The sequence below is a fragment of the Serinus canaria genome, chromosome 8, assembly GCF_022539315.1.
Source record: "Serinus canaria isolate serCan28SL12 chromosome 8, serCan2020, whole genome shotgun sequence".
NCBI classification, from domain to species: Eukaryota; Metazoa; Chordata; class Aves; order Passeriformes; family Fringillidae; genus Serinus; species Serinus canaria.
Window position 1 is genome coordinate 23768367 of NC_066322.1, and position 542237 is coordinate 24310603.

The window sequence follows — 542237 nt, forward strand, 5'->3', positions numbered from 1 at the left end:
CTACTGGGATCAAGTGCATTGAAATTTTTGGGATACACTGGAGGGGTAAAAATAAGTCTTTGACCCTTCCTAAATGAGATCCACTTTTTTACTACCTGCTCCTATCAGTTCAACTCCCAGCTCATTCTGGATTTACCAACTGTTGTTTTTAGCAATATCTTTCCCTCTAGGGTCACCTCTGACTGTCCAAATTCTAGTCACAATATTCTAATTTTAAGTGACTTTTTTAAAAACAAGTACTTAATGGCAGGGCCTGAATACTGAAGAGCCTGTAATGTCTCATGCCATGCTTCTTTTCCAGAGGAATACATCCAACAGAATCCCTAATTTGTACATCTTGATCCTTGAGAACATGCATTCTGTTACAATTTGCCTTTATTCATGGTACCTCTGTGAGTAGTTAATCTGCCCCAACTCTCTCCCTCTCACTTATTTTGTCTACAAGCCTCAAAATAAAGCCACAATCTGCAAAGTTCTGCAGATATATCACTGGGGTATTATCTTTCAGGTCTCTCATGATCCAGAAAAGGGCTTTTCCCCTTGACTGCCACTGGGCATTCTGACCAGACTGCCACAGCTCAGGCAGGAGGAAGAGGCACATCACAGTTACCACTGCGTTGAGCAATCTGTGCTGAGCAATCTTGGTTAATTTCCCTTCTTTCCCATTCATAACGTCAAACATTTTTCACTAAAGATTATGCAGCTTGCTTGCTCTGCTTTATTTTTAAAGAACCTGAATCTTAAACTGTAGTAAAGCCATTGGTCCTGACCAGTGTTGCTTCAGAACAACCTCAGTGCCTTTTCCTCCTGCCCCATTGTACCTGAGCTGATCCTGAGCAAAGCTGCTCTGCGCAGTTTGTACCCTGCACAAAATGCCTCAGAAATCCCTCCTGCTCTGTCTGACAGGGACACATGGCATGGGAAAAGGATTCTTTTACTACTGCTAGGGCAGACCTTACCTCATCCTACCAATGGCCATTTAGTTTTCCTTTGCTATCATTTATTTATACCCTTATCTTGCTTCACTGTAATGTACTGTAATGTTACAGTGGATTAATGCACCAACATTTTCTCCTGATTTTCCTCATCTTTTGCCTCCTATTTACAGTTCTCTGCCTTCAGATTTTTACAACATGAGTATTTTCTCTTCCTTCCCTATCTATGCTGGTTTCTGAAAGGAAATGAACAGGTGACCTTCAATCACTTTAACAGGTAATAAATATTTTACCTGAAAGGACGACATGGAAAAAACATGTCTCAGTTGACTGGAGTAATTTTCTTTACTATTATTTTGCTGCTGCAAGGAGCAGAAAAATTGTTTCCATTACAGCAGGAGCAGTGGAAAGCAGGAGCTGATGAAAGCTCTCTCAGCTCTCATGCTGCACAGTTTTGCTACCTGCTGCAGAGAACAAAAATGCTCCCAACACAGAGCATTGCATTGAAATACACTATTATCCATCTCCCAGGCTTTCTTGTCTTGCACCCAAGTGCAGAATCACAGGATGATGGGATATCTTGGGCTGGAGGGGCTCTCAGAGGTCCCTGTCCAAGCTCCAGCTCAGAGCAGGTCAGCTCTGGGGTCAGACCAGGCCACTGAGGGCTTGAACTGCCTGCATTTGGAAAACTTCCAAGGATGGAGATGGCACAACTTTGCTGGGCAACTGTGCTGCTGTAGAGTGTCCTCACGGGGAAGAGGTCTTCCCTGTATTCATCTAGAACTTTCTTGTTTTGGCTTCTTGTCACCTCCCACCTTGGCTCAGTAACCTCACAGGAAGGGCTGGATGTGTAGGCTCCCCAAAGCCTTGCCTGCCCCAGGCTGACCAAGCCCTGCTCCCATGGCCTTTCCTCTCAGAGGAAGTTCTCCAGCCCCAGTCATCCTGGGGGCCTCCCTTGCCTTCCCTTTCTCCAGTCTATCAATGCCTTTCCTGCAGGGAGAGCTCCAAACTGGGCAGAGTATCTGGATATGATCTAGAGTGTGCTGAGCATGAGGGACATAGTCCCCAATCCCCTGGGCATGACAGCAGTGTCCCTGTGCCAGCAGGGCTCCTGCTGGGGAGCACAGCTCTGCATCTGCACCTCAGCTGCCCTGAGCACAAAGCCTCATGCTGACGGCTTGGCAGGAGGACAGCCTGCACTTGGAAAGTACTTGGCAGCCTTTTCTCACATCCTTAAAAGCAGCAAGAACACCACATTGCAGAGGAGATCCGTGGTGCCATTATTCAATCATGCAGGAAATATAAAACAGAATCATTCTTAGAAATACAGTGAGCTGGACACCATTAGTGCAGCTTAAATATGTTGAATTTCTTTTTGCGTCTCTTACAGAAAAAGGTTCCTAGCAATGTTTACAGTTTGTTAATTTACATGCCAGTGTATAATTTTGCACTTTACCAGATTTCTTCCTGTGAGGGTGAGAAGGCCCTGGCACAGGGTGCCCAGAGAAGCTGTGGCTGTCCCTGAAAAAGTCCTTCCTGTCTGTGAAAGTGTGTCAGGCCAGGCTGGATGGGGCTTGGAGTAGCCTGGGCTAGTGGAAGGTGCCCCTGCCCATGGCAGGGGGCTGGAACGAGATGAATTCAGGGTCCCTTCCAACCTAAACCATTCTGGGATTCTGTGATTCCAACACTTTCACTCCATCTGCCTTTGGAGATCTGCCTTCCTGACAACTGCATGCTCTCATTTTGCAATTCTTATTTTTGCAGCATTAAGCTTTTCTCACATAGAAGAAATTTTACTAACAGTGGTACATTAGTATCAGAATGTCTTCACTCACCTCAGGGCTGCTGGCAATTAACAAGAGAAGCAATTTTTACCAAAGGGCACTTCTGGTACCACAATAACTTGCCAGACAACATTTTCCTTTCCTTGGCACTGATGAATAGCTGAAACTTCAGGAAAATTTCAGTCATTAGTTCTGACTAGTGTCATTCTATAGAGAGGAATTTATCAGAATCTCTTATTCTACTCTGTACCAGCTTTGAATTTTAACACTGAAAGAGCTCAACACAACCCACTTCAGAAAAATAATTCTTTAAGAAACCAAATCAAGAGCAAGGACTGTTAAATCCTGTCCATAGCTGACTCCCTCTGAGATTTTTCTGAGGTATTTGATCACTTTTAGAAAACAAAGATGTTATCCCTGACTAACTTATCAATGTCTAGTAAGGATCAATTATATGGGCTGCAGTATAGGTCATAAGGGATGTGAGGGAGTGAAAGCTACTCCATAAAAATAGTTACTTAGGAATAACCTGACTTAGGCTGGAATGTCTCAAAAATATGTGAAGTGCAAGGAGAGGTGAAGGTCCAAATCAGGACTTTAAAAATATTTTAGTTATGAGAACACTCACTATAACACTCTAGGAAAACTTACCATACTCCATACTGAATTGCCTCAAATACTCCGTATTGAATTGCTTTAAATACTCCATATCGAATAATCTTAATTATGTTACTGCATGATTAAAGACTGAAGTATTAATTCAAACTCACGTCTGATCTCTGTTCACTTTTTACTCACACCAGATTTAATTACACTAAGTGCGCTGCCTTGCTATCGCTATAAAACAGTTAATGCCAAGACCAGTAAAGGCACTTCCGAAGACCGAAAGCTCATAAAACCAATTTTAATTAACCAAACGTTAAAAGGCAGACATGGGAAGACAAACGTTTATTTCACGTTAGGACCGCAGAGCGGGCTAGAGATGGTGGAGAACACCTGAAGGTGAATCGTACACAGAAACACCGCAAGTCCCGCTTCAGCTTCTGTCCCTTGTCTGAGGGGTGTGGGGATGGCGCTGGGCTCGGTGCCTCCCTGCCCGGGCTCAGCGCTTCCCTCAGCCTTCGGGCTCCGGGCACGTCCCTCTGGGAGCGGTGTCCGAGCGCCCTGGAGCTCCGGGAGCAGAGCCAGCAGAGGCCGTGCGTTGATCCTCGGGGCAGCGCGGTGGCGGAGGCGGGAATGAGGCGGCAATCGCCCAATTCCTGCGGCCAGCGGGCTCATCCGGCTCCCCGGGGACACCGAGGGCTGCTCGGGCCGGCCCCGCTCCGGCCCGGCACCGCCGCCCGCCCTCCGGCCCCTGGATTGGCTGAGGGAACCACAGAGTCACTGGGCTGGAAAACACCTCTGGCATCATCGAGGGCAACCTGTGCCCAACGCCACCCTGTCAACCAGGCCGTGGCACAGGCGCCCCAGCCAGCCTTTCCTTATACACCTCCAGGGACAGTGACTCCACCGTCCCCCTGGGTGGGCAGCCCTTTCCAATGTCTAATCCCCATTTCCGGGAAGGAATTCCTCCAGATGTGCGACCTGAGCCTCTCCTGGCGCAGCTCAGCCGCCCCCGGCCGGGCAGGGCGGTCAATAGAGAGGGGCAGTGGTGCGGAGGGAGCCCCGCAGGACGCGGTGCCGCATCCCGGGAACGGGAAAATGATAAGGAGCGCTGGCGGTGGGGCCGGAGGTGTGGGCAGGGCGGGGGAATCAGCGAGCAGCCCCGGCGGCCGCCGCGCCCCGGCCGTGAAGGAGGTGGAGGAGGGCGCGGGGCGGCCCGGGCGCGGCGGCCTCGTCCGCGCTCCCCCTGCCCAGCCCCGGCCATGAATATGTAACTCCCCTCTATTTCCCGAGCTCCATTGCGGAGCCGCCGCTCGCCATATTGTGCTGCGGGGGCTGCGGCGGCACCGCCGGCCACGGACCGAGGCGGCACCGGCGGGCGGTGAGCGCGGGGCCGGGCGGCGCCCGGGGCTCTCTCTGTCCCTTCGGGACCGGGGCGGGTGCGGAGCCGCGGGTGCCTGGGCGCGGTGTCCGAGCGGGGCTGATCCCGGGCGGGGAGGTGGCGGGGCGGCTGCCGGGGTATTCCGGCGGGGTGAGGGTCGGAGTGTCCGGGAGGAGCCGTGGCCAGCGGCTCCATGGCAGTCTGGAGCCCCCGTTGCCCCCAGCCCGGCCGTGCGGCAGGGCCGTGGAGCACCGAGCTGCCCCCAGGACCGGCGTAGGGCTGCCAAGCCCGGAGCAGCCGGGTATCCATCTGTGCACACATACCTATATGCATGCAGCTGTCTCCCTATGCATGCACGTAGGGATGCATATGTAGTACATGTGTGCCGCCTGGGACCTGCAGGCAGAGGTGGAACGCGGCTCCATCGCAGCCGCAGTACCGCAGCAGCAGCCGGCGAGCGCGGCACCGCCGCTGCCATCCCCGGCAAGGGACAGCTCACGGACACGGCCCCGAGCCGCTCCCGTGGCTCTGCGCATCGCCCCTCTAAGCAGTGCGATCCTGGGTGTGATTTATCGCTCGGCCTTCCCGGTCTTTTGTCACGGAGCCCGTGCCGAGCGGTGCTGGCGGGGCGTGATGCTGGCGAACTGGGGCTGGGAGCCACCCGGCTGCTCCCGGGAAAATGTCGCTTCCCACAGGGCAGCAGGTGCAGAAGGACGCTGTGCCGGGAGCTGAGGATGTGTCTCCTCCCTCCACATCGCTCCCGCTGCTTCCCGTACGAATTTAGCACTTGCTTCTTGCCAAGTTTTGCGTTCTGCAGTAGCTCTTCTGGATCACTTGCCTTCCTTGCACCAACCCTATGGCGCCGTGCGTATGTGAAACAAGCACCGAGCAATGTTCTTCTCGGGATTTTTGTAAGCTGTTTGTTTTTCAGACCCTCTTCTATGGAAAATAATTGGATCAAGTACCTAATTCCACAGAAATCCAGAGGACAGCTAGGGGAGTAAGATTATTTGCAGTATGATAATTCGTAATCCTGCCCTGTTTGGAAGTTGTTGTAGCTCTGTGGGATAACTGTACACTGCACATGGGCTTTTAAGGATTAAAGGGAATTGCTTGCATTTGAAAAACTGTGACTGGTGTGCAGGTGAAATTATTATTGCTTGGGGAGAATTCTTTCGTCAAGTGTCATTCATTCAGTGACAAAGACTTGATTTGTCATAGGAGTTCCCTGCAGAGGTGCTCTGATTTGTATTCATCTGTGTTTCCATTAAAAACTTGTGTAATGAGATAATTTGACTTTCTTATACATCATGTCAAGCTCAGAGCTGACATTCAGCTGTCAGCGAAGACAGAGGCGCTGGCTGTGACAGCAGCAGATATGGAGAAGCAGTATATTTTGCATTAAAAATATTTGTTAGAAGAATTAGCTTTATTTGAGATGGAAGGAATTTTCACTGGACAGCATGAGCTGCAGTGTCAGGTACAAGTTTGTGGCTGGGTGTGACTGTGACAGTGCCTTTCAGCAATGACAGACAAATCGAGAGCCCTCATGAATTGTCTCAGTGTTTAATTAAAAAATAACTGCACACTCACAATGTTTAATAATAGTGTTGTCTGCATTCAAATTTATGATAATAGAGAGACACAGACATTGGAGGTATTTTTTCACTTCTTCAATGGCTAAAATTGTTGGCCTTTGGCTTCAAAGCTTTGAAGCACCAGCCTTGCTGCAACAGCCAAGGAAAGCACTTTCTGTCACGTCTTAGAGGTGAAATAATATGCAGGTGCCAACAAAATAAATTGCATAGGTTTCCCTTGGTCAATGATGCTTTGTGTTTTAGGAGTGATGAGTGGTAATGGGTTGAGTATAAAGACTTGGTTGGGCATCTTGGGTGATTGGAGCAGAATTCTGGCATTTTCAGTGCTCTGATGTCACTGAATAGAAATACACGCTACAGGAAAGCCATCAGTCTTATATGTGAAATAGATGTTGGGCTAAGTGAATTTCTTCATCTCTCTTTTAACTCCTTCCCTTGCTTACAAAAAAAAAAATGTACTGGGGGAGGGAAAGGAGCTTTAAAAATGAGATTCTAGTCTGTGACTGCTCAGTTGTACTTTTCTTAGGAGCACTGGATCTCCTCTTGCTGAAGCAGCAGCTCTAGGAACATGCATGGAAGAAGCATTGGAGTAAAGGAATTCCTTGCACTTTTTTTTTCCTTAAATACCTTTTACCTATTTTTTTTTCTGAATAGGTCAGCAGTTTAATAATGATGCAGACAGAGAGTAAAGAGATTGGTGAAGAGATGCTGTTGAGCCTCAGCTTGCTTCTGCTTGGTTTTCTGTTGATTCAAATAACTGGCTGTCAGAGCTGACCTTAAATTCTTAATTTTCGAAGGAATGAGCAGCATTTGATATTGTGGAGCTGTTTAGACTTGTTGCAGTGGAGAAATATTTTAGGAATTACCTCTGTCTGCTTTCCCCCCACTTGTGGATCCTGGAGCTCTCTTGCAGACAGCGGGGAGTTAGCAGTAGTGTTCTGCTAACTAATTAAAACCTAATCATACTTTACTGTTCGCCTCTTGGGGATAACATTGCACTCTTTTGTGTAAGTATTGGTTTAAACTGTGTTAAGTATTGCTCCTGTAGTACTGTTTACAAAATGGACAGTCTTACTTGTGGGGGAGTCCTTGAAACACAAACTGTTCTTTGCTGTTGCCCAGCTTTAGGTGAGAGCTGCCTGCTTGCCAAGTTCTCTGTTTTGCTTTTATATATTTATTGCAGCTATTAAGTCAATCAGACATAAAATTGCTTGAGTCTTTTTGTCTCTCAGTTGTTGTGGGGGAGTTTATTTTCTGTTTATTAATAACCAAGCTGTCTTTTTGTTCTCATCAAGAAAATTCTATCATTGTTGATTGTGTCTTCACTGCCAAGTGGGAGAGCAATCCTTATGGCTCTCTGAAATAGCTATTGGAAGGAACCTGGAATCCTGCACATACTTCTGGCAGAACCAGTCACAGCATTTGTGAAGATGCAAAAGATTCTGAATTATGGTGCATGGATGTTCATAGAATTTTTGTTAAAATGTACAGAAAATTTAAAGGCCACAACAGAGGTACTGAAATAATTAAACTTCACCTTACTGATTGAAGTGCTCAGATCTTGCCTTTGGCAGCTGTTACTTCAAGGACACAACAAGAGAGTGGTTAGCCTCAAAGAAATGTGCCAGCAGAGCAGGGCAAGGTAAAAATTAAAAACTAAATCTCATTAAAAATATCCTAAGGCAACAGATATCATGAATTGTTTGTACGATTTAGTTGCTGTGACGGATTCAACTTTCTGGAGTTTGAAGCTTTACTGTTGTTTGCTCTCAAAAGTTTTCAGTCCTTTATCCCTCCTGTTCTGATCTGGTACAGCACTGAAATTAATTTTAGAAAGGAACTTTGGCTTTTCTCCTTCACAGCTGGTGATTAATTCTGAAGTCCAAGGTTAATTTAAGAGACAAAGAACTTTATTTTTGAAACTCACCTGGGTAGTCACACATATACTAAACAGTACCATGCTTGATAATATGAAAAACTTGGCGTAAAATTTAACAAGCAGCAGATAAAATCACAATTCTACTCACTCCCCCAGAGTTCTGCTTAATATTGTTGCTTCACGGGGCTAAATTATAGCTTGGCCTTTTTCCTTTTTATATGAGTTCTTGGCAAAGTTCTTTGGCACATTTGAGGTCAAGTGTTTGCCTGATCTATTGACCCACATCAACAGTGAAAAGTTGCTGTTCCTGTAACAGTTTTGGGTTTTGTTTCTACTCCTGGCAGAAGGCATTAATGTTGTAACATATTTTCATACTACTTTGGATGAGATACAGGTGATGTGAAATGCTGAGTTCCAGGATTTGAGCTCTAATCATTAAAATAATCTTACTGCCTGATGCATTAGAACAGTGGGCAATGTTTGCTTTTATGTGTGTGTGTGAAACCTGAAAAGTTTTCAAATTAATCCTTTAAGATTAAAAAAAAAACCCTAAGCTTTATAATTTAGGAATAGCTTGGGTTTGACATGTGATGAGTTTGAGCAGGTGAATTCTGGACACCTTAGAGGCAACTGATGATATAGATAGTTCTCTGGAAATGTCATGGTATTTTTATGTATTCCAGTTTTTCTAGCTGAGCAGATATCTCGGAGAGTAGGGTACAGAACTGGGAATGAGGAGCTGACACTGAGGAGTGAAGCTTATTGACAGGAATGGAGTGATCTGGGAGGTGGTGTGAAGAGGCCAGATGCATACAGAGTACAGACTTTGTTAGAATAAATTGAACTTTGAGCCTCAGCTCCACAGGAGGGGGATGTACCTGGACTCAGGGTGCTTCAGTGCTGCTATACTTTCCTGCTGTAAATATGCAGAGAAGCACCAACCTAAAATCAGTCACATCTTTGTGTCATGTCCAGAAGTACATGGCTGTTCCTGACACAAGCCTGGAGTTTGATCAAGAGTTTAATTTGGTACTTTATTTTCCCCTGTTGCCCTTGACATCTAAACCAGGAGGATTATCTCCCTTTGGACAGTTGTGTCAGCATGGGATTCATGGAGCCCTTCCAGAGGTGTCCAGATGCACAGCAGATGGTTTGTGTGAGGTCACACAAACCATCTCCAGGGCAGGAGCAGCAGCTTGACAGCCAGATTGGAAATGCTGCCCAATTCCATGGATTGATCCATCTCAGGGCCAGGGAATTGTGAGTGGCTGTTAGCTGGAAGATTCCGTATCTCAAAGGCAAAACTCTTTCTTAGGAGAGTGAATAACAGCTAAGACGCTGTAAAAGACCATGTGCTTCCAAGCCCATGGGTTTCAGAAATGCCAGTATTATTTTTTCCCTCAGTCAGATGTCATCACATAACTTCAGAGTGGATACTAAATATACTAGATTATAATCTAGTACCAGTTGTCCTGGGTTACAGCTGGGTGTAAAGCTATCTGAACTGCCAGGGAAGTGCAGGGAAGGTTAATTCCTTCAGATAGTGTCTTCCAGATTGTGTGGATTTTTTTTTCAAATCAAGTTCTAAGCCAACAAGTAAAACCAGAAAAAACCTTAAATTTCAGAATGCTTTAATTGAATAATTTGAAATGAATGATTGAGTACTCTGTGAAAACATGCAGTCTGTTCTCAATACCAGTCATAGTGTGAGAGTAAAATTTAAAGTCCTAAACCTGTTAAACTTCCAAGTAACTGCACTATGAATACCTGTTTTTAAAGGAATTAATTCTTAGGAAGAAAAACCTGAAATGGTTGAAGGTGCTGTTGAACTTGGCACACTGAATAGAGGTCTAACTGTCTTACTGTTTTAAGTCTAAATATTTACCTTTTACAACTTGGAACAGAAGTCAGTTATTTCTAAGATTTTAATAATCTCTAAAAATATGTGTAATCTTTTTTTTTTTTTTTAAAGAGCCTGATGCAATTTTTTTCCTCATAAGTGGGTTTTTTTTTTCATGAAAGTATCACAGAAAGTTGAATGGGGGTGGTGTGGTTATAATAACACCTGAGCTGGGTTTGTGGGTTCTCTCTCCAGCTGCTTGGTACCATTCCAGCCTTTCTCTGATCTCAAGGTGTGCTGACACAACCACCCTGCAGATGCTCTCTAGCCTTTGTCTGGGCTAAAACAGGCCCTGCAGAGCATTTTGGAGCATAATCCAGGTTGTGAGGGATCCCTGATGGCATCCCCTGCTCCCTGTTTAAAGCAGGACCCCCATCAAGGTTAGTGCTGGGCTAGAGCTCAGCAAATGTTGTATGTTCAGAACTGACACATTTTCAGCAATAGGACTAAGGAGCTGTTACTTACTGGTGGATCTGAGGGTGGAAACCTGTGAAAAATAAGCTGGGAAGGGCAGGAGCAGAGAAGTGGTGGTGCTGAGCTCCTCCTCTGGCTGCCCACAGATCTGACTGCTCTAAGTGCTGTCAGCTGGATTTTATTTTTACTGGACAGCTTCAGGAGTGGGGTATTCAAATGCCCACGCTACTTCAGTCATGACTATGTTGGAGTAAATAATTAGGTATATTTCAGTGTAAGAGGTTGTGGAGTGGATGTGGAGTGTTACAAGTGTGAATATTAGTCTGCTCAAGTTTTTTGTCCAAACACATTTGGAAGAAGGACATCCCAGCATAAATTCCCCAGCCAGTGAGCAGGCAGGAGATCCAAGGGCCTTTCAGACAGGGTGTGGATCCTTACTGTTATTTTTTCCTGTAACTACCTATTTTCCAGCATTTCAGGAACAAGACTTACTTTCTTAAATCTTTAAATCCCAACTGGTTTTCTTCAGATTTGTTGAGGTGTAATATGTTGGTTTATCAATCATCTCTGGTTTTGATAGTGACAGATGTGTGTACCCTGTAATTATGGAGTTTGTGCCTAGGGTTTTTGCTGTGCCTGAAGACTGAGTCAGACTGAAGGGTTGCAGGGGTGCATATAATATTGATTGAGGTGGTTTTCTTAATGATGGACAAGAATGGCCCTCTGTCCACAGCATTAATCCAAACAACTACTGCTTGTTTGTGGCGCTGAGAGAGAGAGAGAGAGAGAGAGAGAGAGAGAGAGGTTTGGTCTGCCAGAGGGCAGGGTTAAATGGGATATTGGGAAGAAATTTCTGCCTGTGAGAGTGGGGAGGCCCTGGCACAAATTACCCAGAAAAGGTGTGGCTGCCCCATCCCTGGGGATGTCCAAGGCCAGTTGGACAGGACTTGGAGCAACCTGGGATAGTGGGAGGTGTCCCTGCCCATGGCAGGGGGTTGAAACTGGACGATCATTAAGATCCCTTCCAATCCAAATTGTTTTGTCATTCTGTAAATGTGGTTTCACCTCAATTAGCCTGTTATTGTATGACTTGTTGCTTTTCTCTTATATCCAGAGGGAACAGGCAAGTCATAAAGGTAGAAAGATGATAAAAAGTCTAAGGTTGTGGTGTGTTAGAAGTTTTTTCAAGAAAGGCTCATAGGGGTGTCTGACTTGACGTTGTTCCTGGTGATTGCATGTGTGACTGTGAAGAAGCAATCCCACCTTCCTTATGAAGTGGAAAAGATGTGAAATGTTGAACAGGTGAAAAGTAAGTATTGTTGATGTGAAATCTGTCACATAGTGTGAACTGGGAAAATGAGTGTAAGAAACATGTCATGTAAGACTTTTTTGAAAAACAAATGCCAAAAGGGATGCAGAGGAAGAGTGAACTATGCCAGTGATGTTAGGAATGTGGAATTTCACTGGACTAAATTTCCAGACTGAAGAACAAATGTAAAGTTTGACATTTGTTTCTCTATCTTCTGTCCCTTTGCCAGTAGTTAATAAAAAGTCTGTTGTACCTTCAGTGTAGAAACTTTACACTTCATATTTTTCCCTTTGAACACAGTGTCAAGAACAGGAAGATAATCATGATTCAGCTCCTGAAAAACTTCCTACTTCTGTAGCTCTAGGAACAATCAGTCAGTGTGACCTGAGCCATGCATGATTTCCTGCTTCAAATCTAGTAGCAGTGGGCTGTCCTAAAAGGAAACTAGAGAGTCAGCTAAATGTAGAGGTGTTTCCCACCTCACTTCCCCAAACAAATGGAGAAAGTCATTCACTGATGCAACACCTGAAGCAATGGTTCACTGGTTGGTACTTGGTGGCTGTTACATGGTCAGTGCAATTCTGTGTCAAAATGCTTCTCCTGACTGTGGAGATGGATGTTTGGTCCTAGTGACAGCTGTGAGTGTTGCTGGGTTACATTCCACCAGTGCCAGAGGGAAGAGAAGTCAGGCCTCGTTCACATGCATTTTTCAAGGATGATACAGATAGGGAGGTTGTAGGGGATCAAGGGAAAAGCTGAGCAGCCTTACTTACTGGTCATCAAGAAGAGTAAAAACTCCATGGAGCATAATTTGTGTTGTTGATCCAGCCTGCTTGAATTGACCACGTTTCCTCAGATTTCCCTTGCCAGAGGCAGAGAAGGTGTTTGGTAGTGACAGGATCTCTGCAGCTTTCAGCTGGCTTTAAGGCCACTGGTTTTCTTCTTAAAATTTGAAAGTACTATCACTACAGCCCTTAGGGTGAGAGTGAAGTACTTGGCATCTCAGATGAGAAGGATTTTGAGTAAAGCTGCTCATTTACTCATCAAGACAGCTGTACAGAGTCCTGTGCAGTGTAGCCTCAGGCTTGTAGGTGTGGCTGCAGGATAAATTCCAGGCTCATTGAGGCTGGAAAACACCTCTAATATCTTCCAAGTCCAAGATGTGCCAGATCCCCTCTGTGTCCCCACCACCAGAGCACTGAGTGCCACGTCCAGGCCTTCCTTGGACACCTCCAGAGATGGGGACTCCACACCCCCCTGGGCAGCCCCTTCAGTGCATGACCACCCTTTCCAGGAAGAAATGCTGGTGTTAATGTGGTGGTTGTGCAATGGATGGGTTTGGTGATGGCCTGGCCCCCAGAGCTGCTGTTCTGTGTTAGCCAGCACATGAGGAATTACCTGTACACACAGGGGATGCTGGGATGAGCTCTTCACTCAAATGTGGAGAGCAGGCTCATGTCTAGGACAGGCTGCATCCTCTGGGGCTCTGCTGTCTTGGTCCATGTGCTCCAACAGGTTTTGGCTAGGGTTGTGGTGAGCAGCTTCATGAGTTTCTTTCAGCAGCAGAAATGATGGTTAATTGAATGTGTCAGGTTTAAAAGCACACAAGAGTGGTATCCAGTGCAGACACAGAATGATGTTTGGTCTCTGTTAGAACAACATAAAAAAATCCTTATCCTGGAGCACTTAGCTTCCTGTACACCTGGAATTGCCTTAAATATTAGTGGAAATCAGAACACAGAGAAACAGTGTTTCCCTTCTTTGCTGAGATGTGTCACTTAATACCATCATTAAATTCATACCACTGAATAAGTGAAATAAACCACTGACAGGACAGCCCAGTGCTTCAGTCTGCAGCTGGGCATGTGGTGGCTTCTCACCTCTGCTGGGCTGGAGAGGTCTTAACTGGACATGGGACTTCTGTGATCCCCACAGAGGATCATGTCTCTTGTGACAAGTAAACTGTGGTTATAGGGCACGATGTTTACACAGGAAGATTGGAGTTGGACTCTGAGAGGAACTGGAGTGACAGAAAAAGGGGGAAGGGCTTCAGACTGACAGGGGGTACGTTTGCATTGGGTATTGGAAGAAATCCTTCCCTGTGAGGGTGGGGAGGCCCTGGCACAGGGTGCCCAGAGAAGCTGTGGCTGCCCCTGCATCCCTGGCAGTGTCCAAGGCCCGGCTGGATGGGGCTTGGAGCAGCCTGGGCTAGTGGGAGGTGTCCCTGCCCATGGCAAGAGGTGGAACTGGATGGTCTTAAAGCTTCCTTCAAACCCAAAGTATTCCAGGATTCTGTGATTCCACTTAATAGACATAATAGTGGATCTGGCTATTTTATGTCAGGCTTTTTTTCCCTCCTTCCTCAAAAAGAAGGAAAATACCAAATGAGAAAACTCTGATTTCTGTGCCTGGATGAAAGTAGATCTAATACTCTGCACAGCTTATCTTGCTTTTCCCTTAACAATTAATTAAAGCTTATATAGTAACCTTGTTCTCCAGAGAGTTTGGGCCTTTTCATAGAGAACTTAATGAGTTGGAAAATAGATTATAATGTATGTGGTAGATGCCAATAGAAAGTGCATTTGGGTGCTGAATTGAAGGGTCTGGAAACCCAGATTTAAAGAAGGAATAAAAGCACTTCTACTTCTTCCACCTACGAAAAAGGTCTGCAGTCGTACCACATACATTATTAAAATTATTTTTTTAAACATACCACTGTCTGGGATAAGTTTTCCTGCTCAAGGCAGGCATTTTTGGAGTAGTGGGAAGCAATGCCTCCTCTCCCCCAAAATAATAGTGTTTTCTGTTCAGAAACATAATTTCTTTTGTTACTTTGTAGACTTTTTCACATCTGCAGTGACTCTGTGTGGTAATTTTACCTCATATAATAACAGTGAAATTTTGATGGAACAACAGTGCAGTTTCTCTTTGGGTTTTCAAAAAAAAAAAAAAAATTATTATTATTATTATTATTATTATTATTATTATTATTATTATTATTATTATTATTATTATTATTATTATTATTATTATTATTATGAGTTTCTCTTGACCTTTCAGTATCCTTAAAACTTCTGCTGGGAAAGCCCATGCATAGGATGTGTTTTGAAGAAGGAAAAGCCCTCGTGGTGTGCTCCAGTGAGCACATTTGACTGGTGTGCTGTGTCCTGTCTCATTTTGCTCTTCCCCTTGGTGTAGGAAGCAGACCCTGCTTGACCCATGTGCATGTTTGGAAGTGGATGTTTGAGGAATATTTTCCGCATCAGGTGGCATTTGTGGCCCATGTTCTCTGGCCTTCAGTTCTGTGTCACTTTTGTTTAACAAGTGAATTGATTTTTGCCAAGTGTTCACGGCTGAGCAGCTCCCCAGTTCTCCTGGAGTGGCACAAGCAGGGGATTATCCTTGTGTGACACAGCAGAGCCTGGTACTTGGGAGGATTGGTGTTTCCTGGAGACTCTGCTGGGCTGGACACACGCTACTGTGGCTTGGGAGGGGAGAGGATCCTGAGCCAGACTCAGCTGAGTGCTCAGCCCCTGTCCTTTCTCTCCCCAGCCATGTCTCAGGCCGTGCAGACCAACGGGACACAGCCTCTGAGCAAGACCTGGGAGCTCAGTCTGTACGAGCTGCAGAGAACACCCCAGGTAATCACAGAGCTCTGGGACTGCTGGGCTGGGGAGGCACCTCTGGAGATCACCCAGCCCAACCCCCTGCCCAGGCAGGGTCACCCAGAGCAGGTGACACAGGATCACATCCAGGGGGGTTTGGGATATCTCCAGAGAGGGGGACTCCACTCCCCAGGCAGCTGTTCTAGGGCTCTGCACCTTCCTAGGAAAGAAATTCTTCCTTGTGTTGAGGTGGAATTTGTTGTGTTTTAGTGTATGGCCATTTTTCCTCATCCTTTACATCCTTACAAACATCAGAGCTTTACCCACTGGCAGCTCTGAACAAAGTCTGGCACTGTTCTCTGACACCCCTTGGAGATACTGCTGAGATTCCCCTCTCAGTCCTCTCTCCTCCACACTGACCATGCCCAACTCCCACAGTCTCTCCTTATCAGAGAGATGCTCCAGACCCCTCATCCCCCCAGGGCAGCTTCTTGGCCTGCCCTGGACCCTCTCCTTATGTATAAGCAGCTCCTTATGTTTGTTGTGTGTTGCAGGGCTGACAGCACTGGGGTTTTGTGTGCTTGATGTGTTTGTGTGTCGTGTCTCTTTGCTGTGTTCCCTTGGGTAAAACACATTGTCTCCATGAGGAAGGGACTCAATCCCAGGAAAGAACCTTTCCCTTCTTTGCTGCCAGGAAGCCATCACAGATGGCCTGGAGATCGTGGTGTCCCCCCGGAGCCTGCACAGCGAGCTCATGTGTCCCATCTGCCTGGACATGCTCAAGAACACCATGACCACCAAGGAGTGTCTGCATCGCTTCTGCGCCGACTGCATCATCACTGCCCTCAGGAGCGGGTACGTGAGCACGGCCAGGGGACACGGCCAGGGGACACTGCCAGGATGCGGTGGGGACAACACTGCCAAGGCATGGGGAAGGGACAGTGCCAGGGCATGGGAATGGGACAGTGCCAAGGCATAGGACTGGGACACTGCCAAGCCATGGGGAGGGGACACTGCCAAGGATGTGACACTGCTGGGAAGAGAGATGGGATGCTGCCAGAGGTAGGGATGAACACCGTGGAGGAAAGAAGGCTTGGACAGTCCATGGCACTTCAGGTGGAAGTGTCCTTTGCAGGGGGTTGATGTGGGACAGTCACTGTGCACCCGGAGTTTCTGAATGTGCAGCACACCTTTCAAGTCCTGTTTTTCCATGCTCAGCCATCTCTGAAAGACAGATCCAATTGCTTCCTCATGAAAAATCATTTTATAATTCTGTTTCTTACAAGGAGTTGAAGTCGTTTATTCTTTCCATCCCTTAGATCCAGTAGCAATAAAACAAAAATACACATTACTGACAAAACTGTGTTTCATTTCCCTTATTCTTCCTTTTCCTAACAATAAATTTCAAATTATGTGGCCTTCAGCCATTTCAAATTATATGTCCTGTGAGTGTTGGAAATCATGGCATCATAGAATCCCAGGATGGTTTGTCTTGGAAGGAACTTTATAGCTCATTCAGTCCCACCCCTGCCAGGGGCAGGGACACCTTCCACTATCCCATGTTGCTCCAAGCCCTGTCCAACCTGGCCTTGGGATCCAGGGGCAGACACAGCTTCCATGGGCACCCTGTGCCAGGGCCTGCCTACCCTCACAGGGAAGAATTTCCTCCTAAGACTATGCCTCAGTATAATTTCCATTACACATCCATTTTTTCTAGGTAAATATCCATCCAGAAAATGAAGAGAAGAAGGGAACTTGGGACTTCTGATCTCTTCAGTCTAAATAGTTTGCTCAAACATAGTTTAAAGTAAAAGAGCAGCAGGGAGAGCTATGTATGGGATCTTTGTTTAAATATCTGCAACTACCTGATGTGTCAAGAGACAGAAGCCCCCTTCCAGATTTACTATAAATACTGAGTCTTAGTGAGCACCTTGACCAAGAATGGAAGCAACAGAGCAGAGTTTTGTTACTGCTGGTGAGTTAAATGTTGTTTGCTTCCTTCTTGCCCATGTCCAGGAACAAAGAATGTCCCACATGTCGCAAAAAGCTGGTTTCCAAAAGATCCCTGCGGCCAGACCCCAATTTCGACGCTCTCATCAGTAAGATTTACCCCAGCCGGGATGAGTACGAGGCTCATCAGGAGAGGGTGCTGGCCAGGATCAGCAAGCACAACAACCAGCAAGCCCTCAGTCACAGCATCGAGGAGGGATTAAAGATTCAGGCTATGAACAGGTAAATAATCACCTTGTTTGCCTTTAGGCTAAAAATACAATGCCTGACCTCATGCCCTCTGGAGCTTGAGAATTTTCTCTGATATCTGCCCAAACAATTTTTAACCTTTGGCAAAAGGATTTTTAACAATTTGTCTACTATCAGAAATCTCTGTATCACTCACTGCAACTTCTCTGGCAGCCTGATAGAAACTTGAGCTTAGCTTTACCCAGTTATGGCTGTCATGTCTTAGATAAGAAACCATAACACCATAAATCCTGTACCAAAATGCTACCCTTACATGCCAACAAATGCACAGAATACCAGGACTTGAGGCTTAGTTGTGACTTAATTCACAGGCTGGAATATGTGGTGTTTACACCGTGGTGAAATTCCAGATGTGCATTTAAACCTAAGAGAGGCAGCTGGGAGAGAGGCTCCAAACTTTGCATGATAAAACATGGTGTAATTTAATAATTCCAATCATTATCATCATCAAAGCTAATCTAATTTCATCCATGCTTGGATGAAAATAATGGTCTGCAATTGCCTGAAAAACACCTGTGTGAAGTTAAAACAGTCTTAAAACATAGCTAAAAGGTGTTTGAGGGACATGAAAAAATCAACAGTTCTGTCTATGAGTACCTTTCATCTAAAAAAGAATTAATATTAGTAATTTTTTAAACTTTAAATGTCTCTGAAATATTCAGTGCTTGTGTGTGCCACGTGCCTCACTTGGGGAGGAGGTGTGTTGTGACCTGGCTGGATTCTGGATGGGTCAGGCTGTATCTCTGCCTGTTTGTGGCCAGGTTGCAGCGTGGCAAGAAGCAGCAGATTGAGAATGGCAGCGGGGCCGAGGACAACGGTGACAGCTCCCACTGCAGCAACGCCTCCACACACAGCAACCAAGAAGCTGGGCCCAGCAACAAGAGGACCAAAACCTCAGATGACTCTGGGCTGGAGTTGGATAACAACAACACCACTGTGGCCATAGATCCCGTGATGGATGGGGCCAGTGAGATCGAGCTGGTGTTCAGGCCTCACCCCACCCTCATGGAGAATGATGACAGCGCACAGACAAGGTCAGTGGCCCCTTGCCATCTCCAGGTATTCCACTGCTATTTCCTGGTGATTCGGTTTTCCATCACTTCTTGGGGCTTCTGAACATCAATTTATTTCAGTCATACCACATTCTGTTTAACTGTATCACAGGATGAAGTGACAGGGACCTTAAAGCCCATCCAGTGCTACCCCCTGCCATGGAAGGGACACCTTCCACTATCCCCAACTTGCTCCAAGCCCTGTCCTTGGACACTTCCAGAGATCCAGGGGTAGCCACAGGTTCTCTGGGCAACCTTTGCCAAGGCCAGATGAAAATAAGCACTCTTCCCTTCTTTCTGTTCCAAGGTCAGGTCGATGGTACTGCTCAACTATTATAAAAAAAAACCGTCACAAGCTGTTTTAAGCTTTTGATCACAAATAAAGATGTTTTTAAGGTTTTCTTAAAACCTTAAGTTGCAGTTTAGTAGTGGAATGATGGTGTTAAATCAGCCTCTTTATACTTACTCTAAGATTCTTTGGGAATAAACAAACCTTCTATAAGTGTCAGCAGTTTCCAGAGCAGCTTTGTGTCAGCAGGATTTGCAGGCTGGCAGCTTTTCCTGACTTTTTTTGTTCATAAGCCAGTCCAAGCACAGATTGCAAGTTTTGGCTCACAGCAGTGAGTTGTTTTCATGGTGTTTCCTCAGGTCTTTTCTTGGCTTTGTCTGCTGATGAGATATCTCTCTGTGATGTGTGTAAATCTATGCAAAGCTTCAGCTGGGATCTGTCTCTAAAGGCCTTTTCACAGCTGACCTTTAATATTTGGGGCACTGCAGATGACTTTTCCCACAGCTGCTGCTCAGTCATTATTGACAATCCATGGAAATTCTTGCGCTTCCCTTGGCTGCTGTCACAGGTACATCAAGACCTCGGGCAATGCCACGGTTGATCACCTGTCCAAGTACCTGGCAGTGAGGCTGGCCTTGGAGGAGCTGCGGAGCAAAGGCGAGTCCAACCAGATGAACCTGGACACGGCCAGTGAGAAGCAGTACACCATCTACATCGCCACTGCCGCCGGCCAGTTCACCGTAAGCACCGCGCCGCCCGCCCGGCCAGCCCCAGCCCGGCCAGCCCCAGCCCTGCCAGCCCCAGCCCTGCCCTGCACACCCGGCCAGCCCCAGCCCTGCACACACTCCTCCTGCTCAGAACACACAGCTGGCCTCACCTGGAAAATTCAGGGCACCAGCTTATTGAGCAGCACAGCGGTTGCCTTTTGGGAAAAACTTGGTTGGCAGAAAAGGAGGCATAGAAATTAATTGGGGAATTAATTGCACCAACCAGGACCTGGCTTATGCCATTCTTCTCCAATTAAAATTGAAGAGGGGAAAAATATTACTTCATTTGAGAATCTTTCTGTTTTTTAGCTTATAACTTGTTGTTGTCATCTTATTGCAAAGCTCCCATACCTTCTCAGTGATTTCTTGTGCGTAGCTTCTTGCAGCACTGACTCCTTCTTGCTCACAGCACAGCCAACAAACTTCAACAACTCCCTTCTCAGCCTGCTAGCCCACTCTTTTATAGCACTCGTCCTTACTGGACACAGCTGTGGCCTGTTAAGGGCAGGCCTGTTCCTAATCTTTGGTAATTAGTGCAGCTGCAGCTCCTCAGGGGTGAGATTACCTTCTGCACTATCTTTATTTTCCTACATTCTCTCCCCCCACAACTTGTGCCACATTACTGGTGACTCCTTCCAGTCAACACATACAAGCATTGATTTAAGTGGCCTGTTTCACAGCACAACACCAGATAACCTAATTTATTCCTGTTTTGCTGTTCTCTTCTAGGTGCTAAATGGGTCCTTTTCCCTGGAACTGGTCAGTGAGAAGTACTGGAAAGTGAACAAACCCATGGAACTGTACTATGCCCCCACCAAGGAGCACAAATAAGTGCTGGGAAACTGGGATAGAACTACTCTTTTTATAGCTATGACTTCTTTAATATTAAAATAAGGCACCACCAGTATCTTCATGGACAGCACACGTGGTGCCTTCAGGCACTCTACTCAGTAATATGACTAGACAGTATTCTGGGCTGTATTTAATTTAGTCTTTGGGTTGGGTTTTTTGATTTTTCCCTAGGAGACTAAATGACCTCCAGTGCATTCCAGTGTTTGAGATGCTTTTTTGTTCCTAATGCATGATATCTGATCCAGTGTTCCAGTTTGGAATGGCTTCGTTTTGTCCAGGTAAATCTGGATTTCTGCTCCATCAGACACAGTTATAGTAGCCTCTGTGAAGTGTGGAGTGTTGGCTGGCCAAGGAAGTCTGTTCAGTAGTAGCATATGCCAAGGAATGTGTTAAATGTTGGAATTTGGTGATTGTTATCCATCTGAAGAATTGATTAATAGAGAATGGATTTGGAATAGTCTTGCAGCTAGAGGTAATCTGATTCCCTAGGAAAGGTTCATTAAGACATTTTCATGTGAACAAAGGTGAATTTTGCATCTTGTGAGAGGTATTGCTGCCCATGGCAGGGGCTTGGACCAAGATGGTGTTTAAGATTCATTCCAAGTCCAACCATCCTGGGATTCTGGGATTCCAAAGAGAGCTGCAGTGAGAAAACTGACACTTTAAAACCTTGCTGTTTACTGGGCTTAATTTAATACTTCAGTGCAAAGTGTTTCATCTGATTGGTTTGGTTTTGTTTTTAATGGCTATTTCAGTCAAAAAACACCCAAACACCCCAAACCCATAACTCTTCCCCACGCAGGACATGCCAGTCTTGATTCCTACCTGGCCCTTCCTGCAATGTTGCCCTGTCCTCACAGCTGAACTGAAGGAAATCTGGATGTTTCATAGCCCTGCTCTTTTCCCTAGAGTAGGATCTCTGTTGTGAATGTGCTGTAAAGAACTGTCCAGAAAACTTTTTTGTTTAGGCAAATCCCCCAAATTCCAGCACACAGCCACCAAAATGCTTTGCTTTGGGGAATTGTGCCACCCCAGCAGGGACCTTTCCCAGTGTCAGTGTGAGTAGGGAAGACTTCAGTTGTAAGCTGCTCCAAGATTCTACTTTTGTTACTTTGCCGTAGCTTTAACAAACATGGCTTAGCACTTTGGAAGACAACTTCAGTACTTGACAAAGTTTACCATTTAGTGTCTTACTTTTAGACTCAAGTTTCCCAGTGTGGCAGTGGGCTGTGCTGTAAGGCCCCGTAGCTGCTGATCATTTGCATGTACAGCCCCTGTACCCTGGTTCTGGACCTTGCCGTGGCTCTGAGGGGGCAGCTTGACCTGTCTGAAGGGAAGCTGTCACCACGAGGTTCCCTTTGCCCTAAGACTTGCTGATGAAACCTCCCCTGTTTGCCCCTGAGGCTCGAAGCAAGAGTTGGTGGCAGGTGGGAAGCACCAGGCTTTACTCCACAGTGTGTGGTTTACACTCCTCCTGTGTCCTGCCTGGACTCCCACTGGCTTTGGCATGTGATACAAAAGTATTCTGCTGCTCGGGGATTCTCCTGGGAAGGACTTGCCCTTCCCTGGCTCTGGGCTTTCCTAGCACTTGTAAATAGTGTCCCTGCTGGCTGCTGTTCAGATCAGCTTTATCCGGCTGTGGAAACTGCACAGGCTTCTTTGAGTAACTTAATTATTTCCTCTGACTGGAGAGCCTTGGGCTTCTGTGACATGAAGAGTTCAGGACCCCAGAGCACAGAGGGGCAGCTATTAGGGACCTGTTTTTGCTGACTTTGTGAAGCGTTGCTGTATAGACTGTAGTGCATGTCCATGGACTATAATGGGGGGTGGGGGAGTGGCTGTGCTAAATGCTTTAAAGTTACTGGGGAGAACTTCTAGATTAGTGCCAGCATCCCTCCTGGGGGAGCTGAGGGGAGGGACAGTCCCTTAAGCAAGAGAGGTGTTGTGAAGCTGAGCAGTCTGTCTAGGAGCTGTCACTTTGTCTCCAGTTCTTTTGAAAAGCGTGAGAGAATGTGAAGCTTTTATTTTTCATGTTGTAGTGAATTTCCTGAATATTTATGTTCTTTAAATATTATATATATAATGTAGTTGTTTGATTAAACCATTGATTGCACTGTGACTCTTTAGTGCTATAAACTATTTTATTTTCAAAATGCCATTCTTCCCCTTTTTAAAGCCATGTTCTTTTGTAAGTACGTAATGTGTGTTACGTACGGGTAAGCCTAATATCCAACTAAAGTATCTCCTATACAGCTAAAGACCCACTGAAATGCTCAAATTGACAATAAAAGCAAAAATGTTATCAACAACCTGTTGGGAATTGCAGTGCTGCTTCCTCTTCTGGTTGATGAAGAACCCCCCTTTGGGCAGTGTTTTTGTTCGTGCTGCCACGCCTGGGGCTGTGCAGGTGCAGCTCAGCTCCACCAGTGGTGGCTGTCACAGTCCCCTGAGAGCAGCTCAGCTCCTGAGCCTTGAGTGAGAAAAAGGGGCACACAGAAGGTATCAGCTCTTCCACTGACCTGTCACAGGTGCTGCTGTTTCAACCAGATCCTGCAGCCTGAGGAAGGGGATGAAGGATTTTCACAGCACTCAGGTTAAGCCCAGCAGCTTTGGGTGCACTTAACTAGTAGGCAGCTTCAGTCAATAGACCAACTGTAATGAACCCCTTCAGCTGAGGTGCAGTATTTAGAGACACCAAGTTTTGTTTCTTTTGTTTTCTCTCTACATTCACCACAACTTTTAACCAGAGGCTGCACCTTGAGTTAAGAGGCAATGCTTGAGTATGCCCAGTTTAGGGTTTCTTGAGATGCACTGAAAATGAACAGTCCCTGACTGAAGTAATCCTGCTGCTCCCTGTGCCATCACTGGTTACCCAAATTACCTTTTAATAGCTTCAAACTCCCAGAAAGCTTCCTGGCCATGTGGATCTGTGCAAGGAGGAATAAGATGTCCCAAGCTCCAGACTCAACCTGCAGTAATGTTCTGTCAGCTGATTATGGCAGGGCTGACCCTACCTGGTCAACAGCAGCCACAACTGCTGGATAGGAAAAGAATTTCCAGAGGCCTGAGTTCAAACACCCCTTCAGCTGGTCCCTGACAACAGGCAAAACCCCACCCCACGTTACAACAGCTTTTGCCTGTCTGGCAGAGGAAAAGAGCCAGACTGTAGAGACAAGTCTGAGTTCCACTTTCACTGCCCTTCCAGACGCCTGGGAATAGTTGCCTTGGCTTGGAAAAGGAATTCAATACCTCTGGCTCCTTAAAAGGAGCTGCAAGAGTAATCAAAAGTATTTCCCGCAAGGGGCTTCAGTTCAACTTTCTTTTTGGCCTAATTTACTGTAATCAGAACAATTCTTTGCCACAGGTAACTGACTTTGGGACTGCTTTTATCCTACTAACACTGAAGTGTGTTACCTGCAAGCAACATCTGCCAACGCTATCCACTTAAAAACCCAAAAGTGCCACTAGGGAATGTGAAATTCTCCTTTCATTTAGCTTTCCAATGTGCTCCCAGGTGATCTTTGGAAAAGAACTTGTAAGCACTACAATTTTGAAGGAAACATTGCTGTATAACTGATTTAAGAACCCTTCAGTAGGTTCTTCCTCTTTGAAACTAGAGAAGAGAATAACTCTCCACCAAAGCAATCTGGAATTGAAGAGAGTAGAAGAGGCAGCAACTTCTGTCTGGCCTGACAGGAGCATAGGATGTTTTGCATCATCAGGAGTGTATTAGTACTGTTACTTCTATTGTAAAGTTTCAGAGATGGGTAAGGATAATAACCCCTCATATTCTGCTCTTAGATAAACCTAACACTGGGGACCAGACTGAACACCAAACTTGTGAGAAATGGCAACCACTGCTGACAGCTGTTCAAGTGGAATACACAGAGATACCAGAACTAAGTGTGGGGGAAAGAAAGGACAAAGGCAAGCTTATTTGGCTGGAATGCTGCCATGTATTTAAGGAAAACAGAACTGCCAACATCTGGCAGCTTTGCTCCTTCACAGAAGAGATCTTAGCTCAGAGTTACTATTGACAACTCACCACAAACTTCACCTGAAGATCCACTGTGGTCCCTCGTCCCTGTACCTTTCTGCAGCACACAACCACTGTAAGCTCTGAGCAGACAACTACCTAGAGTGACTACACAATTCACTACGATTCGGGTACAAACTGAAGTTCGCTAGCAGCCGTGTCACCGCTCCTTCCTATTCTCCTGGGATCAGCTCCTGCCTGGAGGCAGAACCCTGGAAACAGACCTGAATGCAGAGTTACATGTGCAGCCTGGAGCTACAATGCACCCAGGCAGGACTGCCTGGCTTTAACTCAGAGGGCATTTTATCCTGGGTTATTTTCTTACCTTAACATGCCCTCTCTCTGGATCATAGCTGGCTAGGTTTTAGAAATGATGCATTTTAGGAACAGGCTATTTCACAATAATGTCATATTCCAAAATGCTGAACACTGTTGGCCCTGTCCCACCTCCTGGATGCAGTGCTGGCAGTAAAGCTTGGACAGACTGGGAAGCAGCCTCCATGCCTCAGTGTGAAAAGGAGGTGATCATAAAAGCAGGTAACTCCACAACCATGCCACAGTGCTGGTTCTGTGACCACAGCCATGCTGGCATCAGGGCTAAGTTCTGTTACCTAAGTTTAAACTGTCCCAAGTACAACAGGCAGCTCAAAACGGTCAAACTCCAGCTTGGGAGGAAGGAGTGGTTTACTGGAATAGGGTGTGCTGGAAGTCTGTAACATTCTGATGAACAAACCCATCTGCATTATTCAGCAGCACAGTGAGTGGGGTAGGACTCTGTGAACACGGCGGCAGCGACCACAGATTTATCATCTTCCGCTAACTCGGCCTTCTCCACCTTGATCACTGCAGCAGCTGATTTATCATCTTCCGCTAACTCAGCCTCCTCCACCTTGATCACTGCAGCAGCTGGAACCTCTTCTCCCACCTGGATCTCTCCAGGGAGATGCACAGGGCCCTCTGCCTGTGCCCCCACGTAGGTAGGAGTGCTGTACTTCATGAGAACAGTCTTGAACTGCGCCAGGGGCGCGTTGGTGCGGACTCCCATGGGGTCGAAGTGGGTTCGGCTCACGCGGAATCCGGCCTCTGACAGATAATTCAGGAACTTATTTAACCTGGGAAGAAAGGCAGCAAAACCAAAACCCCGCATTGAGAACGGACGTGGGGCTGACAGGGCTGACAGGGCTGACTCAGAACAAGCTGTGTGTCAGTGTCAGACCGGGCTGGAAGGCGAACCCACACTTACTTTGGCATGTTCATGCCCTTGATGCTGTGCCGGTGGATGTTGTAGTAGAACGGGGGGTGCTCGGTGCTGTGCTCGACCCGCTGCCGCTTCGCCGCGCTGCGCAGCACCTCCTCGCTTTTCCTCTTGCCTGCACCACAACAAGGCCACAGAAACCACTTAGCACTCACAGGCACCCCAAAAACACCAGCAAAGCCTCAGACAGTACACACAAAAACAAAGCCACGAAGCAACTTCAGCTGTGTGCCTGCTTTTTTAAGCTGGTGTCTGCAGAGGTAAAATCGGGCCTGAATTTAATCAAGAGGCCATTTTCAGCAGTAACAAGTAAATTCAAGTGGCTTCATTGAGTATTTGGCATTCTGCTTTTACCAATAAATATTATTCTGGATAAAGATAAAATACAATCAGTACTGGCTGGGAAAAAACTCCAGAGTGCAATACTGTTAAATATAAAAAAGGCTACACCAAAATGCTCCACTTACCATGTACTAAGTAGGATTCTGCAAAAGTACTTGGTGTTCTAATATATACGCCACACTCTTCTAGAATACAATTAAAAGGCAAAATTAATTCTACTGTAAAGTGGCAACATGCTTTAACTACACAGAATGAAATAATTCCATTATGCAATAATGCATTCAACTCTATGGATACACTGCTGTTAAGTAACTTATCAGAGATCAGCATCTCTAAAAATCACCACAAAGCCAGTCCTCTGTGAACAGCCTGTCCCTTTTCTTACCTTGTTTGTTCTCGTCACCAAGACTCTGGGTAAGAAAATGTTTGGGAGCTGTGCACTCTGCTTCACAAACTAATGTCTTCAGAAGTGGCTGAGCTTCATCCAAGCCATACTGCACAGCCTCCAGGAGCATCCTCCTGAGGAATCCAGTGTTAAAGAGAGCTCCTGACCTATGAAACACAAGAGAAGTCAAAAGTTAAGGCTTCTTAATAGAAGCTGCTCCAAAATTCTCTGCCCAAATTGATCAGCAATTATGTTACACTGAATTGAATTTCTTGCAATGACAACAACACTGGTCTTGTTTAAAAAATAATTTAAAAATCAAGATCTCAAAAACAGTAATTTTATTTCTCCCCCAAGATGTAGAAAAAGTCATTCAACCCGCACAACAAAGGTACTGTTGATTGTAAACCATTTTTAATACTAATCTGAAATGGCTAAAGTATGTAAAAAGATTTATTCTTGTTTCTACAAATATTATTTAACAAGCAATGTAGTATTTATTACCATCAGCACATGTAATGATTTATTTAACAAATTCTCCACAAGTACAGAGTAACAGGAGCTACTTTTGGCAAATAGAGGAACAGAGAGGCAGGTTCTCCTGTGCAGGACATATTCCATAAGTGCTGAATGTGAAATTTAAAATGTGTTACTATTTATTAACTGGTTTGAACAAAAGGAAAAACTGAATACCCCACTAAATTTAAATCCATACTCTGAATCCTGAGCTCCTGCTTACTGCTGTACCTCCTAAATAAAAATTGTTATGGTATGAACAGCTGAGCTTTAGAGCTCCTGGACCAGAGTGACTCTCCAAATGTGTCCTGTGATGTGAACTTACCAGAGAGGACCAAGAAGCACTGCTGTCTTCCCAGGCATGCTGCCATGGCAGTCACAGGGCAGCTGCTGGTAAGGGTTTTCTGCAGCAGAAAAACAGCAGTTAAATTGTTTGGCAATAGCCAGCCATGCCTGTGTTACTGCACAGACAGAGAGATGCAGTGGGAGCTCACTTCAGTGAGGTATTTGGAAGGGGAACAGCAGAAGTGTGACACTATTTTCACTTCTGCCAAGCAGCTCATGGTGAGATTTAGTGGTTGATGACTTTATCTGTAATCAGTGTTAAAACACTGAAGGAAAAAAAAAAAAAAAAACAACATAACTTCCCCATGCTTCTTTCAAGAAACAAGGAAAGTGTCTGCCTTCCTATTGTTATATAAGCAGCTGTCCAGGTTAACAGTAAGTGGTAACTACAAAATCTGAAACATCAGATTTTGCATCTGCAAAACACAGTCCACCTACAAGTCTTGTAACCCTTGCAATTAAGGCATCAAGCAAATAGTTTACTTACAATTAAGATCTCTACCAAAACACTGTACTCAGCTACTCATCCCCAACTGTAAAACTGTTATCTGATTTTTTAACAACTTTTTAATAGCAGGCTCATTGCATCTGACTCTGAGCAGGGCAAGGACACCATGAGCTGACAGCAAGCTATGCAAGAGCCTCTAACTTGGAAACAAGGTTTTAGGGTTTATATTAATTCAAACCAGCATCTCCAGGAGTGCAATTTTTGTCTCTTGTCTTTGCTAACCTATGTGTGGGGACAGCCCATTAACAACAGCAGGGGAAAATCAGACTGCTCATTCCACTGCATTTTAAGGAACTGAAACGCAGCAGAAAAGCAATCTGATAGCAAAAGTTATCCAGCTGCTGCCATCTGAAGAAACCCAATAATATCAAAGGCTATCCCTATCCTATGGCTTTTCCTGAAATGGCAGATCCATGGACATACCAGGCATCCTGGCAGCTCCAGCAGCTAGAGCAGGCTGGGACGATGTCCTGTGTAGAAACAAGTCTTAAGAACTTGTCTCAAGAAACAAGTCTCAAGAACCCAAAACAAGAATGGTTTGGGTTGGAAGAAACCTTAAAGCCCATCCAGTGCCACTCCCTGCCATGGGCAGGGACACCTTCCACTAGCCCAGGCTGCTCCAAGCCCTGTCTAACCTGGCCTTGGACACCTCCAAGGATGGGGCAGCCACAACCTGAGCATTTTGTGCCACAAATCCAGTCCATTTATAGGAAAATCCATCCAGACAACTGATCCAGCCCATGGCCATGAAGCACGGTGCCCTCTCCACCTCACACATACCACTCACTGTTACATACAAGGGAATTGCTACTAATGGGATGTAAATATAAACAAGGCACAGGACAGAGACAAACTGCAAAAGAAAAGCCATTTACCTTCCACCATATTGCCCTCTTTCTGGAAAACCCTCTCTTCACACCACTGGCAGTGGATAAGGTATCGGACCTTCTTAGCTGAATCATCCGCAGTGGCTGGGCCCCGTAAAACCCTGACCACCACCAGAACAAAGTGTTCCAGAGCCACTGCCAGCAGCACTTCAATGCCTTTGTTACAGCGAGCTGCAGCTCTGGGGGGAGAAACACATATAAAAACCAAATTGTACTGAATTCAGCAGGCAAACACTGCCATGGACACCTGAACCTGCTGCCCAGTTCTGGAGCTCGTCCACTTCCTAGAGAGGGGTACTGAAGATTGGAGAGCAGGAGGAAGTGTTCTTTCTAAAGTGCCTCATTTTGTGCCCTTCCTGGCAGGCCAAGCAAATCTAATTTTACTTCTTTTTATCACAGCTAGAAATAGTGGTCTGCCACCTGCATCATCACAGGTGCAGGGAGAGGACAAGGGAAATCTAAACATATTCAGCTCAGCATTTGTGCTCTGGCATTCTCAAAACCTCTGGTGAGTTCATTTCCTCCTCATCTTTCCCAAGCAATTGTCCCCTCCTCTTACCTGTACCTTTTTTCTCCAATTATGTTTTAGGTCTTAATTTAACAGACTGAGTTTAGTTATATGCAAATAACTGATTTCACAAGTCAGTAATCACATCCATCTTTTTAACCTCAAGCATGAGGACCTGTAGTTAACAAGAGGTTCCACTGACTCAAGTCTTAACTGAAAGGCTTAGCTAGAAGCCATTCCAGCAGTTTATTTTGTATTTAGGAAGTCCTATGGAGTTCTAGAACAGCAAAATTAATAGAGAAATAGAAGAGTTTGCAAGTCTGGGTATTTTTTTTCACATTACTATCCCACCCCCCCCCCCCCACTGATGCTTTTTTGCCTTGCCCAGTCTCTAATTATTTCTAATAATTACCTAATAATTTTTTACCCTAATTGGAACTGGTTTAGCAGTACCTGGTGACAGCAGCAATTACAGCCCTGGCTGCCAGCTCCTTGTAGTACTCTGTTCTGACAATATTGCAGCCATAGTGACGCAGGGCCACGTGCTGAGCCTTGGCATAGAGGGAGCTGATGTCTGTGGATGTCAGTGACACAATCCCAAGGTTTCTCACGTTTCTAAAGGCAGAGTCCAGGTAATTCACAGCAGTTCCAAAGGGGTCCAAATGGCTGAAAAGAAAGGATGTACCACTGAGTGTCTATAAACGCTCCAGAGTCTGGAGGAACACACTATTTCATAACCTTCATCTATGATCACATAAAGAAGAAAGAAGGAACAGAAGTAAAACTTCCAGCAATTCTTAGATCTGAATGTTAGTCATTAATAACACAAAAAAATTCCATCACTTATTTTGATATCTGCACAGGGTTTAAATGCATGCATCTATATACCCAACCTGGAAGAATCAGCCTGCTTTAATTCAAAGTTAATATGCTGCAAAATAGATAAAAACAAGATACAACAAACAGCATTTTAAACTAACAGAAATGAAAAAAAAAAAAAAAAAAAACCCAAAACTGATTTGGTATTTTCCTTCAGCAAACAGACAATGTAATTATTTAAAAGCTCAGCCTGGGTTAAAATTTTTATGTATATTTGTTACCCATTCTGAATGCCAGAAAGACTAGTATTTTTCCAGCACTTTCTAAAACATTTAACAATTAAGTTCTGTCCCCACACTATTTCTGGGACAACAAAATTACATTTCAAGTGACTGCTGGTTGATTCTTTTATCATTCCAATTTCTCCAAATAATCATATACTAGGAAGTGGAGTGGGGTGTGTCATTACCAAACCAGAAAATTGACAGAAACATTCAACACTTACATAAAATCAAATGATCTCAAATGCATGACAACATTGGCATCCATTTTTGTCACCTCAATGGTGTCACTGTTTTCTCCATTTCCCACAGTTTCACCATCGTCTTCTTCCTTAATGTTCAGTTTCACCTTCATTTTGTTTAAATGACAATTTTCCTTAATCATTGTCACAGAATTTTCATTACAATCATTAATTGTAACTTTCACAGAACTTCTAAGATGCTTTGCCCACTGCAATCCCATGATTCCTGCAGAAAAACAGAATTTAAGGACAGTAAGACACCTGATTTTAAGAAGACCACTGAATTTTAATAGCATTTACAGCCTTTTCGAAAAGCCTTAATACAGCTTTTGACAGCTGTCTTTTTGTATGGAAGCTCAGGACTCCCTGCCTAAGAAAGAAAATTATTGTGTACCTCACATTATTTTTGAGTATGTGATGTCAGTTATGAATTTCTGCTGCTTCCACCTATTGGATATTAACCAAAATATTAAAGAAATGGACTTTACCAGTGGCACCAAAAGCATCCAAACATTCAATGGGTTTGCGCTCCCCAGCAAGCACCGCCAGTGCACAGAATATCAACTGCCTGGAAGATAAAAATGGCCACAGCCTGTAAGCTGAAAGAACAGTTTTGCTTCCTTTTCCTTATTTATCTCCCTTTAAACTAACAGAGGGATATTTAAGCCAAACTCCACTTTTTACAGGGAAGAACTGTAAATAAAAACCTTAGCTATGCTGAAAACCTGAATTCTACAGCAGAGAATTCTTAAAGTAATATCTATTAATTACAGGAAAATACTTAATTACTTAAGAAATGACACTATTTCACATATAATGTTATTGGGACTAAATATAATTTGTCAAGAAGAATTTTCTGATGAGAAACTCCTTTCTCCTGCCCTCTGAACAGAAGTTTTGCAGGGTTGCTTTTGAAAACAGATTTTTTACTATAAACTCCCCACCCCTCTGACACATCCTCCCACTCCCTGCTCTCTTACCTGTTGAGTTTCATTTTAGGATTAAAATAGGAATCTGTTTTTTGTGGTGTGGAGTGGTTGGGAAGAACCTGCACATCTGTGGCTGACTCCTTCACCACTTCATAAGATGATTTCGGAGCACCAACTGAAACAAGTAATTGAGGCAGAAGGGAAGAATTGGGGAGAACTGAAATGAATATTAACACAGTTGGTAAATTACACTAAAAAACTGCTCCCATAAAGCAAGAAGTCTGGGTCATGCTGCAAGCCAACCAGCACATGGACCAGTTTACAAGGATGAGGGGAGTAATAATTTAACTTCTAATCTCAAGAGTGGCAAATAAGGATCATGCTCTACTGCAATTTTGCTCTCATAAAATATCAGATTTGTTTATCAGTTGAGCTCTTATGTATCCACTCCAGTTTAAGAAAGCCAGCCCCTGAGCCTGAGACTTAGCACATTTGTTTTGCATGTTTGAACATAATACATTGCTAATTAATTAAAATCCTGTTATCAAAGTCCTAACTAAATGTGTCTCAATGAACTGCAAAAATCTCTGAAAATCCTTTATCTATTTTAAGTTATTGAACAGCCCCATGAAATGTGCACAAACAGCACAAGCACATGGACAATTCCAGCACCAGAGCTCTATGTAGACAGCTTGTGGCAAAAGAAGCTTTCAGATCTGACAGCTGTAAACCCAGGCTGCCATTCCTCTGAGCAATTCATCCACAGTCTAAAATGTACCTAGGAACAACCAGGAAAAATTTGTACCAACTGGATATCTTCCAGTGCTCACCCTGCCTCTCTCACTGCTTTCAAATACACACATGGTGTATCTGCTCCACCTTTAAGGGCCCCAAGAGCTGCCAAGTGCCTACAGATCACAAAACCTCTGGATTTCTCCTCCCTCTGTGAGGAAAAATTGCCTCATGCATTTTGTTAAAAAATGGGCTATTCTTTACTCACAGCTCTGAAGGGAAGCACAGAGAGATCAATGTATTTCACAGCACAAAATCTATAAAGATATGGAATGTGGTACTACTATTGGTTTTCAGACATCCAAACTGATGCCCAGGCATCAAACTACTGGCATTCCAATTATTTAAAATGCCTTTGACCTAGTTTATGCAAGTTTAGAAACCAAAGTCTCCTTCTAGACAAAGTCAGGTAGGATTGCAATTTACCAAAGAATTACTGACACCTCTATCATGACTTTCTGAGACTGAAAAAACATCACCTTGTTTTGGGAACCCAGGCTGGTTCAGTCTGGATAAAAAGCTATGAATTCTTCATTGCAGAAAGATTTACTCCAGACTTTTTTTTTTTTTTTTTTTTTTTTTGTGGATGCCATGTCCCTTACTCTTTTGGAGACACACAAACTTACAATATTAAGGGTGAGGGGAGTACTAGTTAGCTCAATAAGAACACAGGAACTGGTCAGTGCAAGACTAAATCACAACTTTGATGAAACAAAAGTTCTGAAATTTTAAGGGCAGACTTTTCATTAGAAAGGCTAACTCTGTTTCTGATTTTTTCCTGTGTTACTGCAGGTGGTATATGACAGAAAAAGACTGAAGGTTTCCTATCAGTCAGAGCTCACCTGTGATAAACCTGGACTCAGACTCTCCTTTATTCACGTGACGATTAATGTGACCGATCATGTCAGTTCTTCGTACTATTGTTGCTGAGCAGATGATACAGTGGTAATGAGCTCCCATCTTAGACAGGGTCTGTAAAATAGAGCCTTTTATGTAGTTTCAGAATACATAAAACATGCTTGAAGTAGAACTGAACACAGGCATATGAGAAGTCATCTGTCTGATACCTATAGAGCACACAAAGTATCTGGAATCTACAGCCAGAGCTGAGCTAGGCAGCTCCCCACAGTGAGAGAGGTACAACCCCATGCAGCTACCCAAGGATTCTACCACACATCCTGGACCAACAAGCTTTTGGAATCACACAGAACAGCAAGATGTATTTGGAGACTAAGGAGATCTCAGAAGTTCCCCTCAGTCACCCAATTCCCTCACTTTGTACAGTAACAAGAATTTCTGGGATTCAGCATTTTTACCTGGTCTCCAACAAGGTTGGGTTTTACTGGCCGACAGGACAAGTGACAGATGCACATTCTGTACCCTGGAAAACAAATGCCATCCCAAACCAGGAAATGAGAAGCATGGTTGTGCCCTGCACCACAAGCTCTCACTTCAGATTTCACCACACAGCAACAAGAGAAGATCACCAATTATCTGGGACATTCCCGCTCTGCACAGGGAAATTTATCAGCTAATTACACATTCTAAACTTTAAAAGGCAAAGAATTTAAAGTTTTTTAAATAAGTCTCTGAGCATCTTACAAAGCTACACCAAGTCTCCAATTCAAAAGTACCTGTGAGTCTTTCACAAAAATATTGTTACCTGGCTAAAAGACTTGTGTGAAGACTCTATCTATAAACCTAAGTTGCACAGTTAAAGAAAACCAAAATGAGATACCTGATACTCCAGCTGGAACATTCACAGTTCAACTTTATTTTGCCCATCCTCTAAATAGGCACTTGACTTCCCACAAACCCATACACTTGGATTTTTAAAAAACACAGTGCTCACTTTATTTTCCTTCCTAAACTTCTTGCAGGGATTTTAATGCATGTCACATGCAGATCACAGAGTTCATTAAAAAACAATTAAAGCTACTAAGTACTGATACTACATCAAGACTTGTTTGTCAGAACCCACAGAATCTTTATGATCCACCAAAATTGATCAACCATGTGTGTCTGATTTTTATTAATATATAACTAAAACTTTAATTGAAGTAGTTTTCATTGCACACGTATTTTAAATTTAATTGTAATTTTTATGACATGCCATGCAATTATTGATAATTTTCTAAAGAGAAAATGCATAACTGTAACCATTCTGGCTGGAGAAGAATAGAATTCTTTCACATTTACATTTTCCATCCCACCTCAAAATTCTGTCAAAATATTGTTCTAATTCAGAGCTAGTAACAAAATGCTTAAGTCAAGTGGAATTTTGAAATATGAAACACAGAACATACCCACAATTTCTTCTAGTATTTACTATTCAAACCCAATTGCCATTACCTTCAAATTCAACAGAAACCTTCCAGTGCAAATTCTGCAAGTGACGATGGAGTTTGTGGCTATAGCAAGCTTTGAATTTCTCCTCAGGACACAACGGACAAGGCTTCCTTTCATCTGAAAATACAATTAAAAACTATGAGAAACATGAAATGCAGTTATCACTTTTGTTAGCTGAGATGCAGGCCAAGAGAAAAAAGGCTGAAGGGAAAATCAACACTAGCTAAAGTTGAAATCCTCAAGGAACATTCTATTTCATGCACAAACTCCAAATTTATGGGTTGCCTCTTTCTGCTCTAAAGAATATAGACCAAAATCACTATACCTTTAAAAATTATTAACTTCTAACACCTTTGGGTTTTGGTTTCTAGTATTTTTTACTCCAGCAACATGAGGCTAATGAAACTTCTGAAAAGTACTGAGGGACAACAGAACTTTACAGATGACATGCAAAGACTTGAAACCACCAAACCAAAACCTCCAACAAATCAGGAGGTTAAAATAAGATTTTGTTGTTCTAACTCCTGGATCTTTTGGACAAAACAAGCAGCTGATATCTATTTAAGCTGCAAAATAAGGCAATATACTCTGTATTAAGTAATTTAGGAAAATATAAAATAATTCTTAAAAATCCTCCATGTTAGACACAAAAAGCACAGGCAAGGCTGAATACAAAGTTGTTGAAGCCCTTGAAGCAGTAACCTACCTAAAAACTAGCTGAATGTCAAACAACCTCTCAGGCAGAATTTAGAAGATGAGAATAAATCATAAAGGCTTTTTTTAACAAAACCCCTCATCTTTAAATATCATAAATATATTGAAGTGTGATAAAGATAAAATCTAAAGAAAAATGTAAATACCTTTAACACGAAGATCTGTATTCAGGGACACTGCTGTGGACAACTCACCTTCTCTCAGGTCAGCCAATTTCTCTAGATCAGCAAGGTGTCTCTGAATTGAAATATGTTTGTCTAAAAAAATGCCAGAAATATTTATAAATTAAACATTCTTAGTTTAAAAATTGCTTTTAGTTTACTGCTACTTTTCTGTGCAACATATCAAATCTAGCACTGTAAGAATGACTGCACGAGGGACTAAAATACTTGGTTTTGTCCTTTTACTTCCATGGCAGCACAAATGACTGCAAATATTATCCCCAGAATAGCTGTTTAATAAGATCCATATATTTTCATATATTTCTATTTCCTTTTAATACTGACACACAAACTTTCTAAGACAGAAAGACCCTAATTTAAAAAAAAAACAGCTGAAAAGATCAAGTCACATTCCCTTTACACCTGGTTTTACTGCCCAGCACTGTTAGTGAATGCAAATCATGCACAAAAGCAGTACAAAAACATCATATGAACTCACTCGCAAAACTAAATAATAACTGTAAGTGGACCAAATTTAAGAACAATTATTCACTGTGGAGTCAGGATACATTAAATTCTACCATTTTTTTCTTTCCCTTAGTAAACAATTTAACCTTTAAATCTACCACCTGAATTTTCAATTTATCAGTCAGAATTTGCTAATACCAAGAAAATTAGGTTGAAATCTGCTTCATTGATTCCAGCACACAGAACTTCCCAGTCCACTATAACACAGACTCAGTAGCAATTTTAAGCTTTACAATGTTTTCACAGGATAAATCTTCAGGTTTTCTTATACCAGACAAAGCAACTGATCCACGTAATCAGGACCCAGAGGTGAGTTTTAAAATGAGATTTCACACACTCCCTTTACCTTTCCTCCCTAGTATTTCTACCTTTCCTCCAGCACATGGCACAAATATTAAGAGTTTATTAACAAACCTCGTGGGTAATCAGATGATAGATCCAAAATGTTGCTATCAGATTCCCTTGGGCGCTCTTCCTCTGCTCCTCTGTCTTCAGCTTCCAATTCTGATTTGGGATTTTTCACATCAGCGTTGTTGCTTTTCATGTTTTCAGAGACCACCAAACCATCTTAAAACCAAACAAAAACACGGTAAAAGTGTCATTGATGTAACTGAATGATACAAACTTGTTCATTTGTTTCCAATAATCTGGTGCTGACTACAAGCATGAAAGAGGAAAAATATTATGTAGGAGAATAGTACCAGATGAATTTTCACTGCAATTATCCTTGGAAATCGCTGTGGAATAATGTAATCCTGGACAGCTGAAATGACTATTCACACATCAGTATCAGATGTTTCAGGTGAACAAAATAACATTTACACGTTGTTTTCTGGCAGGATGCAGTGAAGCAAAGCAAAGCAGGCAAGGGGGAGCTCCAAATTCCCCAGACAATTTACTATCAGCTTAAAAAGTGTGATAACAGTCTAGTTCATGAATCAAACAGTAAGAAAGACGGGACTAAGGCAGGAATTTGCTATCAGCAGAGGCAGTGGTGAGGGTAAGTGCTGGTGACATCAGCATTTGCAAATGAATTGCTTCCTGGGGCAGCACAGATGGGCCTGGTGAAGAATTTCAAGCATTTAAAGAGGCTGAGAGATGGAGAGATAAAATGATGAGAATAGTTAGACCCGGGTAAAATAACTAAAGGAAGAAGTAGAAATCCCCAGAAGGCATGGTCTAACCCCCGTCCAAAGAATATAATGAAGCCCAAGGAAAGGATTCAGAAAGCCACATAAATTTATAAATATTGTCCTGCTCCCAGCAAGATTCCAGGGAACAGGTGAGACTAAGTGAAGTTTTAACCATGGGTAACAACAAAGCTCTGGCATCACTTTGCAACTACTGAGAAGCAACAGAGCAGGCCAAGGCTTTTCAGCCAGGATGGGACAGACAGGAGGTACAGAGAGGGCTCAAACGGCAACCACAGGCTGTCTGTCCCCGACACAGAAACCGGGATGCAGGAATGGATGGTTGTTCTCTGGATGTGGAGAGAACAACCTGTGATAGTGGGAGGTCTCCCTGCCCACAGCAGGGGCTGGAACAGGATGGGCTTTAGGGTTCCTTCCAACCCAAACCATTCCATGATTCTCTGATTTCACTGGTCTTCCCTATCCACCTAGTCTGGAAGGATCTTACAGCAGTTCTTCAGATTCCCCTGGGCTACTTTTTTTTGTTTTCTTTTAAACATTGCTGTTGGGTAAAAATATCTGTTATTATGAAAACTAACAGAAAGAGAAATGGCAGGAATACCTCAAGACGGGGGCTCAAAAAACCCGAAAAAACAGAAGCATAGAGTAAAGTTATTCTACCTATCTTAAAATCTATCAGGAGGTGCTCTGCTACAAAAGTTGCTGCTGAGCTCCTCATAGACCTGTTTTAAGACGACAACTCATCTAAGAAAGATTTGCAGGGAGCCTACTGCTCCATTAAAAAGATGCAGGATTCCTGGTAATAGTTTCTACATGTGTTATTATTACAAAGACAGACAGAAAAAGAGTAACTAAAAATATGTTTGGTAAGAAATCTCTAACACCTATTGATTAGTTGCGGGAAAAGTGGAAACAGTTATAAAAATATATAGTGGGAGCACAGCAGTGACAAAAAACCAGCAGAGTTGGACAGTCTGCATCTTCAGAGCACGTGGTGAATTTAAAATTATTGAAAAGGATACTATGGATGTAAAAGCTAGTTAATATATAAATGTACAAGAAGAGAGATAAACTTTCACACTGAATGATGAAGAAAAGCAGGCTGCTATCGAACCAAGACGTAAGGATTTTTTAAATGCCCACCGGGAATCACTGATGACACACAGAATAACGCTTCTTCAGAGAGCTTAAAGTACACTTACACAAAATAAAATTAATTAGAAGAGTCAGTTCACTCCAACCGTAAGGCTGCAGCAGCAAAGGGCTGGCAGCAAGGGCTCACTTGGGGATCTGAAGTCCAGCAAAACCAATTTCCAGAATCCCAGAGCGGACCAGGTCGGAAGGACCACGGTGGTCCAACCTCCCTGCTCCAGCAGGCTCGTCCCGGAGCACATGGCTCAAAGACGTTTTGGTTTAAAAAACTGCGAGGAAAGACGCGCGGCTGAGCCTGCGCGGCCCACGCCGCAGTTTGGGCTCCCCTAGGGAGCTCATGGAACAATAATTTATTCCCAAAGTATCAGTAGGTTTGGGGAAGAAAGAAGCGACAGGAGCGCGGGTTCAAGCGTAGCGAGGCCCGGCGGGAACACGTGTGGCCCCGCACTGCGCTGGGAAAACGGGAGAACCAGGATCCTGCGCCTCCCAGGGCTCCCCGGCGCGGGCGGACGGGGACGGCGAGCGGCCCCCGGGTGTAAACTCAAACCCGCCCGGGCTGTAAATTCAAACCCGCCCGGGCTCCGCATGGCGCCCGCCCGCCCTCAGCCCCGGCACGGAGGGCCCTGCTCCCCCTACCCGCCCGATCCCTGCCCGCTCTCACTGTGCGCCGCCGGCTCGCCGCCGCCTTCATGGTCATGGTTGTGGTTTTCCTCCTCTTCTTCCTCCTGCTGCTCCTGCCGCCGCCCCAGCGCGGCCTTCGCAGCCTCTAGCGCTGCCTCCGCCGCCTCTAGCGCTGCCATCTTCCCAGCGCGGAGCCGCCGCTGAACCCGCACGCCGAGGGCGGCGCGCTCCGCCTACACTTCCCAGCCGCGCCCGGGCCGGCCCGGCGCGCACCGCGGCAGAGGAGGAGCCGTGCTGGGGCCGGGGCAGCCGCGCCGGGCACGGCCCGAGCCGCCCGAACGGCCCCGACAGCTGCCGCGGGGCCCGCCGGGGAGCGGCCGAGCGGGGTGAGGAGGCGGCGCTCGGCGTCCTGTGAGGAGGGAGAAGGGAAATAGACGGAAGGGAAGGGAGCTGTGTGTGTTGGCAGCGCCCCGGGTGCTTTGCGGGCCCCCGGGCTGTCCCCTGGGAGGGAATGAGGCAGGAGCTGTCGCCCCTCAGCCTCCCGTGAGAGGCTCCTTCAGAGCCCGGGGCTGCCCGCGCCTCAGGGCGGAGCCGGTCCCGGGTTCCCCTGCTCGGGTTTGGGATCTGGGATCGCCTCGCTGGGAGCTCCAGATGAAGCTTTCCACAGCTGCCCTGAACTTCCTGGTGGTGGGCGCTGTTTGTGTGGAGTGGAGGTGTTGCTGCGGGGTGTCACTGTAATTCCTCCATCCTCGGGAGGGGCCGAAGGCGGCAGTGGCACAGCCGGGACTGCCTTTAAGACAGTCACAGCTTCGGCTGGGTTGGAAAAGCCCTCCAAGCCCAACGAGCCCAAGCCGTGCCCGATACCCACCGTGACAACAGCCCGGAGCACGGAGTGCCACGTCCAGGCTTTCCTGGGACACCGGCAGGGATGGGGACTCCAACACCGCCCTGGGCAGCCCCTTCCAATGTCCGATGGTCTTAAAACTTGGTGATACGACTCAGTGTTGAAGGATGGTAGTTTTTGTTTGTTTGGTGGTACAAAATAGGTGTCTCTGGGGAGGTGTAATTGCTGTCTTTTCTGCTCTGGCGTCCCCTCAGATTTGAATAATCAATTAACCTGCTGTGTCTCTGTAATGAGAAAACAAAAGAAGACTATTATAAAGTATTTTTCTCTGTGCAGTTAAAACTTATTTTTAGCTCATCTGGATCTGAAAACTTTAAACAAGCAGTAAAGACAACATGCTCTTTTCACAGGATTTGAAGATGTCTAAAAAGAAGCTGAAGAAACTATCTGGAAAGGAAGTCTCTTTGGATGGCCAGGATGACAAAGTAGGAGCAGAACTATTATTATTTTTATATCTTAATTCAACCTCCTACATTCAAGAGAATATTAATTGTTTAGCAGCCTTGTGGTAGAAGGATGAATACAATTTAAAGACAGAGTCATAAAGAACAGCAGGAGGGTTGAGTTGGGCAGATAAATGTGTTTTTCTTCAGAGGCTGTGAGTAGTATGGGTATCAGAAAATAAGAAGCTTTTTCATTTTAGTGTATCTTTCTGTTTGAGAAGAATTGGGTTTAATACTGGTGCTGAAACCAGTGTTGTTTTCTTGGACTGTTCTGTATGTTGGATCATATATTGTAATTTTCTGATTAACCACAAGTTCTACTTCACAGCATTTTGGTGAGTGACTCTCAAAGATTTCCTTCTAGCCACTGAGACATAAATTAATGACCGAAATTCTCAGCATATTCTAGTACATACTTATATCTAGTGAGTCAGCTTTCACTGAATCACTTGTAAAATGCAGGTGCTACAGGAGTTGTCACCTTTTGGTCATACTTGTGTGTAGCTTCCTATTGTTTTTTATTGTTTGTGTCCAACTTCTGACAAGTTATTTACTTTCAGAAGTGCAATACATAGTTGATAAATCAATAGTAGTTTAATAAATCCACGCTTCAATTTGCTACATTTTTTTCCTGCTGGAGTTTGCAAGGAATTTGTATAAAGTAAGAGAGCTTTTACCTTGTAAACTGAATTATTCATATTAGAAGCTTTCTGATCATAGAGAAAACATTGTTCAAAGTCAGATGTGTGTAACTATTATTTCTTGCCCTGATTTCCTTACTATTATTCAATTTGTCTTTTAAAAATAACTTATCCTAAGATGCCTTATTGTTTTGGGTTTTTTTCCTTCTATAATACAAATTGTAAACACTTGCCTTAAAACCTCATGCTGTAGCTTATTGCCGTTGCTAATGCTTCACCAGTTGGAAGAATGCAGCTTTAACAGCAAAAAGATGAAATCTCTAACAGGAGCAAGTGTCCTGCAGTGTGATTCCAGCATAGGTGGGAGGTGTTTTATACCCCAAACTGATCGTGCTGGGAGGAGGGGAACAGTATGAAAATTTGCTTTTGATAATTAAATTAAATGAAGACATTTGGGAAAAGGAGGGGGTAGGTTGAAAAGAAAGACTAAAAATGTAATGAAAACTCATGGTTGTCAGGGAATAGGCCTTGAAGAGAGAAATGAGCAGCTGGAAGTGAGTTTATTATCACCAGAAGTTGTCCCAGCAACATTATGAGCTCCACCTACCCCAAGGGAGCTCCTTCAGTGCTTTCCAGCTGCTGGGAACAGCAGGGGGGTGCATGTGGCCCCGGGGGGAGCCTTTGGAATAGTCTGTCATTCTGTTTGTTCTTTGCATTGCTGGTATTGGTCCTGCAGCTCCAGAACCAGCCACAGGCAGAATTTCTCAGAACTGCCTTAATTTTGGACTCCCCTGGTTTCTGCAAGCCTTTGATTTTTCCATTAAGTGCTCCCTAGTATCGGAGTAAGCCAGCTAAGGCCTCTCTAGGTAGGGAAAATCACTGCAGCAGTGACCTGGTGGCCTCACTGAGTCAGCAGGCCCCAGTTATTGAAGGAGTGAATTATTTGTGAAAGGATGAACTGTCTGGAGTTTCCTTACCCAAAATAATCCATGTGTTACCATTCTCTGTTGTAACTTCCTACACCCTGCTGTTGTTTGGGGAAAACTGAGTCCTATAACCCAGAGATGTATAAAAACTACACGTGGACACATGGTTTTTTACCTGAGTGAGTTCCTGTGAATTGATCATGGTATTAATGTTACTATGTCAGGTCTGTAGTTGTCACTGCTGCAGAGGACCCTGTCGAATCACTTTGTAGGCATTAAAGTGCTTCATGATTAAATCATGAAGTGCTGCTAAACCCTTTGCACCCTTATCTTTGCATGCACATCCTTGGTACTCTTTGACCTTAGTGTTTCTCTAAGCAGCCAAACCACCCAGTTTTGACATTGTCTTATGAAGGCTTTTTATTCAACTGCAGTTTCCTCTGTAAACTCCTGATTTGATTTTTTTTTTCCCAGAACTCTGAAGACACAAGATCTTACAAGCACACTGCAAAAGAAGAAACAGAACTCCAAAGGTAAATTCTCAATCTCTCATTAAATAGAACTACTTAAAAATATAACAATCACAGACCATTTAATGCTAAAGACATTTTTTTCAACCTGTTCACCAAATAACATATGGTGTTTTAATCATATTAAATAAATAAAATATTAAATATGGATATTTTAAACCTAGTGTACAGTAATTATAATTACTGAGTATTTTCTCTGCTCTTATAAGAAAGTTTCCTAATAATTTTTCATATAATTCATGATTTCTCTAGAATGGCATTATTTTCCCCTCCGTTGTTCCCTTTCCAAGTTCCCCAGTCAGTGCAGGATAAACAGTTTGAAAGCTGTGTGTGTTTTGGCGCTGTGTGACCAGGCTGACCTTTTAGGTAACACACCTCCTTTATCACTGAACTGCTGTTAAAACTTATCTATGTGATAAGAAGAAACTCGACAGTGTAGGGTGTCTCTCAAACCAGCAGTGAATGCAGAAAAAGCTTTTTCTCCATTTTCTGAAAGCTAAAATAGCTGTACAGTGGAGAAAGGTAAATCCAAAAAATACTGTATCAAACTATTTTGAAGGACAACTGTTGCTTCAAGTTCATATTTAGGAATATGATGCTCATAATGTTTAGCTCTGTCTCAGTCAAATACAGGTGCCTTTTTTGTTGCTCTTTTCCATTAACTGAGCTAAGTTACATTACTTTCTTGATCATGTTTCTGTAGGTCCAAACCAGAGAAAGATGGGCATGAGAAGAAGAAACACCGAAGTTCTCGTGCTTTTCACGATGCAGATGGAAGATCCCAGGAAAAATCTCCAAAGAGAAGCAAAACCCCAGATGGTTCTTCAGTTCATACTGAAAGGCAGAAGAAAATAGTGATCCAGTTTAAAGCCAAAGAAATCAAACATGGCAAAATGACCCGCACTCCTGATGTGGTGACCACCAGCAAGGAAAGAAGTCGCTTTGGTGGAAGAGAAGGAAAAAGGCTTTGGCATAGCTTTGAACTTCAGAGGGACAAGGCACTGAAGAAAAAGAGAGAGAAAGCTGAACTCTGTAAACTCAAGCTAAAAACAGAACAAGCTATGATCGAAAAGTTTAAGTCCTCTGTGTATGAGGTACCACATAAAAAGGCAGAGGGCTCAAAAAAGCAAAGTGAAGATGTCAGAATACCCAAAAATCCACCTGACAGCTCTACAGGAACTGGGCATGGTGACAGACCTGCCAGTAAGGAGCCAAGTGCATTATCTAGCTTCTGGGAAGAAGAGGAGGAAGAAGAATATAAGGACTTGGCTGAGAAAAAGAGGCACAGAAGTAAACACAGATCATCGCACTCCTCATCTGAAACTCCGCCACGACGGGACTCTGGGAAACGCAAGAAACACAGCCCTGGTTCTCCTAAAGCTCCTGAGCACTCAGGAACTAAAGAAGGAGACTTGGAAGCCACAGCACTGTGTTTTAAGCAGGTAATTAGAACCCTGTTCTTTGTGATATGTAGATGTTTCAGGATGGTTTCTTAATGGCAGATTAATAAGAGTAGACTGTCTTCTTACAGAATCCAGCCAGGTTTCATAGCTAACTAGGTGGATTTTTCTGATCCTAATGTAAACCTTGTTTCCATGTTCCTCAGCTAAATGTTAAACAGACCAGAAGAGTAAAGGTCTTGGATGTTGGGACTGTCTGCACAGATGCTTCCATGGCTTTGCTTTGCTGTTGGGGGTGTGGAATACTTTAGTTTAGGTATAAGCTGATTTTTTTTTGTTTTGAGCTGATATGGTTATTTCATTTTTTGAATGAATAAACTGAAGCATTGAAAACTTGCTACCAGAGAGCACTGCTAGTGGAATGATGCCTGGAGAGCTTGGGGTGGATGTGGGACTAAATTGGTATGTGTGCTGCAGAACTTCCCTTTTGTCTGTGACAGGTTTGTTTCTAAGCTCAGGTTGTGGTGCAGAGCCAAACACAACCTGGATCTTGAGCATGGGGTTTTTTTGCTGTTCTTCTGGTGAAAATGCCCAGCAACTTTGGAGATTCCAGTTTGTGTTAGAATAGTGTAAGCATTTTGTGTGTATGCTAAGAGTTATTACATACAAAGCTGGGGAATCATTGAGGTTGGAAGGCACCTCTGGGGACCATCCAGTCCAGCTCCCTTGCTCAAGCAGGGTCAGCCAGAGCTCATTGCCCAGGACAAAGGATAGAGACTTCACAACCTCTCTAGGCAGCCTGGTCAAGCACTTTCAGTGTAAAAAAAGGTGGGGGGTTAATGTTCAGATGGAATTTGCTGTGTAATCCAGTCATTTATTTAAAAGAAAGCCATGCATCTAAGCCATATTAAAATGATACTGTAGATGCTAATAACTGTAGTTTATGTTCCCTGTTCCCTTGGGAGTACCTTGTGTTCTCTAAAAAGCCCTCTAAGACATGTCTTGTTCTTCTGTTCCTGCTTGTTTCTAGAATGTTGAGGACCCCTGCACATCTGACTCCTACCAGAGAGGTGAGGTCAGAAAGCCTGTGCCTGTCCCACAGGTGAGTGAGGGACTCGTTTAACCCTGTAGGGCTGTATTCCAAAACTCCTGCTGTGGGAATCCCTTTCATTTTTATTTTTTATTTTATTCCTTGATATTTTGTTATTTTGGTAGCGTGTGTGTTTGTGGTGTTTTTCATTCTCCCTACAGAGCTCTGAAGACTTTCCACCCCTTCAAGACAGTCAGAATACGGAGACAGACCAAGAGGTTGGTAATGCTTTCATTTAACACTTCTGTGTTGCCTTAAAGACCAAGGGCACCGAGGTGTTTAACTGGACAATTCCATGACCTTTCCTGGTATTTGGCATTGTTGACTCATGATCTACACTCAAATGTGGAGCATTTATTTAAAAAACTAAGCAAACTTGCTGAAGTGTTGCTAATCAGGAACTTTCTGAGATAAAGAGTGTCTTTCTGTTACCATGTGCAACAAAAGGGCCTTCATAGTTGCTCACATGCTCCAGCTATCTCATGTTTCATCCTCTAACTTTTTAGTTGGAAGAGAGAAATATTTTTTAAGAAGTATCTGTTAGGAAACTTGTAGTTTGTGTAGCAAAAAAATGCACCAAAGTTTTTGAATACCATGTAGAAAGGTCAGAAATCTTTCTAGGCCATATTTTGGATGTCTTTACTGGAGAATATGTAGAAGTTCTCATGGATTTACATTTCCTGTACTGACTTACAATTTTTCAGACATCATTTTGAGGCAATTTTAACAGCTTTAATGCAAAAGTGTCTTTTTGGGGAATAATTATGAAGTGATTCCTTCCAATGGATTGCACACATGCTTATTTTCTCACTGTAGATGCAGATAGTTGAAGACTTGCACGTTGCTCGTGTGGAGAAGAGGATGGCCCTGTCTGTAGTACAGACCTGTGGAGAACTTACAAGCATGGAGATAGATCTTCCAGAACAGGATTTAAATACTTCTGCTGGTATGTCATGATTGGATCTGCTTTGCTCTCTAGTTGAAACAAGTAATTACAGTTATTGATGGTCTGAGTAGTGAGCACACAACTGATTATTTCTGCTGTTTTCTCTTTTTTCTCTTCTTTTCCCCTAGGGGCTTTTAGTTCTGGTCTGAACATCCTAGTGGTGATTGACACAAATATAATGATTAGTCACCTTGAGTTTGTGAGATCCCTGAAATCTGAGGATATACCAGGTATGTAAATATGTTCTGATGAGTAAGACATTTTAAGAAAAACAGATGCTGAAGGGCTCCAGGGTACCTGAAGGAAACCAAGCCCTGAGCTCCTTAAAAAGGCAGCAGGTTTCATGCAGAGGCAGAAGGCACACACTTGAGATCCTGGTTCTGTGAACCCAAACAAGCTGCATCTGAAGGAAACCTCAGCTGTGGAAGCAGAACCTACTGTGCTTACAGGCCATATACCTGCAGAGAATCATGGCAGATATTCCCAGGAATATGCTTGAATTCTTAGCAGTAAATAAGTCTTAACCCTATCTAAAAACATAATTTAAGCATTTAACCCCTTACTAGTGATAACTCTTATTTTCTTGTCTACTTTTAGCATTTCTTTTTATAAAAATATTAAACAACCTAAAAAGTGTTAGGCAGTTGGTCAGTGCTTTGTTTCTGTTTTGGTAAAGGTGGCAGAACTGAACAATTTCTCAGGAATTCAGAGTGCAGACCCTGGCTTTAATATTTGCTTCTAATATTCTGGGAAGCTGTTGGTTATTTAATGTTTGCAGGATTGGCATTGTGCATGTCAGTTCTTGGTAGGCACATCTGGAATTTGTCAGAATGCCTAGGGTGCTTTGATGCTTTCAGCTAATGAGTACACTTATTCCAGCCACCTGGAAATTACCTTTCCTTAAGGCCTGAGTGATTTTCAGGAGTGTGTCAGACTGTAATTCTTCTCCCAGGTTAGGAATGCTGCTGTCTTACGTATACTGAGATGCCTTTTTAGAATACTGCAACTCCCAGTGTCTGGTCCTGCTCCAGACCCACTATGTTGAGAAGGCTACTGATTCCCAGCCTATTTATTGTAAAGCAGATGGTTATTAATGCATTTTTTCAAAATTCTGTTCTTATTATCTATTGTCATGGGGAGACCAAAGGAACAGTCATTAAACTTCGGATTTACCCCTGTATTTCATATAAAAGCTTTAAAGTTCAGCTCATACTTACCTACAAATAAAGCCATGGTCCACTAGCCATGCTTTCTGTTCCTGGTTTAGGAGTGCTGCTTGGTAATGAGCACAAGCCCTTGCTGCTTTCTTTTGCTGCTTGTTTTGGCACAGTGACTGCTGTGGTCACTCGGGTGTGCGCAGCCTGGTATTCCAGCTGCTGTTTCACCTTGCTGCAACATCTTACAGCGGGTGTGTGCCAAGATAATTGGTGCAAATATGGGCTATTAATGTTGTCAAAGTACTGTGCTGATTAAAACTGTGTCTCCCTTTTGTTTGCCTGGTACTGTCACTTTTCTGTGTAATCACTGTAGTGCCAGATTGAGGTTAGATTAAAAAGAGGGAAGTCAGCCTTTTCCAGCTTTTTTCCCAATGCTAGAATCTCTTGAGCAAGGACTATGAAAACTACTGGCAAAAAGGTGTGAACTTGCATAAATATGATGCTTCAATTGAAAGTTCTCTGTATTGTGTTGCTCCTGCAAATACCATTGTTTATTGTTTTTTTTCCTTCCAGGAGTTGACAGACTTGCATTAATCATTCCCTGGGTCGTCCTACAAGAGCTGGACAATTTAAAGAAGGGGAAAATGTTGCAGCATGTTCGGGACAAAGCTATCCCTGCAGTGCAGTTCATCTACAAGTGTCTCAAGAACCAGGATTCCAAACTGTGGGGGCAATCCATGCAGCTGGCTTCTCAAAAAATGTGTAATACATGTGCAATCCATTTGTACTGGGTACTTCATCCTTGCACTTCATCTAGTGGCAACCTTAGAATTCTGAGTTTAATGGAGGCTTCTTCACTCTGATGTTTGCTAATTAACATCAGCTAATTTCTTACAGCAGCCTTCACAGTGTATCCAAGGCTGTGGCATGCAAATGTCTCCACTATCTATTGTTTTACCAGTTGTTTCTCACTTTCACCTTACACTTGTGTCCTTATGTGGGGAGTGTTAAATGTACAAAGAGCACCATGAGTGCACTGGGGTGTTTGTGAGGCTGAGTTGTGCCCACATCCCTCAGCTGTGTCTGCCCTGCCTTTGCAGATGGGCTGAGTGATGAGAACAATGACGACCGTGTCCTGCAGTGCTGCCTGCAGTACCAGAAGCTCTTCCCACAAGCTCTTGTTGTCCTCTGCACGTGAGTTCCTGGCTGCCTTTAGCTCTCCTGGGCTTTCAAATCAGGGCTTAAAGAAAGAGCACTTTCTGAAGTAAGCTCTTGGAAGGGCAATCACCCTCTTAAAAGCTAGAGTAGAAGGATATAATAAGCCACTACAATTGGAGATGAAATCACCTTCATGAGCTTGAGGCCTGAAATAGAATTCGGCTTACTAAATTTTCCATTTTAAAGCTTGTTAAAGCATAGGTTTCTCAGATTTTATTCTGGTTTCTCATGTAAAATATTTCTGAAATTACAAAATAGAAAAAAAGATGTGAATTAAGGATTGAGATCCAGTTAGAGACTTCATCCCTGTTCCCAGCCAGGCAAGCAGAAGCAAGGAAGGGGTTAATCTTAGAGGGAAACTGGGGATGGATTTGCTGCTGTTCCTGTTTGTGAGGATAACAGCTGACCTCTGGGTATTGATTCTGAATTTGACAAAATCAGGTGAAGCCACCTCAAAGGATTAATACTCCTTGGCTCTACTTGCTCTGGTCTTGGCTAGAACCAGTTCCTGCACGGTTCAGTGACTGGGATTAAAACTCTGGGTACCATTTGGATTGTTCAAGTTGACACAGGTGGCTGCTGAAAATGCCTTTTCAGTCACAGTGTTGATGGGGTCATGATGGTGATTTTAGGTTTCAGTGATCAAAAAACAGGAGGTGACTTCAGAACTGGTTTTCATCCAAAAATCTCTTTATCCTCTACCAATATAAGCAATGGAAATTTTTGAGAAAGTACTGGGATGCAAGTTTGTCCTGGATTTTTAAAGTAGTTCTGCTGGAGCAGAACCTCACAGAGGCATCTAGGATAAAGATTTGGCCAGCAGAATAGTTAAAAAGGGTCTCAACAACAAGAATTAACTGTAGCCATCCAATAAGATAGTACTGTCTTAGAATTATTGCCTGGTTTGCTTTCTGAGATCATAGCAACTAAGCATCACTGCTGTAATCACTGCTGTAGTCATTATAGCTACTGTTTTCTTAAACCTAGACCCTGAAACACTTCTCAGTATGTTTCTCATTTTTACTTAATTTTCTGGTTTAATTTTTGAACTGCTTCTAATTGCTTGAGAAAGAGAACTTTGGCTATATAATGAAGTTCACAAAATAAGTTTTCCAAATACAGTGTGCTGCTTTTATTCCTTTGTTGACAGCAATTAATTATTTTCTAGAGATGATAAAAATCTTTGTAATAAAGCCATTGTGAGTGAGGTCAAGGCATTCTGCAAAGCTGATCTGGTCACTGCTCTGCAGAACGTGCATGCAAACATGCCCCAGAACTCTGAGGAGCTGCAGCAGCCAAAGCAGGGTGAGTCTGTGGAATATGTTGGTTTGTGAGTTTGTAAAAATCAGTGGGGTAGAGGAAGAACAGTTTCAAAGGTTTTCTGAAAGTTTGAGATGTTAATTAAACCATCTCTCTCAGAGTTCTAGGAAATTCAAATATGGCATGTTTTTATATTATAGAAAAAAAGCACTGCATTAGTTTCCTGTGTTTAGAGTAATTTAAAAGAACTTTTTGGGATTGAAGGAGGTTTTTTCATTATTCCAAAGATACAGATACAGCTTACAGAGGTCCTCTTGTGCTTGCTGATAACCCTTCTGGCTGTATATGATCTAAGTTATTTAAGGAAAAAAGAAATGTGGAGTAAGATCACTAATGAGTAATACTCTGGGGACATTAACCTTCTTGGTTAGTAGCTCTTAATTAAAAATACACACAGTACAAGGGTATAACTAGAAATAATTGAAACTTAATCAGGTGAAACACATCTACTTTATAAACCAAAGGTGCAGTCTGTCTTTGTTTATGGGGATAAGTTCTTCATGTGCCATCAACATGAATTAGATGTGAACCCAGTTTCAATAAATTCCTTTTGTGTCATTGGTTTGACAGATACAGAATTTGGGAAGACAAGAGGTGATGCTGGTTTTACTGCACAATTCCCAAATGTGCTTCCAGATCTTGAAAAGAACTTAGGAGAAGCTTTGTCTTGTATTTTGGAGACTGAAATGAAACTTGCATTTGGAAACCTGTGGATGGAGGTGGTTTTTTACGTAATTCTGTTTGATATTTTGATTATTGAAAGGTTTGAATGTCCTTGGTATTTTATTGCTATTAATACCTGTGCTAAGCCAAACCCAAGTCATCCAGGTCCCTGATATCATTGGCAGGGAACAGCTCAGTGTTCACTTCTAATATTTCATTTTCTAGCAAGATTATCCTGTTTGATCACTAGTGTGCAACATGTACAGTATTTTAATAGCATTTTAATAACACAGTAACGGGGCTGCAGGTTTCTCAGAGTAAAGTTCCAGAGTTCTTTTTATTAGTGGCATTAAAATTCCATTTCAGTTTTTCTACTCAAGTAAAACCCTTCCCTGTAAGTATATCCTGCAAAAAATCACTCCAACATGTTCTGTATAGTATCAGGGCATTTGTTGCAAGCATTTCTTCTCCACCAGAACAGATGTGGATAAAACTTCACAGCTAAATTGATTCCAGTGCAGATGCAGAATGACAAGGGTACTAATGAGAACCTCTAAACATGCTTGCAGAAGTACTCACATACAAGGCACTTTGAAATTGTCCATGCTTTACTTTGGATTCTATTTTATAGCTGGCGGGGCTTGTTAAGTTTAAAATTTATTGCAAATAAGCCTCTGTGGTTTTAAAAATCCCCCAAAATCATGGGGTCACTGTTGTTTCCCAAGCTGCCCTGATTAGCTGCTAAACTTTCAATCACTTGTCTGTACACTTAGTTAATTTCTTTAAACATATCTTCAGACACTGGTTTCACTTGATAGTAGTGAATTCTCAGTTTTTGCAATACACGTATTTTTGCTTCATATATAAATAGTCACAGTGTTTATTTTTACTTTGTAACAGTACTGGAAAATCAAAGGTATATTTACTGTTGTTCTTGTTACTGTTGGCTTTTGTGCACAAGTAACTCATTAGATCAGTTTTGACATAAATCAAAAGTCTTAAGAGTTTTTGAGGCAAGGGGAACCACTAATCATGAGACTGATTGTGCCTTTCTTTTGAATGAGCGTCACTGTTTAACCCATGGTGCTGCTGAATCAAATCTTTATTAATAGATAAACTTGTTTAAATCTGGACATGGTCTTATTTCTGAGGAATCACTGAATTTCTCCTTCAGCAGTCACAAATCATCACATTCTTGAAGAACAGAGCAGTTGTGGGATGTATAGGAGTATGTCTAAATGAAAACCAGCCTTTGAATTTATAACATACTCTCTTCCAGATCCTGTATGTGAAGCCACCTTGGACCTTAGCAAACCTGCTGAAATGTTATAAAAAACACTGGATGGCTGTTTTTGGTTATGTGGTGCCAAGGAGTTTACTTTCAACCATTGAATGTCTTTCGAAACACCTTTATGCAGGTAACAGTTCCTGAGAAAGTTAATGGTAAACTTGTAAAAAGCCTCTGTGTTCTGGTTTGAGTTATGGAACTGACTATGTGTATTAATGGTCACCTAGGTCTGAATTATTTTTAAAAAGCAAATAATCCTTTTCCCTCCTTTGCCTCCATGTTACATGTGACCAAATGATCTGCATGTACCAAAAAAGTTATGGAGGAGCAAAGGATATTTAATGTGATGTGTGAGGGCAGGGAGGTTTGTTTTAAAAATAAACCAACTAAAATAAAACCCCCACAAACCTTCCATTTGTTTAAAGATGTCTTTGAGCATTTGATTTTGACAGAGCTGGTGAACTCCCCTGGAGTGTGCTGGGCACTGCCCAGGCTCCCCAGGGTATGCGCACAGCCCCAAGGCTGTCAGAGCCCCAGGAGGGTTTGGACAGCTCCCAAGGATCTAGGGTGGCATTGTTGGGGTGTCTGTGCAGGGACAGGGGTTGGACTCTGTGATCCCTGTAGGCCTCTTCCCACTCAGGATATCCTGGGATTCCTTGGTTTTACCTCTTGGGGATATTCTGCTCTTCTGCAGAATGATTTTAGATATGCCAGTTGATCCTTGTGCAAGATCCCAGGATAAATTTGGTTAAGGAGTGAGCAATCTCGTGCATGTTTCTCTGAGATTGTTGTACGCAGTGCTTCTGAACCATTTTCCTAGGCTTTTCAAGTGCTTCTGTTAATCTAGGTATTTGAATATTAAATTTGCTTGCCAAGACTGTTAAATCCTAACTTGTTTTTTTCCTCCCTCTTACATTAATGTCTAAATATCAGATAAACCATTTGACTCCTCAACAGTGTGTGTCCTACTCCAGGAATCCAAAAAATTGCTCCATGCTTTCAGCTGCAGGTCAGACTACAACGGTGTCCTGCCCCAGGCTTATACTGAAGTGGCAAAACTGTGTGAGACCCTCGGGGGGGTAAGGGCAGCTTTGGTGTTTGTCCACCTCACCCCATCCTCAAGTTGTTCCATGTTCCAAACCTGGCTTAGATTTCTTAATTATTGCCATCATTTCCACTGATTACTCCAGGAAATGTTGCTGGGTGTTTTCATAATGAAGAGATCCTGACTTTAACTTTTATTTTCATGCAGTGAATATCTGCCGATACATTTTTTCCCTAACATCAATGCGTTAGTATCTAAAGGGTGACTGAAAACCATTATTTTGTCTTAGTTTTCTATTGCATTTGTATCTGATGGGCCTTAGAGGTTAAACTTGCTGTTTCTCCTTCTGACATGGGTCCCACACTGCTGTTCTTAAGTGTGTTATTTCAGCTCTCATTGTCTTTGTGGCTGAAAAAGGGACTCCCTTGTTTCATGTGGTTTTTGGTGGTTACTGGGGTTGTCCTGGCCCTTTTGTGTTCTCAGAAGTTGGTCTTCACTCCCAGCTCAGCTCTGAGGAGGAAGTTCCAACTATCTTGGTTTATGGTTACTGTCGGTTCTGTATGTAATGACGTAAAAACTGGAGTCATGAGCATGGATGAAATATTTGGATTTATGGGAAAGAAAATAGGTCAGAACAGCTGTAAAGAGTTCTTGGTGTCTTTGGAAAAGGATGAAAGGGAAAGAAAGGTCAGGAGTCACCTGTGCTGGGACCTCTGTGCAATGCAGTCAGCCCTAAACCTGATGTTCTGTGTCATGAGAATCAGGCTCTCTCTGAAAACTTGTCAGGAAGGAAATTCCTCCCTGTCAGGATGGTGAGGCCCTGGCACAGGGTGCCCAGAGAAGCTGTGGCTGCCCCTGGAACCCTGGCAGTGTCCAAGGCCAGGTTGGATGGGGCTTGGAGCACCCTGCTCTAGCAGAATGTGTCCCTGCCCATGGCAGTGGTGGGACTGGATGGGCTTTAAGGTCCCTCCCAGCCCAAACTATCAAGAGAGGCTTTGGATGCAGGGAAGGTAACCAAGGTGACTCAGAGTTCAGCCTTGATTTCTTGAGCATTGCTTAAAAAAAGATCTGTAGAAGTGTGTAGATTCTGGTTTTCTGAAGTTAGGAACCAAATACATTGATTATCTGTTTGCTGAACTGTTTTATAAGGTGAGGGCAGACAGTGAGCAGGATTTATCAGAAGACATCATGGTTCTTTCAGAAAATGCTGCATGTGAAAAAATGGAAGCCACGATGCCCAATCTGCAAAGCACTGAGGAAAAAGAGCTACAGCCCAGCTTTCATGTGGCTCAGGAAAACAGGCACCAGGAAATCTGGTCAGTCCTGGAAGGTGTTTGGAACACCATGAACCTGTACAGGTACAGCTTGCTAAAGGGGCTCAGAACTAATATATAACCTTAGATAGCTTTCAAACAAACACACTTTAGAAACTGTGCTTTTTTTACCCTGTAATTAATCAAAATTTACCCTCAAAAAAAAAAATCACACAAAAGTTGGGAGCATACAAATTGTTACGTCAGTCAGAGCTTTTTTATTAACTGCTTTTCTGTCCCTTCCGTATTTCTTTTGAATTTCAGTATTGAGCTATTCCAGAAGCTGGACCCCAGTGCAGTGACCATGGCTGGCAAGGCCTCGTTTGAGGAGGCTTTTTTGGGCCTGCAGAAGCTGTTGGCAGCAGTGAAGGACATCCGTGAGAGCATTGGCAGGTGAGCACTGCAGCTGGGCACCAAGTGTGTGACAGGCACCTGAAGTCACAAAAGTCTGAAATATTTCAGCACCCAGCCACTCTTTATTCTGTGTGCTTGGTGGCATGATTTGCAGTAAAAATCCTGCTGTCAAAGCTGCCTTGAACCATTGGTAGCAAAAGATCATGGAAGTGTTGCAGACATGGAGATCTCTTGCAGGGAATTGCCTTTGATGTCTGGGATTTGTTTTCCTGTGTTTGACCAGCAAGTTGCCTTTGCTCAGGTGTAACTGGAGCTATTAATGATTATGATTAATACATCAGTTTTGATGCAGGAACTTTGAATAATTCAGGGCATTTTTGTTTCAAATGTGAGGCCCACTCAGATGGGGGCAAAGTTCTAGTAGAGTGAAGGATTTAAAGTTGTGGGGCTTTGCTGTTCCCAGTTCGAGTGCTCTTCATGGCAGCCATAACAACAATCAACTTCATTCTCTCTTTAGGCAGGATAATATTCCCTCTGTCTTCATAGAATCACAGAATCCCAGAGTGGTTTGAGTTGGGAGGGACCTCAAAGCCCATCCAGTGCCACCCCTGCCATGGGCAGGGACACCTTTCACTAGCCCAGGGTGCTCCCAGCCCTGTCCAGCCTGGCCTGGGACACTGCCAGGGATCCAGGAGCAGCCACAGCTTCTCTGGGCACCCTGTGCCAGGGCCTGCCCACCCTCACAGGGAATAATTCCTTCCCAATATCCCATCTAACCCTGCCTCTGGCAGGGGGAGCCCCATCCCTCCATTGTCTTTTTTTACAGCACAAAAAGTTGGAAGTTTCAGGAAGAATAAGGAAACTCCTGTGTTGTCTTGGCTTGGTCCTTTCTTCATGGCACTGAAATATAGATCTATTCAAAGAATTACAGCCTCCCTTTCAAATATAAATGATCAAAATATTATAAAATTAAAAGCAGAAAAATATGGGTGGAAATGTGAATTTGAGCAGCTGATGGATTCAGTTTATTGCTGGTGGGTTTTTTCCTCTCTAAGGAAATTGTTTCAATAAAGTAGGTTACTGCTAAACTTTGCTCTCTTCAGTCTGATGCTAAAGTTTTTGCAATAGATCCTGTGGTACCAGTTTATAAATGTGGTGGATGAGATTAAATGGGAATATGGAGTATTCAGAATGGTTATTTTTGTGTTGCAGAGGTGTATAATTTAAAACTGTTGGTTTTCTTTGTGGGAGAGCTCTGTAAAAATAAAAACTCCCAATAATTAATAAAAATACACGGGCTGATTGTTGGAATGGAGTAGTTTTGCTGGACACTTTGGAAATGCCTGCTCTGATGTGCAGGTTTGCAGTAGGTGGCATCATGGAGCAAGAAATGGGGAGAATTTGAGCCAAGCATTTGCTGCATTGGCCTTGAGTCCAGGGATTTAAGGGAGTATGAGAGTTTAGAGGAGCTTTTCCAGTTTTATGAATATTGCAGAGTATTAAAGCAAAAATTCAGAAGCTTTCATAGAATCAGAATGGCTGGGGTTGGAAGGGACCTTAAATCTCATCTGTTTCCCTACCATGAGCAGTGACACCTCACTTTCATTTTGCTCTAAAACTGACCTTGCAGTGTATTTATATTTCTTGATTTTTGAAAAAAATGCCTCTCAGTGACTTAATCTAATGGCGTGATTGCAGAAAAGGAGGCCCTGGAGAAAAAACAGTGAGAAAGTTCTGTCTTGAATATTTGGAGGTAACACAGCTTTTAGTGATCAAATACAGCTGATTCTGTGGTACCTCCTGATCCCTGCTGTCCAGAACAAACAAGAGAGAAAATGGCTTGGAAGTTTTACCAGTAAATTATGTTGAAAGTTCAACTGCATTAAAGTTTAGATTTTCAGATTGTTAAAAACAATTAGAAAAACAGGATTATGCTTTTTGAGATAAATGTAATGATACCCTTAATCATAAAAAATATACTGCACCAGTGGCACTACCCTAGCTATTCAGGCTTGATGGCCAGAACATGTTAATGACAAATACAGAAAAAAAAAAAAAAAAAAAAAAGCTGTTTCATTGAAGATGTGTCAGTAACAGCTTTGGCATGTTACCCTGTTCTGGTAATTTCTGTAACACCATGCAGGTTTTTTTATTTTGTCTTGATTTCTTCCTCTAACAGCATTGGTAGCAGAGTGTGTTTGTCTTGCACAATTCTGCTTGCCAGCAGTGACAGCCTTCAGCTCTGAAATTAGGAATAATCAGTACAGTTAGCATTTCTAACTCTATACCTTTACTATGGTAATGGGCAAAGGGTATGAAACATCTGAAATTTAAGCATCCAGTAAAATTGTGAAACCATTACATGATTTTAAATAATTTTGGATGGAGGATTTGTGAGTGTTCTCACTGGTGGTTTATGTTTGTATTTGGGTTGGGTATTATTTGGAACCAGTTAATTGGGGCACCTTATTTAAGGTCTCTTAAATTAACTCTTTAAAATAAAATAGGGGCTTAGATTAGCTGATGTTTGCCCTTAGCTGAATAGAACTTGTGATTCTAACCTTCTGTATGCAGCCCTAGGGAACTGGACATTGTCTTCATGTTTCCTGCCAGGTTTCTTTTAGATAAGAAATCCTTGTTCATAGGAAAGAAAGAAAATTCAGTCTTGGGTGAATTGATGCAGTTATTTCAAGTTGGATTTTTTCTTTTCATCTCTTGGCTAAAAAAGAATTTTTTTGTTCATATGCCAACTTGAAAATCACTCCCATCTTATAGCATATACAGTTAGATACAGGCCTCCTAAATATTTATACTAATATGCTGTCACCTGTAAAATATTTGTCTGTTACTGACTGCATAAGGAGCCTGAGTTCTGATTTTCTAGTATTTTATCTAAATTGAATCTCTCTCACACTCTTAATCGTTTGAAAAAAATGTTTTTTTTTTTTTCAGTAGTGCAGGAGAGTGTTACTATACAGAACTGATCACTGAATTAAAATAATTTTAAAACAATTCTGCAGTGTTACTAGTTTTAGTACAGAATACCTCAGATGCAGAGAAACTGTGTCCTCTTTATTTTTTCAGCTGGCCAGTGGAGGAATTGAGGTCTTTTCTCCTTGGTGTCTCAATAGAGAATTGTCTTCATTCCCTTAGGCTCTGGTGTCAGTTAATAATTTCTGCCATAAAGTCTCAATAAAGTCTCTAGATGAAGAGCTCTGCCTTTAATCTTCTCTGCACACAGTCTCTTTTTTAGAAGTAAAATGGAAATTAACTCCCTGTTCAAAAAGTATCAGACATTCCAATCACTACTTGTTTGATCTTTATGGATTTATGCATTTAAGTGAAACCTGAAACTGAACTTACCTTCAGCCTTCTCTGCTGCCAGGCCCAAATTGAAATGTTCTGTTGTGCCAATTTTAATGACAGCTGTAAGAAACAAAGCTCAAATAGAGCTGGAGGTGGGCAGTGCTCCCCAAGGGGCAGGGCAGAGGTGGTGCTGTGCAGCTGCTCACACCGTGGTACCTTTAGAGCAGTCTGAAAAGCAGAAAGGTTTCAAACATGGGGCTGTAAAAGCCGTGGTGCTTGGAACCTGCAAAGCCTGGGGTGCCAGCAGGGGCTGACAGCTGAGACATTTTGATCTATTTCTTATCCATTTCTATTTATTATTGTATCTTACACCTTGTGCTTGGTATCAGATGAGTGACAGTACAGGAGATAAACATTGGGAGTTGTTTGGGAAGCACTTGAGATGAAATCATCAAGTCTGACTGTATCCTTTCTCCCTCCAGTCCCCAAGACAGGATTTAACCTCCAATTGGTGGCAGGTATCCACAGTCATTTCTTGGGTCTTTCTGTGGCGTTCCCTTCTTTACCTCACATGCTCAATATTTCCAGAAAACTGTGTAGAACCACCCTGCAGTTCTTAGGTTGAAGCTGAAGTACAGAATGGGGGATGTTGTAGTGTGGTTCTGCAAGGCTGTGCTGGTGGAAAGGCCAAGTGATTCCATGGATTTCTACCCTCTGCTTTTGAACCAGTGTGGGGAGAGGAGCCGCAGCAGTAGTTGGTGTTGTGGTGCTGAGGTTCTCATGGCTGCTTAGAACAGTTGGATGCAAAAGCCCTTTCCTTCATGGATTACTGATTTACAGATAGTTGTCTAGACATGGTTCTGTAGTTGAGGCAGACATTTTATCACTGAGAAACTTCCATGGAAATGAGGGCAACTTGATTTAATGAAGTAATGGAGGCTGAGTCAGTGCTCATACAGACAGGTCCAGACTTCCCAGTGCTTCCCATTCCCTTAAAATGTCCATTTTCCATAGCACAGGGGGGTGGCTACAGGTGATGAAAGGAACATGAAGTGATTGAAAAGCAGTAGGGAGCTGAGAAATCATTACTCTGCGGACAGGAATGTGTCAGTTTTGTATAGAAGAATTTATTCCCAGACTGGAACTGGTATTGCAGCCCCTGTTTGGCTGCAGACAGCACCAGGCTGTTTTGTGAATGCTGACCTGTTGGCAGTCTGTGAGGGGAGTTATGGTGCAGGCTCTTCCCTCAGCAGCTTCCCAGGGCTCTGTATGGAGTGAGGGCCCTCTCCTCAGAACAACAAATCTCTTACACTTGGAGCTTGCTATAAAATTGGAGCCAAATGTCAGACTTCTCATTCCACAGTACAAACCCAGAGACCATTGGCATCATCCAAGCAAAGGCCATAAAATGAGGTACAGGATTTAACATTAGGTTACTTGGATGATTAATTACACCATTTGAGTTTTTTTCCCCAAAAGGGCTGGAGGCACAGTGGGTTTGTCCATACACCTGAGGTCTTGCAGAGATACACTTGAGTGTTCCCTCCATCCTTCCCCTGGAGAGCTCCCATGGCCAGGTTTTCCACTGGCAGCTCTGTCACTTATCCATGTGTGTCCTTGGCACAGCAGGAAGAACGGCGATGGACAGATTTTTCCTCAGCATTTTGTGATGGCCTTGGGGTGAGATTATTCATCACACCTTAGCTTTTATGTTGTGTCCACTTGTGCATCCAGGCTGATGGTAACAGTCAGACAGGTTCTGCCGGGACTGGAGGGAATGATTCCATGAGGAGTCAGCCTCTCCCAGGCTCAGGATGCTGTGCTCCTGCTGCTGCAGGTGCTCGGTGTGACAGGCAGGGCTGGATAGCCTGGAGCTGCTGGGTGGGGAGTGGGAGCTGCTGGGGCAATGGGAGCTGCTGGGTTGGCAGTGGGAGCTGCTGTGCAGTTGCAGCTGCCAGGATTCCCAATGTTTCCATGGAGGGTTGCTGGCAGCTTCTCCCTGCTGGGGTTTTCCGCTGTCAAAGCCGATTGTCGCTGAGGTGCCCAGGGAAGGTTCTGAGGTGTTTTTAGGCAGTGCAGACAGTTGGTTCCCTTCCTGACTTGTAGTTGGCAGGTTTAAGGCAAACATTGGGTACTGCTTCTTAGGAAGCAGGGGGAAGAATGCATGACTAATTTTTGGTGATAATTCCTATGAAAAATGATGAGAAAAAGCAGTGCTCTTAGAGGGGACTCGACAATAAATCCTGTGCTGTGTCATGCCCTTCCAGCCTGCTTCAGACACAGGCTCCTTTAACTGGTATTTTTAAATTTACTCTGTTACTTTCCTGGTTTTTTTTCAATTCCTAATTAATTCATTTATAACTGAAGCTTACAGCTTGCAAGAGGGGGGAGAGAATTTGGGCACTTTCCCATGGGAAAGTAAATAGAGCTTTTCCCAAAAGACTTTCTTTTTCCAAGTCCAGTCATTAATCATGATTTAACTATGTAAGACCTAAAAATCCAGAATTTTCTCAGTATTTCTTTATATATATATATATATATATATTTAAAAGGTGTTTCTTGTGTTTTAATTTTGTGTCGATTTTAAGATACATTTTGCAGCATTTAGGGGGGTTCTGCCTTTCCTGGTGAATGCAAATGTAGTTACACTGAGGTGGAACAGAATTGTGTCTGCCTAAATAGATGAGGATAATAATTTTGTTAAAAAACAACTTCTTTACTGGATTGGCTTTGGAGCCTTGTGGAAAAGGGTGTCCATCAAGGTGCTTCATTAAAGCCACCTCTCTTCAGCTGCTACATCCCACTGGCCCTTGGCTGTATGGATGGGAATTGGTGCTTATTAGAAGTAACAAAAATAGGAAGTGAGTTGCAGCCTTTGGGCTGCACATGGCAATCTGGAGGGAATGTTAAAGCTGGAGTGGGAATGTTGTGTATGAGCCCATGGGCCTCACTGGTGGGCACCAAGGGGCTTTCAGTTACTGCTGGGTTTCCTCCCTCCTCCCTCATTCCGAAATGGCTCACGAAAACATGGAGGGAATTTTTAATTAGAAAAAGCCTCCAGAAAAGTCCTCCCAGAAATAATAAGCTCTTTAATTCTTTTAGAGTAGTGGAAGGGAGAATTCTTCACAGTTCAGAATTTCCTTTTTTTTCAAGTAATTTTTTTTCCGTTGAAGATTTCTGACTTATTTTTTAACTCTTTCATAGATTCCTTTTCTACTTGCTTTAAAGCATCCCCAAACCATTCTTTTTCAGAATTTTAACCCCAACCAGCAGTTTCCAAGATATTTGGACCCTCTATAGCTTCCTCAGAAGACATGAGGTATGATATTTTCTTTGGTGTTAGATCACTCCACTTACAGCTTTTATTTCAAGAAGCTCTGAGGTCATGTCTCATCACTGTATTTCCATTAAGAATTTTGATTCTCTGCTCTTACTTATTAGTTGTTGAACATAAAGATAGATTTTGGTTGGATTTCAACAGGTATTTGAATTGTTCATGTGATTTGCTGACTGCTCACTTGGTGTGAATGACTTGCTGTTAAGAGTAAAAAAGCCTCAAAATGAATGTTTTTAGTAAAATATTTCTGTTTAATATGTTACATATTTCAGGCTTGCAGTGCTCTGCTGTGCAGGGAAATATATTTGGGGTTTAGGCCATCACATATATTTTTGGAATTGATGCAAGTCAGAGCTTATTTCATTTGAGATACACACACATATATCTCTATATATGTATATGTAAATAGGGTAACTTAAGAGGGGAGGAAGAATTCTTGAAGGTCTTTTAGATTTGTGCAGAAGTGGTTAGAAAATGGAGCTGGAATTAGTAATATTAGATTTAATTACAAGATACAGGATGACTTTTTTAATGTACTGTCTCAACTTGAGAGCCTGTTAGGGAATATGTGAGCTGTATCTGCTATTCCTACTGTGTAATTGTAGAAGACATGTGATACTTGATAAATGACTATATTAATTCTTTCTTCTTTGGTTTAGATCAATAACAGTCTGAAATTCACTGCTGAGGAGCTGTATGAGTGTGTTTCACAGGAGCTTTACAGGTGAGCCAGTTACTGACCCCACTGGGGGAGTTGAGGCAGCTTTTTCACCTGTATTAACCAAGGTACCAGAGAGGAATCATCTGGGTCAATAAAAATCCCCCTTTGTAGGAATAGTGTAGAGAAAATAAATGGGAGATTTAAAATATTCCCTTTTAAATTTTAATGCCCGATTAACACAGAGCTGGAGAGAACAGAAATTAAATTGGACTTGAGGCATCAGTGCCTACATGGAGATTTTCAGCTCTTGGAGGTGAGGTATTGAGCCCTCTCTCCTCTGCTAGTGGTTTCTGGCTCATTTCTTCATGAATTTGTGTTACTGAAGGTTTGTGAATCCAGGCTCTGGGAGGTTTCTAAAGTGCCATCACGGATTTTTAATAATTCTGAGCTGACTAATAAAGAACAGGTAACTGGATTTTGCTTTTGTGGAGATATGAAAGAGCTGTCACTGGCCAGGATCAGCTGAGTGAAAGGCTGGAGGGTGAATTCTCTAAAAAGCTTCCCTTTGCCTGGATTCATTCTGTGTCCCTGAATCTTCTGTGCAGTTCAATGTGCAGATTGCAAGATAGGAGACAAAGTTATTCAGGGAGGGAGACATTCAATATTTGTATCAGTAATATAAAATAGTTTAAAAGCTTCACTCCCACAGGTTGATGGCTCTAGACCTGTATTGATACAGGCATAAAGTAAACAGTGTGTGGAAATTTGTGCTCAGCAGAGTAAAGCAGGTGCTTTGGAGACTTCCCTGGCAGCCCTCAGGCTGTGCTTGGGGAACTCAGTGATTGGGGTTTTCTTCCTTTTTTGAGGAGCAGCTTTTAAATAGTCTTTTGAGAAAGGTTTGCAAAAGATTCCAAGTTAGGGCATGTTTATATGTGATCAGGTTGAGATTACTCTTTTGAAAGGGTCCAAGTTGTAAGGGGGTGTATCCAGATCCTTACTGAGTATGACTACAGGCTATGTCTGTGTGAAGGATGGTTGAACTGAGCCTTCCAGAATCCCAGATCTCTGCACAAGGTTGATGTCAGTGACCTCTCCTGACAATTGTTCCCCTTTCCCTGCCCTAGAAGGGAACAGGAGCTCTGCCTGTGGCAGCTGGGGGTTGGCTGTTGCAAGGAGCTCAAGTGAAATCCTCTGACGTAGCAGCTGTAGTGCATAAGTCACTGCTGCTGCTTTAGTTTGATGGAAACGTCCTTGAAAATTTAAGGAGTATTTGTAAAGATTCCTGTTCTGCTGTGCTCTGCTAACCTTTCTCTCCTGTCTCCCAGGGAGAGGCTGGAAGTGGGCTGCTGCCAGCTGGCACAGCTGGAGCAGACGCTGGAGCAGTGCCAGGCGTCCGTACACAGGGAGGCCGAGAGCCGGGGCTGGCTCTGACCCGGGCTCAGCTGCGAGCTCCGCCTCCTCAAGGGGAGGAGAGGAAAAGGGAAGTGCTGGAGGAGCCAAAACCCTGCCGGCTTTTCTTCTCGAAGGTGCTGATTTGGGTTGGAGTTGAAGGGAAAACAGAGTTTCACGTGGACATTAAATGTTGGGATTTCTGCTGAGAATTCTATTCAGTACTAGAATGTTGTGTCTTGAGTGAGGGTGCTGCTGGAGAGCCAGGAGAAGCAAGGCTGGTTTGAGATGCAGCAGCTGTGCTGTGCTGCTCTGAGCATCCAGTTCCTTCGAGGAACTGAGCTTTTAATGGTTGTATAAGAAAACCCCTCTGTTTGTTTTGCTGGTAGTTTACAAGTCACAAGTGAGAGAAAGGAATCTGTTGTGTGACCCGAGGGTAGGAAGTAGCTGAGTGCAAGGCCAGGAATGAAGGACTGACCCACAGACACACCGTGTGTGTCCTATGCAGTGAAGGCTTCAGAGAGAATGTAGAATGGGCAAAGGAGCAGATTGATGCCTGTTTTTCCTTAAAGACAAAACAACCCCCCTCCTCACAAAAGTGTTTGTTCAGAGGAAAAGGGCTTTTCTCCTTTGTTTAAGCAGGCATTTTATATTCATACAGTGGAAACCAGCTCGCAGTGCTCTTGGGGAGAACTCCTCATCCTGCTTTTGCCACATCCTTCTGGAAGGTGGGCCTGGGTCCTCCCCACTCTCCAGGTGACATCCCTCTGTGGCTACACTGCTGGTTGCTTTCCAAACTGCTTTAAGTCCATGAAACTTTCCAAAAGCCATTTTCTAAGGCCTTTAATGCTACCTCTTCTTGTATGTATTTGTACAGAGATGAGCTGACTGGCAAAGTTCTGAAGTGTCTATTTTGATATTAACTTTTGGATGTATTTGTAAATTCTTGATTGTAAAAATGTAATTTATTGTTACATAAAACAGTGGTTAATTCTGAGTGGCTCTGCCCAGTCCCTGTGGATTCAAGTGCAGCACAGTCCTGCCCAGTACCCTGGGCCAGGGAGTGGGGTGCAATTCCTGTTGGAGCACAGTGACTGTGCAGGGCTGTTCCCATGGTGGTTCTCCAGCCCTGGGAGTGGGGTGGGGATGTTGGCTCAGAGGTGCTGATGGGGGCAGCTGCAGCAAATGCTGGCTGTGCTCTGTGGGGAGCTGGCTGGGAAAGGCTGTTGTGGAGGATATGTCTTCTGTTTCCCACTCTGTTTCTGGCTCTCCCTGCTCAGCTGGACCAGCTTCACCAGCCTGCAGGGGCCAGTGAGTTTCCTGAGCCTGGTGTGTTTTCCCACTGCCATGGGAAACTGGAGCAGCCAGCACCTGCCCCACTGCACAGGACCTGGCCTGGCTCCAATGTAGCTCATCCCTAAAGCTGCCCAGGTGAAGGAGTAGCTCCAGGTGCAGCTTTGCACCTCTGTTGTGGATTTGCAGGTTTGTGGGACATGGGACACTTCACCCCCTCTCCTGTGCCTACACCCATCTGAAACATCACTTTTTGTATCTCTCAGGACACCGCCTCCTTGAAGAAAACGACACACAGCCAGGTCAGGGCATGCCTGTGGTGCAAGGGTTTCCCAAAAGGTACCTTTAATGTGTTTGCAGCAGCAGCAAGCAGTCAGTGCTAGTTTTGGCACCCAGAGTTAGATGTGCAGCACTACACATTAGACACCAAGTCATCCCACCCCAATGTTTGATCCATAGGAACAGAGAAAGTGAACTAAAACAGGACTATGAGCACATACAAAATCAAGTTATTTGTGTTCTATCACACTTCCAGCTGGTAATATTAGAAAAATAAACTTAAGACAGGTACTACAACACATTTTCTTTGCCAGCTGGCAAGAGTTTAAAACCCATGAGAACCCCCCTCCCCAAACTGTTGTTGTACAAAGATCAGCTCACCCAGAATAACAAAACTGCTGTACAGAAAACATGCTCTGCATTCTCCCCAAAACACTTGGAGCCAGAAACCTTTTCCCAGCGTAGAAAGTCTGGGTGTGTCACATCCAGAAACCCCATGCAGCTCTAAGGAAGGTGGTGCAGACTAACTCACACTATTGCAGCAGAGGCAGCAACTCACCTGTGGGGGCAATCCACTGTCCCACTTGGGCTCTAGAAACTCCAAGGCTGTCTCTTTGTTTCAATAACCATTTAATCTGCCGTTTGCATTTCAACAGACAAAATACTCTGCTGAGTATATAAAAACTGTTATAAAAAGGCAATTGTAAAAGATAAGGTATTAGCAGAGGCATGTCAGCTTTTTTTAATAAAAAAAATAGCCATTATATCTATTTAAATAAGGCTTCTTGTTACAGATTGTTCCAGTTACTGAAGGAAACCAAGGCCTGATGAAAGAAAAAAACATTATCCCCCACAAATTTTACCCTTCGTGCTAAGAACACACCTCCAAGAAGTCATCCAGTGTGCAAAGTGACAAATACTGGGGGAAGCTCCTGAAATGATATGCCCAGTCTAGTTTCTCTTGCGTTATTTTCAAAATCTTAAAACAAAACCAAAACTTTTAAAGTTCTAAAATACACAAAAAAACCCTTCATCTCAGTATTTTTCCAAAACAAATATATACAGCACGTTAATATGCAATATGCAAAAGCTCTGTGTTGCTGTTGGCAACATCTATGCCCTCCCCACCCCTATTCACAGGTGTACCTCTAACTGAAACACAATTACATCACTAAGCCTGTTAGTTTGAAAAGGGAATTTAATTCACTTAAAACTTGTAAATTTTGGTGTAGGGACTCCACTCATTTGACTCTGGATTGTAGACCTCAAGTGTGTTCAAGAACTCATTGCCATCAAAGCCCCCCACTGCATAAATGGTGTTGGCCACAGTGGTGATGCCAGCATTGCTCCTGGGTGTGGTCATGCTGCCCATCATCTTCCACTCGTTCCTGGCAGGGTCGTACATCTCCACGCAGTTCACCGCGTGCGTGCCGTCAAATCCTCCAGCCACAAACAGCTTGCCTGTGTGAGGAAAGGGAGCCACGCTCACTGCTCAGCACCAGCCACCCCTGTGCTCCCACGAGGAGGCTCAACAAAGCCCTAAGGGACCCAGGTGTTGTTGCAGACCTTGGCCTGGTCAAGGTCTGCACTTACAGGAGCGAGCTGCTTTGGGTCTCCTGCCCATGACAGGTGACAGGGATTGGATTCAGAGTAAGAGCAAAGTCCAAATTCAAAGAGACGCAGCTCTAGAAGCTGCACAGTGACACTTTCAGAACATAGGGATGGAGTGAATGCCCCACAACCAAGAGGTTTTTCTTTTTAATTAAAACTGGGCATTCAACCAGGCTCCTTACTGTATTGTTTCCTGCCCAGAAAGGAGCACAGCTTTGTATTCTACTCGCATCAGAGCAGTCATGAAAGGCCCGGAAGCAGCAGCCCCAGCCCTACCATCACGGACAGCCGCGCCGGCGCCGCGCCGTGCCACGTTCATGGGTGCCATCAGGGTCCAGGTGTTGTTCTCGGGGTTGTAGCGCTCCACGCTGTTGAGGCAGTTCCACGACTCGGCCCCGCCGATGATGTACAGGTACCCCCCCAGCTCACACACGGCCGACTGGTGCCTCCCTGCAACCAAAGCCGGCACGGTCAGCCACCAGCACCAGCCCACAGCAGCGACTCAAAGGTGCTTTGCTTTGGTGTAGTTTTTGGTTTGGTGCAGTTCTGCAGTTGCCCTTTTCTCCCCATCCCTGCCCAGCTCCCCAACGAACTTACGGATGTTAAGGGGAGCACAGCTCGTCCAAGCCTTTGTTACGGGATCAAACACATCACAGTTCTTCAGTCCTTTCTGGCCATAGGGATCAGAACCACCCACAATGTACAGCTTTCCATTCAGGGCACACACTCCTGTTGGTACAGCAAAGAATGGCAAGTGAGTAAGAACTGGCTGAGGCTCCAGCCCCCAGTCCAGGCACTGCAGAGGCCTCACCTGCGTTGCAGCGGTTGGTCCGCAGCTCGGGAACAGGGGTCCAGTCATCAATCTCAGGCTCGTACATCTCTCCACAGCTCAAGTCATCCGAGTGGCCGTTCGACCCACCCACGACGTACAGCTGCCCCTGAGAGGAACAAACCAACACCTGTCACCTCTCAGCACACCAGTCAGCTCGTGAGCACTCGGGTAACCATGGAACTACAGAGAAACAACTTCTAGAGGCATCCTGTTGAGTGTGCCCTGTTCAGTTCAGCCCAGGCGGAGTCCCACAGGCTTGCTCCCCACCCCACACACCATCAGCACCGCCATCTGGAACCGGGCCCTCGGCGTCCTCATGGGTGCGATGAACGTCCAGGTGTCCTTCTCGGGGTCATAGCACTCCACGGTGCGCAGGCACTCCTCCCTGTTGTAGCCCCCTGCAAGCGAGAGGTTACTGGCCCCGCATTCAGAGGCACCAGCCCACCCCCGGCCCAGCACCCCTGCCCCGGCTCACCCGCAGCGATGAGCTTGCCGTTGAGCTCGGCCGTGCCCAGCCCCGAGCGCGCGTACTGCATGGGGGACATGGGCTTCTCAATGAGGTCGCTGGGCTGCAGCTCGAAGCTCAGGCTCTTCAGCAGCCGCGGGGTGCTCGAGGGGGAGCTCTGGGGGCTGTTGCGGCCGTGCAGGAAGATGACACACAGGACCCCGTCCAGCACGGCCAGACACAGATACGTGTTACCTGCGGGGACAGCACACCGCCACCCTAAGCACAGTGCCACGGAAAGGGGCACTGAGCTGGATGCCAGATGGGCTCTGCTGGTTGTGCCAGTCCCCTTGGCAGCACAAAAACTTCAATTTTTTCAGTTTACTGGTTTCAAAAGTGGTAGTTATTGACAACTATGCTTTAGATACTAAGAGTGCTTGAAGGATGTACAACAGCAACTTAAACGTGTGCTGGGAGTCTCCTTGCACACACTGAGCAAACAGCTCTGTTAATTAACTATGGACTGTCTCCTTAGGATTTTCTGGGAAAATGATGACACACCGTGGATTTAGCTGATAAGGAACTGAAATGTATGTCATCCCAGTTTGGCCCAGGTACATCAGAAGCACCCTGCAAATTGTATCATCAGTAAGAAGAAACACCTCAGCATTCCTTAGAGATGTGAAGGAAATCCCCAGGGAGCAGAAAGTGGCAGGTACCCGAGACGAGACACATCTGTTAAGACAACCCCTGCCCCTGTTACTCACTCGAAGTCTTCTCTGAAGCAATGATTTTCCACTCGTGTTTAGGACTCTGAACAGTAGCATTTGGAGAAAGACTTCCAGAGGAGCTGCTACTGATCTGCTTGTGATCATTCTCACGTGGTGGCCTCTTCTGCAAAATCAAAAGGCAGCTACAGAAACCTAGCCAGAGACGACAGCTCCTTCTACCTCTGCTTCTCTGAGACACTGCGCAGCTACTCCAGAGCAGACTTGTCTACCACCTCCGCAGAGCAGCATTTATAGCACACCTATATTTTCAGCAGAACATCTTGCCTGCCCAGCAACAGTGGCCAAAAACCACCCTACGCTATTGTCCTGGAACTCACTTTATCCTGTGACTACAGCTTTATACTGCTGGTGCTGGACTGCAAATCCCTGAAGTGAGTGAGCATTTCTAGCAGGATTTACAAATATAAGGAAAGAGCTACACAAAGCTGGAGAGAACTGAGCTACCACATAGGAGCCTCACTCCCAAGCTCTGCTTCTGGAACTTGAGTTAATTATATAATGCTGTTTGGAAGTGAATAAACTATTCTCTTCATTCCCTGAAGACAAACTAATTTCACCTCAGTTACCCTCTGTGCTCAGATTAGCTGTTTCTTGGATTTTACTCCCTTGATACTTCCCGCTAACAAGAAATTTCTGCTTTCTTTTTATCTCCAATTAAATTTACACTGTAGCTTACATTATTTTACTCTATTAAGAAAAAACTCAAAATCCCCAGTTTCAGCACAGTTGGCTGGGTGGTTGAGGCTCTTCCTGAAGCACAGGAAGTTACCATGCTGTCTATACTGTTCAGCAGCAGAGTTTATGACCACAGTCCCAAGTCTGCGATGCCTGCACAGCTCCCTGGAGCCTGATCTCCATGGAAACTGTCACAAGACTTCAGAAACACATTACCTATCTCAGATAACCTCACACAGAGGAGCTGGATTGCTAAGCTCAGCTCACCGTGACAAGCAGCACACTTGTAGAGAGCATTTTTTTTATTTCTGAACCATCATCCAATTAACCACTTAAGCTCTTATCTTTAAATTGCCTCAACTGCAACAGAAAATACAAAGTTCTGGTCTTTGTTCTGAAAATGAACTTCCTTAATATTCACCTCTCTGCTTCTAAGCATTACAAATGGTATCCAGAGGTGGAGAATCTGTGAAGGCCTTCTGAAAACAACAAACTGGAAAATTAGCTGGCTTTTCCTTTTCCTCTCATTTCACTACTAAAATCCACATTCTGGGATGGACAGTGTTTTTACACATTAGCTACGAATTTCATGAAGGTAACTTTTTGTATGAACACGCTTCACTGTTATAAAATATTACAATGTATTTGCTTCAAATTTATAAATTTAAACCAAGTTCATTTGTATAAAGCAGCTGATAATTTACAACTCTTAGTCCTTTTTTATTCTTTCTATCTTAGCCTGCGTTTGTACTAAGCCATCTGGTTTTCTGGAGTTCAGAACGATTACACCTGGTAAGAAATAAAAAATAAAACCATAACAAAAGACCTCTCAAAAAGCACAGGAGTGATTTGCACTCAGTCAAAGCATCAGAGAGATTTGGTAGCTACACCACTAGTGCAGCTGAACAAAAGAAGCAGACGCTGGCAACTGAAGGATTAGAACTTGGATCTGGAATCTTTTTCTGGGCCCAAATTTACCAGACACATTCCCCACTGCAAGCCAAGCAGTCCGTGTTTCCCTACAGTCTCTGGGAACTCTACAAGGTCTCAGCTGACTTCCTACAGCTGAGTGCTTGTCTGCCTCTTCTTTCTTCTAACAGCCAGGATTGATTTTGAAGTCAGAATTAGAGCACTCTGTTGTGCAAAGGCTGAGAGTCAGCCCAGCCTGCCAAAGAGACAGAAGCTGAGAGCACATCATGGCCTGCAGCAGCTCCCAGCCAGACACCCTCTCCTGCTGCATTTCTCCACTACAGCACCTGCTGCCTTCTCTGCCAGCAGAACACAGGACTTCAGATGTGCTGCAAACTGCTCGTCTACCTGGGGTTACCTGAGACTGTCTGCAATTGGTACCTGCACAAACTGAATGTGGTCATCATCACTGCCATACACCTCAGCCTGTCCATCTAGCAGATTTCCATCAAGCAGCTTGTGATCAGCTGAGTAGTACAGCGTTTGCACCTGCAAAAACAACAACAGAACACCCATGTGGCTGCTGTCTCTGTGCTCCTCAGCTACAGGCACATTACCCCAGGCACCACACTGCTCGTCAGCTCATCTCAAGCTCGCACAGTGGCAAAACTAAAAGGAAGCAGATGTCATGGTGGCAAATCTTCAAATAGGGAGTGAAGGTTCCTTACTTTCTCAGCTTGAGAGAAATCTTCATTTTCCATGGGCTTCTGCTGTTTTCCCAGCACAGAAACATTTGACAACCAAAAGGCACATTAATTTGCAGTTACACAAATACACAGTCTCATGCATTTTCTTTATCCCTGCACACAAGTTTTCTGCTATGAAAAATACACATATTTATCTCCATCAAAAAAGGCCAAGAGAAGCCAACAGACTCTAAAAGAAAGTATGGGAATGAGGGAAGACAACACAAATTTAAGTTCTGGAAGAAACTGTTGTCCACCACTGAAACCAGATGCAGCTGTTTCAACGAAATGCATCTTAATTTCAACATGATGTTTTAAATTAGTTTCTCCAAGAGGAAATACACACTTGAGATTATACGACAGCATCAACATGTACTTTTGCCTAGACAAGTGTTTCTTGGGATCTTTTGTGATTGTAATAGCAATTTTGAAAAATTTGAAGAACGTCACATGATTTGGTAAAGTCAGTTTGCTGGAGCCAATTAAAAATTTTATCTCCCCGCTAATTTTGCCATTAAACACTGCCCAGGCTACATCTACCATTAGTATTCATGAGAAAAGCCATTTAACAACACACAAGTTTCAAAATAATGCATCCTGTAAAGGAGTAAGTAAACACCATTAAATCATCATGATCGTTCTCTGCCCACAGCGGATTTTCTTAGGAGCACTGGGGCAGGACTGCTGCTTCTGTACGTGTCAATACACTTGAGGCTCTTCTTGGTTCTTCAGCCTTGGTATCCTAGTTTTGTTAATAAACCTATGGGGAGATAAACCAACGGGGAGGAACAACCATTAGAAGCTTTTACCTACTGTGCATTTACAAGCAAAACCTGCAAAGGAAAACATCACCAATCTATGGCAAGTCTCAGTACCACCTCCCCAAACTAAAGCAGATACAGGCCACTCTGAGGCTACTACACAGCAATGGGGAGCAAAAAGGAAAGTGAAGACCAGACTGAAACAGTGCATTCAGCTCACCTGAACACCCCCCCAGTTTCTCAGGTTAGGGGTACCTACAGCAAAATTTAAATTCTTTAGGGTCAGTTAAAAAAGTGAAGGGGGAAAAAAAAGAAAAAAAAAAGGGATCATCCTTCATATTGGCTTTTTTTGGGTTTTTTTTTTAATGATTAATCCCAAAATCCCATTTTCTTAAAGACTAACCTCTTCCATTAGATCTTCCAGGTTGCCTCCGTTCTCCCAGATGCTGCGCTGTACCCAGTTGATTACCTTTGTGTACAATTTGCCATTGCTGGGTAGGCCAACATTGTCTTCCAGCATTATTTCAAGCTTGAGGGAGAAGAAAAAAGATTATTTACTGTCTAGGAATTCACTTTCTCCCTGTAGCATGCTGTACTTCACAAAGTGAGCACAACTCTCTCTTTACCACAGAGCCAGAAAACACCACAAGGAGCTTTCAGCCTATGGAACTAAGAAGCACATTTAAATACAATCACCTTTTACACCTGGAAAGGGTGACAGCACATGTTCTCTACAGTTAAGGTTCACAGCACTAAGAATAGGACATAGATCCAAACTTGTCATATTACTGACAGCAGTCAGTACACCAAGCTTTCCTGCCCTCAAAAGGGAAGGAAATCCTAGTTGCTCCTCAGGTTGCTTTTTGGAAATCCTATACCAGAAGGAATTCTACAAACTGAAGCTAACCTTTAACCGTGGGAGCTTGAGAAATTCCTCCTGTTCTGAAATCTCTACAAGGTGTTCCTGAATGTAGCCATCGATCTTGTTCAACAACCGGGAGTCTCCCATGCAGCTGGCAAAGTTCCGGTACGAGATGCAGCTCTGCACGTCCATCTTGGAGAGCAAATAGTCACCACAAACCTGGCAATACAAGCAGACAGTTTTTATACATTTAAATTATCTATCCCAACATACAGCAGCTGTTTTCTAACTGCAGAATAGTGACTCTGCTGTCATCCCCATGCCAGTGCTGTAAAGGGAATGTTGCCTTCCACAGGAATGTGCACATCTTAAATGAAAAACTCAAGACACATTTGGAAGCTAGTGACATCTGCATTGACCCCATGCTTTTCTACTGAACACCTATTCAAATCTGCTTCTCAGTCAGGTGAGCTAACAATCCCAATTCCCTTTTTAAGGGTACCCCTATCTGCAGCTAAGGGTATTTCCAAAGTCAAGTGCTACAAAATTTATGTTCAGGAGTGTGTCAATTACTCTTTTTCTGACATATTTACAGGTTTGTTCATGCTCCAAACACAACCAAGCACAGCACTGCTGCCACAGACCTGAAGGTAAGGAATCAGCCAAGATTCAAAGCTGTTTTTCTTACATAGGTGCACAAATACAAAACATTACTTCAGGGAACACCCTGGCACCAAGACTGCTCAAGTGGAAGTAACACATCCAGCTGGCACCAAATCAATACAGTGCTAAGGAACATCTACAGCAGCTTTGTGCTGGGCACTTCTTCCACAGAAGCATCAGGTTTTGGCTCGCTAACACCAAAAGGTGCAATGCTGTCAGCCTGGGAAGGAATAAAGGACTTCCAGAGGTGTGAGAACCATACCTGCTTAACCCTTTCCATCTTCAACTTCTTTGCTGCAGAGTATACATCTTTCACCAGATCTTTATCGGCTTTTAACCTATTAAATACAGAAATTTACCTCTTATTATTCTGATTTTTCCAATCAAAGCCTATCCTCTCTCTAGTTACCATAAGAACTACTTACTGAGCAGTATAGGCATAATTCAACAGAACTTCAACAGCTTCTGGGTTGAGATCATCAAATTTCACATGGGAAACTCCATGACAGTCGCTGTCAGTGTTGAAGATTTCAAACAGGTAGGGACTGCAGCATGCCAGCACAGCTCGGTGCGCCAGCATCTCGTGTCCACACACCTTATGTCAAACACAAACAAGAAGCCCATGTGCTGGTGAGGATTTTTTCTAATTACCTTTGTATTTTCACAATATCAAGGCTGACTCAGGGGAATGCCCCAGTTCAATTCAATTTTTCAAATCAACAGTCTCCAGCTGAAAGTTAGCATCACTTCTCTCAACGTGCACCCCATTTGGATTTTTTTTAGTATCCATTGTTCAGAAAAATGGGCTTCGAAAATCTCACATCCACCAATCTGTGAAGCAACAGCTTCATGTGGTGTAACCCCCACATCCCCCCAGGCACCCCACTGGGGCAGGGCACAGGTACCTGGAGGCGGACGTCGCAGAACTGACCGCTCTTCCGTAAGGCGTTGAGTTTGGCAACAGATGACTCAATGAAGTTCTCATCCTCAAACATCAAATATCCGTTGGGAATCATTTTGGTGTTGGTCTGACTGCATATGCAATGGGCAAAGGTTACACACACAGCATGTTGCTTCAGTGCAGCAGTACTAGCAACACTGTTTGCAAACAAACACGCAGGGGGCATTAATGGATTAATGATTTTCAGAGATTGAGGCCGCATCCCTTCAGCAGGTACTGCGTTCAAAACCACAGGCTGAATCTGTGCCAGCTTGTGAGAGCAAGCTGGTAACCACTGGATTACATGGATTCTGTTCCCTAAAGAATTTTTTTGGTAGATAGATCCATCCCCAGCTAACATTATTCATCACCACTTTCCGCTCCCTCGCACTCTGGTCCAGCTGCATTTCTTGCAGACACAAAACCCTGCCACATTAAAAAAATAAGAACTGAGAATTTAAAGTAGCTTGTGAAGTAAAATAGATAAACATTTTCTGTTTAATTTTATACTGAGTAATGACTCAGTATTTTAGAGCAGCTTGAAGTCATGAAAACATTATGACCAACGAAACGGACATAATTTAATAAATTCTGAACAACAATCATGTATTTTAAATCATCTCAAAGCTAGAACAACTTCTTTTGAAGACCTCAGCCATATACAAAGATTACACCTCAGGGAGATCAGTCCAAGACTGGAAAAAGAACTTCAGGAAACTTTAAATTTTTTTATCTGGAAGCTATTTCTTAGCTCCTTTAATTTATTCTTATTTAGTTAAGCACTTTCCAAATAAGAAGCTAATTAAGAACACTTAACTAACAAATTTGAAATAGTAATTTAAAACAAAAAAACAGATTTCTAAGTTTGAGCTGTTAACATACATAGAAGTACAGTTACCTAAAAAAACTTACAGTATATGTAGGATTCTATTAATGTCACCAGCAACAATTTTTATTTCCACCTTGAGTTTAAGAAAATTCTGAAGATCACACTAAATAAGAAAACTCCAAACCAGAAGTAGTGGATTGCAAAAATCAGTAATGAAAATACCAAAGCTCCCACAAAATACTTCTATTGTTAATCCATCTATTTTAAATTCACTTACTACTGAGAGTATTCAACCCTAAACTGGCAACAATAATCTTACTTACAAACATCCATCTGTTGTGTTTTATTAAAGAAAAGACACCAAGATTTTAAATTTACATAATTTCAGCAGAAGTATTAACTACTGTATACACATTAATGTACAACTTACCAAGCAAATATATGACTGTAAATTTAAAATAGCCCAATGGTATCACTGTGTTAGAGCACTTGAGTTTCAGGATCTCCTGACAGGGAAGATGTTTATGGAAATGCAAAAGCAGACGTGTGTTTGCAGCTGCAATATGGATTCCAAAACTATCAGGCTTGAAGATGATGTAATATAGTCCTTATGAGCTATAGACATGAATTTCTTCTGTGATAATCATGCATCATAACCTGCAATAAAGGAGAAGGTATCAAGTAACGACAACAAATAGTGCTGCCATGTATTTCACATAAAACTTGATTCCCAGTCCTGACTCAAACTAACAAGTTTTTCTTCACAAACAAGTTGGGGTTGTTTTATTGTTGCTGTTGTTTTTTGGGGGGGGGGTTGGGGTTTTTTTTCCCCCCCACAAAAAGCAAGCAGCCTGAAAAATTCCATATTGACACCAATATGTCCTCGTGCCTAATAAGAAATCAACCACATCATCATTATGCCCCTGGAGACAAGAAAAGGGCTAAATTAGTGCTTAGGAAAAAAGTCAGAACAGCTGAATCCCATTTTTAGCCAATCCCTTACCAACTCTGTCCTTCAGCACATTCCATTATCATTATTGCTTCCACAAGTAGGTAACTCACATGTAACACAACAGAAATTACTCCATTTTATAAAAGAACACAATCCACAAGCCTCCTACCTTCTGCTCTTCTTGTGCTCATCTACTTATAGCCTTCTTCTACTGAATGCCTAAAATTGTCTGAAGATGGATTAAGGACATGTCTGAAATGACTGGGCATGTCTCCAGTCTCTGCTAGTTCCAGAAATTATAGTCGGGAATCTGTATGACAGCTTTCTTTGGTAAAAGGTCTCTCTGCTGGAACAGACCCTGCTGGGTTCTGGTTGAGCTCGGCACTGGCAGTGCAGACTGGGGTGGCTTTGCTGGGAATTCACATGCTGGTGGGCTCTTTATGTCAGGATTTTTTGGGGAGGGGAGAAGAGGAGGAGGAGGAGCAGCAGCAGGGAGGGAACAGGCAACAAACACTCACTCTGGAACTTTCCATGACCCTGGTGCCACCTCAGGAAAACATCAATCACTTCAGTTCCAACACTATATTTTTAACCACAGAATAAATGCCACATTCGGAACTGGGTTTCCTAAAAATAGGTGCAGCTCATTTCTCCTTGTCAAAAACTAAAAGTGCCCTCCGTTTCAGGGAAGAGAACCTTGTGACCGTGCTGCGTGGCCAGCGCTCAGCCCAGGGTGACTTTGGCAGGAGCAGTATCTGCCTGTGCCTGTGCCTGGTGCAGCCCAGTAGCTCCAGCAGGAGGCTGATTCCTGGGAGCAGCAGAGGGCATTATCCCACCACGTACCAGCTCCAGGAACACTGCCTCCATTCCCACAGCTGAGCACACAGAAGATTCCAGCCAGCAGAGAACCGTGCATGCAGAACAAACACTCGCAGAGCTTGGCTCTGGAGCAGGCACAGCCATGCAGCCTGGAGAAGGGAACAGCTGCTCCCAAGCACAGCAGTGTTCCACATCACGGGAACACAGCACCCAGAATGCTGGGCACTGCAGGAGCAGCACCCCCACACACAACTTCCGCCAACACACAGCAATGCCGGTGTGCTTCGCTGGGAAAAGAGATCTCACATAGAGGTGAGATTAAATAATAATAAATTCAGGTATATTCCTCTTGTAATCCTACAGGCAAGTTAAAAAGCTGACACCAAGCTCTATTTAACAAATATTATTTAATTAAGCATTTGGGAGTCAACGCTTCCCCTGTTGGTACAAGTGGCATAATCACTGCAATTTTTAAAGCAAGCAAACTTCTCAAAACAGAACTAACAGCCTGATGTCCACACCTTCCCCAAAAATTCACCTCAACCAAAACATTTCAAGTCACAGGACAGCTAGTCAAACTATTCTAACTAAATCCCACAATCAACCTGGCTCAGTTTACACCTCTGGGTGTGAGCTGTCACATTCTGCTGTAACACATCAGTTTTAGTTCCAATGTTCTAACTCTGCCACATGTACTTGCCTGGGACCTTGAAGACCTAAGAAGGCCATCCAAAATAGTTCTGGATTGAAATGGAAGATTTGTCTGTTAAAACCCTCCTTGGTGCAACACACCAAATCCCATGCAGATGCATTTATGTCCCTAATGGTATTGTCCAATCTGAATATCTAGGAATATGAACATTTTGGAATTTGAACGTCTTAATTACTGCCACAGAGTTTCAGTGCTGTTGTGTGTGTCATGGCTAATATTATTACTCAAAACAGCATTAAATAGCACAAGCAAATTCACAACTTTCCTCATTTTGGTTTGGAGTACTGCTGCTGGAACATAACCCAAACTATTAGCCAAAATTCACTGCAAAGTCAATAACACTGCCTATTCTGCATTAAAGGTCATTAACAGGTACTGCAAAAACTCTTTCCTTTAATTTTTTTTTGTTTTAATCAAAATCACTTTGTCATTACCTCCCCCTCCTTGCTTATACTCCCTTTTAGCTCAGCACATGAAGATCTCTGTGACTGTTTTTATAATTATCCAGGATTTTAACTTTTTTTTATGCCAAGTGAGATGTTCCCAGATGACTGACAGCCAGGTAAAGCCTGGTGCCTCTAATATCATGACTGCTCAAGCTCCATCCAAATGCACTTCTAAAAACACATTCAAGCTACAGAATTATCATCCCAGATGGGAACAACACATTCCACTGGAGAAAACTCCTACTTGAGAGCAGCTGTTCCCTTACTTTTAAAATGATGCAAAAAACTAAAGAGTAATGCATAAACCCTGGATTTTTGTTGTAATTTTAACAGTAAGGACTGGTACTGGTGTTGGGCTGGAGACGCCCTTGGATCAAGAGCCGATCACACCGGGCTCGGCTCAGGCAGGCCTGAAGTCACGGAACATCCACATGGTGTGTTCTGGCACACCAGCTGTTCCCAGGCACAGGAATGCAAGGACTCAAATGTCTGCCCAGCTGCTGGATTTTAAACACAACCTTGTTGTAGTAGCTGTGTTTCCTGAACGCCTCATGTTGTGCACAGACCGAGATTTTCCTTTGCTATGTACATGTACCACTGGACCGTGAGCGAGTCACAGCTCATCATGCACTCAGAGATAAACTAGATGCACATCCTGACTTCCAGCAGGGAGATTCCCTCCTTTTAAACTCCTCTATTTCACTGCTGCCCATTTAAAAATACATTTAAGAAAACCCATTTAAATAGCAATGATGCTGAGACACAGTGATCCTCAGTGCTGCCCTAGGCATCTCCCCTGCAGAGCCTCCTGCAGGAGCTGTGGCCTCAGGTGACCACCAAGATAGCAAGTCCCAGAGGCAGTCACCTTGCCCACGACCTAACAACACAGGGACCATCTATTTTACCTCTCATCTTTAAGAGAGCCCACTTTCCATGTGCAGTATATGCTGTGCCAATTCTGCACAAACCTTTTAGTCAAATAATGTACTACTTCTTCAACTCACAGGTAAAGCCCTACTTTGGGGGAGGTACCTGATAATCTTTTGATTTAACATCAATACTTGCTGATGTAATGACAGACACCTGATTGACACTTGTGAAACAAAAATGGAATTTAACACCCAGCTGGAGCTTTCTGGCTTATGACAGCCCAGCTCAGAAGAAATGTAGGTCACACCTACGACTGCTCACAGTCCATTATCTGTATTAGAATATAAAACCAAATGTCCTCAAAACATTTATTTCATACATTAGCATTTATTTATGGTAAAACCACATCATCTTTTCATGTCTGAGTCCGCATTTGGGCAGAACACCAAAGACAAGACATTTATTAACCTACTTTACACCACTGAAGAGGCCCAACCTCTTTACACCAGTAATCTACAATAAGACTCAAAATTTACAACAATTTTGTTTTGCTTATTCACTTTTCAGTTGCTTTCCACTAAAGATTTAGTCTCACTGATAACTATGACTTGTAGACAAAATTGTTCTATTTCACTGCACATCAACCTTAGTCATGCTCCCATGCCAACAGTGAGGACAGTGAGAGAAAAGATGGAATATTTGCTATCACTGGTTAGGAACTGAAGAGGAATGACAAGAGTGCTGTGGACATTTTCCAAAATCTCTTACATGCAGCCTGGGAAGGTGCAATGCTTGGACTGCCCTCTACAGAAAGCAAGCCCAGAGAGCTCTTCCAAACACATTTTATGCATGCAGACTTTAAAAATTTATAAGCAGCAGGCTTCATGCTTCAATGTTACTGCTGTTCCAGCGACAACCCTCAGCTGTAACACTCCGGCTGCTCATTCAGCACTGGCTTCCAGGACTGGTCTCCCATGCTGCTAAGCCCTAACTCTGGTCATTAGTTCCCTTTTCAAACTGGTTCTGCCTTTCCTCTCCCTTCCCACTTTATACTTTTGCTGTTGTTGTCACAGTCCTTATCTACATCTCTTTTTCAACCTTCTGCCTCACATTCACTCTGCTAAAATCTGAGTTATTTCCTCCCCTTTGCCCACCCCCTGTGTCTATTTTTTCTATTAACACAGACTTCCCACAGTTCTCCAAACATCAGTCACACAACCAAATCACTGAGTTTTATTTATACGTCCTCCTTGTCTTCCACCCCCATTCTGGGCAGTTTCTGCCTTTCTTACCATCTCCGGCTCCTTAAGAATTCAAGCTGATGAAAATAAAATCAGACTTAATTACAGCAGCTAACCCACAGCTTCCCAACTGGAAAGTATTCCCTGACTGTTGCATCCTGAGCTTCAGGAGTCAGGCTTGTGGCTACAAAATCTGCTCTTGAAAATTAAACCGATCTCACCATCAAAGCACCACATCCTGCTTGCTTTCTTATTTTCTAGCTCTCTGACAGAAGGGAACAGATGTGGTGTCTACACACCCATCACTGCAAACAAGAAAAAAAAAAAAGTCCTCCCTTCACAAACCACACAAACAGCGACATGAGATTGTATTTCCATTAGTCTATCACCACACATCTCCTTAGGAAATAACTCGGATGTTTCGCCTCTCACTGCCAGTATTTTCTACCCTGCAAGAAATTACAGCCAATTCAGGTTTTATTATCTGTGGGAATGCTGGGTGAAGGAACAGCAAAAGTGCCAATGCAAAGGCATTTTCTACCTTGAAGCGCCTCTAAAAATTCTAAAAAACTCTAGAAATTGGTGCATGTAGGCAGAATATACTGTACACCTCCCCAGCCACCCCCCAAAAAACCCTAAGAAAACCCCAAAACAAACCGCTCTGGTCATTCACCCTCATCAGCTTTCCCCAGAAACACTAATGTGAGCTGACAGCCACCGTTTTTGCTTTATTATCTCCCACTTCCTAGAACTGCTATAGGTGACAGGGAGGGTCACGGCATTGGCAAACAGCTATCAGCACACGTTGCTCATCCCGGAGCGGCTATTTCCTCCAAAGTCCAGGATTCCCGCGATTCTCTTTTTCCGCCCCCCGCCATTCACGGTACGGGTTTCGGAAAATGCCTCTCCGCGGCGGCAGCATGGCTGGAAGAGGCAGCGCCTGACCTTGGCCCCGCACCCGTATGCGTGGGGAACCCGGGAATTCCCGGCCGGGGGCTACACCGGGAGCTACCCCGGCCGCCGGGGCCCGCCCGTTCCCCCGGCACGGAGAGAGCGGCCTCACGCCCTTCAGGCCATGCGGGCAACTCCGCGGCCCAAGAAAACGGGCCCCGAACAAGCAACAAAAGCGCCGGGGCCGCAGGGGCTGCGGTTCCCCGAGCGCGGGGCGCCCGCCCAGGCCGCCGCCTCCGCCCGCTGCCCAGCGCCGAACAAAGCGCGGCTGCACAGCCCCTGCCCGGCCCCCGCCCGCCGTACCTGGTGCCTCTGGGCGCGGACGGCGCTGAACATATTGGGAGCCTCCAGAATGCTGGGGAAGAAGACTCGCAGGCGCAACCCCGACTGGCCGGGAAGGAGCAGCGGAGGAACAGAGGGAGCGGAAGAGCGGAGGGCGAGGCACTGCCGAGGGAAGGCGGGAGCGGAGTGGGTTAGTGAGGCCACGCGAGCTGCGGACACACGCAGAGCGCAGCGCCCTGGACCCTCCTCCTCCGGGAGGCGGGAGGAGAGCGGGGAGGGGAGGAGGCGGTGCTGGGGCGGCCACGATGGGCTCCGCTCGGCCGTGAAACGAGTCCGGCCGCCCCGCCCTCCACGGCCCCTCCGCCTCAGGGCCGGCGGGAAGAGGCGCCGTGCCCGTGGGGGCTGGGGCGGAGGAAGCGGTGGGGCGGGGACGCCGTGCCCGTTTCTGCCTGTACCGGCTGCTGCCGTGAGTGTTGGTTGCAGCACTCAGCCACGAGCACAACTGGTTCAGTAGGCTTTCTCTTTCGGACCTGGCGCTGCCTGTTCTCCTCAGCCATGAGATCCTCCTTGCCGTGACTCTCCCATAGCCATGTCAGCACCTCAGCTACAGGTCTCCCTCGTCATTACTCCTCAGCCACGACTCTACCTCACCCGTTTGACCCCCTCAGCCATGCTGCCCCCTCAGGCATTGCTCCCCCTCAGCCATGGCTCCCTCTCAGTCATGAACCCCCTCAGCCATTGCTCCCCCTCAGCCCCCACTCCCTCATGAATCTGGGCTGTACTTCAAGGCACTATATCTGACCAAAAAAACACCATGTTTAATGTTAGGAGCTCTCCCTGGGAGCTCGCTCTCTGTGTGAGGCCATGACAGCTTCATTCCGCCTCACCCCATCACCCTGGAGTCCCTCTGGGAAAGCCATTTTCCAGATGAACAGCTGGATGAGGAAGTCACCCACACATTTTTCAGGATAAATTCTGTCTTTCCAGGGAAATTAATTTTTAAACATCCCTGCTGATAAACGAGGAGTATTTGAAGCTCTGTCTGTTTGTTATGTGTTTGCATGCAAGCTCCTGATTCATGGCTGGCACTGAGAGCTGCTGCAAGATCATCATAAATAATCCATGGGCTGGGTAAAGTCTGAGGATCCATGTTTGCTTCCTGATTTAAAGTGCCAAGGTCACCTGGAAGGTAGTGTACACTTCCCTGTGCAACTTCCCTGAGTGCTTTCTCCAGATTCAGAGGCTGCCTTGGTCAGGAAATAGGAAGCCTGTAGATTACATTAGATACACCTTCAGTGTCTCAACTGTGCAATGTACGTGATATTTTGTCATATATTGTAAAATGTACCCATTTCTCTAACACTCTTCAAGAATCTCAGTGGAGAAGCATTTTTCAAAACACTGAAGTTGAGCCATTCGGAGGTTTCATGCATAAAGTGCTTTAAAATACTGACAATAATGATCTTGTCTTATCAGAAGCAGGCAGAGGAATTAAGCTGTAGGTGTATTCCTCACCAGCACATATATCTCGGCTGCAGCTGAGCCCTCCCCAGTTTCTCACCTTGCCTGCAGCAATCGGCAATCCCAACTTCCACCTGAGACATTCTTACTGCTTCTTTTCAGCTTTTAAATCACCAGCCACACCTCAGGGCTGCCTTCCCACTCTGCTTTCTTTTTGAATGAAGTTTCTTATCAGGCCTAAGTTAATCAAAGGCAAAGCTGGGAGGGGGCAGGAGGTAAAGGAATGATGATCAAATAGACCGGTGCTGGGATGTTACTTAATTAAGTAAATCTCAAGATTATGCAAGCTGTTCTTCCAGTTTTCTTAGGGATGGAGATGCCTTTATGAATCACCATCAATTTTCATTGTCAGCCACCACATGTGATGTCAGAGAGCAGGAGCCACAGCTTCCCTACAGCACAGTTAGCAGATGAGTGTTCCCAGTTCTTTTCCCATGGACCCTTGTGCAGAGCTAGGCCAGGAGCTCAGCTGTCCTTTGGCCCAACTGTGTTCTGATCATCCAAACTCACTCCCACTGAAAAAAAAGGTGTTTTTTTTTTCCTCTGCTCCTTGCTGTGCAGTCAACATGATATTATTTTAAATCATTAAAACACCTTTACTCTGGATGAAATCCTGTGCTGATGGAAGGTACTTCTGTGACATGCAAATACCTTCATTTCAAATGGCTAGAAACTTTGCAAAACTTCCCAATGCAACTAGTGCTAAATCTTAATTGATTTGTAAAGAAGAACACATTAATGAAAGGGACTAGTGGGTTGAGTTGATACCAAGTGACTGAGTTACCAGGAGCTGAATCAGAACTAATTGTTATGTGTGTGGAGGTTCTGGGTGTTCTGCATACCTGTTGTCTCCTGACATGGAAAATACAATCTAATGCCTGGAAAGCCCTCTTGCTTGTCATCCAAATGGTGTGTTCCCCCTTAGTCAGGTGTTTGTAGGTGTCCCTGATGTGGCTCTTTTGCTGGTTTCCACCATGTCTCATCCAAAGATCTGATGTCTCTGGGTATTGCAAAGGGTTAATGTTATAACATCAAACTCTGCTTCCTATAGAGCTTTGTCATTAAAACCACCTGAGAGGGGAAAATACTGTATTTGGTTTGAGCAAAATAATGTGGCTTGGATTGCTGCACTAAAAATGGAGGAAGTATAGAAAAAATATGTCACTCTTAGAAGTGAGAATAAGGCATTTTTTTCTCTTCATAAGCTGCTCCACAAAATGTCTTTAAATTCAGAGTCATGTAGTGTTTCTCTGTGGACACAAACTAGCACAGTTCAGTGCAGTGCTGCATCACCAGCCAGAGAATCCAGTCTCTGCTCTTATTTTAAATAGAAAATTGCTTTTTATGAATGAACAGAATGCTTTATGAAACCAAATACTATTTAGTTCAACATCCTTTATCATGTATATATTTAAAATATATATATAGAGAGATATGTGTTGCAGTTGAGGTTGTGTTCTATGTAATTATAACTTCCACCAATATACTCATTCCATAACTTTTCCTTCTGTACTTCAGAAGGGTTTTTGATAATTCATTCTGGTTGCAAAAGTACTTGTGTAGAACACGTTTTGTCAGTGCCTTGGCTCTCAGAGTTGTTAGCAGTGACATTTTAATGGTGTTTGGGCCGGGTTGGAATTAATGGCCCATGTTGGACTCTTCCCTGTACATTCTGGCACATCATTTGCCATCTGGCTGGCTGATAAGAGTTGCTCTGAGCGGGGAAGTTCATCTCCTTTCCTTCCCTGTGAAAAAGCAGTGATAGTCTTGGACAAATTCTTTACATAGGAGCAAAGAATGTAGGACATTTATAAGCACTATGAAGGAGTATTAAACGACACAGGTTTAATAGCCACGGCCTTAGATTTTAATGCTATGTTCTCTATCAAATCTTTGTTCATCTTTCTTGAGCAATGTAAACAATTTCTCTCCTTCATTTCAGGAGACACCATTCTTCCACCACTGTCACCTTCCTTGATTTGTGTTGGACAGAAAGCCAGAGACTGTCTGCCATACCAAGGCTATAAATTGTCTTATTTCCATTAAGCAAACAGAAGTCTCCTTAATTAATTTCATTGGATCAAGTCCATAGGAAATGTTCAGAGGATTCTGATAGAGCCACTAATTAAGGTCATTAAAAAACCCATTCTTCTGACTACCTATCCTTGAAGGATCAATCTTTCAATCTCAAAGACACAGCTTTTGGGATGAAGCCTCATGTGAACTCCCAGTTGCAGATATATCTTGCACAGAGAAAACAGTTACAATTTTAGAAAAAATTACAGCTTTCATAACTCTTACAAGACAATTCTCCCCAGGCAACTGTCAGCAGATCCATTCTGGGCATGGAGATACTACCTTTATTTTTATTAAAAGTTATTTTTTTGCTTGGCCCAGGACAGTATTTAACCAAGATGTAACATCAGTCCAGAACTATGGATGTGTTCACAAAGCCGTACTTGTCCTGTTCTCATTCTTGAAGCAAACAAATCCAAAGTTGATATTCAGATCTGATTCCTAACATTTGTGGTGGCACATTTGTGAATTCCCCTCCCTGGAAGTGTTCAAGGAAGGTTGGACAGGGCTTGGAGCAGCCTGGGATAATGGAAGGGGTTGGAACAAGATGAGGTGCCCTTCCAAGCCAAACCATTCTGGGATTCTGTGATTTTTAGGAGAGCGGTCTAAAGTCTAATCCTTTAGACTTCGCATGTATGCTCAAGAGCTCCTGATCTGGAATAAGCCTTTAAAAAATTCTCTAGTTTCTAGCTTTCCTATAGAACTTGAAATTTTGTTATTGATTCCTTAGGACATGAAGCCTAGTTAAAATTAAAAGCTTCTCAGCTATATTAATTTATGGTTGCTGGGCAGTGATATTTGCAAATATATTCTAGTTGTACATTACAAAAACGCTGACTCATTTCATACACCTGAATGTCTTTCTTGCTTCCATAAGGACAATAGCTTCTTTGGCTGAAACATCCTGTTCAGAGGGTTACAATAAAACACTTTGCACTTGAATTCTTTGCCTTCCTGACCCCTCAGCTTTCTGCCAGCTTCTGACTGTGCACGCAAGTAAGAGCTTTGTACTATTTGTCCTTGGGGCTGCATTCACTGAGTGTTCACTGGCTGTTCTGGAGCCTGGTAACTCCCAGTCTGCTTTTTCTTCTTTTTAGATTTCTCCCTCTGAAACTGCATCATTACTTTCACTCATGGTCCTAGTGAAAAATCAGAATGTTAGTAAAGAGTGGTAACAGTGGGAAATCTCTGGAAGACAAATGAACAGAGACCTGATTGCCTCTATCCCAAAGAACTGTGCTGGGTCATGCCAGAGGAGGAAAGGGAGACCTGGAAATCCTCTTGTGATGAAGCATCAGGAATTGCTGTTAGGCCACCACAGCTGGAAGAGGCTGCTCCTTGGCAACAGTGTGTTCTTCAGCCTCCTGCATCCCTGCTGTGGTCATTAAGGGATGGCTGTAATCAGGAACACCAGAAGGCAGCATCATCAGCAGCCTGAGGGCACCAATAGCCTGGGGGACAGGCTTGCTCCCACACATCCCTGGCTGTGAGGGATGCACTTCCTGTCCTCCCTGCTGCGAGACAGGTGAGCTTTTAAAATAACATAAAGGGTGACCATGAATGGATTTAGCTGCTCTGCTGGGAAAGTTAAAGAGAATGAAGTATCCTGTTCTATCATCAGCTCAGAAAGTGTGCCAGAAAATAACTGAAAATTTATACTGGGAGGTCCATAGTTCCTGTAATGAGGCCTTTTTTCAGACAGAACTCTTATTTCTGCTTTTACAGAAGAACCCAGCATCCTTCAAATTTGCTTTTTTAATTAGTACTAACATAAGCTGTGAGGACAAAATTATTTAAGAGTTGGACTGTGCATTTGTAATCTCTGCACAAGCAGAAGAATAGATTTGATGTCACTTTAACTCTGCTTATGTGTTCCAGCCATAGTAATGTTTTGAGTAATTTAATTTTAAAAAGAGAAGAAAAAAGAGAAGAACCTTTATGTCCCATGAAAGGAAAGCTTTTCCCACTGTATAGCCCTGCTAGCCCTGCACAAAGGCAGATTAATGAGAACCCTGCCTTGAGGGTTGGTTTTCCAGTGAGCACAGGAGCAAGCCAAAGATGAGCTGTGCTGTTTCTTGATCAAGAGAAATTAATTAATCTTCAACCTCATAATTTATTCCAGAGAACACAGAAATTTATTGTAACTGTGTGCACACTCTGTATTATGATGCAGCTTGCAGTGTCTGAAAAAATAAACCTTCTGATACATGGATCCTCTTTGATTTTACCAATATCAGGAGGACATTCAGCACTGAGGGGGAGTTATGTTTAACATTTGGGACAGGTGTCTTTTATTGGTGTAATTTGTTTCCAGAAGCATCAGTGAGTGCCACACCTGGCCTATCATAATATAGGCTTTGAGAGGGCCAAGGAAAGCTTCCATGGAAATGAGTTCTTTCAACTGAAGGTAGAGTTTGTGTTGAAATTATTTCTTTCACATACTCACAGTACCTTGCATTTCTGTAACCATTTCTGTTTGAAGACCTCAGAGCTATATGTAAATTAATTCTGTAGCAAAAAAATGCATAGGAGATGATAACTATTTAATATTTATGTTTCACTTTTCAGTGGTGTTTGTTTCCACAGCTGAGTGGACTGCATGGAGAGAGCTGTCTGACCTGGTTGATGCCATCGAAGTGCAAGGACTGGCATTGCTGACAGAAAAGAAGTTTTCCAGCTCTTGAATCTAGAGAGAATATGGTGAAAGGAAGATGAGGGAAGTCTGCACTCATCAGAATTTTTGGGGGACTTCTGCAAGTGCAGCATATGGTGTGTGTCTGATGTGTGGGATGATCATGATACACCTGGGAGGGAGTAAAGAGAGGGAGCTACAGCAGAAAGCAGATAATGTGAATGCTATTTAAGGGTAGGTTACAGAATTACCTATTTTTTAGCTGAACTGCTTCAACCCAAGTGCTCCCTCATGAGATCTGTGTGGAGGTGGATCTTCAGTGCCTACCTCTCCCCCTCAGTGCAGGGAGGTAACTGCCTGTGCCTGCTCTCCTTGGAGCCTGGAAGAGGCTAGCACTCACCAGAAGGGGTCTGGGGGACAGGGGCTATGTAAGGAATGCGAGAAGAACTTTATTTTACTCCCTATTGCAGCAGGATTTGCTTTAATGGTTAGGTGAAAGGAGAGCTGGGGCAGCTGAGGCCACTCTGTGTGCATGCTGCCTTTGGAAACAGAGCACGTCACTGCTTCCAGCTCCTGTTTCATATTCTGCTGGGAGCTTCTGGTTGCAATGCTAATTCGAGCAAATCTCTGACAATTTAAGGGGGAGAGGTTTGTGTGTAATATCTGTAGTATGACCTGTTTAAAATAAGGAAATCATCATCATTAAAATAAAAGGACACGAGTAATTGCAAGTTTCTCCTTAACAAGAATATTCAATTTAAATACAAGTAAACAGGAACAAAGTGGTCTTATTTTAGAGTTAGTCAGTGCATATTTTTATAGGATCAGGAATCACTAATTACACAGAAGCAAGAAGCAACATCAAGTTGCAACACCTTGTAATGCAGGCACAGAGCATCTTCATAATGAAAATGCAGTGCACTTTGAAGATATGCACATGAGTGCAAACAGGATGAGCACTGGAAGGGTTATGGAAGGTAGAGCAGCACAGGGGAAAAGTGTAAAGGAACACATTTGGAGTGGGAAATACTTTTCCTGCAGCACCAGTGTCCCTTGCAGAATCTAAATTACTGCCCAGCCTTAAGAGGGGACAAAAACGCTGGAGAGATTTAAAATTTTGGCCTGATGGCTGCCAGTGGGGATGGACTAGATGCAGCAAGAGTATTTGACACACATGCAATGTCATCTGCTCTCCTGAGGATTTCAAATTCCACTATAAGGTCATGCATCTGACTTTCTGGCCCCATCCTTTTAGTACAGAGAGGGAGAACTATGACGAGGTGCCTCGTGTTACACTGGAGTATTAATAGTGCTGTTGGCTGACCAAACACTATGGGGAAATGCCCAGCTTATTTCTTTAAATATATATTCACAGAATGACTGGGTTGGAAGAGACCTTAAAGATCATCGAGTCCAACCCATGCCCCAGCACCTCAACTAAACCATGGCATTGAGTGCCACATCCAGTCTTTTTTAAAACACATCCAGGGATGGTGACTCCACCACCTCCCTGGGCAGACCATTCCAGAACTTTATCACCCTTTCTGTGAAAAACTTTTTCCTATTATCCAACCTATATTTCCCTTGGCACAGCGTGAGACTGTGCCCTCTGGTTCTGCCAGTTGCTGCCTGGAGAAAGAGACCAACCCCACCTGACTACAGGCACCTTTCAGAGAGCTGTGGAGAGTGATAAGGTCACCCCTGAGTCTCCTCTTCTCCAGGCTAAACACCCCCAGCTCCCTCAGCTGTTCCTCACAGGGTTTGTATTCCCAGCCCCTCACCAACGTAGCTGCCCTCCTCTGGACATGCTCAAGCATCTGTATCTGTGCATTTCATTGTGCCCTTCTTACATTTTGTACATACCAGGATAGTCAGGAGAGGAAGTTAAACAATAAACTCCATCTTTATTAAGATAAACTCCTCTACATTGACCCTTACATGAAGGTGTCAGTTATTTTACTGTCACACATAAAATGAAGAGTGTGTAGCATGCTGATATGTAAATGTTTGTGGTGCCAAGACAATTGCTGGTGTGTGATGTCCTTGTGTGTTTTGTTCCAGCTTCAAAGCTCTGCAGCCATCCATCCCTACCAGTCAACCGCAAATTTCTGCTCTTGTCAGAGTTAAAGACATGTCTTCCTTTGAACTTGGTTGGAGCAAGACCTGGCCCAGTGTGGAGCTGTGGGAAATAATTGACTGCAGAAACATTTACTTCATTAATCTCTGAGTTGATTTGAACCAAATTACTCAGGTAATTGCAGCACATTTTACTTACAGTTTTACAATCTTAATTACCATGCAGGTCTCCTATATTAAGACTGATATACATTTTGGGAAAAGAGAAAAAGGCATTAGTGGTTTTGTGCCATGCATGAGTCATATTGTTCTCTCACAAACCAAAAAGTCACACAGCCACTCCAAAAAATAGAGAATATATTCAGCTTTTGTCAATTCTGGTAGGCACTAGAGCAAACAAAACAGATATTCATTTTATATCAGTCCATTTTGTATTGCTGAGGCTCAAAGTACTAAAAAGAAACTGAGAATGTTGTCTTGCTTTTCCCTAAAACTGATAATCTCTCTTCCTGTCTTGAAGATGAAGTGAGAAAATTCAAGGGATGAAGAATTCATCCCTTGAATTTTTGCCTCTTGTTCATTAATGGCTTTGTCTTCTCAATGTCCTTTCTTCAGTAATTTCCATTGCCTGCTTTTATGCCACTTGGCATACCCCAAGGTGATAAATTACCAGCTTTTCAGTAGAGAGAACAATCTCCAGTGTCTTTACCTTGTGACACTTTTGTGGGATGCCTTATCTTTCCTTTTACATATACATGAAGGGTATCTCATTGTGTTTGATGGGAAAGGGGAAATGGCAGAACCATTTACAAACTCCAGTTTAAAATCTGTAAGTGAAACCTGAATCCCTCTTGGGTTTGTGATCACTTCCTTTTTATGAGTGAATCAGGATTATGCCCTGTTGTTATTTGGAATTCTATTGTAGTTATTTTCTTTGATATTTCCCCAGTGCAATCTCTGATCCCATCACCAAGATGAATGGTTGTAGTCTCACAGCAACTTGGAGAGATTTATAGACCTTATTTTGCAGCTTAAGAAGCTGAGGCTCAAAAAGGCCACATCATTGATTTGAGTTACAAAGGAAGAGTGGAGGAAAACTGTGAATTAAATTGGAATCATCCAAGTCCTGTATTAACACTTTCACCCTAAAGCTGTTCTGTTGTGAGGGACAGAACAATATGACTCATGCATGTAACATGTCTTTTCTGTATGACCATTTGGAAAAGGACCACCTTATGAATATGATTAACCATATGATCTACTGTATGATCTTAGGGAGGAAATATCTAAAAAGATTATTATGATTTAGATAACATTAAAAACTTCAGCTTTTTAAAGTCATCAATAGAGGCTGATGGCCAAAATAACTGGCTGGCTGCAGGTATTGCTGTGCAGGTATCTTCCTGTATTTCCTAGCTACCTCTCTGAAAAATTAAATGTTGGGACTGGGAAACTGTGTATTTGAGGAAAGAATAGGTAATGGCATGGTCATAGGGAAAAGTTTGGTGAAACAAATGAAAAAAGGAAACATTCTCAAGCTTTCCAGGATTTTGAACTTCAGAATTAAAAAGCCAAGCCAAACCAGAGGAAGAAAAAGTCCAAAACCCACAGTAACTTTGGAAGCTGAATGGGGCAAGCACTTTGAGACACACTCAATTAGACACAGATTTACAGGATTCTGCTGATTAGGGTAAAAATGGAGCAAAGTGGATGAATTCCACAGTCACCTGTAATTCTGTTCTTAACAAAGAAATGAGAGAGTTTTTTAGGAGGATCTAGGTCTGTTTCTATGAAAATAGAAATCTGACAGACACTACATTTTAGCACTGTTTCTGTAGTTCTGCAAATGCAGCTGAAGAAACAAAGGGTTGGGAAGAGCAACCTCTAAAGCCCCACCATGCTTTTTATCACCCCTCACACCACTGCAGTTATAAGCTGGGACAGGGTCTAATGTACAATGACATCACCAAACCTAGGAATCAACTTTCTGAGGAGTTTTTCTTGTTTTCAATCTGAATAATTCAGCAGGTTGATTTTGCATGGGAATGGGCAGGCACTGGTGATTCTTGCACCTACTTTTGCTACTACAGCCAATGGGCCATGGGGTAAGAATTGCAGTGCTATGTGCTGTGATAAAGAGATGGGGGCACATTGGGGGCATTAGGAGAGCCACAGGAAGTGGCTCATGGGCTTGCCTGAGGCAGCATTTTCTGTTCTCAATTGTCTGAGATGGACCAGTGCCCTAAGGACACTATATAAATAGGCCTGGGATTGCTAAATATGTATCCCAGATACTTGGATTTACTTTAACTTTGAGTAGTAAATACCCAAAAACTTTTGAACAGACTACTGTGAACATAAACACTAGATAAAACATTGTCAGGAATATTGGGAAGCAAACAGCCAGGCACAACAAGATCCATTTCAAGTACGTGCTGAGGAGGAGTTTACTCTTTCAAGGTCCAGCATTTTTGGTATCAAATAGAATTTGTGCCTTAAAGAGACACCTACCATTCCTACTCTGGTTTCCTGGATATTTTTGAGGTGTGGAAAGGAACAGTTTTGTGAGGACTTACAGAAATCTCTGGAGACTGACTTTCCAGGGGAATGATATGGCTGTACCATGCAGCCCTTTTTATCTCTTCTGAAGATGCCTGCAGTTAGGCAGAGTGCAGCTTGGATTTTGGCAATTTTTTATGAATCAACATACTCCTCCTTTTGTTAAGATACAGCTGTGATTAATGCTGAACCTGTCACCTACAAGTGACCCAATCTACTGCCAATGCATCACTCATGACAGCAAGTAAGGTATTTGGGGGACAAAATAAAGATATGAGAGGAGACAGCTTGTATGATTTTTAAAATTTAGGCTCAGATTCCTTTCTGGCTCAGTACGTTTGCTGCATATTGATTTTCCTGGAATTATATAAGGCCTAAGCCAGCCCCTTGTCACCAAAAGCAGCACAGCTGTTTCCAGGACCACGAGTCATGTGTGACTTCTCTTTTTAGCTTCCCACTGGCTTTTTAAAAATACACTTTCAATCAGTTTTGCTTTTCAACACCGAAGAGAAAAAGCAGTAGGTTTTCCTGAGAACTGGAGATTTGGGCAAAACATTAAGTTTTCATATGCTAAGAAAATTCTCACTGTGCTGAGAAGTTGTGTTAAACTCTGGTGTTGACCTGATATTATAGAATATGGGAGATGTAAGTCTGATTATATACATCTAAAGTTCATGTTGAAGGTACTAGAATTGTCTTATTTAATCAAGAGTGAAACAAATTAATGTTAGCAGCAGTGGGAAAAATTGAGAAGCCCTGGCTACACTCTCATTCTTTGGGAATTGTGTTAAAATTTAATAATATTTTCAATTAAATATTAAGGCCTATGAAAGTAGGTAAGCCAAAAAAAAAAATAAACACAGGTAGAGGGTGCGACTGAAATTCTCATTGCAGTACCTTGTGTAATCCCAACTGGATCAGCAAAACAACCACTGATGACTAAACCCAGCTTTTCCTTGGCCTCTCTGTGGTGTTTCAGAACTGTAACAACCTGGTCTCCATGTACTTGCTTTTGAACCTTGTTTTGTTTTGCCCTGACTTTGTGTGCTAGGGATCTAGCCTGGGCCAGCTGTGCCTCCAAGGGGAACTCTGTGTTCTCCTGAAGCCACATCCTCTCATTTCCCTCCTGGGTCTTTGCCATGATCCCAAGGAGGAGCAGTTGGGCATGTGTCTGTTGTCCCATTTATGATCACAGCATCTCCCAGCTGAGCCAGACCTCTTCATTCCACACAGAGTGTGGAGAATCCCTGCAAATTGCCCCAAGACACCTGGCAATCCGTGCCACGCCCAGGGAATTTCAGGAGTTAAGTTTTAGGGGTTGAAGTTCAGCCTATTTACCGTCAGGCTTATCAAGTCAGGAATTTATGGCACTTCTCCTCAATCCAGCTCATTCTTAGGGATTTAAGGAAGCCCTTGCAGTGCTTTGGGTGGCCTCCCACATGTGGTCCCAGCACCCAGGTACTGGACTTGTCTCAGGAGCAATACTGGGAATCAGGAAACCTGTGTAAAGCACTCTGAAGAGTAAGAGCACCTCAGTTTAGGAAAAATTACTTCATGGAAAGGCTGAACAAGTGTTGGAATAGGCTGCCCAGGGAAGTGGTAGAGTCACTGTCCCTGGGAGAGTTCAGAATATGTGTGAATGTGGCACTTGGGGACATGGGTTAGTGGTGGCCTTGTGCTGGGGGAATGATGATATTAAAAGAATTTTTCAGCATGAAGGATTCTGTGAGTCTAAGTTCTGGGTCTCTGTGGGATGTTTACAGCAGTTTAGAGGAATTCACATTACTGATTAGACAATATACACATTTCATATCCTCTTACATTTGTATGATAAATTTATAAAATCCATATATTTGCACTCATCTCCTCTAAGGCTTTTGGTCTGTTTTAGGAGCTGAGAAGCAACAAGCAACCTACTGGCTGCTGTGTCCAAGATCAAATATAAAAATACAGTGAGAGTTAATGAACAAAACCTCCAAACATTTCTAGAGTTTTATGCACCTCACACACTTGCATAAATTTCAATGAAAGACTTGTTTTTAGTAAAAATAATGGCAGAGGCATGACAATGCAAGAAAGGCTGAGACATTATTTGACAGTTTTTGTATATATTACAAAGCTCTCTGCTTTGTTTCAAGCTTTTCACTTTTGTGTTTGAAATCTGGCAAGAAGCTCAAAAATCTGATGCAAGGTTTTTAAGATGGATTTTTCCAAGAAAAAAATCAGTGGACCAACTTCATTTACGAGCACAGTTTAGGTAAATTCATGCATTTAAGAAGGCAGTCACTAAGTTTTAAGTTGATTTGTACCAGTGCACCCAGAAATACAGACAAGAACACAAATATAATTTCTTTTTATCTCTGTATATATATTTGTGTGTGTGTATTTACACATATATAGCCATGTGTCCAAATTTTATCCAAGCCCAAACCAGGACACTGTGAGCTGTAGAGAGACATAGATTAGTGCATAGGTGGGAGGTATATCCAAGTTCCCTCCCTTGAGGAGGGAGTAGCCACAAGCACAAGTCAGGGCAGGATCAAGCCCTGCCTCTGCCTTTTAAAAAGCAGTGTTGCTTCTTAGCAACTATTTTCTGCCTAGATGAAAGCAGGAATCTTGCAAATCATAAACAAATATGTAGGTCCAGGAAGAGGCCAAGTTAAATAAAGTATTCTTTACCCAACTCTGTCTGCTCCTCTTTTTTTCATGGTAAAAATTTCCATGAAAAAAAAGAGGGAGTGTAGGATGCAGAGCCCTAAAAGAGGGATTTAAAAAGAAATAAATAGGAAATAATATGAGGCACAGGAAGAGTTCAGCCACTATAGGAAACAAATAAGATCTGGAGAGGAGGTAAAAATAATTTAATTCAGTCTTTTAGAGCCAAAATTTAAGTTAATTTAAAATTTTCCCTTTTTTTCCTCCATGGGTGGAATTACAAATACATGTTATTTCTTCCACTTAATGTGGAATGGAGAGGCCTAGGATATATTTTTCAATATATCTATATTTTATATATAAATTTATTTCATCATATAGCTCTATAAGGGTATAGTTCAATATCTTTATTTACAGGTATTTTTGTTCATGTCAGTCAGATGTTGTCATGTACTGAAATGTCTTCAGTGCCCAAGGATGAGCCTCTAACAGAGCCACAGCTAGCAGCCTGGAGAGCTCTTGCACTTGCTCTCTGACATTCCATGTGCTGCCTGGCAAATACATTGAAGCCCAATTTCCAGAGATTGTTGTGTCCCTAGAAATGCAGCTGGCACTCAGACATCACAATTTCAAAGGAAAATCTAATGAAAAGAAAATGAGATGCCTAAATCTCAGTGCAACTGGATACTAAATCTATGAAAGTACTTTTGAAAATCCCATTAGGCATCTAACTGACATCCCAGTCTGTTTGTAGAGTAAATCCCTTGGGACTGATCTCTTTCTGTGGATCTCTCTATATTTTTTGAGTGCAATATACTTCATCATGGCCTAGTATCCATGTAAAGTAGTATAAATTCTCCCCAAATGATGAAAAAGACAGCCAAGCCCCACTATTTGCATATCCTGATCTGGAAATTTTAGGACAAGGAGACTGAACTCTGTGCCTTTTCCAAGGAAAAAGGCTGATGGATAACTTGTGAAAAATACAGCCCTTTCATAAGCACCTGAAGCTTTTCCTTTTGTTCAAGGCTTAAATACTTCCAAACACCTGGTATTAAGGATTTAATTGTAAATAAATCAACTTTGGATGCTAAAATTGTGACTTTGCTTTCAAAATCCCATCAATAGAATCACAAAATCCCAAACTGGTTTGGGTCGGAAGGGATCTTAAAGATCACCTCACCCATCTAACTCCCCTGTCATGGGCAGGGACACTTTCCACTATCTCTGGTTGCTCCAAGCCCCATCCAACCTGTCCTTGGACACTGCGAGGGACCCAGAGGCAGCCACAGCTTCTCTGGTCACCCTGTGCTAGGGCCGGCCCACCCTCGCAGCAGAGAATAGGGAATGGATTAGTTTGCTGTACAATTCCAGTAACAAGAATGAAAAGATAAATTGTCTTTTTATTTCCCTTTATGTGCATCAGGGATGATTAACCTTACAGTTTGATCACAGGTAACCTACACATGATGAGCCCAGTAATGTGAGGTGCCCAGACATCCTAATTCCCAAAGCATGAGGAGATCAGCAAAGCTGGCCTTGCAGCAATCCATGAGCTGGAAGATGAGATCAGGTAACTGAATCCTCAGATCTTCCTGATGCTCCCTGACCCTGCCCATTCCCCAGCAGGTTTGTGTGTCTGATTCCCTCTGCACAGTCTTGTTCATGCAAAGTAAATGCTGCCAGGTTGGCTTCTCCAGCTACAGCAAGAACAGGAAAAGGGAAACAGCAAAGGTACCTGGCAAATGGACAAGAACAAAATTGGAAATTTTGCAGAGAAGCTTTTGGCAATCACTGAATCTTTAGGAGCTGGGTGACGATTTTCCTGTAAATCAGCAGGGAACGGAAAACACTTGTAATTCTTAATATAATGATGGTGCTTTTTATAGTGGAAGTTAAGGCATTTTTGCTTTAGCATTTCCAACTTTACAACTATCCTGCTCTGGCCCTGAGGGCTGCTCTTGTACAAACCCATGTTGACATAGTCACTAATCTTTGGAGAGCTTTGAGCAAGGAAATGATCTGTAAGATGGAGGCATGTCTGCAGAAAACAGTCTGTGGACATGATGCCATCAGAAGCAATAAGCAATACAAAAACACATCTATATTTGCTGTTTCTATTCCTGTTTTGAACCAATGATATCAAATGTTGTAAAAGCCTTGACGACTTTGTGCTGTTATTTTTAAGTTAAGGTGGTTTTGTCACTAAATATCAAGTGGGCTTTGATTAGAGGGAGTTCAGTGCTATCAGTTCCGCCTAGGAGACATGGAACACTGCCAGACTTCACGAAGATGCTCCTGATACCACTGCCCCTAAAAGATAAATTAAACTTCTAAAAAGTACCTTTTAAAATAATTCTGGTTCAAAGAGAAACATCTGTTTTCTGGGAAACATCTCTTCGGGGAGAAATCACACTGTTGTGTGAAAGGGAGGGAGAGTGTCTGGATTGCTGATGGTGACAGCAGCTTTCAGTTTCATAAGGTTTCCCACCACGAGATTGATGCTATCCTTGAGACTGAAAATGGCTGGCAAAAGACTTCTGGCTGACTGGAGGAGACTGTCACACAAATGCCTGTGGGAAGATGCTGTAGTCACTCAGGCATAGTAAGTCCTCTCTAAGACAACTGATCCTTGGCATGTGCAAACAGAGCAAACTCGAGTGTAACTATGCTCAGAGTGAAAAATGGAAATTGTATCAATTAACTTTGAATTCATTTTCATCAATGTATATCAAGGGAAATTATTTCCTGGTGAAAGACAACATCAGCTACAGGGTGTTCAGGAGGTCACCACCAAAGCTGAATATTTATGAAAATTTAATGGGGCTTGTAGATTATAACTGGTGTCTTTCAAAGCTGACTACCATGGAATACACAGGGAAGTCATGTGATGGGAAATGAAGTGTACAACCCCAGTCCATGTAAGCTGATGGAGGACAGATGGCAAAATTTAATGTCAACCTTCTTGTGTGTTATACTCTAATTGCATTTAGTAGTTCAGTGTACAGCAAGTCTCTTAGCAATTAGCTGGTTCTGCTTGAGCTTGGCATTGGGAATGTAGCTCAGATATAACTGGTGAGCAGAAGGAGGTCTCCTAAGTTCAAAAGCAATTTGAGAATAAACTCACACACCTTGTCTTGTCTTGTCACAGAACCCCAGAATCATTCAGGTTGGAAAAGGCCTCCAAAGTTATGGAGTTATGGAATCCAGCCTGTGACTGATCCCCCACCATGTCACCCAGCTCAGAGCACTGAAATCCAGACATTTCTTGTACACTTCTGTGCTCATATTCTCCTAAGCCCTGAAAGCATCAGAGTAGCAGGACCTTGACCTTGACTGCCAAAATGCAGCTGAGCTTCTCTGCCATGTATGTAAGGGGCATCGTGCAGCCCAAAAGCTAAACTTCATGGAAGCTGCTTAATCTGGATCATCTCAACCTTCCCAGTCAGGGCTTTGATGTTTAAATGCTCACCTACATGCTGCTTATCAGTGGGTCAATAGGCCACAGCCCAGCCACCCTTGGCTCAGACTGTGAAACCTAAATTTTATGCTGGATTGTGAGGAAGAGCAAGATGTTCTCACATCTCAGGATCAATATCCTTCATTTAAACTTTACAAAGCCGTAATAAACCTTGCCCCATCTTTCCACTGAGGAGAGGCTATCAATCTGATCCCATGATTGCTGGCATCTCAGAGATGTGAAGTAACTTGCCCAGCTGAGCTGAAACCCTGGTTTAATCAGCAGGTAGCATCCTTATGACAAGATGTTAGTTTTAAATATTAACACTTCACTATATGAAACCTGTCTCCAGCTGAAAAATAGGTTGTTTAATGAGGGGATAAATACAAGCAATCCCTTTGAAATGCAAAACTGCTTTTGGTTGTAGGAGAGTAAATATTAAAAGTGCTTCTGATGAATAAAACTCAGATGTTCCCTGCCCAGAACTGGATGCACAGCGATTAATAGGCTCAATACAACACAGATAAAGTGTAATGTAAAATAACAATCCGTCAGATTCCTCCAGAAAGCTACTCTGGCCCCTTACTCCAATTCTGCTTGTCTTTTTACAAATGTCATCCTATTTCTTTGCAGTCCATTCATACCAGAAGACAAGCTGGTTTATGCTAGTGAATTAGTTTGGTTTGATTTGACAGTGACATCTTTCCTCAGGTTAGTAAGGAGTTATTTCTGCAACATTTCAAAGTTGAAATTTATATTTTAATGTGGCAGTAGTATTTGACATACAGCAAGGGGCTAAAATAGGGCCTGTAAAATGTCAGCTATTATGGGCAATGCTTTGTGGAAAGGGATTATTCACTTGCTTGCTTCATTCCAGTATTTACAGTTTGAAATGTCATCACTGTGAGGTTTAACTACCTCTCTCATAATTTAGATAATTTTACTTTTTTCAGAATTTGTTGTTATTTCATAGTGATAATAAATATTGGCACTTCTATAAACAGCCATTATCTCTTTCTCTCTACAGATAATTTACATTGAGAGAAATATATGGAGAATTTGAAAATAGGGGAATGTGGTTTCAGATGTTTCATGTTAACTCTTCCTTTATCCCTCTTTATCCTTTCAGAGTTCATCTGGGGTCTTTGGCCTCCTGGCAGCAGGCTGTGTCTAAAGAGCCATGGCAGAAGCTCTGACAGCAGTGTTGGGCTGGCCACCCTTCTCCTGGGAAGGGGGAAAAGACACAGCAGCCCTTGGCTCCTCTGAACATGGCATTCAGGGGCAAAAAAATCATTGCCAGCCATAGGCAAGGGGGGGAATTCAGAGCACTTTGCCCTGGCTTCAGGTTTGGCTGAGATTGGGCTGCTGAGGGTTGGGCAGCAGCAAATCTTCTCTTGTCACTGCTGCTCTCCACAACCTCCTGGCAATGTCACAGAATCCCAGAACGGTTTGGGTGGGAAGGGACATTAAAGATCATCTCAGTGCTACCCCTGCCATGGGCAGGGACACCTTCCACTAGCCCAGGTTGCTCCAAGCCCCATCTAACCTGGCCTTGGACACTGCCAGGGATCCAGGGGCAGCCACAGCTTCTCTGGACGCTCTGTGCCAGGGCCTCACCAAACTCAGAGGGAAGAATTCCATCCTAATAGCCAATCTACCTCATTCAGTTTAAAGTCATTGTCCCTCATTCTATCACTACCTACCCCTGGAAAATGCAGATAAAATTTCATATATAAAAATACATACAGCTGTAAAACCTGGTAGAGACCTTGAGTCATAGTCTTAGTACCCACTTTCTCACCTAGAGCAAGGGGTAAATGCACTCTTTCAGTGGGTGGCAGACAGACCAAACAGCAATTACACTCCCCAGGGTAAAAAATCTCACATTAACTAGGCTCAGGCTGGTGGCTGGGGATTCAGTGGGAGACTGAATCTGGCTCCAGTGGGCTGTAGACTGCAAATATAGAACATTGCATCAGCTTTTTAAAAGAGGCTGCTGATACTGAGACTCACATAAAGAAATACATAAATTTAGTGTTCAGCATGGTAGGTTGATGCCCTGTGGCAAACACATATTAGAGAAGTAGAAAGTAGTTAAGGTTATTTAATGCTGGGAAACTGAACATTGCTTGGATTATTTTGCCATTCCTAATGTATTAATCAAATGCATCTCAGCTTTTCCTTACTCACTGTCTTTATTAACAGTGCCTTATTTGCCCTTTCTTCTAAAATTAGTATTTATATTCCATGCTTAATGTATTTTTTGTTTTAATGAAGAACGTCAGTGTTGAAATGAAGATGGGAATTTTTTTTTCTCTCTTTCCCAGTTATGGAAACTGTCCCACCAAAAGGCAGCTGGGCTTTAACATCCAATACACTTTTTCACTTGCAAAACCAGATCAATTAAAGAGACAAAGCATTTAATGTGGCTGGAGGCCCAGCTACTTTACTTTCAGTAGTGGAAGTTACTCATCTTTAGGCAGAATTACAGGTTGCCCAGAGAAGCTGTGTCAGCCCCTTGATCCCTGGAAGTGTCCAAGGCCAGTTTAGACAGGGCTTGGAGCAACCTGGGATAATGGAAGGTGTTCCTGCCCATGGCAGGGGGTGGAATGACATGACCTTCCAACAAAAACCACTCTATGACTCTGTTTTTCCAAAACTCCAGATTCTGTGTGAGAATACAGCTCTTTTTTAAGTATAAAAGAATTTAAAGCTTTTAGAATTGCTACTTCAGCACTTCATCAGTGATGATTGGTCACATCTGAAGGCCAAGCTCTGTTCCAGGGTTGGTGCAGATACACAGGAATTCTCCTACTAGAGATGAATGCTGCCAAGTTTTAGATAAGCAGGGAAGCAGTGGGTGCCCCTTTACTTCACACCCACCAGGTGCTAACAGCTTCAGTCTGGTCCCTGCTCTATGGCAGCCTCCAGAAAGGGTTTCAGAGCTCACTGCAGGAACCCCAAAAAGCCTAGTCACACACAGACTAATTCAGCTTTTTCAGCTGCTATCCTTCCCTCTGGAAGATCCAAGGGAGCCAAAGCACATAGAAACTTCAGGAAGACAGAGCACAGGAAGACCTCTGAACCTTGACTGAGGTGGGTAAGCTTGTTTTTCAGGGAACTCTTTACCCCTACGTGAGGTACGGTTTGCAAAATACAAAAGCTGTAGCATAAGAGGTTAAAAAGTCCAGGTGACAGTGCTGCTGCAGTGCCCCACTGCAGTGCTGAAACAGGGCAACTCACAGAGTCCCTAAGCTCAGAGCACTGCATGTTATGACTGCTAAGAAATCAAGGGCAGGAAACCCAGATGAGATCATAAATGCAAGTATGAAAGGAAAAAGATGAAAATGCTGAGCTGAATATATGTCTTTATGTTCATAAACACAGCACTGTCTCTATCTTGTGAAGCATCTCTATTTTGTGTCTTGGTTTTAACCTGAGGCTGTAACAGCTACTCTGGTTTTGCATCACTCATCAGATTTCATCTGAAAGCAGTTCTATCAGTTTATCTCTGCTGACTTCACTGGAATTATGTCCTTATCTCTCTCCTTCTCTCTAATAAGAGATTCCCTAATTTTCATTCTCTCTTTAAACAGTCAAAGAAATACCTTATTCTCTGAGTTCATATAAGCAGAGTCTCACACTTCTAGGGCCAAAATCAGTTTTCACTAACGCAATGTTTTAAATTTATTTCTATGGGAAATTATCAGACTTCAATAGCACAAACTAAGTTGGGTATCACCTCATAGTGTATATACTGCACATTTTTGGGAGATGTCCTGCATTTGGGCAGTTTGAAAAGTGACGCTAAAACAAACCAGATTTAGTAGATGGAGTAAGAGCTTCTTACTCAAATTTAATTAAAATGATTTCACATGAGAACAGCCCAGCTCCAAATGATATACAGGACACTTCGAAAAGTTAATGATACACAGTCAGATCTCATATGACACCATGAGAAAGGGAAAAGATAAAAAAGTTGTAAATATTTTCAAGACTGTAGCTGTTGAAGATGTAAGAAACATTATCTGTTAGCACAGTCAGTTGGGAGCATTCTCTTTAGTGAGTGAGTAATATTTTCTGGATGTGCTTCTCTGAAAGAATTCTGCCTCTGTGTCTCTCCAAGAAATATTGGATAGCTTATGAATCTATGAGGCAGCAGTAATTAATTGGAGACACTTAAAACCAAGAAATCCCTGGTGTGAGATAAGGGTTATTCAATTTTTTAAAAAAATCTTGGAAGGCTTTACATCCCTCTTGGGTGATGACAATTATTCATGACACTACATTTATGAAACTGAGCTTATATGAATATGTAAAATTGCCACTAACCTCCTGAGAACAAGCTCGTGAGTATAAATTGAAAAATAAACTATTATAGTGTGTAAAGAATGAGTGATGAAGCATTACTGAATTTGCAGAAGTATTTTCTGATCACTGACTACCATGAAAAGAATTACTTAAGTCACTATAGCTCCACTGAACCCAGTGAAATATAAAGATGTAAGGGTCCTGATTATGTCTTGGGGCATCATTTCTGGAATATTTTCATTTTGCGTGACCCATTTTCAAATCCACATCCATTTTTATAATGACAGTCATGAAAAGATAACTAACACAGAGATGAAAAGATTTCTGAAGCAAGAAGGGTGTTATGTGGTACACATAATTTTGTTCCCATGGTCAGAAGAGTGAGGGGCCTAATTATTAATGGCATTTTATGTTGATAAAACAGAACTGTTACAGATTGGGTTACAAAAATTTTAGCTGAGTCCAGGCTATTTTATGTTGATGAAGCAATATAAACTTGCTAGGTCTTTCTGTCAGAGAAAAAGGATTCTGACTTATTATGGCAACTTTTTTTTTTCATTCTTTGAATGTGCTGAGAAGGTTACATTACAAGACAGCAACTCTGGGTAAACCAGAGCATATTTTATACACAAGGAATATTAAGTGGCCTCTTGAGGAGGTCAAGTGACTCCATCTGAAGATGAAGGGAACTAGAAGTACTTTATTTCTGCTTCTGACAGAGGCCTCTGCACTTTCTTGTGGCAGAGCAGGTCTTTTCTAGGCAGGCTCTGTGGGGTAATTGAATTAAGAGAGCCTGTGATCAGATGTGCTTCTGTTTTTAAGTTCCAAAACTTGTAAGTACAATATTTTTCTTGTTTCTCACCACATGCACACTAACAGGGCCGGGAGACCTTGTGACTCTTATGACAGCACAGTTTAAGAGAGGCATTTGTATTTGGAAAGACCTGCTAAGTCCTTATCCTGTGAACTTCCTCAAGAGATTGTTTAGGAATAATGAACCAGAGCAAAATCAACTTGGAAAGATATTTAACAGCAAAACATTTCCCAGTAGGACATAATGAACTGGACAAAGGAGTTTGAAATTTAACTTGAACATTTAGCTTAAAGATATTTACCTAGTGACAAGGTTTTGTAATGTTTTCACTCTAAGGACAGTTAATCTCTAATGTAAATACTATCCATGTATTTGGGAAATAGCAGACCTGACTGAGAATTGTGTATCCAATAGTGAGTACAGTGTACCAAGCCTCCTCTATTTACTCTGCTTTTTTCAGCAGTAATTGTCAAGTAAGTAATTTTTTCCTGAAGTAACATTTTTTCTTCTACAAAGGTCCATAATTTTTAGCTGGTTTGGAAATTCTTGTAATGTATCATGAAGATTTTTGTAATTTTGACTTGTAAAACAGTAGAAATCACAGATCAGCATTAGTGCTATCAACCTGAAGTTGTTGTGGGCAGACATGTGCAGAGCACATTGATTTAATTCTGTGTAGCATTCAGTGGTAAAGAATCATTGGTTTGAAGGGCGTTATTTTATTATTTTCCTCTATAAACTTGTCAGTTCACACTCAGGTTTGGAATGGGCTAAAAACCATACATTTTGGGCTGGCAGATAGATGTGATTTCTGTTCTATTCCAGACAGACAAGGATTTCTTCTCCCAAAAAGTTCAATAGAAAGGACAGGGTGGAAGAAATTTGAAGACTGAACTCTTCCTGTCTCCCCACAGCCCCTCAGTGTGCTTCTTACATCAAGGTTTGGCTGGCAGGCAGCTCTCAGTGAGTCCTGAGAAAGTCCTGCCCAGTTCTAGCAAGGCTGCCTCACTTACAGAATCACAGAATCACAAGATGGTTTGGGTTGGAAGGGACGGTAAAGCCCATCCAGTCCCACCACTGCCATGAGCAGGGACACCTTCCACTAGCCCAGGTCGCTCCAAACCCCATCCAGCCTGGCCTTGGACACTGCCAGGGATCCAGGGGCAGTCACAGCTTCTCTGGGCACCCTGTGCCAGGGCCTGCCCACCCTCACAGGGAACAATTCCTTCCCAGTATCCCATCTAACCCTGTCCTCTGGCAGTGAGAAGGCATTCCCTGTGTCCTGTCCCTCCATCCCTTGTCCCAAGTCCCTCTCCAGCTCTCCTGGAGCCCCTTTAGGCACTGGAAGGGGCTCTAAGTTGTTCTTGGAGCCTTCTCTTCTCCAGGTGACCACTCCCAGCTCTCCCAGCCTGGCTCCAGCCCTGGGATCAAATTTGTGGCCTCCTTTGGACTCATTCCAAAGGGTCTACAACCTTCTTGTGTGGGATCAGACTTCAGGGGTTACAGCAATGACAACATGAGTGGGACCTCATCTGGTGCCTGTGAAAAAGTAGAAGTGCATATATATTTTGAAGAGGAAGGAGTCTGTTGTAGGAGGTTATTTAAGAAAACAAAGCATAAATTATAACACCTACTTGCATAGTAAGGGAGAAATGTATTCAATCATGCTATCATGGGTAAACAAAGCAAGGAGGTGAAAATAGTAGTAGTGTCTGGCTGACTAATGAGACCATCTAGACTGTTCAGGAGCAATGAAGAGATGTTTCAGAGCTGTTTATTTTCCCTTCCAATACCCAAAATGCAGAGAGTGCAAATAATAATAATGGGAAATACCGACTGTGCTGCAAGATCTGTTCTTCATTTTTGTTCTGCTTCATGTTTCCCAGGGAAGGGAATATCTTGAACTTTCCTGGGTGCCTCAGCTTCAGTTTCTGTGACAGCTTTTTAATTAGCCTTCTTAAAAAAACTGTGACATCTCAGTAAATGAAGGTGAGCAAGACATAGGAGCATTTAAATGAAAACACCAGAGCTGAAGAGCAGTATAATTATCCCAATTAGGAAGGATTTCTAGGCAGTCAGTGTGTGAGTAATAAAGGAGGGTGCAAGTATCAGATCTGACCCCTCCCACCTCACCTCCCCCTGGATTTCCATCTGCTTCAAATGTCTGAGTCTTCAGGCTTTCTGTGCAGGCTTCCACGTGCTGTGAGCATGGAGAGCTGATGGCCAGCATAGCTGCTTATGGATATCATTGCATGACTGTCTGCATTTAGGGAAAATCAAGTCATTAAAAGAAAAAAAAAAATGAACTCTAAATCTCCCTTAGAAACTGCAAAGAAGGGGAGCAGCATGAGCAAGCTGCTGAGTTAGAATACAAGACCCAGTCCCCCCCTCCCCTCTGGCTTCATCCAAGGATTCTGTCTCCTTTGTTCTATAGCTCTGGCATATCTAGGCCAGCACTTACTAATTACCAGGAAATGGAAACCAGTTGCTGAAAAGTGTTAAAGGAAAATTCTCACATTTAAAGCCCATGTTGATTTAACAGCAGAAAAAAAGAGGAACTTTAAGAATACAAAAAAAAAAAATAACTGCATTACTGGATAATTGGAGCTCAAGCTGGGGGCATTATATAATAGCACTTCCCAATGCAGCTGCCTTTCACCTCTTTACTCATTCCTCCAAGCACAAGACACACAAATAGTTACCACAACTTAGAAACTGTCTAGACCACACCTTTCTTAGAAACCTTAAAAAGGTGTGGTCTGTTGTTGTCAGAATTACATCAGGTCTTGAACTTGAATCCACAAGTAGCTGAAACCTGCCAGTAACTATAGCAGAGAGAAAAAAGTTCCAAAGTACAAGAAAAACTGCTGAATGCTTACCTAAATAATAAATTTTGCTTTCTTTTTTTCATATACTCATTTAGGCTGGAATACACCTTTAAGGTTATTTGCAGGCTACTAAAAAAGATTTGCATAAATGTTTGTTTGGAGAACTGGAAATAGGTGAGGAGAAGGGGGGCTGGCATACCATCGGCTACTAACAGAATACAGAATGTGTGTCTAAAAGGAAGAATTCCTACTGCTTCAGGCAAAGCCATAAAGGACAGGAAGGTGTTTGGGAGCTGGCAGGGTGCATGTGACTGGCAGTGGAATGCAGCCTCCCAAAAACTTGCCACCAGGTCAGATCTGAGCAGGCAGGGTCAGACATATTACCACTGCCAACAAAGCTGGAATTCACCTGGCCACAATATTGTTAGATGGATGTTTGATAAGTTAAGGCATATATTTAATTTCACCTGCTCTGGTGGAAGGTGTGATAAAGGGGGTGGAATAAGATTACTTTCAAGGTCCCTTTCAGGGTGACAGAGGCAGCTCAAAGACATGAGTTAGCATTGTTTGGTTCATGTCTGCTTTCTGAGGTGCTTGACAAATTAGTAAATGCACTGAAACAAAGTTGTCTTCCTAAAGCAACCTATTAAAAGATTTAAAAGGAAAAAAATACTAGTGTATTCAAATTTTCTAAAGAGGAAAAAATCCCCATGTAGTCTGCATAAGTTACTGTAGTGCTAGTTTTATCAGTAGATTTGCAATAAATCCATAGGCTTATATACAGAAACAGAACTGTGTTAGTATTCTGCGAGGAAAAGGCTATTTTAGTCTGCTCATCCACTGAGGAGATAAAGCAGACTGTTATGTCAGCCTTGACAGCATCTCAGTTTTCCTGGATATGTTGAAAAAAAGAGTTTTATATCTATTCCCCATATGGAGGTAGAACATGTGATGCAGCCTAAAGCTATTTCCTTTGAAAGCAGAGCTCTGAATTCCTGCAATAAAGCCATGGATGGAAAGGCCTGTTACCTTGACAGAACAAGGAATCTGGCACAGTTTAATCACAGCACATTTCACCAGATTATATTTGCAGTTCTCCAGCAGTACCTGCAGTGGGATATAGAATAACCATAATTTTAATTTACCTGGGATTTTTTTTTTTTTTTGCTGGGGAGCTCTAAAAAGGGCTCTGGGTAGTTGTGAGTATCTGGTTAGTCCAGACTTACTGGGGGACTTGCCAGCCCAAACAGACCCTGGGGCTATGAGACTTTGAAACCTTATGGGGTGAGATCTGGGGAAGAGTTTGAATCAAACAGTATTGGCTGAGTCCACTGGAATTCTTTGAGCAGAAGGGGATGGTGTGCTGGGCTGCCCTGGAGTTCTGCCAGCTACTGCAGGCACAGGGACTTTCCAGACAGGGGCTTATGCTACCAAGTGCAGAATTCCTGTTTCCTTCCTGATAGCATCCATTACATCAATATGTAAAGGTCAGGCAGGTGGGTTTAGTGGAGAAGACATCAGCTGTCCCTTGTCTTCTCTAGAAATTCCATTTACAAGGTCCAGTTGAGAGGAACAGGCTTTAAGTCCCCTCAGTGTAAGAACAGCTCTGCTGCTGCTTTTTCTTTATCCTTGTCCTCTCTGCAGGGGAGGGAACTGCTCTATGAAGCCTTTCTTCCTCCTTTCTGTCAGAGGCTGTTTGATGGGGAGGTTGCAGCACGAGGGAATAGCTTTTCTTGTGGAACAACCCTGCTGTGTGCTCCTTTGTCCCTGTCCTTGCCTCTCCATGGAGGACAGGCAGTGTGCAGACCACGTGCACCCACTGGGCCAGGGAAACTCTCCAGCTCTTTTAACTGGTGAGCAGAGGGGAAAATATTCATCAAAGCAAACATTAAACCAGACCGGTGGAAAGTATGGCGATCATTACAGGTCACAACACGATCAAGAATCTTAGTTGCTACATGTTCTACTCAGAGCTTTTGTTGGGTTAGAGTAATAGACATTCATATTTAAATTGATGAAGAGACAATAACCAGAGGTATTTAGCATAAGCAGATGTATGTGTCAGGGCTTAAATTCACTGAAGGATGTGATTAAAACAATTGCTGCCTCCCTTTTTTTTTTTGACTGGGAGTACTGTCTTACTAATTGTGGGGCACAAGTTTGCACAAGATGTTGTCCTGAGTAAGAGCAGAGGTAATCACTGACATCATGCAAAATAATGCTGCCATGAATGGATTTTTTTAATTAACTGTCTTTAGGGGATAAGAATCATGGCCATAATTTTAAAAGCAAGTAAAGGTATTACACATAATCAAAATAAATCTGCTCAACCTCTTGAGCACAGCAGAGAGGAACAAGGGTCAGGAACTCTGCCTGAGGAGATAGGTCATTTTTAGAGAGGGATAATCCTCCTAAAGGGGAGGTATTCCCATAAACACTTTGGAGAAATCCTAAATATTAGATGCCCATAAATCAATCAGTAGTTCAACACTTTTATTAGACACAACTATTGCCACCAAGACTTGAGCTGGCTTTCTGCATTGGGATATAGAATAACCACACATTTTAATTTACCTGTAACATTTTTATCTGGCTGAGGACCTTTAAAAAGGGTTTCATGTAGAAATGATAACTTTTGTAGCACCAATTCTTGTGATTATTTATAATGTGATTATTTGCTACTGTTCAGTTTTTATTTAGAATCTTACAGTATTTAATGGAATGGGGAATTCAGTGGCAAGATGTACAGTGAATATCTGGAAAACTCACATTCCCATATGGCCTTGTGTCTTTGAGCAAGCAAAATGTCAGTGTTATTAAACTGAGCCAAAGTGGGAATCCTTTGCCTGGCTTCCTGATACCTGGGACATGATTCCCTTCTTGGGATCAGTTTGCAGTAGCTTGAGTCTAACCAGGTTTCTTGCTGCAGGTGGGTGAGGACAGGCACTGCTGCAGGGCCACTGCTGTGCCCAGAACAGTGGGAACTCTGTGTGTATGCAGACTGGAGGGCAGACTGAAACCCCAGTTTTTCCTTTAATGTTTCAATTTATATTTTCAGTTTTAGGAACCTGGGATCAGTAAGATGAGAGGAGGTGACTCATGATTTCTGTGCCTCATGCAGACACCACAGACATCCCACAGTGCTGTGAATCAGTTTAAACTGGGCCTTCTGCACTAACATCAGTCATCAGTCCTGCTCTGCTGTGCTAGGACCCTTGCACTTTTGTAGATATTACAACATGTATTTAATTATATACATAATTATTTATTATGGTGGGACACTGTTACAGGGTGCCCAGAGAAGCTGTGGCTGCCCCATCCCTGGAAGTGTCCAAGGCCAGGCTGGACAGGGCTTGGAGCAGCCTGGGCTACTGGAAGGTGTCTCTGCCCATAGCAGGGGCATGGAAAGAGATGAGCTTTAATGCCCCTTCCAGCCCAAACCTTTCTATAACTCCATGTTTCTATCATTATGTGGAACAGAGAAACAGGAGGAAGAAAAGTCAGTCAATTAAAAGTACACAAACAGCTTTGGTGTAGTGTGAAAATGGAAAATAAAAGCTGTCCCAACACACTAAACCTTTCCCCCCTTTCTAATTGCATTTTACATATAATTTTATCTTCCAGTATCCCTGTTCCAGAGTTTGCTTTAAAATAACATGAGGTATAAATTCTGGAACCATGATTCACAGAAGTGGATGAGAAGTTGTGTTTATTCATCTTCTTCTCTGTGGAAGGACTGAGAGGCCAGAGCCCAAATGTGCACTGGGGAAGAAAAGTGATCCAGGTAAAGTTGGGCATATGGAAAAAAGGGAATGCACAAAGTGTATAAACATGTGGAGGGGTAGGAAAGCACTTTGGAAATATATACACAGACAAATATAAATATAATCCAAACTCTAACACTGGAGGCTGCTCATGCCAGCTGCAGCCTTGCTAAGGTTTCCATTATACCTACATGACCCCACTTGCTTAATTTTTGGGTAAAACTCTGGCACACCCTGTTGCTGCTTGAAGAATAAGCTTAGACAATCTGAGCAAAAATTCCTTTGCTGCTTCTTGAAAGCACTGCAGAAAAGTAGAATAAAACTGAATAAATATACACTTCTGTTGTAAAAACAGTTTGGTTATGCTCCTTAAAATGCTAATGCAAAAAGCAGAAAACCAGCTGACAGAAAAGATAAAATTGGAACTATGAATGGCCCCTTTGGGATTCCAGCCTAACCAGAGAAGGCATATATTTTCTTTTGAAATTGTTCACTACCTGGAAATGTTTCTTTAAAACCTTTTCCCTGCAAATGTCTAAAGGTAATAATTTCATACTTGTGAATGCTTATTAAGCTCAATGGATGTGAGATCATGGTCTAAGTTCTCCTGAATTACTTCATGTTTAGTTTACTGAATGTAGCATGTCTAGGGCTGTCTGGGTGCTGCTGAGACAATTTATAAGCGTCTCAAAGCATTTTTCAAAAGAATTCAAATACGGCTGCTTTCAAACCTAGGGGTGGCAGGCTGACTGTTTTGTCACAATTAGACCTGGTGCTTCGTGGTTTCAAATCACTCCTCTAGTAAATGGTTTCTTATGTAATAGTCCAAATAATTTCTTTGTTGTGTTTAGCTTTCCTGCAAGGACAGTGGGAACAGTGCCCCTTGAATAACCACCCAGCTTTCAATGGATGCTTCCCATACTGCTGTCTGAAACCCTGCAGAAGGAGCTCAGATGTCTTCTGGAGGCAAGGTTTGCCATAGAGGAGCATCATTAGTAGCAAAGAGGCTTCTTAAATTCTAATTAAATTAATTTTCCCCTGAATATTTGCTTCTGTTGCTAACCAAGTGGCAAACATTGCAATCTCTTCCAGAATGGTAAATGCCTGCCAGGTGATCCCTGCACCTCCTGGGAACACCCAGTAATCCACAATTTCTTGAGGGGCAGTGGGAAGGGGAAGGTGAGAGTGTGTCACTGGTGCAGCTGGGTGAAAAGGTCAGTGTGAATCGGGTGTGCACAGAATAATGAGTTTATGGAGATTAGCGATATGCTAATGACCTAAATTCCAGGAGGTGTTCCAAATGCACACAGAGGGCATACAGGTGTGCTGGGTTCATGAGTTCAGCAGTACAACAGGAAATATGGACTTTAGAAGGAAACCCCCCTGCCAGGGTGAAAGCTACTTTGCATCAGATTCTACTTTTCAGAAAACAGGGAATACATTAAAGTGGAAAGTTTTAAAAAATTCGCTGTGTGGAAGACACAAAATACCCCGAATAAGCTAAAAAGTGACAAGCCAAATCTTACATGTGTACATGTGCTCCTGCTTCACATTTAATCACTGAAATTATTGAGTTTTCCTGCAGTAACAGAAACTCCTGGGCAGTTGTTCATCTCCCTTATGAATGTCCCGGGACGGATTATCCAGGTGAGTGCCTGTAACCTTGTCACTGAACTGGAGCACGGGGCTGTTCTGTCAGCTCAGCATCCCCAGTGCCCTCCTCCTCCCGCCTTTGGCACACAGCAGGGTGGGGGCAGAGGGGAAAGAAATCCCTAAGGATTAAAGCAGTGTCAGAGCATTAACACTTAGTCGATGACAACTGTAAGGATTAATTCAAGCTGGTTCAATCCCTCTTAGCTAGAATAGGAACCAGCAAACCATCTGGTGGAAAGAGCAGTATGACAGGGCTAAAGGGAAATACTGTCCGAGTAGGCAAAGTAAAAATAAACTTTTCCATAGACTTTTGGGAATTGCTGTTTCCCAAGTCTCTGACAGCAAGCTACAGTTTTGAATAAAAAGGGTGGGGAAATACTGTATTTACAGCTCAGGAAAAAATCAGATTTAAGCTTTTACATTTCTATAATAGCACATGACACTAAAAAAAAAAAAATAAAAGAAAAAGTAAAAAAAGACTAGTCAGGCTTTCTGTGAAAAAAAATCTCAATCCATCCAATGTATTTTCCTGCTAAGGCCTGTTCTGTTGCCAGCCTACATTGTTCTCCACCTTCAATCCTGAGAAGCTGAGCATTGAGCTTCTCAGAGGCTTTACAGCTCCTCCCTCCTGTGGGGCTCCTGTGTGTGGAGTCACCGAGGCCAACCAGGAATGACCCAAATGCCCAGCTAAGGTCAGTATCTCAGCTCCTGGGCTGGCAGAGCTGGCCTGGCCTACAGAGGCAAGCTGATCAGCCTGGGAACCTGCTCCGAGATTACCCCTGCAGGAATTCAGAGCGTTTGTGTCTGGAACAGATCAGACAATGCAAATTGGACTGGAGGTGAAGTCTCTCCTCCGTGATGTCACTTTGCTGATGTTTATACTCAAAATAAGGTCTTGCTGCTGATGGGTTTAAGGGTTGGTTCAGTTCTTGTAGTCTCCTTATGAAAAAAAGGATCTATGAAACCTTGTAAGGTTTTAATTACACTGTTTTCTGAGGTGCTGCTGTTGCCTGGTGCATAGTGGCACCCAGCTGGCTGTGTGTGATTGCTGGTGGCTGTGCCTGCTCACAGACAGGGAACTTCCTAAGGGCAGGCAGCAAATGCATTTTTCATTCACTTTGATCTGTTGGCTGTTCCCTTTTTAAATCTAGGAATTCTCTTTTGTTTGTCAGTCATGAAATGTAGAAGTGTTATGCCGCTTATGCTGCTGTTCCACAACAGGGTTTACTAACTTCCTGATTACACAGAGCTTGTTTGTCTACTGAAAGTTTTCTTCCTGCTGCTCCCCAAATATTGTCAGGCAAAGGAATTTATAAATGCAGCATGTTGGCCTGTAATCTGATGTAGCAAATGGCTCTGCAAATATAAGCACTGATTTATTTTATTTGGGTTCCCAATAGAAAAACACCAAAGCACCAGTTCATGCTCCTCTTTTGAAGGTGGATATTCTTGGTGTGTCAATGGCAGAGTAAATGTGGACAGGGGAGCCCCAAGGCTTGCCTGACACTTGAAGTGAACCTTTTCTGTACAGGGAAGGGGGTAAAAAAGGTCAACAAACTCTGAGCCTGTATTGATACAAAAGAGAACCACCTCTTCTTTAGAAACATCTTGAGCCCAGCTTTACCCTCAGAATGCTGCTGGGATTGAAAAATGTTTTCAAAATACAGAGTTTCATTACCACTCAGGAGTTTCATGGGTTTTAAAGGATTGTTTTCTCTCTCAGGAGCCTAAAATAAAGATAAATTGGGAATTTTTGGATCCAGATTTGAAATAAGAGGATCAAAGGACTCCAAATACCAACAAAGACAAAAGAGTTTGTTCGCCAATGTCTGCTGATACCGAGGGCTCTGCTGAACCCTGCAGTATCAAGCAGGAAGCATCTGTGTGTGCTTATCAGCTTTTTATAACACAAAATCACAGGTTTCTGGCATCTGCCCTATCAAAGATAAGGAGTAAGATGTTTTCACAACATCTGTGTGTCAGAAGATTGGACATACTCCAAAATCTGGAGTGACTTGTTTGTGTCTTTAGCTCAGTTTATGAGCATTTTGTGTGATAGCATTAAAACTGTGTGAGAGGGTGAAGCCATCCATCCCCTCTGGTTTTGGTTGTGATGAGAATCCATCAGTCTGGGCACTTGTTCTCACAAACCAGCTGTGCCCTTAGCATGGAGAATAAATAACAGCACTGAGTCATGGCAGGGAACCCGCAGGAGTCCTGAAGGAAAACATTATCCTCACTTCTGAGTCATGAGAATGCATCTTCACTGAACATCTTGATAAACAATAAACTCTACAGCAAGATTCACAGTAAGGGTTCACCAATTATTACTACTTTATTCCTCACTAACAGTGCTATAAAAATAACAGCTCAAGGCAGAACAACAAATACTGTTTAGTTTTTTATTGTATAAAAGACTAATTAAATTATTTTGTTTTTTAAATTTCACTCTGATTTTAGCCAACAGAGGAACACATATGCTGACTGGGACCAAGTTGGCCACTGCTTTGACTCTGACCCAACTGGGCAGGAGGAGATAGATGCCAAGAAAAAAGTAAAAATAGGGTGTGTATCATACCTTCCCCTCTCCCTTTTTTCTCTCTGACTAATCCCATGTGATCTCCCAGCCATATTTTTAGGCAGGGCTGATGGGATTTGTCACTTTTGTAATTCCAACGACAGCCCTTGCTAAGAATTTGTCCTGTTGCTTTGGGAGCTTTCTACTTATTAAAAATGGAAAAAGGCAGCAAATGGAAAGGACAACAAAGGTGCAGAATAACATCCATGTGAGGTTTGATTGGGCAGAACTCCATAGCCAAAATACAAAGGGAGACATTGTTGTAGCTTATGGTAGACCTGTACAACTCTTCACCAAAGAATGTTGTAGATGCACAAATTTACAGCACTTTTGAAAGAGCTGAACAAGTGCTTTGGAAAGACCAACAGCCTTGGTTTATTCAGAACCTGACTTCTGCTAACTTCCCTACTTCTTCCAGCACAAGAACTGGTGCATGAGAGGGATAGTTGATTTTTACTCACCTCCTCCAGGCTATTCAAGAATACATAACCTTCTAAAACATCCCCTGTAAGTCAAACCTTTCCTGTGCTGCAGGGTTTCTGCTCAGACAATCCCCATGTGGAAGTTGGTCCATATGTTTCATCATTGCCTTGGCTCTCTTTTGACCCTTTCCCACTTTGCATGTTTTGTGTTTCACCAAAGCTTCCCAGAGTACTCAATATGAAAGATCCACAGATGTATATAATGGTACAATCTTCTTACCTGTTTCATGCTGTACTGCTTTTGTAACCACTCCTGAGACTTTACTTTTTGACAGCTGCCAACCACTGAGTTGGTGATTTTATGTAAGTCTTCATCTAAGCTCAGTTCTTGCTGTGCCTGTTTTCCTGAAGCTGTTCAAAATGTTGATTTAATAATTCCCAAACTAATGAACACTGTTTTCATTACAACTATTTACAAAATCATACTTGTTTATGCATGCTGAATTTAATTTGCTTTAATCATTTGAGTGATTTCAATCTGCATCTTTAGGCATCTCAATATCTTTTTTTGCATTTGGCCTGAAATGAGGGTTAAATGTCTTGTTGTGGCAGTTTGGGGTCACTCCACTCATAGTTGTGTAACATAATATGTGAAACAGAGCCATGCCATCTGCACTTCCACATGCTTTCTAATGGATAATCAACAAGGTACCTTCAAGTACTGAAAACATCTTCACACACTTACAACTAATCATCAAAATCTACAGCTGAAAAGTAATATTATTGTTTCTTTTTTTTTTTTTTTGCCATTCTCTCACTATAGAACTGACCATAATTCCTTTACTTCAGCCTCACTAACCCAAGGTCTGGGTCTCTTTTCCCCATAGCAAAATCTTCCTTCGTGGTCTCAGGGAAGGAGTTTTTTCCTTTGGCAAGGCCTTCAGTCAAGGGAGTTGTTTCAGTTTTCAGTGTTTGAAATGTGCCTTGCAACAATGAGATGGAGGTGGACCGATGCCAGCAGTCCCCAGCTGAGTGGTGGGAGTTATCAGGGATATGGAAAATAAGGTATCTGAGGCATCAGGAAGTCATTAAAGATGGAAAAGACCTTTAAAGATCACCAAGTCCAAGCATCAGCCCAGCACCAGTACCATGTCCACCACTAAACCTTGTCCTCAGGTGCCAAATCCACATGGCTTTTGAACAGGGGATGGCACTCCACCACTGCCCTGGGCAGCCTGTGCCATGTTTTACAACCCCTTCTGTGAAGAAAAGCACGAGAAAGGAAGAGGAGACTGAAGAAGAACCTAAGTTTCCGAGGACAAAAAGGGCAAAGATACTACCTTGTTTTCCCTGTCTATGAAATGTATAGTGCATTTCATGATAAAATGAGTTTGCAGCAGATTTTCTGGGCAACTGCCATGTCTTCACCACGAAGCTCTGGAAAGAAAGGTCTGTTATTCCTGTTATGAGGCCAGGCAGGAGCTGGAGAGTCAGAAGTGCAGTAAAAACCTCAGAACACCTGGAATTCCAACATCTCCCAAAAAGGGAACTAACACCCAGCTGGACACTGCAACTTGCAGAGGCAATGGTGGCTCCAGGACTGCTGCTGCTGCTCCAGGAGAAGCTCTCACTGTCAAAGAGTTTTGATATGCTCTTCCTAGTGAAAAAGGAGCAAGTTTAAAATGTATTTGATACAGGGGCAACCTTTTGCAGGCTTTCAAATAGCAAATGCTGTGTGAAGTTCTTACGTACTTTCTCAGCCCTACCTGTAGCTGGTAAAAGTAGTCAAATAATACTTTCCAAAGATATTTTGTAGAGAAGAAACCCGATTAGATATCTGGACTACTGAACATCACTCTTTTTTCCACTTTATTCTTTGAATATAAAGGAATTATAATTCCTTTATTTCAAAAGATCTAATTCCATGAACTTTTATTCTACATGTGATTTACAAATTGTTCTACAAATCTTGTGGTACTTTGTTCTTTACCAGGTTGATATTGTTAAACCCAGTAGCAAAATCTCTTGAGGAGCTGGAAAAAAAATTAGGGCAAGCCAGCTTGAATTAATTTCACTGTCTGGAGCAGAGTGTTCTTAAGGATGTAAATAATCTAATGCTTAGAATATCTTTGAAATCTTCACAGTTTGTCAGCCTCTGTTAGAATACTCTCATGGACAAATTCTGAAGAATTTAATAAGGATGAAACAATTGAGCTTCTGTGAGAATCAAGGAGTTTAATGGAAAGTGATGTGCTTTTAAATGGGCTCTTAATGAACCCATCTAATGCTACGGCAGAGACACACAGCAGAAAATGTGTGGAGCAAGTCTCACTTCCTGTTTGGCTGTAACAATGCACAAGCTCGTGCACAGCTTAATTTGGTGTCTTGAGGCACTGGGTGTAAAAATATGAATCTTACAACAACCTTTTCTGAAATGCATACTGAAAAAAGGAAAATTCTGTAAGAATCTCTGGAAGTTCCATTGAGTTCTTCCAGGGATCCCTCTGGGCTTTGTGCAGCTGGGGTAGACATTTCCCAATGTGTAAGCAGGTGCATAGTGACCACAGCACTTTTGAGGAAACCCCTCTTTTTTTATATCTCTTTTGCCCTTTAGTTTCTATTGCTGCTCTTATTTGGGAAAGCTGTGTCTTCCAGAGTTAGATGATCACAGATATCCAATCCTGGATTCCCTTCTCCAATCCCAATTTTGCTTTTTGAGGTTTTACCTTTCTTTCTGTATAAGAATCAGCACCTGAGATTCAGTGGCAATAACTATATGGTTTTATTTCCTGATAATAGGACCTAAAACTAGAAAAATTATGAGTTTTCCTACTCCTGCTGGCCTAAACTTTTCTGAATTTGTCAGCTGAGGGCACAGTTAAAATGGCTGGTTTGCAGAGGGTGGGACTGAACTGTGCCTTCCCTGTGGTGCTTCAGCTGGGGTAAACTTTGGTTCTACTGCAGGATTTGTTTTCTACACTTGTAATATATGATGGACAATGCTTCCACTTCTTACAGGATGATGGTATTTGTTATCTAATGTGTATGTCAAGCACTTTGGAGAGCCAAAACATCACCTGACTGCTACATATAAGTGATATTCTTATGGCTGGTCATGAAATTGATTTAAATTCTGATCTTGTCCTTTGTGTGAGTCATTTTCAGTTCTTCAGCAGTCAGTAGCTATTAAAGAGCTATTGCCAGAGTAATTTTTATAGATACAACATCAGAGTCAGGCTCTAGAATTGTTTCCTATATAGTGTAAGTCTGTATTTGATTTCCAAATACCAATACTGCAATTACCTGGAAATTCTAATATTGCCAAGAAATCAGTGCTTTAGGCTTAAAGTATCTCAGTTAAGATGATTAAGGAATTATAATTGGCCATCTTTTGTCTGAGGCAAAGTTCTGACAGTGCTGCAGCTCCATTAAAGGCCAGTTGGCATGTTTAACACACTCAGAACTGTGAGGTGTGTTTACTAAAGATGTTTATTTTCCATAGTCATGTGGCTAAAATCTATCTTGGTTTGTTTTAAAACTCTGCTTCAAAGAGAATTCCTTGCCAGGCTGGAAAATGAGGTGCCCTTTAAAATGCGCATTAGAGATGGCTGTTTCTCCTTGGGAAAGGCTGCAGCACACTTGACATACCTCACCTTAGGCTTTGTGCCTGAGTTGAAACGTGGCAAGTGCTGTAATTGTCAGGGGTGGATGAGTCAGAATGGACGTCAGCAGAAAGACACCTCCTACCAGCCGGGTGAAAACACTGTGAAATAGGAGGGGAAGGTCAGGAAAAGAATGCTTTAAAAATTTAAAAAGCAAAATTCAGCTTCCTCGAAGAACTTGTGGACAAGGTGAAGGGTGCTGCTCTCTCCAGGTATGGAACAGAAAGTCTGTAAGGCAGTGGCAGTGACTCTTCCCAGCTCTATTGGCTGGCCTCCATGTTAAGATTTATTATTTAATATCTGTTACAGACACTAGTTAGAACAGTAAATACCATCACCCCTTCTCCTCCTGGCTTTTCACTAGCACCTGGCCAAATGAGGGTCTCAATGACAGTTCTGCATGATTTTTGACCAATGAACATTCCCTTGCTAGATAAAATTAATTGATGGTGTGTCTGTGCTGGTCATGAAGTTTGCTCCTCAGATAATGATAAGTTTAGCATCCAGTCACTGTTTGCATCTCCTCTTGGACTATTTTTAATTAGAAGTGTTTTAATTAGCAGCCTTCCAGTACCTAGAGGGGCTCCAGGAGAGCTGGAAAGGAACTTGGGACAGGTTGGAAAGGAATAGAGGACAAGGGGGAATGGCTTCTCACTGCCAGAGGGCAGGGTTAGATGGGATATTGGGAAGAAGTCCTTCCCTGTGAGGGTGGGCAGGCCCTGGCACAGGGTGCCCAGAGAAGCTGTGGCTGCCCCTGGATCCCTGGCAGTGCCCAAGGCCAGGCTGGATGGGGCTTGGAGCAACCTGAGCTAGTGGAAGGTGTCCCTGCCCATGGCAGGAGTGGGAATGAGATGGTTCCTTCCAACCCAAACCATTCCATAATTCCAGGATTATATGTTTCTATCAATGCTATGAATGTCAGCCTCTTCTTGGTGCCTTTTTAACCCCCTTTTTTTTTCCAAGTCTCTTCTGAAAGAAAATACCTCCTATAGCGCCCAGAACTGCTTAGAAATGCCATTTTTATTGTCAGAATTGGTAGTGGACTCTCACTGTAGTAAGCAGTAAGGGAACACATGGTAAAAATAGAATTTGCATTTTAAAATATTGTGGAACTGGTGAAAGCTTCTCTCCTGAGATTAATTTATGAATATGTAGTTGTTATTTTTCCCCAGAAGCTGCTCAACCCTGTGGCCAGACTATTACTCAGCTACTTTCCAGGCTGCTCTGTGTGCAAATGTGTTAAGGCTGCTCCATGCTGTGCTCCACATGTAGTTAGGATGGAATATCCTTAGATCTTTTGGAAAACAGCTGAAGAGAAAAATGCATCTAGACCTCTGCAGTGAGGCTGCTGTCTGGCCTGTTTATGCAACGGGGTCAATAAAAGCTAATTGAGATTGGCCTTTTGTTGCCCCACTTCCTTTTTTCCAGTGTGTCCCCTGCCAGATGTAGGTTACATTTATCTCCAGCTGTCAATGCTGGTTTGCCACTGCTGACTCTAAATCAATAAAAACATGCTGGTATTTTCTGTGTCCCCATTCCCTGGGGCATCGTGGGGCTTGGAGATCCTGTCACGTCAGGAACTATATTGGGAGCTGGTACAGGACATGGAGCATGTTCAGGGGATGAACAATGACCTGGAGGAGATTAATTCTCAAAGTACCTAATACCATTCATAAAAAACTCCCTTGGATGGTTGAAGTCCTATTTGCCCAAAATGCAGCACTGTTTCCCTGTGTGCCATTAGAGTTAAACACCAGTCACTAGTAAATGAATATCACATTACTATAAGGATTGTATAATCACAGAATCACAGAATATCCTGAGTTGGACGGGACCCACAAAAATCATAGAATTTGATATGTTGTAAAAATCACAGAATCATTGCTACCATTTAATAATCACATTGATTCCATTTGTCACAATGATTTTCAGGTTTTTATTTATTGATAAATTAGTATTTCTTAGTGACAGATTAAACAATTTCCCAGTTGCCTTGCTTCCCTTTGAGTCCCTGCTTAAAGGCTCTTAAGATACAAGACTGGTGAGCAATGAGTGAGCACGTAGGTATCTATAGCACTGTCATTTCCTGCTAAATTGTCAGTGGTTCCCTGATAAATGATTAACATGGATAAACCTTTCCTTGGAATGCTGTCTCTTATTGCTGTTTAATGTTGGATGGTTAAAAATAGCAAACTGACTTAGAACTTCCTGAGCTCCACTGATGGGCTTAAACCTGCATTGTACAAGATTATAGGACTAGATTTGCAGTGGGGTTTGTCTTCTTCATCCTTGCTTCTCTTCATTCTTGCAGGTGTCCCTGATCAGACATAGGTTGCCCACAGGTCTTGCTGTAAATGCTGATCTATACATTACTCTCTCTAGATCAGAAGCAAAGCTTTTGTATTTTGATTCCATGCCCCCCATGTGTTCTGTGGCCCCTAAGGGCTAAATCTCAGCCATTTTCCTACAGCCGTTTTTTCCTCTTTAGTCCCCAGTATTTACTGTGAACATACAATGAACTGATTTGGTGATTCTTTGCTGCAAGCCCTATGAAACTAAAGATGTGATCTTTGGGAAACATTCAGTGCAAATTTTTGGTTAACTCTGCTGCCTTGAGTGTGCTAAGGCTGAGGAGGAACAAATGCTGATGTTGTTCAGATATTTTATGTAGATGCTCATCTAATTTACAGGGGTTTTCCTCTGCAGCTCTTCTGCACTGAGCAGACAACCTGGGAATCCTTTGCAGGCCAACTGTCAGCAGGCAGACAATGGATCCCAGGCTTTCTGAAATGCTGTTGCTCAGTCATGTTTGCTGACCTGGTAATGTACAAGAACCTTTGTTTGCACCTACTTGAGAAACTAGAAATACTGGCCTTTTCCAGGCCTTTCATTCTTTCTGTTGCAAATAGAAACACAGTCAGTGTCATCCACAAATTGCTGTGGATTCTTGTGCTGGGTAAGATTCAGTCAACTCAGCGTGAAAATCTGTGGAGTTTAATCTTAAAGGTTGGATTGTTCTATTTTTCATGTCCATATTTAGAGAAAGGAGAGGACAGTGCAAAAGGCAAATGCAACAGCAAATGCTGGCTGGATCAAGCATTGAATTATTTCAGCTGCATTTTTGTCCCCAAATTTGTGAAGGTTTGGATGTTTATATTGCTCTTTTTTTCTGTTCTAATATTCCAGGCATGGATGAAGCATAGGAAGTAGCACCAGTGGCACCTACTGCTGCCAAGTGTTTTGATGACATTGAGGCAAGCTTTCAGTTTCACTGAAGCATAATTCTTGCAGCTGTGATATAGTGGAAGTAGAGACAGGAGAGGAAATCTATGGCCTGCTTAAGAAAATTAACCTTTGTCTGTGTTTCCAAGGCAACACAGGTAAGGAAAGGAGTAGCTGCCATGCTTAGAAAATGAGTTTGTTGTATTCAAGGGGAGAGTTGCTCTAGCAAAATCTAAACAATTCTCAAGCAATAAAATAAAACAATACAAGAGTTTTTTTATTCTAGGTATCTTTTCAGACCCCACTGAAACCCCTCACACAGAGAAGAACAAACATAGTGAAGCCTAGGTGGGGAAGTTACTCTGAAGTAAGACAAATAATTTACCACGTGGACACTCTTAACCATTCATTAGGTAGTTTTATTCTAGCACAGGGGAAGGTGTCCTGTATTTACCATGAGCAAGGGCTGAGTCCTCATGGGAATTTAGATGCAGAATACCAGTTCTGTTGTGAGAGTGCATTCTTATTATAGACAATTAAAATGCCTGCACAAAAGATTTGTCTTTTGACAGGTCCACAGTGTTTTAGGATCTAACTAAAACAAACAATTCCAAAAGGCTGGGGAAGAGGATCTTTTTGTTGTTGCTTATTCCTCATCTCAGTAATAAGGGTCTTGCTGAGGGTCCTACTTATTTTGTTTTTATACAAATAAACATATATGCATGTAGTTTTTATACAACTTCAAACGAATATATTTGCAAATCCTGGTCAGTTAGTAGAAATAACAAAAGCTGCTAGAAATGTTGCCATTTCAGTGGAGCTTCTGTAAACATTTCACCACTGGCAAGCACTTGCTGATCTGTACTTTAAGATAATCTCATGATTTTTGTTTGTTTGATTTTAACCTTTGGTTTGTTTTTAACCTTTTCTAGAGTATTTTTAGTAATTTTAATGACTGTTCCTAGACTAAAATCACCTTCTGTCCCCATTTTCCTTAAATAAATTATTTCAGTTCCAAAAGAGCATCATAAAATAGATGAAAACAGGATCCAGTGCCTAAAGACTTAAGGAGAAGTGAAAGATTTGGCAAGGAGGTTGCTATAAAACTGCTTCTTGATTTGTGCTTCCTGACTCCTCTCCCAACTTTCCCTTAGTTTTCTATGAGATGCTCTGTGAGCCAATGCCCCTGACTTTTTTCAGGTGGCACAGAGCTGCAGAATTCTTCTGGCTCAATTTTATAGGCTCTATTTATGGTCTGATTTCTTATAATGAAGAGGAAGATAAAACCAGTAGTGCTTCTTGTTGTCTGCTGTTGATTTCAGACTGTGTAGCCCAACCCGAGCAATGGCAGTGCTGCAGGATTTGGAAGCTTCCAAGAAAAAAATTCAAACCCTTAGTGTGTCTGATGGAGTAAGATGGGAGGATTTATTATATGAACTCTCTTCTTGGGCATTGCAGCTTGGGGCTAAGGGTCCCTTAAAAATCTACAGAAGCATGGATGAAGTGCTCCTTTTACTCTCCTGTGTAGCTTTTTATGATTTATGTTTGAAAGTGAACTGAATTGTCTTATGGGTCTCATATTCATATATCTGACTTTTGGAATATTCTATTTCTTGCATTCTTGCATTTTTCCTTGCCTTCCCTCTACATTTTTTTTTTGTTTTGGATGAGGCTTGCAGGATGATGTTTAAATATCTTATATATTTTCCTTTGCGTGTTTTCCTTTTGACATCATTACTTTTACAGAAAGTATTGGAAAGACAGTTGGACAAGGACTTTTTGGGAAGAGAGAGGGAAATGAAAAAGTGGCAAACTGACATTTTTATTATCTTTGAGGGCAAGAAAAGATTTAAATAGAAGATTTGCTAACATCTTATTTGATGCAAAACTTGGTGTATTTCACAGTGTCTGGAATCCTGCTTTTCTGGTGGAAAGCTTCCAGCTGAAGCAGCTCTTTCTGTGGTTTACATCACATATTTTCTCTCTACTTTGGCAGCTGGACACATCCATGGGTACTTCAGCATGATTTCCATCTCCTCAGCCATCAGTGACTTAGCGTGACAGATGTCAGCAGCAGAGCTCAGTGGGGATTACTGGGAGTGACTGATCCCAGCCTTCCTTCTCCAGCAGGATTGGCACTGCCTTTAGTGCTCTCCCTGACAAAAAACCCCTCCAGCTGACAGGGGCTGATTTCCCTCTCTACCTGTGACCATAGCAGGGCAATGAGGAAAAGCTTTTGTTCCTCCATGTCACTTTTCCATGGATAAATGTAGGATTAGAGCCTTGCATGGTCACTCTTCCCAAGTGTCTTTAATAATGGATATGGATTTTAAACTGGAATAGTGGAGAGTGACAGCATGGCTTGGGGGTAGGGGAGGGCTGTTGGGCTATTTTTTCTGTTTATTTATTTCCAATTAAATAGAAATCCCATCTGTAATGGGATTATGGTATTTGCTGAGAGTGCCTGTGGGCTTTTAAAGCATTGACTTTCTGACATCACTGAAAATGGGAAATGGGATGCTGGCTTGCTGTGGTGAAAGGAGAATATCTGAATAACTGAGTCTTTAATGGGCTGGGCTTAGGCTTGTTAGCTGTAGCTGGGATGTATGCTGGGAATGGGCAGGGTGTATAGGAAGGAACACCCTGTGAGGATGGGCAGGCCACAGGTTCCCAGAGAAGCTGTGGGTGTCCCTGGATCCCAAGGCCAGGCTGGACAGGGTTTAGAGCAAGCTGGGCTCATGGAAGGCGTCCCTGCCCATGGCAGGAGGTGGAATGAGATTATCTTTAAGGTTCCTTCCAACCCAAACCATTCTATTATTCTGTGTATAGGAAGGGAGAAAGAGGAAGAAAGTGAGAGATGAGTAGAGGAGGGGAAGAAAAGAGGAACTGAAGCAAGGAAAGGAAGACAAAGTGGGAAGAAATATCTTGTGTGTTCCCTTGCTTGTTCAGGGCCTGGGCAAAGGGAGGAAATGCCCCAGCCAGCAGTGCCGTGCCTAAAAAGGAGCCTTCCAAAAAATGCTCTTGGAAACAACAGCAAAGGAACAGGTCTAAAGGTTCAGGTAACCTCAGCTGACCCAGTGACACAGCTGGTTTGCCAGAGCCCAGAGCTCAGGGATCAAAGGAGTCACTGCCTACACAAAGGTCTCCCTGCAGGACCCCAGGGGACAGGTCAGGGACTGCAGTCAGGTGACATGTTGGGATTGAATTGAGTTCCTTGGGAAGCAGGGTGTCACTTGTCACTTTGATTCCAATAGGATCAGGATCACATTTGTGCAGGTGCTAGAAGGAAATGTCATGCTCAAGAAGGTGCTGGGAAGGGGCATTGTGCTGGCCTTGCACTGTCTGCATTTTGGGAAATCAACTCCATGTCACAGTGATGGATCCATGTGTGTAAAACAGAAAACTTGTTCTGCCTACTGGCATCCAAAACCCAACAGTATTTGCCAATCCTGTAAAACATCCAAACTGGGCCACCAACTAGGCTCATAACTTTCCAGTCATTTAGCCTTTCCCTGGAAAAATGGATATCTGGCTTTGGAGCTCTCAGCTTCTAATTTGATTCCAAGAGGTTTAGTTTGACCCTGTGCTCCAAGGCAGCTGTTCTGCAGAGAAGGACGTGAGGGTGGGAGAGGGAGTGTAAAAGCCAATCCATCAAGTACTGATCAATAATGCTCTGCTGGGGTCGAGAAGGTAAATATCATGTGAGGGTATGCAAGAAGGAGCATTATTTGAAAAAGTGTAATGTGTCTGCTCTAGTCAGCATTAGTAGGACCTGGTCCAGCTTTGGATGCTACATTTCAGGAGAGACATGGGCTGACTGGAGAGCACTGGGAGGGAAGCACTGAAGGAGCTAAGAGATCTAAGAAATACAGTTCTCAGGGCAAGGCTAAACCAACCCCTATTCTCTCACTTTAAAAGCAATTGAAAGAAGGAGAGTGGGACATAAATCTGAAGGCCTCTAAGAGCTGCTGCAAAAAGAAAGGAAACAGTATATCTTCTATGTCCAGAAGCAGACAAGACAAAAAAAAAAGACTAATTACATTAAGGAAGGTTTGGGTTGATTTTGGAAAAGCAGTAAATGTACTTACACCTTGGAAACAAACCCAGAAAACAGAGGGAGCACATGGAATACCACTAGAGTATTTTAAGAGTAAGTTGGATAAATTATTGGAATCAATTGTATTAACAGAACTGATCCTATGGTCAGAGGGTAGATAAGGCAGTCTCTTGAGGGTCCTGTTTCTTTGCTTTTTGACCTAACTTTAATTTTGTCAAGACAACTTTGAGTTTTGATCCTGGCTTCCAAAGCATCTGCAGTTGCTTTGCATATTTTGTAAATGAAGTTTTCTGTTCTCATTGCAGTTAGTGCATAAAGATGTAGCTTGTAGGGTCACCCCAAATGATACAGTCCCAGTTGCAACACCCTCGGGGTCTGACAGTGAATCTTCTCCTGATGGCTACATTTGGAGAGGAATTTTTTCAGCAAGTTCACATCTGTGGTTTGGTAGCTGCACTCCAGGTGATAGTTCCTTCCCAGAATGTCCTGTGATAATGTGCCTCACCAAGGGAAGGGAAGAAACCTCTGTGGCTTCCCCTCCTGCCCCTGGGCCACTTGCTGCACCAAGAATGTGTGTGGCTTTGACATAACTTGCTGCCTTCTTGTCTCATATTTGTTTGTGCATGGGTTTCCAAGGGATTAAAGGCTGACTGAGGGATACATTACCTCAGATTCCTTCTACCTTTTCTTTTAAAGACAGTGGTGTATTTCCTCAACACGCTGCAGGTCAAATCCTGTTTTATCAAGCTTAGGTAAACAGCCCATATCCCTGAAGGGACACAGCACATGCTGTACCGGGTTGGAGAGAGCCCATCAAGTGAGTGAAATAAAGGAATGGTTCAGAAAGGTCCTGGATGGGAAGGAGCTGAGTCCAAGACTAATGCACTAATGTTGTATCTGCACAGTGGTTGTGCACACTTTTGGGGCAAAGGCAGTAAAACCCGTGTTTTCCATTCTGCTGTAAGTATTTAAAAGGAAATATGAGTGTGTCTATGTCCTGGGAGTGTGTCTGGGTGCAGTCCTGATTCAGACTGAAAATAAATCATGAGGAGGAAGGGTAGTGTTTGGGTGTCCTCCTACTATGTTCCAGAGAACAGGTTTCTCCTGCCCAGTGTCCCCCTTGGTATAGGGTATGTGCTCAGCTCTGTGTCAACAAGACACAGCCACCTCTCCCTGGAAACCTGCCAGTGAGACAGAAATTCCTGTCGGTGGATTCCTACCTTCTGTGTCCAAGCAGTTTCTTACGAACTTGCTGATTTTGTGACCAGGTTGACATTGGGATGTGGGTCATTCAAACAAATCAATTTCAGGTGGTTAAAAACATCAACAACACTATTGGCACAAGGAGTAGGTGAAGTGTGAGGCTGAGGGAACACTCTGTGCAGCCTTGAGAAGGGTCACAGAAACAAGCCCTTACTGACACCCCCAAACTCTTGGTACTATTTATCTATTGTATACAAAACAAGTGGTGGTAGGTAGCACAGGGTAACTGGCATTGAAGCAGATCCAATTTTATGTAGCAATCCAGATTTTTCCCTTTCATCAGATGTTCAGGACACTTTGCAAGTAGCTAACAACAAACTGCCTAAAACCATGGAAATGCAAGATTTCTTCCATCTCTCTAACTAGCTGGAGAGCTGCTTTATATAAACTTCTAGAAAATAAAATAAACTGGCTAGTGATTTGGGGAAGTTCTTCCAATAAACAGAAGAAACCATATTTCTGCTCAGTCTGCATTCAAGACAGAAGTATTTCAACAGGGATAATCTATTTGCTCAGAAAGAGAAAATTTCTGATTTCCTCTGAGGAGTCTGTGCTCATATTTCCCCTTGTCTCTGTAGATCTGTTTATGCTTACTCACTTGATTTAATAGCTCTGCCTGCTGTAATATGTAGGCGTTTTTATGGGGTTTATTATGTGCTTTTTGTATGTGTGGCTTCTCCATTTCTTCCCAGGCAACAACTCCCTAAGGAAAAACCATGCAGCCTTTCCCCACTGAGGGCTGTGGTGTGTCCTTAGGGCCACTCAGTTCTGGCTTCGAGGCTGCCAAAAAGAAACAATTTCCAACTATTCTGGAAACCTCCTGCTGCTCCGGGCTGGGAAATGGTGCTATGTGTCACTGCTGCCTGGAATGTGCTCTGCCTGTCCTCCTTCCCTTCAATCCTACAGCCTGACTGCCTTTCCTTGGTGTTTCCCATCTCCTGGGATGGCAGGAGGTGAGGCAGCCTCCCCACCAACATTTTCACCTGTATCTCATGTACATCAGAGGACAAAGTAATTCCACTGGGATCAAAGATCCCACCTGCTGCCAGATGCCTGAAGAGCTCAGTAGCATTTTCATCTCTCTTACTGTACAGTGGAGAGATTTAGACCCTGATTTTAGACCCTGTTTTAGACCTGATTTTTGGGAATCAAAGTTGACTATAGGTACATAATGTATAGAACACTCCCAGACAAGAGGCCTGTGTAGGCACACAGTTTGTGGTAATTGGAGCCTCATCCCCAGTGGGCACAGCTGTGAGTAGCAGGTGAGCAGCACTGACAGCAATGAGCCATGGAGTGCCCAGGGGCACTGAGCAACCACCCAAGGGAGCAGAGGGCACACAGGTGCAGTGCATCAACAGGAGGGGATAAAAGGTGGGGCTAAAGAACAGGAAGGGTGGATGCTTGCAGCCTTCTGAAGTGGTAAGGTGTTACTGTGTATGGGTTGGAGCTTTCTGAAATTGATGTTGTTCTGTCTACCATGGCTGTCTCAGCTGTGACAGGTCTGTGCTCTGGGATGCCTGAAAATCCTCTGAGGAGGAACAGGGACTGGAGTCAGCCTGGATACAGAGAAAATCATGTGAGGCACAGCTGGCTCTGCCTGCACCAGAGGGGTCTGTGCCAGGCTCTGCCCGCACAGGGAGCTGTTTCTGGATGTGTTCAGGGTGCTTTTAGTGTGACCAACTGCTGGCAGCATAGTTCATGTGGAAACACCTCCATGGCTCACTGATCATGTGCTGGTGTGGCTATCAATGTGTAAACCAAGCCTGACTTGTACTTTGAATGCTCCAGAGGAGGTCACCAAGACTGCAGTGGATTAAAAATTTACTCTTGTAAAAGGTATGACACATTATATAGGTCACGTGTACAAGTCCAATAAGGCAGGCAGACAAAATACATGAGATTTTCAGTCTGATGAAATACAACAATATTTGTTGTGTTAAAGAAAAGCAACTCAGAGAATTTTTCATTTTTATGAGGGGAAGTGAATTGTTGCAAAAATAGAAATGTAATTAGTTATATAAAGATATTCCTTTTACAGCACAAGTACAACTCTAAAGTACTTTAAGCCTTGCAGAGGAAATCCCTTAATTGGCAGATAGAGCCTTTTACCATGGTGCTGCTTTTAGCTGTTATGGAAATACATTGATAGTAAATCAATGTTAACAACACCTAATGGAAAGTTTTCTTCACTATTCCTCTGTCTGAGACACAGCTGGGCAGGAGTTCAAACCCATGGCAGTGGGCACTGATAGATGGAAAAGCAGCCTTGGGGTGTGTTTCCTTAGGGCTTGTATGGCAGGATGGCCTAAAAGCCTTGGGACCTTTTGCCAAGATTCATTTTCAGTACCAGCTATTCCCTATTTAGTGGCTCTAAGCCTGCAGAGATGCTGGAAATGAACCCTGGGCTGAAGCTGGAGTGAGGATCAGGCAGACCCCTGTTGGGAGCTCACTTTGAGTCAAGGCACTGACAATTCCAGTGGGCTTCTCCTGCAGTCCAAATGCTCAGGATGGAAATGGCCACACTGGAAATGAATCCTCACAGAACACAAGGGAAGTGTTTTGGGGCCCACTCCTGCATTCCTGAGCCTGAAAATTCAGTCTAAGCCTGGCAGCAGTGCCCCTGAAATGGCACAATGAGACATTTGTGCATCTACTTGGAGCAGAGGCAGATGAAAATCTCATTTTAAAAGCCTGCACTTTTTAAAAAAAGGGTAGGAGAGACTTGGAAGTCAGTATGTGTTCGATCTGAAGTCAGTAAGTCATGGACTTAAATCCTGTGTGCAGCCTTATCTTAACTTTTTAGGATTTTTGTCTGTCCCAAAGGAGCTTGACAAAGTGAGGTATGCCAGCACAGGGCATTCCTGATCAGACCTTTTCTACTTTTAAAGGGTAAATAGAAAGAAATAGAGCTGTGTGTGGGAGTTGTAGATCTTACAGCACTAATGTCCTCAGAGGAAGAACAAACAGAGCTCAGGCAAATGTTTGCAGATTTATTTTAGTGGCCAAAATGAAACTAGAATTCCAAGCAACCGGCCCTGATTTATTATGTTCATAATATAGTGAAGGCTTTTTCTCACAGTAAATGTTTTCTTTGTTATATTGATAAAAATGACTGTGTTGGTCCCAGAAGGAAAGTATTTTCAGAGGCTGATGGTTTCTCTTAGAACAGTGCATTTCAGCCTCTCAAAGGGTTATTCTGCTGATAAGCCAGGCTGGATTTGGGGACAAATTGTTAGAGTACAGGTCCAGAAGAATTGCCCATGAACAGTTTCTCTGAACTGATGTTAGTTGAATTTAAACACTGTTATTGAGGGAGGAAGGCAAAGAACATTGTGATTCATTGTCTATCAGTTATTTGGAGCTGGGAGGATACACACAGCACAGATTTGGGGGAGATTTGTTGTCCTTCTCTTCCTGAAGTAGGAGTTTGCAGTTTCCAGAGAAGCTCAGACTTTAAAGATGCTGGCTAGAGAGTGGGCTGCTGCTGATCTTCTCTGGGAGAGCTTTTAATTTGGGATTGCATTTTCCTAACTAGAAATACAAGCAACTCAAAATAAAAAGAAATAATTCAATGTTTAGAGCCTGGGGCTTTATGAAATGATTGTTTCTGTCCTGGTAAGACCTTTCTGTTCTGCTGTTGATGATTTATTTTATTATGGATTGCAGTGTTAATAATTTGCAAGATTACCTGGCAAATGGAATAGATGGTTCAATTTAACATTTTAGGAAAATATCAAAACAAATCAACATTAGAGACTTTGACACACAGGGTCACTGATTCATCTGCTAAAACTGACAACAAACAAATGACTCATGCAAAAATGCAATAGCTCAATTATTAGGCCAGCTCCAGCGGTGTTACAGAATGAATGTGAGTGTCCCTAAACCCGTGGTGGTATTTCCCCCTCTCATCCATGTCTAGAGTGTTGTGATTTGGATCAGAATTACAGCTTTTAGTACTTTAAAAAACAAGAGAAAACCAAAACCTCTCCATAAAGCCCAGCACAGGCTGCCCAAGGCAGTGGTGGAGTGCCCATCCTTGGAGGTGTTCAAAAACCATGTACATGTTGGACATGGTGGTGGTACTGCCTGGTAGTTGGACTTGGTGATCTTAAAGGTCTTTTTCAACCTAAACAATTCTGTAATTCTATGATTTTCTTAAAAATGAGATCAAATCCCACTAAGATGGGAAGTGATACTCCTGAATTTTGTCTTCTTTGCAGGCTTATTCTGTGACATGGATAAAATTTCCCTAAAGGCTGTGTTCCCTTTAGGGTTCACAGTGGTTTGTGTAAATATGAGTCATGGCTTATGGTCTTATCACTAAAATCCACGTTTAGAGAAGAGGGGAGTGAGAGGAATCCAAGAGGAAAAAGCACTTCCTGGCAAGCAGGTGCCTCTGGATGCTTCAATAGGTCTGCAGCTCTCACTTCCACCCTGTTTCTCAGGGGAAGCCCATCAGGGGAAAGTGGCAGCACTGGTGCTTTGCTGTTCTCAGGAGAAATATCTCCTGTAGAAGAGTGACTGGGCTAGGAAGGACTTCTGCACCTGCTCCCCATCCTCTGCCCAAGAATTGTACCATGAAACTTCATGATGTGTTCTGGCCAAGATGGAATTTCTTTTCCTCCTCTAAACCATAAAAAAGCCCTGCATTTTCAGGGGCATCAAAAGTGGATCTCTTTGAAAAAAATCTTTAGGATCAGGATCTGAGCATCACAACACAATGCTAACTGGCTGTTGCATCAAGCTATGGATCCCATCTGGTTTAAGGACAACAAGTAAACATGCAACTGCACAGGGAATCCAGCTGATATGGGTATGGATTCTGAATTGAGAAGGGTTTTCCTGCTGCTTGTTCTGAGGCTATGATCCAGTGTTGCCATGGTGGATACTTGTCATTTATAAGCTTGTTGTAGCAGTGATGAGGATTTGTGCCAGATGATTTCCTTCTATATTCAAATTCATCAGAAAAAAAATGATGCTACATGCTTTGTTACTCATCTCTTTTTGCCTTTGGGTAGGACTGTGCAGCATCAACTGGTTTTTAGTCCTTGTGGGGACTAAAAACTTGATAGGCCATTGGCCAAAGTCATGGATCAAATTCTGTCCCACAAAATTCTGGAGGCTGAGTCCTCCTCAGTATAATACTCCCACAACTGCAGGATTTTCCTGAACCTCTGTGTGCATGCTGAACCTAGAAACAGCATTAGGTATGGCCTAAATAACCAAGATTACCTCCAGCTGCAAATCTGGGCTTCAAATCTATGCCACAGATTGGTCTGAGTTTCTCTCTTGCAACCCTAAATTGTATCAGTCCTGCTGTTGGTGCTGTTCTGGAAATCAGGCAGGGTTATGTTTATCCTAAACTTGATCCACAGTTTTTGTGTGGCCCTGGGGAATAATGGACAGCAGATGATGAGTTAATTGGTAAGGCATGCCAGAGCACACTTCTGTATCAAAGCCAAACCAAAATGGCCCTTTAAGGGCCATTTTAAGGCCACCTTCTGCTGCCCTCTCTGTTTTGAGGCCACATGAGGTGTGTTCTAAAGATCCACCTGAGCAGAACTTCCTCTTTCCATGCTTTCAGGCTGGCTCTGGGAACACTTCACACTTCTGCTCTCTCACAGAGCCAGAGCTCCTGTTTTCTCTTCATCTTAAACCCAGCAGTGGGGAACTCAAATGAGTGCTGGGACTACAGCAGGAGGCAGAACAATTGAAAACTGCCCCATTTCTGGGAAAATTTGTGCATCTGAGCACTCAGCACAGAGTACAAATGTGGTCATCCATGTGTTCCATGTCCAGGTAGGAACACAGAGACATGGCCAGCTCCCTGTACTGCTTAAGAGAAGGGATTCAGAGTGCCACAAGAGAAACAATATCATTCACTCCCTTACAGTAGTCTGGTACATGAATATTTTGATACACTCAATTTAAAGGGCCAGTTCAATTCAACAAGTGTCAAAGAAGATGGCTTCTGAACTAAAAAACTCTTTTATCTCCTTTTCATGATGCATAATAAAAACCATAGACACTATTGAGCTTAGATTGAGGCAGTGATCCTCCAAATACACTACTATATAACTTAATAAAACAGTGTTAGATTGGAGCAAGGCTAAAATTCACTAGAACAAGGATGACTTCTGGTGGTACATTACTGATATGTACTACAATTTAGACCATCTTTTTTCCTGTGGAGCCACACAACTGAAAAGAAATGAAAAAAGGTGAGTGTTTTGTCATTTGTCTAGTAAAAGCTTTAAAGCTTTGGACCAGCCAGCTTTCTGCATCTATGATGAGATAATTTGACACTGGAAGCTTGTGTCAAGCAGTTCAAAGGAAACAGTGGCATTGCTTGAACTCACTGAAAGTATCAGTATGGGTATGTATTATATAGATCAGTGTATGAACTCTGATTCTTCATAGTGATGAGCTAAAACCAGACTTTATACCAGAAGTTCAGCCTAAGCTAGACCGGCAACAGCATTACCTTACAATGCCAAATTCAGCCTTAGGTCACTGTTCTAGTCCCTGTGATTGCAGGAAAACAACTAAAATCCAACCCAGAGGTAAGAGACAGCCCAGAGAAGAAATTGAAATTATTAGAGGGAATTTCAGTTGCATGGCTGCTTTACAGAGGGCTGAATAATGAAGATCAAGTTGGAGACCTCTTAGGACTCTTTCTGGAATAGTGTTCAGACTTAATCTTGCAAGCCCTGGGACAAGTAAATAATCCTGCCTCACAAACAGAGTGTCACCTGACGTCAGTGAATGATTTGCAGGGGAAAGGATTACTCACAGGACTAAGGGTTTGTACATTTACTTTAATTAGTCTCTCCCTGGTTTTTATTGTTGTTTATTGGTGGGGTTTTTTAGGTTTTTGGGTTTTAATTGTTTTCAAGTATTAAGAATAGCTTCCCCTGTAGTTCTGCTTCCACACCCATTTTGGTCAACATAGCAGGTGAAATACATATAGTGGCACGCAAATTTATGGTGCATTTAAATTCTGTGTAATTATAACAGCTGTTAAAACCATTCCATAAAAACACACAGTCTCAAGGGCAAGGGCTCCAAGTGCTCTCAACATCCTGGATGAAGCAAAACTGAAATGCTGTTGAACAAGCTTATACCCTTTTTTCCCCATCTCAAAGTAAATTATAGTTCATCCATATGAAATCAAGAGAACTCCAGTGTAACCAGACAGCATAAATGAGAGTGATCCCATCTTGTTATCTAAGATCTACTAATAAGGAGGAGAAAATTACAAAGGGACCTTTGTGACCAGTTTTGGTGTGAATTTTAAACCAGGGACCAGAGAAGGCCTTGCTAAAGTAGGGTCAGTCTCTGTTGTGCAGGAGTCTGGTTTACAGACTGAGTCTCTGTCAGCCTGGGGGTACATCTGCATTTGCAACATAACGATTGATGGCCTTGGTCCAGGAATTCCTTATCCCTGTGGGACACTGTCTAAGGCTGTGCTGGTAACATTCAGATGGATACTTTCACTGGACAGTATGAGCTGATTTTGGATGTTTCTCTGGGTGATTACAGTCACCCTGGCTGGAAGAAAGGGCAGAATAAAGATGCCATGCTTTCTTATAACTTGTGGGAAACAGACTCCAACCGGGATAAATTTGAGGTGAAATATGCTGTTTTTTAAGGGTATTTAGTTGCTCTACACATCACAAATCATGAAGAACTACTTCTAAATAATGTTCTGAGGCAGAATGTATGTGTCAGTATTGAAGTATTCTTGAAAGTATTCAGTATTCTTGAAAGAAGGGAACAAACCCATAACCATACATATTCAAAAGTAACTGGAGAAATGGGAACTCTCTAAATGGCTCTGGTATGTGGTCACCTTAAAGCCACCAAGATCAAACATTGAAGTAGCACTGCCAGGATGAGTGAAAGGAGAAAATGAAATTAGTCTTTTTATTTCAGAGACCAGCAAGCTACTCAGAGTAATTTAAGCCTTTGTTATATCAAGACTGTACTGTAAAACTGTGGTAGAGGAGAGCAACCCTTGGAAAATAACACCAAACCTATCTGTTCCAATCCAGTCACCCATGTTGGAGGGGAACCACAAGAGCAGTGTGACCACAGGAAGCTTGTGCCTTACACTGACTTCTAACAGACTTCAGGTCCTCTGGATGGATCACACCAAAATCCTTCAGAATCTGCCCCCAGGCTGTGGATGAACATGACCCTTGTGTCATGTCACAGTCCATTTTTGTCTTGATCAATAACTGCTTCTTTGCCCTTAAAAAATTGTTTTTCAAAACCTTTCTTGTGGACTGCCTGAATGGTTTATTTTCAATTTGTATTTTGCATTTAAGCTGCCAGAGTGTGCAGTACTTCCTGTTGTCTTCATTTGACCCAATATTTGTGATCTTTCTAAACATGTGGGATGGCAATTGTGCAAATGATGTGAATTTCTGTTGATTTTCTTTCTTCCCTGTCATGGCTTAACCTCTCTGTGTAGTGCTTATTTGGAGACTATAAAGGGAAAAAAGGTACATTGAAATTTTGTTTTCAAACAACCTGTAGGACATCAGATATGCTGCTAAACTCCTTGAAAACATGAAGTTTATTAAACAACTTTGAAAACAACAGACTGTCAGTGTTCGTGTTTTCTTGCTGGTTAAAGTCAGGGGCTCAGAACTTCTAGATACTTCCTTATCTTTGATGGCTACTCTGCCAGCATCATGCATTTGTATTTTAAAAATAAATAAAATTCCTACTGTAGCAGGAAATGAGTTTTCTTATCAGATCAGGCAGGTGAATAGCCCTGCTTTTAGCATGGTTATGCAAATCCCTGCAAAAACTCAAGCAGTAAAGAAACTAAAAGAGGTCAGAACTGCAGGGTGTTGTACAGAACTATTTTATAAGTATTTGTGGAAGATGTTGTAACCTGTGAACGAAGACGCCCTTTGGGCTCAGCAGAAGTAAAGAAGTCTCTAAGTTCTTGCTTTGGGTAACTCAGAAGGCTGGAATGATTATATAGAGAGCTTCAGCTCCTGTGTTAAGCTGAGAATGGCTGGTTTGTCCAACAAGATGTTCTGTGGGGTTTTGTTCTTCCTATACTGCAGTCCAGACATGTGATCAATAAATAGGGATTTGTTTTCTCCTAATTTTTCTACTCCTATAGAAAAGCTTGCACTGGATTCCATCATGGCATAGATTTTTACGTTTGGGGTGTTTTTTCCAGCTTAGCTCAACCACTAAGTAAAATAAAAATAACAACTGTTTCTTTTTCAAAACAGGTTCAGCTGCTACAAAATCAACCAATCAATCCTTGGGGCAGGGCATGAAAGGAACAACATACCCTCATGGTTGGAAGAAACCAAAATCAGGTGAGGGTAATCTATTGCACTCTTTTCCACTCAGGTTAATTTCCACTCTCCATGACTGTTCTTACTGATCCTGCTTGTTCACTGATGTCATTTGCTGCTATTCCTTCCTTTGTTCCAATATTTATATGTGTAAATAAAGGAGGATTAGATCTTTTCCAGCCCTTGTTGCTGGCCAGGCTTTGAACTCCCAGGCCAGCCAAACCCCTGGAGCCTCAGTGCGGATGGCTGCTGTCGATGGCTCTGTTCAGTGTTTGAACACAAATCATTAAGTGGTTTATTAGTCCTTTGCACCCTGCAAAACAAAAGCTGGTGTCTTGGCCAAGCCTTGCAGTGCAAGTTGTTGTGTGTGCCCAGTCATCCTTACGCTGGAAAAGCCTTGGGAGTTTTGTGGAAAGAAGGCAGAATGCCCATTGTACCAGCAAGCAGAATGGCTGCAGTTTGGTTCCTAAAGAGCACCTTGGAAGCTCTCACAGCCCCTGCCCTGGGCCTGCTAAAGGGCGAGGATGTGAACACACAGTGGCATCAATCTCCTGCTCTCCAGGTGTCCATGGACATCCTTCTGGTTCCTGCAGGGCCTGGGCTGTGAAATAACCCCAGTGTGCTGTTCAGTCCCTTACCCCTTGGTGATCACTGTGTCACCTGTAACCATTGTCCTGCAGCCCCTGACAGCCAGAGCACCTTCAGGTGGGATGCAGCCAGCATCCTTCCCAGGGCACTTGGTGTGGAGGAGAGGGGAAGCCATTGCTGTTGGGATGGGAGAGAACTTCAAGCCCCTCCAGTGCCACCCCCTGCCAGGGGCAGTGACACCTTCCACTGAACCAGGGTGCTCCCAACCCTGTCCAGCCTGGCCTCCTGCACTGAGGACCATTACAGGAGGTGTCTCTGCTGTGCTGCTGCCCAGACTGTGCCTGCCTCAGGCTGCCTTTGCTCCTCACACAGTCAGGGATCAGGCAAATCTGGGCTGCACTTGGACCTTAACCTCTTCAGGGCTTGATAACAGAGCTGAACCACTATTAAGAAACTGCAAGTTAATGGCAATTACTTTCTCAGGTATTTACCTTGCTGGAGATAACCAGAGGTTATCTTGCTAACCCAAACTTGCTATTTTGACTTCTCTGCAGAAAGATGGTGCAAGTTGAGCAAGATAAAGCAGTGTATTACTGTACTGATAATTCAAAGTACAGCGGTGCATTTCTTTTTAACCCACTTAGAATTGCATAATAATGCAACACAGGCAGGAAGTTCCTTTCCTTTTTTTTCTCTTTTCAAAATCTTTCTCACTACATTGCAATGGAAGTTATTTGTTTTCAAAACTGTAATAGCAACATGAATTTATCAGTTGACCTTGAACTTCATTTTTAATGAATAACAAAAGTCAACAGAATACTGGCTCTTGATAATCTGTAAGAGACATCAAAAAAAAGAGAAAGATTAGGTAAGGAAGGCACATAAAATCAGGTAACAATCATTGAAGAATCATGTTATTGCTGTTTACACTATTACTAGGAGCTAAAAAGAGTTAATATTGCCTTTCAAACCTTTCAGAGCTAAGTCTTGTGGGGTTTTTCTTAACTAGAGTGAAGGACAAAGATAAGCAAAGTGGAAAAAAGTCAAACTAAGGTCAGTGATTTAGGCCAATATGAAAGAAGGTAATTCAGCAGGAGAACAGCTGAACAGCATGTGCTGAGGGGAGGAAGAGGATGTGTCAGTGGAGAAAGGAGAAAAACATGGAAGCATTAGCAGAATTGTTTTCTTTATAAGCTTGCCCATTTCTTGCTTCCTTTTCATAATGTAGGTCTGACTGGTTAATCACTGCACATGGTGGTTGCCTGTGGCTTTGTTCCTGTACTTGACTGCATTTTTAATTGTCAAGGGCACCTACAGCAGTGTTCAGGCACCGTTTTGGGCTGTTGCTGCAAACCCAGATAAACACAAGTGAAGTTCCGCTTGGAAAAACTCTGCTGCTCACAGAAAGGGATTTTTAAAACTTCACTCTTGACTAAGTCTGAGAAATTATCTCTGAGTTTGCATTCTGCAACATTGCCTACAAGTTACTTATCAAATCAGGGAACAAGGGACTTGGAACAAAATGTACTTAATTAATTTTGACTAGAGAGCTGATATGTAAATCAAGCTTATCAAAGAGCAAAAATACATTTCTTATATACCCCCCTGGGAAAAATCTCAAGCAGACACACGTCCGGGAGGAGAAGTATTTGCGGATGAGCTGTGTGGGGTGGGAGGGATGTGTTCCCTGAGCGGGTGGCAGTCTCACATGGGGCAGGACATTTGGAGAGCCCCTGTGCTGGGCAGAGAGGACACAGCACAGCAGCTCCTGTGTGCATGCTGTGCACTCCCTCTTCTGGATAGCTTGGAGTGCTTGTTCTGGTGGAATTTCCTCCCTTTCCTAAAAACTCAGCAGGGCTGAAGTTATAGTGCTGCTTCTGATTGTGGTGTGGAGCAGGGAGGCACTGTGAGCAACAGGGGCTCTGCCAGCTCCTGGGGGTTCTGATACAGCCACAAGTGTGTGGGTTGTTATCAGCTGTGTAGAGGTTATGGCAACACAAAGGGCACCTGACCAAGCCTGAGCAGGGGCTTTCAGAACCAGCATTTCAGTGCTGACCACATCAAAACTGGAAAATCTGGATCTGACTGCTGTGGCCAGCCTCTTCCAGTGCCATGAGTCACACTGCAGTAATGGCCTGAATGCCCTACATGCCAGGCATCCAAACCTTTGATCACGATTTGAGCTCTGCAATTCAGACTCATCACTATGGAAATCTGATTTTCATTTAGGAAAGCAGCTGTGACCTTGCACTTAGGTCACCTAAAAAAGATGGGCCCTGGCCTCGTTCCCACCTGTGCCCCTGGCTGACCCCAGGCATGTCATCTGCTTTTTCCTTCTATAAAACAAAGCTGACACATTTCTGATGTCGTGGGAGGAAAATGAAACCATATAAAATCATAGAATCATGGAATGGTTCGGGTTGGGAATGACTTAAAGCCCCTCCCATTCCATCCCCTGCCATGGACAGGAACACCTTCCCTTATCCCAGGCTGCTCCAAGCCCTGTCCAGCCTGGCCTTGGACACTTCCAGACATGGTCCAGCATAGCTGGGGTAATTTGATATCTCACATTACAAGCCCTTAAGAGCTTTGTCAGACAGAGAACCAAAACTTCCATAGGAAATATTCATTACCTTAATTTATTTTGTTTGCTCTGGTTAGGGAGGGTTCACAGTATCTCTTCTTGTAACCTCTGTGCTGTGCTCTCCAAACTCCACTAAGCAAAAAAACCCAACTCTCCATCCTTTCACTGCTTCTTCCCTGGAGCAGACTGGTAAGGATTGCCTAATTAATTCCTTAGGCCTGGAGAATATACCCACCAATTTCTTTCCCATCCAGATAGTTTGGACCCCTCCCCCCCACCCCCAAAACCTTTAGCTTCCTCCACTCTCAGACCTCCAGGAATCTTCAGTCTTAAATGAAGAAAACAGAATTTTGGGATAATCTGTTTGGTCCCTGCCTTCCCACACCCTTTATGGGTGGGTTTACAGCTGTATTAAGGCTTATGAATCTTATATGCCCCCCAAATAGCAAACCCATTGGTAGCACTCTATTTTCCAAGTGTAATTAAATCCTCAGTGTCCTATTGGAGCCATGGAATTTCATTGCTAAGCATTGTGCTGCTGACAGAAGAGAATGCTTCAATTTGAAGCCCATGAGATTTGCAGGAATAAAGTAAAGCTTTGCTCTAGGTTTTCAAAAGCCCAAACTCTGCCTGTGCATCCATTATACATGAAAGAATGATTAAACTACCAAAAAAAAAAATCAGATATCCAATCTTTTGTATTTTGGCTGCAGGCAGTTCAGCTCTGTCTGGTTGAGTGCACGTTGTGTGTTCTTCCTTTGGATACACAAAGAGCTCTAGGTTGGGGATGAAAGGGGCAGGGGGCTGGAATCACATCAGGCTGTTTTCCCTCTGTGTTTGGACAATGCAAGAACAGGCTCTGCACACACAGGAATCTCTGGGGATCATCAGTTGCTGTAGGCAAACTCAATCCCCCATTGTTCTGATGCAAAATTAGGAATATTGGTTCATAATGTGTTGAAAGGTTTCTGTGCATCCTGAAAAAATTGTGGAATCATCTAACACGTGGGCTTGGTTTTTATTGGGGTATATATATGCATCCTCTGCAGCTAGCTGTCAGGCCTAGCTAAGCCTATACAGCTTTCCAGCTCAAGAAATCCGTGATTTGGTGAGGGTTATGTTGGTGAAATCAAACTGTTGCTCACCTGCTGCTGATTAATTTACCTGCAGTGTTTCTGTACAAGCAGGAGAAGCACTCAGTATTTTTAGCATGATAAGAGCTTCTACAAGTAGTGAAAGCATCAGGCTTTGAAGAATCAGTGAAATGTTTCTACCCAGATCAGTGCACCTACAGTGCTGTTTGCAATGTTTCATGTCCTACAGATAGAACTGATACAGTGGAGGGTGCATGAGTGGCACAGCTTGGGGTCCTGCACATCAGCTGATGTGTCTGGGGAGATTTGTGATAAAACCATGTACTATGGACCAGCAAGTCTCATGCATTTTGTATTCTTGTACTATGCACTAGCAAGGCTGCATCCAGGTATATAAAAATCCCATATTCCAGAGTGCTGAAGGATCATTTTCTTGGCTTGTTTGTTCTTTCAGCTGGTCTTACTGATCCATAACTCACTGTTCAGCCACTTGTTCATGTCACACTGCAGGCAGTGCTGTGGTGCAAGGCTGCAGTTCCTCATTCCCAAAGCTCCTCTTCCCCAGCCCCTTCCCTCTGTCACATATGTCCCAGCCTTGCACACAGCAGGTATGAGACATGGTTCTGGATGTGCGCACCTGTATCCATGTCCAACCAAGCTCATCCCCAAGCTCACATTCCCAAACAGATTCACAGAGGCCTGTGGGGCTTTCTGACATATATTTCCCCCAGCTACTCCTGCACAAGTGTTTATGGGTGTCTTGCACCAAGTGTTACACCTGCCAGCCTTGGAAGGCCTTGGAGTCTTCTCCAACAGACAGCTGGATTTGCTCCAGATTTACCACTATATCTTGCTTATGGTGTTGCCTATTATTAAACTGTTTTGAAATACAGTAGCACTCTTTTTTAGTTTTGCTCCTGAGCTGGATTTACCGTGTGCACATGTAACAAAAGGCAAGGAGAAGAACAACCACAGCTCCTGCCAGTCAGATGTGGGCTCTGTGCTCCCAATCACACGGGCCATGGTCACGCCTGCACATATCATACAATGGGCTTAATTCTCCTGTATACTCTGTGGCTTGAAATTAATTATTTCTCGCCTTCCTGCTCACCCCCAAGGATTTCTGTTTTCTTCACTCAGCTCTGCCCCTCTTCCTGAGGACAAGGCAGCTTTGAGCCAAACCATCAGTCCTGCAAGGAAAGGCTGTGTGAATGTGAAACTCTGTTCTGGATCCAGCTTTTCCCCAGTGAAACTAGCTGCAGGTTTTCTCCTGACACCTACAGGACCATGCCTAGAGCTCTTCAGGCTCTCAGCACTCGATTTTTGTGGTTTGTGAAACCTCATCTTGAAAACGAGGGAGTTCCCTGTTCCCTAACACAGAGGAGCAGTGAGTTTCATCACCCTCAGCTGCCTGAGCACTCAAGTGACCTCTCCTAACATCTGAACAGCTGTGGGAGGAAAAACAAAGCCCTCTTGCTGAGGAAGGAGGAGGAAGTTCAGGCTGTTTATGTGTAGTTATGGTTTCCTCTGTTTTTTCCGATTTTATGTTGTTCCTGTTGCGTTGGTTTTTTTGTTGTTTTTTTTTTTTTTTTTAAGTTGCAGAAAGCAGACTTTGCAGAGCTGGCAATAATATTCTCTGAATATACTGGAAAATACTGTTATTCATTTTCTCAGGATTCAGGCTGTGCTTGCATATTTCTAAAATCTAGGCTTCTATAAGGGGTCTATGAGAGGCCCAGGACATGTTCTAGAATAGAAATAGAACAGAATTGTACAGGAGATAAAATATTTTGGTTGCTTGAGCGCCCAGAATTGAAAGTGGATTAAGCCATTTATAATTATCACAACTATTCTCACTTTCATTCATTTTAAAGGATGACCACAGAAAAATGTCTTCTTGCAGGTGCAATCACCAATTCCCTACATGGAGGAGAAGGACTTCTGCAGCCCATTGGTGCAGTAAGAGCTGGCTGCTGTCAAGATCAGTGTAAGTCCAGTCTCTTATGTTCTTGTTTTCAAGCTCAGGTCTTCAACAATGTGGTTTTGGTGTGATTTTGGGGTTTTTTTCAATGAAAAAAGAGATTCTGTGTTCAAAAAGCTGGGAACAAGTGAAAAGCAAGAAAGTCTGCAGTAGCTGGAAGGTGTAATAACATTGGGGTGTTGTAAAACTGTTTGCAGCATGTGAGGGGGAGGGTGTTGAGACACTCAAGGGGAAGAGACAGACTTGATCTTGCTGAGAGCAAGAGACAGAGAGACCTGGTGTGTGCACAGCCAGCACTGCTGAGCAGCCCTGCCTGGGCAAAAACCTCTGCTCTGTGGCTCTCTGTATTCTGGTTGTAGAAAGGATGTCAGATAAAGAGCTCAGCACTCAAATGAAAAACCTGAATGCTTTTACAAAATAGTAACTGTAAAACTGCTGCCTGTGGGAAATACAGAAAGCCTTGGGAGATGCCCTTGGGTACTACACCCCCAGTCCTTGTCTGGAGAAATTCCCTCTGTTCTGCCACTGTCTCCTGAGCCAAGGGCTGAGTAAGGATGGCTTGAGGCCCAGCTTTGAGTTCTGGGGTGTTGGCACGATGTCAGTGGGGGAGTGCAGGACAAATTTGCAAACTTGGCTTTCAGGTGACCTAAAGCCATTCTTCACCCATCTATGAAATAATCTGTCTCTTGAGTGGTTTGCTTGGATATCAGTTAAGGTAAGTAGGATCCCAGTGGTCTAATTCTCTTCTTTTAGTGACTGCTGGAATTTAAGATTCTTCCTTATGTTTCTTTCTCTTAGGGAATTTTCTCCCGTATCTTGCTAAAAGACGATAATGACCCAGACAAAAAGAAGTTGCCCAGCTCAGGGAAGGAGGGCATCTGGCTGCACTTCTCTTAACTGAGGGTTTCTCTCGGTGGAGGGGGCAAAGATACCCCGAGAACTGGGCTGGGGAAAAAGGGGCTTAGGCAGCTGCCAACCTCCTCTTGAGCTCTCGGCACTGGGAGGCGAAGGAGGCAGCGCTCGCTGCGGGAAGAATTCACCACCCGTGCAGGGCTCTGTCTTCTGCTGCCTTCGGCCGTGAGTGGAGCTCCGCCCGTCTGAGCAGCTGCCGTACCGGGACCTTATTATAAACGCCCTACCTCACCAAAGAACCCTTCACCATCTGCCGGGGCAGTTCAGGGGAAACCCCGGGATCCCCTGTCCCCTCTCTCTGTGCCCTGTTCCAGAGCCGGGCTGTTGCTGCTCAGCACCCCCGAGTTATTCGCGCCATTGCAGCCATGCAACCCCTGCCTGAGGGAATGGTTCCAGCTACAGCTGCGGAGTTTCTCATACATCTCATCTACCACCCCGGGATTTTGCTCATTCCTTCCGTCCCAGCTTGCTGCTTCCAAGGGTCCTGCTGGGGTGCCGAGCTCGGCTGCCGGGGGTTTGTGGAGCACAGCCTCCCCTCCATCCCTTCCCGCCATTTCCCGCGCGGTCTCCAGGCTCGCCAAGGGGCGCCCCCTGCAGGCCGGGGGAGCCAGCGCAGCCCGTGCGCAGCGGGAGCAGCAGCGCCCCTGCCGGCTGTGCCCGGACCTGCAGCGCGGGAAGCGCCTGCTTCGGGTTTCCTGCTTTATCCTGGATTTCTTCTGTTTCTTGCTGCTGCCTCGTTGTTGTTTGTTCGCCTCGTTGTGCACATACATCCTACTAAAGAACCGTTATTCATTTTGTCCATATCTTTGCCTGAAAGCCCCTTAATTTCAAACTAATGATAATTCGGAGAGAGGGGGGTCGTGTTCTCCATTCCAAGGGAGGTTCCCACCTTCCTTGGCAGACCAAACCAAAACAGTGACCTAATAACAAATTAGGAGGGTTTTTTTTGAGATCACTCAAAAGGATTTTATTAGCCCAGTGCTTGTAATAAAGCCTTTTAGCAGAAGTGGAAGGAGGCAGCCTAAGTCAGAGCTGTCCCAGGGTTCCTGAGGGGATGCTGCAGAATTAATAAAATCACAGAATCAGAGACTGCTCTGAGCTGTAAGGACCCTAAAGATCATCACGTTCCAACCCTCTGCCATGGGCAGGGACACCTTCCTCCACAGAGGTGTATGTTTCCTGCACAGGGTAAATGAGTCCCATTTTTCATGTTTTAGGGTATTGTTTTCTTGAGGTGGGTATGTACTTTTGGAAGGTTTGGGCTATTTAGTGCATCTTCTCATGACAATGTCTTTGGCTTAGAAGAGAACTGAAACCAGGGTTCACCCTGTGTTGCTTTTGTGCTTGCAGTTGGTTTTGTGCTTGTGCTTTGCTTCCCAGGGAGTGTTGGGTAGGTGTTTACCACAGGCTGTGGAGTTAAACACTGCCCATCTTTGGATATAAAGCCAGTGACCTGGAGCATTACTGTACTCTTGAAAATGAATCTACAGGCTCTGAGGACTAGTTTTGTAACACTAATTCTCCTCCTTTTATTACATGTACATGCTCTCAAACAGCATCTGCCTCTGGTGTTGGAGCTCCAAATCAATCTCTGATCTTTTTGAGGGGTGAAGTGCACCTGGAAGGTTGTGGAATTGCACTGGTGTTGGTGTAAGCTGGGTATGAAAGCATTGGCTGTAACTCTTAAAGCTGCAATGGCCAGACTATTATTTTTCCCTGAGGATAATCTGAAAGAAAAGAAATGTTTATGCTGGCTTTGGAATGTTTCAGTCCGGTCCCAAACCACTGACCTCCTGAAAACAAAATATGCCAACACTTCCCTGAAAAAGGCCATTCCCCAGGCATGTGCTAATACCAGCCAGTTTGCCTGAGTGTGCACAAATAATAAATAAAAAGAGCCACATGTCTGGTTGAATTACAGAGCAATTAGGAACCTTGAATGAAGGCTTGCAGATGCTACCTTTGCAATTTATGGTTTGCACATTCCTGTTTCTACACTTCATAAGGACTAAATGAGAGTATGAGAGCTGTCAGCACATCCTGCTGGCAATAATATTTGAATATCCTTACTTTTAAGAGCTCTATTTTGAGCAACTGTTTAAATAGTGAAAGAGAGGAATTTCATGCCTTTTTGTTGAATCAGCATAGCCTTGAAATCTCCTGTTGCTTTTCTCTTCAGTTATTTATAGCTTGGGTCATCTCCTCCCCAACACTTCACTCTTGGATCCTGTAAATCCAGCTAAGAGTCATGCAAGACAGAAGAATTCATGATGGTATGAATTACAAAAGCTCCTGAACTCAAAGGTTTAGACTTGCATTCCCTGTGTCACTTTGTTGCTTCCTCTGACTCCTGTGGCTTCAGTTTTCTCTCCAGCCTGACCCAAGAGGTTTCTTCTTTCCCTTCACCCTTTCAGGTGTGCTCCTGCTGCTCTGTCCTGCTGCAGCTCCTGGCAGCTTCTTCTGCAAGTCTCCTTGTTTAAAGTAACAAACAGCCATGGATTCTACTCTGCCCTAGCAGAATGGGCAGAGAAAATATTAATTGGAGAATTAAAATGTTAGTTGCTGTATCAACAGCTTCAGCATATTGGAAGGAAATAGATGTACAATGCAAATGGAGAGGTGCTTTCTGAACTGTGCTTGCTCTTAATCCTGGTGCTATGGAACTGAGGATGTTTGCTGTCCATGGCATGTAGTGGCTGCCAGTGTGCTGAGGAAGGGCTCTGGATTGGATGCCTTCCTCCTGAAGGCTGCAGGAGATGTCAAACCAAACAACATGGGACATAACACAGTCCTCAGAACTGTGTGGCTTTTGTCTCCCCACAGAAAACTATCACTGGGAAAGCACTTATGGTTTAAGGTAGGATTGCTGTGGCCTTGCTGGGTTATTTGGCTGCTGCAGTGGAACGAAAGGAGAGGAGTGTGTAGGGCAGGATCTGCCTCTGCTTTTGTAACTGTTCCTGGCAGCAGGATCTGCAGTCCAGGGCTAAGTGTTTCCTTTTGGTTTTCCATACCACCTCCTTCTTCCCACCTTATGGAGGAAACAGAGTCATTCCTCAGCCACTGAATACCAAAGTCCAGTTCCCTATAAAGCTTCTGTGGTGGGAAAAAAGGCTTCCAGGAAGGAAGCACAAAGAACCCCCATCGGGAACTGAGGCAAATCTGGCAGTGTGGCTCCAAGGCCTGGAGGGATGGGCATTGCACAGAGCTCTACTCTGGAGATCAAAAGTCAGCACTTCAGCTTGGGCTGTTTGCATGTGCAAATTATTCACTAGCACTTTATTTTGCATATTCTCACATGGTACTTCTAACAAAACACAGAGCAGCTCCTCTGTGGGTGTAGGAGCTTTGTTTGTATCTCTCTGATCTCTTGGTACCTACCTGCAAATAGAGGTTTAGTTCCAGATTTTTTGTTTCCTTGGCTACTCACAGCACTGTTCCCTAACCCAGTGTTTAACATACTCTCAGGGTGATACAGCAATAGACAAATATTTTACCTTAATCCACTAAACTACTAATTTAGAAGTAGAAAAACACCAGCTTCTGGGGTTTAGTCATTGCAATTTTCCATCTGTTGTCAATGGTAATTGCAGAGCACATAATGCTTGATTGGCAGGGGCAGAAAAGCTGCTCATTCCATTTCTTCTTTATCAGAAATTAAAAGCCAGCTTGCCTTTGTGTATGACATTTGTGATGGCACAACTCTGGGACAGCAACAAGCTCTGAGTCCCCCAGCTGGCACAGAGCCCTCTCAAGGAGCTCTGGTGATGCTGATGGAATTGTCACCTTGCAATAGCTGTGTCCCAAACTAGCTGTGCAGCTATTCATGTACTCCTACAGATGGGTCTTTTTTCTTGTTTTAAAATGCAAATACATCTCCATTTAAACAGGAAAGAGCACAAGTGTTTCCCCAGCAATGTCTGGGAAACTGCATTTACTGAGTTGGAAACTTTGGGTTTAAGGATGAGATGGCTGCTACCTAACTTAGGTACCTAAAGATTGCTTTAGGAAGGGAAACAGCTCTTCACAGAGTGCACCAGGAACTTGTGCAACACCCCAGTTCTGCTCCTGTGGAAGTGAGCTGCATTATTCATATTTCTTACAGTGTTACATCGAATATGTTGGGATAAGCCCTGCTGAGTTTGTCTCACAGAAGGTATTCCTAAGGGAGCAGGGAAAGGGGCATCTCCCTGTGCACAGTGCACACCCAGGGCTATCCCTGAGGGAAAGAGCATTTCCCTGTGCTCAGTGTGTGCCCAGAGCTGTACCGGAGGGAAAGAGCATTTCCCTCTGCACAGAAAATCCCAAAACCAAGCAATCAATTAAACAAACAAAAACTTCCTTCAAAACCTTGTCATGAATTATTTTCCCAGGCAAATGATTTTTCATCATAATGTCTTGAACTCTTCCATACCAGCACAGTGATAAAATCAGCTGCATTAATTGTGTTAAATACTGTGTTGAAATCAGTACTGAGACTTCAGTGAATGGCCATATTGAGGACATTTGCACATCTGAATGATTCCAATGTCCTGTGACAAGCTTTGTCTTCCAGAATACACTGAAAAAGAAAATTAAGCTCGGGCTTTGTGTTACATGAAGAAATAAATTGTTCATTTAAACACAGCACAGGAGTTACATCTACCTTTCAGGTTGTCTATCATCTGAAAAACTACTGCAATAATCATGCTCCTAGAAATATGGTTCAGAGCGTCTTGTCTACCTCGAGGCTGATAAAATATTGAGTAGCACAGATATCTGTTCTGCTCAACATCTTTATCAGAGTCCTGGAGGAAGATATGAAGAAAAGCCTCATCATGTTTGCAAATGGCATTGAGCTGAGGGCAGGGCTGCCATGGGAGCCAGCTACAGGAGGTCATCAGGAGATATGAGGTAAACTTCAGCTGAATTCTTAGTATCTGCAAGCATGGAGACTCCACAACGTCTCCAGGTGACTTGTGCCACTATTTGATTACTCTCAGAAGTGACAAGACTCTGCAAGTAATTAGGATTTGACACTTTCTTCAAACAAAAGTTATGGTAATATAGGTCGAGGTGGGGTTAATATGGATAGGTGGAGTGGTAGTATCAATATAGATAATGTAGCACAAAAATTCCAATATACTCTGAAGAATTGAAATAAGATTTAAAAATTTGTGTATTGTAGCATTGTCTTTGATGAATTGTCTGTCTCTCACATGTTATCACAGTACCCTTGTCTTGTTTTCTCTCTTCCTTCCCTGCTCTCCCATGGTTGTACAAAGCAGTCACAGGATGAATTCATGGTGGATCTGCAGCTCAGGGAGCAGCCAGGAAGGAGGAGAGTGCAAGGCTGGAGTAGTGCAGCTGCACTGCTGGCACTTGAGCTGTGTTGGAGCTGATACACATTTATTGGGGATGGGGGAGCTTAGATTGCCTCAGACAATGCCACACCACTCCAGACACTGGCTCTGAGTGTCTGGCTGTGCTTCAGAAGTATTTTAACCTTGGAAATGGTGTGTACATCTCAAATATTGCACTTCCCACTCAGCACTGCACTTAACATTTCTCTCATATGGCTGACACGTAGCTTAACAAATCATTCTGTGGTATCTGGGGAAAAGCAGGTCAGTGGAATGGCAGAGATTGAGGATCATTTCCATAATCTTCATTAATCCTTTCCTTTGAAGTAAAAATATTCCAAATGGCAGTAAATGTCCTTACAGGATTTTGGCACCAGCAGCCAGCCTTGGGTGCCTTCACTTCATTGTTGCATAGGAACAGGTAGGGGTGAATAATCTGGAGCAGTGGGTTACAGTTCCACAAGGCACAACAAATAAGAAAGTGAAACAATGGCTTTTCATGAGAGCTTGTTAGGACCCTGTTGGGAATTTTTCTGTAAATGGTGCCTTATTTCTCTCAATCATCTCTACAAAAATATAAAATCCAGTAGGGCTAGCATATAAATCCTGACAAGTGAGAACTATAAATGATGATGATAAATACAGAAGCTCTGAGGGCTGGAGCTCCTCTGCTCTGAAGCCAGCCTGGGAGAGCTGGGAGTGTTCATCTGGAGAAGAGAAGGCTCCAGGGAGACCTCAGAGCCCCTCCCAGTGCCTAAAGGGGCTCCAAGAGAGCTTGAGTGGCACTTGGGCAAGAGATGGAGGGAGAGGGCACAGGGAATGGCTTCCCATTGCCAGAGGGCAGGGTCAGATGGGACCTTGGGAAGGAATCCCTGTGAGGGGTGTGAGGCCCTGGCCCAAAAGAAGCTGTGGCTGCCCCATCCCTGGCAATGTCCAAGGCCAGGTTGGACAGGGCTTGGAGCACCCTGGGCTAGTGGAAGGTGTCCCTGGCCATGGCAGAGATGGAACAAGATGGACTTTCAGGTCTCTTTCAACAAGCCAGTCTGGGATTCTATGATAAATGCTGTTTCTTTCTAGTAACGGGCAAAAACAGTAATTAGGGTCATTTAGGGTGTCACTGCTCTGTGGGGTGAGAGGTGCTATGTGTGATGGACAGTTGTGCATGTTCTGAATAACTGTGAGAACCCCAGCAGGAGGAAAGGGAGCACCAGCCCTTTGGCAATTGCTGTCTGTGTTCATGATTTAGCTGCAGCTGCCTGCCAGGAAAAGCAAGCAGGGTGTGAAGGGAGGGTCAGTATCCTCTGGGAGACCAATTACTGCAACTGGTGATTAATAGCCAAAGGCTTGGTCAGCCAGGCCCTTCTGGAGGTGTGATGAGGCAGCTCTGCTCATGGCTTTTTGCTCCTTAAAGGCAGTGATTGGCAAGAGGTGCTCCAGGTTGAGCAGTTTTGATTCAGATTGGACAGTCTACACCTGTAAATCATACCTGGGAGATGCAAAAGGCCAGGGAGCAAGGGGGAATGAGTTGCTGTGTTGCCATGTCTGTGGGTGATGGTGCATCAGGGTTAGGAGCTGCTGCTGGGGAGCTGGAAGGGAAGAGCAGCTTCTCAGACACTCTGTGAATCCCTTGCTAACAGAGTCAGCCTGAGGGACACTGGGGTTTTTGTCTGTCTAGACTTTTGCCCACTAAAGATAATACCCATGTCTATGGAAATTGGCTGTTGAGGCTCAATAGAAATTCAGGTGTTTTTCCCCTTTTCTTTAAAAAGCTGGAGACAGTGAATTTTCCTTCACACTGTTATTGCTAATTATAAGTAATAATTAATTGGGAGTTGGTCCCCTTTTCACCCAGACCATCCTAAGATTCTATGAATTGGTCCATTTGTGTGTAACCCCAGCTGAATTCTCAGGCTGCCTGCAGAAATCCTGGAGCCAGGTGTGTTTGCCAACCAGCTCTGAAAATACCTGTCCTTTTTATTCTCTTGAGTAATTTCATCAACTAACAGGGTTTTTCCAATGCAGCCTGACAGGTCTTTTAATGCACTATGCTGAGTAGGTTTCACAGTGAAGATGTTATGAAACAAATAGAGCAAGATCAGGTAAATGCAAGGCCTCCTTTCTTTTGCTGATTAATATTGTTGAGATTTAAGACTCACCTTTGCAGAAACACTCAAGCAATAATTTAAATTAACTAAAAGCACTAACATGTGATTTTAACATGTATTAGTCAAACTCTATGAAGCCTCTAGGTGGTTAATTGTAATCAGAATTAATCTGGCTTAATTTGATATAGCTGGCTTAATTTCCAAGGTCAAATTAAAGTTACTAGATTTCTCCAGAATTTCTATGAGAAGGTGCTCAAAATGTTTTCTTCCATCTTGAAGATCCTGCTTTTCTTGGACAGTGAATAATTACCACTAATCTTGCTCTGGAAATATTTCTAGTCTCTCACGCTGGTTTTGGCCAGGGCAGGGTTAATTTTTTTCCCCAGTGGCTGGTATGGGGCTGTGCTTTGGACAACTCTGATTTATTTCTCCTGGGCCACTTGGCAATGTCTGCAGCATCCCTTGGTTCCCAGCTTCCTCCCAACGTGCTCTAATTAACGCTGCTGCAGTTGGCTTCCGACAAACAGCCTTATCAGGGCTGGCCTCAAGGTGCAGGATGCGCCCAAGGTACTGCTGACGGGTGAACCTCACAGCTTCCACATTCCCAAAGAGTTTGGATAATCATCACAAGGTCTGGATGTTTATCTGAAATGTATTCAAGCTATTCCAGCCCTCTTGGGTCTGCAGATTTAGGTTAGAAATCTCTGACGTAAGACTCGTGGTATTTCCTGCTCCTGACAGGGCCAGATATGCTCAAGTGTCCCTTTGAGGTGACATTTGTCTCCTGTTTTCACTGCTGCTCTGGGGTTATCAGGGCAGCCATTCTTGGATTTGGGTGCAGGAAGAGACTTAAACATGTTCTTGGTCTCAAGTATAAAGCACAACAACAAAGCCTAGAAAATGGGCTTTAAAGGGATGAGAGGGACAATGGGAAAATTTGTAAGAGACAGGGAGGGATTGTGACAGCAGGGGTGCAGGGGCTGTTGTGGGAGGAGAGACATCTGCAGTCATGGGCCTTTGACTGTTTTTGTGGGACAAAAGGAAAGTTGCTTCTGAAAGATAAGATAAATGAAAAGATTAATTAAGAACATAAATGAACAGGAGAAAGTTCCATCACGTTCAGTTTAGGGTTACATTAAGCTTTGCCAAGACAGAGGGAATGCAAATGACATATACAAAGGAGTGGAAATGATAAAAAAATCAATCCAGCTATGTTGAAGATCAGGAGGGAAGAAATCCCAACTTATAGCACAAAACACAGGAGCTCTAAGGTTACTTAGTACCCTCTTTTTCTCTCAAAGAGCCTGTCACTGAATCAGGCCTCAGTATTCAGGCTTGGGGGCACTGGGAATGTGTTTTGTGCAATTTCTGAAATCACAGACCTACAGCTTAGGGCAGGATTTATGTAGGAATCACCTTAGGATCAAAGTGCTGAGGAGCCACAAGGTCAGGCATGTCTAATCATCCCCCACGATTTAGATTTAGGAAGCACCTTGAGTGAGGACACTGTCAGGAATTCCTAGTGCAACCATCCTGCCTGAGGCTTGGGGAAAGAAAGATGCAGTTGTGGGGCAAAATATTAATCTCAGCCCAACTGACAACCACAAGGAAAGACATTTCCTTTGTAAATCTGATAAAAATGTTTAAAACCAAGTTAACTCTTGAAGAAGCAGCTGAAATTTGCCTTTGAACTAAAAAAGCTTTCATGTAAAGGCAACTTAAGTCTTCTGTGTGATAAAGTAAATAACTTTTAACCAAATAGATATTATTTTAATCTAGTCCTTGAAGTTTAAAAGTTAACTTTCTCTGTGATTTCCCCATTTGTGACAGCCCCTGGCTGTGTTTTTACTGTCATAGCAGCTTCTGGTAGACTGCATGTCTCTCACATTCACTACAAAGTAAACAGGATTTTTTTCCAAGGGTAGCTGGCTGGGCTCCAGTGGAAGAATTCAAGTTATTCATAAGTTCTGGTAGGCTCATTTCTGCTTAATATGGTCTGTTTTTATTGTAGATTTTATGAAGAAAAAAAAAAAAGCTGTGATTTTTTTTAATCCCCTGGGATTGTTTTCTTCAAATGTGTGGGAAATGGCCTCCACCCCAAGCTCCAGCGCAGAGTTATGTTGCTGTTTGTCCTGTTAATGTCCACCTTTTCCCACCTGAGACCCAACAGGCTGCCAGGAGGTTCCCAAGATGCAGACAGCACATGCTGTGCTATTTTGAGGACAGAATTGCTGCTGCAGACGGAGACCCATCAGTGTTCTGGTGAAGGGCTGCAGAGTATGGCCAGCATGGGCCACCCTGCACACCCCCCTTCCCAGGCACAGGCAGGGCAGCAGCAAGGGGCTTCCTTCTGCCTGGATAACCCTGGCAGGAGAGAGGGAGAAAAGACCTTTAGGGGTTCAGGCAGATTCAATACTGAGGAGACACAGCAGGGCCAGGTGAATTTTGCTCAGTGCCATGGCACTGGCAGGTCCCAGATGCCCATCCAGCAGAACTGGGCTTTCCCTGCTCTTGCCTGGGCTGGTCTCTGGGTTTTCTTTGTGGTTCTTTCAGCTGGAGCTGGGACCTGTGGGAGTACATGGGATCACTCCTGTCTAAGGAGAGAGCTGGGGGCCTGTGCCAGCAGGGGAAAAGCTGGGAAGCTGGAGGTGAGGCTGTCAAAAGGACAAAGGGATATGAATTGTCCAAGCATAAGCTGGAAATTGCATGGAGGCTTCCAAGCAGTAATGAGGTTCTTAGAAGATTTCCTGGGAGGAGGAGGAGGGAACTCAGTGCATTAAGAAAGGGATTATATAATAATGATACAGAAACACTGATTGTGCCATCTGGAGAGAGAATTTGATGAACAGGGAGGTCCATTTCCAGCTTAATTTCCTCCTAATTTCCTTCTATAGTTGCAGGAGCACAGCTATGGAAGTAGAGTGTAACTGAGGAGGAGCAGAGCTTCATTGACTCTGTGAAATGGGTGGGTTGTTAAGTGAAGTGAAAGTGTTATCATGCCTCTGACCTCCATCCTGGATAAATCAGCTGTTGTAATTGGAAACAGCACCACACTCAATGTGGTTTGCATGTTAATGTGTGAAAATTCAGGGCAATTAAACTAAGTAATTGAGTATTTCACTTTAAAATTGATAATGTTTCTGTAATACCTTTTAATTCAGCATTTCAGGCTGCTTTACCATCCAAACTGTCTTAAATATTGCAAAGCTCAGAGTGTAAATTGTATTTTATCTGGCTGTGTGTATGGGAAGGGCAGAAAAGTGGGTGATTTCTCCCAGGTCACTCCAGGACAGCTGTATAAGGGTGAGCCACAGAACCTTGTAACACTGCATTTTTAGGTGGGAGACTCCCTGTGGAAGTTGCATGCAGAGATGAAGGACATTGGATGTGGCATGTGGCTGGTGAGGACCTGCTGGGGAGCCTCTTGGGATGTTTGTGGCTCATCAGCTGGGCAGAAAATGGTTTTCTTTATCTGCCCTGTGGTTAGAGTCAAGCAGACAGGTTAACTCAGCCCAATTTGTTCCAATCCCTCTCTCCCCAGTCTCTGTTTTCCCTTTGACTGTTCCATGCCTGCCTTTTGTTTCCACTCTGCTCAGAGAGGACACTTTAATTTCACATGAAAGAGCAGATTGATGTGTGATGCCAGGGATTTACCCAGCATTGCTGGCATACTCAGCTCTGCATTTTGGCTGCCTGTATGTATTTAGAAATTAGAGTATTAAAAAAAAAAAAAGGGAGACTATTCCTCATAAAGCTGAGCTTTATGTGGCTCTTCTGCATGTTCAGAGCGCTGTCTAGACATCATCTAAATCATCTTGTGATCTTTCCAGGGAATGGAAATGTAAACAGAGTTATCTCTTTCCCCGACACTGAAGTAAACTACTCAAGGCCAGCAATGGGAAAGGCTCCCCTTCCCTTCCCAATGCCTTCCTTCTGAAATCCTGGGTACAAATCCCTCTCTTCGGGTTTGGGATGGACAAGAAAGGAAGCGATGCCTGGGGAGAAGACAGGAGGCAACAGCTCAGAGATGAGAGTTACCTGTGGGTCTGTGTATGAGATTAAACATTTTAATGCACATCAACCACTGCTAATTCATGCCAAGCAAGCCTCATTTTGATGCCTTTCTTAATCAGGAAGTGAGTTGTAAAAAAATCCCTTTCCCTTTCCCCACTCCCTGGAAGAGTTGAGGACATGAGTAGATGTAGGATTTCATGATATGGTTTAGTGGGCACTGTGGGATTTGAAGGATGGACTTGATGGTCTTGGGGGGTCTTTTCCAACCACTGTGATTCTGTGAAACCAAGCCATTATTTTTCAATATTACTGCAACTGCTGTATCCCACAGAACTGATAGGATTCCTTCTACCAGCAGACTTTGAGAAGGCTGTACTTACTGACTTTTCCTGTTTGCCTCTCAGTTTAACATCTCTGTGTGGAAATGTATTGTACCTGCAGTGCAGAATTTGTCCATGAGGAGGGTCCTGAGCCTGCCTTGGAAGTCACACTGCATCATTTCTGCTCCTAGGGCACTGACTAATCAGCTCCTGCACCAGGGAACAATGGAAATCCTGCCTCTGGCACCATGATTTTTGTCCCAGAAAGCTTTATCCAAACGTGGTCACAGGTCAGGCAATTTTTCTTACTCCTCTCCTTCACTTTACAAAGAATAGCAGGTGGGCAGAACTACTCCTACACGAAGATCTCCTTTTATAATACTCTTGAAAACAAAATTACTTTTGAGGCAGGATATACCAAAGATGTTTTAATTATGAACGGAGTAGATTTCTTTCCTCCTTGTTAAAATGGAGATTTATGATACTTTATCTTGGTAAAAACCATTTCAAATAAATTCAGTAATGGGTCCTAATATGGTAAGTGTGTGCCACCTGCTGAGAGCACAACTCAAGTAGCTTGGCTCGTAGAAATGCATTTTTTTCAACCTATGCATTTGATGTAGAATCAGCTGTTGAGTTCACCTAGGCATGAATTTTCAGGTGTATGTGGACTGGAGGTCCTGAAGCAGTTGGCTGGGAAGCTCACCAAGCATTACAGACAGCCATGGCCTGCTTTTGGCCCTTTTCCTTCTGTGTGCCCAGCCAGGACTCTCCACTGATTCTGGCTTGTCTGTAAGACTTGGGAGGTATCGGTGATTGTTCAGTGCTATGGTTTCTCCATGATCTTCTCTGAAAGGTTTGTACAGTTTTTTTTTTTTTTCATTTTCTCTTAGCTTATTTGCCTTTTCCTCTTTCAGAGATGTTCACTTTTTCCCTCCTACTAAAGCTGAACTACTAGTCCAATACAGGATATATTTAAGCCTTCCTGCTGCTTGGGCTTGGATAGAGCCCATCTCATTTTTCTTTGAGAAAGATTAAAAATTAATTTTAATTATTAAAAAAGTCACTGGATTCCCTCTCTTTAAAGCCACACCAGTGTCCCTTTCTCTCTGCTTCTCTCCTCCCCCCATGATTTTCTTTTCAAAGCACAATAGATTCCTTTCCTTGTTCTGGGTGTTTTCATCCTCCTGTAAAATTCACTAATGAATCCTTTGTGTAAGTATTAGCCTGGTCTTTCAAGCAATAAATGGGAACAGAAAAAACTGACAAAGCCAGAGTTCAGGGTTCTGTATTTCATATGAAATATGAAATAGCATCCTCTTTAAAGCAAGGTTTTTCTGCAGCTGCTTTGTCATTCCTTTAGGTGTTGCCTGTGAGCTCTTCAAAACCCCAGCCTTGCATTATGCTGTTGGCAGAGGTGGGTCTCTCCAGAGAGAGGTGTAATGTAATAAAAAATGAAGTAATGGCTCATTTTTAACCATCTCAAAACCTTAGTGGATGCTGATGGTCTGGTCATTTGGGCAGGGAAATTTCCAGCTCTTCTGCTGCCTTGTGTCCCTCCCTTCACAGCACCCAGGGTAAATATGTTGCCCACTCATGAGGATTTTAAACTGTAAGATTTGATGAAGTAATCCTTTCCTTACCAGATGGATACTCTAACAGGGTCCTGTTATACAGATGGCACACTGCCGTCATAGCTTCAGGATTTCTAGTCACAGCAAGAATTAAAGTAAGATTTGTAAAAGGGTGGGTCCTTCCAGAAACCTCCAAAAGGGCCTCACACTCAGCACGTTGGCCATTCTCTCAAGACCTGGCACTTGTTCAGTTTCTTCTTTCTTGATCAGTTTTATAATAAAACAATAACCATGGAACCCACTTTTCCTTTAGGAAGTTTTTTTAAAAGAAATTACTTATTTTCATCCCTAGAAAGCACATTTTTCCTGTGTGAGGTAGGGGAAATGGAGTTCCTCCTAAATAAAAACATCATCTGTGTGTTTGATGTTCTGGTGTAAATGTTTGAGAAGGGGTGGCCTTCCAGTGCCTGAGGGGAACCTACAGGAACATGGAGAGGGACTTTGGACAAGGGCCTGGAGGGACAGGACAAGGGGGAATGGCCATAGGCTTGCAGAGGCAGGGTTCGATGGGATATTGGAAGGAAATTCCTCCCTCCCTTCTCTGGCCCACGTTTCCCAGAGAAGCTGTGGCTGCCCAGAGCTTGTAGAATCCAGTCACTCTGGGCCTCCAACAATTATCCAAAGCAGATTACAAAACATTTCATGTGGCCTTGAATTGTGTTAGAGTTTGCAATGACACAAAATAACACAACTCAAAACCCCACTTGAGAGCAGCATAAACACACTTGCAGAGTTCCTCAGTGTGATTTTCTCCAGAAGATAAACACAATAGAAGACAGTTGTGTTTGTTTTCCAGCAGTTTTTGCACAGTTGATGAATATTTCATTCCCTTCTTCCCTGGGTATGCCATGGAGGAGCAGTTCCCAGAGAGAGTTCAGTTCCTGTTTGGAACTCTGTTTCATTAATATTTGTGTACACAAACACACTGACACGCCAGACAATGCTCTCCCTGCAGAGCACTCACACACGTCCCTGCTGCCAGAGCATTGTTTTCTACATGGCAGGAAACTATTCCAGAAGTTACTTTGCAGTTATCTGGCAAGAAATGAAGAGTTATAGATTCCTCTAGATTCCTCTGCTTCCAGCCTCATCCTTAGGTGGAGTCAGGGAGATATTTCTGACCTGTTTAATTGGACAAATTAATCACTGGGCATGGGGAGGGTTGGACTCCAGTGCAGATATTTTCTGTTAGCACTGTGGGCTGACCTGTTCCCATGTTTTGACAGCCTGCATTCTCTCTTCTTACCACCTCCTCACCTGGGGAACAGCTGGAGGCACAGCAGCCAGGTTCTCCTCTGGCTTCCTCCCAGGGGTGGAAGGACAGTTTTCCAAGGGCCAGTAAAGGGAATTAGAGGTCCTACCTTTCAGCAGGAGCTCTGGAGTCATTAAAGCAGGGGAAAGAAACGTCACTGAATTTTGAGTCAATCTCCCTACCAGACTAAGCTAAATGATTCAAATATCATCAAACCTCAGGCAAAATAACTCCAGCAGAAGAGGGAGTCTGAAAGGAAGGAGAGGCACAAACAGAAACTTGAGAGAGGAAATGTCTCTGTTAATCCCCAATCATTTTGTGCTCAGTGTTTCTTTTCTCACATTTTAATGATTTGGCACAAGTGGGGAGAAAAAATATGTGAGGCATGTTGATGCTCACAGAAAGCAGAGCTGTGTCCTCTCTATATAGAGACCTCATGATAGAGATATGAATGAGAAATTTATCTCTTTCTGGAATGCAAAGGATTTAGTGAACTTTGGGAATCTTCCCAGTTCTTTCTCTTCCTTAATACTCGTAATGCAGCTTTGAATATAGACATGCAGATAATCTGTATTAGCTGGTGGTGATGGGTTCTTTGTTTTCAAAATAATTTGAATTTCACTGAGCTTCTCTTTGTTTGATCAATAACTATTTGCTACTTCACAACATTTCCCGATGTGCAGCGTTTTTCAGCAGACAGAAAACACTTTTCTGCTGGAAAGAGATACCAAGGAAATTTTGACCTTAGCAGCTTGAGTGACATAGGCAGGCTGGGAAGGGAGCATCCCCAGGGATGGTTTGGGGAAACATACTGCCTGCAGATGAGCAGAGATGGCAGGAACCCTTCTAAGGAAGCAAAGCAGGAGCAAAGCTGCTCCAGTAGTGGAATAACATTAACATTTCCTGAAGAGCTGCAGGAGACTCTGTGCCCTAGGAGGGTTTGCTCCTATCCCCCTTCCTGCCCTCCACATCTGCAGCCATCCCAAAGTTTTCCTGTTGAGGCAGGTGCCTGTAAAAGAGGAGGAGTGGGCTGTGGAGCAGGGAATTGGATGCACAGGTTCTAACAATGAACTGCAAACTGTGACTCCTGCAAACCCTTTGGCTGCATTTTTTATTCAGTATCATAATGGAAAAAATTAGATCCCTAAATGAAAAACATTCCATCATATACGAAAGTTCTGAAAAGAGAGAGAATGGAGACTGTTTTAATGTAAAAGTATCGTTTGAAAGCAGTGAGACAATAAATTAAATGACCAGTGCACCTTAATCTGAGCCAATTAAAAAGCTTATCTTTTATTTAATGAAGTGCCTATTGTACATCATTATTTTCAGTGTTAGAACGGTAACTGAAACACCTCTGCTGGTAAATAACACCTTGTTGTCTTAGATAACTCAAGTTCTATCATCATCATAGTACAAGGATCTCATATTATCTGAGCTTCATACCTTCTTGATGTTGCTCACAGGCAGCTCCTCTACACACTGACTTCTCCAGGTCCTGGCAATAACCTGACTCTCCTCACTCCTCTTTCCTTACTCTTATATAGCACTAGTTCTTATTGATTACAGGTGTGGCCTGTTAAGATCAGGCCCACCTCCAATCTTCAGCAACTGACCCAGCTGCAACTCTTCTGGGGGACAAAATCACCCTCTACACTAAGAATGGGTGAGTTGGCACTTCTTGCCAGAAAGCAGCCTAAAATTCCAGTGTAAGAACCCAAAACCACAGCTCACAGAGCATAGTGCTGTGTCTGGGGACCAGCAGAGTATGAACATCCTTGGGCCTGGACTTTTGGGCTCTTTGCAAAAAAGTCTGATTTCCACAACATAATATCCACCTGGCAATATGAAGTGGGAAAACAAACCATGCTATCCAACAGGGAATGAATTAATCACAGCTGAAGTAGAGAGGTTGAAGGTGTTCCCAGGGAAAGTTGAGTTTGGCATTGGGCAAAAATATAGGAAAAAGGCCTGGGAGAAGGATTTCACAAAAATTATCTTTTTCTCTTCTGAGTACTGGAATAATCTAAGGATAAAGGAAAAATTGTCATTGAATCCCAGAATAATTTAGACTGGAAAGTGCCTCTGGAGACCATTGAGGTCCAACTTCTTGTTCAAGGAAGATTTAGTTAGGTCTGGTTCTTACAGGCCTTGTCCAGTCTAAGTCTGATTCTCTCAGTGTCCACACTCTGGACATTTTTTACAACCTTCATGGTGAAATAACAGTACAGAACTGGGACATAATTGTTCCATGTCCCACTTCTGTCTGTGCTTCTTGCCTATAGCTGTGCACTTCCAAGAAAGTCTGGCTTGATCCTCCCTACGCTTTCTGCTGAGGTGGTTGTAGATCTCCTCTTTGTCCTCTCCAAACAAATCCTATAGGTTCCACCTCTCCCCAGTGTCCTGGGTCCTGGGCAGGGGAAGGTGCTGCCTGGAGACTCAGTGCTGAGTCATTTCATTGGCCTTTGCTGGGAGATATTGGACTGTAGACTTTGCTTTTGAGGTACCTTGAAATGCTAATTACATTTGAAGTGGTTTTGGCCATCTCCAGCACAGCAGCCTGGGTCACAAAGGAGTTAAACATCTTGCCCTGGGGCCAGGGCTGAGGCCAGGATGCAGAAATCCTGAATTTCAGCCTCTGCCCTGTAGCCTGTCCTAAGAAAATCAAAGTGGTGACTGGTTTTTACAGTGTGGGTCAGTGTTTAGGTCTGTCCTCATCAAAAAGATAGCTCTGTAAATTGGTAAATTTAACAGTAAACCACATGCTAACACTTTGCAAAGAAAATCATCTTCCTTAAGCAAAGTTGCAAAAATACCTTAGTGACTCCAGCATGTCCTCTGGCTGCAGCAGCTGGATGTTCCTGCCTTGGCACAGCAGGGATGTGTCTGTGCTTGGCCAGTGGGGAGATCTGCCAGGGAGTGTGATGAGCTTCTGCCACAAGGTGACAGACACAAGAATCAGAAGCTTCACAGTTTTGAAGCCTCTCTGGGTATTGAAATGGGAGGAGTGAGCAGAGGAACAAAGGCAGCTCTGCTGGAATCATTAGGGTTGGATCTAGGGGGTTACTCAGCACTGGGGTTAGAGCACAGCACATGGGTATGAGGAGCTGCTTTCAGATTTGTGAGATTTGGGTTGCATTGGGGAGAAATCTGGTACTAAAGAGGGAAGTCCTATGTTTGTCTTTATCCACACTGAATAGCTGGTGCCAGTGGTGTTTATGGCAGAGTTCTTGCCAGGTTAACTCCTGCAGTGGGAATCTTTAAGGTAGTTCCTGAAAGAAGTTGTTTTCTATTGAAATGGAGAATAAAAGCATTTCTTTGGCAAATAAGTTTTTATAACTATTGTTACCTGAGGCAAAATCTGCATTTATTTTGGGGGACTATATGTATATATCTGTATATTGATTTATATATGTGTCTATCACTTTTAACCTCAGTTCTATCCCTGTAGCACAATAAGAGATTCTCAGTCTTTTAGAAGGAACTACATAACCTGTTTGTGCATTGGGGAAACCCCAAATATATGAATGCACTTTATGCTGCATTTCTGCATTTTCAGCCAGCCAAAAATTAGCCTAAAGGCTTCTGTTTTCTTTTCCTCTGCATTACTTGTTACTTTGCTTACAAGTGTGGGAGTGTACCTGTGAGTTTGTATTCATGTGTAGTCATTTGGAGATTACATGCTGGCATCATTAATGGAGAATGATAGAACAGGTCTGTGTTTCCTTTAGCCAATATTTTAAGTGGTTGATTTTTTTTTTCTTCTTTTAATTCAAAATCTTTCATTTTCACTTCACTCACAAAGTGTGGCTCAACCTCACATAAGCAATTTGTATTTTGCTATGCCTCTGGCCTCCCCATTCCTTTTCTTTTCTGCTTCCAGCCAATATCATGCATTTTGGTCCTTTGATTAAATAAACCCTGAGCCTTGCACATATCAAATCTCCTCACCTTATCAGTTGCTGATTTGAGTATGTGCTGTGAGCATGAACAAGATATTGAGCAAAATCCCTGTGTGCTTAGAATACCAAAGTGTCTTGTACACAAAACTGATGCTAAAAGGAGAGGAACTGGTTGTGTGCAAACTTCTGCCTTGCTGCTGGTGCAGGACAGGATCTTGTGGAGCAAGGTTGGTCTTTGGTTTATTAAATACATACACCCGGCATTCAGGAAAAGAACACCTTGCTTAGCACAGACACCCACCTGTCTGCTGGCACATGCAGCTTGTGGCCACTGTGAAAACTTTACCTGTTCATTTCTGCTCATAAATGGACTTTCGTGGATTCCTTTACTGCTTGCTAGTGAAGGAGTCATGGAACAGTCCTTGCTCTCTACAGCAAGTAGGTGAGAATTTGTGCATTTAGGGATGAGGGTCTAATGGAACTTCTGGGAAAAGCCTTATTCTTTGCAATGGTTATACTCATCACATAGCAATGTAGAACAGTTAATGGCTGTGACTTGGTTTTCCTGCTGACATAATGATTTTACATTGAATTTAAAGTGAAAATACTATTTTCATATCCTTGTCTAGGCCTGCACTTCATTGAAGGTCAGTGAATACAAAGCTGACTTATAAGGATGAATATTTTGTATTGGAAAACACATAAAAAAAGATAAACACAAGGTATAAATTCAGATTAGTTTTTGTAAGGAGCTGAGTAACTGCTTCGTGCATATCTTCTTATCAGAATATTCAGCATTACAGAAAGGTTTGTGCTCTAAATGACACAAGAGATTTTCTCTCAATTTTCTATTACTATAAGAGTAGGGCAACACTTTAAATATTAAATTGTAGTCTCAAAACTGCTCTTAATCAGCATATTTGCATTGACTAAAAAATGGACATTCCAGCCTTTGACTTACCTGCTCAGGAAATCAGAGGCAGTGAGAGGAAATGAACATTCTCTATTGCCCTCTGCTGCAAGTACCTTCAGGAGGAGCTAGAAGGACTGTCTCTGAGATGTGGCTGCATTTGGGTCCCATGATTTATCAGTTGGAAGTACACAGGAAACAAGTAAGTCATGAGTATGTTACAACTATTTTAAAATTGCTTTTTTGCATTTTTTTTTCTTTTCTGTTGGCCTGGCTTTTTTGGAAGCATATGAATGCTCTCAAGGTAGGAGGTCTTTACAGTCTGGACTCTTTTCTATTTATCAGAGTTTTTATTGTTATGTGATCAATTCAATCTGAGTTATAAAACATAAAGAGACTGGGGTACTCTGTGTTTGCTCAGCCATTGCCGGGGGGGTAAATAGGAGCAGATGGTGGTGGGGGTTAGGAGGAACAGTAGGTTATTCCCAAAAGAATGGGGGATGGAGATTGACTTTATGGTTGTGATGGCCCTGAAGAAGTCACAGCAGGATTTCTGGGGGTTGTAGCATAAATAATAATCTCTTGTGCATTACACATACCATATATTTCATAGCCTTTGGAGGAGTTGCCTGTTTTGTTTGCCAATTTGTCAACCACTTATATTGAAAGAGATTATTCCTCCTGAAGGAGACTTTCTGTGTTTAATCAGATTATGGCACAAAGATCTTAAGTCCTTTCCAGCATTTGGGAAAAAATACTATTTCCCACTACATTTATATACTTAATTCTTGAGTCTGCATTAGATCCATGGCCTGTTATTTCCTATATATAGCCTATTTATAATCCCAGTTAGAGATATTACAGCTGCTTCAATGCCAAAGCAAAAAAATCAAACACAAGAGTATTAAATCTAATTTTCTGCCCTTCATGTAAGACAAAAATACAATGTTATTCAAGCTAAGGCAGAAATGTGGGGGAAGTTGAAACCATTTGGGCTGGTTCAGCTGTTTCTAATTTAACCAATAACCTTCTGAAATTCCACAGAACTGTAGGTTTTGTCTTTTTAAATGGGGAAAACACCAATGATTTGGAGGTCTGCCATATACTTGAAAAGTTTGAAAGGATAAAAAGGTGACCCAGAATGTTTGTGGGCTGTTTGCTCAGTGTCAGTTCTGGTAAGAGTCCCAGGTCAAGGGAGGGCAGAGCATCAGCAAAGCGCTACAGGCTAAAGATGGAGTTGGTGCAGTCAGGGGTTTTTGTGGAACGCAGCCTTTGTTAATGGCTTGGAGCTGAAGCAGGGCAGGTCTAAACTAGCTATTAGGAAACAATTCTTGGCTGGTGAGCATAGTGGGACACTGGCACAGGGTGCCCAGAGAGGGTGTGGCTGCCCCATCCCTGGAAGTGTCTCAAGCCAGGTTGGATGGGCTGGAGCAATCTGGGCTAGTGGAAGATGTCCCTGCCATGGCAGGGGATGGCACTGGATGGGCTTTAAGATCCCTTCCAATCCAAACTAGTTTATCATTCTATGCCTTCAAAAGCAAAGCTTTTAGCCCCAAGACATCAATCCCTGACTAAGAATCTCTGTCACAAAAGAGTAAATGTGTCCAGCCACACACGTGTGTTACTGAGCACAGTGCACTGTTCTGCCCTGCCGGTGCCACGGCTGTGGCACTGCCCCTGACCAGGGGACATTGACCCTGACTGGGGGCACTGCCCAGCCCTGCGGGTCACGGTGTCCCCGCTGGGCCACCCCCCGTGTGCCGTGTCCAGCCGGGGAGCCGTGCCTTGTCCCCCTCACACCGCCAGGCGAGCCCTGGGCTCTTATGGCAGGTAAAAAAAGGTTTTTGGGGTAATTGCTGTAGTTGGACTAAGCGTTGTGAAGGCCTCCACCTCGTGGCTGTGCTGTGCAATGAGCCGGCAGCACCAAGCACGGCTGGAATTTAACTTACCGGTCATGCTAGGCGCTTTGCACGTTTTGCTTACTTCCCTAATGAGCCTTTTGGGAATCCTAAAACTGTGTGAGAGGAATGTGAGGGATGGTGTTAAAGCAGTGGTGTCCTGGGCTGTCCTTTGACCCGGTCACAGAGTCACAGAATATCCTGAGTGGGAAGGGACGCACAGGGATCATGGAGTCTGACCCCTGTCCCTGCCCAGACACCCCAACAATCCCAGCCTGTGCATCCCTGGGAGTGTTGTCCAAACCCTCCTGGAGCTCTGGCAGCCTTGGGGCTGTGCCTATTCCCTGGGCAGTGCCCAGCACCCTCTGGGGAAGAACCTTAGAACCTTTCCCTGATCTGCAGCCTGACCCTGCCCTGGCACAGCTCCAGCCATGCCCTGGGTCCTGTCCCTGGGCACAGAGAACAGAGATTGGAGCTGTCCTTTGGGAAGAGCTGCAGCCAGCCCCTGGTGAGCTCTGCCCTCAGTATCCTCCAGCTGAACTAGCCAAACAGTGGCTCCTTGAAGGGTCTCCAGACCCTTCACCATCTTGATGGCTGTCCTCCAGATTTTTCTCAAGGAAGTTGAAAAGAGAAAGAGGAGGATGCTGCTTGCATTCCTTTGCATGTTGAGCACACTTTATTTAACCTCTAGTGGACCTTAAGCAGACTCGAGAGGCACCAGTCTGGCCTGGCCATGCCCAGATGCTGTGTGATCCTGTCTCTGAACCCATGAGACACCTCATAATGCAGATCAGGACTGCATCAGGCTGTGGGACAGGTGGCTTTCTGGTCGGGCAAAGGGAAAAGCAGCTGAAATACCTCAGATGGCAGCAAAGAGCTCAGATACAGGCTGGTTTTGTAAATGGCTGTTGGCTGAGAGGGGACACTGAAAACTGCTTGTAGAAGCCTTTTGACTAGATATGGCTGGCCAAGTTTAGAAGTTTTAGAATATAATAGAGTATTTCAGTTGGAATGGACCACAAGAATCATCAACCCAACTGCCTGAGCACTTCAGGGCCCACCAGAAATTACAGCGTGTTGTTAAGGGCATTGTCCAAATGTCTCAAACTGACAGGCCTGGGGCATCCACCAGTTTTTTGGGAAGCCTATTCCAATGTCTGACTACCTGCTCAGTACAGAAATGCTTCCTAATATCCAATCTGAAGTGCCCCTGGCACAGCTTTGAACCATTCCCACCCATCTTGACCCTGTATCCCAGGGAGAAGAGCTCAGCACCTCTCTTTGCACATTCCCTCCTCAGGCTGCTCCTCAACCTCCTTCTCTTCAAACTGGACAAGCCCAGAGCCCTCAGCTGCCTCTCCCAGGACCTGCCTTCAGCCCTGTCACCCTCCTCTGGATGCATCCAAGGACCTCTACATCCTTCCCCAGTGCTGGGGCCAGCCCTGCACATGGGGCTCCAGGTGAGCCCATGCTGAGCCCAGTGGGACCATGCCCTTTCTGGGTCAGGGCTGTGAGTGATGCCCCCAGGTTGGGATTTGTCCTCTGCTCTCTGTTCCACAGTACTTCCATGAGATTCTGGCCACCTCAGGTGACAGAGAGAGCAGCCTGAGGCACAGGATGATTGAATTCCCACTTCCTTTCCCAAGCTGGCTCAGCCTGACCTTCTGAGGCAGTGGTGGTGGTGCCAAAGGTGCTGTTCCCAAGAGGGACAAATGCAATGGTGCTGCACTAGACTACCCCTTGTAAGCAGAACTGGTTCTTTCTCTCTCACATCCTCCATCTTTGGCCCCTGCCCCCAAGAAAATATGAGCTGCTACTCCAGGACTGTACACAGCTGTGCTTTAAACAATGCTGTTTGATCCTGAAGGTTGGTATTCCACAGAGATTAGAGATCTCTATTTGATCATGAGAGCTGGGGTTCTGCTGAGGTTGGTACTAATCCTCATTTCCCACTTAATAAGGTCTTCGAATATATTCTGAAAAGAGAGTTTTGTTTAAAAAGTAAAATGAAATTGATCTTTGGAAGTCCCAAGCTACCCATGTCACATGAATATTCTCCACTTGGATGCTTCTTCCTGCTCTCTAAAAGAAAAAACACAAGCTTCATCAAGACTCTGAGTAGGTTTAACTAAATAAAACCCAAACAGATCCTCTTTTTTCGCCAAGTTACTTTTAAAAGAATGTGACAAATCTAAGTACTGTAATTACTAATAATAATTGAAAATAAATAGTGGACCACTTCTTGATTTTATCCATCCTTCAGCAGGTCAAAGTAATTGTTTCAAAATTACCTTTCTGCCAAATCCGGTGAGAATGTAAACAACTTACATATTGAACTAATTTTCATTTTTTGTACAGATAACTTATTTTCTTCCCAGTTTCTTTCTCAATTCTCTGACAAAATTGCCATGGTCTGAAAACAGTCAAAGCCCATTCTTAATCCACTATTCCCATTACAATGCTCAGGAGAAGAATTCCCAGTGGTTTAATAACTGAGTTGTGCCTTTGGGTTTATGCACACGCTCCTTTGTTCCGGCCCAGGAGCTCCAGGAAATGTCTCTGCCCAAGACAGCAAATCTAATCTCTGCCTTTGTTACCACGGCCTGCCACTGGGAGATAAGCTTTCATTGAAAGCAAAGCTGTGACTCTGCTATGGGAGCAATATTTGGTGCAGCAGCTTCTGCTTGATTAATAAAAATGAATAATTTAGAGAGCCAGTAATCATTACAGCTGTGTCACTTTGAATTGAGAATAGAGGGTAACAGGTGATTCTGATCCCAAAAGGGTAACCAGGGGAGGTGGGATGGGGCCCTGAGCAAACTGACCCAGTAAGTGGCATCCCTGCCCCTGGCAGGAGTGGAAACAGATAATCTTTAAGGTCCATTCCAATCCCAACCATTCTGGAATACTATGAAATAACACAAATGCTTGTGAAGAGGGCAGTTGTTTTACCTGAGAGCTCTGTACATCCAAACTCCATTCAATATACAGAGAAACCAGCTCTAAGCACTAACCCAAAAGTTATAGTGGCACCACTGCAGTTTCTATCTGATGTCTTGCCCTGAAAGCAAAATCTTACTGCCTGCCTTTTTCTGAGGGCTGTCTTGTTATTCAAATAGTAAAAAATAATACAGTCTCAGAATGGTTTGGGTTGAGAGGGATCTTAAAGCCCATCCAATCCCATCCCCTGCATGGGCAGGGACACCTTCCATTGGCCCAGCTTGCTCCAAACCCCATCCAGCCTGGTCTTGGGCACTGCCAGGGATCCAGGGGCAGCCACAGCTTCTCTGGGCACCCTGTGCCAGGGCCTTCCCACCCTCACAGGGAAGAGTTTCCTCCAAATATCCCATCTAAACCTACTCTCTTTCAGCTTAAAGCCATTTCCCCTTGTCCTGTCACTCCACGCCCTTGTACAAAATCTTTCCTCAGCTTTCTTGTAGGTCCCTTCTACAGAACAACTGTGGCATCAGTGAAATAAAACTCCTATGCTTAAAACCAATTACTGAAACCTTAGAATACTTTATTTTGCAAGAGATTGTAAACCTTCTGCTTCCAAATTTTTTTTTAATTGAAGACCCTTAAGAACAGTCCCTCAATTAGGCCATCTACAGTGGAGCTTCTAAAATACATTTAGGACATTGCCTACTAATACTTATTTACCTGCAAAGAAGGTCCACCCCCTGCTTCTTGGGTTCCTGAGCCTGTGCTGGGAAAGTCACACTGAGCATCATAGAATGGCACTACCAGAAAAGGTTATTTGGACGCTGAATATTGCAGTTTAACTGTGTTCTCTCTGTTTATTCTGGTTTTGAGGAGTGGACTTAGAAGTACTTTAACCAGAACAAAAAAATACAACAATAAAAACTCTGTAACTGCAAGCAACAGGAACTAAATGATTGTAACAGGCATTCCAAGAAGTCTGCAGAAATGCTTTGATCACAAGAACATACCCAAACCCTGCAATACTGGCACTGGTGTTATTAAGCAAGAATACATTTTATCTTGGCATTTAAGAAGTGTAACAGAAAAAGTATGATGCATTACCTTCCTGTAAATTATTTCTTTGTACACACAGAAGTTTATATTTTAAGTTATTAAAGTGTGAGTCTCTTAATCTTCACAGCAGCTCAGGAAGGCTGGGCAAAGACAGTATGTGTTTTTGAGATGTTCTGTGGCAACATACATGGAAAGGGCACTTCCCCTCGCCTTCTGCTCATCTACAAGCCATGGAAAGGAGAGGTCTCTCTGTATTATACAGACTGGATTCTAAAACTCAGGAAATTAGTTTATTACTGTTGTTTCATGTTAATTACTGGGCACAGACAGGGGTAGAAAGGAGTCATGCAGAACTTTGCCAGCAGACCCATGGGTTTCAGCAGCAGTCCTGCTAATCTAGACCCTGCATTTTTGGAATTATAATACATGCCAATATACATGGCACCCTAATCAGTGGATTCAGAAAATCTCCCCATGGAAGTGAAGTACACAGGTAGGTGAAATGGGAAATTTGATCAGGCTGCCTGTGTCTGGAGTGTGGCCTCTCATACTGAGGGAGCAGCTTATTCTGGGTCTGAACACATTGCCTGGTCAAACAGGGATGGTCTGATCCAGAGATGGCTGGAAAAGAAGTGAAGGAGCCTGTTCACCTCTTCAGGCCAGGAATGTGTTATTGTTTGTATTTAACTGGAATCAACATTATTTCTGACACCTTTCAGCATAAGAGATAACCTTTTTCTTTCAGACTCTCAGACCCAGGAGCCTAAAGGCAGGAGGTAAATCTAGCCAGGACTGGAGCATTGAAATAGTAATTTGTCTTTTTATGCATAGCTATGGTCATTCCTTACAGGAGCTGTCCCTGTGCATAGGCCAGATGCTGCAGCTGCAGAAACAATTCGTTTTCCCAGCTCAGCTTATGTCATTTATGCCTGATGTGAATTTACCAAGATTCACTGTGGTGCTTCAGAAAGGGCTTGGCATTGATTTACATGAAGTGAATCTGCTGCTGACTCTTTTGGAGCAGAGACAAACCACAGACAGTGACCAGAGCATCACTTGATGCTCTACTGCAGAATGGGCTTGCTTGTCTCACATGCTGCTGTGGCTTGGCTCCAAACCAAATTTCTCTCTTGCAAGTCAGGCTCTGTAAGAGAAGTTCAGCCTGTCACAGGGCACTGGCAAAGCTCACTCAAGACTGAGGTCTTAGACTAGTGACAGGAAGCACCGCTGTGCTCAGACTGTGACTGAGGGATTTGATGACCACAGGGGAATGACCTCTGGTGCTTATAGCTGGCTTTAGCCCCACACTGCTGCTGCATCAACCTCCTGAGGTCCATTCAGGACCCCATTTGACACCCACTAGAGCTGCAGACCAGCAGGTTGGCTTTGGTACATTATAAGGTAAAGCTGAACAGCCTGCCAGGGCCGTGCAGACCAGCTGCAGACGTAGCTGTGGGTATTTGTGCAAACAATTAGATGTTCTCAAGTCTCAGAAAATGAGCTTGAAATCCTGGCAGCACAGACCTGTGGCTTATGGTCTCCAGTTTGCATAGCTGCAAGACTGGGTATTGCCACCAGCACCAGGCTCAGAGCACCAGCACCTCACCCAGCCCCAGCTCAGAGCCCTGCTTTGTTTTGAGTTCACTACCTGTGACCAAAGAGCCACCACAATCAAAATGGTGTTGGTTCACCCATGCTGACTCAGGAGCCTGGTTCCAAGTAGTGCCAGGGGATGTGTTGTCTTAATAGCAAAGGTTCTAACATCATCATAGTACAAGGATTTCATATTATCAGAGCTTCATACCTTCTTGATACAGGCAGCTCCTCTACACATTGACTTCTCCAGGTCCTGGCAGTAATCTGACTCTCCTCACTCCTCTTTCCTTACTCTTATATAGCACTAGTTCTTATTGATTGCAGGTGTGGCCTGTTAAGATCAGGCCCACCTCCAATCTTCAGCAACTGACCCAGCTGCAACTTATTGGGCTTGCAAGATCACCCTCTACAGGGATGTTCAGATTGGATATTAGGAAAAAATTTGTAAAGAGTGGTGAAGCACTGTCACAGGCTGCTCAGGGCAGTGCTGGAGTCACCATTCCTGCAGGTGTTCAAAAACTGACCATCCATAGCACTTCATGATATGCTTTGTTGGGCATGGTGGGATTTGGTCAAAAGTTGGACTTGATGGTCTTGGATGTCTTTTCCAACCTTCATGGTTCTGTGATTCCTTCCATCTTTGATGCAGAGCTCCTGATACTGCTGGTTTCTACTTTGGGCACCATTTGGCTCCCTGCACTGTGCTTTGCAAAACCAGTGCAGAGAAGGGCACAGATGGTCTTGTCTGGGGCAATGAGAGCTCTTGGAAATGCCTGAGTTCTTTCAATGGAAAGCCAACAAGATCACCTCAGAGCAGACTTTTATCTGGAAAATTTCAAACCAGACCATGAATCTAACAAAACAATAAGGCCCTGAAAGCAGGTTTGGAATACAAACTGCCAGGTAACCTGATGCCAAATGATGAATTAGACATTTCTGTCTGTCATGTGCATGTGCATTAGCAACTATGTTTTGTATTAGGAAATCTTTTTTATCACCCTTTCCTATGAAAGGCTTTTTATTCTTATTATGAATAAAGGCTCAAGTCCACTCTTATTTGACTCATCCCTTTAATCCTAGAAAATGCTATGCCTGACAGAAGGCTCACATTTCACAGCAGAAAGAGAAACAGACCACAATGAAAGAATTTATATGCAAAACATTCCAAGTTTTAAGAATACCTCTGTTATGCCAAGAAGAGTGTGACTGTGGAGAATACAGTCCATATTGGTAGTAAAACTAGCTCTCCACTACCTAGAGGTCTTGGAAAGTTATCCTTGTTAACTACTGGGGAGGTGCTAACTTACAGTCTGGCAGGATTTTAAAGGATGCTTTGGTCTTTATGGGCTTAAATGTAAAAACTGAAATTGCAGACAAAAAAAAAAGACTCAAAAATTATGAACTCATAAATTGGGTGAACTTGGTTTCTTCAAATGCTGGGAAAAAACACATCTCACATGCCTGAAGATATTTAGTGCTCTGTGGCTGAAGAAATCTAAAGCAGGATTTTTAATAATGTGAGAAATATGTAAATTAGCCAGGTTGACACAACATGAAAATATAATATTGAGATTGGAACTGTGAGCTAACACTTTCATGCCAATAAGGATAGGTGGGGAGGGAAGTGCCAAGCAGTTTTCATCAGAGTTTCAGCCTGTACAGACAGGTGCTTGGAACCTGGACTTATGTTTGATTTAAAACAAAATACTTTTCTGACAGGCTTAAAAGGAGCAAAACTACAACTCTGGAGAACTAAATATTTATTTTCTTCTTTACTATGCAAATGGCACAAACACCAAACTCATTCCCATTCCTGGCAGGATTCAAGGCCAGGTTGGACAGGGCTTGGAGTAAGCTGTGCTAGTGGAAGGTGTCCCTGCCCATGGCAGGGGGTGAAATGGGAGGAGCTTTAAGGTCCTTTCCAACCCAAACCTTTCTAGGATTCTATGGTTTGTTGTTCCTTGAAGTAGTTTTATTTCATGATCAAGAATGCCTGGATCTCTTTCCCTTCAGCTTTATCAGAGCACACCCACAGAGCAGCTCTATCTAATTTCTGTCATGGGGTGTTGATTTGATACTGAATCCTAACTCACTCCTCCTGAGAAGTTAAAACTAGAAGAGTTCATTCCAAGGCATGAGGTGCAGTAATTAAGCTCATCTGTCAACTGCATTCCAGAGGATTGCTCCGGGTATGAGAGGAATGGGATGCTTTGTGATTTTATCTATGGTTTGAGTGTCTGTCATTGACTCCAAATCAAGTTTTTGTCTGTAGAGCCAAAGTGGCAAAGCAGCTGCCCTTTGTAACAGGATTATGATACTTGAAGTAATTTCCTCTTCTTTCAGAACCTATTCTGGGTGTTAGCCAGGAAATATTGCTGCTTGCCTGACAGATAAGGGATTGCAGAGCTATGTTCTGGACCAATTCTGTTAGCACTGCATGAAACATCTAACCTCAGGTCCCTCTGCAGTGTCTGTGACTTGCTTTAGTAATAAAATAATTGAGAATAGTTCTGCATATCCGAAGTTGCTGTTACATGTTATAGACTATCATGTGATGGAACTTTTGTAGACTTTTCTGAATATCAAAGTTCATTTTAAGTAATTCAGAACTATGAAAGAGACAACAGAAAGGTATTAAATGCTAGAATTTCTCTGGTCAAATTATTAAACAAATCTATCGTTGGACCAGTTTTGAAAAAAAACCATAAAACCTCTAAGTAAATACATTTTCCCCCCGGTATAAAAAGTACTCTTGCTTTTTGAATTCTCCTATCGCTAGAATCTCTCTGTGCAACTTAATTTACTTTCCAGAAAACCTTCCTGTAGAAAAGAATTGTGTAAATATTAAGTACAAAACATTTGGGCATAGGGATAGGTCTGTGTGTATCTGTGGTGTTTGCTGCTATTTTAGGTTGTTTTCAATCTCACGTGTGAAAAGTAATTTCATTTTACATTCCCTAACTTTATTAAAAATAAGGCTAAAAATCCATCCTTTCTCTAATCCCTTCTCACAACATTTCATTGTGATGTACCAGCAGAGGGAGATCATGTTCTTGTTCTTCTTCTAACACAGCCTGGTTGCCTAATTGTAAATGTATTGATAACCCTGACATGGCCAATACAATATGTTGAGATTCTCCAGAATACAATCCTTGCCAAGGAAAAAATTTTAACACACCTTTAAAAATTATTTTTAAAAAATTCCTCTATGCAATAGACAATTACTCCAGTGGTGAAAGCAGTAACTGTGTAGTAATTGTTGTATCTGTTTTCATAGAATCATGGCATTGTTTAGGTTGGAAAAAAGCCATCCAAGACCATTGAGTCCAGCCATTCCCCACTGACCCAAGTGCCACATCCTCACATTATCTGAACACCTCCAGGGATGGGGACTATACCACTGCCCTGGGCAATCTGTTCCAATGCCTCCTTCCATGAAGAAGTTTTCCCAGAAATCTCCATTCTAAATCTCCCCTGGTGCATCCTGAGGCCATTTCATCTCATCCTTGGTTTTTTTTGCATCTATACATCTAGTTCTCTATAAATATAATTTGATGTAAAGTTCATGTGTGCAATTTAATGCATACACATGGGGATTTCTTGGAGAAATCAAATGGGAGATCACCATGGACTGGAAAAGGAGCTCCAGATGTTTAGGATGGATGTGGACACCCGTGGTCAGTGGAGATACCGATATTATTGATATTTTAGGGGCAATGAACCCCACACTGCTCATGCACTGTATTTAATACACAACCACAAGTAAGGTTTGCATGATGACATGACTTTGAGTTAAAAATAGCTTGGAATAATGGATAATTAGTATGAATTCCCCACATGCAGAATTAAAAAATTAAGTACATGATTTATTGATCTTCATGGAGCTGATTTTGAAAAATGACCTTTATGGCGTGGTTCTTCTTTTGCTTTCAGTGTGTGACAATGTTCCCAGGGTTTTAATAAAGAAATACATTACTTTATTCATTAAATATTTAATATATTGAAATCTCCATCTGTCAGTTTGTCTTCTCTTTTGTTTTTCCAAGTAAGCAGCAGAGCAGGTCCTGACTTGGTCCTGGTCTTGCTTCATAATTGTATTAATGAAGGCAGCAAGTCTGCTTCTGAGCCAGAAACAAAACTTTTGACCCCTGACTTCTATGTCATGATCACAGGATGGCCTGTTTTATAAAACAAATGTTTTATAACCAAAAGCAAAGTGATTTCATCTTGCAGATGAGAGATGATTCAGTGCTACAGCAGGGTGAAATGGTCTCTTGGCTCAGGCACAGGGTTTGTTAAACAAACTACTCCAGTTGCTACAGCTACTTAGGCCTGTGTCTCACTCTTTTTCACTGGGATATGAGAGTTTGAAATGTGTTGAACTGTGAATCAAACTGAAACTTGTATTTAAGCAAACCTATGTGGAACAGAAAGAAGATTCAAAATGGCAGAAGTATCTCTGCAGGACTTCCAGATTCTTCACAATCTAGAGCACACAGCATGTTACAATATCCCATTTTTACAACTTTTACATGAAAAGCTGCCTGCCATCAGAAATGTTTGTAGAACACAGGGAATTGCTACCATTCACCTGTCTGCTCTGATTCTGCTGGAAAGCATTAATTGGCAAAGCCATGAAATATTAGAGCAGACTGAGTTTAAAAAGGAAGCAGGAACCATAAAACACAGGAAGGCCAGAATTCAGCCAGACACTACTGGTGTGAACATTTCAAAACTGATTTCAGTTCCCAGCTTATCTCTTTATAGCTGTAGGGTAGGAGCAGGGAACAGCCTGTAGCATAGTTTCAGATTCAAACCTTTTGAGAAAGTGGAGATCAGAAACTTGCAGTTCTTCAGCACCTGGATTATGTAATAAAAACTTTCATTTCTACACAGAAGCTAGAATCCAAGGGTTTGTTTCCTTAACTAGAGCAGGTTGTTTCTAGTCATGTGGATTCCGGAGAAAATTCAGAATGTATTACCCTACTGAAGAGTCAGAAGGCAGAAGTAGAACAAAAGTTACATACATCCCATTTTTATATTAAATCACAGTTTTTATATGGTTGGCAAAGGTAAGGTACCTCACAGGAAGCTGTGAATCCTCTGTGACTGAAAGGCCTTGAGATTGTGCAGTATAGAGGCTCTCTGGTTCTGTCTGCAGCACAGCTTTTAACCACCTCCAGTGAGATGCCTTGGTCACAGAGCAGAGAGATGAGTACTAAAAACACACTGTCCACGTGTGAGAGCAGCTGCACAGCTGAAACCACAGGGCATAGGCTGAAAAAGGGTCAGGGGTTATTTGATCCCTTCAGAGTCTGAGCCCTCATCATATAATGGCATTCACATTTCAAAATCTCCCCCAGAAGCTGTGCAGGTCTTTTCATGGTCTCTGTAGATGAAGGTGAAGATTGTAACAATATAACCACAGATTAATCTCTCAGCCCTTTCTCTTTTCTGCACCTTGCTTATCTTTCCTTGCAGATCTCTAAGCAGCAGCTCCAGTGAGCTTCATTACTTGCTTCCAGGCTCCTGACATACCTGCTAGTTCCTGTTGTAGCATTCCTGTCCTGGGATGGCACTTTAACCCTGCCCTTGCCAGAAGCAGCATAGGTTCTGCCTGCATGCAAGAATTTGAGACAAAAAAGGTTATTTTTAGTTTTAGAGCAGTGAATTTGCATCTCTCATATGCAGGACCAGAGTGTCTGCATACCTAAAATAGAAAGACAGGACTAAAGGTTGGCTAAGAAAATACAGTCAGTGAACTGGAGAGATCTCACTCTGCAATACACACACTTCTCATAGGGTGAGCCAAAGCCACCTACCCAAAACAAACAGCAGCCATTCCCTCCTTTTCCACAATTAATCAAGTTCAAACAAAAAAATAAAGAAGAAAAGGAGGGATGGGACTTTTAGGAGGAGTTGGAATAAAAGCTTTAAATGCATAAATGCATAAAAAGCTTAATGGAGTTCCAGAGGAAACAAAATATTGTCAAATGTCTGTGATAAGGCAGCCCAGAGTATCTGGGATACGTGCAGAACTTGCTGGCCAAGAGAGAGGTGTCGTGAGAAAGAGCTCTGGTGGATGCAGCCTGCTGCGAGTGGTCCATGGGATCCCAGGAGGAGCATCTGTTTTGGGACCAGCAGTTGCTCTGTAATTAGAGAGCAGCATCAGCTTTAAAAACAATCATTTTGATGTTCTCCTTCAGATGGAAACTTGGGTTTTTGAAGAGGAGTCTTGTTTATTATAAACGAGGATGAAACAGTCAGCTCTTTCCTCATTAGCAGCCACTGTACAGTAACTATTTTTAGCTGCAAATTACAAAATGGAGCAGATTCAGACAGAAACACAAAGGGTGAAAAGTATTTCCTTCCCAATCTTCTAAGCTAGTATACAAATTTTATTAATTTTAACTGAGATGAACTAGAAAAAGGAACTAAACGACTTAATTCTTTACTCCACCTCAGCTAATACTTTACAACAGTCCAGGATAAATACATAGGGAAAGACTCATGGACTGTTGGGGTTGGAAGGGACTTCTAAATGTCAGCTGGCCCACACCTTGCCCACGCTCTGTGTGACAGTACAGTGGCAGTGGCAGTGGCAGGGGTTTACACTATTAAGACCACATCTATTGGATTCTTCCATGCTACCAAATTGCAAAAAGAAAATGTTAAATTCCAGCCCCCAAAAAGATGATCAAAGTGAAGTTAGAAACACTCAGAATTAGAAAGTGTGAATACAACTGAAATATCTGTGCATTGAAGGAGACTCCAGTGGACCTCGTGAGGGTGGCACCCGCTGTGGCAGAGGCAGGGCTGCTCCCTCTGGGTACCCTGACCCTGCTCCCCTGCATGCCCTGCCCACAGCCCCCACCCTGACAATCCCCAGGTGTCCCTGCCACAGAGCACTCCCACAGTGCCTGGCCTGACCTCAGAGTGCCTGTGCTTCGCTCTCATTCTGGCATCAGGTCAAAACCTTACTGGAGAGCATGTCAGAAGGAAAACAAGGATTTTTTTTTTTCAATAGATGAATCTTTGGCAAACCATGAAAACCATTTCATTGGAGAAGAAGAAAAAAAGTTGTTCCTCTTGCTACAGGACTTTCTGCAAATTTCAAAGGCCTGCTGTGAATAATAGTGTCAGAGCTTCCAAGCTGCAAGGCTATTTTATAGTGGAAAGTGTGAGGCAACCAAAATGAGAATCAGTTTCTAGTGTTACAAAATAAAGGTTTTGCTTTATGTGGTACCTTAGCCATGTTCAGGGATGTGTGTTTTGGGACACAGAAGTAAGTACCCCAGAGGGTTATTTTTTCATAGAGCCATTGGGTTTGTTCTTTCTTGTTCACAGCAAATTGGGAAATAATTTGAGACAGAAAGAACATGATGGCTTTCTTTATGATACAAAACATAACAGGAATTTGTCCTCCTAAAGGACTGAAGGCAATCCTTAAATCCAAATGCTGCCAGTCCTTGGGATGTTCAAAATACATATTCCTATTTAATGGCGTGAGTGCATCTCCCCTTACACAATTTGTGAGTATTTTTGACAAACCTGGTCCTAGTTTTCTGCTAGCCGAGTTACAGATGAGACAAGTTTTCCATGGTTTGGGGTTTTATTGCGAATGCTTCGCACAGCTCTGGTTATGTGCTCCCTTCTCATGACATCAGTGCTGAAGGGGAGAAAGAATGTAAACATCTGCTTTTTATAATTCAATTCCAGGCTTATAACTTGATTAGGATAAGCAATGTTTCTACATGATTTATTTTCCAGTCACAACAATGCACAGTTTTAGCAGCAGTTTGAAGATTAGTAAAATAAGGATGGAAACTAATCAGGTAAATCCTGCTTCACGGTCTACCTTTCTGAGCTGCACTGAAGATTGTGCAAAGGATGGGGATTTCCCTCCCACTTGGTTTTTAAAATGATGTCCCATTACTCCCCACAGTGCAGGAGGCAGCCCATGGAAAGGAAGCTTACACAGCAGCACTGAGGTGAGCTGGAGCAAAGGGAATTTGGCTCATGACTCTCTGCAGAGCCCTTCTGTGTGGCATTGGGTCAGGACTGAGTTTTCCAATGATGCCTGCTGGGACATGGCTGCATCCCTAACAACTGAGGCCTGAAATATAAAACCTCTAATCTCTTCCATCGCCTGAGCAGAGTTAAAACTCCACTCTGGTCACTTCCCTTCCTTTGTTTTCCAGGCATTTTCTTGCACCAGAAAACTGACAGTGGCTGGTGCCATTGTCCTGGTCACAGTCTGGAGTCTTTTCTACTCCCTTTAAACTATTAAATTTAGGGGTCTGCTTCTGGACACTGAGGAGGGCTTCAGTAGTAGTTGTGGATGTGTAACTGAAGCCAAGGGACAGCCAGGGCAGTAGCGCATGTCAGAGTGCTTTCAGACTTGTATCACATTTCCAATAATAAAACACGAAAAATCACAGAATCCCAGGATGGTTTGGGTTAGAAGAGACCATAGAGCTCATCCAGAGTCCCAACCACTGCCATGGGCAAGGACACCTCCCACTATCCCAAGTTGCTCCAAGCTCTGTCCAGCGTGACCTTGGACACTAGCAGTGATCTAGGGGCAGCCACAGCTTCTCTGGGTAATCTGTGCCAGGGCCTCCCCACCTTCACAGGGAACGACTCCTTCCCCATATCCCATCTAACCCTGCTCTTCTGTGACGGGCCGGCACCGCCACCCTCACCTGCGGCAGGTGCGGACACAGACCCCGGGCTGTGAGGGACAGGTGCTGCTGGGGCTGCCCGGGACGGGCGGCGGGAGGACCCCAGGTGAGGGAAGGACCCCAGGTGAGGGAAGGACCCCGGAGTGAGAGCGGGACCCCAGGTGAGGGAGGGACCCCAAGGGTGAGGGAGGGACCCCCAAGTGAGGGCGGGATCCTGGCGTGAGAACGGCGATTTCGAGATGCGGGAGGGACCCGAGGTGAGGGAGTGACCCCAGGTAAGGGCGAGACCCCGGCGTAAGGTCGCCGACCCCAAAGTGAGAGGGAGACCCCAAGTGAGGACAGGGGCCGCAGCGGGCCACGGGAGGCGGGACCGGGCGGGCACCGCCTCAATGCGCGGCCGGTGCTCCCCGGGGCGGCAGGCGCAGCTCCATCCCCATCCCTAGCCCGGCTGGCAGCAGCAGCCCCGCGGCACGGCCGGGGCTCAGCCCTGTCCCTCGGGGCGGCGCTGCCCCAGCCCTGCCCGGTAGGGAAGGCGGAGCGGGGCCGCAGCCGCGCGCAAACAAAAGCGGCGGCGCTTCCTGCGCCGCGCCTGAGGGGAGCGGGCGGTGGGCGACAGGGTCCGCTGTCCCCTCTCCCCGCTCGGTCTTTGCTCCCCTCCGTCTGTCCCCGCTTTCCCGGTTCATCCCAGCGCTCTCCCCGCTCCGTCCCGGGTCCGTCCCGGTTTATCCCCGTGTTCTCCCGGGTCCGTCCCGGATCCATCCCCGCTCTCTCCACGGTTCGTCTCGGTCTGTCCCCGCGCTCTCCGCGGTCTGTCTCCGTTCCCCTGGCCCGACTGCCCCCGGTGCCTTTCCCGGCCGGCGCGATGCCTGTCGCTGGGAGCCCCGGGGCGCTGGGCACGGTGCTGCTGCTGCTGCTCACCCTGAGCGCCCGCGCCGTGCCCGAGCCCGAGGCGGTGCCCGAGGGAGCCTCCACCCTGGCCTTCGTCTTCGATGTGACCGGCTCCATGTACGACGACTTAGTGCAAGTTATCGAGGGCGCATCTAAGATCCTGGAGACGTCGCTGAAGAGACCCAAGCGGCCGCTGTACAACTTCGCGCTGGTGCCGTTCCATGACCCAGGTAGGGCATTCCCCGCCGTGGGCCGAGCGGGACCTGGCTGGGGCGGGCAGGAGGCGGGAAGGGCAGCAGAGAGCTCCCGAGGGCTGGCAAAAGATTGGGTTTCCTGCGCTTGCAGAGACTGGAGTCCAAGTATTCCTGTCCCATCATAGTCGTTCTTGCCGCACGCGTTTCTCTGCCGAGGGCGAGTAACCTTTTGTAACCACCACCTCCCTATCTCTCTACAAAGCTTCCTAAAGTCTTCAGGATAGATTGGAGTGGGCTCTAAGTGCGCTTTGTGCACCAAGGCGTAGCTTAAGGGATCAAATACTCTTCTTAATTGTCCAGATACGAGCTGAAGTAGTGTCAGTGAACTGCACGTGTAGTGGTAACTGTGCTACTGAGTTATTTTCCAATGCCCTTCCATGGGAGCGCACTTAAGAACGTAAATAATGCAGTTGCACTCTTCCTCTTGTCTTGTTATCCCACGTTTATATTCAGAAACGCAATGGAATGAACATAATTTGGGGATTTTTTTTGTTTGGGGTCTTCTTTCTTTTTTTTTTCTTTTTTTTCCCTCCCCTTCTGCTGTACATCGTGTGCTCCTCTCTTACAGCATCTGTTTTTTGTTCCCTTCCTTTCCTTTTTCTCTGGCTTTCTTCCTCTTTGCTTCTTTGCTTGTCAAATTCTTCTGTTGACTTAAAGAGGAAATAGCAACAGGATGCCCCAGGCTGGTGATGTGTGCTGTACTGTGCAGTAAAAACTCTCTTAAAAAAAAAAAAGGAAAATAGAAAAATAATCAGAAAGTGGGAAAAAGCCCTTGAAAATTATCTTTTGGCTTTAGTTCCCATGGAGTATCTCAGAATATGCTCAATGCTTAAGAGTTCAATTTTTGCAGGAATGTCAGCAAAAAAAAAAAAAAAAAAAAAAAAAAAATGGACATCCACTTTATTCCTCCCAGTCACAGATACTTCTGCTTACAAGATATATGATTGTTGTTGGTGTAAATACCTTAAACCAAGTGCTTTGAAAATTAGAGGGAATAGCTTGTATAGGTTCTCTTTTTTTTTTCTTACAGAGCTGTTCATTGTAGTATCAGAGTGTTCTACCACAAAAGGGTCCTTATTTTTTCCACATTTGGTGTAATTGTCTTTTTGTTTTCCTTCTGTTCCCCCTGTCCCCCCGTTTTTTGATATTTTATGGAACAAACTTACATGGGACTTTAAAAGCATCATGCCACAGAAATAAACAAGAAGGGAAAGATTTGGGTCAAGTGTAGAACCTAGAGCTCTTTTATATCCTTCTGGAAAATCAAGTTCATCTCTTTGGAGCTCTTTTCCATGGAATGGCCAGAAAATCAAGGAGGATGGGTTAGGAGTGTTTTGGTTTGATTTTTCTCTCAATGCTTGTCTATCTTCTCTTTAGTGAGCAGAAAGGGATTCAGGGTAGGAGTTGACAGTTCTCTTTTTCAGAATGACTGGGTAACTATTCCATCCACAAGAGAAAGAAGGTCTTGTGTAGTGCACTTTTAATTTGCAGGTTTGTGTGGTGGTCCTTTGTTCTTGTGCATGCTCAGTAAAAAGAAGTCTCAGCTTTCTCTCATGGATAGTCCTGTGCTTAGTTTTCATCACAGATCACTTTCACCTCGTCTATTTCAATAGCTCCTGTTTTCTTTCTCATCTCATATGTTTTCTTTCTCATCTCATATGTTTTCATTCAGTTTTTCTTCTGCACATTTTCACCTTTTCAGTCCTTTTTTGTGTCCTCCTCACTGTCTTTGCTCTCACTGCCTCTCCTGGTCCTTTGCTTGTGTTCCAGACTGACTCATTTGACTATGCTTTGCTGTACCACCCCTCCTTGCTCTGTACAAACCTCACCAGCAACAGATCCACTGCCACCTTCCCCTGCTTGAGTCACATTTTCCCACTCACTGACTTCTTGCTTCCTTGCCTCCTCCCCCATTCCCTCTCTTTGCACAGGAGATCCCTTTCCTTGGCAACTGTTAGACTTCATTCAGTGGAGTGACTGAAACTTAAACCTGCAGAGAACTGACCTGCACAGCCCAGAGCTGCTGGCAAACGTGCCTCAGAGTATCCTGTTACACCTCTCTGTGTGGAAGTCCAACTTCCCTGAGGGGGCCTTGCTTCTTAGAGTGATGGATAACTTGTGAGGGCAGAGAGCTCTCTCAAAGTGGAGGATGGACAGTTTTCAACTTATTTTGTACTGGTTTCTGAAAACTATTTATTTGGTCTTTCTCAGAGTTAGAAAGACACACCACAGGCCAATGTCTTGAATTTTATGTATGTGTAAGGTCCAGATGACTGCTAGTCATCTGTAGCGTACACCTTATGATGAGGCACTTGAAAAGAAAATGTAAGAAATGCAGCTGTGACCATTTCAGCCTCTTTTTTTTTAATCTATAGATAAGTAACTTTACTCAGAAACCTCATAAAAATATTGCTTGGTAACTATTTCACAGTATCCAATTCGTTTACCTAGTGTTGTTCTTTCTGAAGGTTGCTCAACTGAATGAATGAGCATGAAGTTATTTTTTTCACAAGTTGTGTTGTTATTCACTTAAATCTTTTTCTGCAAAAAGAGCTTCATATGTCGCTGCCTCACAGGCAAAGTTTCTGGATGTTTTGGTGAGGTGCTGTGGTCCCTGGGGCAGATGGGACTCTACAAGGGGTACAGATAGAGTTGGGGCTCAGGTCCAAGGAGCTTGTCTTTGTATAAAGGTGCCCTAATGCAGATTCACTGTTGATAGGTAATTGCAGTTTAAATTGGGTGTGGATTTGGTTTTAAACTCTATTGTTTTCCTAGTTTGTATTGCAGAGTGCACTTGGCATCCCATCGGGTACAACTGGATTGTAAATTATTTGGTATAAATGTAGTCTAGCAGAATATGGGAGGATTTTTAAATAACTCAAAGTGTGGCATTATTAGTGCTGTACTGAGACACTGGAGCTTGTCCAAGGAAGGGAATGGAGCTGGGGAAGGGGCTGGAGCACCAGGAGGAGCTGAGGGAGCTGGGAAAGGGGCTCAGCCTGGAGAAGAGGAGGCTCAGGGGGGACCTTGTGGCTCTGCACAACTCCCTGACAGGAGGGGACAGCTGGGGGGGTCAGGCTGTGCTCCCAGGAGCAAGAACAGGAGCGGGAACAGCCTCAGGCTGTGCCAGGGCTGGTTCAGGTTGGAGATCAGGGAAAACCTTTTCACAGAAAGGGCTGTAAAGCATTGGCACAGACTGCCCCTGGTGGTGGTGGAATCCCCATCTCTGGAGGTGTTTAAAAACCAAGTGCATGTGGCACTTGGGGACAAAGTTTAGTGGTGGTGGTATTGGGTTGATGGTTGGATTTGGTGATGTAAAAGGTCCTTTCCAATCTGAATGGTTCTGTGATTCCATGATTGTGATGTGGAAATGGCCTGGGGTGTGGGATGGTAGATTTAAATGTAGTGTTTTCCCTACTGCAGTGGGATTTTGGTGAAACAGGAATACAAGTATATTTTTAGTATCAAACCTGAGGCTTTTGGCACAGAATTATGGCTTATGGAAAAATTTGTCATGGGTTTCATATTCCTATACTGTGTACCATCTGGTGGGATGCAGAGAGTTCAACTCTGGAAAAACCTTTTGCTTTGGATTCTACTTTGTGAATAACCATGTCCAGGGCTTTAACAGATTACAGGGATTTTTTTTATTGTGGGCTTTCAATGCCTAAATGTGATCACAGAACTTATGTAGATAGTGAAAAGGGCTGTTGGCTAAGAAAGCTCTTGCCAGACTTGTGTTCAATGGAAAAACTGGCGTGGGGGGTGGAAAATTGTCCCAAATTTAAGAAGAGTTGGCACAGGAAAATTTTGAACTGGAGCTAAAGCTGGAGATCAGCAAATGCTTTTGTAGTTGCGTGTTGTGGGTCCTAATGTCCTACTAACTCCTAACTCCCATTGTATCCTGTGGAAATGGGATTGGACTTGGAATGTCTTTATTTAACATCTGTGGCCAGCTTTGCTATTTTTTCTTTATGCCATTAAGGAATTTTGGAATGGAAAATAAGCCTGAGAGGACTAATTCATCCCTATTATTTTTCTGTAAAGCTAATGGAATTATACCAGTCATAACTCACTCTGTGTGATTTAATCAAGCATTCCTTTAGTGTGAATGGCTATTCTATAGACCAAACTCCAGTAATTAATTAAAACAAAAATGAAGGGAATATGTAGCCTTTGGACTTCCTAGGGTAGAGAATGGTGTTTGCCTGTTCATACTCTGCAGTATCTACAGAACTGTGAGCATCTCCTGACCATTTTCTTACAAATCAAATGGAAAACACTGTGTGAGAAAAGGGGAAACATTAATAATGCTTAGTTTAGATGGGAAAACAGTATTGAACTTAAGTCACATAGTGTAGGAGAACAAGGAATAATTTTTTTTCCTTGATCCCACTCCTCTCTTTTGTGAGAGTAAAGCTCTTTCCTATCTTGAAGTGAAGTTATGCACATAGTGAAGCAAGTAGTTATGTTTAACTGGAGTCTCCTTTAACAGACTGGCAGGGCTGTGTTTGGAACATGGTTAGGCTGCTGAGCCACATAGTAGCTTGGATCAAGTTCAGGAGGTCATATGAAAAGTCTGGGAACTTTGGGCTTTGCAGGTTTGATAGTTTTTTTTAGAAGTTATAATGAAGAAGTAATGTTTTTTCCAGAGGAAGAATTCTGTGAAATTAAAATTAGGCTATTAATGGAGTCAAAGTTTTTCATACTTCCTGACAGAAAAAGTACTGTGGGTGTGCAGATGGATAATGGAGAGGGGAAGGCATTTCTGTGTCCTTGCTGTACCCTCAGCTGGATGGTGTCACAGATAATGTCACTGCTTTTGCCTCTCACATCCAGCTCTCCTGATAGCCCTTCTCCCATGTGTTGCCCTGCACTTTTGCATTCTTCTGTCACTTGAGGTCTTTGATCTTGGGCTTTACTCTCAGATTTATAGATGTCTAAACTTCTCAGGCAGAGGCTGAATGTGTGTAAATCAGTTGGAGCAGACGAAGAATGACCCTTCTGGTATAGCCTGAAGAAAAGGGGCATTGTCTTCAGCATTCCCTCTGCTTCCTTTGTGTGGTGGAAGTGCTTCAAGGCTTGTTATTAGTTTCATAAGGAACAGGAATATGGCTGTGGAGAAACACTACTGCAGCAGTGATTTTCAAAGCAGGGAGAACAAGTTTAAGGGAAAAGTGGTGTTCTGTACTGGTATCTGAGTTTGCCCACACCACTGAAGTGGGATGGGGTCAGCATGAGAAAAGATTGATGTCACAGCAGCTGTGGCTGCCCCTGGATCCCTGAAAGTGTCCAAGGCCAGGCTGGATGTCACTTGGAGCAACCTGGGAGAGTGGAAGGAAGATCTTAGTGGGCTTTAAGATCCCTGCTGAAGCCAGCCTGTGATTTTATAATTTTAATGAAAAGGGAGACAGCTGAAAGAGGGAGAGGAATACGACCCTGTGTTCCTGGCCACATTCCGGAGGCCTCCTTACCTTCCTTGGTAGGTAAAACTGCTTGAAACTGTTAGAAAACTGTCTTCTGTTTGAAATATACAAATTCTTAAGTTGCCCAGAAGAAATAAACTGTTTACCAGTGAAGTTTCTGTGGGCAAATGTTTTGTGAAAACTGGGTACTTATCAAAATCCTATAGTTTTTATAGGATAATGTGTTGGTTTTGCATGACCTGGTTTTTGGTAGCAGGGGTGTCAGAAAGATGGCTCCTGTGAAAAGCTCCTGGAAGCTTCTGCCCTTTCCAGCAGAGCCAATTTCCGATGGCTTTGAAGCTGGACATGCTGCTGGCCAAAACTGGGCCTATGAGAGAGGCCAGTAACACCTCTGTGATGATGTATTTAAGAAGAAAATTGAAACCAAGTCATGGATTTTTGCTCCTAGTCAGAGAGGAGGAGGAGGAGGAGGAGGTAAGAACATGTGAGGGAAACAACATGGCAACACCACCTTCTCCACAAGGTCAGTGGAGAAGGAGGGGCAGGAGGTGCTCCAGGCACCAGAGCAAGATTCCTCCACAGGCTGTGGTGAGACCAGGGTGAAGCAGCTGTGCCCCTGCAGCCTGTGGGGATCCTCAGGGGATGCAGAGATCCACCCAGAGCCCATGGGGGAGGTGCCCATGCCAGAGCAGGTGGATACCTGGAGGGAGCCCTCTGGCCAGGTGGAGAGAGGGCTGCTCTCAAGGGCAGCCTGTCCTTGGAGGACTGCACCCCATGGAAAGAGAGCCCCATGCCACAGCAGTTTTGGGAGGGCTGTGTGCCCGTGGGAGGGCCTCACCTTGTGGCAGGTGTGGTTTGGCTGCTACTTGAGCAGCTGGAGAAGTTCACAGGGAACTGTCTCCTGTGGGAAGGGACCCCATGGTCTCACAGGGAAAGGGCTCCTCTCCTTAGCAGCAGGAGAAAATCTCAGTGATGAGCTGACCAAAACCCCCCTGTCCTGTCTCCCTGTGCTGTCGGTGGGAAGGAGGGAGGGGCTGGGGGGAAAAGGTGTTTTCAGGGCTTATTTTACTTCTCATTATCCCCCTCTGGTTCTGTTAGCAATAAAATTCACTTTGCAACCTTAAGTTTGCCCTTGAAGTGTTTTCTCCCAGTCCTTATCTTAATTCACAAAGACTTTAACTTTTTTTCCTCTCCTTTGCCCAGCTGTGGCAGGGGAGGACGAGCAAGGGACTCTTGTGGGTGCTTGGCATTGGGCCAGTGCCAAACCACAACAGATAGAGAATTGCCTCAATTCTCTTTGAAAAGTGTAAGGTCTGAGGCTAAGAAAATTGTGCTCTCCACTTAATTCAAGTAGTTGTCTTATTTGAGAGTTGAGTGGCTTTTATATTGCTACCGGTATTGAAAGTGGGAAAAAAAGGTGCTAATTTAGGAAGTCTCATCTCCCTCTTCTTCTGATGGATCACAGAATACCAGATTAAAGCTGGTGACAGCCAATCTGTCAGAGCTCTGTGTTTTGGTGGCCTCAAATTTGTGAACATCCCATCTGAAAACTCAAGAATGTGTAAGGATTTGGAGTTTTTTGGAAGCTGGTTTATCTTGGACTTAGATACACAGTGACAGAAATAATAAGTGTACATCCAAATTCTGAGTTTTTTCCTTGGTGTTTCAGGAGATGCAGTGTAAATGTACAAATGTTCAGTGCTGCCTTGGTATGTCTGAGGGTAAATGATAAGCAGACATGGGAATATTAACTGAGAATTCTGCTCTTTTGTGCTAAAACTGATGAAGTATTGCTATTAATATTTCACAAGTGACACACACTTTCACAATTTCAATGGGAAATACTGCTTCCCTAAAGCTCAAAAACTGCTCAGTGTTATTACCACTACCAAGTGTTATTGTTGCTGTCATCAGGTGAGTGGCTGTCAGGCTGTGGAAGTGAAAAGCTCTTGGCTGATAAGGATGAAGTCTAAAGCACTTAAAGACATTTTCCATCTCTGAGGCTTCTGGGATAAGCATGTGGGAAATGAGTGTTTGAAACCTTATTGTCATCCTTAATGGAGACATTGTGGTATCTATAAAATGAATTCCCTGAGATTGCATGGATGTTTTCTTGTTCCTCTAGAGGGATTTATCTGGGGTCCCTCTAAAAGTAACTGCTTATATAGGTCAGAGATGACAGTAAGTATTGCCAGTGCCAGAAGCTCTGAAATTTGTGAGGCAGTCAAAAAGTTGTGACATGATCCAAAAGCCTGTTAGAGCATCACTTACAACTTATTTTTCTGCTGTCTTAACTCTGCATGTCCAGCCCAGAAGATATGCACAAGGGTGAATTTCCCCTCTGATTCTTGAATCCTTCTGGCAAGGGGAAGGATTATTCTCCATGTTTTTATTTGAAGATACAGTAGAGATTCTTTCCTTGGGAAAAAAATGATAATGCCTCAAATACATAATTCTTTTCTGCTTTGAATTACAAATTATTTTTCATGTTACATTTGAAATTGTTGCCTACAGAACTTGGAAACTGCTTGTTCTATTTTGCTTTGCTCTCCTCATTTCCAAGTGGTTATAATTCCAAGGGAAGCTCTGCAGCTCATTAACAATGTATTCCAGTGCTGTTCTGTCCTTCTAATTACTACTGGCATCATATATCAGGTGAGCCTTGCTGTTTGTTAGCAGTGTGCACCTTTTCCCTAGGGCTGGAATTTGCACAGAGGATAGTTCACCTGTTGTGTCCCATGTAAAAGTCACAGTACCCTTGTTAACTCAACTTTTAGGTATGTGACAACTCCCAGTTTCTTAACCACTTTTTAAACAAAGAAGCTTCCTCATTCACCTTCCTCTCTTCTCTCCTGCACTCTGAATTTGTTTCCCAGGGGTTACAGCAGCTTGTATTTCACACAATCACACAGAGAAACCAAATTAATCCTATTCATGGCAGTAATTGTTTAACACTGGCCACGGGTCTTGATGGGATCTCTGTGGTATGGGAAGCAAAGAGCAATTTCTGCTGCTGCATGCATCTCCTGGATTTAATGCACACAATGCACACAAATCAAATTCCTACTGCTGTATGGAAAGCAGATATTTGATGCAGATCCTCAAGTACTTTTAAGCTATGAATAAGCTGTCCCTCCCTGAGGCTGATAAGTGTCCCATTTTCATCTGTAGAAAACAATTATTTTCTGAGAATGCATGGTAATGAAGTGAATAAGGAGCCATGAATATTGTATATATCTTTATCTCACTTTAACTGAGGCAACAGTGTTGATTGTTAAGAGAATTGTCACAGAAATATGACAGGAAAGTTGAGAATGAGTCCAATTGGAGTATTTCCGTCTTGAAATGTTAAGCTTCCTCTTTTCAAGTGCCAATCCTAGAGGAAAACTAAGAAAAAATATGTCTTTGTGGTGGGGAATTAGAATCATAGAATTGTTAAGAGAGGTGAATTGTTGAGAGGTTGGATGAGACCTCTTAAGATCATTGAGTCCAGCCACTAATCCAATGCTGCCGTGTTCAGCACTGAAGCATGTCCCCAGGTGCCATATTGACATGTCTTTTGGGTACCTGGTGGGATGGTGACTCCTCCACTGCCCTGGGCAGCCTGTTCCAGTGCCTGGTGAAGAAATTTTTCCCAATATTCAATCTTAACCTCCCCAGAAGCAATTTGAGGCTTTTTCCTCTCATCCTGTCCCTTGTTCCCTGGGTGCAGAGCTCAACCCCCCTGGCTGCCACCTCCTGTAAGGGAGTTGTGCAGAGCTAGAAGGTCCCCCCTGAGTCTTCTTTTCTCCAGGCTGAGTCCCTCTCTCAGCTCCCTCTGCTGTTCCTGCAGCTCCAGCCCCTTCCCCAGCTCTGTTCCCTTCTCTGGACATGAATTAATAGTGAATGAATGCCTCTAGGGAAGAGAATGAAGTTGAGTTCTCAGGGAGAACAAAAGAAAAGAGCCACCCAAGACCTGAAAACTGGTGAAACTGTGATCCTTAATCCTTGCTCTGTGTGCTGCACTGCCATCCAGCAGTACTGACTTGATAAGGAGCAGGTGTGAGGCCATGCCCAGGTGCCTTTTGAAAGCTCACTATTGGGTGATGCAGAGGTGTGCTCTGTGTTACCTGCAGAGAGTGAACAGTACCTGTCCTGAAGAGGGGGCATGGAGTGATGGGACTCCCTGTGCTGGTACAAGTTGTGTTTGAGCTTTTCTTAACCAATGAGGAGCAAAAGGAGTTTCTGTTGGGTTGATGATTTGTTTCAATGAATCATGCAATGTTCATTCTGCATCCTGCTGGACCAGCTTGTTAGAAACCTTAGAGCTATTTCCCCTGTAATGTGAAAACAGGGAATGGTCAGAACCCAAAGGGTGCCAGAGCTCCAGGAGCTTTTGGACAATGCTCTCAGGCACAGGATGGGATTGTTGGGGTATCTTGTGTGGGGCCAGAGATTGGACTGGATGATCCTTGTGTGGATCCCTATGAACTCAGGGTACTTTGTGATTCTATGACTTGAGGTCCCTGTCATCTTTTTTCTTACTTGTCCTTTATCCTTTGTGTGTGTATCAGAGGCTGCTTGGAATTCATACTTGAGTGGATTCTGCTCAGTGGAGGATCTAGCTAAACCAGATTAAGGACTATGGAAAAGGAGCAGATATTTCATTTAGTTAATGTACTTTGAATGTGGCCTAAAGCCTGGCAGGAGGAACCCTTTAGACAGACAGCCCTCAGATGCCAGTTGGTATACATTTTCCAGTCAATGATTTAATTGCTGGCATATGCTGTGGCTTTGGTTTTGAAGGAGACACATGCATCAGAGGAAATATTGAGAACATATGTTGTTCAGTTTGCAAATGGTGAAACAGTTTCTCTGTTGAAAGAGAGTGATGGTGTTACTTGATCAGCTCACCATGCCTTGGTAATCAGCAGTTTTGTTAGAAGGAATAGGATGGATTCAATGAAATATGCTCTGGGCTGGCTGCTTTTTGTGCTTCATTACTCCAGCCAGGGAGAATGTTTTACCCCTCACTTACATTGTTGAACATAATGTGTTTTTTATATCTGTTGCTGGTGTTTAGGATTTCCTGTTTGATGTGTGCTGCTCTGAGATCAGATTTACGAGATCCTTCAGTGATGCTGGCAGTGAATTCATGTCGTGCAGTTGTTGTTGGGTGAACTCTGGGTCCAAGATTTGCATTTTGCAAAGGGATTGTTTGCAGTGCTGCATTTTTAAGGGGGATCAGAATGGTTTAGGTAAGGCGTATCCCCTTGTGATCTGTGGTTAAGCTTCTTTTGTTGCTATTTGAGGAACAGGAGCAACTTAATCTTTGGTAACTGGTTTTGCCAGAGGATAAGCACAATGACTTCATGTTTCTGAAGCACTTGGTTGGGATCATGGTATGTCAAGATACATGAAGCCACGACACTGAGGACAGAATTATCCCGTTTCACTTCAGGCACTTCACTGAGACTCTCAGCTGAGGGGCTGGTGACCCAGAGGCTCTTCCTATGAATCACAAAATGAAACTGGCACCTTAAGGAGCAATTAATCCCCTGTGAATTTTTAAGTACTCATTGGAGATCTCATTTGCTTTCACTGGCTGTAGGGGAAGCAAAGGTTAGTTCAGCCAGAGCCCTGAATTTAGAACATAGGAAGTTAATTGAGAGGTTTTCTGCTTTCTAACATTCTGCACTGGGTTGACTGTCCACATAATAGTCCCTGAGGTTTGTTTCATGCCTAGGTTTTCATCCTACCACATGGATACTGAGGGCTCTTGGAATAGGTTATTCCCACATGGTGATTCCCTGGTCCCAGGGAATCAGCAGCTGGAGAAGGCCCCTGGCTGGGCAGCCCAGCACACCCTGAGGGCTCCTGCCAGCCTGCTCTGCCAAGGACCTCGGTGTGTGACTGATCATGGGGCTACTCAGGAGTTTGTGCACCTCCTCTGCCCCCTCCACAGATTACTGGCAGGGTTTGAACCTTGGGTGTTTGGAGACCCTGTCTGTGTCAGCTAAAGGAGTGACACTGGCAGCTCCAAGGCTGATAGTGCCATGGGACAATTCCCAGTCGGGGGCTGGGATGCACCTGGTGCTATGTGCTGCCAATGTAAACAGGCTGTGTGGGTTCCTGCAGCAGTGGTAACCTACTGGTCTGTGTCCCTGTGCTCCTCCATCTTGATTTGCTTTGGCACCCTGGGTACTCCTCTTCACTCTGACCACTTTGCCAACTTGTAACCCTTCTCCTACAACATTCCTAGCCTAGATTTCAGTCTACAAGGCATTACTGGTAAGATCATTTTTGGAAATGATGTATTCCCAGACAGTGAGCCAGCATCAGCAAACATTGCAAACAACCAGAAAGGGTTGAATTTACTCGCAGTCATGTGTCCCTGTTAGCAGGCTCATCCATTCTTGCTGGAATAGTGGCTTCCTTACCATTTGCTCTTGGGAATAGGTCAGTAAGTGTGTGATATAGGTACAATGAATGAATATTATGCAACATTAAAAGCCAATTTCATGTATTCTCATACACAGTGGAGCCAAATATCAACTTTACAGGATAAATTACAACCAGCAAAGCTTGCTCAGCAATGTGAGGTAACCAAAGCAGAACAGTACCCCAGTTCTCAGCCTGGAAAAATGCTGCTGGAGTGAGTGGGGGTGGGTTTGCAGCATGGAATGAAAATGAAGGAATGTCTTGTGTTGCTGTAGTCCCTGTTCAATGTCTGGGCTGTTTGCTCAGGATAGCAGCTCTGAGCTGTGACTGTAGGTTACTGCTGGACTCCTGCCAGCTTGTTTAAATTAGATTCCTAGCCCGGGGGCTGGGGCGGTCAGCAGGAAGCCATTGTAATTTTCATGCCTTGGACACCAGTGTATTTTCATGAGCTGAAGTGAAGTGTCTCTGGGGATGCTGAATATCTCTGAAACATTTCCTGAGTTCTCTTAAGTTCTGTAATGGTATGTCCGAGTCTGTTTTCCAAAGGATGGAGCTTTTTGTTTAGTTAGTGAGGTCTTAGTTCACTTGAGTAGTATGCTTTTGCTGTTGGAACTTAGTGAGGAACAGAAGAGAAAGACTGTGCAGGAAAAATGATGGGCTCTGTCTTAGGACAGCTAGTAGTACTGTAATTTCTTTTGTGCCCCCATATTAATTTGTATTTCTGTTTACTAAGGTCTTCATGAGATTGTGACTCCAAGCTACTGTGTCAGAGCTGGGTTTTTAGGCTGCGAATAGGGGAAATGTTGGGACAAGCACACAATTCAGGTAAAAGAGCAATAGCTGGAGCACGCAGGCAGAGAACCTTTGATTCTGCCCATCTTTGGGCAGATCTTTTCTCATTTGTTGTTACTTACACAAATACAATAGTGGTGTGGTTTTTAATTAGAGATCTTTAGCATCCCTGTGCACACTAATTGCTGTCATGTACCAGTTTCTGAGTATCAGAAACACAACAAGAAACCAGGGTGTTGTCCCTGCTGATGTCCTGGTTGAAATAAGGTTTGCTGATGCCCTGGTTGAATAACTTTGAGATAAGACATGGTATGCCCTGGCTGGGGTAACATCTTGGCTATTCTCCTACAGCATTTGGAGAACATAACAAGGTGCTTAGGCAGTGGTGCTTGGCCAGGATTGTTTACTCCTGATTTAACAACATACCATTTAACAACATACCACTTAAACCCCTGCATCTCAGTGTCTCAGGATATTTTGGATATCTGTGTGGTTGGCTTTGTTTTGTTGGTTTGAGTTTTTTTGGTTGAGTCTTGGGTTTTTTGTTTGTTTTGTTTAGGTCATGTCTTTCCGTTTTTAAATTTTACATAAGCTGAATCAAATCACAGGAAATTCATGTGACCTACCCCTGAGTCACAGTTCTCTGTGTTAACCACAAAACCACAAATCACTTTTTTCTCCATGAAATGTTTATTCCTTCTTTTCATTTCTTTCTTAGTGTGTCTGACTCCTCATCTTTTTATCTTCTTTGTCTCTGTATTCAGCCCATCACTTCCTCAAAATTTCCACTGACCCTTTTCCCTCAGAGGTTCAGTGTCCCTTCTCAGTACTCCCCTCCATATCTGAAGATTTCTTGGCAGTCTGGAGTATCTTTTGCATATACACACTGGATCCTGGTGGTGAAGTGTGCTGGTGCTAAAGAGAATATATTCTTGCTCTGAAAGAGGTGCTGTGTTATCCACAAGAAGGTTTGTGCAGGAGAACACAGAATCATCGAATGGGTTGGGTTAGAATGGACTTCAAAGACCATCTAGTTCCAGCTCCCTGCTGTGAGCAGGGACATCCTGCAGTAGTTCAGATTGCTCAAAGCAATCCATTTGGACTTCTGTCACTCCAAGCCCTTGTCCCAAGTCTGTCTCCAGCTCTCTTGGCCCCTTTAGGCACTTGAAAGGATTGTGATGTCTCCCTGGAGCCTTCTCTTCTCCAGGTGATCGCCCCCAGCTCTTCCAGGCTTGTGCCAGAGCAGAGGCACTCCAGCCTCGGGAACACCTCCATGGCCTCCTCTGGACTGTCCAGCAGGGCCATGTCTCCATGTCTTTCTTGTGCTGAGGGTGGAGTCTCACCAGAGCAGAGTCGAGGGGAGAATCCCCTCTCTCAACCTGCCAGGTGGTGTTTACCTCATCCTGAATGAGGCTGGTAGCTAGGACACATCTCATTCCCACTTCACATGTTGGCCATGGGAGTGAGTACTTCTGTAGATTTTGTTCTGGGTCGAAATTGGACTAACTGACCCTGATATTTTGTTTTCTGAAATTGTGCTGACTCTGTTAAGTTACGCTTTCCTAAAGTTGTAACTGTAGTGGACAAAATAATTATTGTTCTGCACTGCTTCCCTCTTCTTTAAGGTCTTGGCTTTTGCTGATCCCCAGCCATGAGTGCTGCTTGGCAATCCCAGATTCATTCCCAAACAGTTTAGGTTAGCAGAGGCTGAAGAAGCTCTTTAGTTTGGGTGCTTGATTAGAGTGCATGAGCCGCTCTGGGGCTCATGAATAGAGGAGGTGATGGCTTGTGCTGTGGTGGTTCTGGCCAGCAGCACTGGCAGTGGGCTTAGCTGGCAGAACTGCAGCAGGGAGGGAAGGAGCATCTCTAGTGCTAGTGTACTGCAAGGATTGAGTTACATGGGATCTGAGTATGAGGGAGAATCTGGACAGTCTCTGTGAATGCTGACAGTGGGGAAAAATGAGGCTGCTTTGTGTGTCAAGCTTTGTTCTCAATATTCTGCTGTGGCTTATGCTTAGGGTGTGAAAAGTGGGGATCATGTCATTGCTGTAAAACGTTGGCCCTTTCTCTACCTTCCAAAGTTGATTTGAATGTCATTCTGTTACCCAAATGAGCCATGGTATAGGGAGGTGAAAATAACTATTGGCTAAATGGCATTTTGAAGAATTGGCAATTTTACCCCATCAAGCAAAACTTTTAATGCCTTGGTGGTTTGTCAGAGCCACTGATATGGTGTGTACCTGTGGCTGGGACTTTGTTTAGAGGGAAGGTTCAGAAATACTCCCCAATCTAGAGGTGTATGGTATGGTCTGGAGCTGGAGCTGCAGCTTAGCAAACGGTAAGAGTTTGTATTCCTTTCTGGAAAGGACACAAGGGAGGCAACTGAAGAGATGCTGTTGCATTCCTGCTTTGTGGGGATGAGTCTTGGTTCATTTCAAACTGTCCTTTTTACTAAAGAAGCAAATAAGAAAAGCCCTGAATAAGTGAAGCATGTTTTGAATTTACTCATTAATTTGTATAAATCTTGCTTAGAGGTAGATTTGAAGTACATAAAACTTTTTCATTCTGTAGAGAATTTTGGCTGTGGGTATTTATGGGATAACTCAAGTCCATCTCACCTTGTGTTATGTAATGTTAAGCATTAAACACTTGCTTAGTTACTTGCAATGAAATGTCCCATTGTGTAGATATAAAAGCCTTTTTTTCTCAGTTTGATATTCTGTCTCTGATCAGGTTTTGATCTCAGTTAACATGGAGTAAATCCAGAGCAATTCCATTACAGTCAGTGATGCTAGTTTGGATTTACACCAGTACAGTTCAGCTCAGAGTCTGACTTTGGTTGTCTGCCATCTTATTTTGCTAAATATTACATCCTTCCCAAATATCCTTTCTCATCTTGTCTTCAGACCTTGCCGGCTCCTCCTACTTTACCAAATTCCAAGAGTAACAACATAGGTGAAGTTTACTTGATGAAAGATTGTTTGAGCAGGGTTTGGTTTTTATTAGCTCAGCTGGTTTTCATTTTTTCAGCCCTGTTTGAAGTCTGATTGTGCTCAGGCTGGGATCTGGATCCATCCTGCTTTTCCTACTTGACTCAGTTTTGTCCATTAGAAGTGCAGTGTTTTAAATTACAGGGTGCTCCCCAACATTATCGTTCAGTAAGAATTATGTGCCTCAGTGATGCTTTAAAGCAGTTTTTAACTCCAAAGATCAGAAAAAAGGAAAAAAGAGTACCTTAAGGCATTACTGCTAATTAGCAACATAACATGTTTGGAAGGGCTCAGTATATGTGAGGTGTGACTTCAGAGAATGAAATGAATTAAATTTTTCCTGGTTTTGTTGATATTTCCTTTGTAGAAGTGTACACTGAACTTTCTTACAGAGTATTTTAATTTATCATGTGTGAAGAACAGCTGGAATTTCATCTAGGCTATTCTGTTAGTTAAATAGGGTTTATTATTCAGGTTTGCAGTTTGGACAGTTTTATCTATGTTTATGTAGTTTAGCTGGACACTGGGGTCTCGGGCCTCATAATCATTCCAGAATTAATCCGTAACATTTGTCTTAACATTTTTACAGTTGGGCTTTTGCTGGTATAGTATTGCTACATTCATGTGATGATAAATAATCCTGCCCAGGATATCCAGCCCCAGCTCTAGGGATAAAGAAGGGATAGGAGATGGGAAACACCACCTCATTTAGTTTGGAGACCTCAGGCACAAAGTTAAGCAAAACACTTTGGAATGTTTTTATATATATTCTATTGATTTTGATACCCTTTTCACATATCCTTAAGTGTTGTCCTGAGTGAGGCCTAAAAATTTCCCTCTGGCAGCAAAGGGAATGTTTGGTAGAAGTGGTGATTTAAACCTGAGCCATCCTGCTGTAATCATTTGGATACTATTTTGTACTGCAGGCACCTGAACAAGATCTTTGAGAGACTGGATGACTATCCATGTCTGTACCTGAATAGTTTCTGAATTCCATGGAATGGCAGTCTTCACTGTGACCATTTCAGTGGGCAGTTGGTACAAAAAAATGGTGCCTTGAGCCTGCTCAACAGGCTGCTGTTTAAAGAATTAGTGATGCCCTTGCCATCTTTGTTCCTTGGCCTTCATGTTCAGGAAAATTGCCTTCACTCTCAATGTATGCAGGAATTCCATGCTGGTCTGTGAATGTCTTTAAGACACTGGACGGAGGGGCCAGAGAGAGTTTGCAGCTCGAGCACTGAGCAGCACAGCAGGGCAAAGACAGAACCAGTCTCTAAAAGGTCTCCTTTCCTTTCTAAGGAAAGGATCAAAGACAGGCTGGGAGAGCTGTGGGAGTTCACCTAGAGAAGAAAGGTTTTTGGGGAGACCTGAGAGCCCCTTCCAGTGCCTAAAGGGGGTTCCAAGAGAACTGGAGGGGGACTCGGGACAAGGGCCTGAAGGTTCAGGAGGGGGAATGGCTTCCCACTGCCAGAAGGCAGGATTAGGTAGGATGAGAAGTTACTCCATGTGAAGATGGGGAGGTCCTAGCACAGGGTGCCCAGAGAAGCTATGGCTGCCCCTGGCTTCCTGGAGGTGTCCAAGGCCAGGATAGAGGGGTTTGGAACAACCTAGTGGAAGGTGTCCCTGCCCATGGCAGGAGGTGGGATGAGATGAGCTTTAAGGTCTCTTCCAAACCCAAGCCGTTCCATGATTCCATGCCATTCACTGGGGGCATCCTCAGTGACTATACTTGCTGCAGCAGCTCAGGAATTAGCACTCATCCTTCAGTTGTGTTGACTCATGAGGGGAGTCAACTCCCCTCAAACACTTCAGATATCCAATGTGAGCTGTCAGACTGTATTTGAAAGGACCTGCCACTTCGGAGAGTGGATTTTCTTCCAGACACAATGCAGGCCCTGAGAAAATATGCTTTAGATTGACCTACACAAACAGTGCAAGTCAGGTGGTAACATTGATTTTTGGAGCTTGATGGCTTTATGGTCACAGATCCAAATTCCCCAGAGAAGATATCTTTGTGCTTGGTGTTGTATAAAGAGGCTGAACTAGTTTAGTGAAAACAATCATCATGGTAACTGCTTCCATTTTTAAACTGTAATCATTCTTTTAGAGTGAATTTGGTAATTATTTAGCAATCGATTATTTCATTGCCTTGTGAGAGTTCCATGTTTTTCCAGTAGTCAGCTGAGTACACTCCAGTCTGTTTGGGCTAGGCCAAATGGAGAGTAAAACTGGGAAATACAAGTTTCAAGACAAATGAGTTAGTCTAAAATAATTTCTATCTAAACATAAATAGTGGCATTATTTCAAACAAATTTTACAAGATGAGTGAACAGAAGACAAGGTTTTGCCTAATGTATTCCTGTTTAGCTGATTAGGGCAAAAAAGTTAATGTTCTCATCCTCCTTCCCTTCTCCCTCTCTGTTCACATCTGCTTTTTGATTTAGTTTGGAGCATGCTTGCATTTTTACACCAGTAAAACTCCATGGAATTTTACAGCCCACAAATAGTATTTAGTTTTTCACTCTCTTCCTCTCTTCCACAGCTTCCTAAAAACTTCCTGAGCCCTGAAACCTGCATCAAGAGCAGAAATATTCTGATGCCTTTTTTTTTCCTTCCAAAGCCCTGAAACAGCTTTCTTCTAGTGAGGTGTCCCAGTGCTCCTGTGGGCTGTGCTGTGTCTGTGGGTCAGTGCAGGGGCACTGGGCCCATGTGGGGAGGTGATAGAGATCTGCACAGCCGACAAGGCTGGGCAAAGCTGCCCGGATTAGCAGCTCCCCAGTTAAGCTCTCGTGGATCCTGCTGTAAAGAGCTGCCCGGAGTTCTTGCTTGTGTAGAGGAGCTGGCAAAAGGCAGCGTGGTTGTAAGGGAGCTTGTTATAAATGACTCAGACCCTGAGTGGGGATGAGTTATAAAAAGTTTTATTGAGAACTAATAAAAATACACAAAACAAAAGGGACAGCGCTGGGAGTGTGGCTTGATGCCAGGGGCTCATTCACAAAATGTCGGCTCCGCCTTTTAGACACCTGGGAATTGCATTAGCAACATGAATATTTATGAGTGGTCATACATATTATAATATTTTTCTTATGTACTTGGCCCCTCCCAAAGTCTTCCAGTCGACCCTGCTCCATCATCCATTGGTGGAGTCCTTCTCACAGCTTGATTGGAGGAGAGGGGTTACCATGCTGAGTTCCCCCAGGGACAAGTGTCCCCCGTCCCTGGCTGTCCCATGCAAGGGGCACAACCTGGCCTTGGATGCTTCCAGGGATGGGGCAGCCACAGCCTCTCAGGGCAAGTCCTTCAGCTTGCTAGGGCAGCTCGTCTCCTTTTAAAACTTCTCATACCCTTGAAGTTTTCCTCTTCTGAAGGATGATGAAGAAAGGACCTGATGAGCTTTTAGGGTTCTGTGTCCTGCCTGGATCCAGGTCACACTGAGACAGTGACATGCTCTGAGTTCTTGGCTGAACCCTCAGAGCTGCTGTTTCAGAGCTAGAGAAGCAACCTGAAATTCTTCCTGAAGAAGTGCATGGCTCTTCTTGCTTTGGGCTTCTTTCTGGTCTTTTCTCAGTTGACATTTAAAGCTATATTGTTATATAAGACAGGAGGAAACAGCTTCAAGTTGCTCCAGGGGAGCTTTAAATTGATATTAAGAAAATTTCTTGCCTCGAAGGGTTGACAAGCATTGCAACAGGTTGCCCAGGGAAGTGTCACCATCCTTGGAGGGATTTAAAAGCTGTGTAGATGTGTAACTTGTGGACGTGGTTGGTGGTAGACTTGGCCATGCTGGATCAATGGCTTGACTCGATGATCTTAGAGGGCTTTTCCATCCTAAATGATTCCATGATTCTCTATTATAAGATGTTTTGCTCTCTGACTGAGATGTCAATATTATATGACAAATGACTGTGGGCAGAAGTGATGCTTAGACATGGATTGGGGGATTGTTTACATACCATGCAGTTTACATAAGTCAGTGAATGTGCAGATTCCCTTTCCAAAGTGACAACTAAAGATGTGTGTCTTGCAGCCAGACCCTCAGCAGCACTGAGTGTGAGACTTCTGTGCAACGGGATTTATTTACCAAATAGTCATTCTCAGGGGTTGTGTGACTGCTGTGGGGAGAAGTTCTGGTTTTTAATCCTGGCAGATTAAAACTGTGAAATGAGTGCAGTGCTGCAGAGGGGGGAGAAGAGCCTCTGTGCCTCTGTGCAGAAGGCTCCCAGCAGCCCGGCTCCAGGGGTTGCAGCCTGTCTCAGGGAGGAGAGCTGCCAGGGAGCCCTGTGTGCTCTGCTGGGCCAGACTCAGAGCTGGGAAGAACCAGAGGCAAGGCATTCTGACTGCTGTGGCCCATAGGGAGCAAGGAGACACATGAGACCACTGTCACCACTGAGCTATTCTGGCAGTGTGGAGACACTGCTCAGCCTGGCCCGACTCCTTTCCCCTTCCCCTGGGTTGTGGTGAGCGTTCCAGTTTCTCAGCCTTGGTTCTCTGGACTTCTGCAAGAAGTTTATCCCTTACTTGAATGGTTTTTGCTTAAAAATGTTTTTCTTGGTGCCATTTAGAAAATGACACAATTACAAATGATACAGGCAAAAGTGAAGGGATGGGAGAGAGCTGCTTCCAGCTGACTCGCCAGTTACCAAAGTAAACAGTGCTGTAATGAAGCTTTTGAGAGCTCATCTGGCCATGAAAAACTTGCTATATCTTTCTTTTTAAATCGGCCTTTCAATCCAAACCACATATTTTTAAAAATAGAATGAAAGTGTTTCAGTATCCTCTTTTTCCTGGGTTGGCTCTGTCAGATAAGCTATTTTGCAGTCTTATTTTCTGCTTCTTTTTCCCACTGCTTTCTTGTACAATAGAGTCCTGCAACAGCCCAGGTTAGAAGGCACCACGAAAAAATAATCTGATCCAACTTCTCAAACAGAGCCTCAGCAGGAGTAAGAATTGTGTCTGATAGGTAGAAATAGAAAATGAATTATTTAGAGTCTTCCCTGTTTAAGTTAGTAATAGATTTTTAAAAAGACCAGAAAGTTCATGTTAACCTGGAACACCAGTAACACCCTTCTTTGAACATCCTTAAATGGGTGTTTTAATTTCAACTAATTGATGCCTCTTTATTCACAGTAGTGTTTGAGGCATCATTGGACCCTTGTTAGAGCCCTAGGGATAATATTCCTAACTGGATATTGTCAGAGTGAATAATTGGTGTACACCGTGTTATCTGCTGTAACATTCTGTGTTCTGTCAGCTGCACATGGATTAGTTCTGTGAAGTGGAGACTTATCTGGAATGATACAGTACTATTGTACAGTATTACATTAGACATGGATTGGGGGATTGTTTGAATTTACACATTATACATTATTTGAATTTACAGTACTAATGCCTGAAAGGACAGGGTTGAGGTTTCTAATCGTTTTACACTGGTAGTCCTTTAGCAATTCACTTTATAGTGGAATACTTGGATGGGAGCTGGGGTCTGTTCTGACTGAAAGCAATAAAAACTCTGTCAGTTACTTGGAAAGAAGGCAGATGCATTTCTAGTAGTAAAAAGGAAAAAAAGAATATTTTAGGTACAGAGTAACCTCATGCAGAATATCTCAGTTTTGTACTGAATGTGACACTGCCTTCTCCCAGCAGCTGGCGTCAGATTACGTGACTTTTGTTTTGTTTGGAAATCTGCATTCTCAAAGGATGGCAGCTGGATATATCTAAAAGCCTTTCTGAGATTCTGAATGATGTTCATGCACATGTGTGTATGTGTGTGCAGGCAGACGCAGGTCATCTCCTAGAACCTTGGTTTTATTCTCCTAGAATTTTCAAAATTGAACTTTTTTCTTTCTTCCTTGTGTTTTATTGAGAGACGAATAGCTTGGTATGAAAACTGAGGGGACCCTATGTAGTTGTGCTTGAATTATTCAAGTAGGTAGTTCTGTGTTTAGTGTCTACCTTTTCCCTTTGTTTAGGGCTAATTGAGTAATGATGTGATTTGCTGATACTTTGCTGAGCAAAGTTTAATTAGTGTTTCAAGGATTGTGTCTGGCATCTGAAGGAATTCAGCTCAGTCTTTATTTTTTTGTGTTTCTTCTAGGGAAAAATGCCTAAAACTTACCACACAGTGTTTGAGCTTCATATCCAACAGTGGTCTTTTTGTCCCGGCTGTGTAACTCCCTCCAGCCAAAGGAACCTCCCGAGACCCATTTAAACTTAATAGACCATAGTGTATCCATGGTCAGATGGAGAGCCACCAAGGGGGATCAGGGGGATGGAGCCCCTCTCCTATGGGGAAGGCTGAGAGCATTGGGATTGGTCAACCTGGACATGAGATGCTCTGTGGTGACCTCACTGTGGCCTTCCACTGCCTGAGGGGAGCCTACAGGAAAGATGGAGAGAGACTTTTTGCAGGGGATGGAGGGACAGGACAAGGGGGAATGGCTTCCCACTGCCAAAGGGCAGCATTGATTCAATGTTAGGAAGGAATTGTTCCCTGTGAGGGTGGGGAAGCCCTGGCACAAGGGTGTCCAGAGAAGCTGTAGCTGCCCATTCCCTTGGAGTAACCAAGGCCAGGTTGGACAGGGCTTGGAGCAACCTGGGATACTGTAATGTCCCTGCCCAATGGATGGAACTAGACGACTTTAGGATCCCTTCCTACCTAAGCCTATGATTCTATGATGATTTAAAATAAAATGAACTTTTACCATGTGAAAGCAAACCCCAACATAAGCTTGTTAAAGAGCAAGACAGAGTTAATATGGGAACATACTCTGGGAGGTCCTTGTGTTCCCATGGTCTTTTGGTACTTTTAAGGACTGATGGATTAGTGCCATGGTCTCCAAAAAGCTTGTTAGGAGAACGGCTTCTTGAAGAAAACACTGACTGCTGCTTTATTAATAACTGTGGGGTAATTAACCTTGTTAAGTACCATTTCTGACTTGGGACTTTGGTTTGTGCTACATGATGGGGATGTGTTTCCCCTCATCCCAGACTGAGCAGGACTGGGTTGTCCTGCTTCCAGGATGCTCGGGTTGCTGATGGTGACTTTATTTGCTTACAGGGTCTGCTTTTCTGTAGCTGTGGTTTCTGAATGCATTAGTAGTTCCTTATCCTTTGGGAAAGCAATGCAGCTGCACTTTCAGCAGGAAAGAGCCAGTTGCTTTTCAGTTTGCTCATGTCTCAAGATCAAAAAGCTGACTTGGCTTCAGTAAGGTAGCTCTCTCCAAGGATCTTCCAAATCTCTTTTAAAGAAGTAATCTGGGAATATAATCTTCCAAGCAGAAGAAGCTTTTCATTAGCCATTGTAATTGAATTAATCTATCCTGCAAATAAAAGAAGCTGTCACTTTTTTTGCCAGTCAGGCCGCTGGACCCCTCTTATGGTGGGGTACATTTGGGGACATGATGGGAACCTGAGTTCCATGAAGAAGGAGAAGGAGCTTTATGGATGAGGCTGTGGTACCCTGCAGTGCCAGGAGGCTCCCGACGGTGGAGCTCGGATATTCCTAGCCGACAGCGGTGTGGACAGCAGCTCAAAATCAATCATGCTAGATGTCACAGTAAATAAGTTCATGCAATATTAAGTATAAATTGTGAAATAAAAGTTGTGTTTTAAATCCTTCTTAATTTGACTTCGGCATGGAAAGGTAATTAATCACAAAGCAGCACTGTGAAATGGGTAGTTGCATTTGTTCCTGCCCGATTCCTCAGTGCACGTTCTTTATCCAGTGCCTTTGCAAGTGTAGAAGGAGCAGTGCCAAAATACACAGACCCAGAGATGAGACAGAAATAGACCTGGACTGAACTGGAGTTCAGTCTGGAGAAAGAATTTAAAGAGCATTATGAACTGAGTTTTACTCCGTTCAGCCTGTTGTTAACAAGGGGAAATAAACACAAACAGAAAGTGAGCTGATGACCTTCTCAGATGTTCAGTGGGAGTTGGGAGCATGGGCCAGCCCTGGGATTCAGCACTGCTCCCAGGCTGGACAGTAAGGAAGCTGTGTCTGCAGTCCTTATCAGCTGTTTGTCCTTTACTGTAGGCTGAGTAAAGCAAATTGCTCAAAGCTTTTTCCCCTTGTGTCTGCTTGTGTCTTTTGTTGGAAAAGTGAAGCAGCCCCATGAATGCCTGCAGTAGTGGCTGTGCTGGACAGGCAAGCACAAACCCCAAAGCTCTGGGCATGCGGGATATGCAGGAGAGCACAGGCTGCAGTCCTGGACATAGTGCTGGAATAGAGCTCAATCTCAAGGCTTGGATGTCAGGGACCACCTAGTTGTAAGAGCTTCCCATAATCTCCGTGGCTTGCTCAGCCCTTGGCCTCTCTCAGGGCCTGTCAGCCAAATTGCCAGCCGTGGCTGTGTTGGGAGTTGGGCAGCCATCCACGGAGGGCTGGCCAGAGGCAGCAGAGCCAGCTCAGACACGGCACTGTGGGCCCACTGGGAATGGACCTCCAGGCTGTGCAAAAGGCTGAGGCAGGGAGGAGGGAGGTGGGGCTGCTCCAGATTTCAGCATTCAATATGTTTGCTTGTCTCCAGAAAGGAAAAAACCTTGCTTTGTGTCCTTTTTTTTTTCTGGGACATTTATTAGTCACTAAAGTCAATACTTTAAATCTGAACCACATGAACACAAGTTTTTCTGGTCTCTTTGCCCATAGTTGTGCACCAGCAATAGACAAAAACTTCTCGCCTCGCAGGGGAGCTAGAGGAGATGTTCAGATGGATTACTTCCTAAGAACAATAAACAACCTGTGCTTCTATTGCATTGAAGCTGTCTTTTTCTCATTTCCAGCCTAAGGAAGTAGTTTTTTTAATTAGGATTCTTTGGTTAATGTGATGTGCCACTCATGCACATGCAAAGGATTTGAGAAGTTCCAAGACTATTTAGTGCATCACCCATTTAAGAGAGCCTTGTAGCAAATCTGGATTTATTTTAACCATCTCTGGGTAGAGGAGGTTACTCTCCACACCATGTGGTTTGTGGCTGTAGTTCTCAGAAGGTGGAGTTAACCATGTGCTGGGCAAATCTGTCCCTGATTTTTTATTGTTTCTTACTGCATGTGTTAATAACTTCTAGACAACTGCACTTGAGGCTCGTAAGCTAAATTTAGTGCTTGTTGCAATAGACAAAAGATGAGAATAATAGATTTTATCCACTCTGGGTCTCCAAGTGAGCTTTCTTTTCCAGGAAATGAAGCATGTATAATGGTTTTTTTTGGTCATTGTTATTTTTCTTAAAAAAAAAAGTTGTGAGCTCATGACTATTAAAACAATGGGAAATAACATCACAAATGTGGCACTTGCTAAGGCACATTGCTAGTAAAGCTTGTGTTAGATATTTGGTCATTGAGTTTCATCCAGGCCCTGGCCACTGTCGTGAGGTGAAGAGTTTGATGCCTGAGGGTGATGGCCCTTGCCATCCATGAGGATAGACTTTCATCAACTCCACTGGTGCTGGGTTGGACTGCTTAGCAGGGCTCTGCAGTTCCCAGGATAATCTATCTGGTTTGTCTGTGAACAACCAACTCGTGAAAAACTGTGAGCAGTCTGACTCCTTCCTGTCTGCTGTTTCACTTAGTAGTCATAAGTCATGAGGCTGAAAAATGATTTAAGAAATAAAAAACTGAGTGTTTTAAGGAAACGTGAACTTGCTGGACTGGTTTGGCTCATTTCTCTCTGGTTAAGAATCTGGTAAAAGTTGCTCAGTGCAGTTTCTGGGCTCTTCAAAAAATTCATTATAGCCAGGTTAGAATCTGAAAGCAGCTGAGTCATGAGGAAATATCATTTAGGAGGAAACTTTAAATACCCTGTTACAGGTTCTAGTGCTAAGCATCTTGGCTTACTTAGTGCTCCCTGAATCCATTGGGATGGTCTTTCTAGTGGGATGTGTGCTAGCCATGGAGGGCTCATGACTATAGGCAGCATCTCCAGTGCTGCCTTATGCTCCTAGAAAAATTCATCAAGGTTTCTATCCACACAGCTCCCATCATCTGAATGGGAGTCGAGAGTGTCCTTCACTTCAGAGCACGAAGCACAAGGCTTTAAGTTTGGTCTTTCTTTACTCTGTGGTGGAGTCAGCATCTTGGTTTGGTAGTCTACAACAGAAATTTGCAATCAAATTTGCAGTTCAAATGGAGCAGCATTTTTTTGTGCATTAAAACATAATGCTATGAAACAGCTTCTGATCCTGAGTGCATGTACTCGTCAGCTGTGTGAGGAACAAAACTACTTAATATTATTTGAGATGTCAGTGACAAGTAGTTTTCTTCTATGTAGTTTCACCTGTGTGATGACACTTTAAGGGGAAGAAGAGCCCTGTGAAGCACTTCCAGTGGCAGCTCATGAGGGATCTCTAGAGGGAAGAGCCTGCAGGACCCAATTTGCTGTTGGAAGATTGTAGGTTTCTGCTTCTGTGCCCTCAGGATGGACAGCTGGCTGGAGCCTGTCTGGAGCAGCTCTACCATTATTCATATTCTCTGAATTCTTGGCAGTGGCTGCCTCTAAAGGTCTTCAGAGGCATTATAAGCAGAGCTTTGCAATGGATTGGATACAGTTCTCTTCTTTCTTGGAGAAGAACATTAAATCAGATAAACCTTGGTGCTCAGCACCCTTAGTAAATGGCTCTTAGGGAATAATTGTACACCAGCTTCTTTTGGCAGGGGATCTTGGTTTAGGCATTTCATCTGTCTAATCTGATTACTCCTAATCCTTGAGCATTGCTTCATTTGTGGTGAAAATTATTTGATATATATGTACTCATACATACACATATATACACACATATATCAGTGGGCAGGTGAGGATTTATGTATGTGGGTATGTGAAACCCATATTAATCCTCTGATCTCAAAAACTGTCAGAATTGCCCAGTGCTAGACTTGTGAGTCCACTTCAAAAATAAAAAAGAATGTGGAAGATAATTGTCACATAGGTTTTTTCTGTGCCTACTGTGTTATGAAGAGATAACTTATAAAATATAGAATAACTATAGTGATAAATAAATATGCTAACTATAATATTAGTTTTTATTAGTATAGAATTAGTGGAGTTATATAATGGAACAGTGTAATTATTTTTATATTATTACATATAATATTAATATTGTTATTGGAATATCAGGGATTTGTTGCTATTCTGTGGTATGCTTTGGGGTTTTGGTTTTTTCTATTTTACTTTTTCATTTGTAGTGTCATAGTTTTGAAATTTATATTTGTTTGCAAGTGTTCAAAGGTGTGGAGGCTTTTTTGGGGCATATCTTTGCTTATTTAGTTAGTTAGTTAGCTTTAATTCTGGATATGGCTTTGCATCAGGAAAACATCCTTGCTGTGAATTAGAAGAAGGAATTCTGTGGGTGAGAGCACTCCACAAGGTTTAGCATCTCTGCCAAAATTCCTTCAGCTACCATGTGTCACTCAGAGCTTTCTTATTCCTTCTGGAATAAACAAATCCAGTGTTCTGAGTTGATGAGAGGTAGGCAAAGGACTTCCATATTCCTTTGCTAGATCTCCTAAAGCACCCAGCGGTCCAAAGCAGACATTTGGTGCAGATGTGTTCCGTGGTCAGGACTAGGGGAGTGCCAAATTTGCAATCACTGTCAGTGGTAATTATGTGTGATTGTGTGTCATGGGGAGATCTGTGGTTTTCCCAACATGCTTGCTGCTCAGCTTGTCCATAAACATCTGGCCATTTGAGGTGTGGCAGAAAGCCATGGAAAATCAGCAAGGCCTTTTGAAATGGCCAGTTTGCCAGGTTGCTGTGAGCTTTTCTCATTTACCAATGAGAGGGTTTTTACAAGACTTTCCCCAGAAAGGAAGCATCAAACCCCTCGATTTCTGTGTTACTCGGTTGCGTGTTGTCATAGTTTAATTGCTTAGGTATAAGTTTAGATGCCACAGTGGCTCTGTTGACTTTTGTGATTGCAGTTTTGGGAGTCCAAGCTTTGCTCAGGGATGTGCAGCCATTCCTTTAAAACATTTCCTTTTGGCTGGTAGCAGTTTGTGTGTGTGTAAGTCTGACTGTTGATTCCCAAGTCTGGAAGAGCTGACATTTACACTGTACTTGTGAGGCCAGAGGATTACGTTGGTGCCTCAGAAAGACGTGCTGGGGCTGTATCAGCTTTTTTACCTTTGCACAGCTCCCTCTGGGTGACCATGAAAGTTTTGGAGTAGTGAGAAATGGAGAGACCCCCACAACAAACCAGTTCCAATTATTCCCATATCAGTCCCTAAAAATGGATTCAGATTGCAGCATAAGAATGGAAAACCACACTTCCCCATCACTGGAAGTGTCCAAGGCCAGGTTGGACAGAGCTTGGAGCATGCTGGGCTAGTAGAAGGTGTTCCTGCCTATGGCAGAAGGTGGGACTGGATGGACTTTAAGTCCTTTCCAACCCAAACCATTCTGTGATTCTGTATTCTGTTAGAGTATTCCATGTGTCAAGCTTCACCTAAAGAGCTAATGAAGTTAAAAAGCTTATTATTTTCTTCTGCTTGGTGTGTTTACAGGTGTAGCTTCTGAGTGAATATTCTGTTTAAACTATGCTTGTTATGTAAATTTAAATCACTTCTCATAATGCCCTTTCTATTTTTATATTCTGGACATTTTGAAGGCCTGTGTTCACATGTGCTGGTGAAAAAGCCTTATTTGGGCTGTACTTGGAGGTCACCAAACAAGGGTGAAAGAAACTGAAGTTGGTGAAGGCTATTAAAGCTTTTCTGGCAGGCAGGTCACATAAGCTGGTGGCACAGCAGTATGTGAAGGACAGCTTCTGGGTTTTTTGGGATGAGCTGGTGAGTGCTCAGGTGGTGAGGAGGAGCACCATCACCATTCAGACATGGCCTTGGCTGTGGAATCAGCTGAGGACATCTGCCCTGCACGGCTCTTGTGGGGCTCTCTGCTCTGTCCTGCCCACAGCACTCGATGCTGACTAACCGTGCCTGGCTCTTGTGGCCTGGGTGCCATTTCCCAGCTGAGCTCTTTGCTGAACTCTCAGCAGAGGGCAGCTGGAGCCCTGATCCTGCAGGAAGCTGGCCAGGCTCTGCTTGGCATCGGCACTGCCGGAGCCAGCCCATGCTGCCTATGAGAGAATAAGGCAAAGTTCTCAACCCAGCTGACCTGATGGGCTGTTTTAGCCTAGCTGAAGGAGTCTTGCCTTTCAGATCTTTATTTTATAGGGTAAGAAAGCCTTTCCAAGGATTTACTGCTCTAGACTGAAACACTGGATCCCTCAATGGATGGGAATAATGAAGCTAGTGGGGTTACTGTATGGATAAACTCCAGTCAGTGATGTGCTTTAGAACAGTGCTTGGCAAGGGGGAGATTGGAAGCAGAACAATTTGGAGGTAGCTTTATTGCAGGTGTTTGCTGTAAAGGATACCCAAAGGAGAATAGTGCCAGGGGGAGTGGGAGCACAGCAGGATGAGTTATGTGAAGGAACAGTGAGCCCTTATAATGGCTCTTTTAATGGTAGTGCAGCATTTTAGTACATGGCATTCACAGATAAATGACTCACAGCCATACAAAAAATCCCCAATGACAGTTTAATATTCTAGGAAACGTTTTGTGTGATCTCGTGGGTGACTTTCAAAGAAATTAAACCAGAAGACATCCATAAATAGAGCTTGCCCAGCAAATACTGGTGTGATTAGAGTAGACCTTAGTGATGGCAGTTGTTGTAACTCCAGTGAAATAAAACTTTGGATTGTTTAAAAAAGAAAAATGTCTGTATTATATGGAAGATAAGTGCATATTAACTTTTACAGAGCTTGGAAAGTGTTGTGAGGTCTGCTGAGGCAGCACTTCCCTGTAAGCTACAGCTGTATTAAATTGGCACCATTGCAGTTTCATGCTTGGCTTTTACTCTGACAGCAGAATTGTGCCCCATTTGGTATGTCGGGACTCAGTTGATCTCTTTGAGTGCTTTGGAGCACTCAGTTGGCAGAAATCTCTTCATTTCTCTGTGTGTGTGTTTATTTATTGATTTTTGGCATAGCACCCTGACTGCGTTTGCTGAGCTGGGTGAGTGCCCATGGCAGCAGTGCCTGCTCGGGCCAGGCAAAGAATGGAGGGCACTGGTGCCAAGGCAGATTGAGGTGAACAGGCAGAAAATCATGGCACAGGAACCAGCTGGCTAGAATCACATTTGATACCAATCAGGAAGGCAGCTGTGTGAGGGGCAGAGGGACAGCTCCATGGGATTGGGAAATGCTCACGTGTGCTGCTGTTACACACCCCAGGCAACTTCACTTGGATGTTCTGCCCTTCCTCAGTAGCCAGACACGGCAAATGCCATGAATAAAGTTGTTGTTTCTGCTTTGGTTCTTTCTGACAGCTCCTGCTAGATGTGCTGGATTGGGGATAGGGCTCACAGTGGGATATTTCCAGAGGTAGATTTTTTTTTTTTTTTCCAGGGAAGAGATGTAGCACGTGTCTTTTTTTTTTTTTTTTTTTTTTTTTTGTTTTTGTTTTGTTTTGGGTTTTTTTTGGCAGAGCCAAAGAGGTTCTGTCCAAAGAGGTCCCTTCATGTTTACCTAGAATCACATAGTTGTGGAATGGTTTGGGTTGGAAGGGACCTTAAATTCATCTTGTTTTACCCTCTGCCATGGGCAGGGATACCTTCCACTATCCCAGGTTACTCCATGCCCCATCCAGCCTGGTCTTGGACACTTCCAGGGATCCAGGGGCAGCCACAGCCTCTCTGAGCACTCTGTAGCAGAGAGGTCTTCCCCCACCCTCACATGGAAGAGCTGCTTCCTCAGTATCTACTATCTTCTAAGTCTGAAGCCATTTCCCCTTGTCCTGTTCCTCCAGGCCATTGTCCAAAGTCCCCCTCCAGCTCTCCTTGAGCACCTTTAGGCACTGGAAGGCTGCTATAACGTTTTCCCAAAGCCTCATTTTCTCCAGTCTGAAGCGGCTCTTAATGGAAAAATACGTTATTTCTTGGTCCAGCAACATTTGTTCTGGGAATTTTTGTTCCCTTTCTATTTCTAAGAACAATTAAATCTCTGATCAAAATCAAAGGTGAAAGGCTTTGTGTGCCTATGAATGTTAAAGGCACATAGAGGTTGGTAAGACTGGAATATTTAAGTTACCAGATTTGAAATCACAAGTTTCAGTACTGGGGATATGATTCTCTACAATTTTGAATGTTTTTAATTTCAACTTTTTTACTACCGTATGTCTCTGGATAACTCTGGTTTTTTGTATTTCATTCTAGAAATTGGTCCAGTGACAATAACCACAGATCCCAAGAAATTTCAATTTGAACTTAGAGAACTTTATGTTCAGGTGAGTAGCTTGTTTCCTCGGTGGTTCTAGCAAAGACTGTTTCCTCACACCATCTTTCCTCTTGTGCTGATATTCCTGCTGCAAGCAACCATGAGAATGTAGATCACTTACCTCTTTCACTGTGCCTGCACAAACTGCCAACTTCCTGCTCATCCTAATTTAGGGTTATGATTTGTTCCTTTGTCTTAGTTTACATCATTGTGTGGAGACTCAGTTCAATAACCCAAGAAGGAATAGTTATGTAATGCTAACATTTAGTTGGCATTTTCATTAGTCCTGCCACTTGTCCACAGACACATTTATGTACTTTTACTGTATTATGGATATTACATTCCAGGAACACCATTCAAACAAGAGGTCTGTAAGATCCATCAGGTTTTCCATAGGTGCTGCCTTCCCTGCCATGCATTACTTGGCACTTAATGATTCAAAGGCTTCTTAGAATCACAGAATATCCTGAGTGGGAAGGGACTCACAGGACCAACCCCTGTCCCTGCCCAGATACCCCCGAGAGTGTTGCCCAAACCCTCCTGGAGCTCTGGCAGCCTTGGGGCTGTGCCCATTCCCTGGGGAGCCTGGGCAGTGCCCAGCACCCTCTGGGGAAGAACCTTTCCTTGAGATCCAAACCGACTCTGCCCTGACATCGCTCCAGCTGTTCCTTCAGCTGATAGGAAGAAAGGAGGAATTACTGGAGTGGAGTTATCCTTACTGACAGAACATATGCTCCTATTGTCCTGTCTTTAACCAAGGAAAATGCCTCTGACCTGTGATGAACCTTGCTGGAGTCAGTAGTGTCAGATAGGCTCTCCCTCAGAAACTGGCACATGATATAATCCATGTAAGAGCAGATTGCTAGAAGATTACTTTAAAAGTTGGCAGGAGGTTTGAAATCCAGAGAAAACAATAGCTATTGCAGTTTTCTCCTTCATGGGAAAATTTAAGCTTTAAAACTCCATCCAGTTGTCATGTTTTGTTTCCTCAGTAGTTGTACTGGGCAGTAATTGCCGCTGTTTCTAAAAGGTGGATGATTTAGGACAAGGTTTTGGGAATTTCAAACTCTTAGTTTCTAATCAAGTTGTTTAAAAGTTTCTGTCTAATTAATTTTAAATTTCATTTTTTAATGCTGGTAGATTGCATATTTCATAATTACTTTCAGATATTCTAATTCAGCTATATGAGGGCTCTCACTGACTTGTATTCATCCACTGTATTGGTGAAGGGCCAAAACAGAAACCAGAGAATGTTTAGAACAGGATTGATAGGTCATATTGCAGTAGAGAAAATATAAACACTTTCTACAGGTTTGTTACCAGTATTTTTCCAAAATCACTGATAAAAGATGCAAGAGTGAATGTTGTGGAGGTAGAGGAAGTTTTGAGCTGGGTTCATTTTGAGAAAGGGCATGGACCAAATATTCTCATTAATGAACAAAGCTAAAATTAAGGTGGAGATAAATATTTCAAGGTATCTTGTGTATGAAACATACTATATCAAAACATGCTCAACTTGTTGTCCCTGAATACAAGGGTAAGCCTGAATATAAGGGTAAGTCTTGTTTTCTAATCATCTGTCACAGAATAGTTGGAGGGTGTTTTGGCTGACATTTGACATCAGTTGAAAATTGGGCTGTGTACCTTTCACTGTAGAAATTGGGCCCTGTTCGTTTTACATTCAGTGTGATAAAAGACATGTTCCATGGATACAGGATCAACTTAGGGGGTTCACCTATGTTTCATCTGTAATTATCTTTGAATCATTCCTACAGACAGTATGATAAGAACGTGGACTTGGGCAGCAGTGGCTCCTTAGTGTTAGTGTTGTTTTGTAAATTTTTTTTGGTAGTGTGGTTTTTTTCTTTGTTAAGCAGTTTTTTTTCTGTATTTCTGTGGGCCTGTTCAAACTGAAGGGAAAAAGAAGCTTCCTGAGCTTTACTCACCTCAGATTTTCCAGAAAGTTTTATGAGGTAGTTGTATTTAATTTCAATTTGGAGAGAAAGGCAGGACACACTGAATGTACTGAATGGAAAATTTTCTACTATTTAAAATTTAAGTAAAGACGATACTAATGTTAAATGTTAGGAAGTAATTCTGCCTACAGGATGCTCAGGGATGCTGTGGCTGCCCCTGGATCCCTGCAAGTGTCCCAAGCCAGGTTGGATGGGGCTTGGAACAAACTGGGATAGTGGAAGGTGTCCCTGCCCATGGCAGGGGTGATGCTGGATGGGCTTTGAGGTCCTTCCAATCCAAACCTTTCCATGATGATGTTTTGTTGTTCTACCAGCTGACTTTTAAGAGTATTATACTACATTACAGGAATAAAAAAATCCATGCTTGTTTTCAGAGCAGCCATTTAGCTCAGTAGTGCTTTTAGTGTTCTATGTAGAAAACAGATGCTGCCATATAGAATATTATGACATGATAATCAAGTAGACTTGAAGTGGGAATAGAAATTTTCCTGTTCCAAATAGATGTCTGTATGAATTAGCTATTATTTTGACTTTGCCCACAAATTAAAGCTTTATGTGGAAGAGTCTTCTGCTGAAAGAATTTGGATATACTGATGTCTCCCATTGGACTGTATATGTATTGCCAAGATAAAGTTCTGACAAGTGTCAAAAATCTTCTTGGAGAGTCCTCTCATGAATTTCAGGCTGTCTGGAGTCTACCACTTGCTTTTCCCATAAAACTAAGGCTACATTTAGGAGAACTGACTTTGAAAAAGAACAGTGGTTCTTATATGACTTACAGGAAAACAGTGACCACATGCTTATTCTTTAGCATAGATGAGAAACTTATTAATGTTCTTGCTTTGAAATTGGATTAAGGATACTGATAGATTAAACTTGTTCCCAACATGAATATTTCACTGAGGACAAACAAAATTCTTAAGTATGAAGGACTGCTCTCTTTTTGCCTTCTTCTTTCCCAGCATGTGTAGATTTGTATATATGTATGTGTGAAGGTATGTTGATTGTAAAAATAAAAGAAATCAAATTTATATTTAATACTTAACGTGCAGAGATCTATGGTAGATGACAGGGCAAGTTTTACAGTTTGTAAAGCTCTTTGGAAAGTTCTGTCTTCAATATGCCAAGTTAATTTTTATGTAAGTTAGCTTTTATTTAAACAGTATTTTTCCAAAATTCTTAATTCAGTGAGAAAAATGAATCCTTTCCTATAAAGATAAAGTCATACTTGGAAGCATTTTGATTGAACACATGGTCTGAAAAACCTCCAGCTCTGCAGCTGCTGCAGTGCAGAGCTGTGGGAGCACAGCACCTGTGCCCTCTACTGAGCTCCCTGTCCCAGGGTGGAGTCCGGGGCAGGTTCTGGCTGCTCTGGTGTCCAGAGATGCTCCTGGAGCTCAGCCCTGCCTGCCTGGGACCATTTCCCATGTGTTTGTGCTGCTGACCTCCTGTGACTGCTGTGTGCTACCAGGGGAGGGGAGTTGTCAGCCAGGAAGGGAGCACATGAGTGTGGGAAATGGGGCTGTCACAAAAGCTGGAGCTGAGCAGGACATGGGTAGGAGTGACTGTGACACCAGCCAACATCAGGGCTCTTTCTTTATTTCCCCTTTGGAACTGTTGCAGTTGCTGCTTGTGAGTGTGTTACAGCACTCTGCAGAAACCATAAAATCCTTAGGGTAGAAAAGGTGAATAAATGATTAGAGGCTGAGGAAGTATCTGTCTTGAATGTCCCAAAAAAGAGTAATTTACTTGATATGTTTTTTTTTTCTTAAAAGAAAAAGTTATGTTTTATTTCTACTTGTGTACAGGGTGGTGGAGACTGTCCAGAGATGAGCATTGGGGCGATAAAGATTGCTCTAGAAATTTCCCTGCCTGGCTCTTTCATCTATGTCTTTACTGATGCCCGATCCAAGGATTACAGACTGACCCATGAAGTGCTTCAACTCATCCAACAGAAACAGTCACAGGTACTGAGGGGATTTGCATTCCCGGCTGGGTTGTGTGTTTAATGCTATGTTTTCTCAATGACTAAGGGTAGAATTCTCCTGTGTGAAACTTGGTGAAATCTTTTTACAGAAGGGACCATAATACTGCATTCTAAGTATTTAATTTTTTTTAATAGAGTTAACTGATCTGGGTAAGGAAAAACTTAGTGGAATATTCTTTTATTATTCTGAATTAAATAATGCAACTGAATCTTTTACCAGTATATGTGTTTTTTGGCAGCTTATCACTTATATGGGTTTTTTTTTTTGTTGTTCTAAAAGAGGTATTATGTGAATGACAGGGCTGATTGATTTTTAAAGGGATTTTTGTCTATTTCTTTTTTTCTGCACTGCTTTTTCCATCATTACTGAGTGCAATGCCTCTGTCCATGCAGAGTAACAAACCCATCTCGACTGACATATCCTTCCGTTGTCTTGCCTTAATGCTGCCATGGCAGTGTTTTCCTCACCCATGCACCATGTGTCCAATGATTCACTGCTTTTTCTTAAATCCAGGTGGTGTTTGTGCTGACTGGAGACTGTGATGACAGGGATCATATTGGTTACAAGGTCTATGAAGAAATTGCTTCAACAAGTTCTGGTCAAATTTTTCACTTGGACAAAAAACAAGTTAATGAGGTAACTTTGCTTGGGTTTCCCAATTGATAAAGAAAATGAGGCAAGAGTTACACTGTAAATCTTTAAGAGACCTGATGGTGGGTTAGGGAGCAGAAGGGGAACTTCTAAATGTTCTGGTCTTAGTACGTGGGCTCTATTCCACCTTTTCTTCCTTTCTCCAACTTCTATATCAGGATGCAATTCTGTGACTTTTGTTGACAACAGGGAAGTGTGAAGTGACATATTGTATTAGAACCTCCCCAGCCTCCCTCTGTCTGTGCCAGAAGGCTTCCAGGAGAAGATGCTTTAAAAAAGGAGCAGTTCTGGGCTCTGTAATATAGTGGCTTTTCTGCTAAAAACAAGAGCACACATTTAGCTTTAAATGAGCATTTTGTGAAAAGCAAAGGAGTGCTATTTAGTCTGGGCAAAAATGTTCCCCTCATAGGCTAGGTAGTGTGAACTCTCACTGTTCACAGAGTCATGGCAATAACTTTTTAATTATCACTGCAATATTTTGCTACTTCTGCTGCCCTCCTGATAACTGTGGTTCCTGACCCACAGCCATGAATGACTATTTCCTTTGGGAACTTCAGTGAGTCCCCGGCAGGAATGAAACTTCAGAAGTGCGTGAGAAAACAGTTGGGAGAGAGGTGAAATTACATGGTATTTATCTGGAGAGCTGGAATTGTTTATAAATGTTGTAAACATTCCCCTTTGAATTCCCAGTGTAGGCAATAACTAGCTGAAGTTTTTTAATAAAAATTTACCCTGGTTTGTTGTTTTTTTCTTTCTGTCCTAAAATTCTGACAATGATAAATGTTGGAGGTAAAGTGCATTTTTCTACAGCTGTTGTCTAGAAAAACAGAAGTTCGCATTGGGAATGATAGAAACTATTGGCAGTGATGTGAAGGTGATCAAAAGGAGAAACTTCCCAGAAGATTTATCCTCCAAAAATTAGGTTAGAATTTGGAAGAAAAGAAATTACCTGTTCAGTCTGTTCCTGGCCTGCATTTTGCTATTATCAATAAAGAGTGAAACTTCTCTGTGACACTCCATGAAATCCCTTTATTCAGAAGGGATCATCATAGAATGAGATGGTCTTTAAGGGCCCTTTGAACCCAACCAATTCTGCCACCCTCTGATACTGCCAATGGGGAATGCTCTTTGCCAGCACTGTAGTTTTAGGGTAAAGGTTAGGTTGGATTGTTGTGGTTTTGTTTTCTTCTGCTTTTGAGAGGTAGAAGTGAGCAGATAAAGCCATTTGTAGGTGCTAGACAGCACCATGTTCTGGAGTGGAGCTGGCACGAGCTGCTTTCCTGGCTGCTTGCTGCTGCTTTCTGAACTTGGCACTTCCCTGTTTCTAAGAGCACCAGCTTCTGCCTGAAAGGTTAGACTGCCTTGGAGTTTTGGGTAAGGTTTTATGCAGGGGATTTCAGTATCTGCTTTCACCCCCTTCCAGCTTCATTTTAACATTTCTTTTGAGTAAATAATCGTAGAATTGTAAAGTCATAAGATGTCCTGCGTTGCAAGATACCTTGAAGATCATCTTATTCTACCCTCTGCCATGGGCAGGGACACCTTCCCCTAGCCCAGGCTGCTCCAAGCCCCATCCAGCCCGGCTTTGGATACTTCCAGGGATCCAGGGGCAACCACAGCTTCTGTGGGTACCCTGTGGCAGGGCCTCACCACCTCTGCTCAAGAGCACAGGGTGAAATTAGTAGGTGATATTTTTGCAGCATTTTTTTTAGGCAGAGGGAAAATATGGCCTATAACCACTGAAAAGAGGTGCTTAAACAGTGTAAGAGATTGCCTAAGGTGGAAAAAAGCAAACCCTAAATAACTTTCAGAAGTCTTCTACAATAACTGCTGAACAATTTGTGTTAAAGCCAAACCCAAAAGACTCTGCAATTTCAGTGATTGTTGACCTTACATAAATCTGTGTCTGGGCCAAGTGACTGTGAAAATGAGCTGACCAAATTGCTGCCATCCCCAGTAAAACCTTCTCTGTGGTTTCAGTTCTGGATCAGTACTGATTCCAAGAGGCACATCCACCAGTGGGTGGATGCAAACAAACACGATATCTCACAGAGATCTGATCAGCTGTTTATGGGATAGCCCTCAGGCAGGATTCAGCTGCAATCAAGCAATCAAGCTTGCCCTCCTTTTTCTCTGAGGAGTTGATGATGTGTAAAGAATGCAGTTTATAAATGCTGAAGCACACTCACCGTTGTGGGCCTAGAGACAGCCAGTGCTGGACTGGGGATTAGGGAATAGCTACAAAGTCCCTGCCGAGTACCCTGCCAAACCAACGACTTGTTTTGTTAAAACATTTTGATTATTCTACCCCCCAAAAACTCAAACAAAGCTATTTTTAGTATATAAAGTTTTAACCATTCCTCTTGTTCTTGCCCTTTGAGCATTAAGTGCAGAATGAGGCAATATTCTAAGCTAGATACAAGGAAACACAGCAAAACAGTACTTGATACACATCCAATGCTTGTGTACTGAGAAGACTATGAAAACTTAGTGCCTTTTTTTTACTTCTGAAAAACATGTTCTGATTTAAAATACTACAATGAACTGGGGCAAAATTATTAGTGATTGACAAAGTTGTGTTGGGTTCAGTCCAGCAAAGCATGAAATACATATGTATCTCCACTTACCTGCTGAAGGTAGCTCATCTAAGAGTCTGTGATGAAGATCCTGTTTTTACAAACTCACTGTGATTTCTGTGCATTAGATAAATAAGAATATTTATCTAGTTAGAGTATCAAGGCCCCATCCCTGGGAGTATTCAAAGCCCATGTTGGGGATCTGAAAAACCTGGCCTATTGGAAGGTGTCTCTGCCTATGGCAGGGGAGTGAGACAAGGTCCCTTCCAACACAAACCATTATAGGATTGTAATATTCTGAAATGTTGTCCCCAGTGTCTTGGAAAGCATTTATCAAAGTGCTTTATCAAAGCATGAAGTCCTGGTTTTGAAAAGTTTTTCTTTAGGTGAGATTTCTCTGGTTGCTTTTGTAGACTCAGGGCTTAATTTGCAATAACGCTTGAAATTTAAATGGATCACAGAATATCCTGAGCTGGAGGGGATCTTTGGCATCTGCAAGGATTGAGTCCAAATCCTAGCCCTTCACAGCCACCCCAACAATCCCACCCTGTGCATCCCTGGGAGCATTGTCCAAACCCTCCTGGAGCTCTGGCAGCCTTGGGGCTGTGCCCATTCCCTGGGGAGCCTGGGCAGTGCCCAGCACCCTCTGGGGAAAAACCTTTCCCTGATCTCAGCCTGACCCTGCCCTGGCACAGCTCCAGCCCTTCCCTCAGGTTCTGTTCTCATGGCATTGAGAATATTCATCAAGCATGGGTTAAATTTCCTGTTAAGAGCAAATTCTTTATTTTCATAACCTGTGTCCAGTTTCCAAAAGGTACTAATTTTGACTTGAACTGAAGTTACATTCCACCACACCTAATTATCCTTCTGTAAGGAAATTCCTGTAAATGGTTGTGATGCCCAAAGGTTTGTACTGATGCCAGAGGGGGTGTTGAGATGAACTGTGATGATCAGCAGAGTGTGAATATGGTGCTGTGGAAAATAGTGGAGATTTATTAGTCATTGGCAGTTCAGGTCATGTCTCCAGGTAGTTTTGATTGTTTGTGGCAAAAATGAGTCATTCCTATGTCTGATGAACTGGATTGATCAGTGTAGAGCTAGGAGTTCACAAGTACTGAGCTGGTGAGTGGTCTTTTTCCATTTCTTTTAGTGTTGAAACACTTCATTTTTTTACTTCTAACCTTTCTGTAAAAAGGGAATAATTCCTGTCCTTAGACTGCCTAATAATACATTTTTCTTCCTCACTTTTCAAATAAGTAGAAATGGACCTTCTGTATACAGAACCTTGATGGGAGGAGATCTGAGAATGACATGGGGGCGCAGCTTGGACTTTGATGGAAGAAAGGGGTGTTGTTGGGTGACTTGAATGCTGGAAGAACCTATGTGGGAAAAACAAGACAGTTTGGAATTGGATGAGAAGCCTGTGAATGAAAGGGATGCTGTGGATGAGACGAGATTGAGGGGGGACTGAAGGAAGACAAGACTGGTGATGGAACATTTAGGATGGTGCAGAAGAGGTTGTTGTTGTGGGGAAGGTATCATCTGTAACATCACAGGGAATGGGGTCTGGTGGTGTTCACTCATGAGTTCTCTGCTGTAGATAGAGGTCCCTAAACCCACTGGAAAACATCCCTTTTCTGCTGGCTCTTACTCCTCCCAGGGGATGGCAACAAAAGGGTTACACCAACCCAGCTGTGGTTGGTGTAGGTCCCTGCAGTGTATGACCTGCGTGTGTTTGGATGATGCTGCAGGGGAAGCAATTTGAAATCTTGTTTCACTCACCTAACGGGGTAAAAGGCCCCTCCACTACTTTTCAACGATCCAATGCAGGTGGCAATGTCAAAAGTTAAAAAATTACATTACAGAATGAAGGTTTCTTGCATACCTCTGTTTCGTGCCTTTTCTCCTCCCTGGTCCCAGACAGGCATTATCCATTTTCATACAAAAAGAAGGAATAGTTTAACGGGCGAAGCAGCTGAATGCTTCTATTCTGAAGATGCATAATGTACAGTGAATGCCAAACAAAGAAAGGAAAAACAAATAGTTACAGCTGGTCTTTCTCTGTTTTCTATGGAATTTGGAGTCTGTGGAAAAAATAAACCGTGATCATGTACCTAAGGCTTTTTGTCATAAAGCAACTGCAGAAGGGCTTTTGAAAGCAGACAGGCTTAGTTCTTGTGGTTCCTAAATTTGAAGAGCTTCAGATCCAACACTAAAACTTTTCAGTTGTGTGGTTTTCATACATGTTACATATATAATTGTTTTATTTTTACAGTATTATTTTCTCATGCACTGTCTCAGTTATATTTTTTGATGTGCATTTTAAAACATTATTAGAATATTTTTCCTCTTTGGGTGTAATTTTGAACCTAAATTTACTTAAGCAATGAAACAGTTAATCTGAAATCCTGTTGCTTTGATTGCTTGAGAAATATTCTTGAGTCCCAGAATAAACAAATGGGAATAGAGGCCATGCTCCACAGATTTTCCAGGTTTCAGTATGCATTCCAAGAAATGACCTGACAGCAGGGCAGGTTGCAAGAGCAAATTTTCTGGGGAAAGTTATAAATCATTGCTCTATTTGCCCTTCCCCCTCTAATAAAATTCATCACATCACATTTTGGCAGAACAACAAAAGCTGCTGTTCTTTTGGGGGCTTTCTGTAAAGGTCCCAGAGGAGAAAAAACCTTCTTCTAAACCAGTGTTACAGCATTATTGCAAAGCTCTTTGGAATGACAGGGTTGGGAAATGGATCTCCCAGAATTGCCTATTGAACTTACACAAGCAAGCTGCTGCCAGACTGCAGACAGCTGGGTTGTTCTGTTTCCTTCCATTTTCAGTTTTGATCTTGAAAAACTCTCAGAAACTGAAGTTCCTATGGGTTCATTGAATTTAACAATCCATTTAAAAACTTACCGTGGAGGTGAGATCTTGGAATTAAATGGGAACTTTTCCATATACCTTATTTAAAAAAGTGTCATGTTCATCTCACTGGGAGTAGAACATTGAAATTTCTTTGGACGCATTTTTGGGCCCAGATGTATAATTTCTTAAGTAGAACTTAAATGAGTTGGATCTTTTTGAAGCCTTGTGATTCCTGTTCCGGGCTTTTCCAAAGCAAACACAAGTTGCTCCCTAGCTGGTGTCACCAGCTGTTGCACAAACCCCAGTTCTCTCTTGGGCCACGTTATTGCAGGGCTTTGAGCAGCACAGGCAGTTTTACTGTGATTTTTTGGGTATGTTGTTTTGCAAACATGCCCAAGCAGCTCTCTTGTGCACGCCCTTGGTGAGGGGACACGTGGTCAGTGCTGTCTCACTCTGTGCTGGGAGCACTCAGCACAGATCAGGTGGGACATTCCTAAGAGTGGAGGGGGAATGATTGATGAAAACCTCCCCCCACCTTTTAAAATGTGTTTTGAATGACACCCTTCACTTATTTAAACTTATTTCATCTTTGCACAAAGGTTGCTGGGCATTAATACTGTAACATGTGAGAACAAGTACGCTTCTATAGGAGGCTGGAATCTAGTTTCTATCACAAAGTCATCTCATACACAAACCTATGGCACATTTCCACTTTTTAAATGATAAAGTAGGCAAGTAATGCACAATAAGCCAGGGGAATGAGGAGACCCCCAGTAGTGAGGGGTAACACATCAGGTTAGTTTATTGCTGGTTTCCAAGTCTTCAACTGACGTAACCAAAATATGGCTCTCCTTTACAAGATGTTTCTCAATGCCACCATGGTCAACTGCAGCTTAAAACCATGGTTCAGTGTTACTGTGAGTCACATTCACATTGCTACACAAACCCAATATTACTTCAGTGGGATTTGAAAAATATGCTGCAGCTCTCTGATGTACAGAGGTGATGCAAAATCGTATAGTTTGACAAACCAGCTGTGTTTCTGGGGAGGTTGGGTTGGTTGTGGTGGGTTTCCCTTAGCTGATTGTCAAGCTCTCTCTCAGCCACTCATCCCTTGCAAAGGAGGAATGGGTTGAGATAAAGGCAGGGAAGTCACCAGTTGTTGTTGAGGGCAAGACGAAGTTGTCTTAAGGAAAATTAATTTGTTGCCAATTAAAATAGATATTCAGTTATTCCTTCAGGCGATGGGAAGCAAAGACACGTAGGAACAGCTTTGCCTCTGCTTGCACAACTCAGCTTCTCCCCTGATTCCTTCTCCCTTCCCTAGTGCCATCAAGAATGGGGCTGTGGTCAGTACATGTGGGCTTCTCTTGGCCGCTCTGCCTCCTCACACCCCTCCTTTCCTTCACTGTGCGCTCTCCCATGGGCTGCTGTCCTGTCCCTGGTGTGGGAGCCTCTGTGCCCTGCAGGGACATGCTTTCCAAAACTATGTTCCATTCCAGTCCCACCTCTGTGCTGTGCCTAACAGTAATTTGTATTAGGCATTTTAGGGGAAAAAAAACCCTGGAGAAGTCCAGAGATAGGAATTAATCAGTACATCTGGATGAGAAAATTTTCCTTGTTGCTTCATGCAACTAATAATTGATGAGCAGAAATGCCCACAGGTTTGTATCCCTAATTCCTTTTAAAATTTACCTGTGGTTGTTGTGTAGAGATGTATCCAGGTGTGCCAGTGAACTCCTTTAAACACCATGCTGACCATGGCTTTGCTAGTATCTTCTATTAAAGTTACATTTCCTTTAAGTATTCACATTTTTAAAAATCAATATGGAATCTCTACAAGACAGTAGAGACAGGCATTTCAGCAGAATATATTTCAGCAGCCGGTATTGCTGATAGTATAGTAACAACTGTTCTTTTCTCTTCTAGGTGTTAAAGTGGGTTGAAGAAGCAGTTCAAGCCTCCAAAGTGCATCTCTTATCTACAGACCATCTGTCCATGGCTGTAAATACTTGGCAGATCCCTTTTGATCCCAGTCTGAAGGAAGTTACAGTGTCCTTGAGTGGTCCTTCACCAGCAATGGAGATTCATAATCCTCTAGGTGAAGTACTTTATACTTTCTTTTGTGATAGTGAAAAAAGAGAAGGAAAAATCCCTTCTGATACTTTATTTTTTTCCCAATATTCCACGGGATTTTTTCGCTTGTAGGGAACTGGAAAACTTCCTTATTCTCTCCACTTCATCTCGCCTCTCTCTTCTTTGTTACTATTTGTCCTGGCATTCCAGATTGCTGGACACATTTGTCTTTCATCTGTTCTTGTATTCCCTGAACCATTATTTAAGGGTTGTACATGATGGCTGGGTTTTATGTGAGGAAAGTTCAGCCATGGTCTAGCTTTCTTGAACTGAGAACATTCAGAACCAAACCTGTCTCCCCTGCCCATCTCCAGCTGAGCAGTGTGTGATGGGGAATGCGATGATAGATTTGGAGCTAATTTATAATTGAAGCGATTTTGAACAAATCTGTTGTTTATTATTAAGTTGATGCCCTAGGAACTTGGAACAGCACTCCAGAAATAAATTCAGATCATATTTTGTATTCTCTGAATGACTTTTGCCTAAGGATATTGCTTTAGTAGCTGGGAAATGTTTTATGCCCAGGATGGAATCCCTGCAGTGTGATCTGGTCTGTCCTGCACTGAGGCATTCTTGAGATTTGCTCAAGGACAACACAGTCCTGGGTGCAAGTGTCAGGCTTCCCTGAAGCTGTGACCCCACCTCTTTTTGGCCTTTCTCATAAATCAGCTCCATGTATCTAAATCCACAGGGTTTCACTGAAATTACCCAAGGCAAATCTACTAGGTTTTGAAAATGGGCACTAGGACATCCCACTCTCCACTTCTTCTTTCCCTTTAGTGCTGTGAAAGAGCCAGATGAGTTTTAGGGCTGATAATTCTTCAGGGTCAGCCTTGAGGGGCTCTAGAGGGCCAATTCCTGCACACAATCACCCACATATAAATGAACATTTTCAGTATTCTGTCAGAGAATTATAGGGAATGTTGACTGTTGTAAATGCCATTGACTCCTAAGCAGTGGGTAAGTCAAGTATCAGAAATACATTGGTCCAAAACAAAAATATTGTATTTACTCTCTGTTTTTTAAAAGCAATACTGCATTTACTCCATCCTGTATTTAGTTCCTGTTTCTGTTTTTTCAGGCAAGCAGCTCAGTAAGGGATCAGGACTGAATGAATTGTTAAATATCCAAAACTCTGCAAAGGTAGTAAATGTCAAAGATCCAGAACCTGGAACGTGGACAATTAAGGTAAAGTTATTGCAGAACTTCTGTGTGATTGTTCTGTAGCATATAAGTGGGTTGTATAATGATTTGCTATGTTATTTATCATACATACTTACAGCTGAGTCCGTGTTACAGTAAATGGTCTGTGATCTTGTATTTAATGTTGTGTAGCTGAGTCTGTGTTACAGTAAATGTCCTGTGATCTTGTATTTAATATTGTTGTATACCTCTTTATGTAGGTAAAGCTGCATGATCCCAGCTTTCCTAAATAGATGTGGAAACAATCCTACTGGTGTAGATCCTTTCTGACTGAACTATTCTATTGTAGCAGTGTAAATACTCTATAGTAATTTTTGGAGAGGAAGGCATCCGTGTGAGGCACTTTATAGGCAGTGCTGAATGGATCCTGCTGTGCATTGTCCCTGCTCTAAGCACAGAGGTGCTTTGAAAAGGATCACTAATTCACACACAGCCCTGGTGGAAGCTGTTGATCCTGCTGCAGAACTGCAGCTACAAAAGCATGTTGAGCTCAGCAGCTCTGGGGCGAATTGTTTGAATGTCTGTCTAGGACTGGGGGCTTATCAAACGAGGGACAGGGACTTTTGATGTGGGCAGATATATGGGACGAGAGGGAAAGGTTTTAAACTGCCAGAGGGGAGGGCTGGATGGGCTATTGGGAAGGAATCCTTCCCTGTGAGGGTGGGGAGACCCTGACACAGGGTGCCCAGAGAAGCTGTGGCTGCCCCTGGATCCCTTGGCAGTGTCCAAGGCCAGGCTGGATGGGGCTTGGAGCCACTGGGATAGTGGGAGGTGTCCCTGCCCATAGCAGGGGATGGCACTGGGTGGCTTGTTAAGGTCATTTCCAGTTCCATGATTCTATGACCAAAAGTGCTGAAAACCAGTACAGAGACAACCAGGTGGGCTATTAAAAGTGAAAAAGGTTTGGGTCCTGCTGAACATGGTAGCATGATCCACATTGGGTCCTGAGACCTTTTCCTACAAGTCAGTGCTTTAGGATTCACTTCTGTCACTTGCTGGAGGCTTCTAGGGTGAGGGATGAGTGCAGCAAATATCCAGAGGGGCAGTGCAGGAAGAGCCCTGTGTGCTCCTGGCTGTGTGATGTGAGCTGAGCCACTGGTGTGTGCCAGCACCAAGTGCTGGTTGCTGGGGAGGATTCCTGGGCTCAGGGTGGGACAGCTGCAGAGCCAACAGTCCCCTCGTGCCCAGGCTGCTGCTGGTGGCATGCACTCCTGGCAGCAGGAGAGCAGCCTGCCGAGCCATCAGGTGGCTCCTGCAGGCAGGGCCTGTGAGTTTTTTAGGAGTTGGGAGGTTTTTTTCATTTTTTTTTCTAAGCTCAGCATAATGCTGTCTCCAGCTCTATGGAGGGCATGGATAAAACTTTCAATTTTATGTGTTTCCGTTTAAAAATAACTGAAAAAAATCTCTTGAATATGTAGTTGAAATATTTAAATCTAAATTTTATGAGCAAGCCAGGTCATGCATTTCTTCATAGATACCTGTATTTTGGGCAATTTTTTGATGTTGTTTGCAAGACAGGAAAGCATCTTTCATAAATATGTATTTGCTCTTTTGGTTATACTCATCCAACCTGGGATGGCAAACACTAATGTACAGTCTCTGTAATCCATGTTCAACTGCAAATAATGAGAAGAGACCTAAAGATAATAACTAGAAAGCACTCCTGTGTGATGAAACGAATTCCTTGTGTTTGCCTAAACACCTCCAGCTCCTAGACATGACAGTAAGAGATGTGTTTATTGTTATTAGGAAATGGTAAAATTTTATGAGGTTATTCTGGCCTTAAAAGTTGCAAATAACCAAAGGTCTGAGGAATTCATAAAGAGAAATAATTTCCCAGTATATTTTTCTGTGGATTGTTTACTCGGCTTTAGTCACTGGCTTGGTTTATTTACACAAAGATTTCAAGACTTAAGCTTTGTGAAAATTTTATTCACACCATAAACTCCTTATATAGATGCACCAAGGTATAAAACCAGAACTTTATCACTGAGTTTATCTAACTAAATTTTTACTGGTAATTAACACTTGATACCTTGAGTTGTTTGGCGCAATTAAATATTTCTTTATATTGTTAACAGCTGGCTTATATAAAAAAGGCTTTAGTGGTTCTGTTTCTGAGGTGAAAGGCTAACTAAATAGAAGGAAATATGTTGTTTTAATCAGACATTGATTTGTCATGATGTCTAATGCCTGTGCAAAGGCTGTTAGTTAGAAGAAACAACTGTTTAATGTGATACTCAGATGCAGTGGTGGCAGAGGGGGTTACTCTGGAGCAACCTCTCCCAGAGAGCTGCAGCAATTTGAGAATGGATCGGGTAAAACTCCAGGAAAGCTTAATGGAAGCTTCCAGACATCTGAAGGGTATAGAAATAGGTGAGGAGGAAAAGCCATGGGTTCCTGTGCACCTTTGGCAAGTAGCACTTGACCTTTCTTTCTCTGCATAGAATCATACAAGTAACTTATAATTACTTTGATTTGTCTTCTTTAAGATGAAAGATGTGCATCAAAGCAGCTGTGCTCTCCAGAACATGAAGCTCAGGCTGTTCATGGGTGATGGATGGGTGGGAGTTGTTTTGATTTCTTTTTTGGTGGTCAAAGCAGAATGACGAGGTGAGGTTATAAGGGTACAGACCAGAGGGCAGAGGTATCTGTGCACCCTCTGTTCTCCCTTGGCCAGGAGAGAGAATCACCTTTAATGCATAGATTTTTCTGTTGACTTCTGATTCACCATTTTCTAGTGGAGTTTGTAATGGTCAAGTCCTAACTCCCAGACCACTGCCATTGCAGCAGGCACTAGCACGTGGCAAGGTCTTGTGGATTTGTTGGTACGGTTTACTTCCAAGACAAACTGTCTCTCTGTGCTGACACCACAATAGTAGGGCTGGGTGTGAAAGCAAAGCTTTATTCAAGGTGCTTTTCCTTACCACTTTAGCCATAAGGCTCCTGTCTGTGCTGCTGTTAGCCATGCTGGAGTCAGTTCCCGAGCTCAGGGCTGGCTCACCTCTGTGCAGTGCCTGCCGTGCTGATTCCATGTGCTGGCTGTTTTGCAGACCTCGAGCAGCGGGAGGCACTCTGTGCGCATCACGGGGCTCAGCACCATCGACTTCCGAGCTGGCTTCTCCAGAAAGCCCACCTTGGACTTCAAAAAAACATCCAGCAGGCCAGTGCAAGGTTTGTTTGCACTTCAGCCCATGTTAAATACCTTCAGGTCCCCAAAATCGAGTACAGCTCTATGATGAGCTTTGTGATAACTCTGGGAATGCTGTGAGTTGGTTCATGGAAGGGGCTTTGTATCTGTGTGACATAAATACAGATATTCTTAACTATGCCTCAAAATTGCAGTGCAGTTTCTGTTATTTTTGGAGCTTAAGAAAAAGGCTTTGACGTAGAGGCATGGTGAGGAGTTAATAAAGAAGCTGCTTTTTCAGAAACACCTGTTGGACATCAGCAATTTAAACTCTCCCCAGCTGGGTCTCCTCACGGCTAATAAGCAGAGCTCAGCTGAGCACAATTAAGTCTTTCCCTACTCAGTAGGTAAGGGCTGGAGCTGAATGCTGCATTCATGGGGTAGTGAGCCATGCAGATGGAATTTAATCTTTCATGTTTTAATTATCTGTTTTCTTTAGCACTTAAAATAGTGTGTTTCTGTTTTTCTAGGGATTCCTACCTTCATGCTGCTGAATACCACAGGGATCCTGCTTCCAGCTAGAGTAGACCGACTGGAACTTCTGAGTATTACAGGGGAGCTCCTTAAGACCTTGCCTGTGAAATACTATCCTGACAGAAAGCCCTATGGACTATGGAATATTTCTGATTTCATTCCACCAGATGAAGCTTTTTTTGTTAAAATAACAGGCTATGACAAGGATGGTTATCTTTTTCAGAGAGTTTCAAGTGTTTTGTTTTCTAGTATTATTCCTGGTAAGTGACTTTACCTTGAATTGACTGTTCATTTGTCTCATCTGAATCAGTTAAAATTGAGGTCTTGTATGCTTTTATAACTTATGCAAGTTCTTTATGTGCTGTTTCCCTCCAAAGTTCTGTCTCTAGTTCATAATGGGCAATACCCACTATGTAGAGCTTTACAAGAAACTGAGCTTCCTTTTAAAAAAAGGAAAGGATTGGATGTGTGTGAGTAGCTGTTAATATACTTTCTGGGGAATGTTTTCTTTCTTCAGATGCCCCCAAAGTTACAATGCCCATGAAGACTCCAGGTTATTATTTACAGCCAGGCTCTGTTCCCTGCCACGTTGAGAGCCTTATACCTTTTACTCAGCGTTTTACTAAAAATGGAGTAAAACTGGGAGTGGATCAGTTCTTCAAGTAAGTAGTGACCTTTTCTCAAAATTCTGCTTGTTTTATATGTTTATAAATCCTATTTATAGCTTATGATTTCTATTATTATTTACTGCTATGTGCTGTCCACATCCTGCTACTTCCAGTCTGTTATTTTTGGTGCTCTTCATCAGGAAAGTTGTGTTTTATGGAGATACTGATAATATTTATATATAGAGAGATATATCTATATATGATGTACAGAGGAGGGTGTAAACTCTGCATGTGATGGGATTTATAAGGTTGTGGCCTAAATTCTCCTCAAATGTGTGTTCTGAAGTTATAATAAACTGGGTCTAAAAGTCTAGAAGGCAAATGGTTTTAATTTATATTTTTAAACATTATGCAAAATTGGTAACTAGCTTTGTTTATTAAACACACCCCTCACTCTGACCCCAGTGTTATGTAGATGACTGGGCATACATTAATTTGTTTGATTTTTAATGCCTTTCATGGATGCCCTAGAAGTATGTCCTATGATATTCCTGCCCTAGAAACTTTCATCTTCAGAAAATCTCTCAAAATACCAGAATTTATGTGGGTTATACCAGAAGGCTCTTCAGATTTCTGTATAGAAAAATAATTGTGTGCCCTTTCTCTGTAGGGTGAGAGAATAATAATAAGAAAAAGTTAATTAGTTAAAACACTCATGAAGTGTCCCTTTTAATTCTGTTTGTTAAAAACAAAAGGGAAGTGTGCCCTAGCAAACAGTGTCAGCAGCCTCCTGTGCAGCCCAAATCACCTCAGGAGCAAACTGTAGACTAAATTCTGCATTCTCCAGCAGGTACAGCATACCCAAATAAACACATCCTGCAGCTCCTTGTGCACTGCTGGCAGTGGGAAATGCTGGAGCTTGGTGTGGTTTGGGTTTTAATGAGGTGCCACTGACACATAGTCAGCCCCAGCACAGCACATACTTGGGCTGCTGTGTAATGTTTTCCATTCCTTAGGTATCAAACCCCACACTTCTCCTTGTTCTTCACAAATCCAGCACCGCTGATTCAGACGGGTTTTTCTTTTTTCTGTTACAGAGCAGATGAATGAACATATCATCCAAGTTAATTTAACAAAACATATCTCAAGCCAAATATTGTTGGTCACAGTTAAATAGGATCTAATTCAGCTTGGCTTGTTTGTCTCTTATTTGTAGTGAAGTTCCAGGCAGGGTTTGTCTAGCTTAGTAGTTCAGTGCAGATTTGAACTGTAGTGTTCCTCTGCATTGAATGAGTTTTGTTTTGGTGTTGAGATGTCTTCACTCAACTGTTTTAATATTTATTTTAAAACCTGAATGATTTAGGAGTTGAATATTGTGTTTCTATTGTGATAGTTGTCTATGTGAAAATACCCTTAGAATGACTACAGGCTCAGGGTTCATGAGGAGAACAGACTTTGAAATTTCAATTTTTTCTTTTTCCTTTGGTTCCAGAGGTACTATCAGCTGTAGTAGTACTTCCTAATTTTAAATTAGTAACATATGTTAAGAAGAAGAAATTTTTGTCAAATTGTAACAGCTTTGTCTTTCTAAATTTCTGCATCCTTTGGTAGTAAGAAAATTTGGGTTTTGCTTAATATCCCAGTGCATTTTTTTACCAGCCTGATGAAGGAGGTCAAGAGCAGTAGTTGAGCACCTCATTCCAGTTGGAAGTGGCAGCTGAGCACTAAAGTCTCTATACAATCAATTCTGTATTGCAAATAACAGATACCACCAATCCTGCAGAGATTACAATCAGAAAAAGTAAGACGTTAAATTCTGACAAGAAAGGCAATTCATGTTGTTAATCAAAACAACAACCATGATAATTTAAAAATGTACTGATAATAAACTGCTATCTATGGTTGCTATTCAAGTCTAGTAAACTATGCAGAATATATCCCTCCAAGCCATATGCTAGGAAGTGAAATTATAGGTTTCGTTTCTCCCCGTGAGCCGTAGCCTTCTGCTGGTGAGCTCCCAGCTGGGTCTGGAGCAGCGTGGTGGGGGTGTCCAGGAGGTGAGGTCTGATACAACCCAAGCACCACCGTGCTCTCTGCATGACTGAAAGCTGAGGGTCATCTGGGTTGTGGAGTTGGAGTGTTTGGAGTTGCCCAGCTGCCCACACAAACAGCCCAATCAGCAGATTGCATGTACAGTAAAATGAATTTGGTAGGTAATGGTGATGCTGCAAGGTGCTGAATTATCCCATGACATGTGCTGTGGTTTGTGTGCAGTTACAGCTCCTCACCCAGCGCCCATGTGTGGAGCAGATGCCCTGAGCTGTGTGTTAGTCCTTGCTGCCATTGTTGGTTTGATTTCTAAATTTTTCTTTAATAGTCCACCACAGGTCTTTGTTTTGCCAAGCTGTTCCATGCCCCTGGGCACATTTCCCTTTGTGCTTCTGTTCTCAAGGCTTCCATGTTTGACAGCTGGCATGTAGCACGAGTCAGGAAGGAAGCAGAACAGGATTGCCTAACCTCACTTTTAACATACTTTCCATGAAATAAAGGAGTTTCTCACTTGTTAGTTGGAAGAAACACCACCTTATTCTTTAGTGCTGGCAGTTGCTGCCATGTCCATGTGCCAGCATTGCAGTGGGAAATGTCATAGATTTGAAGTATGATATATTAGGTTATCTAGAGTAAGTATGAAGTAAGAGGGAACAAGTAGAAAGCCATTTAAGGTCACTGTACACTGTTTTCATTTGTGGTGTGGTTGGATTGTCTGTCTCATGGTGCTACAGCATTGACCTTCGATGCATATTCCAAGTCTCTTGTTCCTTCTGTATCCTTTAAGGGCTGATAAATCAATCTATTCAGACAAACAAAGGGGTCATTAATGTAGTGTTTTCCTGTAATGTGGCCATTACTTGCCAAAGCTCTCTCAGATATTTTGGTACTTATCAGTTTTGTTTATGTGCCATAGCAACAGGCCATGGGGAGCACTGGGATACTGCAGAACCACTGGTTTGCTCATTTATGTTGTCCTCTGTGTCTGTAGCACCAGAAGTTTATAAAATGTGGTTTTGTATCATGAGAGACTGAGAATGTTTGTTTTGAAGCACATGTAAGCAGCCTACGTAGCTACAATTTTATTCCCTTCTTGCTTTCACATTGTGTGTGATACCAACATGGTGTTACTGCCTAGCAGCATTGGCCTTGCTGGGATCTAGAGACTACCTGCAGTGCTTCTCTGGATTGCTGAACCTGTGAGTTTGGGAAGCTCAGGTGGGAGGATGAGACCTTGTTGCCTCTGCTGGTAAGAGGCATGGGCTTCGTACTGCACACTGTCTCTGCACAGAAACTTGCTGGCTTCAAGGAATGCGTCTTCTCAAGTGGTAAATACAACATAGCACAAGCAGCTGAGGGAATGACAGGAAATACACTGCCTTTGGGTATTGTGTGGTGACTGCTGACTTGTTAAAGATTAATTTTTTGATGTGCTAGTGGGACATTCTGCAAAATCTTAGGAGAAAATAACCACTCATAAAGGGACCTCCAATTTGATTCTTTAGAGGGTCTGTCTTGCCTCTTCGTGATTGTGAAACTCTCCTGTGCCTGCAGTCAGGAAACCAAGCTGGTGTAGCTCTTGGTTCCTTGAGGGACTCAGCAGGTGCCCTTTTCTCCTGCAGAGAATCTTCCAGCATGAGCTGGGACATTGCCCAGGTGTCTGTGTCCGACGAGGGCTTCTATGAGTGCGTGGCCAGCAGCACTGCGGGGACAGGACGCGCGCAGACGTTCCTCGACGTGTCAGGTGCGTCCCAGCCGCCCTTCTGGGCTGGGTTACTTGGGCTACAGCACTTAAGAAAAGCACGTGGGGCTGATAAAATGCATTGCCAATTTTAAATGTATGTTTAATTACTGTGTTTTTTCCTCACCCGTGTCCGCAAGTGAGCTGATGTTTATTCAACAAACCTGTTTTAAATATCAAAGTTGATTTGGTTTGAGTTCCTGCTATCAGTTGGACTTGCAGAATAGATCTGACCTATAGAATCCAAAACCTAAATCTCAGATTTCAACTGTTCTCAATTTTATTTTGCTTTGTAGCAATTATATGTTGGCTTGATTATATATATATGTGTTATCTGATAGACAAGGAAGTAAGAAAATTGTGTTCAAATTTCTGCTTTTTTACAATACAAAATTCAGTAAATTGTTGGAAATCTCATCTGTTACCTTGAATTTCTTAAAAGTGGTAATAACATGAGGAAGTAAAATGAATGAGGTAAAAAATAGGGCTTATCACAAAGATAATTTTGAATAAACAGTAGGCTTATTTTTTGTCTGTGGGTGGATGGATGGAACCTCTGCCCATACTGTAGCAAATTTTGTCACTTAATTTTTCACAGTTGCAGTGCAGTCAGAGTGAGAGGGAAAAGTAATTTTTGGTTTGTACTAAAGGTCTATTCTATACAGCCTTGTGTTGGTGTTGATCAGATATGAGTCTTGGAGCAAGTGAAAGCTGTTGCTGGTGAGTTGGAAAAACACTGGAGCAGTTAATCTGTGACAGGGAGGAATGGGACAACTCAGAACAACATTTTCAACTCAGAGTTTCATTTAATGGCTGGAAATTTAAAGTTGTCTTGCCTCATATCTCTTGCAGTAGCCACTCCAGGTAGCCACTCCAGGTAGATTAGGAATCACAGAATCACAAAACAATTCAGGCTGGAGGCACCTTTGGAAGTTACCTAGTCCCAATTCACAGCTCAAAGAGAATTAGGTTCTGGGCTTGATTATGTTTTTCAGGAACTTGTCCAATCAGTCTTTGAATGTCCCCAAGGGTGGAGATTTCACAAGTTCGTGGGCAGCCTTCAGTGCTTAACTACCCCCACTAGGAAAATATTTTGTATGTCTGGTTGGAATTTCCCCTGCTGCATGTTATGAACGAAGACTCTCATCTTTTTTTTTGCCCTCTCCTGTGCCCTGAGAACACTCTAATTGTGTATTCCCTAAAACAGTAGCTGAAGAGAGTGGCTCCATAACCCTTCACCTTCCCTTTTCCAGGCAAATATGTTCCTTTCATTGTGCTATGAGCAAATTCTAAGAAACCAGTGTGACAGCATTGATTTTATGCAAGGCAAAGTTTGTAGAGAAAGAGTCCTCTTTGACCAAGGGATGAATTTGAGGAGAGGAACATCCTTTTATTCACAAGTAGCAGTGAGTAGAGTGGAACAGTAACATCTGTCCCAACGCAAGTCCTGGTTCTAGAAGTCCAGTTTATATTTTAGCCACAAAAATCCTTCAATCAGAAAGGATGTCCCCAGATGCTTGTTTCAAACCATGGCTTAGAGGGCAAGCAATTGTGGGCATAAAGATTGTAAGTCTGGAAGTTGCAGCCATTTTCCTCATCAAAGACAAACGTGAAGGAGAATCCTGACCTTTTTCTTGTGATGTTGGTAGCACTTGAAAGCCAAGAGTAATAAGGGGGAAAATCCCATATCCCCTTATTTACAAAGCACAGGAGATGGCCTGGAATTGAGTCACTGTGTAAACATAACAATTTGTTCAGAGCCCTGCAGAGGATTAATGGGAGGGAGATGCTTTGAAATCCTTGTGTACAAATATTTGCAAGAAAATTACTTGAAATTTCTTCTTGAAGCAAAGTAAACAATCTTTTCAAGTGTTCTTGGTTTACCCAGCTGACAGACAGTATAGCACAGATAATCCATTCTGGCAGCTGTTGTGTGAAAGGTATTGGAGTTGTGCCAACATTTTCTCATTTCACAGAAAGCAAGCACTTGAGTTTGACTCTTACTCCTATTAAATCTTTAAAATGTCAAACGGCTCGTTAGCTTGTGCAGCACCCTACCTGAAGGGCCAGGGGAGTGCTGGGGGGTGGATGAGTGTGAGCACTGCTGTGGGCAGTGGCTGGGGTAGTCCAAAACTTGTGTTGTCCCTCTAGACTGACAGTCAAAAGGTGGGGATTCCAGACCTGTACTGGCCTCATCTCCCTCTCCTGAGTTTCGGTAACATATTTGATGATAAGCCTGTGGAAAGTAGCTGAAGATTTATTGTTTCTCCCAAACATACAAGTACAGAGGAGAAACTCCGTTCAATAAGCAAGTGTAGCTTCCCCTGATTCTCCTCTGCATGGGTTAAAGTCTGTGGATTTGGCAGTGGGGTGATTGCTGTCAGGACTGTGTTTATAGGGAGGCAGAGCTGCACACCCAGCAAACAGTGCTGTGCAGGGATCCAGCACTGGGCTTGTGAACCTCATCTGAGACCCCCCAGGAGACTTTGAGGAGGAGGATTTATGGCTGGTTCTGGGCTTAGGAGTAACTTTAACCCTTAATAGATACAGATTTTTTTTTTTTTAATTTCCTGTTATCCTTGCTTTTTTAGGATAGTTGTGTTTTAGTGTGTACTGATAAAGATTAGGTCTTGCTCTCACAGCTGTCTCATTTCTGCACAAGCATCCCTCTCAAAGTATTATTTATTGCAGTGTTTTCTTTGTTCAAGAACCAGTCTGGGGAAAACCCAATGAAATACATGTGATATTTTTAATGGGAATACATAAAGTCATAAATAATTCATTTTCTTTCTTGAAATGTTGCCTTCTTGAAATGTTGCCTCCTTGATCAGTAATATCTCAAGGAGGAGCAGAATGCTGCTATTTTAACCATCTGTGATTTCAAAGTTTAATTTCAGCTGAATATTACTGCATCTGCTTTTTTTCTGGGAGCATGATAGAACTGCACATATGGGTCAGGTAGAAAGCAGATAACAAATACTGGGAGTTACAACATAAAATATGTACAGGAGAAGATAATGAAATTCCCAGAGATTTGAGTGGAAGTGAGAGTTGAAGGATGTTGTACATAGCTGCAGGAATTCCTCCTGCCTGGCGGCCAGAGCTTATCCCATGTACCCAGAGACACCGGGTGTGCAGCAGCAGAGCGCTGCCTGAGGTCACTGTGGGCTCCAAGAGCTGGGGCTGGGACCCCAGGCCTCCAAGAGCTGGTGTTACTGACATGGGGGTACTAAACCCCTGGTCTGACTACAGCAGCCTGCACCCAGTCTACTCACACTGGTCTCCCAGTGGCTGGCACTTAGTATATGAAGGGATACAGAGAAGGGACAGGGACTGAGGTTACCCTGGGAGACTTAAAGAAGGGATTTACTAGTGAGAGAGGACAAGGGCTGGGGCAGACAGGGCACTGGCTGGTAGTGCTTTATAGGGGACAGGCCCCTTTTATGCCCCTTCCTGCCTATTCCTCCATATTCCTCCCTTTTCTCCTCTCTGATTCACTTCCCTGCATATTCCTTCATGAGTTTGCCCGCTGCCCCTCACCCCCACCATAGCAGGGACCTTGGGTTTGTGTTCTTACCAACTACACAGCCTGGGCTGGCCCCTCTGTGCAATGGTGCCCTTCAGTCAGCATGAGAAATGGTTGTTGGCATTGTGTCTGCTGTCTGTCTGAGTGTGTACTATTTATTACCTCCCCTTTTCTTACCCTATTTCATGAGGTCCTTAATCAAATAAGGGTATGGATGCTTTCTCCTTCCACATTTTTGTATAGAATCTATCATGAAAAGAGCTCCTAATGGTGCTAACACTAATGGTGTTAACTTGGTTCCATTGTTGCTGCTGGAAGAATTTCCTTCTAACATATTTTTTTCCATATGCGACCTGTAAAAATCTACTGCGCAGCTCAGATGCCACCAGGTGGGGCACACCTGGGGCAGAGATCAGACTTGGAGGCCTGTGGTGGTCCTGTCTCCCTTCTTCCTGTTGCTGTGACAATGATCCCTTGTTGGCTGTGCTCAAAAAACACAGAGCTTCCTCTTCTCATACAGGATGTGATTTTTCCTCCTAAAGGAATTGGTAGTTTGGATCCTAGACCAATTGTGTCCTTGTGATGTGAGCTCCTAGCAGGTAGCTCAGCAGAGAAAGAGGCTGCTGCCCTGGGTTCTATTCATGGCTTCAGAATGGAAGATGAAAAAAAATATTAAACCAGAATGATTAAGTAACTCAATTTATTTAAGACCTAACATATTGGATAAATATTTTAATATTTAAATATTACACTTTTTTTTTTTTGTTCTGTAGTGTGCCTAGAGTTGTTTATCAGGAATGTGCAAATGCTGAAAGGCTGCTTATTGTAGTTGCTGGGAATGCCCTGACGAAGGCAGGAATGGTGAATCTGACTGCATGTTCTCAGAAGGCTAATTTATTACTTTATAATACAATGTTATAATAAAGAATACTATACTATACTAAAGAATACAGAAAGGATACTTAATGCTAAAAAGATAATAATGAAAATTTGTGACTCTTTCCAGAGTCTCAACACAGCTCGGCCATAATTGGCCGATGAGTCAAAACAACTCACACCAGAATCCAATTATGAATTCCCTTCAGGTAGACAATCTTCTACAATGCATTCCACTTGTGAACAATACAGGCACAGCAAATGAGATAAGAATTGTTTTCCTTTTCTCTGAGGCCTCTCAGCTTCCCAGGAGAAAAATCCTGGGCAAAGGGGTCTTTTCCAGAGAATGTGAATGCCACAGTTGCTGGAACGTGTCTCTGATTTTGCTCTCCATTCCCGCAGAGCCCCCGCCCGTGCTGCAGGTGCCCGCTAACGTGACGGTGGTGCCCGGGGCCGGGGCAGTGCTCAGCTGCCTGGTGCTGAGCGCAGGCCACTACAACCTGAGCTGGCAGCGGCACGGGCGCGATGCCCGCCTGCAGGACCCGCTGCGCATCCGCGTCCTGGCCAACCTGTCCCTGGAGCTGAGGCCAGCCTGGCTCTCGGACGCGGGCAGCTACAGCTGCACTGCTGCCAACGAGGGCGGATCTGCCACGGCTTCTGTCTTCCTCACCGTGCAAGGTAACGATGGGATACCGCGACCGCGGCTCCCTTGGCAGGGCTCCCTTTGGAACAGGCTGCCCACAGCCTTGGACACGCCCATCCCTGGAAGTGTCCAAGGCTGGATGGAACTCAGAGCTACCTGGGATGGTGGAATGTGTCCCAGTCCATGGCAGGGGGTGGAACGAGAGGGGCTTTAATATCCCTTCCAACCCAAACCATTGTGTGAATTCATAAAAAAATCAGTCAGAACTAAAAAGGCAGCATAAGCGAGACCAAACAAATCTAGGTCTGGGCTTTTGCTGTGTACTAAGAACAAATATGTATAAATGCAATATTTGGTGTTGGAGCAAATGTTTTTAAAATTTTGAAGTACTGCAGGATTTTTTCTATTTGTCTTGATTGCGTGGAGGTTTGAACCTTGGTTCTTTGGTGCCTGTCTGTGGGTGAGGAGAGACAGGACTCAAAATCTTACAGAAAGAAAATTATTGTCACTTGTAGTAGTTCCAACAGATTTCTGCTTGCAATGCTGCTGGGCCATGTTCTGTGCAGAGGGGGTACCATCATTAATTAACTTTTCTGCTCTAATTGTAGTAATTTGTTAGCTAATGGAAAACTTAGAATTATGGAAAAAATAAATTTTGAATGGAATAGCTTGACCTGAGGTGCTCCAAAACAGAGGTTGAAGGTGGAGTTGTAAAAGTTATTAAAGGGATGTTGTTTTTCCTATATGGGTTACCAAGGTAGAGCAAGTAGGTGTGGAACCACTTGTGTAGGGCCTAGTACAAAATACAGCAGAATGAAGTGTGGTTTTTCAATATTTATTTGAATTACCCTTAGATTGCTGCAGCAGAGTTAAAACTTAATTTCTAACTAACTTAGATTTCTCTAACCTAAATTTTCAACAAAGCTGAAAGGAAAAAAGTAATGAAAAAACCTCAACCCCCATGCATTTGGAAAACCTAGTTTTGAATTGTAAGGAATTTTTCCATCAAGTCACTCATTCAAGCATGTCAAAGGCATCAAGAGAAGTACCTCTCCCTCGTTCATCTCTTCCTGGGATTTAGGTTTTCCTTCCTAATATCTGTAGCTCAGCTGGGAGCTTTAATGCACCAACCAAATTGCTTCTGGTGTTTTTTTCTAGTAAATCTAACAGTTTTATTTCTGCCACAACAGAATATTAAGTTTCAGATCCTTTATATATGTGGAATGATTGTATCAAATGGTTGGGGACTATATTTTGGCTAGTCCTGGTAGTACTAACAGCTTTCAAACATGTTTGAGTTTGGGCAGCTCAGACAAGCCTTAGCTGAGAGTCGGAGTTGAGCTTTCTTTATTTTTTGTAAAGGATGCTTAGAATTGAATAAATACATAGGAAACACTAAGCTGCAGCTAAATTCAGCTTTCTGCAGTAGTGCCTGCCTCTTTTGTTTGGAAAAAGTAATCTACTGCCAGCTTTTCCCAATGGCTGCAATGCAGAAGCTGAATGGTATCTGAAGGGTTTGCAAGTACTGCTACTTGTGATCATTTTAAGTTGCCTGGAAAAAATTATTTCCATCAGATTTCTGGGGGTACTCAGTGTATGATTGTCATGTACAGCTTGCAGTGCTTGTTAGGGCCTGGAGTAGTTTTCAAAAAACAGTTTTTATTTGGCAGTAAAGAGTAAAGGGTAGCCAGATGTAAGAGCTATAGCTTTATGGGCTTGTCAATATTAGCATGCCAAAGAGGGAAATTTGAAGTCTTGTTAATTGATGGAGATGGGTCCATGCTTTGTGTAGTTGTAAGTAATTCAGAATGTCAAATTAAATTCATCCTGAAGCCCTTTATTATTTTTGGACCAGCTCCATGTAGATCTCTGAATTTCAGATCATAAGAGAATAAACACTGCTTTCATCCCTATTTTCTCTCTGGGGGTGAGTCAAGGCAGAGAACAAATGCTGGTGGCTCTAAAAATAACCCAGCATCTGCTTTTCCTGCTGAAGGAGATTGTAGTAAACCCTTGTTTTGAAAGTGTTGGGTTTGATGCTGTTTCTGAAATGGAGCATTGATGTGACTCCTGTGCCAGCATCTGTGCAAATACAGCCTGGAGCCTTCGTGGGGCTGACTTTGTGCCCCAGTTGTGTGCTCTGTGCTCAGGAGAGCATGCTGTCCCCAGCCTCTCACTGCTCCCCACGACCAGGACACAGGTAGAGACAGCCCTGTGTGAAACTTGGGCCTCTCTGTAGTCTGGGGGTACTGCCCAGAGCTCTCTGGAGGGTCCTGGAGTGCAGTTTGATAAAGCCCATTGAGTGCTAGTACTAAAAAGTATGTCCTCAAATTCAGAATTGTGCAAGAGTGGCTATGTAGTATGAGTTGCTCAAGTCCTCCCATCAGATTGGTCTTGTATGGAAACATAAATGAATTTATGAGGGGATTCCTTTTTCATAGTCCTAGAGGACTATGTTGTAGCTGTATGAGGCTGGAGATTGGCCAGGAGTGTGAAATATTGGTGATCCTGTGTATTTTTCAATGTGTTTCTCACTGATGACTGAAATTCCTTTTCTTTCTGGTTTTGTTACAGCCTGACAGGTGAAAAAAGAGATTGCTATTTGCATATTTTTTAGGCTCAATTAATATAACATATGGTGGAAGCTTGATGTTTTGTTTGTGGTGTTTTTCATAAGTGTATCTCATCAGTATTGATTTTGGGGTGGAAATGTAGGAATTTGGATGCTTTTTTAAAATCGAAATAGTGTGCATGGTGAAGAGATTGATTTGGGGTAGCTTTTTTGTTTCCTTCCCCTTGAAGAATTTCAACTACACCATTAATCCCCAGAAGTTTGGATGATGCTAAATGTGATTTTATGGTAATCTTGGTTTTTCATGTGTTCTGGTGTAAGAGCAGACAAGGATGATTATTGCAATTTTCTTTTCCCTCTACAGCACGGATGTGTAATGGGGAGAGACTTTGGCTTGTGTTTAGGTTGGTATTAGTAGAGATGTTCTGGGTTAGTAATCTGGGCATGTGATGAATTCCAGCACTGGGTTAACAAGCAGGGAAAGCAGCGTTCTGCTCAGGTGCATCTTTTTTGCATCTTTTTATCTGAATGTATAGATGGAATAAAATCAGACATGCAATAGTTACTGTTCTGTCCACACCATGGTGGGTTTTCTTCACCTTATTTTTTCAAATATTCTATTGCCTGTCTGGTATCCCCACCACTGAAAGGTACTTTCAGCACCTGCTTGCAGGGAGCACTGTTAAACAATGCAGCGTTCAGCCACACCTACAGGAAATAAGCAGATTTATTATGTGTTCCACCTGCCCACATGAAAAATCAAATGTCTGTTTGCCTTTGGGCAATGAAGAATTGTCATTGCTGTAGTAAGAGGTGTGCAAGTGCTATTTGGCCAAGCCAAGGGGTGACAGGAGTGCTGTCCTGCTCTCTGAACAGCTGCCTGAGATATGCAGTGCGGGAAAGTAGGTCCCTCTGCTGCCTGGGGGGCATTCAGCTGGGGGACTGCTAGGGGCACTTCCCAGTGCCCAGAACTTGAATACAGCTGAAAAGAAAAGAAATAGCCCAGGAGTCAAGTGTGACTTGGCTCAACAAAGCAACACTGATACTCACATATATCCCAGGCAGGCGCAGAAACCAGGTCTGGATGAACACACTGGGACTTGCAGAATGAAAATGCTAATATCTGGAAGAATTCCAGGGAAGAGACTGCCCAGATGGATAAAAGAATTACCTTTTTGGCATAACTCTGAAGTTTTTCAGATCTTCTTTCTGAAAAGATACAATACAGAAATAAATATCCTGGTCTTTCAGATCTCTGACTGATGGTATGAATATTGCTCACTTAGGTCTGTGGATGCACACTGTTATAATGGGCAGAGAGGAAGTGGTTATACTGCTCTGAGATCTTTTAAACACTGTGAAAATGGGCCTCCCCACCCTCACAGGGCACAATTCATTCCCAGTATCCCATCTGACCCTGCTCTCTGGCAACGGGAAGCCATTCCCCCTTTTCCCTGTCCCTCCAGGTCCTTGTCCCAAGTCCCTCTCCAGCTCTTCTGGAGCCTCTTTAGGTACTGCAGGGGGCTCGAAGTCTCCCTGGAGGCTTGCCTTCTCCAGGTGAACACCCCTAGCTCTGCCAGGCTGGCTTCAGAGCAGAGGGCTCCAACTGTGGGACCATCTCCAAGGCCTTCTCTGCACTTGCTCCATCAGCTCCATGTCCTTCTGATGTTGGAGGCCCAGAGCTGGAGGCAGCTCTGTAGGTAGGGGTCTCTTGATAAGCTTTACACATGATCTGTGTTGTTTAAAAGGTTTCATTGTGCAGCCTTGAATGAGGTGGGCACTGTAATGAGCTTCTGCTTCTCCTTTCATCTACAAATCTTCACCTCTGAGATACAGAGAACAAAGCAAAGGAAATTAAATGGACCTCACATACAAGAAAGCCCCTCTGTGTGCTTGCCTAGTCCCTGGCATTTGGGCAAGAAGACAAGATGGTTAAATGGTGGCAAATGGGACCTCACTGTAATAATCAAGATTTTAGACAATATCTTGATTATTACAGCTGTGTATATTGACTTTTTTCTAATACTTCTATTACAATATAATACAGGTTAAAATTTCGTTCATCTTCTGCTTACCTGTCAATACCACGTGAAAATACTGGCATGGACTGTAGTATGTTGCCAAAGCTTGATGTGTAATTGCCATCAGAGCCAGTTTCCTAATCTCAACAGGAGAGGAGACCTTCCTGTGACCAGAGCATGCAGAATACCCCCAGTGTCTCTTGGCAGCATTTCAAACCAAATAAAAATAGCTGAGCCAGCTGTGCACGTCATGAATCACTTGGGGATAGTTCTGTAACATGGAGCCATTTCTGGCCCCTTCCTGCCCACTCGTGCTGTGTGCTGGTTCTTGCACACACTCCTCCTTAGCAGCCACTGAAACATGTCAAGTGTCCCCTGGGCCAGTGGGGTGGAGTAATTCCCACTGGAACTTCTTGCATTGTAAGACAAAGTCATGCATATCATAGAAAGTGTCTGTTGCCCAAGTGAACTGCTTTGGTGGTCATTTTTTACTGAGGAAATCTGCCGAAGGATTATGGAATCACAGAATGGTTTGTGTTGGAGCCCATTCAGTGTCACCCTCTGCCATGGGCAGGGACACTTTCCACTACTCCAGGTTGCTCTAATCCCTAAGCTGGTCTTGGGCACTTCCAGGGGTGGGGAGTCCACAACCTGTCTGGGTTAAAAATGAATGAATTCTATTGAATTCACCAATTGATTTTCTAGTGAAAACACCCCTGAAATCCATAACATCCTTTACAATTGTTAACACTGCGGATTCACTTTTCTTCCACTTTTATGTCTGCACATATATTGTGACTTTGATTCTTATCCTGCAGGTTGCATTCTGACAATTGACCCACCTGAAGGTTTGTGGGCTTTAGTGTCGAGTAGTCTGAATAAATTTCACAGAATCAAAGAACGGTGTGTGTTGGAAGGGACCTTAATGCTCATTTTGTTCTGACCCCTGCTATGGGCAGGGACACCTTCCAAGTTGCTCACTGTCTGGTGTTTGTCAAAATTGACTCTCTTGCTGCTTTTTTAAACCCCATCTCAAGAAGACCAGTACCTGAATTCTGACCTAATGCCTCTTATAAAGGTGGTTTAGTCTGAGACTTTGACTGTGCCAGTGGAAACAAGTGGTTGCTTTCTTACCACGTAGCTATTTGAAAGTGGGAATCAAGTTATTATCATAACCTGTGCTTTCTAACAAGACATTTTTAAATGCTGGTTTTATTTTATTTTGGTAGAACCTCCAAGGCTTGTAATTTCCCCGAAGAACCAGACTTTTACAGAAGGTTCTGAAGTGTCCATCAGGTGTTCTGCCACGGGTTACCCAAAGCCAACAGTTGTGTGGACGCTCAACGATATGTTTATCATTGGCTCCAGCAGGTGGGACTTGAAGTTGTCTTCATTTATTTTACGCTCTTATGTGAGAAACAAGGCTTGAATAGTGCCAAAATATTCTACTACTTCAACGGGAGTCTGTGAGTTTTGGAAATAGTACCTCAGTCTTTCCTTCGATAACTCTTTAATTGCAATTACCTCATCTCTAGCAGAGAAACACTTTAGTTCTCTTCTCCAGGTTTTTTTTACAAGATTAATTTATGTACTTTCCACAAAATTTAGTGCTAGATATAATAGAGTGTTTATCATGAGGAAAAAAAACCCAGAAACACCTCTTTATAAACCATCTACTCATGGTGCTGTGGCTGCTTGGAGTGTGGATATAACCATTGTTCTTTCTAATAATTTTGCTTGGTCCCTTGTGTGTTCCCAGGTACAGAATGACCCCAGAAGGCACCTTAATCATAAGAAAGGCAATTGCCAGAGATGCAGGAATTTATGGTTGTTTGGCAAGTAACTCAGCTGGGACAGAGAAACAGACATCCATCCTCACGTACATTGGTAAGTAACAAAAACTATGTATTAAAATTTAAAAAATAAACTAATTCATCATCAGGGAGGAGGAGCTGTTAAAATGAGTAGAACCCTGCAGAACATACTGGTCTAAATTCCCAAAACCTCAGAAGATATGTTGAACAGCTCACAAATGTCGCTTTTGTTTTTGGTTCAAACCTGAGTAGTATTGTTAGGTGGTATTTGGAGCTTGATGCTCTTTCTAAAAAGAAAGCTTTTTAGGTTAAAAACCTTTGTAGGTTAAAAAAACCCCTAAAATAGGGTCTTACTATGGGATAGACTGGGAAAACTGAGTGAGTGCTTTTGAAAAGAAATTGTGTTTTTCTATCAAAATACTGTGTTAAAATATTGATAGCAGAGTATTAAACTGTTTAATGACCAACATCTGGCTGGAGGAGGAGAATGATTTCATGCTTGTACTTTCTGCTTGGTGAAACTTTTCTGATTTTGTCTTTGTATTTCGTGTACATTTTGCATATGATTCAGTGCTCTGGACCAGACTTTACTTTCCCTTGTTTCCCAGTGTTTATCTTCCACTTTAAGGTCTGTTTGACTTTTAATGCAAACATTCTTCCATATAAAAAGAGAAAACTGGAGTCTTTCATGGTTTATATCTTAAAAGTTACCTGTACTTTGGGTGAAGAGCTCATTTTTTTCTGTCTTGTTTCTTTTTAGAGGGCCCAACAGTGACTGTAGTTCAGAGTGAAATTCTGGTTGGTCTTGGAGACACGACTGTTATGGAGTGTAAAACAACTGGAATCCCACCCCCTCAAGTGAAATGGTTTAAAGGTGTGCTCATTGCTTGGTGATTGAGTCATTTATTTAGCAGCAATATTTTGAATAATGATCAGGAAGTTACTTCATTTCTCTCAAAAGCATTATGTTGTATTCAACCAGTGACAGACCTGTGAAATCTTCTCTAAATCTAGAAGAAATTGCATTGACCTCTAGGGCATAAAGTCCTGCTTCTATTTGAATATGGTTAATTAGCACACTGTAGCACAAGTAGTAAAAATGGTAAAACAAAGCTGCGCCTCCTGCCTGCTTACATAAGGTTCATTCTTTCAGAAAATGTTCAGCTTTACACTACAAAAATCACAAAACATTTTTCTGTAGCCTTCAGTGGTCTGTTTTCATGTAATCTCCAATTACGAAAGGAGAAATACAGCCTGACACACTGTCCTAATGCTGATCTCTGCCCAGAGATACTTGGGTTTGTCTTTGCCTTGTGGAGCCAATAAATAAAAAAAGATGTATTTAATGTATTAATGAACTTTTCCTCTCAGTTGAGTGGGAGTCAGAGTACTCATCTGCTGAGTTCATACAGCTGTGTTGTGAACTAACTCAAACTTGGACACTGTTTTGTGGGGATAATTTTGATAAGTATAGGTATATATTTGATATAAACAGTTATATTGTCTTTTTTCTATCTGGTCTTAGGTGACTTAGAGTTGAGGGCATCAGCATTTCTCTTTATTGATATTCACCGGGGTCTTCTGAAGATCCAGGAAACACAAGACCTGGATGCTGGTGACTACACCTGTGTGGCCACCAATGAGGCAGGGAGAGCTGTTGGCCAGATAACTCTGGATGTTGGCTGTAAGTAGTTAAAACCTGCATGGGGCATGCTCAGATTTCTGAGTTGCTGTACTGGTCATGGAGTGGTGTCTTGGCTCCCTGAACCTTTCTAACAGATCTGTGTGTGTGTGCTGGGAACACCTTTTGGTGGTGTTGGTTAAGCAGTTTCCTTGTCCCATTTGGACTCCAGCTTGGAATCACTGAATGGTTTGGGTTGGAAGGGACCTTAAAGCCCATCTGTTTCCAGCCCAGTCTTACTTCTTTTGCAAAGTATGAAAGTTATAGGGAGGAAGAGAGGCACAGGATGAGGAAGCTGTTAAAACCTCAACCAAACAAAATTCTCAAGCAGAGAATTAATTACAGAAACTTGAGTTACTATGTGAGGTTATTGTAATTTAGCCCTTCCTCTCCTCCTTTCCTAATTCTTTCCATCTGCCTGTGACCTGACGCATTCATTCTGTTAAATGTTCCTGTCAGGCACATCTGCTTTCTGAACGCATGGCACTGCTTGCAGAAGACAAGAAGACAGGAATTTAGCGATGCCGATATTTAAAGTGTTTCTAGAGTTGGGAATGTTAGAAGAAAACCTATGCACAGTGGGACATAAATTGAGGTCATAAGTGATGTTAGAGAATGGGATTGCTGTGTTACAGTGCTCACTTTCTGTGTGCTTTCTCCCCAGCTCCCCCCGTTTTCACGCAGGAGCCGGGTGATGAATCCGCAGATCTGGGCTCCAATGTGACGCTGCCGTGCTACGTGCAGGGCTACCCTGAGCCCAGGGTCTCGTGGAGGAGGCTGGATGGGGCTCCCCTCTTCTCCCGGCCCTTTGCACTCAGCTCCAGCAGCCAGCTCAGGACAGGCGCGCTGGCCATCCAGAGTAGGTGGACTCAATGTTAAAAGAACAGACTCCATGAGGAACTAAGACATTTGCAAGTGACTCCATCAAGTTAACTATGTAAACAGACTGAATTTTTATCACAGATTACGTTTGTGATCGTGGCATCAGTGCTGTTGACATGCAGTTCCTTTTGCTATGAGTTGTGTTTGGTCATTGGCTTCACTCTTCATGCAAATTGTTGTTAATCTTTGTTGAAATACACATGGGCTATGGTCTCTGATCCTGAGGAGCCACAAATTTTCATTTTTGGTGGGTTTTCTTTTGTCTTGGTAGGGTTTTTTTTTTGACTTTTTTTTTTTTTGTGTGGTTTTGTGGGGTTTTTTGGTTGGTTTTTTGTTTTTTGGTTTTATTTTTGTGTAGAGAATTGGTTCCAAACTCAGTGTTTTAGATCTGTCCTAATTTGGGTAATAATCAAAAACTTTGCAAGTGGCTTTGTGATTTTGATTATTTTGCAGCATTTCAGTCACTCTTATGTTAAGCAATATTATTCTGTTTTCTTAATTAGCTCTTAATTCCTTTCCATATTTTCATTGCTTCTGTACTTGGTGACTGATGGAAAGGAGTGCTCTGTTTCAAACTGAGTGTTTGAAGCTGGGAGAGACAAGGACACGGTGTCCATGTGGAGAGGGAGGGGCAGTATTATTTCAGATACTGCAGTCAGCTCTTTTCTCTCCTTGTAGATCTGTGGGTCAGTGATGAAGGGACTTATGTGTGTGAAGCTGAGAACCAGTTTGGAAGGATTCAGTCCCGGCCAGCCACGGTCACAGTGACAGGACTGGGTAAGAGCAGTGCATTGGAGTGGGAATTGTTGGTGTTTGGGCAGCAGGCAGGATGCCTGGGGATTATGTCCATACATGCTGACCTATCTGTGTGCTGTATTTATGTGTCATCCATACAAACTGAATTAGGAAACATTTACATGGAATATTGTAATTTATTGCAGTGGATTTTTCCTGTTAGAACATTTTTTTGACTGGCTACACTAACTGGAGTTAATTCCACCTGTGCTTTTAGCTTGGGCCTTAGAGGAGTGCTTTATCCTGTGTATTTTTTCTTATTCTGAAGTAAATTTACTGAGGACTGAAAAATCACTGTAATGATGGATGATGGGGTTCCTGCCATTTAATTGATCTCAAAACAAACAAACAAAAAAAGGCAGCAATGAATGTGGTTGTGTCAGTGTTGAGATAGGTGGGGAAGGAGTCTTGGTGATCCAAGAAGACAATAAATGTCTGGCCTTGACCACAGAATCCCACAATGTGGTTTGAGTTGGAAGGGACCTCAAAGCCCATCCAGTGCCACCCCCTGTCATGGGCAGGGACACCTTCCACTCTCCCAGGTTGTTCCAAGTCCCATCCAGCCTGGCCTTGGACACTGCCAGGGATCCAGGGGCAGCCACAGCTTCTCTGGGCACCCTGTGCTAGGGCCTGCCCACCCTCACAGGGAACAGTTCCTTCCCAATATCCCATCTAACCCTACTCTCTTGCAAATATCCATGCTGTTAGAGGCTTGATTGTTATCTCTGACATCTGGCAATAAAAATAAAAAATAATGCAATTGAATGTGTACATTTGCATAAGGCTAAGAACAGAGTCTCTCTGCCATTGAAGAAGCCATTTGTTAGCTTCAGACTTACTGCAAGAGCCAGTAATACTGGTAGGGTTTGATAGGGTTTGATTATTTAATGCCCAGTACTTAATTTAATTTCTCAGCCATGTGCCCAGTCGTGTTTGCTGTTAGCTTTTCACAGAATGTGCAGGTTTTCTGCTGACCTCTCTTCTGATCCTTCACAATTTTGTGCCAAATGGAAATTACAACTTACTTTTTGTCCTCTCCAAACCCTCTACATCTGTTCTTCAGTATTTTGCCCAAGTAAGGAAAAATGGTAAATCAACTTGGTGCCAGGGGAACATGAGTTCACAGGGAAACCCTTGATTGGATCCAGTTTCAGCTGAACAGCATCTTCCATTTGCTTCCATTCCTTAGACTAAGGATCACTGCTGATATATTTCCCCAGCTTCCCGTCTCTCCTGTGCTACCCCCACCCCTACATTTGTTTCTCTTTTTTTTATGTCTTCAATTTAATACTAATTTAATTTAGTATTTTACATGAATGTGTAATAATTCCTAGTAATTTCTTCTTGTTCTTCCTTTTTGTTCAAGTCACTCCTCTGATTGGAGCAAGCCCGGCCACAGCCAATGTCATTGAGGGCCAGCAGCTCACTTTGCCTTGTGTTTTGCTTGCTGGGAACCCCATTCCAGAGAGGAGGTGGATTAAAAACAATGTGGTGGTAAGGACTACTTTGTTTCCTGTGAGATTTATTGGCAGAGGAAAGCTATAACTGACATCTCAAGGCATGATAACAGCTTGGTTTAATTTACAAAAGTTATTGTGATTGCTGCCCGTGCCAGGAAATTTCTGACCCTGATGTACAGATGAGGGAGTAGGAGATGGCAGTGGGGGCTGTGGAGGTCTAGAAAGGAACTTGGAACCAAAGTATTTGTGAGTTCTCCTTTTATCTTCTATTTTGCTTGCTTTCAAAGGAGTTTTATGCATTTTTGTAGCTCGTGAACTTCAACCTTGGACTCTGAATATAGGAATGCTAGTGGAATATACCTACTAGAATGACAAAAGTGGGTTTCTTAAAATAAAGGTACCAGAAAATTTCAGTAGATTTAGCATGTTTTAACATCTTGCCTTTTCCTGTTGCTGGTGGGCTGAATTAAATACCAGTATCCCTGTTCCATATCCTCCTTTCCTGGGGACGCTGTACTCAGAGCATGAATGAGTGTGTTTTCTTTCCCCCTTGGGAACATACCATTGCCAGTTTATACCTCCTGCGGACACGGATGGGTGATCTTTATGGTCCCTTCCCACCCCAACCGCTCAAAGATTCTAGAAAGTTGCTGCAGACACCACACCTGGGCTGGCTGTGTGAATGAAACTTCAGTTCTTTAATACTAAAATTTCTGACTTTACCCTATGAAGCCACTTTTTATCTTTTTCCGAATTTCTCCCTAAAATCCTTTCTGCACAAGTGGAATTAAAACATGATAGCAAAATGCCTAATGTATTGTCACAAAGTAGAGCCTGGTACTACCTGACCCCGTTCAGGTTTCCTGCTCAATTTAGGTGTCTCTGGGAATCACTGGCTTTTCCTTAGGCTGTGCAAAAAGCACAGGCTGTAAAGCACTGTGAGAAATACTGGCAGGATCCTCCTTGTTGAGTTGCTAATTCCTCTCTCTAGTAGTGCTGGTTTCCTGTCATTGTAAACTGCTGGGAAATGCTGTGCTCCAAGGAAAGTGTTGGAGTAAGTTATATTTAGAGAGGAATTCAGCTGCTTCTGAGTGTGACTGGAACAGATTTGCTTTCTAACAACTCTTTATGAGGGAGGGCTGTGCTGCCAAGCTCAGGGTGTTTGATGTTGCTGTAGGATGTATAACTCTTCAAGGGTTACTCCTTGGTGAAAGTTACAATTCTCTTGCACAGTGGTTTGCTTCAGAGCCAATCTATTTGATGGATATGGAAGTTAGAAGCTTTTGGTAACCGTAAAGGAAAATAGTCTGCTTGTGGAAGAAGAACAAGTCATTGCACTTATCAATTACTGGAATAACCAATAAAAATACAGTGAAGTAATTGAGCTAAATTTGGGTTTGCTTCATTAAAAGCGGGAGTGGCAGCACAGGATATGCTGTGGCAGAGTTTCTCTTGCAGTTCTTACACTCACTCCAGCAGTAAATACAAGGTGCTACTGAAACTCTTAAGTAAAATTAGCTTTGTATGAAAGATGGAAAGTAGGAAAAGCTCTAGTAAAATTCTGCAGGATCACATAGTTTTTAACAATGAGACATAGCCAAGCAGAGCCACACTGCATCCCCAAGTGCACATTGTCAGGGAGTATTTCCCAGTGAAAGGTTCCATCTCTCCTTTGGCAGCTGGTTCCCAATCCCTACGTGAGCGTGCGCAGCGACGGCAGCCTGCACCTGGAGCGGGTTCGGCTGCAGGACGGGGGGGATTACACCTGCATGGCCAGCAGCGTGGCGGGCACCAGCAACAGCACCACCACTGTCCACGTCTTCGGTGAGCAACAGGCCTGCCCTTCCAGCCCGGGGCAGGAGGGACAGCACAGCAGCTTTCACTGCTTCGCTGCACTCACAGCTTCCCACGTTTCCTCTTCTGTCATGACGCTGCTTTGTAAAGTAACTCAGGGGAGAATTGGTCCATTGCGCAGGGAGGAGCTGAGTGATCAAGACTCTTTTTCAAGTAACATCAAATAAAACTATTTGGTGTTCACAAAAGATCCTCATTCTGAGGCTGCGCTGTGCTGCTTTAATAAGCAAACAGGTCCAAGTAGTAATTTGTTGGATAACCATGAGAAGTGCTGTCTGAATGTTTCATAACTGGTGTAGGGAAGCACAGCTCATGGGAGAATTACAATGAAAAAAATGAATTATGAGTTTGGTAAAAGTCATAATTTGTTTGTTGTTTTTGGTGTCATCCCCATTCTCCTCCCCCTTATTTTTTCTCATTAATTAAAGCATATTAAAAACTGCACTGAAAGCAAGACAAAGTGTTAGCATTTTGGTAACCCATCTGTATTTCAGCTGAACATATTTGTGTTAACTCTGTGAGGCCACAATCACTTCATGGTTTCTCACATGTTAAATTTTCTCACATATTAAATTAATCATGGGAGATTTATTTTGAGCTTCACTGAAGATGCCGAAACCGCCTTTTATATAAAGAATGACTATAAATTTTTAGTGCAAGCAAGTACTCATAAGATCTTCCATGTCAACACTAGTTTTTTTAAATGTTTCAGAGCTTGAGAACAAAAAGGAATGTTTTTGTATGTGTTTAGAAATACCTAGGTTTTGGTATTGTACCCTTAAATCTTACCTTATTTTTCTGTTAATTCAAAGGCAGCTCAACTGACTGAGGGAATTCAGGTTTTTGTTGTCTTCCTCTTACTGATTTTGAGAAGCAAAGCCTAAGATGTTATCAGAGGATAATGGGACAAAGCCCTGAAGTAATTTCAGTCAGTGAAATACCTGCAGTTAGTTTAAAACTGCATGTACATAATGCAGTGATGAGCCTATGGCTGGCAGGCTCTGTAGTGAACAGGGATTTATTCTGTCCTGAAAAGTTTGAAAGTGGTTCCTTGTTCATGTTATGGTTGGAGAGGAGGCCGAAAGGTCCCAAACACTGCTTGCCTGTAGGAAGTAGTAATTGAATATAAGGATTTTATCATACTAGTTGTTCCATGTTGAAATGTGTTCTGCATGTCTTTAATATTTGCATGTGTTTGTAGTTGTGCCTGTCATTCAGCATGGACAGCAGATATTCAGCACCATCGAAGGAATCCCAGTGACACTGCCCTGCAAAGCAAGTGGAGTTCCCAAGCCATCCATTGTCTGGTCCAAGGTAACCCCTCACCTTTGAGCTGTTCATGCTAAAAAATGGGCTGAACATATGAACTATATTAAAAGAACATGGCCCAAAACTGCACTTGTGAGGGACCTGGAAATCTCTGTTTGTTCAGAGCTGCTTTTGTTTCTTAGAGCAGAGCTTTTGGCTGTGGTCCTGCCACAGCTCAATGTTCCATTCTTTGGCAGGGCTTAGGTTATCGCTGTATCTTTATGGTTTTTTACACTTTAGAAATTGTTCCTCTTCCTGTTGTGAGTTGATAATTTGATTTTAGGCAGCCTGCCACAGACTGAGAGTTCATTTTTTTTGTGGAGCTCTGACTTTTTTCTCTGAGAAAACTATATTTAATGATGGCATTGTGGGGTTAACCCATGACTTTTCAATCACGGCCTTTACAAGATGTGCCCTGAGGAGGACCTCAGCCTTTGAGGGAATTTGTCTTAAAGCCAGTTTTAGGGTTTTTTTCCCTCCTTGAACATGATAATTTCTGGTAGTAACAGTTATTTGGGGTGCTTTACAGCTCCCGTAATAAGATGTGAAGGCATTTTTGGGTCTCAGAAGTTGTACAGATGTAACTGATTGGGACCTTGGGAACAGCTTTGTTTCAGAGGAGGAATAGAACATGGTTAACTCTTGGTTTGGTAGGGAGGAGAACATGGGAGGATTTCTTTTTCTTTATTTTATCTCTTACTCAACTGCAGACAAGGAGGAGGCAGCTGACCAAGAAGAAGTTTGTGCAATGTATACAAGATTCATTTTGTCATAAGAAATTATTGTCATAATTAACTCAGTTGAAATCTTGATTGTTATTCTTGACTATTATTTTTTAAATTTTCTTTTAAGACTTTGGGTCTGTAAAATGTAGTAGGTTCTCTGCATAAGAATCCCTGTGCATTTTTCTTATTACTGCTTAGAAAGTGATACTCAAGGACTGTGAAAAGTTAATTGTAGTTAATTAGTTTGTGTAAGTGGAATTTTAGGGCCAAGTTTCTTAGCTAATATAAGATATTTTGTCCATCTCAACCTCGAAAAAATAAAAGCAGCTTTTATTGAATTAAATAATTGGAATTTGCTTTATTTTGGAAAATCCAGGCACTGTGGGCTTTGATTATTTTTCTTTCCACAGAAAGGAGAGGTGATCCTTCCCAGCAACGTGAGGTTCTCGGCAGGGTCGGATGGAAGCCTGTTTGTGGTGTCTCCAGGGGGAGAAGAGAGCGGGGAATACGTGTGCACTGCCACCAATGCTGCTGGCTATGCCACCAGGAAGGTGCAGCTGACTGTCTATGGTGGGTGTCACCTCAGCTCAGCTGCATTATCCCTGCCACCCATCCAGTGTATTGGGAGAAAGACACACTCAGAGCACGTGGGATGGAAACTCTTCTCTAGTTAGTGCTTTTGGATTCCCAAACCAGGCAGTTCTACACATGGCTGATCACAAAAGGCCTGTGCCTCAGCCATTGTAATTCCCTTAAAGCCTCCTTATCCCTCTTACCTCAAGTTCACAGACCTTGGGCTGAGCATAATTTCAGCTTTATGGAAGTGGATAGGAGGCATCTGTACAGGAGTAGAATTTCCTGCTGGGAGAGGAATGAAGATCCCTTAATCCCACCAATCCCAAGCCTTCCTGTCATCATCAATCCAATGTTATTAAAATTTGGTTCAGGTGTAGGTATGCTTTGCAAGGCTTTTATGGCTCAGAGTTGCTGGGGCTGTTGTGTAACAGTTCAGGGAGTGGTTGCTAACTACCTATGCAATACAGAGCTCAGCACACACAGGAATTACAGCCATTTTTTGTGTCCATCTTTTTTAATAGATAGTCCAGGCTTTCTGGTATTTGTGGTGTTCCATGTGGGCACTGTGCATCAGCATGGCAGTGATTTATCTCTGTTGCAGACAGGTCATTAAAACAGGATTGTAGTGTTTTGTACCTGCTAAAAAAAAAAGAGATGTTGTATGGTGTTACATTTGTACAAATATGTATATTCATTGCAGCTTCTTAACATGTTCCATGTTATAGTGAAACCTAGAGTGTCCAGGCCTGGAGACCAGCAAGAAAATGCACATGATAAACCCATAGAGGTCTCAGTAATTGCAGGGGAAGATGTCACACTTCCATGTGAAGTGAGGAGCTTGCCACCCCCCATAATTACCTGGGCCAAAGAAATGCAGCTCATATCTCCATTCTCTCCAAGGTAACAGTGTTTGATGAAAAACTAAAGAAAACTGAAACTGCCTGTAAACTGTCAGGATTTTGGAAGGGTGTGTGATTTCTGACTGCCACAGGATTGCTCAGAAGGTGTTACAGTGTTGCTTTGTTCTGCCTGACCTGTTGTACTGGGTCTTGAAACTCTCTTAGCCTGCTAAGCCTGTGCATGGTTGCACAGCTCCCATTCCAGCATGTGCTTATATCCAATCTCAGGGGGCCAGGAGGTAAGAGATCCTGGGTATTTGTACTGCAGTGGTGCCCAGAGACCCACATCGTCTGTGCATGATTATAATTGTTTAAAAACTGTGTTTCTTTTCTTATGTACTTCACATTTATGTCAGGGGAGTGCTGTCTGTGATTTACATGAAGCCTGGCCTGCCAGTGGGATACAGATGATGATGATAAATGTTTGGGTGTGCTGACAAGGGCATGTTGTGTGCTGTGTTTTGGATTCAAAAACTCACCAGAGACTTTTGAACGTTAAATATTTGTAAGATGTTGAGCTGACAGCCTTAGAGAGTGAAGAGCTGGGGACTGTGTTGGACAGTGTTGGAGTTCTCCCTTATTATTTACTGTTGCACAGAACAAGAGGGATATGAGCTGGTGGCTATTCCCTGGACACTCCCCATTGGAGTGCCAGGTAGTGTCACCAGCTGTGCTGCTGCTTTCTGCTCCTCAGGGTCCCTCAGAAGGGCCAGACACCAGCTATGGCCATAAAACAGGGAATGGCGAGGCTGGGCACAGGCACACTGTGTGTGCTGGTGTCTCCCAGTGATCCCATGGGTGGAATCAGCCAGTGTCTGAGCGAAGGAGTTGTACTGGAGATCCTCTTTGCCTTGTGGCCAAACCTGCATCTTGGAGACATTCCAGGGAGCCTGTGACAGTCTCAGCAGATCTTTTGCCACCGAGTCTGCTGAAGGAGGCTTGTGTGCAGGGATTTGGCTTGTTGTCAGTAATCCATGAGGGATTTTCTGCTGTGTCCTGTGACCGTGTTGCATGCGCTAACAAATCTGCATTCTTCGTCTCTTACTTGTCCTCGTTTTACCTCAGGAGACACTGATAAATTAGTGTACTTGCTTGTGGCTGTTGTGGTGGGATCCAAGTTGTCCAGAGGAACAGAAGTCCAGCTCAGCCCATTCCATAAAATTGTTTACAGATGTCAGCAAAAGTTACAGATTAGTCCAAACAGAACTGATTGAGACCACCCAAAGATCTTGTTAGAAATGTGAACAGTAAACAAAGGGAGGGGGAAATCAGATATGGAGGAACTTTTATCAGAAAGCAAATGTAATTACTGGACAAAATTAAGGAGGAGAAGTTGCCTCAGAAATTTGTCTTTTGGGCTTGTAAAAAAAGTGCTAAAAAGTTTGGAAAGATACAACAATTCCTCCTCAGCTGACTTGTAGTATCAGACAGATTTTACACTGGAGAAAATACATTTCACTTTCATTCATCTCTCCAGCCTTGCAATCCCCAAATTCACCATTTATGTCCTTGTGATAATGTTGTCCTAATTAGTGCCAAGAAAGGAAAACAGATGATTCACCAGTTCTGGAGTGGCAGGCTTGGATTTCTTCTCATCAATCCTTAGCTGTCATTTTTTCTTTCCTCCTCACTTATTTTCCCTTTCTCTGTTATGTTTGACTCATACAGAAGATTTTGGCTTAGCTGGCCAAAGTAGCTCCTGGTGTTACAGATCTGTGACCAGAACTGTGGGAGAACTTAATTATTTACTGGGGAATAATGGCAATTCCTATAAACACCAGAACTAGCAGTTTTGAATCAAAATCCTGTGTTCCATCTTGAATCAATGTAACATCACTTTTTTGCCAGGATGAAGCAGTAATAAAAGTTTTAACTTTCTGGCCCTGCTGACCTGAGCTGAACAAAAAATTTTAACAAGGGGGCGAAGAGCTCGAGTTTTCTGTCTCTATCACATTTTAATAAGTCCTACAAATAGCTAGAACCAAATTTTGTAATTTGGATCCTAAATTTTAGATATTTGCTGTGTATTCTGAATATAGGGGCTCCATAAAGAGTTAGGAAAAAAAGGAGTAAATATATAAGTCATAGTTGTATAATATGTTCAGTGGTGTTCTTTTAGCTCACAGCAAACATTAGCAGTGTGCAAGGAGAGGTCATTCACCTTTCCACACATGTTTATATGGTTTATCTGCTTCTTCTTTTTCCAGACACACTTTCCTCCCCTCAGGGTCGATGAAGATCAGTGAGACCCAAGTCTCAGACAGTGGAATGTATGTCTGTGTCGCCACAAACATTGCTGGGAACGTGACTCAGTCAGTGAAGCTCAGTGTACATGGTGAGTTGGAGCTCCAGGGTTCATCATCTGCAAGTTTCCACATGGAACTGAGCATCTTTAAGAGGTTTCCAAAGTTTTTTTCCTAATTGACATTAAATCCTCTCAGCTGTTGTTCTTTCAGGTTGTATTATCTTCACATGTGAGTTACTGATTTTGTGGAAAGTAAATATTGTATAAACACCCACAAATACATAGATATGTGTAAAGGTGTCCAGTGGCTCCAGCCAGGACCTGTGTCCCTCTCTCTTTCTTACCTTTATCTCGTATTGCTCCTTTGTATCTCTCCTGCTCTTCCCACACTGGGGCCCAACCACTGTCTCTTAAACACTCACACTATGTCAAGTCTGGAAAAATGTCACTTGTTATTATTTCAGGCATTTTTTAAAAGTCTTTTTATTGCCAATGATAATTAGGAAAAAAAATATTGTGGCAAAAGACTTATGGTGAATTGATATTATTCTGTAGGACCAGCAAAATCACTTCCAGTCGTATTTTATCTCCCTTGTCTGAACTTGTGTTTGGAAACATACAAAGATCAGGGATTAGGGAAAGGAAATTAAAATTTCAAAAGGGAAATGTGATTAACTCTATCATAAAAGCTTTTGAATTGTTTTGTGTTATGAAGACCCAGTGCCCACAGCTCTTCCAGTGTGCTCAGAATATGGCAGTGCTCACGGGAGTCATGCAGTGTGGCTTGTTCAGATAAATTCAGCACCAGGGTATCTCCCATCCTGTTCTGTGCAGAGAACATGCAGTGCTGCTCTTGTAGTCACCTGAGGGCATTTAATTTCAGTAAATAAGAAACATTTTGTAAAATGATAAAAATAGAAATGAATTTCATAGGATCATAAAATGAGTTGAAAGAGACTTTTAAAAGGCCATCCAGTACCACCCCTGCCATGGGCAGAGACACCTCCCACTATCCCAGAGTGCCCCAAGCCCTGTCCAGCCTGGCCTTGGACCCTTCCAGGGATCCAAGGGCAGCCACAGCTTCTCTGAGCATCCTATGCCGATGCCTCGCCACCTTCAGCATAGAAAATTTCTTTCTTATACCTGCTGTGAATCTCCCCTCTCTTAGTTAAAAATAGTTCCCTCTTGTCCTGTCCCTCCTTCCCTTGTCCCCAGTCCCCCTCCAGCTCTCCTGGAGCCCCCTTAGGCGCTGGAACGTGCTGCATGGTCTCCCTGGAACCTTCTCTTCACCAGGCTGAACACCCCCAGCTCTCCCAGCCTGAAGAAAGACCTTGTACATTGTTTCTTTTACGTTTCTGTGGACTAAACTTATCTTCCTCAGTTCCTCCAAGGATCCAGCGTGGGCCTCGAATTCTGAAAGTGCAGGCTGGGCAGCGAGTGGAGCTTCCCTGCAGTGCCCAGGGCGTCCCTGCCCCGTTGGTCTCTTGGTTCCGAGGCACAAGTCCCGTGCCCACAGATGGGGGGAAGTTCCTACAGAGCCCGGATGGAGCTCTGGGCATCAGCAGTGTCCAGCTCCCTGATGCTGGCATCTACACCTGTGTGGCCACCAACAGTGCTGGCAGTGACACGGCAGAGGTCACAGTACAAGTGCAAGGTACTCGTCTGGGGCCACGCTCCTGCCCTGGCCTGGGCTGGCAGGGACTCTCTGCCAGTGGTGTGGGGTTGGGGCCTTGCAGGGCAGGGCTTTCTCTCACCCACTGTTATGTGATGCAAAAGACACATCTGGTTTAGATGTTATGTTCTGATGGTAATTGAGGAGAGTTAGAATGAGCAACTAGTCTTTGGAGAGGTTGCAGAAATGAAAAAAAGAAGTGTGCACACGCTTTCTCTCTCTATGTTTAAATTAAAAAATGATGTTGAAATGGTAAAAGGGTAAGTGGTCAGTGTGCCAATTTAAATACGTAGTGCAGCTCCTCACCTGAGGGCTGACAGATGTCAATGGAGCATGACTGACTTAAGCTAAGCAGGAATTGTTTCTTCCTTGCAAAAGTCTAAAGGCAACATTCTGATCCCTTTGGATTAGAGATGCTGAGAAATGCTTCCTACAGACAACAAAGAACTCTCAGTAACTTTATTTAATTATAAAGAATATGCTTCATATAGTCTCAGTCTGCACAGGAGTTTAAAATGAGACTTGAGAACAAAGGATGGCAGTAGCACTAAAATATGTGATGTGGGAAACAACAGTTAAAGTAATATTTTTCAGATTATGCAGAAACATTGCCTTCAAAATAAATTTAGCAAGATTTAAAGAGAACTATTTTCTGTCAAGCTTGAAAGCCTCTTTGTACTGCTTGCTTCCTAAATATTCCCACTGAAACGGAAACTACTTGTGCAGTAGCCATTCCAGTCAATGTAAAGAGGGTTATAGGAATGTGACCTCATGTGAATGAGAGAGACTTAGTGTTATGTATAGTCAAACTGTATTTTTATATTTGGAGCAGAGATCAAGCAGTTTTTTGGGTCTAATTTTCTTTCAGAGCCTCCCACTATTGAGGACCTGGACCCTCCATTCAACAGCCCTTTCCAAGAAAGAGTGGCCAACCAGTACATTGCATTCCCATGCCCTGCAAAAGGTGAGTGTCTTGGTGACAAAAGGATCTTTATCTGCTGGCCATTGCACATTACAACGCTGCTGTAAAAATGTCCAATCCACACAGTATTTTCCATGTATGTTCTATATGGAAAAATTCAAACTAACAGTGATTTAAATCACCACTGTGTGTGGAAGTCCTGTAGAAAGTCATTGCTAGCCAACAAGGATTTTACAGTGTTTAGGATGAGGATTTTTAATGTTAAAATCATCCTGTAGCAGCTGGAGCTTCCTCTTCGAAGCTCCTGGCCTCCCTGTGTGTTGTTCTTCCAGCAAGCAGCAGGAGTTGTTTGAATCAGTCTTGTTCTGAGCTGAGGGAAGCATTTGTGGCCGTTTCCCCTTGTCCTTGCAGGTATTCCCAAGCCTGCCATCAAGTGGCTGCGGAACGGGCGGGAGCTGAGCGGGGCTGAGCCGGGGCTCTCGGTGCTGGAGGATGGGACCCTGCTGGTCATAGCTGCCCTCACACCCTCAGACAGTGGGGACTATGTCTGCGTGGCAGCCAACGAGGCTGGGAGCACCCAGAGGAGATACAGCCTGAAAGTCCATGGTAAATGATACATACAGCTCTTGGGGAGCTGCCTTGGGAAAGTGTCTTCTGTTTTCTCCTTGTAAATTGCATGGCCCAAATCTGCCCTTATGCTGTTAAATTATAAAATCTGAGTACTTCCTGTTTTTCTGATACTCTTTGTAGGTTTTCTTTTCCCCTGTTTTTTCTGTTCTCTGTAGCTTTATGCACAAACCATCCTTGTTTTGCTCAAGGATCTTACTGATAGAAACTCCAGTTTTACTTGAAAATTTTAATGCGAATAACAAATGAAGCTTTGTACTGTAGAAGTTACAGATTGAGGGCTAGATCTGCATTCCAAATGAGAGAAGAGTTATCAGAGTGAACACAGACTAGGAGGTTTTCTATTTGCTGATATTCTTCATCTTCGAGAATCCTAGTTAGTAAATAGAAACTGTACAAACTACTTTTATTCCAGACTTGTTCACTTACCATGACAGTAAGTTCTAATGCCTGAGAAGGATTATGCAGTTTTGAGAAGATCAGGAATTCCATCTCCTCAGTGGGGTTGGAACTTTCTAATCAACAATTTAGGGCCATTCTCTCTGCAAGCATAGTGGGGCAAATGATAGATGGTGTTCTTGGGCATGACTGGACCAGTGAAGAGGAAGGATGACTCTGGAATAGGCTTCCTTCATATGCTAAACAAATAACACTACATTTCAAGATTAAATTTCAGATTAATTTTAGGATTATTCTCTTAAAATGTTGATGGTGCTTGTGTTAGAGAGAATTTCCCTGGGAGTCTGTTACTGAGCACAAGAAGACTGTTTTTGGCAAAGAGAAGAAAGGATGCAGGGAGATGTGACCAGAGCCTAAAGACAAATGGAAATGTTGGGAAGGGAATGAGAAGGGTTTGAGAAATTTTGATTTGTAGTGGTCCTTGACTGGGATGGAAAGGAGGAAAGGGGAAAGCACTGGAGTACGAAGTCCTAATGTTGAACTTTCTTGCAGTTCCTCCTGAAATCAGAGATCAAGATAAGGTGACAAATACATCTGTGGTTGTTTATCACCCTGTAAGTCTCTTCTGTGAAGTAACTGGTAACCCCTCTCCAGTCATCTCCTGGTATAAGGATGATATCCAGGTATGTTGGATTAATCTCACTGTGGACTTTGGAGGGCTTGGTATGGGACTTCATTCAAAATAAATACAGGTAAATGCCTTTATGTAAATTTAAGTGCTCTAAGAACACCCCCACAAAAAGGCAGCTAAATACAGCTCATCCGTTAATTCTGTAAGTCAAATGTAAACTCTTTATTTTCAATATTCCCTTAGGAGTTGACGTTGGCAATCCCCCAGTATTGTAGATTCTAGTCCATGCAGAGGGGACCAATATTGCCATTTTTTTTCATTCTGTAGATGGAGAAATAAGAACTTTTGGAAGTGAATTGAATTCTTCAGGATTATCCTTGAGTCCTCTGTTTCCACTTGTAGCTGATAAGTCATAGCTTAAGATGAGAAGACGTCCCTTTATGCACTCCTGGGACTGCCCATTGCTGCTGGTTGGAGTTTCCCCACTCCCTACCCTAGGCTGAGCTACAAACCATATTGAATACATTGCAGCAGGGCAGGAGATTAGTGCTGAAACTGAAAGGGGAAACAGATTATCCTTCCACTAAAACTACCATTTTCTTATAAAAATCCAGCTGTGATACTTGGCTGCTGTAGCTTGGATCACATAAGGCTAATGTCTCGGGTTCCTCTAAGGTTGTGGAAAGCAGTGCTCTCCAGATTTTGCACAATGGGAAGATACTGAAGCTCCTGAAAGCTACTACTGAGGACGCAGGACAGTATTCATGCAAAGCCATAAATGTAGCAGGAAGTTCTGAGAAGCTGTTTAACCTCCATATACTTGGTTAGTTCCATGGCTTTGGGGTTGGTTTTTTGTTTGGTTTGGGCTTTAGTTGGTGATTGGAAAAGCAGTTGATATTTAAGAAGCCAATAAATTTCAACTCATTATTAATAGATTCTTCTACTCACTGCCCATGAATTATTGGCTGCTGAAGCACTGAGTGCTTAAACTTTGACATTCTTCTAGCAACACAGACAAAATATTGCTTTTGATTTCTGGGCTTTGATGCTTTGTTTTGTATTTGGGGTGTGCAGTGTGACAGTTCACCAGTACAGGTGTGGAAGTGTTTGTCACTATAGACACACTGTGGTGATCTGCAGAATTCCCTCTGCAGTGAACACTAAAGGTGTTTCAAGGGAATAGTAAGATCCAGCTGCATTCCCTTCAGTCACAGGGCATGGGTTCCCAGGCTAAATACCAGTCCTTCCTTAATGTTTGTCTTTTTAAAGTTCCACCGAGCATAATAGGTGCTGATAGCCCTGGTGAAGTGGCAGTCATCCTCAACCAGGAAATCCGTCTGGAATGCAGAGCCAAAGGCTTCCCTGTTCCTGACATTCACTGGTTCAAGGATGGCAAGTGAGTATATTGCAGCTTTTGTGGTTTGTGTCAGGCTCTTCCTCCCCTAGAGCAGAGAGGAAGGAGGTGTGCAATGTTTAACTACTTTGTGTTAACTTAGTGTCACAGATTTTGGGGTGGTGTGAGGTGGTAAACTCTGTAATCAAAACTTAACATCCCACTTTCCTTTCTGAACTCACCCATTACTGGCACTTGCAGAGCAGATTTTGAGTTTTTGTAGAGAGATGATGGTTGCAGCAAGATTAGCAGAACCTTTTCTTTGGGTTTTTTCTGTGAGTTATTCTACCTGAATTATTTTTCACACATTAGTAGTAAAAATGCAGTTATTTAGCTGAGATGATTTTTTCACTGGTAGATAGAACTTGTATCAGATGTTTTGCTGGCTAGTGCCTTGTGCAGTTCTGGATATATACATTAAAGATCTGAAAGTTTTTATATACATATATATGTTCGAAAACTTTTATACCCTGCATGTTTTCCATTCCTCATTTCATCTTCCAGGAAAGCACACCAGAAGAATTTTTAAATATTAGCTAAAAACCCAGCTGGGCTGGGTGTTTTTTGTGTTTAACAATGTGGTTCAGTATAGGCATTGGTCAGGACTCACAGATACTCTGCTGTGACAATTCCTTACCCTTTGCTATGGATATGTTGTTCCTGTGTAGTAGTTGACATTTTGTTATCAGCAAAGGCCTGGCATGACTAAATAAATTAGGAGCTGAGGTCACTTGTGTGACTCTGGCTCTGGTGCTGGCATCCTGGAGGTCTGAGAAAAGTACTTTCTGTGGTTTGATTTCTTTTAGAAGTTAGGAGAAGAGTTAATCATAATACCTTGTCACTGCATGTTGGTTCTTTTGATTAAAGCTATTAATGTAGTGCTAAATGGCACTCTGGAATGGTGCAATTATTGCCAGCAAAGGACCTCTTCTTCTTACTGTCAGTTTAAATCAATGCTGAAGGGGTGGGGCAGAATTCTGTGAAGCAAAGTGGTCTCTGTTTCAGGCCCTTGTTTTTGGGTGATCCCAATGTTGAGCTCCTGGACAGGGACCAAGTTCTCCACATCAAGAGTGCTCGCAGGGTTGACAAGGGTCGCTACCAGTGCAGTGCCACCAACACTGCTGGCAAACAAGTGAAGGAGGTCAGGCTTGTTGTCCATGGTAAGTTTATGGGATGCCTGATCCCAGAAGATCCTCTTGTTTTACTCTTACGGTTTTCTTTTTGACTGGAGATACTCAGACAAATGCAAATTAAGTCTCTGATGCTACAAAATTTGTGTGTAAGTTTAATTAATAATAATGTTCTCAAATTCTGCTGTTAGTTTCAACTGAATTTTTATTATCACATTGTCTTCATTGTTTTGATCTGTCTTAGGGAGGAGAAAATGATTAAAATTTTGATTTTGATACACATTTAGTCTTATTTTTCTTAACCTGATGCCAGGATACAACCTGTACTTCATGGGACTCACAAATTCTTGTGCCTGGAGTGTGAAGGGTAAGGATTTGAGTCTGTTAGCTCTCAAGTCCTCCCTTGCTATGGATTTGTTCCTGAATGTTGTGTGTGATTCTGTGAACTTAATGTGCATTATTTCCCTCATCTGGGACATTTGTGAAGCACAGAGCACCCGCAGGCACAGGAATGAGGCTGCACACAAGGCTTGGTGAGACCCTTTTCTATCAGGAGCAAAGAGAATGCTGGGAGGACTTGCAGGGGATTGTGGCTGTTCTGAGATGAGAGGAGTAAAACAGCTTCCCCCACTTCCCCACAGATAAAATCATGAGTAGATTTATTTCAGGTTCTTTAGGAAAGATGAATTTGTGACAGCAGAATGGAACTTCTCTTTACTTTTGTATTTCTCATTAGTCCTGGCTAGACAAACAGAAGCCCACAGAGTGAGGAACCTCAGTGCTAATTCTTGCTAGTTATTAGTTTGTTTTAGCTGTTTAGCCCTGCTTTTGGCTTTGATATTTTCCCAAAACACCATATTAAAATCATTCCTCATTTCTGATAGAGAAATGCAGTTGCCTTTGAACTGGTTCAGCATATTCAGTGGATTTGAGGTTTTTGATACAAAAAATGTTTAATTAGTAAATATTTCATTGTGTTTTGATAACTGCAGGACCTGTCTCAGGTGGGAATCCATCTGTTCACAGACACTTTGCATTTCTGCAGTGGTGTTCTCAATGACCACTGTAGAAGTCAGAGGAATCTGTGGATGTACTGAGCATGTTTGGCAGCAGAGGAGTCAATGTGTCTGCCAGATGTGTCTGGTCCTTTCAGCAGCCATAAATTTAGTCGTTGCCAATTGCGCTGTGTTTTTATTGCTTCTATAGAGATTTACGAACTCTTTATATTGGCTGATTTACACAAGAGCTTGTTTGCTAGAAAAATCCGAGTCCTGCTGCCTAGAGAGCAAGGGAAATGACTATGGGCCAAAAAGCTTCAAAAATAGGAACATAAAGCAAGACTATTAAGCTCATACTTAGACTCAAAGTAACTGACTTCATCCTCAAAAGTTTGGAGCACGGAGCAGTTCCCACTGCTGTTGAGGAGGGTCTTGGGTGTGTTTGGTATTTTCAATAGCAGGATCCTTGTTGGGAGGATGAGCCACCCAAGGCATCCAAGGATTGCTCTTTCTTTGGAGACAGGGAAGAGGGCTACCCAAGTGTACTGCAGGAGGCATGGAGGCCCAGCTGTCCTCACCTGCCACATGTTGGAGCCTGGTGGCCTTTTTGTTGTGTTCTCTTCATGCTTTCCATCCTGTGTGCCTTGAAGGACTGTACAGGTGATAGATGAGCTCTGCTGGGCAAAGAACCAAACAAAACACAGCAGGAAGGGTTGGAGGGCTGATGAAGATATTTTATTCTTACAGCATTCTAATATTTTGTTAAAATCTGCACATACTTTGTAGTCTAAGGCTTTAATGTTGTTGTTTTGTCTTTTAAACTAGTCCCCCCCAGTATTAAGGGAGGAAACATTACCACAGAGGTATCAGTGCTCCTCAACAACCTGATAAATCTGGAATGTGAAACCAAGGGAATCCCTGTGCCTACCATCACCTGGTACAAGGATGGGCAGCGTGTGATTTCCAGCCCCCAGGCTCTGTACGTGGACAGAGGGCAGTTCCTGCAGATCCCACGGGCACAGGTGTCAGACTCTGCTCAGTACTCGTGTCGCGCGAGCAGCACTGCGGGGGCCGCAGAGAAGCTCTTCCACGTGGATGTCTACGGTGAGGGACAGCTCCTGGGTTGCCTTACTGCTCCTGCAGAACAGCTGTGGAAGAGATCTTCAGCCTCTGCTGCCTGGCAGTGGCTGTGATTAAATTCTGGCCTCTGTTGGCAGGGCTATGTAGAGGGAGATTTAGACCCTCTGCTTTATGGAACTCTCCAACAGCTCTTGACTTAATGGAATCATAAAATGGTGTAGGTTGAAAGGGACCTTAAAGTCCATCCAGTCCCACCCTCCAAGACCCATCCAGCCTAGCCTTGGACGCTTGCAGGGATCTGGGGGCAGCCACAGCTTCTCTGGGCACCCTGTGCCAGGGCCTGCCCACCCTCACAGGGACCAATTCCTTCCCCATAACCTATCTAACCCTGCCCTCCCTTCACTGGCCTTGGTACCATGCTTTCTTCTACTCAGCTATTTCTCTACTATGTATATCCATTCTCTGTCTCACAGCTGCATGCTAAGCAATACTTACTTGAAAGAACCACTCTGGTTGGGATATTTACTGTACTCCTTTAAGTCCTTCTTGTCTAGTTCTTCCCTCTCAAAGTACTGCATATCCTCTGTTTTATACAGCTGGTCAATTTTGAGCTACGTCATTTGACTTCTCTGCCTTGCCCCAGCAGCAAATTCTCACATGAAATTGTGCGTGACGTGATGGCAGATGGAGCCAGAGTGGGTGGAACAAAGCCATTTTCTCTTAATACATTTTCTGGCTACAGAATTAATGGCTTGCAATATATTTCTTCCTTTCTGCAGTTCCTCCAGTAATTGAGGGCGATGCTGACACAGCCCAGAGCAGGCAGGTGGTTGCTGGGAATTCTCTGACGTTGGAGTGTAAGGCTGCTGGCAACCCTCCCCCTCTCCTGACCTGGTTAAAAGATAGAGTTCCTGTGAAAGCAAGTGACAAGCTCCGTGTCCTGGCTGGGGGCAAGCAGCTGGAGATCCTGAACGCCGTTGAGGCTGACCAGGGCCAGTACTGGTGTGTGGCCACAAGCATAGCTGGAGAGCAAGAAATCAAGTACGACGTTGAAATCTTAGGTGTGTGAGCTTCAGATTTATCAGGTTCCCATAAACCTAAGATGGAAAAGTTCCATAAAACCTATGGTTTTATTTCTGTTGGTATTAATATATTAAGATGAATTAGTCATTCTCTGTGTCTAGCTGAACTAGCACTGCACAACTTTTTTGTCCAGGGCTAAAGGACAGTTGAAGACTTGTACTTTCAGGTTAGTTCTTGAAGGATTTTTGTGTATGTGGTAGGTACATATTCTCAGCAACCTCTAAAATTCTTCTTACTTGTCTTCAGAGAATAAAATTGCAGAAATACATTAGAAATATCACCTAGCAGCTGCCTCTGGGAGAGGACATTTTTCTCTGAATTTGTGTTGAGCAAGTTTTGAACCTTATACTAAAAAAAAAAATATTATGTATCCCTTGAATCCATTACACAGTCTGTATTTCAGCAGTCCCTTCTGAATGTCTTGGGGCCTTCTGACAAGGGAGAGAACAGTAAAGACTGATTTTTAGGTTTTGCTCACTTGAACATAATACTGAATGCAGATGTAGAACATCCCTTCTGCTTCTGCAGGTATATGTCACTGGTCTTGATAGTGGAGGAGCTGTGTGGCAGTTCTTCTTCCCAGAGAGGATGAGACAGGGTGAAGAGGACCTGGAAGAGGATCCTCTGCACCTTTGTTTTGCTGACAAAGGGTGCCAAAAGCACCCTCGCCTTCCCTCCTTTCACAAGGTTCTTCTGACAGAATCTGGAAGACACAACCAAACAAGAAACAGTAAAAAAATGAGAGCAGTGATTTGAAGCCACTAAATGTCACTGTGCAGATGTTTCCCTTCAAAAAGGAACAGTGGTTCATAATGAATCAGTGTGTGTTTAACAGTGCAATTTGAGAGAGACTTGTTTGATATTTCTGATGTGTAAACGTTTCTCTTGGGGGATTTTTCTCTCTTACAGTGCCACCATTTGTGGAAGGTGGGGATGAGCTCTTGGGCTACATTGTGATTCTCCATAGCCCTTTGGAGCTGGATTGTTCAGCAAGAGGGACACCCTCACCAACTATCACGTAAGGGCACTGGTATGACGGTAGAAAAAGATAAATAAATCTGCTGGCTGGTTAGGTGAGGTTAATGAACCACCTGTGTTAATCAGTGGTGGTTAATGAGTAGAGGACAAACTCCTGGCTCCACTGATAGCACCATCAGGCACTCACTTGGCAACATCAGGATTTCATTTTAAAGTAGTTTGATTTGTTGTGCCAATATCCATGTCCTGGAGATAAGGATAGAAAACAAGAGCAGACAAAACTTTAAGTCCTTTGCTAATGCAACTTAATGTGCCCTTTCTTCTGCCACCCATGATTGCTTTTGCTTTGGAGGTTCCTCTCTGCCTCTGGTGGTATCTGCTGTCACCTTTCTGACACTGTCTTTAGTGGCTGTTCAGACAAGGGGAATACAACCTGACACTTCCAGACTTCCCTGGGAATGCAGGCGGAGTTACTGAGGCATTCTGTTTAATAGAATTGTACATATTTTAAGATTATTGTTGATCTTATTTTCACTGGCAAGTGAAATGGAACTTCCTTTTTGGTAGGTGGTTCAAAGATGGTCAGCCAGTTGGAGAGGAGGCTGGACGCAAGGTCTTATTAAATGGACAGAAACTTGTCATCTCTCAAGCTCAAGTGTCAGACAGCGGCCGCTATAAATGTGTGGCTGCAAACAAGGCGGGAGAACATGAGAAGGAATTTGATGTTACAGTGCACGGTAGGTTACTCAAGGTGGGCGGGAAGCAGCAGACAGCAGACTGCTTTTATTTCAAATTGCTGGCAAGAAGGTGCTCAAGCTTTTTATAAATGTTTATTTGCATTAGCAGGTTGTAAAACTGGAGAGGAGATTAGATGAAATAGAATCATAGAATGGTTTGAGTTGAACACCAGCCATGGCAGGGACACCTTCCACTAGATCTGGAAGTAGAATAAAGCTGCACTTACCTCTGGGATACTGCTTCTGTATATTTAAATGTACATGTTTAAATGAGGCAACATTTTTTTCTGGTGCTTTTTGCAGTTCCTCCGACCATTAAATCGGCTGGGCCTTCCGAGAGAGCAGTTGTGCTCCATAAGCCTGTGACACTGCAGTGCATAGCCAGTGGCATCCCCAGCCCTTCCATAACCTGGTTAAAAGATGGACAGCCAGTAAACATAGCCAGGGGAAATATCAGAGTAAGCATGATTCTTTTATGGGATCCAAACCATGGAAGATAATTGCTGTAAGTTATACATGCTAGTGCTTCTTTTCCTTTCGCTTCTCTCACACTGTAATACCAAAGCGCTTAAGGGTCATCCTGCAGAGTGAGGGCCTTTCTGCCTGATTAGGGTGCTGTCTCAGGTAATAGCAGAGTTCAGTAGACTGAATCCCACTAGACACCTCATATCAGGAGAGTCCGTGACTGGAAATTCAGAATCTGTCTCCTTCCAGTTGTACTTAACCTTTCAAGGTCAAATGCTTATCTGCTGATTGTGAGGAGGCTCTAGCCACTCATCCCTGTGAGGTGGGATTAGCTTGAGCTGTTTTGTGAGCACTGCAGCAGCTGCCTCTAATTCCCTTCTCCTGGTGAGATCCTGCCTTTCCATGAAGAGCCCTCCCCAGTGTTCGCATGTTCCAGGGGTGAGTGCTTGCAGTGGCTTTGATTTCCTGTGGCTGGAGCAGTTTTTGGTACCTTGCCTGCAGTCTCCTCTTCCTGCCTGCCCCTCACCAGCCAGGTCTCCTCACACCTGTACAGCTCCTGATGCTGCTGCCCCAGGGACACTGAAATCTCTGACCCAGCAGTTTGCTCGTTCCGTGAGCTGGGGTTGGGAGGGGATGACCCTGCTGTGTCCGCTCACCCCTAGCGGCTGTGCTGGGGGCAGTGGTGTCACACGGCTCCTCTCTGTGTTTGGGAACAGCTGGAGGCCTCGGGCCGTGTCCTGCAGCTTGGCAAGGCCCTGCCCGGAGATGCCGCCCGCTACACCTGCGTGGCCACCAACGCTGCGGGGGAGGCCCAGCAGCACACCCGGCTCCACGTGCACGGTAATGCGCCCAAACGGGGCTGTCCACACAGCTCTTGCACCTGGGCTCACCTTGCTCTGGCTTTTCCCCTGGCTCTGCACATCCACCTCTCAGTTCTCTTTCTCTGTCCCACTCCATTAGTAAGGAGTGAAGGAAAAAACTGGCCTTTGTGGAGTTAGGCCTCTCTCCTGTAATACCAAAAGATGCAGAAATGAATGAATGTCTTTCCAGGTACCTCTGCTGCTCAGAGGTATCCCTAAAAGTCAAACACATTCCTACTGACTCACCCCTCAGAAGGGCACTCTGTGTTTCTGAATCAATGTGTGATATACCATCACTGTTATTACTAATTTCATCCAAGGTTTTTGTGGATATTGGTATTCCCCGTGACCCAGGGAAATGGGAAATTTTTACAGGAATATCTTTTCTGAGAAAGGAACACTTTCTTGTGAAGGGATTTTTCAGCCTGTTTAAAAGGAATTTTCTTTTGCAGCTAAAAACGATAGAAAAAGACTCAGGGAAACTCGAGAAGCTGTCGTTTGCATGTGAATTTAATAAATGCTCTCACCGTGATTTACGTATATTTGGCTTAGAAGTGGTCACAAAGTGTTGTGCATTGCTGATGTGACCCAGTCCTCAAAGGAGGGGTAGGAATCCTCAGGAGGTGCAGGAATATACTGTGGCAATATTTTCACAGAGTATGGCTATGTTGTCTTTTATTGCCAAACCAAGCCAGTAACTGGAAGGCATTAAACTGAAGCAAGGAGAGGTTGCAGAGTCTCTGTGAGTGAGACTTAAAAAGAGGAGCCACATTCAGACTGTGATAATTGCATCCCAACCAACTTTAGTGTCAGTCCCATACTCATAAAGCTCTCCTTTGCTGTCAGTCTTCATGTTCAAACTGTTATTATCTGGTGTTTCTGTCATGTTTCAGATTTTGGAACTTCAGGAAGGTAAAACTGTCTACACTACTCAGTTTACTATCAGCAGCTGAAGTGAGAGGAGCTTGCCACAAAAAAGAATGGCTGTTCTGTGTTGTGTACCCATTACTTGCAAATCTTTAAGTTCCATTTTTCCTGGAAAAAAATTAAAATTAGCAAAAATAATGTTTTATTCCTCTTACCACTAATGAGATTATATAATGAGGGAGTATTCCCATTTCAGAGTTGGAATTTCTGGAGAAATTCCTTGGTCACCCAGCAGCTGAAGCTTATGCAACTCATTGCCCAAAGTTTCTTCAAGGGTAGATGACTTTATGATCATATACTCTGCTAGCTGGGTGGCTGAATTAATGCAAACCTGCTGCTTTTGTCTCTTCCCAGAACCACCCAGTCTGGAAGATGCAGGAAAAATATTAAATGAAACAGTGGTGGTGAATAATCCAATCCATCTTGAATGCAGAGCATCTGGGAACCCTCTGCCAGGTATCCATGTGCACCTTGGGGAGCATCTCCACAAGGGTTTCACTTTCATGTATCTTTGGAAAGTAATGGATATGCTGAATGTGGAGCTAATTGTGTGATCTTAAACCAGCTAGAAGCTGTGTGATGGGAAATGTCAATGTATGGGCTGACATGGAGGAAGGATTTAGGAATTCAGTGATCCCCACTGATAAATGAGTGAAAACACATCACAAGGATAATCTGTTCCCTTGTGATGCCCTGTCCACAGGCAAGAGCACTATTAGATTTCTACTGAACAAGCTTTAAACACATCCACTTTTATCTCCTGTCAGTTCAGTATTTGTTAGTGTAAGGCAGACCTGAAGTACTTCATGGATTGAGTGTGCCTGTCAAGTGTGCTCATGTCTAGGACTTCTTTAATGTGTGGCTTTTGTTACCTGGTAAGATATAAAAAGACATATTATTGAGAGCAATTTGCTGTATTAATTATTGTAGAGCAAAATGGGGAATTCTTAATAAGAGCTTATATCTAACATAGCAAATTATGCTGATTATAGCAACATTTTCAGATGAAAGGTGTTATTACATTTCAGATGTGCTTCTCCTTTTCTGCCTTTTTAAGAATTAAATCACATCAAAGTATTATTTTGTAGCATAATTTATACTTACATAAAAAAAGTTAAAATATTGAGGAAGTAAAATGTTATAAAAGCACAAGAATTTTATGTCTATTTTATGCTCCTTTTAAATTTTTTCTCTTTTATCTTCCAAATTTTCAGTTATTTTAGTTATCAGCAATTAAAATGATGGATTTCAGATAATTTATGCAATAAGAACAGTTTGGTCACCCCGGTGTGATGCAATGGCACATCCTGTTGTCAAGATATCACGAGTCAGGAAAGTGAGGAGCACAGCATCCCACTGGAAAAGAGAGAATCTGTGTGCAAGTCTTATCTATCAGTCAGGCCAGAGCAGTTAGTGGGTGCGAGTCTTTCCCCAAAACCCCTTGTGTGTTACAGATAATCCTTCCATGAGCAGTAATTTCATCTGAGTAGTGAAGTGGTGCCAGGAAAGCCTCTATGACCCTTTCTCCTGATGGATGGTGCCATCTTTTGGCTGAGATGCAAAATCTGCAGATTTTCTTGGTTGTCAACTTCCTATAAAATTTTCTTCTGTAGTAACACCAAGTTTTCTGCTCTTTATTTTCAGATTTTTGATCTGTCAGTTGCACTTTGATTTGGTTGCTTATGTTTTGATTCTTTGTCCCAGGTAGTTCAGTTTAATGTAGTGATAATTTAAGGCAAAAGGTAAAAAAAAATTATAGATGTTATAGAATCCCTGGATAGATCATCTATCTATCTATCCCCTCTTATATATATCTATAATATCTAGGGCTATTATAGTATTCCTGGATGGTTTGGGTTGGAAGGAACCTGAAAGCTCATCTCTTTCCATCCCCCTGCCATGGGGCAGGGACACCTTCATATTTTTGTGTGGTTTTAAACAGCTGCTCTTTACCTTGGTATAAGATAAGTAAATTTCCTATAATTTACTTTGTGTGATAATTTCTCAATTTCAGAATGCTTTTCCATAAATATATGGGGGATGTGGATGATGGTGTCAAATTTGCTGTTGAATTGTGGGGCATAGTTAGAAAATCTTCCTATTTCCTGATTTTCTGCTCCATTTTATTATTCTTAATCACGACTAACACTAAACATTGGTGTGTGTGGGAAAGCTGAGGTGGCCAGTGTGACAGCTCTGTGGTGCCACGTTTGTCGGGGCTGTCAGTGATTTGTCCCCGTTCCTGCCCCGCAGCTGTGTCGTGGTCCAAGGATGGGCGCGCGCTGGGTGACAGGGGACAGGTGCTGCGCATCGAGGGCGCACAGGTGGCCGACTCCGGCCTCTACAGGTGCCTGGCTGCCAACGCTGCAGGCACGGCCGAGCTGCTCTACAGCCTCCAGGTCCATGGTGAGTGCACGACCACGGAACTCTCACTCCTGGAGCTGGGGGAACACTTCTGAGAGCTTTGAGTCCAGCTGTTCCCCCAGTGACCCGTGTCCTCATGTGCTACATCCACATGGCGTTTAAATCCCTCCAGGAGTGGGGACCCCATCACTGCCTTGGGCAGCTGTGCCACTGTCTGCCTACCCTATCCATGAAGAAACTTGTCCTAATATCCAAATTAACCTCCCTACCCCCAGCACAAACTTGAAGCTGCTTTCTCTTGCCCTGTGTTGTGACACTTAGGAATAATACATGCAAGCTCCACCCTTGCTTTCCTCCTTTTCCAGTCTGCTTAACAGACTTGGTGTCACTCATCACATGATTACAGAATTCCAGGGTGGTTTGGGTTGAAAGGGACCTTACAGCCCATCCAGTGCCACTTCCTGCCATAGGCAGAGACACGTTCCACTAGCCCAGGTTGCTCCAAGCCCTGTCCAGCATGGCATGGGACACTTCCAGGGATCCGGGGGCAGCCATAGCCTCTCTGGGAATTCCATTCCAGGGCCCTCTCCACCCTCACAGCCAAGATTTCCTTCTCAATATTTCATCTCACCCTGTCCTCTGGTAGTGGAGAGACATTCCCCCTTGTCCTGGCACTCCACGCTCTTCACTCTTCTGTTTTCTCACTGGTATTGGAGTAAGTGTTTTGAATGTGAAAAATGTGCAAAGGGAAGGCATTCCTAGGAAGAATGAATTTATGGAAGAGGTATTTTGTTAAAGGGATCACTTGAGCAATTTGGAGGCCCAGGCAGTTGCTGGGATTTGTTTGAGGTGACTTTGAAGCTCACAATAGACAAAGGACACAGGTCAAATGCTCTTTCATAATCCAAGAGTTTTAAAGAAAAATGTGCTGTGTCCAAGAAGATGAAGTGGAAGTGTGTGGGTGTTTGCTGACATGAGACACCTAAGCAAAAGCCCACCTGGAGCTTTTCCACTGATTTCAGTGGCTTTTGGATGTGGCCATAATCGAAATTCTTATCTTTGATACATACATGTGCATGTAGCTGGTTTTCTGTGGGAGTCTTCCATGCAAAATGTGGCCCAAATTTGGCACAGTGTCCTCAGCTGAGATGCACACACAGTATATAGTTCCTATTAATGTTAATTAATGACTTGGGCAGTGCATTTCCATGGATTTAATGACCATCATGGGAAAAACTGATGGCACAAGACACAGTCAAAGGCAATTAACTCCACCCAGTGATGAATTCCCAGAAATCCTTAGAGCTAAGGACATTATTCTAGTTAAATGGAAAATAACCCCACAGTTCGTGTGCACCTTTTTAGGGGTGGCAGAATTTCAGCAAACATGCCCAGAGTTTTCTAGGGAACTAAAATTTTCGAAGACACAGAGCTTCCCCTTCTAGAACAGAGTATATGCAGTTGCAGCCACTAGTAATGGCATCAAAGGAACTAATTGCATTGAACTCCTGTCTATGAACCTGCTTCATTCAGCTGGTGTCCTGCCAGGCTGACAGTAGAGAGGTGCTGGAATTCACCATCCACAGATCCATCATCCACTGTCTTTAGAGTTTATGAGCTTGAGAAACTTAAAGGTTTTGCCCTCTTTACCATGGGAAGCAATGGCTCCTTAGTGGAGAACAGGCTCAAATGCCAAGTACTGAAAGTTGTGCTGCATTTATGGAAAGGTTGCTCTGGATTTCCATGAGCATTTTCCATGCCTCCATCAATTACTGGTCTTATTCTACAGTTTCTGTTGCTAATAGTGTTATCAGATCTTTTTGACATTAAAAAACAATGCTTGATACCTCAGGCTTAACACTGAATGGAGCCAGGCAGGCCAACTGAAGGAATCAGGTGAAATTCCAGTTTAGTTAGAATTCATAGGATTTCATTGTATTAATTTTTTTCACTTCTTTCTCCCCACTATAGCTGTCTCAGGTATTTGAGAACAATGAATGCTGCAATAGGAGGAGCTCTATGTGTGGGGAAAATATGAAAAAATTATAAAATCCTGTGCCTTTTTTCTGCTCTTACTTCTATTGCTGAATATACGTACGAGGAGAATCACAGGATCATGGAATGGTTTGGGTTGGAAGGGACCTTAAAGCTCATCCAGTTCCACCCCCTGCCGTGGGCAGGGACACCTTCCACTATCCCGAGTTGGTCCAAGCCTTGTCCAGCCTGGCCTTGGACGCTTTCAGAGATGGGGCAGCCACAGCCCGAGTTACAGGTTCTTAGAAGCTGCTAAATTCATTAATGAATCTTATTTTCAGTGCAGAATTTTACACGTTTTCTCCAGTCATACAGGGCAATATGTATGAGTAGCTCACACCATTCTCATCTCTTTGCAGGAGTGACTTTAAACATTAAGTTTTTATCTGATACTGACTTTTGAACTTTATCACTAAGTTATTAGTATAGGAGCAAATAGAATAGTTTTGATTCTCCTAGTGCATGAAACATCTTCCTTTTTAAATTTTTCTTGTTTCCCATTCTACCAGAGCCCTACAACATTGGCTAGACTGTGTGCCTAGAGTAAGTGCTTTAGATGTTCCATTGCAATGTTTTGTGTCATCAGAGAGGCAGATGTTTTCCAGTCTAATCTGATAAACGTTTCCATATGCTCTGCCAGGGCAATTTATCACTCTCTGTATGGATTTGCTTTATGTGGTTTATATGGTAAACTCCTTTCTTTAATCCCTACCACTCCTACAGTCTTTCACAAGGTCTAAATGGAATAGTAGAAGAGTTTGAGGGAATATTTTCTGGCTTTATGGTGTGGTTCCTGGGTTTCACAGCTGTCCTCTGGGCTGTGGGCCCAGTCCCACATACCTTGCTCACAGTAGTTTCACTGCAGTTATCTGCCCGCTCATGCTAGGGAAGAGCAGCATCTGGCACAGAGCAAAGACATTACAAGAGTTCAGCAGGAATAACATGAGAAAAGAGAAATAACATCCAAATCTGTGCAGCCTATTTCATTGTGATTAATACTCTTATGTAACTGTTACAGCCCTTTTTCTGTGGATTTTTTTTTCAGTCCCCCCATCCATCTCTGGCAGCAATGACATGGTGACAGTAGTGGTCAATAATGCAGTGAGACTGGAGTGTGAAGCCAGGGGCATCCCTGCCCCTATCCTGACATGGCTGAAAGATGGGAGCCCTGTGTCCAGCGTCAGCAACGGCCTCCAGGTACCAGGGACAGATCCTGCTCTGTGGTGCTCTCTCTTGTGGGAGGAGGCTTATAAGTCAGTGCAGCTTAATGGAAGAGAATAAGATGGAGGATTTGGAATAGTAATATAAGAGCTTTGCTCTGGGTTATTTGTGTGAGTTTAGTTCCAGTACTGTGTGAAGTGGAAGATAGAGATATATTGAAATAAAGTAGTCCTTTCAGCTGATGTCATACTGAGTAAATTTGCATCAACAAATTTTTCACTTACTGGGAAGAAGAGGAAATTGGACCAGATTCCTCTGCTGAAGAGATCTGGAAAGCTTATTACATACACCAGTAATTCAGAAAAGAAAACCAACCTCTGATATAAGGAGATATTTCAGAGGTAAAGTGAGAGGCCGTGGTTGGTTTTTGGCAGTTGATTTTATAATCTGAAAGGGAAGAGGAAGAATTTGTCTTCTGTAGGAACAGCTCAGGGCACAGACAAAAGGTGTGACAGCATGTTTGAAGCTGGTGGGAGGGAGGGAGAGGTGTCCAGATCCTGCAAAGTCTTGAGAATGCCAGGAATTCCCTAGGGACTGGAATGAAGTTAGAGTTCTGCTTTTGCAAGTCTGGATTAGAAGAGAACACCAGAGTGCAGGGAGATAGTGGGAAGCAGTGGCAAAACAAGTGTTCCATTTTAAATGAGCCCTAGGAGTTCCCCCACCTGTGTTTGGCACTGGGGTGTGCCTGAAGGTGCTGTGCTCTCATTGCAGGTCCTGTCGGGGGGCCGGGTGCTGGCACTGCCCAGTGCCCAGCTCAGTGACACAGGGACATACACGTGTGTGGCAGTCAACGCTGCAGGGGAGAGCCAGAGGGACATTGACCTCCGTGTGTATGGTGAGTGACAAGCGTCTTTCTTTTGGCTCTGAGAGCTGTTCTTGAAGCTTTAATGCAGCACAGTGGGCCCAGACCCTGAGCAGTGCTGAGTAAAGATAGTCCCAACCTGTAATGGAAGGCCAAGTGAGGAGGGGTGGTTTGTGTATGGAAGTTAAAACATGTATGCACATCTACCTTCATTTACTAAAGTGTGTAGGTGTGTCCTTCTGTGTATTAATGGAACTACATTGAATTTACAGCAGTGAATTTACAAGTTTTATGCATAAAAGCTCATTTATGAATGATAAAAGAAAATATGTGTTTGTGTGAGAGATATTCTTGGGCCCAGTGCTCTGTTGTCTTTATTGCACCAGAAGGAGGGTACTGGGAGTTCTCCATCCAGCTTTGCAGTTCCCATGCCATTCCCAAGCCTTGCTCTGCCTGCCTAAATGGAGGGGACTCTTTTAGAGCTAAATAGTGATGCTGTGTTGAGTCCAGCCATTCAGTTCTGTCTCCTTCAAGGAGCAGGAAAGAAGTGGTTTTTTAGTTTGTCAGTTTTCCAGATTGTCAATGAGTTAATTCTGATTTTTTGTTTTGCCTGAACTTGTGTAAATTCATCCTCCCTTCTGATCTGGGCCATGCTCTCAGATACCTGGTGGGATTGTTGGGACTGTCCTATGCAGGATTTTGGTGATCCCTGTGGGTCCTTTCCAACTCAGGATATTCTGTGATTCTGTGCTTTCTTGTATGAATTTCATCCTGTATTTTTTGTAACTTGCATCAGATGCCTTTTCATATTCACAGAATGGTTTGGGTTGGAAGGGAGCTTAAAGCTCACCCAATCCCACCCTGTGCCATGGGCAGGGACACCTTCCACTATCCCAGGTTGCTCCAAGCACCATTCACTCTGGTCTTGGATGCTTCCAGGGATCTAGGGGCAGCCACAGCTTCTCTGGGCACAATGTGCCAGGGCCTCCCCACCCTCACAGGGAAGGATTCTTCCCAATATCCCATCTAACCCTGCCCTCTGGAAGGCACTCCTAATTGTCCTGTCCCTCCAGGCCCTTGTCCACAGTCTGTCTCCAGCTCTCTTGGAGCCTCTTCAGGCACTGGAAGGGTCTCTGAGGTCAACTCATGTTGTGTTCTCAGAGCCCTTGGATGCTGTGCCAGCAGGGATGCCAGGGACTGTGACTATAGCAGGTTTTGAGTTCCCTTGGACATCTCAGAGGATTTGTCCAGCAGCAAAATGAGGATGAACAATAATCTGACATTTATCTTAGAAATGTTACAATTCCAGATGTGTAAAGAGGCATTTGAAATTGAGGAACCTTTGTGGTTTTGCTTTTGCTTTCAGTAGGTCAGTGGACTCTGCCAGTCTCCAGCATTATGGCAATCCCCTGTGGAAAACCTTGCAAGAAAAGTTAGGAGTTTGGATGAGTTCTAAGAAGGGGCAGCTGGCCAAGTTATTTGTTCCTGAGTTTGGCTTTCAGAATTGTCTCCCTTGGTTAGGGTACCACTGACTGAAGTCCTGGTGACTTTTGCATCTGGAAGGGGCAGTTAGAAACCCAGGATTCTGCTGTGGCAAGTGAGCCAAAGTTAATATAGGCTGGAACATTTCATGTCTAGAGCAAGGAATATCAGGGTCTCTTTTGGAGTTTGAGGACAGGTATGTATGTGTGTGTAATATGACATAGGTATATTTAATATTCCTCTTTTATTTTCTGGAACCTCTGTCCATTTTAGCTGGAGGAAATGAAAAGAGTTAGGAGTTGTGCATGTTTAAAATTAGTGTTGTATTAGAAGCTGGCCAGGGTTGAGTTCAGCTGCAGGACCAGCTTGAGTGAGGCTGTCACCAAAAAGTAATATTGCTCTTCAGACTTGCCTCACAAGGGCAATCTAATTAAGAAGCCACAGGAGGAAAACTATTTGGAGTAGAGTTGGAGCTGGATTGGTTGGAAATATGCTCTGAGCCACGAGTTGGAACAAGCTCAGTTACTTACAGTTACTATGAGCATAATTAGATTAATTTTAAACCCCATTCCTTCAGAAATAAGTGCTTTAGTGTCTGTGTCATAAACTCAGTTTCCTTTTGAGCACATTTCAGTTCATTGAGCTGAGAAGAAAAGTAAATGGTTGAAAAGTCTTTGGAAATAAATTTGCCTTCTGCAGGAATGGATCAGCTTCCAAGTCTCAGTTCCACAATACTCATAAAGAATCTGGACCTTTGTGAGTTCTAGAAAGATAAAAAGATAAACAGATTTTTTTGCACTTACTATATTTCTTATCCACAGGGACCAGGCTTTTCCCTAAATTATTTCCAAACTGTGAAATCAGCAGCTCTGCTCTGTACTTCCTGGGCATGAAACACAAAGCTTGATTGTTCCTGGTCTTTCAGGCCACCTCCAGAGCAGTCTTGCTGTCCCCTGAGTGCCACTTTGGAACATGTTCTGGTCTCCCGTGTGTGGTTAACCTGCTGTGCTTGTTCTCACAGATGGTCCCACTGCCTCCCTTCTCACCCCAAAGTTCTGTGCACTCAGACCCTCAGTGTCTGGGGTCATGGATCCCAAAACTGAGGGCAAAGGAAATGTGACAATAAAGATTCTTATATTTGGTCCTGGTCAGCTTCTTGGGGGGCAGTATTTTGTCTGTGTTCTTTTTGACTGCAGCCACAAACACTTTCCCTGTGGAAAATTTCTGATTTGCTGTGTTCAAGGTTTAGTTCTCAGTTGCCTTCTCAGTTACTTTTTTCTGATTGTGGAAACAAAAAATTAAAAAATGGGGGAAAAAAATTTGTTTTCTTAAATCCTGACACTGTTCAAGAAAAACTAATGGGGAAGTGTCCAGTGTTCTGGGATTTTTTATTTCTACACAGAAAACTTTCCTTTCAAAAGGAGATTTTTCTACTGTCTAATTTGGAAATAATAGTGTAATAATGAGGTTATCACTGAACTGCAGGACAAATGCAAATATAGCACTCAGTGCCAAAAACTGCATTACTTAGTAAATCCCACAAACCTGATACATGAGCTAATTGCAGATTATTATTTGTTGATTAAGTCATTAACCCATTGACTTGCTTGCCAACCATGTAAGTTCTTATTCTGTCAGCTGTATTTGGCCATCTCTGGACAAATTATCTATAGGTCACAGTTGTCCTAAAGCCAGATATCCTTCTTGGCACTGTTTGGAACAGTTTAAGACATTTTCAGCTTCTGGGGCTGATTGTTATCTCATGAGCTTTTTCACTCAGCAGCTCTTTTTCTTTCTTGCAGGAATGCATTCCCCCATTTTTATATATTGGGGATTTTCCTTTCTAGCTATGTTTAAAGGGCTTTTTTTGCTAGTCTTTAGTTCTCCTTATGATTTCTCTGTAGCTGATACCTCACTAGTGTGTATTTTGTGTAGAAGATATTCTGTAAATAACAAAGATGATTATTGTGGTTTTTGTGGTATAAAGGAGACTGAAGTTGTGTGTGACTGAAGGTGTGTCATTTTATCTTTGCTCTGTGAAGTCCCTTAACCCCACATTATGGTTGCTCTGTGAAATCTTCAGTGCCCAAAGGTCCCTTGGTTTGAGCAATAGAGGAAACAGCCTCAGATTGCGCTAGGGGAGGTTCAGGTTGGATATTAGGAAAAATTCTTCACAGGAACAATGGTCAGGCACCTGGGCAGGGGTGGAGCTGCCATCCCTCGAGGGATTTAAGACCTGTGGATGTCGCCCCTGGGGACAGTGCTGGGGAGTGGTTGGTCTGGATGGTCTCAGAGGGCTTTCCCAAGGTAACCAAGTGTGTGATTGTGTTGGTGCAGTCCCTCCTGACATCGTGGGCGAGGAGCAGAACGTGTCAGTGCTGCTGGGCCAGGCCCTGGAGCTGCGGTGCCAGGGCAGCGCTGTGCCCCCGCCCCGCCTCGCCTGGCTCAGGGACGGGCGGCCCTTGCTGGAGAAGCCAGGCCTGAGCATCTCTGCAGATGGCAGCGTGCTGAAGGTAAGCTGGGCAGGCAGGGCATGCTGGGGCTCACCCCGGGGAGCTGCACCCTCCGTGGAGGTGGGACAGCATTGGGCTCTCTGGGGTAGCAGAGTAGTGTGTGAGGAGGGAGAGATGGCAGAGACCCTGGCTGTCTGGGTACCAAGCTTGCTGGATTCATGCTCTATTTTTAACATTCTGGGAAACATATATAAAAATGAAATTGAAACCTGAGCCCCTCTCCCTACACGTTTCATGAATAATTATGTAGGAAGAAGAAACCCAGGTTTTCCTTTTGTTTCCAGATTGAAGGAGCTCAAGTGCAGGACACTGGACGCTATACTTGCGAAGCGACAAATGTTGCTGGGAAAACTGAGAAGAACTATAATGTCAATATTTGGGGTAAGATTTATTAATCTTATTCCAGAAATGGGAACAAGGCTCAGAGCTGCATTATTATGTGAGACACTGAAATCCTCTGTAGTTCATCAACACTCAGTTGGTGAGGCTCATGAAGGGATATATTGTTGTGTTTGCTGTAGTTGAACAGGCCCAAGACAGTGCACACATTTTTCAAATTGCTTTAATTTAGTTCCTAATTAACACCAGTTACAGGCCTTTGTTGAGCTTGCAGGAATGAGAGTAGTTAGAACTATAACTAGTGAGTGGCATCCCTTCTCATGGCAGGGGGTTGGAACAAGGTGATGTAAAAGGTCCCTTCCAGCCCACACCATTCTGTGATCATGATTCTATAATATATACCTAGGTTTGGATCCATAACTTTAATGTCATTTAAAGTAACATACCAACTTTCCAGTTACTGAAATACTGAAGCACTGGAAATTGACATAAATAAAAGCTGCCTTACAAACTTATTAGTGCTGAATCATAAAAACAGCTTTAATATTTTTTTTCTGTTGCTCTATGATGAATGTGGCTTAGGACATTATTGTAATAATTGCTTTTAAGGGGGTTTTCTGCACCATCATTTTCTTCTCATGTTCAAACTGAAATGTCCCTGTTTTACTATTATAAATCAATTTCTTATCTGGACTCACAAGACTAGAATTACATATGAGGGTTTGTAACACTAAAATGACATTTTTCAGTTCAGATTTCAAGTCTGTCATTATTAAAAGACCCATTCATGGCATTTGAGTTAGAGGTGGGTGTTGTAGTACTGTGCCATTTTCCCATGCTGAAGCAAATGCCATTTACTGTGCAGGTCAGCCTCTGCTCTCCTCTTCCTCTCCCAGACTTTTACACAGGACCTTTGCTGGAGGGACTTAGATTTGTTCCTTTGTGCAGTATGACCATTCCAGTAGGATTTGAATGGAGGGATAATTCTTTGCTAGTTAGCAGCTTTGATGGGATAAGTTTGATAGCAACCACAGGCTGCCTGTGAAAGCCATCTGTGGGTAAAGAATTATAGTTTTTATTTATGCCCCAGCATCCAAAGTCTTCCTTGCCATATTTTGAGGTTTTAAATCCAGGAAATGTATCCTTCTGAGGATTTGTGAGAGCTAAGTGTGGATCCAGGAGCCAGCCTATGAGTTATATGAAGAGAACAGCACAGGCTTGTCCTGGCTGGAAGCAGGACCAAATAAAGGGTAAAGCAGACAGTACCATAAGGCCTTTGGCAGTGTTGTTTCAAACCCCACACATCTGGTTGCTGCTGGAGAGCTGGAGGTAGCAGAAGGAGAAGCTGGCTATTGTCACATGCATTAAAAAAGTGCTGTGTAAGTTGTTCACCTGGGAGATTTTATTTGCCAAGTTCAACCTACACTCTCCTCTGCTTTTTCTTGGTCTCTGCCTACTCAATTTTCATCTGATGAAAATCATTCCCTGATTCCTAAGAGGCAATTAGCCCTTCCCTAGCAATTGAACCCAAGTTTTTTAAGACTTTGAGAATCAGAGTAAAACACTGGTCCCTTTTGTCTGCAGCTGATTTAGAGTCACAGAGCTGTAAACAAAGTGATCCTTCTGTTGCAGGAGGGTGATCAGAGGGGTGGGATCCATAGCCTTGGATGTGGCAGCCAGCATGCTGGAAACATTCAAAGGAAAAATGAAGGATGAATTTTAAAAGTCAGTGATGATGATGATCTCTGTGGGTTTATTAGCTGAGGCCATGAATGAGGCAGGCTCTTAGAGTTGGAGTCATTTGACAAAGTTCCCTAAACCAGCTTTGTTCAGTGAAGTCCATTAAAGACAGCCCAAATTAAAGCCTGTGCATGCAGCAGCCTTTAGAGCCCAGAAGGATGCAGTCATTCCCAAGTGTATTGTTCCCTACCCAGGGCCTGGTTAGCATTGAGGAGACAATTCTTGTCATTGCTTCAGAGCTGAATGGGAGAGATTTGCGTGAGGGTCATTTGGGGTTTGCTGCTGGCTGATAATGTGCTGTTTCAAAGGCTGCACTTATTTTGCTTTTCTTTGCAGTGTCACCAAGTATTTCTGGCTCGGATGACAGCTCTCAGTTGACAGTCACTGAAGGGAGCTTGATTAGCCTCATCTGTGAGTCCAGTGGCATCCCACCACCCAGTCTCACCTGGAAAAAGAATGGTGGGTAACTGCCAATTGTCTGTTTTATAAAGCAAATGGGATAATTCTGATCTGCTGCGTTTTCTTTTTATCTTGTGTACATTTTGGATGGTGTGTTCTGAGGAGTTCAAATGTGCAGATATATCTGCATAATCCTGGCATTGAGTAATGTGGGCTCCAGGAGTAGATTATTCCCTTCTGCTTGGATCAGGTGTTTCTAAAGGTGCAAGAGAAGTGCAGTGCTGAGATTGATCACCTGGCAAAAATGAACTATGGAGCACTTAAAATGTTCATGTACTGTGGGGTAACAGCAGCAGCATGGTGCCCCATCCCTGGAAATGTTCCCAGACCAGGGTAGATGTCTTTTGAGCAAGTGGAAGGTGTCTGGGCCCATGGCAGAGAGTTGGAACGAGATGATCTTTAAGGTCCCTTCCAACCCAGACCATTCTGGGATTGTAAGACTTGTTTCTGGGCCAGGGTGTTCCTTTGTGTGAAGTTGAGTTTCTGCCCTGTGATCTACTGCATAACCCAGATTCTCTGAGCTGGTTTTAAATCTGCAGCTGTGGCATCCTGCCAAGTGGTGAAGATGTATGTAGTTGTAGCCGTTGCTTTGGGGATTGACCAAACCCTTTCTCTCCTCCCATCTTATTCAAGAGTAATCTGCACACCTTTTGCTTTAGGGGTCAAAGTTACATTGCCAAACACCTCTTTAGGGGTTGGCAGACAAAGCCAGCTGTTTTCAGCACCTTCTTTTAGCACTCCTGGAGAGAGAATACAGGACAAAATAAGATAATTTACTTTTCCAGTGTGGTAATTCTTGTGTTATTAATCAATCTTACTTATATTTGTGTTTTTCTAAGCAGAACAATTCAATATCGTATGTACTTGTTTTAATTAATTTTGGCTCATGGAAAGAGCAGGTTTTAATTGCAGAACACTTTTTCCAATGCATAACGTTTTCAGAGAACAGGAAGTTCTTTTTAAACTGTCTCTTGGAAGCCAGAAAGGCCTTGTATGACATGTGAATGCACTGCAAGGGTAACGTGTGTACACTTAATGGAAGGAAGGAGACTTAAACATGCTAGAAAGTCTAAAAATGCAGTTAGAAAGGAAGGGTGTTTTTTTCAGCATGTTTGACATTTGGTACACTTTGTAGAGAGACTTGAAAGCACAAGAGGGAAATGAAGATTCAGCTTGTTAGAGGTATCCATGGCAGGTGCATTCCTTCTGTTAGGAAGTCTCCCTACAGTTTGGAAAGATGAAAATGGATAATCACGAGGTCTCCAAGACAGAAGAATCTGCTCAGAGAATGCAGTGGGAGTTTGCTGTTATGTTTCTGCTGAGGATTTCCTGAGAAGAAGCCTGTGACACACAACACACAGATAGTGTGAAACTAAATTTTATGTTTCTAAGCACTGGCTCTGATGAATGAGACAATTATACACTGAAAAATGAGTCATCTTTTACTGAAAGTGCTGAGCTTTCTACTCAGTGGAGGTGTTCCAAACTCTGGATGGATGTGGGGGAGAGTCAGTGTGCTTTAGCTCAGGGTTTGCCATGAAATCAGTGGTGAATGCAGAAAGTACTCAGGATCTGCTTGTGTAAAGTTCCTGCTCTCTGGAAAAACTCTTACAGAGTACTTCTAAAATGGGCAAATGTGCAACTCGGTCCTTTTGAATGAGCCAGTGGACTTCACACCACATGAATTTAATTTACCCCTGGCCACTTGTGTGGTTTTATGTGACAGAAGGTGTCTTGCAGGCTCTCCTGTGGTGCCGGAGCCATCGGGAAGGGTGCGGGTGCTGTCTGGGGGCAGACAGCTCCAGGTTGCAGTTGCTGACAGGTCTGATGCTGCATCTTACACCTGTATTGCTTCAAACGTGGCTGGGAGTGCCACCAAAGAGTACAGCCTGCAAGTGTACAGTAAGTGCCAGGAAAACTCTCATCACAGTTTGCCAGTTGTGCAGTAATGTTACAGGAGTGTGAGCTGGGCAGTGATGTTGAGCTGCAGGGTCTCCAGAGATGGAGTGCTGCCTGTAGGACTGTTTAGAGGCAGTTCAAGGAGAGTGTTACGTCATTAAAATTTTGGCAATTTGGACCTGTAGCTTGACCAAGACATTGCATATTCCTGTTGAAAGTGCACAGTCCACTGATGTAACCCCTTTAGTCTTGTCCCCAAGCTGAAGTAGTGATGACAACTGAATGAACTTAGATTTCCCTTAATTCCCTTAGACTTTACTATATTTTTGTTGGGAATAAAAGGAGGTATTTTTAAACAGTCCCACAAAGAAGAAAATCTTCCAAAATCTGTAGGGATTGATAGTGCGGGGACAGTCTCTTTTAATTTAATTTTTTTCTTTTGTTTGTATTTTAAAAATTGCCTGTAAATTAATACTTTAAAAACCATTTTTACATTATGCTGTGGGAGCAGGGGAAAGGAGCTGATTTGCCTTTTACTAGTCTTGCTGCTCTGAAAAATTGACTCAGCAGCAGGTCTCAAGTTGCAGCTTCCAGCTGACTCCTACACTGACCGTGTCTCTTGTTCTTCCCTAGCTCGACCAACTATATCCAACAGTGGTCCCCACCCGTCAGAGGTCATTGTCACTCAGGGAAGTGAAATATCCCTGGAGTGCGAGGCTCAGGGCATTCCTGAGCCAGCAGTGATGTGGCTGAAGGACGGGCGGGCGCTGGGCAGTGGCAGGGAGGTGACAGTGCTGGCCGGGGGCCGTGTCCTGCGGCTGCAGAGCGCCCGGGTGTCCGACACCGGCCTCTACGTCTGCGTGGCCACCAATGCCGCCGGGCTGGCTGACAGGAAATACGACCTCAGCGTCCACGGTGAGTGGGGGCCACCTGGGGCACTGGCAATTCACCACTGAGTGGCCAAGCAATAGTGTGCAGCTCAGTGCACCTCCTGGATCTGCTGCAGGGGATGCAGCTCTAGCTGCAGTGTAAGGAAAAGCCCAAATCCTGGTTTATAACTCCTGAATATTTTAAAATTTTAGCCCTCTTTCTGTTAATATCAATCTACCCCAGGTTGCTTCATCTCCCAAGATAACCAGGATATGGTACAATTTTACATTATACTGGGGTGAATGTCATGGTGGGAAATATTCTGTTGTTGGAGAGAGAAATTAAGGTTTAACCAAGACCATCCTGCTACTCAGCCTCAGTAAACTAATATTTGGGTGACGCAACATTTTGTGAGCAAAACAAATTTGTACTTGATCTGAAGTATGGCTTTTCCCTACTCTTTGCTCTAGTTCCCCCAAGTATTGGTGGTTACCTGCAGCTGCCTGAAAACATCAGCACTGTGGAGAAGAATCCCATTTCCCTGGTTTGTGAAGCCTCAGGAATCCCCTTGCCAGCAATCACATGGCTCAAGAATGGATTGCCCATCACCTTGAACAGCTCAGTGCGAATCCTCTCAGGTACAAAAGCTGGAGGGCACATGGCAATATCTCACTTTGTCATGCCCAAAAATACACTTCGTTATCTCTCCTATGTATTTTTCTCCACCTCTTCCTCTTCACAGTTGTTTTACCATTTAAAGAAGAAAAATATTTGAAAGAAGAAATGACAAAAACCAAAGCCCATCTCTAATTTCTATGGGTCTCAGAAAGAGAGCCTCAGAAATGAGTGCATGTAAAAGCATTTCTGGCTGTGTTGTTTCTTTGGCCTTGGATTTGCCACTGGAAAGTAGAAATCTCATGACAATAACTTTTTATGAAGTTTTATGATAGCTGTCATGCAAAGCCTGTATCATGAACCTAAGAAAATTATCAGACAGGTAAAGAGCTGGAAGGTGTTTAAGAGCTCAGCTAAGACTGCATTTGAAGCTGGTAAGCTTCAGGATATTTTAATGAGTGCAGCTTTTAATGTTACAGAAAGTCCTGTCCTATGCTTTCTCATTTTTGCATATGGTGTGTGGAAAAAGGAGTGGGTGTGTGATTATTTCCCAGTATGAACCTGGCTCTGGGAGCTGCTCTGCATTCCCTTCTGTGTCAAGTTGCCATCAACAAAAATAACATCTTCTGGGCTTGATTGTTTCTATCCTCTCTGTTGATTTCTACACCCACACTAATCTCACCTCCCGGATTGAGTGTCAGGAAGAGAGAGACAAAAAGATGTTTATTGTCTCTGGATGTTGGCTGTGTGGGAGGGGAAACACGCCAGGGCTCAGGGCTTTGTTTTCCTCCAAACTGTGGTTCAGAAAGCCACGTGTTGTGGTAGTGAACTGTAGCCAGCATGGCACTTGGAGCTTTATTTGTGCTTGTAAAGCTGTAAAAAACAACAACAAAAATCCTCCTTTAATTTTGGGTTTAAATACTTTGCCAAAGCAAGATTTTGGTTCTGTTGACTGAAAACATTCTTGGCATTGTATATAATTTCAGTGTGTGGACACACTGCTGGCAACTTTTAGTCATTTAATTCAGATCATGGAATCACAGAATATCCTGAGCTGGAAGGGACCCACAAGAACCATCCAGTCCAGCTCCTGGCCCTGCACATGGACTTTAGGAAGGAGAACTTTTGTTTAGCCAAATGTAGAAAATCTGTCCTGCCTCAGCACTGGAGGGCTGGGTGTGTCATGCCAGGGAAGGTCACAGTCAACCTCCTGCAGGCAAGTTTCTGCCTCTGCTTTGGCCTTGTGCAGGGGTGGATGGGTGGATCAGGAAGACATGAGGCTGGCAGACCTGAGCCTCCTTCAGTCTCCCAGTGCTCCCTCCAGCAGGCAGGATTCCTTGGGCAGAGGCACATTCAGTAACCAGCTCAGTAGTCTGTTCCTCCAAGTGCATGACCAGGATCATCACTTTCTCCACTATAGCCACAGGCAGGAGCTGCCCAGGGCAGGTGTGGTGGATTAGGGAATGTTGCTAACCAGACACTGGGAAAAGCTGCTGGTTGGCTGCTGCCTTTGGCTTCACACTCAGATGCTCCCTTATGTCTGTTCTGCTGTTCCTCTGCCAAAAAGCAAGGAAAGAGAAGTTACTCTGTGGTGGCAAAGCAGGGGTATTCCTCATCTTTGCTCAAACATACTTGCAAATCTTCCTTTTAAATGAAGATGTCTGTGCAAACATGACTTGACAACTACAAAGTCAGGAAGAATCTGTTCTTTCAAACCATTGCATGTAAACCAGTGCAATTGTCAGCTGTTATTATTATTATTGATGCAAATGCAAGAAAGGAGAGGTGGAATTTTATTCCTTATCTATGAAAATACCTTAAGGGTATTTATAGAAATAAGCTTATTTTTGTGTGTACACACATAAAAAGCACTGATGAGGCATTATTAATTTTACTGAATATTCATCTAGAATCTCAGTACAGCACAGCACTCTTGTGAGTCAAAACCTTGCTGTCTGAAGCACTGTGTGCTGTCCCAGTTTCCTGCCCAGCAGTGTGTGCTACAAGCACAGCATTGCTGCCATGTCCTAAGTGCCAATCCATGAATCCCATGCAGTGGAGCAGGCTGCATGTGCCCTGCCCAGCCCTGGGATGGTGCTGGGTGGCAGGGCAGGGTGTGTGTGCCCTGCCCAGCCCTGGGATGGTGCTGGGTGGCAGGGCAGGACTCTGATGCTGTTTTGGCTGTCTCAGGGGGCCGGACACTGCGGCTCAGCCCCGTGGGTGTGGCAGATGAGGGACATTACACCTGTGTGGTGACCAACGCTGCAGGAGAGGCCAGGAAGGACTTCTACCTCTCTGTCCTGGGTGAGTACCTGCTTGGGTTTGGGGCAGCAAGAGAGGGGTTTGTACTGTAAGGAAGGGGTAGAGCATTCTGTATGCTTTGCTGGCATTTTAAAAAATATTATGCCAAAATAAACATCCTTAGTGGGAAAAACAGTGAATTTGATACCATAGTCAGAAAATTTAGGTTGTAAAGAGAAGCTTCTTCTACATAGAATCATAGAGACCTGGAAGGGTTTAGGTTGGAAGGGACCTTAAAGCACATCTCATTCTAACCACCCCACCCCCTCCCCATGAGCACCACTACCCCAGGTTGCTCCAAGCCCTATCCAGCCTGGCCTTGGGTACTTTCAGGGATGGCAATCTGTGCCACAACTTCCCCACCCTCACAGGGAAAAATTCCTTCCCAGTATCCCATCTATCCCTGCCCTCTGGAAGTAGGAACCATTCCCCCTTGTCCTGTCCTTCCAGGTTCTTGTCCAAAGTCCCTCTCCATCTCCAGAGTCTCCCCAGAGCCTTTCCTTCTCCAGGGTCAGCAATTCCAACTCCAGTACAGTGGAAACCTTTATTCAGCAGAGCTTTTAGTATGACGGAGTATATAAACCAATGTGGTAGGGGATGATCCTGCTGATGCCCTTAGACCAGGAGTTGTACAGCAGGCTCTTTAGATGCTATATGGAGCCATTAATGTATTATTCTATCACATTGCTTAGTTTTGCAAATCAGTTTCCCCAGAAAACACTACTTTTTGGTTTAGTAACTGTTATTTTTATCAATAACTGTTAGGTCTGGCACAGTGCAAGTTTTCTCTCAACGTTTCTGTGTAGAATTTTGTTCTCAGTTTCTTTTCTCTGAGGTGCTGAGCACCCTCATCTTCCCTTGCCTTCAGCTGACTTGGGCATATTCAGCCAGTAAATGATAACTCCTGTTCAAGTCAGTTCATGTTTATTTGATGAGCTCATGGAAGTGTAAGTGTGGTAGAATGGAAGAGATGGATAAACATTGGAAAGCATTCATTGTCCGACTGTTTTCTTTGGAGGGTTTTAGTAGCAGGGTGTTCTTGAGGGTTCTGGGAATCTATTGCATAGGCTTTGTTTTCCTTGAGGAAAAATGCTCAATGAAGCTGATTTCAAGTGGAAAATTCCATTGTTCAGTCTTCTCTTCCCTCCCCCAATAATTTCTTAGTCTTTCTTGAGGAAAGTTACTGGAATGGGTCCTGACAGTGGCACAGAATCCTCACCAGTCACTGTCAGTGGGAACTGTACACAGACATGCCAGGGTTTTTCTGGGTTATCATCAGAGGCACAGTAGTTTGCAGACAGAGCTTGGTGTAATAAGCACAATATTTAGATATTTTAAAAGGGTTTGGTGTGGCTTTGCCATATTTTTGAAATTAAGATGTGTTGACGACTTGCTGTATTATTTTGGAGTCAAAGCAATGAATTGCTGTCTTTGTTTATGAATAATAGAAACTTCTGGCCTAACTTAAGTCCTGAACTTTATGATTTTAAGATTTGTTTTCCCTCATCTGTTTCCTTCACTCAAGTTTGAACCCTTCCTTAGTTATCAGAAATCTGGCATAACATTCTTGTCTCTGTTGACAATGAATTCCATGATTCTTGCTTTTATATAATATTTGCTTCCAGCCACGAGCTAGATCACAAATAAGCTATTAAATATATTAATATTAAATGTATTTTAATTACTTTTTTCTTAGGTCTTCTATCTAGACTGAAAGTTTGCATTTTGCAGGATTATTAAAATATAAATCAGGTTCCTTACTCTGACATTTTTGTTATAAAATTTCCTATATCTCCTGGAGATAGAGCTGCTTTCTAATAACTACAGATGCCCTTTTCAGCCTGTTACACTCCATGCCTACTTTGACTTGAAGTGCCAGTTTCTTTTGGCCTGATCTACAAATGCCTCTACCTTGAAGAAATAATTGATCACAGCTTTTAACCAGCATAGCTGCACCCCAGCATGCTCATAATCTGCCCTCCACATCCAAAAGCACAAGTTGATCAGGATAATTTGGAAACATGTCAGCCACATCAGCCATACAGTAGGAGTTTCCTTGCCTTGGGTTGGCTGTCTGGGGGGGCTGGGGTAGGTATTTTAGGGATTTTATCTTCTACTTCTCTGTAGAAAAGTAATTTGTACCACAGCAAGGTGCCTTTAGACCTAGGTAGTGGTTCATTCCCATATGGAACTAGCTGTATTTGCAGAGAACACTGCTCAGCCATGGCACAGCATCCACTTGTTGGGAATCTGTTGTATTGCTCTTGATTTTTTCCGGCAGTTACTGTGTAACCAAACACAAACAGTGGTGAGTTTGTTTTCCTAATCCTGTTATCCTGGGCTCATCCCTCCTAGCAGCATCATCAAGCAGCCTGTTGTATTTCACTGTTGCAAGGAAACCATGCTGATGTTGTGTCCTTGACTGTTGCAGTGCCTCCAGGGATTGTGGGGGAAAATGCTCTGGAAGATGTGAAAGTGAAGGAGAAGCACAGAGTTACTCTGACGTGTGAGGTGACAGGTAAAAGAACAGGTTATGATTTCCCTTTGCTCATCAAAGCCATGGTGAGATCACTACTGGTGCTGTACTGCCTGTTTTCAACAGGATTTCAGTTCAGTGGGATTTTTAAATCTTGGATTTAACTGTGGTGCTTAGAGCAGGACTAAGCACTCCTTGTAAAGGTTGGATGAGATGAACCGAGAGGGATGTTGCTGTGATATTTCTTCTCCAAAGGTCTGTGGAATTTCAGAGGAGGGGTATATCACTTCAGGGGGTTCAGGGACTTCAGGATGCATTTTCCAAAACTTCCCTCCTTGAATATACATGAAAAGCACACCTGAGACTGTATTTTCCTGTTTATCAGAAGTCTTGGTATATCCTAGAGGTTATGCACCAACTCATGTTTGCCATTTTCCCAACTCCATCAAGGCAACCCCATGCCACAGGTCACATGGCTGAAGGATGGGCAGGCTCTGGCTGAGGCTGGAGATCCCAGGATCGTGTCCAGCGGGCGATCCCTGCAGATCTCCGAGGCGCAGCTCCTGGACACGGGGCGCTACACCTGCGTGGCATCCAACACGGCTGGGGACAGGAGCAAAACCTACAGCCTCAATGTGCTTGGTGAGCAGCTGGGCTGCCTCTGCCAGAGGAACAGGCAGCTCAGCAAGAAAGAGTCCTGCTGGAATTCTGTAGGGCTTTTTTGGCAGCAGTGCACAAGTTGCCTGTCTGTGATTAGAATTTTACATCTTAGTAATTGATAGGTGATAGTGGTTTTATAAACACCAGTGCTGTGCTTTAGACAGCAGAGCTGGAACACAGGGAGCCTTCACAGGGTGTCGTCCTTATGGAATGGGCAGGACGGCACTTTGGCTTATTGTGATTCAAGCAAGGAGCATCTGAAGAGCATTTCAGATTGTGATCTCTTCAGAAAAGCTGAAACCATCTGCACTCCTCATTTTTTTGGTTGTTTTTTTTTTTTTCCCCCATGAGGGTTATTGCACAACGAAGTGCAAACAATGGTGAGTTTGTTTTCCACGCCCTTGTTCCTAGCCTTATCCCTCCTTCCAGGATCATCAAGCAGCAGCTCTGCTCAGGGAGTGATGGCTGGCTTCCTGGGGAGCTGTGCTTGACAAAAGCACGGGTGGTAGTGAATTCCACTGGTTTGGGGTCACTGCTGACTTCAGGACAAAACATAAAACCAGCTGAGTCTTATCTGGGTCTGGGTTTAGGTGCTTCTTGTAGGACCACCCCCCAGCTAGCTGAGGCTGCAGCCAGATTCCTGGACTGAACAGGGACCAGAAAAGGCTTTTCAGAGAGGAACTTTCCTCCCTGTGGTTACTGATTTTGTTGTTCCCAGTGGCTCCAAGCATCGTGGGGGCAGACAGCCAAGGGAATGCAGAGGATATCACCGTTATCCTCAACAGCCCCACCTCACTGGTCTGTGAAGCTTATTCCTACCCCCCAGCCACCATCACCTGGCTGAAAGATGGGAATCCCTTAGAGTCCAGCAGAAACATCCGCATTCTGCCAGGTAAACTCTGTTCTTATTGAGAAGTAACACCTGATCCTTTTTATTGCATGTTTTTCTGTTACAGACTTCTTTAAAAAAAAAAGAATATATTTCTATTAAGTGTAATGCACTGGCACAGGTTGCCCAGTGAAGCTATGGCTGCCCCATCCCTGGAAATGTCCAAGGCCAGGCTGGATGGGACTTGGAGCAACCTGGGCTAGTGGAAGGTGCCCCTGCCCATGAATGGGCTTTTAAGTTCCTTCCAGCACAAACCATTCTGGGATTCTTTGTACTTCTCTAGCACTTCCCATTCCAATATTTTTAAGTACTTCACATTAACTGATTGTTTATTTCTGTTTTATTATGTATTTATCGTTTTGTACCATCAAGCTAAATGATGGGAAATTCATATGAGTTATGGATGAATATAAATGACTTGCAATTAAGTGTAGAAATTAGATGGAAAATAAATTAATAAAGAGAATGAGGTGGGACTTTTCTAGGTCATTAGTAGTTTGCCATTTTTAGTTAGTAGAATAATTTCTTCCTACTATCTGTGGAGGTGGAAAATGGGAACAAGCTTCAGAGGGAACACTGGAGTACTCTAGATGTACAAGTACCTTACCTTGTTAACTGCAAGTGTTCAGTGAAAGAATGAGTCTTGGCTAAGTATCCTCAAGAAATTCCCTGCACAAATTTCTTGATGAAATTTCTTAACAAATTTCCCAAGAATCCATAAGCAGCTGGAGTTGTGATCCATGGCACTGCCATGAATCATGCACTCATTTGTTACACATGGAAGTAAGCATAGTAAGCAGTCAGATTTTCTGCTTTTCAAAGGGCAGATTTTGGACCAAAGGGTTGGAAGCATGCTTGAAGGAAGTATTTAAATAACTGGGAGGCAGGAGTGTGGTGTGAGTGCTGTTAAAGGTTGTGTCTTTGGCAGGTGGGCGGACCCTGCAGATCCTGAATGCCCAGCAGGACAGCGCTGGAAAATACACTTGCATAGCCACAAACGAGGCTGGGGAGACACTGAGGCACTATGAATTGAAAGTCTACAGTATGGCAATGCTTTCAGTTTTTGGAATTTCTTCTAGTTTTGTATTCTTCCATTTTCCCCATTGCAGTGTTATCTGTCCTGGTGAATACAAGATTTCCTATTAATGGCTTTGCTGAGCAAACATCTGTATTAGCTCTGGCATTGCTGGAGGAAAGACACCAGAAAAGTTGATTGTTGCATCCTTTGCAATGCTGCAGTTGTGCTAAAAGCCTTTATGTCACTCAGGGGAGGATATTTAAGAAACACTGAACTCCAATTTCCTCTGAAATGCTTCTTTTGGAGCTGATTTTCAGGTCAGATGAGTGCAGCACAATGGGAGATGTGAGCAGAGAATCTCCTGAGCACAGAAACCACTTTAGAAAAACAGGAGTGGGCCTCTAACATCTGATGGGACACTTTATTGAGGAAGGCAAAACAGAAGGATACTATTTTTATATCCTTCCATAAGATCCCGTATGCACAAAAGTTTTCCTGTTCAAGTCTTTCTGTCAGCACATTTTCCTTTGAGAATCTCTACCTACTCAATTTTTATGCTCAAACTCTTCATTATGGGCTCAGTCAAGCGTGATTTTTACCTTTTTTTTAAGATTTCCCAGTCTGATTTGGAGTTGGTTTGCTTCCTTACAGTACCCATACTGTTATTTAATTACACCAAGTCCTTAATAAGGCCCCTCTGGATTTGGAATAACGAGAAGGTGACAAATGAGTTCATTACTAATGCATGGCTGTGTGGGAATGTAATGCCCTCCACCCCCAAATGCCATTGCAACTCTCAGTTATTAGGATACTGTAAGTATTAGGGGAAAATTTAAAAGTTCCCAGTGGAAAAGAGGAGTAGAAAATTCTCTGAAAGCATTTTACATAGTTTCAAAAATATTATGAGACCAAGCTGGGGGGCAGCTGAAGAATTTTGAAACATTCTATTTTCCTTCTGATTCAGAAAGAAACAGGATTTTGCAACACTGGGATTTCAGTGGAAATACTGAGTTTTGACCAGCTATGCTGAGTGTGGACTTGTGATCAAACATATGTTTCTTGGAATATTAGTTTCCATTAAAATGCTCTTTAATGACTACAATACCCTGAACTTGATAGAATTGAAGCCAGGCGTTTAATAATGAAGTGCTGTACTTAGGTAGGGCTGTAGTCAGGTTTGCATGTTTAAAAACCTGCATGTTTAAAAGTGTTGAACACAATTTTGTATATTTTTGTACATAATAACTGTACTAAAAATAGCTGAAAATACATACATATATATATATCTATCAAAGTAATAATTTGGCATTTGGCTGTGGGCAAGAGGCAGTTTATTGGGGGAATGCTTGCTTTCCAGGAGGTTATCATCTTAGTTAATGTTGAAATGCTGCAGCAGCCAGTAAGCCATGACAGTCTGTCCCCTCTCTGCCTTTGTCTGTGTGCAGTTCCACCCACCATTGCCAAAGGGGATGTCTCAGGGGCAGGGCTGTCCCCCAAGGAGGTGAAGATCAAAGTGAACCACAGCCTGACCCTGGAGTGTGAAGCTCACGCCATTCCTGCTGCTGCCATCAGCTGGTACAAGGATGGACAGGCCAGTCACAAACTTTATTCCTTCCTCTGAGGAGATGTGGGACAGGGACATCTGTATGTTCCCTGTCCCTGGAAATAGCATCCATACAGAGAGCAGGAGTCACTGTCACTCCCTGCTGCTGGCAGAAGCACTGCCCAGCAGTTTGGGGTTTGCTGGCACCCAGACCTTTGCAAATCAACATCCTGGCTTTTGCTGTGTGCCTGGCAGTGCCTGAGACACCGGGACTGGAGTTGCCAGGCCTGGCACTGGCCTTTGCTGGGAGAGGGAGTGCCCTTCTTGGCAGGAGCATCCCATGGTGTGACCATAGGGCCGTGGCTGTTGTGTAAAGCCCCCAAAGGCCCTGTTATTTACAGATGGTTCTCTCAAGTGCTGCCCTTGCAGAAGTTGCAGAGCCTCCCCCTTGGTCCTGGCAGAGCTCACAAAGCCACAAGAGCATCTGGCTGCTCCGAGGGGGGTGAGGCACAAGTTCTGCCACACACAGCGCTCCATGAATCTGTCTGGGGAGCTGGGAAGGGCAGGGCCACGGGGACACACTGAAATACAGCACAGGGGATGAATAAAAAAGGAACTGTGCTGCTCTTCTGTAAGAAAGGAGACTGTAATCTTTTGCTTGAGTTGTTCTTGGTAGGGCACTCATTGTGGAACAGCTCCTCCTGGATTTAACAAGCATGTGGGAATAACCTGGATGATCACCCACTGGCTGTTTCAGGTGTGCCCTGCTGTTCTGGGATCCCTGGGAATCCTGACTGTATTGCCAAAGAAAAACTCAATTTGGGGAGTTAAGAGGTCCCCAAAAGCAGTGACTGTGCACACCTGACTGCCACTGGCACAGCAGCTGGTGCTCCCTGGGTGAAAGGCTCTCATTCCTGTCCATGGACTGAATGAATTCTCCCCTGCAGGACTGGAGTTCAGTGCTGACTCCCTAAGCATGGAAGCCTGGGCTTGTGGCATGGTGTGGGTTGGAAGGGACCTCAAAGCCCATCCAGTTCCACCCCTACCATGGGCAGGGACACCTCCCACTAGACCAGGCTGCTGATGTAGATGAGCACATGTAATGTATTCTGGACACACAGGCTGTGTCCCTGCTGCCTCTGCTGTCATGTGTGAGCCACATTTGGGCACAGGAAGATCTAATCCTGGGTCTCTCTGTGCTGCTGCTTTGTCTATTCTGTGTTCAAACCATGTCCTTGCTGGCAGCAGATCTGTAGGATAGGTTAGATCCATTTGTTCCCCTCACAAAAAGCTGGGAATTTTCCAGGTATTGGAAGCTTGGCCAGTGAGTTCAGGGGTTGGATCAGCCTGATTGAATCCAATGCCACAAGAGAACTGGCTTGATGGGATGGCATTGCTCCTCTCAGCAGCATCCTGGGGCTAGGAGTGATGGAAAATCACATCCTTGAGGAGACTAGCCACCACAATCAGAAAGATGAAGATGCAGAGTTTCTGACAACCATGAAAAGAAAATTTTCTCCAGGAACTTGGAGCTTGATTGAGTTTACTCAATATCACTACCACAAATCTGGCTATTTCTGGTGTGTTCTTTACTGAGTATTAATGTTCATTTGAATTGACATTGCAGCCACTGCAGGCAGATGAGCATGTCCTGATCCAGAGCAGTGGCCACACCCTGCACATCAAGGAGGCCCAGGTGTCAGACACGGGGCGCTACACTTGTCTGGCCTCCAACATTGCTGGGGAGGATGAGCTGGAATTTGATGTAAATATACAAGGTAAAAGGGTAATAAAATTCTCCTGGTAGCCTGCTTTTTTAGTGTTCTGGGATGTTGGAATTAATAATTTTAGGTCCTTTACCCTTACGTGGTTAGACCCAATGCTTTTGTGTTTTCAGGGATATTTTGCTCATTGCTGACATGTAGTATTTGATTATTCTTTTTAATGTTGTGTTTGTGAAATCAGTGCAAGGACATAGGAACTCTGATCGTCCTCTAAACGCCATTAAAGTTTTTAATGTGTTTTGAACTAAGACATACTTCACTTTTCTGTTTCAAGTAGTATTTGGAGGCCCCAGACATAAGCATCCTATTGGCCTACTGTGTGCAAATACAAGGAAACAATCATGAATAATTTCTGAAAATTTAGACAAAATGAGAGCTTGAGTGAAACCAGATACCACATTTTTAAAGTATTTTTGTTGATGAATTCCCTCTGTGTTTGTTACCAGGTCATCTTTCACTGTTATTTATTGCCCTTCAAAAAATACTCAGTAAATTGCTCAATTGATCATTCTAGAAGAACTAGAGTTTTCCTGAGTAGCTTAATGTGGGGGGAGGGGTTTATTTAATACACTTACTTTTTATTGCTGCTATTGAACATTACAATACCTTCTTGTTTCTTGACTTTAAAATGAGCTACTTCTGCTGCAAAATGCTAACATTATTCCTCTTTTTTGTGGTAGTTCCTCCTAGCTTCCAAAAGTCTTACAGGGAATGGGAAGCTGGGAACATGGTGGATTCAGAAAGAGGTGGAGAAAGTAAAGATGTAATTGTCAACAACCCCCTCTCACTATACTGTGAGACCAACGCCGTTCCTCCCCCTGTGCTCACATGGTTTAAGGATGGGCATCCCCTGAGCTCCAGTGACAGAGTGCTCATCCTGCCAGGTGGGTGTTCAGCTGGCACTCTCTAGCCCTGCACAGAGGTGATCAGAGGGATGGAGCCCCTTTCCTGTGAGGAAAGGCTGGGAGAGCTGGGATTGTTCTCCTGGAGAGGAGAGGAGAAGCTTCAGGCTGACCTCATTGTGGCCTTCCAGTGCCTGAAGGGCTGAGAAGGAAGATGGAGAGAGACTGTTTACAAGGGATGGAGGGACAGGACTCAAGGTGGGGGTATGGACTCAAATTAAAAGAGAATGGGATATTGGGAAGCAATTCTTGGCTATGAGAGTGGGCAGGCCCTGGCACAGGGTGCCCAGAGAAGCTGTGGTTGCCCCTGGATCCCTGGCAGTGTCCAAGGTCAGGTTGGAGCAAGCTGGGATAGTGGAAGGTGTATCTGCCCATGGCAGAGGGTTGCATTGGATGATCTCTAAGGTCCCTTCTAACCCAAACAGATCAATGATTCTGTGATTAAGAAATGGTCTTAGTGCTGGTATTTGTGTAGTGATGGCACACTTCTCCCCTTCAGAATGCTTCTTTAATATTCTTTTCAGACTTCATTAGCTGGAAATGTTTCTCTCCAGTCCTTGGCCTTAAGTTGTTTTCTTAAATTTAAGAAGTTCCTAAAATGGTGTGACTGTCACCACTGAACTCTCACAGTGAATCATGGAATTGCAGAACAGTTTGGTTTGAAGGAATCTTAAGGCCCATCTCATTCCACCCCCCTGTCCCATGGGCAGGGACACCTTCCACTATCCCAGCTTGCTCCAAGCCCCATCCAACCTGGTCTTGGACACTTCAGTGTGTTGCAAAATAAAATGCAGCCATGATACCTTCTCTCTGATGTGTTCCTGATTATTTCCTTATTAAATTTGCTTTGACAAAAAGATAATTGGAGTAGAAAAGCCTCTTAACCAAGGGGGGAGGTATAGAAAGCATGTTTGCAGGAGAAAAATGGCCATAATCCCCTACTTAAGCTTGTGGGGAGGGAAAAGAGCTGCCTGCAGTCATGAGTGTTGCTATACAGAGATGGTTTGGGATGGAGTGTTTAAGGAAGGGCAGTGGTAAAAGGGGGACACCTGCTTGTTCATCTCTTGAGAGAGCAATGACAAATACTCCCAAAGTGTATTCCTAAGACCTCCTCTCCTTCTGGAGGTATGTATATGGCTATGCTTTTATGAAGAATAGAGTGAAAAGTACCTCTGAGCCTCAGAAGTGAATCTCTTCAGTTTGGAACAGAATATTCTGTGCTTATATTTCCTTTTGCCTGTTAGTTCTGTGCCATCTTACAGAAATATTTCTATTTTTGATGGAAAAGTAATGCCTGGCTACATATTGCTGCAGCATGATCTTTGTGTATGTGGAATTAATTGTTTTTTTCTAACACTTGAGTATGAGCATGGCTGCACTCCAGCTATCCGCCTGGAGAAAAAGTAGCCGGGAAATAAAAACCTTTAGCTACTTATAATTCAGACCAAATGCTGACCATTCATAAATTTGCTTGCTCAGGTCTCTGGTGGGATGTGGTGTGGAGCTGATGGAGAGTGCTTGATGCTGCCTTGGCCTTTGGTTTGCAGGAGGCCGGGTGCTGCAGATCGCGCGGGCGCGCGCGGCGGACGCCGGCAGATACGCGTGTGTGGCGGTCAACGAGGCGGGGCAAGACTCCATCCGCTACGACGTCCGAGTGCTCTGTGAGCTCCCCTTCTCCTCTGAGTGCCAGAAAAAGGGTTCTGTGCAAAATAACCAACCATTACAGTCCAGGAGTTCCAAGTGGTTTTAATGTTCATTTGTAAGCAATGATGTTAATGTGTTTAGGGTGCTGGAGCTGTACAGATTTGTGTGAACAGTGTTGAAGTTTTTAGTTCCTTGTGTGAAGATTATTGTTACAGGAGCTCAGTTGTGTTACAGCTCTCACCATTCACCAGAAAAAAAAAGCCATAGGTAAAAATCCAGGTTTTGTCTTGTTCTCTCTCCAGTTTCCCATTGAGAATTGTGACCAGCCAAGGCTTTTCTCTCTTTCTTTATTTTGCCCATCATTTTCTGCAATTCCTGCAGAACTCCCAAAGCCTGAAGGGAACTGAGGATTTAGATTAATGAATACCTGCACAATCATTTGGATGGCCTTTTGTGTCTGTTGATGTGTCAGTGCTTTAGCCTTGGGAAACACTTCTTTGCTTTTATGGCGGTGTTATACCACTGAAAATACTGATTTATTGTTACAATGGGCTCCTGCCTTGGAAATCATCTTTTATTTTGATGCCAAAGAACACAGTGGAATAATTGGAAGATGAGTTTTCACCTCTTCTCCTCTCTGTGTGCCGTGAATAAGTGTAGTTCTGCTGGAGTCCTTGGAGTTAGGCTGAATTGTTCCAGATGAACTACTCATGGGATGGCTTTATCGTTCACTGGATTCCCTGGAGGTTTCACTCTTTCCTCCTGCAAACCCAGTCTAATCTCACAACCACCTGAGGGGTGCTGAGTGAGTGTTCTCCTCGCTTTTGCTCCCTGCAGCTCCTCCATCCATCAGAGGGGCCGACGGGGACCTGCCTGAGGAGGTGACTGTGCTGGTGAGCAAGGAGGCAGCCATGGAGTGCATTCCCAGCGGGAGCCCTTCCCCAAGGATCACCTGGCAGAAGGATGGTCAGCTCCTGGCAGAGGATGACAAACATACATTTGTGTCCAATGGAAGGAGGTTACAGGTAGTGTCGTCTTTTTTGTGGTGGAAAAACTGGGTTTTGGCAACAAAAAACTGTCTGGCTTTGATGAGTAGGAAGTGTTTTCTTTCTCCTACAAGGTGCTGCAAATAGCACCTTAGGAGTTTTTGTCCTTTGTTCCTGTCCCTCACCTGCTGCTTCTGACTCCCATGTAATTCCTCAGATCCAACCATTTGTGGGATCATGCTATGAATCACATCAGTTGAAATCACTTACTTTTAAATATTATTGACTTTTTTTGAGCAAATAGTGAAAATAGTGTATTCTGAAGAACTTCCTGCCTATTGATGAACGAAATTGAATAAAACTATGAAAGCAGAGAGCTGGGCTTAATCTTCTCCACTTGCTTCTTTGGCAGTGAATTGTCTACATATTAGCTCCAAAGCCATATTTTGTCTTTCTTTGCCTTAGATTTTGAATTCCCAAATAACAGATACTGGCAGGTATGTCTGCATTGCAGAAAACGTTGCTGGAAGTGCCAAGAAATATTTTAACCTCAATGTTCATGGTGAGTACTGTCATGCATAACTTCTGTCTTCTGTCAAATGCTGGTTCAGCTTGGGTGTGTTATTTTTAGCAGAGTGCTCAGACCCCCACAGCTTCATTCATGTGAGTCCTACTGGGTGTGATGGAGATTCTGACAGACCAGAACTCAAGTATCAGTTTAAAGTACCTTGACAATTTTATGGCTTTTGATACCACTTGGTTTTGGCTCGTCATATGGGTTCCAGAAAGGTGGGAATTGTAATTGAGGGAGCCTTATGTGGTGGCTGTGTTCACCCAGTTGGGGTTGCTGAGCCCTGGAATCATGAATTATAAGTAGGTTGGATTATAGTCTGTTTTGATATATTCAGAAAATGCATTTTTTTCAAAGAAATTAGTGACAGAAAGCATCAAGCAAAGGTACATAGCTTGTAAATGCTTGATTTTTAGAAATGTGCCCTTTGAGGTTCCTTTCTGTTCTCTATTTTTGGTTTTCTTGTGGAATTACAATAGGGTTAAAGTAAATGTTGGCTTTAGGCATCAGAAGTCTAAGACAAATACAACCAAGACATTTTTCATGAAGAAGTCTCCACTACCTCCCCTTCCCTCTCCCAATAACTTCAGAAAATCAAGACATCTCTAATTAACATTTCAGAGAAAAACCAGACTCCCCTTTATTTCTGCCCACTTTCAGCTTTCCATCCTGAAAGGAAGTATCATTCCCACTAACTCTTCTGCACCATTCCATGTTTCAACCTGACAAGGAATACTGGCAGCTACATGTTTTTCTGCTTTATCTCACAGAAAACAAGGGCTGTCCTTTCTCCCACCCAGTGACAATACCAGCATCCCTGGAAAGTGATGAGTCAGCTTATTGCACCCAGAATAATTGCATTTTTTCCTCTGTCACACATGCAGCAAATTTACCTACTACGTGGCACAGATTTATATCACTTTTTGCTGCTCAGTAATGCACTTAGCCAAAAATAGTGTTGTCGTGGGAAGAATTTGCCCTAGAATTGTTCTCTGGGAAATTATTTTTTGGTCAGACAGTGGAGTCTGCCCAGATTTCCTGATGTGTGAGTTTTGCATTTAAATCAAAATATTTCACTTTTCCTGACACTCGTGTTTAAATTTAAACTTCTGTCTTAAAAACATCTGGTTTTAGTGACTATGGCTAAATACAATTCTCTTAAAAGAAATATTTGCATGAAGTTTCAATTCTAACTCAACACTTTTACCAACTTAGGTCTATTTTTTCTTAATGCAGTTTAATTTGAAAAATTAGAATGTAGCTGTTCAGGAAAAGACCACACAGAGTGAAGCACTAAGGAAAATGCATTATCAGTAAGCAGCAGGATCTGTTTTTTGTCAATGTCACAAAAAAAGGCCATTTCCCAGCATTTTTATGTGTTTCTAATAGAACTGCTCTCATAAATTTAAATAAAATATTATAGATGATCTAATACTAAAGATGATCTGAGTAATAAAACTAATATAACACCTTCTAAAACATAGGAAATAAGCCCCCAGATTTAAAATAACAGAGAGATAATAGGTAATTTTCATGCTGAGTGCTGTGCTGTATTTGAGCCCCTGACTGTGTCTTTATGCACATACAGATACACTTGCATATGCAGGTTACCTCTGGTACATTTGTGGGTGTTTTTGTTGCAGAAATTGAAATCAACCATTGACACAATTTAAGCAAGTTTCATTAAAGACAGCTGAGATTTGGCCTTGTATGTTAAATTACCCACTGCCAATAATCACATCTGTGGAAGATGAACTGTAAAAGTAAATAAATATAAATAACTGTCAAATGCCGTCAGATCAAAATTATCCACTTGCTCTAGTAAACCATTTTATCCTCTTTATCAGGGAAATATTCTTCAGTTATTCCAAGCTGAAAAATACAGACTGAATTCCCCATTTACATGAACTGCTCTTGTTTGTGCAGTGCCCAGAGGAGCCATAAAGTTGCCTTAATGACTGGGTTGTGTCACTCAAGTGGCAGCAAACAGCTGGAGCCTTTCAGGGGAAGATGGGCCAAAATACTTCAGCGTTTCTGTCTTTGAAGAGGAGGATTCCATGTGTTCTTTGGAATGAGTTTTCCACCCAATAAAGCCAAGAACATGCTTTTGCCTTCCTTTTAAGTGTTTTATATATCCCCACTGCAAAAACATGGCAACTAGAGCTTGGGGGTTATTAAAAGGAAAAGATTTACAGTTCTTTCATTCTAAATTGTTCTTGTAGAAAGGTCACATGTCAAGCTATTCTTGATTTAAAAATTCTGGGACTTGTAAGCTTAAGGAATGCACCCCTTGGAGCAATGCTGCATGCCAGGATTTTCCAGTGCTTAGCTCACTGCTAAGCAACAGGTTTGTCTGGTTGACAGAACCACTCTGAACTGTGTTGGGAGGAATAAGTTTGGGGTCTTTGTAGGTGGAAAATGAACTGTTCCAGAGAGAACAGGAGCAGCAAGGAATCAGGAAGAAGTGATAGTCATCCTGCATATCCTGACAATTGGAATTTGCTCTCACACAGCAATTGTCCATGAGCATCATCAGGACCTTGTTCACTAGCCCTCCCAAGCCTCCAGCACAGAATGACTGGAAATGGAGTAATTGACATTGTTGTGAAGTATGGGAGCAGGAGTGACCATTAGATTGTTTCAGTCTCATTTGCAGATACTTCCAAAAAGCAGTGGATCCATTCATAGGATGTGAAAGATTTTTGCAGCCTGGTCCTTTGTCAAAATGCAGCAATTCAGCTTTAATACAGTAAATCATGATCTTGTGGGAAATCCTTTGCTGATGCAGTAATAGGTGCTAATAATCTATTTCTCTCTCCACAGTTCCTCCAACTGTTGCTGGGACTAACCCTGAGAATCTGACCGTAGTGGTGAATAATTTCATCTCTCTGACTTGTGAGGTCACAGGCTTTCCACCTCCTGATCTCATCTGGCTCAAAAATGGGAAGCCTATCAGTTCAAATTCCAACACTTTTATTGTGCCTGGTGAGGAATCTCAGCTATTCTGCAGCCTTTGGGCTCAGCTTCTGTCTGATTTGTCCTGACAGGGCCCATGGCCACTCTGTGGGGTGCAGTGCCTGTGCTGAGCCTGCTGCACCTGCAGTTCTAAACCAGCCTTTGGGATTGACACAGTCAGCACAGAGCAAACCTCCAGCCTTCTCTCCTCACTCCAGGTGCTCGGACGCTGCAGATTCCCCGAGCCAAGCTGTCAGATGGTGGAGAATACACTTGTACTGCCAGGAACCAAGCTGGGGAAAGTCAGAAGAAGAGCTTCCTAACTGTCCTTGGTTTGTGTTGTACTGTTTTCTGAAATAGCATTTGTTGCTTGGGAAGTGTGGGGAGGTTTATCTGCTTTATGGGGTTGTTTCAATGCAGAACTGACTCTGGGCTCCTTCCCCAGTGCCCCCGAGCATCAAGGCGCAGGGGGGAGCGTCGGTGACAGCGCTGAACGTGCGGGTGGGCACCCCGGTGACCCTGGACTGCGAGTCCAACGCCATCCCAGCCCCGGTCATCACCTGGTACAAGAACAGCCGCCTCATCCCCGACTCTGCTGCCCTGGAGGTCCTGGCAGACGGGCAGACCCTGCGCATTAAGGCTGCAGAGGTGGGCCAGGCTGGGGGGAGGCTGCATCTGCCACTGCTCTGCCTCTGCCAAGACATTATTTCAGTCTTCAGTGCTGTATTTTCCTTGATGTACATGAGAGATGTGTTTCCTGGAGGCTTTTCATCCTGTGAGAAGCACTTTGAGTTAGCAGATGTACAGGTTGTTAAGGTCTCTAGCATTAAAATAAGAATCCATAATGATTTCCTTTAAAACTTGTTTTTATTTCAGGTTTCTGACACAGGACAGTATGTGTGTAAAGCTATAAATATTGCAGGACGAGATGATAAAAATTTCCATCTCAATGTTTATGGTAAGCAGCCTCTGCATCATCTGCAATAGTTATTGTAATAACATAAACTTAGCAGATTAGGCACTTCAAAATCAGTTTACATAGCATTCTTACTGCTTCCATTCCATTCACAGTGCCTCCAAGTATAGAGGGCCCTGAGCAAGAGCTGGTCAGTGAATCCATCAGTAATCCTGTCACCTTTGTATGTGATGCTAGTGGAATTCCTCCACCCACGTTAGTGTGGCTTAAGAATGGAAAACCAATAGGTAACATTGTCTCACGCTTTTCTCTCCTCTTCTTCCCTTCTTTGAGGCACCACTTTGCTGTTTGCTGTCTGGTTTGTGTTTCTTCATTTGTCTCTGGACACTCTTAGGAGAACTGATTGGAATCTTTGTTTTGAAACTTTGATGGAACAATTTCTCCCAAAAGAGATGTTTGTTCCCTGTAGCCTGGTTTGGAATGATGACTTGTTTATGTATTTCAGAAAACTTGGATCCTCTTGAAATTCATATTTTATCTGGTGGAAGCAAGCTTCAGATCGCTCGTTCTCAGCTCCTGGACAGTGGCACCTACACGTGTATTGCTTCCAATCCAGAGGGGAAAGCTCAGAAAACATATGTGCTTTCCATCCAAGGTAAGGAATGGGGGAGGATGCAGGGAGCACAGCTGGTTGAACATTGGGTAAATGTGACACTGTCTGTGCTGGGGACACTGAGATCACATAACCATGTAGGAAAGTGAAGAATTTGGACTGTTACTTTTGTAACCAGAGGGGATGGTGGTTGGAAAATTCAATACTTCTAGTCCAAAATTTGCATGGAAAAGAACATCTTTAAGCCTTGACTGTGGAACTTGAACAGAGTTGTGCAGCTTGTATGTGTCTGCTGCTGGTCACATCCTTTATCCTGCTAAGCACTGGAGCTGCCTTGGTTGGCTGTGGAGCAGCACACGGAGTTGGATTCAGGAGCAGTGGTACCTGTTGTGCCATGGCAGGAGTTAGCAAAGACCTACTGCCAGAATTTCCTTAGGAATACTTCCCCCACCCCCAACTCAAATGACAAACCCTTATTTGTTATGGAATTGTCTCCTGCCTCCTGTGAATCACCCTTAGTCTGGGACTGTTGTGTTTTCCTCTGTTCCTAATGACTCATCCCCACTAATTGCACTGGTGTACCCCTGCCTGCCAGTTTTTCCCCAAGTTTAGGAATGGAATGTCTAGCTGGTTGTTTGATCAAATGTGTCTGAAATGGCTTGAAATGCTCAGAACTTATTAGTGTGACTGACAGTCTTGACTTCATGGATAGCAGGATTATCATCCTTGTTCCTTGGGAATGCAGGCTGGAAATGGCTTTGATTAGGATGGAATTAGGGTGGCTGTTCACAGGGCTATGATGGTGTGGGTCACAGAATCCCAGACTGCTTTGGGCTAGAAGGGACCTTAAAGCCCACCCAGTGCCACCTCTGCCATGAGCAGGGACACCTTCCACTATCCAAGCCCCATCCATCCTGGCCTTGGACACTTCCAGGGGTCCAGGGGCAGCCACAGCTGCTGAGAACCTGCCCCAAGTGCTGTACTAAGTGCTGGTCCTCGTGAGCTACTGCAGTGGGGCTGTTTCTAGTTCAGGTTACATTTCTTGCTGCTGAATCTCATCCTTCCATGGTGCATTTCCAGTTCCTCCCAGTATTGCTGGCTCTGAGATGCCGAGTGAGGTCAGTGTCCTCCTGGGAGAGAGTGTCCAGCTGCTCTGCAATGCCACTGGAGTGCCCACCCCAGATGTGCAGTGGCTCAAGGACGGAAAAACAGTTGCCAGCGATGATTTACAGAGGATAAGGCAAGAAAAACTAGCAGACACTGCATTCTCTTCTATAATTGTAAGGGCCCTAAGGGGGGAATGTGAGGAGAGTCTGAACTGGAGCTTAGCCAGGTTAAGAACATCTCCCTCCTTAGCTTTTATAAATCAAGTATAATTTGTTAGTCCTTTGATTTTTTAAAATTTCATTTTCTTCACAGAGATAAGTTTATGATATTTATGTCTTTCTCAGTTAATAAATTCCATAAATGTTTATCAGATTCATGAAAGTTTATTAAGGTCATTTAGTTCCTTTGGAGGGGAAAGATCTGAGGCATGGAAATATTTTACTTAATGCTTATCATTATGGGTCCTTCAAAAGCCTGGCTGAAGTTGAATCTTAAAACCAAGTTAAACAGGACATCTCTAGGAAAAACTTCTTAGCCTGTCTCTATCAGAAATATTTTGTAAAACACAATGCATAGTTCTCAGGAGGATATGTCCAGACCAGATTGTTTATTTGCTAGGTTAGAGGAACACTAAATAAACTCACTGTGCTTTGTGATGGTCCTTGTAGAGTGACTCCAGATGGCAGCACATTAAACATCTCCAGAGCTCTCACCTCAGACACGGGAAAATACACTTGTGTGGCTACTAACCCTGCAGGAGAGGAGGACAGGATTTTCAACTTGAATGTGTATGGTGAGTACTTCCAGATGTGAAACCCAAGTCTGCTCCATAATCCCATCCTTGGGAGTGCTCCCAAGGGAGAGCCCAGAGAGGAATGCCTGTCTGCAGTGGAATCCTGCATGCACATGTTTCCAATTGCCTATGCTGTAGATATTACACAGGATGCTCTGTCAATGACAAAAGGGTTGAAATTGCTGGTAAATGTGTTTTGGGATAAACAGGAATTAATTCTTGGGTGGATTTCATAACAGAGGGATTTTGCTTGTGGTGATTTTTTATTTCTTGTGGGGAAGATTAAATTGGGGCTGATTTCCTCTGACCCTGCTGTTTTGTTGTATTATCTTCCCTAATTCCAATCAAAGTACATCAGCTAGGAGCAGAGTGGTATGAAGGGAACTGATTGTTAAAGGTCCAGAGAGTTTAAAAATGAGAGAGTGTTGGAGGAAATTGCACAGTTTGACATGCAGTGGCTAGTGAGTGTAATCCTTTAGCAGCCTAGAGAGTGGATATTTTAAGTTGTGGGAAATGTGGTCATTAAGTACAGTGGAGGGAGGAGAGGAGAGTTCTGCCCAGGCAGGGTTTCACTGCAGGGTAGGTGTCTGTCCCACTTACACAGACTCTCCGTCAGTGGGAACACAGCCATGAGCAGAGCAGTAAGAGAGGACCTTTGTTATCATAAAAAACAGTGCTGAATGACCACAGCACATCTTTTTGGCACAGAATGGCTCTGCACAACAGCAGGGAGTTTGTGCTCAGTTTGCATTGGCTGAAGTTCAAGCAATAACCAGTTTAAAAGTCTTATTGGTGTCACTGTCACAGTGAGTGATGGGATCCTAACTGAGCCAGTCTGGAGATGCACCTGGCTGGGCTTCTTTATGTAGTGAAGGCCATGGCTTTCAAACTAACCTGTAACCCCAGAGAGCCCCAAAGCAGCAGTTTGTGTCCTCATCCAGAATACTTACCTAGCCATTTTGAACTTTCTCCGTGAAATAAGCAGATGCATCCAGACATCAATAAATTAACTTTCCTCCTCTGTGATTGCATTGTATTTAAGATTTATTGAAGGCCATGAGTTTGAGTGGTCCCTTCTGGCCCTGGGTTCAGCCCATCCATTCCTGCACTGTCCTTCTCTCCAGGAACTTCAGGCCCTAAGCTCTGTCTTGCTTGCTGCAGGCTGGCAAATCAAAGAGAAGTCTACTGTCATTGTACAGTGCCTCTGATTTGAAATATATAAATGATGATTTTTAGTGCTCAATATTATTATCTGAGGATTTGCTCTACCAAAAATGGGATCCTCTTACTGAATTGCCAGTAGGGCATTAGGAGCAGGATTTTCTGCAGGGTGAAATGGTTTCAACAGCCTGTTTTCTCATGCATTCTTTTCCATCATCTACAAAATGCAGTTCCTCCAACGATAGCCAACAGTAAAGATGAAGCAGAGGAACTCACTGCCCTTTTGGACACCTCCCTAAATATTGAATGTGCTGCTGCTGGGACCCCCCCACCACAGCTCCACTGGCTGAAGAATGGCCTTCCTCTGTCTGTCTCCTCCCAGATTAAGCTCCTCTCAGCTGGGCAGATCCTCAGGTTGGTTTTCTTTTCTTTTAACTAGCTGACTTTCTGTTCTTTTTTTTGCAGTGTCAGCATAATTCTGCAGTATTTTTGGAAGCAAGAGTAAAATTTGATCCAAACCATGCCATAATAAAGGTTATGTGTTCCATGTATTCCATTTACAGCTTGCTTTAATTGCTTTTTCCATAGGCTTACTCGAGTGCAGATATCTGATACTGGAGTGTACACTTGTGTAGCATCTAACAGGGCTGGAGTGCACAACAAACATTACAACCTGCAAGTTTTGGGTGAGTGTGTCTGAAATGTTTTACATAAAGAATCTTATTTCTTGACTTCTTAAACCTATTTTTTAGTCTTCTTTCTCACCAACACCTTATTACAGACAGCCACAAGTACATCTTAGAGATGATCACCGGGGAAATACTAACTTTTCAAAGTGTTGGGGCTTTTTTAAATGAGAAGTTTTTTACCCTGGAAAAGTCTTTAGTTGAATTGTCACCCATAACCATAAAATCACAGAGTGGTTTGGATTGGAAGGGACCTTAAAGCTCATCTAGTTCCAACTCCCATAATGTGTCACAGGTTTTTTTAGAAAGAATAATATTCAATTTGTAAGCAAAGTTTAGCACAGCTGTGTAAGTGGGGAAGGGCAGCTGTTCCAGCTGTTCTGTGCCTGGAATACTCCTGTGCTGTATGTGACAGAGCTCTGTCTCTGTGTCCCTGTGCTGTGTGTGACTGAGATCTGTCCCCATGGTGCCTCTCTCCTGTGTGTGACTGAGCTCTGTTCCCGTGTCCCTGTCCCATGTGTGACTGAGCTCTGTCCCTTGTCCCTGTCCCATGTGTGACTGAGCTCTGTTCCCGTATCCCTGTCCCATGTGTGACTGAGCTCTGTCCTGTCCCTGTCCCATGTGTGACTGAGCTCTGTCCCGTATCCGTCCATGTGTGACTGAGCTCTGTCCCTTGTCCCTGTCCCATGTGTGACTGAGCTCTGTTCCCGTGTCCCTGTCCCATGTGTGACTGAGCTCTATCCCTTGTCCCTGTCCCATGTGTGACTGAGCTCTGTCCCTTGTCCCTGTCCCATGTGTGACTGAGCTCTGTCCCTTGTCCCTGTCCCATGTGTGACTGAGCTCTGTCCCCGCAGTGCCGCCCAGCCTGGACAACGCGGGGGGCACAGAGGAGGTGCTGGTGCTGCGGGGTGACAAGGCCGCCCTGGGCTGTGTGAGCGATGGCTCCCCTGTCCCCAGCGTGTCGTGGCTCAAGGACGGCCTGGCCCTGGCCCTGCCCCTCGGGGCCCGCCTGAGCTCAGGCAGGCACGGGATGGTGCTGCAGGTGCTGGGGGCAGAGCCTGCGGACTCAGGCAGATACACCTGCGTGGCCTCCAACGCCGCTGGGCACAGCAGCAAGCACTTCATCCTGAAAGTGTTGGGTGAGTGCTCATCTGTCAGCATGACACTTCAAACACCTCCAGGGATAAAGGAGTATTTCCATAGGCTCACAGTCCCAGAGTGGTTTGGGTTGGGAGGGACCTTAAAGTCCATGCAGTTTCACCCCCTGCCATGAGCAGGGACACCTTCCACTATCCCAGGTTACTCCAAGCCCCAGCCAGTCTGGTCATCTCAATAATGATAAATGAGAGGAATAAGAAAATGAAAGGTACGTAAAGATGTGTAAATGTGCAATACACTGTGTATTTCCCAAGTACTGAAATGTGCTATAATTAATATAATTATGTGCTATAAATTAGTAACTTTGCTTAGCAGAAATTCAGCTTCATAGGAAGAAGCACAGCTGAAAGCACAACAGTTAAAATGCTGATAAATATATTTGCTGAAATTATTTAATTTTTTTGTTTGTATTTTTTAAAACATTTTTCTAACTAATAATTCTAAATAATAAAATAAGAAATTAATAGGCAAAGTTAGAAATTACCAGAGTTCCTTAGTGAGTTTATGATACAGTCAGAAATAATGAAATGTAGACTAATTCTGTAGACTCTACCCACAAGTTCAGTCAGTTTTTACAGGTGATTTGAGTCCATACAGAAGTGGAATGTTTTTCCTTCCACAGAGCCCCCTCATATCAATGGTTCAGATGAACCAGAAGAACTCTCTGTCATTGTTAACAACCCACTTGAGCTTCTCTGCATCTCCTCTGGCATCCCAGTGCCCAAAATCTCATGGATGAAGGATGGGCGCCCACTGCTGCAGACTGACAATATTCACATGCTAAGAGAAGCCCTCCGAATAACCAGTGCTCAGGTAGAGTGTTTATTTCAAAATAGGCTTAGTTCTGCAATCCCTAAAATGGTTCCTGCCTTAGGACCATCCTCAGAGGTGTCTTAAAAACCCCTACAATTCACCCAGCTCCATTTGTGGTTAGAGAAAGGTCCAGGTCAAACCACCTTTAGAAACCTGCATCAATAAACTGAGGCTGGGCCCAGCTGTGGGTGCCCAGGTGAAGTTCCCCAGACAGAAGTGGGATAGGACTTGGGCTTGATTGGTGTTTGTTTTGATTGTAAAAAAAACACTTCTGGGCTGTACAATGAGGAGTTTATAGGAAGGGGAAACCATAAAGATGTTAATGACTGTGTGCACAAAAGGATTTCCTCAGTACCCAAACCTAAATCTTCCTTACATGGATCACTATAGCCAGTTCCAGCTTTTGTGCTGGACACATTGTCCAGAGAGATTTTAGGGAGTCCTGCAACTCCTGAGCCATCTCTGAATAAAAGTGAAATTAAAAAGTATTCAAATCAAAGTGAAATTAAAAAGTATTCAACAACTTCATTACTTTCTTTCCAGGCATTCTGTGTCTCCTGTGCTTGTGTTCAAATTCTGCCTCTGTTGTATGTTGTTGCTGTGTTTGTATTTCTTGGTTTTGCTGAATTTTTCCCATAATCTGGAGTTTCTGCTGTAATTGTTCCTGTGTTTCCAGGTGGAGGACACAGGAAGATACACATGTTTAGCATCTAGCCTGGCAGGAGATGATGACAAGGAGTATTTAGTACGAGTGCATGGTAAGTTTGATTTAGGAAAAAAAAAATCCTCAAACTGTAAACTGCTAAGGTACATGTCAGCATCTCATTTAACAAACACATATTCCTACAGATGAAATATTCTGTGATGTGATCATAATAGTGTTTCTCATTAAAGATGGTTATTCTGAATGTGATACACAAAGAAAGCAAGTTCCACCTGAGTTCTGTTACAATTCCAAGTCTTATTTTTGAATATCCAGGAAGCTCACAGATGTCAGTATTTGGTTGGTTCACATTTGCTGTGCTCACTCTGTAGAGATGTGAAATATACTGCTATATTTAACACAGGTATTGAGAGGAAGAACTAATTAATGATACCACAGCTTTGCATTTATTTTAAACTTGAGATAAACTGGAAATTTTCAATCACTAGTTTTCTTGACAGTTCATATGTGTGGTGTTGATTTAGTTCTGTTTTTTGTTCCAGTCCCCCCCAACATCGTCGGTACCGGAGGGCCCCAGGAGCTGGCGGTGCTGCAGAACAGCCAGGCTATTCTGGAGTGCAGGTCGGATGCTGTGCCCCCTCCCACCATCTCCTGGCTGAAGAATGGAGAGCTGCTGGAGGTACTGAGCTGCCAGCCTTGGTGCTGGCCTTCTGCTCGCTGCAGTTGTCACAGCAGTGCTCCAGGTCTCCTGCTCTGCTCACTCACCCCTCAGCCCGAGTTCATGCCCCCAACTCAGAGCAGCTGGGTAGCCCCAGTGCCTCTGCAGTCAGCCCCAATGAGCCCCCAGAGCCAGTGGGTGGAGTGGCCATCCCGCTGTTACTTGTTCTTTTTTCCTTTAGGGGGATCCCTTGCTCCTCCTGGATCCTCTGAGCAATGCTAGAAGCCTTCGGTAAACTCCTGAATGGCTTCCCAGGAAAGGTAGCTGAGACAAGACTGCACTCTATGTTTCCTTTGGCTATATTATGCATCCTCCTACTCTAGTAGCATTTAGAAAGGAATTCAGAGTTCTTTAAAAGAAAATGGGTTGCTAATCACCAGGTTTTGTACCAAGTGCATCTTTCCCGCTCAGAATTCCATACTGCCATGGCAAGGCAGAGAGTCTTTTCTGGTTGAGAGACAATTAGCAAGATGAGGATGGTTTATAAAGAAAGAATTTTTTCCTTCCCATCCTTGGGACCACTCACAGAACAGGTCCTTTTAAACTGAAAATTAAAGTTCAGTTATTAAATGAAATTAATTTAAAAATTTCTCTCAATCTTTGTTCATGAATAAAGAAGAAACAAATACAGATCATGAATTTTCTCCTTTAGCTGTGATTCATCACTAAATCTTCACCCAAGTTTTTGCTTTTTTGCTTTTCTCTGACATGTCATTCCTCAGACTCTTTCTCTGTGGTTGATTTAGAAGAATTAAATGTTGCTGGAGGAAGGATCTGGTGGGTGGACATGTCTTAAAAAGTGCTGCTAGGGGCCATGATCTTAATGTAGCCCAGGAACCAACTGGAAACAAATTTAACAGGACCATTCTACTTCTGGACAGTTAATTCTCTAATTGGGTGGTGAGGTTTTTAAATGAAAACAAGGTTGAACAAAGTTTAGAAATTAAATATATGAATGCTTATTGCCTTGGCCTTCATTGGAAAGCTTGTGTTTGGAAAGCAGTGCTTAGGGAACATAAACCATGAGAAGGAGCTCCTGTTAAAAATATTCACCAGAAAACAAAAGTAGAGGAACATTGTGACAGCCAGAGGTGCTCAGATGGTAACCTTGGAATTATCTTTGCACTGTTAGTTCTCCTCCTGCCTCATGAACTCATGTCAGAATGTGAGGGCTGAAGCTTCTTGATACTTCTAAGCCCATCCAGTGCCACCCACTGCCATGGGCAGGGACACCTTCTACTGTCTCAGGTTGCTCCAAGCCTCATCCAGCCTGGCCTTGGACACTGCCAGGGATCCAGGGGCAGCCACAGCTTCTCTGGGCACCCTGTGCCAGGGCCTCCCCACCCGTGAGCTCATATGGCAGACATCAGGAGAAATCAGTGTCCTCCCCAGTGTCTATCTGCTTTCTCAACCGCAAAGAAATGTAACAGCTGACTAATCCTGAGCAGCTGGAAATGGGTGTCCTTGGGTGTGGGAGGAGAGGTGAGGAGCTCCTTGGCAAATCATCATCCTTGCCTGGAATAGTGGAGGTGTCACAGTGACAAGAGAGGGCTGGAGAAAGGCAGGTTCTCAGCCTGCAGTGTTATTTCAGTTTAATATTACTGGTTTTGTGAAGCAGCCTTGTGGAGATGGTCATTCCTCCTGCTTTTGTTGTCTTCTGCTGGGCAGATTTTGAGGCCTGCCCTAGTCCATCTCTGTGTGCTGAGTGATGGAATTGTGTAGCACCACCTTCTCTGGCAGCAGAACTATGGAAAGATCTGGCCTCCAGCAGCTTTGAAGTTGTGGCACTCTTGGGGGATTTTGGAAAAGCACATTGAGAGTTAAGAAAAGCATAGGAGCCTCCTGGCCCAACCTGGCTTTTTTCAAACACTAAAATACTTGCTGAGTTTTTCTTTTTTTCCAAGATGAGTTTTCTGGCTTACTTTGAGTAGAGCCTAAGGATTAAGTTATAGCTTCATCCCCTGTCTTCTGTTATCTCTGGGTTTCTGTGTTTAGAAACCATCACACAGGTTGTGTTCTCAACAGGAAATGTCAGTGATTGCCCAAAATCTGTCAGTAACCCACCCTGGTGGTGAATTGTGTCACCTGAGAGCTCCAGCCCTGCACTGCAGCCTTGGAGCTGGTGCCTGGTGTGAGAGCAGAGTACCAGGGTGCTAGTGCAGAGCCAGAGGAATTTCATCTCTCTGGGGTGCCCTTCTCAGACCCTCTAACCAGAAGAGTAGATGGGAATGTCAGCTTTGAGTTCCATCCAGAGGATAGGTAGCACATACTGGAAAAGTTAAGTTTGTGCTCTTTTTCCTGCTGGTTTTTATCCAGTCAGGTCTCTGAGCACTCATAGCTGATGTTGCTGTCAGTGATTGATGCAGACACAACCCAGGCTGGGTGTGGTAAAGCTCTCACAGGACTGGCTCCTGGCAGGTGCTGTGGAGTCACTGCAGGGCTGGGAAGAGGGGCAGCCTGTGCCCAGAACTGCTGGCTGGTGAGCTCCTGGCTGGTAAACTGAGCTGGCTAAGCCTGTGCTGCCTCCCAGCTGAGCCAGACTGTGATGCTGGAAGTGTAGAAAAACTTTGATTCCTTCTGCCTCTAGTGCACATAGATAACAAGATAAATGAAATTGATCATGTGCTATCAGGTGCCCCTTTCCATAAAAGCTCCAAAGCCCTTTGGCTCTGTAACAGCTGCCTCCTTCAGGCACAAGCCTCAGTAGGGGTTTCAATGGAAAACCAGTAAGCAATGCAAAGTTTTAAAAGCTTTATTCACCCTCTTCTCTTCAGGGATGTAAAGGAGCAGTGAGTTCAGTCCCTGGTTCATTGGTGCCCTTCTCTCCTGGCTTTAGTGCTGTGCAGTGCAGATGTTCTGTGCAGAGAGGCCAGCAGTGAGGGGCTAAAGCCCTGCCTGTGTCTGTGTGCCTGCAGGGAGGCCCCCGGCTGCGGATCCTGTCCAATGGGAGGTACCTGCAGATCAACAATGCCGAGCTGGGGGACAGTGCCAGATACACCTGTGTGGCCAGGAACGTGGCAGGGGAGACCACCAGGGAGTTCCTGCTGGCAGTGCACGGTAACCTCACGGAGCAGCCTTGGGCAGCTTGGGCTTTGCAGGAGTTCAGACAGCAGGAACTGAGCGTTTGTGGTCACTTTCCAGCCATGTGTTGGCTTCTCAGGCCATGCCCAAACTATAGGGTCATGTGCATGGCCTTATGTCCCACTGCTGAGCCCACAGCTGGCCCCCAGCCTAAGGGGCCTGCTGGGCACTTGCCATGGCTCACTCTCCGTTTGTGATTCCTGGAAGCAGAGGCTGCATGCAGCCATCATCCTGACACTGAGTCATGATACATCCAGAGACAGGCACCCATATCCCGGACTGACAAATGCTCTTGAACAAACCCAGAGCAATTCTTTGAAGCATTTGACTGGCACCCTCGGGACAAGGTTTCACAGCTGGCTTGACAGGTTACTGGAGAGCTGTGGCAGCTTCTCTGTGCCTGGAGAAGACAGGGCTTGAGGGGCCTTACGTTTGTCCTGTGCTACCATAGCCCTGAGCTCCATTTTAAACCTTTTTATTTTCTTACCTCTAGTCTGATGAGAAGTTGACTTCCAGGTGACTGGAAGGAACTTCCTCCCTTTTTCTGTTCTGTTTCCAGCCCAGTCACATGGGTCTTGCCTTAACCTGTGCCCCCAGTGACTGGCCTTACCTGGTCCAGCTAAAGTCCTTTCTTCTCCTTAGTGTGTAATCAGGAAATAAGGATATCCCCACAGCCTTAGCTTGCTGAATTCCATGTGCTGAACTCCTGCTGTTTTAGCTCAGTGGTACCCTTTGCAGTAACTTGCGGAGCTGACCTTTGCAATGCATTTCAGCCAAACTTTCTTTCTCCTTTCCTGCTGCACCTTGGCAATTACCGTCACCCAGAATGGTAAGAAACTTGTTCCTGTCTTTGCAGTGAACCCAGACCCACTGCTGCACCTCTTTTCATGTGTTCAGTTTCAACCACTGCAATGTAGAGTTCCTTCCTTTGTGTCATCAGCATTTCTCCCTTGCAGTGGCTCCCACGATCCGGAGCAGCCCCCAGACCGTCATGGTGCACGTCAACGCCTCTGCCCTGCTGGAGTGTGCTGCAGAAGGAGTTCCAGTCCCCAGGATCACCTGGAGGAAGGATGGGGCTGTTTTTACTGGAAACAATTCCAGGTATTGCCCAGAATTTTAGCATAAATATTCTTCCTTGCTACTTAAGAATGCATTTATTATAAGACATTAAATTGTTCTAGAGAAAAGTAGCAGCACCAAAGGTTTCACCTTTTTGTTGTTAACAAGGATAAAAAATTCCTTTGGCAACAAAATATAATTATTCTGGCATTAGAGATTTTGAAGAGTAAATGTGGAAGGTCTTTATATTTTTAAATATACGCAGAGTTTTGGGATGAAACCAAGCAATTTAATGCAGGCCAAAAGCTATTCTGTATTTTCTAATACAGGAAACTTTTTATACGTGTTCTAGTACCAACTTTTATTATAGTTAATGGTTTCTTTTCTGGCTGTTTTAGAAGGAAGTAGTTTGGCATTTTCTAGAACTGAGCAAATGCTAAGGAATTCTGTTATATGGTAAAGAAAAAGTACAGGCATTATTGTGATTTTTAAGGTTAAATGAGAAACCAAAAATAAAGGGGGTTGTCTGTTTTCTGTAAATCCAGTATTATTTATGTGACATCCCCATGTCAGCCAGATTTCATCATTTCTTTGGGAAATAGATGTGCTGGGAAAGAATGAAATCAGTGAGAAAACGCTGTGCCCCAATTAATGCATGCTTCATTTGGGCCGTTGGTTGTGTCCCCTGAGTCATCTCTTCTCTGCTCTGCCAGGGTGCCCTGTGGATGGCTGGTGGGCAGCCCCATTTGCTCTGTTGCAGGTACTCAGTGCTGGAGGACGGCTCCCTGCACATCCCCTGGGCTCAGGTGGCTGACACGGGCAGATACGTGTGCATGGCCACCAACGCCGCGGGCAGCGAGCGCCAGCGCCTCGACCTGCACGTCCTCGGTAGGGCTGCTCAATCCACTGGCTGCAGGCTTCTTCTGCCACAGGCAGTCTCAGTTTAGCCCCTTCTTAGCTCCTCTGGTTAAAGAAAAGGGGGAGATATTGTTGGGAAAATCCCAGCTTTACAGAGATGGGGCAGCTGAGAGGTGTTTTAAAAGATTTTATCCCATTATCAGTCTCGTTGAAGGGTGAGACATAAGAGATGTAAAACCTAACACCATTCTATCAGAAGCCAACCTATTTCCTGTTACAATACCTTATAAATATTATTCAGCCTATTAGCTTTTGCCACACAATGCTGCTAATACTTCTAACACCAATCACCTATTATTTTGCCCCACGTGGTCTTGCTACAATGCATCTTTCACAGTTCTAATTCTCTAAAATATCTGGTCTTTTTGCAAGGCCATCTTTTGAAACTTGTTTCTAGTTCGGTCTCTCTCATCAATATCATCTCTATTCCATGGTCTTTCTAAACCAGCACACCCTATCTCAGAGTTTGCATACAAATGTACAAGACTATGTGAGCTTTCAGACAGGTTTTGAGAATCCTTTACAAATCCAATTCTCACAAGAAATGTGTGTATATATATATGAGTGTGTGTGTATATATATATATACACACATACATATAATTATTCTAAATGATTAGGCTTTGTTTGTCCTTAGTTCCTCCAACTATTGCTCCTGGGCAGACGAATATCACAGTTACTGTAAATGTGCAAACCACTTTGCCTTGTGAAGCCACTGGCATTCCCAGACCAGCAATTAGCTGGAAAAAGAATGGGCATCTGCTTGGTGTTGATCAGAACCAGAATACATACAGGTGAGAGGTGTTTTCTTTTTCATTGCGGGTTTCGAGTTTTCAGGGATGATTTTGGCAGTTGAAAAATTTGTCTGTGCTTAAACACTACCTTAGCCAGCAAATTCAGTGGGCTGATTACCTGAGAAGGAAAGAAGTATTTCAATGGCTTTTACTTTCCTTTTTCTTTGTTCAGACTTCTGTCTTCAGGCTCCTTAATAATCATTTCACCCACTGTGGATGACACTGCTGTCTATGAGTGCTCTGTGTCAAATGATGCCGGAGAAGATCAAAGGACAATTGATCTCACTGTTCAAGGTAGAGGGGATATTGCTACTAGTGTGTGCCACCCAGAACTTCTTTGGGGTGTTCTGGTGTTGAGATGAGATTTTTGTTTCATTCCTCTTTGATTCTCATAGCCATAAGTCTCTGGTATTTCCAAGAATTTGTAACAAATGGTCATGGGTGAGTAACTTTTGCCCTGCTCTGGATTTTCAGTGCCCCCATCCATAGCAGATGAAGCCACAGAGCTCCTGGTAACAAAGCTCTCTCCCGTTGTGGTTTCCTGCACTGCCTCTGGTGTTCCTGTCCCCTCAGTTCATTGGACCAAAAATGGCATCAAGTTGCTTCCCAGAGGAGATGGCTACAGAATTCTCTCTTCAGGTAATGTGCTACAGGAAATCAGTGCAATCAGGGATATCCATAAGTAATGAATTACAGAAATGCAAACAATCCCCCAGAGATCCCCTCTCTGATGTCTTGGAATGAAATGAGGGATGCTGTAAGGGAGCACCTGTGCCTGGAGGATGCTCTGCATGTTGTGGTGCTCTCTCTGCCCCAGGAGCTGTGGAGATCCCCTCTGCCCAGCTGGCCCATGGGGGCAGGTACACCTGCGTGGCCCGGAACGCCGCGGGCTCTGCCCACAGGCACGTCACTCTGCACGTGCAGGGTAAGCTGGAGGCTGAAGAGCAAGGCTGTTCTGGCAGCCAGCATTGCTACTTCAGCCTGCTCAGGTTGTACAGTTTTAGTGCTCTTCTGTATTGTCCTAGCCTTGAATGTTATGTTTTTCCCTTTTTCTTTCATTCCACAGAGCCACCTGTTATCCAGGCTCAGCCAGGGGTGTTGGATGTCATTGTGAACAATCCCATTGTGCTGCCCTGTGAGGCCACGGGCACTCCTCAGCCAGTGATCACGTGGCAGAAGGAGGGCATCAACATCATCACCACAGGTATCCTCCCAAAGCCTGGGACCCTGCCTGTGACACCAACACCCATTTTCTTTTCTGGAATTTGGGTTTCTCCTCTCCTCTGGTTCACCAAACCAGAAGTGTCATACTTCAGTTATATCTGTTTTAGGGAACAGTTACATGGTCCAGCCAAGTGGCAGTTTGCAGATTGCCAGAGCAGCTGTGGAAGATGCTGGCACTTACATGTGTGTTGCTCAGAATCCTGCAGGCACTGCTCTGGGGAAAATCAAGCTGAAAGTTCAAGGTAAATCACCTTTTAAACTCCTTCTCTTGGTCCAAACACAATTCTGAGCAATAGAAAGGGACCTAGTGCTTTTCTGTTTGATGTGATGCTGAACAGAGCCCAGAAGGTTTATTCCCTTTAGTTCAATGTCTGCTTTAGGGCATGCTTTTACAATTACTTTCACAAAGAACTAAAGAGTTCCTTGCTTCTTACCCCATCTAATTCTTTCGATAATTGTCTTTGTTCCTTTCAGTTCCTCCTGTTATCAAGTCCCACGTGGAGGAATATGTTGTTGCCATTGATCAGTCTGTTACTCTGCAGTGTGAGGCTGAAGGCTACCCTGGGCCAGAGATCAGCTGGCACAAGGATGGGCAGCAGATAACAGAGTCCATGCGAAGGAGAATGCTGAGCACAGGAGCTCTGCAGATCCTGTTTGTGCAGCCCGGCGACAGCGGCCGCTACACCTGCACAGCGACCAATCCCGCAGGATCCAGCACCTCCAGCACTGAGCTGGCCGTGCATGGTAAGGAACTCTTCCTGGGAGCATGGGGGGCCCTGCAGCAGCTCCAGACAGGCTGAGGACTCCCCATCCCTGGAAGTGTCCAAGGCCAGGCTGGATGGGGCTTGGAGCAGCCTGGGATAGGGGAAAGTGTCCCTATGCACAGCAGGGAGTTGGAATGAGATGGCCTCTAAGGTCCCTTCCAGCCCAAACCATCCTGTGATTCCATGATAAGTGAGACTGTAGGGAAATTATGTGTGTTACCAGTGTGACCCCACAGAGAGTAAGGAGCTAGGGATGTACAAGGAGGAGTTCAGGAAAATTGTGCTACTTAATATAGGGGAGCATTTTTAAGTTGTAATATCAGCCAGTTGCTTGAATTTCAGCACACAGTCATTGATGGAAATGGACAGTCCAGGAGGTCCAGGCAAGGGGTTTCTTCAATCCAGTGTTGTGCTTGGATAATGCCCAGAGGAAATGTTTCTAATGACCTCCCCACAGTTCCACCCAGGATCCGCAGCACGGATACGCAGTACACGGTCACGGAGAGCTCCCAGGCTGTTCTGTCCTGTGTGGCTGAGGGGATCCCAGCACCAACAATTAACTGGAGGAAGGACAACATGCTGTTGAGAGACACAATGGGAAAATACCAGACTGTGCCTGGTGGAGACCTCATTTTGGACAGTGTTGGGGTAAGCTCCCTGCATCTAAGCTGTTACTGGACATATTTGGCAGTGATAAGATCCACTTCTGGGTTAGCCGTTATTTTATTTTGATTTATTGTTCTTAATGTTCCAAAATAATTACAAAAGTTTCATTTTCCACTGGGGAGTAAAATCTATGAAGAATTTGTAGTGGTAAATCCTCAGGAAGGGTAAAAAGAAGTGTTAGTCATCCTTCAAATTTAGGGAAGTGTAAGAGCTCAGCTGAGCATTTCTGCTGAATGCTTGTTCCAAGCCTTTCAAGATTATCTTACTGATACAAGTGGCATGTGCTGTAGGACATATCCCAGCTGTAGGATATATCCCAGCTGAAATTTCCCCACCATGTTTCCTTCCAGCCCGAAGACTCTGGCAGTTACACCTGCATTGCCACCAACGCTGCAGGGGAGGACACACACACGGTCACCCTGACAGTTCACGTGCTCCCAGCTTTCACTGAACTGCCTGGAGATGTAGCCTTGACCAAAGGAGAACAGCTCAGGTTAACCTGCAAAGCAACTGGGGTGCCTGTCCCCAGAATAACATGGACCTTTAACAATAACATCATTCCAGGTGAGTCCCTAATGACCATTTGGCTGCAGGTTATTTTCCCCCATGCAGCATTGCAGTTTAGGGCAGGGAAGAAGAAAACTCTAGCTGGAATAAACTGTTGGTGATTGTGTGAGGAATATCTAGTGTTATGCAATCATGTAATTAAACTGCCTCTGAGACAAAGCTGTAAGGAAGGTAATTAAAACATGGTCCCTCTTCTGTAGACAATAATGTAGCACGTTAAAAACATTCCTATTTGATGGTATTTACTCATCATCCAGCAACTGATTCGCAAAATCACAGGGCAGCTGAAGTGAACAGGTGCATGTGGACAAGTGTCAGAGCAATGACTTTCTGTCCATTCCTGGAGTGTCTCAGGGATGCACAATGCCCCATAGCTGTGCACTGTGAGCTGTGTACATTTCAATGCCTGGAATGACCCTTTCCCTGCTCTCCCTCCAGCACAGTACGACGATGTCAATGGGCACAGTGAGCTGCTCATCGAGAGGGTGTCCAAGGAGGACTCTGGGACTTATGTGTGCTCTGCAGAGAACACTGTGGGCTCGATCAAAGCCATTGGCTTTGTGTATGTCAAAGGTACATGAAATTCGGCAGTTGTGCTTGTTGCTGGACAGCTCCATGTAACCACTGGGTTTGGCTAGTGGAGTCAGAATGGAACGGGTGGGAAGGGACCTTAAAACTCATCCAGTGCCATGCCCTGCCATGGGCAGGGGCACTTCCACTAGCCCAGGTAGCTCCAAGCCCATCCAGCCTGGCCTTGGGCACTGCCAGGGATCCAGGGGCAGCCACAGCTTCTCTGGGCACCCTGTGCCAGGGCCTGCCCGCCCCCACGGGGAAGAATTTCTCCCTAGTATCCACTTTGAACCTACTTGCTGTCAGTTTAAAGCCATTCCCCCTAGTACATAATACCTTGCCAATGGCTAAATGGGAAAAATCTGAACAGGTTGAAATTCCCCCTTTGGAAAGTTAGAGGTGAGTGATCCCTGCCAGCTGTTCTCAATTAAGAACATTTTATTCTGGCTTTACTGTTTCTCTGCCATCTCTTGTTTTTTAAGAGCCTCCAGTCTTCAAAGGGGATTATCACTCCAGCAGAATTGAGCCCTTGGGTGGCAATGCCATGTTGAATTGTGAAGTCAGGGGAGATCCCCCTCCAACCATCCAGTGGAGCAGAAAAGGAGTGGGAGTTCAGATTAGTAACAGGATCCGGCAGCTTGTGAATGGTTCCCTTGCTATCTATGGCACTGTGGTGAGTCCTGCCCCTATACTGTGAGTGTCTGCTTTGAACTTGATTGATAAAGTTGTTCCTGATCATATTGGTTTGAAAGAGTCAGGCTAGACATTTATCCTGTTTTGCTTTCACCTTTAACAACTGTTTTAATTCAGACTGGAATTAGATTCAAATTATTGAGGGAAAAACCCCCATGGGGTCAGAGTTCTCCCTGCTTGTCAGAAGGACTGAATTTACATACTGATTGTTGGTGTGGGAGGTCCTGGTCATGATCAGTTAAATGGGACCTTTGCTCCTGACCTTAAGAGAGTCTGGCTTCTACAGGTCATTGGGAAAGCAATTGCATTCTCCTTGTGCAAATCTCTTATTCAAATCTAAATTCCTAATCTGAACAGCAAGACTCCTGTTTTTCCCCATGTACTTATGTCTGTCTTTTGAATTGGGATTAAAATTCCCTGCCAGGAGGGGCCCTGAAGACTGAGCCCCTGTTTTGTTCCCCAGAATGAAGATGCTGGCGACTACAAGTGCGTGGCGACCAATGACGTGGGTGTGGTGGAGCGCAGCCTGACACTGACCCTGCAGAGTAAGGCTCAAAGGGAGGCTTCCTGCCCCTTAAGGGAGCGCAGACCTGTCTGTGGGGAGGTGCAGGAAGCTCCTGGGGGATTGTTTCAGGTTGGGCACTGCCCTGGAGGTTTGGACTCATCTCCTCTTCCATGGAATTGTAGAAGGGCTTGGGTTGGAAGGGACATTAAAGATCACCTGCTGTGGGCAGGGATACCTTCCACTAGAGCTGGTTGGTTCTTGAACACTTCCAGGGATGTGGCAGCCAAGAGCTTCTCTGGGCATCTTTCATCATGAACATATGAGAGTCTGGTCTAAGCTGTGATTGGTCAAAGAAGAGAGGGATGTAAAAGGTGGTTGAGTCTCATCGCAGAAACCAGTGTGAAATGAACTGAATCACTCTCTGAAAAGGGCCTGTTTATGTTAGTTCATTTAATACAACTGGAATAAACTAGACTCTCAATTTATATGAGGTGGATCCTAATTCTCTTTGACAATATTTTAGAGTTTTTCTTTGCTAGTGGGATAATTTCTAAACATGCCCTTCCTACTGTAGCCTCAAGCATTGTGGGACTGTTCCTTACCCTTCAGTTGTCTCTGGACATGAATAATAACATCTTCCTGTGGGTTTTATTAAAAACAACCCATTTTAGCAATAAAGAAGAGCATGTGCTCTTATGGCTGGGCCTTAATCTCAGCTTTAGTCCTCAGATTGTAGCATGTTCAAACCAGTTTATTGTTGGCATTGTAATGTGCCTGGTGGCAACTGGAGACATGGTTCAGTGGTGAACATCGGTGGTGGTGCTGGGTTGATGGCTGGACTTGGTGATCTGTTTTCCAATCTTAAGGAGTCTGTATTTCTATTTAGCCAGCAGGGGATCAGCAATAATAACTTTAGTCAAAGTAAACTGACTTGGGATTTCTCTGCACTTGCTTTAATACTAAATCAATTGGGCCTGTGCCCATGTACTGTCACCCAAAGAACCCTTTCTCTTCAGGCCCCCCAGTGATCACTGTAGAACCGGTGGGGACCGTGCTGGAGGCCGGTGCCACAGCGGTGCTGGACTGCCAGGCCAGGGGGGAGCCCCCTCCTGCCATCAGCTGGTCCCGCCAGGGACAGCCCGTGCTGGGTGACGACAGAGTGACCCTGCTGCCCAACGGCTCCCTGCGCATCGCCGCGCTGCAGAGGGAGGACACCTCCCAGTACGAGTGTGTGGCCAGGAACCTCCTGGGCTCTGTCCTCGTCACAGTGCCCCTGACTGTGCAGGGTAAGTGCACAAAATAGCAGAGTGACTTTGAAGCTGGTAGATGACAGCATTAATCTGGATCAAATGTCGTCAACATTCATCTTGCCCACGTTTTATGGATGAGATGTTTGATCTTATCTTCTTTATAACATTAGGTTTACCCTAAACATAGTCTGAAGTGCCAGTGGGGGTTTCTTTGATTAAATTTTATTCTATTATACTCATCCAGCTGGGAAAGATAGAGGCTGTGAAGAGTGAGAGACAACAATTATAATGAAAGGATCTTAAATCAGATCCTATCCTCAGAACACGTCATAACTGAACTGTGTCTCTAAAGAAAAGCATTTAGGAACATATGCAGTAATTGTTTCTGAACTATGGTAAGAGATTTGTGCACAATAATGACATGAAGTGAGGTGGATTTCCAAGGGTCAGGAGGTGCAGATTTCACTTCTCTGTGTCGGCCTAAGGGAGCTGCAGGCACCGGCAGTGCCCAGCAGCATCCCTGCTCCCGTTGCAGTGCACGGTGGGTTCTCCAGCTGGCTGGAATGGCGGGCGTGCAGCGTCACCTGTGGCCAGGGCGTGCAGGAGCGCGTCCGGCAGTGCGACAGCCCTGTGCCGGCCAACGGGGGCCGCGGCTGCCAGGGGCCCCACAGCGACCTGCGCAGCTGCCACCGCCAGCCCTGCCCAGGTACTGCTGCCGGCACACAGTGCCACGAGGGTCTGGGATGGAGGGACCCTAAAGCCCATCCAGTGCCACCCCTGCCATGGCAGGGACACCTTCCACTATCCCAGGTTGCTCCCAGCCCTGTCCAGCCTGGCCTTGGACACTGCCAGGGATCCAGGGGCAGCCACAGCTTCTCTGGGCACCCTGTGCCAGGGCCTGCCCACCCTCACAGGGAACAATTCCTTCCAAATACCTAATCTAAAGATCTCCTTTTCTAATTTAAAACCTTTCCCGTGTGTCCTTTTGCTGTCTGCCCATCTAAGTCTCCCTCCCTCTGTTTTGTAAACCCTGTTTAAGTACTGAAAAGCCACAATTGAGACTTTTAATGTGCCTTGCATTAAGTGCCCTAACAATGAACTTTTGTCACCATGGATCTTCATGGCAGATTAATTTTTCTAAGTAGTTGTTAATTTTGGAAAGAAAGAGAAAATAGAAATAAATACTGCAAAAATAATCTTTAATGAAAACTGGGCTTTTTCTGGTCCTTAGTGGATGGGAGCTGGTCGGAGTGGGGGCTGTGGGAAGAGTGTTCAAGGAGCTGTGGCCAAGGGAACAGGACAAGGAGCAGGACCTGCAGTAACCCCCCAGCTCAGCACGGAGGGGAGCCCTGTGAGGGCAGCGCTCTGGAGTCAGTCATGTGCAACCTTAGGCCTTGCCCAGGTAAGAGAAGAATAATTAAACCTTATTTGCATGAGGGGCTTCACATACAGATCTCTTTGTTTCTCCAAACCCAAATTATCTCAGCTTATTTTTAGTTGTTAATTGCTTTTTTTTTTTTTTAATTGAATGACACAAGTTCTTGGAAATAGGAATCACAAAAGTAAGTGTAAGAAATCTCATCAATTTATTTTTTTTATTTTTACACCAGTAAAAATACCAATTTGTATTTTTCTGTTTTCCAGTACTTGTTACCCACATCCTCACAATGTAAATTTTCTCTACTCTAAACCTATCCTGCAAAGCCAGTTAAAATAAGAAAATAACCAAATCCAAACCACCAACTATTTAAAGCTGTGGAAAAATGACTGTTAGTAATTTAAGACCTTATGTGTGTATTTTCCTCTGTTGTTATAATTTTTAGCCACATTTTGCTCCCAACTACCTGAATGTTCAAGTTTCCTTCCTGTCCCATGTGTATTTCCCACATTTGACAGGGTGTAGTTTATTCAGAGCCTTCACCATTGACATATTACCTTCTGTACAATTTGCAATGTTTGATTTTTCCTTTTTTCCCTGGCTCTGCTGCCACTCTGATGCCAAATTCTCATCCGGGGGCCTGAGACTCATTTCTCTAGGCTTTGGCAGGAAAATCAGCCCTGGCTGCTGCTCTCTGGCAGCTTTTAGCCAGACTGCCTTGGCCCTGCTCAGGCCTCCATCCTACCCAGGGAACTGGGAAACTCCAGGTTTGATTAAGCATTTAGTTCTGATGTTCCACGATGGTGGTGAGGTGATATAGCTAAAAAAAGAGAAAGGGAAGAGTCAATCTCTGCTTGTCAAAGTGCTGATTGTTTGGGCCACTGCATTTTGTGGGGAATTTGGGATATCCCGGGTGTGTGTCTGTTCTGGGGCAGTGTATGGGATCAGGGATATCCTGGGTGTGTGTCGTTGGGCGTGTGGGTCAGGGTGGGCAGTGTGTGGGATCAGGGATATCCCGGGTGTGTGTCTGTTCTGGGGCAGTGTGTGGGATCAGGGATATCCTGGGTGTGTGTCTGTTCTGGGGCAGTGTGTGGGATCACGGATGTCCCGGGTGTGTCTGTTCTGGGGCAGTGTGTGGGATCAGGGATGTCCCGGGTGTGTGTCTGTTCTGGGCCAGTGTTTAAGCTGTGCTGCCCTTGCAGTGGCCGGCGAGTGGAGCCCCTGGGGGCCCTGGGGGCCGTGCAGCACCACGTGCGGTAAGGGCAGCCAGACGCGGCCGCGGCTCTGCACCAGCCCGGCCCCGGCACACGGCGGCCCCCACTGCCAGGGCCCCGACACGCAGCTCCAGCTCTGCTTCCGCCGCCGCTGCCCAGGTGAGACCAAACTTCTCCTTCCCTTCCCCCCGTTCTGCCTCGCACGTGGTTAATGCTTTCAGGTTCTAAAAGGCTAATCCCTGAAAAACCTCCCCTTCAAACTTTTGATTGTCACTGACTCTGTCACTACATAGCATCTGCTATAGATCCTACCATTGGACCCCACCTCTTCTCCAAATGAACATCTAAGCTCTCTGAGAGACTGAGCTTTAAGGTCCCTTCCAACCCTAAGCTTGCTCCAGAGGAGAGGGTCTCCAGCCCTGGAAGCAGCTCTGGGACCTCCTCTGGACCCTCTACCAGCAGCTCCATGTTCTTCCTGTGCTTCTGGCCTCAGGGCTGGAGCAGCTCTGCAGGTGTGGGTCTCACCTGGGTAGGGCAGACAGGCAGAATCCTCTCTCCCCTGCTGCCCACACTGGGGGATCAGCCCAGGGCATGGGGGGTTGTGGTTCCACTTCACATGGCCAGGGTTGGTCCAGCTCTCACCCACCCCCCAGGGAGTAATTTCTCTGTAGGGAGAAATCCCTGAGTAGCTGAGATGCTGTAGAGTCATTGCCATCCATTGCTCAGTTTTCCCCGATGTAGCACTGCTGTGCTGTGCTGCTACAGGAGTCAGGGGCTGTAACTGCTGTGCCTCTCTCCCCAGTGGATGGGAAGTGGTCCCCATGGAGCAGCTGGAGCTCCTGCAGCGTGTCCTGTGGGGGAGGCAGCAGGCAGAGGACGCGCCACTGCTCCGACCCAGCCCCGCAGTTCGGGGGACACAAGTGTGAGGGAAGTGACATACAAATGGATTTTTGCAACAGTGATCCTTGCCCAGGTAAGTGCTTTGGGTTGGGCTGTTCACCCACTCTCTGGGTTTGGTGGTTTTCTTTTGGGGGGAAAAGAACCTAAGAAGTTACTCTCAACAAAAGTACTTTCCTAGCTTGACTGTCTGGTTTTAAATCCCCGAGGAAGATCAAATCTGACTTATTCTTACAGTTCACGGCAACTGGGGCCCATGGAGCAGTTGGGGAACTTGCAGTCGGACATGCAACGGGGGCCAGACAAGGCGGTACCGGAGCTGTGACAACCCACGGCCGGCCAGCGGTGGCAGGGCCTGTGCTGGGGCTGACGTGCAGATCCAGAGGTGCAGCACGGACCTGTGCCCAGGTCAGTGCTCACAGCAGCAGTGGCAGTGCAGCTTTCCCTGGAAGGCATCAGGGTACATGCTACATGAGGAATGTAGACCACCTGTGGAAGTGTCCAAGGCCAGGTTGAACTGGGCTTGGAGCAACCTGGGACAATGGAAGGTGTCCCTGCCTGTGGTAGGGGTGAGACTGAATGAGCTTTAAGGTCCCTTCTAACCCAGACCAGTTTGAGATTCTGTGCTTCTGATGGCAGGAGTGTTCACACCTGCCTGTTACAGTGGTTTTGTTGTCCTTTGAGCTATTCCGTTAGAACCTTGGTTCCTCCAGGAAGGAATTGACTTCAGCATAAATGATGCAGCCTGAAGTGTTTAAATTGAAAAATTGCTTTCTTCATTCTTTCTTCTGCAGTGGATGGAAACTGGGGGCAGTGGCAGTCATGGAGCCAGTGCTCTGCTTCCTGTGGAGGAGGAGAGCAGACCCGAGTGCGCCTGTGCAGCAGCCCAGCCCCATTAAATCGTGGACGTCCTTGCCCAGGGGACTCCTCCCAGATATCCAGGTGCAACACCCAAGCGTGTCCTGGTGAGTATTTGCAGTGACAGTGTGGTGAAAGCCAGTGGCATTCATGATTTCACTGGTGCTATCTCTCATCTTGGCCAGTTGACTGGGTAATTTAATTTTTTGGGCTTAAATCTGCCCTGCAACTGAAGCCCAATTCTCTCTCCCCTAAAATAGCCAACAGCACTTATCACATGGGCTTGTGTTTTGCCTCTCCCCCACCCTATGCACAGGTGGGCCTGCACGTGCCAAGGGCAGCATCATTGGCAATATCAATGATGTGGAATTTGGGATTGCTTTCCTGAACGCCACAGTAACGGACAGCCCAGATTCTGACACCAGAGTGATACAGGCGACGATCACAAATGTCCCTCGGACTCTTGGTAGGCCTCTTTGACTTTGATCTTTTTTTTTCTCTGAATACACCAATACCTATGGTCTTCTGGTTTAAATCTGAAGGGTTATACTAGTTCTAGATCTTCATATTCAGCTCCTGTGCCATGTGGGTCTGTGATAAGATCAAAGCTCCCCGATTTTCTGTGGTGTTTCCTTCAGGCCCAGCGATGAGAAAGCTCGTTTCCATACTCAGCCCGGTTTATTGGACAACTGCCAAAGAAATTGGCGAAGCAATGAATGGGTTTACACTCACTGATGCTGTCTTCAAGAGAGAAACTCAAGTGGAGTTTGCAACTGGTGAGTTGCCTGGGATAGATCAGCTCTTTCTATGTCCAGTAAGCCGGATAGAGGCTGCTTTTCTGAAAAGACAGCAGAGGACCATTGCTGAAATTTGAGTCTTGTGCTTACACTAATATTTTCAGACTGACTGTAGCCTTCTGAGCTTTATTCCACCTTTTAGAGCTGCAGTTTGAAATGTGTCATGTCTTTTCTCATGGGCATGGTACACCTTACAGAATGTAAGTATAAATAACTGGTCAGGAGACTCCAGTTTTGATTCCATGAGGCTGTTGGGAGTTGCTGTTGGGGAACATGTGACAAATGAGTGTGCTGTTAAACTGCCAGGTGAGATCCTGCGCATGACGCACGTTGCCCGGGGCCTGGACACAGACGGGGCCCTGCTGCTGGATGTTGTTGTGAGTGGCCACGTGCTGCAGCTCCAGTCGGTGGCTGATGTCAGTGTCAAGGTAAAGCTGCTTCAGGTACCACCACTGCTCTCGCGCATCTGTACTTCTCTCACCCAGAGGAAAGCAGGAGGCACTGAGTCCTGCAACCTGCTGTACTGTATGGGACTTCTTTTGTGCCTGGTTGAACTGATGATGCTGATGTTGCCTTTGAAAGCAGAAAGTTCTCATAAGGATTGTGGTGTTAGTCTCTCAAGAGTTTGAGATGTTGGCAGGTAGTGTTGAGGAGGGTCTTCAGGGCAGTTACTGATGGCTGGCATGTGAGGGTTGCTTTGGGCAGAGCTAGAAAGGTGCATCTTTAACCTCTCTTAGTAATTAGTAACAGTATTTTACTGTATTAATCCCACCAGTATTTTACTGTATTAATCCCACTATGCAATACATATAGCTGAAGTTGTTGATATTTTGGAAAACTGCAATATGTAGTAGGACCAATATTTTTACCCCTCTTCAGTGGCAGATTTTTTTCTCCACTTGTTTATTTAGCACATTTGTCAGTACCTGATTTCAAATAAAAGGCAAATATTTAGACCTCAAAAGATTGTTATTGAGGAGTAAGATATTTTTTAGAAATCTTCTGCTGTGGCTTCCGTCATGAGGATCCTCAGTACGTCAGTCTGTATCTTTTTTTTAAAGTAATTGACCAGGCAGCATTAAGATTCAACAGTAAAAATAAGAGTGAAAAGGACCTGTGTGCGTGCAATACCCTTTGTTCAGCAGTTAAGATAAGCCCCTTTTTCTAAGCACATCTCCCAGCTCTGAAGCACAGGCCTGGGTGGTGCTGGTGTGGGAGCAGCTGAAGGCCAGGGTTGTGTTGCAGGATTACACAGAGGACTACATCCAGACGGGTCCTGGGCAGCTGCACGCGCACTCCACGCGCCTCTTCGCGGCAGACGGGGTCAGCGTTCCCTACACCTGGAACCACACCATCACCTATGATCCCTCCAAGGGCAGGATGCCCTTCCTGGTGCAGACACTGCGCGCTGCCTCCATCACTACAGAGTACCACCCGCTGCAGGAGGCCGTGGCTTTCAAAATCCAGGCTTCCATTGCAAAAGGTATTGTTCTAGGCCTTCCCAGAAATCAAACAATGGGGAAAGACTGTCCTCTCTGCCTAGAATTTGTTGAGTCACCCATTGTCTCAAAAGGAAATTCTGTGAAACTTGGGTAGCTGCAGTGTAAATCCCAGGACCTAACAGTCTTGTTGATGTACCCCTAAATTAACTCTTAGTTAGCACTGATAACTGCTGGCTTTTTTGAACCTGAGTGACCAAAGGGGATGGGCATGGATTTATGTGAGCAGATTTTCCCTTGAGAAGCTCTAATTAATGACCAAACTGGCCTGTTACTTCTTTTAACACCATTTGGGCTTTTTTTTTTTAATGTGGTAGGGAAATTATTCTGGTTTGGAAGTAAATGAAACAAATGAAGCAGAGGGATTGCCTGTCTCAGTCTTTTTTTTCAGTAACAAGATTCTAAATTAAGTATAATAAGGTTTATCCCACTTGCCAGATTCATTGTACAATTTGAAAACCAAATACATTTTTTTTCTAATTTAAAAAGAGATCTGATAAAAGGGAGTCTCTGGGTCAAGATATGCCTGTGATTAGATCTGGCTAAGCCTTTACTGAACTAACATTTATTTCCTCCAACAATTAAGATACTGGTGTTTGGGATTTTTTTAAATTTCGTTTTTTAAATTTCAGTTTTCAAGCAGCCAAAGCCCTGTGTCCTTTGAGGAGTCTCTCCCTGAGTTTTTCATTGCAGTTTGTAGTACAGGGTTGTGTTCTTCTACAGTGATCTCCTAAGATTTTTGACATGGTGACATTTCTTTGGTTTGTGTCTATTGTCCACCTTCTATGTGAAGTAAAACTGAATGGTCTTTATTCTTTCAACAATGAACTTTCCAGGATGCATTAGGCTTGGATAGGACTTGCAGCTCACTCAGAGGGAACCCCCACACACCTGTTCAATGTTATTCCAGCCAGCACAAGCCATGCAATACTGACTTCTAGTGCCAAAGTAGAAAAACCACTAAAGGCTGGATTTAAATTTTCTGGTTTGGTGTTGAAATATAATAAATACTGTGAAATTGCTGGGCTGCAATTCTTACTGTTAAAGTAATGAAATGGCCATATTTTTATGTACAAGTGACGTGTGCTTCCTTTATCATACAGGGGATCGGAGCAACCAGTGCCCTGCGGGGTTTGCTTTGGACTCGTCTGGGCCTTACTGCTCGGGTAAGGACTGACATGGCTGGGTGTGACCATGGACTCCTGGAGTGCTTTGGGTGAGAAGGGACCTTAAAGTTCCCTTCTTGCCACCCCTACCATAGGCAGGGACACCTTCCACTAGCCCAGGGTGCTCCAAGCCCTGTCCAGCCTTGGACACTTCTTGGACAGCTTCTCTGGGCACCCTGTGCCAGGGCCTCGCCACCCTCCCAGGGAAAAATTCCTTCCCAGTATCCCATCTGTCCCTGCCCTCTGGCAGTGGGAAGCCATTCCCTCTGTCCTGTCCCTGCAGTCCTTGTCCCAAGTCCCTTTCCAGCTCTCCTGGAGCCACTTTAGGTACTGGAAGGGGCTTTAAAGTTTCCATGAAGCCTTCCCTTCGCAAGGTGAACACTCCCAGCTCTCCCAGCCTGGCTCCAGAGCAGAGGGGCTCCAGGCCTTGGCAAATCTCCATGGTGTCCTCTGGACCTGCTCTAAGAGGTCCATGTCCACCTTGAGCTGAGGGCTCCAGAGATCGACACTTTATTAAACCACCAGAACCTACATCCCCTTTATTTAGAGTTCAGAGTATGCACTTCAAGAAGTGTGAGTGATCCTTGCTAAAAGGGTGTGGATCTAAGGGCAGCTGAAGATGTTACTTCTGTCCTCACCTACAATATGAGCAGTGCCCAGACAGCTTTTAAATCAGTACCTCAGGCACACCTGGAGGACACTGAGCCTCAGGCTCTGCTGAGCCTGAAGAGCAATGAAGGACCTGTGTGTGACCTGTGTGGAGGAAAGGCTGAGTGTTGGCACGTGTTCCTGCTTGGGGCATGGAGGTGGAGAGAAGCCCATGAGTACTGTTTGTCTCTTTAAGAGTCAGGGTTGTTTTAGGGAGAAATCATCTGAGATGATTTTGTGGATTTACTTCATTACTTCTTGAAAGATTGCAGATGAAAGGAATTGCTGGATCTAGTTTTGCCCTGTGGGCTTTACTAGTTGCACACCTCTGAGGGAAGATCAGATTGGAGCAGTTTCTTGGGAAGTCTCACTGGTTTTTGAAACATTTTCTTGTTCCAGATGAAGACGAATGTGCTGTGGGAAATCCTTGTTCCCACACCTGTCACAATGCTGTGGGATCCTACTACTGCTCCTGTCCCAAAGGCTTCACTATCTCTGCTGATGGCAGAACGTGTCAGGGTAAGAAAGGTGCTGCTGGGGACAGCTTGGATACAAATGTCCTTTAGACAACTGAAGGCCTTAAAATGCCTTAAGAGGCACTGAAATTGCTAAGGAAAGGTTTTATTCAGGCCATTTTCTCATTATATGAACACAATTTCTTGGTGGTATTCTATTTCATACCTGAATGTACTTGCAGTCACGTGTTTGTAGTTGCTGGTGCTGAAGGCACAGGTTGGTGTGTCCTTGTGCTGGCTGGGCAGAGTTTGCAGCTCATTTCCCATTGCAGACATTGACGAGTGTGCTCTGGGGGGGCAGAGCTGCCATGCGGGGCAGGACTGCGAGAACGTGCCCGGCTCCTTCCGCTGCGTGCTGCGCTGCGGGAGCGGCTTCCGCAGGACGCCTGACGGCTTCAGCTGCCAAGGTACGCCTCGGGTCACCGCTCTCTGCAGCTGGAAATGTGCTCTCATGCAGCTGAAACTCACTTTAGAGGGCGCCTCCAAGTACCTGTCTATACATTTTCATTCTTAAGGTTGTGGATTTTGGGGGGGTTGGTTTTTCTATAGGTTTGTTTTGTTTTTTAATCTTTTGCTTCTTCTGTCTTTAGATATAAATTTAAAATTCTGTCAGGGAAGAAATTAGCATTCTTGGGTTTGCGTCCCATGTGCATTTTCTTGTACAAAGATGGGAGAGCAGCAAACACTCCTGAGCAGAACTCAGTCAAACCCTGCTCAGGTAGTGCCCACAGGGTAACTCCCAGCTCTGGTGCCAAGGATTTGTGTTGTTCCACAGACATCAACGAGTGTCAAGAGTCCAGCTCCTGCCACCAGCGTTGCTTCAATACCATAGGAAGTTTCCACTGTGGTTGTGACCCAGGATTCCAGCTGAAGGGCAGAAAATGCGTGGGTAGGGATGAAGTTCTGAATGTCCATTCCCTCTTTCCAACAGACAAAGTTCAACATTTATTTTTTACTCTATTGTCTTATGAAAGAAAATGCTGCTATGGATGATACACTTGATGTACATTTTGGAATCTGTCAAGCAGTAGCAAAAGCCAGAAGCAGCAAGATTGGGCTGTGTGATCCATGTGCATTAAATGATTTAATGTGTGGACACAGGGTAATTTAATTACATAATTTAGTCCAATCTTGCCTTTTTTTTTTTTGCTTTTGTTTGAATAAGATGTGAATGAATGCAGGCAGAATGTGTGCAGGCCTGACCAGCTCTGCAAGAACACCCGTGGTGGCTATAAATGCATTGATCTGTGTCCCAGTGGAATGACCAAAGCAGAGAACGGGACTTGCATTGGTGAGTAGGAGCATTAATGCACTGTGGCTATGGGAAACACAGGGAAAATGATATTTATTTTTTTAAATAATCCTGAAGATTGTCTATCTCCAGTTATTAATATTTGTACGTACTAAAGCACCAACTTGGTTTTGCTTATGGAGCATCTGTATTTACCTTTTTTTGTAGTTGGTATTAAAAAGCAGATGCATCCTTGCCACCTCTAGTTTTCTACTGTTCTTAAGCAAGAACAGTGAGATTTCCCTTGGTGCCTTTTCTGTGTTGGAGCCTTGATTTCTATCAGTTATTCATTGACTGAAATGTTTTGCTCTGTGTGTGCATGATTTCTTAAGAGTTTGGCTCAGGAGCTCTCAGTTTAAGATCACAGGTCCCTACTGCTTATCAGGGAGGGTTTTAAGCACAGCTGATCTTGTAGATGGTACCAAATCTTTTGTTCCAATGGAACCATGATATAATTTGGAGTGGAAGGGACCTTAAAAATCACATATTTCTTACCCCTTGTTGTGAGCAAGGACACCATCCACCATCCCAGGTTGCTCCAAGCCCCTTCCAGCCTGTGCTCGGGCACTTGCAGGGATGGAGCAGCCCCAGGTTGCTCCCGCAGCGGGGCTGTTGCAGAGCTGTGACTGTTGCCTTGCCGTGTGCTGCAGATGTTGACGAGTGCCAGTCGGGGTCGCACCAGTGCCGCTACAACCAGCTGTGCGAGAACACCCGCGGCAGCTACCGCTGCGTGTGCCCGCGAGGATTCCGTGCCCAGGGCACCGCCCGGCCCTGCGTGGGTAAGCTGCCACTCGCTCCTCTCAGCCCTGTGCTCTGCTTTTGCCTGGCTTTCTGCTGCAACACCCCAGCAGTGCTGTCCCTGGGCAAGACCATGCTGTAGAGAGTTTGCTCTGTTTCCAAATTGGCCGTCTAAAACAAAGCGTTCCATTCTCAACAGTCAGAGCTAAATGGTTCCAAACAGAGACTGGTTTGGGGCTGTGCTTTGAAAGCAAAGTGTAAGAGGGACTCAGAGCACTGGTGGATGGATGTGGCAAATGACCACTCTACAGGAGGCTTCAGTTATAAAAATCAGGTGGGGTTTGTTGATGTGCTGGCTGTGCCCTGGCTCACTGCTGAAGGCAGTCACACAGGGAGTCATGTGGGTTCCCCTAGGGAGCACACCTCAAGGAGCTGCAAGAGGCCTGACCCAGAACTGAGTTTGGCTCCTGAACAGCCCAAGTACACCTATCCCCCCCAATCAGGACTGCCAGCGGTGTTCCCCAGCAGGCAGAGCACAGGGACCTGATGTGCATTTTTCTCTCAGTGCTCCCCTCCTGGTATGGGTGGCTCCCAGCAGGGAAGGAATAGGATCCCTGGCACTCACTGGAATGCCAGCCATGCAGTAACTCCCTGTGCCATCTTGGCATAAAGCCACCCAGGGTTTTCTCCCACATCATGGAAGACTCCAGAGCTCTGACGTGGGGAGTTTAATGTATGAGGCCAGGACAAGTGGATAAGCACTTCCCCTGGCATTTAAGAGACTTCAGGAAGGCAGTAGGATCATCTAGAATCACCTTTACTGCATTTATGTCAAATATTTAAAATGTAAGAGCTGACCTGCCCTGATAGTGAGGATTTCTGAATGTGAGTTTGTGACACCAAGTGAGGCTGGTTTTGGTTGCTGTTATGTATCATGTCAGAAAAGCATTCCTCCCTGATGACTGCTTCAAGATTAGCTTTCCAAAGTGATAAATAGTTTTTTCTTATTTCATTTTTTTAACAACCTCAGATTTTGGATTGTCAAAAGTCAGGAATGTTAGGGATTTTTTAAAAGAGATTAAATTGCACTAAGAAGTGTTTGGTTGTGTACCAAGATATTATATTACTTCCGCCATCTGCCTCTGTACTGAAATAAAACCAATCCCAGACTCTTAACTTAAATATAAGCCATTTAAACTCCTGACAGGAAAAAGGCAGGTAAAGTCTAGGACTGTAGGTTTTCACAAAACACCAGCAGCCTTAAAGCTGCCTTCTGACCAAGGGCCACTGAAAGCTCCCTCCTAATGTATTTTTATCCCTTGAATTTTTATGTTCCTGAAAATATATTTAAAATATAGATTCATCCAAAGTATTATTTTTTTTTAATAAAATCCAGTTTTTATTGTCATTTTTGACAGTGAGCACAGGGAGGAGTTGAAAACTAAGCAGGGCTCCAGCTGAAACAGGAGAAGTGAATTTTGTTCCTGCCTGTGCCATTTTTACCCTGGCTAAAGCCCTTTGTGCACAATTCCCTTTTTTGTTTGTTGGATGGGGATAAGATGCTCTTTTGTCACCCCCACAGAGCTGTGGCTGCTCATTTACCTGAATTACAGCATTTCTGGGAGCTGTGTTGTTTTCTCTCCTCTTCACATAGGTGGAAGGGCTTTGCTAAAAGCTGCTATAATGCAGATTACACATGTGAGGCTGTCAAGAATATAAAATCAGGTACTGTTTTTCAAATAGAGAAAGCCTGAAAACGTAGCTACTTCAATTTCAAAGTAATTTTACCTTGTTCTTGTAAGTATTAGGGTTCCCATGCCTCAGCAGCCTCTCCTCACAGGGGCAGCCCTGGAGCCAGTGCTGGTGACTCCCTGCAGTCAGTTCTGCTTGTATTGCACAGGCTGGTCTTGCAAAAGAAATTGCTCAAATTTTCACCTGTTGTCTTTCATGATTTCAATGAAAATCTCCTGTTGCTTATCCACAACTTGTTCCAAGGATATTAGTTGTCATAAAGACATCAGTGTTAATTTATTTTAGGCAGGTACAGAGTGTAAAACTCAGCACTTGAGTGCTAAGGAAATGGTGAATTTGTTTCCTTTTACATGTATATGAATAATAATTTTTTCATCTTAAGCACATACTGAAATTAATACAATTGAAATTCAGATCTGTTATTGTCATACTTAAAGTGAAATTCTCATTTGTAACACCTGAACATTCTACACTAAGGATAATTCCACAAATATGTGAAGTTTCAGTGTTTGCCAAATAACAACTGGAAAATATTGTAACACTCTGCAATTACTACTTCTGGATTTCCAACTCTTATAGCATTTAATTATTAAATCCCCCTATCCATTTAAAACCTTAAATGTATTGAATATTAACCACTTCATTAAAATGCAGCCTAATATTCTACTATATTTCTGACAGTATTGATCTTTAAATATTATTCTCATGAACTTGTGGCTTGGGGAGTTACAAGCTGTGCTCAAAAGCTTTTATTCACAGGGGATCCAAATGAAACTGTAACAACACTGGCTTAATGGCATTTTTTACAGTGGTAATTGAAAGAATACACACTACTGTGGAATAATTAAACTATTATTGAGTCACCATTAAAAATATATTTCATTTCTAGTAGGAGAATGTTTATAATATATGTCAATTATTGATATGTTGTGATGTATGTTAATAGCAGGTTTTTTATTTCTGGTCATTGCAGAGTTGTTTGGAATTAACAGACTTCTGTCTTTTTCTGGTGAAGAAATACTAAATTTGAAAAGAAATACAGTGTGTGTCAAATTTCCAGCTGAGCCTGAAGTAACTTGATAAAAACAATAGAAAATTTCTTTCTGGTAGTGTCAGAGAGACTGTGGGAGAAAGTGCTGCAGTCCCAAGAGCACTTACAGTTACTTGGAGGGAAGGACACTCAGCATGTTGTACCCTCAAGGCCTTTACTATACTTTGTATATCCTGCACTTGGTTTTGATTTAAGGATGCATATTTACTGCTGGTCTAAATAACTTTGGACTGCAATTTAAACAACTAAAAAGACATGGCTTAAGAAAACAAAAATAATTCTATTTTTAACTGTCCAAAAGTGAATTAATATGCACTCTTGAGTCTCCAACCTGTCACAGCTGGAATGACCAATAAAGTTAGAAGGTACCCAACCTCTTGCCCCTGCAGCCTTGAAACATGTTCTTGAGCCTGATGTCCCATTGCGGGGAGTGTCCAAGGCCAGGTTGACCTGGGCTAGTGGAAGGTGTCCCTGCCCATGGCAGGGGTTGGGACTGGCTGAGCTCCTCCAACCTAAAGCATTCCATCTTTTTATGATTCCCCCAATAAGGCACAATAACCACATCAGAGCCTGTTGTGCTTCCCTTAGTGTGGGGTGTAAGGAATTTCTAGCACTGTACTTCTCTGGAATGCTCTGTGTTAAGCATCATCTTTTAAAGAAGGGACCAGCAGCTTCTTCCACTCATCTGTGGAGCACTTAAGGAAAAAACCCCGATTTCTAAGAGACTATTGAGCAGTTGAGGCTGAAACAAGGCTTCAGCAGGGCTCCTGTCCTGGTGAGCACAGTCACATTGGCCTGTGGGAGAAGGAAGGTCTCTTACAGTCCAGGACAGTGGATCCTGCCTGCGTGGCCTAGTGTTCTCCATGTTTTACTGCCTCCAAATCTCGCTTTTATGTCTTCGGCTTGTTCCTGACACTGAGATAAGTATCTGTGTGTATATATATGTATAGTTATGTGTTGTTGTTTGTTTGTTTTTTCTCCTTTCCACATGGTCATGTCACATGAGCAGACATTAATGAATGTGAACAAGTGCCTAAACCCTGTGCACTTCACTGCACCAACACCCCTGGCAGCTTCAAGTGTTTCTGTCCACCTGGGCAACAGTTACTGGGTGATGGGAAATCTTGCGCCGGATTGGAGAGGGTGCCAAATTCGGGTGCCTATTACAGTAGCTATAACTATGCTCAGTTCTCCCCTGGGAGAGACAACCAGCAACTGCAGCACTATTACAGGCACTCCTCAAATCTCTACAGCTCCTTCTCAGAGTATAGGAACAGCAGAATACCTTTCTCCAGGACTAGAAGGAACCTTAGAGAAACTTGTCCTGAAGGCTATGAGGCAAGAAATGCCAGATGTGTAGGTAAATGTCAGTCCTATCTATGCAACTCTGTTTTGGGCCTTATTCTTAGGTTACTGTGTGATATATACCAGGGGCTGAGGGTTTGTGGTGCTGGGGTTGTGTTTTCTATTACCCTGGTATTCAGAGGGTTCTGCACGTTTTATTCTCTGCTGTCTTGGCTCACATTGTAGCAAATACGTTCTCAAACCTCCTAATAACCTCTTGTTTTAATTGTGCTGCTTATTACCTGTTTGCAAAGATTTCCCTCTGTTATTCTCTTTCTCCTGGTCACCTTGGTGAATCTTCTCACACTCCAGAAGTCACCAGTAGCCCCAGCCTAGTTACAGTGCTTCTGTCAGACTCCCATTGGCAGCAGTAACCTGTGTCAGAAAGGTTTGGAATAAACATTTTAGAATTGACCACACTGGGGCTACTGCCAGCACTGCCACTGTCACACAGGCAACAGGCAGAGAAGCTTTAAAATTATTATTTTATGTAAGAAAAGGGGTTGCAATGTAGTTCAGTGAGCATGGAGATGACATCAGACCTTCTAGTTAAGCTACAGAGAGGTTTCACATCCATGTGGATTGTTATAGTATAGGAGTTTAATTGAGAGCCCCAGGAATACAACTCTGAGGGAATGAAGCGTTTGTTTCCAATTTTGATCTTCATCCCAGCTTCCAGCTGGAATTAGTTAACATGCCATGAATATTAATAATATTCCATGAAACTTTCGTTTCATTGAATAAATATCTAAATTTTAAAATTATTGTTTAATATGAAAAATACCCCCAAGTGATGCTTTTGTTAAAGAAGATCTTTTCAATAGGCAACCATCAGGATTTGCTAACAGCACAGAGGTTTGTAGTCACATCTGTTTCTCTTCTCTGTTTGCATTTTGATCTAATGCAACCCCTCTCAGTCAGACAGAGGGGAAGCAAAGACCTTCCTTGCACTGATTTACCATGCAAGTCTGAACTCCTGCTTGAGATTACTGTTGTCCTGAACTAGGCAGATGTTTCAAAAGCCATTATAATTACAAGTTATCTGTGTCTAAATCATGCTAATGTGCTCTGAAAACTTCACATAATGTGGTCTGGTGCTTGTACTTTTGTATTTGAGAGGGAGAGTTAAAAAAAAAAAGAAAGAAAAGAAAAGCATTTTATGACAGTTTTCCCAGCTACTGAGCCTAATTCATCCCTCTGACACAGGTCAGTTCAAAAGGGAAACAGCTTTGCCTGAGGAGGGAGTGACTGTAAGGAAGACTCCCTAGTAACAAGCTTCCTCTGGTGAGATAAGGAGTGTGGGTGTTCCCTAAGCATGTTGTTAACACCTGATTGATTATCAGGCAGCTCAGATTGCTTTGGGGGCAGGACTGTGCTTGTATTACCCTGGCAGTGGACACAGGTGGCACATCCCCCTTCTCCCAGAGCTCTGTCTCAGGACTGGTCTCCTCAGCTGGGATCTGTCACAGCTGCTCTTCACCAAGGGGAGGAGCCCCTCAAAGCTGACTTTAGTGCCTGCAGAGTTACAAGGAATGGCACAAGTAAGGGAAGAGGACACTCTAGTCTTAGATGTTTAACCCCATCAGAGAAAGAGATCCAGACAACTCCCACCAGCTCTGTCTGTACACTTGCAGTGCATAAATGGGGGGAAAGTACCTGTGTTCATGGCAGGCTCAGGGAATGCTGAGGTGTTGGTGCTTCTCTCCACAGACATTGATGAGTGTGAGAGCAGAGACACGTGTCACACGAGTGCAGGAACAGCCTGGGCAGCTTCCAGTGTGCCTGTCCTGTGGGATACCGCCTCATGCCCAACGGCAAAACCTGCCAAGGTAGGAGAGCCATCCCTGCAGGGCTCTGGGGGAGCTCTGCAAAGAAACCTGACACCAGCCAGGCCCAGCACATGGCTGAGATACCTCTCTGAATTGGCTGTGTGAGTCAGCATTCCAAATTTCAGGTTTCAGAAGTTTTTATATTCGACACTTTATTGTTTCCCAAAACATTAGCAAACTAGACAATTGCAGCTTCTAATTCTCTGCAGTTCCCCTGTGACTTTCTCAATACACATTGAGCTCCAAGCTCTAGGGTCAAAGGCACATTCTGAGCTCTGCTCAGCCTTTACCCACTTTTGATTTTCACCCCTTAATTCTTCTACCAGCAGTTGATCCCTTGCATATTTTTCCATACAGATATTGATGAGTGTCTTGAAGAGAACATAAATTGTGGATCAAATCAGATGTGTTTCAACATGAGAGGAAGCTACCAATGCATAGACACTCCTTGTCCACCCAACTACCAGCGAGAGCCACATTCTGGGTATGTTCTATTCTTACCCCCTTCTCACCTGCCCCAAGCTCAGCTCCTTAACCTTGTGCTTGTTAAAGGAGAAAATTAAGGTTTGCCTGACACCAGTAGAGCTCACAGTAGCTGAAGGTAAGGCACTGACATTGGAGGTCATAGAGTCAGAGAGGCCTGGGATGGTTTGGGTAGGAAGGGACCTTAACAGAACATCCAGTTCCACCCTCTGCTGTGGGCAGGGACACCTTCCACTATGCCAGGGTGCTCCAACCTTGTCCAGCCTGGCCTTGGGCACTTCCAAGGGATGGGGGCAGCAACAGTTTCTCTGGACAATCTGTGCTACTGCCTCAACAGCCAGGGAAGAATTCCTAATATTTAATCTGAATCTTTCTAATGGCCTGACATGCCATCAGCTTCAAAGCATCAGATATATTCTTTAAGTCATAAAAATTATTCTAAGTTTGTGTTAAGCTTTGTTATTTCCCTGTTCTGGGGGAAAAACCCCCATATTTCTTTTTGTCTTTCAATATCCTCAAAGAAAAAGAGCTTTTTTTCATAGTCAGAAACCATCTTTTGGGATCAAACTCAACTGCAGTGATATCTACGCTGACATGGAGGTCATGTCCTTCAACCCCCATTAGCACTGGCAAACTGTACTAGCAGAGATTTCATGTTTTAGCTTTTGATTAATAAAAGTAAATTTTATTCTGCCCTTCATTCCAAATTCTTTATTTTATGACCTAACAGACACATACCTCAAATGCTGCCTAGAACATTTTAAACTCTTCTAATGTTTAAGAACATAGTCACTAAAACTTACCTTGTGGATGTCAGTGACATCAGTGCAGCCAACATCTTTCTGAAATGATGCTGTTGAGGCAAAAAGGGATGTTAAACTGGGCTGCAGCTCTAAAGAAACAGTGGATGAAGAATGCATGAGCACTTCTCTAGAAGTTTTAATCTGCAACAGGGTAAACAGGAGTAGAATTTCTCGTCTAAGACCTATCCCAGTACTTAAGATACTGTGCCTTCTCTCTGGGCTAAAGTGTTCTGCTCCTTCCTAGGTTCTGTCTCAAAAGCTGCCCAGCCAACGACCTGGACTGTGACCTGAGCACCTACGCCCTGGAGTACAAGCTGCTGTCGCTGCCCTTCGGCATCGCTGCGGGGCAGGATCTGATCCGGCTGGTGGCCTACACTCATGACCAAGTCATGCATCCCAGGACCACCTTCCTGATGGCAGAGGAGGACCCCACAGTGCCGTTTGCCCTGCGGGATGAGAACTGGAAGGGGGTGGTGTTCACCACGCGGGCGCTGCGGGAGCCCCGGACATATCGCATGGGCGTGCGGGCCCTGTCCTACAGCGCCGACGGCAGCGTCGAGTACCGCACCACCTTCATCATCTACATCGCTGTGTCTGCCTTCCCCTACTGAGCTCAGCCTCCTTCCCCAGGGCCAGGGGGGCTTCAGCCTGCTCTGCTGCTTGCCCCACACGGGCAACCACCGCACTTCCAAGGGTGTGGTGCTCTTTTCTCCTCCCCTACTTCCCGGAGGCTGCCTCTCCAGTTCCGTTGTTCCAATTCAAGAGGAAGATCCAGGGCGTTGAGGACCTGTTACTACTTGCTTTATTTATTACACTGGAATAGTCACTTTCCACAGTATGTTCTGAAAAGCAGCAGAGAAATCCATGTAGGCAAAGCAGTAAGCAAGGAACAGCCTCCACTGAAAGTAACTGAAGAAAATAAACTCATAATTTCAAGTGGTCTACATATTTTAAAGGTTGCTAAGTGTTTTAAATTTTATATCTATTAGATGTTTTTCCTTATCAATTACCCAATAGAATTAGGGCTGTGCTATACTATGTTGTGTGCTCCAACTCCCCAGATGCCACTGTGCCCAAGGGTTGCAAATGCTGAAACAAATGACATTAAAGTTTGTTTGCAGCTAACAAATCTGCAGAATAATTTGGAACTGGTACCTTTGGTTTCCATGCAAGTATAGATGTTGCTATTTTTTGGAAGAAAAAACCAAAATGGCTTCTTCTACTTTATAGAGCAGGTATTCTATGACTTGTTTTTACTCTGCCATTTTGGTATAGCCATTTATTTAACCCAAACCACTGCCATACTCCCAGATCAGTAAATGGTCTGGGGCTTTACGCACATGGAACATTTTTCTCCAAAGGTGATGTAAGTTTGGTTCAATAATGTCAATACACTGTACACAAGTAATTTTGCCAAGATGTATTCTATTTTTATGGACGTGTATATATGTGGTTTTTCCTATATATTTTCTATGCAGTATCTCAAGAGTGTTTTACAGTTAAGTTTGCATAAAAGGACAATATCAGTACAATGAAAATAATCAAAATAAAGGTTCCCATCAACTTTGAGACTGCTGGGAGTTTTATCTTTGAAAAACTTATTTTCCATTTCTAAAGCTCTCTCCATAAGTGCCAGGGGACAATGCAGAAGGTAGCATGACCAGCAAACCAGGGAGCAGCTGCAGCTCTTTCCTCTTCCTGGCACTTTGGGGTAGTAAGAGGCTATCACCAGCTTTAAAGTAGATTTTCAGCCACTAGAACAAATCATCTCCCAGTAGAACTTTGTCTCTATTCTTGTATATTAATAATTAATGTTAGACATCCCCATTTGTTGTCCCCTTGTTGTTTTTCTTCCCTTTCCAGTGCACCAAGTGAAGTAGTCCTGTGTTGTCATCTTATTGCAGGGGTTCCATACTGTTGTCTCCTTATCACAAAAGTTTCATACCTTCTTGTGGGCACCTCCTCAGAGCACTGACACTCCTTCTTCTTCACAAAGTAGCCAACTGACTCCAGTTCCTTTCTCTAACAGCCATCCCACTCTTTTATAGCACTCTTCTTCTCATTGGTTACAGCTGTGGCCTGTTAAAGTCAGGCCTGTTCCTAATCTTTGATAATTGGCCCAGCTGCAACTCCTTAGGGGTAAGATTACTTTCTACACTATCATTATTTTCTTATATTCTACAGTCCTGCAAAACCAGGATGACTTAAAATTGCTTTGCACTTAATACAGATTTATCTGGATTACAGACTTTAAACTGAACAGGCTTGCTTCTTGGAAACCTGACTTGAAAAATGAAAGCAGCTCAAAGAAGATAAATCCCATAAAAAACACATGAGGGAAGGAGAAATGAGAGTAATTTATAATAGGTACAGGTCATTACCTCAGTGTCTTTTAAGGATGAGAATCAGACTGAAAGTGATGAACTTAAGGGAACCTAATTCCACTCCCAGAACACAAAACTTTCTACTCTGACATATTTTGTGAGAAATGAAAAAACCCCAACAGAGTTGACAGCCTTTCTGACCAATCTGACTCTAAAAGAAGTAAGTCACTTACCAGATGGAAGGCACTTAATCACAGCCATGGCTCCAAGTTTTCCCTCTCATCCAGGCTTTCCAGGAGCCAGCTCAAGGAGGAGCTGCATGTGGAAGGTGTTCCTTGCCCTGAGATGATGCCAGGACTGAGGGACCAGTGAGATGTGGGCCACTGTGGGCGTGGTGGTTTTCACTCAGGGACTCAGAAGGGAAGTGCTGAGTAAAGGAGAACTGCCATGGCCTTCTTTCTTTGGATGTCTTGAGCTGTGTTACAAATTTCATTTCTGCTCTATTAAAAAGGTTGCAAGTATGTTAAATTAGGTCTCAGAGCCACGGTACCTGCTGCTGCTCTACCTCCATAGGTCTGTTGCTGACAGGTTGGAAAAAGCTGCTGCTTATCATTAGTTTTCCTAGTCTAACTTGAGAGGCAGGTTAGTACATGTTTATGTGCCCACATGAACTTGGGTGTTTGCTAAAGGTTAAAAATCCTGCTTTCATAAATCCAAATTTTAAATACAACCAATATTCTACTGTGTTTCTTACCACTTTGGAGAAGGCTGCCCAAACCTTAGATATAATTTTCAGTGCCTGGGGCTGTACAGTCACTTTGTCCAAGCCCATTAGTCTGCAGTAATATTTGCAGAGTTAAAGGTTCACTACCATCCCATATGGTCACCACATCATTTGTCACAAAACTATTTGCAAATGCCCTCCTATCACAAACAACTTACTCACTAATAACACCATCCTAAGAGCAATACCACCAGTAAAATAATACTTCAAAAATAAAGGGAGGTCTTAGGGAGAGCAATTAATAAACAGATAGTTAATGCTGCACTGCTCCCTGAGACCTGTGCTTACCTTCCTTCTGCACAAGCCTAGTATTGCCCCTGCTGATTGGATTTCCTGGAGCAGAATTTTCTCCTGGCCCGTTTATCCCTGAAACACCATCCTCTGCCACAGGCTCCTGCCTCTGTTTCTGACCCTCTCCTCTGCACAAACATAGCAATATTTCGTTAACTACACTACCAGGATCAAACAAATCCTCTTTTGCCATCTTCCATGGGGTGTATCTCCCATAGTGAGGAATTTGTACATAGCAGTGGTTTCAGGGTGACATCTCGTGGCATCCCAGTCTCCTGGTGGGCAACACCTTGGATCCCAGCCACCTGCTTGCTGCAGCAGTGCCCCAAGCACTCAGCTTATGCCTGCATTCCAGGAAAACATCTGCTAAACGACAGCCTTTGCCAGAGCCCAACCAGACTCACTCTTCCTCCCAAAAACAATCCTTTCTTGGTAAAGCCTAAAGGAAACTGCATGTTAAATACAGCCCTTTGGAAAAATCCATGTGATTCCTTCCAAATCTAAGGTCTAGGAGAGGAGTGAGGGAGGAAAAAGAGTTCAGGGATGAAACCAGGGCCAACTGGGGCCAGAAAGGATGGAAAATTCACAACCATCATCTGTTAAAGGTGACTGATGCCCTAATGCCAACCTCACCACAGCATCAGGTATCTCACACCCACCATAAAAGGCAGGTGTTCAGGAACCAGAGGCAGGTAAGCAATGCCCGTCATACCTTCTGTAGGGATCCAGCTTGCCAGCCCCTGGAGAGAGGAAATGCACTGGGGTTTTGTTTTCCTTCACACACTGGCTGAAGTGAAAAGCTACTGCCTGGGTACAGTAATGAGCCTGTGCTGGATGCACAGCACTATTGGCTAAAGGGAAAATGTCATCAGGTGAGATGGATGCTCAGCAAAGACCAGAGCAGCTGTGCCTGACTGGGAAATGTCCATTTCCAAGTCAGATCCAGACAGTGGGTGCGAAACCCAGCCGGATGCTGAGTAATGCAGTCGTCACTGCCCACATCGGCGGGGCACTTACAGGCAGGACGCTGCTCCCAGGGTCCAGGGGGGAGTTCTGGAGCCCTTTGCCTTCAGAGGCGTTTCTAGTTCTGGCAGCTCAAATCCAAGGCTGCTGCCAAGAAAAACTTGGCACAGTGCAACAGCTGAAATCCACGGATTATTTTACAAGGCTGGAATCCCAGTGCCTGCCCTGCTGTCGCACACGAGTGGGAGCAGCACACACAGCACTGGCTGTGGGATCCCCCGGCCGGGGTGCAGAGGAGGCACCTGACACATTTCCAGTTACCTGTCAGGATATGGGATGTAAAAATGCATGGATGGGTTTTGGGCTGCTGGGCAGTGCTGTGCTTTGTTTCTGTGGAGAATCCTGCAGGCAGATAAGGCTCCTCTGGCCTTGTGGGCTTCAGTCTCTGATCCAGCGGAGAGCTTTGAATCAGCCCAAAAACAAATGGATCTCATTGCCATCACTCAGCGCCACCCCGAAGTCTGGAAACCTAAAGCACCTTCTTCATCAACTTCCATTAATGCTGGAGAGTCTGAATGGCTTAAGTGCAGCTCCTGAGGAGAAATCAGAGACACTTTCAGCTCTTGCACATGCAGAAGCTCCCCTTTCATGCAGAGCTGCTGCTCCACAGGGACTACAAGAACTCTTAGTGAATTACTTCATTTGCCCTTTGTAAGCCTGGGCAAACTGAGAGGCACAGGCCTCTGGGTGTGAGCAGGGACAGCAAGAAAACACGAGAGTGCCAGCTGATGGCCAGAGCTAAACGGGTCCTTAGGCATCACACCTTCAGCAGCACTGCTTTAATCATCTCAACATCCAAGCAGTGCATCCAGCCATGCCCCCTCAATAAGGTTAAATGTGATCCCTAGCTGGCTGCAGATTTTGATAAACACATTGCATGTGTGGGCACAACCTAGCACAACTCCAATCACTTCTCAGATCATTGGGTTCAATTTTCACATTTTTAGTGCACAACTGGTGCCAGATTATTCTGCTTTGATAAAGTTTAGTGATAGAAAGGGAAGAAAAGGAGACTTGCTTACAGATAAAGGCATGTGGATAAAAAAGGCACACTTCAGCACTAACATAGATTCAAATTATAGTTTATGAATAGCTAAATATTAGGGGCATCACAAACATCACCAAGCCAAGGTGCTGCTCAGAGTACACAGCGAAGGTTAAGAAGTACTCTGAAGTAATGCTGTGCAAGGAGAAGAGGATCTGTTAATTTTCACTGTATATAAGCACTGCACATCTCCTGTGGTTCTGGATAGCTTCAGTAGTCTTGCAATGCAGTAAGGTGCAGCTGGCTTCCTTATTAATGACTTCTCATTGCTAAGGACTGAGACAAGCTCCCCTCCACACCTTTGAACAGCTTACTGCACAGCAGTCACACAAATCAAGTCCTGCCCTCCTGCTCCATCACTAGAACTGTCTCAAGGACTCCACTCATAGAGAGCACCTGAGAGGTACCAAGAGATCTGCACTGCACAGCCCATAATTCAAGCAAGGCAAACTCTTGCTATGCAAAACTGTAGCAGAACAAGTGGCAAGCACAAAGTTGTATGTAAAAGCTTCCAAAAAGGAATGTATCTAATTTGGGGTTTCCAGCTTCAGAGGCAAAGCCCACCAGCATCCCATTACCACTGTCCCTGATAAAAACAGTGGCACATAACAAAGCCCAGTTCCAAACAGCATCAAGGTTCCCTCACAGGATTTAGCTGCACTGCCTCTGGAATCTGCTGCTGTAGATATAAAAAAATGGGGTTTGCAAATCTGGGAGAAGAATGAGTTCCCAAATACCACAGGAACAACTGGAGTGTGCCAGCTCTTCACATAAATCAGGCAAAGGAACACAACTTCCTCATGTCCAGACAGGAAAATGCAGAGGTCTCTGGTGCCACTGCATGACTGACTGAAACGGAAGAAGCAAAAATAACATGAGAAAACAACATTAAAACACACACTGAAGGGACTACAGGAGGCCCAGTGATAAGCAGGGGAGGACAAAGCTTCCTTGTACCAGGACCAGATGGTTTCTGCTGAGATGTCCTAGCAAGTCCCATGCTTGAGAGCTTATGGGAAAGAGATGGGCTAAAAAAATCTACAACAAAACCATCACTTCTTCAATTTCTCTTCTACTTAAAAGAAGTGGACTTTGAATATAAACCTTGTAAATAACTCTGATTGCATCAAATTTATTCATCTTTCCTCATCTGTCTCATCCTTCCTCATCTGTCTGCAAGCAGAATTAGCTCACCAGTATTCACTATTTACCAATCCTTCAGGCCAGCCTGCTTTTCTCAGCTGCTGTGGCCTTGCTGAAAAGGAAATATTGGTGGTTTTCTTACTGGTTGCTCTGCAATGCTCTCAGTGATGCAGAGACTGATAGAGAACCTCAAGTTGGGTGTAACCCTGCAAACCCATGCCAAAATATTACTGCTAACATTTCACAGCTCATGTTTTGAAAATTTTTTGGATGCATAAACAATGTTGTCCTTTAAAAGATCAGGCTCTAAGACAGAAGTGGTTTGTGTTCATCAGCCCAAATGCACAGCAAGGTAATATCATGGTGTTTTTACCACCTGTAGTAGCTCTACTACAGACAAGCAAAGAGCCATCAGCAACTACTATAAAGCTGCTTCTAATGAAAGCCAGTCACAACCTTGCTAAAAAACTCCAACTGCCTTCAAATTGGGCACCTCAGCTAATCAAAATCTCTCTTAATGATAGAAAAGGTCTCAGCAGATACTACAAGTAATAGCAAAGCTAGGTTTTACTTAGAGCTGATATAACCCAAATGGTCTTGATATAGATTGGAAACTGATAAACAGGACAGAAGGGCCCATTGCAAAATGAATTACCACAGTATGTATTTTGACAAAGTCATTTGATCACCTAAAGCTGAACTGACAAAAACACAATGGATGCTTGTTCCACTTGGCAAACTCCAAACTCCCCCACTTTTCTGCCATCATTTGTGTCTTTCAACAAATGCTTCTGACTCAGGTAGACATTCAGACATCTTCAAATCAGGTCCCAATTACACTGAAGCAAAAGTCTGAGCTTTACGTACCTGGGTATCAACTTTTCAACCACCTCTCAATTACAGCAATAACCTCTCCTCTGACTACAGCAAATCCTTTCCCCCCCACTCACAATAACTCTTAGTAGTGCTAAAAAGACTTTGATCTTAGTCTACACACACAAGCAGCTACTCCTTTCCTTTCAAGTCCTCTGCAGCCTGTCTTTACTGCCAGGAATCAGCCTTGCTACACTTCCAGATCTGTTTGCTCTTCCTCTCAAATTGGCCTTTTTTCACTTGGCAGGAGTTTGCTCCTTGCACAGAACGACTTCATTTTGCTCTTTCAACTTTTTCTCCAGAGTCCTCCTCTGTGGGCTGTCATTAGAGATAAATACAAGAAAGATAGTGAAATGCGTAAAGGAAAGGAGTCCAACACCATTTCCTGTACAAGTTATCTAAAAAATTAGTTTTGGAAGCTATTAAACACCTTCCAGTATAACATCATGTTGGTAAACAGCACTTTCACAATTATTTCCCTTACGAGAGGGTTGGTTATTGAGCTTTCCAGTTTTACAAACTCTGTCCAGATAAACTCCATCCTATTACAGACAAAGGATTGGATTGCGTGTGCTTGGATTTTAGGACCTGTTTCACAATGTGCTCCTGGGGGAAGAATAGGGGGTTCCTCTGGCTCACAATCCTATATATTATCTTACAAGGAATGCACTGGTACCACATTGGACATATTTGGCAGTGATAAGATCCACTTCTGGGTTAGCCATTATTTTATTTTGATTTTTTGTTCTTAATGTTCCAAAATAATTACAGAAGTTTCATTTTCCACTGGGGAGTAAAATCTATGAAGAATTTGTAGTGGTAAATCCTCAGGAAGGGTAAAAAGAAGTGTTAGTCATCCTTCAAATTTAGGGAAGTGTAAGAGCTCAGCTGAGCATTTCTGCTGAATGCTTGTTCCAAGCCTTTCAAGATTATCTTACTGATACAAGTGGCATGTGCTGTAGGACATATCCCAGCTGTAGGATATATCCCAGCTGAAATTTCCCCACCATGTTTCCTTCCAGCCCGAAGACTCTGGCAGTTACACCTGCATTGCCACCAATAGCCCTCTTCTATTGATAGATGTTCTCAGAAGACTGAGATTTTAGGTTAAATCTGTTGTATTTTAACAACAACAACAACAAAAAATCAATTATTTTGAGAGTTACCATTTCTGTGTCTGTAGCAGAACTGATATGTCAGTTATTCAGTCAATTTCCTATTTCAGTTTTCCACAGACAGATTTTGTAAGTAAAGATAATCTTTGTTTGCACCTACCTATTATGCAGTCATTGTTTATTTTTAATCTGTTCTGATCCTGCATTAAATACATTTACTTTATTAAGATGAGCAACAGTACTTGTAAATCAGAACATCTGTAAATGCCTGCAATCTGCCAGACAGTCTTGTGCAAGAGTAATCTCTCCAAATAAATGTTATTTGTAATGCTCTTTAATATTATGCCAGATAAAGTGATAATAAAAATGTAAAAAGCCTAAAAGGATAGGAGTAGCATCATATCCCTGAAATCATCACCAAGTGTCCATGTTTTCTGAAGTTCACATATGAATCACAAGCAAACTACTGTCTTGGCAGGACAGTAAAGGTCCCAGAAGGGGAATATGCACAATGTTCATGGGGGAAAGGAAAGAAAAGAGAAAAATGGAGCAAAACCTACAGATTATCACGTTCTATGGACAACTCAATTGTTCAAGGGAGTGTTCACAGATTAACTGAGACAATTAAGGGTGATGCTTTTGAGTTCAACAGCTTTCATTAACAAATGCAAAGTTGGAATGGACTTCCAAAGAACATCATCATAATCTTATTTATCATTTGGCCAATACCAATATTTCCTTTCATTAGTACATAAGTTATAAGGTTATAAGGAGGAACTAATGGCAAATATCTACAGTTTCTCACTCTTTACTATTTAATGATGTGATTTTTCTACAATCTAGGTGAGCTGCTTTTAAATTATCTTGGATTAACCTGAAGTAGTGTTTCAGAGAGATCATCTTTGTCATTGAGATACAAGTTTAAATTTCAGCTTTGGTTTCAGAACAGGTTAAAAGGCAAACTAGTACTGTGATCAAAATGCTCTAACAGCAACTACAATTATCTACTTAAACATTTCTTCTGAAAGTGAAAACACCCAAAACAAACCACTGGTTGGGAAAGTGTTGAGCAGCAGGAATGAATATTTTTCACAATTTTGTGCATAGAAAGCTACAGATGCTACACACCTTGTCTTTTACAAATACTGAGTGATTTTTCTGACTCTTATTCTTTTCAAAATTTGCTTAAATTTCACAGTTAGCAAGAGAAACCAACAATTGAATGACAGCGCTCACAGACATGGAAGGAGAAATTTCAGAAGGGGGACTGAGGCATTCTCCCCTCTCACCCCAAGCCACTGAGAGAGCAGAAACTACCCTAGCAGAGGAAGGACTGAAGTAAAATTTTGGTGCCATTGGCAGTTGCTCTGCAGCACCAGGAAGCTGGGAAATGTGTGTTGTTGCCTCTCTATTAATCTTGAAATGGCAAGGTTTTACTGGCTGCCCAAAGAAGACTCTGACAGACGGCTGTGATAGACGACTTAGTAAACGGAAAAACATCAGATCCGTTTACATTGAAGTAATGTCTCCAAAATAACTGACCCTGCTCTATGGTCTTACAGCAAGAGCCTTCCAAAATCACCTCAGGTTCCTACGACAGCCTCAGCTTCACTGCACTCCTGCAGCAATGCAGCCAGGGAGGGACACTGGGAAGGAACTCCTGCCACCAAGATCCTTCTCCCACCTCCTTCAAAAGTACATCCAACTCCATCTTAAATTTCATCTGGTCAGCAGGCTGTTGCCAAGTCTCAGTGATATAATGCTTAAGAATATTGTTCTAATTTCCTGCAATCTTACTTACAAAGTGCTTAAAATGATTGGGCTTTGGTTGCTGTTGCTAAGGGCTTTATAAAACTAAAGGTTCAAATAATCCTCTTCTCTCGGTCCCCCATATCCTTATTGCTTGGAGGTATTTACACACAGAAATAAAGCCCTCCTTTGCTAGAATTAACAAACTGAACTCCTCTGTGCTTCCCTTTTGCATCTTTCCATTACTTTATTTATTATTGCAGCCTCTTCTCTTACTTTCAGTACCTTGTGCTCAGGCAGCCAAAGCTGCCCACAGTATCCCATATCAGTATAAAAATATTAACCAAGACCCATGGTCTGCTCTCACTGAATCCAGGCCCCTGAATTACTAAACTGTGCTGGTCTAAATGTCACCAGAAGAGTTTGAACAGCATGTCACAATAATGGGGCAGTTTTATCTGGCCACACAGTGAAGTTCACTGAGTAACCTGAGCCCCAAGGAGCAGAGCACCAGGGCGTTGCCATGAGGTAAGGCAGAGTCATCAGCCCCAGCCAGGGCCCTGGAACAGAATGTTATGAATATAACATCAACCCGAAAATGGTGCCAAACTTCTGCAATCCTTGCAAATTCCACAGCCATCTCCCCCATCCCCCAGGATTCCCAAAGACAAAAACACTTAAGCCTATCTGCTGTCAGGAAGGGCTATTCCCAGCCCCTCCATGAGTGAGTATTCCAGGCAGTGCTGGCTGCCCACGGCCTGGTAGCTGCTCACTGACGCCAAATCCTCCTTCTGCTCTCATGTCCTGTGTCTGCAGCCCAGCCCATTCCCATCAACGCCTCGCTGGCCAAACAAACCAGCACATCATCTCCACCAACACTGAGGGACTCATTGAGAGCCCAGAGCCTCTCAGTCTCTGCTTACGCCTTCCAGAGTCCCCTTGATCTTCACTGCCCGGGTTCAATCTTCTTCTGCTAAGTTCTCATTAATGCCATGTTTAAAATTCTCCTGAACTGGCCCCATTTCTCACTGGATCTAATAATGCAGCTGATTAAAACACAAGGCCACCCCCAGCACAGTGCACCCTCTAGCCACCTGTATTTCAGTAAACTTGAGGTGAAACAAAAAGGTTCATCCCATATGAACACTACCTACAAACCAGGATAGCCCAATAGTAGTCTGTCCTTCATGTTTTCCATGCAAAGGAGCACCACAACCATCTCAGCAAAGCCTCAAGACCATATGCAGGATATGTATGTATTCTGAAACCACTGTGAAACTGTAAACTGGGAATTTAAAAGCATCCTAAGGTTTCAATTGTATTATAAACAGATGGGAAAAAAACCCCTTGGATGTTTTGTGGCTTTTCACTTAGGGGTAATCGGCTGGAATACATTCCAATAACATCTATTATTTTATGTATATATTTTACTGACATAAATAATTAATTCCTGAAATTTTCCTAGTTAAATGGTCTTTCTTTAGGATCATTTAAGTAACTACTTGTTGCAAGGGCCTAAAGGAAATATTTATCATCAAATTTATAAAGTGTTGCAAATAACTGAGTTTTCCTGTTTGGTCTTCACTCTGGGCAAAATAGGCAGAATTCATGCTCAAGCTTCATCAGAGCTTGATATAAGCTTGGAAAAATATCCTATCTTACCTATGTTCTGTTTGAGAAAAAAACCCTTTAACCTAGCCTACGCTCACAGCTCTAGTATTTGTCTATAAAAATCATTGTAATGAATTAAAAGCAAGCCTCAAATACTTATGTCAGATCTCTGGAACACTTAGCTATAAAACTAATCTTACTCAAGTCAAATTACAAATTTATCTATCTTTCTCTAGGCTTAATGGAGCTAAAAAATATTCATAGAAACAGATGAGACTATGTAGCACATTAACCCAACTAAAAAGATCAAACATGCCCAAAACACAAGGAGAGGCACCTTATCTCTATTTATAATTTAGATCTTTCTAGTTTAAACTCATCTCATACTTTCACATGGGAACTGTTTAATTAAGATACGGTGTCTTCACACGAACTCTTTATCTGAAAATAAAAGTTGCATCTTTTGGGGCATTCTGAAATTAATTTCCTAGAATTTGACAGACAGCCTGCAGTCCCAATGCTTTAACTTCTCCATCCTTAAACCTTTTCTGGCAATTCTTCCTTTAGTAGATGTCCACTTTATGGATTCTAAGGATCATTTTGAAAATGTGGTGTTCATGTGACAGTTAAATCAAATATCTTTAATCTAAGAGTTCTGCTAAACACTTAGAAGAACTTGCTGTTCTCCTGAACGCACTGGTGAGTTTGGAGCACATCCTTAGTTGAAATGTATGCTATATTCTTAAGAATTAAGGAAAAATAAATTAAAACATCAGGAGATCTGAATTTCCACTGAGCTTGGCATGAAAGGCTGAGCAAGATGCTTCCCTTTCCAGCTCCTTTTCCTTTCAGTGTATTCAGGACAACCAAGAACCCATGGTAGGATCTTTCTTTGGGCTGTTCTTCCTCACATGGCCCCCACATTCATCTGAGAGTTCATTTTCACTGCTATTTGACATCACAGCGTAGTCACTAAGCTCCTGTGGGATTGGCTTTGGCATGCTGTTACACTGAGCTTTCCCATAAATTGTGTCTCTCCATCCTGCTCATTTCTTACAATGTCCTGCATTGAACAGCAGCAAGAATTGGCCTGAATCCTTTACTAAAGCACAGGCAGAGCAGGGGCTCTAATGTCCATTGCCAGTACTTTGGCACATGCACCTCCACTTCCACCCCATGCTCAAGGTTTTCACTCCTCAGCAGAAAAGGAAGCAATTAGCAATGTCATTTTGTTACTGACAGGATTTCTGGAAGGCCATGCTTTTAAGCAGCAGTTATTGCATATTATCATAGTTATGCAAATTCTTTTCTTTCCAGTCTGATTGAGCCTTTATGATATTTGTTTCTCAGGCACAGCACCCATAAACACAGAATAAATTATGTTCTCTTGTAAGAATATGCTTATGTCAACCCATACTCTTTACCAGCATCCCTAGCATTTTCTCTTATTTTCTGAAAACTAATTTTGAGCAAAGAATGTTGCCAATACCCTGAGCTCAATCTTTCAGGAATAGAACTGTCTTAAGGGTGGTGCATTATTTATAATTTTCATCTTCAAATCAACTGATTTGGTCGCAAAAACATATGACTCATTCCAAAGTGAAAAAAAGAAGGCTGACTGTAAAAATCTCATCCTCCAGATACATCTCTGATGATGCACTGAAACAAGATTGTTAAGTGCTGAGGGAAAGAACTTTTTCTTGTTTGGTCTGCAAAGCACTTGCCTTTTCCTTTGGGAGAAGTTTTTAAGGATGACCTTCTACTTCCCTTAAGCACCTTCTCCTAGGCTGTCCTTTACAAATGCACCTCCCTGCTCAGAACAGAATCTGACATCCTGTTCTAATCTTTTGGGATAAGAGAGAAAAAAAAGATAAAAAGAGGGTCCTTCCCACTGTCTATGCTAGAAAGGGAATCTTCACAGTCCAGTCAAGGGAAAGAGTCTTTCTTCAAACTAGGCTTTCATTGCAGGCAGGTATTATCTATAAACCTGTCAGCCCATCAGAGAGTGATGCAGACTGCTCAATTCTCTGCTGCAGAGATTTTATTTTCCTTTTAAGTCCTCATTACAGCTCAGAGTCCCCTCAAAAAGTTGAGTTAAAGAGCCATCAGCACAGAGAACACTGTGACAGAAACAGAGCAGACCATGTTTGGTGACACTGACCCATTCTCAGGCGTCAGTCACAGAAAATACAGAAAACTCTTGCCAGACTTTGGTGTTCCTTTTCCCTTGACAGTGGTGCCAATCAAGGTACAAAAGCCTGTCAGATGCACCTGCACTCCCATGCTGGGCCTTGGGGAAGGGAAAGGTGTCCCTTCCTGTTGCTGACTGGTGATTAAACATGTCCCAGAGCACAGCTCTGTTGATAGCGCACATTCTTCTAGTGGCATCATTTTCATATACTCTATATGGGGTAAGTGAGCTGGCATGGAAATATGCTTCTGTTTTCTCTTTTTGGGAACATGACAAGGATTTGCTCCCTGGCTGTTATTAAGGCTTAAGTTTGTGATGGGTTTAGTCTAAGCCCTGGTAGGATAAGTAATACCAATAACAGCAGTCAATAAAATGGGTTTCTGACACTGTAGTTTCCTAAATGGTAAACCAGACTATAACATACCCATATATGCAGTAAAAAATATTATTACATGTCTAAATATCACATATATACAGCCAAAGGTTGACATCAGTACAAACTGTAGCCCTGTAAAGTACACCAGGGAAGCAGTTCTGGGACTCCAGGCTCTAGACACAAAGGCAACCCACAATTAAAACACAGGCATGTCAATGGCCAAAACCCTATACCACACAGGGCTCCAAATTCATAATCCTAATTTGAAATCCTCTAACCCTGAACTTAAGTGCCAGATTAGATTTCTCCTAATTCTAATCCTATCTCTACAATCCCCAGATAATGTATATATTGATGTGCTGAATTGTTAAATCAATATTCCTTATAGGCAGAGATTAGTCTCTCTATAAAAATAAAATACATGGCTGTGGGTCATGTCTGCTGACATCTTTTGGGCACTAGAAGCCCAAATATTGACTACAGCCCACCTCCTTAGGCTAACCTCAACAATAAGGGCAATCCCAACACCAACATGTGAAGCAACTGAAACACACAAATCTCTGAAAATTTAAACCAAGACTGAAATATATAAATTGAGCTTTAATGAAATACACTGAAATGCTATTGCTAAGCATAAACTGAATGTTAGCCATAAATTTTAATATCATGAAAATCCCAAACTGAGTTTTTCTGTGGAGCTCAATTACAGAAGGCTGACCTTTGTCAGCTCTCAGCCCTCCTTTTAACCAGAGCTCCAACACCAGAAGCCCTGGCTGTGAGCCCAAATAAATGCTTAGTAATATCAGCATATTGATCAATCCCTACAGTAAATGAGAGCAGCAGGGCCATGCCAGGCACCTCCCTAAAACTGAACACCACAAAGCTGAATCACTGACTTATAATCTAACTTCAATTCAAACCATAAAATTAATTTGAAGTCTAGAAGGGATGAATCATTTAAACAGAAAAGCTGCCAGCCCTCTTAACTCCTTGGACTTTTAAAATCCACAGAGGCTCATCTTTCCAAAGCTTCACCTTAAGCCCAGCCTCCAGCATAGTCACCCCTCAGGAAGGATACGGGGACTAATTCACATCCTCAGCCCCAACAGCTGTGAGTGCTGGCAGTCCATGCTGTGAAGGAGAACTGTTTAGGACAGGTAAGGAACTCCCTGACAGAAGGGAGCTCCTACCACCCATGCTGGTGCCCTTGAGAAACAGGTAATTACATAGACTTTCAGTTTTAGATTTCTAAAACCTAATACTCAGCTCTAACCCCAGACTTAATTAGAGGCAAACAGAAGCCAATGCCTAGAAATTTCCAGATATATTAGAAAGATATCTAGGTAACAACTACACCTAGGGGTTTTTTTGAATTTTATTTTCCCTCATCAGTTAAGGTCAAGAATTTTGCCTTTGCTGCAGATCATTCCTGCTTCAGATCAACACTGCACAACTTCTGACATATCATAGCCTTGCTGAATAATTTACATATTTGCCATAGTTTCATTTGTAGACAGAAAATTCCAGTTATATTTGAAGTACATATTCAGAGCTGCAGAGCCTCAATGCCCTGCTTGGAGCTGCTGCAATCATGCTGTGCTTGTGCAACTCTTGCAGGAGGTCTGAGAAGAAAACTGATTTTTTAGAGGCAGAGTTCATGTTGAAAGCATATAAAAGAAAATACAACAATTTCAAAGGTCATTGAAACTGAAAGGGAAATGAACATTTTCTCATGTTTTAAATACCTTTACCTCTGCCAAAGAAAAGAGGATTTATCATGCTGAGACAATTCACTCTGCCAAACACCCAGGCAACCCTTGTTCACTCTAGGTGTCTTTTAAACAAGAGAATCTGAATAGACAGAAGTACTGAACATTTCACAGAAATAATTCAGATTCCTGTAAAACAATGTTTACAGTAAAAAAGAAAGCAGCTTCCACAAGCCTCTGGAAGCTTTGACCAAATCTTCCTCCACTACCATTAATATACAGTATTCAATATTTTGTACAGGAACTGGATATTTGACCTTTGAGAGCTTCCTGTTGAATGTGCATAGAAGTTACTATTCAGTTCTCACTCTGAAGTTAAGCAACAGCAGAAAAGATTAAAAAAAAAACCCCAAAAAAAAAAAAAAAAAAAACACCCAAACAAAAAACCCTCTTCTCAGAGCCACATACATTATACATTAAAATCTACTCATCACTCTTCTATACAGTTATGCTGATCCAGGAAGATTTCCCCCCTTGCATATACACCTTCAAACAGATTATTTTTGCATGTGTACATAAGAAGTGAAAGCTTGAAAATGTGTTGAAAGAATTATTTATGGTAGCTGGAGTGTGATGTCTAAGAAAGATGATTCTTCATGTTACAAGAAAATTACTTCACACCAAATCTGAAAAAGCCCGTCTGTCACCTTTTCACTGCTCTTTTGCCAAACTGAGGGTGGTATTTGTCAGCCATATGAAAAATGGTGACTGTTTCTGAGAGTCTCTATCACCTGTCCTGAAGGGGTAATGACATAACTAAGCTGAAAGAATTGTCTTCATCTTTCATTCCCAAGATTTCCAGGAGCCAGTGCTAATTCAGCTCCTACTGTTGAACTGAGAATTCTGGTTTAACTGCTAAACATAATTTCCTACATTACAGACAGACATATATAACTTCTTACTCTCCTAGATTTACCTTTCTCATGTTAATTTTCTTAATTCTTTTAATCCTGGGCTATTCTTCACGTTGAAATGCTGCTTCCCTTTTTTTCTTCCTATAGTTAAATCTCTTGTTTTCTTGCAGTCAGTAGAACTAGTCCATACACTGTATTAATAAAAAACCCCAAACAATATGAAATATATTTCATTTTGTGAGACATTGTTATGAAACAGAACTCACTTTTATCAGCCATCTATATTCAAATCTATAACTATTTCACTAGGCCCAGGTTCAGAGAGAAATAATTCCTGTTGGGCAAAAGAAAAAGAAGTTCAACATTTCTTATTTAATGAGGTCCTGTTCTGCCAGACATTCCCCAAAAGATTTCACCCAGTAATTTTCTGCCACTAAGTCTGCCCTGTTGTATGAATCAGAGCACAGATTCCACATAAAATGAGATTCTAGTCTAGCTCAGAAAAATCCATGCTTGAGCTTTGGGATAAAAACCTTTAAAATTATTTTAGAGAAACTTGTGAGGACCCAGTGAGAAATATCATGACATCTATAAAGTGATGTACTTACAGCCAAGGCTCCAGAGAAGTCCATTACATCCAGACATGAAACCAGCCAGCAAACCTGCTTCTCCTCCTCCTGCTCTTCAAGATGTTCCATAATGTCTGCAGCTATGCTGAGTTTAAAGGCTTTTCTGGAATAAAAAGATTTCTGCTACTGATATTGGTAGTATTATAAAAAGAACACAGACCTGCAGATTCTACCAGTCTTCCACCTATCATTATGGGCTGGCCTGAGATTTCTCTGAGAACAAATATAACATTTAAGACATATTTAAATATGACTCTCCACTTACTTTTAAAAAAAATTTCTCACCTTTCTCAGAATTGGAAATACAATAAATCTGTATTTACATCAGCTGGATGATGTATGTGAGCATTTTGAGCCTTGGTGCAGCAGAATTCATTGCGCTACTACTGCTACCCATAAACCACAGAAAATCCAGGGTGTTAATATTCCATTTTCTTAAAAGCCAGAGGTGCTCATTCAAATTAACTCTCCCCCTGCCCCAAATCAGATAAAATGCCAGTGAAAGGTAGCCAGTTCTGCATGGAAGAAAGTGAGGGACTGTAGAAGGCAAGACAAGGAAGCACATTTGATCAATTATCAGTTGTCCCAGAATTGTAATCCCATGAGTTTCCCACATGGAGGCTTCTACCTCCTCTACACCATCCCCTTCCTTGCTCTCCCAAGACCCCAGCCCTGAAAATCTGTCAGTCCATGCTGCAAGACCAAAATTTTTGATTCTTGATAATTTTTCTTAGTAATTCCAGTGAGACATCCAGCATTCTCATTTAACTTGCTATTACATTCCTTCTATGATTCCTTTTATGTGAAATAAGGGTTCACCAATCAGTGAATATTTAACAGGCCAACACTACTCCAAATACCTTTTCCCTTTCTTCTTGCTCAGCTCAGTTTGTATCACTTCTGCTGGGATTGCCCAGCAGCTCTTCCTGAGTCCTCCCAGGACTCAGAGCACCCAACCTCATGTCAGAGGGTATTCTGAGGATCCTAATGGGTTTACAAAGGGGACCAATGATGGAACTGAAAAAGCACTAAGGCTTCTGTCAGACCAGGCTCAGATCATCCCAACAACTGTTGTCTGGGATTTCACTGACTTTTATTTTCCATGTGATCCCAGTGGATATGATCACATTCACAAACCACTATCATAAATGTGACTGACTGATGAGCTTGTGGAGAAGCCAAGGCCTGAAAAGGCACCGCCAGGTCACGGGTACCAGCGTAAGGAATCTGTTAATCCAGAAATAAAAAATAACAACAATTGTGCTGTAATTGGGATCATTGCAGTACATAGGCAAAGGAAGGGCATTTTTTTTAACCTCTTCGTTTTTTTTCAAAATGTAATCTACTAGGGAATTTGGAAGTACAGATAAGATTTTGGATACACATGCCAAGGTTTGATGAAGGGTTTATGTTGCCTGAAAGCCTTGCCAAACTAAATGACTGGCCAGTTGATATTAAGTGAAGCAATAGAAATCAGATAAAAAATAAGGTTCTCTCTTTTTGATTGGAGTGACTAACCACAATATTAGGTCCCATGTGCTTCTTTAGGACAAAATAAAATGCTGGTGAAGCCATGTATCCTTATTTACTCATCAGGAATGATGAGCAAATGTAATGAGTCTTGTTTCCCTAAAGGCAGCTGAACTCAAAAGAAGGAAATGGAACATTTTGTACTTTCCCTATGTTATATCTGTGTTTGGGATGGAGCTCTCCCTCCCCTACAGCTCCCCACTCCTCTCTGCACCCTTCTCCCTGGCACTCCAACCTGGGCACAGCAGCAGGAGCACACCCTGCCCAGCACATGTGCCCTGAATGCTTTTTGTGCCACCTATGAGAATCTATAACAATAATTTAAAACAGGATTTCTAAATCCATGCCTAAAAACAAAGGGAAGACCAGCGAAAGCTGGTCAGGATCAGCCCTCACCTTAGTGTTATCTGCCCACCCATCTCAATGTCACAGTGACACTACAATTTTAAGGTGTTTTAGGTGCTCTTCACAGCCTGCTGATCCACTTATGAAATTCTTTTCACTCAAACTTTGCAACTCCATGTGACCTCTAACAACCCAAAAGTTCAATTCAGAAGAGAAATTAAAAACACAATCCTACGAAAAGTAGCATCCATAACACAATGTGGCAGCCAGTCACAACTACCCATTTTTCAAGTGTGTCTGTACCAACTGTATGACTCAGTTGAGCCCTGGCATGTTAACAGAAAAATGATAATAATTTTGATCTTCTCGCTTTTTTATTGAGTTATACACACACACATATATTCACCTCAGGTAGCCAGCCAGTATTTACTGGGGCTCACAGCTGCACCAGCTGTGAATTGATGGAAAAGACAACAAATCTACTCAATGTCATGGATCTCAAAGTAATCACATTCATTAATTCAGTCTTAGATGTTTTGCTTGATCAAATTATACCTTAATTAAGTTGTAAGGATCTTAGTACTGTTCTAGGAAACTCCTCATCTTGTTGATCCTGTTTGGCTACTGTAACAAGTACTTCTTCCCCAGGCTTCAAATAATCACAGACAGGCACCATTCTACCCAAGTCAGGGTTTCTTTATCCAGCTCATAGTCCACTAAGACAGCCCTGAAACTCTTATGATAAGACAAGTAATATACATTTCTTTTTGTATGACCTTGAATAAACTCCATAAAAACTCATTCTCCCCTTTCCCACAAAGTAAAGAAATATTTACTCCATTTAATTGAAGCAAATAGTTATTCCATCTGTACACAATGCAGAAAGACTGAATGGAAATCTCTCTATTGTAATAATACAGAAATTAGAAATTCTAGCATAAAATTACTAAAGCTGTTCAGTCAATGAACCAAGTGAGGGAAACATTCAAACACATGTTTAAACCCACTCCTGTTCTGCATTGTTTTCCTTAAGACACTCATTCTCATTTGAAGTGCTTTCCTCAACTGGGATCAATGCTCACTATACTGTATTTATTTTGGGGACTAACAGAACTACTCTGTGACTCAGGTAATATAATAAAGGAGAAGTATTAAAGTTCTCTGGCCTTTAGGATAATTTCTGAATAAAAGATCCCTCCTAAAGACCAAAGTCAGGACTGTAAAAGTTTCAGTTAAAACCTCCTTTGTCTCTGAAAGTTACAAATGACCATTTCCACTATCCTGAATCTGGAACCAATGAACACAAAGACCATTAAAACAATTAAGGCCTCTTTCATTCATTTTTGGTGTCTTACATATCATATGTTCAATAACTTTGTGATTTGACTCAATTCTTTGATTTCTAGCCAATGCCTTGGCAGCATTTCCATTCAGTTCAGGGGAAAGTACAAAATATTCAGTGCAAGTGGTAAATTACTTATGTCTGTATGAATTAGCTCTCACAACTTTTTGGAGAAGATACACCATCAGTAGCAGATAAAACTGCATCATTTCAGGCTACTGTCACCTAAGCTCCATTTGACAGGAAAGAAAATACACTCAGCATTTGCTGTGAGGATTATTTATTGCTCAGCAATACTCTCTAATGCCTTCCAGCTGCATTGAGGACAATTTGTTCATTTCTCTCAGTAATCAAAATGTGTTTTGACTAGTAAGTCCCTATTTAGTTTTTCTGTAATCGTTTTTCTTAATGGGAGTATTTTCCAGATGTTGTGTTAGTCTAGTCATCCGGGCCCTCTTCCAAGCCCTGTGGAAAGTTTGCTGTCATGAGCTGTCATTGGTGGTGTGTTTAACAAACTGCCTAATTACCTGACCCCAGCACAGTTCCAAAGCAATATATAAGGACTCTGGAACAGCCCTGGGAGCAGACACACTCTCTGCTAGGTAAGTGCTACACCTGTCTTTATCCACAGCTCTTCTCCAGTAGGAGAACAGGGAACTGGGACAGAAAATCCAAAGTTTTCCTTCTGAAAGATTTACTTTTAGCCTATGTTTCCATTTGACATATTTCAATGTTAGGTTATGGTTTATAAAATTATGTTGCTGAATAACTAATGTTCTTTCAGTATTTGTTTTTTTTATAGATTTTCATTTATCAGTATTATAACTTTAAACATTGTTGTGCTGAAGTGTACCCATGTTAGAAGATGACTGTGACTGCAGCCTTCATGTAACAGATTTCTGCAAAAAATTTATTTCATTAATTGCTAATAATGAATTTCTCTAGTCTTACTGCAGAATTTAATGGCTAATTGATTAATAATCAAGAGGGAATTTATGGAGCAATTCTAAATTAGCGATTTGTCCTTGAACAGCTTTATTATTTATTTTATGTATTTATCAAGCTAGTCTTATATATAAATATATGCACAGCATTTTAAAAATTATTAATCAAGTCAACTGTAGATAGTGATGTGAGATTATTTCTTTTTAGGAATGATGTCGTACCTGAAAGTTATGATCATATGGAACATACTATGCTTATCCCTGGTGGTCCTATCACTGTCCTTGATTCCAGAGGTGTCTTCTCAAGGTACTGTAACACACAAAGCTGAAGGGAGGGTGTCTAGGAGTGTGTGCCTGACACACATTAAGAATATTTCAAATGCATCTTTATAAAAACACTAAGTTCTAGAACTTTATTCAGATAGGAAATATGATTCCATTTTATCGCCACTGAATATTTTAAAAAATAAATTTTGGTGTTGCATGGTCCTCTTTTTTTGAGGAGTAACATAAAAATATAAATATAATGTAAAATGTATATGAACCTGTTGCTTTTTCTTTAGACAGCCTGCAGAGCCTCTTGCCCTCATACTGATGTATTTAGCACTAGTGCTTTGCAGCTTGATTTAGAAAGAATCTAACATGAGAATATCCACAAAGGTTGGCTAGAAATATTTCAATAAGCTCAGGGAAAGAAATGTTTCTACCTTGATAACTGCTTTCACATTAAATGCACCATTATTAACACCACTGAAGAAAATTTGGGGAATTATTTGTCTTATGATAGTTCAAGGTCTGTAATTTATTCCTTACTAAAGTAACACTATTAGGGTAAAGCAGAACATGCCCCCTAGCAAATCTGTGCTGTTGCAGCCCTCTAATAGCTCTCAAATTTTCAGGGGGATGACACTACATATTACTTGCTGGTAGAAAATGATTTATTACTACTTGATAGCAGAAGGAACAATGCCATGTATCCGAGAAGTTCCTCAGGGCACACCCCATGCCAGATGTGACCTTGCACTGACCCCTTGATAGTTGATGCCTTCCCACCAGTTTCAGCAAAAATAAAGACTTTTGCCAACAGCAACCAGGACCATTCAGGCACTTTCCTTACAAGTAACTCCATAACTTACAAGTCATAAACTGAAAAGAAACAAATTAATGAAGAGGTGCAACTATTGGACTACTACATAATATCCATAGAACTACTGGACTTATTTTCTTTCCATAAATGAAGAAGGGTTCAATATATTGGGCATATATCCATAAAGGAAGATGTCCATTTTGTCTTTTCAACTGCTGTATTAATAGCCCAGTAACCCAAGTCCATTAATGTTTCCAGTTATCCTTTAGTTCCACTTTTCTATTTGTGGAAAAGTGCTAACAAGCATTACAAGTACTGGCTGAGAATCACTGTATATGTAATAGATATAATATTTGTTATCCCATGCTCTTCTTTCAGACACACACACGTGGAGTGTGTGTTGTTAGCAATTGTCTTTGGTGTTGTGTTGTGTTACATGTTATTTCCTTGTTGTTCTTCAATGTTTCAGCTGATTATCTGTTTGGGCTTGCTGATTGTTCAGCTTCTTTGTTTGTATTTAGGGATGCTTCACTTGTGGTCCTGCATGTTTCATGTCCAGAAGAAGCTGTTAGCTGTTGTGTTTTCAGAGATTTCAGAGGAAGGGGAGGGTTGCAGGGTGAATATCTAATTTGGCAGCAGAAGGTAGCGAGGCACTGCCGAGCTGGAATGCTCACAGTTTAAAGCAAGACACCTCCTGCTGTCTTGTTTTACCACCTGTTATCTGCACCATTTCTGGTTAGAGAGCATTTCCCAGCAGTCAGGCAGTAAAGCCATTATTGGATGAGCTTTTCTGTTAGTCTGCTAGTACATCATCTTCTAATTAACAAAATGTACTTCATAGGAGTTACAGGGCTAAATTCCAACTGTTCTTAACCTTAGAGCTGATACCAAATTCTTCCCTGACATCAGGGTAAAAAAATATAGTGTAGGGAGTAGGCAGATTTTGAAACTTCCAATAAAAATGGCTTCAGGGACCTGTATGTATTATGACAGTGCTCTCCAGTTTGCAAGCTAGCCTGATTAGATGGGTTATTAGGAACAGCATTACCAACAGTAAAAATCAGACACCTAGGGGGTCTGTCAGGTATGGGTGTGCAGATGCACACCTATTATCCCACAGAGGGTGAATCAAATTGGAAAGTATTTTAGCAAAGCTGATCTACTATCTAAGGGGCTAGTCTGGAAGCCTCTGGTCATACTACAGAACCAACCCTCAAGGATTCCTTAGTTTTCAGAAGAAAAGGGTTAAGTTGGCTCAGTGGAAGACCCCTCTAACATGAACATGTGCTGCTGCTGGTCCTCAGGCTGGCTCAGAGCAATCTTCTGTTCCCCATACCTTCAGGAGGGGTCACACCAGGCCTCAACTTCTGCAGTACTGAGTGAAGAAACCACAATCTGTAGGAAAGAAAGAGAGAAACTTTAGTCCTTTTCCATTCAGCATTTCCTTAAGGACCATTGTGGTTGGGCAACGCTTACACCAGTGTTGTGTGATTTTAGATGTATCAAGCTGTACAGGGAGATGTGGGGCAGGGTACTCTAGAGAGCATGACTGCCAGTGTGATTTTAACTGTCACCACTACATGGAGTGCTGCCCTGACTTCAGGAAAGTCTGCACAGTGGGTAAGTTCCCATACACAGCCAGTTCCTCTCCTCAAAATTCCCTTCCCAGCTCCCTACCACACCAGTGTCTCCTCTGAATGCTTAAATGTCTGTTGGTTTGCTGTGTCCTTGTTCCCTCTCATACATGTGTTGTTGTTCCCCTTAAATATTCAGGATAACCTCTTGCAATCCAAAGAAAGTTGTGTATCCACAGGTTATTGCCAAGCAAAGAATTTTGCTTTTTACAAAAGCAGAACTAGGCAAGATCGGCAAAAACAGTTTACTGTTTGTTTTCTACTCCTTAATGCATTTGAACTGTAGGTGTTTGTCTCTTATACAAAGAAAAAAAGTGTTAAAAGCCAATTTAGGGTTTTGCAGAAAGAAATTCTGACACATTCAAACTCAAATTTAAGAAGTGTGGATGCTGTGGGGTCTAATCCAAAGCCAGGGTGTCCTTCCATAGACAGAAATTGACTCTGGATCAGAACCATGTCCAGAGTCTGCTGGAAAAGGTGTTTGGATGAGTATAATTTATGCTTTATTTATAGGCAAAACTGCACAATGTAAATAAAAACAGATTATTGCTTTACTGAGCATTAAAAGCATTTTCTTAGGAATCACCAATGACAGAAATGTCAGTGATTTGGATAACAGTAGTTTGTTACACTACACCGTGGTTCCAGTAGGATTACAGGAGTAACAAATACTTCTCAGAACCAGCTACACCACTGAGTGTTGTTCAAAATGCAGACCTAGCACTCCCTAAAATTCCAGTTCTGCTGCCCTGACACACACTGGGGACACTTTGCCCTTCAGTCTTCCCCATCCTCATTTAGCTTTGCGGGGGGACATCAGCATTTCTCACAGCTGAAGATGCAGAGTGAGGCATTTTAATTATGGAGGCTATTTATTCATTGTGGGTCAGATTCTAAAGGTATTCTGGCTTCTGCACAACATTTACCCAAAATTTAAGGCTAGAGGAAGTCTTCCCTGTTCTACTCTAAATCAGTGAGTCCAGGCTGAAAGTAGATGCCATCCTGAAAGGATGCAGGCAGTCTGCCTAAGGACTGTTGTCCAGCTAGTGTGGAATCAACACTGACTAAATGACAGAAATGCCAGACATTATTTATGAATAAAAATTTCCCTAAGATAATAAAAATTATTCTCACCTGTGCATGTGGGATGGATCCACTGGCATCAACACTGATTCCACAACTGCACTAATCCAAAGACGTTCAGAATCTGCCTATACAGTAATCTTAATTTTTCTAGATAGTGATTTAACTGTAAAACATGATTTTATGCCTTGTGTGCCACAGAGACAATGACTTCAATAGAGACATATATAGAGAAATTGCTTTTTCTGAAGTCTAATAGCTGTGCACACTCTTTCTAACACAACATGGTCATTATTTGATATGAAATAGCAGTTTGGTCAGTGAAGTTTCAGAAGTTAACCAAACATGAAATATTAAAATTGTGTGCTTATTAATCATGTCAAAACATGGTATATAGTCCTTTAGTACTAATAATTTAAGAACGGTATTAAACAGTTCCAAACTGGTCTCTTGGGCTAACTTGGCTAACCTGTTCACACAATTAGGTTGCAGTGTTTGCCTGGACACACCAGGTACATTCTGTTGTCACCTAATTAGGTGAATTATTTTCCAGAAATGCTTTGGTAGACACATCATTCTTGTTGCAAAGGGATCCCCTGATGAACACCTTCCTGCAAACCCAGCCCAGAATTTAAATATCACTTGAGATCACTGCTCTGTGGCTGGGGAAGCAGAAGCCTCGTACGGTGGGACCTGGCTAAAGTGAACGCGGCAGTCAGGTTTTATCGTGCTGTCAATCCCATGGCCACTGCCATGGCACAGTGCCCTTCTGGTGGCACTGCCTGATCCAAACCCCACATCAGAGACAAAGCCTGGATCAAACCAGGATAAGCACCTGATTTTATGGAGCTGCCCTTGGCACCAGCTCGAGCCAACAACTTCACTGTAGAGAGGTCCCAGCGTTGCACATGAGCTGGCCCAAAGCCTGACTGTGCTCTCTGCCCCTACAGCCACCTCCTGTGAGGGACGCTGCTTCGAAGCCTTCGAGAGGGGAAGGGAGTGTGACTGCGATGCCGACTGCGAGCGATACGGAAAATGCTGCCCAGACTACGCCAAGCACTGTAAAGAGGGTAAGACATTTCTCCATCTGTTTCTCCAAGACATATTTAAGCAGAGGTGCTTTACCATAAACAAAACTGTGTGGGCTTTGGTGACAACTGAAAAACAGAAAACAGAACAAAAATAACAAAACCTAATTTCACAAACAATTTGGCCAGCTTCTCAAGCATGAACACTTTATGGAAACATACAGGTAGATATCCTGGAAGCCATCACAAAGATGTGAATTCTGAGTTTAAAGTTGTATTCTACATTAGGCTCTTTTGGCACTAGCTATGCTCTGTCAGAGGCCTTACTCAGAATACCATGTGTAAGGATAAGGTCTGCCTATCAGTAATAGAATTCAATGAGAGAAGCTGGGGAATCAGAACAGATTTGTTCGGAAAAGACCTCTTGAGATCATTGTATCCAACCATTCCTCCAGCACTGCCAAGGCCACCACTAAAATAAGTCCCCAAGTGCCACATTCACACAGCTTATAAATCCCTCCAGGGACAGGGACTCCACCCCTGCCCTGGGTAGCCTGGGAACCCAAACTGCCCCTGGTTCTCCTAGGGGTCATTTTCTCTTGTCCTACCCCATGTTCCTGGGAGCAGAGCTTGACCCTCCCAGCTGCCCCCTCCTGTTAGGAGTTGTGCAGAGCCACAAGGTCCCTCCTGAGCCTAATTTTCTGCAGGCTGAGCCCTTTCCCAGCTCCCTCAGCCCCTCCTGGTGCTCCAGCCCCTTCCCCAGCCCCGTTCCCTTCCCTGGACACGCTCCAGCCCCTCAAGGTCTCTCTGGCCACGAGGGCCAGAACTGGGCACAGCACTCGAGGTCCCTCAGCAGTGCCAGCACATGGCACAGCCACTGCCCTGGGCCTGTGCCCACACCAGGGCTGGAACAGCCCAGGGGCCATTGGCCTCTGCTCCACCTGGGCAATATCTGGCTCACATTAAGCCACTGTCCCCAGCACCCCTCCAGGGACTTTTCCACTAGGCAGATGAATAAATGAATTGCAGTAAAAAGCTGAGCTCATCTTATAAAAACAAGGTGGAAGGTTCAACTTTATGGAAAGTTCAACTCCCGTAAAATCCCCCCACCCAATCCAAAAGTGGGGAATGGCTACTCTGTGCCTTGAGATAGCACTACCTGGAGCTCCACACCACTTGCTTGGGTTCAGCACAGTCACTGGCAGCATGTAGCATTAGATATGCACATCCTACATTCTCTCCATCTAAAATCCAATGTGGGAAGAGCAGCCCAACACAGAAACCCATCCTGTGGGGCACAAGGGAGGAACTGGATGACACATGTGTACCACCACACACATGTTCACAGTGTAGTGAGAAAAAATTTAATGAAACACACATTTTACCTTTAGGCTGCAAGTTCAGTCCAGGGCAGAATCAAACTGACCTGCAGTCACTTCTTTTGTTCTGTCCTTTTCTGCAGAGCCTGGTGGGGTTTCAGCTGAGCACAAAGCCACAGATCTGGAGGTGCAGTCCCGCCCTCATGTAGCTTTAAGGACACCAGCAAATGAACTCTAAAACACAACAACAGAATATGTTTAATTTCATCATGTCCTTAAACTTTCTGGTACCTACAGACCTAAATGAATTTCTTGACAACACACTTGACAAATGTGGCTTGGCACAGGGGCGCTGCATCCACAGAGCAGCCCACCTCTAAGGCAGCCAATTCCCAAAGCCTGCAGCATGACACACAACACAGGTCACAATTATCATTTGGTTCTCTTCACCCAAGTGGTCCCCAAGTGCTGGGATAGTGGCTTGGCTTTGCCACACAACTGCACAGTAATTAAGGCTGAAATAGAGTCTGTATCCAGCATTTTTGGCTGAATGTCTAGAGAAGGGTCTTAGAAGCATATTGAGATGAATTTGCTGCTTATGAAGCCGCTTAATATTTCCTCCTTTCTGCTGAGTTTATCACACCCAAACACTCACAAAACACTGCTAAACTATTTCACTTCTTCAGTTAAAATAGAATGAAGAATTAATCTACTGTTCCTAATCTTCAAGATATTTTTCTGTATTGTACTAAACTTTGCTATCAATTTTTGTCAAAAATATCCAGCAGAAATCCCCCAAACCACTGTACTCAGTATTCTACCATTTAAACTGTGTGTGAGTAACTGAGAAATCTGTTAAACCTCTTGGAATAAATTTGCTGTTTTCGCATCCTCTGAACATTTTCTTCTGTACAGTAAAGCCAAGTGTACAATGCATATCCAGAGCTCCCTGTTATCTTCCCTGCTCTGCAGAAGCTCTTTAATCCCTGAATACATGTACACACATAAGCAAAACATTCCCCTCCCCAGCAATTTGCTTTCAAAGGAGTCATTCATCTTCAACTACAACAAAAAATTTCTCTCTCTTCCTCAATAAAGGTTTCAGGATATAGTGCAATACCCAACCGTCCTTGTTTTGTGAAAGTAAATATTTTGAAACCATTGTCATCCCTTGGAGACAAAAATCCCATTCCTTTTGTAAAAAGCGATTGCACACACCTATGGCAGACACCAGGCCCTTGGCTGGATCAAAATAACTTGGCCAGTTCCCTCAGCTCCATCACATTTCTTTCACAATTAACAAGTTCCTTCTACAAAGCTATGCTAGTAGCTCATTTCAAATTGTACAATTTGGCCAACAATTAATTACAAAATATTATCTGGCTCTTACTGGATGCAATTGAATTTCCATTCACTCTTCAGAGCTGAAAAATCTGAACACAACCTCCTAGTTCTCCTAAAACTCAGCCTGCTAGAAGTTAGCTTAACACCCATGTTGCTTCCTTGGTCCATGCCTGCTTTGTAGCTCCTGTCTCCCTAAAGGAAACCATTTCTTTTAAAATATCTCTCCAAAACAATCACATCTGTAGAATTATCACATCTGGAGAACTGCAAGGAGATTATCTAAGTAAATTCTTGGCTAATGTGACAGCACTCCTATTTCCACTAGAGTTAGTTATCTGTAGTGAAAGTCAAATAGTTTAGTCAAGAAAGTCAAGTCATCTGTAGTGAAAAAAATAAGACAAATTTTCAGAACATAGAGCTCCACTCAGAATTCATCTCTTTTCCCACCTCAAAATTGCCATTAGCTAATAATGCCTCACCTCAAACTTCTGGGAAAAATATTGCTCCCAACTGTGATGCAACGCTTCAGGATCAAAAGAGTATTTTTTGCTCTTTTTCACACAAATAATTGTGTAAAGAATCCTATAAACGAGAAGAAACTTAGTTTTAAATGGAAGATGGTCACTGAAATGTTGTAATCGCTCTTATACAGTTGGCACCAAGCACCTATAAAGATAAAATAATCTGTTAATGGGAGCACTTCTCTCTTTCAGCACACACAGAAAAGCCAACCCCAGAGACTCCCCCAGAAAACAAATCAACATCTAAAAGGTCCTCCACAGATGACGAAGAATCACCAGAGGAAGCTGTGGAAGGTAGGCAAGTATATGGATGCACCAGGATGGGTGTTACCTGAAGGAAAATTAAAGACCATTTTCCTGCTCTGGAAATAGAAAGCTGATCCTAGACATTACCAGACAGTTACCAAACTTGGAAGCACTTGGTTTATAAACTGATTACCTCACCGAGCCCTCAGGACTTTGGAGAGTTCACTTAGCACAGATGGTGCAGAGAGGTGTCTCCTGTGTCTCTACTGGATTGTCACACACATCCTCTAAAAACAGGGTACAGACCATTGTCAGTTTTGGACAGCATCCAGGGCTGGAACAGGAAGGGTGGAACAGTGGTGAACTGGCAGCACAGGAAAATGTTCTAGCAGGTTCCTCTAGCATCAATCAAGCCAGGCCTTACGCTGCACCGGAGAACACATTTATTTATTTATTCTTTCTGACTGGAAAATATGCTGCTCTCCTATGTTCTTTGGTAGTGTGTTCCAGCATTTGAAGTGATAACTCAGGAGACCAGTTTGAATCTGAAGCACAATTGAAAAGACCCTAGAAGTCAGTCAATATTTTAATTCTCCCACCCTCTTCTTCTTTCTGTTTTAGATTTGGAGTACTTATTGTCTGCTGTTCGAATTTCCTATTATAAAAAAAAAACAACCAAAAAACAACCAAACCAAAACAAAACAAAAACCAGCAAAAAATCCCCCCAAAAACCTAAAATCCATATAGTGGGTTAAATGAAAGAAAATTAGGGAAATTCAAATAACCATTAACAGGATTCCAGCTGGCTTGTGGTATTTCAGATACATGGGATGGGAGTGAAACCTATTCTGCAATATTCTGCTCATACTAAACACACAACATTTGTGAATGCAGAACTAATCTGCAAAATCTCAGAAAGTGAATACTTAGGGAGAGATTGAAATGCAGAAGCATTTACTCTTCTTGCTGAATAACAATTTGACTCATATCAATGTAACTATAAATACAGGTAAGGATAACATTAAATCCATACATCACAATGAAGAAAACAACCCAAGGAACAAAGATACAGCAGGAGATGCAGTCAGGGCTCTGTGTTCAGGAATGATTTTCATCCTCCTTCCCTACCTCTCTCCACTGATTCCAGGTTGTTGGCACAGACTAAGTTATAATGTAGGGCAGTGGAATAAATCAAAATAACAGACAGGGAAGTGTTCTGTTAGAAGGACTATTTTTTAAGTGGCTTCCTTTCCATGAAAACAGCAGGAAACCCCAGGCAGCTCCACCAATAGGCACCAAACTAAACCCTGAACTGGGGCAGTGCCAGGCTGGCCAAAAGAGATCAGCTAAAACTGACCTGAGCTGCTGCAAAGTCCCATGCAGACAAAACAAACTCCCATTTCACCTGGTTCAGGTTAGTCTGGCTGTTAAAAAAGGACTTGCTATTCCAAAGGAAGCACCTATAGCTAATGGGTATAATACAATTAAAGGCAATACCTACCTGCATGGGAATTCCAATGGCTGAACTGAATTTGTATTTGTTCTGTAGATCCTGAAATCCAAGTAACTACTCCTGCCCCAACAACAGAACCTGCAGAGACAACCCCTGAGGCCACAGAGGAACCAGCGACTGAAGCTGAGCCTGTCACTCCAGATACAGCAGAAGATGTGACCCTTGATGCCACAGAGGAGCCACTGACTGAAATGGATGTGACCGACCTGCCCCCAACACAAGACCCAACCCCTGACGCCACCGAGGCAGCAGCAACTGACACTGAGCCTCCCACCAGCCCCACGCCTGAAGAGACAACCCCAGAGGAGACAACAACACCCCCACCAGAGGAGACAACCCCAGAGGAGCCAACAACACCACCACCAGAGGAGACAACCCCTGAGGAGCCAACAACACCACCACCAGAGGAGACAACAACACCAGCACCAGAGGAGACAACCCCAGAGGAGCAAACAACACCACCACCAGAGGAGACAACCCCTGAGGAGCCAACAACACCACCACCAGAGGAGACAACAACACCAGCACCAGAGGAGCAAACAACACCACCACCAGAGGAGACAACAACACCACCACCAGAGGAGCCAACAACACCACCACCAGAGGAGACAACAAACCCCAGAGGAGCCAACAACACCACCACCAGAGGAGACAACCCCTGAGGAGCCAACAACACCACCACCAGAGGAGACAACCCCCCCACCAGAGGAGACAACAACACCAGCACCAGAGGAGACAACAACACCAGCCCCAGAGGAGACAACCCCAGAGGAGCCAACAACACCACCACCAGAAGAGCCAACAACACCCCCACCAGAGGAGACAACCCCCCCACCAGAGGAGTCAACAACACCAGCCCCGGAGGAGACAACCCCAGAGGAGCCGACAACACCAGCCCCAGAGGAGACAACCCCAGAGGAGCCGACAACCCCACCACCAGAGGAGCCAACAACCCCAGCCCCAGAGGAGCCAACAACACCAGCCCCAGAGGAGACAACCTCCCCACCAGAGGAGACAACCCCCGAGGAACCAACAACACCACCACCAGAGGAGACAACCCCCCCACCAGAGGAGACAACCCCAGAGGAGCCAACAACACCAGCCCCAGAGGAGACAACCCCAGAAGAACCAACAACACCAGCACCAGAGGAGACAACCCCAGAGGAGCCAACAACACCAGCCCCAGAGGAGACAACCCCCCCACCAGAGGAGACAACCCCCCCACCAGAGGAGACAACCCCAGAGGAGCCAACAACACCAGCCCCAGAGGAGACAACCCCAGAAGAACCAACAACACCAGCACCAGAGGAGACAACCCCAGAGGAGCCAACAACACCAGCCCCAGAGGAGACAACCCCCCCACCAGAGGAGACAACCCCTGAGGAGCCAACAACACCAGCCCCAGAGGAGACAACCCCTGAGGAGCCGACAACACCAGCCCCAGAGGAGACAACCCCAGAGGAGACAACAACACCACCACCAGAGGAGACAACCCCAGAGGAGCCAACAACACCACCACCAGAGGAGTCAACCCCAGAAGAACCAACAACACCACCACCAGAGGAGCCAACAACACCAACACCAGAGGAGACAACCCCTGAGGAGCCAACAACACCAGCCCCAGAGGAGACAACCCCAGAGGAGCCAACAACACCAGCCCCAGAGGAGACAACAACACCACCACCAGAGGAGACAACCCCAGAGGAGCCAACAACCCCCCCACCAGAGGAGCCAACAGCCCCAGCCCCAGAGGAGCCAACAACACCAGCCCCAGAGGAGACAACAACACCACCACCACCAGAGGAGCCTACAACACCACCACCAGAGGAGCCAACCCCAGAAGAACCAACAACACCAGCACCAGAGGAGACGACCCCAGAAGAACCAACAACACCAGCACCAGAGGAGACGACCCCAGAAGAACCAACAACACCAGCACCAGAGGAGACGACCCCAGAAGAACCAACAACACCAGCACCAGACGAGACGACCCCAGAGGAGCTGACAACGCCCAAAGCTGAAGAGACAACCCCAGAGGAGCCGACAACTCCCAAACCAGAAGAGACAACCCCAGAGGAGCCGACAACTCCCAAACCAGAAGAGACAACCCCAGAGGAGCCGACAACTCCCAAACCAGAAGAGACAACCCCAGAGGAGCCGACAACTCCCAAACCTGAAGAGACAACCCCAGAGGAGCCGACAACTCCCAACCAAAAACCCCAGAAGCACGCACCAAGAACCCCAGAGGAGCCGACAACTCCCAGAACACCCAAGAGACAACCCCAGAGAGACACCCGAGGCACCCCAACCTAGACACCCCAGACCGACACTCCCAACGAGACAACCCCAGAGGAGCCGACAACTCCCAAACCTGAAGAGACAACCCCAGAGGACCAACTCCCACCGAAGAGACACCCCAGAGAGCCGACAACTCCCAAACCTGAAGAGACAACCCCAGAGGAGCCGACAACTCCCAACCAAGAGACACCCCAGAGGAGCCGACAACTCCCAAACCAGAAGAGACAACCCCAGAGGATCCGACAACTCCCAAACCAGAAGAGACAACCCCAGAGGAGCCGACAACTCCCAAACCAGAAGAGACAACCCCAGAGGAGCCGACAACTCCCAAACCAGAAGAGACAACCCCAGAGGAGCCGACAACTCCCAACCAGAGGAGACAACCCCAGAGGAGCCGACAACTCCCAACCGAAGAGACAACCCCAGAGGAGCCGACAACTCCCAAACCAGAGGAGACAACCCCAGAGGAGCCGACAACTCCCAAACCAGAGGAGACAACCCCAGAGGAGCCGACAACTCCCAAACCTGAAGAGACACCCCAGAGGAGCCGACAACTCCCAAACCAGAGGAGACAACCCCAGAGGAGCCGACAACTCCCAAACCTGAAGAGACAACCCCAGAGGAGCCGACAACTCCCAAACCTGAAGAGACAACCCCAGAGGAGCCGACAACTCCCAAACCTGAAGAGACAACCCCAGAGGAGCCGACAACTCCCAAACCAGAAGAGACAACCCCAGAGGAGCCGACAACTCCCAAACCAGAGGAGACAACCCCAGAGGAGCCGACAACTCCCAAACCAGAAGAGACAACCCCAGAGGAGCCGACAACTCCCAAACCTGAAGAGACAACCCCAGAGGAGCCGACAACTCCCAAACCAGAGGAGACAACCCCAGAGGAGCCGACAACTCCCAAACCTGAAGAGACAACCCCAGAGGAGCCGACAACTCCCAAACCAGAAGAGACAACCCCAGAGGAGCCGACAACTCCCAAACCTGAAGAGACAACCCCAGAGGAGCCGACAACTCCCAACCAGAAGAGACAACCCCAGAGGAGCCGACAACTCCCAAACCAGAAGAGACAACCCCAGAGGAGCCGACAACTCCCAAACCCGAAGAGACAACCCCAGAGGAGCCGACAACTCCCAAACCAGAAGCGACAACCCCAGAGGAGCCGACAACTCCCAAACCAGAAGCGACAACCCCAGAGGAGCCGACAACTCCCAAACCTGAAGAGACAACCCCAGAGGAGCCGACAACTCCCAAACCAGAAGCGACAACCCCAGAGGAGCTGACCACCTTGGCAGACTCTCCCACCACCCCCAAACCTGAAGAAACAACCCCAGAAGAGCCAACAACCAAGGCAGACTCTCCTACCAGCACCCCTAAACCTGAAGAAACAACCCCAGAAGAACCTACAACCAAGGCAGACTCTCCCACCACCCCTAAAGCAGAGGATGCCGACTCTCCAACCATCCCTGCAGCCCCTGAGGCCAGTAAAGCCACGGCTTCTCCTAGCAGTGCTGCACCCACAACAGTTGGGAAAGACTCCCCCACAACTGGGGCAGGCACGATGCTTTCAGATACCACAGTGGAGAACAAGGAGACAACCACACCAAAGAAAGACAGAACTACTCTGCTTAAAGACATTTTCACAGCTGCAACTGGGAAAGACACAGTTACTGTTGCTATGGTGACAACAGCTAAACCAGGAGATTCTCCTAAAGGTATGGATGACATTCCAAACACAGCTCCTACAGCCAAGGAACCTGTCACTGCAGCAGCTGAATCAGAAACAACTTCTACAGACACCAAGACTGCAATACCAGCAGCCACAGCTCCCTTGCCCAGTTCCACTGTGTTGGTAACAACCGTCAATGAAGATTCAACTCCTCAGCCCAGTGAGGCTGTAACACCAAATGAAAAAGAGTCAACTACAGACACTGAGCAGGCTGGGCCAGCAGCAGACAAAGAAAGCCCAGGTGCTACCTGTGTTATTGTGGAGATGACAACAGCTGGTAAAAAAGAGGAAACAACCATTAAAGAAATAGGCACCACACCTGAAAAAGAAATGGAAGATGTCACTGAAAAGGCCCCTGGCACTGCCAAAGAAGAGGTAACTACAGTTACCAAAGAAACCACAACAAGGGATAAAAAGGACACAATAGAAGAAATGTATCTTGTGTCTAATGGGACATCCAAGCCAACAATACATTTCCAGGAGATCACTGAGGCCACAGAAGAGCCTCATCCAATTGAACCTGAAACTCCGCCAGCAAAAGAGCCTGAGATAAACAAGCCTTTAATAGAAGTTGGGGACCTGCCAATGTTCCCTGGAGAAACACCAGGTAAGTGCATTCCAGCAGGTATGAAAGCAGCAGCAGCTGTGGAGTTAAATAAATTCTCCAGGTAGTTTAGAACACTATCTAAATTAATTGGTTTCAGTAATTTGTCCTACTGAAAATTGTTGGTTGTAAGTTTCTCCTCCTCCTGCTTGCTATTGTAGAAGGTGCAAACAGACAAAAAGTCAAGGAAAAAGATGAGAAATTTCTAAATCCCATGAAAAAATTGCTAGAAGTCAGGCTGCATATCCACCCTCCCTCATGGTACCTAACCTGGTGTTTTGTAGCCACCTACTAAGAAGTCATATAAAAGAGACAAGAAGTCTCTTGCCTTGCTTTTTGCCACAGCCTTTTTCATGCCCTTGGTTTATTTTAATCAAACGATCATAGCCTGCAGGTTCTTGGGCAGTTTTTGTATCAGATACTGAAAGATATTTTGGAGGAAAAAAATAGGGGTTTAGATGCAAAATACTTGAATTTCAATCTAAAAGAGATTAATCCTTTATATTTAAAGGAAGGTTTATTTTTTAAAGAAATAACGAGAGGGAGGAGAAGCCGCCAAAGCAGCCTAAAGGAACAAAATAAAATCCTTTTAAAATCCTAAAGCATGTAGCACATGAGGTGTTTGCAGGTGTTTTCCTGAATTACAGGTACTTAGGTGGCAATAAGCAAAGACACCCACACCTGGTCACTCGGCACTGCCGGGGCCACAGCACCAGAGCCGACCTTCCCGAGAACATGTCCCCGATTTGGAATTAATCCCTGGCCCACTGGCGGGGCCGAGGGGAAAGCTAAGGCCGTTCTCGTGAAACCTTAAACAAACCCACCTGGCTGTGTTTTGCAGAGAAGAACGACGAGAAGGACCTGTGCAGCGGCAAGCCAGCGGACGGCATGGTGGCCCTGCCCAATGGCACCCTGGCTGTCTTCCGAGGTGAGACTGCTCCGAACATCCTCCACCTGCCCCGGCATGGCCCCGTTCCTCCGGCTCCGGCCCCGGCCCCGGCCCTCCTCCTTCACCCGCACAGCGCTGGAGCTCTTCCCTCACCTGCCCCAGCCTCCTACTCCTCCCTCAGCTTCACGGAACCCAATCCTTCACCTTCACCGTCACATCCCCCTCCTCCTCCTTCAGCTGCCCCGTCGCTCTTCGTCCTCTTTTTCCTTCCTCACTCGCCCTGGCGCCCCTCACGAAACTCTCCCGAGCCCAGAGTCCGTCCCCTCAGATCTCTCATGGGGCCGGCTCAGCCTCGTCCCCCGGGGCAGGACGGCGCTGTCCCCTCGCTGTTCCCGGGACAGGACGGCGATGTCCCCGGCGCCCCTCACGCCTGTCCCCCCTCCAGGTCACTATTACTGGCTGCTGAACGGCCGGAGCCCGCCGACCACCAACCCCCGCCGGATCAGCGACGGCTGGGGCATCCCCTCGCCCATCGACTCCGTCTTCTCCAGGTGTAACTGCGATGGGAAAACCTTCTTCATCAAGGTGGGAGTGGTCCCGGCCGGCACGATGGGGCGAGGCTGATGAGGAGCACCTGGGGAGGCTCAGCTGGGGGAAAAGGAGGTTTAGGGGAACCTTCTGGCTCTGCCCAACTCCCTGAGAGGATGGGACAGCTGAGGAGTCGGGCTCTGATCCCAGGGAACAACAGGATGAGAGGAAAGGGCCTTAGGTTGCATCAGGGGAGGTTCAGATTGGATACTAGGGAAAAAGATTGCCTAAACTTATTCCTAGTATGTTTCCCAGCTTGAAATAAAATGCTAATGAAATGCCCAGGCCTCATTAAAGCTGTCATGCAGTTACTTCCCAATAAATCACTCAGTCCTGGAATTCAAGCTGCTTGTTGAATCTATGAAAATTTAAGAGATTTAGAAAAGAAACCCCTTTGTTCAGTAACCCCTCTTAAAAATTAGCTTCTAAAATACTCTAGCCCTACTCAAAGGTTAAAGAGCTGCAGGAGGTGCCGAATGCAGTTGTAGTAGTTTTATCCCATTTGTATGGATGTAGGAGTGATTCCAGTCAGATTTACAATGCAGCTATCAAAGTGCTAGTGCTTTTTATGGATTATTCTTCATGTTTGTTTTGCAGATGAATAACCAGGAATCAACTTCCTCTAAAGTTCTTTTTTGTTGTTGTTGTTGTTGTTTTTTTTTTTCCTTAAATGCTCAGGGTCCCCTGTACTGGCGTTTCACTAATGGTGTTATGGATAATGGCTATCCCAAACCTCTTGCGACTGGATTTGCAGGGTTAAGTGGGAGAATAGTAGCAACCCTCCCTGTGGCAAGATACAACAACAGACCAGAATCTGTTTATTTTATCAAAAGAGGTATGTCTGGTATTCCTGAAGTTCAGGGAACATCAAAGGGGCTTCAATTGCCTTAGTCAGGAATTCACTATTTCTCTTGACCCAGGACCTATTTCTTTCAAACACAGAAACGCAAGTGATGCCAGTGTTCCAGGTGCTCAAAAATAGCCTGAGGCTTTAAAAAATTTGTACTAGAACTTGGAGGTCTTTCAGTGCATTTTAAACCAGGTCTGTAAGGGTGAGAATCCAGGAATCTAGTACTGTACTGGCTGAAAGTTGAAATAAGTTTTATCTGGTGGTAAAGCTATTTAGTCTCTAATTAACTTGAGAAGGGAATATTTTAATCTTGCTAGTTCATAACTATGTGTGGAAATTTCCATCTCTATTTCAGATTTCCTATTTTAAAGTAATTTCCTTATCTTACATGAATGCTGTACTGCCACAAAAATGTTGTTATTGATTCCCTGTGTGTGATAGGAATATAATGATATTTTCTTACCTGATCAAGTTGGGTGTTTTTTGAGGGGGGATTGACTTATTTTTTTAAACCAACAAAACAAACATGTATTTCAGATGGGAACATGCAGCAGTACGTGTACAGACAAGAACCAGCCAAGAAGTGTCAAAGAAGAGCCCGGGTCACCATCAGATACCCAGCCTTTGTCCCCAGAGTTGTCATCCGGCGGCGCTTCCAGCGTGCTGTGCGAATGCCGACCGTCATCCGCACCGTCAGGATCAACCCCCACGCCTCAGGTAAGGGGGCACTAAGGCTCTCTTACACAGATGCTTTCACCTCTGACACAACATTGTGTTTGGAAGGTTTTAATGGCTGTAGGGACACAGCTCCTCACGGAGGGTTCCTTTTGCTTGCAGGAGTTCTGCGCAAGGAAATCCAAATGACAACGTACTGGAGAGGGCTCCCCAAGGTTGTCCACTCAACTCTCTCTGTGCCCAACCAGAACAAGCCTGATGGCTACGACTACTATGCCTTCTCTTACAGTAAGTAAAACTAAAGCACATCACTATAGTCCTCAAAAGATATGGGGGTGGGGAAGAAAGAAGCTCCTGTTATCACTTGTGGTACTGCTTTCAGCACTACTAAAAAGTCCTGAGAATTAAAATGTTGCCCATAATCAAGAGATGTTTCTATTAAAAATCAGGACAATGTACACCAATGAAATACAAAGGTTCAAAGCAACTAGTTGGGGAATGCATTGCCAGGGAGTTCAACCTTGCAAAGGGACAAACCTTAAATGAAGGATGATGTTAATGACAGACTGAAGTCTTTGGATCACAACACAGAAAGTTTTTCAATGGCTTCTATGGAACTATGTTTCTGACAAAACACAAAAAGGAGGGAGATTAACCACTTGACTAAGCTCAAATTATTTATGATCCTGCATTAGGTAGACTCATTCCCCCAGCCAGGATCCCATATAAGCATTCCTCAGTTTTCAAAAAACTAAATAGCTCTAAAAACAAGCCATACCCAAAACCAGGCTATTGAAGTCCCTGTCAGTAAGATCCAATTCCTCACCTTGGAGGAATCAGCCTCACAGGCTAATTCACACTCAGGGACCACGGACTTCCCACTTCTGTAGGTAGTACAGGATTGTTGTGGATGCAGTTAGTTTGATTTCCAAATTCTTAAGACTATTTCTGTGTTCTAGCAACACAAGAACATTCTTTCCTGCTCCTGGGACAGATTTAATTATTAGCAATGCCATAAAACTTACTGCAACCAAGAACACATGAAAAATAAAGCTGAGGACAGAAATTTATTGTTGGAGCCTCTCAGCTCCCTCTATGCACATGGAACAGTAAATCTGTTATCCAGGCCTAAGTGACATTAAAATGCAGGCCTGAATTTGTGAATTCTTCCCATGAATTAAATGTAGTTTCTGGAATTTAATCCTGACCTCTCTTCCTTTCAGATCGGTACTACAGTTTGGATGTTGGCAAAAGAATAGCACGGCCTGTAACTGCTCTCACAGGAAAGACTGTAACCAAAGACTGGTACAACTGTCCCAGCAAGTGATGCACAGCAGAGGAGTTTAAATCAAGATGCCATTTGGATATGTCAATGTTTTTTCTAATTTTATTAATAAAAGACATTGAAATATGTGCACACAACTCTAAGTATGAAAATGCTGCTTTCAAGCTCTGGCTTCATTACACTAAGCAATCACAGGCAAACTGGCATTTTGTATACACAGCTGGAAGTCCTTTACATTTCATTTAACTAATGTTTCCTCTGTTCAGGCCTCCTCTGCCTCCCATGGCATGAGTTACACCTGTGCAGGCAAAGAAAACAAGTGCATTAGTATAAACCCTTCTAATCAATCATTGCACAGGTGATACTTGATCATTCCCTAAGGAATTGTCAGGGCTGGGGAGTGGTTCCTTTCTGATACAGTTCAAGTTCCCCGTCTCTCCCCCTAAGCCTCGTAACACATGTACATGTCACCTCTGTCATGCAAAAGGCTGGAGGTGACTTATGACCCTGAGCCAAAAAAATGAGCAGAGGATTTTTACCCCATCTGAAATCAGTTAGTCCCTCCTCCTTCTTATTAAAAAAAATGGTAACAGATGGAAGAAACTCTATCCTAGTCCCACCTCCTTATTTTTTTCCCCTTAAAATACCAGCTAATCTATATTTCAATGCTAATATTAAGTCTTCTACAATGTTAAAATAATGCAAAACAGAACAAAAACCCATCAAAGGCTTTTTTTCAGTACAGAAGTTGCAAAAATAATTTCTTGCCATGGTTTAACTCTATGACACTGAAAAACCTGTAATACTTCCAATAAAGTTTTTTTCAATGAGTACACATTGATATAACTGGAATCCTTAATGTACCAAATGGAAACTCCTCCAATGCTAAAACCAGAATTTTCTAAACTGCTGTCCTAACAGACTTCTGGAAGCTTCCTTTAAAACTTTGAAGATTAATGCATTTTACATTCCCTCTACTGCTAAGAGCCAGGTGCCACTGCAGAAGGAAGTTTGCCTGTCCGAAACCTGCTCAGCCTAACACACTAAACCCAAACTAGAGCTCAGGGTCACACACCAAACTGGAGAGCAGAGCTGCTGTGTCACTCACTCACTCCCTGCCTGCCGGCAAGGCCAGCTGGGAGCAGCCAGGAGCACTTACCCCTCTGCCTGTTGAACTGCCGGCCACGCACGCCCGTCCTCAGTGTCGGTGGCTGCAGCCGGACCCGGCGCAGGGACTTGGGCTGAGTGCTACTCGTGTCTGTGGGGAGAGGCAGTGCAGAAAAAGGGTGGCTGTGCTTGCCAGCTTCTCATCTTTCCATGTTTTGATATCGGTTATGCTTTCTTTACTTTAGAATGATAAAAGTGCCTTCCTTATTTTATTGACCTCTCCTCCAAGATAAATAAAAGCTTCAAAACAAATAAACTGCACTTCTCTCGCTCTCTATACAAGGGGTTAATTGATAACTCAATAGAGATTAACTTATTGTTGTTTCACAATTTAATTAAAAATATTTTAAAACGGACATAAAATATGCTAGTGGATAAATCACCAAAGTATCAGTAACGTTTGCTCCTTGAAGTGTTATTCTTTCTTGGCCTACTCCAGTTACTGCAGTCCAAGGAAAAATGGTTTACCAAAGTACCAAAGAATCTATAAGCATCAAAATATGATCTTGCTCTTACAGAATCTGGGGAGACCTTAGAGCCCCCTCCCAGTGACTAAAGGGGCTCCAGAAGAGCTGGAGAGGGACTTGGGACAATGGCCTGTAAGGACAGGATGAGAGGGAATGGCTTCCCACTGCCAGAGGGCAGGGTTAGATGGGAGTTTGGGAAGGAATTGTTCTCTGTGAGGGTGGAGAGGCCCTGGCACAGGGTGCCCAGAGAAGCTGTGGCTGCCCCTGGATCCTTGGAAGTGTCCAAGGCCAGGCTGGACAGAGCTCAAAACAACCTGGGCTAGTGGAAGGTGTCCCTGCCCATGGCAGGGGTGGCACTACATGAGCTTTAAGATCCCTTCCACCCCAAACCATTCTATGAGTCTTTGATTCTAAGGGTTTTATCTTATTTTGTGTATCCTGGCTACCAGCCACGATGCTGGACAAAGGAATTCCCACTCTTAATGAAAAGGTACAAACTATTATTGTGATAATCCTGTACCTGCAGATGAACTCGAAGGAGGATCCTGACTAGTTGAAGGAAGATCTGACTCATCAGATGCTTGAACAGATTCTTCTTCTTGCTGGCTATCAATTTCTAGACCTGCTTCTGAAGTAATGCTAGAAGGGAAGGAGGGGGAGGAGAATCATGTAAGTGTATTTGTGTAGTTTCAAAAAGGTCCAGAAAAAAACTTGTCTTGGAACACAAAGATTCAATGAGAATCAAAAGTAAAATATGGCATAAAATGATAAACTGTCCCCTTTTAGATCTTTACTTCATCATAATACAAAATATAGCAATTATTATAAATATTAAAAGTTGCACTTGTAAAGCAAAAGACAAAATTGTCTTCAAAATTGACTAAGAACTGCTTATTCCAGCCCCGTGCTTCATCTCTTGTTCATGCACTGTCTTCACTGGGTGGCTTAATCATATGTGTGCTTTGCATGAGGAGTGATTTTCTGTATTACACAGGAACAACTTAGTCTTTATTCTACAAACTGATGCTTCAACCTCTGCCTTTAACATCGGTATTTGACTATTGCAGAGTGCTCTGCATTCTTAAAAAATATGGGTTTTTTTGTGACTTTTATATTAACTTTGTTGAATCCCAAGGAGAAGATCAGCAGAAAACCATTGGTTTTGGATGAAGAGTCAGATTGTCCTGCCTCACAGCACTACGAAACGCTGTCTGAGCTGCCCCTTGGTGACAGTGAACATGTCAGCAGTGCTAGTGAACCAAACCAGTGGTGCTTTACCCCTCAGACTCTGCCTCTGCGAAGACCTCGTCGGCATCGTCACCGGCGCCGGGCTCGGTGGTGGTGGACAGGCTGCCGGTGGAGGTGGTGACCATGGGCACGGACTGGGACGCGTGCTCCGAGGCGTCGGCCGAGGCACTCTCTGTGAACACCGTCACTGTGGAGCACAGACACCCTCAGGCCCTGCCCACAGAGCCTGTGACAGCACAGGCAGCTCGGGGACAGGCTGCCCAGCGCTCCTGAGGAGCAGCAGCACTGCACCCACCACAGGGAATCATTCCCTGCTTCGCTCTCTAAACCTCTGCCACTTACCCGGTGCTGCCACTTGTAACGGTGTTGTGGGGACACTACGACCCCCTGATTCCTCCTCGTGGGCAAGGAACAGTGGGGTTTCATACATCCCTAAACCTGTAACACAAAGTTTCAGTGACAATCCATCCAAATGAGTGCCTATAAAAAGGATTAACCAATGTCTTCCCTCTGGCCACTTGATAAAATCCAGTCACTTGTATTTAAGCAGATTTTTGTTATTTTGTTTTGACTTACTGCCAGAGCTGATCATAATTTATTGGAAGGTAACACCTTGATGAAAATATTACTGCTTGTTTTGTTAACTTTCACCTTTGCATTATGCCATTACTTTGCTATGAGCTTTCTTCAGAGAACAGTCTGTGTTCCATGCCAACAGGGATGCCAGGAAAGGGACAGATTCAGACCAACAACAAACACAACAGCCTGAGCATCTCTGAGCAGATAAGGATATAGCCCAAAGATTTCTTTGCATTTGATGTTTTCCCCCTATTGTTTCACTACGGGGAAGCTACAAACAATAGTAAAATTGAAGTTAAAAACCATTCCTTCAATATTTCATTCAATTTCAAAATCCTAACACAACTATAAATGTAGCAGCTTGAAGATAACACCTCCTCAATTTCTGTTATTCTCTCACTGCTGACAACTATTTAAGAGTTGTAGCTTTCCACACTTCAACAATTTTCTGAAGCATTGTGTGAAGAATTGTGTTTTGTTGACCGAATTCTCTCTTTTTCACTCAAAGACCCACAGAAAAGAGAGCCCAGAACTGCTTTACCTCCTTGTGATGCCAGCTGCCCAAGATCAGAGTGACTGGAGCTGGTTTGTGGCATATCTTCAGGGGGCCCAAATCTGAAGCGAGGAACTCCAGCTACCTGCGGGGAACTGGAAAACACAGACTTAAGGAATTCTGCAACTTCCCAAAGATCAGGGCGGGGGGAGAACTTTCTCACCAAGAGAACAAATCAAGCATGAGACAAAATGAGTTAATACTGACCACAAAAATCAGCTGAGCTACTGCTAAATAAACAGCAATTAGCTCTCAAATTATTAGGAATGCATTCAAAATCGGTACAATAGCCCTGAAGAGAATATTTTTTACTTATCTATTCTATGAAGTCTCACAATTTTAAGTGAATTGCTGGACATGTTCAGAACATCCCAAAAGCCAAAACAGAGGCAACTTTTCCTACTTTCACTGGAAATTGGATAGAACTTTTTTGTTTGTTTAATCTCTTCTTAAATCACCAGGTTACATGGGAGAATATTCAATACCTAATCTGATCAGTTATATGACACACAATTCAAACAAAAATTATCTTATCTGCAATGCAGTTATCTATCCTGCTACCTACCATGTTACTTCAATCACAAGTTCATTTAATTTAAATTTATTTTCATTTCACTGAAAAACAGAAAGAAATAAAATAAAGAATAGAGAAAAGCCTTTTTTTTCCCTTTTTCTTTTCAGATCTACTTACTGAATGGCTTCTGCAAATCCATCTGTACGATGTGGAACTACAAGAGTTGGTGTGCTTGGAACTGTTCTGTCCTCATCATCAAAGAAATGCTGCTGCTGGAAAAAAAGAGACTGATATGAGAGCCTACAATGTATTTCCAGTTTTTACCGGCTGAGTTAAAGGTTGATCTTCTTCCATATAGTCCAGCAAAACAAAGACAGATTTAGCTCTAACAAAATTCTTGTTTAATATCAGAAATCTAAAGCTGATGCTTTAGGTACTTAGTCTCTTTTTCCTCACTGAACCTGCATTTGTTCTGCCAAATACAGATGAATAAAGGGTTCAAAATTAGCTGATGGAGACAGCATAAATTAGCCTTAGTTCCTTTAGGATGAGGCTGAACTTAGTATTATTTTTTCCAGCAACACAGCCACTTTGACTGACTCTAAAAATACATAAATAAAATCACCTTAACAAAACTAATTGAGCATTTTTTGAAGCCTTTTGTTTCCTGGGAGTTTTTTAATCTTTGCCTTCCTTTAATACAAGAATTAACAGGAGTAGGATATTTTCTGCAAGACTACAGAGACCATCACCTCGCTGAATCAGCAGCCAGGCTTCTTTAAAAACCAAAGTAACCCCAGGAGTTAGAAAGTTCCATGAAAGCAGGGCATTAGTAGCAGATTCTGATACACTCACCATTCCACCTATCCCAGGGGTCAGCTGGAGCCCTCGCCCCACAGACTGTCTTCGAGTCATCTGGATTCTCTTTATGGGAAAGAAATGGGGGAAATTGTGTGAATGTGGTCCTGGAATTCTAACAACCTACAAGTGTTCAGTCAGAGCCAAGGATAGAAGCTAGATGAGTAAGCATGGCAATCATCATGGAATCACAGAATATCCTGAGCTGGAAGGGACCCACAAGGATCATCAAGTCCAACCCCTGCATGAAGGACAGGCCCAAGAAACTCAGGAAGAGCCTGAGAGCATTGTCCAAACACTCTTGGAGTTCTGACAGCCTTGGGGCTGTGCCCATTCCCTGGAGAACCTGTTCAGTGCCCCAGCACTCTCTGGGGGACAATACGTATATTATGGGCAAGTGACAGTAATCTTTTATTCAAGTCTCTACTGAATACAGGAAACTTTCACACAAAAATATTGTGATCCTAAGCCTCAGCACAAGTTAATGGTAAAGGATCATTTCAGTCAGGGTATTTCTGAAGAACTCCTGCTGTGATGTTTTAATTTACAAAATCTACAGGTCTTCAATAAGCATAATTGTGGGTCAGGCAATTTTCCAATAACTTGGAAAATAAACGGCAGCATTCCTTTGCCCCATCTACACTGGGGCAACTCATAAAAACCCTTCAAATCTGAGCTACAACCTGGCTAAGAAAAGCTTTTTGAGTGGAAATATCATCAGCCACTGACTGACATAGTACTGGTATAATCTAATAAGAATTCCAAGATAAAAAGCAGTAAGGCACTGGGGATGGATTTGTGTGTTCCCTGTCCAGCCATCATCTGCAGGATGACTAAACCCCTTTGCCCAGCTACCACTTCTATCACGCTGTACAGCTGGCAACATTTTCCCAATGGATTTTATTGATAAGAAATCATACAGCAATTTTTTTTCCAAGTCTCCTGAGGGACTGGAGCTGGTTTGTACCTGCACTGGGGGCCCCAGCTCCTGGGGAGGGGCGTGGATGGTGAGCCGTGGGGGCAGAGGGTGCGGGGGCCTCCGCGGGGACTGCGGGGGCCGCGGGCCCTGGCGCTCGGACGATGCCGATGGCAGGCTCTCGTGGGCAAACGTGGACTCTGCAGCACTCGTGCTCCCTTCTCCTACAACACAAATACACAGGGGGAAAACCCTAGGAACCAAGCTGAATACATGAAGGCAAATCTTCCAATGCTGCCATGAATTAACTCATTTTTCCCTTGCAAGCCTGGGGACAGCCCGGTATTGCTATGTAAAATCACTTGAAGAGGACTTGTGCCAGCTACAACTCCAGCACTGAAACAAAGTCTTAATTATTCAATTGCTGATTTAGAGACCGATTAATCCAGTGAGCCATTAAGTTTCCACAGCAACCAGAGCTTGAAGGATTTTCAAAGGAATTTAGAACAAATCCAGAAAAGACCATTTCAAAAGAATGCACACTGCACGTTGAAATGGCCTTTAGTATTTCACTGATATTTTAACTTTTAAGTGCAAATTTTAACGCATGGAAAAGAGCTTCTACATTTCCCTCCCCCTACCTAGACAGACTGTGAAGAAACATGGAATAACTGTACCACTGTTTTGGGAATCTGCTGCCCTCTGGTTGCTTTCAGCTCCTCCCATGCTCTCTTCAGTCTCTGTTCCAGGATCTGTACCATCAGCACCCTAAAATCCCACACAAACAGAGTATGACTAAACAAATTATAGGTTGTAAAGAGAATATAAAAGCAGTACAAAAGTATTCAGAAAGTAAAAAAAGTCAAATATATGACAATCTTAAATTAGGTTACAATACAGCATTAGGTTAATATATTCAACTGTATGAGATTTCAGAAGTTTTGAGTATCTGTGCATATACAAACCTGTACAATGTAGCCACCCCCATTTAATAACAACAGACAGAAATATCCAGCTCTTCAAAAGCCTCACCAACTTTGCAACTACAGTATTTGCTGCTGGCTCCTGTACTTTGTATTTTCATTCAGCCCTCTTAAACATTCCTAGTTGATTTTTCTTGTGAAAACACACCAGTTGTAAGAAATTACCATCACCCAGTACCATCCTTCAACTTCTGGGGATGAATTCATACCAGGATTTTCTCTTCCAAGCGTTCACATTTGTGCATTACAGCACTGATTTGTTGAAAGAAATTTACCAGGCTACAAAAGAAAGATACAAATCTCACCTCAGCATCATCTGCTTCATATCCATCATTGCCATCAGCACTACCAGTTCCTTCATTGCTGTCATCACCTTCATCTCCCATCCCTGTGTCTTCATCATCATCCTCATCCTCCTCTTCCTCATCATCATAATCCTGTGATGAAACAATAAAAGAGCCTTAGGGAAATGCAGAAAGGGGAGTGGAATAGGCTGGATGTGGTGCACAGATCAACACCCACCCAGACACTCCCTCTCTCCCTCTTCAACAGGTCAAGGGTAGGAAAGAAGATGGAAAAGCCTGAGGGCTCAGATAAAGGAAGGTAAAAGAAAAATTCAAGGTGAATTAGCAGGTAGCTTTAAAACACTACAAGTTCAGGCAATATAAATACAGACCACTTACTCAAAAATATTTTGATTACATTAATCCTGCCTCTAGAGTTTTACATCTGATGAAAGACAAAATCATAAAGGAATTCCATGATATACATACTTCCTGCTCCCCTTCATTTTCTTCATCGTCATCATCTTCATCATCACTATCAATTACAATCACATCATCCCTCTTGGACTGGCCATCCTGAGATGAAGAAGTGTTTTGTTGGTCTGACTGAAGGGACCCCAGATCTATTGGGATAGACTGGGAAGTCTCCTCGCTGTCCTCCATGGCCGCATACTCCCCCTGTGTCACACCCTGCCAAAGAGCAAAGGCAATCACCAGAACAAACCAAATTCACTGCACCACCATCAACAGCAACAGAACCAGACTCTGATCCTTAGAGGACAGCTACTGCTGTTCCTTAAAAACTGACCAGAGGAGAGGACTAAAGAGAATGTGACAGGTGACTGTCAGTGACTGAACAGTTCAAGCCTAAACTTTAAAACATTTTAAGTGGTTTCCATCGGAATCTGCAGGACTCCATTTGAGATTTCACTTCTAAATACACTGAGAGTTTTTGGGGCAGATGGCTATTTCTGCTGAAGATTTTTGCTCTTCAAATATGCTTACTTCTCCAATGGAGTCTTGTGAGTCTTGATTGTATGTTTGTGCCTCCACCTCTCCATCAGTGCTCTCTTCTGCTGTCACTTCCTCCTGGAAGTACAAACATTTTTCTCATTTAAAACACATCATTAGCCCTAAACATGTTTAAGATTTTTTTTACTTCTTTAATAAAAATTATCTTTTACCACAAAGATTATGGGCAACATTTTCTCCTGCTTCCTTAGCAATGCTTTTATCAAAAATCTTACTTCCCTGCCCTTGAGAAAAACAACTTCCCCAACTCACTGGACCTCAGCATACCTCAATCTTTTCAGAACCAAAATCAAATCAAAGTTTCCTATTCTACCTCCAGCCTTCCAGATCCTTAAGTGGTAATGTTCTTACACAATCCTGCCCTTTTCCTCTTAGGAAAATCCCTCTGGCACAGAGTTAATAAAATATCTTTGGCTTCCTTAACACTATGAGGTTGTCTCATCAATTTTATCCCTTTTTCACAGCACATCCCAAATCCCTCACACCAATATTCACATGCATCTTCTGTAGGCTTTTCCAGCAACTCATCTATTTTTCCCATCTCCTAAATACCCTGTATTTTTGTCCAGAATTACTGTAGATAAAGACCTTCTGAATCACACTGAAAGAAGTTCAAACTTCTTCCTCCTCAATTCCAGGATATGGCCCTCTCTCTTCCTCTCTAATCTTAACCTCTCTACAGGTTAAGACTTACATCATTCATTCTAACTGTTTAACCTCTGCCTTTTTAGATACCCAAATATAACTGCTTCCTCCCCAACAGATTAGAAAGTCAATTAAGAATTCACTGACTTGCTCTGAAGTAACACATTTTTTCTTCCCATTCAAATCCTACAAAGATTAAGTAGTAGCGTTTTATGTTTGTGCAAACCTCAGGCCCAACTCTCTGCATGATTCTCAGTTTCTTTGAGGTAGGTGCATCCACTGTTTCCTCAGAGATCTGGTCTGAGTTCTCCACAGTGTTGTCCTCCTCTTCCTCTCGGGAGCGTTTTGACAGTGAGGAAGTGGGGGTAGCTGAAACTGCAAAGACCTCTCAGTTATTTTCAGAGCAACACAGAGACAAACCAGAAATCAAAAGCTTTGCTATTTTCCTCTGAAGATCACCTCCACTTCTGCACTGAACGACAACAAATCAGAATTGCACTGAGCTGTTTCCTAGGCCAGGAAAACATCAACACCTTTAGTTACAAGTCTTAAGCTCTCAAGCCTTTATTCAAAGCTTAATTAACCCTAATTACAAGCCCCAGGGTACAACCCAAATATTTCTTCCACCATTTTTGCTTTGGACAAGTACACCCAAAATCTTTAAGAGTATCAGCTAGAAAAAGAGAACCCCAACAGTCTGTAGAAATGTTTCTTTTGGGAACAAATGTTCTATTTATACTGTGTAGGAAAAAGAGATGTGCAAGAGTGTATTACAGTGAGTAGCTTTAGAGTACTTCCTATATTTTAAATTCAAGCTTAAGTAGCTTACTCATGGCTCCTAAAATTAACCTTGCTCATAGTGCCATGGAAACAGAGCCAGCAAGGTTGAATGTTTTAAACCTTCAGAGCAAAGCTGCACTGAAAAAGACAAACACAAAGTTTTATTTTCTTTCTACTTTAAGGAATTCAGTGCCAACAGCATTTCAGAGGCACCATTTCTGACAGCTCAAGAAAGAAGCTCAGCTCTAGAAGTTCTTAAAGTGTACAGTGAACTAAGAGAGGGGGGGAAAAGGCTCAAACTGAAGTGAGGCCTGGTTGGCCAAGGGTCCAACTGGAGCTACCTACAAGGAACTACTGAGCAAGGCAGGCCTAAGAAATGACACCAACCTGTGCCAAACACGGCGGTGGAGGTGGAGGGTCTCTCTATCTGGGAGCTCTGCACCACCTCCACGATGGGAGGTGCTGGCTCCTGAGCTGCAGGCTCGATCTGAGCGTGGCTTTGCTGGGTGGGCTGCACAAAGGCAGTGGCCTGAGTCTGCTGCTGCACAGTCAGGATGGGCTGGGGCAGGGAGGTCTGCACGTTGGGGCTGGTGGAGCGCACGGAGCCGCTGGCACTCCCGAACACCGGGACATGCTCCACGGGTCCTTCCGACTGCATGGCTGGAAGGCAAACAGCAGCACAGTCAGGGTCTTCATTCATCCAGCACAGCTCACATTCTCCCTCTCAGGATGCCCTGAACAAGCACATTCAGTGTTCTGCAGATGAATTCATGTTATGCACATCTCCAGCTGAGGAACCATGAACTTTGCTGCAAGCAGAATGGTCATGGAAGTGCAACACGCCAAGAGACGCAGGGACAGTGACACTGTCTGTGGCCCTTCCAAACTGAGTGCCACCAACACTTCAAGGCAAAGGCAGCACTTCTGAGTACTGAGGATCCTTACACTACACTAAAAAGCTCACCTTCCTGAGTCTCCACCTGTGTTGTTGGCATCACTGTGGCTGTGGGGGTAGTGGTGGGATTGGTGACTGTGGCAGGTGTCACCATGGGACGGATGCTGGCTCTTGGAGTAGACTTATTCCCAGCCATTGCAGCAGCAGTCACTTTACTGGGAGTTGACACAACAGGAGTTGGTTTAATGTTTGCTGTTGGGGGATCTGAAGTGCTGGCACTGAAAAACAGGAGATTGGTTTCATCATGGTACAGAAAGCAGACTTTAAAAATAACAAACAAGTATATTTTCATAGCCAGAAACACTGTTTTTTTTTAAAGCTTTTAAATTTAAAAGCCTGAGAACAGCCTAAGGAATTGTCTTCAAAACTTTTTATAGTTGAAAAAGAGAGACACACTATGCCATCAATAGTATTTTATCCACCTTGGAGAACTGACAGGTTTCTTCCAAGGTAATCAAGTGGGAAATCTGGTAACAGATCAAAATGTTTGTACTGTTGGCTGTGCTGGGACTTTATTACAGTGAGTAACACATCTTACATCAAAACTGATTCACTCAATACAGAGAGTGACATCATCTCTTGGCTGAGACAAGGGACAGCCAAATTTTAAAAATTTTTTGGAATTCTTGCTGTCTCAAGGATGTATTTCATAATAGCTGAAAGGGAGTTTGTTATCACAGCTCAGTAGTACAGCAATATTTCCCATTTCAGAGCTTAGGCAAATGACTATTTTATCTTTTAGAGTTACCTGTTCAGTCCATTTCTCACTCTTGCACAAGAAAGATCCTTCCCAAAACCAAAAATGTTAAAGTTAACAATCAAAATTACACAACTTCAAGAACCTTGAAGTCGGAAAATGTTTTTTAAAAACCTTCCATGTTTCCCTGATACCATGTTCCTGGTGGCTAATATGCCAGTTTGACCCTTAAAAGCCCTATTGATAGGCATAGCTGAGAAAACAGGAGGAATGCACTATGTCTGTCAGTATCTTTGCAGCTGTTTAAGAACAATTATGAAAAGCCAGTGATTTGCTAAAAAGAAGAGCAACTACATTATGATAAACCCAAGAAGTATCAACCACAGAAACTCTGCAAACCCCTTGAACTCACATTCCTCTTTCACCTGAAGCTGGAGTAGACTTGAGTGAGATTTGCCTCTGCTGTTCTGGGACCTATTAGTTAAAAACCAGAAATATGTCAGGTACGTGTGAAACAGTGCAGGCAACATGGAAAACACTTGAGCACTTTGCTAACAAGTCTGTGAAAGAAATGCTTGTTAGGTATTTACCTGGGCAGACTCTGTAATTATGGCAAATTCCCTGAACCAAATCATACCAGCCATACCAAGTCTGGAAAACAATTTGGTAACTGCTCAGGTATTTTCTGAAGCTTTGAGATACGGACCCATTATACTGAATGCATGAGTAAAATACAAAAAAAAGGTTCTAGCATGAACAGCTCCTTGGCTGATTCACAGTGAATGGCAGAACTGCCTGCTTGTTAGTGCTGTGAACTCTGATAAGGGCAGGAAATTTAAATTAAGTTCTGAACCCTTACTGAGTCCAATCTGTGTATTTCCAAGAGCAGGGCGTGGTGGCACCTGAGTCCAGGCTGGGCAGTGGTGGCCTGGCTGCTGTCCCAGGGCTGCCTGGCAGTGTGTACATGCTGTACCTTGTTTGTGGACTCTGGGGGCTCATCACGCTGCTCGTGGTGCCGCTCCTGCTGCTCCCGGAGCTCCCTCTCCAGGCGGCAGATCCGCCCCTCGTACTGGGACTTCAGGGCGCTCATCCGCACCTCCAGCTCCGTCTTCTGCTCCTCCAGGGAGCTGCTCTTCTGCTTCCACTCCTCATTCTCCTTTGTGAGCTGCTCTTTTGTACCTGGTGGAACAGGAAAGGGTCCAGCCTTGCTGAATCTGCACACTGAACACCTGGGTGTTTTACCAGGTCACTGAAGTATTCTGAAATCCTAAAATGTTAAGCTATAAAAGGAGATCTGGGAGGCAATATAGACACTTTTCTTTTCAATTGCAATTAAATAAAAAGAAAATAAAGATAGAAAATATGTAATAAATATAGATAAATAAAAAGTTAAAGAAGTAGTCCCAAAAGAACAAGATGTTTTCAGCAAGCTCTTACACCATCATTCCTCTCAGTGACATTTAAAAACAGAGGAGACAATGTGTTTTGAAACTGTATTTAGAGAACGGGAGATTAAGCTGACCTGTTAGTAGGGCCAATCTGCTCTAATCAACAGAAGGATCAAAAATGTAATCATGTTGGCTGGCCAAAAGTAAGCAAAACTTTTCCTATGTCCAGTTGCAGCTACTTATGTACTTTTATCACCCCCTGCAGGAATTAAAATTTAAACTTTACAACAATCCCTGTAGCATTTCATCTAGAAAACACTTTTCAGTAAAATATGAAGCAGGCCGTATTTTTCAAGCATCCTGTCTAAAGGTTTTTCCTTTAGAAATAATCAAAATCTCTAAGGACAGAAAAAAAAGAAATACAATACCAGCTAACTGTGCAATTTTCTGCTTGGCTGCAAGCAAGGTCTTCCTTGTTTTCTCCTCCTTCTCTGTGATCTGTTGCCTGAGCTGCTCTTCCTGTGTAGTCTTCTCTTGTAGATCTTGATGGAAACGGGCCAGTTCTGCCTGTAGCTGCATTATTTGCTCCTGGAGATTTCTAACTTCAGTTTCCTTTTCTGTTATTGTCTAGGGAGGGAGAGAGATTGCAGTTGTTGGCCACAACCAACTACTTTGGCAAATATAGGGCCCCAGTTCCAAGAAGCTGGTAATAGCTGGCTACTGGATTAAGGTTAAAAGGCTTCTTATCAACAACAGTTCAGTCCTCTCTGAATGCAAGAGCTGGAGAAGAGCATTCTCTTTCCCACTTATTCCAGGAAATAATGTGAGACACATTAGACACAGGATTTATACCAGGCTTGAGATCTCTCCTTCCCAAGAAAGCAGAGGCCACAATTGGTCACTTCCCATATTTCTGTGACAAACATTAAAACACCCTCCCACTCTTCACTATTACACACTTAAGAGTGTGTGAAGAACAGTACTCTGAAATTACTCACTGTTCTTACCTTTTGTAAACTTTCAACCTGAGTCTCCAAATTCTTTGTCTTCACTTCAGCTTGACTGAGAGTGTCTTTTAGCTCTTGTACTTCCTGGGGAGAAACTTGGTCTTCTTGTGGTTCTGCCAAAGGCAGAGTTGATGATTCAGCAACCATCTGAAAGGCATCAAGGGGTACAAGGCTGAAGGGGACTATCTGATCACAATGTCACTACTTTCACAAGATGCTTTTGTGTGCCAAGTGATTGGTTTAAAAGTCCTGGACAAACCCCAGGAACACTAAGGAATGCTCCATTTCAGTTCTACCTACCTTATCATGCTGTGCTTTCAGCTCCTCATACTGAGTTTTGTACCTGCGACCGATTTTCTTGACCTGTGTTATAGTTTTCACTTTTTCCTGTATGTCAGCCACTTTAGCATCCAGTTCTTTCTGCAAAGTGTCCTTTTCTGTTCTTATTTTAGTTACTTCATCCTTCAGGTTCTGAACAAGATTCTGGCTTGTAGTCAAGGATGCATTAGTTCTAAATGACAAGAGATCAGAGGGAGATGCAAATAAGATGCTTGAAAACATATACACATTTCAATATCCCTTACTTATGTAAAATCACAGGCATTATCTGTAGTGGATTATATTTCCTAGGATTTTGCAATACAGAATAGAAATTATTCTAAAATATATTACTTTGAAATGATTTCAGCTAATAGACAGCTTGCAAAACAACTCTCACTTCACCTAACCTGCTGGTTATCAAGCCACAGAAAGAATACCAGAAGTTTCACAGTTACACAGAGACACTTAGGAAATTACACTTCCAGATACAGCTATAATTAGAATATTTTGCTTTGCACCAAACCTTTTACAAATTGACCAATACCACACCTGGCAACTTCTGCTTTAAGCCTGCCTGTTTCTTCACTCATCTGTTGGACACGCTTGGCATTTGCCTCCTTCTCAGAGAGCAGCTTTCGATACTCTTCGAGATCAGTGTCCTTCTGCTGGCTCAGTAAGTGCTGGAAGGGGAAGAAAACATGGGCATTTTTGTAAAATAATTACACAGTTATAGCCAGAAATCTCTTTGGATTAGAGCCACTGCTTTTCCATTTTGATATGGAATAGCCAACTTTGAAGCTGTGTGAACAATGCTTCATAAGTAAAACAAATTTCTTAGTTTTTTATTCTTCTGAAGAAAATGTAGCACTTTTTTCAGTTGTTTGACTGGTGGGCCTTTTTTCCACATGTTCTTCAAAAGGAGGCAATTCCCCACCTGAGTCCGGGCTTTCCAGCGTTTAACATCCTCTTCCAAGAGCTTCTTCTCAGCCTGCAGCATCCCACTCTTCTCACTGAGCTCAGCATTGGACTCTTGCAGGGGCAGGATGTCTGCCTCGAGCTTGCGTACCTGAGGAAGCACAGTAAGGGGTTACACTCTGCACCTCGGGAAACCGAAGGAATCTCTCAGGAAAAAGTCATGACAGAGTTTCTTTCCTAACTCTCTGCCTTCCAGTGGCCAGCTGAAGGAAGAGAAAAGGACAAAGACAACAGCAGAGGATGATCCTACAGAGAAAAAAAATATTGGTGCAGCATCCCAATCTTAGATGCTCACTCTGTACTTTGGTACAGGAGAGATTTTTAATGTTAAAATCCGATGCATTGGTTACCATTAAAACAAATGGTATCTCACTTTTAAACTCTTAATAAAGCTGTGCTCTGTTTTATATGTATTCTTGTGCCATTTTTAATGTGATTGCTGATAATAGCCTTGCTCCTGGTCTACCTCTAGCCAAGAATAAACACTGACTTTCAGGCTCATCTAAATGGAACTGAACTTCAAGCTTTCCAATACCATAGATGGACTAATGTCTTTTAAAATTGGAAATGGAGAGTTTCCTCATAAGTGTATGACTTCAAGGAACAATTATAATGTAAATCACATGTTTACTGTAATTAGCAATGGTATATCCTGACATTTAACCCATACACTGAACATCTGAAAGGTGTATGTGAAGCTCAGTACTAACCTTTGCTTGTATCTGCTGTAGCTCTTGCTCCAGCCTTTCCTTCTCTTCCCTTAACATCTTGTTGGTTTCTATGAGTATGTTCATGGTCTCAGTTTTCTTCATTAATTCTTCATGTTGTGCAATGGTTTTTGCTGTTACCTGTGGAAAGAGTCAACTCAATCATTTGTTGCTTGCACATGCACATATACTCTACCCATATCTGGTATAACACCACCATCTTGGAAAGCTCTCATGGCATTCATTATTTCATATGTACATTCAAGACATTGGAAAGTAGGAGATGGGAGGGGAAAAAAAAGATATAAAGATAATTTATGAGATTTTGGAATTGTCACACTCTCTCACAAGACTCAGAACAAGATACTTCATTCACTTATAAGCAATCTCAGTTAAAAAAAAAAAAAAAAAGTTTAAATTCTTTCAAAAATTCATTTTGGGGCACAGGCAGCCCCAGAACAGCTTTGTACTCATTGAAGTCACAAGCATTAACCCTCAGCCTACCTGCACCTTCTCCCTCTCAGCGTTGAGGCTGTCCTGCAGCTCCTGGAGCTCCCTCTCCAGGTGCTCCACTCTCTGGCGGTACCGCAGACTCTCCACCTGTGCCACCTCAAACCTCGTCTCTGCAATCTCCTTCTCCCGACGGATAAACCTGCAGGGAGGAGTTCAACACCACATCACACCAGGAAAATGTTCTCAGCTAGCACAACTACCTCCCACCAGCAAAAAACCACTTGGATTTTTAACATTACCCTTCAAGTATAAAGAAATACAGAATTATTTAAGTTCAAATCTAATTTATAACCCCAGGAAGGAACCCAGAGCTAAGGTTACCTAAGAATTTCTAGGATTTGTTCCTGGGATTTGCCTTCCTCACTGAGAGAAACATTTGCTGCAGTTGGGATGGCTTCTTTCATGGAAGTCACCATCTTATTGCTCATGCTCTCCAGCTGCTCATGTAATAATCGATTTTGTTTCTCCAGATCCTCACAGCGGGATGCAAGTTTTGAAGCTTCATCCTACAACAAAATCATTGACTGAATGTGTTTTCTGTGGCTGAATTTCTGTTAACTGAAAAAAACCCACTGAAACAACAAAGCCCATCACACCTTAATCATTCTCTCTCTCTCTTCCCAGGAGGCTTTGGATTCCAGGAGCTCAGACTCTGCTTTCTGAGCAGCCTCCTCCAGCTGCTGCCTCACAGCTGCATTCTTGGCGACTTGCTCTTTGATAGCCTGTAGTGCCTCCACATCGGCAGCATGAAGCATCAACTCCCGCTCATATTTGTTCTGAGCTTCAGAAGCCATCATTGCCTGCACAAAACCAGAATCAATGAACTCTGCTACCCTTATTTTGTGTGTTTGATGTGTACAAAGAGACAAAATCAAGTGACCACAAAGCAAGAAGAAAACCACTGCCCAAAATCTTTGCTATTCTCAAGCACAGGAAACATGGAAATGCCCATCTACTAAATTTGGAGTTGGATTAAACAGCCAAAAGTTTTTTGATATCCTTAAAACCAATTAGTGCTGCTGGAATTCTCATCTGCAGAAAAGTAAATTCCCTTTAAAAACCAGCTGGTAACAAGACAATCTTATCAGCTGCTGGTAAATATCACACAGCCCCACAGTCGTAAAAGATGACAATTATCTTTTGGGTTAGAAAAATACTTTCCCCATTGTCTTGTTGGGAGCATTTTCAGCCCCCTCCTCAGGGCATGAAGGCAGCAATTCATTAAAATCAGTTAATTACATTCCCAAGCCAATCTTTTTACATAATGAAACAGACCTTAGAAACAGAAACCTATTGCATTCAATAAGCAGCTGCTCCCAAAATAGAGAATGTGCTGTCCCAGCACTTTTCCTGCCTCCAGCAGTCTCTGAGTAACAAGTTTAGTTTTAAGCTCAACTGAAAGCTAACAAGAATTCTGCTGACCCTGGCTAAAATTGGCAAACACCACAAACATACTTGTTCCTGGCAGTCCCTCCTGGCCTGTTGTTCATTATTCAGAGCTGTGCTGGCTCTCTGAAGAGCTTCCTGAACTTCTGACTGCACAGCTGACAGACTCTTCTTCAGTTCTGAAAGCTGCAGTGACAGGGGAACAACAGACACAAAGTAAGAACAAACCCAGGACTAAATGGCAAAGTATTTGCAGAATACTGAACACAGTCTTTCATAATGGTGATTATTTTATTACTTATAGATTAAAATTAGTACTAAAATAGACAAATACTTTCTACATTTTGACTTATTAATATACAGAGGTCTTTCCCAGTAAAAATATAATTCTTTACTTTCAGAGTTGGGCCTGCAGTAATTCTAGTTACAGTCATTTTGTTTCCTTTTGAAATGAGAAGCTGAGGAAGCTTTGTCAAAGCCCATTCCTGGGGACTCTCAGGGAGGGTCAGTGCATACCTGCTGCTCCATGTTCTCCACAGCTTTGCGCTTCTCCTCCTGCAGTTCTTGTTTTTCTTTTTCTGACTCCATCAACTTCTTTTCCAGTTGTGCCTGATATTCTGAAGACTCCTTCAGACGAGCTTCAACTGTTGTACGAACTTCCTCTGTCACCTTCATTAAAATCCATCAAGAGATCCATTTTTTATCCAGTTAAATACATTATTCTGATACAAAACTGGAATTTTGTTAACAATTTAAAGCCAGAATAGGTATTCTCAGCATCTAATTTAGAACAACACTGAAAATGTGGAAAATCACAAACAGCAATGAATCCTTGCTCTAAAAAACAATTAAAGTAAATAAAAATAAGTAATTAACACTTACTTGTTTTTCCTTATTGAGGGATTCCTCCAGGCTAAGAACCATGGCCCTGTACTGCTCCACATTACTGGAACTAGTCTTGAGCCTCTCTCTCAAGTCATTGACTTGCTCCTCAGCTTGTCTCAGACGACTCACAAGATCATCCACATCTTCATTTGTACTAGGCTGACCTGCCATGTTAGGAGACATTCATTAACTGAAGTTTAACTTAGTCTTAAAATCACTGTTCTCTTGAAAACTAAAGTAACTTTTGGATAATAAGACAATAAAAACAATTACTTTCACAAAGCTTCCCTAAATAAAACTGTAAGCCCGCCCTCACCAAAATAAAGGCTTATAATAAACACTGTTGACTATTTAAAACTATGTAGCTTAATAGATTTAAGCTCCTTCAAATAATAAACTTAATCCTTTAAGAAGTTTTGCATTATTTTTCCTCTTTGTCAAAGATTGCTTGGATGTGAATTTTACATTAACAAATCTTGCTGGTTATCATCTGTCTGAATTGCAGTAACACAGTGATTTATTATTTAGTGTACTGTTGGCCCAATTCTAATTATTATGGACTGTGAATTTTACCATTCTGCAGATGGCAATGCTTAGCATAAAGAGAAATTAACTGAAGAGGAGGATTTTACCTTTCCCTGGAGGCCGTTGTGAGGACTGGGATGTGAGCTGGGCCTCAGTGTTGTTCAGCTGCTGTTTCAGCATGGCGTTTTCCTTCTGGGCATTCTTCAGGAGCTCCTTTGTGTTGATGTGACGATTGGTCTCCGTCTCCAGCTGCCTCTTCAGGTCCAGGATATGAACCTGCAAGCACAGGGTTCTTCAGTTTACAATTATTCCCAAATGGCAGAGGCCAAGTGTGGCTCTGCATGTCAGGTATGGAGAAGAACACGCTGCACTCTGGCAGAAGCACCTGGGGCTTTATTTTCTTCCAAACAAGTGCAGCACATTTACACTCACCTCCTGATTCTTGGTAAGGGAATGTCTTTGTTCCACCTCACTTTCCAGTTTCTTCTTCAGCTGAGATATCTCACGTTCAAGCTTTTCTATCTGATTATTGAGTCTCTGCTTTGTTTCTGTCTCAGATCTTTCGAGTATTCCCTGTAAAAAGAGACCAATGCATTTTGTTTACAACATACCTCAATAATTTTCTTCTGAATTACTGCAGCACTTCATACAAAGTTGTCACAACACTTCTCCCACCCCAAGAATAATTAAATAATAGGTAGATACAGAAAATATTGAAAAGTAGTGCTTACAATGTTTGACTTCGCTTTGAAAGGTTTCATTGATGATGTTAATACAATAAATATTATTAGAAGAATATCTACTGTCCATGCAGTCTAATGCCACGGACTAAAACACCTCCAAAAGATCTACCAGAGAAAAAGAATTCAGTCACATGATAAAATGTGCACCCTTAAATACATTCTTTGTATTGCCATTACAAATTTTATCCTTTCACTTTGTTTCATGTGTTTTGTTTCCATTTGATTGTGAAAATCCTTCACATCAACTCAGAATTTTCAGGACTTTGCCCAGGTAAATAACAGAGTATCATAATGTTGGATAGGAATCCCAAACTTGCTGAAACAAGTTGCTGAAGTATTTTATATTGTGTTGATTTGTAACCACAAAAAAGTCCACATCAAGACCCAATCCTTTGAGTCTTTTCTTTGATTTTCATCAGTATTCATTGAAAAGCCTGACAGACCCAATCTGGGCATAAGAATAGCACCACATACCTGAATTGTTCTCAAATTAGTGAGCAGCAAGTTCTGTCCTCTTTGTTCAACCAGCAGAGAGTCACGCTGCTGAGTCAGGCGCACATCTGACATCTTCAGGATATCCTTCTCTTTTTTCAAGTTTTCTGCTCTCACCTTTAAGACAACAAATTATAAAAACTTTGTTGTCAATCCCAAATCCATCCATTGAATTTAGTATTATTTAAAAGTCTGTGTGAATTAAGCCAAGAATAGTAAGAACAGAACAACTGAACATTCTGTTTTCCCTGAGAACTGAAACACCTTGGAATGTTCTTACATCTCCACTCTTCACTTGAGACATAAGGAAAACTCTCGTGCTACCTTGAAAAACCCTGCAGTGCCACACACTGTTACTGACCTCTGCCACTGCCAGTTTTTCATTAGCTCCCCTCAGGTCCTGAGTCATGGTGTTAATGATCTGCTCCTGCTTCTGAGTGGTCGCTGTGAGCTTCTGAGTTCTCTCGTGCAGGGAGGTGATTTCCCGGCGATAGCCTTCCACGTTATCCTGCAGCATCTCGTACCTTCCAGGGAACACAGCAAAGCAAGTCTGCCACAGTGCACTGTCCAGCTCAACAGGGGCATGCACACTGCTGTGTGTTTCATGGTTTTATGCTTCAGTTTGCACAAATGTGCCTCACTCAACTACAGCTTCTGCTTTTGAGCCCACCTGCACTATTTCCTTTATGCTCTTACACAGAATAGACAGTATCAATATTTAGGTGAGCAAACTGTTTAGGCTGCAAAAATCAAGCAGCCATATAACATGTAAGGCAATGACATTATGTAGCTGAATTACCGTTTGGAGGCAAATTCCAGCTGTGTGGATATCTTGGCATTTTGTGACCTCAAGTCTGTGACCTGCTCCTGAAGCTTTTCATTCTGTTCATTCAGGAGCTTGTCATTCTCTGCCTTTTCTTTTTTATAGTTCTCAAAAACTTCCTGTAACTGCAGAAAAGAACAGACATAAAAGTGCTTACCAAAAGCAAGTAAAAAGAAACAGGGACAGCTTTGTGCAGTGTCTACTGAAAAATGTACCTGTTTAAGAGCAGCCTTGGCCTCCACAGTCTCCACAGACTCACTCATGGACACTGGAGCAGAAGTTGCCATGGACTGAGGTAAATTCGGGCGCTTTGGAGTAGATGTAAGACAGATCTCCTCTGGCAACATACCTGAAGCTACAGGAAGGTAAAGAGAGTTTTAAAGCAACACTTCTGCTTGCCACAGCAGATCATACAGCCCCTGCAGCCTAGGTACCTTGCAGAGGAATGACGGCCCCCGTGGTCTGGGTGAGCAGGATGCGGAACATGTCCCGCTGGCGGATGATGGACTCCACGAGCTGCAGCTGGTGCTGCCGCGACTCCCGCAGCTGCTGCAGCTCACTGAGAGCCTCGTCCAGCTGGCTCTGCAGCTCAGAGATCCTGAAACAACAACAACAGCCTTCAACAACACACACAGGCACATCCAGGTGTTCTGGGCCCCTTCCTTCTACAAGGACAGTGAGGGGCTGGAGAGTGTCCAGGGAAGGGAATGGAGATGGAGAAGGCTCTGCAGCAGCTAAGGGAGCTGGGAAAGGGGCTCAGCCTGGAGAAAAGGAGGCTCAGGGGGGACCTTCTGGCTCTGCACAACTCCCTGATAGAAGGGAGTATCTGGGGGATGGGGCTCTGCACCCAGGGAACAGGGATAGGACAAGAGGAAACAGCCTCAAGCTGTGCCAGGGGAGGCTCCAGCTGGACATCAAGATGAATTTTTTCACAGAAGGGGCTGTTAAGCATTGGAAGGGGCTGCCCAGGGAGGTGGTAGAGTGCCCATCCCTGGTAGTGTCCAAGGAAGGCCTGGATGTGTCACTCAGTGCTCTGGGCTGGGGATATCTGGGACACAGCTTGGACTCAATCCACGACATCTTTCCCAAACTTCATGATTCTGTGAACCCATGACAGAATCCTGCAGAGTTCCAGAAGACAGGCCTTTGGGCTGCCATTTGCAGATGAAAAAGAAAGCAGGTCTATTTCCTGAACAGCAGAATTCTATTCACGTGAATAACTTAAAAAATGTCAGTAGCATGAGCAGAGTCAGGCTAAGAACCTTTCACACAGAATTCACACCTGTGGCCTTTACAGTAGTGATTTAGATTTTGCATACATGCAGTTTTTTGTTCAGCTAAGGAATAAAAACATATCTTTTTGAAAAACTGCTCTGTTGTGTGAAATTAGTCACTAGAAGATTGACAATTATTTTTACTTCAGGTCCTGATATTTTTACTTCAGGTTTTGATGACAGGACCTATTATAAGATATAAAGCCATTTTAATAGAAACCTGAAGGCCCTATAGCTTAATAAGAACTTGCTTTTATGAGTTATTTAGCTGCTGCACACAATTAATAACAATCAGAAGTAAAAAAATGAAAAATGTTTGAATAAATCCCAGTTACTAATTAGTACAAAGTTAATGAAAAGGAAGGGGTGACCTACTTAGACGATGTTGTTTCTTGCTCCTCTTTTTCTCTTGCCTCCCCCAGCTCCCGAAGAGCCACCAGGAGACGCTGATTCTGCTGCTGAAGTTCTTGGATATTTCTGTAGGAGACCAGGTGCTGAGTGATCACTTCAGAGGAGCTGCTGATGTCAGCAGAGCTCACTGCTTCATCACGGATCACGTGGTTGCCTCTGGCTTCTTCCAGTTCCATTAACAGCACACAGATCTGAAAGAGAATAGAATAGTCCTTGTGTAAGGCCTGCACAAACTCTAAAGTTTGCTGTGAAAAACAACATGTTAGGAATAAAGGACTTGGAAATTAAGGGGTTTTCCCTAAAATGTGCAGACAATTATAATCAATAATCCTTGTAAGATAATTATATGACAGAAAAAATAAGCTTGACAAAGGCAACAAATTGAAAGTACATGAACTGTTCAGTTCTGTGAACAGATCACAGGAGAGTCCAACCCAACAAAAATTTATATAGATGAATTTTTCACGTCAGATGCTTAACAATATTATCCTAAAGCAGCACCACTTCTATCCAGCTAAACTTATTCCAGTTTTGAAAGCTGTCCTGAGGAGAAGCTTTAATGTCACTAAGGTACTCAGGACAACCAAAGTCTCCATGACTGTGGTTGAATGCAACTTCCAAGTAAACATCTGAAATGCAGCAGCACAAGAATACACAACTGCAAAGAGCACATTTAACCACAGCAACATTTCCTGTACCTGCTGGGAGAGATCCTTCACTCGCACCTCCAGTCTCTGGCTCTCCCTCTCAAAGAAGGAGGCGTGTTTGTTGGCCTGGTCAGCGCTGTCCTGCAGGCGATGGATCTCCTGCAAGCACACCAACAGGAGTAAACATCACACCTCAACTGGACACATTCCTTTCCAGAGAGATAACAGCATGTGCAGACATGCCTGGGGAACCAAACTTCTCCTTAAACTCCAGGTGTTCTGGAATCAAAAGCCATGTTCTTTTGTAATGTATTGGTGCATCCTTTAAAACCAGTGGGAAGGGAGCACTGAAGTTCAATTTTATGTCAAATAAACACTAAACTTTTTTACAGTGAATCTACTCTCTCAGAAAATCAAATCACCCTATTAAAAAATTCCAAAATACGTTGGTTCTGTAAAATACTTTGTACAGTTCCAGAAATCCCAAGCCAGAAAGTCCAACATGTCCTTTCCCATAATAAAAGTTGACTGAAAGATCCTCTTCATAACTTACAACAGCAATTAGGTTTAAAGATTTTTAAATTATTTTGTTTTCCAAAATTATACATGCTTTTACTTTATACCAACCTTCATAGCTTGTTCAAGTTTTGCAGACAGACTTGCAACAGCTTTTTGGGAACGCTCATATTCTTCACGCTGACGTTTTAAGATTGGGGCTTTGGCTTCTACTTCCTGCACTATTTCATCCAAATATTTATTGATTCTCCTATTCTCCAGCTTTTCCATATGCAACTGATCCTGAGTTTCTACGTAGGCATTGTACAGCTGCAACAAAAAAGTTTTGGTTTGGTTTTGATATGCTTGTACAGATCTCTTTAAAAAGATCCACTGGTAATGATATAGTTCATACCTTAAGGCACTGCAATCTTACACAACTGAATTCAGAAAAACAAGTTAATTCAGAAAAACAAGGGGGACTTTAAAAGAAGTCTACATAAAAGGTGTAAGTTTAAAGCAAATTTAAAACAACAGAAATATCAAAATCAGTAACACAGTATAAAGGAATTTAATGGCTGGACAAAACAGTCAGTAACAAATAATAACAACACAAATTGCATAAACAGAAGTGCTAAAATCCCCTAGAACCTGTATGATCTATTGTTATGTTAAGTGTTTGCAAGTATAGACCAAAAGCACAGGAGTACAGATTAAAAGATTACGTAAGCAAGCAAAAAAAGGCTGCTCCTGCCAAAAAATGCATATAGAAAGTAAGTTTATATTAACGAAACCCACCTATTTCTGAATTTTTGATCTACATGATCTGATTTGATCTACATTTGATTCAACAAGTATGACATGTTGAAAAAGATCTCATTAACTTAGCAAGAGAAGTCTGCCTCAAGTAAGACTTCCTTGCCTTCATCAGGCATGACCTCAAACCCAAAGAGTGCCCCAAGGCCGAACCTTTCTGTTCTCACAGTGTCACTGATGGCATCCAAGGGCTTTGCTGCTGGAGAAGTTGTGTTCACTCACCTCAGTTAACTTCATTCCAGGCTTGACCACTTTGGCCACTGCTGCAGCAGTGGGAGACATGGCTGCCAGCTCCTCCTCAGACAGGATGGCTCCTGGAACACAACCCCACAATTACCATCCAAAAGCTGCAATAATCCCCACCAATAATACTCTTAAATATCGTATCTGACTGGCTTTATCTGAATTGCTGAAAAGCTGTTACTATTAGGACTCCTAACATTTAAATAATTTCAGAACATGAGCAGTTGAAATAGCTGGAGCAAGGCTTAACCTCAGGGTTTTTATCACACTGTCAGAAGCTTGGAGTAGCAGATCACTGGTTTATTTTCACTAAATTAACACAGGGATAGAGCAAATGTACTCCATACCTCTGTTACTTCCTGCTCTCTACCCTTTAGAAACTATGCATATGTAGGAAACAACAAAAAAGATAGAACTAAAACAGTGAATACTGAGCAAAATTTAATGTTAGACAGAAATTTAAAGACAAGATGTTTGCTCACTCTTGCCTTTTTTTTAAAATCTTAAAATAAAGACCAGTTTACTATCTCAAATTCCCTCTCCAGAAAAATCAATAAAAGCAGTTTTATTCAGGCTTTAAGAAAAGTTTCCCCTGCATTTTCTTTGGAAAGATAACAGATTAACAAAAGAACTTCAAAAAATCTATGACAGAAATGCACTTTCTGCTGAGGAAAGCATATTTATATACATATATAAGCATATGTATATATATGAAAAAGCTTCTAAAACGAATTCCTACAAATTACCAAAGATGACATTAGATTAATGCAGCTGGTTCTTAGAGAAATTCAGTACAATATCCTTGAAAGATCATAAAAGCCCAAGAATTTCTGCATTTCAGATGCCAGCTTATCCCACCTTTGCGCTTCGTAGCCGACAGTAAATCATTGGCGTTCTCCAGCTCCTTCTCCAGCTTACTGATCTTCTCTCTCAGCTCCTTTTCCATGGTGGCTTTTGATTCCTCCACTTCAGCCAAATGCTCCTGGGCTGCTTTATTAGCTACAATTCAATCAGACAAGCAGGTTATGTGTTGTGATTGTATCAGAACTGAGCTGTGTACCTTAAATTTTACTTTATATGATCTGCAGAAGTTCATATGCTAAATATGAACTTCTGTTCATATATAAATATGAACTTCTTATCAGATAAATATGCTGATAAGAAAATTCAGCAGTGTGTGAAAAGCATGAACCACTCACTATCACCTTTGCTTAGAAAAGGGCAAAAGTATCAACTGTCCTTAGCAGTGAAAAGGAGCCTAAACTAAAAAGCTAAAGTGAAGACATATCTTGCAAAATTATCAAAATCCATAGTAAAATTCCAGGTGTATTTGAAAATAGTTCCTTAACCATCAGTAAATTCAACTAGTCAGGTACAGATTTTGTTACAAAGGGACTGACATTTCCATCACCCCGCAAGCCCAATGAAATTCCTTTCAAGAACAAAAAACCCCCATTTTTCAGAGCATCAGGGTACTCCAAGGAGCCCAACTGCTCTCCTCCCTTTGCAAGCTTACCTTCCCCTGCTTCCTTCAGGAGCTTGTGCAGCTCTTCCACTGCTCCTGTCAGCTCATTGCTCTTTGCCTCTGAGTCATCAGCAGCACTCTGAAGAAAGCATTTTAGCTCACCTTTAGTACATAGCAACAGCAGCCCCATGTTTACAAGAAATCTTAAACTGACCACAAATCATGAACAGTTTTCTGCAAAAAATGCTGAAAGAGTCACCCAAGCTGGTCAGTCCTTTCCATGTGGATTGTCTCACTTTGATGCAAACTGCTTGAGAGTAAGAAGCATCAGACACTGATTTGATGTGGCAATTCCCACATCAAACCCCAATACAACGTATGTATAACCTTTAGCTGTTTACAGCTGCTGGTTTTTCCTTCTTCTGACTAAAAAAAACTGGGAATTTTCAGTACTCTATTTCAAACAGTCTGAAAAAATAGTATTTTTAGGGACTCATATTATATAACAGTTTATGTTTCTTTGTTTCTAGCTCGAGATCTCCCAAGTGCAAAGCTGTACAATGTTTATTTGGTGTTTGTGCAAGACAGCTCACAAAGCAGAGCTCAGTAACCTGTGCACTAAAATGTGCAAACCAAAGAGCAGGCAGCTGTACATTTCAGCTGACTTAGTTAGAAGGTTATGTGGTATTTTTCACTCTTTGAGCAAACAGAACAAATATTATTTCTTCAGATGGTGTGCTTTTGACATAGTACAGGATATTCAGCTGGGTCCTAACCAAGTCACCAATACTTGCAGTGCTCAGAAATGAACTTCTAACTCAGAAAAATCTTTTCCATAGTCATACTTTCCACATAAACTTTTACCTTCCAAGAGATCCTAAGAGAACCACATTTTTACAAAATGAAGTCTCAAAATACTTCACATAAAATTACTATTTCAACCCCAGTTGCTTATTTTCCAAGATATTCCAAACAATGTAAGAGTCTAAATGCTGACTAAGACAGCAGCAAAGAAAATAATGTTCTGCATGTTTCACAAAGTCCTGCAATGGAAGTTAGTCATTCCACATCCAAATTTTGTGGGGAAAAAACCTCCAAATTGGCTTGCATTATGTAAGATTCAGACCCTACTAGGATTATAATGGAATTAACAAACTCACCTTATACAAGTTGGATAATTTCATGTGGGCATTCAGTTCATTGTGGAATCTCTCTTCCATGCTTGTCTGCTGCTCTTTTGCCTGGCAATTAAAAGAGGAGACAGGGTAGGGGAGCACTCCACTATTTCTATTTCACTCATTTTATTGTTTGATTTGTAGGAGTAACTACAATGCCATTTAACATATTTCAAGCTGTCTCACCTCCTTCAGTTTATTCAAAAGTTCTTCAACATGCTTCTGGAGGTTTTCATTGGACTGTTTCAAGGTGTTCACCTGCTCCTCCATTCTGGAAACCTATTCAGAGAAGAAATAAGGACACTACATAAGATTTTTAGCTCCTAGTCCAGTTTATTTTGGAAAATACATGTCTTGTTGTTTTTAACTTAAAAATAAAAACAAACCCAAAAGCTGCTGAAAGAGCATTCAGGGCCACTCAAATACAGTCATTAAAGTATTGGCTTTGTTTAACATAGTTAATCAGGGGGTATAATTTCTAAGAAATGACAATTCAGTAATTACATTACCTCCTCCTTTTTGTTCTCCAGACTGCATTTGAGCTCCAAGATTTCATTGCCTTTCTCCCTGGCAGTATGGAGCAGTTCATCTGTTTTGGCTTTCAGCTCAGCATTCAGCCATGTGTTCTGGTTCTGCAGCAGCTCCTTCTCTTGCTCCAGCCTCTTCTCCCGGTACTGAAAAGAGAATTGCAGTGTGACTGTGATGGTTCCACAGAAAATAAAGCAGCCAACTAAACTATTCTGATTAGAGAAGGAACAGCAAAATGTACTGTCATTTGGTAAATATAGGCAGTGCTCCTTATTACACTTGTAGTAAGGTACAACTATCAAGCAATGAGAAATTCCTGCCACTTGAGTTAGTTTCCTCCAAGTTTAAATTAGTTGGGAACAAGAACAAGATTAGTAGCCTTTTAGAGGAAATTATTTATGATATTGAGGCTTTTGTTCTTTCCTCCTCTCTTTATGGAGTATGTTCTGCCCACAGAGTAATGGTACAGGTTCACAGCTCATTATTTTTCTCCTTTCTATCTCCCTTCATGGAGCTGAAGTCCTTCCTTCCACTGCCAAGAAGGCCTGGACATGCTTGCCCAGCCTGATATCCCCTGTCTTCCAGCAATGCAGATCTTACTTGCAGTCACAGCCACCAGTTTTATAATAAAAGAATTTGCTATAAATAATAGGCACTTGACCTACTTTCCCAGGAATCATAACAAAATGGTGATTACATCACACACAAACAATGCAGAACACACACTGGGCTTATAAAGCCCTACTCACCTTCATGGAAACATCTGATGTTTGAAGCTCATCCAACTTCAGCTGAAGTTTTGCCTTTTCTGTGTTGGCCTCTGTGAGCTTTTCATTTAAACGTTTAACATCCTCTGGAAGAGGGAAATCAGTATTAGAAAAACCTGTTGTGTAACAGCTGTAATGACCAAATTCTAAAGAATGACAACAGGCAAGATGCTTTGTATGTAATTGTATGTTGGGCAGTAAGATATTGTATAAGGCACATTTTTAAATGGAGAAAAACAAGCACCAAAGTGGTGTCTTTGTGCAATGACTGTGTTATTTCCTGGTATTTATGGTCTGTGCTCCTGGCTGTACCATTTAAATGTTCAACTTCCTGAGATCGCCTTTCAGTGGTTCGGACCAAGTCTCTCTTCTCAGCTTCCAGTTCTTCCTTCTCTCGAATTAACTGGCTCTGAAAAAGATTGCAGAAGGGCAATAAAGAAATGGGATCAGCTCTCTGAAACTGTTTATAGCCTCTGCTTACAGTCAGAACCACACAGCAGCCAGCCAAACCTCAGTGAGTTACCCCAGCCAACTGAACACTGGGATAAGAGGCTTAGAGTGGGCATGGAAATCACAATGGAGCTGCTCAAAACTGCATTTCAATTTAATATTCTTGGAGAGACAGCTGTAATAGTCAAGAATTTACTGAAACAGCTTTGTTTGGTTAAATAACAGGGGTAAGAGAGTAAACAAGGAATGTCAATGCAATTTACATGTACCAATATAAACAATGCACCAATAAAAACAACCAAACAATGCAATTTACATGCACCAATATAAAATCAAAACAAAGCCAACAATCCTAGATCATTCACAGGCTACACTGTCTCTGCCCTCAAGGCATCATTACAAAGCACCTCAGTCAGGCCCAGGAAAGCTCCTCTGGGGAAACAATCAGATCCATCTCTCATTGTGGAAAAATCAATCTAATAAACTTGTTTTAGCTTCCTGCTCCAAAATTACTGTTCTGCTGGATCAGTCAGCTCAAGTGACTCATCCTGCAACCCAGTGATTTTTGGGCATAACATAAGAAAAACTGTGCCAGAATGTGGGAAAGGATGGGGAAAAACAGAACTCTTGTTTATACCTTTGACTGAATTTTGGGGGTTTGGGTTAAAGTCACTTCACAACAGGTTTCAGGTGGAATGGAAGAATCCATCCAAACTGAAACAAAAGCACCTGCTCACCTGTCATTCAATTTGCTAAACCACCATCTTTCACTTTAAAAGTTCCTGCAATTTTCCTGCACACAGGCCCCTGTGGACACGTAAACACCTCCCTGAGCTCATACTGGAGCTGATCCTGGCACTCTCCAGTGGGAACTGAGTGCATTCTGTGCTGCAAAGGGCCGGGGAGCCCCAGGATGTCAGCTCCTGGCCAAGGCCCAGCAGTACCTGCACGGCCGTGTTCCGGTCCTGGGCAGCCTCGAGCTCCTTGTTCTTCTCATTGATCACCTTCAGCTGCTCATCTGGGGGGAAGGAACAGCAGTGAGGGATCTCCACTAGGATGAGACAGAACTCACCCTCCAAACGCAACAGAGTCACAATTTCCCTGACAAACATTTGTAGCAGAAGAGAAGAATGCCAGACCCTGCCCTGGATGGAGCAGGGGTACTGAGGCAGACTAAGGCAATGCTTAGAGCAGAAGCAGCTTGGGGGAGGATCCATACACAGCCCACTGCACTGCTACTACCCAGCAAGGGGCTGCTCTGCCATGAGAACAAAAGATTCCATTAAAAAAGGCTGACTTGAACACACCACCAAATCACATCTCTACAAATGCAGCAGATGGGAGATTTTCATCTCCTGGGTAAACCCTGAAGCAGTGCCCACAACACTGGCTGGAGGGGGAATGTCCTGCCCAACACTTACTGGATGTTACACAGTTACACTTACGAAGCTTTTTGAGCTCCTCCCGCAGAGTTTGACATTCCTGGGTCTCATTTACAAGTCTTTCCTGGCTCTGAGCCAGTCGCTTTTCCACTTCAAAGTACTGTTGCTCTGCAAAATAACAAAGTCACCTCAGTTTCACATCATAAACATTTTTTTCTTTCTCACCTTTACCAAGGAAAACACTAAAAAGAATATATAAAAATACTAACACTGTAACACAATTTGAAGGAAGGAAAAAACCACCAAACCCCACAACATTTTTGAAGGTAAAAACCTGAATTTCCACCTTGAATGAACGCTGTTTAAAACACTTCGCTAGCATGACAAGTGCTATGTTTCCAGAAACTCTGATATGTTTCAGCCTGCTCTAGTGGAAAGTGTCCCTGATGATGGCAGGGGTTGGAATGAAATGAGCTTTAAGGTCCCTTCCAACCCAAATCATTCCATGATTCTGTGAAATTGTCCAGCAAATAAGAGCCTGATTAATCTGAATAGTTCTTTAACATTTTTTATGTAACCAGAGATGTTGTATCAGCCCAATTATGCAGTGTGAGCTCATCAGCTTAAAACTTCTTTTATTTCTGAGGTATTTCTATACATACACAATAAAACCCACATTTACCCAGGTATCAAGGGATTTGATCTGGGGAAACTTTTAATGAAGACTTCTTAAAATTAATTCCTGGGCTCTATTCCCTTAGCAGCAGGAAAAAAAAACAAAAAAAGAATAGATGTGAATTTTTGTGATCTAAACCAGTAACTGTGTCATGGAGCTTCAATGTAAAATACTCAGTAAAAGCAGAAGTAATCCCACTCTTGGGCAGGAAGGGCTTCTAAGGAAGCACTTAGGGATGTCTATTTATCTTCCTTCTCTCATACATTACAATTTCAAATATTGCTGCTCCTCCTGCCACACAAGAGGAATGGATCTGGAAGAGAGCAACTTGATAAAATCTGTGGGTTACCTTAATTTAGCTCACACTTCAGTAAAACATTTACCTACATTTCTATTGTGAGAGAGACTGAAAAACTGAAAGGCAGAAGTAAAGTTTCCATCAGAAGTATATCACATCCTCTACAAGTTAACTCATATTCACAACCTCACACTCTTGTCTCCTGCTCTCTGCTGGTGTTACTGTTCTGTGACCAACTCATCTCCAAATCAATATTAAAATATTGATTCCATCAGGGCCACTTTACAGAATGGAATTGAACAGCAAAGTATAAACCTAAGGCTGTTTGAGAGCTGGGTGAACAAAGCTGTATTTCTCCTCTACAATGAGGACCAGAGCAGACTGAAGCACAGACCTGTTTGGATTGGAAGAGACACCTAAGATCAGAGTCCAACCATGGCCCAGCACTGCCAAGGCCACCACTGACCCATGTCCCCAAATACTGCATCCACACGGCTTTAAAATCCCTCCAGGGGTGGGGATTCCACCCGTGCCCTGAGCAGCTCTGCCACGGCTGGACAGCCCTTTCAGTAAAGGATTTTTTCCCAATATCAAACCTGAACCTTCCCTGATGCAACTGGAAGCCATTCCCTCTCCTCCTGTTCCTGGGAGCACAGCCCGACCCCCCCGGCTGTCCCCTCCTGTCAGGAGCTGTGCAGAGCCACAAGATCCCCCTGAGCCTCCTTTTCCGCAGGCTGAGCCCCTTTCCCAGCTCCCTCAGCTACTCCTCATCAGACCTGTGCGTATCAATGGCAGTTAAAAACCTGGCGAAAAGCAGTTCTTTAAGACCATTTCAAACGCAGTTACAACCCTGAACGTCCCTTAGAGAGATGAAAAAGAACAACCACCAGCAAGAGAAAAGAAAAATAAAAAAACCCTAACTGTGTGTATATGTATATATATATATATATATATATACGCTCCAGGAGACAAAGCGAGACAAACACCGCTCAGGTCCCACTGCAGGCCCGTTCCCAGCCCCCTCCCGGTCTCACAGCCCCCAGGGGACCCCTAGAGAGCCTCTGGAAGACAGCCCCGCGTTCCGCGCTCTGCCCGCGCCGCCTCCCCCAGCACAGGGACCGCGGCTGCTCCCGGGCCCGCCGCCCGCGCTCACCGCTGTCCACCTTGAAGCGCTCATGGCGGGCCCGCAGCCCGTCGATCTCGCCTTGCTGGTCGCCCAGGAAGCGCTCTAGCTTGCCCTGCACGGCGCGGGGCAGCTTGGCGAGCTCGGCCCGCTCCAGGACCTGCTGCAGCACGGCCGCCATGGCTCCGGCACAGCGCCGCCCGCCGCCGGCCGCGCTTCCGCTTCCGCCACGGCCGCGCCATCATGGGAGTGGCGGCAGAGCCGCGGCAGCGCCACGGCCGGGACAGGAGACCGCAGGGCCTCATCGCCATGGTGGATACAGGAGCTTCATTCCTGCTACATGACAGGAGCTGTCTGTGCTTCTGAGGCGCCCCGTGTGCCCGAGAGGTGCCGGGGAAGCGCGGCCGCTTCCGCCACTCCCAGCATGGCGGGGCGGGGGCTGTGCGCCCCCTCGCGCGCCCTTTTCCCGCGCTCCGCTCGGCATTGGTGTGCGTCATCTCCCTGCGCCGCGGCGCTCAGCTATGACGCAATCTGCCACCTCGGTGCTGGACTGAGACAGGGCGACTGCAGAATCTGAGTTTGTGGAGGAGCTGAGCCAGGGGATGTGCAGGTGCTGAACCCTGGGATGTGCAGGTGCTGATCCATTGGGGTGTGCGGGTGCAGACATTGGGTTTGTGCAGGTGCTGATCCATTGGGGTGTGCAGGTGCTGATCCAGGGGATGTGCAGGTGCTGAGCCCAACTGTGGAAACATGAGTTGAAGTGTGTGAGCACCTCCACCCTGTGGAGATTCAGGGTGCTCTTTGCTTCCTCACCCTGTGCTCTTGGGCTTCAGCTTTTTAATGCTTAGTTCTTTGGGAATTAATCTCTCCAGGCATGAAGGGGTTTTCACACCAGCCCTACAGGGAAGGGAGGGGAGTCTGTGGCAGCCCCTGGGTTCTGGGGGGGGATGCAGAACCCCATATGTCCTGGGTTCTTGCACCCTTCTGCAGGGCTGTTCATTGGAATGTGCACTGATGGTGTGCTCTGAGTGCTTGGGAATTGGAATGGAAGTGGTGTAGGGCATGTTCAAGGACACGGGTGGAATTCAGCAAGTCACTGTGTGAATGGAACGCTGCATGCTTTAGAAGTATCATGCAGCAAGATACTTTTTCTTGAAGGCATTTCAAAATTCAGATCCTGGGTTCAATTTTGGGCCCCTCCTGACAAGAAAGCTGTGGAGGGGCTGGAGCATGTCCAGGGAAGGGAACGGGGCTGGGGAAGGGTCTGGAGCACCAGGATGGCTGAGGGAGCTGGGAAAGGGGCTCAGCCTGCAGAAAAGGAGGCTCAGGGGGGACCTTGTGGCTCTGCACAGCTCCTGACAGGAGGGGACAGCCGGGGGGGGTCAGGCTGTGCTCCCAGGGACAGGGACAGGAGGAGAGGGAACGGCCTCAGGCTGGGCCAGGGGAGGCTCAGGTTGAACTTTAGGAAAGTTTCTGTACTGAAGGGGCTGTCCAGCCCTGGCAGAGATTCCCAGGGCAGGGGAAGAGTCCCCATCCCTGGAGGGATTTTAAAGCTGTGTGGATGTAGCATCTAGGGACACGGGTCAGTGGTGGCCTTGGGGAATGGTTGTACTCGATGACCTTGCAGGGGGTTTTTGATCAAACAGTTGTAAAGGATCTTTGTGTGGGACTTGTTCTCCTGTACCCATTGCAGTGTATGCACCTTCTTTCACTTAGTGCATTGTGTGTTTTGTAGGTTGGAACTACACCACCTCACTTAAACCTGGAGCCATGGGTAGAACTTACCTTGTTGAGGAAAGTATTGGGCAGTACCTGACAGAGCTCAGCACCAAGGTGAAGCCATATGTCACTGGCCTGTTGATAGGGCAGGTAAGTGTGGGATTGTCCTTCCATTCTTTCCTGTGAACTGAGGAAACCCCTGTGCAGCAGTCTCAAGGTGTGTTTGCTTCTGTTGATGTTCTGGCAAGTGCTCCCCGCAACGGGACTATGTCATCCGGGCTGTGAGAACCCCTCCCAAGGAGCAGCAGCAGGAGGAGAGCCTGGGCCCTCCCAAGCTGGCATCCCTGGATGAGGAGTGGATCACCACACACGCCAGTCAGGTGAGAGCTCACCCTGGGAGGTGGCAAAGGGTGGGAGGAACGGGAGGGAAATAAGATGGACACAAAGGATCTCAGCACTTGTGTCCTCTCAAAGTGACAGAGCCTTCCTAACCACGCTGGGCACAGGTGTTTCAAACCAGAAATACCCTTAATGTTTTCAGGCTTTTTGATGAAAGGACACTTGATATTACTGAAGGGAAAACACTTGCAGGATGTGTTCCTGCATGGAGAGGGTCCTGTAAGTGAAAACCAGTCTCCCTTTGTTCACTTCTGCTCTTGGTGCAGACTTGTCTCACCAGCAGTTTTTGATATCTCGAGTTACATGGTTTCTAGATTGCAAATGCTGTTAATAAATGTTCATTTTCAAGGTGTCCAGAATGCTCCCTGGAGGCTTGCTGGTTCTTGGTGTGTTTATGATTGCAACTCCAGAGCTGGCTAAAGATGGTCAAAATGCTCTGCGCAAGGTAAGCAGAGTTCCTGCTGGGAGGGCAGCAGCATCCTTGGCTCTGTGTGAGAGGAATTTCTTCTCATTGCTTGACTAAAATACAGTAGTTCTGTTGCTTTATGTCACAAGTGTTGTGCTTTGATGGGTGGGTTTGAGATAGGAACTTCAGAAATCCCTGTCCTGTGGGACAGAAATCCCTGTCCTGTGGGACACTGTTAACCTCCTGTTACTGCAAGAGCAAATCTGAGTTTCTGTTTACTGGGTTTGTCTGTATTTGCTGGATATGAACATTCTAGCTTAGGGAAAACATCCTCGAGGTTTTTTATTAAACTAAATTTTTGTTGCTTAATATAAAGCCACATAAAGGTGCTAGTGGTGTTAAAATGTTAGCTTTCTTTGTCTGAATGAAATCACTCAATTTAGAGGTGTTTACAGTAGTGAAAAAGCTATAATCCTGATTCCTTTAAGAGAAACATCTTGTCTAGAATGCATGCACTTGACTTAAGGGTGTGGGATTAAATTTAAAATATACTCAGAACTCTCTGGTAGACTTTAAATGCATTTTTGTTATAGTATTGGGGCATCTACTGCCATCATTGGTTTCTGTTCTGAAAATGTATGTTCATTTAGTCATTTTTCTAACATAATCATGAAAGATTTAAGCATGAGCAGGTCTGGCAGCCTGAGATCCAAGAGTCAATTTTGGCAGTTCAGTGTAATTGCATCTAAGTTGTGCTTAATGAAACTGGTAGCTGCCTAAAAGAGGTGAGCTGTGTCCAGGTGACCAGTGATTGCTGAATTAAAAATTGGGGGGGATTTTTTTTTTATAATTAGTAGCTATTTTGCACAGCTTTTCTGACCCAGCTAATAGGCACAAAACTGCAATATGTCTGTAAGGACAAAAACATACAGGTTGGACATGTGAATGTGTGCTGCTTGCTTTGGTTTATAAGGGAGCTCAATTAAAATTTAACAAGCCTCTTTCACTTTGGGGAAAAGTGCCTCTGAAACCCTGTTGAATTTTCTTTTAATGTGACATTTTGGTGACATGTAAGCTGTGTTTCCTGTTCATATGTAATTTCAATATTGCTTGGATCTAAAATTATAGTACAAGACTATTCAAGGAATATACTGCATATTTTTTTCCAGGAATTTTACTGCATGTTTTTGCAATATATTTTTGGTCTTTAGCTAATCTTCTCAGTGGAAAAGTCCTTGAGTAAAAGAAGGCTCTGGAAACCTGCTGAGGAGGAGGTCTCAGACAGAGCAGCACTTCAAATCTGTTCTGCTACAAAAAAGTATCCTTTATGAGGAAAGTTTGTTGATTGAGGCTGCTGTCCCAACCTCTTTTATCCAGTTACTGCTGAGTAAATAAGAATTAGGGAGGAGGAGGCTGTTTAAGTTCAGCTAGACACGTATAAGTTGAAATAATGAAGTTTTCTGGTTAGCCATAGTTAAGATTATTGACCCTCTTGTCCTTGCAAAATTTCCCTCATTTCTTAGAGGTGTGTCTGTTTGACAACATCAAATGACACCTTTCCCAATCAGTCTTGACTTGCATAAACTGGAAAAAAAAAAAATCTAAATTACTGTTTGGCTTCTTTTGCTGTTACCAGTGGTGCTTGTATGGAACTGGGGCAGCAGCAGGCCTGTGGGATCAATACTAGAGCTGCAGCAGAATGCAGGAGCTGTTAGTACTGACATAATACAAGGAGAGAAGGCAAGGATTTTTCTTTGAGGGGAGAGAGAGAGATGAGGACAAATTAAAAATTGATGCCTTGGTGCTTTTCCTGTCAATACACATTGATCTTCATTTGTTTGTAAGAGATGGCATCACTGTGGTAGTTGGAGATTACAGGCAAGTGTTTTCCCACTTTTCTACACTGATGAAAGGTGAGAACTTGCTCCAGAGCCTAAATTAGTTTGACAAGGAAGTTTAGTAGAGGACTAAGTTAATTGTGGATTGTTCTGAGTTGTTCCCTTGCTTTTCACTGGGTCTTTTTCTTTAAGTAGCACAGAGTAGTTTGCCGAACCTACGATGTGCAGGATCCAAAGGTAAGCTCATCCAGCTTGTAATGCTAAACCCCAAAAAAGCCTCAATACTGTGCTTTGGGTGGATGCTCTATGGCTTTTCTTCTCTGCTCTCAGAGTTCAGCTAAACCAGCAGACTGGAAGTACCAGAGTGCTCTGACTGCCTCCTGGGTGGCTTTGGGCTGCACAGTAAATGTGAACATCCACATTCCACTTCTGGCTACTTCCCCCAACCATGACCTGGAGAAAAACACCAAGGTAACTCACTGCCTGCACCAGTTCCTGCACACCAGTGACCACACTCATTTCTCTGCTGAAAATTAAATAAGAAAGGGTTGAACAGTGCAGGAGAGGAGTAGGACTAATCAGTGGGGAATGTTTAGCAATTATTCCTCTTTTAAATGTAGCTCTTCTACTGTGCTCAATGAGAAGTTTCCTTTGTTCACAATTATGTAATAATTGTCATGAATGTCCCAGGTAACCTCTCTGATGCCTCACCTGGTGAAAGGTTACACCCAATTTGTGCAGGACTAAGGGGTGCTTTTGCCATGAGTTGGCTTTCAATGGGCTGTAACCCTCTCTGCAACCCCCAAATCCCTGGGGTGGCACTTCACTATTTTGCAATGCTTGTTTCTTAATTTGTTTGGAATGTGGTCCATTTAAGGTTTACCTTTGGGAGAACATAGGTTTTTCACAGACTTTAAAACTCTGTCAGAGTAACTATTAAAACACATACTTCTATAAGTTTCAGCAAGGAACTGTCCAACCCTTCAATGAAATGCTTTCCTCTTTCTTGTGTGTTTTTTTTTTTTGTTTGTTTGTTTTGTTTTTGTGGGTGGTTTTTTTTTTTTTTTTTTTTTTGTTTTTTTGTTTTTTGTTTTGTTTTGTTTTCACTTATTTTAAAGAATGGGTTAAACCGATGGTCAAAGCAGATAGAAGACAGTGTTTTTCTGATCAATGGCCAAGTTAAAGATGAGGACACAGAACTGCTGGAAGGGCAGGTGAGTACCAAACAAGGAGGAATTGAGCTGTAATAGATGTATGGTTGGAACCTCTATGTGACCAAGCATTGAATGAGACATGTCCTGTGCAGTGTTTGTTGGTCTGATTGGCTGTTCCAGGTAACCAACACACAGAGCTGCCATCCCTGCAGATTGCCTCTCCCTCCTGGGCAGTGTGAATGCAGTAATTATGTGTGAAATGACTGAAATGTTTCTATTACAGAGTGAGGTGTGAATGTGGGTGATGACATTTCAAAGACCTACTTCGGTCACCTCGGTGGCTGATGCATTCATTTCTCCTTTTAGTTTTGTAGTTCTACTCTCTTGGTTGGTTTCTAAGTGCTATTTTTCCCTCTCAAAGGTTATAAACTAGGGAACACTCTATGCCATTGTAAGGAGACTGCTTCAGGCACTTTTTTTTTCCTTTTTCATGACACAAAAAATTTTTTTCCCCTCAGAAAAAGTTCAGAGGAAATACTCAGCCCGGCACTCAATTTTCTGATGTCAAGGTTCTGACACAGCTGGTGAGTTTTTAGTGGTTTGCAAAATATAAGCTTGCCTTTCAATTATAAAATAGAGAAAAAAAATTAAATAACAAGGTTCTGAATTACTATCTAGAAATCTTGCTCACTTATTCCTAAGATTCTCTCCCCCCCTGCCCCTGGATATTGAATAGAAACTGATTGTCAACAGATCTGCAGATTTTGTGCCTTTAGAAATTCTTGTGGTGAGATAACCATGTTGTCCATGATTTGCATAGGATAGCTGAAAGACTGGAAAACAGGCTATGGAAAAGAAGTCCTGTGACTAATGCCTTTGGTAGTAGGATACCTGTAGGTACCTGTGTACATTGATTTCGAGTGACTTTTCATCTGAAGTTCAGTCACCCCCACACTTCAATGCACAGCTTGCCCTGGCTAGCTTGGACATTCACTTGGATGCTTTTGTCAGAAGCTCAGCTGCCAGCACTGGATTAAGGCGTAGATCCCGTGAGCTGAATCATCATCTGGAACTGCTGCATCTATGTCAGGAGCTTCCTCCCTACCTGAGTAGTGAAGAACCATGAATTTAGTGCCCCAGTCTAGGTCCTGAGGTCCAAATGTGTCCAGGCCTTGTTTCATAGCCTTCTGTTTTGTCAGGTGGTTCCTGGATTCTTAAAGTTATGTTCAGCAAAACTAGAAGTGTTTCCAATGCCATTTTAAAGTCTCCATGAGTATCTCAGCTTCTTTTGTTTTACTGTCTATTGTATTGAGGTCAATTGCTGCAAGGAGAGGAAAATTTTTTTCTAGCAGAAGTGGTTTGTGCAATTGGTGAGGAAGTTGTGCATCCCAGTGTTTCCAGGTGTTGTCCTGGAGTGCTTCATGCTCACACTCATTGTTGTGGTAATTAGGGAGAGCATTTCTAGGCAACAGTTCCATGCAGCTCTCAGTGTGACCATGTGTATAATTTGGTACTGACTGATGGGATGAGTCCCAGCACACCCTGGGTTACGCTGATTATAGCAAACATGAAAACGTCATTGTTTAAAAAAAGTCTGTAAAAGACTTAACAGTTGCAATGCTGTTATTTGCCTCAAGCCTGGAAAGTTTTAAAATCTCACAGACACAAGTGTTTGAAACACCTGGAGAAATAAACACATTTGCCATAATAGAAAAGAGAAGAAGAACCAAATGAATAACTAAAAATACAATAAAAATGAAATTAGTTCTGTGTGATAAGGGAAACAGCTTGTGTGTGAGCACCTGCTGTTGGTTTGCTGGTTCTGGCTTTAGTGACTGTGCTGCTGGGGTAAAAGTGGATGTGTTTGTCCCTCAGTGCCAGGGTGCCAGCCCCAGGTCCACGGCGACGGTGCAGGTGTGCAGTGGCTCCATCAACCTGCGGGGAGCTGTGAAATGCAGAGCCTACATCCACAGCAACAAGCCCAAGGTTAAAGAGGCCATTCAGGTACTGAGTAGGGTCTTGGTCCATCAGAACATTCTCCTGGAACACCTGGGACTTGGCATACTGGTTGTTCTTTGCCAGAACTGGGGTCAAAGTTATTTTAGAAACCGTCCATGTGAGGTTAGTTAGTTTTTCTCTTCTAGAGGATGTGTGCTGTGGGTAAGGCTGGGCTCTGGGGAGTCCTTGCAGAAATTGTCAAAGGGATTAGGCTTTGAAGAATTCTCTTTAGAAAAGGTTGCAGACTATATTTTTATATTTGTAGAGGTAAAATTCAGATTTATTTGCTCAGTAATTTATTTTTTCCCCTCACTGAGACATTGCCTCGTGATTCTTTTTGTTTGGTTTTACTGATAAATATCTAGAAGTTGTCAGTTCTTATCCTAGCAATCCTAAAACTTTCCTCAGCTTTTCACTTTTGTTTTGTGGTTTTCCTTCTTGATACCAATTCTTTTAATGCTAGCTTTTCTGTATTACTAAATTATTATTTATTAATGTGAAAATTCACACTAGTTTTTATTTTCTGGGAAAAAACTGTTCTTTCATCATGGGTTTAACATATGGGGCTTCTTTGGTCATTTCTTCCTGGTTAAAAGCTTTGCAAGTAGTTTTGATTTTGCAAATGGTTTTGATATTCCTGATGATTTCACTGTGTCCTTGCAGGCTTTGAAAAGAGACATAATAAACACATTGAGTGATCGGTGTGAAATACTGTTTGAAGATCTGATTTTAAATGAAGGACCTCAGAAAAAAAGTAAGAAATTAAAAAACTAAAAAAAAAATAAATAAAGCCACCAGCTTATATTTGCAGTGAATTTTGGTGGTTATAAATTCTGTTATGGTGAAGTTCCACTATGGTTAGAGCAGAATAAAAAGGAAAAGGTATAATTGCTGCTTGTCAGCATTGACTTTTTCTTAAATCTGGAAATTTTTTGTCAAGTTTTTGTCCTTTGGCATCACAGTTCCTGTGACCACAAAATGCAATCCCACCTTCTTCCTCACTAATCAGAAATTTTGTGATTTGTCAATCTTCTGTAGTTGAAACTTTTGTCTCTGAAGTTCCAACTGTACCTTGCACACTTGCAATTTTTATTTATATTTTTATTTTTTAAATCCATGTATGATGTTCCTATTAATATTGATGTGTGTTAAAACCTGATAGAGACCAGATCTTTGAGCACATGCTGGGACTCATTTAAATTTCTTTAAGTCAGTGCAGTGGTGTCACGGTCTTAAACAAAAAAGGAGTTAACTGACAAATCAATGGGAATGTCTTGGGCAGAGAGAGCGTTTTCCATTGCACGTAGTTCTGAGTCCCCTCTCTAGGTGGCAGCCGAGCTTTGTGGCTCTGAGTGTGACACCTCTGCAGTCCTGTGTGCTGCTGAAATCCTGCTCCTCGGGGAGCTCTTACCTGCTGGCCCTCCCAGAGGCCTCCTGCAAGTCATTGTGAACAGGAGAAAAGCTCTGCTTGGCGTTTCATGGTCTGTTTTGGAGCTGCTGTGGGGATTTCTGAGGACACTTGTAATGTAAGGACATAAATCCATAGAACAGCAGCTTGTCTGAAAGCAGGGTTTCTACACAGAGACCTTGAGCTATTCCTTTGCAATGACTTCATCTTATGCTCAGAGATTATGGAGGGATCTTATCATAACTGTCAAGGCTTTTATTGGGATGGTATTTCTCCCTCTTTCCTTTTAGATGTTGGGAGGGAATATCATGTCTTGCCTCAGAGACTGTTTGTCCCAGTTGCTGGATCCAGTGTGATGCTCAGTGATTATAAGTTTGGTGATGAGGCTGCTGGAGAAATCCAGGAACGTTTTGTGGAGATGTTGGATCAGCCTGTGCAAGCTGAAGATATGCACATAGCTGAGGACATTAGCACAGGTAAATCTCTGAGAGCCAGGGCAGGCTGGCTCAGGGGCTAGGAAAATGCTGATTAATGGCATAGGCCAGTTTTATCCAGATATGGATAAAGTCAACTTCTTGTGCAACTCTAAGGATTTATAACAATTCATTGCAGCTTCAATATATTGTGGAAAATGGTCCAGTTTCTTACAGTTTGTGTTTCTTGGAACAGACTTCTCTTTCTCCTCTCAAATATTTTGGTTTTTCAGTGCAGCCATGACTGCAGCCCGTGAGCTGCTGTAGAAACATGAAGAGATGCTTAACCAAGGTTTGTATGTGCCATTGTGCTCATGAATTACAGGGGATCCTTTATTGATAAATAAACTCTTGAAAAACACCCTGCAAAGCTTTCTTTTTTACATGAATATATATATTTACACTTTCAGTAGTTCATCTTTTTAGTACTAAGTAGTTTTGAGACAAGTTAGAATAAGTTGAGTGATTTAGTCAAATCTATTACAGTTTCAGGAAGTTTTCCTGCTAAACCTGATGTTTTAAAAAAAGCCAAATACCTTTCTTTATTCAGAGTGTTTTAATTTATGTACCAAATACAGTGCCCAAACCTGAAGATTTGTGGTTCACCCAGAATGAAAACAAAATTGAGAGCACTTTTCATTTTCTACTGAACGTCTTACAAGTTTGTGATCTGATTATGAGACTCCTATATTCCCTTTAATACAGATATTTTCACATAATCTAATTAATGAATTCATCTTTCTGAGTATTTCTGGTCTATATAATTCCCTGTTGGGTTTTTTTTCCTTGCAATGTTGATTTCAATGCAGAATTCAAATATGACATTGAAATGCACCTAAGAACATTTCCTGTGGTCTAATGGAACACATTTTGCTCCCCTTTCCCCCCCGCCCCAACATGCATTTTTTCCTTCCATCAACATGGGAGCTGCAGATCCCAGTTTTATAATTTAAATAAATAAAAAATCCAACACTAATTCTCACATTAAAACTATGAACACTTTTTGATGTTGGTATTTAGGGACAAAAACTGGCCAATGTAAGCATGACTTGCTGTGCAGGGTGAACTGCGAGTATAGATATTCACCTTGACTTGCATGTGAACTTGGAGGAGGTTTTGAGTTTCCTCATTTCAGAGTTAACTATAAATTCTTGTCTTCCTAAATGAGTCAGCTCTCCCCAGGCTTTAAGTGGACCTGTTAGCTGTGAACTGACTCATCCTTTTGAAGAGTAAGAGGTGCACAGGAACCTCAAGGAAAACAGGAAAGCCAATAAAAATCTCTCTGGCATTATTAGAGTAACTTTAATACTCCTAAAACTAATTACTACTGAGCTTTAAGGAATCAGTGTAGCTTAGAGAAGCAAATGAGTATTGTTGTGGCAGTGGAGAGGTGTGGGAGGAGAGAGGTGATGATTCAGTTCAGCTTTGTTGCTTATGTAAGGCTGTGTGAACTGCAGGTAGGAAGGAAACACCTTTCCACTCACAGCAGGGCATCCCAAAGATTAATGCCAACAATAGGTGTGAAGTGATGGCCACAAGAGGAGCTTGGGTGTTCTTGTTGTCTGCTGCTTGTAGAGTTAACTGTGGGGGATTTGTATTCCTTTTCTTTGAAAGAAAATTAAGTAGGTGTGTATTAAAAAAAACAAAAACAACAAACCCAAAGCCACAAATTGAAATAAGTGCATAGAAAAGGAGAGGAAAAAATGTGCAAGGGGATTTTGGGAAAGCTTGGCCTTGTCCTGGTGACCATCATAAAGTTTGTCCATGGAATGGGCTCTGTTAACTGCAGTGGTATCACTGATGCTGACAGCACAGCACTGCTTATTCTGATAATTAAAGTTGAGGTATCAGTCACTTGTGGTTTATTAAAATAACAAGTTATTTATACACTTTTATCATACCAGGAAGGTCATTTTAGAAAGAATCCTGTTAAATGCATACAAAGTGTTCTGCATTCTAAAAAAAACCCAAACCATTAATTATGGGATTTGATTTTTATTGTTGCTTTGGTATGAAATGTCTAAGTATTGCTGTGAACATGGTTTTGTGTTATAATGAGAGTTTGTGGTTTCTCTTGTGCAAAGGCTTTTCCAGTGCATCATTTTGGCTTGGGAAGCATGTGTTGTTTCTCTAAGCTTACCTCTAACTTTGTTAATAATAGTCACTCTTCAGTAATTGGTTTGTAGGGAATTTTGTCATCAGCCTTTCTGTTTGTGTCACAGTTCCTGTGGTCTGAGGCACCTACCTCGAATTAACTGTTCATATGCTGTTCATACTCAGGTTCTGGGGAAAGTTTGCTGATAAAAAGAATTCTCTAAAACTCAAGAACACAAGCAAGCTTCTGAAATAATTTGGGGTTTTGTTGCTCTTTAAAATATGCACTTTAGAAGAAGAGGATCTAATCACTATAGGCAAAAGATTTATTTTTTAAGCAACTTTTAGTCAAAAGATAAGTTTTAGAGGTCAGTTTTATGTGTTTACTGAACTTGGGGCTCTCCTGCTGTTTCCTGCAGTTTGTGTCTTGACTCCATGTACAGATCTCCAGTGGGGACATCACTGGGTCATGCTTTAAAATTGCTGTGTGGAAAATAGAAAGTAAACCCCAAGCTATTAATAAGTGAAAGCCTTAAATAGCTCTAACACTGTAATTTCAAGGTATTCAGTGCTCTAAGACAGGCAACTGAAAGCTCTGCATTTCTGATTGGCTTTACTAAATCCCTGCTCCTCCTTGGTGCAGGGGGTGGGCTGGTAAATACCCTGAGTGGATAGACAGAAATAAGACTTCAGCAGTGGTAATCACTTCCCCATCTTGGTTAGGAAACTGAACAAATAAGGATTCATCTAACTGGTACTAGAAGACATCTGCTATGAAAACAGTTTTGTGTGACTTTGCTGCTCTACATGCAAACCTTCCAGAATGTGATGGCATAAAGGCCTGTGGTAACTAAATAGCTCAAGGGTGGTTCTTTTTTCTTTTTCCCTTTGTCTTCTTATTTTTCCCCCTCTGAACAGGAAAGGAATGTGCAGCTGCCTTGATGTGCAGCTTCCAAAGGTTCCCTCAGCACAGGCAGGCACAAAGAAATCTCAAGTTAGAGGGCATAGACCATCCTACCTGCTCATCAAATATACAGCAGAAAGGAACTGCTGGAGCTAGTCTTCAGAGGTGGCCCAAAAAATGCACTCAGATTGTCCCAAAGTGGGATGTTTCACAGAATTTAAAACTCTGGGCAGAAGTTGTCTTACTGTGCTAGTTAAAGTTACTTACTGAAAACCTCTATTTCAACAATTAATAACTCCTCTAGCTGAAGATTTCTGCTCATTTTAGGCAGCTGAGGGAGTGTTTTTCTTGGCACAAAGAAAATAATGATTTAGCCATGGCCTCGTTGAGGACTAGTGAGATTGAAGAATATTTGATAATTTCTCTTCAAGAAACACACTTTGCACTGAAATATTGTTATCTTGATTTTCCATGGATGTGCTGCTTGCAGAGGGATCTCCAAGCAATGTCTGTATATCTGTGTGTCTCACTGTCCTGTTGAGTTTCATATCAGGCAGTGATTTCCCTGCTACTGTACATCCTGTACCAATGCAGTGGGTTTAGGGATAAAAACCCTAAAGACATGTTTTAAAAGCTAGTTTGGGTGTTTTTGTGTAACAAGTCTTGTGCAAGCTTGCTTTAAGGATATTTTGATGACAATTATCCACATGACTCAACAGAAACAACCTTTCTGATCATCTAGATTATCCATTTCCACCGTAGCTAATGACAGAGAAAGTACTTCATTTGCATATGAATCACACAGAGGATGTGCCTTATTACTCAAGCATGTAATTTGTGATTTATTGCTGATGGTCAACCCTTCTGTGGAAATGGAGATCTGTTTTTATTCAGATCAGTGTCCCATGGCCTTCTAAACCCTGATACCTGGTTCTGCTGGGGGTTCCCTTGTCTCCAGAACAGTCTGTTAGGCTCCTTCTCTTATCTGAGCCTGCTTGTCTTGTTCTTCCCAGACACATCCAGCTCCCACTGCCATGACAAACACTTTGTCTTACCCTTTGCTTGTGCAGAAGGTGCCTGTGGTTGTAGATTCTGAATTGTAATTCAAATTTTTGGCAAGTCTTAGCAATTCCTGAAAACGGGAATGCTGCAAATTGAAGACCTTTGGCCCAGGATCACCAAGCAGCCTTCTCACTGGGGGGTGTATGGTGTATTCCACTGGCTCAAGCAAGCTGGGCTGAAGGAGTGGAGATTAATCCCCTTCTTTCTCTCCTGCCCCTCTAACAAGCTGGATATAGCCAAGGGATTAGGGAGATCTTTGCCAAGGAAATAGATCCAGGTTTGAGTCCCATCCGCCTAGAAATAGACTCAAGCTCTCTCACATCCTGGCGGGCAGACTAAGGATTTAGTAATTCTTCCAAGGAGGAATGAGTCCTCAATGCCTGCTGTGAAAGGGTATTTTTAGGGGATCTTCAAAAAGAAATTTCTGTGGCTGGAAAAAATGCATCTCTGGCTGTTGGGTAGAGAAGTGCTGCCGGGCTCATCCTCTCTGGGGTGGGGTTTGCATGTACCCTGAACTGGGGACAGATGGCTCTGGAGGGGACCTTTGATCTTGGAAGGTGCTTAATGGTACTTTTTGGTGGTTCCCTCTCAGGAGTCAAATTCTCCCCAGGCTATGCAAAGAGGGTTGGGATCATTACTCTGGAAGCAGGGTGTGGAAAATGAGTTTTGGAAGAGGAACTCCTGAAATATATTTTATCTCTTTAGTTTTATCCTTCCAGCCATCCAGCAGAGTTTAGCACTGCGCTATTGCTGTTGTACCACTTCTACTGCAATGAACTGGGTTTTTTCTACCATAAATACACTTTATAAAGCTGATGTGAAGTTCTTGGCCTTTTGTATTAATTCACTGTAAAAGACAACTGTTAATTTTCCCCTTCTTCCCTTGATTTCCATGCAGTTGATATTTGCCCGGTGACTGACAGCCCGAGTGACACACAACAGACCCAGCTGACAAAAGCAACGTTGCTGTTGAAGCTCCAACAAAATATGGGTATGTTCCTTCCCAGATTTTTGCTATGGCACTCCAGAAGCTGCAGTGGCCCCTTTCAGGGCTGGTAGCTCCCACAGCATCCTAATTGTCAGCTGAGAAATTCAGGGAACACCAGCCACAGAGCCCTCCTTTTCATTGCAGCTTCTCCCTGGTGCTGCCTCATCCAGCTCTGAGAGATCTGTCTGCACTTAGTACAGCTCTCTCTGCTGTGGGGCTGCTTGTGTTGAAATAGTTACACTTTAGTCAACAAGCAGTTACTTCTGGATTCTATTAATTATTAGAAATAGAATATAGTAACTGGAAGATTAAATAGGAGCAGTAAATATGTGTTTGCTTTGAATGTAAAAATGTTTTCCCTTTCATCATCACTGAGGTGTTCTGGGGTTTTCTGTCTGTCTCCTCAGCTGAATCAGTAATGAGCATGCTAATAAAAGTAGGTTTTGGGGTTGCTCTTTTTGGGGTAGATCTTTTGTTTCTCGTTGTGCTCATTACCCCTGACCCACCCTCCCCTCCCTGCCTGCTGCTGCCTGTGCTGCCCTTCCCTCACTGCCTGTGTTCTCTCTGGATTTAGGGTTGGTTGTTCTGCCCTTCTCTCACTGCCTGTGTTCTCTGGATTTAGGGTTGGTTGTTCTGTCCTTCCCTCACTGCCTGTTCTCTCTGGATTTAGGGTTGGTTGTTCTGTCCTTCCCTCACTGCCTGTGTTCTCTGGATTTAGGGTTGGTTGTTCTGTCCTTCCCTCACTGCCTGTGTTCTCTGGATTTAGGGTTGGTTGTTCTGCCCTTCCCTCACTGCCTGTGTTCTCTGGATTTAGGGCTGGTTGTTCTGTCCTTCCCTCACTGCCTGTTCTCTCTGGATTTAGGGTTGGTTGTTCTGTCCTTCCCTCACTGCCTGTTCTCTCTGGATTTAGGGTTGGTTGTTCTGTCCTTCTTTCACTGCCTGTTCTCTCTGGATTTAGGGCTGGTTGTTCTGCCCTTCTCTCACTGCCTGTGTTCTCTCTGGATTTAGGGTTGGTTGTTCTGTCCTTCCCTCACTGCCTGTTCTCTCTGGATTTAGGGCTGGTTGTTCTGTCCTTCCCTCACTGCCTGTTCTCTGGATTTAGGGTTGATTGTTCTGTCCTTCCCTCACTGCCTGTGTTCTCTCTGGATTTAGGGTTGGTTGTTCTGTCCTTCCCTCACTGCCTGTTCTCTCTGGATTTAGGGCTGGTTGTTCTGTCCTTCCCTCACTGCCTGTGTTCTCTGGATTTAGGGTTGGTTGTTCTGTCCTTCCCTCACTGCCTGTGTTCTCTCTGGATTTAGGGTTGGTTGTTCTGCCCTTCTCTCACTGCCTGTGTTCTATCTGGATTTAGGGTTGGTTGTGGCAGCCGCTGTCGCAGTCCTGGCGTCGATTTTCTCCTTCAACTACTTCAGTGATTGATCTCCAGTGATTCAACTCCAGCCACCACAGCTCCTGGGAAAGGTTGGCCATTCAGAAGATGGAAATAGCTGGGGTTAATATATTAGTAATTAAGAATTGTTGTCTAAATCTCACTAGGTAAATGTGCAATGTAAACTGTAATACTGTGAAGTGTAATTCAGTTACCTTGTTCCATCATACACCTCCTAAATTAAATAGAATTATGCACTTGCAGAATCAAGTAGAGGGTGAATCAGGTTTACAAGAAACTAACCCTAACTAACTCTCTGTATAAAAGAATGATAATGTTATTTTCTGGAGAGGTCCCTTAGACAAATACAGTCCCTTAATTTTCTTCCTCCTGGCTCCTTTAATGTAAAATGCTACTCCTGGTGTTTCTCAGGGCATTGGTAAAACCTGCATGATGTATGACAATTCCTTCTTTAAGGGTTCCTTTGCTAAGGGAAATCTTATTTTATTACAGTTAATTGGGGGAAAATTAGTTTTAGTAAATGCAGCATTTCACCACTGGCATTGTTTTAGAAAATACTGGCTAGCATAAAATGCATACAAATAGTTTCTAAAAGTTTCAAGACTAGACCAAGGCAGCCTGTAAATAGCTTGGTACAAGACTGGAGACCTCAGAAATCAATAAAATGCATGGCACTGCTGAGCTGTGTGGATGCTGCCGCCTTTGACTCGGTGCCTCCTGATGAGGATTTCTCTGTCCAGCTCCAATACAATCCTTGCTATCTTGGAATTTTAACTATTTCAGCAACAATTACACCTAGGCAGGCCTTGTGGGATATCTTGTAGATACAGACAAGTTATCAAAATTATTGCTAATCAGGATTTTTAGATTGTAAACACAGCTTTCCATGATGAGAGATTCTCTTGGGGATGTTGGCCAGTTACATGTTTACTTGACATGAGGAAGGTGCACAGAGGGAATGAACTCTAGTAAGGCTAATAAAGATAATTTGTATGTGAAATGTGATGTTTACTTGGACCTGAGCTACAACAGAAAAGAATTAACAGTATTTTAATACCAATGCAAATCTCTTTTTTTGTTTGAAGGCAGTGGAACACAAAAAAAAATAAACCCTTTGATTCTAAAGCATAATCAAGTATGTACTGGGAAACCTTTAATAAAGGCAACTCTGAGACTACTGTAGCCTCACTTGTGTATTCTGTTTTTACATGTTTGCAAAAGAGAGCTGCTTTTCTGAAAGACAGTGCTGATCTTCTGTGCTCAGCATTGCTCAAGGGGGGCCTCCTGGAGGAAGGTGGTGAGTATTGTAAAGGAGGCGCTGGGTTCAGCTGCTGTGGGTTCTAGAACTGCTTTTAATTCTGTGCCAGTCAGTGGAATCAATAGGCAGCAATCAGGAGGTGGGGTGGCTGAGGGTTATCCAGAAAATGGGAGTAATTTTGTAATGTGGTTCAGAATATGGTTGGTTTAAAAATTGCTCTGCTACAGTCTCTGATAGAAGGAGGAACAGGGCTGTAATAAGAGGAAAGGCACTTTCTTAGTCTCTTTTTTTTTCTTTTTTTTTTTTTTTCTTTTTTTTTTTTTTAAGGAGAACAAGGCGTGCTTTTGGAGGCAAAATAGAAAATGATTGTTCTTTAGTTGCCTGTAACACAAAATGCAGCCACAGAAGTGAAGTGCAGCACCTCTGACACCAGAGAAGAAATTTGTCCTGAAACACTCTTTCTATAGTTGTTCTTGTTTAGTACTTGTGGTGTCAAAACCAGAGCTTGTTGGGATGTATTATTCCAGGGATCCCCTTGCAAAGAACTCTTCCTCTTTTTTCTTCCTCTCTGCAGGCTTCTTCAGTGCTTGGTAAATGATTCTTTTATTTGTGGTCATAGTCAAATTAATCCTTCAATTAGAACTAACTTGGTATCAGGGATCTAATTTTCCATTTTGGGCTTGGAGGAAAGCAAAGAGAGAAGTTGCTCTGGTGGAGATTCCAGGTATAATATAAGAGACAGTTAAAGTACCATCTGTGCAATAATAAATTAATCAACCTTGTCAAAGAAGAAATGAGTAATTTGACTTGTACCTACAGACTGAGCCTTCCAGTCATCCTGCCATGAGGAAATTGTGGATGTAGAAGAAAGCAGGTTCTCACTTGTCTAAGAATTACAGGACTAACCAAGAGGGGATTTTATTGTCCCATCCTCTCTTGTACCATTTTGTACTGTTGGCAGTGTAGGATAATGAGGGTTTAGGATAAATTAAAATGTGTGTGTAAGAGGAAAGGAAAAGAGCCTTTTAAAAATCTGTTTCCTGACTACTGCATAACTGTAGCTCAGGTTTCACTGTAGGTTTATCCTTTTTCTACCTGTATAATACTCCAAAGCTTTCAGTCTGAGAAAACTCCACTGTGACTGATACTGAGCTTTGTTAACTCATGTCCATGACTGCAGATATATATTTATTTTAATATGTAAGAGTTCAGAGGAATGGTTTGGACTTCCACATCTGAAAATCAGGCTCTTCTAAGTATAGTTCTAAAATTTATAGTACAAAATAGTTTTACAGAATCATTATTTTCTGTGCCATGTGGTTTTAAAATATGGTTGAAAAAGCCTCAGTGGTCTTGGTCACTTGGTCTTGGAGGTTTATAATTCCTCACATCTGAGGGCAGCATTTGGTGTAGGAAGTTGTGACAGGTTGTGAAAGTTTGACCCCAGCTGACAACTGAGGACCACACAGGGCTTGTTGACTTCCCTGGGACAAGGGGCAGGAAGGTTGGAACAAAGATAAAACTCTTGGGTTGCAATAAGAACAGTTTAATAATTGAAATAAAATACAATATAATAATAATAGTAATAGTAATAATAATGAAAATGTAGATAACAAAAAGAGAGAGGGGAGTGTACAGTCCAGACAGATGAGTGATGCCAGTGCAGTGAGTGATCCCTCACCACCCACCCACTGATGCCCAGCCCCTCCCTCAGCAGCCTTCAGCCCCTCCTGGCCACTGCCCCAGTTCCCACCCTGGCCATGGCATCCCCTGGTGTGGAACATGCCCTGCCCAGGGGGATCAGCTCTCCTGGCCATGCTCCATGCCAGCTCCTGCTGCAGCTCCTCACTGGCACAGCTGGGACCCTGCAGGGTCCTTGACTGGGGGGAGCTCTGCTCAGCAGCAGCTGAAGCATCAGTGTGTTATCAAAATGATTCTGTGCTGAATCCAAAACACAGCCCTGTCCAGGCTGCTGGGAGGAAAAATGACTGTCCCAGCTGACAGCAGGACACTGGCATTGACCAGAGGCTTTGCTCTCAGCCTGAGCAGCAGTGACAGCAGTGACAATTTCTTCTCCCTTCTGCTCCAGCAAAAGATCTGGGGACTTGGGGTCTCTATGACCTTGAGTCAAAAGGAAGAGTGACCACAGCCCAGGGTAGCAGGAAGGCTGTTCCCATCTGCTTATTGAAACCTTTACTTTTTGCTACTCAAAAACCTTCATACAGTAATAAATGTTTGAATCAAATCTTGCTTTTTGTTTTTAAGGTTAGGTTTTTTTCCTGCAGAAACTGACAACTGCTGTGATCAGAGTAGTTTTTCCAACTTCATTAGTCATGAGCTTCTGTTGAGGCTTGGTGCCACATTTGTGTTTGCTCTTTGTTTTTTTTTTATATTACAGGTAGAAGAAAATCCTGCTTAAGCATGTTTAATCTGTCTCTTAAATTGGAGTGTCAATTTATACAGTAGCTGTGGGTGAAGCTTCTGTGGTGTTTTTGTTGGGGTTTTGTGCTTTCAGCCTTGTTCTCAAAAAAGTGAAGCTTATGTGATGAGGCTGCTGATGTACACCCTCATAGCTTTTAAACTGAGTTGGATAAAGAGGGAAAGTTCTCATGGAAGCTGAGTTCCCACAGCTTACATGGAGATTTTTTTGGTGTGCAAAAGATAGAAATGTTTCTTGTCTCTTCTTCAAAACATGTCATTAAATGCAAGAGAAATATTGTTCCTCTGCTCAGGTAACTGGTTACTTTTATGATGGACAAAGCTAATTCAGTATTTTCTACCTGAACTCCTGTAAAATCATTGGATTTTCATGCTGTTGGGTGTATCTGCAAATGGTAGATCTGCAAATATTCTGAAGAGACAAATGAAATGTTAGGATGAAAGTGGCTTTACCTGAGGGGTCAACTTCATGCTTCCTTAAGGGGAGAGAGGACTGCTCCAAAGGAAAAGCTTTATTCCCCCTGGAGTTCCATCAGAAAGACTTGGGACAGTCTCTCAGCAATTTACAGCATGGAAATCATGACATTTTGGGAACAAGCTGTTTGAATTCTTGGTGTAATAAAGTCATGAATTGTTTTACAGGTTAGAGAAGATTGTATGAGAGATGATAAGGAACTTCATTTGCACTGATTAGTGTACACGACATGAGGTTTCTGGAGCTCTGTTAAAATAGTCATCCGTGGGAAAACAATGTTAAAAGTAGCAATTCAGTAGCATTTTGATAGAACAAAAGAAAAACAAACAAACAAAAGAGAAATAGTCTTTAACATTTTGAGAATCTCAAATATTATAAACTAATCTGTGCTGTTAAGATCTTTAGTAAGATAAAAGTATTTCCATCCCCATTCAAATCCAGCCTTTAGCTTTGCCAGTGTGTAGAAGTCTCTGAAGTGTTTCTAATGTTTTGCTGTTTTGTATCAGAGAATGTCTACAGTGAGTTTATCCCATTCCTCTCAATCAGATTATTAAATTGTAGTTCTCAGCAGCTTCCCTTTAACAAAACTTAAAACTTTGAGCTTAGTAAATATCTGGTGATACTTACTAATATTTCACATTTTTAAAGGTAAGGTTATGTACTACCAATATATTCCACACTTCCAATGGCAGGTTTTGAGAGCTGATAAGCTTTATTCAGAGTTATTACATAAGCATAAAGTACTTTACCAAAGAATCACAGGCATTTTAAATGCTGCTGCTCAGCACAGAGAGCACTGATGAACTGAGATTAGCTGATGCTGTGTCTGTTTCAGCTGTTTGGGTGAAAAACTTACAGGAGCATTGAGCTAACTCCTCCCTTTGCATCAGTATTGAGTATTAAATGTGGAATGAAATGATGACCTGGATACTTGAGCCATTTGGGAATTCAAGGACTTTGGCCTATTTGTCTGCCCTTGAAATTGCTTGTTCCTGCCAAAGTTGGTAGAAGTGAATCAGGAGCCAGGACTTGCTGTAACCCCAGAAGATGGAGATGGCTTTTTGTGTGCACAGAGGGATGGACCACTCCTGTCCCCACTGAGATGAAGGACTTGTGCTTTGTGGAGACAGGCACGGGCCCTCAATTTTTAGTTTGTTTTTCCTATATTTCTTAAATACCACTGCTGTTCTTCCTATTACACGTGGCTGGCATAGAAGTACGTGCAGGACTGCCAGATGTACGTGTTGTAAGCAGAACTCATGTGCTAACAGTTAAACAGTTTTTATCTCTTTGTTTGTTACAAGTAAGTCAGCAAAGACAGCCTTCTCTAAGTGGGGTGGGTGTTACTGACATTGATTTACAGCTGACTGAAGAGGAAAGGGAGGCAGTGAGGACTCTGGCTCTAATTATTCAACATCCGGCTCCTCCGTGCCATTTCCCAGCGCCGGGAGCTCCCTCTCAGGTAGCAGCCCATACTCATTTAGGAAAGCCTCCACATCCACAGCAAAAAACTCCTCACTGAACTGTTCAGAAACACTAATGAAATTGCTCAGGAGCTCCCCGGCCTTGTAGACCAGCAGGGAGGGGAGCACCTCGCTGGAGAAGCGATCCCCGGCGCCCGTGCTGGAGGCCTTGATCTTGCAGAACTTGACGGTGGGGTACTCGGCCGCCAGGCAGGCCAGGCTGCTGTTGAGGTGTTCGCAGCCCTTGACGCCGTCCTCGTAAATGTGCACGATGACCGTGGTGGTTTTGTGCTCCTTCTCCACGGCCTCCAGGAACTGTTCCCCGCTCTGCAGCTCGCACAGGAAGCCGAACTTGGGCCCGAAGCTGAGGCGCTGGTGCATGTCCTGCATGCAGCGCTTGCGGTACTGCTGGAGGCAGCTCTCGTCCTCCTGCGCCGCGTGGATCAGCTCGTACTCCTGCATGCTCATCTGTGGGCATCCAGAGAGGGATATGAGGGACTGGGGGCCCCTTGGAGATGGAATGGGGACAGGGACAGAGCCCCCTGCTGTCTGGAGAGCTGGGCTGGAAGAGCCATCACTCCCTGCAGTGGCTCCAGGGGGTCTTGTTGAGAGACAGGGGAAGATCCTGCCTCAGCACTTGCCTGTCAGCATGATGGTACTGAAGGCAGGGGCCACATCTGGCGAAAATGTATGGGTTAAATTTTTGATTAAAATCAAAATTGATAAAAATTTCCACCAAGAGTTGCTGGAAATTTTGCCAGTAGTGAGGTAGGCTTAATTGCTGTGTTATTGGGGGTTTGGTTCCCCTCTGTTTCAGAATTAGTAAATGGTCATGAGTGATGTTCAGGCTCAGAGCTCTGTCCTGGCTTACAGGTTTTTAAACCTGCTAAAAGTTTTCCATTTCATTAACCAAGATAGAGCATTGTGGCAGGGAAGGGAGGAGCAAAGGTCAAGCTGTGCTGTGGTGGATGTGAAATACACTGCTTGTTTTACTGAAGTTACCCTTTGCTTGAGAGAGGACTGGATAAAGAGAATCACAGAGCCACTAATTAAGGCTGGAAAAAATCAAGTCCAACCATTAACCCAGCGCTGCCAAATCCACCTCTAACCTGTGTCTCTGAGCACCACATTCCTATTCTTTTGGATTCTTTCAGGAATGGTGATGCTATCAATGCCTGGGCAGCCCCTTCCAGTGTTTGACCACCCTCATGGGGAAGAAATTTTCCTGATATCCAATCTAAGCCTCCCCAGGAACAACTTGTGACCGTTTCCTCTCATCCTGTCCCTGTTCCCTGGCTGTCCCTTCCTGTCAGGAGCTGTGCAGAGCCAGAAGGTGCCCCCTGAGCCTCCCTTTCTCCAGGTTGAGCCCCTTTCCCAGCTCCCTCGCCCCTCCTGGTGCTCCAGCCCCCTCCCCAGCTCCATTGTTTTGCACGTGTTCTGTCTGCATTGTGAGAGCTCTGCTAAGTTACATTGAGTGGAAAATTCAAGATTTTCTACCTTGTAGCAGGCATGTTTCATATAGAGCCAAAGTGAATTCCTTCTGCTTATCTTACCTTACGGCAGAATCTCTCTCTGGTGTCTTTGTCATCTCTGCTGAAAGATCTGTGTGGTGAAGACATTTGCCTAAGCATTTCTTTCTTACTCAGGGGTAAGGAGTCTCCATCTTCACTCTCTAATTTGAACTTCCTCCAGTCATTGATCACACCTTTGGGCCCTAAGAGAGATGGAGCTGGGTGAGAAAGTGGCTGCAATGAGAGGTTTCCTGAGAAGTTTGTGCTCTGTGCTGGTTTGTCCTTCTGTGCCTCAGATTATCTGTCCCTACTCCTTCCAAAACACTCTCCAGGAGTGCTGGGAACCAGAGCTTTTGGATCAATGAAAGGAAAGAAAAAGAAAAAGAGAAAGAGAGAAAGAGAGAACGAGAGGGGAAGGGAAGGGAAGGGACGGGAAGGTAAGGACTTGCAGGGAAGGGACGTGCCGCAATTTCACGCCTTGTCCGGGCACTGCCCGTAGGCATGTACGAGGTCCGTTACAGGGCCTTTCCTTTCCTTTCCTGTCCTGTACTGTCCGTTCCGTTCCTTTCCCTTTCCTGCCGTTCCGTTCCGGTCCGTGCCCTTTCCTTGCCGTTGCCTTCCGCCTTTCCTGTCCTGTCCGTCTCTTGCCGTTCCTTGCCCGGCCTTCCCTTTCCTTCCCTGTGCCTTTCCTTTCTGGTCCGTTCCTGCGTCCTCCTCTTGTCCCCTTTCCTGGAAGTCCTGAAGATCCGGCCAGTACGACGAAGCCGTAATCGCATTGAATGGCGGCATGTAAGGTTTGTTTTTTTTTCTCCTCTGTTTTCCCCATCAGGATACTTTGGAAGGATTTTGGTGAGCTACATGAGCAGTTAACATGGATGAGGATGTTAAAACACGATAAAACTGCCATGCTGACCAAAGGTGGTGTTTTGTAGACAAATATTTGATTTCTTGATAAACAGGTTATTTAAATATTAATTTAAATATTTAATAAAATTTAAATATTACATGTGCATAAGGAGTTGGAGTAAAACTAAGAATGCAGGACATTTTAGATTATTTTAAGGACCCCAAACAATACCTGTTGCACTGGAAGAGTAACCCATAAGCAAATGATAATTCTGATTGTAATGCAGATCTTGATCTTTGGAGCTGCTTGATTAAACTGCTTAAGTTTTGAAATTGTGAAAAAAAAATTCTAAATTCCAGTGCTGTTTTTCAAAATGAAAACATTTAATCTGCATCTTAGACGATAAAGCAAAAACAAAGAATATTTCAGTGTTTGCAGAGGTGAAGTTTCCTATGGAAAACTTATAAAAGGCTGCTGGTAAGCAGCTCTCATTTTCACAAGGAAGATGTGATGAAAGTGAGATGTGGTATATGTATATATATATGTATATGTATATATATATATATATGTATATATGTAGGGAGGTTTTTTTGCATAGAATGGTTTGGGTTAGAAAGGACTTTAAAGCACATCTCATTCCACCTCCTGCCATGGGCAGGGACACCTTCCACTATCTCTGTTGCTCAGAGCCCCATCCAACCTGTGCATATATCATAATCTTGGCCAACAGCAGCAAGGCTGGTTGGGGAGGAACCCTGGAGTTATTACAAGAGCTGCATTCATTATAGCTCCAAGGAATAGAAGCCCTTGGAGCAGAGGGAGGCAATGATTGGCATCCTGTTACCTGGCAGCAGGGTGGAGGAGCTGTAGAGCTGAACACAATGACAGCACTCGTAAAAATCCTGGTGATTGAGCACTGGATTAAAAAGAATGATGGTTTTGAGTGAGGTCTCTTTTTAAAGCTTCTAAATGCTGTGCTGTGTTTGCCACAAGGGGCATTTTTAGCACCGAGTGTTCCTTCTGTAAGAAGGAAAAAATCATTTTGAGTTTCTAGTGAAATGTTATCACCTGGTTCTCATGTGGGTTTTGTTGCTCTTTTGTTGTCTTCTCTCCTGCCCTGGAGAGCAGAGTGAAGCAATAAACCACAGGAGTGGGGCAATAAACCAACAGGAGCCATGTCAGGCTGTGGCTCTTCGTGGCTTTGCCAAGTGTCCCCTGCGTTTGCCCTTTGCTTCAGGTTTGAGGAGGAGCAGCACAATTTTGTAAATTACAATTTTTGCAATGTGGTGTTACCTGCCCTCCATGGGGGCTGTCACTTGCCCCAGAACACCTTCTCATTGCCTTTGGAACCTGGGCTTTTGTGCAAGAGGTTTGGCCACTGGAATTCTGGGCTTCCCCAGTGAACACTGACAGTTTAACCTATTTTTGGGAAAAACCCCCAGTTAGTTTCCTTGCCTGTGTGTGTTGCCTGTCCTTCAAAGTCGTCTTCCAAGCTGGTGTTTGCATTTTCTTCCATTTCAGTGTCTGGAGTAGGAGATGCTGCAAGTCCCAAAGGAAGAACAGTTAATAATAGGATAGCAAAGGGATAAGCTTGCAGCAGGTACAGCACAGTGTGTAATTTCCTGTAGCTGGTGAGTATCAGTGAAGATCAAAATACACATGGTAATTATGGAACTTGTCATTGACCCACAGAAAGCAATTGGGATGTATGTCAGTCTCCTTAAAACTGTGCCTGGCCAGATCCTCAGGTGAGGGTTCCTTCATCATGCTGTTCCTTCCCAGTCACTGGAGAATATCAGGGACATGGTCATGGGAAATAGTGGGTGTAAAACTTCCTGAAATGGAAACGTGTACTGAGTATTTTCTTACTTATTTTTTTTTTAATCCCTCTTGGAATTGGACCCTATTAATTTCCTGAGTGCTGCAAGCATTTATTTTTAAGGGTTGCCCAAATTGCTCATTTCACATAGAGAAAATGGAGCCAAGTATTTGAACCTGTTGGGCAAGAGACCTTTGAACATCCTGGAGCTGGTTGGGCCATATTTGTTGCAAAACAGCAAACTGATGGTGGTTATAAATCAGAATCACTTTCTTGTTTCACCCTTTCCATAAACCAGGCAACCCAAAGAGCCAGATGACATTCTCAGGGCACTGTGATTCACCAGCTTCCTTTTTGTCTCTCACAGTGGAGTTTTTGATGGAGAACCACGTTTATTTTGAGTGTTCCCACCTAGGACATGATCCCAGACCAGTGGTGCCAGAGCACTACAGAGCAGCAAGAAGCCTAAAGACAGGTGATTTGAGTGCTCCCATTAAGTCTAGATTAGTTTCAGCTGTTCAGGTGCTAAGTTAAGCTTTGTTTGCCTTCACAGTAGCAAAGAGTTTCTCACGCCACAACTGCCTTATTTAAAAGCTGCTGGGGTGTTAGACTGGAATCTCAAATAGTGATGTGCATGCCTTCATTTTTCCATGGCACCATCAAGGGATAACGTGGAATAACAGCTGAGCAGGACACGAGGTATCTGATTCTTGTATGTGTTGGGACTAAAGCTGATTAGCAAAGCTACAAATAAGTTGTTCCATGTATATGCTCATGACAATTAATCAAAACTTGTGGGAAACATTGCAAGTAAGTTTGGAAGAAAAGCAGGTAACTAATTAAGGTTCATTAGGATAGATTTTCCAGGCTGCTCTATAGATAGGCTGTTGTCACTGCACAGATCCAGATTACCAGATCACTTGCTGTTCCCTCAGTTCTGAAATAGAAATCTGAACTAATCCCTTCTCACTAGGCAAAACTAAGAATCTTTGCCTTGTCAGGGATGAACAGATATAAATGCTGGGTCAAACCCTTAAGTCATTCCCTTGGCTCACACAGACATCTACCATAAGCTCTTCTGGCTACTGCAGTGGATTTTCTTTGTTCTGGGGGGAACAAGGGGATTTGATTCTCTGTGTGCTTTGCTGTATCAGAGCTTTCAGCTGAAAAACACAGGATATGAAATTCAAGGAACTCAGCTGCATGCTCAAACCAGAAAACTTGTCTGTGCTTTTGATGAAACATCTCTCTTCCCAGAGGTGGGAAGGGATTGCTTAACAAATGAAAGGTCTCTGTAAAATTTATGTTACTGCTCTATTGTGCCCCATAAATCTGTGAAGATTACATGAATCATAACAGCATAAAGGCTGTGTTTCACCATTCCTCTGCAGTGTGGCACGAGGCAACAACCCTGGCTGTGCACGGGCTGGGAGCCTGACCCTGGGCTGGGAGTGGGAACTCCTAAAGCTCAGTCCTGCCCCTGTGACTGAGTGGGGCTGGGAGCCAGGCATGCAAACCCTTCCCTTTCAGCTCGGTGGGGCTGTAAATCCTTGTCATTCTTATCTCAGCCCCGGGAGAACGGGCTGGCTGAGCCAGGTGTTTCCCAAGCAGGCAGCTGAGGACAAGGCACAGGGGCAGGGTGGTCCATGGGAGGGTGCTCCAGGCTGAGCTGGCTCTCCTCGAGGAAAGTGCAGCGGAAGCTCTTGCGTGTCGTGTGTGGGCAAAGTCAGGCAAAAAGTGGGCAGGGAGCTCTCCCACATCCTCATCAAGGCTTGAGGTGGAGCTGTTGTGGCTGGCTGGGGGGGTTTTTTTTGGGTGGTGAGGAGGTGTCCTTTTATGTGCCAGGCAAGCAGCATTTTCCAAAGTTAAAAATGAGCTTCCCAAGAAATGGGGAAGTGTGGGAGCTGCCAGCTGTGGAGGTTGTAAGGCTGAGTCAGCACAGCAGAGAGTGTCACAGAGTAGGTCAGGATGGCCCATCACGAGTGTCTCAGATGAAAAGGTGCCACCTGCTTGCCTCTACAGGTGTGCTGGGACCTGGTGTGCCTGGCATGGGGACGGCTGGAACACTTCTCTGCATCACATGGCAGTTCTTGCAAGAGCAGCAGCCCCATGGAGAGGCTCATGTGGGTGCAAGTGGGTCATCATTTGTGGACTGACAGTGATGTCTTTTGGCAATTCCCTTAAGGTCACCTGAATAAGGTCATCAACCTGAGAGCGTTGTTAGGCCCAGGACTCAGAGGCAGGGATTTACTTCATGGGGATGAATTGATTCAGCAGGCCTTGTGTCCTGGAGAATGACCATCCCTGGCCATCCCAACCTCCTCTTACAGATTCCTTACTGCTTTACAGCTGATTATTTTCTTTATTTAAAATCATGTAACTGTGCATTCTCTCAATCCCAATACATAACTGGCTCAGGGTAGGAGCACAGAGTCCCCTGAGAGGGTGTTGCTTCACCCAGCAGGAAGATGTGCCATGATGATTATTGTCATCACTGGAGTTAATTGTCTCCTAGTTCTAAGGAAGCATCCACAGACATCCACAGCCCATCAGCTGCCATTGGTACTGATCCCAAGCATTCCCTTGGTACCATTCTGACATTCCAGATGAGCAGCAGCCTCTGTGGAGGGGGAAATTGCTAATTTAGAAAGTATTATGTATTTTTATTAGCTTTTCTCATTGGTTTTGATGACTGAAAGTGGCTCAAAGTTCAAATGGGTGTAACAACTTCTTATCAGGTCTGTGGGTCATTGATGCACTGGTCCCTATTTTGTCATGTGTATGGTGGCTTTTCACATGCATTTTAAGAGACTGATCATTCTGTAAGTTCTTTACTTTCCTCTCTTTCTGACAGATTTTCTGAGTGAAGAAATGGAAAAGGTTTTTGTGTCCAAAAAACTTCTTTGGGAAGAAAAAACCCAATTGCAAAGGATAGGCCTGATGCTGCCATTTAACCTCTATGAGCTCTGGATGTGTTGTAGATGCAGAAGCAGAATCCCTGTTACTGCTGCTCATTCCTCTGGTCTCATTAAACTGGATGGGCCAGCCTCACTGCAGGGTAGAAATAACTATTTAATGAAGTGGTTCCTTTGTATCCAATGGAAGAAGGTTTACTGCTTAGTAACAAAGCCCAGAATCATGGAATGGTTTAGGATGGACAGGACCTTAAAGCCCTTCCAGCCACACCCTGCCACTGGCAGGGACACCTTCCCCTATCCCAGGTTCCTCCAAGCCTCATTCCAACCTGGCCTTGACCACTTCTAAGGATGGGGCATAATTTTATGCCTTTGCCCTTCATGGAGATGTCCCTGTTTACCCAAAATTACAATTTTATTTTCTCCTGGTCTTGTCTTCTGAGGGAGCTCAGGAAGAAAGCACTGTAGCTGTGCCCTTGTAATAAAGCCTTATTTAATCCTTGTAAAAGGATTGCAGCTGTAAATACAAAAATAGTGTCTTGTAATTGTGAGTAATAGTTACAGGAGAGAAGGAAACTAAAAGAAAAATATCCCTAAACAAACTGTAAAAGGCAAGATGCAGTCTACAAATGACAAAGCCAATAAATAAAACTTGCTTTCCAATATAAGAATCTTTGCTGCTAGTCAAGTAAGTAAACATGAGTAATATTTTTCTTAAACTATAAACATGTTCTAGGCACAGCTTTGCTGCTTTCCATCTGTGCAAATCCTGCTGAAAATGCTGTTTGTGTCAGGGTTTAGGAAAGCAGGTCAGCAGCAGGCTGCACGTCCTCAGTGGTCAGTGGGATATTGCTGGGAAGCATGGCATTTTGGGGACCCCTTGAGGGGCACAGGGGTGTTTGGCAGTGAGGTGTGCTTGCACATGTGGTCTGTGTCGAGCTCCCTGTGCGTGGGCACTCAGCTGGGATGTGCTCTGAGTGTTCCCTTGGCTCTTGGCAGGAGTGTTTGACCTTGAGCAGCCCTTCCCTCTCCCAAGGGTAATTTGAATTGTGCTTCTCTGCCCCTTTTTCCTGGTTCCCAGTTGCAAATTTCCCTCCCTGACTGCTGCTCTCCTCCCTCTCAAATGGCAAGTAATAGTCACAGACGTACATGGTACATGGGCAGCTTCTGAAGCAAGCAAGACAAGAGAAGGAGCAGCTATGGATTTAAATGTTCAGGCTCCTGAAAATTTGGGGGAATTGGGTAAAATAACATGGAACTGGAGAAGGCATCATTCCCCATGCCTAGGCAGTGAAATGGAGCGAGTCCTCCATTCTTTATCTACCCGTGGGAGGGCCAGCATCCCCCTGTGCCTGCAGCAGGGACAGGTTTCCAAGAGTCCTTGGTCATGGACACACTGAGGTTTGCAGGAGGCATTAGCAGCATTATGTAATCAAGATCAGTGCTGAGGCTGGGGTTCCAGCCCTTTGCCCAAGGCCCTGCAGCACTTCCATGATCTGCACCAGGGAGCAGCAGGTGTGGAGCACCTGCAGCTCCCCTTGCATCACGGGCAGTCAGATCCCTTACAGGAAAGTGGCTAAAGACAGGCTTAAGAGCCAACCTCCTTTGACTAATGTGTCATCCCAAGGTGCAAAGACAGGCTGATGGTGTGGCAAAATGGAAACATCCTGGGCTCACCTCAAGGAAAAAATGTGATGCATCATGGAGTGATCAGGTCACCGTGGCTGGGAAAAACCGTAATTTCAAAACACCAGGCCAGGACTTGATTTGCTAGGGAAGAGGTCACGTGATGGGAATAAAACATAAAGCAGGCTGGGCTGATGCAGGGAGCACGTCACTGGGACTGATGAGAGGGTTATGGGATTGGATTATTGCCTCTATCCGCTTTGGCAGAGTTATTCTGCTCTTTATTTGTGAGGTCGAAACATTTTAAATAGATGAGTCCGACGTTTCATTTATCCTTAAGGCTCTGCCAATTAGGAAATGCTTCATGTGACTACCCCTGTCTTCAATGTTGTGTTGGGCTGCAAGATCATAGGATTAAATAAATATCCCTTTCTCTTGCTCTTTGTATTAGTCTTTCAAAATTATGCACCAGGAATTATTCATCTTTTCTGGATTGCACAGTTATTTCTGGATATCACTCCAAAACAGGAAATTAGCTCAATGCCTTCACAGCAGTCAGTGACAAGACAAGAGGGAATAGCTTCCCACTGCCAGAGAATAGCTTTAGATTGGATATTGGGGAGAAATTCTTCCCTGTGAGGGTGGTGAAGCCCTGGCACAGAGTGCCCAGGGCAGCTGTGGCTGCCCCTGGATCCCTGGCAGTGTCCAAGGCCAGGCTGGATGGGGTTTGGAGCAGTCTGGGATAGTGGAAGGTGTCCCTGCCCATGGCAGGGGGTGGCACTGGATGGGCTTTGAGGTCCCTTCCATCCCAAGGCATTCCATGATTCTGTGGTTCTATGATTCACTTCTACCAGAGCACCACAGTTTTCTCTGGAAAGGTAGAATGCAGATATCTTAAAAGAGGACTTGTTTTATTTTTTGAGGGAAAATTACAGTTGTCATAATTGTGGCAATAGTATTAGTATTGCCAGTAGTTGCCATGTCAAATTTCATTTAGCACTAACCAAAAATTTTTATTTGGAAAAGCTGAATTTTGTAAATGAACTGGTGAATATCTTTTGGAGCTTGGGATTCCAATTTTGGGGCGTGTTACATTTGTTGGAGCAGCTTCATCTTTGTTACTATTGCGATGAATTAATCCTTTTTAAAAAATTAATCTGCCAGGAAACCTATAATTGATTTATCTTCTTTTTAAACAAACTTGTCTGTATCAAGCAAGGGGGAAGAGGAGGGTGGCTGGATCCTGAGAAAATGTCTATTTGAAGCAAGAGGGAACAGCCAACGTTTTCAAATGCAGATTATTTAAGGGCATGAACCTCAATCCATGTTTAACCTCAATGCCTGGCCCGATCTGTCAGATGGATTGGACAGTTCACCACAGTGCTCTGGCAGTCTGGGCAGAGCTTTCAGTTGATATTTAAGTGTGTGTTTCTTTCTGAACTCCACGTTCACATTTGCTAAAGTTGGCACATCCTCGAGAGCCATGGTTGGAGTTTGTTGCTGCTGTGTGTAACAAAGTCATGGTGGATGGCAGAAGCCCAGGGGAGAGATTGTGCATATTTTTTCCCCAAGCTGAACAGATGTTTGCAATGTGTATAATCCCTGAAATTTCTCAAAAATCTCTTGTGTCAGGGCTGTAACTGTGCAGTGACTGGAGACAGGCGCTTGGAGAGGTTGATGGCTGGTCTTTTATGGAAAAGGGAAGGAACTTGAATTTGTTGTGAGATTAAAGGTCTAGAAGTAGTTACACTCTGAGGACTTTGACCAACTCTACTGCTCCTTTCCACCAAAAACTGGAAGAAGCCTGTGAGGAGTCAACACTTGTGAAGCTGGAAGAACATCCACTGTCTTTTTCAGGATGGGTTTGACTAAGAGTGCCTCCTGAGGCTCTAGAAATGCAAAAAATTGCCCACAATAAACAATTAAGAATATATTTTTGGAATGATAATATTTATGTCTGGTGGGGTTTTTTCCTAGCCTTTTTTTTCTTTTCTCCTTAGATGGTTGATGTTCTTTTCAAATGTGCATTTGTATATATATAAATCAGTAGGAATACTTGCTTTTACTTTTTTACATAGCTACACTTTGTTACCATCATTTGGAAAAAGCAGGCTTGGCTTAGCCACCAGGTTTCCTCTAAAGCAGGGTCTAAACAGTCATTATCTCAAACTTGAGAGCTAAGCAATTTTAAAAAAATGAAGTTCTTCACAAGAGTTTTCCTATTGATGTGTTTTTATTCCTGCCTTTCTCTGAGCATTAGCATCCATCCTCTGAGATGTGTGAGGATCCTACTTTCCCATCATTAAAATTTTAGATTATCTTGTAATTCTGACCCTCTCTCACTGAATTAGTGCCTTTCTCTGCAGCTGGGCCTCCTCTTTCCAGAGACAGTCCCTGTGTGAAGGGAGAAGAGTGAACCCTCTCCTGCTTTGGGCACTGGGCAAACACCCTTGACCAGGGATATTCATTGACTTTGTGGCAGTTGAATGAGATTTACACATCTTGTGGTGCTGATTTGGGTGTAAGGTCAGTCACAGCAGAGGAGTCACCTTGCTATGGCAGGGAAAGGACAGGTGACCTTGGGTGGTCAGGCAGTGGTGGAGACCCCATTCCTGAAGGGATTCAACAGTGGCTGCCCCTGGATGTGGCACTTGGGAATATGTTTTGGCCTTGGCAGTGGTGGGTAAAAGGTTGGATTTAATGATCTTGGAGATCTTTCCCAACCTATATTCTGTTATTCAGCTTGTGCTCTCAAGAATTTCTCGTGTTTTCCAGCCTGCTCCCTTGGAACTCTTCCTATAGGACTGGCAGAGCTGAGCAGTAGTGCTGGCTTGTGACTGCCAGGTGCTTCCTCTTCCTCCATTCCCTTTTTTATTCTTCTGCTAAAGCATCCTGAGTGCATGTCCACATCTTGGAAGACCTGACAGAATAATTTCCTCACTTCTCTTTAATGGGTTGATCCAGAGGTAAAAGTGATCTATCTGTATTTGTCAAAGGCAGTGGAGATGCTGTCAGGAGGATGCTGCCAGTCTGGTGTTGGGTTCAGTAAACACAAAAGGAAAAAAAAAAAATCCTCTATTGGGCTGTAAAGCTGTGGTCAGCTGGATGTGGTTTTGGTTTGGTTTTTTTTTTTTTTTAACTTGACCATTTGCCAAAAAATGGAGTTACCATGTAATTGATCAAATGATGGTTGCCCAGGTCCTGAGCCAACCAGCTTCGAATACCAGAACTAACATTGTGCCCACTGAATGATCCTGACATCCCTGTGGCAACTATGACTGCATGAAGTCAGTGATAATAGGAATGTATTCCTCTTATTACCTTTATTAATCAGAAGATGGAAGCCAAAGCAGACAGGATTGTGTGACCACTGAAAGGCCTGGAGTGTTTACATCAGGTCTGTAACTCCCCTGTATCCCAGAATCATGTCCTGGCTGGGGTTAGAAGGGACCTGGAGATCATCCAGTCCAGCCCTCTGTTAGAGCAGATGGATCTTACCCAGGTGGGTTTGGATATCTCCAGAGGAGGAGACTGCACAGCCTCTCTGGGCAGCCTGTTTCAGTGCTCAGTCACTCTCACAGAAAAGTTTATCCCTTTCCTGCAGAGAGCTTTCATACCATTCATGTCATTCCAGGGGATTCATGTTTTCCCTTGCATCCTGTGATTGACTTGTGATTATAATTGGTGAGATTTCATCAGCTAATATGCAAATATCTTTACATGTGGCTTGTAAAACTGCACAAAATTAGAATTAATATGATTCCTTTTCTAACCCAAGAGAGGCAAGCTGGGGTTGCAGTTATGCAGCAGCTGAGGCATGTACATGCATTTCTCTGAGCATGTAAATAAATGTCATGATTTGAAGCACAGGCTGATGGCTTAAAACACACATGTTCCCTCTCCTGCTCCAAGACACAGCTCAGATAAACAGCAGAGCAAATCCTTTCCCAGGGACTTGCTTTTATTTATGTAGAAACTCTGTGCACACTTGGTTGGTTCTGAGACTTCTGCACAGGGACTGCCATGGCTCTATGCAAAAATTAATTGTAAATATTTTTGCCTTCTCTGTGCTCAGGCTATAGTTGTGTCACCTCCTGAGAAGCCATCTGACAGTATTCTTTGAGGCTTCTGACATTCACTGAGTGCAAGAGCATCAGCAGCAAAGCATGTTGTAACAAGCAGGAGGAGAGATTAGGAGAGGAAAAGAAGGAAATGGGAAAATAAAGGAAACAGAATGATCTGGCTGGAAAAGACCTTGCTGTAAACCCCTCTGAATCATTTCATTCACTTCATGTGTGCACAGCAGCATCCCAATGCCAATTTACCCCTCCCAGGGAGGGGATTTGGAGCTGAGCCCAGGGGCAGCATTCTGATTGCCCAGCTGCTGGTTGGCTCCTGCCAACCCAAGGAATGACACTATCACTGAAACTGCAGCTGTAGGAGAGGGAAAAGTGCCCCAATTCCTTGGGTTCCTGTGACAACCTTGAGGGTGAATGGGAAATATGCTCAGCAGAGGTGCCTGAGCATGGTGTTCCTGATTTAGTTCCCCTCTGCAGCAGCCCAGAGCAGCCCCAGCTCTGCTGCCCCTGGTAAGATAAGCCAGGTGCTGACCCCTTCTGTTGGCAGCAGGTGGCCATGGGATCAGCAGGAGTCAGGACAAGAGACACTGGAGGTGTTCTCATGGTGGGTTTTCTCCTCTCTGCACGTTTGTTCCTGGAGCAGGATGTGATGTTTGGTTAAGCCCAAGCCTGACTCCAGCTGTAAAGGCTGTGACAGATGTGGGAAGTGGATGGAGGTGCAGCCCTAGCAGTGTGCTGTGCTTGGGAAAGGAGAGGAATTCCCTGAGCATTAGAAGTAATGAAATATGATTTTTTTTTTCCCCCTAGGATTCATTTTCAAATGATTTTGGCACCTAAAAGCTTTTTTGCTGTGGCTTCAGCACTAAATGGGGCTCTATTTGTGGATTCTCTGGGGCTAAGGAATAAGAAGTGAATGCAAGTGAGAGAATTCCCTCTCCCTTTGGGAGCATGAGACCCAGATAGAAGCCCAAAGAGTATCATACATCAGAGAAAAAACATGTTTTTTCAGATTGCCATGATATCAGAGATTTGGATTTACTTGCTAAATAACTGTTGCAGCATTAGCTGTCCCAATGGAACAGCTCAACTATGAATCAGTTTGTGAGAGCTTCATTTATTGATGTGTTCCAACAAGGTCTCTTAAAAAAAAATCAAATCACAATTCATTTAACTATTTAACAGCACCAGATTAGGCTATATAGCAGCAAATCTATATTAATCCCTTTACTTTAAACATTGTAGGAGAGTCTTGGGTGATGCATCAGTATTCATACTGAACAGAAAGATGTAATCAAATTTTAAAGTCCTAAAATAATTGTTACTCTGCTTTAAATAAACAGACACCTTCTAAAATTAATTAAGTAATGGAATCATAGAATGGCTTGGGTTGGAAGGAATGCTGAAGGTTATCTTGGCCCCCTGGCATGGGCAGAGACACCTTCCACTGGTCCCCTAAGGCAGATGTGGATAAACACATTCTGCTGTGAGGTTTGCCATGGGCTGTGGGTGACTGATATTGCTGAGACAACTTGGTTCAGTGGCCTGAAACCCTTTTTGGATGAGCTATAGAATTTGACTCATCTTGAGAGGATGCAGGCATGGATAAGAGGGACCAAAATTCGCTCTCCTTGGTGGAGATGGTCCCTGGAAGGGAAGGGCTGGAGGTGGCTGTGGTATGGGTGCTGAGGAAGTCCCCAGGGTCTGAAGGCACTATGTTTAGATCCCACACCATCCATGTCTGGCTTGTTTCCTCCTCTGGCAGGGCCTGACTTCTCCTAACCCTTTCTGAGCACTTACTTCATCCTGTTTGGCTTAAGGCTTAGCCTAGCTACTTTTAGCTGGGCTGTATTTCCAAATGCGCCTCTTGACTGTGACCAGATGTGGAGCGTCACAATAAATAAACCTGGGCACATCCCGTGTGGAAGGGGGCAAAGGTGAGCAGCTGGCAGGTGCTGCTGCCTGGGATCTGAGGACAGAACTGAGGCCTCCCCAAGGCTGGCTGTGTGTGACATTGAGTGTTCACAGGACCCACCTCTAAACCAGTGCCCAACAGTGACCCTGGACCTGGAGTTAACTTAGAGCTGCCAGGGAAGGTGGTTCATCACTGTGTGCTTGCAGAGAGGTGAGGTCCAAGGATTTACCTAATAACTTCCTTTAAAACACCCTCCATTTGCTTTAAGGCCTTCCTTATGGGATCACTGCGCTGTCACTGCTTCAATCCTGGACAGCATCCCTGCTCCCAGCAGGAATGGGAATCAATGGGATAGCCAAGAATGGGATAGCCAAGAATGGCTCCTTCTGCTGGAGGGAGCTGTTTTCATGGGATCCCATCAATTCAGGAGGACAGGAATGAGCACCCTGGTTGTTTTATTTGCTACTTTGTGCCAGAATGGCTATCCTTTATTATAACATGTTTTCATCTCAAATTGGAGTAAAGTCTTTACTTCCATTTAAAGCAACTCTGTAAAGTATTGCACAAATGGAATAATTCAAGAATGTTTTAATTATGTCACATCCTGCATGATTTGCACTGCAAAAATGGCAAGGATATGCAAATAGAAACAGATGTCATTTCCAGATGCCATTTGAATGCATTCCTTTAATGTTTTCAAAACAAAGAGATTGCTTTTGTGGAAGATCAGCTCAGTCTGCAGGAATCACTGCTCCTTCCATCCCTTCATCTAATAGAATGCAGCAAGAAAAACTATATGGTATTTGCTCACTGCAATTTCCTGAATTTTTCTTATTTGTCTGATCTCTGGCTGATAGATGGGAAAGGGTTCTGGGTCATCAAAAAAGAGTTCCTTGCTTCGGCTGGCAAATCTATGGAGCTATTTGTCAGGCTCATCATTTTTTCTCTGCATGCTGTTGCCTTCATTTTCCATGTCTGTCCATATAAAAATACCAATAAGTAATTGAAATGTTGAAGTTTAACTTAAACAAAAAAAATATTACATGAGGTGACATGAATTCACCAAGCCTTTCACTTGAAGTTGGAAGGGGTGGGGTTGTTCTGTTTTTTTTTCAGGAAGTGCAAATCCCATAATTTTGGCGAACTTTGCTCATACCTTGTGTTGGGGTAGACCCCATTTCTCACTTTGATATCCTCATTCCAGTAAGCAGCAAAATAGGAATTTCTCTGGACTGGGGTGCTGACTGTGGTGATGCTCTACAGCTTTGCCTGGAATTCTGTAGGCACTGAGCATTAAAGGAAGGAGCTGTGGGATGCATTCTGCTCAACACAATAATATGTTGGTTTGTAGCATGTTCCAGGTTACATTTAAATCCATGGAATGTTCCTTTGTGTTTGGGCTGAGGCTGAAGGCTGTGCTCATTCAAGCAGTTCAGAATGAAGGGTGTAATTCAGTCTCACTGTGGCTGGCCATGTGCCTAGAGTGAGCCTCTTAGGGAGTTTAAGATGGGATAGTGCTGAAAGCTGGTTACCAGAGTCTTCAGCTGAGTTCCCCATGTTCTTTGGCCACCTTACACACACCAAATCTCAGGGGCAAGCTGAGTTTCTTACCTCTCCCTGCTCACCAATGCCTGACTAAGTGGGCAGTACAGTCTCTGGAGGGTTTTCTGTCCTCAGGGGCCTCGTGGGGTTAATCTGGTGTCATACCACAGGCTATGTGAAAGAACAGAATAGGTCTAAAAGATGGGATGGGAAGCTAAGGGTGATGTGGATTTTACTAAGTTCTTGTAGTTCTACATTTAAGATTCTTCTGCAGTTGCAGAGCTGGTGCTGAGTGAGAGTCACAGCCTCCCAGAGCTGCAGGTAGTTGCCCCACTGAGCTGCCTAATCCTGGAACCCAGTGCAATATTTATGGAGAATTATTTCTCTTCTGACTGCATTGTTCAGGCTCTGTTTTTTTCTTTGGAGGGCTGGAAGGGGGCAGGAAATGCCCTTTGGTGCCGTGATTCACCCAAGAAAAACCTTTGGTGTTGAGCTGAGGGTATGACCATGAGTATTTTGAAGGTGTGAAATTCTTGTAGGGTTTTTGAACTTTGTAAATGAGGAGTATGGGAACCCTGTGATGGCTTTGAGACCCACTGCTGCTAGAGAGAAATTCCCCTTATCACTGGAAACCAGCGTTTTAACATCCTGCTGTATAGCAATCATCTTTAATTCTGTTATTTGCTCTCAAGCTGTATTATTTTGGTGATTATCTGTCATGCCCTAATGCATTTCCCCATCTTTTAGCTGTGCTGTGATTATAATTGCTAGGATTAGACTTTTATATTTATGACAAAGATCAGCTTAAAATCCCACCCTGAAACAGGATGAAGCACTTCCATATAATTCTAGCAATCTGGTACAGATCAGCTGCAGAAGAAATTGTTAGGTTGAAATTATTCCCTCCTGTCAAAAAGATGCCAAATACTTTCAGGAAACATGGAAAGCCATTGATTGTGCAGATGATACTGTTTGTGTAAGGGGGTGGAAGTTAAAATCCAAGGTGTAATTTTGCCCCAAGGTTTCTTGACCTCTCAGACCTGTCCTATTAAAAACATGCTCATTTTCTGGGGATCTCAGTTATCCAAAGCAATCTCTCAGGGCCAAAAAATTGGGTTTTTCTCCATCTTTTTATGTAATGCATCATTTACACCTACAGTTACATACCTGTCACCTGCCTAAAACTAGTTCTGTCACAGCAACTACAGAGGGAATTGTCTTGTCTAGGGTACATTTGGGTTATTATTGTTCCACACCAATGTTTGTGCTCACCATAACATGCTTTTGCAAGAAAATGATTCTTGCAAATCCAGGCTGAGATTAGATTCCTGGAGAAGAAGGATTCATTCTAAAGTTAGCATTTAGAGTCCCTTGGAAGCTCCAAAATGGGCCCAGGCATGAACATATTCTGGAGATTCTCCCAGAGATTTGTCCTTCATTCACCCTTCCCCAGAGCACAGGACTCCATCCCAGCAGAGGCAGAAGGAATGGAGTCTTTACATTCTCTTGCAGACCCTTATATACAGGTTTGTATTCAAAGGTAGGTTACAAAAGAGTAGAAATCCCATTTTTGAATCAAATCAATGCCAAAATCAAATAAAGAGAGACAGGATTCCACACAAGGAATATAAAAGCCTTGTTAAATTAGATAGAGGTGTCACTTCCAATAGTCTGGGCACACACTGTCAGCAGGTCCAGGATCTGATTTCTGATATATTTCCATTTCCCCCAGATGACCCCAGCTGGAGTGAAGCAGCACTCACTGCCCATGCATTCATTTAAAGCACAAATAATGACAGCTCTGGCAGCTCCTTGTCCTCAGCCTAATGAAAGCAGCCTGCCAAATTCACAGCAGGGAACCTGGCAGCACTTGTAGTGTCACCAGCCCCATTTCACCCAAGCTGCCAAACCTGAGGCTCTTCTGAGACCCATTACCCACATTTCTTTATTAGAATATTTTATACATCACTAATACATCTTCAAAACAATATATTCCCCCCTACTGAAATCAAACTTGAAAGGCAAGGTTTAATCACACAAATCATGGTACCTGAGAGGCTCAGTCACTCAGCTCTGCTGTTCCCAGGTGCTGACCAATGTCCTTGGAGTTTCCAGGAGAGGAGCTGGATTACAACTGACCACAGTGAGACCTGGCCCCAGATTTACATCCCTCTGCAATGATGACCCTTGCAGAAATAGCTTTGGACAGGTAATAGGATTATCAGGAGGGAATTAGAAAATTCTGTTCATTAGTTTGAGCCAATGAAGCTGCAGACTGGAGAGAGGTTTAAAGGATTTGGTGCATAAATATAATTGGGCAGGAAAAAAACAACTGTGCTCCAGGAGCCATCACAGATGGCACCTTGCTATTGCAGAGTCAGGTGTATTAAAAATGATGGAAATGTACTGATGGATTATAGGAATGGTGTAAGAACCCATTAGTGGGTGCAGGAAAGCTGCCCTTACAATCATCATGGCCTTTTCACTTTTTCTGAGGCTCCAGTTTATTAAAAGGATACAAAATATTTACAGAAATGGTGCTTATATTTAAATAAATCACCCAGTTATACCCAGTTACTCATTAAGCACTGACAGGGCACAAACGAAAAAAGGGTGAGGAAGAATTTTGTTCTGTGGAAGACTATGAATGTTTTATGTGGCATTAAGGGACATTAAATTCTAAGCAGTTTTAAAGGGAAGGCTTGCATTGAAATACCCATGTCTGTGGCTGTGACATGGAGTTGGATGTTCTGCAATCAAGAATATCACAGATTCCCAAAATGGTTTGGGTCGGAAGGGACCTTACAGCCCATCCAGTGCCACCCTGTGCCACACCTTCCACTGTCCCAGCCGGCTCCAAGCCCCATCCTTGGACACTTGCAGGGATCCAGGGGCAGCCACAGCTTCTCTGGGCACCCTGTGCCAGGGCCTGCCCACCCTCACAGGGAACGATTCCTTCCTAATATTAAATCTCTCCTTTTTTAGTTTAAAACCATTCCCCATGTCCTATCACTCCCTGTCTAACCAAAATCAGCAAACTTGAACCAGTTAAAAAAACTTATGTAGCCAACATCCTGCACAGGTGCAATCTTGAGGGTTATTGCTGCATTTGAATATTGAGCAAGAGTTGCAGGGTACCCAGAGCTTTTGGAATTGTGTCTCTGGAGGGGCTGCTGGAGTGGCTGGCTGGTGGCTTAGATTATCCAAGCTTTTGTCCTGATAACACTGAAAGCTCTCCAGAGGTCTGAGTACTTGTTAAGACCAGCCTTCATTAAGCCTCATCTTCCTGATGTCAGAAAGGCTGGGACAAGGCAAGCCCCTCCTTCCCTCCGTGGGGTAGGGTCAGGTTAGGGGACATCTTCACAACTGGATGTTATCAGGATGGTTATCAGCCTCTGTCCTTGGAGTATCTCAAACCCAGCTGATGATTCCTGGGCAGTCTGGTCTGGCTGGCCCTGCTTGAGCAGGGACTTGGACTGGAGCCTCAGCTTTAAAAAAACCTCCATAGTTCCAAGAAAGCAAAAATGGCAACAGATTCTTTTAAAATGACACATTCCAGTTCAGTGACAATTTTTCCCAACTTCCAGCATTCATGTAAAATTTTGTGTACAGGTGTTCTTTGCCTGTTTGCCTGGTTTTGTTCCCTGTTTGGCCTGGTGGAAGGTGTCTCTATCCAAGGCAGGGAGCTGGAATGAGATGAGCTTTAAAGTCCCTTTCCAGCCCAATCCACTCTGGGACTTCAGTGTCTCTCTTTGCCAAGAGTTATTTCCTACCTGACATGCACGAGCTGCCAGAGATTCCAGGTTCTTCACTCCTTTCACTTCCTCATGGACTACCTAAATGTCTTTTATGAGATAGTTGTTAATTTTTAATGGAAGGTCCCATTAAATTGAGAAGCTCACTTAGCTCACTTCCAAAGGGCAAACCAAGAAATTTCATTCTTTGTGAAAACATATAAAACATATAAAATCACAGAGTTGTGTAGGCAGAATTCAATTCAGTAGTGAAATAGCTGATGGAGCTTTTCCAGGGCCCCACAGTAGGACACAGACAGGGGAGAGGGGCCAGGCAGGGAATTCCTAAGTATAAACTTGTCAACTTCCAGTTCTTTGGAGATTTAATCTGGGATTCTGTTGGAGACTGCTTTTTATTTGAGCAGGATATTGAATATCATGGTTTCTAAATGTTGAACCTTTTGCTTTGTTCTGTTTTGTCCATTTTTGCAACCTCAGACTGAGATGTTCTCTTATTTTGGTGCAAGGCCTGGATATGATTTAACTCCACCACCCTCTAGGTTCTCCCTGCTGCAAATCACAGAAACATAAAAATAAACCCCATTAAATATTTTCAGTGTGCCTGTGGAGGAAACCTTTTAAACTAGCATCTCTGAAAAAGCTTTGTCAGGCCTAAAAATGACATTTTGAAACAATTTAGTCTTCTCCAGCTGGTAAGCTTTATTAAATTTTTAGGGTTTTCCTGTTTTTTTCTTTTTTCAAAAAATTATTTTTATTATATATTTTTCTTTCCTCCTTGCTTCTGGTGAGATATCTCTTCTACAGCTTTAGGTTAAAACCCTTAATGCCCTTAATGTTTTTAATTTAGATTACATTTTCACTGCTAGTAACTGCGCTGTACATGCTACAATTTCAGACAAAATATCTGCCCAAAAAATTGATTACTGGTGTTATTTTGTGATAGCTTTATATCTAATGATGAAGAATTTGTACTTGCAGGAATATTACAAAATTACAGTTGTTCATCACTGGCTCAAAAAGCCCCTTTGTTGCAAAAAGATGGATTAAATCTTGACACAGAAACTGATCCTAAACCAATTAGGAAAACTCCATTTGTTTGCATCCTTGTCATTAAGTTAAGGAAGATTAAAATGCAGAGCAGGAAGAGGTGCAGTGTGTTTCCCATACCCAATTTGTCACAGAGCTGCAGCATCCTGCCCTGTTGCAGGTCTGAGGCAGCACAAGGCTTAAAATTGTGGCCCATTTAGTTGCTTTTCTGCTGAAGAGGTCTGAGCAGGCTCCTGCTGTCAGGGAGAGACTGACACCTTTCCACTGCCCTGCTGAGTTTTTGCAGTTTGTGTCATAATTGGTGTGTTGGTTTTGCTCCTGCTGTGGCCCAGTGTCACCAGGATATTTTCTGAAAAATCCCTTCACCAGGATTTCTTCTCCTGGGAAGCTGAGAAGCCTCAGAAAAGAAATGAAAACAATAATTATCTGATTGCTTTGGAATGTGGTCTGGAGCTCATTTACCAGCAGGTGCATCTTGGATTGGTTCCATGTGCATTGTTTTTAATGAATGGCCAATCACCATCAGCTGTGTTGGACTCTGAGGAGTCAGTCAGGAGCTTTCATTATCATTCTTGTCCAGCCTTCTGATGTATCCTTTCTCTTTCTTTAGTATAGCATTCTTTTAATATAATATAATATCACAAAATAATAAATCAGCCTTCTGAGAGCATGAGGTCAAATTCTCATCTCTCACCTTGTCCTGGGACCTCCCAACACCACAGCCCAGTCTCCATCACCCAGGATAATGGCTCTATTCCTGCTGGCAGTGACCTTCCTGCCTTTGAGAAGGGGATGAGAAGCCACATTCCCAAGTGGCCATCCTCTGGCATGGGACTTCTGCTCCTCCATCCTGGCTGCCCACCCTGTGTGCCCCAAGGGATGCCTTGGCAAGGCTGGGCTCAGATGCTGGTGTGCAGCAGAGATGTCTGCGTTCCCTTGTGGGCTCAGGAACGCCTGAGGTGGGCCAGACTGGGAGCTAGAGGGGCTCAGGCACTGGAAGGTTCCTTTAGGGAGTCATCCCCTTTGGTTTCAGAGTTTTCAACTCTGTTCATTGAGTTGAGTCTGTTTGCCACCAAAATCTGTTCCAGGAAGGGACAACGCTAAACTGCTGAAAGTGTTTGGGGAGGGGTGTGACTGCTTCTGGAGCCCATCCTTGCATCCAGAGGGGAGAACCCTATCCATATCCTACTTCAGTGTAATGACTTTTTCTTCCAGACAGGTTCACCAAGATTTTTTCCTTTTTTCCCTCGAACATTTGGCCTTTCTTTTGCAGCATTCCGTGTTGCCCGTAGAGGTCGGTGTTTGCCTGGGAAAGCAGAGCTGGCTGCTGGAGCTCCACTGTCTCTGTCCTTACATCCTCTTTGCCTCAGAGGTGCTTCCCCTCCCTTTCCCTGCAATAAAACGTTACATTCATCTCTTCTGAGCTTCCAAAGACATCCCTGAGAAGAAAGGTGCTGGTGTGTATATTGGTACAGCATCAAGCTTTGCTACCTTTAGCAGATTTTAGAAGATCAAACGTGGTATTTAAAAAAACTCCCAAGAACCTGACATTCTGTAAAATATTTGCATATCTTAAAGAGGAGTAGAGGATAATTCAGAGTGATAACTGTGTCTGTAGGTATCATCTTACATATATTTTATGCAGCCTTTTGCTGGCTGAGCACATGAAATGTTTTTCAGTGATGTGCCTGAGGAACGAAGTGCTCCCTCTTTATCCTGACACCCACCCCTGGGATTTGTCTGGGGTAGTAACACCATGACAGCAATTACAACAACTATCTGCCAGAGATTATGGAAGACATTTGGGGAAATAAAGTCTGTGGAGTGGTTTTGAGTGAGGAAAGTATAAGAGCTGTCACTCAGCAACCAGGTTGTTATGTAAAGAATTGTCTCCTCCAATGTTCTTTACACGAACCACAGGTAATGCTCCTAAACACATTTAAATATGTTATTTGAAATTAATTTCTGTGTGCTTTCACATGGAAAGTGAGGTGAGAATTAATAGTATTTTAATTAGTAGTTCTGTGTGTTCCTGTAATTAAATTGGTCTAATCCTTCTTTGAAAACTGACCGTTATTCTGCAAAAATCAAATAAATTGACTTAACTGCATAGTTCTTGGGACTCCATTCATTGAGAAGTTTTTATAAAGGTTATCAATTAAATTATTGTAGAAAGTGTGGTGCACCCACTGCTTTTGGGAATGTATTTGTGCAAATCTTCAGCTGAAAGCAGTTATACATCATTTGTAATATTCATTTTCCTTCCTTAAAGGTGCTGCCTCCTCCTAAAGCATCTTGGCAGTGGCTGAGGGATTCTGAGTGTTGAAATCCTGTTTGCACCCAGGTGTGCTCCCCCTAACTTTTAAATATATTAACTTCCCAATCCTACTTTTTTTTTTTTTTTTTTAATAAGTGCATAGGGCAGCATGATGTATGGCTTTCTCAATTTACACTGAGGCAAATGAAGATTTCTGTCTTTCAGATTTTCTTTGGAATCTGAAGCTGGAAGGGAGCACTGTTACCTAAGGCACTGAAATGTTCTCCTTACACCTCAGTTTCTGCTGGCTTGGTGCGTTTAGGCAGCAAATTCATTCACCAGAACAATGGGTAAAGGGTGAGGCTGGCAGCTGTTAAATGATGCAGTTTCTACACTGATTTGTTGCCACGTAATGAGACTTTTGTGCCTCTTGCACTACTGCTGATAGCCTCTGCTTACTAACATTAATGGCAGCTTGGAGTGAGATGAAGCAATTCTCCCTTTGTCTTCTCCTAGGGGTTTGCCATGGATGTGTTTCCACAGCAGTGATGTATGACCTTCGTTTTGCCACTCCTCAATATGATCATAGCGTTCTTCATGTTGGAAGAGAACCTTAAAACTCATCCAGATCCACCCCCTGCCATGGGCAGGGATACCTTCCCCTAGCCCAGGTTGCTCCAAGCCCCATCCAGCCTGGCCTTGGACACTGCCAGGGATCCAGGGGCAGCCATAGCTTCTCTCTCCAGGGCCTCCCCACCTTCATATCGAAGAATGTTCTCCTAAAATCTAATCTTAATTTCTCCTTTCATTCTAAATCCATTATTCCTTATCCTGTCAGTACAGACCATAGTAAAAACCTCTCTCCACCTTTCTTTTAAGCCCCCTTTTGGCACTGGAAGGCTCTAGTAAGGTCTCCCCACAGCATTTTCTTCTCCAGGTTGGAAAACCCCAACTCTCTCAACTGTTCTTTATGGTGGAGGTGCTCCAGCCCTCTGGCAATTTCTGTGGTCCCTCTGGGTCAGCTGTAACAGCTCCATGTCCTCCTGTGCTGGGCAGCTCTGGGGCAGATCTGCAGGTGGAGTCTCACCTGAGTGGGGCAGAGGGGCAGAATCCCCCCTTTCCTGCTGCCCACACTCTGGCAGGCTCTGTGACTGAGAGCCCAGCAGGGCCTTTTGGATCTCTCCTATTTGCCTGTTTTGAAGCAAACCCAAACCAACCATTTCTAACAGCAGAGCAGTGCAGGCCTTGCTGGTCTCCTTAAGCTCCTTCTCAGATTTCTCTCCAACGTCCAGCTGCTCCTCCAAAGTTCATTTAAAGTTGAAAGCCATGGGCAGCAGTGAAGCTCTAACTGCTTGTGCTAATATGGGGGTTGTGCAGTTTATCAAGGGCATCTTTTCAGCAGCTCTTTGGAGAATCCACCACGGGAATGTCAGGCTGCTTGTGCTGGTTCTCTGTGTGCAAGGTCTGCTGGGAGGGCTGTGGTTGCAACACAGGGGGAAAACTATTATAAAACCAGGGGATGGATAAAAAAAAAAAAGAGCAAAACTTCCCAGGGCAGACACAGAGGGGAGAGGGACAGCTATTCATAGGTCCTGATATAACACTGCACGTCACAAAGGGGTGCGGGGCCAAGCCTGATGAATTTGGAGCAGAATGGGGAAATAAGGCAGCAGTACACGCAGGTATTTGATCAGCACATCATCACAGGGAGGGCTTTGGAAGGAGCCCTCTGTTGGTCATCAGCTCCAGCCCCTTGCGTCATGGAAGAGTTTAACAGTGCCAGGGAGGCCCAGGGGTCATTATGGCCAGCAAAGAGGCTTCTTGGCAGCTCCTGCACTGTCCAGCTCTTACAAAAAATAAAAAAGGACTGCAGCGTAGCATTGTTGAACTCTGGGAAGTGACAGTAAAAAATGGGGTAGCTTGGGCTCCATGGTTATTGTTTCCCAGGAACTTCCAGCCCAGTGTTTTCACTGGAGAAGTAAACTTGTAATTTTGTCTTCTGAGCCAGAGTCATGGTGCACGTTCCCTGGGAGCTAAAGTTCAGGGCTTTTTCTGTCTGAGTTTTTGCTAAAGATTCTGGGGCTCAGATGCACGTGCTGGTTTATGTTGTCCTATATGTAGAACAACATAAACCATTTGTGTGTGTGTGTGTGTATATATATATATATATATATATGTATGTGTCATCTGAGTATGTTTATGTTCCACACACATTTAGACCTGGCAGAGTGTGACTTTTGAGTTGGTTCTCCTTCCTTGGAGGAAGTGAAAAATTACAGAAGTTTAATTAATTGAAAATTGCTTTTCCAATCAAGAGTTGCCTTTTTAGTGCAGTGAGTTATCTAAACAGACTCTGTCTCATCCATGTGTAATCCTTAATAAAGTTTGTAAACAATTTTAGAGATTTTAGGTCTTTTTTGAACTCTTTGCCTTGTGTATTTGAGATTCAAATTTATTTTTCATGCTTGTGATTTAGTAAAAATCTGGAGTGGGATGATGGGCTAATAACTCTGCTTTTTAAGGGACAAGGACAGATCCTGAGGTTCCATGTTACAAACTAGCTTGAAATGTTTCCTACGTTTATGTTCTGTTGTCCTGTGTAGATTTTACCCTACACAAGGCTTTTGAATCTTTCTTTACCAGTCCTTTTCATGGATATTCCTATTTTCATAGTCTTTAGCTCTCTTTCATCTATTAGCCTTTCCTCAGGTACCACTACAATAATGGGCTAATTGCTTCCTTTGGCTCGCTGGCATGTCAGATTCCCAAGCTCAAAAAGGTAGGAACAGACTATAAATAGCCCCTTGGCCTTTTCTGCTGTCCTTGGGCATTTCTGCTGCCTCATCTCCCTTTTCAAAGAGTTGCTTTGTGGAACCTGCCAGTCACTACCCGAGGGGCAGGATTCCTGCCTTGTCTTGGCACAGTGTTAATGGCACCGTGCACAACAGCGCTGTAATCTGGCAGATCCCAGATTTTAAGGGAGATTGTTTTCTCTGTTTCCTGGGGCTTTTACTTTCTCTGTTACTTAAATGAAAGCATTTCTTAAATCATACTTGTGTTGGCTCTCATTCTTGCCTGATTTATGTGTTAACATGTCTGTGCTGAAGGCTCTTTCCTTTTTCCATAAGCCTCCAAGAGTCTGGATCTTTTCTTTGCAGCCTAATCAAAGCCGTGCCTCAAAATCTTGCAGTTCTAAAAACTTCTGTAAAAGAACTCATAAGCAGTTACTTTATTTTCACTGGCTGTGGAAATCTGTGGCAGTTACATTTTAGATTTAGTGAGAATTAATGTTTGTGAACATCTCTCACAAGTTTTATTTTCTGAGCAGTGGGAATGCTGGGAGTGGCACGTTCCTCTGCTCAGAAATGTGCAGCTGCAGAATATATCAAAATATGATTATTTAGATGAATGTTTAAAGGCTGGAACTGAGGAAAGAGGATGATCTGAAGGTAATTTCTGAACAAAGAATCTTTTGCAGATTATTATAAGTGGACCTGTCAATATCTAACGGGGGCTCTTTTAAGTCAGCTCATGAAGAGGTTGTAGAAATGCACATAGGAATCAGTCTTGGCACTATTTCTTCCCTTACCAACTGCATCACAAAGCATCCAGGGAAACGCTGGCAATTATTGCTTGGTCTTTATCATTTTGTCAGTAATGATTTAAACCTCAAGTTCTTTTTCACATAAGAAGATGATCACTCTCCAGCAGAAGGTAAAGGTCTGCCGGGCTTTAGTTTTCATACGTAATTACATTTTTTTTCTTATCTTTCTATGGATCTGACATTGCCAGGTTGAATGAGCTCACCAGATCTTTTGCCCAAATAGTTTAATATAAAAATGGAAAAGCAGAAGGACTTCCATGGTCAAGACTCTCATTCAGCTTGGAGTAGAACCCTCCAGTGTGATGGCGGTGTCTTTTCTGGCAATCTTTCATCTGACACCAACTCACTCAGGAATACTTGGAGCCCTGCCCACCTTGAGATTTAGATATTAACAGGAGTGGCCTTTTGAAGCTCCTGGGCTGTGTGTGATCCCTGCAGCTGTCCCATGTTGTTTATAAGTCAGGAGACTGAAGCCTATGACATGAGCAATAGGAATCTGCTTGTAAACCAGCATCTGGTCAGGACATACCAGAGGCTATAGGATGTGTGTGTAATAGTGTGGCTGAGTGCCCACTGAAACCCCCTGGTCTCACCACCTAACCCCCTCAGCCTCCTCTGAGAACTCCCAGGCCGTGGAATCCGGGGGGGGAATTAAAACTCCACCGTCATCAGCTGTCGGTCGAGAGAGGAGCGTGCTGGATGCATCACATCACCATCTCTCATTGTCAGCAGTGATTCATGGAGTGCAGCTCAGCTCCAGGGTGTCCTGAAGAAAATAAATCCATCCAGGGAAGTTTCACCAGGACATGCACGTGAATCTTTGTGTGGGAAGAAGAAGATGAGTATGAGGGTAGGAAGGCCCTGGCATGGGGTGACCAGAGAAGCTGTGGCTGTCCCTGGATCCCTGGAAGTGTCCAAGGCCAGGCTGGATGGGGCTTGGAACAACCTGGCCTAGTGGAAGCTGTCCCTGCCCATGGAAGGGACAATATGAGAAACAATATCAGCTCTGTGGTGCCTTCCATGGAAAACATTGTACAGCTGTGCTGGAGTGTTCCCAGTGGAGATATCCATGGAGGTGTGTGTGGGGTTAATGTCACACTTTTTCCTCTATTGCCCTTGTAACAGGAACAAGAGGAAAGTGAGATTTCAGCTGTTTTCCCAGTTAAGGTCAAAGGACTTCTGAAGAGCCTGCACAGCAGTGTCAGCACCACCTTGGACTGATGTGCTGGGCCAGCAAATGATTTACTGGATGATCTGCAGAGAGAGAGAGAAAACTGTGTGTAAATGTTTGGTTTTTATGGCACAGGGTTCATTTTTATCTCAAGACAAATTTTGGCAGAACTGCATTGTTCTGCAGTGATGTATCCCTTTACAAGTAGTGGGATTTTTAATTAGCACTGATAGGCAGGTGATGAGGAAACTGTGTGGATGATGCAAGTACCTGAAAGGAGGATGAGGGAAGTGAAGGCTTAAGGTGAAATGAATGAATCTTGCTCTTTTCAGGTGTAATAATCACAGCTTTACAAGCAATTGAAAATAGGCTAAACATTTTAAAAAGACATCATCTTCTTCCTCCTTTCCCTCCTTGGCAACAGGTGGAGAGTGATTCTGCAAGAAGCACTTGCTGCACACACACTTTCAGCAGCCCTTGGGGTTATGGATAACTGGCTTAAATTCCAGCAGGATGCTGTAATTTATGTTCCATGGTTGAGCAGACACATCTGGCCTGGGCTTAGGGGACCACAAAGATGCCTTAAAGCTTCCTTAACATCGTAACCCCTCTCCAAGTTAAATACATCCCCCAGCTGTTACTGAAGGCTGTGGTTGTTATCTTCTCCTATATTTTTTCTGCCTTTAGGGTTTGTTGTGTAGCTTCAATAAACTGAAATAGGTGAAGCAGGAGCTGTGGGAAGGAGACATTTTCTCATTTTTGCTGACTTTCCCCTAATCTCTTACTGGTAAAGTCTGAGAATCTTTTCCAAAGTGGTAGATAAGGCTCTATCTAGTAATGGAAAAACCTCATTCCCATGTTCCAGTGGTTTAAGTGTTGACCCCTTCCAGACATGTATTTTGGCTTCTCTCTGCTGCAGCAAGAAAACAAGGAGGTGAAGGGGGTAGGAGTGGCTGTCTCCTCCTGCTTTGGGGTTCTTTGTGTATACATTTGGATATTTCAGTGGGTTGCTCCAATATAAATATTTAAAGAAAAACAACAGAAATCCCCAACTGAAGAGGAGAGCAGCTCCAGAGCCACTTCAGTGAACATCTGTGTCAGGACAGCTCTTGACTGCAAAGGAGGAGGGTAGAGCATGTTACCAAAAGATGGGAGATAATTGCTAGGCAAAATCACAGCCCACCCTGCCAATCCCACCAGGAGGGTCTCTGGTCTCCAGACAGCAGGAAATCAGGCTTGGTGTCGGACTGTGGGGTGCTGGGAGGAAAGCCACCAAGCCTCCCTCCTTCCTCCCCACTCCTTGGAATGCCAGAGTGGTTTTCCCACTGTCCTGAGCCCCCACAGCTGTGCACATGTGTGGGGAGTCCCTTGGAGCACAGCACAGGGTGGGAATGCAGCCCATGCAGGGCAGGAGTCCCATGGACTCCGCAGCAGCATCTCCCCAGGATTAAAAGGGTCTGAACTATTGCAAACCCTGTGGGGAAGGGCTGCTTTCCAAAGCTGCTTCCCAAAGAAAAATTAGAAGCAGACCTGTACACAAACCCTGCAGCAGATATTGCCAGTGATCAATAAAGGGCGGTCACGTCACTTGATTTACTTTAAATGGTCTGGGAAGTTTTTTCCAACCATAAGGATTCTATGATTTAATACTTACAGCCAAAGAAACTTTCTGCTTTCCTAGCTCAAGAGGCCTCAGCACAGGGGTTTAGGGAGCCAGTGCAAGGAAAAATGGATATTTCTGGTTTTGTTTTTCTTCTCATTGACCTGCTATGACTTCAGTCTCTGAAATAAAAGAAACGCTTGTGCTCTGAAAACATCTTTTGTTTTTGTTTTCTTCTTGAAGAAAAAGTACTTTATTCTCTGAAGTTACCTGAGTGTAGATAAAATTATCTTCAGAACATTTACTTCAGCCATGCCAGTTATGGAGCTGTCTGGCACACTAGATGGATTCTTCAAGACATGTTATGTACATAAATTTTTTTAAAATAAGCAGATTTAATTATCTTCCTTCTCCCTTTTCTATTAGGCCAATTGTGAATTTCTGAATCAGAAAAACCACCGTTTTTTTTCCTGCTGGAACCCCCTGCTCTGATCTATTGGGTTGATTTGGCACAGCTTGGTTTTTGGTAGCGGGGATGGGCACAGGGGGTACTGTCTATGAGAAGCTTCTAGAAGCTTCCACTATGGCCCACAAAGCCAATCCCTGATGGCTCTGGAGATGGACATGGCCCAATTAGAGAGGTTGATGACATATTTAAGATTAAAATCAAACCAGCAAGCACACAGTTTCTTTTTCCAGGGCTGGTGAAGTGCCGCTGTTGGGCACCATCCCCTGTACCGTGGCCATCACCATCTCAGGGCAGCCACACGAGCCCTGCCTGCCTGGGAATTTTCACTTACCCTTGTCCAGATGGCTTCCAACTCCTTTCCCCCACCAAGCAGAAATAATCAGCAAATAAAACCAAAAGGTTTCCCCTCAGTGAAATTCCCCACCTGACCTCTTTTCCAGGCTTGGAAGGGAAGGATTCACCATTTTCAATGCCTGCTGGGGCTGGCAATGACTACAGAGCCTGTTATTCATTGGGCTTGACATTCATCATCACCCTGAAGAGCAAAACACATTGCCCAACGCCTCGGAAGGGATCCCTGCTGTGAGGAGATGACTCCATCAGCTGAGCTCTCTTCCTTTGTCCATTTATTTTCCAACTGGATTCATCATTCTGGTGTCAAAGCACCCCTTCAGTCACAGGGCCCTGGAACCTGGGATGTGTCACAGACATTTGCTGATGCTGCCTTGGGTTTCTCCTCCTAGCTCACTGCCCTGCTCCTCCTCCAGCATGTCCTTCAGCATGGGTGAGTGCACGTAGCCCCTTAACAGTAAAAAAAAAAATGAATCACGACCTATTGTAGTTTGTGTTTTACTCATTTTGTTATTTTTTCAGGTTACTGAATCATTCAACTTTCTGAGCAAATTTCCATGGTAAGATCTAAGGTGTCAAAATATCTCCCAGAATGCTTGATTATCTTGGCTGCTGTAATTTCCTTTTTGAGGTGTTTTGACTGGAAACAATGATGATGGTGGACTCAAAACTAATGACTCACTTTCAGAGAATGGGGACTTATTTGAATTCTTGGAATTAGTAGGGGAATATGCAAAGCACCTCTCCACATTTTCACAAGGGTTCAGTGTGAGCAAGCCAGGTAGTGACCACGGATAAGTTTTAAGAGGATGACTTTGAACTCATTCATTTGAGAGGAGCAGTGTATCCAGGGACAGAAGAGGGTAGAAGTGTGGCCTTTGCTTTGGTAGTGATTAATGAAATGGATTAAGTTAATGAGATCATTAGTGTTTATGCATGGACCACGCAGCCCAACTTGTTTGTCCTACTGTGGCACAGCAGGTAATTTGTTCACTGCTCAGCAACAGTTCTAGTCAATGTTTGGCTGTTGCTCATTCTGCTTTATAAATCACCTGGCAAGAGATGCGATTACAAAGAAATATTTCTAAATATGTAGTGGCAGAAGGGTAACTAAGGTAGAGGCAGGGGGAAATCTCTCACGGAATGTTAATGCAACCACTTCTAACACTTTCATGATCAGGTAACTGCCTCAAGAGGTGTTTCACACTCCTTAACCACACAGGGATGTCTTTGCTTTCTGGTTGTCTCTTGTGGCCCAGTGCCTTTCTGGCTTTTCAGTGCAGAGCTCAGTGACAGATCAAGGTCCCTTAGGTCTCCTGTGTCCAACTTTTGTCTTGGTGTTCAGCACAGCTCAGTGAGCTACACCTTACTAAAACTGAATTTATACATGAAACTTAGGCTATTTATTTCTTTTGATTTTGGGCAGCACAGCTGTGACCAGGAGGGTCACAGACATAACGCAGGTTCTTTTGCAGCACCATGTTCATGGGTTCTCCAGAACTTATTGTCCCCCTGACATTTTACCCAAGGTATGTAATCCAGCGGGAAGCATTTCTGCACTGAGTGGGCCATGCCTGGAAATGCCTGTGCTGGTGGAGTGGGTCCTACTCGCATGAGAAGCCTGGATTTAATCACAGTTTTCCACAGTGTGTCTCAAATTCCTTACAACAGAATAGGAGTTGGATAGTCTGGAATGTCAGCCAAAAGGCTGGTTGCTATTATGACAATAAGATGAAGATAAATTTGCTTCTCCCAATAATTTCAGTCTGCATCAGATTTCGTGCGTTGAGATTCTTCTGATCTCTGCTTAACTTTGAGAAGGGAGCTTGTAAAAGAGGCTTCTTTCTGGTTGTCAGATTTGTTCTCAGCTCTTCAGCCAGTATAACAAATTTAGCTTTAATTGTTCTTAAAATCCCAACACAGATTTGGTAACTGGTGAATTTTCTAGGTGTCTGCACGTTTGAACAACATCTGTCTGTTGTTTGAACAACAGCCACAGAAAGGAAAATTCCTATTCTGACTAACCTATTTATTGGAGAAATAATCCAATATTCTAGGAATAATCCCATATTCTAGGAATTTGCACAAATTTCCTTGGTTTTCAACAGTCCATCTAATTTTAATCCTTGTTTAAAGCAGAACACACCCTGCCAAACTGTGCTCTGGTGAGAGTTTTATTTTTCATTTCCTTTACCCCGTGATTGAATTGTTCCATAATTGCAGCTATTTGAATCTGAAACTCAAATTAGAAGAACTTGAAAGAGGGAATGCAGGAGAAGACATGAATACAGCATGTGAGGAATTCAATGTTCCTCTCTATGAGTTGGAAGGGTTTATACTGTGATCTCTTTCCTGAAATGTAGCAAATCCCATTTTAGTATGAGACCAAATAATTCCTTTTCTTTTTTTCCTTCAGAAAGGAAAAGTTGCAAAGTGCATTTTTGCTGCTCTGGCTGCAGACTTGCTGCCCCAAAAATTTTAATGTCTGTCTTGCTATAGATATTTAATATTGTGGTCACAATTTTTTTTCAGGTGTTAAGAGAACCACTGTCCTGTGTTTGCTTTTTAGAGTGGGTATTTATTTATTTTCTAGGTATTTGTAGCAGATCCCTCTTGGAAAGCAGCAAATCTGAAATGTCCTGAAGGTCTGATGACCTGTAGATACCAATTCTCCTGAGCAAGAAACTCCTCCCATCATAATCCAGATACAATTAATCCTGTCTCAATTTCCTGGCAGTGTAACTTAAAATGAACCTGGCAGCTCTATATTCCCTCAGTCCTTGCTCCAGGACTTTCTTCCATCCTTACAGCCCCTGTAAAGACCTCCCAACCCAGAAGCAGCTGCTGCTGAGGCCACCTCCAGCATCTTTACTTTGCCTGGGGACACCATGGAGACAACAACATCCCACTTGTTTTGATAACTTCCCATTTGTTTGGACAATCTCCTGATAAAATTCCAGAGAAAGATTACTCATGTGCTCCCTGGGACACTCAGAAATTGGTTTTGAAGGAAGTCTGGAGAGCAGTGAGATGATTTTCCTCTCAAGTCCCTGCCCCAGGGCTGTCCCTGGGGGCAGACAGCAGCAGTTCCACTGCAGCTGCTTGGGTTCAGTGTGAACGCTTTCATGCCACTTGTCCTTCCTTTGGAAAGCAGGGACAATCCAATTTTGATTCACCTGCTGCTGATCCAGTTGTGGAACATTTTTAATATTAGGTTTTTGTCCTTTTTTTAAAATTAATTTCTTCCATCGCATCAATAACATTTTGGGCATTTACCAAGTGGAACTTTCAAATTAGCTTCTTTGGTAGCACAGTTCTTGTCTTCTTCATTGGGACAGATGGAATTTTGTTGGAAATGCACACTTGAAGGCTGGGTGGTTATTAGTGCTTCACTATTACACTGAGGCTGCAAGGTTTTAATGGAGGAAATTAGGAATCAACTTTCTTTAGCAATAATTGTTCTAAAATTGTCCCAGGACTCTTGACATGATTCATTATGACCTTTCTTAGCACAATTTGCTGCAAGAAGATTTTCATTTCGTTATTTTACCCAGAAAGTGAAGAGAATGGTATTTAATTGCTAATTGAAAATCTTTCCTCTTGAATCAAGCATCTGGCAAGTTTCCCCTGGTGGGATCCCACTGGGCTGAGTGTGTGTGAATTCACACTCTGAGAATGCATCCACGCACTCGGGGTGGACTGTGCTCATTACTCAGCAGAAACTGATATTATCCCCTCATTTTCATCTTGTGCACTTAATATTTGGTTGCTTAAGTATTTTGGATGGCCTCACACTGACCTTACTCATCAGAGGAGGTTAATCCTGACCAAGTGCTGGGGTCATGCTGGTTCTGCTCAGGGATGAGAAAAACTCATTTTTCACTAAGGGAGAGGGAGCATTGTGATCAAAATTACAGATTTCTTCTTTCACAGTTTATTCAGTTTGCCACATGTTCAGAGCAAAGCCCATTTTTCTCTGTTCAGCTAATTAAAAAGCAAGTTCATTGTGAAATTCAGTTCCTGAGCTCAGGCCAAGTTTTTTTGTGGAGTAATGAAGAGACAAATTGCCTGTTCAATTTATGGCAACCCTTTCCCTACCTTCAGCTTAAAAACAGATTTAAAATTATGCTTTTCTAGCCATGATTCTTCATAAACCAACAGCTGTTCCCTGTGCTCTGTGAAACTCTCAGAGAATTTATCTTCTTCATGTCTTGTTCCCAGAGAGGGGAGTCTGAACACCAAAACAATCCAAAGCTGCCTTGGAAGGACACTGTAAAAGGAGAAAACACGGAAAAATACCTTGTCTGTGTCTATGAGCTTTGACTCTGAGCTTTTGTGCCTCAAACACAGACAGTAGTATAATTGCTGACCACATATATTCTTTTTTTTTTTTTAATACTTTATTGAGTGTTCATTTTGTGTTAAAATGAACTTTAAATTTCTCTCTTTAAAACAAAGACAATTATGTCATTTACTTCGTTTATTTAGTTTATGTTATGTATTTTATTTAATTTATGTTGCTTACTTTTGGTGTAGGATCTCTCCTACAAAGTTATGATTTTGGAATATCAGCTTTAACTCCCTTTCAAAGGAATTTTTACCCAATGTGAAAAGTTTTATATTTGATGACTTTCTCTTTTCATTTGTGCAGAGTTACGTTCCTGGTGTGCATCCCCAGCTACTGTTGGCAGCTGGAGACAGGTTCTTCTTTTTTAACAATATATTGCTATATTTAATCCAAATTGGCTGGAAATCTCTTGAAAAGGAAAAGTAAGCTAAAGCCATTACTGAGAAAGGCTGTCATTTTTAGAAGAATTCCAAGAGAAACAATAAACTGAACATGCAATTGTATAATTGCCACACAGAATGGAAAAAGGAAAAGAAGAAAGTCTTCAGGAGCAGGAAAAAATTTAAACTCTTTAAGAAAAAGTATCTCTGTGGGCACCTTAATTCCCCACTAATAAAACAACTCTGATTAGCTGAGAAATTTGGAGATGGTTGGAAGAGCTAAATATAGAAAGAAGAATCAAAAGCTGCAGTGATAAATCGTGAACAGTGGTGTTCTTGTGCTAACTCAACATCTAAAAATTATAATGTTAATAAAGAACTTGACTGCACAAATTACAGGGATTTTAATTACAAATCTAATTCTTCTTGGCTCCTTGCCTGTGAAGAGGAGGGGATCGGAGCAGAGGAATTTTGGGTGCTGAATAAAATTCTGGAGCTGTTTATTCTTCAGAGGTAATATTGCCCCAAAGGTTTTTTGTGGCTATTTTTAGGTGCTTGCAGTTCATTTTGGGAGACAGACACTGCATTACAAAAGCAGTATGAATAGAGATATTCTTTAATTTCTTAGTTCGTGTGTGGTTTAAGCTGACACCAATTATAACAATTTTATGAGGGTTTTTTTCCTCATCAAACAGAAGTAATTGTTCAGGGGAAGATTAAATCTTGGGCAGGTCCTTTTGCAAAGGAGAAGTTGCTTTCAGGAGTTTTCCCTGAAGAACTTTTGAGTTCCTTGGGGTGAACTGCTGCTTTGGAAGTGCAGCACTAAAGTGGATGGAATTAAGTCAGTAAGTCAGGGGCAGAATTGCTGCTTTCAGCTGGATGTTTAGAGGCTAAATATAGTGTAAGACCTTCCACAGGGCAAATTTATTTCAATGGACTTTCCCAGTTTGTACTTAGTTGTCTTAATTCCTCTGTTTTGTCACTTTTGGATTCAGGGAAATCTTATAATGCCTCTTGTGCTTCTGTTCCTGGTTCTCCACCTTTATAAAACAGGAGTCAAATATTTGCTCATGAGAAACTTTGAATTTTCAGTTGAAAAAGGTGTTTGGGTGCACCTTTTCTTTCCAAACTTTCTTTTCCATATGTTCATTAAAGTTTCTGTTTCACTTCAAAAAAAAAGAGAAAATTTGAACAAGCAAACAACACTTGAAGTTAACTGTGTTACATTTGGCTTCTTGTAAAAACCTCCACTGAATCTGCATCCTGATTTCATCAGCTGAGGAGCCAGATTGAATTTTTCTGTGTATTTTCCCCTAATTTCCTGCAGGAGCCACTCCTGCTCAGCCTGGTGCCCTTCTCCCTCCTGTGAATTTCTCTGAGTCTATTCCCCCTCATCTGGGGATGTTCCCTTTACATCTAAAACCTAGAGATTTAAAATTTGGCACAGGTCTTGGCTTGGGAGCATCTTTGGCCATAGACACCCAACCAGAAGGCCTCCTTTCCTCTCTGTTCTCCCCCAAAACACACCACAATTCCCATGATTTTGTTTGATGGCAGCATTTTGCTCATTTTGGAGAATTATGGAGACCGTTGCAGAGCTGATCATATCTTCCTTTCTAATGAGTTCATTTCTCATATTCATTCATTTTCTCAGTCTTTTATGCCAGCTCTTATATGTCACTTAAGTCCCCTCTGCCACACCCACCGATGGGGCTGGGAGCTGATTGCATTTCACCAAACCCAAATATTTGCCTGGCTATTAATTACAGCCCAATTTGCAATCAGTACACAAATAAAGGCACACGATATTTCACAGTAAAATAAGGACCTTAAAGAAGCTGCCACTCCTATGGGGTAATTTATCCCTCCAGAAAGGCTGCAGTATGGGCAGAATCCCTGGGCAAGGCCATGGTGCTAATTTGCAATTTGAGCTCTGTCCTGAGGGTGGGAACACCCAGGTTTTGTTCTCTCAGGCTTTTCAGTTGTGTGTGTTGTATTTCAGATGCAGGACGTGACTGAGCCTTTATAAATAAAAGTCATAAAAATGTAGCAGGGAGGCTTCCTTGTGCCAATCTCTTGCAAATATTTGCATGTGAAAATTTTCATCTTCCATCTAAGCATGCAATAAACATTTTTGGAGTTTTCCTGTGTTCTGCAGGTTTGAATGTCAAATCTGTGTCCTAAGCATGTGCTCTAGATTTTGAGTCATTCCTGTTTTTATTGTGTCTCTGCCTGTGCTGGGGGAGAAGGATTAAAGAACAGCTGGGTAAGTGGGCCTTTGGTTACAGGGACAATTAAAGTCCTTACATTTACAATTTCTACAGAAAGTATAAATTCTTGCTTCACAGAATGATTAACTATTGAAACATTTTGGAACAGCTCCTACAGCCAACTTGGAATAGTCTGCCAGGAGAATACCTGGAAGCCAGCTGGAACTAGGAGCAATAACCCTATGGGGAAGCTGCTCTGGCCATAAATACTAACTTAGAACTCTTTGTTTTTTTGGTTTTTTTTTCCCTCCAAGATTCACACCTTTTGGTAAAAAGACTGCTTTTGATAAGTTGCTTTCCTACTGGGAAATTTTAGACAGATCCCAGTTATTTACATCTGCAGATTTAGGAATTTTTGTTGGACCTTCAAATTTGTAGGGAGATTTTGGCTGAAGGATAGCAGAGGTGTCAGAGGCTGTAGGAAGTGTTCTCTTCAGTGGCCTAAATAAGTGATAAACAGCAGCAACCTAAGGCTGGGTTTCCTGTGTTCCAGCACCCCATAATTTTTTGAATCTCATTAATATCTCTTTGATCTTCTGTGCTTCTTCAAAAATGCCATTGACACCAGCTGCTCAGGGGAGGGGAAAGTTGTAAAAATTTTTCCTTCAGCTGCGTTTTCCATGTCTGGGGACTGAATTTGGTGGTGGTTTTTTTTAATTTTTTTTTTATTCCCTGAAAAGCTCTTTTTTAAGCTTTAAAGGAAAAAGAAATGCTGGAAAATTCCGAAGCTTTTTATTTGTGGCTTTTGTGCATTGTCAAAAGGAGGCTGGTGAAGCCTCCAGTGTGAGGAAAGGTTTCCTCATCAAACTTTTAACACTTAATTACAATGATTTTCTGCCAGAGGCACCGAGGAGCCCAGAAAACAGTCAGAACCATGGTCAGAAATGGTGAGCTGTACCTGTGAGCCCTTCTCCTCCCTGGGTCTCCTCTCTCAAAGTAAAAGGATCTGATTGATGCCAGGGACTGAAAAGAGCTCCCCAGTATTCAGTGAAAAGGGATTCTGAACAAGGTGAGGTGGGAAATGTTCCTTGTAGGGCTGGTCACAGGGACCAGAGGGGAAAAGCTCTGCAGGAGCTGGGGAATGTCTGGAAAACTTCAGCCCAGACAGACCTTGTCATTTCTGTCCCCATAAGGGCTCAGGAATGTGAGGCTGAGCCCCACCATGATCCCAGCAAAACTCAGATGTTGCAGGAAGTGAGGTGGGGTCTTATCCCCATTCCTGTTCTCTGGTCCAAGGCCAGTTCTCATTGGGTGTATGGACAATAAAAAATGGTCTGAGAACTTCACATCTACCTGCTCTGAGGCAGAACTTCACCCAGTGGGTTGGCCCAAAGATTTGAATGGGGAAGCCCTTTCTAGGTTCTCTGGCTGGAGGGAAACACTGTGTTCCCCTCAACAAAGTGAAAATGTGAAAGATGAAAAGTGAAGATGACAGTGATGAATATTTTGCAAAGTGATTAAAGCCTTGAAGAGAAGTATCTCCAAAGGGCCAGTTGCATTTTTCAAATTGAAATTTTGAATGGTTTTAGCAAAATGCTGGTGCCATTTTCATCCCTTAAAATTAATTCTTATTAATTTTTCAATTTTCAATTTTAAGTTTTTCTTATTAAACTTTTTTTTTTCCAGCTAGCTGGTAAGGCCATGGCTGTGGCCTGCAAACTGTTTGTTTCCAGCTGTGGTTGTGCAGTACTGAAAGGTGTTTTCCTCTTGAAGTGGTGCTAGAAAATTCTCTCTTTGTGTACCTTTATTCAATCACTCCATCACTAGGGCTTCATTTGGCTTTGTTGTGAGGGGTTCAGTAGGGTGGCTGGGTTGTGGAAGACATCCCAGGGGATTTGGATGGTTTCTCCTATGGGAGAAGGAGGAAATCCACAGCCTCAGGGAAGGTTTTGTGAGGTGCAGAATGCAGTGTGCAGAGCTCAGTGAGTGTTTTGGCATCCCTGTGGGTGCACATCCCATGCAGGGCCAGGGAGAACCCGCTGACCCGCTCTGAGGGTAGCTGTAAACACCAGCTTTGATGGTGTTTATAGATAGCTGGGCTGGATTTCCAGGGTGGTGCTGGGCCAGACTGGGTTTTTCCTTTCCCAAAATAGAGGCTGAACATGTGGCTGGGAACTCAGCAGAGGCAGGGAGAGGCTCCTAGCACTGCACAGGCAGCACCTGGGGAGCAGGACAGGCTCTCCCCAGCCCTGCTCCTCGCAAGTCCTGCCCTGAGAGGAAAACCTCTCACCCTGAGCTCATGATCTGGTTTTGGCACCTGCTGTGGGGCTGCTGGCTGTGCCTTGGCATTCTGTGAGATTTGGAAAGAGACTTTCCCTCCTCACACAATGCTGCCCTGGAGAGGGGATCTTCTGCAGGGCTTGCTGAGAGGTGTGCAAGCAATGCACCCTGCTTGGGATTCAAAAGAAGTGCAGTAATTCAGTTCTCTGTGAGGAGGAAAGAGAAAGGTGTGAAATGGTGACACAATGAATTGGTGTAGCCACAGCTGTATGTGACTGAGTGCATATATGAAATGCTTCTGTTGGTGACATGATCCAGCCACGGCCATTCCCTGAAGCTGCGTTGCAAGCCAGAGTGCTCTGTGTCACCATCATTTCTTCTGTGGCTGGAGAGAGTAAATCAACAGGAAATAGGATCACTCTGCTGCTTTTTCAAAGGTTTTCATTCTAGAGTATGGCAAGCTGCTCAGCGAGGAAGTTTACTCTCAACTCACGCTAGCTCTCGCTCTGGACTTTCTTCATTTGTGCAAGAGATTGTTTTGCCTCATCCAGAGTGATTCATGATTGGCATTCTGGTGTTTGACAGTCAGAGTGTTGGGAGCTCTAAGCCAAAGGCTCCCTGCCTTCCAAGGGAATGGATCCCAGATTCTGCAGAGACACTTTGGAGCAAGGAGGAAAAGCAGGGAAAGCTCCAAACAGAAAATATTTGTGTGTGCTTTCCTGTTTATTTGGGAACATGAACATTGATGCAGGGAGGAGTCAGCTGGAGTCTGAGGCACAGTTACCTTCTACACAGGCCTGTGAGACACGTGGACCTTCTTTCATCCACATTTCCTGCCCAGGTGGACTTCCAGCACCTACCTGGAGCTGGTCCTGGAAACCAGCTCCATAGGCACAAGGAGGAGCAATTACAGACCATAGCAGCAAGCCCCTCTTTTGCTACAGATTCTAGAATCATCTAGAAACAGGGATTGATTTCTGAAGCCTCCAAGGCTGGTTTCCTTGGTTTCATGGATGTGTGTTCAGGCTGCCTAGGGCGAAGATATGAGAGTCCATGAGCTGGTGTGTCCTCAGTGAGGAGATGAGGTAGAGATGATGGTTTCTGAAGTGTTGACAAGAAGAAAGCAGAGAGGGCAGGTGGAACATGACAACCAGAATTGGGTAGTGTCTATGGAAAAATACAGCTTTCCAGTTTCTCTCCAAAGCCTTATGGGGCTGGTGCAGTCAGGGTCATTTTTTACCCTAAAAAGTTGTCTACACCACTTCTCTTCTGTATCCACTATATAAAAAGGATCCATCTTTACCTGATTTCTAGGAAACTGGCATGACATTTCTGTCTCCTCTGATCAGTTTGTGCTACTTGGCAGAGTGTGAATGGCCCTACAGAGATGTTAACAAAAAATAAAGTAGAAAACTTCCCATCCCATTGCCAGCTTTTCCAGGTCTCTAGACTGGTTAATGCGTGGCAGCTGCTGGTTTGTCTGCTTGCCTCGGTGCTGCTGTGTCCTGCAGGCAACCTGAGGTCAAAACCATCTGGGTGGGATGAGGTAAACCATCCCAGGAATTATTCAGTCTGAGCCTTGAGTGCCAGGGGGAACGGGCTGTTTGGAAAATACACTTTCCCTGCTAAGAATGAGAAAATGTGGTTTTTCCTTACCCACTTGGTATTCTGTAATGTAGGCTATTCCTGCCTGGGGCAGAGCTGCAGATGACAGAACGTTTTCCCAGCTTTCCCCTCAGAGTCCAGCCTGTGGCTTGAGGGAACAGCCACTGCCCCATGCAGAGAAACTGGCAGGCACCCAGCCCAGGGCACCACGGCACGTCCGTCTGTCCTGCCCATTCCCACCTTTCCAAAGCGAGGTGAGGCCACAGGGATCCCAAGGAAGGTGCCTTCCTGGGGGGTGATGGTGTGCTGGTCACAGAGGAGGTACCAGTGCTGTCAGTGGGGCACAGCAGTCACAGTGGAGGCTTTGTTTCTCGTGCTGAATGTTTCTTGTGAATTGCACACACTCTGTGCCACTTGGGCTGGCATTAAACCATTTCAACCCCAAAAATAACCACTGAGATGCTTCTTTTTCCCCTTATGGATACCTTCTCTTCTGCCTCTTTCTTTTCATTGCTAAAAGCATCTCCTCTGTGTGTGATTCCTATCTGCTGTACAAATGACTGCACATTAATCATTGCTAAATTTCTGCACATAAAGGGGGAAGAAATGAGATAGATTTAAATGGCAAACTTCACCCAGAAAATGGTCTGAAACCAAAACATCTTTCCTGATGGCCTTATTTGCATTTTCCCAGGTCTCTTGTTGCTGGAGTACCTGGGTGGGATGATGTTTGTCCACTGAACATGGGAAATGCTGAACCCTGGCAAGGGATGGGTTTTCTGAACAGGATTTCCTGGTTGGTTCAGGTTGACCAGGAAGAACTCTGTAGTCTCAGGGCACCACCAGAAATGGGCCAAAATAGGGCAATGCATAAAACATCTTTGATATGTGGAAGTGAAGAAACTGATACTGATACACAAACCTGTTCCACTCCTCTGCCATCCCTTTCCAGAAAACAGCCTTTTATGACCAAAATGAGGTGACAGATGCCTTTTCCCCCTCCTATTATTTCAGACGAGCTTCAGAAACACCAAAGCCCAGCTCAGACACATATTTATATCCTCCAAGGTCTGTCCTTGTGCTGCACATTCAAAGGGATGCATCCCCCTGCCCTGTCTGGTCCAGGAGGTGTAACAAAACCAGGAAGCCACAAGAAACACAAAGGTAAATGTAGGAAACTTAGTTACAAGTGTGATTGGCTTCATACTCTTCTGCAAAGTTGCCTTGCTTCATTTTTTACATTGCTTTATTTTTGGGTTCAGGTTGTTTTTTTTCCCTATTGTATTGCCTTTTGTCTGGGCATGGGAAGAGCTTCCTGTGCTGTTCCAGTGCAGCTCAGCACATTTCTCTTGTCTCAGTCACTTTGGTCCTGGACCTTTGCTGTGGCTGGAGCCTCATCCACCTGGGAGCAGGAGGAGTCTCAGGGGTGCAGAGGGCCATGGGAAAGAGGATGTTTGGACAGGGTCCTCAGGAAAAGGGGGGCAGTCCAGACACCCAGCAGCCTGAGCCAGCTGTGGAGTGTTCAGAAAGACTCCAGTGGGGCCCACCAGGGCCTTCTTCTCATTCAGGATATCCCACCACCCATGATGTTTCCATGGATGTCCCTTTGTGCCTCTGTAGTCGAGGAGAATGACCCTGAACGTGGCTTTGGATGCTTCCTCCAGGGAAATCCACTGCACACATGGGATTTACTGAGGTTCCTGGCAGAGCTGCAGCTCTCCATTTACACCATTTATCAAGAGGAGTTTTTGGAGTACCTGTTCCAGCAGGATGCTCAGGATGGCAGCTACCAGGTGAGGGATAAGGAAGACACGCTCCTGCAGTGCTTCAAAGGCAGCTTGGTTTTTATTGATTATGAACCTGCTGCCTTGAACTTTTATGAGCCCATTAGAAGCACAGGGTGAGTTCAGGCTTTGAAGGCAAGTCATCTGGTTAAAATGCCTGTGAGACTAAGGCACAGTAAATAATCCTACAGCAAAGGATATTATTAATTTTGATGTTCCTGGTGCTCTTTTTTTAAAGATTTCTTAAATGGAAACATTTTGTCTCCTGGGAGTTTTGTCTCAGCTGAAGTACAGTTCTCTGTTTTATGATTTAGCCATATCAGCATTTATGAATTTTAATAGACACACCAAATAAAATTAAAATTATGTTTGTGGGTGCAGCTGATACTTTCAGGAAAAGAAAGATTTTATAGGTGCTGTGATAAATAATGCAGATGGGTATTGAAGTTAATAAACCCCAGATACGGAGAGGGATGGAAATGCCTTTAAAAGGGAATTTAAGAACTAATAAATGTGTTCACAGGGAACGTGTGTTGTCTTAGAGAGAAAAGGTTCTATCATAGTATGAGTATTTCATATTATCAGAGCTTCATACCTTCTTGATGTTCCTCACAGGCAGCTCCTCTACACACTGACTTCTCCAGGTCCTGGCAGTAATCTGACTCTCCTCACTCCTCTTTCCTTACTCTTATATAGCACTAGTTCTTATTGATTGCAGGTGTGGCCCACCTCCAATCTTCAGCAACTGACCCAGCTGCAACTCATTGGGGAACAAGATCACCCTCTACAAAAGTGGGGTGGCCTCAGCTGGATCTCCTACACTGCTGGCCCTAGGCTGCCATTTAGGCTCAGCCATGAAGCTCCAGGCCCAGTTTGAGTTTGATCCCAGGGCTGCAAACTGATTGAGATCCAAACATTCCTGCGTTTCTGGGGAATGGCTGGAGAGAAAGAAGGATTATGAAGCCCAGTTGGGGCACTGTCAAACCCCTTCCCTGGCACTGCTGGCTGACTTGCTGCATTGCTCCCAAAGTGGCTCCTGGGCAGATTCCTGGGGGTTGGCTGGTGGATAAGGTCCTTTGTGTTTGGGGTGCTCAGGATGTGGTGGCTGGGGGATCCTAACAAGCTCTGGCTCAGTTAAAGTGGAGAGGAAGTTGGCAAGAATGAGCAACATCTGGAGAACTTTGATCACCAAAGAAAAAATGGAAAAACAGATGAGTTTATGCACAGCCTTGAAAGTTCTTTGAACCAAGAATGTTTTCAATGGATATGGGAGATCCTGAGTCCTGTAACTACAGTTCTGTTTCTCTACACTATATTTTATAGATTTTACTCTGCAGTTTTAGTTTTAGGTTGTGTTTTATGGGGGACAGGCTTCTAGATCCTGGAGGAAAGAAGCACATCCTCTAGCTGTGAAAGGTCTCTGGGAGGGATTAAGGGAATGAGCTGTTCCTTCCTGGCCACAGGCAACAGAGCGAGAAGCTGCGGGTTTAATTTTCAAAAGGAAACTCCAGTGCCTGTCTGATGGAAGCAAAGCATGGCTCTGAGGGTGTGGTATCTCTGAGGTTTTTATGAATAGGTTGGACCAGCATCTGTCAAATTATTTGGGTCAGATTGATCATGGCTTGGGGTCGTGGGAGGGAGCACGTCGGGACTCCTTGGAGCTGAGTGTTGCTGAGGGAATAAGCACCATTCCGTTTCCTTGGGTGTCTTTCCTCACCTTCAACCAGGACAGCTCTTGCCAGCTCCTTGCTCTCTTCCATGCATAAAACTTTGGCAGATTCCATCCATCCTGGATATTTTATTTCATCTGTTCTTGCCACTCATCAGAAACCCTTTTTTCAGCAACCACAGGCCCTACGAAAGGACATTTCCCTATGATTATGGCTGCAATAGCATAAGCTCCTTGGCTTCTAAATGCAATTTTTTTTTACATTTTAAAGTTCATAATGAGTTTTTTGAACACTAGGACCAAATCATAGGAATTCATGGGTATGGAGTTCATGTAGAATTTGTGCTCCACAACTCCCTGACAGGAGGGTGCAGCCAAATGGGGGTGGGATCTCCCATGTAAAAAAGGACAGGATGAGAGGAAAGGGCCTCAAACTGTGCAAGGTGACAGTCAGGTTCGACATCAGGAGGAAATTTTTTATGGAAAGGGTGGTTAGGCCTTGGAAGGGGCTGCCCAGGGAGGTGTTGGAGTTCCCATCCCTGGAGGTGTCCCAGGAAGATCTGGATGTGGCACTCAGTGCTCTGGACTGGTGACAAGGTGGGGATCAGGCACAGCTTGTACTTGATGACCTGGAGGGCTTTTCCAGCCTTAATGATTTTATGGTTCTGTGACTCCCCCACCCCAGGCAAGCCCTAAGGATCTTTGTGAGAACAGAAGAGGCAGTGAACTTCAGAGCCCCCAGCCTGGGGGCCCATCTGCGTTGAGGGAATTAGCAAATACCTGGGTGCTCAGGTGAGCTTTGTAGATCTGAGCACCTTCAGCTTAGCATAAATCTGTTCTCTGAAGGGGAAATGTACCTAGAAGAAAGTTGTCATCCCTTTGGTTTGGGGAAGGCAGAGAAGGCATGGTTAGGGTAAGGCAGAACAGGAACCATTTGGGGAAGGCAGGACAGGAATGTTGTACGTGCAGCACTGCCTGTGCAGGAACCCTGTGACTTGGAGCAGTTCTGGGCTGATGGAGGAAGCATCTGGGGCTGGCCAGTTCCCCCCTACAGCTCACCCATGATGTGCTGGGTTGGTTTTGTTGACAAGGGAGGTGATAAAATAAGGGTTCTCCCCTGGATTCCTCTGTCTGAGAGCGCTTTGGTCATGGAAGTCACATGTGAGCATCTGTGGGCAAAATGAGTAGAAGAAACTTCCTCTAAAGCTGGCAGCATCTATCCCTTAGCAGCCCTAAAACTCATCCTAGAAAACCCATTTTTAAGCCTGAATGCATTCTTTTAAGGAAAAAAACTAAAAAGGAAAGGGAGCTGAGGAAAGCCAGAAACAAAAGTGTGTCTCTTGGAGCTTGAGTCTGTGGAAAAATAAAGGGAAAGGGAGAAGGAAATAAATTACTTTGAAGAGGTACAGATGGAAGTATTGACACAAGTGTGCTTTGGTTTCAGCAGGGCTGTAATTTGAGCAAAGAACAGAGTTGGGAAAGTTGGACTAACCCTGAAGTTTGGAAGAGCAGCACCTTCCTGTGACTGCTTATTCTTATTGTCAAAATGGACCCAAGACAAGCTGACTTTCCTCAGCTGACTTTCCTCCCGAACAGTGCTGGAATAGAGTTTTTCAGGCCATGGATAATTTCTTTTTTGGCTCTTTGTATCAAACTTTAATTTCCTTTCTTTCCTTGGAGAGGGAAGCAGTGAAAGGCTGTGAAATGCAATACAGCTCTTAGCTGAACTGATGATCCCAACACGGATCGTAATGATTCAAGTGCTAGCAATTAATTTTATACAATTAACCCATTTAGTTGATTATTCAGAGCAAAATTAGAACACGACTTTGGTGTCTGTTCAGTGACACAATTTCTCAGTTACCAGCCAGAGCTTTGTATGTGCTCAGATGTGAAATCTCAGCCTTGGCCACTGGGCAGATTCGAGCTGGTACAGGCTGAGCACGTGAGTCAGCAGCACTTTGGAGGCTGATGTGCTAAATATAGACAAGACCAACTGCAATGGGTTTGATCTCCATGCGGAGCTGTGTGTTTGCCCTAGCTGCACCCAGGGAGGGGTAGGAGCTGCCAGTGCGCTCCTTGCAATGCCCAGCATGATCCATCCTGGATCCCACACATGGCTCTGCCTTTCTCGGTGTCATGGCCTGGGCTCAGCTCTCAGCTGCTGCTTCCTGGTGACGCAGGTGTCCTAACATCCAAAAATCCTGCTGGATAGCTCAGGAGGGAAGGGATAGGTGTAAGCCATGCAAGGAGAATTTTAATCCTGGTTTTCTGCGTGTGGCACTGCAGTTCATCCCCTCACTGCTGGGAATCAGCCTTTAACAGGGGAAAGCCACCCTTGCTTTGTGGCAGCATGCAGAACGGGCTCAGTGTGCTCAACAGCCCCACTCTCCTCAGCAGCATTTCCTACCGCAATCATGAAACTTGGCAGTGGGTCCCAAAGGAACTGAAAGAAGGAACTCTGTCACTTCTCACTGGAGACTTGCTTTCATCTCCTGGGAGGCCTCCTCTAAAGCAGGCAGTGGCTAAAACAAAAAAACAAGCTCTGGTGTCTTCTTGGTGCTCTGTTAAATCCATTGCCCTGAAGAAGCTCAATTTCATAATGAAGTGAAGTGTTCCCTCACATCTCCTCAAGCAGTGGGTACTGCAGGAGTGCCTGGCTGAGCTGGAGCTCCTCATCCACTTGCACATCTAAGTGTCCATGAGATTAGAAACTCAGCCCTTCTCTCCCATGCAAACCTTGAGCCCTTTGGAAAATACATTATTTTCAAATACAGACTAGAAAATAATAAAATGTCCTCTAACTCCATGTTGTTCCTCTGCTTTTTTATTTTGAAGAGGGTGCTCAGTTGTGGACCCTTAGAGCCCTGTGCTGGGCTTTAGAGCACTTAGGGTACTTTGATTGCTGAGACAATGAGGAGAATGCTGAACTCTTATCACTATTGACTGGATCAGGAATTGAGAGGAAATTATTCAACCAGGCTAGATCTTGAAAAGGATCTGCTTTTCCAGCAGCTTTCTAATCAGAGGAAAGCTAATGGTGGGTCCTGTGTAGCCCAGTTTCTATATTTAGGTGATTTTAACAGATGTGAAAATTGCAAAATTGAGTAAATTTTATGCATCCTAGAGATCTTAATCTGGAGTCATTAAGATGGCCAGTATTTCTGGAAATCAACCACAGCTTGTGCATGCTTGTGCATTTGGTATTTGCCTCAGAAATCTTGAGGATGATTAATCCACCTCTGGTAACCAGCATGTGGCACGAATGGAATTAACCCTGGATTTTGAACAGGCTATTCAGTGATGCTGGAAAGCCAATATCTGTACATCAGCACATCTACTGCAGCCCAAAGAGGGGCAAGACTTCACAGGTTTGGGGTGAGATCATGGTTGGAGAGAATGATTTTAGTCTATATTTAGCCATCTGAGAGTCTTGTCTAAACGGGGCTGGTACCACACATCATGAACATCTGTCAGTGTGTGGGGTGACTCACCTGGGAGCACATCCATCCCTCATCTACAGCCCAGGGATGGAGCCTGGCTGACCAAACTGGTGAACTTTGGCACTGATTAGGTTTGGGGAGCTGACTCACACCCACATCATTTGCTGAGAACATTTCTTCCACGTGTTTGGTATCTCCAGGTGCCACTTCTGCTGCTAGGGAGTTGATCAGAGGTCTCTGCAAAGCCTCTCTCAGGCAGTGGTTACAGAGCTGCACTTCTATTTTTAGGCAGCCTGGAATAACTAAACTTGGCTCACTGGGACAAAAACATCTGTTTCGACCAGGGCTTGAACTTCTTTCTCCCTGCAGAAATCCCTCTCCCTGACTGTGGGGCTCCTCCAGGCGAGGAGCTCAGTGGTTTAATTCCAGACTGGTGGAAGCCCTGTGCTTTTTGCCTCTCTGGCCAGGGGACATGCAGGGGAGCAGCTGGCTTGGGATGGCTCTGTTTGAAAGTGCAGGAAGAAAGGGGAAAGGGACAGTAGGAAAAGCACATGTTGACTATCCAGGGAGATGCTGAGAATGCATTGCCCATGTGTCTGGGAAACAGGGACACAGACTTTTCTCATTTCACATGAAGGCTGGAATTCCAAGTCAGGCTCAACATCTGACTCTGAGCCCTTCCTCTTCTGTGGGCTCAGGGTGACTCTGTGGTGGTTTAAATTAACTCTCTCTTCTCCCTACTACTTCAGTTGCTTTTTAATTAACTTTCTCAGCACCAAGCACTGCTCAAGGCACACAGCTAGCCCAAGATGCTTTGTGTTTAATGGTTTCAAGTCAGACACAAAAATTCATTATTAATTAATAATAATGAATTAAAAGCTAATTAATGATTTCCTGCTGCTCCGACCCTTCCTCATGCCAGCTGTGGCCAGTGGAGAGTGTCCCTCCACCAGTCTGGGATGATGTTCCTGTGGGATGCTGTAGGGAAGCCCCACATGCAGCTCATGCCACCAGCTCTGTCCCATTCTATGGCTCTGCATTCCCAGCATGTAGATCACACCTCTGGAAGCTCCCCGGATGTGTGTTGTAGGTGGAGTCTGCAATCACAGGCTAGAAATAAAAATGCAATGAGTTTTTATGGGGAAAAATATGAAGTTTCAGGTGCTTTTGGTGGGGCTGTGGGAGTGAGGAAGGTCCTTTTCCCATCTGACAGGGATGCAGGGGCTGTCTCATGTGACTCTGCAAACTATGTGTTCCCCTGGTGGCTGGGAAGCAAAGCCACTCAATTACCACCAAATCAGTAAATCTGAACTTTGTAAGGTTGGTACAGCTTGGGTTTCTATAGTGATTGTATTTTTATAGGGTTTGGACAGGTTTTCCTGTGTTCTCAGACCCCAAAGCTTCTGCACTTGTACAAGAAAAACAGCTTGTTTCCATAGTCCTGCTCTAGATCACATTGAGGCAGCCTGAACAGTTTGAAGCTTTTCAGTTTTTTTCTTTTCCTTTGTGTACTTTTTTTTAAGTCAGGTTGAGTGGGTTGGATTCCTCTGTCCTGGTAGCTATAGAAAATAAAAGTAAAATCTATTTCTGGACCCAAATCAGCTCCTCTTGCACCACCTTGTTTTGGTCCAGAAATAGATTTAAGTACTCAGTTTAAAATTAACCCAAAACCACAAATAAAGCAGACTCCATAACTTCTACCTTCAGCTAGGGGGAGGGGGGTAGAATCCCCCAAGTAAAACAGAAACCTAAAGTATAACAGTTTGAAACACTAAAGTGCATTTCCAGCTCCCAAATTTTCTCTGCTGAGTATGATATTAAGGTACTTAATTTGATGAGCATTGCAAAATAGTTTCCTCCTTCTGTGTGCTGCAATATTTAATGAACTTTCATTTTTCTTTTGTCTGAACTCTTCTGTGTAAAGTTAGGCATGTCAGAGAAATATAAAATGGCAAATGGTGCTTGACCTCAGATTTTAATAGGAGAGGAAGCTGATTTATTTGTCTGAAGTTATTATTAGGCTAGCTGGAAATACTTAAGGAGAAATTGTGGAGTTAAAAAAAAATCCTCTTCCAATTATATTAAATAATTGGAAATTTCTCATGTTCCTTGTGCCTGTTTCAGCATCTTTCTTGTTCCTGTATCCCCCTTTATTTTACCCGTTGTTTTAATTAGTAGAATTACTCTCAGGAAACAGAATATGTCAGCACTATGTAGAAAAAGGTGGTTTCATTAAGAAAAGACCCGAACTTCTATTTTGCAACAAGACAATCCTAAAACTGTTACATGTGATGGAAATTTTCTAGAAGGAGATGACCTGTAATTTTCCTCCCTGATGTCTTCTTATTGTCACTTTGAAGTTGAATGAGACTTTAATTTGTACATAGTTTTATAATTACTTGTTTCCAGAACTCTCTAAAATCCCAGGAAGAGGAAAGCAGAAATACAGCAGTGCCCAGGCTGCAAAATTGGGTTTTGATGTTGGCTTTTGGCATGGTTTAGCTGTACTGGATTGAAGTTATGGTTGTGGGTGTAAAATGTAAGATCATCTATCAGTACAAATATTTTTTGACCTGGGTTACATCACTTCTTGGTCAGATTTGCATCCATCCAGCTCGTTAAATAAATACAGGTGAGAAGCTTAACCCTGCCCTGAGTTACAGAAGGAAAGGTGGCAGGTAAGTAAAGGAGGTTATAGTTCACATTGGTTTGCTGCTTTCTCATGGCAGATTTGAGGTCATATCAAGGAGCATTTTAGCACCTGCTGGCACCTAGGATATTTCATATATGTATTTTTTATTCAAATACATGATGAACAGTGAAGCAAACCTCTCTCTTTCACTTTTCTGAGGGCAGGCAGATCTTAATGCTCCATAAATTTTAGTGCCTGTGAGTCAGGCATAGTTAGATACAGCAGGAATGTTACACACAGCTTTCTAATCAATTGTTTAATTAAGAAAAAAATTAATCCTTTGTCTGATTGTTTCTTGGGGGTTTTCTTTAGATTTCCTGGGACTTTGCATGTTTTCCTTAGTGTCAGAGCTCTGGGTTATGTTTTAAAAAGTTTGTATCTTCTGAGATGATTTGAGAAGAACCCACATCCTGTTTTCTCTTCTTTCTTATCCATCAGAAATACAAGTTGGGCTGTTCCCAGCTGCTTTTTGGATTCTGCAGAGCTGTTAAACACAGATTTCCTATCGCAGGGCATACAGCTCCCTCCTTTCTGATTCTGCTTTTCACTCAGCACAAGGCAGCTGTGGAAACAAACCCTTTTATCTAGATCTTCAGAAATGGTGTGTTCACTTTCAGATTTGGAAGAAAAGCTAGAAAATTTTTGAAGACTGCACTTGAAGAAAGAAGGAAAGCATCCAGGATGATCCCAAACAAAGGAACCCATAATGGAGAAGGGAGACATGATGTTGAGCTCCTCATATCCAAAAGAATTCAGGAAAATATGTCAGTTCTGAGGGACTCATGGCTAAAGCAGCCAGGGTTTTGGTCTAAAACTTGGTTACCTGCCCTTGGGAGAGGGAGCCACTGGGAAACCCAGAGACCAGAGCAGGTTTTGAGAAAGCTGTCTTGGTGGTGACTGGGAGGCTGGGAACCATCCTGCCTTCCAGTCTGACCAGCTGGGTGTTCAAATCTCAGAAGAGAGCCAGAACTGGACAGGTTAGAACACCCAGTTCTCGGCAGAGAGCCAGAACTGGGCCAGTCAGAGTGTCCAGCTGCCAGAAGAGAGCTCATGGTGATGCCTGAAAATAATTGTGTGGTCTTGTTCCCATCTGTGGCTTTCCAAGACCAGGAAACAGACAGCCCCTGGAATTTTGGTGCAGGGAGCTTTGTATGGATTTGGACAATGAAGGTGTGACAGTGCAGAGAGCTTTGTATGGATTTGGAAGGTGTGTGGCCATGTAGGTGTGACAGGTGTTTCATGTTCCACAAGCCTTTTCCATGCTTTCCCCAGATGACCTTGTGGATTTGAGGCTTTTCCAGGAAGGACCACTCGGGGTGGGATCTTTTGACCTTTCCACATTTGCCTTTTCAGCATCCCAGAAGCCACTTTGGGTCACTGTGCAAATCCAGGACAGGTTGAACAATGCAGGGCTGAGGAGGTGCCCTCGGGACAGCTGGACAGGGCCTTCCCACCCTCACAGGGAACAATTCCTTCGCCATCTAACCCTGCCCTCTGGCAGTTGGAAGACATTCCCCCTTATCCTGTCACTAGGGTCTCCCTGGAATCTTCTCTTCTCCACACTGGACACCCCCAGTTCTCCAGCTTGGCTCCAGATCAGAGGGGCTCAACCCCTCAGATCACATGTTGATTTTGAAAAGTTCTCAATCTAGTTTTTAATCTGAAGTTATCAGGAGGGCAGCAGCCCAAACACCATACCACAGCATAATTTCTGTTTCAGAGTTCAGCCTCAGTGAAGGTTTTTAAAGACCTTTCTTATAAAAGGATCTTCTTATTGGAAAAGATTTGCATGAACTGCGGAAGCTCCCAGCAATTATCCTCCACTTGCAGACAGTGGTTTTCCCCTTCTCCTTGATAACACGTCATCCAAGGTGTATCCATGCCCCCACCATGGTATTTACAGCAAAATTCCAGGAATCTGGGGTTACACTCAAGGATTGTGACATCAGAATCTTACATGAGGCTTTCTGGTGACAGTCATGTGCAAGAATTTTTCTCCTGTGAAAAGTGTTTGCAAATTAGGGAAAAAGGGTGGAACTTCATGTTCCCAGCAAGGACTGTTCCTGTGCTGCCCGTACAAGGGGATGAGCAGTTTGGAGATTCCCATTCCTGGTGGGAAAGGAAGGGGATCAGCTCATCTCCTCTTGGTAACTTCCACCGAGCCAGTGCCAAAGGCTTCATGTTGATTGATGCACAAAAAGCACCACTTCAGCTGCATCAGCCTTTGGGGGACGATTCTCCAAGGCATGGAAAATTTCCAGGGTGCATCCAGGGTCTCAGCACAGCAGCTCCTGCTGTGGCATAGGGTCAGTGCCTCTCCAGCTCAGCCATGCCAGAGGTGTCCAGCAGGCTTGTCCTTGGGACATGCTTTACCTTGGTGATCTCTCAAACACAAGGTAAAGGAGATTTTTTTGAGAAGTCTCACCCACCAAATAACTTTTGTAACATGTCTTGGTGTTCACTTTTCCAGGAAATATGTGATAATTTCAACTTTAAGGGTCCTGTAGGAGGTTGATCTGGGGATTTGTGTCAAAACCAGCTCTCCAGCTGGGTCTCCCAATGTCCCATGTTAGTCTGTGGCTTTTTCTGCCAGGATCCATCTAGGATGCCCTCCTGGAGGCTTCTGTTTGTTAGACATGGATGTTGTGACATGGACCATATGTAAGTTAGATTCACAGTTGTGGAATCACAGAATATCCTGAGAGGGAAGGGACCCACCAGGATCATGGGTCCAGCTCCTGGCCCTGACCAGGCACCTCAACAATCCCACCCTGTGCATCCCTGGGAGCATTGTCCAAATGTTCCTGGAGCTCTGGCAGCCTTGGGGCCATGCCCATTCCCTGGGAAACCTGGGCAGTAACCCAGCACCTTTGGGGAAGAACCTTTCCCTGAGATCCAACCTAAACCTCCCTGGCACAGCTGCAGCCATTCCCTGGGTCCTGTCCCTGTCCCAGGGAGGAGTTGCAGCCCCCAGTGAGCCCCCTGTCTCCTCTCTCCAGGCTGTTTGGTGTTGGTGTCAGTGCTGTTCCCTCTGCCTCACCATGGTGCTCCCTGCCCAGCTAAGCCTGACAGCCCCCACACTCCTGACCCCTCTCCCCACACAGCAGGTTAAAGGCTGAATGAAAACAGCTGTTTTCTCTCCTCACTGGGAGTCAGGAAGGCTTGGAACACTCAGGCAGCCCAGGAAGTGCCCCTGTGGGTGTGCAGGCACAGAGCAGTGCTTGGCAGAGCAGTGATTGTGCACTGGCAGTGGGTGCAAAGTTCAGACGTCTTGCATCAGCCCCTTGGCTGGCTAAAAAAACCCTCTCCAAGAAACTCAGGGCTTCCCCTTTTTCCTGGTCACTGCTCTCATGCAGCTAGTCTGTCCAGGAACTGTTTATATTTCTCCGAATAATAAAAATACTACCTTTAACTCCTGTTTGAAGAGAGCAGGGATGATGAATGGAGCTTCCGCTCTTCTTCTAAAATCCCACTAAAATTTCCATCAGCTGGGTGATTTGGGGAAGCTTTCCCTTGCCTGTCCCACAGTCCCAGACACAGGAAATGGGCAGATATTTGTTGTCGTTTCCCATAACCTGCTGGATGAAAATAATATGTTAACTCTGTGCAATGGCAAATGCTATATAACACAGAGGGAGGGCTGGGGGACTTCAAACCCTCTTGGTCATCTAGCAATTTCCTTTCAGAGGGCTGGTTAGCTCCTTTATATCCAGATTCACAGCGGGGGATATTTAAAAACTGGCCCTAACTTGCATCAAGAAACAGAGAAGATTTTCATAATAAAACCAGCCTATTCTGGTATATCAAGTATTAGAAAAATTTAAGTGACACAGCCTTGGTCAAACATTAATGTATTTGTCAAGCACCAGCAAACAGGAACAAAAACTGCTCAAAAGGTCCAAATCACTTATATTTCCCTCCACTGACTGCTCTGGTTCAGGACAGAGCCAGAGGAAATAGTTTATTGCACTCTTACTGGTGTGTAGAACTTGCTGTGCAAGTTCACTTGATATGAATAACTTGATTGAAATGCAGATATTAGGGAAGGAGAGCCTTTAATGCCTCTAGGAACAACCTTATCCACTGACCTTACTAAGTCATATGAAGGGAGAGAGTTGGAGTTTATGAAATCCTTCCATCTTATCAAAGTCTCAGAAAAGCCAAATAAGTGCAATTGCTGGGTTCAGAACAGTGAGTTCATCAACAAGGAAACACTTCCAGCACTTTCTATAAAGGATCTGAATGCAAAGGCAAAGTGAGGGGTGTGATACAAACCAGTTCAGTGAATAGCTTGTTCTCCTGAGTAACATGAGCTTGATAACAATCCCATGTGGGCTTGATATGAGAGCTCGTGAGCCGTGGTGGAGCTGGAATCAAGTTTCATCAAGTTCTTCTGGTCTGTCTGTTCTGAGCCTACAACCTCACTCAAGGGAGCTTTTCCTAGCAAAGAAAAAGGTTGCAAGAATTTCTGGGCCCCCACAATACTTGTGGCTATAGTGTGGGCAGCCCTTCACAAAATGTGTCTGCAGCAGGTGAGGGAGCTCAGCGAGTGCAAACACTTTTCCAACACCTGCTGGAGCCAACCTGATATCTCAGAAACTCATGCCACTCTTCGGTGCAGATTCCTCCAGGCTTTTGCTTCTGTTGGTCAAAAATGCCTCTGCTGTTTGCTGCTGAGATGCATCATATGAACTTTCCACACAGACATTGCTGCAGAAATCCAGTGACTGTAATTCTTTCCCTCTCATGCTGCTGTCAGGGATCTACATACAGGTGCCAGAGTTTAGCATTTTGTGCAGAAAATGAGGATTCCTCAAGCACTGAACCAAAATATTTACTTTTCTCTCCATGGATTTAGCTATTGCAAAGCCAATGTCTGCCAGCAAATCATGAGGGCTAAAGGAGCAGAGCAACCTGGAAGTTATCACTGGACATGTTGAGACCAGGTAATGTCCCTGCCATGGGCCCTTGGAAATGGTCAACATGGGGCTGCTCCTTCTACTCTTAGAGACCAGAGGAATTTTTTGGATTGCAGTTTCAGCAATCCAATTTTTTTGATTGCAGTTTCATCTTTTTTTCTCCATGGGTTTAAGGGTTTCCCGGATCCTGTTCATGTACAAAGCTAGTTATAACAATGGAAATGTGGGTCACTGTTTGGATCGGAGCTGAAAAGCAGGATCTGACCTTTATACACTATTTTTTCCCTCAATTGCACAGAAAATGAATGCACAATTATCAGACCACTAATAACTGTGTGACCAGCACTGGGTATTGCAGCATAGGTTAACACATCCAACCAGTGACCACATTTGGTCATGGGAAAGGGCTGTAAATCCACGAAAACCGGTGTTTCATTCGTGGAAGCTGAAAGGATGGACGGTGCGTAACTCCTCATATGTCACCGGTTGTGTAAGTGTGAGGAAGCTGCTGGTGTGGTCAGCCCAAGGATCCTGCTCCTGGATCATATATCCTGCAGGAAAATGGCTTTGCACCAGTGCAGGAAGTCAGTTGTGTCAAGGATTGGTGACACACTGTGAGGGCTGAGTGATGGATGCACACGGGGTACCCTGTCTGTGCCATGGGGTCACAGGATCTCTTGGCCTGGAGGTGACCTCAGAAGGTCCCTGTCCAACCTCCCTCAAAGCAGGTCAGCTCTGGGTCAGACCAGATCACTCAGGGCTGGCAGCAGCTGGGTCTTGAAAGCCTCCATGGATGAAACTGGCCCTGGGAGTATATTGTACCTTCCTCCTGCCTGGAATGAGCAGTGAGGTCAGCCCTTGTGTCCAAATGGCCACTGTAATGCCCAAACCTAATCAATTCCAGAGCTGATAATCCTGCTCAGCCCGGGGAGCCTCAAACCCATCTGAGGTCTGGGCCTCAAATGCACTGCTGTTACTCTGCTTGTCTCTTAGGCAGAGTGAATAGATTCCAACAAAATTAAAGCTACATTAAATGTTCTGTGTTTGACCAGCAATAGCAAGAAACCCCCTGAAGACAATTCCAGCCAGGCCCCGATGAGCTCACAGGTGGTTGGGAGTTGAGGTGAGAAGAGGATCTGCTTTATGGATGTGACTTCCCTCTCTGTGCCAAGCAGTAGGAATTATAGGAACTTTTCCTTCTTGAAACAACACTCCGTTTTCCCTCTATGTTTCTTTTCAAAAGTCTGCTCAGTTTGTTTTAGGCTGCATGGCATAATTCTTATTGTCCTTGCTAAAGCCTTAAAGGACAATCACTTGAATTAAATATTTTTCCCCTTGCCCCAGGCAGGATGTAAAAGAAAACAGATTCCTTAAACCATGGATGGCCAAAGTATTTTTATTTACTTTTTTTATGGCCAGTTTAATTGTTGTCAGTGACTGGTCAAGGGATTAAATGAAATCCACCTGTTTTCAATGCTGCTTGGGGAATTATTATGTATGAAGAATGTTTTTATGCACGTTATAAACAAAATGGGGTTGATTTACACCAGCTACTGTAACAGGAAGCATTACAGAGGGAAATGAATTGCAACATAACACGCAATTTCTGAAGGCAATGAAATTAAAGTAAAATTCATTCTTCTCATTGCAACTTTTTACTGTGCTGTCATTGCTTAAGAAAATTGTGAAATAGTGGGAGAAGTTTCAGGTCTGTTTGAATCTTTGAATGTGTTCAAATTGACTGAGGGGAAATTTAGGTTCAATAAGTGGAAGGAATTGTTCCCTGTGAGGGTGGGCAGGCCCTGGCACAGGGTGCTCAGAGAAGCTGTGACTGCCCCTGAATCCCTGAGAGTGTCCCAGGCCAGGCTGGACAGGGCGTGGAGCAACCTGGGATGCTGGGAGGTGTCCCTGCCCATGGCAAGGGTAGAACTGCATGAATTTTTCAAAGTCCCTTCCAACCCAAACCATTTTGGGACTCCGTGATATGATTTACTTTCCCCACCCTCCTTTATTTTTTTGCAGGAAACAGACCCTGGGAACAATATTTGCCTTGCCCATCCCCTGGGCTGTTCCCTGATCTCCTGACCTCTCAGAGGTGATGGACAGGTCTTGCAAGGACACCAGCCAACATGCTGGTCACCACTGGATGCCACTCATCAGATCCCATGGACTTTAAGGGAGACTGTTCCTTTAGAGACCCTGAGTTAATTCCCTTCCAGCACTGAGGGATCCCCTCCTCCTTGTGCCCCACCTCTAAGCTCTGGAGTCTGGAGACCTTCCTGGTGAACAGTGATGCTAAGTAGACAGAGTCCCTCATTCCCACCTGTATGAACAGTCACTAAATCCTCTGCCCCACTCAGACACATTTTCCTTGTCCAGCTATACTGCCCATGTAGGTTTAGAAACTCTTCTTGCTGCCCTTGACCCAGTCCATTGAGCTGTGGCTTTCCTGATGGCACTCCAGCATGCCTTGGCCATGTGTCCCAGTCCCTTTCTTTTCAGACTGTCCCTGCTCCCAGCTCTGTGTGCTCCCTCCTCAGTCTGCACCTCAGTGTGGACCAGGCTGCCATGAACTTCCACATCCCCAGACCAGACTTCCTATTTTTGTAAGAACTTTCTTTCAATTTTGAACAGAGAAAATGTCTCAAGGCAGAGATTTCCTTCTCTCTTTAGACCTAAAAGCACATTGTGACACCTGAATTTCTGCTTTCTCATTGTACTGGGGGAGCTTCAGCTCCAGCTACTGTTTCAGCTTCAGCTACTGTGTCTTCAGCTTCTCACCCACTATTAACCCTGTCAAATAATCAAGATGGTATTTGGATGAATGTTCTCTTGTAAGTGGTGCTACTGAATCAGAAATTGCTAGGTGAGAGTATTTAGAGCTGCCACAAATGTTTATAGAAGTGAATAAGCCTAAGAAACTTTGCTTACACATGAAAAAAATTTTTAAAGTGTTTATTCTAGAAAGCAGAGTTTAACTCTGATCTCATTATATGATGTTGTTGATATTCTGCAGGCCTTGGCAGATCCCTGGACATTTTTGCTGTGACCATGGTGACATTTACATGCCAAGTTTAAGGGGAATTTAGTGACATAGACTCATTTATTTGTATACATTCTCATCTAATGGATTAATCCATGTTTACATACCTGCTGTGTGAGCCACCTGGTAAACACTGAAACCTGAGGATATTGGTCCATGGCTTTGCTGAGCTCCTTCTCAGGAAGCAACAGGCCTGTGCTGCTGCTTGGTGCCCAAGTTTGATTTCCATTGTATTGAAATGAAGCCTGGCTAAGAAGGAGGTGCTTGAGCACCGAACAGATTAAAGGATTAAATAATTTTCTGTGCTTTGTTGCCTTCCCTCTCTAGAGGGAATAAATCTCTGGTTCTAGTTCCTACAGTTTTTGAGTATGTGGCCTTTGGACAGATGATTTATATGTTTTCATATACTTCTAGGCACATATTTATTAGTTCCTCAGATACAGAAAATTGAATTAGTTAGTTAATTAATTAAGAAGCTCTGGCTGCCCCATCTCTGGAAGTGTTCAAGGCTGGGTTGAAAAAGGCTTGGAGCAACCTGGTATTCCTGCCCATGGCAGAGGGTGGAACTAGAAGAGCTTTAAGGAAATTCCAACTCAAACCAGTCTGAGATTGTGTGATTTGTGAGAGAGCACAGGAGTGTGAATAGGAATTTAAATTGAGTCATTTTTTTGTAACAATTCTTGTTATGAGAGAGTGTAGAGCTGCATCACTGGTACATGACCAAAGCAAGAAGATGATGATGAAATCCATCAGCAGCTGCTGAAATCCATCCCAGCCACACTTATTTCATTATTCCTGATGTTGGCATTTATGAAAGCTCTTTTTAGAGAATTTCTACCCTATGAGAACTCTGGAAAGCCTATTTTTCTTTGAATTGCAACAAACCCATGCTGAAAATGTTGGAATTCTCTGCAAATTGGAAGAGCTATTGTTGATGTGCCATGTGTGTGTAGTGGGTCTAGCACTGAACAAATGCCAGTGCACCCACTAGAACTATTTACTACAGGACAGTGTCCCATGTTGTTTTCTTTAGGTGTCTTCACCCTTTCCTTTCTCCTGATTCAGGAAAGAATTGGTGTTCGTAGGTTCATTTGTTCTCAAGCTTTATCAACTGAAAGAGTTTTTATACAGTTCTGCTGAAAGGTTGATCTCATCCAGGCTCTGCATCGCGGAAATGGCTCACCATGGTCTGCACCGACACTGTGCGAGTTGCACTGGCTGCCAGCACCACCCCATGCTTTCTCTTTGTACAGTGTGCCAAAAAAAAAGAGAAAAGCTGCTGCCACTGCTTTTGTCCTTCTGTCTGCAGCATGTCTGGTTAAAAGCAGCTGAGCAAACAAAGTTCATTGTGAGCCATGCTGAGATAGCCACAGCCACGCGGCACTGCCCCAGCTGCGCCAAATTTGGCCAACAAGTCCAGGCCATGTTGCTGCTCCCAGCCTCAGGGCTGCCTCCAGCGCCGGCTGTGGGGCCACTCCCAGAGCTGGTCCTTGCCACATGGCTGCTCCCAGCATTGGGATGGCCCCAGGTGGCATGGCCTGGTGGTGCCACTGGAAAAAAAAAGACCAGCAGGCTCTGCCGGGGGGCCCCAGCCTCTCCACCAGGCTCTCTGGGAAGGGGTCCCAGCTGTTCCCCCAGGACAGGGCCCAGCAGGCTCTGGGGGAAGGGGTTCCAGCTGTTCCCCCAGGACAGGGCCCAGCAGGCTCTCTGGGAAGGGGTTCCAGCTGTTCCCCCAGGACAGGGCCTAGAAGACTCTCTGGGAAGGGGTCCCAGCTGTCCCCTCAGGACAGGGCCCGGCAGGCACTCCAGGAAGGGGTTCCAGCTGTTCCCCCAGGACAGGGCCCAGCAGGCTCTCCAGGAAGGGGTCCCAGCTGTCCCCTCAGGACAGGGCCTAGAAGACTCTCTGGGAAGGGGTTCCAGCTGTCCCCTCAGGACAGGGCCTAGAAGACTCTCTGGGAAGGGGTCCCAGCTGTCCCCTCAGGACAGGGCCCGGCAGGCACTCCAGGAAGGGGTCCCAGCTGTCCCCTCAGGACAGGGCCCGGCAGGCACTCCAGGAAGGGGTCCCAGCTGTCCCCTCAGGACAGGGCCCGGCAGGCACTCCAGGAAGGGGTTCCAGCTGTTCCCCCAGGACAGGGCCTAGAAGACTCTCTGGGAAGGGGTCCCAGCTGTCCCCTCAGGACAGGGCCCGGCAGGCACTCCAGGAAGGGGTTCCAGCTGTCCCCTCAGGACAGGGCCCGGCAGGTACTCCAGGAAGGGGTCCCAGCTGTCCCCTCAGGACAGGGCCCGGCAGGTACTCCAGGAAGGGGTTCCAGCTGTTCCCCCAGGACAGGGCCCAGGAGGCTCTCTGGGAAGAGGTCCCAGCTGCTCCCCCAGGACAGGGCCCTCTCTGGGAAGGGGCCAACGCCACAGCAGAGGCCGGCTCAGCCCCACCAGGCCTCACAGGCCATGCCGGGCTGGCCTGGCCAGCACCCAGTGACCTGTTCGAAGGCTGGAAGCAAGAGAGAGCTTGCCAGGGTTTGTTCATTCTTACATGAATCTTCACAGAGGCATGTTCAGCTTTCTTAAGTGGTTTAACCATGTGTCAATATTCAGAACCAGCCAGCTGATTGGTTCTTTTGAATCCGGAGGAAGCTGTTAGCAGCCCTCACAGAGAATCACTTCCTAACTGATGGATTTTCTCTTTAACTGAAACCCAAGCTATGTTAAACCACGACAGCATGACAGGTTTTTTTTCTCGGCCATGCAACAGGAATGAGTCAGTAGTGTGGACAGCAACAGAGAAAAAAAGCAAGTGATGTGAAAGGTCTTATTTCACAGGAATGGTGTGTGTGTGTGGTGAGGTGTCCACCTCAGGAACCAGTAATTGTTTTCAAAGGTTTTCGCTATTTCATACCCTTCATGGAGATGACTCAGATGAGAAATTTTCTGAAATTTCCCTTGGCAGGTTATTGCACCGTTTTATAGCCTACCAGCATGAACAATACTCTTGTGAAGACACTAAGCCCTTAAAAATACGGATTTATGAAATTTTTGCATGAGCTAATGTGGGTTCTGCAATAACGTGGTGGCATAAATGGAATTTTCTTAGAATAGAGTCTTGGGGCTGCTCTCATCCAAGGAGGGGCTGTTTGGACAGCAGAGAAGAGAAATGTCCTTGCAGAAGGAAAGCCCTGCATGGCACTGGTGTGGTGCTGGTGTCAGTGCTCAGGTCACTGCCTTGAAAAAAGCTTTTAGGAGGCCAGAGTATCTGAGGCTGCAGATGTTTGAATTTGTTGGTCCTCTATCTATGGCAGCAATTCTTATTTGCAGGGCTTTTCTTTGTGCCCTCAGCTCAGGCCTACAGCATAAGGGTGACCATACTGACTTACATTTATTTATTGTTACTAATCAAGGAATGGCCCTTCTTCCATTAATCCAACTAGTTATTACATGCTTTGGGCTTTGCCATTACACCAAAATGTCGTGCAGCTTTACAAGTTGTGTGGAAAATGTAAGCCTTTTGTTTTAGAATTGCATCAGGTCAGCTGAATAGGCCTCAAGCTGGGTCAGGAGAAGCAGTGACTACTCCAGTGCCAGTCACCTTCCAAATGCCACCTGCTCATGTCTGCGTCATGGGTGAAGCTCTGGGCTGGCCCCAGAGGTGACCTGCTTTGAACTACAGGTTGGACCAGGGACTTCCTGAGGTCCCTTCCAGACTGGGTTTTCCTAGAAGCCAGTTTCTCCCTCCAGCTCTCTTCCAAAAATACAATATATATCATATAATCACAGAATGGCACACTTCCCACTAAGTTTATTATCACAAATATTCTGAGTTGGAAAGGACTTACAATGATCATCAAGTCCAACTCTTAAATGAATGTCTGCACAGATCTACTTCAAAACCTTGGTGTTATCAGCACCATGCTCTGACCAACTGAGTTATCTAATCTAATCTAATCTAATCTAATCTAATCTAATCTAATCTAATCTAATCTAATCTAATCTAATCTAATCTCCTGAGGAGGCCCAACTTTGATGGTGGCTGCTGGCCAACCTGCAAAGGTAGACATATTTCTGCCAGGCATGCAAGGCAAAACCGATTAGGAAAATTAATCCTGTTGCCAAAATTTTGCCCTGAAGGATTGTTCTGTCCTGAGAGCATTTCTTCACGTAGACAGTGCTCATGAAGACAAGGAACCTGGAGAACTGCGCACGTGTCCTGGTGCCTGGGAGTAAATTACCTCAGGTCTCTAATGACTTCTCCTGATGATCCTGAAAGGCATTTTTCTCCTCTATCATCAGTTTCAAAAGTTAGCCAGTCGTAGTTATTTCCTTTAGGGATTTAAGCTCATGGAGAAGCAGTTATAGATTATTTCATTTCAGCCTGTGAGATGACCACACAGATGCTGCACTAATACCAGTGAAATAAGGTTTTCCATCAGGAATGAGAGAAGGAATGTTTGAACAGGCTTCAGGCTTTGAATCCAGACTTGCCTCATTGTGCTAAACTTGCTTACGCACACCTAAGCTGTCTGCTGGACAGCCCTGCTGTCTGCCTCTGGTCAAAGAAAGATTTGGGGTTGATGATTCACAGCAGGCGGAGAAATCAGTTGTGAAGGTGAAGCTTCGCTTAATTCCAGCTATTGATGCACGTAATCCATTGACTCAAAACAGGTCAGGAGCAATGGATGACATTTACATGTGTAATTACATTATACACATAATCCACTGCTCTCAGAAACATTTCAGGTGGCGTTGTTAGCAGTCCTTTGATTTAAATAGAGTTTATAACATGTCCATACTCTCCATGATACATAGTGTTACTGCACTCCTCATTTAGAGTACTTCAGGTGGGGTGGTAATGGGTAAAGGTAAAGCAGATAAATCACATTTTGCCAGGCAGCTCTGATCAGCTGGGGTCACTACAGGCTTTCATTTTCTTGGGCGGAAGGAAAATCCTTTTGTGGAGTGTGAGCCGGGTCTGGGTGTGCTGCGCTAGCACCACGTCACCACCAGCAGAGCAGCGCATGGAAAACCCATCCGTCTGCATCCCTGCCTTTCCCAGGAGCTCACACTTCTTCACCAACCAGCGCCAGGCAATGTCAGAGCCCAGGAATTAAAAAAAAAGGCAACAAAAAAATCATTGGTGCTGTTCCAAAGTGCTGGAACCAGAGTGGTGTTACGCCACTCCTTCGGAGCTGGACAAAGAAGGATGGGGCTGCGAGAAGCTTTCCAAGCACTGTGATAAAACTCCTGGCTCTTTATGCTTTTCACAAGGTCCTCCTAACCTCACTCTCGTAGCATTTTGGCTGCAAACTGGAGCAATTTCACTTTATTGGGATTCTCTCAGTACTTCTGGCTTGCAATAAGGTGATTATGCTCTTCTTCTTTATTCACCCCATAAAGTATTTCACTCTGGGTACTTTCTCCCTGCATGAGTGACAGCATGAGAGCACATAAACAGTTTCTGCCTTCGTAATCTTTATCTTTTTTTTGGTTGTTTTATGCATTCAAATCTCTCTAAAAGCCAGGAAAGTTACAATTCCACATTATGTAGAGTCATAGAATCGCAGAATATCCTGAGTTGGAAGGGACCCAAAAAGCTCATAGAAGTCCAGCTTTGATGGAATTTGATGTAAAGTAAGGAGGAACCATGAAATTTTCATCGTATTCTATCACTACCAAGTGCCCCAGTCCATATTTCTCCCTCTGCTTTAGTGTAAGTCACAGATGATTTAGGCAGCCATAGGGAGCTTTACGGTTTCAGACGATTTCAGAAAGTTTTTCAAAAACTGCAAGGTTTTACACATCCAAGTTGGTCTAAATCATCCTCTGTAGGTGCACAGCTCTGTCCACTGACTACACTGGGGAGAAAAGGCTCTTTTTTTGTCTTCTGAGTAACAGCTCAGTTGTCTTTGCAAAGCAACTGGAGAAGGATCAGACTGGAGGTGGGCCATGGGTTTGCCTCCTTCCTCAGGGGGAAGAAATTCCTGGGATTTGTCAAAAGGAACTGTGCTGGCCCTGACAGACAAATCTCTTTGGGAGAGCCACCGGAACCAAGGGCTGTTCCATAAAAGGGAAAGGAAAAGAAAATAGCAAGGAAGAGCTGGAAAGCAGAGGCGGTGAAGCGAGGGCGGGAAGCTCCACGGTGGCCCTGCAGATGTGCCAGGTGAGCCGGCCCAAGGGGGTTGTCCTTGGGGCAGCTGGAGCTCCTGGGGGACAGCTGAATGTCCACGTCATATCTGTCAGCCCTTTCTACCCCCTTTCCTGATGACCTTGCCCAGCTGGCAGTGTGGATGTGGTGTGATGTCCACTGCTGACCATTCCTGCTCGGTGGCTGTTTGCCCACTCTCAAATGCCTCTATTTATCTCTTCCCAGAGCCTTCCCCTTCCTTCATTGCCCTCCTTCTTTTGTTCTCAGCATCTCCTTTTTTTTCTTCTTCCTATGCTTTCTCTTCTTATCACTCCTGTTCCTCTTCTTCCTTTGCTCCATATTCGATTCTGCCTCCTTGTGATATTTTTTTTCCTACGCAAGGAAAGCCACCACAATTTGGATGCTTTGTTTTTCTGCTGAGTTGTGTCTTTCTAAAAAGGAAGCCCTTCACATGAAAGTCTGTGTTGCTACTTTTCGTTTCTGGACCACAAGAGCTGCTGTCCATGGAGGCCTCTAGGCACCATGAGAATATGAACAATGATAATTAATGGAACACTGCATGTATGGAAGAGGTGGAAGAACTGATGACACAGGGCTGATGCTTGAGCCCCGTAAGGAAAGGCTGCTGAGATGTTTCTCCTGCAGTTGTGGAGCAGTTCTGATTGCAATGCCCTTTCCCATATCCTTCTTCTAGGATATCCCCACCCCAGAGTTCTGGGGTTCATCCCTACACTGTGGTGATGGGTCTTGAGCTCCACCAAGTGAGCTCGTGGAGCTCTTCCAAAATCACTGATACAAGCAGTGAATGCTGGCCATTAAAATGTGTGTCTGATCAGCACAGCCTTTCGAGGAAACTTCTCCAGGTCTTTGTGCCTACAGAGAGCCCTGCTAGAGGAGAGGGGAGTGAGGAAACACTGGAAATGGCAGGAGGGAGCAGAGAACTCTTCTGCCCTCACCTAGGAGGTGCCTCCTTTGTCCAGGCTTTTGGAGCAGTAGTCAAACCCCAAATAATTCAATTTAAAGCTCCACAGCAGTTGGACTGCCAGTCTTGCTGCCAGGACACCCGAGGTCAGCCCCGTTGACTTTAGGCACCTGCAGCACTCTTTTCTGTGCTTCTCCCCCACTGCTGTTGTTCATGAACCCCTGGCTAATGTGCTCAACTTGGTGTCCTGTTGGGGTGTCCTTTGAGAGGTGCACAGAAGTTGCCAGGGGTTTTCTCACACTTGGGACATGCTGGGGTGTCCGTCCCACTGTGCTCTTCTCAGCACCCACTGCTCTGTGGTGGGAACCCCAAGGACCATGACATCACACAAAGGGCCGGGTTTGTTAGTATTCCCAAGGGTCTCATAGCTCTGAGATCTTTTCTGACCCCACAGGCAGCCCGAGTTTCCCTTTCCTGTCAGACCACAGACTGCCCCACTCCCTGTGCAGGGACCACTCTGTGACCAGGCTCTGCTTGGTGACTCCAGGCTTGGGCCCATGATTGGCTGCATCCCCCCAGCACTCCAGGGCTCTGTTCTGCCCCAGGCTCTGGGAAGGAGGAGAGGAGGGAGCCGTGATACCATAGCAGAGCCTGCACCCCTCACGTCCTGCCCTCCTGGAGTGCGTCAGATGCTCCACGTAGGGCTCGAAACTATGAACGGGTTGGTGTCTCTATCTTCACATGCCTTCACAGGCTGACATCAGAGTCAGAACAAACAAATAGGTAGGGTTTTCCCTACCCAATTTAAATTAATTTGGGTTGCTTCCCAGAGGCAGTTTTGCTGTGCTCTAGCATGACTTTTTGTGCTTGACAATGGTTCCACTTTGCATATAGGGGGAATTTGAAACCTTTCTCCTTGTCCCAGTTCATTTGAGGGCAGCATAAAGTATCTTAATTTTCCTTAGGCTTTCAAACCCCAAACAGCTTATACATACCATGTTAAACATCTTTTTTTCCTATGATAATTGAAGAAATATGATCCAAGTGGTGCAATCATATTTTGGCCTTTTGTTTCCTTTTACAGCATTGTGGCCCTGGGAATACACTGCCCAGGTGATGCTCTCCCTGCCAACTGGGCCAAAGAACTCTGCTCGAGGACTAGTGGTAAGCAGAAGATATGTCATCCTACAAAAATGTTCCTATTTTATGATGGAAGAGAAATAGAAACGTAAAGTTGTGGGGTTTTTAAATGAAAGAAAGGAATTGATGGGGAAAGAGTGACCCTAAAACTTTGATTTTATTGGGAGTTAATGTACTTACCTGGAGGATTGAGGTGTCACAAAAGCTCATCCCAAGCATTGGTCCAAGAGAGGTTAAACCTCTGCTCTCTCTGGCAGAGGGAGGGGAAGGGGAAGGCCTCAGCTGTGTTTTGACCAACACATTCCTTGCTAGACCTGAGAAACACTTCCCAAGGACACTTTAGTTGAACTTGGCTTTTCTCCAAAGGATTACATTCCAACAAAAGACTTATTTGTCTGAAAACTTCCATGGGCTCAAGCTGAGAGATTTCCTTGCTTCCCAGGACACAAAGGAGATGGAAATGAGCTCCTGTTTGCTCTGGTGGGGTGGGGGCAAAAGGGGATTCCAGCTCTGGGTAAATGCGGCTCCACACGTCCGCTCCTTACTCATCCTGAGGCCATTGGAGATGCGTAATGTCACAGAGCAAAATAAACTTCACCTTAAAGACGCTTTTGTTGGAGATCAGGAAAAGTCCAGGGCCCAGCTTGAGTCCAAAGGAGTTTCCTCAGCACTGGCTGTGGCCCATGACATCTGAACAGAGCAATTCCATCCTTGTGTCTGCAGAGAGTGCAGGGGGGTGGAACAAGAAGATCCAAATCATTCCATGATCCTATGACTTTGTGTTTAGGGATGGGAAGGTTAAGATTTTGGCTAGACATGCAGGGACTTTGTAAGGAGATCATAAATATTTTTTTACAAAAAGGAAAAAAATAATTTGAGAGTAAAATCCCACATTGCTTTTCTCAATGCTGCACTCAGGCAGGGGAACCTCAGCACTGCCGTCCCACGGATTTTTCCTATTGTGTTCCCCTGTGATAATTTATGTATTTATTTATTTTAAAATTGTTTTCATTGCACATCTTCTGATTTCTGACATCATTGTGAAGTAAGGCTTAAGCTGTTTATTGCCTGACATGCAGTTCCTTGCCTCAGCAGGTCTTATTTCCTTCAAACTTTTATTCATTGCAAGATCTCTATGTGATATTCTATTATAAATCAAAAATGTTCTTTTTCTTATAATATATTCTTACTTAAGTACTAAATATATGTTCTTGTTTAAATACTAACCAGGAAGCGTAAAAGAGGTTTTATCATAGTCTGCAGAGGTGTATTTTACATTATGAAGATCAAAACTTGGAAGATGTTTGTTATAACTTTTAATACTGGATTTGGAGACACACTCCAGCTCTTACCTAAAAAGCAATAAACACAAAGCAGCTCTCCCTTTCCCCTGGGAATGGTCCCAATATTCCTCCTTTAAAAATAGATCTGAGGATAGAACTGGAAAAGTATTGTCTATAAAAAAAAAAAAAAAAAAAAGAAAAAAGAAAAAAAGAGAGGATAAAAAAAGAGAGGATCCAAGTCCACACTTTCACATTTTCAAGCTTTTAGATAGATTTTAGATTGGTGAAAATTAGCTCAATATCAATAAAATTACAAAGTCAAATTTGCAAAAAATTTTACTTGTATGAATTTGTTTTACAAGTAAATGCACTTTACTTCTTATCACCTTGGAGTCTGTGCCCTGTCAGGGTTATGAGAAGCAGGGAGGGGAAATGAGGAAGGGGCTTGTTAGGGGACTCAAAGTGTGCAGTCATTATTTTTGATTAAACATCACCAGTAGAGTAAGAAGAACTTGATTTGAGGAGAATTGAGCCTGGCTGTGAACTGGGAGGTGGGGCTGGCTTTGTACAAGTCAGGCAATGATGGATTGCTCTGTCAAAGTGTGTGCATTTATGGCCCTTTAGTAATAAAGAACCTTAATCATAACCTCCCATGTTGCCTACCCATTCAGGTGCTGTTCATGAGTAATGTAGCTTCTTTTTTGAAGGATGGATCTTCCTGTGAAAATGGGGCTAGAGGCAAATAAATAAAAATTTTATTAGTCACTCAAGATGATTTACCTGACTTCCAGTTCCCCCAGTAAATTTTGTAGTTACTGAGGATGAGCAAACAGATTTAATGTGATGGGGAACAGCACATCCTTCTCTCAATGTATTTTTTTCTCAGACAAACTATTATGAAATCATTCTTCCTTCTGTGTTCTGGTTCCTGGTCTCTAAGTGAAGAGGACAAAAAATTGAAAAAATAATTAAAATTCTATTTTGGAGTTTGGTCTTGTGGTATCTGTCTGAAATCAGAAGTGACAGAAATCTCATGGGAACCTTTTCTAGGGAGCTTTCCTGTTCATTTTTGCAATGCCAGGAGATGAAGACAAGCTCTTGACTTTTTCAGAAGTCAGTTCTAAATCTGATACACAGCTGCAAAAGAGTTTTTCAGGTTGGTTCAGAGCACACAGCATCCCAAGGTGCTGGTTTGTGTTGAATCACACATTTTCAGTCTGTAACAAATTCCACAGGGAAAAGGCTTTGCATCTCTCTTGCCATTGCATTCGCTGAAGAGGGACGGTGGGAAGTGCAAATTATGTTTACAACAGCCCAATGTCATGCAAATCATGTGCACTTTCACCAATGCCACCTTGAACACCTGAAAGCACTGGAGACCTGGCTGTTGAATAAACAAATATTAAGGAAAATGATGGTAAATGTTCACTAATTTGCAGAGAAGTTTTAAAGGGATTTACGAGAAATATTTCCCACAAAGTGTGAATGAGGAAGTGACTTCAAAGAGGAAATCAACTTCCTAAAAAAAAGAAACCCTGGGGATTTTTACTCTCCATTCACATGAGAAATGGTTTTATTTTTGCTGCTGCTTTTAAAAATATGGCTTACTATGAACCATTGCCTGCCCTAATTTTTCTTCTGTTTAAAGGGGTATTTTAACTGAAAAGCCTTGCAGATTTGGCGCCTCTTTCCTAAGTGATCCAGAAAACCTGCCTGCACTCTGGGGGCGCTGTGGACTTCACTGTCAGACAGAAAATTTCCAGAGATGCTTTCAGGAGTGCCCAGGAGCTGCAGAAACCAAACCCCTGGGCTCTGCAAAAGCAGAGTCACTTTTCAAAGTCTCATCTCTCCTTGAATGTTCTGATATTTGTTCTGCAGTTATGGGAGACATTAACTTCATGGATGGTGTTCATATGCCCCTCAAATTTTCCTCAATATGACATAAGGATCTTTTTTCTTTCTTCAGACTGAGGAAAAACACATGGAAACTTCAGATCAGTGTTTTATCCATGTCCACCTGCTGAGCTGGAGATTCAATTTATAATAGAATGAAAATAATTCCTGATACAGAGTGAAGACTATATAGAACATACAAGGTTTCTTACTATACAATTATGCCATCTTCCCTTTGGAATGATGCTAAATCCTTTTCTTCATTTATAAGTAGGTCTTCCTCTTCATGATTAGGTTGGGAAATCTTTTTTCCCCATCCAGCCTGGGTCAGTTACGATGACAAATACTGAAACACTTGACCTAGCAAGCAGTGAAAAGATGGTTCACTGTCCCACTGCCAGAAACACATCCTGAGTTTGCCTGAAATCCTACCAATTCATTGAGTTTTCTGAGTTTTCACTCAGAAAACTCAGTCCATTTCTAATTTTAAAATGTTTTCTTTTTTCATGCCTTCACTGAAATTCTCCATGCTTTAAAAATCCCAGCCCTGATTTAGTTGGAATGGTCTCTCCCTCCCTGCCTCTCCGGACGTAATAGCTCTGGATGTGATGGCATCACCACATGGAATATCCCTGCCTTGTGTAAGAGCTGCTATTTCACCTCTGCGCCAGCTCAGCCAGGATTTACTTTAATGAGTACCCACCACTGCTACTTAGAAACGCTGCCATTATTTGTTAGGCAGGATTAATTAATCTTGTCTAGGCAACAAGCTGGAAAGCCACAACTGCGAGGACATTAAACTGTCTCAGCTCTCAGGGCAGGGTTTTGGAGCTGCTGGAGAACAGCTGTGTTTTGTTTCTCTGTTATGGCTCACTGGAAAGTTTCAGTGCTTAAAATCATAACAAAAAAATCCTTTTGCTGGGTTTTTACCCCAAAGTCCTGGTGCTTCTCGTGGTCTTGGTTTCACCTCCCACCTCTAAGGACCTTCCAGCATAAATTTGGGGATATCCCTGTTAGCTGAAGCCTGTGTGGCTTGCACGGTGTTCCCTTAATGAATGCCTATAGAATAATTTTTTGGGGTAGATCTTTTAAAGGGGAAAGGAAGTAGAGACCATTTGTGGAAAAGGCCTTCCCACCTCCACAGCTGCTCAGTGTCCTGGGCATTGCTTCCACTCTTTTAGGAATTTTGGGGTGGGTGTGTGTGTGTGTGTCTGTGTTTGTGTGTCTGTGTGTGTGTTTCAAGAGGTTTCAGGTGCTCTCAGAGGAAAGTCAACCTCAAAAGCGGCGCTTTTGGGGCAAACAAATGGGTGTTAAAGTTCCCTGTCAGCAGGGCAGGTTTGGACAGGGATGCTTGCACACACCTACATCCACCATGGAGGGAGCCTGGGCTACACCTGGTTACTGTGAGAAAATAAAATACAGAGCAGGAATGCAGCTCCCACAGTGCCTTGGAAGGATTGTGGGCTTTGTCCTGAAACAGAAGCATGAGCTGCTACTTTGATCTTGGAGGTCTTTTCCAGCCTTACGGATTCTGTGATTCTATTATGTAAAGATCTGAGGCCCTTGTAAGCAGGATGCTCCTGGTCACATGACACTTTGTGTTTTGCCAGTGGCCTTCTGGTAAGTGTTAAGTAATTTAATATTTTAAAAAAATATATATGTATATAAAATATATATTAGGGTTGCAGTTGGTTAGAAGATGAAAAATATCTTCAAGTTTTTGTTGATGAGCTCTGCTATGGGCTTGACAGAATCATAGAAACCCAGACTGGCTGGGGCTGGAAGGGACATTAAAGATCACCTGTACCCCTCTGCCACTTCTAGGTGTCCAGGTTGCTCCAAGCCTCATTCAGCCTGGCCTTGGACACTTCCAGGGATGAGGCAGAGATCCTCAGTGGGTATGCAGTGGGTTGGTTTGAGAGCAGATTCTTTGGACACTATTTGCCTTCTCCCCCCAGGTTTAGGGTTTCCCTGCCTTGCTTTCTCTCCAATGAGGAATGCCTGCTGAATGAAAAGTAACCAGCATGAGTCAAATTCAGAGTGCTCTTCACCCTGCCCTCTCCAATGGCAAACTGGTGAGATCTCACCAGCTTTAACAGGTTCCTTCTCCCAAAACTGCTCAGCTCCCAACTTGCCCAGGCCACCTCTGGCTCTGCTTTCCTGAGCTTTGGCTGGGTGTGTATGCTGAGATTTTCAGTGCAGACTTGGGATTTTCAGATGAGAAAATCACAGAATGGAAAATTGGGTTGGGTTTGATTTTGGTTGTGCTCTGTATCTTGCCAATAGAAATGAAAATATCTGGACTTACTCTGTAGGTAAGCACAGAAGTCCCAGATTTTATGCTAATAGGAAAAAAACAAGAGGATCAGAGGAAAGAATTACAAATTGAATCCAATCCTGCTGCTCCTCAGTATATTATTTGCAAACAGAAATCCAGATTAAAGGAAGAGGAGCACTCAGCTCTTCCCAAGGAGGGCTTTTTCCCTATGATATTCCTTTGGGATATTGCTGCATTTCTGCCTTGTGTGGCCCTTTTCATGCATTTTAGCAAAGGGGGTAGGGTGTCTCAGATCACCTCCTTTTCCACATTTAAAGCATAGAGCTACAGCCTGCTCTTTTCTGTCCTATATGTACATTCCTACAACATTTTGGTGTTTTCCTTCTGGGTCTTCCAAAGGGAACAGCACAGATTTGCAATAAGCTTCCCAGAGCTGTTCACCTGTTTCATTGGCTGTGGACAGGCAGGGAACATGTGACAGATCCATTCCCTCTCTCCAGCCAAGGCACCTGTTGACTTCTCTGGACTGATGCGGAAAACCAAAGGATTATTTTCTTACGGCCACTTGTTGCAGGAAGATCTGGAATCTGGAAAAGCAGCTGCCTTGGGAGCTCAGCTCAGCTCAGCTCAGTTCAGCTCAGCTCAGCTCAGCTCAGCTCAGCTCAGCTCAGGTGCAGAGCCCCACCTGGTCAGGTGCCTGCTGCGCTCCAACTCAGCGTGTGCAAGAAATTCCTATGCAGTGGGTAGAGAGGGAGTGATGCTGGGGAAAGCCCTTGGCAGGGATTGGAGGAGACCTGCTCCCAAAGCACGGAGCTCTCCTGAGCCTGGATGGACTTCCTGCTGAGCCCCCCTCCTTTATCACACGTCCTAGGGTGCAACAGTTCCCTCAACCCAGGCTGGGGAGCAAGAATTTAGCAGGGCAGGTTTTCTCTGGGGAACATTCTTGTCTTTTGTGTCATCAAGACATGCCCCTGCTCAGAGGGAAGGAGGAGCTCCTCCTCGATCAAACTATCTCAGCCATTGTGCTCGAATCCATTCGGGCTGGCCCATCCCTAATTAGAGCAGCAGTCACCCAAAACACCTTCTCCATGGATGATCCTGCAGCCTCCTGATCTCTGCTCGTCATCTCCCACCGAAACCACCGGCCTTGTCTTCCTCCTCCCTTGCTCAGCTTCCCCCCAAACAGGGAAGTGGCACTTCCCCTGTGGGGACAATGAGCTGACTGGTGTCAAAGGAAAAAAGCCCCACATATTGTCTGCACCTGCCCCCATTCACCCACAGCCTGGAGAGGCACTGACGTGATGCTTTTGAAAGAGTCCTCAGGACATTTCATTTTTGGGACTGAGGATGGTCACTGAAGTATGAGGAGTGAGTGGTGAGGAGAATTGCTGGAGGTATTTAGGTGCCTGGATACAGGAGGAATGCAAAGGAACTGCACATCTGTGGAGATGGAAACGAGCTCCAAAGCAGAGGCAGAACTGTCACACTCTCAGGGCTGGAGAGTTGTTGGGAATATTGACCTATGGAACATTGGGATGAGCTTGGACGAAAGAGGGCTTTGGGTGGCGAGAAGGAAAGTGACTCTGGGTGAAGTACTGTGGCTCTGGGGTTGGTCTCTAGGCAGAGGATGTGAGAGGACAGGGCACCAATACTGGGATTGGGGAGTACTGGGGACAATAAGCAGTGGAATGATGGAGGGGGACTGAGGTGACATTTGGTCAGAGGCAGGTGCAGGTGATGACTAACAGGCAGTACAGTGATCTCATGGGACATCTCCTTCTCAGCTTCCCCTCATTTCTCACCAGAGAATGTAGGGAAGAGGCTGGGTGGCCTCAAAGGTGCTCACTGCAAGAGAGGGACACATTGTCCAAGCTCCTGCTCCAGCTTTCAGGAAGCACAGCCCTGCTCTGGTCTAGTGGTCACTTGCATCCCAAAGCAGTTTCCCTGTCTGGAGAATGCCAAGCATGAAAGGAGGGAAGAGAGGAAGGGAAGTCAGTTACACCAAGGTGGTGTTGTGCAACTCCAGGATTGCACTTTCCCTTTGAAGCTGCCAGGGCTGTGCTGGCATCTCTAATGTAGATAAGAGGAGCTGGCTCCTCCAGGGATGGAACAATGAAATCCCTTTTCACTTGAGGCCAAAGGGGAAAAAAATTACTCCATCTGGGCAATTTAAGCTACAGGCATCTTGGGTTTGACACATTAGAGCATTGAGTGCTGCTCGTAATGCCCTGTAATTCTCCATGTAATCAATTAAAGAACTGTTCCACCCTAAATACTGCTGAAGGAAAACACAAACAAAGGAGCACATAAAGGTAATGTTTTCAATTTATTTATATAAACAATTGCATTTTAACAACATTGTTGTCCTACAAAAATAAAGTGAAAAACAATTCACAGAATTTTAAATAAATAATCTCAAACATCCACATTTAGCGGCTGCAGAGTACAGAATGCAGAGTGCACAGGAATCCTTGCTGAAGCAGCCTGTAACTTAACTCAAGTGAGATGGTCTGAGGAATTCCTCTGTGCCTACCCCAAAATAACTCAATCTATCCAGACTTGTCTCCCTTTGACTCTGCCAAACCCTGCTCCTGGGTTAGTGGCAGAAGGGTGCCCAGAGCTGGGTCTGATGGACATTTTGCATGAGGAACAAGTACATGTAGTACTGACCACCTTTGGATACAAGGAGAGAAGGTTTTCCCTTCTTCGTGCTTCCAGCAGAGAAAGGAAAACAAATGCCCTTCTTGCTCCCACAGCATCCATACCAAGGACCACTCCAGATGAGTCACTGGTATCGATGGCTGCAGGAGAGCTTGGTTCTGCAGTTCATGGCCACAACTACAGCCCTACCCAGCACGAGGCACGGCTGGCTCTACACAAATCCTTGGAAACAGAAGCCACAGACAAACTACACTGCTGCCAGAGCTGGTACAATGCACAAGCCTCTACAAGTGCTTGACAGTTCAGATGCAATAGAAAACTCAAGTCCTTTTCCACAAGTAGTCAAGTAATTTTGGGCAGGGGCACAGAATACCCGGTTGCTGCTCTATTCCAGTCTGAAGTGACATTTTCTTTTTCCCTATAGTTCCCCAGCTGCTTTTATGGGAAGATCATCTTCTATATTTCCTCTCTAGAAATTAAAAAAAGATACCCTTACATGCAAAGTCTGAAGTCCTATACAAGATCCTGTGTAACCTATGTGCCCAGATGACACTAGATATTTTACTACTGGATTAGGACAAGTATGTCTAGGAGATTTTTTGCTGGACAGTTTTAAAGAAGCTTAAGCCACTTACTTAAAATAACTCTGTTTATAAATTATAAATAAAATATTATCCCTCCTTTTCCCCCCAATAAATAGAAGTACAAATTATATGTACAGTTTGTGCACACAGGCAGAGCTACCTCCTGTGCCTGAAAGTGCTGCTGAGTCTCTTGTGTTCAGTTCTCTGTGTATTTACAGAGCTGCTCAGTTTACAGCCCCCCCTGTTTTTGGGAGCACAAAGCCACAGCACACCCTAACTCCAGCTACACTGTCCTCTTGTCCTTGGAGTAACAGACATTAAAATTACATTTTCAAGTAGACCAGAGAACTACAGCTATGAAAAGAATCCCAGTGCCTTGGGCCAAGTTTAAGACCTCCCCAGAGTTACATAATAAAAACATCCTTATCCAAATGCAAGCAGCCTGAGAGTCAGTTACTGCTAAGCTCAGTACTCTCATTTTCACCCCCTTACACAACTAATACATCTGTCACACTTCCTTCAAAAAGAAGCAGAATCCAGGAAAAGTACTATTTTCTTAAATATTTAAAACATTAAAAATATTTTTTAAAAAACTTGAAAAAAATTTTACTTTAAATATTTAAAACATTAAAAACATATTTTTAAAAAGCTGTAAAAAAACTTACTTTCATCTATATCCAGAAGTGGATTTGTACATAAGAGACATTAAGTTATGATACAAAGTGCCCTCTCTGCAGTGAGGGAGAGGTAGTATCAACAACAATGCAATGCATTTTCTGACCTTACATAAAGAAGCGAGTCTCAAGTATTTTTTTGTTGATTTTTGAGTGTTCATATGAAATTCATAATCACTTCTGGCAGTTTTCATTAAGTCAGAGTTTTCCTCGTACTTTTAGATCAATAGCTGCTTTCAACTTGCTGAGAAAAAAAGTTGCTTTTGTAGTGTTATGTGACCTATGAAAACTGCCAGACAAAATCACCACCAGCCCCCTTCATCAAGTATTAAAACAATAGTAAAAAGAAGTTGGAACCTTAATCCACTTTGGAATACATCATTCTGTTACAGAAGATTTTAAACAAGGGATTCACCACTGTCAAGCTGAAACACAGAAAATCCCTTTTGTAAATGGAAGCCTTACCTCAGTAAGGAATTTAAGGCAACCCCCACAATGAAGATGCTCAAGTTGGTTTTTTAAATACTAAGCCATAAATAGAATAAATAACACAGTTAAATAAATAAATAGGGAGATAGCTGGATTTCTACAGCTCGGCAGAGCGCTCTTTCAGCAGGAGCGTGGGGTTGATATCTTCCATGGCAGTTTTTGAGGTACTAACGTTAATCGTGGCCTCGGTGGGCTCGGGAGGCAGGATGTGGAAGGCAGTGAAGGGACAGCCTTTCACGTTGTTGCAGATGAGCTTCTGCAGGGAGGCCGTGTTGACGATGTCGAAGCCCACCTTGCCCCCAAAGGTGCTGGGCTTCCAGTACTCGGGGGAGCAGATGGCGTTGCCCATCAGCCCCTTCAGGGAGAACGGTGCTCCCATCTCCACCATGGTCTCGCCAAAGATGGCCCCGGGCCGGGGCTTCTCCACCAGCAGGCCTGGGTACAGCTCCATGGCATCGATGTCCCCGTACAGCTCCTCCAGCTCCGCTGCCATCTCTTTTTCTCCTGCAATGAGTAAAAACTCTAAGTGAAAAACTCCCTTTTTCCGTGCAAGACTGTCCTGCTCAAGCCCAGCAATGGCACTGTGGGCATTTTAAGGCACTGTCTCTCATTTGCTGGGAAGGATATGAGGACTGTTACCTGTAAGCTCTTCGAAGGATCGGAACGGTTTCAGCATGAAGCGTTTCCTGTACTCGTTCAAGGACTGGTACCTCATCTGCCTGCTTTGGTCAATGGAGGCCTTTGCCACTTTCTGCACTGCAGCAGGAACATTCTTCCCACCGGCAACCTGTACATTAAAGAGGAAAAGCTGTAAGATCTCCTGATATGAGTCATGAGGAAGTTGTGCCTTTCCAGTGATTAGTTTTAAATAGCTTTATCCCATTCTCTTGTCCCACCCACAGAGGCTCATGCCTCTGTCACTTCACCATCAACTTGAGGAAAGACCTACCCTGCCAGCACTTTGCTTGGAGAAAGATTTGACCATATGGGATAGTCCGTGCTCCAGCATGATGGAGTTGTTGTAAAGGAACTGCTGGAAGGTGTACTCCTGGTCATGGATCTGGAAGGTGTCGGGCAGCAGCGGGTGCCAGTGGTACAGGGTGTTGAACTCGGCTGCGATGCGGTTCTGGTACTGGAACTTCTGGTTGAACAGCAGCTCAGGGTCAAACTTCAGCTTGAAGTGGTACCCACTCAGGTGCTGCACATAGTCCTCTATAACGATCTTGATTGTCTCTCCTGTTGGACAAAGGAACAGGAGAGAATGTTGGCACTGCTTCTCCTCAATGTCAGGGAAAACACCATTTCTGAACTGTTCTAAAATATACTACAGTGATCAGGACAACAAACACTTTTCTGTAATCTCTCCTAGAAAGCAATTCATGTATTTTATGTGACTAAAGGGTGGAACAGCACTTCAGATCCCAAGAGTTCTCGGCTGTGGGTAGTGAGGTATTTTCTACAGCCGGTTTTCCCCCTCCCAAGACACAATTCCTTGCACCCTCCACAGAATAGCACACAGCAGTATTTACACTGTGTTCAGCTATTTAATATCTCTAGGACAGAGGGAGGGGATAATGAAGAAAGTAGATGTCTGAAAGCAAATCTCAGCTTCCGAACTACATAATACAATTGTCTTGGTTTCTGGTTTCAGCTGGGACAAGGTTTTTTCCAGCTTAGAGCACATCACCATTTACATAAGATGAAATATCACTGGGCACACAATTAGACAGGAGAACTATGCGGAGTTACGTTTTACATAACCTTCTGAACTTTAGACTTAATCACAGCCTTTCTTTTAAAGCATACCTGAGCTGACCCAACCCTAGGGGAAAAAATACCCAAAACCCCAGATCAGGGAGCCTGAGGTCATCGAGCCTCCCAGGCTTTCTCTGAGAAAGGAACCTGAGCTCCCTGTCTTTTCACTGCTTTCAGTTCTGCTTTCCTTAGATGAGGAAACTGACTGTCCCTGAGTTTTCTTCAGTTCCTTCTTTAGTAGAGCTGGGGGGAAGCTCCACCTCAACACGACCCCAGCGACAGGCCACCAAGGAGCCACTCACACCCCAATTTAGGGGATAGCTTCCCCCTCACTCCAGCCAGGCAGGCTGGAGCTGGAGCTGCACCTAGCAGCAGGGCTCTCACCGATCAGAATGAGCCGGGCGGTCTGGAAGAGCTGCTCGTCGTCCCACTCGGGGTGCTGGTGCTTGAGCACGTCGCAGACGCGGTTGTGCTCGCGCAGCCAGATCGTGGCGTACATCATGAGCCCGGGCACCAGCCCGAACACCTCCTGCCCCACGGAGAAGCGCAGGTGCTCGGGCACGTGGGGTGGGTACAGCATCTCTGCCTGCGTGTCCCGCACCGTCGGAGGGTACATCTCTCCATTGATCATCTGTGCGAGGGGGAAACAGCAGGAGCTGTGAGCTACGATACTTTGGTTAAGCTCTGTCCACTCTCTCAGCTCTGACTCACACTTTAGATCACCTACACCATTCACACAGCACTAATTTAGGAAATCTACGCCATCCAGTAAGAAGGTAGGAATTCTGAGCTAAGACATACCTGGTATTTTAGCTTTCCATCCTTTCGAAGCCTCAGTTTAAGTTGTCTCTCCAGAGTCTCTCCATAAATGTGGTTCAAGTCAACCTATAAAATAAAAGCATTTGGGACATGAAGCCAGCCTGCATTTTTTGCTATTTTAGGATAAGTCCCTGTTCTATGGATACCAATAGGAGTTCACCCCCTAGATGTTTACCTTTCAATTATATTACTGCTACCTTATAAGTATCATGCACCAATATTTAAGATGAAGCCAAATTATTTCCTGGCTACTGGAGCCATCTCTGCATAAGAGGAGGTTGCTACATCAGCAATATAAAAGGGCTCTGTTTAAAGTACCAGCAATTTGTTATTATGCAGACAGCTTTCTATATATACACACACAATTTATAGCTTTGGTTTGGACATAAGAGTGACACTTATAGTAAATAACTCTTTGTCCAAAGGATGCCTATCTTGTAGGTAAAGATCTTAAATCCAAGTCTGCTTTTGAAGTTCTTTTTAAACTAAGGCTATTGGCAGTACATAAGCAATACTTAAGTGCTGGATACAGCTCTTTGGAACTGACAGAGACCAGAGAAGTTCTGGGTACTCACTACATCTAACATGCTTTAGGTGAAAGCAGATTTTAGGGAACAATAAGAGATCCCTAGGCAGGTATTTTAAACAGAACCACTTGTGCAGAGCACGCGGTTCCGACCCGGGAAGAGATGCTGCCAAACACTGGAATTTGGCCTGAGGAGCAGTTACAGAAGGGGTAATCCCATGGATTGTGGCACAGTGTGTGCACAGGTCACACACTGTGTTGTGTCCCCTGGATGCCATTTTGGCCATTCCAGGTGCTCAACAGCTCCCAAAGAACACAAGCTGTGTCTCTAGCCATGACCGTACCCCGTGGCCGAGCGCTCTGGTGAAGGCAGGGCCCCGCTTCTGGTCTGTCTTGAAGAACTGGTGGGTGAAGTGCTGGGCAAAGAAGGTGAACATCACATTTGTCCCTTGTGGGTCGGGAATAAACTTTCTCCTCAGCAAAAACTTCTCCACGATCAGCTTCGAATCCGGGAGCTCTTTCTTACCTGTGGGAGAAACAGACAGTGAGAAACTCAAGACAACTCTTTATGCCATACTGAAGTTTATTCCTAACAAAAAGGCTTAAGACTTTCAGTGGAATACAATGACAGCAGCATACAAACAAGGGGAATTACCTACTCTTCTATGCTCACTTTCTTGATTTTACTAGAAATTTCTAAATTCCCTGCTTTTAGCATCTAACTCAATAGCAAGAACAAGAATAATATCTTTTAGATCTTTAAACAATATATCCAAAACACAGTTATTCATCAACTACACTGAAAAAAGGCTACAGACAAGCAGGTCTCATAGAAACCACTACTTTTTTTTTCCTCTAAGAAAAGACCAAGCAATCATTACGTGTCTGGTTTATTCCTCACCTTTAACACCCATTGGTGTTGGGCAGTCAAGTCCTACTGGTGGAAGGCTTCTTGTGTAGTAGGAAAGATTGGAATAAGCTTCCCAGGTTTTGTAATTGTAGTCACTATTGTAAGTTGGTGGGCTGTCAATCAAGTGTGATCTTGCTGAAAGGCAAAAAAAAATATTTGGTTATTTTTTAACTACATTTTAGGCTCAAAGAGTAAATGACAAAACCAGATCTTTTGCATATATTTGGCAGCAGTTGTAAATTCCACACATATCAGTTACTGATGTTAAATATGATTACAGTTACTGAATAACAGGACTGGATCCTGGCTGATCAGCTGGATCTTACTATTAACACAAGCAATGGAGTGCCAAGTTCATGTCAGCAAAATCCTGGACTCTTGCAAAAAGCAGAATCAAGCTGCACTTCAGCATGTTTCATACAAGCCTGCATCATGCAGGAGTCTTAAATTTTGGTGTTTTAACTTCAATGCAATTTAGGCTGCTTGGTTTGTAAACAGATAATTCAGTGCAATATTCTGGAGTAAGCTTTAAGAGGACTGGAAGAGACAATTGACACTTACACGTTAGTACATATCTCATAATAGTGTCCCTTAAGAAGGGAATGTTGTTGATGATATTCCAGGCTCCTTGGAAGTGGGTGAGGATGTAGTGGACAGTATTTGGTGATGGTTTCAATGCTAGCTTCAGCCACGTGAAAAATTCCGCTGCAAACGAAAATGGGAAGGTTATTATCAATTAGCTTATGAAAGATAACCTGCAATGCTGGAATTGGACTCTCTTTCATTTCCACGGAGAGGGGTGTGGGATACTCACGTGTGGTGCAGTTCTGCCCGTAGAAGCCTGTCCTGGTGCAGTCGCACTCGTAGCGATCTGGCCCGGTGGTCATGCAGACGCCTCTGTTCTGGCAGGGATTCGAGCAGCAAGGGTTGGCTGCGGGGGAACCAGAGCTCGGGTTAGCATCTCTGCAATACACTCCCACCTTCCCAGGGCTTTAGACAACGAACGAGAACGTCCTGGAGTTTAAGGCTGATGATGGGGAAGGCATCACAGCGACCATCCATCCACGGCAACCTCTGGGCTACCAGGGAGAAGCTTTAAAAGCGCAGGAATTCGCCTCTTGTCTGCTGCCAGCAATAACCCCCCTCAGAAGGGGAGATCATCCCTCACAGGCCAGCGGGGACCTGGCACGCATAGACAGCAGAGAAATGCCAAGAGAGCGAGGAGCAGGAGAAGCAGAAAGGCAAAGCGCGGTTAATCCGGAGCGCGGCGCGGACTCACCGGCGCGGCCGGCGGCCAGCAGCGCGGCCAGCAGGGCCAGGGGCAGCAGCGGCATGGCTGGGATGGGATGGGTTAGGCTGGGCTGGGCTGGCTCGGCAGCTCCAAGTGCCGCCCGCTGCTGCACATCCCGTATTTATGGCAGCGCCGAGCTGAGTCACTAGCCGGAAGCACGAATTGGGAATTTCACCTCCAGCCCCGACCCGCCCCGTCCCGCCCCGGCTCGGCGCAGGTGTGAGGCACGGCGGATGGGACGGCACGGGGCTGGCCCGCCGGACTGCTGCCAGCGCCGGGTTCCGCTGACTGACGGCTCACTGTGGGTTTAATTCATTCCGAGGGAGCTCGCAGCGCTGTGGCGCGCACGGGCTGCAGAGCAGTCGCGCTGCCAAGCGCCCCGCACAGCGGGAAGGAAGGAATAACGCAGGGAATTTAGTTTTAGTTTAGTTTTAGGGAATTTAGTGTGTCTGACAAGACCAGATCCTGTTTTTCGGCATTTTTGGAACAAATCGTGGCTTTTCCCCAGCACTTTTCCGTTAAACTCTCCATCACCATCCTCCCCTACCCCCTCCTCCCCCCCCGCTATGGTTGCACTGTAAACAAATTTTCCCTCATTTCTTTGAGAATACTTTATCATTTGGTCATAGATTATTTACGCTTGGCGACTATTTTTGGTGCCTAGTGCGTGAGGAACGAGAAAGCAGGAGGATGTCATGCAGTTGTGCAACCCAGTGTGGAGCTGCACTTTCGCCCTCGATGTCAGCATTGAACACCAAACCCCAAAGTGACATTTGCTGATGGTTGAACTGCAAATCTGAGACATGACAGTGGATTCAGGCCGATTTAAACATAATCTTATTTTTGGCCCCAAAGCCAAAACTACAATAGTAGTCAGTGAGTAACTAGTGTACATCAGTGGTGGGTCTTTCTGGATGTTTTAAGACTGGTACACAAAAAGTTGCATAATCAGGAGGAGGCAGATAGTATTTCTTTATACATTTGCATGCAGAAACCACAGGCTGGGTCATACACTTAAGCAGAGGATGTCTCTGTCAGCCGAACCGGGGGCCTGTGGCCACAGCCACGTCTTGCTCAGTCTTATCAAGTGTAAAAAAAGTGAGATTTTTTTTTTGCAGAAGCCAAATCAATTAAATATGGAATGTTGGTTATCCAGTGGATCAGGCTATGGCATGAATAGCACCAAGGGTCTACACACATTTTCATCCATTTCATATGTCCATCTCATGCTGACTTTGTTCCATCTCACAATACTTTCTTGGATGCTGTCACACAATAAGGCTTTACAGCAAACAGCAGGCATGTGTTTAAATAACATGCATAGGAAAATGTTTCCAGAGTTGTTTCCAGCAACATTAAGGGGAAAACTGAAGCAATTGTGTGCAGCCAGACAATTGCCCCTGAAATGATAATTCAAAGGTAACTGTGCTATGATTTAGAGGACCCTGGAGACAGAGATAACAGATGATGCTTAAAGCTTTCAATTATTATAATTATAATTAATCAATATGTAAACCAAGAAAGAGGGTAGAACTCCAGGCTTTGGAGAGGATGTTTCCCCTTGAGAAGCAGTATTTCTGCAGCTGGAAAACCAGTCAGCACCCCCCACCTTCCACTCAATGCTGCAGTCAGTGTGACGTGAGCTTTCTCAAGTCTGATTTTGGCTGGGGAAGTTCACTTGTGTCACTGTCAGCTGCAGTAGAATTGAAGGGATTTTTCAGCTTTTCAAAATAAAGAAAAATCAGGAAGATACAATAGTGCTGCTTCTCCGAAGGTTGCCCTTCCCCACTTGTTGCTTTGGGATTATCTCAGGTAAAGAACTGGTTATATGCTGGAAAGGGAATTTTTCTCAGAAATGGAAGTTTGCTGTGGCAGGATTCACCACCAGGTGGAGATTTTATGCATCAACTAAGTGCTCTTTTCGTTTTTAGTACATAAACCATCTTTCCTAAGAATTGATGTTATTTTTCTTTCTGTTACTTGAAGTACCTTTCGGCCCAGGTGCGAGCAGCCTGTGGAACAGAGAACCTTCGTCAACCTCAGCCTTTTTGCATTTGCTGACATTTCTGCAGGAGGCAATTCCCTGAAGCTATTCCTGTTTCTATTTTAGGTTTAACTGCATAAATTCACACCTTTCCAAGGCAAGGGTTCAGGACAGAGGATGCAGTGACGTGTAAGGATTGACATGCTTCAGCAATGCCACCAAAAGAAAGGGAGATGGAGTGGCAGCAGGGAAAAGTGGCACAAAAATCTACATCTGCCTTGGGCAAGACATGAGCAAGTTTGAGTCTCTCCTTTTTTTTACTTTTTAAGAGCAGCTTTCCTTTGGACTTCAGCTGCTGAAAAACAACATAAATCCACAGCTTGTGTTTTATTTGCAAGCCAGTAAGAGTTTTGAGGAATGTTTGCCAATATGATAGATTTTATTTTACCATTAACATCTGCACAGAGTAAACCCTGCCCAACAAACCCTTTCCAAGCCTCTGTTTTTAATAACATCTCTGAATTCTTGTTTTAATTCCCTGGCATTCTTGACAGACTCAGTTACGAGTCAAAGGCTGTAATGAAACAGGTGAGAAGAGTGACTTTACATCAGATTTACCTGCAGAGGTGAGATATGAAATGAGATACCTGTGCAGTGCTGTGTGGTGCCAGGTTTCTCTCAGGCCTGTTTGCTTTGCAAATTCTTTGCCAGGTACCTGTATGATATCATGACTGCAGGGCATCTGCACACTGCTTGGGACATGATACACATCAGTTTGAGAGGAAAAGAACACAAGAATTGCTCCCTTTTGCTCGGCTTTAATGCAGATCTCCACCTGATCCAAAGCAAGGCTGAACTCTTTCCTTGGGAGGTGCCCAGACACTGAATCCCCATGATTTTAAATGAAAGGGAATGAATGAAGCCCTGCAGAAATGGCTTTCAGAACTATGTTTTGTTTGTTCAGATGAAGTGTATTAGATGATTACTTTCCTCATTGGCACTCTTGGTAGTCACAACTTCAGTCCTGCTTGACTAGTTCCTGACAAATAAGCCCTAAATGACTTAAACTCAGCTTGAAGCTCTCTAGGACAACCTTTTTCCAAGGAGTGTAGATGAATGAAGGATGAAGCACAACATTTTTATCCTACATGGTGGTTTGAGGCAGAGGCTGGCTGAAAAATTCATCCTAGCTACAATCTGTTCCATTTTAAAATTTTTTTTAGGTCACAAGACTTTAAATTCCTTTTTATGTTGAATTTAAAAGGGAAGGCCATAAACATGAACTATTGGATAAACATAAGATTTTTGGCAGTCACACTCGGGATTAGACTTGTATATTTTTTTTAACTTTTTTAAAAATTTAAAATAATTTCTCAGAGACTTTGTTTGGATACACTCATCTATGGTTGGGCTTTTTTTTCCTATATAAGCTGTACCTATTAAAATGGAAAATATTTTTCATTTCTTGACTGAAGAAAAAGATGTTTTCTTTATTGGCAATTGTTATTGGTAATTGTTACCAAAGTAAAGCCATGAACCTCCCTGCTCCCATGATCCTGGTTTTTTTTCTTTGCAGAGCCCATTATTCCCCACGCAGCCTCCGTGTGTTTCTGATGTGGACATTTGATCACAGGCAGATCTGAAATACGTCATGAGATTTTGTAACTGCCTTACATAAAGAAACGTCAGCTGACATTTTATCTGCTTTTGGTCACCAGCTGCAACTCACATTAAGGTAATTGCTTCTGCTGTGCCATTTTAGTAAGCATTGTATATTGAAAAGCTATCTTTCTGTGGGAAACCTGCACAGAAAACCCTCCTTAGAGAGATTTCCAAATACTTCCCCCTCAATTCAGATGCTTGAATTTTCTTTTAGCAATTCCTGCTTAATGTTAGTGAAATCTGTCATCCAGCCTCATGCTCTTATGTTGTGCGGGATTTTCCTTTGCTTCAAGCACATCGATATTAAACTGGATAAGGGAAATGGAGGTTGGTTTTGCTGAGTGGAAAACTTATTTCAGTAAGGCCTTCTTACATAAAACATGACTTCGGGTGTTGAAGTTTATTTAGCTTTATTCATTAACACCGTTTTTCAGTCAATTTAAAGAAAGGAAACATTACTTCTGCAAATAAGAATTTTTTTTTTCTGCAAGAGCATTTGCCAGATCAGTTTACAACAGTGCAAAACCTGCTGTTCCAGCAAGTAAGCTCTGCTCTGCAGGTTTTTGTAAGGTTGTTTGTGAATTCAAGGTTTCATGGAATCACAAAATCGCAGAATGGTTTGGGTTGGAAGGGACCTTAAAGGCCATCTAGTGTCACCCTGTGCCAAGGACAGGGACACCTTCCACTGTCCCAGGTTGCTCCCAGCCCTGTCCAGCCTGGCTTGGGACACTTCCACAGCTTCTCTGGGCGCCCTGTGCCAGGTGCTCACCTCCATCACAGGGAACAATTCCTTCCCAGTACCCCATCTACCCCATCTTGCTCTCTGGCAGTGGGAAGCCATTCCCTGTGTCCTGTCCCTCCCTCCCTTGTCCCAGTTACCCCTCCACCTCTCCTGGAGCCCCTTTAAGCACTGGAAGGGGCTCCAAGGTCTCCCCAGAACAATGCCATCCAGTGCTTTGAGAAGGGGGACTCTGCAGCTCCTTGTTGTGACCCTTCCCTTGGTGCCCACAGGGAAGATGCCACCAAGGTACCCCAAGGTACCCCTGGGGTCTAAAGGGGATTCAGATATTGATACTGAGACACTGACTTCCTTAAAACTGACTCTAGCTCTTCCCAGCTGGAGGCTGAAGGAGTCATCTGGTGTCAGCCAGGGAAGAATGTTCCATGACACAGCTCCCGTGGCAGCCCTTGGATGGACAGTGCCCGCACAAATTATGGCTTTGCCTTGCGCCAGGGTGGGGAGGCTCCTGGAGCAGGCTCTGCCCACTGCAGCATACCCAAACTCCCAAGGCTCCTCTCTACTCATCTTCACTTCCAGAATTAAATCAGGACTGTTTTCCAGTAGCTTGTCACTTTGACACACTTCCAGCATGCCCTTACATTAAAAAAAAAACCAAAAAAAAACAACGAAACAAAAACTAGGAAGAAATTAAGAAGTAAAAGGGATGGAATTATTTTGAATGAGCTGGAGGACTCAGCGACCAGATTGCCCCGTGATCCTTTTCCACAACCTCCAGTGGGAATTGGAAACGCCTGAAGAAACACTGTGAGTTAAACTACTCAGGTCAGAACAAGATCTAGACAATGTATATCTCAGGAGATACAAACTGGAGAAATTCCTGCTTTATTCAAAATTAAATTAGATTATTGGGAAAGAGACATCACATCATATTTTGTCTTGCCAAGACATATGACTCTAAGCAAAAGCAAATCATCTGGAAATTCTTCAAATCCTTTTCTGCTTTTTGAGACGGCCAATTATTCAATGGCATAAAAACCTGGCCAGCTCACTGGGCTTAAAATCCAGCCTCCAAGGGAAACTGTGCCCTGGAGATGCTCATCAGGAGATAAAACCTTGCTGGCTTTGACTCTTCTCCCTAGAATATGCAGTTAGGGAAAACGTATAATGATCAAAATTACAGAAATAGAAAATAATTAGGGATCTACAAGCCCTGCAGTGGTTGTAAGAGCTCAGAGCCACAGCCCAGAGAATTTATATCTGCAAGGAAAAACATCCCATATCTCTTTTCAGTGCTGGAGCTGTGTTAGTCATCCCTCTTCAGGAATGTCATCCATTTATTGTTGCTGTTTGGATGTCTTGGGGAACCTGAAGCCAGCCAGGCGCTCCGTGTGCCTGCAGAAACAGCCCTTTGCAAAGAGCAGAACTGGCCATCACAGGATCCTTAAGGCTGGAAAAGACCTTGGAGACCATCAGCTCCAACCACAATTCACAAGGGGATGTGTTCTCGCACTAGAGAGTTTCTTCCAAGTACTGAAGTGTCCAGGTTAGGGATTAGCTCATGGCTAGATGAATTACTGTTTTTACAGGTAAAGTGTGTGAGTTTTTGATTATTATTGTCCTTCACACAACTCATCCTATATTATGAATTTTGATGGTGTTTCTTTGTGGAGCAGTTGTAAATTTGGTTTAATAATGACATGTCTCTCTTCCACTGTTTTCCTGTTGATCCAAAGGCAGTCCTGACTAGACTTTGGGATTTATTTCTCATCCTGACCTCCGGTGTAGAAGAGATAAGTCATAGAAGCCCAACAGAAAACAATCAGCTTGTCTGGTTCTGTGGTTTCTCTGGAAACTCTGTGCTGGTTGCCTCTCTGTTCATTAAGTAAATGAGGGCTTTGCAGCGTTCTGGCCGTGTGTGTTATTTTGGGGTTTCGTTTCAGATGGCATTCTTCCGGGGATTGTTTTGGAGAGAGTTGCCAGCAACCTTGGGCCAGTGGGCTGGAGGCCAGGTTTAGGTGGAAATAGCAGGGTTTATATCACCAGCACTAAGCTCTGTCTGGGCAGCTAATTTTGGGCTGGTGCTTCTTTGAGGCATCGTCAGTTTCTGCGTGTGTCTGGTTCCAGCCATCACAAAGGCTGTCACAGCCTTGGGCAGGCCATCAGTGGTGCCCAGGCCAGCAGCCTGTGGCAGGGCTGGTGGGAATCACAATTCCCTGCTGTTCCAGGGAGCTTTTCTGTGCCTGCAGCTCCGTAAGGGGTCCAGCTCTTCCTGGGGAAAGAACACCTGACTCTGTGCAATGCCTGCGTTTCCTCTTGATTCGATTTCCGTGGGAAGGGCCTGAGCTGTCATGCAAACCACTCCCCGTGGCTCCTCTCACCACAAACACACTCCTCCACCCTCTCTCCTGGACTCCATGAATTGGGATCATCTGGGGTCGGGCCCATGTGGGATGACTGGGAATAGAAGTGTGGATGTGGCAAGAGAGACCTTGTGAACTTCCACTGGCTGAACTCCTGTGAAAAGCTGGAGTTCCTGCCCAGATCAATCAAATATGGATTGCTCCACACAATTCAGAATAATTCTGAAGTGTTGCAACGTAGCTCCTGGGGATTTTAAATGTTTATAGACTTTCCAGAGGGTAGGAAAAGGGGAAATACTTACATGTAGATATTTTTTGTCATACTTGAGCTAGAAATGCTGGGCCCCTTTCCCAAGGCTCCTTGCTCCCTGCTCTGCAGCACTAATGAATGTAAATGAGTAAAGGCAGACCTGTGAGCAATGCTGAGTGGAGTAAAAGCCCCCAACAAATGCAAAGCACAGCAGGAATCACCAGATAACCACCTTACATCCTTTTCTGTGTGCTGCACCCAGTGGGCGTGCAATATTTTCATCTCAGGTGATTTGTTAGCTGCTCCAAAACAAGTCTCTGCAGCCCCGTGGATATTTACATTGCAATGATTTGGATGCTCTACTTATCCTTGGGCTGGAATATTTTAGTGACTGGCAATTACCTAGAAGTCCTCCTCAGCACAAGGCACTGTAAGATCAGTGTGAAATAAAGAACTTATGCACAGCATCAGAATCTGGACAGTTAAAATGTTCATGGTGGGCAGGAGTGAGCCAAGCCTGTCTGCAGAACTCCTCCAATGGTTTCATACACTGCTGGATAACACTTAGCTATCTGACTTGGAACCACTTCCTATGCAAAAAACCCTATACGACTTCAGGCTTGCAGTCATCAAAAATTGTGTTGATTGAGACAATGTTTTTCATTCCATACCCTAAGGCTTTTGTATTTCATCCAGGTGAACCTTTCAAAACATCCCCTTTCCCAGGTGTTCTGGTTCCAACTTAATTAGGAGGGTGATTTTAATTTTACTCTTTCTCAGCTGTTCCATTTTGCTTTGATGCTTAACCAAAACATTAATAAAATCTTCACCTCCTCTGCATTAAAAATTGGGTTTTCCACCTGATATAGCTCTGTCTTTTTCTTAAGGTGAATTTTTTTCTCTCGCTTTGAATTTCACATTTGATATAGCCATTTCTAACCTTCTTTTTAAATTACCAGTATCTGGAATCAGTCCTGATTTTGGGATGGAGTGCTCATCCCTGAGCTCTAATGCCTGTTGAGCCTGGGATCAGGCATTCATGAACAGGAGCACTACAAGAGAAAATGCCTTTAAATACAGTCAGCCCAGGCATATCCATATCCATTTCCAGGTATGGAATAGTATATTTGAAGCTTGTGGCAAACAATGTATTCTGCATTTGCAGAATTTTTGTTAAAAATAAGTGTTTTTTTCTCTGAGGATATGCAAAGTGCTTTGTTTTGACAAGAGCTGAAATTATTTTAGTCCAGCCTGGTAAAGGGACTCACCCCTCTGCCCTTTCCATGCACCTGGGGTGGGTTAGAAGTGAGGCTTCCTGGAGAGGTTTCAGAATCACAGAATCATTCAGGTTGGAAAAGACCTCCAGGATCATCCAGTCCAACCTGTGGCTGATCACCAGAGCACTCAGCCCAATGAGTCTTTGTCAGCCAGACCAGAGCCCTGAGTGCCACATCCAGTCATTCCTTGAATACCTCCAGGGATGGGGACTGGGCAGCCCCTTCCAGTGCCTGCCCACCCACAATTTTGAGTCAGTAAACCTGCTGGGTACTGAGGCTAGGGGGAGATGCATATAAAAACCTCTAGGGAAAAAAAAAAAACCAACAAAAAACACGGAAAAAAACTTTACTTTGCTACCCTCAAAACTGAAGGGTAATAATTAACATGAAGGTAACCAATGCTAACAGAAATAAATAGTTTGTTTAGTTACTGAATAAAGTTCCATTAGGCAAATGAGATGACAAATTTGAATTGACGTGCATCCTAAAATAATCCATACAAATTCTGCAGGAGCGATAGGCACTGCTGTCGTTCTTTGAGGTCACTCCTCCTTTTATCCACATGACGTAAGGTGGGCTGGGAGCTGTGTGAGCCTTGTTTGCCTTCCTGTTACAGGAGCTGTTTATGAGTTTGTCATAAACCCCTGAATCCTCCTGAAAAGTTTATGGGGGATTATGAGGAGCTGCGAGCTCTGGAGCACCAGGCTATCCCTGTCTCACTGGGATTGTGTGTTCAGCTCAGAGACTGGATTTAAGGAATAATGGGCATGGCTAGGTGATAGTTTTTGGCATCATGTTGTTCTTTTGTTTGACCAGAGAATAAAGGTGAAAGTGTAGCAAGAGCAAAAAGAATTATCTGTCTTTAGTTTGTCACTCCCAGTGTCCTCCCACTTTGTTATCAAAAAGGAAAAATGTTGGTTTTCAAAATATTTGCCAACTGAAAATGCCCAGCAAGTTGCTCTCATCTGGGTGTGGGCACTCATATGATTCAGTCCATTTTCAGAACCACAGAATCCCAGAATGTTTTAGGTTGGGAAGGACCTTAAAGCCCATCCAGTTCCACCCCCTGCCCCTTCCACCATTCCAGGTTGCTCCAAGCCCCATTCAGCCTGGCCTTGGACACTTCCACAGATGGGGAGTCCAAAACCTTTTCCCGATGATGGTGAGAGTGTGCAAGCCATGGATAGTGCTGGACATTACATGCCCTGTTCTGTCTCCTCCCCCTGACTCTCACCTCAGCATTCTCCTGGCCAGGTTTCCAGTATTTATGTTTTTTGAACTTTACTAGATAAATATGTGTAAGGCATAATAAAATTCAGTTAAACAGAAAATTGTAAATAATAATAAAAAAAGATAATATTAAACAGATCAACATTTTGAGGCGAGAACACAAAATTTATTCACACATCTGGTGAAATAGTGACTCTTTGTGGGCTGTCTCCTTACAACTTGAAAAATGGGAAGGGGAAGCCCAAATTATGTTGGGCTTACAAAGGATTTTGATTTAATCCTGTCTGGTGAATATCTGTCTATATTGCAAGTGGCACAGCCTTCTGCCCATCCTTTAATGCACATAATTATGATGAGGAAAAGGGGACTCTGATGTAGCCACCTCTAAAGAGCCACGCTGAGGAGGGGTCTGCAAGTGAATTGTTTTTACCTGTGAAAATATTGTACTGAAAGCCAGCCTATTTCCAGCTGAAGTTTTAGGATACTGATCCCATTTATTGATCCCTAACCATCCACCCAGTATGTTTTAGCTGTATCTTGTACCTCCTTTAGCAAAAATCACCACACAATGGCATTTGTGTTGTAGGTTTGTTTCTGTCACTACGCAGAAGATCAAATTTCCCAGTATTTCCAGCAAGCAGAGACACAGGATTGGCTGAGCAGAATCACAGCTGTGAGTTGTCAAGATAAATCAGCAGATAAAGCATCTGAGAAGAGCAGAGAGTTAGAGCTGATAACTTAGTCAAGTTGGTTTTTTTTACACAGAGGGAAGACTTGGGCAGGTCTTGTGAAAATACCCAAGAATTACAGCTTTTGGTTAGCATTAGCAAGGTGAAATTAAATCTGGAATCAACAACGATGCAGGGACATCTTAGCTGCACAGAGGAGCATCTGGCTCTGGATCCCTGGAAGTATCCCAGCTCAGGCTGGCCAGGGCTTGGAGCAACCTGGGCTAGTGGAAGGTGTCGCTGTCCATGGCAGGGGTGGCACTGGATGGGCTTTGGGGGGCCTTCCAACCCAAAGCATTCCAGGATTCTGTGAATTTGTTACACCTGAGCATGTCCAGTTGTATAGAGGAAATCTAAGTAAGTTAATATTTCTCCTTTGGTTTTTTTTTTTTTTTTGTCTTTCTTGGTTGGCAGTAATGGATATTACCCCAGTGTGATGCAGGTTGTGTTTGCCTTGCTTTTTGTGCCTGTTTGTGGCTCATACCATCCTGGACAGATACATTTATACAGATACAGAGTGTGTGGAGGTATGCTTGCATGTGTGACACATCCAACCACACAAACCTTTATTCAATGGGTTTTCTGAGAGCCCACTGTGAACAATTTATTTGTTGTGTTTGAAGCTCTAGGCTTAATTCCAATTGGGCTAAGAAATCTATAGTATGTGCATTTAGAGATTAAATGTAGATAAAATTTTAGATAAAATGTAGATAAAATCTTACTTAACCACTAGAGGAACTAGCAGTCAACTTGATTTAGATAAGGTTATTTCAAGCCTCTAACTCAAGTGGAAGGCATGGATGCAGAGGCTTTGTGTGGTGCTGATGGGTTCAGAATTTCACCATGCTCTGTGCACCCTGTTTGCACCAGGGGCCTGTTGCACTCAAAGAAGATAAAATTAACAATGGCAGATGGAATTCCTGGTCTTCCTTCTTACCCTTTGCTCCTGCATTCCCATCCAATCACTTGAGGCTGTGGAATGGGAAAAGACAGGGATATTTCTCTAATATGGGAAGGGAGTTGTGGACTATTTGTGTGCCAGGCACAATCCTAGGGATTGCATAACTGCAGGAAAAACACGGAGCTGTTCTGGCACTGTCAGAGTTGGCATGGAGGAGGAGCAGAGTCCTTTGCTAGAACAAACAGTTCTCAAGTCAGCCTCAGTGCAGGGATCTCCCCCTTGGGATCCTTTCCGTTTTGTGGAGATTTTTTTAGCTGTGCTGAGTTGAAACTGGAAATAATTTCCATCAGGCAAGGAGCAGTTAGTTTTTTCTACCTAATCTTTCCTTGCTAATGGCCCTCTGTGTCTGCTGGACTACTTGGGATTTTCTGAGCACTATTAACCTGGATTAATGACCTGAGCTCAGTTAGAACTGCAAGCACTGGGACCTTCAAGAATGTTAGAATTACTTCTCAGTTCTTAGAAACAATAAAGCATCTGGATGTTTTACACTGAAGGATAAAAATTTAAAAAAGAAAAGGTCTGGATCCAATATATGATTTTAGGACTTCCAAAGTGAATCAAACTTTCAAAACTTCAGGTGTTTGTTCAAGCTTGGGCTAAAAATGACTCTTTATACCCAGGAATAGTAATGTGCCCCTTCAAAATTCCAACATCCATTCCTAGGAGAGTTTTACAAAACTAATGGCTGAAGGGATGGCAGCTTAGTAACAGACTTTGAGTGAAGCATTGTCAAAAGGGGAAAGAATGAAATTCTGCCATCTCAAGTGCAAAGCTCCTTGAAATTTCCAGCAGGCTGATAATGGGTTGATTAGTAGTAAATCGAAGATTCTCAATATTTATGGCTTCCTTACAGAAGTAACTTGCCAGTTATTAGGAAGTTAACCCAGTATGATATTGAGGCTGGTCCCACCTCGTACCAGAGTGGGATGTAATGGTTTTTAGTGCAATTCCACCTAGATCCTGCCATTCCCTTCTGAGTAGAGAAGAGCTGGAAGAAGTTCAGACCCAGAAATAAACGAGGTAAGTGCCTGGAAGGCTGGAGTTCTGAGAGGGTAATAAAGTAGGTAAATAGACAGCACAACTTGGCTCCATGACAGTTCACCTTCTATGGACACTGGTTGGGGAAAGAAGAGTTTCAGGTGTCTTTAAAAATAGCAGATGAAGTAATGGAGGAAATTTTCATCTGGATACAGGGGACAGAATCCTTAGAAAATAATGTCTTGCAGATCATGCCATTCTCCCTCTGAGAAGTGATGGAAACATTGGAGGGTGCTGAGCAGCACATGAGGAATGGGGAGGGGGTGGTAAGAATCAAAGCAGGCACAAACTGCTTTGTGAGGGGCAGGAGTGATGGCAAAACGCCCTGTCCTGTTCTTTCCTTCTTCCAGGCATGCTGGGCCAGTCCCCCCAGTGCTGTGCAGGGAGTGGCTGCTGGAGGACAGCATCCCACTGAGGAGCTGGGGCCGTTCCTTGTGCCAGAGCCTCTCCGAGCACAGCTGTTCTGAGGGTTTTATCTCAGCGCCTGAGAATCCCTGCCTGGAACACACATTCCATCCCAATGACAGTGGGATTTTAGGTAGCAGGGCACACTTCAATTGCCTTTTCCCTCGTGGTTGGTAGCAGAGAGCTGTGGTATGAGAGCTTGAGTTCAGGGCTGGTCTAGGAGCAGAGGCGGATGTGTCCAGCCAGAGAAGCCGGAGCAAGGAATTCCCACTGCCTACAGTGACTCCCACTAACGGGGAAGTCATGCCCTGACAGGAGACAGCCTGGGAGAGGTGTCCTGGGGAAGGCCCTGGGGAGACCTCAGAGCCCCCTCCAGCCCCAAAAGGGGCTCCAGGAGAGGTGGAGAGGGACTTGGAACAAAGGATGGAGGAAGAGGACAAGAGGCTTCCCACGGCCAGAGGGCAAAGTTAGATGGGATACTGGGAAGAAGTCCTTCCCTGTGAGGATGGGGAGGCCCTGGCACAGGGTGTCCAGAGAAGCTGTGGCTGCCCCTGGATCTCTGGCCGTGTCCAAGGCCAGGCTGGATGGGGCTGGGAGCACCCTGGGACAGTGGGAGGAGTCCATGCCCATAGCAGGGGGTGGAACAGGATGAACTTTTAGATACCTTCCAACCCAAACCATTCCCTGATTCTTCATATTCCATGACTGATAACATTCCATTTCTGTTTTTTACTGATGGGTGTTGGGGGTATTGCTTCTTTTTATTCAGGGAATTTTTTGGTGTGCACACTAGGAAAGAGCTGCTATTCCTGTCCTCACACCTTCGCCTGAAAACCCCTCGATTTCAAAATTATAGTAATTCATAGGGTTATATTTTTCCATTCCAAGGGAGGCTCTACCTTCCTTGGCAGACACCTGTCTTTCAAACCAAGACAATGGGTGATATTCCCAAAGGGACAAGAGGAATCAGGGGCTGGAGAACCACACTGGAGAGGTAAAGTATGGGTGGAAAAGGCTTCTGGCAAAAGGACTTTTTTGGTGACCTTTACCACTCAGCAGTGTTATAATAAATTCTAAGAAAACACATAGGAAATTGGATGTTTGTAGCAAGTAATGGCCTGGAAGAACAGCCTGCAGCCTTAGGCAAAGCTGAAAGCCAAAGACGTAGCAAATTAATCATTAATCACAGTAATGGTTTGTTCTCAGCATTTTATTGTAAGAGATGTAGTTTTTTATTGTCAGGTACTCATGCTTTAGGATTTCCTCCTGGTTAGGCTTAGGATGGTTTTTACGTAGAGAATGCAGAAAGGATTTGGACTTGGAAAAATGAATGCAGTAATGAGAATTATTTCCCCTGATGGAAATGATCCCACAGAATTCAGAACAAATGCAGAAAGTGGCCATTTGTGACACATTCCAGACCAGCCTTTAAACATACAATTAAAATTAAGCATATGTTTATATTTCTTTGACGTCAGTGGGACTTCAACAGGGCTTAAGTGATGTCCTGACTAGAGAAGCTTCCATCACCCTATAGTTCTGCTGATTTAAACCTGGACTGAAACAGATGTCCTTAAAGCCTCCATGCATTTTTTGTGATGTTCAATCCCACTGGCAAATGTGTTCACAATAGAATAAAAATGTAGTGCCAAGTGGTATTCTGAGCCAGATCTGGCTGCAGGATTGATGGCAAGGTTTTGTACAGCTTTGTCACCATTTGTCTCCACAGGAAGCTTTGTATGGGGGTGTACAGGGAGAGGTCTCATTAGGGAAAAGGCAGCAGGGAATGTTTTTACATTCCTTGAATAAGATGCCATCCTCCCATGTGGAAAGGGAAGAGTTAGCCAGCAAGGAAACAAGGGTTTGTTCTGATAAGCAAAGAGCTGGAATAAGCTCTGTGTGCTTGGCATCACGTGAGAGGGGATGCTGATATCAGCTGTGCTGGACCTGCTCTCAGGGCTGGTGTGCTGAGCTCTGGGTATTGACAGCGATTGGTGAATGCTGGTCGTGGTTTATGCTACTTCTGTGTTTTAGAAAAAATAACAAGCAGAGCAAAAGGAGAAAGGTTGGGGTCTGCAGGCCCAGGAGTGGAGGGTGCAGCTGCAGGTGAGGACCCTGCTCTGCAGTCAGCACTGTTTCACCAGGGCAGCTGGGCTAAATTCCCCCAAACAAAAGGTGGAACAGAGAAAAGAAAAATTCTGCAAGTTTGTCTCAAGCACAAGAACTGCTTTGTTCTCCTTATTTTCTGCATCCTGACTATTTCTAACAATTTGCATACCTGGGTACCTTGTTGCCATGATGACTCTTCACCAGGCAACTATCAATATTATCTGTGACCAGTATCCTCATGTGTTTCATTCACTTGCCTGCTCCTGCAAGTGGCAAAGGACTGTGTCTTTCTGCCACTAGCAGGCTGGTTTGTCATACTGAAACATTCCCATATCACATACTGACAAAAATATAGTTTATGCTTCAATCTCTGGGTATTTTTTCTTCAGATGTTTTACTTGGCACCTCCACAGGAGTAAGCCCTGTTGGACTCACTGCAAGTGCAGAGTTATGTCCCTTCACATAATTTATTTTGGGAATATCCAGGACTGTCAAGAAGTGTAATCATTGAGGACTAAGCTCAATGCACCCATTTAGTCATTAATAAAAAAGGATTATACTCTATCAAATAACAACATCCTCTACTAATTCCTGTATAAAGTTTGTTTTCTTTGGCAAATTGCTATATGTTCTTTTCCAGTAGACAGTGATACTTGTAAGGGGTGAGTAGATAAGGCATGAATCATTGGGTCAGAAAATATCCTGAGTGGGCCCACAGGGATCATGGAGTCTGACCCCTGCCCTGCCCAGACACCCCTGCAATCCCACCCTGTGCATCCCTGGGAGTGTTGTCCAAACCCTCCTGGAGCTCTGGCAGCCTTGGGGCTGTGCCCATTCCCTGGGGAGCCTGGGCAGTGCCCAGCACCCTCTGGGGAAGAACCTTTCCCTGATCTCCAGCCTGACCCTCCTGTTCTGGTGTTCTGCACTCTGATCTTTGTTTCTCTCCCAAGGCAGTGGGTAAGTGAGTCAGAGATGGAGTTTAAATGCAGGATTGTGGAGAGAGGCCCTCCCAGAAGAGCCATTGCTTGTGGAGAAGGTGCCCCCTTTTTCACAGAATCATAGGGACCTCCTCAATTTTCTTACATAACAAAAAAATTACCTTATCCTGGGAGGGTCCAGTTCATTACTGTGAGAACAAGTAAAAATCCCAAGGCACAGCTCATGTTTAGGAATCATCCCATACTGAGAGTTTAATTCCTTAGGAATTTAGCTGTCTTAGACCCCCCCAGACCGCTCTGTTCCAGCACAGAGCATGAGTCCATGGAGCTACAGAACAGGGATCACAGGGCTGGAAGCCTTTCCTTGCCTCATACTGCCTTGAGCTGCAGCACCAGGGATGCCAGGCTGGGGCCAGCAGATCCTGAAGTTTAAGAGGATGAGGTAAGAAATAGGAAAATTACCCAGAGTATTTCTTAAACTCAACATTGTGCATAAAGTCTAATAGGGATAGTCAGGTCCTGAGACACGAAATGCACTTTTTTTTCTTGCTGTATTGGAATGCCCAGGTAAGTTTGTAGAGTTGTAAAAAAAATCCTTCTGCATACACCGTGTATTTGTCCACTGTTCTGTATTGATCTCTGTGTTATGGTGACTTTGAATATTTCCAGGTCTTACTTCTGTTTTTTAACTTCTACTTGCAAAATGATCTGTTTGTTATTGTGGGGAGAGTGATGGCATGCTGCCAGGCAGGGTGGTGTGGGTGATGTTTGCCTCATCCTGATGCCTTCCAGCTATTTCTGGGAGCAGATGTCTTTAATCACAAGGATCCTCCTCTTCAGAAATAAATAATGGAAGTATTCATCATTGTGTAAAGTGACTGCCAAGGATTAATCTGCATGATTGCTGATAAAGAGCAGCAACTCACAAATTCAGCTGTCAGTGAGAAATCTTTAGGTATGCTCATACACCAGAGTGTCTTTGACCATTTGCAAGATAGAGAAAATATTTCAGATTTTCTCAGGGAGACATGTGCAAGTCTGTACAGTACCTGAGAAACTGCTGGCTCCTGATTTCATTGGTTTTATCTCTATATTAAGGCAAACATGTTTTACTTCCAGCTGATCTATTCCTCAGTGTCAAACAAAAAAACTGGCTAGAAAAAAATGACTATTTCCTCATTCTGCAGATGTCAAAAATTGTTCACTTTTCTGTGAATTCTGCAAATTTGGACTCAATTCTTCCTGAAACAGCATGCTGGGAGATTGTTCCATATCAAACTTATTTTTGATTATTTTGGATTATTATGCTTTGTGTCAGACTGAATCAGTACATTGAGGTTCTGCTGCTCTAGAAGTATTTTGAAAATTCAAGTTCAGCCTCAGCAGACAAAAATATCTTTTTTTCCTTTGACAAAAAGGACTGAGGGTCCTTAACTCCTACTGGTTAAAAACCTGTCCCATTTGAGTCCAACTTGTTTTATAGAGTGTTTCTTTGTGGTTAGAAAATGTTTTTATGTGCTTTGCCTTTGTCACAACAATATAATACATTTAGGGGCATTAGGGAATAAAGTTTCCTGATAGTCAAAAACTTTGATGGCATCTAGGAACTTTCCTGAATGTCAGGACATATTTAAAATAAACCCAGCCCTCTGCCTGGTGTAGTGCCTCATATCAGCCTTTGATATGGGTTTTTCATGCCTAACTTAGTTTATAGGTGTGAGACAGAAGTAACAGTCAGGAGAATGAGGACAAAATAGCCCAAAGAGATGAAGGCAGTGTTTGTCAACAGAAGATGCAAAACTCGGCAAACACATTTCTCCAGAGCTTCTCCTTGGTCTGTCACACCTGGAGTTTTGCACTGCTCCTGGATTTCCATGACAATTTCTGATGTGGAACCAGGTCTGCTGTGGTCACAGCAGAGCTCAGATTGATTTTAGTCAACGGAGAAGCCAAAGAGTAATGGCTGCATGGAAAGAAAGGAAGGCATTAGAACAGAAATGGCCTCATTTGGGAGAGGAAATGTTCGAGTTACCCTTTAAATGGAGTGTTGTCTTTGAAGAGCCTGAATGAACCATAAAACCAGCCACCCATGGTGTTAATAACAGAGTGTGAAGTGAATGTTGATGGTGCCATTACTCTCAAAAGGGCAAACAAGGTTGTCTAAACACCTTCAGCTATTTAATGAAAATACATCTCTTCAAAAGTATATCTCCAGTATAGTCTCTGGGTTCCTCTTGATTTCCTTGTGATACTTGGGGGAGTTCTTTGCACTTCTTAGGAGTGGGGTTGACTTAATTTCTTTTGATTTATGTATTGACCACAAGGACTTCATCAGTTACTGATTTTTAGTCTGAATTTCAAACTGAATTCTATTTCTTGTAGCTTTTGTTTGCACTGACTTTTTCTCTAATGATGGTTACAGGACAGAGCTGAGACTTCTGGACCTGTGAGTCCTCACTTCTTCCCAGGGAACATTAAATTATATCTATAAATATGTGATAACCACATGATTTTTTCAAGGGGAAATCAAGGGGAAACTGCTGGGCACGGTTGTCAACAAGGCACTGGGCAAGAAGGCAGATGGGAAATGACAGTGAGGACAACAGATCTGCAGAGTAATGAGCTTCTTGGCCCTCATGTTCTGAAAATGTTTGGGGTTTATTGTCTATTGCCTCTTTTAGTGACTGATTTTTGTTTAGACTGAGGCAACTTTATTTATATCCATAATGTAAGTGGTACTCCTGGATATAATTTGATAAAATATTTGGTCCTGTACTCATCTCATTTAAAATGTCCTAGTATAAATAGGATCAGTCTCAGTATAAAATTATTCTAATTTGTTGAAAAGCCACAGGTTAAAGTCTCATCAAAAGCCAGTTTCCTGTCAAGGAAAGCTGGGAATATCAAGCCCTGGGCAACTTGGTTGGACCCCAGAACTGCCTCTGCTTTGAGCTGGAGTTGGATAGGAACCTCCTGAGGTCCCTTGCAGCCACTTCTCCTGTGATCCCATCCTTTTATGAGGACAGACACCATAGATCCAGTAGCAGGCAATTACAGGGAATGACTTCTCCCTCAATATGAAGGTTTCCCCTGACATGCTGCACTTCAAGCTCTCAGGGCTATTTCAGGATCACAGGATTGTGACTGAAACCTGCTGTTATTTTAGCCCTTTATGTTTGTTTCCATAAGTGCCATGGGTGGCTTGGCCACAGCTCCAGAAAACCACCTTGTTAGGTGGAAGCAGGGAGAGAAAGAAGGAGAGGAATATCAAGGAATCAGGCACCTGACTGAGAGCTCCCTCCAGAAGTCCCTTCTGGTGCAAAGTTTTCTCATTCACAGTGGAAAGTCCTCCAGAATTATGGCTTATTTTTTTATGTCATAGGGGAAATATTTCCATGTGGGAGTGAGGAAGTGAGGGCAAAGGCAAATTGGCTTGGAGGAAAAGCCATTTTTCTGCAGTCCTGATATATCTGATAAATGGTCTTAAGGAGGTAAGTGGTAAAAAGGAATGCATTTACTCTGCTAGATGTCAATGATAGGAGGCAGCAGCTTGAAAATCCTGCTTTAGACAGAACCCCATGTCAGGATAAGCAAATGGCTAATTTTCACTTGGAGAAATCTTAATAGTCCCCCCCTCACCTCATGGTGCTATAGATAATGATTTTCACCACAGGAGGAGAGGTGTTTTATCTTGACAAGAGCAAATGTCAGCCTTCCCTGGAACACCTCCTGTTTGTGAGCCCGATCAAAGAATGATGTTTCTCTGATACATGATGAAACGTCTGGAAGAAAGTAGTGGGTTCGTGTGAAGCATCTGACAAAATACCTCTTTTTGTTTACTTAATTGCGTGTTTGTCCTGCTATCCCCACTCTCCCTTTTCCACGGTCTGCCTGAAGCTGTGCCCTTGAGGACACTCTAAAGGGCCCCTGTAATTTGGCATGGCTTCCTTTAAAGTTCTGCTTCAGGAGAGATCTCTTTGGTGCACCCTGTTATTGCCTCACCGCAGTCCAGGGCTGTTCTCACTCCCTGCACGAAGGGAGGGAAGCCAAGCAGGGTCTGGGGGCTCCGGCAGCTCTGGGCACACACATGGGAGCAGGGTGGCTCAGGGACCCTGCAGAAGGCAGTGGGCTGAAACAGCCTGAAATTAGAACAACAAACTTCACATAAAAGACAAGGCAGAGAGGTTTCTTAACCCGTTCCAAGGTTAGTTGGTGAGGCACCCGCAGAACAGTGTGTGGGGGAGAATGAGGGATGGGGGAAGGCAGCTGCTAAGTGTCCTTTGTCACAGGCGAAAAAAGTAAATCATGAAACCCTGCCCATAATTTTCTTGAAGAAACGGGATTAAGATTAAAAGTAATTATATGAAGTAACAAGAACAGTCAAAATGTAGAAAAAAAGGTTTTTATTTCTCCTTGCGTCAACAAGAAGGGAAGAGGAATTTCTGACTTTTAGTTACTCAGCTCTTTATCAGGAGTCTGAGCTGTTTCCTTGACCAGGGAGAAATCGGAGTTTTGATAATCAGAACTGACTCTGGGAGGGAGTTCTAATGGAAATACTGGAGTTCCCCTGCTTGCTGGGGGTGGTGTTTATTCCAGCATTTGCTATCTGTAAAACCACAAAATCTATAACCAGAGCGGTTCCCTGGGTGTTGCACTGTGGAGAGATTTAAAAATGCCGAGAAAGAGAGTCAGAGATAAACCCTGAGTTTGCAGATGCCCCCTCCCTGGCAGAGTTCAGGGACAGCTGATCAGGCCTGGGAGCAGCACGTGGCTCCACACTAGTCTGTGGCTGGAGCAGGGCTGTGCCAGGGAGGAGGGGGAGCAGGAGGACCCCCAGGAATGGGGCTCACACCTGCCCTGGGCACTCACGGTCACCTTGGAGTGCTGGGAACTCCGCTCAGCAGGGCACAAGTGGGGTCAGACCTTCAGCCTTGCTATCAAAGGGGGAAAGGTAACTAACTCAATGAGAACTATTTTATCCATGTTTTTGGCATCTCTACATGTCTCCAGGCCAATACTGAGCTTGTCTGACACATTTCAGAGTCCTTTTCTACCAAGAGACAGATGAGGTTGTCTGCAGACAGTGGTTGAAGTGGAAGACAAAAAGGGCCCAAATAATGGCACCATCGTGGATTCGCTGCATTTTTCTGGTCAGTGTTCCCTCAAATGGCACATTGAGGATGTGGAGGAGGAGGCTGCCACATCAAAGAGGCCCTTTCTGAGCTGGCAGTCTTAGGCTGACTTTCTAAACATACACTTGCCCTTCTTTGTGACAGCACTTACAGAGGGCAGCTCTTCCCTACCCTCACCAATGAGACAGACCACTGGATCATCAGTGGTGGCCAGGGCAGCTCAGCCCCTCAGTGCATCACAGCAGGGGACCAGTAAGATAATGGAGCAAATGAGAATTCTGGCTTGCTTTGTGCCGAGGAGTGGCTTGCTGCCCTCTAATTGTGGCTACTGCTTTGCCAGACACTCAGCTCTGTTAATACAATGTTAATGCCACCTACGTGCCCGTCGCTGGTATCCTTCGGTTTGCTGCGCTTTGAGGAGGTCTCGGCTGAGTCATTTCAGCCTTTTCTTCTTCCCTTTATCTTTGCTTTTTTAAGACCACATTTTTCAAAGAACTGAGTTCCAATTTAGGCACTGAGTTTGTGCAAAAGCCCCAGCGTAAAAATGGCTCTTTGGAAAGAACTTGACGTCAACACTGAAGTCTCGTCTTTTGTTGTGTGTGGAGAAGAACTGGCATCTTTAAGAGTGCAGGTTATGTTGTGAGCAGCAGCTGAGGTTTGAGCCTGTCACATTCTCCCACTGACTCACTGTGAGCTCCAAAAGCTCAGGTGGAAAATGCTTTTTTGGGTTTTAATCAAAGGATCATGGAATAGTTTGGGTTGGAAGGGACACTAAAGCCCACCCAGTGCCACCCCTGCCATGGGCAGGGACACCTTCCACTGTCCCAGGTTGCTCCAAGCCCCATCCAGCCTGGCCTTGGACACTGCCAGGGATCCAGGGGCG

The 542237-nt window shown here is 43.7% G+C and overlaps 10 protein-coding genes and 2 long non-coding RNA genes across 21 annotated transcripts; 6 read left to right on the top strand and 6 right to left on the bottom strand.

Moving 5' to 3' along the window:
* The first annotated feature begins 4625 nt into the window (after positions 1-4625).
* Positions 4626-24408, top strand: RNF2 (ring finger protein 2). The gene is made up of 7 exons (XM_009088429.4): positions 4626-4703; positions 15356-15444; positions 16103-16263; positions 17425-17640; positions 18429-18701; positions 19577-19748; positions 20505-24408. The coding sequence occupies exons 2-7, from the start codon at positions 15358-15360 to the stop codon at positions 20604-20606; spliced, it is 1011 nt and encodes a 336-aa protein (XP_009086677.1). The 5' UTR covers positions 4626-4703; positions 15356-15357; the 3' UTR covers positions 20607-24408.
* A 151-nt stretch (positions 24409-24559) lies between these two features.
* TRMT1L (tRNA methyltransferase 1 like) lies at positions 24560-39396 on the bottom strand. Of its 2 annotated transcripts, none has more exons than XM_018912019.3 (16): positions 39189-39396; positions 36639-36791; positions 35730-35792; positions 34825-34938; positions 33789-33853; positions 33315-33444; positions 31732-31855; positions 31240-31319; positions 30734-30977; positions 29863-30075; positions 28890-29080; positions 27487-27565; positions 26646-26812; positions 26386-26445; positions 25907-26033; positions 24560-25775 (listed from the first exon to the last, which is right to left on the bottom strand). In XM_018912019.3, the coding sequence occupies exons 1-16, from the start codon at positions 39325-39327 to the stop codon at positions 25406-25408; spliced, it is 2319 nt and encodes a 772-aa protein (XP_018767564.3). In that variant the 5' UTR covers positions 39328-39396; the 3' UTR covers positions 24560-25405. The 2 variants fall into 2 exon arrangements, with proteins under 2 accessions (XP_018767564.3, XP_018767563.3); XM_018912018.3 differs by having other exon boundaries at positions 35682-35792.
* An 8-nt stretch (positions 39397-39404) lies between these two features.
* SWT1 (SWT1 RNA endoribonuclease homolog) lies at positions 39405-64076 on the top strand. Of its 4 annotated transcripts, none has more exons than XM_050977612.1 (19): positions 39405-39534; positions 40403-40477; positions 42537-42595; positions 43296-44034; positions 45023-45094; positions 45244-45300; positions 45899-46028; positions 46157-46258; positions 47759-47947; positions 48286-48379; positions 49572-49708; positions 50294-50454; positions 51666-51804; positions 52608-52753; positions 53869-54077; positions 54297-54425; positions 60945-61011; positions 61689-61753; positions 63016-64076. In XM_050977612.1, exons 2-19 carry the CDS (start codon positions 40412-40414, stop codon positions 63119-63121), a joined length of 2667 nt encoding a protein of 888 aa, XP_050833569.1. In that variant the 5' UTR covers positions 39405-39534; positions 40403-40411; the 3' UTR covers positions 63122-64076. The 4 variants fall into 4 exon arrangements, with proteins under 4 accessions (XP_050833569.1, XP_050833570.1, XP_050833571.1 ...); XM_050977613.1 differs by having other exon boundaries at positions 50294-50442; XM_050977611.1 differs by having other exon boundaries at positions 39484-39559.
* Positions 64077-64675: 599 nt separating this feature from the next.
* IVNS1ABP (influenza virus NS1A binding protein) lies at positions 64676-81247 on the bottom strand. The gene is made up of 15 exons (XM_009088426.4): positions 81010-81247; positions 75146-75372; positions 73852-73978; positions 73372-73541; positions 73209-73284; positions 72329-72502; positions 71825-71950; positions 70356-70463; positions 68307-68433; positions 67570-67794; positions 67371-67492; positions 67074-67200; positions 66860-66991; positions 66539-66712; positions 64676-66112 (listed from the first exon to the last, which is right to left on the bottom strand). The coding sequence occupies exons 3-15, from the start codon at positions 73960-73962 to the stop codon at positions 65859-65861; spliced, it is 1926 nt and encodes a 641-aa protein (XP_009086674.1). The 5' UTR covers positions 73963-73978; positions 75146-75372; positions 81010-81247; the 3' UTR covers positions 64676-65858.
* LOC127059868 (uncharacterized) lies at positions 72518-73250 on the top strand. Its single transcript, XR_007778174.1, has 2 exons — positions 72518-72749; positions 72879-73250. It is a non-coding gene; the product is annotated as an uncharacterized LOC127059868 (long non-coding RNA).
* A 98003-nt stretch (positions 81248-179250) lies between the features above and the next one.
* Positions 179251-344571, top strand: HMCN1 (hemicentin 1). The gene is given in 108 exon segments (XM_009088425.4): positions 179251-179800; positions 210657-210727; positions 214502-214660; positions 215195-215317; positions 222703-222874; positions 223991-224097; positions 227166-227286; positions 227773-228036; positions 228294-228438; positions 232056-232177; positions 236979-237254; positions 243042-243183; positions 243572-243699; positions 244387-244500; positions 245152-245310; positions 245972-246166; positions 246868-246966; positions 248351-248478; positions 250124-250268; positions 251500-251612; positions 252742-252901; positions 253633-253807; positions 256014-256141; positions 257433-257705; positions 258592-258687; positions 259057-259251; positions 260224-260354; positions 260978-261125; positions 261572-261698; positions 262701-262855; positions 264649-264927; positions 265683-265964; positions 266896-267004; positions 267532-267701; positions 268005-268159; positions 268883-269006; positions 270308-270409; positions 272207-272359; positions 275397-275548; positions 276284-276407; positions 280194-280369; positions 280654-280750; positions 282785-282907; positions 284648-284809; positions 285440-285721; positions 286147-286314; positions 288482-288595; positions 291024-291110; positions 291519-291710; positions 292447-292620; positions 293546-293659; positions 295081-295226; positions 296806-296956; positions 297643-297846; positions 299412-299525; positions 300346-300533; positions 300960-301056; positions 303889-304050; positions 304239-304352; positions 304466-304668; positions 304897-304978; positions 305092-305223; positions 305442-305591; positions 306630-306789; positions 307325-307449; positions 308841-309024; positions 309199-309296; positions 310151-310435; positions 311077-311267; positions 311944-312025; positions 312474-312610; positions 315565-315706; positions 316687-316831; positions 317550-317677; positions 318344-318500; positions 318673-318794; positions 318975-319139; positions 319318-319425; positions 319567-319704; positions 319832-319966; positions 320199-320468; positions 320946-321136; positions 321505-321718; positions 322160-322294; positions 322774-322964; positions 323448-323529; positions 324506-324775; positions 325275-325445; positions 325971-326141; positions 327320-327490; positions 328134-328304; positions 328466-328636; positions 329023-329193; positions 329403-329552; positions 329725-329862; positions 330190-330311; positions 331129-331366; positions 332486-332548; positions 333596-333715; positions 333984-334118; positions 334487-334600; positions 334877-335002; positions 335653-335781; positions 339553-339903; positions 341598-341627; positions 341630-341716; positions 342074-342200; positions 343247-344571. Coding segments are annotated over 108 exon segments (16887 nt in total). The 5' UTR covers positions 179251-179544; the 3' UTR covers positions 343614-344571.
* Positions 344572-347913: 3342 nt separating this feature from the next.
* On the bottom strand, positions 347914-360884 carry LOC127059862 (uncharacterized). Its single transcript, XR_007778163.1, has 3 exons — positions 360759-360884; positions 360213-360341; positions 347914-347957 (listed from the first exon to the last, which is right to left on the bottom strand). It is a non-coding gene; the product is annotated as an uncharacterized LOC127059862 (long non-coding RNA).
* Positions 360885-364577: 3693 nt separating this feature from the next.
* Positions 364578-383710, top strand: PRG4 (proteoglycan 4). The gene is given in 15 exon segments (XM_050977569.1): positions 364578-365247; positions 369695-369814; positions 373149-373250; positions 374752-375326; positions 375328-376925; positions 377046-377197; positions 377200-377544; positions 377547-378038; positions 378041-379357; positions 380196-380282; positions 380689-380828; positions 381510-381666; positions 382219-382398; positions 382519-382644; positions 383580-383710. Coding segments are annotated over 15 exon segments (5592 nt in total). The 5' UTR covers positions 364578-365150; the 3' UTR covers positions 383684-383710.
* Positions 383711-383729: 19 nt separating this feature from the next.
* On the bottom strand, positions 383730-417054 carry TPR (translocated promoter region, nuclear basket protein). Of its 5 annotated transcripts, none has more exons than XM_018912009.3 (51): positions 416865-417054; positions 414801-414905; positions 414300-414373; positions 413218-413314; positions 412888-412991; positions 412120-412284; positions 411797-411889; positions 411596-411676; positions 410487-410574; positions 409829-409969; positions 408950-409041; positions 408044-408241; positions 407468-407575; positions 406734-406960; positions 405519-405682; positions 405300-405439; positions 405061-405209; positions 404623-404785; positions 404244-404378; positions 403459-403599; positions 403134-403302; positions 402499-402665; positions 402133-402285; positions 401686-401802; positions 400827-401030; positions 400552-400736; positions 400222-400369; positions 399721-399858; positions 398970-399101; positions 398585-398715; positions 398015-398225; positions 397715-397861; positions 397136-397334; positions 396293-396498; positions 395732-395793; positions 394632-394840; positions 394055-394327; positions 393114-393262; positions 392216-392299; positions 391700-391786; positions 391232-391363; positions 390621-390711; positions 389995-390167; positions 389025-389093; positions 388347-388456; positions 387644-387750; positions 386866-386961; positions 386554-386710; positions 385796-385914; positions 384801-384899; positions 383730-383939 (listed from the first exon to the last, which is right to left on the bottom strand). In XM_018912009.3, the coding sequence occupies exons 1-51, from the start codon at positions 417013-417015 to the stop codon at positions 383884-383886; spliced, it is 6996 nt and encodes a 2331-aa protein (XP_018767554.2). In that variant the 5' UTR covers positions 417016-417054; the 3' UTR covers positions 383730-383883. The 5 variants fall into 5 exon arrangements, with proteins under 5 accessions (XP_018767554.2, XP_018767552.2, XP_018767553.2 ...); XM_018912007.3 differs by having other exon boundaries at positions 390624-390711; positions 391700-391900; XM_018912008.3 differs by having other exon boundaries at positions 388347-388438; positions 391700-391900.
* A 271-nt stretch (positions 417055-417325) lies between these two features.
* ODR4 (odr-4 GPCR localization factor homolog) lies at positions 417326-433841 on the top strand. 2 transcript variants are annotated; one of them, XM_018912004.3, is made up of 14 exons: positions 417326-417467; positions 418570-418703; positions 418802-418933; positions 419302-419397; positions 420570-420676; positions 421397-421433; positions 421527-421667; positions 422315-422410; positions 422869-422934; positions 424226-424354; positions 425012-425102; positions 426047-426232; positions 431188-431280; positions 432626-433841. In XM_018912004.3, exons 2-14 carry the CDS (start codon positions 418605-418607, stop codon positions 432691-432693), a joined length of 1341 nt encoding a protein of 446 aa, XP_018767549.2. In that variant the 5' UTR covers positions 417326-417467; positions 418570-418604; the 3' UTR covers positions 432694-433841. The 2 variants fall into 2 exon arrangements, with proteins under 2 accessions (XP_018767549.2, XP_018767550.2); XM_018912005.3 differs by having other exon boundaries at positions 417328-417444.
* Positions 433842-438129: 4288 nt separating this feature from the next.
* PDC (phosducin) lies at positions 438130-442188 on the bottom strand. Its single transcript, XM_018912634.3, has 3 exons — positions 442113-442188; positions 439853-440013; positions 438130-438767 (listed from the first exon to the last, which is right to left on the bottom strand). The coding sequence occupies exons 1-3, from the start codon at positions 442171-442173 to the stop codon at positions 438243-438245; spliced, it is 747 nt and encodes a 248-aa protein (XP_018768179.1). The 5' UTR covers positions 442174-442188; the 3' UTR covers positions 438130-438242.
* Positions 442189-513133: 70945 nt separating this feature from the next.
* PTGS2 (prostaglandin-endoperoxide synthase 2) lies at positions 513134-520625 on the bottom strand. Its single transcript, XM_009088420.4, has 10 exons — positions 520524-520625; positions 520059-520175; positions 519806-519949; positions 519236-519379; positions 518679-518860; positions 517791-517874; positions 517374-517620; positions 516184-516470; positions 515874-516021; positions 513134-515738 (listed from the first exon to the last, which is right to left on the bottom strand). The coding sequence occupies exons 1-10, from the start codon at positions 520576-520578 to the stop codon at positions 515332-515334; spliced, it is 1815 nt and encodes a 604-aa protein (XP_009086668.2). The 5' UTR covers positions 520579-520625; the 3' UTR covers positions 513134-515331.
* Positions 520626-542237: the final 21612 nt, after the last annotated feature.

Excerpts from the sequence above, each read along its gene's own strand:
- SWT1 (XM_050977612.1), top strand. The coding sequence starts at position 40,412 with ATGTCTAAAAAGAAGCTGAAGAAACTATCTGGAAAGGAAGTCTCTTTG. Across the intron at positions 50,455-51,665 it reads GGATGGAGGTGGTTTTTTAC|ATCCTGTATGTGAAGCCACC; the intron begins GTAATTCTGTTT and ends ACTCTCTTCCAG. Across the intron at positions 61,754-63,015 it reads GTTTCACAGGAGCTTTACAG|GGAGAGGCTGGAAGTGGGCT; the intron begins GTGAGCCAGTTA and ends CCTGTCTCCCAG.
- TPR (XM_018912006.3), bottom strand. The coding sequence starts at position 417,015 with ATGGCGGCCGTGCTGCAGCAGGTCCTGGAGCGGGCCGAGCTCGCCAAG. Across the intron at positions 411,890-412,119 it reads TGGAGAACAAAAAGGAGGAG|GTTTCCAGAATGGAGGAGCA; the intron begins GTAATGTAATTA and ends TTCTCTGAATAG. Across the intron at positions 390,168-390,620 it reads AGCAGATTCCCAAAACAGTG|GAGAAGGGAGCACGAGTGCT; the intron begins GTACAGTTATTC and ends TTTGTGTTGTAG.
- PDC (XM_018912634.3), bottom strand. The coding sequence starts at position 442,173 with ATGGAAGAAAATGCAAACACCAGCTTGGAAGACGACTTTGAAGGACAG. Across the intron at positions 440,014-442,112 it reads AGGACAGGCAACACACACAG|GGCCCAAAGGTGTGATCAAT; the intron begins GCAAGGAAACTA and ends CATCTCTCTTAG. Across the intron at positions 438,768-439,852 it reads GAGAGAGATTCTGCCGTAAG|ATGAGCATGCAGGAGTACGA; the intron begins GTAAGATAAGCA and ends GGATGCCCACAG.
- PTGS2 (XM_009088420.4), bottom strand. The coding sequence starts at position 520,578 with ATGCCGCTGCTGCCCCTGGCCCTGCTGGCCGCGCTGCTGGCCGCCGGC. Across the intron at positions 518,861-519,235 it reads AACACCAATGGGTGTTAAAG|GTAAGAAAGAGCTCCCGGAT; the intron begins GTGAGGAATAAA and ends TTTCTCCCACAG. Across the intron at positions 515,739-515,873 it reads ATCCTTCGAAGAGCTTACAG|GAGAAAAAGAGATGGCAGCG; the intron begins GTAACAGTCCTC and ends TACTCATTGCAG.
- IVNS1ABP (XM_009088426.4), bottom strand. The coding sequence starts at position 73,962 with ATGATTCCCAACGGATATTTGATGTTTGAGGATGAGAACTTCATTGAG. Across the intron at positions 73,542-73,851 it reads TCTGCGACGTCCGCCTCCAG|GTGTGTGGACACGAGATGCT; the intron begins GTACCTGTGCCC and ends GTTTGACATAAG. Across the intron at positions 72,503-73,208 it reads AGATGGAAAGGGTTAAGCAG|GTTTGTGGTGACTATTTGCT; the intron begins GTATGGTTCTCA and ends TTGTATTGCCAG.
- ODR4 (XM_018912004.3), top strand. The coding sequence starts at position 418,605 with ATGGGTAGAACTTACCTTGTTGAGGAAAGTATTGGGCAGTACCTGACA. Across the intron at positions 421,668-422,314 it reads ACCTGGAGAAAAACACCAAG|AATGGGTTAAACCGATGGTC; the intron begins GTAACTCACTGC and ends CTTATTTTAAAG. Across the intron at positions 422,411-422,868 it reads CAGAACTGCTGGAAGGGCAG|AAAAAGTTCAGAGGAAATAC; the intron begins GTGAGTACCAAA and ends TTTTCCCCTCAG.
- TRMT1L (XM_018912018.3), bottom strand. The coding sequence starts at position 39,327 with ATGGCAGCGCTAGAGGCGGCGGAGGCAGCGCTAGAGGCTGCGAAGGCC. Across the intron at positions 30,978-31,239 it reads GGATGCTTTTGGTGCCACTG|GAATCATGGGATTGCAGTGG; the intron begins GTAAAGTCCATT and ends GTTTTTCTGCAG. Across the intron at positions 30,076-30,733 it reads TTGAGATCATTTGATTTTAT|CCATTTGGACCCCTTTGGAA; the intron begins GTAAGTGTTGAA and ends CTTTCTTTTCAG.
- RNF2 (XM_009088429.4), top strand. The coding sequence starts at position 15,358 with ATGTCTCAGGCCGTGCAGACCAACGGGACACAGCCTCTGAGCAAGACC. Across the intron at positions 17,641-18,428 it reads AAGATTCAGGCTATGAACAG|GTTGCAGCGTGGCAAGAAGC; the intron begins GTAAATAATCAC and ends GTTTGTGGCCAG. Across the intron at positions 19,749-20,504 it reads CTGCCGCCGGCCAGTTCACC|GTGCTAAATGGGTCCTTTTC; the intron begins GTAAGCACCGCG and ends GTTCTCTTCTAG.